Source organism: Pseudophryne corroboree, chromosome 4 (genome assembly GCF_028390025.1).
Source record: "Pseudophryne corroboree isolate aPseCor3 chromosome 4, aPseCor3.hap2, whole genome shotgun sequence".
Lineage (NCBI taxonomy): Eukaryota > Metazoa > Chordata > Amphibia > Anura > Myobatrachidae > Pseudophryne > Pseudophryne corroboree.
The window spans coordinates 866705143-867281858 of record NC_086447.1 but is presented as its reverse complement, the minus strand read 5'-3'; the positions used below and the strand labels follow the sequence as shown (position 1 = coordinate 867281858).

The 576716-nt window shown below is 47.3% G+C and overlaps 4 protein-coding genes across 13 annotated transcripts; 3 read left to right on the top strand and 1 right to left on the bottom strand.

Moving 5' to 3' along the window:
• Positions 1 to 51774: 51774 nt before the first annotated feature.
• RRP36 (ribosomal RNA processing 36) lies at positions 51775 to 72602 on the top strand. Of its 3 annotated transcripts, none has more exons than XM_063918736.1 (8): positions 51775 to 51874; positions 52430 to 52800; positions 62769 to 62901; positions 65569 to 65635; positions 68209 to 68313; positions 69389 to 69463; positions 69541 to 69658; positions 71008 to 72602. In XM_063918736.1, the coding sequence occupies exons 1-8, from the start codon at positions 51852 to 51854 to the stop codon at positions 71136 to 71138; spliced, it is 1023 nt and encodes a 340-aa protein (XP_063774806.1). In that variant the 5' UTR covers positions 51775 to 51851; the 3' UTR covers positions 71139 to 72602. The 3 variants fall into 3 exon arrangements, with proteins under 3 accessions (XP_063774806.1, XP_063774807.1, XP_063774804.1); XM_063918737.1 differs by lacking the exon at positions 51775 to 51874 and adding an exon at positions 52062 to 52167; XM_063918734.1 differs by lacking the exon at positions 51775 to 51874 and adding an exon at positions 52181 to 52238.
• Positions 72603 to 100065: 27463 nt separating this feature from the next.
• On the top strand, positions 100066 to 428045 carry LOC134910558 (phosphofurin acidic cluster sorting protein 2-like). Of its 3 annotated transcripts, none has more exons than XM_063918731.1 (25): positions 100066 to 100120; positions 180118 to 180358; positions 236544 to 236631; positions 245814 to 245903; positions 254837 to 254962; positions 257238 to 257400; positions 258684 to 258766; positions 260500 to 260583; positions 263104 to 263160; positions 265251 to 265402; positions 266792 to 266882; positions 293426 to 293494; positions 295272 to 295396; positions 301465 to 301594; positions 318758 to 318862; positions 320327 to 320430; positions 326934 to 327088; positions 342036 to 342146; positions 343074 to 343176; positions 396070 to 396112; positions 407194 to 407236; positions 410246 to 410381; positions 419815 to 420032; positions 420556 to 420669; positions 427669 to 428045. In XM_063918731.1, the coding sequence occupies exons 2-25, from the start codon at positions 180138 to 180140 to the stop codon at positions 427779 to 427781; spliced, it is 2724 nt and encodes a 907-aa protein (XP_063774801.1). In that variant the 5' UTR covers positions 100066 to 100120; positions 180118 to 180137; the 3' UTR covers positions 427782 to 428045. The 3 variants fall into 3 exon arrangements, with proteins under 3 accessions (XP_063774801.1, XP_063774802.1, XP_063774803.1); XM_063918732.1 differs by lacking the exon at positions 100066 to 100120 and adding an exon at positions 109233 to 109756; XM_063918733.1 differs by lacking the exon at positions 100066 to 100120 and adding an exon at positions 109233 to 109761.
• An 18004-nt stretch (positions 428046 to 446049) lies between these two features.
• MRPL2 (mitochondrial ribosomal protein L2) lies at positions 446050 to 457517 on the bottom strand. Its single transcript, XM_063918730.1, has 8 exons — positions 457495 to 457517; positions 456040 to 456141; positions 452987 to 453125; positions 451639 to 451780; positions 447137 to 447252; positions 446948 to 447058; positions 446778 to 446851; positions 446050 to 446558 (listed from the first exon to the last, which is right to left on the bottom strand). Exons 2-8 carry the CDS (start codon positions 456118 to 456120, stop codon positions 446340 to 446342), a joined length of 882 nt encoding a protein of 293 aa, XP_063774800.1. The 5' UTR covers positions 456121 to 456141; positions 457495 to 457517; the 3' UTR covers positions 446050 to 446339.
• Positions 457518 to 457862: 345 nt separating this feature from the next.
• On the top strand, positions 457863 to 563703 carry KLC4 (kinesin light chain 4). 6 transcript variants are annotated; one of them, XM_063918727.1, is made up of 15 exons: positions 457863 to 457995; positions 478184 to 478436; positions 533695 to 533925; positions 535159 to 535237; positions 535710 to 536026; positions 536115 to 536216; positions 537987 to 538160; positions 538571 to 538670; positions 538751 to 538803; positions 539373 to 539440; positions 540494 to 540602; positions 542382 to 542516; positions 558561 to 558685; positions 559504 to 559561; positions 561032 to 563703. In XM_063918727.1, exons 2-15 carry the CDS (start codon positions 478188 to 478190, stop codon positions 561101 to 561103), a joined length of 1872 nt encoding a protein of 623 aa, XP_063774797.1. In that variant the 5' UTR covers positions 457863 to 457995; positions 478184 to 478187; the 3' UTR covers positions 561104 to 563703. The 6 variants fall into 6 exon arrangements, with proteins under 6 accessions (XP_063774797.1, XP_063774793.1, XP_063774798.1 ...); XM_063918723.1 differs by having other exon boundaries at positions 457864 to 457995; positions 542382 to 542546; XM_063918726.1 differs by lacking the exon at positions 457863 to 457995 and adding an exon at positions 465210 to 465447 and having other exon boundaries at positions 542382 to 542546.
• The last annotated feature ends 13013 nt before the right edge of the window (positions 563704 to 576716 follow it).

Here is a 576716-nt window from a genome sequence, read left to right as displayed (position 1 = left end):
TGTTTATGAGCAAGTGGGAGGAGGACTACATCTGGAAGGGGCATGACTTTGGGGCGAACCTGGTCCTCTGGCGTAGATACATAGATGACATCATATTCATATGGAAAGGGACAGAAAGTGAATTACAGACATTCTTATTATACATCAGTAACAACGACAGAAATCTACAGTTCACGACCAAATACAGCAAGGAACAAGCAATATTTCTTGACTTAGACATCTATATCATGGACAACAAGATCCACACACGTACACATCACAAACAGGTGGACGTCAATAGTTACATTTTATCCACAAGTGGCCACCATCCAAACTGGCTTCACAGTATCCCTACAGGACAATTCACACGACTAAGAAGAAACTGTACACAGATAGAAGACTACCACAAACAAGGACAAGATTTGAAACAGAAATTTTTAGACAAAAAATATGATAAGGAAATTGTACACAAAGCATACAAAAAATTGGAGGACACAGACAGACAAGATCTTTTAAAATATAAAGAAAGGGATGAGAAACAACACAACAAGGACATTTATTTTGTAACACAATACAACACCGGAGCAGGCCAGATAAAACAGAGCATAATGAAACACTGGGCAATCTTGATGCAAGACGAGACGTTAGCTAGAATACTACCTCCACAGCCAAAAGTAGTGTACAGAAAAGCCCCAGATTTGAAAGAAAAACTTGTACACAATCACATTCCACCATCGAGATTGCAACAGACAACACTAGATGGTATCGGGAAAAGGCAGGGATTCCACTATTGTGGATCATGCTTAGGTTGCAGAACATCCAATTCCAGAACAACAAAGAGCAATACAGAGTTCTCCTCGAACATCACAGGACAGAAATATAAAATTAGGGAAGAACTCTCATGTCACACCAAAGGTGTTATATACCTGATTACATGCCCGTGCGGACTCCAATATGTTGGACGCACCATCAGAACATTAAAGATTAGGATCTCTGAACACATACAGAACATAAAGAAAGGGTATGAGAAACACAGTGTATCACAACATTTCAAGGAGAAACACATGCAGGATCCGTCCAAATTACAATTCATGGCAATACAACAGGTCACCAATAACTGGCGAGGGGGAGACTACATGAAAAAAATTAACAGAGAAGAACTTAGATGGATCTTCAAACTGAAGACCCTCACACCAAGAGGCCTTAACATAGACTACAACACGGTTGCAGCTTTGTAATCCCATATTGTATACAAAACAAATCCTTATCATGTTATACATTTCCCTTCATCGCTCACCTATCCCCCCACATTCCCCACATTTCCCACCCCCCCACATATCGTCCCATATTCACCCATGATGAATGAAATAAAAACAGAGGTTCACCACAATCAAGATTTACCAAACACCCATTCATAGTCAGTTTAATACATCCAATCATTAGTCCCTCCATAGACTGCTGAATAATGTTATATGTAGTTTTTTTCATCCAACAGTTTAGGTTTCACAACATAAATTACAATTCTGACAGTGAGGTTAGGATTATTATTCAATGTACATGTGGGGAACCTACTTTTTGAGCATAATTAGAAGACAATTGCACATTTAAATATGTGCACATGATTGACATGATTGACTGCGTTTCCCCTCCAATCACATTGGAGAATGGGAGGTTAAGGACAAAGAGGATGGACCAATCAGCACAGCCATTACAGCATATAATGGCCACAGGACATTAAACATGTAACCCTAGACAAAGGCATTCGTGCTGAAACGCGTTGGGAACTTGCTAAACCCTAATTCATACCATCACCATTTACAGCCTCCCTTCTCCGGCTGGAGAAGGTGACACAGCGGCATTCACTACAGACAGCGCGCTCACGTGACATCGCACGTGACGCGCGAACCAGGAAGTAGCAGAACGGGACCCGGGACGGAGGAGACCGGCAGCCGCAGGTGAAGCGCGCGGTCTACAGGAGACGGAAGACGCGGCGGACTGAAGGAGACGGAGGACGCGGACACAGAAGACCAGGCCTGAGGTGTGGACTGAAGAGACTCGGTCACCGGCGGCAGGCAGCACCTGCCCCCGGCGGTAAGTGTGAGGTACACAGCCCATGACCACACAACTCAGTGCCATACATGAGAGGGGTCTGACAGGCGGGACGCCGCACTAGTCATACCTCAAACGTTCAATTCGGACACAGTTTCAGAGGGCACATAGGCATCCACCACACCTATGGTAAAGGTGACCCACAGGGTACACCTGACATTCACCTGAGCTGGGGTCCAATCGGTATACCATTAGGAGGGTATACCTTGTAAAGGGTAGTCTGCAGGACACACCTGACAGTGGTGAAGGAACTTTGGGACTAGGACCAAAAACAATATTGAAATTAGGGCGCTGACTACATTTCTATCAATTTCACAATAAAGAATCTAGGTATAAACCACATCTGAGTGATCATTAGTACAAAACCCACAATCAGACATACACAGTTAACACAATCACTCACCCAATTATTACTCCCATCCCGCACTATCCCAATATTCCAATCCTTCCTATATATCCCCCCCTAGAGCGCGCTGACCATTCTAAATCATAAAGCTTTAGGCTGTCCCAGGATGCATTGGGGCCTCCTCTATAACCACGCCTCCAGGCACTGAGCGCTCAATTTTGTTAACCAGTCCAATGCAGGAACAGGTAAGAGAGAAGGCAGATGTTAGTCACATAGAACCACATTTTCACGACGGGAGAAGGGACCAGCGGCTAATGCCATACAAACCCATAGAAGCTACAGTAAGCGCTTCAGGGTGGGCGCCCTGTGCAACCCACCGTACCTTGCAGAAAGAGTGTTAACTATGGTAAGTCTAAATAACACTTCCTTTCTGCAGCAGGTTACATTGTTTTCCACAGGGAAACATCAGGGATGTTCTAAAGCAGTTCCTCAAGGAAGGGGATGCGCCTTAGCGGGTATGAGAACCTGGCGTCCAAAGGAAGCATCCTGGGAGGTGGAAGGATCAAAGGCATAGAACCTAATAAATGTGTTCACTGAGGACCATGTAGCCGCCTTGCACAATTGTTCTGCGGACATGCCACGGTGAGCCGCCCTGGAAGGTCCAACAGACCGAGTAGAATGGGCTTTAATAGCAGCAGGAGCTGGGAGTCCAGTCTGCGCATAAGCTTGTGCAATCGCCATTCTAATCCATCTGGTTTGCTAATTCGCAGGACAAACACGTTTGTGGATACCAAACAGGACAAAAAGGGCATCTGACCTCCTGATAGAGGCAGTCCTCTCCAAATATATACAGAGAGCCCTTACCACATCCAAAGATCTCTCTTGGAAGACAAGTCTGAAGAGATAAAGGCCGGAGCCACAATCTATTGATTAAGGTGAAAAGATGACACCACCTTAGGCAAATATCCCGGTCACGGTGAAATAACAGGAAGAGTGGACGATATTACAAAGCACCTAAGTTCGACACCCATCTTGCAGCGGCAACAGCCAGCAAGAACAAGACCTTGGATGCAAGCCATTTAAGGTCCATCGATTCAAGAGGTTTGAATGGAGACTCTTGCAGGGCGTTCAGCACAACAGACAGATCCCGTGGAGCCACAGGAGGGACATAGGAAGGCTGAATCATAAGAACACCCTGAGTGAAGGTATGAACATCAGGTATAGATGCAATTTTTCACTGAAACCAAACTGACAAGGCAGATATGTGAACCTTGAGGGAGGCCAGACGAAGGCCTAAGTCCAGGCCTCTTTGCAGAAAAGCCAGAATTCTGGAAATTCTTAATCTGTATGCATCATAATTCTTATCAGCACACCAGGTGAAATAAGAATTCCAGACCCTGTAATATATCTGGGCAGAGGCCGGTTTACGGGCCTTCAACATAGTTTGAATAACCGCCTCCGAAAATCCTTTGGCCCTCAGGAGTGATGCTTCAAGAACCACGCTGTCAAAGCTGTCATAACTGAGGGCTGGTGAAGGTAACTGGAAGCCTCAGTTGTAGGGCTGACGGTTACCGGAATTTAGGAGGAGTGAGTGGACTCCTAGATATGCGTTAGACAGTAGCAGTAAGTGCCCGAAGGCGTGACCACGACAACTGGAGATATCTTTGAGGGTGTTTATTAAATAAAAAGTCATATAAGGTGCAATGAAACAAATAAAAGTCACATGTGAGTATAATACAGCTGGTTAGAACCAGTAATCCGGAATGAGTGTGAAAGTTCAGTATAATGCTTGGGAACCCAGGTGAGGTATAACGTGAAACTGTAAATAATACTGGGGTGCTCAGGTAAATTATAAATGAAGCTGGGGTTCGTGGATGCACTGTAGGCAAAGCTGGGGTTCGCAGGAGAACTGTAGAAGAAGCTGGGGTTCGCAGGAGAACTAGAAGAAGCTGGTGTTCGCAGGAGAACTGTAGAAGAAGCTGGGGTTCGCAGGAGCACAGAGAGTAACTGGAGAGTGGCTACTGGAAAACCGGAGCATAACCCTTTTGTTAGCACTGGGTGCGGGAACAACGATGACAGGCTGCACCACAGGGTTTAGACACCGGAGAACTGGAACAACACCGCAGGAGGGAACCACCAGGGAGTCAGGCTGAACTGCAGGAAAGGTCCACAGTGAGCTGCACACTGTAATCACAGGATAGACAATGGAAGCACTGACAATCTTCTGGGTGCTGGGACAGGATATTTATACCTGCTACATAGCAGGGATTGGTCTGGCAATTATGACATGGCTCCAGCAGCACTGAGGATAGGTGAATGGGTATCATGTGTCAGTCCAAGATGGCCGCGCCCATCGACAGAGACAGAAGGGGAACTAAGTACTGTGAAGCATGTGTACAAACAACAATGGCGGCGGAGGCCGCAGCAGCCAGACTCCGCGCCCAGACGCGCACAGCGGCCACAGGGATGGAAGTGGCGGCCGGGGCACACTGAGGATGCGCATCCAGCAGAGGACCACAGGTGCAGCAATGACGGCCACGACGGGGCTGAGAGCGCCTCACCACCGTGAGTACATTTACTGAGGAGGCCGCTGATACCAGTGCTACAGGCAGTAACCATAACCGTAGTTAAAGTACCCAGATCGTGACAGCACCCCCCCCCCCCCCCCCCCTTTAGGAGTGGCCCCAAGACACTTCTTAGCTTTTCATGGAAATCTGGGGTGGAATTTCTGGACCAACTTAGGAGCATAAACGTCAGAGGCATTCGTCCAGGAACGTTCTTCAGGACCATAGCCCTCCCAATCTATCAGATCCTGGAGATGACCATATCTGATACAAGAATCCAGTATCTGTGTGACCTCGTACTCAATACCCCGTTGAGTCTGGACCTTGGAAGCAGAGGGTAACACGGAATGAAAACGATTCAAAATCACTGGTTTGAGGAGCGAAACATGGAACGTCTTAGGGACTTTCAGGAACGGAGGTAGTTGAAGTTTGTAAGACACTGGGTTAACAACTTGCTCAATCAAGAAAGGACCGATATAGCGGGGGGGGAATTTAATACTTGGAACCCTCAGTCGTAGATTCTTCCTGGATAGCCAAACGCGGTCACAACTTTAAGGGCAGGGATTGCCCTACGCTTCTTATCTGCAAATCTCTTGTACCTGGAGGATGCTTTTAAAAGGGCTGCACGAACATTCCTCAAGTTATTTGAAAACTGTTGAATCGTGATGTCAGCTGCAGGCACTGAGGTTGCTGGAAGCGGCTGGAACTCAGGAACTTTTTGATGAAACCCATAATTGGTGAAGAATGGCGTGGAGGAAGATGAAGAATGGTACTGATTGTTATGACAAAATTCGGCCCATGGGAGAAGTTGAACCCAATCATCCTGGGAAGAGGACACATAGAGACGGAGGAAGGCCTCCAAGTCCTGATTCACCCTCTGTTTGCCCATTGGTTTGAGGATGATAGGCTGTAGAGAATTTCAGTTGACTTGGAGCGCTTGACAAAGACTTTGCCAGAACTTGGCCACAAACTGAACACCTCTATCGGAAATTATCTCCTAGGGAGACCATGTAATCTAAAGATCTCTTGCATAAAGACTTGTGCCAACTTGGAAGCTGACAGAAGACCGGTGAGAGGGATGAAATGAGCCATCTTGGTGAACCGGTCAACTACCACCCAGATGGTATTGAATTTATCACACATAGGGAGATCCGTGACTAAATCCATCGAGAGATGAGTCCACGGACACTGAGGAACAGACAAAGGAACCAGTTGCCCAGTGGGTGACTGGCGGGGTACCTTATGTTGGGCACATTTTGGACAGGAGGCCACAAATTCAGTGATGTCCTTCTTTAGGGTCGGCCACCAGTATGATCTGGAAACAAATTCTAAGGTTTTGCGTATGCCCGCGTGCCCGGCAAAGCGAGAGGAATGTGCCCAATGTAAGAGCCTCCTTCTGAGAGCCGGCTTCACAAAACTTTTCCCTGGTGGGGGCATCCTCACTGCGGAGAATGCCACTGGATCAATGATATAATGCTTGTCAGTAGACTCAGACTCATTTTCTTGCTCCCAGGAGCGGGAAAGGGCATCGGACTTACGATTTTGTGACCCTGGACAAAACTGCAACTTGAAATCAAATCTGAAAAAGAAAAGTGCCCACCTAGCTTGGCGAGGGTTAAGACATTGAGCGCCTTTTAGATATAGTAGGTTCTTGTGATCCATCATAATGGTAATGGAATGAGAAGCTCCCTCCAACAGGTACCGCCACTCTTCCAAAGCGAGCTTAATCGACAAAAGTTCTTGATCGCCGATGGCGTAGTTATGCTTTGCAGGAGAGAACTTTCGTGAGAAGAAGCCACAGGGATGTAGATGACCATCGTTAGCTCTTTGAGACAGTACTGCGCCCACTCCAACAAAAGAGGCGTCCACCTCAAGGATGAAGGGCGAGCTGATATCTGGCTGTTTCAAAACCGGAGCAGTGATGAATCTTTGTTTTAACAAATGAAAAACTTGGGTAGCTTCTTCTGGCCATTTGGAAGGATTGGCACCCTTTTTGGTAAGAGCCGTAATAGGCGCTACGATGGTGGAAAAGTCTCGAATAAATTTCCTGTAGTAACTGGCAAACCCTAGAAACCTTTGGATGCCCTTGAGTTTTACAGGAATCGGCCAATCTTGGATCGCTTGAAGTTTCTCGGGGGTTCATATCCAGACCGAAACCGGATACAATATGCCCCAGGAACGGGACGGAATTAACTTCAAAGACGCACTTTTCCAGTTTGCAATATAGATGATTGTTATCGAGACGGGACAAGACCTCTTTCACCCAGAACCGATGTTCCTCAAAATCATTCGCGAAGATAAGGATATCATCGAGATAGACCACAATGTGACGATAAAGGATGTCTCTGAAGATTTCATTCACAAAGTGTTGGAATACCGCTGGAGCATTGCTGAGTCCAAAAGGCATGACGAGGTACTCGTAATGTCAGTCACGGGTGTTGAAAGCGGTCTTCCACTCGTCACCCATTCGGATACGGATGAGATTATAAGCACCCCTCAGATCTAACTTTGTGAATATAGTAGCTACACTGACGCAGTCAAACAGCTCGGTGATAAGCGGCAGAGGGTATCGATTTTCACTGTGATGTCATTCAGACCCCGGTAGTCAATACAAGGCCGCAGGCCACCATCTTTCTTCTTCACGAAGAAGAAGCCTGCACCAGCTGGAGAAGACTAAGGCCGGATGAATCCTTTAGCCAGATTTTCCTTGATATTCTCTATGAGGAGGAAGAATATCGGCTGAAGACTTGCTGAATACATCAGTGAAATCCTGATATGGAGAAGGTGGAACATCAGGAGACTTAGAGGAGGACTTACAAACTGGAAGCACTTTCTGTAGACATGTCTTGGAACAGGAAGGACCCCATGCCAGGATATGGGTCGTCTTCCAATCGACTTGGGGGATTATGCAGATGAAGCCATGGGAGGCCTAGAACCACAGGATGAGTGGCCCTTGGGATTACCAGGAAGGAAATCAACTCGGTGTGCAGGACCCCTACCTTCAGACGGGTAGGTACCGTCTTGGAGGTAATCACTGCATCAGGAATCCTACTGCCGTCCACGGCAGTTAAAGAAATTGGAGATAAAAGTCTCTCAGTGGGTAGAGACCACTGCTTAACGAACCTTTCAGTAATAAAGTTTCCAGCTGCTCCAGAATCCAATAAGGCAACAAGATTCTTAGTACGCTGAGCCACTTGAAGAGACACTGAAAGGTTGCAGTCGCTTGAAGGCGGAGAGGCATACATTACTCCTAGCCGACCCTCTCATTGGCAGGCTAGGATTTGGAGTTTCCCGGTGTCAAAGTCAGAAAAATGTCTCAATGCACGTTGCCATATTTGCACCGCACACTGGTCCGCGCTGCGCGTGCGTACGCTCTCCCGTGGAAGCGCATACCCGCAATAGCGTGCACACGCAGGCGCGGTATGCGTATTTACGGTAGAGTTTATGTGGTCGTAGCGTGCGACTCATTCGTTACATATTTTCACAATTAATGTAGTTTATAGATCATGGTCCCTTTGATAGATTCTGAAAGTTTGGTTAAAATACAATGTCCCAGAGCTGAGGAATCCCTCTTTATATCGTACGAAGGGTCTAACAGGAATCATACAGCAGTGTTTGGTACCCATCGGAAGAGTATTTAATTAGCAATATTCCGGTGTTGGTTTGGAGCGTATTAATCGCTCGTGCGAATAGTTATGGACATAAGAAGTTTATGTCCATTTCTATTATTTACACATACTCAGGTATGCGGCGGGAAACCCAGTTTCCCACCCACCTGAGCTGTTGGAAATCGTCACAGCCCACCTGTATGAATCACCCTATGACCTTTTGTTATGATGCAGGGCCGAATTCCTTCGGCCAATGGACAATGGGATTGTAGGACCAGGAGATTGCATTGTGTGTGGGGCATAAATAGGCAGGCCGACCACATCCAGCTCTCACTCTCTCATCAACGGTTATCTGCTGATAGCCGGGAGCTGGATATCGAGGCGCAGGCGATCATACCCTTTGTGCGTAAGTTTCTCTCCGTAATCATTGTCTTTCTGTGAGCCAATTTCCCTCTCTCTCTCTATCTCTCTCTCTCCTCTTTTCTCTTATATCTCTCATAGTATTATAGTATTGTACTGTATTGCATTTAGGTCAGTGTAGTATTGTCTTTTTTGTATTTATTGTTTAGTTCTGTGGTTAGGAAGTCTCTGTTATATTGTAGTGTATCATTTGTACTGTTATCCCCTTTTACAAGTATATTAGATATAATACAGTTAATAGGCTTTGGAACCTAAACCAGTATCTGTGTATTTTCTATAGTGTTAAGTGTTCACTTGAGCGTCGGTGACGCTCAAGCAGCTTTGTAGTTAGTCAGGTTACACAAGGTTGCATTTACACCCTGTACTCACATTAAGGTATTCAGTGTATTTCAATGGTATAAGGTTTTAACATAAAGGTATAGTGTTGTGAGCGTCTGCATCGCTGGTGACCTCCTCGTGGTCTCGAGCGTATGCTACGCCATAGCGAATCATTCCCCTAGACATAGCCAATAACGTGTCCTGTGATCACTGGGCCGTGAGCGAACGTGACGCTTGAGCGTCTCGCCTACGGCTGAGCGATCGCTACGCCAATAGCGTACCATTACGGTACTTCTTAAGTAAACAGCGTACAGTGTTCTTAGCTTCATAAAGGGTTGTTTATACGACAAGGAATTTAGCATTGTCAAATTGGGGACTCGTCCTATACTTCTCACATCTGCACTAGGTAGATCAGCAGACATTATCCCCCAGCAAAGGGTGGGAGATTGTCTCATAGTGCTGGCGGGATAAGCGTCTGCTTCGCTTAGACAAAGAGTGCTGAAGGAACCCGGTAACCGGAAGTAAGAACAAAACGCTTGTGTCTTTTAAAACTGTTTATTTTTCTTTTGTCTTGCGTACGCATACATTTATCTGCATTTCTTTTTCAAATTTCGTATATCACTATTCCTGTTTGCCAATTTTTATAGTTGATAGAAAGTGCTAAAAAGAGATTTGCTGTTATTGCATAGTAGAGGTAATAGTTAAAGTATAGAACAAACACACGGTTTGTCTGAGATACAAGGCAGTCAGTGTGGATTGCGGTAGATGATCAGGGATCATTTACATTGATAAAAGTATATATATTGTGTTACGGTGGATCCTTTGCATTGCGTACACGTGTCGCTAACAAAGACTAGCGTACGCAATCCAAAAGGCAGACGCACGCAGCGTTCATTACGCAACGTAGCGTCTGGTTACGCCCACGTAGCCCAAGTCACGAAAAGTTGAATTAGCGCAAAGCGATAATTAGCGCAAAAGCGATAAGTAACGCACAGCGGTAGATAACGCGACGCGGAAAATAACGCAAGTCTATTTTTTGGAAAAATCTGAAATTTAGTTTAACAGATCCTGCTCCTAATTGGTAACACTTTTGGCCTAAAGACAATTTCTGCGCAGAAATAGATATAGAAACAAAGTGTACATGTGTTGAGTGAGTGTGTTTTGTATACAAAAGTTTATATAACTTTAAGGTGGAACCAAAAGGAAAGCCGGGTACTCGTCAAGGGACATACGTGTAAGTGACATATACGGTGGCTAGGGAGGCATCCCTGGTTAAATAATATTTGAGCATTAGAGTATAGCGGACCATAAGGTAACAAGACCAGGAGGTCATAAGGTAACAAGACCAGGAGGTCATAAGGAACAAGACCAGGAGGTCGTAAGGTAAAAGGTCCGCTATAAAAGTCCAGTGGCACAACGCCTGGGGTGTTGGTGCAGAACCCATATAGGCCATAAGCTCTTGCTGAAGGAATCGCGGCCGGAAACATCGATTCCATTGGTCTTTCAGTACATGACAAGTAGTGCTCGTGTACTGAACGATTGGACCGCACGTAATTGTGTGCAGTAGTTAGTAATCTGACCTAATACCATTAGAGTAAAGTGGTCACAAACGCTATTTGTACATTCTGACGTGATTTGTGTAATTTTTTATTTTTTGGGAAGGGAAGTTCGCTGGTCACTCAGGAACTATCCAACAACCGATACTTGCTGGGGAAAGCGCCCCAGTAAATAAAGGTTCACAGGGGCCCTAGGTTGGGTACAGCAGCTCTGGCTACAGTGATTGCAGCACAGGCCAACGTGGGCGAGAAGTAAGTGGGGTACTTGATAAACCACCACCGCCGGCCTGCCCAAGGACATCTTGGTTTGTTTGTAAGGGTTCGCTGAAAGCCTTGATATTCAAGGAGGAATAGGCAACGCCTGCAGATTATGGGGGCCATTTGTTCAGGTAGGGGGCGATCAACCTCGGTTCGGGTTGATTCAGAGAACCGATCCATCGGGTCGGCACGATATGTGATGTGTAAGAAATATGGAAATCACGCTGAAGTTTTATGTGATGAATGGGAGAGAATGACTGTACAAGACAGGGACAAATTCCCAAGAATAGGTAGCTTCAGTCCAGTAGTGTTACAAAATTTAAGGAGGAGGATAAGTCTCGTTGAACCAACGAAGAGACAAAATAAACATTATGAATATTTACAGTTATGGCAACAGGAAAGTGAATTACAAAAAGAGTCTATTGACTTTTCTGACTCTTATCTTGAGGGGAGAGACATGGCAGCAGGAGAGGAGTTGATTGCGGAGAGAAAAGCACAAAAGTGGAACAATAAAAACGCTCTTAGCAACTGTAATATAGATTATAAGAATAAATGTAATAAATGTAACTATGATTATTGTAGTACTGTTGAATGTACAACTATTAACCTGTGCAAGTTGCCCCCCATGTCAAACCTCCCTCAGGAATACAAACAAGACAGTGAGCCCAGAACGATGTCAGCACCTCTTCCAGCAACCATCACAAAAGCCATCCAGGTGGACACGACCAAATTGGTAAAGGCAATAATCGAACCCCCTAACGGAGGGTCAGGTAAGGTCGTGTCCACAGGTACGTACAATGTTTCATATCACGCACAAACAGAGGTACCCCATATTGTAAGACCAACACAAGATGATGTAACTGAGCTCGATCTGGCCAGGGTGATCTCAGTCCCCAATGGGAAGACTGACGATCAGGGAATCATTCCCGTCAAGGACAGTGCAATGCGCTGTCTCTTGTCCCGGACCGAATTGAGATCAATTATGTCCGAATTTCCTGATCCTGGGAAAAATCTAGCCAAATGCCAAAGGTTTATTAAAGAACTAGGAAACGCCACAGAACCCACCAACAAAGAGTGGCGGACAGTGCTGAGGGCATGTTTGCCCTCCAGGGTTGACCCTGAAAAATTCATTGCTGATTGTAAATTAAACATGGAGGTACCCTGTATGGAGGAACACAATCAGGAATGTATTAGGCAGATTAACCGACAGTTAGGAATATATTTCCCAACTACTGTCAAGTGGAGTGAAATTTTCTCCATAAGGCAAAACGAAAAGGAAAATGTTTCTAATTATTTCAATCGAGCACTGCAAATAATGGCTAGGAACACTGGGATCGCAGACATCAAGACAAACGCACAACATAAAGGAATAGCGGTTAAGGTATTAATGAATGGTTTAAAGGATGAATTAAAAACAAGGGTACAGACCACCAACCCAAACTGGAGAGAGATCTCGGTGGCCGCACTAAGAGAGGCCGTCATTAATCATGATCAGAATAGCACCAGGTACAGAGAGTCACTAAAAGATAAGTTAATGGCAGCAAATATTCAGGCCCAAACCACAAGACCACCCCAACAAAAGCCACACACCCCTGCGAGAAATCCAGATATGAAAGTCTGTTACAGTTGTCATAAAAAGGGACACATTGCAAGAGATTGTAGGTCAAGAGAAAAAAAAAAACAACACCATAATCATAAAAACCAAAGAATCAGGGAAGTACAGGGGAAACGATTGATGATGATGAACATCCGAGCGTTTGAGGAGGCATCAAATCAACCAAAACCCCAGGCCATTGGCACATGGAGGAACTTAAGGATTTGTGATCTGTGCAAAAGAGAAGGGCATTATGCCAGTAACTGCAACAGCCCACATAAAATCAGACCCCCTAGACATGAAAATGAGCAAAAGTTATGACACACCAAATTACAAGCAGGGATCATATAGGAAGAATTTTGGGCCACACCCATAATATATAGTTAGGAAAGGTGATCATTAGGACTGATGGTAAGCCTGAGGTAACGGTTAGTAAATTGGGAGGTCATTCACTGAAGACACAGGAATGACCAGGTTAAACGTTGTAAATGTATTTGTGAAAAATGTTTTTTCTTTCTCTCTCTATCCCCATCTCTGACAATTATTGGTAAGAATTCAAACATTGCATATTCGCTTGGTCCTTGCAGAAGTCTACCAAACCCCAGCATGACCTATCCACCACAATGTATTCTGGCCAGATACAGACAGTGGAATAATGCAAGTGCTGGTGGGGAGGGACTGCTCAAGGAAACCATTAGACACGTAGATACGACAGCCTAATAGTCTGACAATGTTTTCTTAATGTTGACAACGTTTAAAAATGCTTTGTTTCTCTTCTCTTATTGGTGGTTATTGTCGGGTTATGTAATGTATATATGCACATGAATTGTTCTCTATCTCTTTTGTTTTTATTTTCTCTCTCTCCTCACTCATGTTTCCATGATTTAAAGATGGTATGTCACCCCTAAGTGTTAACCAATGGTAATGCCAGATTTTTGCTCCACACAGAAAGATCGCTAGTTAGGAAGAAAGATTACATCACCAGAAGGTTCATTCAGAAGACTGAAGAGACAGCACCTTTTGAGAAGAACAACAAAACGAGAGAACTTATTATCGTAACGAGTTCTCTCCCCCTCAAACTGATTTTCTTATACCCCCTTTACAAATTTCTTCTTTTCTCCTCCTGTAAGATGGACTTGCCCCAAGAGACTGTGATATGGATTTTCCCGTTAACCATGATGTTGACCAGAGCAGTCTGTTTCGGTGAGAGTACCAGTGAGGTCGAGAAAGGATCCAGAAAGGTCCTGATGACTGAGACGGAGGTGTAAATTTCCAATAGCAACCCAATCACCAAGCAAAGGCGAGTACCGGGCACGATCTAACAACCATGTTATTTGTAAACAACTGTGAAGGAATGTTAGTTCAAAAAGAAAGTTGTATCTGTAGGCTCTGTAACAAAGAAATGCCAATCCAGTTTTAATATCCATATGGACCGGCATCCATTGAGTGACTATCACTCCTTAGTGGGTAGCGTGTTAAATAAAACAGATTGTTGGGTATGCTCTCAAGTACCTCAGGGTCACAGTAAATCAGGGCTAGTACCATTTCCTTTAACGTTAGGGGAGGTACTTGAGCTAAGTGGTGGGAGACCGGTGGACCGGAGGTTTAACATCTCCAACCCTCCTAGTTTGAAGCTCCACCAATACCATGTGGATAGGTCCCTCATATGTTTTAACATCTCCAATCCCAGAAAACCGGGAAATTGGGAAGTGTCATGGAGCAACCTTACCATGACCTTTTCACATAGAGCAGATAGAATGCCTACAGATACAGAGCTCGTACGCCACATAGCCAGTAGAGGTACTAGAGTTGGAGAGGTATCACCAGGATACTGTGCACATATCGTACAAACCGATACGTGCATTAGGCAGATGGAAGAATTAGGGTCAGGAGATTTCACCTGGAAGGTTTGTAACATGGTCATGTCCTTCTCCGTCCCATATGTTCTCCCCGATGATGCATATTTCATATGCGGGAGAAAGGCGTACAAGTGGCTTGCCCCAAACTCTGAAGGATTGTGTTATATTGGAAAAGTATTGCCTGAAGTGATGACTGTTACACATGACAAAATGAAGGACATACACCGTGGTGCCCAAGCTCCTTATACTCACACTCATTACGAGCACCGAGTTAAAAGACAACTGTCAGAAAGGTTAGAGCATCCGGCCTCTGATCTTATCCATGAATCCACCGGGATTCAGGTTCTGGTAGCGTTAGATTTCACTCGCACCGCTCGAGGTGTGATGAATTATAGATACATTTCCGCACTCGCCAATTTGTTAGATAATATCACTGAAATGTATGATGACACGTTTAGATACACTGGAAGAGAACTTCAAGCTTACAAAACAGAACTAGTTCAGCATAGGATGGTTCTTAATTATCTTACAGCAGTAACAGGCGGATATTGTGTTACATTGGCAACACAGTACGGCATAAAGTGTTGCACGTATATCACAAATAGCACCGAGGATCCGGTAGAGGTCATAGACCAAAAGATGGACGATATTCTGCAGTTAAAGTGGGAATTTCGTCGAAAACACAATCTCACCCTTGCTGCTGTAGGTAATGAGCTGACTGGTTGGGTGTCATGGTTGAACCCGCGAAATTGGTTCTCCGGTTTAGGAGACTGGGCTCAAGGAGTCATAATGGATGTTGGAAAGTTTCTACTATGTATCTTGGGTGTCGTTATATCGATTGGATTGATATTTAGATGCGGGCAGGCTTTAATGAGGTGCAAACAAAGTACAAAAGTGATGAGCTTGAGGAGTGAGGAAACCGTAATTAACCTGGATTTGATTTATGACCCAATGATAGAAACCAGAATGTGATGAAAATGCGATTATACGGTCCGTTTCTTTCACCTGTTTTTCTGCTTTTCTCCAAGATACAAAGACCCCCTTGGACGAGGAAGCTGACGAGACGAGATGTATACAGACAACGGATTGACCAAAGAAGAAGATTTGACAACTTTAAATATGGACACTTGATGAACTTTGCCATGGATCCCCAGTTTCCCTAGTACTTTTAAACTCACGCTAGCCCAACATTTTTTGTAAATCTGATGGCTCAGACAAAGCTATTTGCTCATGCCCAAGGAGCAATACAGCGCAAAGAAGACGACTCTCAACAGATACCGAAAACAACTTCGACGACAGATGTACATTTCCCTGACATAGAATATCATTGCATTTTTCGTAAGTGTTCTTTATCTTCATCTCTACAACCCCCAGGTAACGACACACATAGACGATAGGGAATACAGGCACAGATAGCAGCAACCACATACCTCCCCCATTCATGTATCATCAACTAAAATGTGCATCCCCATTTTGTTACAACCACAGCCGAAATGAGCTCGGTAGAGTTTGACAGCCCATCCACAGACCTGTACCACAGGACAAGAAGGAATTCAAATGTATACTTCGCAATACCTCGAAGCTTGATTTACCACACGTACGGCACGATGATACATGACCCTCCAAACATGGACTCATACACACATGCTTCTACTTTCTCACTAGGTCATACCCTCTTCACACCTACTCCACTCTTCTCCCCTACCCAACCATGGAAATCAATTAACCCCTGACTTACATTTTTCTCCTTAAATGTTTTGTGGCAGTTATTATTGACTGCCAAAGGGTGGACTGTCAAAGTCAGAAAAATGTCTCAATGCACGTTGCCATATTTGCACCGCACACTGGTCCGCGCTGCGCGTGCGTACGCTCTCCCGTGGAAGCGCATACCCGCAATAGCGTGCACACGCAGGCGCGGTATGCGTATTTACGGTAGAGTTTATGTGGTCGTAGCGTGCGACTCATTCGTTACATATTTTCACAATTAATGTAGTTTATAGATCATGGTCCCTTTGATAGATTCTGAAAGTTTGGTTAAAATACAATGTCCCAGAGCTGAGGAATCCCTCTTTATATCGTACGAAGGGTCTAACAGGAATCATACAGCAGTGTTTGGTACCCATCGGAAGAGTATTTAATTAGCAATATTCCGGTGTTGGTTTGGAGCGTATTAATCGCTCGTGCGAATAGTTATGGACATAAGAAGTTTATGTCCATTTCTATTATTTACACATACTCAGGTATGCGGCGGGAAACCCAGTTTCCCACCCACCTGAGCTGTTGGAAATCGTCACAGCCCACCTGTATGAATCACCCTATGACCTTTTGTTATGATGCAGGGCCGAATTCCTTCGGCCAATGGACAATGGGATTGTAGGACCAGGAGATTGCATTGTGTGTGGGGCATAAATAGGCAGGCCGACCACATCCAGCTCTCACTCTCTCATCAACGGTTATCTGCTGATAGCCGGGAGCTGGATATCGAGGCGCAGGCGATCATACCCTTTGTGCGTAAGTTTCTCTCCGTAATCATTGTCTTTCTGTGAGCCAATTTCCCTCTCTCTCTCTATCTCTCTCTCTCCTCTTTTCTCTTATATCTCTCATAGTATTATAGTATTGTACTGTATTGCATTTAGGTCAGTGTAGTATTGTCTTTTTTGTATTTATTGTTTAGTTCTGTGGTTAGGAAGTCTCTGTTATATTGTAGTGTATCATTTGTACTGTTATCCCCTTTTACAAGTATATTAGATATAATACAGTTAATAGGCTTTGGAACCTAAACCAGTATCTGTGTATTTTCTATAGTGTTAAGTGTTCACTTGAGCGTCGGTGACGCTCAAGCAGCTTTGTAGTTAGTCAGGTTACACAAGGTTGCATTTACACCCTGTACTCACATTAAGGTATTCAGTGTATTTCAATGGTATAAGGTTTTAACATAAAGGTATAGTGTTGTGAGCGTCTGCATCGCTGGTGACCTCCTCGTGGTCTCGAGCGTATGCTACGCCATAGCGAATAATTCCCCTAGACATAGCCAATAACGTGTCCTGTGATCACTGGGCCGTGAGCGAACGTGACGCTTGAGCGTCTCGCCTACGGCTGAGCGATCGCTACGCCAATAGCGTACCATTACGGTACTTCTTAAGTAAACAGCGTACAGTGTTCTTAGCTTCATAAAGGGTTGTTTATACGACAAGGAATTTAGACGAGCCCCCAATTTGACAATGCTAAATTCCTTGTCGTATAAACAACCCTTTATGAAGCTAAGAACACTGTACGCTGTTTACTTAAGAAGTACCGTAATGGTACGCTATTGGCGTAGCGATCGCTCAGCCGTAGGCGAGACGCTCAAGCGTCACGTTCGCTCACGGCCCAGTGATCACAGGACACGTTATTGGCTATGTCTAGGGGAATGATTCGCTATGGCGTAGCATACGCTCGAGACCACGAGGAGGTCACCAGCGATGCAGACGCTCACAACACTATACCTTTATGTTAAAACCTTATACCATTGAAATACACTGAATACCTTAATGTGAGTACAGGGTGTAAATGCAACCTTGTGTAACCTGACTAACTACAAAGCTGCTTGAGCGTCACCGACGCTCAAGTGAACACTTAACACTATAGAAAATACACAGATACTGGTTTAGGTTCCAAAGCCTATTAACTGTATTATATCTAATATACTTGTAAAAGGGGATAACAGTACAAATGATACACTACAATATAACAGAGACTTCCTAACCACAGAACTAAACAATAAATACAAAAAAGACAATACTACACTGACCTAAATGCAATACAGTACAATACTATAATACTATGAGAGATATAAGAGAAAAGAGGAGAGAGAGAGAGAGAGAGAGAGAGGGAAATTGGCTCACAGAAAGACAATGATTACGGAGAGAAACTTACGCACAAAGGGTATGATCGCCTGCGCCTCGATATCCAGCTCCCGGCTATCAGCAGATAACCGTTGATGAGAGAGTGAGAGCTGGATGTGGTCGGCCTGCCTATTTATGCCCCACACACAATGCAATCTCCTGGTCCTACAATCCCATTGTCCATTGGCCGAAGGAATTCGGCCCTGCATCATAACAAAAGGTCATAGGGTGATTCATACAGGTGGGCTGTGACGATTTCCAACAGCTCAGGTGGGTGGGAAACTGGGTTTCCCGCCGCATACCTGAGTATGTGTAAATAATAGAAATGGACATAAACTTCTTATGTCCATAACTATTCGCACGAGCGATTAATACGCTCCAAACCAACACCGGAATATTGCTAATTAAATACTCTTCCGATGGGTACCAAACACTGCTGTATGATTCCTGTTAGACCCTTCGTACGATATAAAGAGGGATTCCTCAGCTCTGGGACATTGTATTTTAACCAAACTTTCAGAATCTATCAAAGGGACCATGATCTATAAACTACATTAATTGTGAAAATATGTAACGAATGAGTCGCACGCTACGACCACATAAACTCTACCGTAAATACGCATACCGCGCCTGCGTGTGCACGCTATTGCGGGTATGCGCTTCCACGGGAGAGCGTACGCACGCGCAGCGCGGACCAGTGTGCGGTGCAAATATGGCAACGTGCATTGAGACATTTTTCTGACTTTGACACCGGACACTTGGGACAGGCGTTAATGAGGTGGGAAGGTGCAGCACAGTACAGGCACAGGTGGTTGGACAAACGTCTTCTGCGCTCTGCTGGAGACAGTCGCGAATGACCTATCTGCATAGGTTCGTCTCTAGACGGAGACGGCTGACAAGGGAGGAGGAGCAGAAGGAGACTTATTAACTGTTTATCTGCCTCGCTCCATAGCCCTTTCGCAGAAGCGTAGGTCAACTTTAGTGCAGAGTGATATGAGCTCATTCAGTTTCGAGGGTAAGTCTCTGGTGGCGAGCTCATCTTTAATACGTTTAGACAAGACTTGTCAGAACGCTGCATAGAGGGCTTCCTCATTCCAGGAGACTTCGGATGCCGTCTGGAATTGTACTAAATACTGGCCGACAATTCTTGTCCCCTGACGCAGCCGAAGGATCTCAGAAGAAGCTGACGACATCCGACCTGGCTCATCAAATATTTGTCTGAATGTTGCCACGATGTCAGAGTAGGATGACAGCAGGGTATCTGATCTTTCCCATAGGGGTGGTGCCCAGTCAAGGGCAGAACCACTGAGCAGGGAGATGATGTATGCCACTTTAGTGCAGTCTGTAGGAAAACTGCTGGGCTGCAACTCAAAGTGGATCTCGCACTGGTTTAGGAAACCCCTGCAGGCTTTTGGGGATCCATCATATTTGGCAGGTGTCGGCAAGCGGAGACGTGGAGGAGAAACGGGTATGGTGGGTGGGGATACCACTGGAGCTACTACTGTCTGCATACTGGATGCCCTTGGCACACGGAGGGTAGCTTGAATTTCATGCAGTCGGGAGGAGAGGTCCTGGAGACATCGGATAACATGGCCCTGTGCAGCCTCCTGATGTTCGAGACGGGCTGCCAGTTCTTGCATGGGCCTCGTCCATTGGACTTGGTCTCCGACCGGATCCATCAGGTCAGTGCTTACTGTCACAACTGAGGGCTGGTGAAGGTAATTGGAAGCCTCAGTTGTAGGGCTAACGGGTACCGGAATTTAGGAGGAGTGGACTCCTAGACATGCGTTACACAGTAGCAGTAAGTGCCCGAAGGCGTGACCACTGGAGATATCTTTGAGGGTGTTTATTAAATAAAAAGTCATATAAGGTGCAATGAAACAAATAAAGGTCACATGTGAGTATAATACAGCTGGTTAGGACCAGTAATCCGGAATGAGTGTGAAAGTTCAGTATAACGCTTGGGAACCCAGGTGAGGTATAACGTGAGGCTGAGAATAGCAGGTGAAACTGTAAATAATACTGGGGTGCTCAGGTAAATTATAAATGAAGCTGGGGTTCGTGGATGCACTGTAGGCGAAGCTGGGGTTCGCAGGAGAACTGTAGAAGAAGCTAGGGTTCGCAGGAGAACTGTAGAAGAAGCTGGGGTTCGCAGGAGAACTGTAGAAGAAGCTGGGGTTCGCAGGTGAACTGTAGAAGAAACTGGGGTTCACAGGAGCACAGGGAGTAACTGGAGGGTGGCTACTGGAAAACCAGAGCATAACCCTGCCAACCTCAGGAGGCATCTGACAGGTAGAAACCGATGTCTCAGTACCCGGATCATGACAAAAGCCAGTCTGGCCAGGTCTGGGTAGAGACAAGGGCCCTGTACCAGGAGGTCTGGTCATTGAGAAAGTAGAAGGGGGTGCCCTGTCGACAGACCCTGTAGGTCTGAGAACCAATGCCATCTGGGCCACACTGGAGCGACTAGAATCGGCATTCCTCCTTCTTGTTTGAACTTCTGTAGGACCCTGGGCAGAAGTGACACTGGAGGGAACACATAGGGCAGCTGAAAGTTCCATGGAATTGCCAGAGCGTCCAGGAACGCTGCTTGAGGATCCCTGGTCCATGATCCGAAGACTGGTACCTTTTAATTGCGTCGAGACACCATCAGGTCTACATCTGGTAGGCCCCACCTGTCCACTAGAAGTTGGAAGACTTCTGGATGAAGACTCCACTCTCCACCATGCACGTCCTGATAACTGAGGAAGTCTGCTTCCCAGTTCAGGGCGCCCGGAATGAACACTGCCGATATTGCTGGCAGATGGCGTTCCGCCAAATGAAAGATTTTTTTACACTTCCATCATTGCCATGCGGCTTTTAGTGCCTCCTTGATGGTTTATTTATGCCACCAAGGTGGCGTTGTCTGACCGTACTTGAACAGGCTTGTTCTGTACCAGAGGCTGGGCGAGTGATAGCGCATTAAACACTGCCCTCGGCTCCAGAATGTTTTGCCTTAGGCTTGTATGCCTGACCTTTTGCTTTCCCTTGAGGCCAAAAGGAACAAAAAGTGGTACCTTTTGCCTTCTGTGGGGGAAAGGCAATCTTAGCAGCTGCTAATTCAGACAATTTTATTTTGGTCTTCCCTAAACAAAATGTCCCTCTTAAAGGGGAGCACCTCCAAGGTCTTTTTGGAGTCTAGGTCCACCTTCCATGACCTCAACCACAGAATACGGTGAGCCAGGACAGACGTAGTCGACGCCTTGGCTGCCAACACACCCGCCTCAGAGGTCGCCTTCTGAATGTAACAGGCGGCGGTGGTAATGTGAGACAAGTATTGTCTGGCATGGGCCCTCATTCCGAGTTGTTCGCTCGTTAGCTGCTTTTAGCAGCTTTGCACACGCTAAGCCGCCGCCTACTGGGAGTGAATCTTAGCATAGTAGAATTGCGAACGAAAGATTAGCAGAATTGCGAATAGACACTTCTTAGCAGTTTCTGAGTAGCTCCAGACTTACTCGGCAACTGCGATCAGTTCAGTCAGTTTCGTTCCTGGTTTGACGTCACAAACACACCCAGCGTTCACCCAGACACTCCTCCGTTTCTCCAGCCACTCCCGCGTTTTTCCCAGAAACGGTAGCGTTTTTTCACACACCCATAAAACGGCCAGTTTCCGCCCAGAAACACCCACTTCCTGTCAATCACATTACGATCACCAGAACGAAGAAAAAACCTTGTAATGCCGTGAGTAAAATACCTAACTGCATAGCAAATTTACTTGGCGCAGTCGCACTGCGGACATTGCGCATGCGCATTAGCGACTAATCGCTCCATTGCGAGAAAAAAATAAGAATTTACTCACCGGTAATTCTATTTCTCGTAGTCCGTAGTGGATGCTGGGGACTCCGTAAGGACCATGGGGAATAGACGGCACCGCAGGAGACTGGGCACATCTAAAGAAAGATTTAGGACTATCTGGTGTGCACTGGCTCCTCCCCCTATGACCCTCCTCCAAGCCTCAGTTAGGACACTGAGCCCGGAAGAGCTGACACAATAAGAAAGGATTTTGAATCCCGGGTAAGACTCATACCAGCCACACCAATCACACCGTACAACTCGTGATATGAACCCCGGTTAACAGTATGATAACATCGGAGCCTCTGAACAGATGGCTCGCCATAACAACCCGATTTGTGTAACAATAACTAATTACAAGTATTGCAGACAATCCGCACTTGGGATGGGCGCCCAGCATCCACTACGGACTACGAGAAATAGAATTACCGGTGAGTAAATTCTTATTTTCTCTGACGTCCTAGTGGATGCTGGGGACTCCGTAAGGACCATGGGGATTATACCAAAGCTCCCAAACGGGCGGGAGAGTGTGGATGACTCTGCAGCACCGAATGAGAGAACTCGAGGTCCTCCTCAGCCAGGGTATCAAATTTGTAGAATTTTGCAAACGTGTTTGCCCCTGACCAAGTAGCAGCTCGGCCAAGTTGTAAAGCCGAGACCCCTCGGGCAGCCGCCCAAGATGAGCCCCCTTCCTTGTGGAATGGGCATTTACAGATTTAGGCTGCGGTAGTCCCACCGCAGAATGTGCAAGCTGAATAGTGCTACAAATCCAGCGCGCAATAGTCTGCTTAGAAGCAGGAGCACCCAGCTTGTTGGGTGCATACAGGATAAACAGCGAGTCAGTTTTCCTGACTCCAGCCGTCCTGGAAACATAAATTTTCAGGTCCCTGACTACGTCCAGTAACTTGGAATCCTCCAAGTCCCTAGTAGCCGCAGGCACCACAATAGGTTGGTTCAAATGAAAAGCTGATACCACCTTCGGGAGAAAGTGAGGACGAGTCCTCAACTCTGCCCTATCCATATGGAAAGTCAGGTAAGGGCTTTTACATGACAAAGCCACCAATTCTGACACACGCCTGGCCGAAGCCAGAGCCAACAACATGACCACTTTCCATGTGAGATATTTCAAATCCACGGTTTTAAGTGGCTCAAACCAATGTGATTTCAGGAACTCCAAAACCACATTGAGATCCCAAGGTGCCACTGGGGGCACAAAAGGGGCTGAATATGCAGCACTCCCTTTACAAACGTCTGAACTTCAGGCTGACATCCTTCCTGGCTTTGATCAGGGTAGGAATGACTTCATCCGGAATGCCTTTTTCACTCAGGATCCGGTGTTCAACCGCCATGCCGTCAACGCAGCCGCGGTAAGTCTTGGAACAGACAGGGCCCCTGCTGCAGCAGGTCCTGTCTGAATGGCAGAGGCCATGGGTCCTCTGAGATCATTTCTTGAAGTTCCGGGTACCAAGCCCTTCTTGGCCAATCCGGAACAATGAGTATAGTTCTTACTCCTCTTTTTCTTATTATCCTCAGTACCTTGGGTATGAGAGGAAGAGGAGGGAACACATAAACGGACTGGTACACCCACGGTGTCACTATAGCATCCACAGCGATCGCCTGAGGGTCCCTTGACCTGGCGCAATATCTTTTTAGCTTTTTGTTGAGGCGGGACGCCATCATGTCCACCTGTGGTCTTTCCCAAAGGTTTACCAGCATTTGGAAGACTTCTGGATGAAGTCCCCATTCTCCCGGGTGGAGGTCGTGCCTGCTGCGGAAGTCTGCTTCCCAGTTGTCCATTCCCGGAATGAACACTGCTGCCAGTGCTACCACGTGATTCTCCGCCCAACGGAGAATCCTTGTGGCTTCTGCCATTGCCCTCCTGCTTCTTGTGCCGCCCTGCCTGTTTACATGGGCGACCGCCGTGATGTTGTCTGATTGGATCAGTACCGGCTGGTTTTGAAGCAGGGGCCTTGCTTGGCTTAGGGCCTTGTAAATGGCTCTTAGCTCCAGAATATTTATGTGAAGTGAAATCTCCTGTTTTGCCACAGTCCTTGGAAATTTACTCCCCTGTGTGACTGCACCCCAGCCCCGAAGGCTGGCATCCGTGGTCACCAGGACCCAGTCCTATATTCCGAATCTGCGGCCCTCTAGTAGATGAGCCCTCTGCAGCCACCACAGCAGCGACACCCTGGTCCTTGCCGACAGGGTTATCCGCTGCTGCATCTGGAGATGGGACCCGGACCATTTGTCCAACAGGTCCCACTGGAAAATCCTTGCGTGGAACCTTCCGAATGGAATTGCTTCGTAGGAAGCTACCATTTTTCCCAGGTCTCGTGTGCATTGATGTACCGACACCTGTCCCGGTTTTAGGAGGTTTCTGACTAGAGATGACAACTCCTCGGCTTTTTCCACTGGAAGAAACACTTTTTTTCTGGTCTGTGTCCAGAATCATTCCCAGGAACAGAAGACATGTCGTCGGGACCAGCTGTGACTTTGGAATATTGAGAATCCAGCCGTGCTGTTGCAGCACTTCCCGAGAAAGTGCTACCCCCACTACCAACTGCTCCTTGGACCTCGCCTTTATCAGGAGATCGTCCAAGTACGGGATAATTAAAACTCCCTTCTTGCGAAGGAGTATCATCATTTCGGCCATTACCTTGGTAAAGACCCTCGGTGCCGTGGATAATCCAAACGGCAGCGTCTGGAACTGATAGTGACAGTCCTGTACCACAAACCTGAGGTACTCCTGGTGAGGAGGGTAAATGGGGACATGCAGGTAAGCATCCTTGATGTCCAGAGAGACCATGTAATCCCCCTCATCCAGGTTCGAAATAACCGCCCTGAGCGATTCCATCTTGAACTTGAATCTTTTGATATGTGTTCAAGGATTTTAAATTTAAGATGGGTCTCACAGAACCGTCCGGTTTCGGTACCAAAAACATTGTGGAATAGTAACCCTTTCCTTGTTGAAGGAGGGGTACCTTGACAATCACTTGCTGTGAATACAGTTTTTGGATAGCCACCAACACTGCCTCCCTGGCAGAGGGAGGTGCCGGTAAGGCAGATTTTAGGAAACGGCGGGGGGGAGACGTCTCAAATTCCAGCCTGTACCCCTGAGATACTGTTTGAAGAACCCAGGGATCCACCTGTGAGAGAGCCCACTGTGCGCTGAAATTTCTGAGACGGGCCCCCACCGTACCCGGGTCCGCCTGAGCAGCCCCAGCGTCATGCTGTGGACTTACCGGACGCATGGGAGGACTTCTGCTCTTGGGAACTAGCTGTGTGCTGCAGCTTTTTCCCTCTACCTTTGCCTCTTGGCAGAAAAGATGAGCCTCTAGCCCTCTTGCTTTTCTGGGCCCGAAAGGACTGTACCTGATAATACGGTGCTTTCTTTTGCTGTGGGGTAGCTTGTGGCAAAAAGTTGATTTCCCAGCAGTAGCTGTGGAAACGAGGTCTGAAAGACCATCCCCAAACAGTTCCACCCCCTTATAGGGCAAAACTTCCATGTGCCGTTTTGAATCGGCATCGCCTGACCATTGCCGAGTCCATAACCCCCGCCTGGCGGCAATGGACATAGCGCTTATTTTTGATGCCACTCGGCAAATATCCCTCTGTGCATCACGCATGTATAAGACAGTGTCTTTTATATGCTCTATTGTCAGCAAAATATTGTCCCTATCCATAGTATCAATATTATCCGACAGGGAATCTGACCACGCAGCTGCCGCACTGCACATCCATGCCGAGGCAATAGCTGGTCTCAATATAATGCCCGTGTGTGTGTATATAGCTTTAAGGGTAGTTTCCTGCTTTCTATCAGCAGGTTCCTTTAGGGTGGCCGTATCCGGAGACGGTAGTGCCACCTTTTTTGATACGCGTGTAAACGCTTTATCTACCCTAGGGGGTATTTCCCAACGTGACCTATCCTCTGGCGGAAAAGGGTACGCTGCTTAGAAATTATCAATTTCTTATCGAGAGAAGTCCACGCTTCCTCACACACCTCATTTAATTCCTCAGATGCAGGAAAAACTACTGGTAGTTTTTTCTCACCAAACATAATACCCTTTTTAGTGGTACCTGGGGTATTATCAGAAATGTGTAATACATTTTTCATTGCCTCAATCATGTAACGGGTGGCCCTATTGGAAGGTACACTAGTCTCATCGTCGTCGACACTGGAGTCGGTATCCGTGTCAACATCTGTGTCTGCCATCTGAGGTAGCGGGCGTTTTAAAGCCCCTGATGACATTTGAGACGCTTGAACAGGCACAAGCTGAGTAGCCGGCTGTCCTATGTCGTCAAACCTTTTATGTAAGGAGTTGACATTGTCACGTAATTCCTTCCATAAGTCCATCCACACAGGTGTCGACCCTGCAGGGGGTGACATCACATTCACAGGCATTTGCTCCGCCTCCACATCATTATCCTCATCATACATGTCGACACAGCAGTACCGACACACAGCACACACACAGGGAATGCTCTGACAGAGGACAGGACCCCACAATGCCCTTTGGGGAGACAGAGGGAGAGTATGCCAGCACACACTAGAGCGCTATATACCACAGGGATATCACCTATAGAGAGTGTTTTCCCTTATAGCTGCATTATTATAATATACTGCGCCTAAATTTTGTGCTCCCCCTCTCTTTTTAACCCTTTCTGTAGTGCAGGACTGCAGGGGAGAGCCAGGGAGCGATCCTTCCAGCTGAGCTGTGAGGGAAAATGGCGCCAGTGTGCTGAGGGAGATGGCTCCGCCCCTTTTTCGGCGGGCTTTCTCCCGCTGTTTTAGTAATTCTGGCAGGGGTATTTTTACACCTATATAGCCCCTGGGGTTATATATGGTGTTAGTTTTGCCAGCCAAGGTGTAAATATTGCTGCTCAGGGCGCCCCCCCCAGCGCCCTGCACCCATCAGTGACCGCAGTGTGTGGTGTGCATGAGGAGCAATGGCGCACAGCTGCAGTGCTGTGCGCTACCTTGGAGAAGACAGAAGTCTTCAGCCGCCGATTTTCCGGACCTTCTGGCTCTGTAAGGGGGATGGCGGCGCGGCTCCGGGACTGGACGACGAGGTCGGGTCCTGTGTGCGATCCCTCTGGAGCTAATGGTGTCCAGTAGCCTAAGAAGCCCAAGCTACCACCAGTTAGGTAGGTTCGCTTCTTCTCCCCTTAGTCCCTCGTTGCAGTGAGCCTGTTGCCAGCAGATCTCACTGTAAAATAAAAGACCTAAACTATACTTTCTTTCTAGGAGCTCAGGAGAGCCCCTAGTGTGCATCTAGCTCGGCCGGGCACAGAAATCTAACTGAGGCTTGGAGGAGGGTCATAGGGGGAGGAGCCAGTGCACACCAGATAGTCCTAAATCTTTCTTTAGATGTGCCCAGTCTCCTGCGGAGCCGTCTATTCCCCATGGTCCTTACGGAGTCCCCAGCATCCACTAGGACGTCAGAGAAAATAACGAGCGAACAACTCTGAATGACCCCCATTGTCTGCTGTATCCTCGGGCAGCTCTTCCTCCAGTGCCTGAACCCACGCCTCAATACCTTTTCAGCCCAGGAGGCCGCAATAGTGGGTCTATGTACAGCACCTGTAAGGGAGTAAATAGATTTCAGGCATCCCTCCACACACTTACCTGTCAGTTCTTTCAGTGAAGTGACAGTGATTTTTCCCACTTGTTACATAAGTCTGCAGGGAGAGGATAGCGAGCCAAGGCCTGTTGAGATGGAGGGAATTTCTTCCCTGGAGTAGATCAGGGTTCCTGCCGGATATCCACCAAATGGTCAGAATGGTGCAATACATTTTTAACCACCTTCTGCCATTGAAAGATATCAGTTTTCTTAGCCCCAGTAGTGGAATCCTCCTCATCAGAGATTTGCAGGATATGCTTAATAGCAACCACTAGGGCAGGGACATCAATTTGCAATGGAGAAACCTCATCAGAAACACTAGATTCCGTTATAACAATCCCTAATAGCGCAGGAAAATACTTTGTGTGAATTAATTATTACATTAATCAATTTGTGCCTTAGATTTAATTGCAGTGATCCCTAAGAGGCTGTCTGCACAGGCTCTAATTAAATACCAACTTACCACCAAAAGAAAAAGGTTGCGCATATAATAAGATTTTACTTACCGATAAATCTATTTCTCGTAGTCCGTAGTGGATGCTGGGGACTCAGTCAGGACCATGGGGATTAGCGGCTCCGCAGGAGACAGGGCACAAAAATAAAGCTTTAGGATCAGGTGGTGTGCACTGGCTCCTCCCCCTATGACCCTCCTCCAAGCCTCAGTTAGGATACTGTGCCCGGACGAGCGTACACAATAAGGAAGGATTTTGAATCCCGGGTAAGACTCATACCAGCCACACCAATCACACCGTACAACTTGTGATCTGAACCCAGTTAACAGTATGACAACGTAGGAGCCTCTGAACAGACGGCTCACAACAAGAACAACCCGATTTTTTTGTAACAATAACTATGTACAAGTATTGCAGACAATCCGCACTTGGGATGGGCGCCCAGCATCCACTACGGACTACGAGAAATAGATTTATCGGTAAGTAAAATCTTATTTTCTCTAACGTCCTAGTGGATGCTGGGGACTCTGTCAGGACCATGGGGATTATACCAAAGCTCCCAAACGGGCGGGAGAGTGCGGATGACTCTGCAGCACCGAATGAGAGAACTCCAGGTCCTCTTTAGCCAGGGTATCAAATTTGTAGAATTTTACAAACGTGTTCTCCCCCGACCACGTAGCTGCTCGGCAGAGTTGTAATGCCGAGACCCCTCGGGCAGCCGCCCAGGATGAGCCCACCTTCCTTGTGGAATGGGTCTTGACAGATTTAGGCTGTGGCAGGCCTGCCACAGAATGTGCAAGTTGAATTGTGCTACAAATCCAACGAGCAATCGTCTGCTTAGAAGCAGGAGCACCCAGCTTGTTGGGTGCATACAGTATAAACAGCGAGTCAGATTTTCTGACTCCAGCCATCCTTGAAATATATATTTTCAATGCCCTGACAACGTCCAGCAACTTGGCATCCTCCAAATCGCTAGTAGCCGCAGGCACCACAATAGGCTGGTTCAGGTGAAACGCTGACACCACCTTAGGCAGAAAATGAGGACGCGTCCGCAGTTCTGCCCTGTCCGAATGGAAAATCAGATATGGGCTTTTATACGATAAAGCCGCCAATTCTGACACTCTCCTGGCTGAAGCCAGGGCCAGTAGCATGGTTACTTTCCATGTAAGATATTTCAAATCCGCCGATTTGAGTGGCTCAAACCAATGGGATTTGAGAAAATCCAAAACTACATTAAGGTCCCACGGAGCCACTGGGGGCACAACCGGGGGCTGTATATGTAGTACTCCTTTTACAAAAGTCTGGACTTCAGGAACTGAAGCCAATTCTTTCTGGAAGAAAATCGACAGGGCCGAAATTTGAACCTTAATGGACCCCAACTTGAGGCCCATAGACAATCCTGTTTGCAGAAAATGTAGGAATCGACCCAATTGAAATTCCTCCGTGGGGGCCTTCCTGGCCTCACACCACGCAACATATTTTCTCCAAATGCGGTGATAATGTTGTGCAGTCACCTCCTTCCTGGCTTTAACCAGTGTAGGAATGACCTCTTCTGGAATGCCTTTTTCCCTTAGAATTCGGCGTTCAACCGCCACGCCGTCAAACACAGCCGCGGTAAGTCTTGGAATAGACACGGTCCCTGCTGAATCAGGTCCCGTCTTAGAGGTAGAGGCCACGGATTTTCCGTGAGCATCTCCTGAAGTTCCGGGTACCAAGTTCTTCTTGGCCAATCCGGAGCCACGAGTATCGTTCTTACTCCCCTTTGCCGTATAATTCTCAGTACTTTGGGTATGAGAGGCAGAGGAGGAAACACATACACTGACTGGAACACCCACGGTGTTACCAGAGCGTCCACAGCTATTGCCTGAGGGTCTCTTGACCTGGCGCAATACCTGTCCAGTTTTTTGTTGAGGCGAGACGCCATCATATCCACCTTTGGTTTTTCCCAACGGTTCACAATCATGTGGAAGACTTCTGGATGAAGTCCCCACTCTCCCGGTTGTAGATCGTGTCTGCTGAGGAAGTCTGCTTCCCAGTTGTCCACTCCCGGAATGAACACTGCTGACAGTGCTATCACATGATCTTCCGCCCAGCGAAGAATCCTTGCAGCTTCTGCCATTGCTCTCCTGCTTCTTGTGCCGCCCTGTCTGTTTACGTGGGCGACTGCCGTGATGTTGTCCGACTGGATCAACACCGGCTGACCCTGAAGCAGGGGTTTTGCCAGGCTTAGAGCATTGTAAATCGCTCTTAGCTCCAGTATATTTATGTGAAGAGACATCTCCAGGCTTGACCATACTCCCTGGAAGTTTCTTCCCTGTGTGACCGCTCCCCAGCCTCTCAGACTGGCATCCGTGGTCACCAGGACCCAGTCCTGTATGCCGAATCTGCGGCCTTCTAACAGATGAGCACTCTGCAACCACCACAGAAGAGACACCCTTGTCCGTGGCGATAAGGTTATCCGCTGATGCATCTGCAGATGCGATCCGGACCATTTGTCCAGCAGATCCCACTGAAAAGTTCGTGCGTGGAATCTGCCGAATGGGATTGCTTCGTAAGAAGCCACCATCTTCCCAGGACTCTTGTGCATTGATGCACAGACACTTTTCCTGGTTTTAGGAGGTTCCTGACAAGTTCGGATAACTCCTTGGCTTTCTCCTCCGGAAGAAACACCTTTTTCTGAACCGTGTCCAGAATCATTCCCAGGAACAGCAGACGTGTTGTCGGGGTCAACTGAGATTTTGGAAAATTCAGAATCCACCCGTGTTGTTGCAGCACTACTTGGGTTAGTGCTACTCCGTCCTCCAGCTGTTCTCTGGACCTTGCCCTTATCAGGAGATCGTCCAAGTAAGGGATAATTAATACGCCTCTTCTTCGCAGAAGAATCATCATTTCAGCCATTACCTTGGTAAAGACCCGAGGTGCCGTGGACAATCCAAACGGCAGCGTCTGAAACTGATAATGACAGTTTTGCACCACGAACCTGAGGTACCCTTGATGTGAAGGGCAAATTGGGACATGCAGGTAAGCATCTTTTATGTCCAGGGACACCATAAAGTCCCCTTCTTCCAGATTCGCTATCACTGCTCTGAGTGATTCCATCTTGAACTTGAATTTTTGTATGTACAGGTTCAAAGATTTCAGATTTAGAATAGGTCTTACCGAGCCGTCCGGCTTCGGTACCACAAATAGCGTGGAGTAATACCCCTTTTCCTGTTGTAGGAGGGGTACCTTGACTATCACCTGCTGAGAAAACAGCTTGTGAATGGCTTCCAATACCGTCGCCCTGTCTGAGGGAGACGTTGGCAAAGCAGACTTTAGGAACCGGCGAGGGGGAGACTTCTCGAATTCCAACCTGTAACCCTGAGATACTACCTGCAGGATCCAGGGGTCCACCTGTGAGCAAGCCCACTGCGCGCTGAAATTCTTGAGTCAACCCCCCACCGTTCCTGAGTCCGCTTGTAAAGCCCCAGCGTCATGCTGAGGGCTTTGCAGAACCCGCGGAGGGCTTCTGTTCCTGGGAAGGAGCTGCTTGCTGCCCTCTTACCCTTTCCTCTGCCTCGGGGCAGATATGACTGTCCTTTTGCCCGCTTCTTATAGGACCGAAAGGACTGCGGCTGAAAAGACGGTGTCTTTTTCTGTTGGGAGGGGGTCTGAGGTAAAAAGGTGGATTTCCCGTCAGTTGCCGTGGCCACCAAATCCGATAGACCGATGCCAAATAATTCCTCCCCTTTATACGGCAATACTTCCATATGCCGTTTGGAATCCGCATCACCTGACCACTGTCGTGTCCATAAACTTCTTCTGGCAGATATGGACATCGCACTTACTCTCGATGCCAGAGTGCAAATATCCCTCTGAGCATCTCGCATATAAAGAAAAGCATCCTTTAATTGCTCTAAAGTCTGTAAAATACTGTCCCTATCCAGGGTATCAATATTTTCAGTCAGGGAATCCGACCAGACCACCCCAGCACTGCACATCCAGGCTGAGGCGATGGCTGGTCGCAGTATAACACCAGTATGTGTGTATATACTTTTTAGGGTAGTTTCCAGCCTCCTATCAGCTGGATCCTTGAGGGCGGCCGTATCAGGAGACGGTAACGCCACTTGTTTTGATAAGCGTGTGAGCGCCTTATCCACCTTAGGGGGTGTTTCCCAGCGCGCCCTAACCTCTGGCGGGAAAGGGTATAATGCCAATAACTTTTTTGAAATTAGCACTTTTCTATCTGGGTTAACCCACGCTTCATCACATACATCATTCAATTCCTCTGATTCAGGAAAAACTACAGGTAGTTTTTTCACCCCCCACATAATACCCCTTTTTGTGGTACTTGTAGTATCAGAGATATGCAAAGCCTCCTTCATTGCCGTGATCATATAACGTGTGGCCCTACTGGAAAATACGTTTGTTTCTTCACCGTCGACACTAGATTCAGTGTCCGTGTCTGGGTCTGTGTCGACCGACTGAGGTAAAGGGCGTTTTACAGCCCCTGACGGTGTCTGAGACGCCTGGGCAGGTACTAACTGGTTTTCCGGCCGTCTCATGTCGTCAACTGATTTTTGTAATGTGCTGACATTATCACGTAATTCCATAAACAAAGCCATCCATTCCGGTGTCGACTCCCTGGGGGGTGACATCACCATTACCGGCAATTGCTCTGCCTCCACACCAACATCGTCCTCATACATGTCGACACACACGTACCGACACACAGCAGACACACAGGGAATGCTCTATTGAAGACAGGACCCCACTAGCCCTTTGGGGAGACAGAGGGAGAGTTTGCCAGCACACACCCAAGCGCTATAATATATATGGGAACAACCCTATAGAAGTGTTGTATCCTTATAGCAGCTTAAATATAGTAATATCGCCAAAAAAAGTGCCCCCCCTCTCTGTTTTACCCTGTTTCTGTAGTGCAGTGCAGGGGAGAGTCCTGGGAGCCTTCCTCACAGCGGAGCTGAGCAGGAAAATGGCGCTGTGTGCTGAGGAGAATAAGCCCCGCCCCCTATTTCGGCGGGCTCTTCTCCGGAGTTTGTGAGATCTGGCAGGGGTTAAATACATCCATATAGCCTCAAGGGCTATATGTGATGTATTTTTTAGCCATAAAAAGGTATTATACATTGCTGCCCAGGGCGCCCCCCCAGCGCCCTGCACCCTCCGTGACCGCTGTGTGAAGTGTGCTGACAACAATGGCACACAGCTGCAGTGCTGTGCGCTACCTCAGGAAGACTGAAAAGTCTTCTGCCGCCTGCTTCTGGACCTCTTCCATCTTCGGCATCTGCAAGGGGGGTCGGCGGCGCGGCTCCGGGACCGGACTCCATGGCTGGGCCTGTGTTCGATCCCTCTGGAGCTAATGGTGTCCAGTAGCCTAAGAAGCCAATCCATCCTGCACGCAGGTGAGTTGACTTCTCTCCCCTAAGTCCCTCGATGCAGTGAGCCTGTTGCCAGCAGGACTCACTGAAAATAAAAAACCTAAAAACTTTTTCTAAGCAGCTCTTTAGGAGAGCCACCTAGATTGCACCCTGCTCGGACGGGCACAAAAACCTAACTGAGGCTTGGAGGAGGGTCATAGGGGGAGGAGCCAGTGCACACCACCTGATCCTAAAGCTTTATTTTTGTGCCCTGTCTCCTGCGGAGCCGCTAATCCCCATGGTCCTGACGGAGTCCCCAGCATCCACTAGGACGTTAGAGAAATAAATTAAAACAATATAAAAAAATGCCAGTGGTTTCTGGAAAGGTATTATATTTAATTTAAAAAAACTCCTTCAGAACAATATAAAACAGACCTGAACATTAATGTGTAAAATCAATAGAGCTGTATACTTAATCGGTTTGTACAGACATGTAACTCATTAGTTACTTTGTAATAAATTCCTCAATAGTTTGTTGCCACAATGAACTCTGCTCCTTAGAGAGATCCAGTAGCTATTGTTGTAACAAATGCAAAAGTTCTGTTTATATGTGTAACGAAGATTTCGGAATTCTATTATTATGTGGGATTTACATCTAGTTACTGTTATCATTCAGGGTGCTGGGAGAAACCAAATGCTTTTTTTTTTTCCTTGCACAGAAATAGCCCTCCCTTTCGAGCACCTGAATAATATCACTAAGCTAATTGAGCATCTACCAATATATATGTCTGTTGTGAAAGGCAGAGAGGTTCCTGCATTAGGAGGAGGTGCAGACCCTGACATGCCACATGGAGCATTATGGGGTTGCTCCAAGGTAGGTAGCTCTTAGCTTAGACATATTGTAGTAAGGAGCCATTATCATGTGGCTCCTTGCTGGTTAATATTAGACCCAGATTGGAGTAATGGAGGTGTGAGGTGTGGTGCCTCTGGACTGGCTGAGCTGGATGGCCTTAGTATGGCATACCTTCACTTATTCATTTTTTAACACTATTTCTCTATTTTAATTACATTTCATATAGCTTCGGCTTCCTAAATACTAATTTATTAACACTATAGTTTTGTCACTGGTATGCTACGCTGGGCTTTCTGGCTTATGCTGGTGTTTTGGGGTGCCACACCCTGCACCTAGATATATCGCTAGGGACCCCACATATAGAGACACCTTGATGCGGCTTTGGGGCTTAACCACACATTTGCCCAATATGTGTAACGAAGATTTCTGAATTCTATTATTGTGTGGGATTTACATCTAGTTACTGTTATCATTCAGGGTGCTGGGGGAAACCAAATGCCTTTTTTTTTCTTGCTCAGTGTATCTTAGCTTAGCAGAAGTGCGAACGAAAGGTGAGCAGAATAGTGCTGACATTTTTTCAGGCAGTTTCTGAGCAGCTCTAAACCTACTCCTACCTTGCGAATACTTCAGTCTGTTTTGTTCCTGCTTTGAAGTCACAAACATGCCCTGCGTTCGGCTAGCCACTTCCTCGTTCCTCAAGGCACGCCTGCGTTTTTTATCACACTCCCGGAAAATGGCCAGTTACCACCCAGAAACACCCACTTCCTGTCAATCACCATACGATCAGCAGAGCGACTGAAAAGCGTCGCTCAGCCTTGTGTGAAACTGCATAGATTTTTGTGAAAGTACGTTGCGCGTGCGCACTGCGGTCCGTACGCATGCGCAGAAATGACGATTTTTAGCCTGATCGTTGTGAACAACGGCAGCTAGCGATCAACTGGGAATGACCCCCAGAGTACACAGACCATCATACACAGCTTCCCCCTCTAGTAAGTCCTTGGAGCATGCTCTGCATGTTGCAGGAGCTTCCACTGACTTACTGCCCTTCTTGTCAGACATTGTATAGAAATGCAACAACAGAGCGTCTGAGAATGATAAAGCCAGAGTACAATACCTGCGAATAAATCCTATAGTATGTGACTGAATACATAGTACATAAGACCTGCGAATAAATCTGGTATAATGTGACTGAGTAAACCGTAGAATATCGGTATTGGATAAATAATGTGATGCACTATATTGGCAGACCCTGACTCACCCAGCCCCCTAGGGTACAGAATATAGTGACAGTTATATCTGGGAAAAACTGAGAGTGGAACCACACCGCAGATACAGACACAGAGTCACAGGCAATGCAGAAATTATATCACAATAAAACTGCACTGGACTAGTATAATTATGTATGTATGTATGTATATATATATATATATATATATATATATATATATTCTCTCTCTCTCTCTCTCCCCCCCTCCTAGACCGGAGGTATATATCAGAATACTTGTACAATATAATCTGCAATAGGTACACTCTTAACTAATGCTATCTGTATAAAGACATGTAGAATACTCAAGTGTTTGTAAAGACACAGCGCTGTATACAGGCGTCTTTACAAGGGAGACCTTGCCCTGCAGTCCCGGAGACCAACCGCAGCTATGCTTATAATATGGCGCCCAGCGTCTCAGTCAGGCAGTGAGGGAGAGCGTGAGGCAGCTCCAGGACGGGAAATCTGCAGTAGATGGCACCCTGGGATGGGGAGGGGCTACAGGTCAAGCGCCAGCTTCCCTATGCTGGACTTCCACCCCGGGTACTGTGAGCCTTATTAAATGGGGTGTTAGTACACCCGACCTGTATTTAATATGCCCCGGTTGTCTAGTGGGGTCCCTGCGAAGGTGACAGTGTTCATGCCAGTGCCGTGCTGTGCATCCTACCTGGGGGGACCCTCTTACCTCCTCCCCGTAGCAGCCACACGAACCAGTAGAGCGTCTGCGACCATGTGCCTACGTCGAAACATCTCCGCCACAAGTACCCGGGAACTGAGCCAGCGGGAAAATGGAACACTGCTTGGGAGGTGATGAAGCTGCAGCGCTGACAGCCCAATTTTGAATAAATTTTCTGTCAGAAAAAGCTTTTTCAGGGATGCCCAGTGCAGTCCACCTGTTAAGTGTCCTGCTGCTGCAGACACCAACTGAAACTGAGCTCTCAGTGCCTGGAGGTGGGGTTATAGAGCATCCTGGAACAGCCTAAAGCTTTAGCCTGTTGGTTCCTCTGGATCAAGATCCACTTTACACCCAAACCCCAATGTTTCCCTGTGGAAACCAATGTAACCTGCTGCAGAAATCACATTAGCTGATTGGTTGCTTTGGACAACTCTTCATGGCTTCATACATCCCCACCCCCACACAATGTATGATATAATAAGAATTTACTTACCGATAATTCTATTTCTCGGAGTCCGTAGTGGATGCTGGGGTTCCTGAAAGGACCATGGGGAATAGCGGCTCCGCAGGAGACAGGGCACAAAAAGTAAAGCTTTAGGATCAGGTGGTGTGCACTGGCTCCTCCCCCTATGACCCTCCTCCAAGCCTCAGTTAGGATACTGTGCCCGGACGAGCGTACACAATAAGGAAGGATTTATGAATCCCGGGTAAGACTCATACCAGCCACACCAATCACACTGTACAACCTGTGATCTGAACCCAGTTAACAGTATGATAACAGCGGAGCCTCTGAAAGATGGCTCACAACAATAATAACCCGATTTTTGTAACTATGTACAAGTATTGCAGATAATCCGCACTTGGGATGGGCGCCCAGCATCCACTACGGACTCCGAGAAATAGAATTATCGGTAAGTAAATTCTTATTTTCTCTATCGTCCTAGTGGATGCTGGGGTTCCTGAAAGGACCATGGGGATTATACCAAAGCTCCCAAACGGGCGGGAGAGTGCGGATGACTCTGCAGCACTGAATGAGAGAACTCCAGGTCCTCCTTAGCCAGGTTATCAAATTTGTAGGATTTTACAAACGTGTTTGCCCCTGACTAAATAGCCGCTCGGCAAAGTTGTAAAGCCGAGACCCCTCGGGCAGCCGCCCAAGATGAGCCCACCTTCCTTGTGGAATGGGCGTTTACATATTTTGGCTGTGGCAGGCCTGCCACAGAATGTGCAAGCTGAATTGTATTACACATCCAACTAGCAAAAGTCTGCTTAGAAGCAAGAGCACCCAGTTTGTTGGGTGCATACAGGATAACAGCAAGTCAGTTTTCCTGACTCCAGCCGTCCTGGAACCTATATTTTCAGGGCCCTGACCACATCTAGCAACTTGGAGTCCTCCAAGTCCCTAGTAGGCGCAAGACACCACAATAAGCTGGTTCAGGTGAAACACTGACACCACCTTAGGGAAAGAACTGGGGACGAGTCCGCAGCTCTGCCCTGTCCGAATGGACAAACAGATATGGGCTTTTTTGAGAAAAAAAACACCAATTTGACACTCGCCTGGTCCAGGCCAGGTCCAAGAGCATGTTCACTTTTCATGTGAGATGCTTCAAATCCACAGATTTGACTGGTTTTAAACCAATGTGTTTTGAGGAATCCCAGAACTACGTTGAGATCCCACAGTGCCACTGGAGGCACAAAAGGGGGTTGTATATGCAATACTCCCTTGACAAACTTCTGGACTTCAGGAACTGAAGCCAATTCTTTCTGGAAGAAAAATCGACAGGGCCGAAATTTGAACCTTAATGGACCCCAATTTGAGGCCCATAGACACTCCTGTTTGCAGGAAATGCAGGAATCGACCGAGTTGAAATTTCTTTGTGGGGCCTTCCTGGCCTCACACCACGCAACATATTTTCGCCACATGTGGTGATAATGTTGTGCGGTCACCTCCTTTCTGGCTTTGACCAGGGTAGGAATGACCTCTTCCTGAATGCCTTTTCCCTTAGGATCCGGCGTTCCACCGCCATGCCGTCAAACGCAGCTGCGGTAAGTCTTGGAACAGACATGGTACTTGCTGAAACAAGTCCCTTCTTAGCGGCAGAGGCCATAAGTCCTCTGTGAGCATCTCTTGAAGTTCCGGGTACCAAGTCCTTCTTGGCCAATCCGGAGCCATGAGTATAGTTCTTACTCCTCTACGTCTTATAATTCTCAGTACCTTAGGTATGAAAAGCAGAGGATGGAACACATACACCGACTGGTACACCCACGGTGTTACCAGAACGTCCACAGCTATTGCCTGAGGGTCTCTTAACCTGGCGCAATACCTGTCCCGTTTTTTGTTCAGACGGGACGCCATCATGTCCACCTTTGGTAATTCCCAACGGTTTACAATCATGTGGAAAACTTCCCCATGAAGTTCCCACTCTGCCGGGTGGAGGTCGTGCCTACTGAGGAAGTCTGCTTCCCAGTTTCCATTCCCGGAATGAAACACTGCTGACAGTGCTATCACATGATTTTCCGCCCAGCGAAAAGTCCTTGCAGTTTTTGCCACTGCCCTCCTGCTTCTTGTGCCGCCCTGTCTATTTACGTGGGCGACTGCCGTGATGTTTTATCCCACTGGATCAATACCGGCTGACCTTGAAGCAGAGGTCTTGCTAAGCTTAGAGCATTATAAATTTACCCTTAGCTATATTTATGTGGAGAAAAGTCTCCAGACTTGATCACACTCCCTGGAAATTTTTTCCTTGTGTGACTGCTCCCCAGCCTCTCGGGCTGGCCTCCGTGGTCACCAACATCCAAAACTGAATGCCGAATCTGCGGCCCTCTAGAAGATGAGCACTCTGTAACCACCACAGGAGAGACACCCTTGTCCTTGGATATAGGGTTATCCGCTGATGCATCTGAAGATGCGATCCGGACCATTTGTCCAGCAGATCCCACTGAAAAGTTCTTGCATGAAATCTGCCGACTGGAATTGCTTCGAAGGAAGTCACCATTTTTTTACCATGGCCCTTGTGCAATGATGCACTGATTTTAGGAGGTTCCTGACTAGCTCGGATAACTCCCTGGCTTTCTCTTCCGGGAGAAACACCTTTTTCTGGACTGTGTCCAGAATCATCCCTAAGCACAGGAGACTTGTTGTCGGGATCAGCTGCGATTTTGGAATATTTAGAATCCACCCCTGCTGTTGTAACAGTATCCGAGATAGTGCTACTCCGACCTCCAACTGTTCCCTGGACTTTGCCCTTATCAGGAGATCGTCCAAGTAAGGGATAATTAAGACGCCTTTTCTTCGAAGAAGAACCATCATTTCGGCCATTACCTTGGTAAAGACCCGGGGTGCCGTGGACAATCCAAACGGCAGCGTCTGAAACTGATAGTGACAGTTCTGTACCACGAACCTGAGGTACCCTTAGTGATAAGGGCAAATTTGGGACATGGAGGTAAGCATCCCTGATGTCTCGGGACACCATATAGTCCCCTTCTTCCCGGTTCGTTATCACTGCTCTGAGTGACTCCATCTTGATTTGAACCTTTGTAAGTGTTCAAATTTTTTTAGATTTAGAATAGGTCTCACCTAGCCTTCTGGCTTCAGTACCACAATATAGTGTGGAATAATACCCCTTTTCTTGTTGTAGGAGGGGTAATTTAATTATCACCTGCTGGGAATACAGCTCGTGAATTGTTTCCCATACTGCCTCCTTGTCGGAGGGAGACCTTGGTAAAGCAGACTTCAGGAGCCTGCGCAGGGGAAACGTCTCGACATTCCAATCTGTACCCCTGGGATACTACTTGTAGGATCCAGGGGTCCTGTACGGTCTCAGCGTCATGCTGAGAGCTTGTCAGAAGCGGTGGAACGCTTCTGTTCCTGGGAATGGGCTGCCTGCTGCAGTCTTCTTCCCTTTCCTCTATCCCTGGGCAGATATGACTCTTATAGGGACGAAAGGACTGAAGCTGAAAAGACGGTGTCTTTTTCTGCAGAGATGTGACTTAGGGTAAAAAACGGTGGATTTTCCAGCAGTTGCCGTGGCCACCAAGTCCGATGGACCGACCCCAAATAACTCCTCTTCCTTTATACGGCAATACACCTTTGTGCCGTTTGGAATCCGCATCACCTGACCATTGTCGTGTCCATAAACATCTTCTGGCAGATATGGACATCGCACTTACTCTTGATGCCAGAGTGCAAATATCCCTCTGTGCATCTCGCATATATAGAAATGCATCCTTTAAATGCTCTATAGTCAATAAAATACTGTCCCTGTCAAGGGTATCAATATTTTTAGTCAAGGAATCCGACCAAGCCACCCCAGCTCTGCACATCCAGGCTGAGGCGATCGCTGGTCGCAGTATAACACCAGTATGTGTGTATATACTTTTTATGATATTTTCCAGCCTCCTGTCAGCTGGCTCCTTGAGGACGGCCCTATCTATAGACGGTACCGCCACTTGTTCTGATAAGCGTGTGAGCGCCTTATCCACCCTAAGGGGTGTTTCCCAACGCGCCCTAACTTCTGGCGGGAAAGGGTATACCGCCCATATTTTCTATCGGGGGGAACCCACGCATCATCACACACTTCATTTAATTTATCTGATTCAGGAAAAACTACGGTAGTTTTTTCACATCCCACATAATACCCTCTTTTGTGGTACTTGTAGTATCAGAATATGTAACACCTCCTTCATTGCCCTTAACGTGTGGCCCTAATAAGGAATACGTTTGTTTATTCACCGTCGACACTGGATTCAGTGTCCCTGTCTGTGTCTGTGTCGACCGACTAAAGTAAACGGGCGTTTTAAAACCCCTGACGGTGTTTTTGAGACGTCTGGACCGGTACTAATTGTTTGTCGGCCGTCTCATGTCGTCAACCGACCTTGCCACGTGTTGACATTATCACGTAATTCCCTAAATAAGCCATCCATTCCGGTGTCGACTCCCTAGAGAGTGACATCACCATTACAGGCAATTGCTCCGCCTCCTCACCAACATCGTCCTCATACATGTCGACACACACGTACCGACACACAGCACACACACACAGGGAATGCTCTGATAGAGGACAGGACCTACTAGCCCTTTGGAGAGACAGAGGGAGAGTTTGACAGCACACACCAAAAACGCTATAATTATATAGGGACAACCTTATATAAGTGTTTTCCCTTATAGCATCTTTTTTATATATTTCTAACGCCAAATTAGTGCCCCCCTCTCTGTTTTAACCCTGTTTCTGTAGTGCAGTGCAGGGGAGAGCCTGGGAGCCTTCCCTCCAGCCTTTCTGTGAGGGAAAATGGCGCTGTGTGCTGAGGAGATAGGCCCCGCCCCTTTTTCGGCGGCCTCGTCTCCCGCTCTTAACGGATTCTGGCAGGGGTTAAATATCTCCATATAGCCCCCGGAGGCTATATGTGAGGTATTTTTAGCCAAAAAATAAGAATTTACTTACCGATAATTCTATTTCTCATAGTCCGTAGTGGATGCTGGGGACTCCGTCAGGACCATGGGGAATAGCGGGCTCCGCAGGAGACAGGGCACATCTAAAAAAGCTTTTAGGTCACATGGTGCGTACTGGCTCCTCCCCCTATGACCCTCCTCCAAGCCTCAGTTAGGTACTGTGCCCGGACGAGCGTACACAATAAGGAAGGATCTTGAATCCCGGGTAAGACTCATACCAGCCACACCAATCACACCGTACAACTTGTGATCTGAACCCAGTTAACAGTATGATAACAAAACGAAGTAGCCTCTGAAAAGATGGCTCACAACAACAGTAATAACCCGATTTTGTAACAATAACTATGTACAAGCATTGCAGACAATCCGCACTTGGGATGGGCGCCCAGCATCCACTACGGACTATGAGAAATAGAATTATCGGTAAGTAAATTCTTATTTTCTCTAACGTCCTAGTGGATGCTGGGGACTCCGTCAGGACCATGGGGATTATACCAAAGCTCCCAAACGGGCGGGAGAGTGCGGATGACTCTGCAGCACCGAATGAGAAAACTCCAGGTCCTCTGTAGCCAGAGTATCAAATTTGTAAAATTTTACAAACGTGTTCTCCCCTGACCACGTAGCTGCTCGGCAAAGTTGTAATGCCGAGACCCCTCGGGCAGCCGCCCAAGATGAGCCCACCTTCCTTGTGGAGTGGGCCTTTACAGATTTAGGCTGTGGCACGCCTGCCACAGAATGTGCAAGTTGGATTGTGCTACAGATCCAACGTGCAATCGTCTGTTTAGACGCAGGAGCACCCATCTTGTTGGGTGCATACAATGTAAACAACGAGTCAGTTTTTCTGACTCCAGCTGTCCTTGAAATATATATTTTTAATGCTCTGACAACGTCCAGTAACTTGGAGTCCTCCAAGTCGCTAGTAGCCGCAGGCACCACAATAGGCTGGTTTAAGTGAAATGCCGAAACCACCTTAGGGAGAAATTGAGGACGTGTCCTCAATTCTGCCCTGTCCGAATGGAATATCAGATATGGGCTCTTGTATGACAAAGCTGCCAACTCTGAAACTCTCCTGGCAGAAGCCAGGGCCAACATCATGGTTACCTTCCATGTAAGGTATTTTAATTCTACCGATTTTAACGGCTCAAACCAATGAGATTTGAGAAAATTTAGAACCACGTTCAAATCCCACGGTGCCACTGGAGGCACTATTGGGGGTTGTATCTGTAGTACACCTTTGACAAAAGTTTGTACTTCAGGCACTGACGCCAATTCCTTCTAGAAGAAAATTGATAAGGCCGAAATTTGAACTTTAATGGACCCCAATTTTAGGCCCATAGACAATCCTGCTTGCAGGAAATGTAAGAATCGACCCAATTGAAATTCTTCCGTTGGAGCCTTCTTGGCCTCACACCACGCAACATATTTTCGCCAAATGCGGTGATAATGTTGTACAGTCACTTCCTTTCTAGCCTTAATCAAGGTAGGAATAACTTCCTCTGGAATGCCCTTTTCTTTTAGAATCCGGCGTTCAACCGCCATGCCGTCAAACGCAGACGCGGTAAGTCTTGGAACATACAAGGTCCCTGCTGAAGCAGATCCCTTCTTAGAGGTAGAGGCCACGGATCCTCCGTGAGCATCTCTTGAAGTTCCGGATACCAAGTTCTCCTTGGCCAGTCCGGAGCCACCAGTATCGTTCTTACTCCTCTTTTCCGTATAATTCTCAGTACCTTTGGTATGAGAGGCAGAGGAGGGAACACATACACTGACTGGTACACCCACGGTGTTACCAGAGCGTCCACAGCTATTGCCTGAGGGTCTCTTGACCTGGCGCAATACCTGTCCAATTTTTTGTTGAGGCGAGACGCCATCATGTCTACCTTTGGTTTTTCCCAACGGTTCACAATCATGTGGAAAACTTCTGGATGAAGTCCCCACTCTCCCGGGTGAAGGTCGTGTCTGCTGAGGAAATCTGCTTCCCAGTTGTCCACTCCCGGGATGAACACTGCTGACAGTGCTATGACATGATTCTCCGCCCAGCGCAGAATCCTTGCAGCTTCTGCCATTGCACTCCTGCTTCTCGTGCCGCCTTGTCGGTTTACGTGGGCGACTGCCGTGATGTTGTCGGACTGGATCAACACCGGCTGACCCTGAAGCAGCGGTTTTGCCAGGCTTAGAGCATTGTAGATCGCTCTTAGCTCCAGTATATTTATGTGAAGAGACGTCTCCAGGTTTGACCACACGCCCTGGAAGTTTCTTCCCTTTGTGACTGCTCCCCAACCTCGTAGGCTGGCATCCGTAGTCACCAGGACCCAGTCCTGTATGCCGAATCTGCGGCCCACTAACAGATGGGCAGTCTGCAGCCACCACAGGAGAGACAACCTTGTTCTCGGTGACAGTGTTATCCGCTGATGCATGTGCAGATGCGATCCGGACCATTTGTCCAGCAGATCCCACTGAAACGTCCGTGCATGGAATCTGCCGAATGGAATCGCTTCGTACGAAGCCACCATCTTTCCCAGGACTCTTGTGCATTGATGTACTGACACCGTTCCTGGTTTTAGGAGGTTCCTGACAAGTTCGGATAACTCCCTTGCTTTCTCTTCCGGGAGAAATACCTTTTTCTGAACCGTGTCCAGAATCATACCCAGGAACAGCAGATGCGTTGTCGGGGTCAATTGAGATTTTGGAAGATTTAGAATCCACCCGTGTTGCTGAAGCACTACTTGTGTTAGCGTCACACCGACTTCCAGCTGTTCTCTGGACTTTGCCCTTATCAGGAGATCGTCCAAGTAAGGGATAATTAATACGCCTTTTCTTCGTAGAAGAACCATCATTTCGGTCATTACCTTGGTAAAGACCCGAGGGGCCGTGGACAAACCAAACGGCAGCGTTTGAAACTGATAATGACAGTCTTGTATCACGAACCTGAGATACCCTTGGTGTGAGGGGTAAATCGGGACATGTAGATAAGCATCTTTTATGTCCAAGGACACCATGAAGTCTCCTTCTTCCAGATTCGCTATCACTGCCCTGAGTGACTCCATCTTGAACTTGAATTTCTGTATGTACAGGTTCAAGGATTTCAGATTTAGAATAGGCCTTACCGAACCGTCCGGTTTCGGTACCACAAATAGAGTGGAATAATACCCCTTTCCCTGTTGTAGGAGGGGTACCTTGACTATCACCTGCTGAGAATACAGCTTGTGAATGGCTTCCAAAACCGACGTCCTTTCTGAGGGAGACGTTGGTAAAGCAGACTTTAGGAACCGGCGAGGGGGAAACCTTTCGAACTCCAGCATGTAACCCTGAGATATTATCTGCAGGACCCACGGGTCCACTTGTGAGTGAGCCCATTGATTGCTGAAAATCTTGAGTCGACCCCCCACCGTTCCTGGGTCCGCTTGTAAAGCCCCAGCGTCATGCTGATGGCTTTGTAGAAGCCGGGGCGGGCTTCTGTTCCTGGGCAGGGGCTGCGTGCTGCCCTTTCTTACCCTTTCCTCTGCCTCTCGGCAGATAAGACTGTCCTTTTGGTCGCTTTTTATAGGAGCGAAAGGACTGCGGCTGAAAAGACGGTGTCTTTTTCTGTTGTGAAGGGGTCTGAGGTAAAAAGGTGGATTTGCCGGCAGTTGCCGTGGTCACCAGGTCCGAAAGACCGACCCCAAACAATTCCTCTCCTTTATATGGCAATACTTCCATATGCCTCTTGGAATCCGCATCACCTGACCACTGTCGCGTCCATAAACTTCTTCTGGCAGATATGGACATCGCGCTTACTCTTGATGCTAGAGTACAAACATCCCTCTGAGCATCTCGCATATAAAGAAAAGCATCCTTTAATTGCTCTAGAGTCAATAAAATACTGTCCCTATCCAGGGTCTCAATATTTTCAGTCAGAGAATCCAACCACACTACCCCAGCACTGCACATCCAGGCTGAGGCTATTGCCGGTCGCAGTATAACACCAGTATGTGTGTATATACTCTTCAGTGTAGTTTCCAGCCTCCTATCTGCTGGATCCTTGAGAGCGGCCGTATCAGGAGACGGCAACGCCACTTGCTTTGATAAACGTGTGAGCGCCTTATCCACCTTAGGGGGTGTTTCCCAGCGCGCCCTAACCTCTGGTGGGAAAGGGTATAATGCCAACAACTTCTTTGAAATTAGCAATTTTCTATCGGGGGTAACCCACGCTTCATCACACACATCATTCAATTCCTCTGATTCTGGGAAAAATACAGGTAGTTTTTTCACCCCCCACATAATACCCCTTTTTGAGGTACCAGCAGTATCAGAGATCTGTAACGCCTCCTTCATTGCCGTGATCATATAACGTGTGGCCCTATTGGAAAATACGTTTGTTTCTTCACCGTCGACACTAGATTCATCTGTGTCGGTACCCGTGTCGACTGACTGAGGTAAAGGACGTTTTACAGCCCCTGACGGTGTCTGAGACGCCTGAACCGGTACTAACTGGTTTGCCGGGCGTCTTATTTCGTCAACTGACTTTTGCAGTGTGCTGACATTATCACGTAATTCCATAACTAAAGCCATCCATTCCGGTGTCGACTCCCTAGGGGGTGACATTACCATCATCGGCAATTGCTCTGCCTCCACACCAACATCGTCCTCATACATGTCGACACACACGTACCGACACACAGCAGCCACACAGGGAATGCTCTAATCGAAGACAGGACCCCTTAGCCCTTTGGGGAGACAGAGGGAGAGTTTGCCAGCACACACCAAAAGCGCTATAAATGTATAAAAACAACCCTAGAAGGTGTTGTTTACTATATATGCGCTCTTAATATATAAATATCGCCAATTTATGCCCCCCTTCTCTTTGTTACCCTGTTTCTGTAGTGCAGTGCAGGGGAGAGTCCTGGGAGCCTTCCTCACCAGCGGAGCTGAGCAGGAAAATGGCGCTGAGTGCTGAGGAGAATAAGCTCCGCCCCTTTTTCGGCGGGATTTTTCTCCCGGTTTTTAAGAAACTGGCCTGGGTCAAAATACATACATATAGCCTTAATGGGTATATGTGATGTATTTCTTTTGCCACTAAAGGTAATTATATTGCTGCCCAGGGCGCCCCCAGCAGCGCCCTGCACCCTCCGTGACTGAGTCAGTGAGCCGTGTGACAACAATGGCGCACAGCTGCAGTGCTGTGCGCTACCTTCATGAAGACTGTGGAGTCTTCTGCCGCCTGTTTTCCGGACCTCCGTTCTGCCGTCTCTTCAGCGTCTGTAAGGGGGATCGGCGGCGCGGCTCCGGGACGAACCCCAGGCTGACCTGTGTTCCGACTCCCTCTGGAGCTAAGTGTCCAGTAGCCTAAGACTCCAATCCATCCTGCACGCAGGTGAGTTGGAAATCTCTCCCCTAAGTCCCTCGATGCAGTGATCCTGTTGCCAGCAGGAATCACTGAGATTGAAACCTAAAAAAAACTTTTCTAAACAGCTCTTTAAGAGAGCCACCTAGATTGCACCCTCTCGGACGGGCACAAAAACCTAACTGAGGCTTGGAGGAGGGTCATAGGGGGAGGAGCCAGTACGCACCATGTGACCTAAAAGCTTTTTTAGATGTGCCCTGTCTCCTGCGGAGCCCGCTATTCCCCATGGTCCTGACGGAGTCCCCAGCATCCACTAGGACGTTAGAGAAATAGGTTTTCATTGCCTCCCAGGGCGCCCCCCTTCCAGCGCCCTGCACCCTCAGTGACTGCCGTGTGAAGTGTGCTGAGAGGAAATGGCGCACAGCTGCAGTGCTGTGCGCTACCTTAAGAAGACTGAGGAGTCTTCATGCCGCCGATTCTGGACCTTCTTCTTGTTTCAGCATCTGCAAGGGGGCCGGCGGCGAGGCTCCGGTGACCATCCAGGCTGTACCTGTGATCGTCCCTCTGGAGCTAATGTCCAGTAGCCAAAGAAGCCAATCCATCCTGCACGCAGGTGAGTTCACTTCTTCTCCCCTAAGTCCCTCGTTGCAGTGATCCTGTTGCCAGCAGGACTCACTGTAAAATAAAAAACCTAAGCTAAACTTTTCTAAGCAGCTCTTTAGGAGAGCCACCTAGATTGCACCCTTCTCGGCCGGGCACAAAAATCTAACTGAGGCTTGGAGGAGGGTCATAGGGGGAGGAGCCAGTGCACACCACCTGATCCTAAAGCTTTACTTTTTGTGCCCTGTCTCCTGCGGAGCCGCTATTCCCCATGGTCCTTTCAGGAACCCCAGCATCCACTAGGACGATAGAGAAATTAATATTATACTATATGGCATGTATATTATTCAGTATCCTGCAGTGGCTCTCAAACTGGGTGCCGCAGGCCACTTGCGGCGGTGCCATGTGTTGGTGGTCTAGGACAAAATCATTTATGGTCGGAGTGGTAGTTAAAACCAGTGCTGGTGGCCATCAGAAAATAGGTAGACAAAGAACAGGATGTGATTGTCTCCCTATGGATCCGACACTGACCCAGAGTCCAGCACCGGGCGGGGAGAGCCAGATGGCGGTTTCGGCGCCCCCTCAAATCCAGCACCCAGGTCATGTGCCCCCTCAGTCTCCCCCCCCCCCCCCCCCCCCTGTTATGGCCCTGCTGCTCTGCATCGCTTCTCTGCTACTATGCACCTCTTTTGCTACCATGCACCCCTTCACTGCTCTGCACCCCTTCACCGCTCTGCATCCCTCTACTGCTACTGTTAACCTCTCTGCTCTCCATTGCTACTGTGCACCCCTTCACTGCTCTGCATCTCTCTGCTCCTAGTGTGCCTCCCTTTCTGCTCTGCTAGTGTGCACCCCTCTCAACTCTGTACCACTCCACTGCTACTGTGCACCCCTTTCTGCTCTGCACCGCTCCACTTCTACTATGCACTCCTTTGTGCTGTACTTTACTGATTCTGTACAATATCTGAGTCCACATCCCTCCTGCTGTACGCTTACCCCCTTCATTGTAGGCTCTTTACTGATTTCTTTTACTGCTTTGGATAGTTCATCATACAGTACATAATAATTTCTGGCATCTTGCTGTTCCACTTTACACAAAACTTAATTATTTGTTACTGCACAGTCAGTGCTGCATTTTGTTCACAAAAATAGTATTGTTATTTAGAAACGTGCAAAAAGAACCCTCCACAGTACTGTTTTGTGAAATCATCAGCCTATATTTGCACAAGTGCCCCTGTTGTAATAGGAAATGTCTTGGGGGGCAATTCAGGCTTGATCGTAGATGTGCTAAATTTAGCACATCTATTGCTCACTTTCACAGGCATGCGGGGGGATACCCAGCACAGGGCTAGACCGCCCCGCATGTCTGGCTCTGCCCCCCCCCCCCCATGACGGCGATGCTTTCGTACCTGAAGAGTACTTCCCTACCAGCGCAGCTCCTGCGCTGGCAGGGCGCTACCCGTCACTCTCTGGGTCACAGCGGCTGTGTGTGACGTCACGCAGCCGCCACAGCCCACCCTCCGCACTGTCCAGGCACGCCTGTGTTGCCCAGACTGCGCCCCCAAAACGGCGGCCCAACACCGCCGGCCCGCCCAGTGAACACCTCTCCCTGTCAATCAGGTAGAGGCGATCGCTGGGCTGAGATGCCGATCGCATCTCTGGCATGTGCCGGCACACTGCGGCGCCTGCGCAGTTCAGACCTGATCGCCTGCTGTGCGAAAATGCACAGCAGCGATCAGGTCTGAATTAGCCCCTTAATCTGCATGTCAGCATTGTGCTCATAGGGCCTAATTCATGAAAATTCAATAAACTACAACTCCTTCCACTAACATGCGGGGGACCCCCCAGCACAGGTCAAGGCCGCTTCCCATGCCAGGTCCCCTCCCCCTCCCGCTAACTTGTGAGAGCTTCGCTAAAGTGCGAAGCGCTCGTATCTTTAGTGTAGCCCCATGCCTTCACAGCCTAGCTGCAAACGCAGGCACGGGGCTGCCATGTTTTGGGTGACATCATGCAGCCGCCGCAGCCCACCCCGCAAACAGTCTTGACTCACCACCTTTGTTCAGCCACACACCCCCAACACCACATGGACGCCCTGTCACCGCTACCCAGACTGTGATCGAATGCGATCGTAGTTTAAGTCCTTGCGCATGTGTGAATCCCTGAAAAGAGATTTCTACATTTCAGCATACCAAGCTGAATCGGGCCCTTATTCCACTCTTGTACAAAACAAGTGTTTGTTTAGGAAGACAAGGTATTCAGGATCAGCTCACTATTATTTTTTTCCGGTCGGGGCCAATGTGTGTTTATTTTCCTGTGGGGGCCAATGTGTTTTATTTATTTTCTCTTGTGCAATTTTTTTTCTCTGCGTATTCGTTTTGAGTTGCACAGCCCATGCGTCCTGATGGTATTTGTAAAGAACCGCAGTACAGGGTCTGACGCATACATGTATTACAAATGTTTTGGGCGTTCCTAGGTGGTTACAGGGGAGTGGCTGATGCGTATAGAGAGGGTGAATTGCTCACATTGGAGGCCATATTCAGATGGATGGTCTGCACTTGGCATGGGGATACTGAATGTTTCAATGGTGCAACGGGTGGTGCTGATGATGCACAAAGCATGACTGCAGTATCTGTAGACACTGAGAGGGGGCGTCTCAGTCCTTGCACATTTACATGTACGGATGTACACCAGGGAAGGGCATTGTAGTGACATTAGGATGAAGTTGCAGACACAGTTGCTGGAAAAGACCCAAGGAAGGCTGCCACTGCGTCTGAATCTAGCAGGGCTGTTTTTCTATCTCAATCTGCCCCTGGTCACTTGCTGTACCTGGCGCAAGTGCCAACCGCCTGTACACACTCCAGATGCACTGATTTATTGACCATGACTTGTGCTGCACAGCCGATGTGATGGCGCCATTCACAGACCTACTAGGGGAGCTCACCCGCTGGTGGGCTCACAATATATTGGCCGTTTGAGGGAATTTACGGGTATATATAGATATCAGTTGTTCGAGTGAACATACATGCCAGTGTGTACCCAGCTGAAGAGACAGAAATGCTGTCTAAATATTGAGAAAATCAGCTGCGGCATCAGCACAAGCAGGCCCTATGATGTAGTGCAGCCAGGGTGTGGTATGGAAGACCTACAATGTCTAGGTCGACCTAGTCAAAATGCTGACAGAGTCAAAGGGTCAATATGGCAATAGGCACTTTTTTTTTTTGCATTTTTAAGGTTAATGTGGATATTTTTTCCATCTGGGACCACCATTTGTAGAAATGCGTCCTTTCGCCACGTCTCGGGCAATGTCTTGCTCTGCTCCGCTTTGCTCGACATAAAATTACTAAAGGTCATGATTTGTGACATGGATAGTGAAGGATAGAAGAACTTCAAAAACATGAACTCCCCCCCCCTCCCCCCCTAAGAAAATAAAAACCCAAACAGACATGTGTCTGCCACGTGTGTCGACCATGTCAACCTTTTGTCAATGTCAACTTATATGGTGTCGACATAGACTTGTACAGTCTATAGTCCGGATCCCAGTGCAGCTGCAGCCACTATAGGTATGGTAGCGTCTAGATTCTCTTCGTGCAGAGGACCTTTCCCATAACCCCCTGGGTCCATGTCACAATCTATTTGGAATAGAAAAGTGTGGCGAGCGAAGCGAGACACCGTGCCCGATGTCTGGCGAGCGTCCAATGCTGCATAGAAAAAAAAAAAATACCCCAAACGGACGGAGAACGAAGAAAACATTTAGGAGCTGTAAGGGCGGAAGTCCTCTCCTGCCCACTCGTTTTGTCACGTCCAGGTCCTTTGCACGAAGGCAACATAGAAGAGAGAGCTGCTGCTGGCTGGGTCTGTCTCTGTCGCAGACAGTGACAGCGCCTCCAAGAGGCCGGAGGAGCACGCGGCACCGGAAGTGAGGGGCTGTGCATTTTTATGAAGCACAATAATAATACGAGGTAAAGCGCCATGCACATCGGGCGGGCAGAGAGCACTCCCCGGCCTCCATGTCTCTTTCTCTCCCGGGTATGTGTTTTCCAATCTTTCTGCAAGTGGCCGTCAGATAACGCTCTGTCGTGCCTGTTTTTTATAGTGCGCAGGCGCAGTCAATGGCGACGGTGATTGGTGGAGGGTTATTGCAGCTCTTCCAATCAGAGTACAGAGAAGTGTTTCCTGGGGATGACGGGGTTCTGGAGTAGACAAACTTGTGCAGCTGACTTCCATAGGTGTAACAACGTGGGAGAGCAGGAGAGTGAGTTATACTGTATATACATCAGTGTGCATAGCATTCACTGTCATGGGCTCTGTGTGTACTGCTGCTGTGTATGTATGTATGTATGTATGTACGTATGTATGTATGTATATATATATATATATATATATATATATATTTTTTTTTTTAGATAGGTACTGTATAAGCAGGGTGGCTGGCATATGTGGACCCTGCTTTAATGATGGACATAATATTGCTGGCATTTCTCTCACGCACCCCATGTATTAATAATGTCTTACAGGAGGGAAGTTGCTCCAGGACTTTTCCTGCCAAACATGTCGGCCCCTGGAACGTTCCGCGGTTCATTCAGTGGAAAAGGAGTGGGCAGCGCTGGTCAGACCACTGGGAGACTATCCCACCACAAGAATAACCCTGCTAGGAACAAGGAGAGAGCACAGCAGCAGAAAGTGCTAGGGAAGTCGCAGCTTCTGAGGACACCCGACCCCACAGCAGAAATGAATGAGGACACCGATGACTCGGGAGACTCCAGCAGTGAACATGACGAAGTTCAGCCATTGTCTGCTCTGGGGAACTCCAGTACCGAGAGTGAGAGTGGGACTGACACAGACCAAGAAGAAGAAGACGACGATGTGGACGGAAATACAGGAAAAGGTACTGTAATCTGTAGTATGCAATGTTAGTAAAGCATTATTCTGTCTAATCTGTCCTGGTCCACACTCTACTACCTGCACTTGTTCTCTAATTGTGCCGGGTTCCTCCCAGTGTCCTGGCTCTACATTTCACACACGCTTGTCCCTCTATCCTAGTGCCACGTTCCACCCCTCACACCTGTCCCTCTATCCTAGTGCCACGTTACACAGATATACTTGTCCTTTGTCCTGGTGCTATGTTCACACCCTTGCCTAGTGTCTTGGTGCTGACCCTCCATCCTGTATTCTGGTGCTATGTCTGTCCCACATCCTACCATATCTCCTGGTGCAGTGTCCAACATCCTACCATATCTCGGTAGATGCTAGATCCAGGTGGCTTAAGGGACCTATGACGTCAGGGGGAGGAGCCACATCAGTAGTTCTTCTAATATCCACGCCACCAACTACTACCTTTAGTAACCCGGTGCCAAGGGTAGTGAACCACCGAAGCGTGGCGAGCGTACTTTTCGGGTACCTTGTTCGGCTGTGGCTCCTCCCCCTGGTGACGTCAAAGGTCCCTTACCCCACTCGGATTTAGAACCAACCTACACATCTCCTGGTGTCCTGTCCCACATCTGCCATCCCCTCAGAATGTTGGCGCTACACCCCTTCCTCTATGCAGGTGTCACATTCCACTTCACTTGCCCTTTGTCCTGGGGGGATCCGGTCTGAAGATCGACAGTGTTTAGATCGGCCACTATAGGTCGACATTCACTAGGTCGACAGGGTTTGAATGTGGACAGGGTTTCTAGGTCGACATGTTCTAGGTCGACTGCAAAAGGTCGACATGAGTTTTTCACTTTCTCTAACGTCCTAGTGGATGCTGGGGACTCCGTCAGGACCATGGGGATTAGCGGCTCCGCAGGAGACAGGGCACAAAAATAAAGCTTTAGGATCAGGTGGTGTGCACTGGCTCCTCCCCCTATGACCCTCCTCCAAGCCTCAGTTAGGTTTTTGTGCCCGTCCGAGCAGGGTGCAATCTAGGTGGCTCTCCTAAAGAGCTGCTTAGAAAAAGTTTTAGGTTTTTTTATTTTCAGTGAGTCCTGCTGGTAACAGGCTCACTGCATCGAGGGACTTAGGGGAGAGAAGTCAACTCACCTGCGTGCAGGATGGATTGGCTTCTTAGGCTACTGGACACCATTAGCTCCAGAGGGATCGAACACAGGCCCAGCCATGGAGTCCGGTCCCGGAGCCGCGCCGCCGACCCCCCTTGCAGATGCCGAAGATGGAAGAGGTCCAGAAGCAGGCGGCAGAAGACTTTTCAGTCTTCCTGAGGTAGCGCACAGCACTGCAGCTGTGCGCCATTGTTGTCAGCACACTTCACACAGCGGTCACGGAGGGTGCAGGGCGCTGGGGGGGCGCCCTGGGCAGCAATGTATAATACCTTTTTATGGCTAAAAAATACATCACATATAGCCCTTGAGGCTATATGGATGTATTTAACCCCTGCCAGATCTCACAAACTCCGGAGAAGAGCCCGCCGAAATAGGGGGCGGGGCTTATTCTCCTCAGCACACAGCGCCATTTTCCTGCTCAGCTCCGCTGTGAGGAAGGCTCCCAGGACTCTCCCCTGCACTGCACTACAGAAACAGGGTAAAACAGAGAGGGGGGCACTTTTTTTGGCGATATTACTATATTTAAGCTGCTATAAGGATACAACACTTATATAGGGTTGTTCCCATATATATTATAGCGCTTGGGTGTGTGCTGGCAAACTCTCCCTCTGTCTCCCCAAAGGGCTAGTGGGGTCCTGTCTTCAATAGAGCATTCCCTGTGTGTCTGCTGTGTGTCGGTACGTGTGTGTCGACATGTATGAGGACGATGTTGGTGTGGAGGCAGAGCAATTGCCGGTAATGGTGATGTCACCCCCCAGGGAGTCGACACCGGAATGGATGGCTTTGTTTATGGAATTACGTGATAATGTCAGCACATTACAAAAATCAGTTGACGACATGAGACGGCCGGAAAACCAGTTAGTACCTGCCCAGGCGTCTCAGACACCGTCAGGGGCTGTAAAACGCCCTTTACCTCAGTCGGTCGACACAGACCCAGACACGGACACTGAATCTAGTGTCGACGGTGAAGAAACAAACGTATTTTCCAGTAGGGCCACACGTTATATGATCACGGCAATGAAGGAGGCTTTGCATATCTCTGATACTACAAGTACCACAAAAAGGGGTATTATGTGGGGGGTGAAAAAACTACCTGTAGTTTTTCCTGAATCAGAGGAATTGAATGATGTATGTGATGAAGCGTGGGTTAACCCAGATAGAAAAATGCTAATTTCAAAAAAGTTATTGGCATTATACCCTTTCCCGCCAGAGGTTAGGGCGCGCTGGGAAACACCCCCTAAGGTGGATAAGGCGCTCACACGCTTATCAAAACAAGTGGCGTTACCGTCTCCTGATACGGCCGCCCTCAAGGATCCAGCTGATAGGAGGCTGGAAACTACCCTAAAAAGTATATACACACATACTGGTGTTATACTGCGACCAGCCATCGCCTCAGCCTGGATGTGCAGTGCTGGGGTGGTCTGGTCGGATTCCCTGACTGAAAATATTGATACCCTGGATAGGGACAGTATTTTACAGACTTTAGAGCAATTAAAGGATGCTTTTCTTTATATGCGAGATGCTCAGAGGGATATTTGCACTCTGGCATCGAGAGTAAGTGCGATGTCCATATCTGCCAGAAGAAGTTTATGGACACGACAGTGGTCAGGTGATGCGGATTCCAAACGGCATATGGAAGTATTGCCATATAAAGGGGAGGAATTATTTGGCGTCGGTCTATCGGATTTGGTGGCCACGGCAACTGCCGGGAAATCCACCTTTTTACCTCAGACCCCCTCCCAACAGAAAAAGACACCGTCTTTTCAGCCGCAGTCCTTTCGGTCCTATAAGAAGCGGGCAAAAGGACAGTCATATCTGCCCCGAGGCAGAGGAAAGGGTAAGAGAGGGCAGCAAGCAGCTCCTTCCCAGGAACAGAAGCCCTCCGCGGGTTCTGCAAAGCCCTCAGCATGCCGCTGGGGCTTTACAAGCGGACTCAGGAACGGTGGGGGGTCGACTCAAGAATTTCAGCGCGCAGTGGGCTTGCTCACAGGTGGACCCCTGGATCCTGCAGGTAGTATCTCAGGGTTACAGGTTGGAATTCGAGAAGTCTCCCCCTCGCCGGTTCCTAAAGTCTGCTTTGCCAACGTCTCCCTCAGACAGGGCGACGGTATTGGAAGCCATTCACAAGCTGTTTTCTCAGCAGGTGATAGTCAAGGTACCCCTCCTACAACAGGAAAAGGGGTATTACTCCACGCTATTTGTGGTACCGAAGCCGGACGGCTCGGTAAGACCTATTCTAAATCTGAAATCTTTGAACCTGTACATACAAAAATTCAAGTTCAAGATGGAATCACTCAGAGCAGTGATAGCGAATCTGGAAGAAGGGGACTTTATGGTGTCCCTGGACATAAAAGATGCTTACCTGCATGTCCCAATTTGCCCTTCACATCAAGGGTACCTCAGGTTCGTGGTGCAAAACTGTCATTATCAGTTTCAGACGCTGCCGTTTGGATTGTCCACGGCACCTCGGGTCTTTACCAAGGTAATGGCCGAAATGATGATTCTTCTGCGAAGAAGAGGCGTATTAATTATCCCTTACTTGGACGATCTCCTGATAAGGGCAAGGTCCAGAGAACAGCTGGAGGACGGAGTAGCACTAACCCAAGTAGTGCTGCAACAACACGGGTGGATTCTGAATTTTCCAAAATCTCAGTTGACCCCGACAACACGTCTGCTGTTCCTGGGAATGATTCTGGACACGGTTCAGAAAAAGGTGTTTCTTCCGGAGGAGAAAGCCAAGGAGTTATCCGAACTTGTCAGGAACCTCCTAAAACCAGGAAAAGTGTCTGTGCATCAATGCACAAGAGTCCTGGGAAAGATGGTGGCTTCTTACGAAGCAATCCCATTCGGCAGATTCCACGCACGAACTTTTCAGTGGGATCTGCTGGACAAATGGTCCGGATCGCATCTGCAGATGCATCAGCGGATAACCTTATCGCCACGGACAAGGGTATCTCTTCTGTGGTGGTTGCAGAGTGCTCATCTGTTAGAAGGCCGCAGATTCGGCATACAGGACTGGGTCCTGGTGACCACGGATGCCAGTCTGAGAGGCTGGGGAGCGGTCACACAGGGAAGAAACTTCCAGGGAGTATGGTCAAGCCTGGAGATGTCTCTTCACATAAATATACTGGAGCTAAGAGCGATTTACAATGCTCTAAGCCTGGCAAAACCCCTGCTTCAGGGTCAGCCGGTGTTGATCCAGTCGGACAACATCACGGCAGTCGCCCACGTAAACAGACAGGGCGGCACAAGAAGCAGGAGAGCAATGGCAGAAGCTGCAAGGATTCTTCGCTGGGCGGAAGATCATGTGATAGCACTGTCAGCAGTGTTCATTCCGGGAGTGGACAACTGGGAAGCAGACTTCCTCAGCAGACACGATCTACACCCGGGAGAGTGGGGACTTCATCCAGAAGTCTTCCACATGATTGTGAACCGTTGGGAAAAACCAAAGGTGGATATGATGGCGTCTCGCCTCAACAAAAAACTGGACAGGTATTGCGACAGGTCAAGAGACCCTCAGGCAATAGCTGTGGACGCTCTGGTAACACCGTGGGTGTTCCAGTCAGTGTATGTGTTTCCTCCTCTGCCTCTCATACCCAAAGTACTGAGAATTATACGGCAAAGGGGAGTAAGAACGATACTCGTGGCTCCGGATTGGCCAAGAAGAACTTGGTACCCGGAACTTCAGGAGATGCTCACGGAAAATCCGTGGCCTCTACCTCTAAGACGGGACCTGATTCAGCAGGGACCGTGTCTATTCCAAGACTTACCGCGGCTGCGTTTGACGGCGTGGCGATTGAACGCCGAATTCTAAGGGAAAAAGGCATTCCAGAAGAGGTCATTCCTACACTGGTTAAAGCCAGGAAGGAGGTGACTGCACAACATTATCACCGCATTTGGAGAAAATATGTTGCGTGGTGTGAGGCCAGGAAGGCCCCCACGGAGGAATTTCAATTGGGTCGATTCCTACATTTCCTGCAAACAGGATTGTCTATGGGCCTCAAGTTGGGGTCCATTAAGGTTCAAATTTCGGCCCTGTCGATTTTCTTCCAGAAAGAATTGGCTTCAGTTCCTGAAGTCCAGACTTTTGTAAAAGGAGTACTACATATACAGCCCCCGGTTGTGCCCCCAGTGGCTCCGTGGGACCTTAATGTAGTTTTGGATTCTCTCAAATCCCATTGGTTTGAGCCACTCAAATCGGCGGATTTGAAATATCTTACATGGAAAGTAACCATGCTACTGGCCCTGGCTTCAGCCAGGAGAGTGTCAGAATTGGCGGCTTTATCGTATAAAAGCCCATATCTGATTTTCCATTCGGACAGGGCAGAACTGCGGACGCGTCCTCATTTTCTGCCTAAGGTGGTGTCAGCGTTTCACCTGAACCAGCCTATTGTGGTGCCTGTAGCTACTAGCGATTTGGAGGATTCCAAGTTGCTGGACGTTGTCAGGACATTGAAAATATATATTTCAAGGACGGCTGGAGTCAGAAAATCTGACTCGCTGTTTATACTGTATGCACCCAACAAGCTGGGTGCTCCTGCTTCTAAGCAGACGATTGCTCGTTGGATTTGTAGCACAATTCAACTTGCACATTCTGTGGCAGGCCTGCCACAGCCTAAATCTGTCAAGGCCCATTCCACAAGGAAGGTGGGCTCATCCTGGGCGGCTGCCCGAGGGGTCTCGGCATTACAACTCTGCCGAGCAGCTACGTGGTCGGGGGAGAACACGTTTGTAAAATTCTACAAATTTGATACCCTGGCTAAAGAGGACCTGGAGTTCTCTCATTCGGTGCTGCAGAGTCATCCGCACTCTCCCGCCCGTTTGGGAGCTTTGGTATAATCCCCATGGTCCTGACGGAGTCCCCAGCATCCACTAGGACGTTAGAGAAAATAAGATTTTACTTACCGATAAATCTATTTCTCGTAGTCCGTAGTGGATGCTGGGCGCCCATCCCAAGTGCGGATTGTCTGCAATACTTGTACATAGTTATTGTTACAAAAAAATCGGGTTGTTCTTGTTGTGAGCCGTCTGTTCAGAGGCTCCTACGTTGTCATACTGTTAACTGGGTTCAGATCACAAGTTGTACGGTGTGATTGGTGTGGCTGGTATGAGTCTTACCCGGGATTCAAAATCCTTCCTTATTGTGTACGCTCGTCCGGGCACAGTATCCTAACTGAGGCTTGGAGGAGGGTCATAGGGGGAGGAGCCAGTGCACACCACCTGATCCTAAAGCTTTATTTTTGTGCCCTGTCTCCTGCGGAGCCGCTAATCCCCATGGTCCTGACGGAGTCCCCAGCATCCACTACGGACTACGAGAAATAGATTTATCGGTAAGTAAAATCTTTTTTTTTTTTTGTTGAACTTTTTCATATTCAACGATCCATGTGGACTACGATTGGGAATAGTAACCTGTGCCGAGCGAAGCGAGCAATGCAAGGGGACACGATGCACTAATTGGGCTTCCCGGTCACTGTACGGAGAAAACGACACCAAAAAAACATGAAAAACTCATGTCGACCTTTTGACCTAGAAAATGTCGACCTAGAAACCCTGTCAACCTAATGACTGTCGACCTAGACACTGTCAATCTAATGATCCACACCCGTCCTGGGGCCCTGCTCCACCTCCCTTCCCCCTGCCTGGCTTGTCCTTTGTAATAAAGCTACTTTCCTGCCCCCTGTGCTTGTTCTCTGCCCTGGCCCACTTTCCGACCAGCGCTTGCCCTGTGTTCATGTACCTGGTACCCCTATTCCACTGCTGCCCTCTCTGCTTCATCTGTCTGTGCCTTGGTCCTCGTATTTCTGCATTGTTATCAGGTCCTCCTTTCTCAGTCCTAACTTGTCATGTGTTGGCGTTCCCCTTCTTGTCTCCTGTACATGGGCCATCATTCCGAGTTGTTCGCTCGCTAGCTGCTTTTAGCAGTATTGCACACGCTAAGCCGCCGCCCTCTGGGAGTGAATCTTAGCTTAGCAGAATTGCGAACGAAAGATTCTCAAAATTGCGAATATAAATTTCTTTGCAGTTTCTGAGTAGCTCGAGACTTACTCTGCCACTGCGATCAGTTCAGTCAGTTTCGTTCCTTGTTTGACGTCACAAACACACCCAGCGTTCACCCAGACACTCCCCCGTTTCTCCAGCCACTCCCGCGTTTTTCCCAGAAACTGCAGCGTTTTTTCACACACTCCCATAAAACGGCCAGTTTCCGCCCAGAAACACCCACTTCCTGTCAATCATACTCCGATCACCAGAACGAAGAAAAAACCTCGTAATGCCGTGAGTAAAATACCAAACTTCTTAGCAAATTTACTTGGCGCAGCCGCAGTGCGAACATTGCGCATGCGCAGTTTGCGGAAAATCGCTGCGATGCGATGAAAAAGAACGAGCGAACAACTCTGAATGAGGGCCATGATCTGAATATAACTTGGTTTTATGCATTGTATTTTGTGAGATATTTTGGTTTAGATCCCCTCTTACCCTGTGTTTGGCATCTATCATTTTGTCAGTATTTTTCTATGGCACTTGTGCATGTAGCACATTTTATGTAGTAGCTTTACTGTTATTACTCTTTACTGTGTTGTCTCGCTAAGAAACCTACCTTAGTTCACCAAAGTCTTTTAAAGAACCACTTACTCGTAACATACAGGTTTCCTTATATAAAGGCTACTAATAAGTCACAGACATGTAACAGGTCTCATTCCTTTACAGAAGATGACATCCTGTTCTACATTAGTTACTTATCAGAGTGCTAAGGTTCTGTTATCGGCTAATGTAGGCTGCAGTGGGGTTACTGACAGGAAGTCTGCTGTGGGTAGGGAAATATCTTCCTGACTATCACTGTTTCGCTTATCTTCAGTTCTGATATTGTCCTGAGACTTTTACTTATGTCTTATTAGTCATTATTGCATAAAGATGTATTCGTTAACATTAATTTATATAGTGTCAGTATATTCCTTTGTGCTTTACAACCGGAAAGAAACACCATAATAAAGCGAGACTGGGGCTAGTGGCTTAGTGGCTTAGAGGTAAGAGGGCCTTGCTCGCCATCTTAAATCTATAGGACAAGAGGAAGCAAAGGACAGTTCTAAGTGAGGGAAGACATCTGGGCAGCGAGCTTGAGGGTTTTATTGTCCTGTCCACAAAAATAGAAATGTTGGTTAAGGAATGTCAGATGGGAATATTATTGTTACTCTTTTTAAAAGTTTAAGTTTGAGGTGGTGAGATGACATTCAACATGAAATCAGAAAGACAGTAACGCGGCCATCGCGGATGGTCAGAGATCTGGGAAGGATAGGTAAATTTTTGAATGTTCTATGTAGAGATGATGCTGAAACTCATACACCTTTCACACAGAGGTGTCAACCCTGGTTGAAATTCTCGGGACTTGGACCCCCCGGAATTTCGACCTGGGTTGACCTTTTCACACAGAAGACATACCTGTGTTGATCCACAAATTACCAGTTAGAACTGCTTTACCCAGTAATTTGCTTTCCCGCGTGAAAGGGGGGTCAGGCTGGGTCCATCTGCTGGGTTCATTCTGGCATTAAAATACCAGGAATTTCAAGCGTTTCTGTCTGATAAGGGTATAAATGAAGCTTCTTAGTTTGTCAAGGTAGTTTTTTATAGATAGAGAAAAGGAGGGGACCTAGGAATGAGCCTTGTGGTGTACAACTGAGAAAGGAGGAAGAACCAGAGAAACGAACACTGAACAGTTTGATAAGTATAAAAGGTCGAGGATAAAGCTGTGCCCTGAAGTCCTAGGGATTGTATTGTTTGAGAAGAGAGTGGTCAACAATGTCCGATACAGTGGTGAGACCCAGGAGGTGGGTGTAGAGTCATTGGCCATCTTCTTCGAGTGATTTGACAGTTTGGGTCTGTATATAGTTTTTCTTTTCAGGTTAGGAGTACATGGCCTACTTGAGTAATGACGTAAAAATAGCGTTTATTCAAGGTTCGGATGAGCCCAGGAGATAGAGACTGACAGAGTAATGAGGGGATATGATTGAGAGGAGAGGTAGTAGAGTAGGAAGATAAGAAGAGAGTAAATATGTAATGATCTTTTGTGGGATCAATTGAAGAGAATGTCCCAGAGGGTTCAGGAAGGAATTGAGCAGGTTACCCGGTGAGGAAGAGGATTCCACTTCAATTCTGGTCTTTTCAATCTTGTCCCAGAAGTAGGAATCAAGACCTTGTCTAGTGATGGTAGTTGGTGGGTATGGTGTTTGAGCGGTGAAATGTATTATAGATGCATTTGGGGTTAGAAGCCTGAGCGGGAAATGAGACATTGGAAGTAAGGTAACGCTCACATTTTAGGCTTATCCCTTTAATCATTGTAAAACGTCCTCTTTGCAGAAAGATTTTGTCTTTTAGCTCATCATAGGAAGCTCCTAAGATGCATGTAAAGACACCTTTATTCTAATGAAAGGGGAGATGTATCAAACCTTTGAGAGAGATAAATTGGATAAGTTACCCATAGCAACCATTAGCTTCTACCTATCTAGCACAGTCTATAAAATGACAGAAACTGGTTGCTATGGGCGCTCCCTGAACATCAATATCTCATTAGCTGGAGTCTATTATTTTATATATGGAACTAGCCATTATTATGATGGTCAGTCTCTTCCCAATTTCCAATGGTGTCTCTAACAGTCCTTGTATGATGGCAAAGCTGAGCTGCTCACAGCACCATACCTAATGCTGTCTGTTCCCAGAGGTGAGGGCCCATCCATACAAAAGTTACAGGACCCTAATCCCCTGTGTGTTTCCGATAGCGTATACCTACCAGGCTCACCTCTTGTCTGACTCCCTCTCCCACCAGAATTGTCCACCATGTCTTTTGAAGAACTGATCCACCTACAGAGCAAGGTGGGGAAAAAACAAATGTACAAAACTATTCGAGCATCTCGAGGGAAGAAGCCGGAGGGTGAGAGGGTGCGGCCCACCAACAAACAGTAAGTGTGGAGCAAGTGACTTAAGGGGTCTATTTATTAACATTATTTTTACTAAAAAATAATGTGAAAAAGGGTGTTTTGATAATTACGCCAGCCTCAGCCTCGCATCTGATGGACACACACACACGCTGATCACAGTTTATAAAACAAAAGTGTAAAAAAAATCAAAAAAAAAATCATACTTACCAGTCCCAGGAGCCGGTGATCAGTGCCCTGGACGGACTGCCGTCATCGGATCCTTCTGTGCGCTGCTGTGACCCACTGTGCAGTAAAGTGATGCTGCAAAATGGCGCGCACGGAGGGGTGGTTAGTCACGACGTGGGGGGAAAGCGACCCAGCGACGATGTCGGTGGTGTCAGTACATGCGCAGCAGGACATCCAAAGTATTTTTTACAAAAAATACCCCAATAAGGCTGCGGAGGGCATTTACAGGGACAGAGCTTGCTCTGCATGTGATAACTGATACACCCATGCGATGTAATTAACTTTTGCAGTGCGGATTGGGTTGTTTTTATCACCTTGCATTTGAGTATGTAGATGGTGATAAATCGGCCCCTTGGACTGTAACTCTGTCATGTTGTGTTGTTAGTAATGATGATGCTATGTATTGTTACTTATACATGCATACGGGACATTATTATAACTATTAAACATACAATAATTTGCATGGGTATAGATTAATGTAGTCTAACTATACAAATATTACCAATAACAGTGCTCGGATCACAAAATTGTGTAGGTAATGCAAAGGCGTGCAGCCGCGGCGGCATAGCAGAGGCGTGCAGCCTCGGCGGCGTAGCAGAGGCGTGCAGCCGCAGAAGGTGTCGGGCCCGTGCTCACCTGCGAGCTTATCATATAAAGCAACAAACATAGAAAATGTGGGAATCCCATAGAACTTAAATGGCTGCTTGCACAGATCACTTAATATGGAAGCAAGGTTAAACATCTGCGTAAAGGGATTTTCAGGGACTATCTGGTGTAAAGGAAGAAGCCCCATACTAGTGGTGGTGATCTGAAGAGATAGGACATGCAAGGTAGATATTACATTTCGCAGACATCGGAGAGTGGTCTGGTGGGGGGGGATGTAGGAGGGAAGCAGTGGGAGCAGTGGCTTAGATGGGATGCAGGTGAGGTACGGAGAAGGGGGCATTGGAGATTAAGTGTGTTATTTCCCTACTAACATTTGAAAAATGAATTGGGATTTTTTTTCTCTCCATCCACCACCTTGCAGACTCTATCTATACCATTTCTGTGTTGCTGTGATTTCCATATGGCATTTTATACAACTAGTGGTGCTGTGGCTTGCTTTTTAAATTTGTAATGTTTTATACACGTCAGACTTTAGGCATGCCATTTTCAATTATTATATAGATTATCATTATTTTTGTTCTTTTACGTGGTCCACCATACAAAGATGGTATGGCACACAGCAAAAACACACGTATGCACAAGACTGATTCAACCTTGTTAATAAATGGACATATTTGTCAGTTAGAGGAGAGATGGCCCTGCTCGCGGTAGCTTATGTTCTAGAGGGAATATGGGTGGACCTAAAGGGTGAGGGGACAAGGCTGTGGCAAACAGGCAAAACAAGTTGGAGAATTAGGAGCAGGTATTCTAGGCTACAATACAAAGGTTGGGAGTTAAGGGCACATTAAGTGCTAGGAGGCTACGTGAGAGTTTGAGTATGGGAGGTTGCATCCAAGATTGGGAGCAGTAAGGGGGAAATCATGGAGGTGGGTAGTAGTGATCAGGGAGCATGAGAGAAGGGGGTAAGTGATGGAGTGGGCGCGAAGGAGTGTGTCGGCAATTGAGGCAGGAGATATAGGGTGAAGAGTCACAGTTGGAATGTGAGTGAGGTGCATTGCGAGAGGTAAAGGAGACAAGTAGAGGTGTTGAGGGCCTAAAGCGAGGCTAGCTGTAAGTTAAGATAAACTGGTGATGAGTAGGTTATATTATTTAAGGCAAATCATAGTTTTAGTGGGTTCAAGGGTGCAAGGGGGGGACCTGATCCTGGATAATGTCACGGAGGTGGAGGTTACAGCTTATAGATATGACTGAGGAGAAGGGGAGGTGTTGCCAACAGAGAGGGCAGTTTGGAGGGGGAAAGACAATGACTTCAGCTTTAAAGCTGTTGATTTTTAAGTATGTTCTGGGTCATCTATGAAGAGATGGTAGAGAGGACAGACAAGGAGTGGTCAGGGCAAGATCTGAAAATTTGAGTGTCCTCCAGCACGGAGAACAAAAAAGCTGATGAGCTCTCCAAAGGAAGAAGATAAGCGTCAAAAGAGAAGGGATCCAGGTACTTGAGAGACACCAACAAGAAGCTGAGGTGGAGGCGTGGAACAGGAATAGAGAAAGAGAAGCGATCGGATAAGTAGAAGGTGAACTACAGTATGAACAGTGCTGTATCATGAGGCTGATGGAGTGTAGGATTGGGTGGTTAACTGTATTAAATGCCGTATTGAGTTGAAGGAAGATGAGATCTAGACGTGGCCCTTAGATTTTATGATGAGGTTGTCATGGGTGGAAATTATGAGATTGAGTGGGTTTATGAGGGTATGGCAAGGGAGAAAGGAGGTTGAAGCATTGGTGCTTGGAGGAGTAGGCGTTTCTTTTTTTTTTTAAATAATGAAATGTTATGTTTAATATTGTTATTGATTTCAGACCCCTGGAAATATCCTCCAAGAAACCCATCCCTTTCCTGAGGAAGGTGGTCCCTGCCAAGAAGATGGTGAGATGGGCTGTTGTAGATCTCAGTACTGCTTTATGGTACACTGATTGCTCTCCCATTGTGATTTCACTACTGACTCTGTAGAGATTGTAATGGTGGGGCGTGTGAGATGGGGGAGTGGGTAGGCAGAGAACAGCTGGGGAGAGCTGGGAAGGAAACCCGTAGTTATTGGGTGTTAGGAGGGTTTGGGGTGCAGCATAACATGGTGTATGCAAACTACAAATAGTGGGGCAGATGTATTAAGCCTGGAGAAGGGATAAGGAAGCGATAAGTGCAAGGAGATAATGCACCAGCCAGTCAGCTCCTGTAATTTGTAAATCCGTTATGATTGGCTGGTGCTTTATCACCTTGTTCTTATCACTGCTTTATCACTTCTCCAGGTTAATACATCTGCCCCATAATTCCTTATCATTTCTTTCGTTATTTATATGGTACCACAGAGTCAAACATACATTCAAAAGTACAAGAACATAGTAAGTAATACATGAATACAGTTAGGTGTAATATTACAAGAATAATGCATGAACGCAAAATATAATGCAATAGTACAACAAAGCATAATAACAAGTACTAGCATGTCTGTCTGTCTGTCTGTCTGTCTGTCTGTCTGTCTGTCTGTCTGTCTGTCTTCTCTGCTGTAAGGGGGTTATAACTCTTCCCAGGGAACATTGTGGAAGATGTCAGGCAGCCAGTGAGAGCTGGGCGGGGTCTCTCTACAGCACTCTACTGAGCATGTGCTAGACTGACACCATAGAAGATTATATAATAGATCCCGTGAGTGTTGCTGTGGCGTAATCAGTGTCACAGCTATGTAGGGTATAACTGACCTGTAGCGTAATTCTGTGCTTGTAGTGTGGAGCTGATCAGTTTCCTTAGAGCTGTCGTATTGAGCGCCACAAAACTAATAGTGCTAGTCTTTTAGTATTCAGAAACTTTTAATGAGGGATCATGTCAGCAGTTGCCACTCTTCCAACATGAGGGTGTCATTACCACAATGTGATTAGCTGACAGCCAAAGGTCAACACAGATCTTCCATCACTGAGTGGTGACCAATGGGACGCGGTGTTGCATGCAGAGAGGGTGGTGATCCGGTGCTGCTGTCTATTGGGTTATTACATTGGTTATAATTAGTTTCTTTATACATCCTACACTATCCGTTTCTCTGCGCTGTCCATACAACAGTGTTTCATGAACTCGAGCCAGATATTAAAAGGGTGATTAGTGATCACGTTAGAATGGCTCGTAGTGGTTACTAAGTAATTATTGTGTCTGAGGCGCGACAATAATTTATTTTAATGCCCTTTTTCTTTTTTGTATTTATTGAAAATAAAAATAACACACACAGCATGATACAGTAGAAGGTACATCACAGAGAATAGCAGAATGCATTGTCGTTCTAGAATAAAATATATAACAATGATTGAGATAATAGCATAGCATTAAATAAAGGTTTCAGTCCATGACATCTCTAAGAGATGTCTATACACACATTGCTTCCTAAAATAGCTGAGATCCAGTGGCAAAGGTTTCCATATTGTACCACGTAGTCAGCAGAACTATCTTGCATACCTGTTCTTTCGTGGATGTTGGTAATTTGATTAAATAAGGCAACCAAATAGGGAAAAATTTTGCTAATGACCTTTTTCTAACTTTGTTTTGGTAATACAATAGACTTTTTAACCAACTATATTTATCAAGCACTCTGATCCTTCATAAATGGCTGTAACTGTTTCCCAGTGGAAGCTCTCTGATCCATGTGCAGTCAGTTACCGCATCTATATTATCTGTCAGGGATACGTTCTAATAGAATAAACCTGTTTTTTTCACATGGCTGCTGGTACGGGGTGTCATTCCGAGTTGATCGCTAGCTGCTTTCGGACGCAGTGCGGCGATTAGGTCAAAAAGCGGCATTTCTGCGCATGCGTATGGTGCGCACGCGCGACATACTTTCACACAAAACTATGCAGTTTAACACAAGGCCTAGCAACGCTTTTCAGTCGCACTGCTGATCGGTGAGTGATTGACAGGAAGTGGGTGTTTCTGGGCGGAAACTGACCGTTTTCGGGGAGTGTGTGTAAAAACGCAGGCGTGCCAGTTAAAAACGCAGGAGTGGCTGGGGTAACGGGGGAGAGGCTGGCCGAACGCAGGGCGTGTTTGTGACGTCAAAACAAGAACAAAACAGTCTGAAGTAATCGCAAGGTAGGAGTAGGTCTGCAGCTACTCTGAAACTGCACAATCTTTTTTTAGTAGCAATGCTGCGATCCTTTCGTTCGCACTTATGCTAAGCTAAGACACACTCCCAGAGGGCGGCGGCTTAGCGTTTGCACAGCTGCTAAAAGCAGCTATCTAGCAATCAACTCGGAATGAGGGCCACGGTACCTTAAGCTACTTGCAGTATGGGAAGTGGTTAGTGGGGTACTCTGAAAAATAGGGGTGTTACAGAAGCTGAAGAAAAGGTTTACAATTTGCATTTACTACACACGAGAAGAAGTGTCTCTGACAGGATACAGGATATAGCTGGAAAATCCTCTGGAAACAACATTATATTAATTGCAATATGAACTTTTTCGTAGATGCGAAGGGACCCTCGATTTGATGACCTGTCTGGGGCATACAAAGAAGATGTGTTTGAGAAGACATACAGCTTCCTGAATGATATCAAGAAGAGAGAAAAACAGGTGAATTGGGTGGGTGGGTGGGGGGGTCATAACCAAGCGGGTAATTCAGATCTGATCATAACCAAGGGGGTAATTCAGATCTGAACGCTGGGTTGTGTTTTTTGCTGCCCTGCGATCAGATAGTCGCCGCCTACAGGGGGAGGGTTTAAACGCTGTGCAAGTGTGCGTTCGCTTGTGTAGTAGAGCTGCACAAAAATCAGTGTGTGCATTCTCTGCGCAGCCCAGGACTTACTCAGCCGCTGCGCTGGAATTCTGCTGATCGGGGCCGGAGCTGACATCAGACACCCTCCCTGAAAACGCCTGAGCCCGGCTGCGTTTTTCCGGACACTCCCGGAAAACAGTCAGTTTACACCCACAAACGGCCTGTTCCTGTCGATCACCTTGAGATCGCTCGTGCGTTTGGATTTTTCGCTCCATCGCTAGGCGCTGATGGCCGTTGTTGAGCAGCACGCTGGTGCATTGCGGCTCAGACGCAGGCGCAGTTTGGATCTGATCGCACGCTGTGCTAAAACGCACAGCAGAGATCAGATCTGAATTACCCCCCAAATCACAGGCTCCACTTCAATGGTCATATTGGTTTGTCTCCCTGTTCTTCTCTACTGCGGTGTTTCCTTGGACCCTGTGCCATGTCAAAATGTAATTGCTTCTGATTGTCACAGAAGGTCCTAGTATGCAGGTCTTGGCGATCTCTTGGTCATCTTATGCTTGACCTCCAGGTACAGGACTCAATGTTTCATCAGGGCCTGAAAGGATTTCTCTTCAGTTCTTGGATTGGCTGTATTTACTGCAGATCTTACTATCAGGGACTCAATCGTTCTACTTTTGTGATGCCCTGTTTGTCTACCTGGAAAGTCACAGGGAGATGTGCGGTGCCTCTTCCCATTTTGCTTCAGGGCCTACACTGTGGTAGAGGTATTGGTTCCTCCAGGCAGTGGTATACCTCCACTGTCTAGATGCAGTGGTTTCTTTTCCATGTTTAGTCCTTCTCTTGAATGCCCTATGATGCGTTGATGAGCGAGCACCATGGTTGAGTTACTTGTCTAAATTGTTGACTAATCTCTGATTCTCGGAATAGGTCGTGGAGAAGAAGCTTCAGAAGACTCGTAACCCAGACCTGAAGGAGAAACTTGAGCAACTACTACGCAGAATGGTGAGGGGAAACTTCTCTGGGATGGGGCCTGAAGACACTGAATTCTGATGATTAAATGTCACTGCGTTTATATTCAGGATCAGCAGGAGGAAGCCGCACAGAAAAAAATTAAGCTAAGAGAGAAACAGCTGGAGTTCAAGAAACAGCAGAGAGAGCTGGCACAGCAAGGGAAGAAACCGTTTTATCTGAAAAAAGGTCAGTTTCTGCAACAATCAGCGACAAATGCGATTATGCGGTCAATTAATAATAGTCCATGTTCGGGTTCGCCATCTCTGTAAAGCATTTCTTAAATTCGAGATTCAACTTGGGCCCCAAAGAGAAGGGAGTGGCTCCACTGGCTGGTTCTACTGCCTGTGCATGTACCTCTACTCCAAAACCTAACGTTCTGGGAATTCAGAAAAGAGTTTCACAATCATGTAAATGGTTTTATACAGGTCGAAGGACATTTACAGTACAGTAGTGTTGTTCCTTCATCATGCAAAAATGTATTACCATTGTCCATTATATAGGTATTATAAGCCACAATTCAAACACTGTAGTCTACAAATTGAGTATGGAAAAGCAAATCTCAATGTGACTGCTTGTATTCTTATCTATTGCTAGATATAATAGATCAGTAAGTTGAATAGTGTTATGTACATGGAGTAATAGCCTCACCCTATGGCTTATTTTGAAATTTCCATGGTCCAAGAAGTGGTGCATTACTTTCAGGACTTACATCTGTCTCACCAGCTGACTGTTGTCGATCTCCTCTTGGATGTTTCCTTGTCCTGTATTCTGTCCCTATGTACAGTGCTACGGAACCCTTGTGGTGCAGTGGAACTAAAAGATTGTAACATCCAAAATGAAGCTATCCAGGCAATCACTCAGCTATATAAGGGGGTTATCCTAACCCTACACCGTCCCCATATTTAGATATAAAGCAAGATACTGTTAACCAGATGGATGCTCCAAGGAGAGATCTTTTCAAAAGGCCCAGACTAGATGTAGCTGGTTAGTTGGTACTGGACCTCTGCTCCAACTGAACAACTGCAATGTTTTAGTGGCATTCTGCCAGACATTCAGCTAATGCGTTTCCTCAGCAGTTGTGACTGCACCAAGACTGTTGATCTATACATATTGGTTATATCGTTAATTAGGCTAGGACTGGACCTGTTTAATTAGCAAGCCGATATTTGCAGCATAATCATGATGGTTCGGCTGTAAAATCATGTAGTGTTATCAGAGAAGAAAAAAGATATAAAGATAAGAGTTATGTTTACGTTCTGCAGTCGAAGTTAAGTAAATGAACTTGCACAAGCATCAAGAACCAGTGCAGGAAATCTCCATCAGTACACTGAGAATGTTCCAAGACCTTTAGAGAATGGGTCCAGGGTACTTGCAGAAGTCTGTTTGGAGACAGTTCAGCTGGCATTTGTGCTGGTTGATATTACTTTATCAGGGGTGTAATTATGCCTCTGTGGGCCCATAGCAAATGCTTAAGTTGTGAATGCTTATATTACTTGTGAAAGCAGTATGAATGGTTGTTCTCTCTCTTCTGTCAGGTGACATCCGTAAAATGGAACTTGCAGACAAATATCAAGAGTTGAAGAAAAAAGGAAAATTGGAGCATTTCTTGAGTAAGAAGAGAAAACGGAACTCCAATAAAGATCGTAGAAGACTCCCGAATAAATAAATCCCATGATGGCAATTATGGTCACCAGTGATGACAATCTTTACCATGGTGTAACATCCCGAACCTTAATTTCACTTTGGGCAGAGTTACCCTTTAAAAATTCCTTGTGATCTGGCGAGTCCCCCAATTTCAGTAGCTGTCCACCTGGGTCGTCTACTTCTTGCTGAGTCGGGCCTGTGCAAGCCGTGGACATGTAACTCTGCTGCCTGCATGAGAGTGAGGCATTAGGTGGCTCCTTAGAGCAGGAGGAAGTCTAGTCCCAGGTAGTAGTAGTATTACAAGCGTTTGCCCACGGCTTCCCTTGCATGAATTTTTTCATTTGGTGTGGATTTACCCTTTAAAATGTACTGTGGGGGTCATTCCGAGTTGTTCGCTCGCAAGCTGCTTTTAACAGCTTTGCACACGCTAAGCCGCCGCCTACTGGGAGTGAATCTTAGCTTAGCAAAATTGCGAACGAAAGATTAGCAGAATTGCGAATAGACACTTCTTAGCAGTTTCTGAGTAGCTCCACACTTACTCTGCCACTGCGATCAGTTCAGTCAGTTTCGTTCCTGGTTTGACGTCACAAACACTCCCAGCGTTCGCCCAGACACTCCTCCGTTTCTCCAGCCACTCCCGCGTTTTTCCCAGAAACGGTAGCGTTTTTTCACACACACCCATAAAACGGCCTGTTTCCGCCCAGAAACACCCACTTCATGTCAATCACATTACGATCACCAGAACGAAGAAAAAACCTCGTAATGCCGTGAGTAAAATTCCTAACTGCATAGCAAATTTACTTGGCGCAGTCGCACTGCGGACATTGCGCATTAACGACTATTCGCTCCGTTGCGACAAAAAAATAACGAGCGAACCACTCGGAATGACCCCCTGTGGACGCTGCAGATGTCATAGTTGCCTGATGGTGTCACAACTATTTTTCGAGATAATTAGGGAAATGTTCTGTATTTAAAATGTTACAGGATCTGGTGACACTATTGTCTGATTAGGAGCACTTTCTGTCTTCGGCCCATTGTCTTACTCTTGTACCGTTTCACACCATGGGGGGGGGGGATATGTACTAAGCCTTGGAAAGAGATAAAGTGGAGAGTGATAAAGTACCAACCAATCAGCTCCTAACTGCCATGTTACAGGCTAGGTTTGGCTGGTACTTTATCTCCGTCCACTCTATCCTTCTCCAAGGCTCGGTGCATTTGACTCCATATGCGTACGTTGATACATACTACTTCCATAATATTTATGGTTATTTTTATAGATTGTTGGAATGATTTAAATTGTGCGTCTTTTTTTTGCTCTTTGAAGTTGTGGATTGTAGAGAATCTTTCTCCTCTGCGGCCATTAGGTGGAAATGGAATAGAGGAATTTCTTCTATTACAACAAACCGCAATCACACGTTTAATGCCGTGACTTTGTTTTATTATGGATGTTCTATACTGTATAAATAAAGATAATCCCTACATAATATATGTCCTTCAGGTGTTTTTTTTATCATGCAGTGGGTGATGCAAAGAAGATTGGCTTATGCTCCCACATACTCCAGCCCTCGAGCGTTGGGCTTTCTTCTACTTACAGTAATGGTACAGGGAATGTTGCTCCAGACTGAAGAAGGGCAGCATTGGATGCTCTTCAACACTTTGAACCTCTTTGGAGGCACACATATCTCAGGATCTGTTCTGACAATTGGGTTGCTTTCATAATACGCTAAGGTGGCACAAAAAGCAGGGCCGCGTTGGTGGAAGTGTCAACAGTCATGCCATGGCCAAAGGAAAATGTGATAGCCCTCTCTATATTTTTTTTTTTTTTTTTAGAAGCCAAGAATGAACAATGGAGTATTGTAGGTAGAACCCCTAAATAAAAAAAAAGAGAACAGCTATACCTTTTGGGTAGAACTACAAGTTGCAGCTAAAATAAGAGGAATCGCTACCTGACTCCAGACAAGGGTGTTGGCATGTAGGGAAAAATTTCAGTGCGTACCTTGTATAAATAATTTCCTGTAGTCTTGTGAAGGGTCTGAACTGGCTCCTCCCTCTATGCCCCTCCTCCAGACCTCAGTTTTAGAAATGTGTCCAGGCAGACTGGATGCACTCCAGGGGAGCTCTCCTGAGTTTCTCTGAAAAGATTTATGTTAGGTTTTTTTATTTTCAGGGAGCACTGCTGGCAACGGTCTCCCTGCTTCGTGGGACTGAGGGGGCAGAAGTAGGAACCAACTTCCTGAATAGTTTCATGGCTCTGTTTCTGGCTGACAGGACTCCATTAGCTCCTGAAGGGTACTGAACTCTAGCTGCGGCTATGTGCTCACTCCCACAGCACGCCGTCACCCCCCTTGCAAAGCCAGAAGTCAGAAGACAGGTGAGTGTTAGTAGAGAGATCTTCAAACAAGGTGACTACTAAAGGTACCGCGCGGCTGGCGGGAGAGCAGCGCGCCTTACTGCCCACAAAACACAGGCACTGCAGGGTGCAGGGCGCTGGGGGGGGGTGCGCCGTGGGCAGCATAAAACCTAGAAACTGGCATAAATAGGGGCATAAGATGCCGAGACACAGCCCTACCCCCGCCAGTATAAATATTGTTATCAGAGTCTCTGAGGAGAAGCACGCCATTGCCTTCACATAAACGTTCTAGAATTGAGAGCCATTTACAACAGCCTTCTACAAACGGTACATCTCCTTCAAGATCATCCCGTGCAGATCCAGTCGGACAATGTAACAGCAGTCGCGTACATAAACCGGCAAGGCGGAACGAAAAGCAGAGCGGCAATGGCAGAGGTGACACAGATTCTCCTCTGGGCAGAAAGACATGCAAGAGCTCTGTCAGCAATTTTCATTTCGGGAGTGGACAACTGGGAAGCAGACTTCCTCAGCAGACAATCTCCATCCAGGAGAGTGGGGCCTCCACCAAGAAGTCTTCGCAGAGGTGACAAGTCTTTGGGGAGTTCCTCAAGTAGACATGATGGCATCTCGTCTAAACAAGAAGCTTCAGAGATATTGTTCCAGGTCGAGAGACCCTCAAGCAATAGCAGTGGATACACTGGTGACCCAGTGGGTGTTTCGGTCGGTATATGTCTTCCCTCCACTTCCACTGATACCAAAAGTTCTCAAAATAATAAGAACAAGAGTTCAAGCAATCTTCATTGCCCCAGACTGGCCAAGGAGGGCTTGGTATCCAGATCTTCAGGAGTTGCTCATAGAAGATCCTCGGCCTCTTCCTCCTCGCGAGGACCTGCTACAGCAGGGGCCGTGCGTGTATCAAGACTTACCGCGGCTACATTTGACGGCATGGCTGTTGAGCGCCGGATCCTAGCCCGAAAGGGTATTCCCAAGGAAGTCATCCCCATTCTTATTCAGGCCAGAAAGGGAGTAACGTCTAAACATTACAACCGTATTTGGAGAAAATGTGTGTCCTGGTGTGATTCCAAGAAGGCTCCTACCGAAGAGTTTGAGTTAGGACGTTTTCTCCATTTTCTGCAGGCTGGTGTGGATGCGGGCCTAAGATTAGGGTCAATCAAGTTCCAGATTTCAACCTTAGCTATTTTCTTTCAAAAACAATTGGCCTCCCTTCCAGAAGTTCAGACGTTCGTGAAAGGGGTTCTGCACATCCAGCCTCCATTTGTGCCTCCAGTGGCACCATGGGACTTTAATGTGGTGTTGCAGTTCCTTCAATCGAGTTGGTTTGAACCTCTACGGGAGATAGAGTTGAAGTTTCTCACTTGGAAAGTGGTGATGCTTTTGGCCTTGGCATCTGCAAGGCAGGTGTCTGAGTTGGGGGCCTAGTCTCACAAGAGCCCTTACCTGATCTTCCATGAAGATAGGGCAGAGTTAAGATCTCGTCAACAATTTCTTCCAAAGGTGGTTTCGTCTTTCCACATAAACCAACCTATTGTAGTGCCAGTGGCTACTGACACTTTCACTGAGTCAAAATCTCTTGATGTGGTTAGAGCTTTGAAGATTTATGTCGCAAGAACTGCTCGGATAAGGAAAACAGAGGCTTTGTTTGCCCTGTATGCTCCCAACAAGATTGGGTGTCCTGCTTCTAAGCAGACCATTGCGCGCTGGATCAGAGGGACGATTCAGCACGCTCATTCCACGGCAGGATTGCCGATACCAAAGTCGGTAAATGCCCATTCTACTAGAAAGGTGGACTCATCCTGGGCGGCTGCCCGGGGTGTCTCGACTTTACAACTTTGCCGAGCAGCTACTTGGTCAGGGTCAAACACGTTTGCTAAATTTTACAAGTTTGACACCTTGGCCGATGAGGACCTCAAGTTTGGTCAATCGGTGCTGCAGGGTCATCCGCACTCTCCCGCCCGTACTGGAGCTTTGGTATAACCCCATGGTACTGAAGTGGACCCCAGCATCCTCTAGGACGTATGAGAAAATAGGATTTTAATACCTACCGGTAAATCCTTTTCTCATGGTCCGTAGAGGATGCTGGGCACCCGACCCAGTGCGTACTTTACCTGCAGTTTGTTTAGTTACACAAGTTGTGTTACAATTGTTTTCAGCATGTTGCTGCAAATAGTTCATGCCTGTTGGCGTGTGTTATGTTGAATGCCATGTTGTGCGGCATGGTTGAGGTGTGAGCTGGTATGAATCTCACCATTAGTATAAAAGTAAATCCTTTCCTCGAAATGTCCCTCTCCCTGGGCACAGTTCCTATAACTGAGGTCTGGAGGAGGGGCATAGAGGTAGGAGCCAGTTCACACCCTTTGAAAAGTCTTAAAGTGCCCATGGCTCCTGCGGAACCGTCTATATCCCATGGTACTGAAGTGGACCCCAGCATCCTCTATGGCATGGGTGGCCAACCCGCGGCTCTCTAGCCGCCGCATGCGGCTCAGCCGGGTCCTGGCCACCGCTGCCCTGGCCCCCCCATCCCCCGTGCTCACTGCGCTGCTGCTGTCACTCTGTGAGGGGAGGAGAGCGCAGCGTGCGCCTCTCCTGCCCCTCAGTCTCCGGCGGCGGTCCGTGAGCCAATCAGCTCGCGGACCGGCAGCTAAGGCGGCCGGACCGCGAGGTTTGATTGGCTCACGGACCGGCGCCTAATTGAAGAGACACAGCCGCCGGAGAGTGAGGGGCAAGAGACGCGCACGCTGCTCTCTCTTCCCCTCACAGACAGCAGCAGCGCGGTGAGCAGCACGGGGGAAGGGGGGGGGGGGCGGTCATGTATATCTGGCACGGGGGGCATTGCTGACACTGTGGGGACATGTATACCTGGCACTGGGGTCATAGTTGGCACTGGGGAGACATGTATATATGGCACTGTGGGGTCACTGGCATTGGGGGCATAGCTGGCACTGTGGGGACATATATATCTGGCTCTTGGGGGACATGTATATCTGGCACTGGTGGCCATATCTGGCACTGTGGGGACATATATACCTGGCACTAGGAGCATAGCTGGCACTGTGGGGACATTATATATGGCACTAGGAGCATAGCTGGCACTGTGGGGGCATATATATCTGGCACTGGGGGCATATCTGGCACGGGGGCATAGCTGGCACTGGGGGGAAATGTATATCTGGCACTGGGGGCAGAGCTGGCACTGTGTGGGGACATATATATCTGGCACTGGGGCAGAGCTGGCACTGTGTGGGGACGTGTATATGTGGCACTGGGGGCAGAGCTGGCACTGTGGGGACGTGTATATGTGGCACTGGGGGCAGAGCAGGCACATTGTGGGGACGTGTATATCTGGCACTGGGGGCAGAGCTGGCACTGTGTGAGGACGTGTATATCTGGCACTGGGGGCAGAGCTGGCACTGTGTGGGGACATATGTTTCTGGCAGTGTGGAGGCACCCATCTATTGGCATTTTTATATGTATGTGGCACTGTACTGGGACATTATATGTATTTGGCACTGTACAACATGACTAAAAACGGAGTTATGACACAAGGTCATACTTCTACAAATGTCATAACGAAAGGTGTGCGCTCAAAATGGGGTGTGGCTTTGTGAAAACTAGTCCACGCCCCCATTTTTGCGCGCGTGCCTTCGGCGCGTGCATGATACTGGCTCTTGCCCTTGACTACAGATCTTTTCTGGCTCTTTGCATCTGACTGGTTGGCCATCCCTGCTCTACGGACTAGGAGAAAAGGATTTACCGGTAGGTATTAAAATCCTAATTTTTTCAGTATGCTGTCTGGGCAAAAGCATACCTGCACGGGGTGGGGGGGGGGGAGGAGTAACCATCCTTACGAGGTGCAGAGCCGCTTCCCCGCTGCAGGACCACCATCCTGAAGGGTTGTTGTTCAGCAGGGCACTGCGCCTTTCCTGTCACAGCCGCAGCACGGCGCACACCTCTAACGCTGCCTGACATCAGTGGTGAGTACAAACCGGGGGCCCCGCTAGGGCGGGTCTCACGGTTCAAAGTGCGGCTGACCATGGGCGCGGCGTACGGTACCCTCCCCCGTGTAGAACAGGACCCTCCCCCACGCGGCGTACGGGACCCTCCCCACGGAATCCACCATGTAGAACTGGCACAGCAGGGCTTGTCTAGCACTTGTGTGATGTTTTAAGCTTACAAGGGGACTTTTGGCAGTATAATAAATGTATGTAACGCCGGCGCTATTGGAGGGGGCGGAGCTACCTCAGAGCGGGACCTGAGGCGTTTTGGTGCCTTCCTCTGCTTACTGGAGCAGCAGACTGCACACACAGCGCTTCCTGATCCTCAGACACGCTGAATATCTGGTACAGAGTGTAGCAAAGGGGAGAGCTGCTTGTGTACACTATCCTTATCCTATCTAGGACAATAAATGTTAGTGTTTACTGTATTATAGGGAGCTGACAGTCTCACTGGTGCTGTGCAGCTCCGGGTGTGCTGGTGTTCTCTCTCTCTCCTCTCACGTGCAGTAGGGAAGGCTGGCATTATAACTGTCAGTATACGTATATTATTGTGCTTACTGTGAAACGTGTAAACACAAGCTGTGCAGTATATGTCACACTAGATTCTCTCCCTTATCTAATGACTCTGTTTCCTGAGAACAATGCAGTCAATATTCACAAATCAGTGAAGGGGCTGGGGGAGAGGGTCGAGAGCCCCACTGGTTAGGATCTCTTAAGACTATGGGGGTCATTCCGAGTTGTTCGCTCGCTAGCAGATTTTAGCAGCATTGCACACGCTAGGCCGCCGCCCTCTGGGAGTGTATCTTAGCATAGCAGAATAGCGAACGAAAGATTAGCAGAATTGCGAATAGAAAATTCTTAGCAGTTTCTGAGTAGCTCCAGACTTACTCACAGATTGCGATCAGCTCAGGCCATTTTGTTCCTGGTTTGATGTCACAAACACGCCCTGCGTTCGACCAGCCACTCCCCCGTTTCTCCAGACACTCCCGCGTTTTTTCCTGGCACGCCTGCGTTTTTCAGCACACTCCCTGAAAACGGACAGTTTCCGCCCAGAAACACCCACTTCCTGTCAATCACACTCCGATCACTTCAACCATGAAAATTCTTTGTTCAGACGTGAGTAAATCTACGTTTTGTGCTAAAATACTTAGCGAATGCGCACTGCGTACCATGCGCATGCGCATTTTTGCGAAAATCTGCAACGAGCGAACAACCTGAATGACCCCCTATGATGTCAGATATGTCATCCCAGCTCAATGCTAATGTGCAGAAAACTCAGCTGCTGCAACAGGCTGTTGCAGATTTAGCTGCTAGGGCAGATTCACAGCCCCCCCCCCTCTCTCATGCAGGTCCCCTGAAGCTTGGTTTCCCTGCTATACTATCTGATACAGATGATGATATACAGGATGATGGGGATGACCTGGGTCCCGTTAGTGGGGATCCAGATGCTGCTCAGGTTATTGAACCCCTCATTTTGGCTATAAGGGATGTGTTGAAGCTCCCTCAGCAGTCGTATTTCTTTGTACAATACAAGCCTAATGTCACTTTCCCTGATTCTACAGAATTAGATTACTTATTCAAACAGGCCTGGAAAAATCCAGACAAAAAACTCCCAAGTGTCCAAAAAGTTTTTGCGCACTTTCCCATTTGCTCCTGAAGATAGAAAATTTTGGGAGGAACACCCTGGGGTGGATGTCTCAGTATCTCGCCTGCCTAAAAAGGCGGTGCTATCCTCCCCGGGCTCCTTTACCATGAAGGATCCTGGGGATAGGAAGATAGACTACCCTAAAATCTATATACACAGCAGCCGGGGTTCACTATGATCTGCCGGCGGCCGGCCTCCCGGCGACCAGCATACTGGCGTCGGGAGGCCGGCCGCTGGCTTACCGACAGTGTGGCGAGCGCAAAAGAGCCCATTGCGGGCTCGCTGCGCTCGCCACGCTACGGGCACGGTGACGCGCTATGCGCGCCACACTATTTTATTCTCCCTCCAGGGGGGGGGTCGTGGACCCCCGCGAGGGAGAATAAGTGTCGGTATGCCGGCTGTCGGGCTCCCGGCGCCGGTATGCTGGTCGCCGGGAGGCCGACCGCCGGCATACTGAAGACCACCCCAGCAGCCGGTATAGCACAAAGACCGGTCATTGCGGGTTGCTGGATGACCCATGCCATTCATTCTTGGGCCATTCAAATTTAGGGAGGCCTCTCGGGGGATATGCCTTTAGTTACTATGGTAACCCTCCTGAAGCATATTCAGGACACTACCCGTGACCTCTGTGATTCGCTCAAGGAGATGGGGAACATTGATGCTAGGACTTCTGCCATAGCAGTGTCAGCACGCAGGGCCTTGTGGTTGTGTCAGTGGATTGCGGATCCAAACGTAGGGTGGAATCCCTCCCCTTTTCTGGCAAATTACTTTTTGGAGTCGATTTGGATACCTGGATTTCCAAAGTTACGGCTGGGAAATCCATGTTTCTCCCCTCTGGGGCCCTGCCGGCGAGACGCTCCTATCCGGGGCTGTCTCTCTAGTCCTTTCGGTCTCACAGGTTTCGATCTAAGGCCAGAGGTGCCTCCAATGCGGCTTGAGGCACCAGAGATAAGTCCAGAAAACCTGCAAGTGCCAGTTCTCAGGAACAGTTCATCAGTTCTGCTTCCACTAAGGCCTCAGCATGACGGTGCGTCACTTCAGCCGTGTCTGGGAGGTTTCCTGCCAGGATGCCTGGGTCAGAGATCATGTTTCCCAGGGCTACAGGCTGGAGTTCGACAGGACCCCCCCCCCCCCCCCCCCCCTCCACCACCGATTTTTTAAATCAGGCTTACCAGCTTTGAAGGACATGCAGGTTACATTGCAACAGGCTATCTTTAAGTTGGTCCAGTCATTGTTCCAGGCCCACGTCATTGTTCCAGTACCTCTACCGCAACACGGCAAGGGGTTTTACTCAAACCTGTTTGTGGTGCCGAACAGTTCGGTCATACCCATTCTGTATCTGAAATCCTTGAATTCCTTATTTGAAGGTGTTCAAGTTCAAAATGGAATCCCTGAGAGCAGTGATTGCGGGCCTGGATGAACAGGAATTTGTAGTCTTCTTGGATATCAAGGACACCTATCTCCGTATTCCGATTTGGCCACCTCATATGGTTTGCCCTGCTGGATGAGCACTCCCAATTCCAAGCACTGCCCTTCAGCCTGTCTATAGCCCTGAGGGTATTCACGAAGGTGATGGCGTAGATGATGCTTCGGGCGATGTACAATTCTCTGCTTCAAGCCTCTCCTCTGCTCAAGGATCATGCGATCCAGGTGCAATCGGACAACGCCACGGTGGTGGCATATATCAATCGACAGGGAGGGACAATAAGCAGAGCCTGTATGCGAGAGGTGTCAAAGATACTCCTCCGGGCAGAAAGAAATGCAAGAGCCATGTCAGCAATCTTCATTCCGTGTGTGGACAACTGGGAGGCGGACTTCCTGAGTCGTCACGATCTCCACCCGGGGGAGTGGGGACTCCACCATCTAGAGTCCCCCTTTAACACAGTACAGCAGGCAGATTCCCCCTTACGCCCCCCCCCTCCCCTCCTATCTTTAGGGTGTAGTGTAGTGCAGTGTAGTGAAGTGTACTGTGGTGTAGTGTAATATAGTGTAGTGTAGTCACTTACGTGCTGCTGCTGGCGGGCGGCGGCGGCTTTACCGGGACACGGGCGGGCGGGTGGCGGCTTCAGCAGTAGGAGTCTTGTGGGTGGCAGCGGCTTCCGAATTGCAGGGGAGGGGGGCCGGGCTGCCGCTGGGCCATTGAGAAGGCTGCCTGTCACACAGACGCCGCAGCGGCTTGAAAACTTCCTCTGAACTTGAAGCCGCCGGCTTCAGCTGGACACAGGCGGACGGCCGGGCGGCTTCAAGTTCAGAGGAAGTTGCGGAACACAGGTGGGCGGGTGGCGGCGGCTTCAGCGGGACACGGTTGTGTCCAGGTGGGCGGGCGGCGGCTTCAGAGGGACACGGGCGGGCGGCGCCACCATCAGCGGGACACAGGCGGCGCCACCTTCAGCAGTCTGGGCTCGGAGCTAGCAGGTGTGATGCCCGATGGGTGCCCTCATTGCATTTGCGCTGTGGGCAAGGCACCATTGGCACACACCTAGTTAGGGCTCTGATATACATACACACACATAAATATAAATATACTCAGATGTGTAAGACTGCACCCCCCCCCCCCACCCCATTCAATGCAATTCAGCAACCAGATGACACTCCATGGGTATTACAAACAAACAAACAGAAAAACAGTGGCTGTATAATTTTCTATAAGAGGATCTATTAACTCTGTGTGTGTGTGTGTGTGTGTGTGTGTGTGTGTGTATATTGATAAAGCTAAATATTTATCTTACTTAAAACCCTTTAAGAGGTCTAAGAACACTGTACGCTATTGACGTATGGAATACCGTAAGGGTACGCACGTTGCGTAACAATCGCTTAGCCGTAGTCGAGACGCTCAAGCGTCACGTTCGCTCACGGCCAAGAGATCACAGGCAGGCACGCTATTGGCTGCCGACTAACGTAATGGTTCGCTATAGCGTAGCGGACGCTCGGGACCACGAGGAGATCACCAGCGGCGCTGACGCTCACAATGTTAAACCTTTATATGTAAACCATGAACAATGTATTATACAGGAAAACCTTAGTGTAGTGATAGAGTGTAGATGCAACACAGTGTAACCTTATTAACTTAAAAGCTGTTCGAGCGTCACCGACGCTCTGAGAATACTTAACACTATAAGAAATACACAAATACTGGGCTTAGGGTCTAACGCCTTATATGAATGTTATACTTGAAAAAGAATAATACAATACAAGTCATACACTACAATATAACATAGACTAACTAACCAGATAACTACACAGGAAATACAATATAATACAATTACGTTTAAGGGAAAATGAGAGAGAAAGAGGAGGAGAGAGAGAGAGAGAGAGAGAGAGAGAGAGAGAGAGATATGGCTCAGAATAACAAGAAAGACAATATGATTGCGGAGAAAACTTACGCATAAAAGGGAACGATCGCATGCGCCTCTGGATATCCAGCTCCCGATTATCAGCAATGAGAACCGTTGAAGAGTGAGCTGGATATGATCGGCTTGTCTATTTATGCCCCACACACAATACAATTCAATGGTCCCTACAATCTCATTGTTCATTGGACACAGGAATTCGTCTTCGCATTATAACAAAAGGTCATAGGTTGATTCATACAGGTGGGCTGAGACCATTTCCAACTGCTCAGGTGGGTGGGAAACTAGTTTTCCCGCCGCATGGATAAGTAAGTGCAAATAATAGTAAATGGACATAAACTTCTTATGTTCATAACTATTCGCACGAGCGATTAATCCGCTTCAAACCAACACCGGAATATTGCTAATTAAATACTCTTCCGATGGATACTAAACACCACTGTATGACCCATGTCTGACCCTTCGTATCAAACAAAGAGGGATCTCTTTGTCCATGAACATGCTATATTAACTAAACTTTCAGAATCTATCAAGGGGACCATGATCTACAAAATACATTATATAGTTAAAATATGTAACGAACGAGTCGCCCGCTAGACGCACAAACTTTACCGTAAATGCGCACACCGCGCGCCTGCGGGTGCCCGCAGCGGCGAGTATGCGCACGCACGGCAGGGCTCATGAACGTGCAACAGGCACTCGCATGAGGTGCAAATATGGCAGTGTGTAGTGTGATATTTTTCTGACTTTGACAGTCCACCCTTTGTCAGTCAACAATAACTGCCACTTCTAAAACATTTCAAAAAGAGAAAAATATATGTCAAGTGTAAATACATTTCTATGGTTGGGTAGGGGAGGAGAGGAGAAGGTAGGAAAAGGGTATGACCTAGTGAGATAGCAGAAGCATGTGTGTATGAATCCATGTTTGGGGGGTCATGTATCATCGTGCCGTACGTGTTTTAGATCAAGCTTCGAGGTATTGCGAAGTATACATTTGAACTCCTTCTTATCCCGCGGTACGGGTCTGTGGATGGGCTGTCAAACTTTACCGAGCTCTTTTCGGATTTTAGTTGTAACAAAATGGGGGAGCACATTTTAGTTGATGATACATGAATGGGGGAATATGTGATTGCTGATACCTGTGCTGGTATTCCCTATCGACTATGTGTGTTATTACCTGAAGGTTGTAGAGATGAAGATAAGACACAATTATGGTAAATGCAGTGGTATTCTATGTCAGGTTAATGAACATTTGTCGGTTGAAGTCTTGTTCGGTGTCTGTTGAATGCAGTCTTCTTTGGGCTTTTGCCAATAGGTGTGAGCAAAAGCTTTGTCAATGTCCATAGACTTACAAAAAGTGTTGGGCTAGCGTAAATTTAAAATTTCTAGGGAAACTGGGGGTCTATGGCATAGTTCATCAAATATCTGTGTATAAGGTTGTCAAAACTTCTTCTTTAATCCATCTGTTGTCTGTATACAGGCTCGTCAAATTCCTCGTCCAAGTGGGTCTTTTTACCTTGGAGAAAACGGAAAAACAGGTGAAAGAAACGGACCGTATAATCGCATTTTCATCACATCATTGTCTCTACCGTTGGGTCATAAATCAAATCCATTGGAATTACAATTTCCTCACTCCTTAGACTCATTACCCTGGTACTACGTTTGCACTTCATTAAAGCCTGACCGCATCTAAATATCAAGCCAATTGATATGACAACACCTAAGATACATAGGAGAAACTTCCCTACATCCATTATGACTCCTTGAGCCCATTTTCCTAAACCAGAGAACCAATTTTGCGGGTTCAACCATGACACCCAACCAGTCAGCTCATTACCCACAGCAGCAAGGGTGAGATTGTGTCTCCTGCAAAATTCCCACTTTAATTGGAGAATGTCGTCCATCTTTTGGTCTATGACCTCGACCGGGTCCTCGGTGCTATTCGTAATATATGTGCAGCATTTCACGCTGTACTGCATTGCCAGTGTGACACAATATCCACCTGTCACTGCCGTGAGATAATTAAGAACCATCCTATGCTGAACCAGTTCTGTTTTATAAGCTTGAAGTTCCCTTCCAGTATACCTAAAAGTGTCGTCATACATTTCAGTGATATTGTCTAATAAATTTGCAAGCGCCGATATATATCTATAATTCAACACTCCTCTAGCGGTGCGAGTGAAATCTAACGCAAGTAAAACCTGAATCCCGGTGGATTCATGGATCATGTCAGAGGCCGGATGCTCTGTTCTTTCTATCAGGTGCCGTTTAACTACGTGCTCGTAATGAGTGTGAGTATAAGGAGCTTGGGCAACACGGTGTATATCTTTCATTTTGGCATGTGATACAGTCATTACTTCAGGCAGTACTTTTCCAATATAACACAATCCTTCAGAGTTTGGGGCAAGCCACTTATACGCCTTCCTCCCGCATATGAAATATGCATCATCGGGGAGAACATATGGGACGGAGTAGGACATAACCATATTACACATCCTCCATGTGAAATCTCCTACCCCTAATTCTCCCATCTGTCTAGTACACGTATCAGTTTGTACGATATGTGCACAGTATCCTGGTGATACTTCTCCAACTCTCGTAATCCTACTTCCTAGGGTATACCTATATCGGAAAGATTTTTCTCTACTGGCTATGTGGCGTATAAGCTCTGTATCTGTCGGCATTCTATCTGCTCTATATGAAAAGGTCATGGTTTGGTTACTCCATGACACTTCCCAATTTCCCGGCTTTCGGGGATTGGTAATGTTAAAACATATTAGGGATCTATCCACATGATATTGGTGGAGCTTCAAACTAGGAGGACTGGAGATATTAAACCTCCTGTCCACCGGTCTCCCACCCTTTAGCTCAAGTACCTCCCCTACCGTTAAAGGGAATGGTACTAATCCTGATTTGCTATGGCCTTGAGAGCATACCCAACAATCTGTCTGATTTAACACATTACCCACTAAGGAGTGATAGTCACTCAATGGATGCCGGTTCATGTTAATGTTAAAACTGGACTGACATTTCTTAATGCACCCATCCTCTACTACACTGTCACAGAGTCTACAGATACAGTTCTCTTTTCAGCTAACAATGTTTACAAATAACATGGCTGCTAGATCGTTTCCGGTACTCGCCTTTGCTTGGTGGTTGTGTTGCTATTGGAAATTTACACCTCCGTCTCAGTCATCGGAACCTTTCTGGATCCTTTCTCGACCTCCATGGTACTCTCGCCGGAACAGACTGCTCTGGTCAACATCATGGTCAACAGGAAAATCCGTATCACAGTCTCTTGGGGCGAGTCCATCTTACAGGAGGAGAAAAGGAGAAATTTGTAATGGGGGTATAGGAAAACAGTTTGAGGGGGAGAGAAACTTGTTACGATAATTAGTTCTCTAGTCTTGTTGTTCTTAAGGTGCTGTCTCTCAGTCTTCCAAACGAACATTCCGGTGATGCAATATTCCTTCCAAACAAGCGAACTTTCTGTAAGGAGCAAAAAATCTTGCATTACCATTTGTCTAACTGATGTGTGACATACCATCTTTAAAACATGAAAACATGAGTGAGAAGAGAGAAAACAAAAAAAAAAAAAACAAAAGAGAGAGAGAACAATTCATATATATATATATATATATATATATATATATATATAACATAACATAACACATCAATAAACAACAGGAAAAAAACATTTTTCAAACATTTTAAAATATTGTCAGATCATCAGGCGGTCATATCTACATGTCCAATGGTTTCCTTGCGCAGTCCCTCCCACCAGCACCTCCATACTCCACCCTCTGTATCTGGCCAGGATACATTGATGCGGATAGGTCGTGCTGGGGTTTGGTAGACTTCTGCAAAGACCAAGCAGATATGCAATGTTTGAGTCCTACCAATAATCGTCGGAGATGGGGAGAGAAAAAAAAACATTTCACAGATACATTTACAACGTTTCACCCGGTCATTCCTGTGTCTTCAGGGAATGACCTCCCAATTTATTAACTGTTACCTCAGGCTTACCATCAGTCCTAATGATCACTTTTTATAATTTGGTGTGTCATATTCATGCTCATATTCATGTCTAGGGGGTCTGACTTTATGTGGGCTGTTGCAGTTGCTGGCATAATGCCCTTCTCTTTTACAAAGATAACAAACCCTGGGTTTCCTCCAAGTGTCAATGAAATGGGGTCTTGGTTGATTTGATGCCTCCTCAAACGCTTGGATGCTCATCACCATCAACCGTTTTCCCTGTACTTCCCTGTTTCCTTGGATATCATGGTTATGTTGTTGTCTACGGGGCTGATGTGACTTTTGTCTACTTCCTGATCTACAATCTCTCGCAAAATGACCTTCCTTCTGACAATTGTAACAGACTTCCACATTTGAATTTCTCGCAGGGGTTTGGGGCTTATGCTGGAGTGGTCTTGTGGTTAGGGCCTGTATACTTGCGGCCATTAACTTATCACTTTGTGACTCCCTGTGTCTGGTGATATTTCGATCATGATCAATAGCGGCCTCTCTTAATGCGGCCACCGAGATATTTCTCCAGTTTGGGTTGGTGGTCTGTACCCTTGTTCTCAATACCTCTTTTAAACCATTCATTAATACCTTAACCGCTATTTCTCTATGCTGTGCGCATGTTTTGATGTCTGTGATCCCAGTGTTCCTCGCCATTACTTGCAGTGCTCGATTGAAATAATTGGAAATACTTTCCCCTTCGTTTTGTCTTATGGAGAAAATTTCATTCCACTTGACAACGGCAGGGAAATATACTTCCAACTGTCGGTTAATCTGCTTAATACATTCCTGATTGTGTTCCTCCGTTTGAGGTACTTCTGTGTCTAATTGACAATCAGTAATAAATTTCGCAGAGTCAACACTGGAGGGCAAACATGCCCTCAGCACTGTCCGTCAATCTTTGTTGGTGGGTTCTGTTGAGTTTCCTAGTTCTTTAATGAACCTTTGACATGCGACTAGATGTTTCCTAGGATCAGGAAATTCAGACATAATTGATCTCAATTCGGTCCGGGACCAGGGACAGCGCATTGCACTGTCCCCGACGGGAATGATTCCCTGATCGTCAGTCTTCCCATTGGGGACTGTGATCACCCTGACAGGATCAAACTCAACTACATCATCTTGTGTTGGTCTTACAATATGGGGTACATTTGTTTGTGCGTGATATAAAACATTGTACGTACCTGTGGACACGACCTCACCTGACCCTCCGTTAGGGGGTTTGATTATTGCCTTTACCGATTTGGTCGCGTCCACCTGGATGTCTTGTGTGATGGCTGCTGGAAGAGGTGCCGACATCGTGCTGGGCTCACTTTCTTGTTTGTATTCCTGAGGGAAGTTTGACATGGGGTGCGACTTGCACAGGTTAATAGTTGTACATTTAACAGTATTACAATTATCATTGTTATGTTTATTACACCTATTCTTATCATCTATAATACAGTTGCTAAGTGCGTTTTTATTGTTCAACATTGTGCCTTTCTCCGCAACCATAATCCCTTCCATTGCCATGTCTCTCCTCCCAAGATAAGAGTCAGATATGTCAGTTAACTCTCTTTGCAATTCACTTTCCTGTTGCCATAACTGTAAACAATCAAAATGTTTAACTAGTCTCTTTGCTGATTTAATGAGACCTATCCTTCTCCTTAGATTTAGTAACACATCTTGGCTAAAGCTGCCTACTCTTGGGAACTTCTCCCCGTCATGTACAGTCATTCTTTCCCATTCATCACATAAAACCTCTGTGTGTGAACCGTATTTTTCACACATTACATACCTTGCCGACCCGATTGGTCGGTTTACTAAATCAACCCGAACCGAGGTTGATCGCCCCCTACCTGAACAACTGGCCCCCATAACTTGCAGGTGTTGCTTTTCTTCAGCGAACCCTTACAAAAACCAAGATGTCCGGGGCAGGCCGGCGGCGAAGTTTACCGAGTACTCCACTCACTCCTCGCCCACGTTGGCCAGTACTGCAATCACTGTATCCAGAGCTGTTGTACCCAACCTAGGGCCCCTGTGAACCTTTATTTACTGGGGCGTGTTTCCCAGCAAGTATCGGTTGTTGGATAGTTCCTGAGTGACCAGCGAACCTCCCTTTAGAAAATAAAAAATTACACAAATCACGTCAGAATGTACAAATAGTATTTATGACCCGTTTCGTACACAAATGGTACTGGTCAGATTTAACTAATGCACACAATTACGTGCGGTACAATCGTTCAGCACATAAGCAACTAATCTTATGTGCAGAGCGACCAGTGGAATCGAAAATTTCGGCTGCGAATTCCTTCAGCATGAGCTTTAATGGCCTATATGGGTTCTGCACCAACCCCCTGGGTTGTGCTCTTTTCTCTATTTATAGCGGACTTCCTTGTCTGCTGTACCTGGACCTCCTGGTCTGTTCTGGACCTCCTAGTCTGTGCTACAGTGTGACCTCCTGGTCTGCTATACTCTAATGCTCAGATTCTATGTTTAACAAGGGATGCCTCCCTAGCCACCATGTACGTCACTTACATGCATGTACCTCACGAGAACTCGACTTCTTGTGGTTCAACCTCAAAAATTGTAGAACTTATATAATTGCAAACACTCACTCACCACATGTACACTTTTGTTTCTATTTCTATTTCTGCGCAGAAATTTCTTTCCTTTAGACCAGGTGTGTTGTAAATTTGGAGAAGGATCTGTTAGTCTAAATTTCGGACACTAAAATCGATTTGCGCTATTTATCGCGTTGCCACCTTTTCGCCTGTTAAAATAACACTAGCGTGTGATTTGAGTTACGTGGGCGTACCCAGACGCTCCGTTGCGTAATATACGCTGCGTGCGTCGGCCTTTGAGTTGCGTACGCGAATCTCAGCCCTTTGTTAGAGACACGTGTACACAAAGCAAATATCCACCGTAACACAATTTACACGTTTATCAATGTAGATGATCCTCGATCATCTACCGAACACCACACCAATCTCTCCTTGTATCTTTAGGTAGAGCTGCGTGCGTGCTTTGCAATTTATCCCTTAATGTATTACTTTTACACTTTAACTATGAAATAGCGGCAAATCTCTCTTAGCACGTTTATCAATTATAAAATGGCAAACAGGAGAGTGATATGAAAATACACGAAAAAGAAATGCAGCTATGCGTGTGTGCGTACGCAAGACAGAAATAATAAGAATTTACTTACCGATAATTCTATTTCTCGTAGTCCGTAGTGGATGCTGGGGACTCCGTCAGGACCATGGGGAATAGCGGCTCCGCAGGAGACAGGGCACAAAAGTAAAAGCTTTAGGATCAGGTGGTGTGCACTGGCTCCTCCCCCTATGACCCTCCTCCAAGCCTCAGTTAGGATACTGTGCCCGGACGAGCGCACACAATAAGGAAGGATTTTGAATCCCGGGTAAGACTCATACCAGCCACACCAATCACACTGTACAACCTGTGATCTGAACCCAGTTAACAGCATGATAACAGCGGAGCCTCTGAAAAGATGGCTCACAACAATAATAACCCGATTTTTGTAACAATAACTATGTACAAGTATTGCAGACAATCCGCACTTGGGATGGGCGCCCAGCATCCACTACGGACTACGAGAAATAGAATTATCGGTAAGTAAATTCTTATTTTCTCTGACGTCCTAAGTGGATGCTGGGGACTCCGTCAGGACCATGGGGATTATACCAAAGCTCCCAAACGGGCGGGAGAGTGCGGATGACTCTGCAGCACCGAATGAGAGAACTCCAGGTCCTCCTCAGCCAGGGTGTGCCCCTGACCAAGTAGCAGCTCGGCAAAGTTGTAAAGCCGAGACCCCTCGGGCAGCCGCCCAAGATGAGCCCACCTTCCTTGTGGAATGGGCATTTACATATTTTGGCTGTGGCAGGCCTGCCACAGAATGTGCAAGCTGAATTGTACTACACATCCAACTAGCAATCGTCTGCTTAGAAGCAAGAGCACCCAGTTTTTTGGGTGCCTACAGGATAACAGCAAGTCAGTTTTCCTGACTCCAGCCGTCCTGGAAACCTATATTTTCAGGGCCCTGACAACATCTAGCAACTTGGAGTCCTCCAAGTCCCTAGTAGCCGCAGGTACCACAATAAGCTGGTGCAGGTGAAACGCTGACACCACCTTAGGGAGAAACTGGGGACGAGTCCGCAGCTCTGCCCTGTCCGAATGGACAATCAGATATGGGCTTTGTGAGACAAAGCCGCCAATTCTGACACTCGCCTGGCCGAGGCCAGGGCCAACAGCATGGTCACTTTTCATGTGAGATATTTCAAATCCACAGATTTGAGCGGTTTAAACCAATATGATTTGAGGAATCCCAGAACTACGTTGAGATCCCACAGTGCCACTGGAGGCACAAAAGGGGGTTGTATATGCAGTACTCCCTTGACAAACTTCTGGACTTCAGGAACTGAAGCCAATTCTTTCTGGAAGAAAATTGACAGGGCCGAAATTTGAACCTTAATGGACCCCAATTTGAGGCCCATAGACACTCCTGTTTGCAGGAAATGCAGGAATCGACCGAGTTGAAATTTCTTCGTGGGGCCTTCCTGGCCTCACACCACGCAACATATTTTCGCCACATGTGGTGATAATGTTGTGCGGTCACCTCCTTCCTGGCTTTGACCAGGGTAGGAATGACCTCTTCCGGAATGCCTTTTTCCCTTAGGATCCGGCGTTCCACCGCCATGCCGTCAAACGCAGCCGCGGTAAGTCTTGGAACAGACATGGTACTTGCTGAAGCAAGTCCCTTCTTAGCGGCAGAGGCCATGAGTCCTCTGTGAGCATTTCTTGAAGTTCCGGGTACCAAGTCCTTCTTGGCCAATCCGGAGCCACGAGTATAGTTCTTACTCCTCTACGTCTTATAATTCTCAGTACCTTGGGTATGAGAAGCAGAGGAGGGAACACATACACCGACTGGTACACCCACGGTGTTACCAGAACGTCCACAGCTATTGCCTGAGGGTCTCTTGACCTGGCGCAATACCTGTCCAGTTTTTTGTTCAGGCGGGACGCCATCATGTCCACCTTTGGTCTTTCCCAACGGTTCACAATCATGTGGAAGACTTCCCGATGAAGTCCCCACTCTCCCGGGTGGAGGTCGTGCCTGCTGAGGAAGTCTGCTTCCCAGTTGTCCACTCCCGGAATGAACACTGCTGACAGTGCTATCACATGATTTTCCGCCCAGCGAAGAATCCTTGCAGTTTCTGCCATTGCCCTCCTGCTTCTTGTGCCGCCCTGTCTGTTTACGTGGGCGACTGCCGTGATGTTGTCCCACTGGATCAATACCGGCTGACCTTGAAGCAGAGGTCTTGCTAAGCTTAGAGCATTGTAAATTGTCCTTAGCTCCAGTATATTTATGTGGAGAGAAGTCTCCAGACTTGATCACACTCCCTGGAAATTTTTTCCCTGTGTGACTGCTCCCCAGCCTCTCAGGCTGGCATCCGTGGTTACCAGGACCCAGTCCTGAATGCCGAATCTGCGGCCCTTTAGTAGATGAGCACTCTGCAGCCACCGCAGAAGAAACACCCTTGTCCTTGGAGACAGGGTTATCCGCTGATGCATCTGAAGATGCGATCCGGACCATTTTTCCAGCAGATCCCACTGAAAAGTTCTTGCGTGAAATCTGCCGAATGGAATCGCTTCGTAAGAAGCCACCATTTTTCCCAGGACCCTTGTGCAATGATGCACTGACACTTTTCCTGGTTTTAGGAGGTTCCTGACTAGCTCGGATAACTCCCTGGCTTTCTTCTCCGGGAGAAACACCCTTTTCTGGACTGTGTCCAGAATCATCCCTAGGAACAGCAGACGTGTCGTCGGAAACAGCTGCGATTTTGGAATATTTAGAATCCACCCGTGCTGTCGTAGAACTACTTGAGATAGTGCTACTCCGACCTCCAACTGTTCTCTGGACCTTGCCCTTATCAGGAGATCGTCCATTTTCTTTGAAGAAGAATCATCATTTCGGCCATTACCTTGGTAAAGACCCGGGGTGCCGTGGACAATCCAAACGGCAGCGTCTGAAACTGATAGTGACAGTTCTGTACCACGAACCTGAGGTACCCTTGGTGAGAAGGGCAAATTGGGACATGGAGGTAAGCATCCCTGATGTCCAGGGACACCATATAGTCCCCTTCTTCCTGGTTCGCTATCACTGCTCTGAGTGACTCCATCTTGATTTGAACCTTTGTATGTAAGTGTTCAAATATTTCAGATTTAGAATAGGTCTCACCGAGCCGTCTGGCTTCAGTACCACAATATAGTGTGGAATAATACCCCTTTCCTTGTTGTAGGAGGGGTACTTTGATTATCACCTGCTGGGAATACAGCTTGTGAATTGTTTCCAATACTGCCTCCCTGTCGGAGGGAGACGTTGGTAAAGCAGACTTCAGGAACCTGCGAGGGGGAGACGTCTCGAATTTCCAATCTGTACCCCTGGGATACTACTTGTAGGATCCAGGGGTCCACTTGCGAGTGAGGCCACTGCGTGCTGAAACTCTTGAGACGACCCCCCACCGCACCTGAGTCCACTTGTACGGCCCCAGCGTCATGCTGAGGACTTGGCAGAAGCGGTGGAGGGCTTCTGTTCCTGGGAATGGGCTGCCTGCTGCAGTCTTCTTCCCTTTCCTCTATCCCTGGGCAGATATGACTGGCCTTTTGCCCGCTTGCCCTTATGGGGACGAAAGGACTGAGGCTGAAAAGACGGTGTCTTTTTCTGCTGAGATGTGACTTGGGGTAAAAAAGGTGGATTTTCCAGCTGTTGCCGTGGCCACCAGGTCCGATGGACCGACCCCAAATAACTCCTCCCCTTTATACGGCAATACTTCCATGTGCCGTTTGGAATCTGCATCACCTGACCACTGTCGTGTCCATAAACATCTTCTGGCAGATATGGACATCGCACTTACTCTTGATGCCAGAGTGCAAATATCCCTCTGTGCATCTCGCATATATAGAAATGCATCCTTTAAATGCTCTATAGTCAATAAAATACTGTCCCTGTCAAGGGTATCAATATTTTCAGTCAGGGAATCCGACCAAGCCACCCCAGCGCTGCACATCCAGGCTGAGGCGATCGCTGGTCGCAGTATAACACCAGTATGTGTGTATATACTTTTTAGGATATTTTCCAGCCTCCTATCAGTTGGCTCCTTGAGGGCGGCCGTATCTGGAGACGGTAACGCCACTTGATAAGCGTGTGAGCGTCTTATCCACCCTAAGGGGTGTTTCCCAACGCGCCCTAACTTCTGGCGGGAAAGGGTATACCGCCAATAATTTTCTATCGGGGGAAACCAACGCATCATCACACACTTCATTTAATTTATCTGATTCAGGAAAAACTACAGGTAGTTTTTTCACACCCCACATAATACCCTTTTTTTGTGGTACTTGTAGTATCAGAAATATGTAACACCTCCTTCATTGCCCTTAACATGTAACGTGTGGCCCTAAAGGAAAATACGTTTGTTTCTTCACCGTCGACACTGGAGTCAGTGTCAGTGTCTGTGTCTGTGTCGACCGACTGAGGTAAATGGGCGTTTTAAAGCCCCTGACGGTGTTTGAGACGCCTGGACAGGTACTAATTTGTTTGCCGGCCGTCTCATGTCGGCAACCGACCTTGCAGCGTGTTGACATTATCACGTAATTCCCTAAATACGCCATCCATTCCGGTGTCGACTCCCTAGAGAGTGACATCACCATTACAGGCAATTGCTCCGCCTCCTCACCAACATCGTCCTCATACATGTCGACACACACGTACCGACACACAGCACACACACAGGGAATGCTCTGATAGAGGACAGGACCCCACTAGCCCTTTGGGGAGACAGAGGGAGAGTTTGCCAGCACACACCAAAACGCTATAATTATACAGGGACAACCTTTATTTAAGTGTTTTCCCTTATAGCATCTTAATATATAAGCATATCGCCAAATAAGTGCCCCCCCTCTCTGTTTTAACCCTGTTTCTGTAGTGCAGTGCAGGGGAGAGCCTGGGAGCCTTCCCACCAGCAGTTCTGTGAGGGAAAATGGCGCTGTGTGCTGAGGAGAATAGGCCCCGCCCCCTTTTCGGCGGGCTTCTTCTCCCGTTTTTCTGACAACCTGGCAGGGGTTAAATACATCCATATAGCCCCAGAGGCTATATGTGATGTATTTTTAGCCAGTATAGGTACTTTCATTGCTGCCCAGGGCGCCCCCCCCAGCGCCCTGCACCCTCAGTGACCGTTGGTGTGAAGTGTGCTGAGAGCAATGGCGCACAGCTGCAGTGCTGTGCGCTACCTCATGAAGACTGAGAAGTCTTCAGCCGCCGATTTCTGGACCTCTTCTCTCTTCAGCATCTGCAAGGGGGTCGGCGGCGCGGCTCCGGTGACCCATCCAGGCTGTACCTGTGATCGTCCCTCTGGAGCTAGTGTCCAGTAGCCTAAGAAGCCAATCCATCCTGCACGCAGGTGAGTTCACTTCTTCTCCCCTAAGTCCCTCGTTGCAGTGAGCCTGTTGCCAGCAGGACTCACTGAAAATAAAAAACCTAAGAAAACTTTTACTCTAAGCAGCTCTTTAGGAGAGCCACCTAGATTGCACCCTTCTCGGCCGGGCACAAAAACCTAACTGAGGCTTGGAGGAGGGTCATAGGGGGAGGAGCCAGTGCACACCACCTGATCCTAAAGCTTTTACTTTTGTGCCCTGTCTCCTGCGGAGCCGCTATTCCCCATGGTCCTGACGGAGTCCCCAGCATCCACTTAGGACGTCAGAGAAAGACCGTTTTAAAAGACACTAGCGTGTTGTTCTTACCTCCGGTTCCGGATTCCCTCAGCACCCTTTACTAAGCAAAGCAGACGCTTATCCAGACAGCACTACGAGGAATATGACCTCCCGCCCTTTGCTGATGGATAATGTCTGCTGAAATTACCTAGTATAGATATGTGAAGGACGGACGAGCCGCCAATTGATAAAGCTAAATATTTATCTTACTTAAAACCCTTTAAGAGGTCTAAGAACACTGTACGCTATTGACGTATGGAATACCGTAAGGGTACGCACGTTGCGTAACAATCGCTTAGCCGTAGTCGAGACGCTCAAGCATCACGTTCGCTCACGGCCAAGAGATCACAGGCAGGCACGCTATTGGCTGCCGACTAACGTAATGGTTCGCTATAGCGTAGCGGATGCTCGGGACCACGAGGAGATCACCAGCGGCGCTGACGCTCACAATGTTAAACCTTTATATGTAAACCATGAACAATGTATTATACAGGAAAACCTTAGTGTAGTGATAGAGTGTAGATGCAACACAGTGTAACCTTATTAACTTAAAAGCTGTTCGAGCGTCACCGACGCTCTGAGAATACTTAACACTATAAGAAATACACAAATACTGGGCTTAGGGTCTAACGCCTTATATGAATGTTATACTTGAAAAAGAATAATACAATACAAGTCATACACTACAATATAACATAGACTAACTAACCAGATAACTACACAGGAAATACAATATAATACAATTACGTTTAAGGGAAAATGAGAGAGAAAGAGGAGGAGAGAGAGAGAGAGAGAGAGAGAGAGAGAGAGATATGGCTCAGAATAACAAGAAAGACAATATGATTGCGGAGAAAACTTACGCACAAAAGGGAACGATCGCATGCGCCTCTGGATATCCAGCTCCCGATTATCAGCAATGAGAACCGTTGAAGAGTGAGCTGGATATGATCGGCTTGTCTATTTATGCCCCACACACAATACAATTCAATGGTCCCTACAATCTCATTATTCATTGGACACAGGAATTCGTCTTCGCATTATAACAAAAGGTCATAGGTTGATTCATACAGGTGGGCTGTGACGATTTCCAATTGCTCAGGTGGGTGGGAAACTAGTTTTCCCGCCGCATGGATAAGTAAGTGCAAATAATAGTAAATGGACATAAACTTCTTATGTCCATAACTATTCGCACGAGCGATTAATCCGCTTCAAACCAACACCGGAATATTGCTAATTAAATACTCTTCCGATGGATACTAAACACCACTGTATGACCCATGTCTGACCCTTCGTATCAAACAAAGAGGGATCTCTTTGTCCATGAACATGCTATATTAACTAAACTTTCAGAATCTATCAAGGGGACCATGATCTACAAAATACATTATATAGTTAAAATATGTAACGAACGAGTCGCCTGCTAGACGCACATAAACTTTACCGTAAATGCGCACACCACGCGCCTGCGGGTGCCCGCAGCGGCGATTATGCGCACGCACGGCAGGGCTCATGAACGTGCAACAGGCACTCGCATGAGGTGCAAATATGGCAGTGTGTAGTGTGATATTTTTCTGACTTTGACTTACACACACACACACACACACACACACACACACACACACACACACACACACACACACACACACACACACACACACACACACACACACACACACACACACACACACACACACACACACACACACACACACACACACACACACGTCACGCTTAAACATTTGGAGGAGCTTGGAGTCCTTCTGACAAACTTATGCTGCATAACAGGGCAGACTGGCTGGCTATCCCTGGAGCTCAGTGCAGCCGTGTACCTGCCTATCCTGTCGCTGCCGAGTTCCTGCTGCTGCCAACATTGCTGGGTGCCGAGTGTCCGCCGTTGCCGACTGCCCGCTGCTCCCGCCTCTGCTGAGTTCCTGCTGCAGTTCCCCTCCGCCCTCTATACATTGCACAGGAGCCACACGCGGCAACTTTATCCTGGCAGCGGCAGTCACTCTCAGTGTTACTGTGTAAAGCTGCCTTCGTCCACCGAAAAAACCCAAACTTGTCCCATCAGGGGTGGTCCCTGCGTGTGCCAGGGGAGTGGGCTGTAATATTCATGATATGCAATTGCGGGGTCAGGGCGGGGGGGGGGGGGTGTTATTGCGGAGGGGGGTGTAAAACGTAGGGTGAGATCGTGGACGTCTGTGGTGCGGGGCGGCAACATGTGGAGCGTTACCCTGGAGAGGAGAAGACAGTTGCTAGAACAACTGTAACCATAGCCGGCAGCATGCTACTTACTCTAAGTGCATAGAGTATTGAAGCCGCTGCCGATGGGTTACATTCACACTGACAGTGCAGCAGGGATGTTGCGGCCGCCCAACTGTTACGGCTTCAATACTCTATGCACTTAGAGTAAGTAGCGTGCTGCCGGCTATGGTTACAGTTGTTCTAGCAACTGTCTTCTCCTCTCCAGGGTAACGCTCCACATGACAAGAAGGGAAGCATTCATCGGCAGCGTGAGCTGCCGCCCTCCAGTGGTGTGCGCCCATAGGCAGCTGCCTAAAGCTGCCTAGTGGTGGCGCCGGCCCTGGGCCCTGGCTTCTGCTAGGCGTATCTCAGAATTGGGGGCCTTATCATGTAAAAGTCCGTAATTGGTCTTTTACGAGGACAGAGCGTAGCTCCGGACTAGGCAGCAGTTCCTGCCGAAGGTGGTCTCCGCGTTTCACCTGAATCAACCTATTGTAATTCCGTCCAGTTCTGGCACTTCTGCTCCTCCTGAGGCATTGATGCTGTGCGAGCCTTGAAGATTTATGTCAAGCGCATGGCTCGGGTCAGAAAGACGGATTCCTTGTTCATGCTCTATGATGCACAGAACAAGGGTTGCCCTGCTTCAAAGCAGTCCATTGCTCGTTGGATTAGACTTACTATCCAACAGGCCTATGTGTCAGCAGCCTTACCTGTGCCTAGGTCTCTGAAGGCCCACTCTACAAGATCAGTGGGGTCTTCCTGGGCGGCTGCCCGTGGAGTCTCGGCCTTGCAACTAGGCCGAGCAGCTACCTGGTCGGGGAAGAACACTTTTGTCAAGTTCTACAAGTTTGATACCCTGGTCAAAGAGGATACCCAGTTTGGGCAGGCAGTGCTGCAGCAGTCTCCGCACATTCCCGCCCGTTGTGGAAGCTTTGGGACGTCCCCATCATACTAGTTTCCCCCAATATCCCTTATGGATGCTAGAGAAAATAGGATTTTAATACCTACCAGTAAATCCTTTTCTTGTAGTCCATAAGTGATATTGGGGCGCCGGCCTCAGTGCATGGACTTTTCTGCAGGTTCTTGTTCTACAATTACCTGTTCAGCTGTTGCTGTTATGTTACCAGCCATTGCTGATTGTTGTATGTCAGTGGTGTGCTGGTGTCTAAATCTCACCATCTTTTCTGTTATCATGTTCCTTCTCTCATATATGTCCTTTCTCCTTCGGGCACGTTTTTACCTATAACTGCCTGTGGGAGGGAGCATAGAGGGGAGGAGCCAGCACACCCAGTTGAAGATATTTAAAGTGCACTGGCTCCTTTGGCCCCCGTCTATACCCCATCGTACTAGTTTTCCCCAATATCCCTTATGGACTACGAGAAAAGAATTTACCGGTAGGTATTAAAATCCTATTTTTATCAGTGCTTAGTACATCTCTCCCTCAGTCACCCAAGCACCGTAATGAATTATGTCTTGAACTTGTCACACCAGGGATTGCCTGAAGGCGAGCAATGCATTACTAATGGACCTGAAAGCTGGTGTAGGTTGGGCCATGTCTTGGAACATGGTTTGTCCAGGTGCATACTTACTTGCTCTTTTTATTTAAATTTGCTTCCTAGCCAGAATCAGGTCCATAATCTCAGTCTGGAGATTATACTTTTGTTTGTTCGCACCCAACTAACGGTAAAAAACAATATCACATACTGGATCTTGTCAGGACAATGAGCATCTTTCCAAAACCAAAGTATTGCAGAAGACTTTTTGGCGTTCCTGTATGACCTCATCAAGGATAGGCGCCACCCTCTTGCAAGATGGACAAGTCTGTTATTACGCAGGTTTACATGGGCAATGGAAGTAATAAAGGGCGCATTCTACAGGTGACCTATGCAATGACAGCTGAGTGGTCATCTCTTGTCGCCTTTACCAGTTACTGGGGTCTATTTACTAAGCCGTGGACGGAGATAAAGTACCAACCAATCAGCTCCTAACTGCCATGTTACAGGCTGGGTTTGAAAAATGACAGTTATGAGCTGATTCTCCGTCCACTTTATCGCCGTCCAAGCCTTTGTAAATAGATCCTACTATCTTTTCCTGTAGGTGTTTGGTAGGAGAATCCTTAGCACAATTATTCTATGATAAGTATGTGGCATTTTCCTGCACTATTAATTTTGTGTATACTCCACTCACCTGCTTCTCTTATATATTACTTAGAACCACCCTATAGTCATGGCTGTTATGGAGCAGGAAAAAAAATATGGAAGATTTATTACTTTCATTTACTGGAAATCGCCCATAGCAACTGCATATTCCCAGCCACACTGTCTGTGGGTGTTTTTCAGGACAACTTGGGAAGACTCTCATAGTGAAGGCTTAGTTACATGTATGAGGGACAGATCAGCAGCTGGATAAGTGCTAAATGACACAGTGCAGTATATACAGATATATGAGGAGGGGATCATTCACATGTATGCGGGGCGCGCATAGCGTGGTACTTGTTGCCCTGGTTACCAAGGTATACAGCCGACGCAGTGAGACTCCGCCCCCTCACACATGGCTCTATCACATGACTGTGACGTCGCCTCACTCAGAGCTTCTGAATTCCAGCATCGATCGGTGAGATAGAGCGTTTCCGACACCCACAGAGCACCCAATCCCCGTCCCCTATATATAATATCTGCGTCCGAGCACCCGATCCCCGTCCCCTGTATACTGTATATGTGTCTGAGCACCCGATCCCCGTCCCCTATATATAATATATGCGCCCGATCCCCTATATACTGTATGTGTCCGAGGACCCGATCCCCCTCTCCTATATATAATATATGCGTCCGAGCACCCGATCCCCATCCCCTATATACTGTATATCTGTCAGAGCACTCGATCCCCATCCCCTATATGCTGTATATCTGTCAGAGCCCCCGATCCCCATCCCCTATATACTGTATATCTGTCAGAGCACCCGATCCCCATCCCCTATATACTGTATATCTGTCAGAGCACCCGATCCCCATCCCCTATATACTGTATATCTGTCAGAGCACTCGATCCCCATCCCCTATATACTGTATATCTGCCAGAGCACTCGATCCCCATCCCCTATATATTGTATATTTGTCAGAGCACCCGATCCCGTCCCCTATATACTGTATATTTGTCAGAGCACCCGATCCCGTCCCCTATATACTGTATATTTGTCAGAGCACCCAATCCCGTCACCTATATACTGTATATGTGTTAGAGCAACCGATCCCCATCCCCTATATACTGTATATCTGTCAGAGCACCCGATCCTGTCCCCTATATTGAATATTTGTCAGAGCACCCGATCCTGTCCCCTATATACTGTATATTTGTCAGAGCACCCGATCCCGTCCCCTATATACTGTATATCTGTCAGAGCACCCGATCCCCGTCCCCTATATACTGTATATTTGTCTGCGCACCCGATCCCAGTCCCCTATATACAGTATATGTGTCCGAGCTCCCGAACCCCGCCCTCTATATATAATATGTGTCTGAGCACCCGAACCCCATCTTCTGTATACTGTATATGTGTCAGAGCACCTGATCCCCGTCCCCTGTATACTGTATATGTGTCTGAGCACCCGATCCCCGTCTTGTATATATAATATATGCGTCAGAGCACCCGATCCCAGTCCCCTATATACTGTATACGTGTCCGAGCACCCGATCCCAGTCCCCTATATACTGTATATGTGCCCGGGCACCCGATCCCCATCCCCTGTATACTGTATATCTGTCAGAGCACTCGATCCCCATCCCCTATATACTGTATATGTGTCTGAGCACCCAATCCCCGTCCCCTATATATAATATATGCGTCCGAGCACCCGATCCCCATCCCCTATATACTGTATACGTGTCCGAGCACCCAATCCCCATCCCCTATATATAACTTACGCGTCTGAGCACCTGATCCCTGTCCCCTATATACTGTATACGTGTCCGGGCACCTGATCCCCGTCCCCTATATACTGTATATCTGTCAGAGCACTCAATCCCCATCCCCTATATACTGTATATGTGTCTGAGCACCCGATCCCCTATATACTGTATATCTGTCAGAGCACCCAATCCTGTCCCCTGTATACTGTATGTTTGTCAGAGCACCCAATCCGTCCCCTATATAGTGTATATGTGTCCAAGCACCCGATCCCATTCCCAATATACTGTATATCTGTCAGAGAACCTGATCCCATCCCCTATATACTGTATATTTGTCAGATCACCCGATCCCATCTCCTATATATTGTATATCTGTCAGAGCACCCGATCCCGTCCCCTATATACTGTATATCCGCCCGATCACCCGATCCCATCCCCTATATACAGTATATGTGTCTGAGCACCCGATCCCCGTCCCCTATACACTGTATATCTGTCAGAGCACCCTATCCCCGTCCCCTGTATATGTGTATGAGCACCCGATCCCCGACCCCTATAGATAATATATGCGTCCGAGCACCCGATCCCCGTCCCCTATATAATGTATACGTGTCCGAGCACCCGATCCCCATCCCCTATATATAATATATGCGTCCGAGCACCCAATCCCCGTCAGATATATACTGTATATGTGTCTGGGCACCCGATCCCCGTCCCCTATATACTCTATATCTGTCAGAGCACCCGATCCTGTCCACTATATACTGTATAATTGTCAGAGCACCCAATCCCGTCCCCTATATACTGTATATTTGTCAGATCACCCGATCCCATCCCCTTTATACTGTATATCTGTCAGAGCACCCGATCCCTGTCTCCTATATACTGTATATATGTCTGAGCACTCGATCCCCATCCCCTATATACTGTATATGTGTCCGAGCACCCGTACCCCGTCCTCTATATATAATATGTGTCCAAGCACCCGATCCACGTCCCCTGTATACTGTATATGTGTCCGAGCACCCGAACTCCGTCCGCCATTTTACTGTATATCTGTCAGAGCACCCGATCCCGTCCCCTATATACTGTATATCCGTCCGATCACCCGATCCCATGCCCTATATACAGTATATATGTCTGAGCACCTGATCCCCGTCACCTATATACTGTATATCTGTCAGAGCACCCGATCCACGTCCCCTGTATACTGTATCTGTGTCAGAGCACTCGATCCTCGTCCCCTATATACTGTATCTGTGTCAGAGCACTCGATCTTCATCATCCCCTATATACTGTATATATGTCTGAGCACCAGGTCGCCATCCCCTATATACTGTATATCTGTCAGAGCACCCGATCCCGTCCCCTATATACTGTATATCTGTCAGAGCACCCAATCCCGTCCCCTATATACTGTATATCTGTCAGAGCACCCGATCCCCGTCCCCTATATAATGAATATCCACCCGATCCCATCCCCTATATACTGTATATGTGTCTGAGCATCCGATCCCAGTCCTCATTATACTGTGTATGTGTCAGAGCACCTGATCCCCATCCCCTATATACTGTATATGTGTCTGAGCACCCAATCCCCGTTCCCTATATACTGTATATCTGTCAGAGCACCCGATCCCGTCCCCTATATACTGTATATTTGTCAGAGCACCCAATCCCGTCACCTATATACTGTATATCTGTCAGAGCACCCGATCCCATCCCTTATATACAGTATATGTGTCAGAGCACCCGATCCCCGTCCCCTGTATACTGTATCTGTGTCAGAGCACTCGATCCCCGTCCCCTATATACTGTATATGTGTCAGAGCACTCGATCATCATCCCCTATATACTGTATATGTGTCTGAGCACCAGGTCGCCATCCCCTATATACTGTATATCTGTCCGAGCACCCGATCCCCGTCCCCTATGTACTGTATATCTGTCCGAGCACCCTATCCCATCCCCTATATACTGTATATCTGTCAGAGCACCCGATCCCCATCCCCTATATAATGAATATCCACCCGATCCCATCCCCTATATACTGTATATGTGTCTGAGCATCCGATCCCCGTCCCCATTATACTGTATATGTGTCAGAGCACCCGATCCCCATACTGTATATGTGTCTGAGCACCCGATCCCTATATACTGTATATCTGTCAGAGCACCTGATCCCGTCCCCTATATACTGTATTTCTCTAACGTCCTAGTGGATGCTGGGGACTCCGTCAGGACCATGGGGAATAGCGGCTCCGCAGGAGACAGGGCACAAAAGCAAGCTTTTAGGATCACATGGTGTGTACTGGCTCCTCCCCCTATGACCCTCCTCCAAGCCTCAGTTAGGTTTTTGTGCCCGGCCGAGAAGGGTGCAATCTAGGTGGCTCTCTTAAAGAGTTACTTAGAAAAAGTTTTTAGGTTCTTTATTTTCAGTGAGTCCTGCTGGCAACAGGCTCACTGCATCGAGGGACTTAGGGGAGAGATTTTCAACTCACCTGCGTGCAGGATGGATTGGATTCTTAGGCTACTGGACATAGCTCCAGAGGGAGTCGGAACACAGGGCTCGCCCTGGGGTTCGTCCCGGAGCCGCGCCGCCGACCCCCCTTGCAGACGCTGAAGATGAAGAGGTCCGGAACCAGGCGGCAGAAGACTCTCAGTCTTCATCAGGTAGCGCACAGCACTGCAGCTGTGCGCCATTGTTGTCAGCACACTTCACACAGCGGTCACGGAGGGTGCAGGGCGCTGGAGGGGGGCGCCCTGGGCAGCAATGTATAATACCTGTATGGCGAAAAATACATCACATATAGCCCTTGAGGCTATATGGATGTATTTAACCCCTGCCAGATATCTAAAACTCCGGAGAAGAAGCCCGCCGAAAAGGGGGCGGGGCCTATTTTCCTCAGCACACAGCGCCATTTTCCCTCACAGAAAGGCTGGTGGGAAGGCTCCCATGCTCTCCCCTGCACTGCACTACAGAAACAGGGTTAAAACAGAGAGGGGGGGCACTGATTTGGCGATATGTATATATATTAAAATGCTATAAGGGAGGAACACTTATATAAAGGTTGTCCCTGGATAATTATAGCGTTTTGGTGTGTGCTGGCAAACTCTCCCTCTGTCTCCCCAAAGGGCTAGTGGGTCCTGTCCTCTATCAGAGCATTCCCTATGTGTGTGCTGTATGTCGGTACGTGTGTGTCGACATGTATGAGGAAAATATTGGTGAGGAGGCGGAGAAAATTGCCTGTAATGGTGATGTCACTCTCTAGGGAGTCGACACCGGAATGGATGGCTTATTTATGGAAATTACGTGACAATGTCAACACGCTGCAAGCCGGTTGACGACATGAGAGGGCCGGCGAACAAATTAGTATCTGTCCAAGCGTCTCAAACACCGTCAGGGGCTGTAAAATGCCCATTTACCTCAGTCGGTCGACACAGACCCAGACACGGACACTGATTTCAGTGTCGACGGTGAAGAAACAAACGTATTTTCTTTTAGGGCCACACGTTAAGGGCAATGAAGGAGGTGTTACATATTTCTGATACTCCAAGTACCACAAAAAAGGGTATTATGTGTGAGGTGAAAAAACTACCTGTAGTTTTTCCTGAATCAGATAAATTAAATGAAGTGTGTGATGATGCGTGGGTTTCCCCCGATAGAAAATTATTGGCGGTATACCCTTTCCCGCCAGAAGTTAAGGCGCGGTGGGAAACACCCCTCAGGGTGGATAAGGCGCTCACACGCTTATCAGAACAAGTAGCGGTACCATCTACGGATAGGGCCGTACTTAAGGAGCCAGCTGATAGGAGGCTGAAAAATATCCTAAAAAGTATACACACACATGCTGGTGTTATACTGCGACCAGCGATCGCCTCAGCCTGGATGTGCAGAGCTGAGGTGGCTTGGTCGGATTCCCTGACTAAAAATATTGATACCTTTGACAGGGACAGTATTTTATTGACTATAGAGCATTTAAAGGATGCATTTCTATATATGCGAGATGCGCAGAGGGATATTTGCACTCTGGCATCAAGAGTAAATGCGATGTCCATATCTGCAAGAAGATGTTTATGGACACGACAGTGGTCAGGTGATGCAGATTCCAAACGGCACAAAGATGTATTGCCGTATAAAGGGGAGGAGTTATTTGGGGTCGGTCCATGGGACCTGGTGGCCAGGGCAACTGCTGGAAAATCCACCGTTTTTTACCCTAAGTCACATCTCTGCAGAAAAAGACACCGTCTTTTCAGCCTCAGTCCTTTCGTCCCTATAAGAGTCATATCTGCCCAGGGATAGAGGAAAGGGAAGAAGACTGCAGCAGGCAGCCCATTCCCAGGAACAGAAGCCCTCCACCGCTTCTACCAAGTTCTCAGCATGACGCTGGGACCGTACAGGACCCCTGGATCCTACAAGTAGTATCCAAGGGGTACAGATTGGAATGTCGAGAGGTTTCCCCCCTCGCAGGTTCCTGTAGTCTGCTGTACCAATGTCTCCCTCCGACAGGGAGGCAGTATTGAAAACAATTCACAAGCTGTATTCCCAGCAGGTGATAATAAAATTACCCCTCCGACAACAAGGAAAGGGGTATTACTCCACACTATATGGTGGTACTGAAGGCTAGGTGAGACCTATTCTAAATCTGAAAAATTTGAACACTTACAAGGGTTCAAATCCAGATGGAGTCACTCAGAGCAGTGATAGCAAAGAACAAGGGGACTATATGGTGTCCCGGGACATCAGGGATGCTTACCTCCATGTCCCAAAATTTGCCTTTTCTCACCAAGGGTACCTCAGGTTCGTGGTACAGAACTGTCACTATCAGTTTCAAGACGATGCCGTTGGATTGTCCAAGGCACCCCGGGTCCTTACCAAGGTAATGACCGAAAGGAGGATTCGTCTTCAAAGAAAATGGACGACCTCCTGATAAGAACAAGGTCCAGAGAACAGTTGGAGGTCGGAGTAGCACTATCTCAAGTAGTTCTACGACAGCACGTGTGGATTCTAAATATTCCAAAACCGCAGTTGTTCCGACGACACGTCTACTGGTCCTAGGGATGATTCTGGACACAGTCCAGGAAAAGGTGTTTCTCCCAGAGGAGAAAGCCAGGGAGTTATCCGAGCTAATCGGGATCCTCCTAAAACCAGGAAAAGTGTCAGTGCATCATTGCACAAGAGTCCTGGTAAAAATGGTGGCTTATTACGAAGCGCTTCCATTCGGCAGATTTCACGCAAGAACTCTTCAGTGGGATCTGCTGGACAAATGGTCCGGATCGCATCTTCAGATGCATCAGCGGATAACCCTATATCCAAGGACAAGGGTGTCTCTCCTGTGGTGATTACAGAGTGCTCATCTTCTAGAGGGCCGCAGATTCGGCATTCAGGATTGGATGCTCGTGACCACGGAGGCCAGCCTGAGAGGCTGGGGAGCAGTCACACAAGGAGTGTGATCAAGTCTGGAGAATTCTCTCCACATAAATATACTGGAGCTAAGAGCAAATTTATAATGCTCTAAGCTTAGCAAGACCTCTGCTTCAAGGTCAGCCGGTATTGATCCAGTGGGATAACATCACGGCAGTCGCCCACGTAAACAGAAAGGGCGGCACAAGAAGCAGGAGGGCAGTGGCAAAACTGCAAGGATTTTTCGCTAGGCGGAAAATCATGTGATAGCACTGTCAGCAGTGTTCATTCCGGGAGTGGACGACTGGGAAGCAGACTTCCTCAGCAGGCACGACCTCCACCCGGGAGAGTGGGAACTTCATCGGGAAGTTTTCCGCAGGATTGTTAACCGTTGGGAAAGACCAAAGGTGGACATGATGGCGTCCCGCCCGAACAAAAAATGGGACAGGTATTGCGCCAGGTCACGAGACCTTCAGGCGATAGCTGTGGACGTCCTGGTAACACCGTGGGTGTAACAGTCGGTGTATGTGTTCCCTCCTCTGCTTCTCATAACCAAGGTATTGAGAATTATAAAACATAGAGGAGTAAGAACTATACTCGTGGCTCCGGATTGGCCAAGAGGGACTTGGTAACCGGAACTTCAAGAGATGCTCACAGAGGACTAATGGCCTCGGGAGCTAAGAAGGGATTTGCTTTCAGCAAGTACCATGTCTGTTCCAAGAGGAACCGTGGCATCGGCCTTTAGGAAAGGACCTGCTCCAGCAGGGACCTTGTCTGTTCCAAGACTTACCGCGACTGCGTTTGACGGCATGGCGGTTTGAACGCCGGATCCTAAGGGAAAAGGCATTCCGGAAGAGGTCATACCTACCCTGGTCAAAGCCAGGAAGGAGGTGACCGCACAACGTTATCACCACATGTGGTAAAAATATGTTGCGTGGGTGAGGCCAGGAAGGCCCCACGAAAAAATTTCAACTAGGTCGATTTCTGCACTTCCTGCAAACAGGAGTGTCTATGAGCCTCAAATTGGGGTCCATTAAGGTTCAAGTTTCGGCCCTATAGATTTTCTTCCAGAAAGAATTGGCTTCAGTTCCTGAAGTCCAGACGTTTGTCAAGGGAGTATTGCATATACAGCCCTTGTGTGCCTCCAGTGGCACCGTGGGATCTCGACGTAGTGTTGGGATTCCTCAAATCATATTGGTTTGAACCACTCAAATCTGTGGATTTGAAATATCTCACATGGAAAGTGACCATGCTGTTGGCCCTGGCCTCGGCCAGGCGATTGTCAAAATTGGCGGCTTTGTCTTACAAAAGCCCATATTTGATTTTCCATTCGGACAGGGCAGAACTGCGGACTCGTCCCCAGTTTCTTCCTAAGGTGGTGTCAGCGTTTCACCTGAAACAACCTATTGTGGTGCCTGCGGCTACTAGGGACTTGGAGGACTCCAAGTTGCTAGACGTTGTCAGGGCCCTGAAAATATATATATATATATATATATATATATATATATATATATATATATATAATTCCAGGACGGCTGGAGTCAGAAAGTCTGACTTGCTGTTTATATTGTAGGCACCCAAAAAGCTGGGTGCTCCTGCTTCTAAGCAGACTATTGCTCGTTGGATTTGTAGTACAATTCAGCTTGCACATTCTGTGGCAGGCCTGCCACAGCCAAAATCTGTAAATGCCCATTCCACAAGGAAGGTGGGCTCATCTTGGGCGGCTGCCCGAGGGGTCTCGGCTTTACAACTTTGCCGAGCAGCTACTTGGTCAGGGGCAAACACGTTTGCTAAAATTCTACAAATTTGATACCCTGGCTGAGGAGGACCTGAAGTTCTCTCATTCGGTGCTGCAGAGTCATCCGCACTCTCCCGCCCGTTTGGGAGCTTTGGTATAATCCCCATGGTCCTGACGGAGTCCCCAGCATCCACTAGGACGTTAGAGAAAATAAGATTTTACTTACCGATAAATCTATTTCTCATAGTCCGTAGTGGATGCTGGGCGCCCATCCCAAGTGCGGATTGTCTGCATTACTTGTACACAGGGACGTGCAGTCAGGGGAGGCAGGGGAGGCAGTGCCTCCCCTGTCATAATGATTGAAATAATACAAAAAAGATACTAATAAAACAGATTCTACTTTGTATTATTTTAATAATTTTTAATGTAAAAATGCAGCCATCTCTCTATGGGAGGCAGTGAGAACGCTGCCTCCCACTGACAATATTAAAGTGTCTGAAGCGGGGCTGGACAGGGGGCGGGGCCAAGCCGCGGGCTGGAAAAAGCCCATTGAAAAATGAATGACAAGCGGCACCAGCACTACTGCCTCATTGACAGGGGGCTGTGCCTTCAGTCCACATGAAGATGTGATTGGACAGCGGCAGGGGGGGTGGGCTGGAACGGATGGGCAGAGTCAGATGCCCCCCCCCCCTTCCCATGGGCCAGATGCGAGTACTCTTACTAGCCAGACAGGGTTGGATTGGCAGGAGTTTACCCAGTCCATGTGGGGGCCGCTGAAATAATCTGTCATGCCCTGGAGCCCGGACATCCCTCCCGCTGAAATCCGCCGTACCCAGGCCGCTGACAGACCAGTAACCTAACCCATTATTACAGGCTCCCGGCAGACTGTCAGCGCACTGATTATTGTAGTGTGACAGCTGCCGTCCCCACCTCCCCAGCGCAAGCTGCTCTGTTCGGCGCACTGTGGTGCGCTGGTGTAACTCTCCTGGCCGGGTCGCAATCGAGGTGCCCACAGCCAGCGCTAATGAGTCCGGCTGACTCATTGTGGTACGCCGCTGCCCGGCCGGCTGTGGGCCTTAACAAACAAGTAAGACGGTGGCCCAGCCTGAAGAGAGGAGTGAGTCCCCTCCTCTCAAAACCACATTGCTGCGACTGCGAGCGGCGCCGGCGAGAGCTGTTGGTGTCACCGCCGGGCAGTACGGTACAGTATGTTACTATTATTATAAGGTACTATCTCCTTCACCACCGCAATCCTTCTTTTCTCTGAACTTGTATAAAAAATTGGGACGCTGTCTGCCGCAATGTGTAATACGGGGGACGCTGTCTGCAGTAATGTGTAATAAGGGGACTGTCTGCCGCAATGTGTAATACGGGGGACGCTGTCTGCAGTAATGTGTAATAAGGGGACTGTCTGCCGCAATGTGTAATACGGGGGACGCTGTCTGCAGTAATGTGTAATAAGGGGACTGTCTGCCGCAATGTGTAATACGGGGGACGCTGTCTGCAGTAATGTGTAATAAGAGGACTGTCTGCCGCAATGTATAATACGGGGGACGCTGTCTGCAGTAATGTGTAATAAGGGGACTGTCTGCCGCAATGTGTAATACGGGGGACGCTGTCTGCAGTAATGTGTAATAAGGGGACTGTCTGCCGCAATGTGTAATACGGGGGACGCTGTCTGCAGTAATGTGTAATAAGGGGACTGTCTGCCGCAGTGTGTAATACGGGGGACGCTGTCTGCAGTAATGTGTAATAAGGGGACTGTCTGCCGCAATGTGTAATACGGGGGACGCTGTCTGCAGTAATGTGTAATAAGGGGACTGTCTGCCGCAATGTGTAATACGGGGGACGCTGTCTGCAGTAATGTGTAACAAGGGGACTGTCTGCCGCAATGTGTAATACGGGGGACGCTGTCTGCAGTAATGTGTAACAAGGGGACTGTCTGCCATAATGTATAATACGGGGGACGCTGTCTGCAGTAATGTGTAATAAGGGGACTGTCTGCCATAATGTGTAATACGGGGGACGCTGTCTGCAGTAATGTGTAATAAGGGGACTGTCTGCCGCAATGTGTAATACGGGGGACGCTGTCTGCAGTAATGTGTAATAAGGGGACTGTCTGCCGCAATGTGTAATACGGGGGATGCTGTCTGCAGTAATGTGTAATAAGGGAACTGTCTGCCGCAATGTGTAACACGGGGGACGCTGTCTGCAGTAATGTGTAATAAGGGGACTGTCTGCCGCAATGTGTAATACGGGGGACGCTGTCTGCAGTAATGTGTAATAAGGGGGACGCTGTCTGCCGTAATGTGTAATAAGGGGGACGCTGTCTGCCGTAATGTGTAATACGGGGGACGCTGTCTGCCGTAATGTGTAATAAGGGGGACTGGCTGCTGTAATGTGTAAAAGGGGGCTCTACCTGGTGTAGTGGCGCTACTGTGCAGCGTAATTTGAATAATGGAGACTACTGTGCACCTTAGTATGAATTGGTATTATTTTGTGCCCACGCCCTTTTCCCATGAAGCCACGCCCCTATATATTTTTCACGCGCCTGCGACGCGCACTGCCCCTATCTTACATACAGGGGGGGGGCGCCAATGCCGTTTCTTCCACACAGCGCTAAATTGCCTAGTTACGGCACTGGAAAGCATAATTGTTGTTCATTCATTGATTTTATATATATATATATATATATATATATATATATATATATATACACACATGCAATATAGAGTAGTACAGGGTGGCATAATGTATATGTGTGATCTGCTCTACGGTGTGGCATAATATATGTGTATAATCTAAACAACATCAACGAGCATCGCCGATGAGCTACGGGATGGTGCAAAAAATCCGATCACACAGGCGTTTGCAAGGTGATTGACAGGAAGAGGCCGTTTGAGCGTGGTAACTGACCGTTTAGCCAGTGCCTCCCCAGGCATTTACCTCACCGCACGTCACTGCTTGTACATAATTATTGTTACAAAAAAATCGGGTTATTATTGTTGTGAGCCATCTTTTTTAGAGGCTACTTCATTGTTATCATACTGTTAACTGGGTTCAAATCACAAGTTGTACGGTGTGATTGGTGTGGCTGGTATGAGTCTTACCCGGGATTCAAGATCCTTCCTTATTGTGTACGCTCGTCCGGGCACAGTACCTAACTGAGGCTTGGAGGAGGGTCATAGGGGGAGGAGCCAGTACACACCATGTGATCCTAAAAGCTTGCTTTTGTGCCCTGTCTCCTGCGGAGCCGCTATTCCCCATGGTCCTGACGGAGTCCCCAGCATCCACTACGGACTATGAGAAATAGATTTATCGGTAAGTAAAATCTTATTATTTGTCAGAGCACCCAATCCCGTCACCTATATACTGTATATCTGTCAGAGCACCCGATCCATGTCCCCTATATACTGTATTTATCTTACGTCCTAGAGGATGCTGGGGTCCACATTAGTACCATGTGGTATGGACGGGTCCACCAGGAGCCATTGGCACTTTAAGAGTTTGAGAGTGTGGGCTGGCTCCTCCCTCTATGCCCCTCCTACCAGACTCAGTTTAGAAAATGTGCCCGGAGGAACCGGTCACAGCTAGGGGAGCTCTACAGAGCTTCTTCAGTAATTTTTTTTTTTAGAGTTTATTATTTTACAGGGAGGCTGCTGGCAACAGCCTCCCTGCTTCGTGGGACTAAGGCGGGGGAGTAGTGTCCGCCCTGCGGGGTCTGAGCCACTATCTCCGCAGACAGGACACTGAGCCCCTGAGGGGATAGATCGTTCCCCGCCACAGGGGAGCGCTCCCCCCAGCAGCATGCCGCCACCCCCTTACAGAGCTGACGATCAGTGGCGAGTGAGTCACCGACCCCCCTAGCATGCGAGAAGGGGGGGGGGGGGGACGATGTGAAGATGGCGGCAACAGGGTAGGAGCGTAGTATTAAACTGCGCTCCGGAGGCTCAGCGGTAGTTAGTGCGGCGCTGTGAGGGGCGCCCTGAGCCAGCGCCTGATCCCTGCACTGGTCAGCAAGCCTGTCGGGGTCTGTGGATCTCAGCCAGCGTTTTACATCAGGCCAGTATAATCATTGTGAAGAGCGGGAAGACGGCGCCATTTTGGGGGCGGAGCTTCTCAGAGCGGACCCAGCAGCGTTCAGCGCCATTTTCCTGCCTGCACAGCGCTGTCCAGGAAGATCAAGTCCCTCCACAGCAACCCCAGCTATCTCTCACAGTACCAGGGGGTTGTAGAAGTGGGGGGGGGGGGGGGGGGCTGCATTAAAACTGTGTAACCTATTAAGGTGCACAGTCAGCGCTGAGAGGGGGTCTCCCTTTATATTAAAAGCGCTGTGTGTGGGTTGGCTCCAATCTCTGTGTCTCTCTTGCCATTCTTGGGGGTAAAACTCTGTCTGTCCTCCCCTGTGTGTGTGTGGAGTGTCTATGATCTCCATTAAGCAATGTCCAAGGACTCTGTGTCATATGCTGCAGAGGATATGTCCTCTCAGGATGATCCCATTCCATGTAATCAGGATTTCACTGGTTTAGCACAGATACCAGCAAGGGAGCTTGAGTGGTTATCCTCTATCAAATCTATGATTTCTCAGATTTCAAATAGGGTTGCACACAATGAATCTGCAACTCAGGCTTTACAGAACTCTATGGCAGTCTGGCCCAGTTCTGGTACTTCAGGGCTCCCCGCTGTATGGGGGTCATTCCGAGTTGTTCGCTCGGTAAAAATCTTCGCATCGCAGCGATTTTCCGCTTAGTGCGCATGCGCAATGTTCGCACTGCGACTGCGCCAAGTAAATTTGCTATGCAGTTAGGAATTTTACTCACGGCTTTTTCATCGTTCTGGCGATTGTAATGTGATTGACAGGAAATGGGTGTTACTGGGCGGAAACAGGCCGTTTTATGAGCGTGTGGGAAAAAACGCTACCGTTTCCGGAAAAAACGCAGGAGTGGCCGGAGAAACGGGGGAGTGTCTGGGCGAACGCTGGGTGTGTTTGTGACGTCAAACCAGGAACGACAAGCACTGAAATGATCGCAGATGCCGAGTAAGTCTGGAGCTACTCAGAAACTGCTACGAGGTGTGTAATCGCAATATTGCGAATACATCGTTCGCAATTTTAAGATGCTAAGATTCACTCCCAGTAGGCGGCGGCTTAGCATGAGCAAATCTGCTAAAATCCGCTTGCGAGCGAACAACTCGGAATGACCCCCTATATTCACATAAACGTTCTCTTGCGCAGATCATGCAGGATGAAACCGATTCTGACACTGCAGACGGTGACCGGGATGTGTTTTGGTGGTGGTGGTGAGGGGGGGCAGCATCTCTTGCTAAAGGGGTGCTGTTGATGATAGAGGCTATTAGAGATGTGTTGAATATTGCTGATACAACACCCGAGCAGGTTGAGGAGGCTTACTTCACTGAAAATAAGAAAGCCTCACTAACCTTCCCTGCGTCAAAGGAATTAAATGCTAATTTCTGCTGCGGGGTACACTGGGCTCCAAAAGGATTAACAGCGGGGTGTAGAGTAGGATCTTGATTGGAGGCACCAACAGGCACAAAGCTTAGACTTTTCCCAAGATGCACAGCGCCGCCTCCTCTATAACCCTGCCTCCGTGCACAGGAGCACAGTTTGTAAGTTGGTGCCATGCAGTAAGCAGGCAATCAACAGGAGGGCTGCCTTTGCAGCCCATATTATAGCTTAAATTGAAGAAAGTAGAAAATCTTTGAAGACTTCAAGGGCTGCAGCTTTTATGTATGTCATGAGACATACTTTGCTGCAGCTCCATCACTCCCCCAGCGGCGCTGTATACTCCCGCGCCCTGGTTGCCGGGTAACTACAGCGGAGGCTTCGGTGTCTTTCCTGTCAGTCACACACACCCGCCGCTGCCCTCCAGGATCGCGTGGCTGCAGGTTCAAGGGGAGGTAAGGGGTCTCTTTGGCCCGCTGTTAACCGCGATCCGGTGCGGCCGTAGGAGGCGGGCCACGCGCGCTCGCGTGGACACTGTAATAGTGCAGCCGCTCCACTAGTCACCGGGACATTGGGTACAGATGTTTTTTTCCCCTATCATTAAAGCCCCGTTTTTACATAGCCTGCAGCGCCCGGTGGGGAAGCCAGCAGGGGGATAAGTCCTAACCTTTAGCCCCTCCCCCAGCCCCAGGGCGCCATTTCAGTGAATGTTCCCGCCCTGGAGCTGCATATCTTTCCCTCACTCCCTGTCAGCCGCCATCACATCGGAGCTGAGCTGTTCCTGGGACTGCTGGGGCAAATCCTCCTCTGTAAAGCCGCCTGATCGCCAGCGCTGTTCATTTTACAGGACACTTAAGTGTTCTACCTGTCACTGGGACAGTGTTAGTTAAGAAAGAGTGCATACATTCAGGGCTGTGTGGTACAAACACCCTGTGATATACATCCAGTATCTACTGTGCTTTGTTATATCTATTGTTAACACATATAGCTATACTGAGTATTACTATGTATTCCTAGTCCAGTGCAGTTTTATGGTGTATAATTTCTGCATGGTATGCTTGTGACTATATGTGTGTGTGTGCATGTAGCTGCTGCGTGGCTGCCATATCTGGTATTTCACTCAGCGTGCTACTCCTATATTCTGTAACCGGAGGGGGCTAAGTGTGTCAGGTTTTCTAAAATAATATAGGTATTTCACAAGATATACTTGCTGCGTATTTTTCTTTGTGATTTATAGTCACCATATATTTCTTGGATTCTCAGTTTGTGCTGACAGAAAAAAGTCACACTGCACTGAGAGTTCTTGCTAGGTATATCGCTGCTAAGATTGTACCGGGTTGCCCAATATTGTGCTTACTAGTATGTCAGCTACATGAGGCAACGGAGCTGGAGATTCTCCCACATTGCGTGGTGGTGATGCCACGGACATTTTGGAGAAAAATATGGCAGCAGAGAGTTCAGGTTCAGGGGGTTCCTTAACCCCCAGTGAATCTGTAGCATCGGGGTCAACAAATTACCTACCTTGGGCTACCTTTTCCACGCTGTTAAATACGCTTGTAACTAAACTGGCGCCCCCTGTGGGACCACCTGTGCCATTATGGTCCCTGCTATTAATCCGCCACGGGCAGATCAAATCTCCACTCAGTCAGTTACAGCAATTGAACCGGTCACTGACTAAATCTAAATCTCACTCTCGTCCACCTAAGACTAAGACGTTTTCTAAACGGGCCATTACCTCCTCAGAATCCACTGCTATCCCGGACACATCCTCTGAGGAGGATGGTGCATATACTGACCCCACAGACACTGACTCAGATGCTTCTCATGGGGAGGGGAAGTCAATGGTGGATGTCCCTGATTTGATTGAGGCTATCAGGCTCATTCTTTAGGTCTCTGATGTTCCTGAGCCTGAGGCTGTCTCTAAAAAGCCGGACAGATTTAAACGTAAGACGGTGGTTAAACAAGTTTTACCTCATTCTCAACACCTGGCTGACATACGTCAGGAGTCCTGGGAAAATAAAATCCGGGGACAAAATTCACACCGAATAAGAGACTGTTGGCTCGCTATTCTCTCTCTGCGGAGCTTTGTAAATATTGGGAAACTCCTCCACCCGTAGATTCTCATGTGGCTCGTATGGTAGTTTCCTCTGCTCTGCCAGTAACTACCGTCACCTCTGAAGGAACCGACGGATAGATGTGTGGAGGGTTGTTTGAAAGCGATTTACACCCTAACGGGGGCTGTGCATAGGCCAACCATTGCAGCAACTTGGGCTGCTGAAGCTGTTGAGGCGTGGGCTCAGGAGCTAGAGGCGGAGCTACCTTCTAATGCATCTGAGCATGCTCGACAATGTCTCTCATATATTACCTCGGCTTCTCTGTACCTTAAGGAGGCGGCCTCCGATGCCGAGGTGCTGGCGGCCAAGGCTGCTACTACGTCCGTCTTGGCCAGACGTATCCTTTGGTTTAGACCCTGGTCGGTGGATATGGATTCCAAGAAAACCCTAGAGGTGCTTCCTTTCAAGGGATACATTTTCTTTGGAGAAGACCTCAATAAGATTGTGGCTGATCTGGCTACTGCTAAAACAGCTTGCCTACCCAGTACGGCTCCTTCCACGCAGAAGGCTAAAAGTACTTTCCCTCAGCCCTTTCGTCCTCCGGGTAAAGCTAAAGTTCAGGCGTACCCAAAGCATGCTCGTGCTTCCAGAACTGCCTAGCCCAGACCGAAGCGAGCCTGGGCTGCCCATCAGCCTGCTTCCAAAACTGACAAGCCTGCCGCATGAAGGGACGGGCCTCCCTCTGGGGGATCCCAGGGTGGGGGGCCGACTTCTAGGTTTTGCCCAGAAATGGTTGTAGACCACGTCCGATGCCTGGGTAAGGGAAGTCTTCACTCGAGGTTACGCCGTATCCTTCAAGATTCGTCCTCCTCATCGATTTTGCCTGACAGGTGTTCCTCTGGACCTGACGAAGGCAAACACTCTGCATTCGGTGGTACATTCCCTCCTGTCCACAGGAGTGGTAGTACAGGTGCCTCTGGCTCAGAGAGGCAAGGGGTACTTTTCACCGCTGTTTCTAGTCCCGAAACCGAACGGGTCCTCACGGCCCATTCTCAATCTGAAGTCCTTGAACAAGTATGAGCGGGTCTCCAAGTTTCGTATGGAAACTCTGCTCTCTATTGTGCTGGCCTTGGAGCCTGGGGACTATATGGTCTCCCTGGACATACAGGATGCCTACCTGCATATTCCTATTGCAGTGTCTCATCAGCAGTACCTGCGGTTTGCGGTGGGCAATCTTCATTATCAATTTCGGGCGTTACCCTTTGGTATGACAACGGCTCCCCGAGTTTTCACCAAAGAAATGGCGGTCATGACGGATACTCTCCGCCGTCAAGGGGTCAGGATCCTACCGTACTTGGACGATTTGTTGATCCTGACAAATTCCCCAGAACTTCTCCTGTGTCATCTAGATCTGACGGTCCAGTTCATGAAAGCCCACGGGTGGCTGATCAACTGGAAGAAATCCTCCCTGGTTCCTGCTCGGAGCATGATACACCTGGGAGCGTTATTGGACACTCACAACCAACGGTTGTTCTTGTCTCAGGAGAAAATCCTGAAGCTTCAGGACAGGATTCGTTGCTTCCTATCTCGTCCACAAGTGTCGATACATTCGGCAATGCAAGTGCTAGGTCTCATGGTGTCTGCTTTCGACATGGTGGAGTATGCTCAATTCCATTCTCGCCCTCTGCAGAAGTTAATTCTGACCAAGTGGGACGGCTTGCCTCACGGATCAGATCTCACATGATCTCCTTGTCTCCGGAGGTCCGCCTGTCACTGAGCTGGTGGCTTCAGGACCAACGATTGAGCAGGAACCGTCCCTTCTGGATACCCAACTGGGTCCTGCTGACGACAGATGCCAGTCTGAGAGGCTGGGGCGCGGTGTTGGAACAACACTCTCTTCATCTGCCGGCCATATTTGCAGTGTTGATTCTGGGGGCCCTAAACTGGGAAGCGAACTTTCACAGTCGTCAGGATGTACACGCCGGAGAATGGAGCCTCCATCCAGAGGTGTTTCAACTTCTCGTGGACAAGTGGGGCCTTCCAGATGTGGACCTTATGGCGTCTCGACACAATCACAAGGTTCCGGTCTTCGGAGCAAGGACAAGGGTTCCTCAAGCAGCGTTCATGGATGCTCTGTCAATCCCATGGAACTTTCGGCTGCCGTACGTGTTCCCTCCGGTGTCACTCCTGCCCAGAGTAATACGGAAGTTCAAGCAAGAAGGAGGAAACCTACTTCTGATCGCTCCAGCGTGGCCCAGACGGCACTGGTTCTCCAATCTACAGGGCCTCTCGCTAGATCGTCCCCTTCTACTTCCACAACGACCAGATCTCCTCATTCAGGGACCTTGTGTTTACCAGGACTTAGCCCGTCTGGCTTTGACGGCATGGCTCTTGAAGCTTCCGTCCCGAGGGCCAAGGGTTTTTCTGAGACGTTCGTTCAAACTATGTTGAAGGCCCGTAAGCCGGCTTCGGCTTGGATTTACCATAGGGTCTGGAATGCTTACTTTACTTGGTGTGCGTCTCACAATCATGATGTTTTCAAGTTTAGCACGGACAAACTGTTGGCCTTCCTACAACAGGGCCTGGACCTAGGCCTGCATCTGACCTCCCTCAAGGTTCACATTTCTGCCTTGTCGGTTTGGTTTCAGAGAAAGATTGCTGCCCTTCCGGATGTTCATACATTCACTCAGGGCATGTTGCGGATTCAGCCTCCTTATGTACCTCCTGTGGCCCCTTGGGATCTGTCGGTGGTACTGGAGGCCTTGCAAGAGTCTCCATTTGAACCTCTTGCCTCTGCTGACCTTAAGTGGCTGTCCCTTAAGGTACTGTTATTGCACATGCTTATGTACAGTCAGGTCGTCCAGCTCCTGCTACCATCAAAGCCCATTCTACTCGGTCGGTTGGACCTTCTTGGGCGGCCCACCGTGGTGCGACCCTTGAACAATTGTGCAAGGCGACTACGTGGTCCTCAGGGAACACGTTCATAAGGTTCTATGCCTTCGATACTTCCGCCTCCCAGGATGCTTCCTTTGGACGCCGGGTTTTGTGCCCGCTACAGTGCGTCCCCTCCCATAAGGAACTGCTTTAGGACATCCCCGATGTTAATCCTTGTGGAGCCCAGTGTACCCCGCAGCAGAAAACGAGATTTATGGTGAGAACTTACCGTTGTTAAATCTCTTTCTGCGAGGTACACTGGGCTCCACAAGGCGCCCACCCTGACGCTCCTTTGGGTTGGTGTGGCATAGCCGCTGACACCCTCTCCTGTGGTGAGTGTGTGGTGTAATTGGCTACGAGCGATTGTCGTCTCTAGTACCTGCTACTGCATTGGGCTGGTTAACGAAACTGAGCTCCTGTGCACGGAGGCGGGGTTATAGAGGAGGCGGCGCTGTGCATCATGGGAACAGTCAAAGCTTTGAGCCTGTTGGTGCCTCGGATCAAGATCCTACTCTACACCCCGATGTTAATCCTTTTGGAGCCCAGTGTACCTCGCAGAAAGAGATATAACAATGGTAAGTTCTTACCATAAGTCTCGTTTTTTAAAAGGCTTGGGAAAACCCGGATATAAAATTCCAGATACCTAAAAGGGTTCTGGTGGCATTTCCTTTCCCGGTAGAGGATAAAAAAAAAATGGGAAAACCTGCTTGTTGTTGACGTGTCAGTATCCAGAATCTCAAAAAAGGTGGTTTTACCTGTTCCAGAATCTACCACCTTGAAAGAGCCGGCTGATCGTAAAATTGATAATACGCGCAAAGCCATGTACACGGCTTCTGGGACAATACTACGTCCCACTATTGCCAGTGCTTGGATTGCCAAAGCTATAGTAAAGTGGTCAGGCACCTTACTTGAGGACTTGGATACTATGGAGAAATGTCATGTTGAATTGTTTTTCTCTGACGTCCTAAGTGGATGCTGGGACTCCGTAAGGACCATGGGGAATAGCGGCTCCGCAGGAGACTGGGCACAACTATAAAGAAAGCTTTAGACTACTGGTGTGCACTGGCTCCTCCCACTATGACCCTCCTCCAGACTTCAGTTAGAATCTTGTGCCCGGCTGAGCTGGATGCACACTAGGGGCTCTCCTGAGCTCCTAGAAAGAAAGTATATTTAGGTTTTTTATTTTACAGTGAGATCTGCTGGCAACAGACTCACTGCAGCGAGGGACTAAGGGGAGAGAAGCGAACCTACCGAACGGTGGTAGTTTGGGTTTCTTAGGCTACTGGACACCATTAGCTCCAGAGGGATCGACCGCAGGACCCGACCTTGATGTTCGTTCCCGGAGCCGCGCCGCCGTCCCCCTTACAGAGCCAGAAGCATGAAGAGGTCCGGAAAATCGGCGGCAGAAGACTTCGGTCTTCACCAAGGTAGCGCACAGCACTGCAGCTGTGCGCCATTGCTCCTCATTACACACTTCACACTCCGGTCACTGAGGGTGCAGGGCGCTGGGGGGGGGCGCCCTGAGCAGCAATAATATCACCTTGGCTGGCAAAATAACCACAATATTACACACCTTGGCTGGCAAATATACACCATATATAGTCCCAGAGGCTTTATAGGTGTAAATTAATACCCCTGCCAGAGTTTCAAAAACGCGGGAGAAGTCAGCCTAAAAAGGGGCGGGGCTAACTCCCTCAGCACACTGGCGCCATTTTTCCCTCACAGCTCCGCTGGAAGGAAGCTCCCTGGCTCTCCCCTGCAGTCTACAACTACAGAAGGGTAAAAAAGAGAGGGGGCACTAAATTTAGGCGCAGTATATATATATATATATATATATATATATATATATATATAGCAGCTATAAGGGGATATAATTCAGTTAGTCCCTGTATTATATAGCGCTCTGGTGTGTGCTGGCATACTCTCTCTCTGTCTCCCCAAAGGGCTTTGTGGGGTCCTGTCCTCTGTCAGAGCATTCCCTGTGTGTATGCGGTGTGTCGGTACGGCTGTGTCGACATGTTTGATGAGGAGGCTTATGTGGAGGCGGAGCAGATGCCTGTAAATGTGATGTCACCCCCTGCGGGGTCGACACCTGAGTGGATGGTTCTGTGGAAGGAATTACGCGACAGTGTCGACTCCTTGCATAAAAGGTTTGACGACATACCTACTATGGGACAGCCGGCTTCTCAGCCTGTGCCTGCCCAGGCGTCTCAAAAGCCATCAGGGGCTCTAAAACGCCCGCTACCTCAGATGGCAGACACAGATGTCGACACGGATACTGACTCCAGTGTCGACGACGATGAGACTAATGTAACTTCCAATAGGGCCACACGTTACATGATTGAGGCAATGAAAAATGTGTTGCACATTTCTGATGTTACCCCCGGTACCACAAAAAAGGGTATTATGTTTGGAGAGAAAAAACTACCAGTAGCTTTTCCTCCATCTGAGGAGTTAAATGACGTGTGTGAAGAAGCGTGGGCTTCTCCTGATAAGAAACTGGTAATTTCTAAGAGGTTACTAATGGCGTACCCTTTCCCGCCAGAGGATAGGTCACGCTATGAAACATCCCCTAGGGTGGATAAAGCGCTCACACGCTTGTCAAAGAAGGTGGCACTACCGTCTCCAGATACGGCCGCCCTGAAGGAATCTGCTGATAGAAAGCAGGAGGCTATCCTGAAGTCTATATATACACACACAGGTGTTATACTAAGACCAGCTATTGCGTCAGCATGGATGTGCAGTGCTGCAGCTGCGTGGTCAGATTCCCTGTCGGAAAATATTGATACCCTAGACAGGGACACTATATTGCTAACCGTAGAGCATATTAAAGACACACTTTTATACATGAGGGATGCACAGAGGGATATTTGCCGTCTGGCATCCAAAATTAGTGCAATGTCCATTTCTGCCAGGAGAGGGTTATGGACTCGGCAGTGGACAGGAGATGCAGATTCCAAAAGGCACATGGAAGTTCTGCCTTATAAGGGTGAGGAGGAGTTCGGGGATGGTCTCTCGGACCTCGTTTCCACAGCAACAGCTGGAAAGTCTACATTTTTACCCCATGTTCCCTCACAGCCAAAGAAAGCACAGTATTATCAGGTACAGTCCTTTCGGCCCAATAGGGGCAAGCGGGTTAAGGGCGCGTCCTTTCTGCCCAGAGGCAGAGGTAGGGGGAAAAAGCTGCAGCATACAGCCAGTTCCCAGGAGCAAAAGTCCTCCCCCGCTTCCTCTAAGTCCACAGCATGACGCTGGGGCTCCACAGGCGGAGCCAGGTACGGTGGGGGCCCGTCTCAAATATTTCAGCAATCAGTGGGCTCGCTCACGGGTGGATCCCTGGATCTTTCAAATAGTATCTCAGGGGTACAAGCTGGAATTCGAGACGTCTCCCCCCCCCGCCGTTTCCTCAAATCTGCCTTACCAACCACTCCCTCAGGCAGGGAGGCAGTGTTACAGGCAATTCACAAGCTGTATTCACAACAGGTGATAGTAAAGGTGCCCCTACTTCAACAAGGACGGGGTTACTATTCCACAATGTTTGTGGTGCCGAAACCGGACGGTTCGGTGAGACCCATTTTAAATTTGAAATCCTTGAACACATATAAAAAAAAATTCAAGTTCAAGATGGAATCGCTCAGGGCGATTATTGCAAGCCTGGACGAGGGGGATTACATGGTATCACTGGACATCAAGGATGCTTACCTGCATGTCCCCATTTACCATCCTCACCAGGAGTACCTCAGATTCGTGGTACAGGATTGTCATTACCAATTCCAGACGTTGCCGTTCGGTCTATCCACGGCTCCGAGGGTCTTTACCAAGGTAATGGCCGAAATGATGATACTCCTTCGAAAGAAGGGAGTTTTAATTATCCCGTACTTGGACGATCTCCTGATAAAGGCGAGGTCCAGGGAGCAGTTGTTGGTCGGGGTAGCACTATCTCGGGAGGTGCTACAACAGCACGGCTGGGTTCTAAATATTCCAAAGTCACAGCTGATCCCTACGACACGTCTACTGTTCCTGGGGATGGTTCTGGACACAGAACAGAAAAAAGTGTTTCTCCCGGAGGAGAAGGCCAAGGAGCTGTCATCTCTAGTCAGAGGCCTCCTAAAACCAAAACAGGTGTCGGTGCATCACTGCACGCGGATCCTGGGAAAGATGGTAGCTTCCTACGAAGCAATTCCATTCGGCCGGTTCCATGCAAGAACCTTTCAGTGGGACCTATTGGACAAGTGGTCCGGATCGCATCTTCAGATGCATCGGCTGATAACCCTGTCTCCAAGGACCAGGGTGTCTCTGCTGTGGTGGCTGCAGAGTGCTCATCTTCAAGAGGGCCGCAAATTCGGCATACAGGACTGGGTTCTGGTGACCACGGATGCCAGCCTTCGAGGCTGGGGGGCAGTCACACAGGGAAGAAACTTCCAAGGACTATGGTCAAGTCAGGAGACTTCCCTGCACATAAATATTCTGGACCTGAGGGCCATTTACATTGCCCTAAGTCAGGCAAAACCCCTGCTTCAAAACCAGCCGGTACTGATTCAGTCAGACAACATCACGGCGGTCGCCCATGTAAACCGACAGGGCGGCACGAGAAGCAGGACGGCGATGGCAGAAGCCACAAGGATTCTCCGATGGGCGGAAAATCACCTGTTAGCACTGTCAGCAGTGTTCATTCCGGGAGTGGACAACTGGGAAGCAGACTTCCTCAACAGGCACGACCTCCACCCGGGAGAGTGGGGACTTCATCCAGAAGTCTTCCAAATGATTGTAAACCGTTGGGAAAGGCCACAGGTGGACATGATGGCGTCCCGCCTAAACAAAAAGCTAGAAAGATATTGCGCCAGGTCGAGAGACCCTCAGGCGATAGCTGTGGACGCTCTAGTGACACCGTGGGTGTACCGGTCGGTTTATGTGTTCCCTCCTCTTCCTCTCATACCAAAGGTACTGAGGATAATAAGGAGAAGAGGAGTAAGAACTATACTCATTGTTCCGGATTGGCCAAGAAGAGCTTGGTACCCGGAACTTCAAGAAATGATCTCAGAGGACCCATGGCCTCTGCCGCTCAGACAGGACCTGCTACAGCAGGGGCCCTGTCTGTTCCAAGACTTACCGCGGCTGCGTTTGACGGCATGGCGGTTGAACACCGGATCCTGAAGGAAAAGGGCATTCCGGAGGAAGTCATTCCTACGCTGATTAAAGCTAGGAAAGAAGTTACCGCAAACCATTATCACCGCATTTGGCGAAAATATGTTGCGTGGTGTGAGGCCAGGAAGGCCCCAACGGAGGAATTTCAGCTAGGTCGATTTCTGCACTTCCTGCAGTCAGGGGTGACTATGGGCCTAAAATTGGGTTCCATTAAGGTCCAGATTTCGGCCCTATCGATTTTCTTCCAGAGAGAACTGGCTTCACTACCTGAAGTTCAGACTTTTGTTAAGGGAGTGATGCATATTTAGCCCCCTTTTGTGCCTCCAGTGGCACCTTGGGATCTCAACGTGGTGTTGGATTTCCTAAAGTCACATTGGTTTGAGCCACTAAAAACCGTGGATTTGAAATATCTCACGTGGAAAGTGGTCATGTTGTTGGCCTTGGCTTCGGCCAGGCGTGTATCAGAATTGGCGGCTTTGTCATGTAAAAGCCCTTATCTGATTTTCCATATGGATAGGGCAGAATTGAGGACTCGTCCCCAGTTTCTCCCTAAAGTGGTATCAGCTTTTCATCTGAACCAACCTATCGTGGTGCCTGCGGCTACTAAAGACTTGGAGGCTTCCAAGTTGTTGGACGTATTCAGGGCCCTGAAAATCTATGTTTCCAGGACAGCTGGAGTCAGAAATACTGACTCGCTATTTATCCTGTATGCGCCCAACAAGTTGGGTGCACCTGCTTCAAAGCAGACTATTGCTCGCTGGATCTATAGTACGATTCAGCTTGCACATTCGGTGGCTGAACTGCCGCATCCTAAATCAGTGAAAGCCCATTCCACGAGGAAGGTGGGCTCTTCTTGGGCGGCTGCCCGAGGGGTCTCGGCTCTACAACTTTGCCGAGCAGCTACTTGGTCGGGGTCAAACACATTTGCAAAATTCTACAAGTTTGACACCCTGGCTGAGGAGGACCTAGAGTTTGCCCATTCGGTGCTGCAGAGTCATCCGCACTCTCCCGCCTGTTTGGGAGCTTTGGTATAATCCCCATGGTCCTTACGGAGTCCCAGCATCCACTTAGGACGTCAGAGAAAATAAGAATTTACTCACCGGTAATTCTATTTCTCTGACGTCCTAGTGGATGCTGGGGACTCCGTAAGGACCATGGGGAATAGACGGGCTCCGCAGGAGACTGGGCACACTAAAAGAAAGATTTGGTACTACCTGGTGTGCACTGGCTCCTCCCTCTATGCCCCTCCTCCAGACCTCAGTTAGATTTCTGTGCCCGGCCGAGCTGGATGCACACTAGGGGCTCTCCTGAGCTCCTAGAAATAAAGTATATATTAGGTTTTTTATTTTACAGTGAGACCTGCTGGCAACAGGCTCACTGCAACGAGGGACTAAGGGGAGAAGAAGCGAACCTACCTGCTTGCAGCTAGCTTGGGCTTCTTAGGCTACTGGACACCATTAGCTCCAGAGGGATCGACCGCAGGACCCGTCCTTGGTGTTCGTTCCCGGAGCCGCGCCGCCGTCCCCCTTACAGAGCCAGAAGCATGAAGATGGTCCGGAAAATCGGCGGCAGAAGACTTCAGTCTTCACCAAGGTAGCGCACAGCACTGCAGCTGTGCGCCATTGCTCCTCATTACACACTTCACACTCCGGTCACTGAGGGTGCAGGGCGCTGGGGGGGGGGCGCCCTGAGCAGCAATAATATCACCTTGGCTGGCAAAATAACCACAATATATAGCCCCAGAGGCTATATATGTGGTAATTACCCCTGCCAGAATACAGAAAAAAGCGGGAGAAAAGTCCGCTGAAAAAGGGGCAGAGCCATCTCCCTCAGCACATTGGCGCCATTTCTCCCTCACAGTTCCGCTGGAAGGAAGCTCCCTGACTCTCCCCTGCAGTCTACACTACAGCAAAGGGTAAAAAAGAGAGGGGGGGCACAGATTTGAGGCGCAGTAAATATTATAGCAGCTATAGGGGACATAACTCAGTTAGTCCCTGCATTATATAGCGCTCTGGTGTGTGCTGGCATACTCTCTCTCTGTCTCCCCAAAGGGCTTTTGTGGGGTCCTGTCTCCTTTAAGAGCATTCTCTGTGTGTGTGTGCGGTGTGTCGGTACGGCTGTGTCGACATGTTTGATGAGGAGACTTATGTGGAGGCGGAGCAGATGCCTATAAATGTGATGTCACCCCCTGCGGGGCAGACACCTGAGTGGATGGACTTATGGAAGGAATTACGTGCAAGTGTCGACTCCTTACATAAAAAATTTGACGACATGCCAAATGCGGGACAGCCGGCTTCTCAGCTCGTGCCTGCCCAGGCAATTCAAAGACCATCAGGGGCTCTAAAACGCCCGCTACCTCAGATGGCAGACACAGATGTCGACACGGATACTGATACCAGTGTCGACGACGATGAGTCAAATTTAATGTCCACTAGGGCCATTCATGGCATGATTGAGGCAATGAAAGAGGTTTTACACCTTTCTCTAACGTCCTAGTGGATGCTGGGGACTCCGTCAGGACCATGGGGAATAGCGGCTCCGCAGGAGACAGGGCACAAAAGCAAGCTTTTAGGATCACATGGTGTGTACTGGCTCCTCCCCCTATGACCCTCCTCCAAGCCCCAGTTAGGTTTTTGTGCCCGTCCGAGAAGGGTGCAATCTAGGTGGCTCTCTTAAAGAGTTGCTTAGAAAAAGTTTTTAGGTTCTTTATTTTCAGTGAGTCCTGCTGGCAACAGGCTCACTGCATCGAGGGACTTAGGGGAGAGAATTTCAACTCACCTGCGTGCAGGATGGATTGGATTCTTAGGCTACTGGACACCATTAGCTTCAGAGGGAGTCGGAACACAGGTCTCGCCCTGGGGTTCGTCCCGGAGCCGCGCCGCCGACCCCCTTGCAGATGCTGAAGATTGAAGAGGTCCGGAACCAGGCGGCAGAAGACTTTTCAGTCTTCCTCAGGTAGCGCACAGCACTGCAGCTGTGCGCCATTGTCTGTCAGCACATTTCCCACAGCGATCACGGAGGGTGCAGGGCGCGGGGGGGGGCGCCCTGGCAGCAATGTAGAATACCTGTATGGCGAAAAATACATCACATATAGCCCTTGAGGCTATATGGATGTATTTAACCCCTGCCAGACTTCACAATCTCCGGAGAAGAAGCCCGCCGAAAAGGGGGCGGGGCCTATTCTCCTCAGCACACAGCGCCATTTTCCCTCACAGAAAGGCTGAGGGGAAGGCTCCCAGGCTCTCCCCTGCACTGCACTACAGAAACAGGGTTAAAACAGAGAGGGGGGGCACTGATTTGGCGATATACATATATATTAAATGCTATATGGGAGGAACACTTATATAAGGGTTGTCCCTGTATAATTATAGCATTTTGGTGTGTGCTGGCAAACTCTCCCTCTGTCTCCCCAAGGGGCTAGTGGGTCCTGTCCTCTATCAGAGCATTCCCTATGTGTGTGCTGTATGTCGGTACGTGTGTGTCGACATGTATGAGGAAAATGTTGGTGAGGAGGCGGAGCAAATTGCCTGTAATGGTGATGTCACTCTCTAGGGAGTCGACACCGGAATGGATGGCTTACTTATGGAATTACGTGATAATGTCAACACGCTGCAAGTGGGTTGACGACATGAGACGGCCGGCGAACAAATTAGTACCGGTCCAGGCGTCTCAGACACCGTCAGGGGCTTGTAAAAACGCCCATTTACCTCAGTCGGTCGACATAGACCCAGACACGGACACTGATTTCAGTGTCGACGGTGAAGAAACAAACGTATTTTCCTTTAGGGCCACACGTTAAGGGCAATGAAGGAGGTGTTACATATTTCTGATACTCCAAGTACCACAAAGAAGGGTATTATGTGTGAGGTGAAAAAACTACCTGTAGTTTTTCCTGAATCAGATAAATTAAATGAAGTATGTGATGATGCGTGGGTTTCCCCCGATAGAAAATTATTGGCGGTATACCCTTTCCCGCCAGAAGTTAAGGCGCATTGGGAAACACCCCTCAGGGTGGATAAGGCGCTCACATGCTTATCAGAAAAATATCCTAAAAAGTATACACACACATGCTGGTGTTATACTGTGACCAGCGATCGCCTCAGCCTGGATGTGCAGAGCTGAGGTGGCTTGGTCGGATTCCCTGACTAAAAATATTGATACCCTTGACTGGGACAGTATTTTATTGACTATAGAGCATTTAAAGGATGCATTTCTATATATACGAGATGCGCAGAGGGATATTTGCACTCTGGCATCAAGAGTAAATGCGATGTCCATATCTGCAAGAAGATGTTTATGGACACGACAGTGGTCAGGGGATGCAGATTCCAAACGGCACAAAGATGTATTGCCGTATAAAAGGGGAGGAGTTATTTGGGGTCGGTCCATGGGACCTGGTGGCCACGGCAACTGCTGGAAGATCCACCGTGTTTTACCCTAAGTCACATCTCTGCAGAAAAAGACACCGTCTTTTCAGCCTCAGTCTTTTCGTCCCTATAAGATATCTGCCCAGGGATAGAGGAAAGGGAAGAAGACTGCAGCAGGCAGCCCATTCCCAGTAACAGAAGCCCTCCACCGCTTCTACTAAGTTCTCAGCATGACGCTGGGACCGTACAGTAGTATCAAAGGGGCACAGATTGGAATGTCGAGGCGTTTCCCCCCTCGCAGGTTCCTGTAGTCTGCTGTACCAATGTCCCCCTCCGACAGGGAGGCAGTATTGAAAACAATTCACAAGCTGTATTCCCAGCAGGTGATAATAAAATTACCCCTCCTACAACAAGGAAAGGGGTATTGTTCCACACTATAGGGTGGTACTGAAGCCAGAAGGCTAGGTGAGACCGATTCTAAATCTGAAAAATTTGAACACTTACAAGGGTTCAAATCCAGATGGAGTCACTCAGAGCAGTGATAGCGAACTGGGAACAAGGGGACTATATGGTGTCCCGGGACATCAGGGATGCTTACCTCCATGTCCCAAAATTTGCTTTTCTCACCAAGGGTACCTCAGGTTCGTGGTACAGAACTGTCACTATCAGTTTCAGACGATGCCGTTGGAGTGTCCAAGGCACCCCGGGTCTTTACCAAGGTAATGACCGAAATGAGGATTCGTCTTCAAAGAAAATGGACGACCTCCTGATAAGAACAAGGTCCAGAGAACAGTTGGAGGTCGGAGTAGCACTATCTCAAGTAGTTCTACGACAGCACGGGTGGATTCTAAATATTCCAAAACCGCAGTTGTTCCGACGACACGTCTGCTGGTCCTAGGGATGATTCTGGACACAGTCCAGGAAAAGGGTGTTTCTCCCAGAGGAGAAAGCCAGGGAGTTATCCGAGCTAATCGGGATTCTCCTAAAACCAGGAAAAGTGTCAGTGCATCATTGCACAAGAGTCCTGGTAAAAAATGGTGGCTTATTACGAAGCGCTTCCATTCGGCAGATTTCACGCAAGAACTCTTCAGTGGGATCTGCTGGACAAATGGTCCGGATAGCATCTTCAGATGCATCAGCGGATAACCCTATATCCAAGGACAAGGGTGTCTCTCCTGTGGTGATTACAGAGTGCTCATCTTCTAGAGGGCCGCAGATTCGGCATTCAGGATTGGATGCTGGTAACCACGGAGGCCAGCCTGAGAGGCTGGGGAGCAGTCACACAGGGAAAAAATTTCCAGGGAGTGTGATCAAGTCTGGAGAATTCTCTCCACATAAATATACTGGAGCTAAGAGCAAATTGTAATGCTATAAGCTTAGCAAGGCCTCTGCTTCAAGGTCAGCCGGTATTGATCCAGTGGGATAACATCACGGCAGTCGCCCACGTAAACAGATAGGGCGGCACAAGAAGCAGGAGGGCAGTGGTCAAAACTGCAAGGATTTTTCGCTAGACGGAAAATCATGTGATAGCACTGTCAGCAGTGTTCATTCCGGGAGTGGACGACTGGGAAGCAGACTTCCTCAGCAGGCACGACCTCCACCCGGGAGAGTGGGAACTTCATCGGGAAGTTTTCCGCATGATTGTGAACCGTTGGGAAAGACCAAAGGTGGAAATGATGGCGTCCCGCCCGAACAAAAAACGGGACAGGTATTGCGCCAGGTCACGAGACCTTCAGGCGATAGCTGTGGACGTCCTGGTAACACCGTGGGTGTAACAGTCGGTGTATGTGTTCCCTCTTCTGCTTCTCATAACCAAGGTATTGAGAATTATAAGACGTAGAGGAGTAAGAACTATACTCGTGGCTCCGGATTGGCCAAGAGGGACTTGGTACCCGGAACTTCAAGAGATGCTCACAGAGGACTAATGGCCTCGGGAGCTAAGATGGGATTTGCTTTCAGCAAGAACCATGTCTGTTCCAAGAGGAACCGTGGCATCTGCCTCTAAGAAAGGACCTGCTCCAGCAGGGACCTTGTCTGTTCCAAGACTTACCGCGACTGCGTTTGACGGCATGGCGGTTGAACGCCGGATCCTAAGGGAAAAGGCATTCCGGAAGAGGTCATACCTACCCTGGTCAAAGCCAGGAAGGAGGTGACCGCACAACGTTATCACCACATGTGGTGAAAATATGTTGCGTGGGTGAGGCCAGGAAGGCCCCACGAAAAAATTTCAACTAGGTCGATTTCTGCACTTCCTGAAAACAGGAGTGTCTATGAGCCTCAAATTGGGGTCCATTAAGGTTCAAGTTTCGGCCCTGTAGATTTTCTTCCAGAAAAAATTGGCTTCAATTCCTGAAGTCCAGACGTTTGTCAAGGGAGTATTGCATATACAGCCCCTTGTGTGCCTCCAGTGGCACCGTGGGATCTCAACGTAGTGTTGGGATTCCTCAAATCATATTGGTTTGAACCGATCAAATCTGTGGATTTGAAATATCTCACATGGAAAGGGACCATGTTGTGGCCCTGGCCTCGGCCAGGCGATTGTCAGAATTGGGGGCTTTGTCTTAAAAAAAAAGCTCATATTTGTTTTTCCATTCGGACAGGGCAGAACTGCGGACTCGTCCCCAGTTTCTTCCTAAGGTGGTGTCAGCGTTTCGCCTGAAACAACATATTGTGGTGCCTGCGGCTACTAGGGACTTGGAGGACTCCAAGTTGCTAGACGTTGTCGGGGCCCTAAAAATAGATATATATATATATATTTCCAGGACGGCTGGAGTCAGAAAGTCTGACTTGCTGTTTATATTGTATGCACCCCAAAAGATGGGTGCTCCTGCTTCTAAGCAGACTATTGCTCGTTGGATTTGTAGTACAATTCAGCTTGCACAGTCTGTGGCAGGCCTGCCACAGCCAAAATCTGTCAATGCCCATTCCACAAGGAAGGTGGGCTCATCTTGGGCGGATGCCCGAGGGGGTCTCGGCTTTAAAATTTTGCCGAGCAGCTACGTGGTCAGGGGGGAACACGTTTGTAAAATTCTACAAATTTGATACCCTGGCTGAGGAGGACCTGGAGTTCTCTCATTCGGTGCTGCAGAGTCACCCGCACTCTCCCGCCCGTTTGGGAGCTTTGGTATAATCCCCATGGTCCTGACGGAGTCCCCAGCATCCACTAGGACGTTAGAGAAAATAAGATTTTACTTACCGATAAATCTATTTCTCGTAGTCCGTAGTGGATGCTGGGCGCCCATCCCAAGTGCGGATTGTCTGCATTACTTGTACATAGTTATTGTTACAAAAATCGGGTTATTATTGTTGTGAGCCATCTTTTTTAGAGGCTACTTCATTGTTATCATACTGTTAACTGGGTTCAGATCACAAGTTGTACGGTGTGATTGGTGTGGCTGGTTTGGGTCTTACCCGGGATTCAAGATCCTTCCTTATTGTGTACGCTCGTCCGGGCACAGTACCTAACTGAGGCTTGGAGGAGGGTCATAGGGGGAGGAGCCAGTACACACCATGTGATCCTAAAAGCTTGCTTTTGTGCCCTGTCTCCTGCGGAGCCGCTATTCCCCATGGTCCTGACGGAGTCCCCAGCATCCACTACGGACTACGAGAAATAGATTTATCGGTAAGTAAAATCTTATTTTCTGATATAAACCCAGGTACCTCAAAAAAGGGTATTATGTTTGGGGAGAAAAAACTTCCAATAGTTTTTCCCCCATCTGAAGAATTGAATGAAGTGTGTGAAGAAGCGTGGGCTTTCCCTGATAAGAAATTGGTGATTTCAAAAAAATTACTAATGGCGTTCCCTTTCTCGCCAGAGGATAGGTCACGTTGGGAAACTCCCCCTAGGGTGGATAAAGCGCTCACACGTTTGTCTAAAAAGGTGGCACTACCGTCTCCGGATACGCCGCCCTAAAGGAACCTGCTGATAGAAAGCAGGAGGCTATCCTAAAGTCTATATATACACACACTGGTGTTATACTGAGACCAGCTATTGCTTCAGCGTGGATGTGCAGTGCTGCTGCTGCTTGGTCAGATTCCCTGTCAGAAAATATTGACACCCTGGACAGGGACACTATATTGCTAACCGTAGAGCATATAAAAGACTCAGTCTTGTACATGAGAGATGCACAGAGGGAGATCTGCCGGCTGGCATCTAGAATAAGTGCATTGTCCATTTCTGCTAGGAGAGGCTTATGGACTCGGCAGTGGGCAGGGGATGCAGATTCTAAAAGGCACATGGAAGTTTTGCCTTATAAGGGTGAGGAGTTATTCGGGGACGGTCTCTCAGACCTTGTTTCCACAGCAACAGCTGGGAAGTCAGCATTTTTACCCCATGTCCCCTCACAGCCTAAGAAAGCGCCGTATTATCAGGTACAGTCCTTTCGACCCCAGAAAAACAGGCGGGGAAAAGGCGGGTCCTTTCTGTCTAGAGGCAGAGGAAGGGGAAAAAAGCTGCAGCAGGTTCCCAGGAACCAAAGTCCTCCCCCGCCTCTTCCAAGTCCGCCGCATGACGGTGGGGCTCCACAGGCGGAGCCAGGTACGGTGGGGGGCCGCCTCAAAAATTTCAGCGATCAGTGGGTTCGCTCACGGGTGGATCCCTGGATCCTTCAAGTAGTATCTCAGGGGTACAAGCTGGAATTCGAGGCGCCTCCCCCCCGCCGTTTCCTCAAATCGGCCTTACCGACAACTCCCTCGGGCAGGGAGGCTGTACTAGAGGCAATTCACAAGCTGTATTCCCAGCAGGTGATAGTCAAAGTACCCCTACTTCAACAAGGACGGGGTTACTATTCCACACTGTTTGTGGTACCGAAACCGGACGGTTCGGTGAGACCCATTTTAAATTTGAAATCCTTGAACACTTACATAAAAAGATTCAAGTTCAAGATGGAATCGCTCAGGGCGGTTATTGCAAGCCTGGACGAGGGGGATTACATGGTATCCCTGGACATCAAGGATGCTTACCTGCATGTCCCAATTTACATTCCTCACCAGGAGTACCTCAGATTTGTGGTACAGGATTGCCATTACCAATTCCAGACTCTACCGTTTGGACTGTCCACGGCACCGAGGGTGTTTACCAAGGTAATGGCAGAAATGATGATACTCCTTCGAAAAAAGGGTGTTTTAATTATCCCGTACTTGGACGATCTCCTAATAAAGGCGAGGTCCAGGGAGCAGTTACTGGTCGGAGTAGCACTATCTCGGGAAGTGCTACAACAGCATGGCTGGATTCTAAACATTCCAAAGTCACAGCTGGTCCCTACGACACGTCTACTGTTCCTGGGGATGGTTCTGGACACAGAACAGAAAAAAGTGTTTCTCCCGCAGGAGAAAGCCAAGGAGCTGTCATCTCTAGTCAGAGACCTCCTAAAACCAAAACGGGTATCGGTGCATCACTGCACACGAGTCCTGGGAAAAATGGTGGCTTCGTACGAAGCAATTCCATTCGGCAGGTTCCATGCAAGGACCTTCCAGTGGGACCTCTTGGACAAGTGGTCGGGATCGCATCTTCAGATGCATCAACTGATAACCCTGTCTCCAAGGACCAGGGTGTCTCTACTGTGGTGGCTGCAGAGTGCTCATCTTCTAGTGGGCCGCAGATTCGGCATACAGGACTGGGTCCTGGTGACCACGGATGCCAGCCTTCGGGGCTGGGGCGCAGTCACACAGGGAAGAAATTTCCAGGGACTTTGGTCAAGTCAGGAGTCGTCCCTCCACATAAACATTCTGGAACTGAGGGCCATTTACAGTGCCCTAAGTCAGGCAAGGCCCCTGCTTCAAATCCAGCCGGTTCTGATCCAATCAGACAACATCACGGCAGTCGCCCATGTAAACCGACAGGGCGGCACAAGAAGCAGGGTGGCCATGGCAGAAGCCACAAGGATTCTCCGATGGGCGGAAAATCACGTACTAGCGCTGTCAGCAGTGTTCATTCCGGGAGTGGACAACTGGGAAGCAGACTTCCTCAGCAGGCACGACCTCCACCCGGGAGAGTGGGGACTTCATCCAGAAGTCTTTCAAATGATTGTAAACCAGTGGGAAAAACCACAGGTGGACATGATGGCGTCCCGCCTAAACAAAAAGCTAGAAAAATATTGCGCCAGGTCGAGAGACCCGCAGGCGATAGCTGTGGACGCTCTGGTAACACCGTGGGTGTACCGATCGGATTATGTGTTCCCTCCTCTTCCTCTCATACCAAAGGTACTGAGGATAATAAGGAGAAGAGGAGTAAGAACTATACTCATTGTTCCGGATTGACCAAGAAGAGCGTGGTATCCGGAACTTCAAGAAATGATGTCAGAGGACCCATGGCCTCTACCACTCAGACAGGACCTGCTGCAGCAGGGGCCCTGTCTGTTCCAAGACTTACCGCGGCTGCGTTTGACGGCATGGCGGTTGAACACCGGATCCTGAAGGAAAAGGGCATTCCGGAGGAAGTCATTCCTACGCTGATAAAAGCTAGGAAAGAAGTAACCGCAAACCATTATCACCGCATATGGCGAAAATATGTTGCGTGGTGTGAGGCCAGGAAGGCCCCTACAGAGGAATTTCAGCTGGGTCGTTTTCTGCATTTCCTACAGTCGGGAGTGACTATGGGCCTAAAATTGGGTTCCATTAAGGTCCAGATTTCGGCTGTCGATTTTCTTCCAGAAAGAACTGGCTTCACTACCTGAAGTTCAGACTTTTGTAAAGGGAGTGCTTCATATTCAGCCCCCTTTTGTGCCTCCTGTGGCACCTTGGGATCTCAATGTGGTGTTGAGTTTCCTAAAATCACATTGGTTTGAACCACTTAAAACTGTGGATCTGAAATATCTCACGTGGAAAGTGGTCATGTTATTGGCCTTGGCTTCGGCCAGGCGTGTGTCAGAATTGGCGGCTTTGTCATGTAAAAGCCCTTATCTGATTTTCCATATGGATAGGGCAGAATTGAGGACTTGTCCCCAGTTTCTCCCTAAGGTGGTATCAGCTTTTCACTTGAACCAACCTATTGTGGTGCCTGCGGCTACTAGGGACTTGGAGGATTCCAAGTTACTGGACGTAGTCAGGGCCTTGAAAATTTATGTTTCCAGGACGGCTGGAGTCAGGAAAACTGACTCGCTTTTTATCCTGTATGCACCCAACAAAATAGGTGCTCCTGCTTCTAAGCAGACTATTGCTCGCTGGATTTGTAACACAATTCAGCTGGCGCATTCTGCGGCTGGATTGCCGCATCCTAAATCAATGAAAGCCCATTCCACGAGGAAGGTGGGCTCTTCTTGGGCGGCTGCCCGAGGGGTCTCGGCTCTACAACTTTGCCGAGCAGCTACTTGGTCGGGGTCAAACACATTTGCAAAATTCTACAAGTTTGACACCCTGGCTGAGGAGGACCTAGAGTTTGCCCATTCGGTGCTGCAGAGTCATCCGCACTCTCCCGCCTGTTTGGGAGCTTTGGTATAATCCCCATGGTCCTTACGGAGTCCCAGCATCCACTTAGGACGTCAGAGAAAATAAGAATTTACTCACCGGTAATTCTATTTCTCTGACGTCCTAGTGGATGCTGGGGACTCCGTAAGGACCATGGGGAATAGACGGGCTCCGCAGGAGACTGGGCACACTAAAAGAAAGATTTGGTACTACCTGGTGTGCACTGGCTCCTCCCTCTATGCCCCTCCTCCAGACCTCAGTTAGATTTCTGTGCCCGGCCGAGCTGGATGCACACTAGGGGCTCTCCTGAGCTCCTAGAAATAAAGTATATATTAGGTTTTTTATTTTACAGTGAGACCTGCTGGCAACAGGCTCACTGCAACGAGGGACTAAGGGGAGAAGAAGCGAACCTACCTGCTTGCAGCTAGCTTGGGCTTCTTAGGCTACTGGACACCATTAGCTCCAGAGGGATCGACCGCAGGACCCGTCCTTGGTGTTCGTTCCCGGAGCCGCGCCGCCGTCCCCCTTACAGAGCCAGAAGCATGAAGATGGTCCGGAAAATCGGCGGCAGAAGACTTCAGTCTTCACCAAGGTAGCGCACAGCACTGCAGCTGTGCGCCATTGCTCCTCATTACACACTTCACACTCCGGTCACTGAGGGTGCAGGGCGCTGGGGGGGGGGCGCCCTGAGCAGCAATAATATCACCTTGGCTGGCAAAATAACCACAATATATAGCCCCAGAGGCTATATATGTGGTAATTACCCCTGCCAGAATACAGAAAAAAGCGGGAGAAAAGTCCGCCGAAAAAGGGGCGGAGCCATCTCCCTCAGCACATTGGCGCCATTTCTCCCTCACAGTTCCGCTGGAAGGAAGCTCCCTGACTCTCCCCTGCAGTCTACACTACAGCAAAGGGTAAAAAAGAGAGGGGGGGCACAGATTTGAGGCGCAGTAAATATTATAGCAGCTATAGGGGACATAACTCAGTTAGTCCCTGCATTATATAGCGCTCTGGTGTGTGCTGGCATACTCTCTCTCTGTCTCCCCAAAGGGCTTTTGTGGGGTCCTGTCTCCTTTAAGAGCATTCTCTGTGTGTGTGTGCGGTGTGTCGGTACGGCTGTGTCGACATGTTTGATGAGGAGACTTATGTGGAGGCGGAGCAGATGCCTATAAATGTGATGTCACCCCCTGCGGGGCAGACACCTGAGTGGATGGACTTATGGAAGGAATTACGTGCAAGTGTCGACTCCTTACATAAAAAATTTGACGACATGCCAAATGCGGGACAGCCGGCTTCTCAGCTCGTGCCTGCCCAGGCAATTCAAAGACCATCAGGGGCTCTAAAACGCCCGCTACCTCAGATGGCAGACACAGATGTCGACACGGATACTGATACCAGTGTCGACGACGATGAGTCAAATTTAATGTCCACTAGGGCCATTCATGGCATGATTGAGGCAATGAAAGAGGTTTTACACCTTTCTCTAACGTCCTAGTGGATGCTGGGGACTCCGTCAGGACCATGGGGAATAGCGGCTCCGCAGGAGACAGGGCACAAAAGCAAGCTTTTAGGATCACATGGTGTGTACTGGCTCCTCCCCCTATGACCCTCCTCCAAGCCCCAGTTAGGTTTTTGTGCCCGTCCGAGAAGGGTGCAATCTAGGTGGCTCTCTTAAAGAGTTGCTTAGAAAAAGTTTTTAGGTTCTTTATTTTCAGTGAGTCCTGCTGGCAACAGGCTCACTGCATCGAGGGACTTAGGGGAGAGAATTTCAACTCACCTGCGTGCAGGATGGATTGGATTCTTAGGCTACTGGACACCATTAGCTTCAGAGGGAGTCGGAACACAGGTCTCGCCCTGGGGTTCGTCCCGGAGCCGCGCCGCCGACCCCCTTGCAGATGCTGAAGATTGAAGAGGTCCGGAACCAGGCGGCAGAAGACTTTTCAGTCTTCCTCAGGTAGCGCACAGCACTGCAGCTGTGCGCCATTGTCTGTCAGCACATTTCCCACAGCGATCACGGAGGGTGCAGGGCGCGGGGGGGGGCGCCCTGGCAGCAATGTAGAATACCTGTATGGCGAAAAATACATCACATATAGCCCTTGAGGCTATATGGATGTATTTAACCCCTGCCAGACTTCACAATCTCCGGAGAAGAAGCCCGCCGAAAAGGGGGCGGGGCCTATTCTCCTCAGCACACAGCGCCATTTTCCCTCACAGAAAGGCTGAGGGGAAGGCTCCCAGGCTCTCCCCTGCACTGCACTACAGAAACAGGGTTAAAACAGAGAGGGGGGGCACTGATTTGGCGATATACATATATATTAAATGCTATATGGGAGGAACACTTATATAAGGGTTGTCCCTGTATAATTATAGCATTTTGGTGTGTGCTGGCAAACTCTCCCTCTGTCTCCCCAAGGGGCTAGTGGGTCCTGTCCTCTATCAGAGCATTCCCTATGTGTGTGCTGTATGTCGGTACGTGTGTGTCGACATGTATGAGGAAAATGTTGGTGAGGAGGCGGAGCAAATTGCCTGTAATGGTGATGTCACTCTCTAGGGAGTCGACACCGGAATGGATGGCTTACTTATGGAATTACGTGATAATGTCAACACGCTGCAAGTGGGTTGACGACATGAGACGGCCGGCAAACAAATTAGTACCGGTCCAGGCGTCTCAGACACCGTCAGGGGCTTGTAAAAACGCCCATTTACCTCAGTCGGTCGACATAGACCCAGACACGGACACTGATTTCAGTGTCGACGGTGAAGAAACAAACGTATTTTCCTTTAGGGCCACACGTTAAGGGCAATGAAGGAGGTGTTACATATTTCTGATACTCCAAGTACCACAAAGAAGGGTATTATGTGTGAGGTGAAAAAACTACCTGTAGTTTTTCCTGAATCAGATAAATTAAATGAAGTGTGTGATGATGCGTGGGTTTCCCCCGATAGAAAATTATTGGCGGTATACCCTTTCCCGCCAGAAGTTAAGGCGCATTGGGAAACACCCCTCAGGGTGGATAAGGCGCTCACATGCTTATCAGAAAAATATCCTAAAAAGTATACACACACATGCTGGTGTTATACTGTGACCAGCGATCGCCTCAGCCTGGATGTGCAGAGCTGAGGTGGCTTGGTCGGATTCCCTGACTAAAAATATTGATACCCTTGACAGGGACAGTATTTTATTGACTATAGAGCATTTAAAGGATGCATTTCTATATATACGAGATGCGCAGAGGGATATTTGCACTCTGGCATCAAGAGTAAATGCGATGACCATATCTGCAAGAAGATGTTTATGGACACGACAGTGGTCAGGGGATGCAGATTCCAAACGGCACAAAGATGTATTGCCGTATAAAAGGGGAGGAGTTATTTGGGGTCGGTCCATGGGACCTGGTGGCCACGGCAACTGCTGGAAGATCCACCGTGTTTTACCCTAAGTCACATCTCTGCAGAAAAAGACACCGTCTTTTCAGCCTCAGTCTTTTCGTCCCTATAAGATATCTGCCCAGGGATAGAGGAAAGGGAAGAAGACTGCAGCAGGCAGCCCATTCCCAGTAACAGAAGCCCTCCACCGCTTCTACTAAGTTCTCAGCATGACGCTGGGACCGTACAGTAGTATCAAAGGGGCACAGATTGGAATGTCGAGGCGTTTCCCCCCTCGCAGGTTCCTGTAGTCTGCTGTACCAATGTCCCCCTCCGACAGGGAGGCAGTATTGAAAACAATTCACAAGCTGTATTCCCAGCAGGTGATAATAAAATTACCCCTCCTACAACAAGGAAAGGGGTATTGTTCCACACTATAGGGTGGTACTGAAGCCAGAAGGCTAGGTGAGACCGATTCTAAATCTGAAAAATTTGAACACTTACAAGGGTTCAAATCCAGATGGAGTCACTCAGAGCAGTGATAGCGAACTGGGAACAAGGGGACTATATGGTGTCCCGGGACATCAGGGATGCTTACCTCCATGTCCCAAAATTTGCTTTTCTCACCAAGGGTACCTCAGGTTCGTGGTACAGAACTGTCACTATCAGTTTCAGACGATGCCGTTGGAGTGTCCAAGGCACCCCGGGTCTTTACCAAGGTAATGACCGAAATGAGGATTCGTCTTCAAAGAAAATGGACGACCTCCTGATAAGAACAAGGTCCAGAGAACAGTTGGAGGTCGGAGTAGCACTATCTCAAGTAGTTCTACGACAGCACGGGTGGATTCTAAATATTCCAAAACCGCAGTTGTTCCGACGACACGTCTGCTGGTCCTAGGGATGATTCTGGACACAGTCCAGGAAAAGGGTGTTTCTCCCAGAGGAGAAAGCCAGGGAGTTATCCGAGCTAATCGGGATTCTCCTAAAACCAGGAAAAGTGTCAGTGCATCATTGCACAAGAGTCCTGGTAAAAAATGGTGGCTTATTACGAAGCGCTTCCATTCGGCAGATTTCACGCAAGAACTCTTCAGTGGGATCTGCTGGACAAATGGTCCGGATAGCATCTTCAGATGCATCAGCGGATAACCCTATATCCAAGGACAAGGGTGTCTCTCCTGTGGTGATTACAGAGTGCTCATCTTCTAGAGGGCCGCAGATTCGGCATTCAGGATTGGATGCTGGTAACCACGGAGGCCAGCCTGAGAGGCTGGGGAGCAGTCACACAGGGAAAAAATTTCCAGGGAGTGTGATCAAGTCTGGAGAATTCTCTCCACATAAATATACTGGAGCTAAGAGCAAATTGTAATGCTATAAGCTTAGCAAGGCCTCTGCTTCAAGGTCAGCCGGTATTGATCCAGTGGGATAACATCACGGCAGTCGCCCACGTAAACAGATAGGGCGGCACAAGAAGCAGGAGGGCAGTGGTCAAAACTGCAAGGATTTTTCGCTAGACGGAAAATCATGTGATAGCACTGTCAGCAGTGTTCATTCCGGGAGTGGACGACTGGGAAGCAGACTTCCTCAGCAGGCACGACCTCCACCCGGGAGAGTGGGAACTTCATCGGGAAGTTTTCCGCATGATTGTGAACCGTTGGGAAAGACCAAAGGTGGAAATGATGGCGTCCCGCCCGAACAAAAAACGGGACAGGTATTGCGCCAGGTCACGAGACCTTCAGGCGATAGCTGTGGACGTCCTGGTAACACCGTGGGTGTAACAGTCGGTGTATGTGTTCCCTCTTCTGCTTCTCATAACCAAGGTATTGAGAATTATAAGACGTAGAGGAGTAAGAACTATACTCGTGGCTCCGGATTGGCCAAGAGGGACTTGGTACCCGGAACTTCAAGAGATGCTCACAGAGGACTAATGGCCTCGGGAGCTAAGATGGGATTTGCTTTCAGCAAGAACCATGTCTGTTCCAAGAGGAACCGTGGCATCTGCCTCTAAGAAAGGACCTGCTCCAGCAGGGACCTTGTCTGTTCCAAGACTTACCGCGACTGCGTTTGACGGCATGGCGGTTGAACGCCGGATCCTAAGGGAAAAGGCATTCCGGAAGAGGTCATACCTACCCTGGTCAAAGCCAGGAAGGAGGTGACCGCACAACGTTATCACCACATGTGGTGAAAATATGTTGCGTGGGTGAGGCCAGGAAGGCCCCACGAAAAAATTTCAACTAGGTCGATTTCTGCACTTCCTGAAAACAGGAGTGTCTATGAGCCTCAAATTGGGGTCCATTAAGGTTCAAGTTTCGGCCCTGTAGATTTTCTTCCAGAAAAAATTGGCTTCAATTCCTGAAGTCCAGACGTTTGTCAAGGGAGTATTGCATATACAGCCCCTTGTGTGCCTCCAGTGGCACCGTGGGATCTCAACGTAGTGTTGGGATTCCTCAAATCATATTGGTTTGAACCGATCAAATCTGTGGATTTGAAATATCTCACATGGAAAGGGACCATGTTGTGGCCCTGGCCTCGGCCAGGCGATTGTCAGAATTGGGGGCTTTGTCTTAAAAAAAAAGCTCATATTTGTTTTTCCATTCGGACAGGGCAGAACTGCGGACTCGTCCCCAGTTTCTTCCTAAGGTGGTGTCAGCGTTTCGCCTGAAACAACATATTGTGGTGCCTGCGGCTACTAGGGACTTGGAGGACTCCAAGTTGCTAGACGTTGTCGGGGCCCTAAAAATATATATATATATATATATATATATATATATTTCCAGGACGGCTGGAGTCAGAAAGTCTGACTTGCTGTTTATATTGTATGCACCCCAAAAGATGGGTGCTCCTGCTTCTAAGCAGACTATTGCTCGTTGGATTTGTAGTACAATTCAGCTTGCACAGTCTGTGGCAGGCCTGCCACAGCCAAAATCTGTCAATGCCCATTCCACAAGGAAGGTGGGCTCATCTTGGGCGGATGCCCGAGGGGGTCTCGGCTTTAAAATTTTGCCGAGCAGCTACGTGGTCAGGGGGGAACACGTTTGTAAAATTCTACAAATTTGATACCCTGGCTGAGGAGGACCTGGAGTTCTCTCATTCGGTGCTGCAGAGTCACCCGCACTCTCCCGCCCGTTTGGGAGCTTTGGTATAATCCCCATGGTCCTGACGGAGTCCCCAGCATCCACTAGGACGTTAGAGAAAATAAGATTTTACTTACCGATAAATCTATTTCTCGTAGTCCGTAGTGGATGCTGGGCGCCCATCCCAAGTGCGGATTGTCTGCATTACTTGTACATAGTTATTGTTACAAAAATCGGGTTATTATTGTTGTGAGCCATCTTTTTTAGAGGCTACTTCATTGTTATCATACTGTTAACTGGGTTCAGATCACAAGTTGTACGGTGTGATTGGTGTGGCTGGTTTGGGTCTTACCCGGGATTCAAGATCCTTCCTTATTGTGTACGCTCGTCCGGGCACAGTACCTAACTGAGGCTTGGAGGAGGGTCATAGGGGGAGGAGCCAGTACACACCATGTGATCCTAAAAGCTTGCTTTTGTGCCCTGTCTCCTGCGGAGCCGCTATTCCCCATGGTCCTGACGGAGTCCCCAGCATCCACTACGGACTACGAGAAATAGATTTATCGGTAAGTAAAATCTTATTTTCTGATATAAACCCAGGTACCTCAAAAAAGGGTATTATGTTTGGGGAGAAAAAACTTCCAATAGTTTTTCCCCCATCTGAAGAATTGAATGAAGTGTGTGAAGAAGCGTGGGCTTTCCCTGATAAGAAATTGGTGATTTCAAAAAAATTACTAATGGCGTTCCCTTTCTCGCCAGAGGATAGGTCACGTTGGGAAACTCCCCCTAGGGTGGATAAAGCGCTCACACGTTTGTCTAAAAAGGTGGCACTACCGTCTCCGGATACGCCGCCCTAAAGGAACCTGCTGATAGAAAGCAGGAGGCTATCCTAAAGTCTATATATACACACACTGGTGTTATACTGAGACCAGCTATTGCTTCAGCGTGGATGTGCAGTGCTGCTGCTGCTTGGTCAGATTCCCTGTCAGAAAATATTGACACCCTGGACAGGGACACTATATTGCTAACCGTAGAGCATATAAAAGACTCAGTCTTGTACATGAGAGATGCACAGAGGGAGATCTGCCGGCTGGCATCTAGAATAAGTGCATTGTCCATTTCTGCTAGGAGAGGCTTATGGACTCGGCAGTGGGCAGGGGATGCAGATTCTAAAAGGCACATGGAAGTTTTGCCTTATAAGGGTGAGGAGTTATTCGGGGACGGTCTCTCAGACCTTGTTTCCACAGCAACAGCTGGGAAGTCAGCATTTTTACCCCATGTCCCCTCACAGCCTAAGAAAGCGCCGTATTATCAGGTACAGTCCTTTCGACCCCAGAAAAACAGGCGGGGAAAAGGCGGGTCCTTTCTGTCTAGAGGCAGAGGAAGGGGAAAAAAGCTGCAGCAGGTTCCCAGGAACCAAAGTCCTCCCCCGCTTCTTCCAAGTCCGCCGCATGACGGTGGGGCTCCACAGGCGGAGCCAGGTACGGTGGGGGGCCGCCTCAAAAATTTCAGCGATCAGTGGGTTCGCTCACGGGTGGATCCCTGGATCCTTCAAGTAGTATCTCAGGGGTACAAGCTGGAATTCGAGGCGCCTCCCCCCCGCCGTTTCCTCAAATCGGCCTTACCGACAACTCCCTCGGGCAGGGAGGCTGTACTAGAGGCAATTCACAAGCTGTATTCCCAGCAGGTGATAGTCAAAGTACCCCTACTTCAACAAGGACGGGGTTACTATTCCACACTGTTTGTGGTACCGAAACCGGACGGTTCGGTGAGACCCATTTTAAATTTGAAATCCTTGAACACTTACATAAAAAGATTCAAGTTCAAGATGGAATCGCTCAGGGCGGTTATTGCAAGCCTGGACGAGGGGGATTACATGGTATCCCTGGACATCAAGGATGCTTACCTGCATGTCCCAATTTACATTCCTCGCCAGGAGTACCTCAGATTTGTGGTACAGGATTGCCATTACCAATTCCAGACTCTACCGTTTGGACTGTCCACGGCACCGAGGGTGTTTACCAAGGTAATGGCAGAAATGATGATACTCCTTCGAAAAAAGGGTGTTTTAATTATCCCGTACTTGGACGATCTCCTAATAAAGGCGAGGTCCAGGGAGCAGTTACTGGTCGGAGTAGCACTATCTCGGGAAGTGCTACAACAGCATGGCTGGATTCTAAACATTCCAAAGTCACAGCTGGTCCCTACGACACGTCTACTGTTCCTGGGGATGGTTCTGGACACAGAACAGAAAAAAGTGTTTCTCCCGCAGGAGAAAGCCAAGGAGCTGTCATCTCTAGTCAGAGACCTCCTAAAACCAAAACGGGTATCGGTGCATCACTGCACACGAGTCCTGGGAAAAATGGTGGCTTCGTACGAAGCAATTCCATTCGGCAGGTTCCATGCAAGGACCTTCCAGTGGGACCTCTTGGACAAGTGGTCGGGATCGCATCTTCAGATGCATCAACTGATAACCCTGTCTCCAAGGACCAGGGTGTCTCTACTGTGGTGGCTGCAGAGTGCTCATCTTCTAGTGGGCCGCAGATTCGGCATACAGGACTGGGTCCTGGTGACCACGGATGCCAGCCTTCGGGGCTGGGGCGCAGTCACACAGGGAAGAAATTTCCAGGGACTTTGGTCAAGTCAGGAGTCGTCCCTCCACATAAACATTCTGGAACTGAGGGCCATTTACAGTGCCCTAAGTCAGGCAAGGCCCCTGCTTCAAATCCAGCCGGTTCTGATCCAATCAGACAACATCACGGCAGTCGCCCATGTAAACCGACAGGGCGGCACAAGAAGCAGGGTGGCCATGGCAGAAGCCACAAGGATTCTCCGATGGGCGGAAAATCACGTACTAGCGCTGTCAGCAGTGTTCATTCCGGGAGTGGACAACTGGGAAGCAGACTTCCTCAGCAGGCACGACCTCCACCCGGGAGAGTGGGGACTTCATCCAGAAGTCTTTCAAATGATTGTAAACCAGTGGGAAAAACCACAGGTGGACATGATGGCGTCCCGCCTAAACAAAAAGCTAGAAAAATATTGCGCCAGGTCGAGAGACCCGCAGGCGATAGCTGTGGACGCTCTGGTAACACCGTGGGTGTACCGATCGGATTATGTGTTCCCTCCTCTTCCTCTCATACCAAAGGTACTGAGGATAATAAGGAGAAGAGGAGTAAGAACTATACTCATTGTTCCGGATTGGCCAAGAAGAGCGTGGTATCCGGAACTTCAAGAAATGATGTCAGAGGACCCATGGCCTCTACCACTCAGACAGGACCTGCTGCAGCAGGGGCCCTGTCTGTTCCAAGACTTACCGCGGCTGCGTTTGACGGCATGGCGGTTGAACACCGGATCCTGAAGGAAAAGGGCATTCCGGAGGAAGTCATTCCTACGCTGATAAAAGCTAGGAAAGAAGTAACCGCAAACCATTATCACCGCATATGGCGAAAATATGTTGCGTGGTGTGAGGCCAGGAAGGCCCCTACAGAGGAATTTCAGCTGGGTCGTTTTCTGCATTTCCTACAGTCGGGAGTGACTATGGGCCTAAAATTGGGTTCCATTAAGGTCCAGATTTCGGCTCTGTCGATTTTCTTCCAGAAAGAACTGGCTTCACTACCTGAAGTTCAGACTTTTGTAAAGGGAGTGCTTCATATTCAGCCCCCTTTTGTGCCTCCTGTGGCACCTTGGGATCTCAATGTGGTGTTGAGTTTCCTAAAATCACATTGGTTTGAACCACTTAAAACTGTGGATCTGAAATATCTCACGTGGAAAGTGGTCATGTTATTGGCCTTGGCTTCGGCCAGGCGTGTGTCAGAATTGGCGGCTTTGTCATGTAAAAGCCCTTATCTGATTTTCCATATGGATAGGGCAGAATTGAGGACTTGTCCCCAGTTTCTCCCTAAGGTGGTATCAGCTTTTCACTTGAACCAACCTATTGTGGTGCCTGCGGCTACTAGGGACTTGGAGGATTCCAAGTTACTGGACGTAGTCAGGGCCTTGAAAATTTATGTTTCCAGGACGGCTGGAGTCAGGAAAACTGACTCGCTTTTTATCCTGTATGCACCCAACAAAATAGGTGCTCCTGCTTCTAAGCAGACTATTGCTCGCTGGATTTGTAACACAATTCAGCTGGCGCATTCTGCGGCTGGATTGCCGCATCCTAAATCAGTGAAAGCCCATTCCACGAGGAAGGTGGGCTCATCTTGGGCGGCAGCCCGAGGGGTCTCGGCTTTACAACTTTGCCGAGCTGCAACTTGGTCAGGGGCAAACACGTTTGCTAAATTCTACAAATTTGATACCCTGGCTGAGGAGGACCTTGAGTTCTCTCATTCGGTGCTGCAGAGTCATCCGCACTCTCCCGCCCGTTTGGGAGCTTTGGTATAATCCCCATGGTCCTTACGGAGTCCCCAGCATCCACTAGGACGTCAGAGAAAATAAGATTTTACTCACCGGTAATTCTATTTCTCGTAGTCCGTAGTGGATGCTGGGCGCCCATCCCAAGTGCGGATTGTCTGCAATACTTGTATATAGTTATTGCCTAACTAAAGGGTTATTGTTGAGCCATCTGTTGAGAGGCTCAGTTGTATTTCATACTGTTAACTGGGTTTAATATCACGAGTTATACGGTGTGATTGGTGTGGCTGGTATGAGTCTTACCCGGGATTCAAAATCCTTCCTTATTGTGTCAGCTCTTCCGGGCACAGTATCCTAACTGAGGTCTGGAGGAGGGGCATAGAGGGAGGAGCCAGTGCACACCAGGTAGTACCAAATCTTTCTTTTAGTGTGCCCAGTCTCCTGCGGAGCCCGTCTATTCCCCATGGTCCTTACGGAGTCCCCAGCATCCACTACGGACTACGAGAAATAGATTTACCGGTGCGTAAAATCTTATTTTCTCGTAGTCCGTAGTGGATGCTGGGCGCCCATCCCAAGTGCGGATTGTCTGCAATACTTGTATATAGTTATTGTTTAACTAAAGGGTTATTGTTGAGCCATCTGTTGAGAGGCTCAGTTGTTATCATACTGTTAACTGGGTATTGTATCACGAGTTATACGGTGTGATTGGTGTGGCTGGTATGAGTCTTACCCGGGATTCAAAATCCTTCCTTATTGTGTCAGCTCTTCCGGACACAGTATCCTAACTGAAGTCTGGAGGAGGGTCATAGTGGGAGGAGCCAGTGCACACCAGTAGTCTAAAGCTTTCTTTATAGTTGTGCCCAGTCTCCTGTGGAGCCGCTATTCCCCATGGTCCTTACGGAGTCCCAGCATCCACTACGGACTACGAGAAATAAAATTACCGGTGAGTAAATTCTTATTTTATGTAACATTCAGGATTCGGCAGGATTTCTGGTAGAATCCATGAAAGACCTGGGTTCCATGGCTGCTGGAATTTCTTCCATGTCTGTATCAGCTCGTCGAGGACTGTGGTTGCGCCAGTGGTCTGCCGACGCGGAATCCAGGAGAAGTGTGGAGACCCTACCCTACATAGGTCAGGCTCTCTTTGGGGAAGCGTTAGATGCGTGGATCTCCACGGCTACGGCTGGTAAGTCACCTTTTCTTCCCTCAGCTACACCTGCTCCGAAGAAACCCTTTTCTTCAGCTACATCACAGCCCTTTCGGTCAACCAAGCCCAGAAAGGCCAAGCCGTCCAACACCTTATTTCGGGGAGATCGTCCGAAGTCCAAGAAACCTGCGGCTGCAGGTTCCCAGGAACAGAAACCTGCTTCAGGTACACCAAAGTCCTCCGCATGACGGTGTACTGTACGTCCCGGAGGTGGGGCCAGTGGGAGCGAGACTCAGGCATTTCAGTCACGTCTGGGTGTCATCCGGCCTGGATCCCTGGGTGCTGGAATTTCAAAATCTCCCTCCTCACCGATTATTCAAATCAGTCTTGCCAGCTCTGCTGGCAGACAGGACTGTCCTGCAAGAAGCCGTCCAGAAGTTGGTGGAGGCACAAGTCATTGTGCCAGTACCACCTCATATGCAAAACAAAGGTTACTGTTCAAACCTTTTCGTGGTACTGAAACCGGATGGTTCGGTCAGGCCCAATCTGAACATAAAATCACTAAACCCCTTTCTGAGAGAGTTCAAGTTCAAAATGGAGTCTCTAAGGGCAGTGATATCAGGTCTGGAGGAGGGGGAATTCCTGGTATCACTGGATATCAAGGATGCGTACCTCCACATTCCGATTTGGCTGCCGCATCAAGCTTATCTTCGATTTGCACGGTTGGACTGTCATTTTCAGTTCCAGGCCCTACCATTTGGCCTCTCCACAGCACCGAGGGTATTCTCCAAGGTGATGGCGGAAATGATGATTCTCCTCCGCAGACAGGGGGTGAACATTATTCTGTATCTGGACGATCTGTTGATGAAGGCATCGTCTAAGGAGAAGCTGTTACGTTCCATAGCTCTCACGACCCAGCTTCTCAGGGAACATGGTTGGATCCTGAATCTTCCAAAATCTCATTTGGAACCAACCAGGAGGTTGTCCTTTCTGGGAATGATCCTCGACACGGAAGTGCAGAGGGTGTTTCTTCCAGAGGAAAAAGCGTTGGTTATACAAACAATGGTCCGGGGTGTCCTGAAGCCAACCCGGGTGTCGGTTCATCAGTGCATTCGCCTTCTTGGGAAGATGGTGGCCTCTTACGAGGCTCTGCAGTACGGGAGGTTTCACGCTCGGTCCTTCCAACTGGATCTCATGGACAAGTGGTCGGGATCCCATCTACACATGCACCAGAGAATACGTCTGTCGCCAAAGGCCAGGATTTCACTCCTCTGGTGGCTGCAATTACTTCACCTTCTTGAGGGCCGCAGGTTCGGTATTCAGGACTGGATCCTTATAACGACGGATGCAAGTTTCCGAGGCTGGGGTGCAGTCACTCAAGGGAAAACCTTCCAAGGAAGGTGGTCAAGTCTGGAAGCCGGCCTGTCGATAAACATTCTGGAACTAAGCGGCCCATCTTCTGAGAAATCGGGCCGTTCAAGTGCAGTCGGACAATGTGACAACAGTGGCTTACATAAACCGACAGGGCGGAACGAAGAGCAGAGCTGCAATGTCAGAGGTAACAAGAATCATCCTCTGGGCAGAAAAACATGCGTTGGCGCTGTCAGCAATCTTCATTCCGGGAGTAGACAACTGGGAAGCGGACTTCCTCAGCAGACACGATCTCCATCCAGGGGAGTGGGGTCTCCATCCGGAGGTGTTCACGGAGGTAACAGATCTTTGGGGCGTACCCCAGATCAACATGATGGCCTCTCGTCTCAACAAGAAGCTTCGGCGTTATTGTTCCAGGTCGAGGTACCCGCAAGCAGTGGCGGTGGACGCCCTAGTGACTCCGTGAGTGTTACAGGTGTACGTGTTTCCTCCACTTCTACTCATCCCAAAAGTTCTAAATCTCATAAGGAGAACAAGGGTTCAAGCGATCCTCATTGCTCCAGACTAGCCAAGAAGGGCTTGGTACGCGGATCTACTGCAAGAAGAGCCAAGGCCTCTTCCTCTTCGCGAGGACCTGCTGCAGCAGGAGCCGTTCGCCTATCAAGGCTTACTGCGGCTACGTTTGATGGCATGGAGGTTGAACGCCTGATACTAGCTCGAAAGGGCATTTCGAACAAGGTCATTTCTACCCTGATACAGGCTAGGAAAGGAGTAACGTATAAACATTACCATCGAATTTGGAAAAAATATGTATTGTGGTGAGTCCAAGAAATTTCCTGCAGTGGAGTTTCAACTGGGACAGTTTCTCCTCTACCTACAAGCCGGTGTGGATATGGGCCTGAGGTTGGGATCCGTGAAGGTCCAGATTTCGTCCCTATCCATTTTCTTCCGGAAACAATTGACTGCCCTCCTGAGGTTCAGACCTTTTTGAAGGGTGTTCTGCACATCCAACCTCCCTTTGTACCGCCTACGGCGCCTTGGGACCTTAACGTGGTGTTGCAGTTCCTCCAATCGGACTGGTTCGAGCCTCTACCGGAGGTTGAGGTGAAATTTCTTACATGGAAGGCTGTCACGTTGTTGGCCTTAGCTTCTGCTAGACGTGTGTCAGAGTTAGAGGCTTTGTCCTGTAAAAGCCCATACTTGATCTTCCACGAAGATAGAGCTGAGCTCCGGACATGACACGTCAGCAGTTGCTTCCGAAGGTTGTGTCGGCATTTCATATCAACCCACCAATTGTGGTGCCAGTGACTACTGGCGCCTCAATTTCATCAAAGTCCATGGATGTTGTAAGGGCTCTGAAAATCCATGTGAAGAGAACTGCTCGTCACAGAAAATCGGACTCTCTGTTTGTCCTGTATGATCCCAAGAAAATTGGGTGTCCTGCTTCTAAGCAGACGATCTCTCTCTGGATCAGGTTCACTATCCAGCATGCGTATTCTACGGCAGGATTGCCGTGTACTACGACTGTCAAGGCCCACTATACTCGTAGGGTGGGGTCTTCCTGGGCGTCTACCCGGGGTGTCTCGGCATTACAACTTTGCAGAGCAGCTACTTGGTTTGGGTCGAACACGTTTGCAAAGTTTTACAAGTTCGATACTTTGGCCTCTGATGATCTGAAGTTCAGTCAATCAGTTCTGCAGGAGCCTCCGCGCTCTCCCTCCCGTTCTGGGAGCTTCGGTACATCCCCATGGTACTAATGTGGACCCCAGCATCCTCTAGGACGTAAGAGAAAATAGGATTTTGGTTACCTACCAGTAATTCCTTTTCTCGTAGTCCGTGGAGGATGCTGGGTGCCCGTCCAGCTATTTGTTTTCCTGCTATCGTTATTTGGTTCAGTACAACTTCGTTTTAGTTAAGTACTGCATTGTTACTTGGTAAGTAATGTTTCAGCGGTTGCTGAGTTTTCAAGCTAAGTTAGCCTGATGTGCCTTGTATGTGTGAGCTGGTATGAATCTCGCCACTATCTGTGTATAATCCTTCTCTCGAAGATGTCCGTCTCCTCGGGCACAGTTTCTAGACTGAGTTTGGTAGGAGGGGTATAGAGGGAGGAGTCAGCCCACACTCTCAAACTCTTAAAGTGCCAATGGCTCCTGGTGGACTCTTCTATACCCCATGGTACTAATGTGGACCCCAGCATCCTCTACGGACTACGAGAAAAGGATTTACCGGTAGGTAACCAAAATCCTATTATTTGTCCGAGCACCCGATCCCCGTCCCCTATATACTGTATATCTGTCAGAGCACCCGATCCCCATCCGCTATATAATGTATATTGAGGGAAGGTGGTAATGGCGGACTCTGTAATTGGATTTAAAAAAGGAATGGATACATTTCTGAATTAAAAAGCTATCCAAGGTTATAATACTTAAAATATCAACGTGGTTAATCCGGGGGTAACATGAGTTATAGTAGCTAACTAGTCATAAAACATTATTTAGCAAGTATGTAGAATCATCACAACTTAAAACAGGTTGAACACGATGGGCAATTTGCCTCTATTCAACCTCAAATACTATGTTACTATATGTGTCCGATCACTCGATCCCATCCACTATATATTGTATTTCTGTCAGAGCATCCGATCCCCATCCCCTGTATACTGTATGTGTCAGAGCACCCGATCCCCATCCCCTATATAATCTATATCTGTCAGGGCACCCAATCCCGTCCCCTATATACTGTATTTCTGTCAGAGCACCCGATCCCTGTCCCCTATATATAATATATGTGTCCGAGCACCCGATCTCTGTCCCGTTTACTGTATATGTGTCTGAGCACCCGATCCCCGTCCCCTATATACTGTATATCTGTCAGAGCACCTGATCCCCATCCCCTATATACAGTATGCGTGTCTGAGCACATGATCCCCATCCCCTATATGATGTATATGTGTCCGATCACTTGATCCCATCCCCTATATACTGTATATCTGTCGGAGCACCTGATCCCATCCCCTATATACTGTATATTTGTCAGAGCACCCTATCCCGTCACCTATATACTGTATACCTGTCAGAGCACCCGATCCTGTCCCCTATGTACTGTATTTGTGTCTGAGCACCCGATCCCATCCCCTATGTACTGTATATCTGTCAGAACACCCGATCCCCATCCCCTATATACTGTATGTGTCAGAGCACCAAATCCCCACCCCCTATATGCTGTATATCTGTCAGAGCACCCGATCCCGTCCTCCAATATACTGTATGTGTCAAAGCGCCCGATTCCGTCCCCTATATACTGTATATGTGTCCAAGCACCTGATCCCCATCCCCTATATACTGTGTATCTGTCAAAGCACCCCATCCCCATCCCCTAAATAATGTATATGTGTTCGAGCACCCGATCCCATACCTTATATACTGTATATCTGTCAGAGCACCCGATCCCCATCCCCTATATACTGTATATCTGTCAGAGCACACAATCCCGTCCCCTATATAGTGTATATGTGTCCAAGCACCTGATCCCATTCCCAATATACTGTATATCTGTCAGAGCACCCAATCCCATCCACTATATACTTTATATCTGTCAGAGCACCCGATCCCCATCCCCTATATACTGTATATGTATCCAACCACCCGATTCCGTCCCTTATATACTGCATATGTGTCTGAGCACCTGATCCCATACCCTATGTACTGTATATCTGTCAGAGCACCCCATCCCCTATATACTGTATGTGTGTTTGCACACCCGATCTCGTCCCCTATATACTGTAGAACTGTCAGAGAACCTGATCCCCATCCACTATATACAGTATGTGTCCGAGCACCTAATCCCATCCCCTATATACTGTATATCTCTCAGAGCACTCTATCCCATACCCTATATACAGTATATGTATCTGAGCATCCGATCCCATCCCCTATGTACAGTATATATGACAGAACCCCCGATCCCCATCCCCTATATACAGTATGTGTCCGAGCACCCGATCCCATCCCCTATATACTGTATATCTTTCAGAGCACCCAATCCTCATCCCCTATATACAGTATATGTGTCCGAGCACCCAATCCCGTCTCCTATATACTATATGTGTCCGAGCACCTGACCCTGTCCCTTATATACTGTAATGTGTCCAAGCACCCTATCCCGTCCCCCATATACTATATACCTCTCAGAACACCCAATCCCCATCCCCTATATATAGTATGTGTCCGAGTACCTGATCCCATCCCCTATATATACAGTATATGTGTCCAAGCACCCGATCCCATCCCCTATATACTGTCATGTGTCCAAGCACCCGATCCTGTCCCCTCTATACACCATATGTGTCCGAGCTACCGATTCTGTCCCCTATATACTGTAATGTGTCCAAGCACCCGATCCCCATCTCCTATATACAGTATATGTGGCCGAGCACCCAATCCCGTCCCCTATATACAGTATATGTGTCCGAGCACCCGATCCCCGTCCTTTCTATACAGTATATCTGTCAGAAAACCCAATCCCGTCTCTGATATACAGTATATCTGCCAGAGCACCCGATTCTCGTCCCCTATATACATAGTTTTTATGTCCGAGCACCCATTCCTGTTCCCTATATACAGTATATGTGACAAAGCACCCGATCCCGTGCCCATATACAGTAAATGTGTCCCAGTACCCAATCCCCATATCCTATATACAGTATATGTGTCCGAGCACCAGAACCCCTTCCCCTATATACAGTATATCTGTCAGAGCACCCCGATCACCACCCCTATATGCAATATATGTGTCAGAGCACCCAACCCCGACCCCATATACAGTATATGTGTCCGAACACCCAATCCCATCCCCTATACATAGTATATGTGTCCAAGCACCCTAATCCCATCCCTTATATACAGTAAATATGTCTGTGCACTCCAATCCCATCCACTATATACAGTATATGTGTCAGAGCACCTGATCCTATCCCCTCTATATAATATGTGTCCAAGCACTCGATCCCGTTCCCTGTATACTGTATTTCTGTCCGAGCACTCTATCCCGTCCCCTATATACAGCATTGTCAGATACCTCCAGCCCATCCCCTATAGACAGTATATCTGTCAGAGCACCCGATCCCGTCCCTTATATACAGTAAATGTCTCAGGACACCCGATCCCCGTCCTCTATATACTGTATCTGTCAGAGCACTCAATCCTGACCCCTATATGCAGGATATATGTCATAGACTCCAGTCCCTCTCACCTGTATACAGTATCTATCAGAGATCCATTCCCCATATAGTACATATTTCAGAGATTTGGATCACCGTCTCCTAGTTACCGTATGTATGTCAGAGATACTGATTCTCACCCCCTATGTACAGCATATAAATCAGAGACACCTAGCCATCACCTACAGTATATATGTCAGAGACACCTAGCCATCACCTACAATATATATGTCCGAGACACCTGTCCATCATCTGTATACAGTATATATGTCAGAGACCCTGATCCCTGTCCACTGTGTATATGTGTATATACACACACACACACACACACACACACACACACACACACACACACACGTGGGTGTGTGACAAAGCACCCGATCCCGTCCCCTAGACATAGGGGAAGTGTTGGATGGGGTGCTGCGAGTGCCTCACCCCACGGGGGATGGGGCCATGGGAAATAAATTCTGAGTGAATTGAATCATCAAGGCCTCAGGCTGCGCTCTTCCATGAGTCTGGCTGACTCTCTTGTCCCCCCTACCCGGTGGTGATAGAAGGGAACATATCCTCTGCTAAGGGCTGAATACTGCTGTAATAAAAGTACAGCCATTATTGGCTTTTGACTGAAGCTAATTGGAACTGTACTACACTACGGGCTCTTGATAACAATACAAACTGCCGGTGGCATATTTTGCATAGTATCACTGTGATACTTATGAATACGCTGCCGGTATTTAACATCACTTGTGCGGTGATGTCCAACGGTGTCTCCCTCCTAAATGACGTCCTCTGCTGGCGATGAGTTGCTGAGTAATGTGCATGCGTAGTGGCTGTCTGCGCAAGTGCGTTGGGCTTCAAAGCAGCGGGGTCTCAGCAAAGCCTGGAAAGAGGCACTGAAGCCGGTTACGCTGGGTCCCCACTTCTGGCAATCTATACACAGCGTAAGAGGTAGAGTTCTAAACAGCACAACATATCAGTGTAACCGTAGCTATAGCCTCACACCTAATTCATGTGTGCCTCAGAGTGGGATATAATGCAGCTTATCTGTCATACGATCCAACTCACGGACAATTGTGGACAATGTGAAAATTAAAGTTACACTATTTAGTGCATTATCCTTAAAATTATTTATTTGACAGTCATAGCAACATAATTGGGCTGTGACCGCATTGGCGTCATTTGCTGTAGCCGCATCGGCGACTCTATGCCGATGCTAGTATCGGCCCGCTGCAGCAACACACCCACGACGCTCCCGTAATACACCCATCAGACGAAACCTTTGTGCGTCTGTTTGTCCTCCTCCCAGTCACCACCCAGGAACGTCCGAACATTCCAGAGTCTGGTCCTAATCCATGTTTGTACGCAATGGTGATGTTTTTGCAGCGTAGCGATTATTGATAGACTGCACATGTGCTGTGGTTGCAATGTGAACACGCACACGCACTGATATTTTGTGCTAAGAGGTATTGACAAGAAATGACCATTTGGGGGAGTTAACGTGGGAATGGCGGCAAAAACGCAGACTTGTCATGGCCGTTTTCGGGGTGTGTATCTGCCTTCTGCTGCGATCATGTACATAGAGAAATATTGTGCCAGCGTTGCTACTTCCATGGCCGGTCTGCATGACCACTGGTCAACCCTAGGAGTCAGTGAGGTGAGGCAGATGTATTAAGCCTGGAGAAGTGATAAAGCAGTGATAAGTGCAGGCTTATAACGCACCAGCCAGTCAGCTCATAACTGTAATTTTTCATACCTGAAATGATTGGCTGGTACGTTATCACATTCCACTTATCACTGCTTTATCACTTCTCCAGGCTTAATACATCTGCCCCAATGTTCTTTGTTATTGTATCGGTGCTGCGTATGTATACACAATTGTAAAGGACTGTGCAATGGCTCCGATGGGCATCTATATCCTTTTCTGGGCAGCAGGTTTACTTGTGATGATTGGCAGTTCCATAACCTAAAAAAACATGAATTAGTCGCTCTGTGTGGCTCACTCGGTCCTGCGAGTACCAACATACTAAAGGCCGGTACTTACCAGCCGATGCTCAGCTCACATCTCTCCCGCCGCTCAGCACAGCGCGATGTGTACTGAGCGTGCGGGGGGAGGGGGGGGGAGGGGCGCTCATTTCACCCACCGGGCTGCGCATCGCTATCGCTGTGGGGGCTACACACGGAGCGATCCTGCTTAAAATCTAAGCAATCTAGTCAGATTGCTTTGATTTTAAGCAGTGATCGCTCCGTGAGTACCCCCCTTAAGGCAGGGGCTCCCTCCTCTCTGTCGGCAGTGCTGAGAGTCTGAGCACTAGAGCGCGGTGGCCATGGTACCTGTAAAAATGAAAATTATACTTACAAACAAAGTAATCCACAGGAGGAGAGAGAGAAATGAATGAATATTATGCACTCGCTGACGCGGGAAGACGTTAGCACAGACAGGGGAGAGTGCTGCTGCTAGCTGGGATGATGGAGCAGGCTCCCCCAATAGTTGTGAGCCCAGTAGCTGTACCCCCAGTAGCTTTGCCCCCTGTAGCAGTGCCCCCAGTAGTTGTGAGCCCTGTGTTGTGCCCCCAGTCGCTGTGCCCCTTGTAGCTGTGCCCCCTGTAGCTTTGCCCCTTGTGGCTGTGCCCCCAGTAGTTGTGACCCCTGTAGCTGTGCCCGTTGTAGCTGTGCCCCTTGTAGCAGTGCCCTGAGTAGTTGTGCCCCCAGTCGCTGTGGCCCCTGTAGCTTTGCCCCCTGTAGTTGTGCCCCCAGTCGCTGTGCCCCCTGTAGCTTTGCCCCCAGTAGTTGTGACCCCAGTCGCTGTGCACCCTGTAGCTTTGCCCCTTTTGGCTGTGCCCCCAGTAGCTGTGACCCCTGTAAGTGTGCCCCCAGTTGCTGTGCCCCTTGTAGTTGTGTCCCCCAGTTGCTGTGCCCCTTGTAGTTGTGTCCCCCAGTTGCTGTGCCCCTTGTAGTTGTGCCCCCAGTTGCTGTGCCTCTTGTAGTTGTGCCCCCCAGTTGCTTTGCCCCTTGTAGTTGTGCCCCCCAGTTGCTGTGCCCCTTGTAGTTGTGCCCCCCCAGTTGCTGTGCCCCCAGTTGCTGTGCCCCTTGTAGTTGTGCCCCCCAGTTGCTGTGCCCCTTGTAGTTGAACCCCCCAGTTGCCGTGCCCCAGTTGCTGTGCCCCTTGTAGTTGTGCTCCCCAGTTGCTGTGCCCCTTGTAGTTGTGCCCCCCAGTTGCTGTGCCCCTTGTAGTTGTGCCCCCAACACAAACACATAAAAAAAAAAACCACACACACATACTTACCGCTCCTGCAGCGCTGTCCTCCGTCTCCGTTCGCCGGCTCGTCTCTACTATGGGAAAGACGTCATGACTCATGACGTCTCTCCCATAGTAGCGCCGCTCAGACACTAGGGGTCAGTTATGACCTCTAGTGTCAGTCAGCGGCGCCGGCTGCAGCGGGCGCCCACACAGCCCACGGCACCTTCTGCAGCCGGGAAGGGGGCTCGCTAGTGATTGGACAGCGGATCCAGCACTGGATCCGCTAGGCCAATCACATCTGGGGCACTGACAGGGGGCGTGCATTCATCGGGGTTGAATGCATGCCCCTGTCATTGCGGCACCAGTATAGGTGCCGCTTCACCATTCATTTTCAATGGGCTTTCACAGCCCATTGCTGCGCCCCGCCCCCCGCTGCCCGGACTTTTAGTGTTAGCAGTGGGAGGCACCTCTCCCGCTGCCTCCCACCTGTCCCTCACACGCAGCCACAGGGGGGAATAATTATTAAAAATAATAAAAAAAGATATTTATAACAGACTGTGTTATAAATATCTTCTTTTTATTATTTTAATCATTATGACAGGGGAGGCACTGCCTCCCCTGCCTCCCCTGACTGCACGTCCCTGCATTCCGACATGCATTTGTCTGAATGGATCTGACAAGGGCTATTCAATGGACAGGCAAATTCGACTGTTGGATTTGGCTGTAACCGGGGTCCTGTCCTGCCGCTGCTGTCAGCGGTGGTGGGGGGAGCAGACGGCGGTGGCCGGCAGGGGAAGGTGACAGCTACGGGCGGCGGGGCGAGCTGGATGGCGGCGGGGGGAGCTGCCAGCAACAGCGGGGGTGATGTCTGCAGTGGCAGGGGGAGGAGCTGCAGGGAGAGAGGTGCCTGGCCGGGGGGCGGCCAGGCAAGGTACCTCTCATCCCTGTAGCTCGCCGCACCGCACCCCATCTCATCACCTCAATCTGACTAGTTTTCAAGTCGGATTGAGGTTGTCGGAAAGGGGGCCAAAACCTGTCAGATTTGGTCCCATTTCCAACAGTTTTCCGTTTGTCGCAAAAAAATGCACATTTTGAAAAGGTCGGAACCCATTCCGACCGAAATCTGTCGGAAGCTGCCGTCTTTCCAACAAGACGGCGGCTTCCGACGGCTGTTGAATACACTCCTATATTGGGGAACACCTCTACAGTAATATTTGCTAATAAATATAAAATATTACTTTTTTAATACATGTTAAAACAGCAAATTATAAAACCCTAATTGATATATATAACTTATTTAGTCAAAAATAGTGACAATCAAATCATGAGTATAGCGACCTCAATAATGATTTCATATCAAATATCCTACCTATTATAATCATCCTGTGTCATAGGCTAATATCCAGATGATGACATAGGCTGAGTATGATGGGTAGGATAATATGGGGTCCAGTCTCTAGGTCGACCACTATTGGTCGACAGTAAGTAGGTTGACATGGTTTCTAGGTCAACATGTACTAGGTCGACATGACAAAAGGTCGACATGAGTTTTTCAACCAAAAAAAATAATTTTTTGAACTTTTTCATACTTTACAATGCACGTGGACTACAATTGGGAGCGGTAATCTGTGCCGAGCGCAACGTTAGCGGAGCGAGGCACCTTGCCCGAAGCCCGCGAGCCTGCGAGGGGACACGGCGCACTAATTGGAGTTCTCAGTCACTCTACGAAGAAAACGATGCCATTTAAAAAAACAACAACTCATGTCGACCTTTTCATGTCGACCTAGAGTCCCTGTCGACCTAGAACCCATGTCAACCTACTTACTGTCGACCAATAGTGGTCAACCTAGACACTGTCAACCTAAGTCTTGTCTATCTAACATACCACACCCGGATAATATTTGCTATTAAGCCATTCTTGAGGTTGGTATATAACTGTCACTATTTCTGATTACATACGTTATAAACACCACTTAATGTTTTAGTATTCGCTATTTTAATATGCATTAATAAATATATTTATTATTATATTTATTAATTAGCATTACTAAGTAATATATTATATTATTATGTTATATTTTATATTCATTATCATAGCAACTGAAGTCTGCATATGACTCTCCAAATAATAAGACTGTTCCTGGCTCTTCTAGACCATAGGTTCTCAAACTCTGTCCTCAGGACCCCACACAGTGCATGTTTTGCAGGCAACCCAGCAGGTGCACAGGTGTATTAATTACTCACTGACACATTTTAAAAGGTCTGCAGGTGGAGCTAATTATTTCACTTGCGATTCTGTGAGACCTGCAAAACATGCACTGTGTGGGGTCCTGAGGACCGAGTTTGAGAACCTGTGTTCTAGACGAATTGTAAGCTGACAAAGGCCACACGATGCGTTTCGTCATAGTGACTCTCAGGGATGTGGCTGCCTATCGCTGATATACTTATATATAAGTCCATAGGAATAAATCTTTGATTTCATTAGGATCACCCAATAAACAAGTTTCAACATATGTGATCCAATCAGTGCATGACTGTTGCTTAACAAATCCATAACTGACATCATAGAGACCATTGTTAGAATAACTGCTCATGGGCATTTTGTAAGTTATCTTGTGTATTTCTAGAAACAGCCTCATACATAGCATATAGTGATTCTACTGGAGATAGAAGACTGTCATAGCAACCCGAGAAACACTGATCAGACACTAGCTGGCTCCTGAAACCTATAATCAAGCATGTTAGTACATACTAATTATAGATCTGAGGAGCCAGTTAGTGTGAGAAAGGTCAGATTGACCCTAAATGTTGGTTTTGCTTTACATAAACCAGTATGTTTATTGCTGCAATATCCAAGGTAACATTGTGTTACCTACTCATTATCCACCCCCCTCCTGTATACACGTTACCTGTGTACCCTGCTTATTATCGACCCCCCTCCTGTATACACGTTACCTGTGTACCCTGCTCATTATCCATCACCCGCCTGTATACACGTTACCTGTGTACCCTGCTCATTATCCATCACCCTCCTGTATACACATTATCTGTGTACCCTGCTTATTATCCACCCCCTCCTGTATACACGTTACCTGTGTACCCTGCTTATTATCGACCCCCCTCCTGTATACACGTTACCTGTGTACCCTGCTCATTATCCATTACCTTCCTGTATACACATTACCTGTGTACCCTGCTCATTATCCATCACCCTCCTGTATACACATTATCTGTGTACCCTGCTTATTATCCACCCCCTTCTGTATACATGTTACCTGTGTACCCTGCTCATTATCCACCCCCCTCCTGTATACACGTTACCTGTGTACCCTGCTTATTATCCACCCCCCTCCTGTATACACGTTACCTGTGTACCCTGCTTTTCTCTAACGTCCTAGTGGATGCTGGGGACTCCGTCAGGACCATGGGGAATAGCGGCTCCGCAGGAGACAGGGCACAAAAGCAAGCTTTTAGGATCACATGGTGTGTACTGGCTCCTCCCCCTATGACCCTCCTCCAAGCCTCAGTTAGGTTTTTGTGCCCGTCCGAGAAGGGTGCAATCTAGGTGGCTCTCTTAAAGAGTTGCTTAGAAAAAGTTTTTAGGTTCTTTATTTTCAGTGAGTCCTGCTGGCAACAGGCTCACTGCATCGAGGGACTTAGGGGAGAGAATTTCAACTCACCTGCGTGCAGGATGGATTGGATTCTTAGGCTACTGGACACCATTAGCTTCAGAGGGAGTCGGAACACAGGTCTCGCCCTGGGGTTCGTCCCGGAGCCGCGCCGCCGACCCCCTTGCAGATGCTGAAGATTGAAGAGGTCCGGAACCAGGCGGCAGAAGACTTTTCAGTCTTCCTCAGGTAGCGCACAGCACTGCAGCTGTGCGCCATTGTCTGTCAGCACACTTCCCACAGCGATCACGGAGGGTGCAGGGCGCGGGGGGGGGCGCCCTGGCAGCAATGTAGAATACCTGTATGGCGAAAAATACATCACATATAGCCCTTGAGGCTATATGGATGTATTTAACCCCTGCCAGACTTCACAATCTCCGGAGAAGAAGCCCGCCGAAAAGGGGGCGGGGCCTATTCTCCTCAGCACACAGCGCCATTTTCCCTCACAGAAAGGCTGAGGGGAAGGCTCCCAGGCTCTCCCCTGCACTGCACTACAGAAACAGGGTTAAAACAGAGAGGGGGGGCACTGATTTGGCGATATACATATATATTAAATGCTATATGGGAGGAACACTTATATAAGGGTTGTCCCTGTATAATTATAGCATTTTGGTGTGTGCTGGCAAACTCTCCCTCTGTCTCCCCAAAGGGCTAGTGGGTCCTGTCCTCTATCAGAGCATTCCCTATGTGTGTGCTGTATGTCGGTACGTGTGTGTCGACATGTATGAGGAAAATGTTGGTGAGGAGGCGGAGCAAATTGCCTGTAATGGTGATGTCACTCTCTAGGGAGTCGACACCGGAATGGATGGCTTACTTATGGAATTACGTGATAATGTCAACACGCTGCAAGTGTGTTGACGACATGAGACGGCCGGCGAACAAATTAGTACCGGTCCAGGCGTCTCAGACACCGTCAGGGGCTTGTAAAAACGCCCATTTACCTCAGTCGGTCGACATAGACCCAGACACGGACACTGATTTCAGTGTCGACGGTGAAGAAACAAACGTATTTTCCTTTAGGGCCACACGTTAAGGGCAATGAAGGAGGTGTTACATATTTCTGATACTCCAAGTACCACAAAGAAGGGTATTATGTGTGAGGTGAAAAAACTACCTGTAGTTTTTCCTGAATCAGATAAATTAAATGAAGTGTGTGATGATGCGTGGGTTTCCCCCGATAGAAAATTATTGGCGGTATACCCTTTCCCGCCAGAAGTTAAGGCGCATTGGGAAACACCCCTCAGGGTGGATAAGGCGCTCACATGCTTATCAGAAAAATATCCTAAAAAGTATACACACACATGGTGGTGTTATACTGTGACCAGCGATCGCCTCAGCCTGGATTTGCAGAGCTGAGGTGGCTTGGTCGGATTCCCTGACTAAAAATATTGATACCCTTGACAGGGACAGTATTTTATTGACTATAGAGCATTTAAAGGATGCATTTCTATATATACGAGATGCGCAGAGGGATATTTGCACTCTGGCATCAAGAGTAAATGCGATGTCCATATCTGCAAGAAGATGTTTATGGACACGACAGTGGTCAGGGGATGCAGATTCCAAACGGCACAAAGATGTATTGCCGTATAAAAGGGGAGGAGTTATTTGGGGTCGGTCCATGGGACCTGGTGGCCACGGCAACTGCTGGAAGATCCACCGTTTTTTACCCTAAGTCACATCTCTGCAGAAAAAGACACCGTCTTTTCAGCCTCAGTCTTTTCGTCCCTATAAGATATCTGCCCAGGGATAGAGGAAAGGGAAGAAGACTGCAGCAGGCAGTCCATTCCCAGTAACAGAAGCCCTCCACCGCTTCTACTAAGTTCTCAGCATGACGCTGGGACCGTACAGGACCCCTGGATCCTACAAGTAGTATCAAAGGGGCACAGATTGGAATGTCGAGGCGTTTCCCCCCTCGCAGGTTCCTGTAGTCTGCTGTACCAATGTCCCCCTCCGACAGGGAGGCAGTATTGAAAACAATTCACAAGCTGTATTCCCAGCAGGTGATAATAAAATTACCCCTCCTACAACAAGGAAAGGGGTATTGTTCCACACTATAGGGTGGTACTGAAGCCAGAAGGCTAGGTGAGACCGATTCTAAATCTGAAAAATTTGAACACTTACAAGGGTTCAAATCCAGATGGAGTCACTCAGAGCAGTGATAGCGAACTGGGAACAAGGGGACTATATGGTGTCCCGGGACATCAGGGATGCTTACCTCCATGTCCCAAAATTTGCTTTTCTCACCAAGGGTACCTCAGGTTCGTGGTACAGAACTGTCACTATCAGTTTCAGACGATGCCGTTGGAGTGTCCAAGGCACCCCGGGTCTTTACCAAGGTAATGACCGAAATGAGGATTCGTCTTCAAAGAAAATGGACGACCTCCTGATAAGAACAAGGTCCAGAGAACAGTTGGAGGTCGGAGTAGCACTATCTCAAGTAGTTCTACGACAGCACGGGTGGATTCTAAATATTCCAAAACCGCAGTTGTTCCGACGACACGTCTGCTGGTCCTAGGGATGATTCTGGACACAGTCCAGGAAAAGGGTGTTTCTCCCAGAGGAGAAAGCCAGGGAGTTATCCGAGCTAATCGGGATCCTCCTAAAACCAGGAAAAGTGTCAGTGCATCATTGCACAAGAGTCCTGATAAAACAAAAAAAATGGTGGCTTATTACGAAGCGCTTCCATTCGGCAGATTTCACGCAAGAACTCTTCAGTGGGATCTGCTGGACAAATGGTCCGGATCGCATCTTCAGATGCATCAGCGGATAACCCTATATCCAAGGACAAGGGTGTCTCTCCTGTGGTGATTACAGAGTGCTCATCTTCTAGAGGGCCGCAGATTCGGCATTCAGGATTGGATGCTGGTAACCACGGAGGCCAGCCTGAGAGGCTGGGGAGCAGTCACACAGGGAAAAAATTTCCAGGGAGTGTGATCAAGTCTGGAGAATTCTCTCCACATAAATATACTGGAGCTAAGAGCAAATTTGTAATGCTATAAGCTTAGCAAGGCCTCTGCTTCAAGGTCAGCCGGTATTGATCCAGTGGGATAACATCACGGCAGTCGCCCACGTAAACAGATAGGGCGGCACAAGAAGCAGGAGGGCAGTGGTCAAAACTGCAAGGATTTTTCGCTAGACGGAAAATCATGTGATAGCACTGTCAGCAGTGTTCATTCCGGGAGTGGACGACTGGGAAGCAGACTTCCTCAGCAGGCACGACCTCCACCCGGGAGAGTGGGAACTTCATCGGGAAGTTTTCCGCATGATTGTGAACCGTTGGGAAAGACCAAAGGTGGAAATGATGGCGTCCCGCCCGAACAAAAAACGGGACAGGTATTGCGCCAGGTCACGAGACCTTCAGGCGATAGCTGTGGACGTCCTGGTAACACCGTGGGTGTAACAGTCGGTGTATGTGTTCCCTCTTCTGCTTCTCATAACCAAGGTATTGAGAATTATAAGACGTAGAGGAGTAAGAACTATACTCGTGGCTCCGGATTGGCCAAGAGGGACTTGGTACCCGGAACTTCAAGAGATGCTCACAGAGGACTAATGGCCTCGGGAGCTAAGATGGGATTTGCTTTCAGCAAGAACCATGTCTGTTCCAAGAGGAACCGTGGCATCTGCCTCTAAGAAAGGACCTGCTCCAGCAGGGACCTTGTCTGTTCCAAGACTTACCGCGACTGCGTTTGACGGCATGGCGGTTGAACACCGGATCCTAAGGGAAAAGGCATTCCGGAAGAGGTCATACCTACCCTGGTCAAAGCCAGGAAGGAGGTGACCGCACAACGTTATCACCACATGTGGTGAAAATATGTTGCGTGGGTGAGGCCAGGAAGGCCCCACGAAAAAATTTCAACTAGGTCGATTTCTGCACTTCCTGAAAACAGGAGTGTCTATGAGCCTCAAATTGGGGTCCATTAAGGTTCAAGTTTCGGCCCTGTAGATTTTCTTCCAGAAAAAATTGGCTTCAATTCCTGAAGTCCAGACGTTTGTCAAGGGAGTATTGCATATACAGCCCCTTGTGTGCCTCCAGTGGCACCGTGGGATCTCAACGTAGTGTTGGGATTCCTCAAATCATATTGGTTTGAACCGATCAAATCTGTGGATTTGAAATATCTCACATGGAAAGGGACCATGTTGTGGCCCTGGCCTCGGCCAGGCGATTGTCAGAATTGGGGGCTTTGTCTTAAAAAAAGCTCATATTTGTTTTTCCATTCGGACAGGGCAGAACTGCGGACTCGTCCCCAGTTTCTTCCTAAGGTGGTGTCAGCGTTTCAACTGAAACAACATATTGTGGTGCCTGCGGCTACTAGGGACTTGGAGGACTCCAAGTTGCTAGACGTTGTCGGGGCCCTAAAAATAGATATATATATATATATATTTCCAGGACGGCTGGAGTCAGAAAGTCTGACTTGCTGTTTATATTGTATGCACCCCAAAAGATGGGTGCTCCTGCTTCTAAGCAGACTATTGCTCGTTGGATTTGTAGTACAATTCAGCTTGCACAGTCTGTGGCAGGCCTGCCACAGCCAAAATCTGTCAATGCCCATTCCACAAGGAAGGTGGGCTCATCTTGGGCGGATGCCCGAGGGGGTCTCGGCTTTAAAATTTTGCCGAGCAGCTACGTGGTCAGGGGGGAACACGTTTGTAAAATTCTACAAATTTGATACCCTGGCTGAGGAGGACCTGGAGTTCTCTCATTCGGTGCTGCAGAGTCACCCGCACTCTCCCGCCCGTTTGGGAGCTTTGGTATAATCCCCATGGTCCTGACGGAGTCCCCAGCATCCACTAGGACGTTAGAGAAAATAAGATTTTACTTACCGATAAATCTATTTCTCGTAGTCCGTAGTGGATGCTGGGCACCCATCCCAAGTGCGGATTGTCTGCATTACTTGTACATAGTTATTGTTACAAAAATCGGGTTATTATTGTTGTGAGCCATCTTTTTTAGAGGCTACTTCATTGTTATCATACTGTTAACTGGGTTCAGATCACAAGTTGTACGGTGTGATTGGTGTGGCTGGTTTGGGTCTTACCCGGGATTCAAGATCCTTCCTTATTGTGTACGCTCGTCCGGGCACAGTACCTAACTGAGGCTTGGAGGAGGGTCATAGGGGGAGGAGCCAGTACACAACATGTGATCCTAAAAGCTTGCTTTTGTGCCCTGTCTCCTGCGGAGCCGCTATTCCCCATGGTCCTGACGGAGTCCCCAGCATCCACTACGGACTACGAGAAATAGATTTATCGGTAAGTAAAATCTTATTATTATCCACCCCCCTCCTGTATACACGTTACCTGTGTACCCTGCTCATTATCCATTACCTTCCTGTATACACATTACCTGTGTACCCTACTCATAATCCATCACTGTACTGTATACACATTATCTGTGTACCCTGCTTATTATCCACCCCCTTCTGTATACATGTTACCTGTGTACCCTGCTCATTATCCATCCCCTCCTGTTTAAACTTTACCTATGTACCCTGCTCATTATCCATCACCTTCCTGTATACACGTCACCTGTGTACCCTGCTCATAATCCATCACCTTCCTGTATACACGTCACCTGTGTACCCTGCTCATTATCCACCCGCCTCCTGTATGCATGTTACCTGTGTACCCTGCTCATTATCCATCACCCTCCTGTATACACATTATTTGTGTACCCTGCTTATTATCCACCCCCTCCTGTATACATGTTACCTGTGTACCCTGCTCATTATCCATCACCTTCCTGAATACACGTCACCTGTGTACCCTGCTTATTATCCACCCCCCTCCTGTATACACGTCACCTGTGTACCCTGCTCATTATCCATCACCTTCCTATATACACGTTACCTGTGTACCCTGCTCATTATCCATCCCCCTTCTGTATACACGTCACCTGTGTACCCTGCTCATTATCCATCACCCTCCTGTATACACATTATCTGTGTACCCTGCTTATTATCCACCCCCTCCTGTATACATGTTACCTGTGTACCCTGCTCATTATCCATCACCCTCCTGTATACACATTATCTGTGTACCCTGCTTATTATCCACCCCCTCCTGTATACGTTACCTGTGTACCCTGCTCATTATCCATCACCCTCCTGTATACACGTCACCTGTGTACCCTGCTCATTATCCATCACCTTCCTGTATACACGATACATGTGTACCCTGCTCACTATCCATCACCCTCCTGTATACACATTACCTGTGTACCCTGCTCATTATCCATCACCCTCCTGTATACACGTTACCTGTATACCCTGCTCATTATCCATCACCCTCCTGTATACACATTACCTGTGTACCCTGCTCATTATCCATCTTCCTCATGTATACACGTTACATGTGTACCCTGCTCATTATCCATCACCCTCCTGTATACACATTACCTGTGTACCCTGCTCATTATCCACCCCACTCCTGTAATATCCACCCCACTCCTGTATACACATTACCTGTGTACCCTGCTCATTATCCATCACCCTCCTGTATACACGTTTCCTGTGCTACCTACTCATTATCCATCCCCCTCCTGTATTCACGTTACCTGTGTACCCTGCTCGTTATCCATCACCCTCCTGTATACACGTTACCTGTGCACCCTGCTCATTATCCATCTTCCTCATGTATACGTTACATGTGTACCCTGCTCATTATCCATCACCCTCCTGTATACACGTTACCTGTGTACCCTGCTCATTATCCATCACCTTCCTGTATACACGTTACCTGTGTACCCTGCTCATTATCCATCACCTTCCTGTATACACGTCACCTGTGTACCCTGCTCATTATCCATCACCTTCCTGTATACACGTCACCTGTGTACCCTGCTCATTATCCACCCCCCTCCTGTATACATGTTACCTGTGTACCCTGCTCATTATCCATCACCCTCCTGTATACACATTATCTGTGTACCCTGCTTATTATCCACCCCCTCCTGTATACATGTTACCTGTGTACCCTGCTCATTATCCATCACCTTCCTGAATACACGTCACCTGTGTACCCTACTCATTATCCATCACCTTTCTATATACACGTTACCTGTGTACCCTGCTCATTATCCATCACCCTCCTGTATACACGTCACCTGTGTACCCTGCTCATTATCCATCACCCTCCTGTATACACATTATCTGTGTACCCTGCTTATTATCCACCCCCTCCTGTAAACATGTTACCTGTGTACCCTGCTCATTATCCATCACCCTCCTGTATACACATTATCTGTGTACCCTGCTTATTATCCACCCCCTCCTGTATACGTTACCTGTGTACCCTGCTCATTATCCATCACCCTCCTGTATACACATTACCTGTGTACCCTGCTCATTATCCATCACCCTCCTGTATACACGTTACATGTATACCCTGCTCATTATCCATCACCCTCCTGTATACACATTACCTGTGTACCCTGCTCATTATCCATCTTCCTCATGTATACACGTTACATGTGTACCCTGCTCATTATCCATCACCCTCCTGTGTACACGTTTCCTGTGCTACCTACTCATTATCCATCCCCCTCCTGTATTCACGTTACCTGTGTACCCTGCTCGTTATCCATCACCCTCCTGTATACACGTTACCTGTGCACCCTGCTCATTATCCATCTTCCTCATGTATACGTTACATGTGTACCCTGCTCATTATCCATCACCCTCCTGTATACACGTTACCTGTGTACCCTGCTCATTATCCATCACCTTCCTGTATACACGTTACCTGTGTACCCTGCTCATTATCCATCACCTTCCTGTATACACGTCACCTGTGTACCCTGCTCATTATCCACCCCCCTCCTGTATACATGTTACCTGTGTACCCTGCTCATTATCCATCACCCTCCTGTATACACATTATCTGTGTACCCTGCTTATTATCCACCCCCTCCTGTATACATGTTACCTGTGTACCCTGCTCATTATCCATCACCTTCCTGAATACACGTCACCTGTGTACCCTGCTTATTATCCACCCCCCTCCTGTATACACGTCACCTGTGTACCCTACTCATTATCCATCACCTTCCTATATATACGTTACCTGTGTACCCTGCTCATTATCCATCACCCTCCTGTATACACGTCACCTGTGTACCCTACTCATTATCCATCACCCTCCTGTATACACATTATCTGTGTACCCTGCTTATTATCCACCCCCTCCTGTATACATGTTACCTGTGTACCCTGCTCATTATCCATCACCCTCCTGTATACACATTATCTGTGTACCCTGATTATTATCCACCCCCTCCTGTATACGTTACCTGTGTACCCTGCTCATTATCCATCACCCTCCTGTATACACGTCACCTGTGTACCCTGCTCATTATCCATCACCTTCCTGTATACACGATACATGTGTACCCTGCTCATTATCCATCACCCTCCTGTATACACATTACCTGTGTACCCTGCTCATTATCCATCACCCTCCTGTATACACGTTACCTGTATACCCTGCTCATTATCCATCACCCTCCTGTATACACATTACCTGTGTACCCTGCTCATTATCCATCTTCCTCATGTATACACGTTACATGTGTACCCTGCTCATTATCCATCACCCTCTTGTATACACATTACCTGTGTACCCTGCTCATTATCCACCCCACTCCTGTAATATCCACCCCACTCCTGTATACACATTACCTGTGTACCCTGCTCATTATCCATCACCCTCCTGTATACACGTTTCCTGTGCTACCTACTCGTTATCCATCCCCCTCCTGTATTCACGTTACCTGTGTACCCTGCTCATTATCCATCACCCTCCTGTATACACGTTACCTGTGCACCCTGCTCATTATCCATCTTCCTCATGTATACGTTACATGTGTACCCTGCTCATTATCCATCACCCTCCTGTATACGTTACATGTGTACCCTGCTCATTATCCATCACCCTCCTGTATACACGTTACCTGTGTACCCTGCTCATTATCCATCACCTTCCTGTATACACGTTACCTGTGTACCCTGCTCATTATCCATCACCCATCTGTATACACGTTACCTGTGTACCCTGCTCATTATCCATCTTCCTCATGTATACACGTTACCTGTGTACCCTGCTCATTATCCATCACCCTCCTGTATACACGTTACCTGTGTACCCTGCTCATTATATATCACCCTCCTGTATACACGTTACCTGTGTACCCTGCTCATTATCCATCTACTTCCTGTATACACGTTACCTGTGTACCCTGCTCATTATCCATCACCCTCCTGTATACATGTTACCTGTGTACCCTGCTCATTATCCATCTTCCTCATGTATACACGTTACCTGTGTACCCTGCTCATTATCCATCACCCACCTGTATACACGTTACCTGTGTACCCTGCTCATAATCCATCACCCTCCTGTATACACGTTACCTGTGTACCCTGCTCATTATATATCACCCTCCTGTATACACGTTACCTGTGTACCCTGCTCATTATCCATCTCCTTCCTGTATACACGTTACCTGTGTACCCTGCTCATTATCCATCACCCTCCTATATACATGTTACCTGTGTACCCTGCTCATTATCCATCACCCTCCTGTATACATGTTACCTGTGTACCCTGCTCATTATCCATCTTCCTCATGTATACACGTTACCTGTGTACCCTGCTCATTATCCATCACCCTCCTATATACATGTTACCTGTGTACCCTGCTCTTTATCCATCACCCTCCTGTATACATGTTACCTGTGTACCCTGCTCATTATCCATCTTCCTCATGTATACACGTTACCTGTGTACCCTGCTCATTATCCATCACCCTCCTGTATACACGTTACCTGTGTACCCTGCTCATAATCCATCACCTTCCTGTATACACGTTACCTGTGTACCCTGCTCATTATATATCACCCTCCTGTATACACGTTACCTGTGTACCCTGCTCATTATCCATCTCCTTCCTGTATACACGTTACCTGTGTACCCTGCTCATTATCCATCACCCTCCTGTATACATGTTACCTGTGTACCCTGCTCAATATCCATCTTCCTCATGTATACACGTTACGCTCATTATCCATCACCCTCCTGTATACACGTTACCTGTGTACCCTGCTCATTATCCATCACCTTCCTGTATACACGTTACCTGTGTACCCTGCTCATTATCCATCACCTTCCTGTATACACGTCACCTGTGTACCCTGCTCATTATCCATCACCTTCCTGTATACACGTCACCTGTGTACCCTGCTCATTATCCACCCCCCTCCTGTATACATGTTACCTGTGTACCCTGCTCATTATCCATCACCCTCCTGTATACACATTATCTGTGTACCCTGCTTATTATCCACCCCCTCCTGTATACATGTTACCTGTGTACCCTGCTCATTATCCATCACCCTCCTGTATACACATTATCTGTGTACCCTGCTTATTATCCACCCCCTCCTGTATACGTTACCTGTGTACCCTGCTCATTATCCATCACCCTCCTGTATACACGTCACCTGTGTACCCTGCTCATTATCCATCACCTTCCTGTATACACGATACATGTGTACCCTGCTCATTATCCATCACCCTCCTGTATACACATTACCTGTGTACCCTGCTCATTATCCATCACCCTCCTGTATACACGTTACATGTATACCCTGCTCATTATCCGTCACCCTCCTGTATACACATTACCTGTGTACCCTGCTCATTATCCATCTTCCTCATGTATACACGTTACATGTGTACCCTGCTCATTATCCATCACCCTCCTGTGTACACGTTTCCTGTGCTACCTACTCATTATCCATCCCCCTCCTGTATTCACGTTACCTGTGTACCCTGCTCGTTATCCATCACCCTCCTGTATACACGTTACCTGTGCACCCTGCTCATTATCCATCTTCCTCATGTATACGTTACATGTGTACCCTGCTCATTATCCATCACCCTCCTGTATACACGTTACCTGTGTACCCTGCTCATTATCCATCACCTTCCTGTATACACGTTACCTGTGTACCCTGCTCATTATCCATCACCCTCCTGTATACACGTCACCTGTGTACCCTGCTCATTATCCACCCCCCTCCTGTATACATGTTACCTGTGTACCCTGCTCATTATCCATCACCCTCCTGTATACACATTATCTGTGTACCCTGCTTATTATCCACCCCCTCCTGTATACATGTTACCTGTGTACCCTGCTCATTATCCATCACCTTCCTGAATACACGTCACCTGTGTACCCTGCTTATTATCCACCCCCCTCCTGTATACACGTCACCTGTGTACCCTACTCATTATCCATCACCTTCCTATATATACGTTACCTGTGTACCCTGCTCATTATCCATCACCCTCCTGTATACACATTATCTGTGTACCCTGCTTATTATCCACCCCCTCCTGTATACATGTTACCTGTGTACCCTGCTCATTATCCATCACCCTCCTGTATACACATTATCTGTGTACCCTGATTATTATCCACCCCCTCCTGTATACGTTACCTGTGTACCCTGCTCATTATCCATCACCCTCCTGTATACACGTCACCTGTGTACCCTGCTCATTATCCATCACCTTCCTGTATACACGATACATGTGTACCCTGCTCATTATCCATCACCCTCCTGTATACACATTACCTGTGTACCCTGCTCATTATCCATCACCCTCCTGTATACACGTTACCTGTATACCCTGCTCATTATCCATCACCCTCCTGTATACACATTACCTGTGTACCCTGCTCATTATCCATCTTCCTCATGTATACACGTTACATGTGTACCCTGCTCATTATCCATCACCCTCTTGTATACACATTACCTGTGTACCCTGCTCATCCACCCCACTCCTGTATACACATTACCTGTGTACCCTGCTCATTATCCATCACCCTCCTGTATACACGTTTCCTGTGCTACCTACTCGTTATCCATCCCCCTCCTGTATTCACGTTACCTGTGTACCCTGCTCGTTATCCATCACCCTCCTGTATACACGTTACCTGTGCACCCTGCTCATTATCCATCTTCCTCATGTATACGTTACATGTGTACCCTGCTCATTATCCATCACCCTCCTGTATACGTTACATGTGTACCCTGCTCATTATCCATCATCCTCCTGTATACACGTTACCTGTGTACCCTGCTCATTATCCATCACCTTCCTGTATACACGTTACCTGTGTACCCTGCTCATTATCCATCACCCATCTGTATACACGTTACCTGTGTACCCTGCTCATTATCCATCTTCCTCATGTATACACGTTACCTGTGTACCCTGCTCATTATCCATCACCCTCCTGTATACACGTTACCTGTGTACCCTGCTCATTATATATCACCCTCCTGTATACACGTTACCTGTGTACCCTGCTCATTATCCATCTACTTCCTGTATACACGTTACCTGTGTACCCTGCTCATTATCCATCACCCTCCTGTATACATGTTACCTGTGTACCCTGCTCATTATCCATCTTCCTCATGTATACACGTTACCTGTGTACCCTGCTCATTATCCATCACCCACCTGTATACACGTTACCTGTGTACCCTGCTCATAATCCATCACCCTCCTGTATACACGTTACCTGTGTACCCTGCTCATTATATATCACCCTCCTGTATACACGTTACCTGTGTACCCTGCTCATTATCCATCTCCTTCCTGTATACACGTTACCTGTGTACCCTGCTCATTATCCATCACCCTCCTATATACATGTTACCTGTGTACCCTGCTCATTATCCATCACCCTCCTGTATACATGTTACATGTGTACCCTGCTCATTATCCATCACCCTCCTGTGTACACGTTTCCTGTGCTACCTACTCATTATCCATCCCCCTCCTGTATTCACGTTACCTGTGTACCCTGCTCGTTATCCATCACCCTCCTGTATACACGTTACCTGTGCACCCTGCTAATTATCCATCTTCCTCATGTATACGTTACATGTGTACCCTGCTCATTATCCATCACCCTCCTGTATACACGTTACCTGTGTACCCTGCTCATTATCCATCACCTTCCTGTATACACGTCACCTGTGTACCCTGCTCATTATCCACCCCCCTCCTGTATACATGTTACCTGTGTACCCTGCTCATTATCCATCACCCTCCTGTATACACATTATCTGTGTACCCTGCTTATTATCCACCCCCCTCCTGTATACACGTCACCTGTGTACCCTACTCATTATCCATCACCTTCCTATATATACGTTACCTGTGTACCCTGCTCATTATCCATCACCCTCCTGTATACACGTCACCTGTGTACCCTGCTCATTATCCATCACCCTCCTGTATACACATTATCTGTGTACCCTGCTTATTATCCACCCCCTCCTGTATACATGTTACCTGTGTACCCTGCTCATTATCCATCACCTTCCTGAATACACGTCACCTGTGTACCCTGCTTATTATCCACCCCCCTCCTGTATACACGTCACCTGTGTACCCTACTCATTATCCATCACCTTCCTATATATACGTTACCTGTGTACCCTGCTCATTATCCATCACCCTCCTGTATACACGTCACCTGTGTACCCTGCTCATTATCCATCACCCTCCTGTATACACATTATCTGTGTACCCTGCTTATTATCCACCCCCTCCTGTATACATGTTACCTGTGTACCCTGCTCATTATCCATCACCCTCCTGTATACACATTATCTGTGTACCCTGATTATTATCCACCCCCTCCTGTATACGTTACCTGTGTACCCTGCTCATTATCCATCACCCTCCTGTATACACGTTACCTGTGTACCCTGCTCATTATCCATCACCCTCCTGTATACACGTTACCTGTGTACCCTGCTCATAATCCATCACCTTCCTGTATACACGTTACCTGTGTACCCTGCTCATTATATATCACCCTCCTGTATACACGTTACCTGTGTACCCTGCTCATTATCCATCTCCTTCCTGTATACACGTTACCTGTGTACCCTGCTCATTATCCATCACCCTCCTGTATACATGTTACCTGTGTACCCTGCTCAATATCCATCTTCCTCATGTATACACGTTACGCTCATTATCCATCACCCTCCTGTATACACGTTACCTGTGTACCCTGCTCATTATCCATCACCTTCCTGTATACACGTTACCTGTGTACCCTGCTCATTATCCATCACCTTCCTGTATACACGTCACCTGTGTACCCTGCTCATTATCCATCACCTTCCTGTATACACGTCACCTGTGTACCCTGCTCATTATCCACCCCCCTCCTGTATACATGTTACCTGTGTACCCTGCTCATTATCCATCACCCTCCTGTGTACACATTATCTGTGTACCCTGCTTATTATCCACCCCCTCCTGTATACATGTTACCTGTGTACCCTGCTCATTATCCATCACCTTCCTGAATACACGTCACCTGTGTACCCTACTCATTATCCATCACCTTTCTATATACACGTTACCTGTGTACCCTGCTCATTATCCATCACCCTCCTGTATACACGTCACCTGTGTACCCTGCTCATTATCCATCACCCTCCTGTATACACATTATCTGTGTACCCTGCTTATTATCCACCCCCTCCTGTAAACATGTTACCTGTGTACCCTGCTCATTATCCATCACCCTCCTGTATACACATTATCTGTGTACCCTGCTTATTATCCACCCCCTCCTGTATACGTTACCTGTGTACCCTGCTCATTATCCATCACCCTCCTGTATACACGTCACCTGTGTACCCTGCTCATTATCCATCACCTTCCTGTATACACGATACATGTGTACCCTGCTCATTATCCATCACCCTCCTGTATACACATTACCTGTGTACCCTGCTCATTATCCATCACCCTCCTGTATACACGTTACATGTATACCCTGCTCATTATCCATCACCCTCCTGTATACACATTACCTGTGTACCCTGCTCATTATCCATCTTCCTCATGTATACACGTTACATGTGTACCCTGCTCATTATCCATCACCCTCCTGTGTACACGTTTCCTGTGCTACCTACTCATTATCCATCCCCCTCCTGTATTCACGTTACCTGTGTACCCTGCTCGTTATCCATCACCCTCCTGTATACACGTTACCTGTGCACCCTGCTCATTATCCATCTTCCTCATGTATACGTTACATGTGTACCCTGCTCATTATCCATCACCCTCCTGTATACACGTTACCTGTGTACCCTGCTCATTATCCATCACCTTCCTGTATACACGTTACCTGTGTACCCTGCTCATTATCCATCACCTTCCTGTATACACGTCACCTGTGTACCCTGCTCATTATCCACCCCCCTCCTGTATACATGTTACCTGTGTACCCTGCTCATTATCCATCACCCTCCTGTATACACATTATCTGTGTACCCTGCTTATTATCCACCCCCTCCTGTATACATGTTACCTGTGTACCCTGCTCATTATCCATCACCTTCCTGAATACACGTCACCTGTGTACCCTGCTTATTATCCACCCCCCTCCTGTATACACGTCACCTGTGTACCCTACTCATTATCCATCACCTTCCTATATATACGTTACCTGTGTACCCTGCTCATTATCCATCACCCTCCTATATACACGTCACCTGTGTACCCTGCTCATTATCCATCACCCTCCTGTATACACATTATCTGTGTACCCTGCTTATTATCCACCCCCTCCTGTATACATGTTACCTGTGTACCCTGCTCATTATCCATCACCCTCCTGTATACACATTATCTGTGTACCCTGATTATTATCCACCCCCTCCTGTATACGTTACCTGTGTACCCTGCTCATTATCCATCACCCTCCTGTATACACGTCACCTGTGTACCCTGCTCATTATCCATCACCTTCCTGTATACACGATACATGTGTACCCTGCTCATTATCCATCACCCTCCTGTATACACATTACCTGTGTACCCTGCTCATTATCCATCACCCTCCTGTATACACGTTACCTGTATACCCTGCTCATTATCCATCACCCTCCTGTATACACATTACCTGTGTACCCTGCTCATTATCCATCTTCCTCATGTATACACGTTACATGTGTACCCTGCTCATTATCCATCACCCTCTTGTATACACATTACCTGTGTACCCTGCTCATTATCCACCCCACTCCTGTAATATCCACCCCACTCCTGTATACACATTACCTGTGTACCCTGCTCATTATCCATCACCCTCCTGTATACACGTTTCCTGTGCTACCTACTCGTTATCCATCCCCCTCCTGTATTCACGTTACCTGTGTACCCTGCTCGTTATCCATCACCCTCCTGTATACACGTTACCTGTGCACCCTGCTCATTATCCATCTTCCTCATGTATACGTTACATGTGTACCCTGCTCATTATCCATCACCCTCCTGTATACGTTACATGTGTACCCTGCTCATTATCCATCACCCTCCTGTATACACGTTACCTGTGTACCCTGCTCATTATCCTTCACCTTCCTGTATACACGTTACCTGTGTACCCTGCTCATTATCCATCACCCATCTGTATACACGTTACCTGTGTACCCTGCTCATTATCCATCTTCCTCATGTATACACGTTACCTGTGTACCCTGCTCATTATCCATCACCCTCCTGTATACACGTTACCTGTGTACCCTGCTCATTATATATCACCCTCCTGTATACACGTTACCTGTGTACCCTGCTCATTATCCATCTACTTCCTGTATACACGTTACCTGTGTACCCTGCTCATTATCCATCACCCTCCTGTATACATGTTACCTGTGTACCCTGCTCATTATCCATCTTCCTCATGTATACACGTTACCTGTGTACCCTGCTCATTATCCATCACCCACCTGTATACACGTTACCTGTGTACCCTGCTCATAATCCATCACCCTCCTGTATACACGTTACCTGTGTACCCTGCTCATTATATATCACCCTCCTGTATACACGTTACCTGTGTACCCTGCTCATTATCCATCTCCTTCCTGTATACACGTTACCTGTGTACCCTGCTCATTATCCATCACCCTCCTATATACATGTTACCTGTGTACCCTGCTCATTATCCATCACCCTCCTGTATACATGTTACCTGTGTACCCTGCTCATTATCCATCTTCCTCATGTATACACGTTACCTGTGTACCCTACTCATTATCCATCACCCTCCTATATACATGTTACCTGTGTACCCTGCTCATTATCCATCACCCTCCTGTATACATGTTACCTGTGTACCCTGCTCATTATCCATCTTCCTCATGTATACACGTTACCTGTGTACCCTGCTCATTATCCATCACCCTCCTGTATACACGTTACCTGTGTACCCTGCTCATAATCCATCACCTTCCTGTATACACGTTACCTGTGTACCCTGCTCATTATATATCACCCTCCTGTATACACGTTACCTGTGTACCCTGCTCATTATCCATCTCCTTCCTGTATACACGTTACCTGTGTACCCTGCTCATTATCCATCACCCTCCTGTATACATGTTACCTGTGTACCCTGCTCAATATCCATCTTCCTCATGTATACACGTTACGCTCATTATCCATCACCCTCCTGTATACACGTTACCTGTGTACCCTGCTCATTATCCATCTCCTTCCTGTATACACGTTACCTGTGTACCCTGCTCATTATATATCACCCTCCTGTATACACGTTACCTGTGTACCCTGCTCATTATTCATCACCCTCCTGTATACACATTACCTGTGTACCCTGCTCATTATCCACCCCACTCCTGTATACACATTACCTGTGTACCCTGCTCATTATCCATCACCCTCCTGTATACACGTTTCCTGTGCTACCTACTCATTATCCATCCCCCTCCTGTATTCACGTTACCTGTGTACCCTGCTCGTTATCCATCACCCTCCTGTATACATGTTACCTGTGTACCCTGCTCATTATCCATCTTCCTCATGTATACACGTTACCTGTGTACCCTGCTCATTATCCATCACCCTCCTGTATACACGTTACCTGTGTACCCTGCTCATAATCCATCACCTTCCTGTATACACGTTACCTGTGTACCCTGCTCATTATATATCACCCTCCTGTATACACGTTACCTGTGTACCCTGCTCATTATCCATCTCCTTCCTGTATACACGTTACCTGTGTACCCTGCTCATTATCCATCACCCTCCTGTATACATGTTACCTGTGTACCCTGCTCATTATCCATCACCCTCCTGTATACATGTTACCTGTGTACCCTGCTCATTATCCATCTTCCTCATGTATACACGTTACCTGTATACCCTGCTCATTATCCATCACCCTCCTGTATACACATTACCTGTGTACCCTGCTGATTATCCATCACCCTCCTGTGTACATGTTACCTGTGTACCCTGCTCATTATCCATCTTCCTCATGTATACAGGTTACCTGTGTACCCTGCTCATTATCCATCACCCTCCTGTATACACGTTACCTGTGTACCCTGCTCATTATCCACCCCACTCCTGTAATATCCACCCCACTCCTGTATACACATTACCTGTGTACCCTGCTCATTATCCATCACCCTCCTGCATACACGTTTCCTGTGCTACCTACTCATTATCCATCACCCTCCTGTTTACACGTTACCTGTGTACCCTTCTCATTATCCAACACCCTCCTGTATACACGTTACCTGTGTACCCTGCTCATTATCCATCACCCTCCTGTATACACGTTACATTACAGTGGCTATCAGTCACACGCCAGCTCAGTATCACATTATCTCCTTCTTACAGGTCTGTCCTGGGAGCAGATCATGGCGGACAGAGGAGGAGGGGTCCTCCTCGGTGGGTCAGTAGGCCTGTCCGGGAATGGAGGAAATACAGCCTTGTGCATCAGTCGGGGTATGGACTCTGCATCCAGTCTGTCCGGGGCCGGAGTACTGGTGACATCGGAAGGGCCTGGCTCTCCTCCTGTGCCTATGAACCTATTTGCTACATGGGAAGTGGACAGATGTTCTCCCAGTTGTGTACCAAGGTATGCACTTACATACTCAATATATTCAATACAAGATGTAGATAGAGCAGTACTATGGAAAACACCACTGAGACTGTATTGCTGTAACATGGGCAAGAATACTTTGTGGTTTTACAGCTGTACTTTTATTCTTTATTTGTTTTCCTTCATTTACAGACAGCAGCAGTTTCAGACTAGGGGGGTCATTCCGACCCGTTCGCTCGCTGCGTTTTAACGCAGCAGAGCAAACGAGTCCCTGCTGCGCATGTGCCAACGCCGTAGTGCGCCTGCGCATGCGGGGCAGCCGACGGCCGTAGCATGACATCGATCAATGGACGGGAGGGGGCGAAACGGGCGGTGTTTGGCCGCCGTTTCGTAGGCGCGGTCCGGCCAACGCAGGCATGGCCGGACCGAACGGGGGGCGGGCCGCAGCGGCTGCGTGACATCATATGCAGCCGCTGCAGGCCAGGGAGCGAGGAGTAGCTCCCAGCCACCACGCTAAAGCTGCGCTGGCCGGGAGTTACTCCTGAAGTGCAAAGGCATCGCCGCTTTTGGATGCCTTTGCACTTCTGCGGGGGGCCGGACTGACATGCGGGGCTGGCTAGCCCTCTGCTGGGCGTCCCCCCGCATGTCAGGAAAGATGATCGTAGCTGTGCTAAAATTAGCACAGCTACGATCAACTCGGAATGACCCCCTAGGTTAAGTGACAACAACGGTCAGGATTGCAATATTACTCTTTAGTTATCAATACAAGTAATGATTGTGAATGGTAGATGAGGAGTACGACAGGTCCTGCTTGTGATATCTTCCAACCAGGGGTGTATCTAGGGGTCCGAGCGCCCCTGGCAAAGTAAGGGGCTGGCGCCCCCCCCCCCCCCCCCTACACACATTTGGAATAAGGTGTGAGTATTGGAAATGGGGCATGGTCTTGTGGGGGAAGGACGTGGACACAATAGTATTTCCAATTCAAATTATGCCACAAAGTAGTGTCCCTCATTCACATTACACCGCACAGTAGTGTCTCGTATTCACGTTACACCATCTCTCCCCCCTAACCCACCTTTCCCACAGCCTGACCTTAACCCGCCCCCTCAAAAAAAGCCTCTTCAGTGGTGCCTAACCCTAACCCACCCTTCCTAATCTCCCTCCCTGCAGCCTAACCCTAACTCTCCAGCCCTCGCAGCCTAACCCTAACCCTCCCACGTGGCTTGCCAGTGGAGACTTTGGCACCAACTTGATCCGGATTTTGGCATTCTGCATCGCTATCTATGTTGGGATGCCAGCATCAGCATTCCGAGCAGTTTCGGGATGCTGGCGTCAGCTTTCCGACCGCCGGGATGCCAAACGCCGGCATCTTGACTGCATCCTGAATGAAATGCTAATGAGCTGCTGTGAGATGAGCCTCAAATGGACCCAGCCATTAACCAAACACCATTAGTTGGATGGTAGAAGTGCTTCCTGTTAGAAGAAACATCAGGGTGCCATCACTTCCAAGATAAAATGATCAATTATACAATTAACTGATATACATTTCCTTGAACATGGCCTTGAAATAGGTAAGATATGTATTTTCTTTATTACACTCAACAAGTTAAAGTTTTCGCTTACTTACTAGTTACAGTACTTGCATCTCACATGCATGAAAATCGTGTAGTTTTCCAGGTACTACAGTCCCTTCTCCCAAACACGAACACTTTTTTATTATTTTCAACAACTAATAGATCTGTAGCACTGTGCTATACAACAATTGCTGTGTACCAGCGGTGCAAGTATGCGGGTACGCTCAGGCACAGAGTACCCTTAAGAATTTTGCAGCGGGTACGCACTTTGCCATTGCCACAATTAAAATGCGCCACAAAGCAACAAGACCATGGTGCTCGGCAGCATGACAGCTCCTCCCACTTTGTCAGGGTTACTGGGAGTGCGACAGTTGCTGTATTTTCCTGTTATAATGGAGGCATTACTATATATTATTATTGAGGCATTACTATATATTGTTATTAAATTGGGGGCATTACTATATATTTCTATTATACTGGAGGTATCACTATATATTTCTATTATACTGGAGGTATCACTATATATTTCTATTATACTGGAGGCATTACTATATATTTTTTGCCTTGCCTCCAGAATACAAAAAAAAAGGGGCTATGTCATGTGGCCACACCGCTAGTGTCATGTAGCCACTCCCACTAGCAGCATGTGACCACGCCCCATCACAACACATGACCACGCCCATTTTTCGGCACTCAGTACCCATAAGAAAATATTTCTCCACTGCCGGCGCAGCGCCGGTGTCCGTCAGCACTAGTGATCAGACTAGTGTCCAGCAGCACCGCACTTGTAATCAGACTCACAATAAACTATAGTTCCCAGCAGCCCTTGCTGCCGGGAGCTCCCAGCAACAAGGGCTGCTGGGAGCTGTAGTTTATTTTGAGTCTGACTACAAGTGCGGTGCTGCTGGACATCAGCGCCGCTCCAGCAGTAACAGACTCTCACCAGGTACAGTCTGACAGTACTGCTTTTCTATCCTTTGGCCGCGGGTGGCACAGCCAGGCGGCGCCCCCTCCTTGCCTAGCGCCCCTGGCGAGTGCCATCCTGGCCAATAGGTAGATACACCCCTGCTTCCAACCTAGTGGAAATGGGAATGAGGCACAATGGGAGGGGGTGAGAGGAATAAGTGAAGACCAGGAGTTGCTGGGTCACTGAGAATATTGTAAGGAGAAGGGGTCAGTTTTGGTCAAAAGTTTTCATAGTAGGTTAGTAAATTTGTAATCATTGAAAGGGTCTGATTAAGCATGGAAAGGAGTTTTGATGAGATGGTAAACAGATGCTAGTGGCTGGTGTTTGTCTCTAAGGAGGAGAGTCGTACATTATATCCAACATGACAGAGACATGAATGATTTCATACAGCAGTAAGGAGGGTGGTGGATACTGCAGCATGTAGGATGGATGGAGGAGAGGACTATCAGGCAGGAGGATGTAGATGAATGTTAGAGAAGGAGCAGTTGGAGAGATAGAAACCTATACAGAAGACCTGGTACACAATGTTGAAAGTGGCAGAGAAGGCAAATAGAATGAGCATTTGTCTTTTCCAAGGGATGTTTTTTGGCGAGGGCATTCTCACTTGAGTGATGGGGCAGATGCCAAACTGCATAGGGTTATGGAGGAAGTGATTGAAGTGGATGTGAGTAAGATTAATTAATAGACTGGACTATTTGCAACGTTTTGGCCTTTGGCCTCTACATGTACTCTTACTTGCCATACACAGAGTGCGGGTGATGGAAGGATAGAGTTTTGCTTTTAATATTCAGTTATTACCAGATTACAAGACATGGGGGGTCATTCCGAGTTAATCACAAGTAGCAACTTTTTGCTGCTCGTGCGATCAACTAGACGCCGCCTGTGGGGGAGTGTATTTTAGCATAGCAAGGCTGCGATCGCTTGTGCAGCCCTCCTATGCTAAAAAATGTTGTGCAGAAGTAGACTAGCCCTGCAGTTACTTACCCTGTGCGATCGATCCAGCGATGAAGGTCCCGGATTTCACGTCAGACATCTGCCCTCCAAACGCCTGGACACGCCTGCTTTCGGATCTCCACGCCTGGAAAACGATGAGTAGACGCCCCGGAATGCCTCCCCGCTGTCAATCTTCTTGCGATCACGCTAGCGATCACTTTCTTCTTTATTCTGGTCGCTGCCCGCAAAGACGCGCGTGCACAATGCGCCCGCCGCGCATGCGCAGTTCTGACCCGTTCGCACCGCAGCGATGAATCGCTGCGTGTAAACATGTCGGAATGACCCCCATAGGGTGGTATTCAGTTCTTTTCTCCCCCTTCCACAGCCGTTCTGTTTCTGCTGACGGGCGTGATATAATCAATTAAGCTCGCGAGGGCACCCAACCCTTTACGCAGCTAAACCTGATTACTATAGGCGCAATATGTGCGAAAACGGGGACCACTTCAGAAAGAAGATTGGGCGTGATATATCATTTGAATACCGCCCATAGGGGGTAATTCCAAGTTGATCGCAGCAGGAAATTTTTTAGCAGTTGGGCAAACCCATGTGCACTGCAGGAGGGGCAGATATAACATTTGCAGAGGTTGGGGTGACCGTGTCGGCACCGTTGACTCCTGATTGGGTAAATTTATTGAATGCTTTGAATGCTAAAGTGGTATGTTATTACAAGTTCAGGTCCCCTCGGGGTCACAGAAACGTACGTTTAACCAGTTAGCAGACACTGATACCGACACGGACTCTGATTCCAGTGTCGACTATAGTGATTCCACAAAGAGCATTCAGTACATGATTGTGGCTATTAAAGAGGTTATACATATTACTGAGGACCCTTCTGTCCCGGATAAAAGGGTCTGTATGTATAAGGAAAAGAAACCTGAAATAACGTTTACTCCCTCTCATAAACTGCTTTATTTGATAAAGTCTGGGAAAGTCCTGACAGAAGATTTCAGATTCCCAAAAGGATTCCGGTAGCTTATCCGTTTTCCACGGGGGATAGGGAAAAATGGGAGTCACCACCCATTGTGGACAAAGGCCCTATCGCAGTTGTCTAAAAAAGTGGCTCTTCCGTCACCGGAACAGCAGCCCTTAAAGACCCAGTAGACCGTAAGCAGGAAGCTACGTTAAAATCCATTTATACGACCACAGGGACACTACTCAGACCGGTCATTGCCTCGGCGTGGGTCAGTAGTGCTATTGAAAAGCGGGCAGATAACTTGTCATCTGAGGGATAACGTCCTATTGACGCTGGGTTATATCAAGGACGCGGTAATTTACCTAATAGAAGCTGCGAGGGATATTGGTCTTTTGGGATCAAAGGCCAATACCATGGCTGTCTCGGCTAGACGAGCGTTGTGGATTCACCAATGGAATGCTGATGCTGATTCCAAGAAAAGTATGGAGTCTCTACCATATAAAGGTAAGTCCTTATTTGGTGACGGACTTGATGATTTGGTATCTAAAGCTACCGCGGGTAAGTCATCCTTTTTGCCTTATGTTCCTCCACAACAAAAGAAAACGCACCACTATCAGATGCAGTCCTTTCTGCCCAATAAATACAGAAAGGGCCGAGGTTCTTCCTTCCTTGCTACTAGAGGAAGGGGAAGAGGTAAACGGTCACCAGCCTTGTCAGGCTCCCAGGAGCAGAAGTCCTCCCAGGTTTCTGCCAATTCCACCGCATGACATTGGGGCTCCTATGTGGGAGTCCGCATCGGTGGGGGCACGTCTCAAACTCTTCAGTCAGTTCTGGGTTCGTTCGGACCTGGACCCATGGGTTTTACAAATAATATCCCAAGGGTACAAACGAGTTTCAAGGCGTCCCCCCTCACCGATTTTTCAAATCGGCCTTGCCAGTTTCTCTTCCGGACAGGGAGGTAATTTGCAACGCCATACAAAAGTTGTGTCAAAATCAGGTTGTCGTCAGGGTTCCCCGGTCACAACAAGGAGAAGGCTTTTATTCAAGTCTTTTTGTGGTCCCGAAACCGGATGGCCAATCCTGAACCTGAAATCCGTAAAAAAATTCAAATTCAAAATGGAGCCTTTACGAGCAGTGATCTCCAGTCTGGAGGAAGGGGATTTTATGGTGTCGGTGGACATAAAAGATGCCTACTTACATATCCCCATTTATCCTCCGCATCAGGCTTACCTGAGGTTTGCAATTCAGGATTGTCATTACCAATTTCAAACGTTACCGTTTGGTCTGTCCACGGCTCCGAGGATTTTCACCAAAGTAATGGCGGAGATGATGGTTCTCCTTCACAAGCAAGGAGTCACGATTGTCCCATACTTGGACGGTCTCCTGATAAAGGCGAGATCAAGGGACCAGTTGGTGCAAAACGTTGCACTCTCCCTGACAGTTCTTCAGCAACATGGTTGGCTCCTAAACTTGCCAAAATCACAGTTGATTCCAACGTTTTAGGGAATGATATTGGACACAGAACTACATAGAGTCTTTCTTACAGTGGGAAAGGCTCTGGAACTTCAGAGTCTGGTCAAACAAATTTTTAAACCAGCAAGAGTGTCAATCCATCAATGAATTTGGTTGCTGGGGAAGATGGTTGTGGCCTACGAGGCCATTCAGTTTGGCAGGTTCCATGCCAGAGTGTTCCAGTGGGACCTGTTGGACAAGTGGTCCGGGTCCCATCTACACATGCACCGGAGGATAATCCTGTCTTCCAAGACCAGGGTATCACTCCTGTGGTGGCTGCACAGCTTTCACCTCCTAGAGGGGCGCAGGTTCGGGATTCAGGACTGGATCCTAGTGACCACCGGATGCAAGCCTCCGAGGCTGAGGGACAGTCACAATGGGAGAAAACTTCCAAGGAAGATGGTCAAGTCAGGAAACTTGTCTACACATAAATGTTCTGGAGTTAAGGGCCATTTACAACGGCCTTCTGCAAGCGGAACATCTTCTTCGAGATCTGCCTGTATTGAGTCAGTCGGACAATGTAACAGCTTTAGCGTACATAAACCATCAGGGCGGAACGAAAAGCAGAGCGGCAATGGCGGAAGCCACAAGGATTTTCCGTTGGGCGGAAAAACATACAAGCGCTCTGTCAGCGATATTCATTCCAGGAGTGGACAACTGGGAAGCAGACTTCCTCAGCAGACACAATCTCCATCCAGGAGAGTGGGGCCTCCACGACGAAGTCTTCACAGAGGTGACAAGTCGTTGGGGAGTTCCTCAAATAGACATGATGGTATCTCGTCTCAACAAGAAGCTTCAGAGATATTGTTCCAGGTCAAGGGACCCTCAAGCAATAGCAGTGGATGCACTGGTGACACCGTGGGTGTTTCAGTCGGTGTATGTATTCCCTCCACTTCCTCTCATTCCAAAAGTTCTAAAGATCAGAAGAAGAACAAAGATCCGGGCGATCCTCATTGTCCCAGACTGGCCAAGGAGGGCCTGGTATCTAGATCTTCAGGAATTACTCACAGGAGATCCCTGGCAGCTTCCTCTGCGTGAGGACCTGTTACAACAGGGGTGTGCGTGTATCATGACTTACCGTGGCTGCGTTGGACGGCATGGCGGTTGAGCGCAAAATCCTAGCCCGTTAGGGTATTTCCAGTGAAGTCATTCCCACACTTATTCAGGCCAGAAAAGGGGTAACGTCTAAACATTACCACCGAGAAAATATGTTTCTTGGTGTGAATACAAGGGGGCTCCTACGGAAGAGTTTCGCCTAGGACATTTTCTCCATTTTCTACAAGCAGGTGTGGATGCAGGCCTAAAATTGGGCTCAATTAAGGTACAGGTTTCAGCCTTATCGGTTTTCTTTCAGAAACAATTGGCCTCCCTTCCAGAAGTTCAGACTTTCGTGAAAGGCGTGTTGCACATGCAACCTCCATTTGTGCCTCCAGTGGCACCATGGATCTTAATGGGGTGTTGCAGTTCCTTCAATCACATTGGTTTGAACCTTTACGGAAGGTGGAGTTGAAATTCCTCACTTGGAAAGTGGTCATCCTGTTGGCCTTGGCATCTGCAAGGCGGGTGTCTGAGTTGGCGGCCTTGTCTCACAAGAGCCCTTATTTGATCTTCCATGAAGATAGAGCTGAATTGAGGACACGTCAGCAATTTTTACCGAAGGTGGTTTCCTCTTTTCACATGAACCAACCTGTTGTGGTACCTGTGGCTACTGACGCCTTCGCTGAGCCAAAATCTCTGGATGTGGTCAGAGCTTTGAAGATTTATGTCGCCAGAACGGCTCAGATTAGGAAAACAGAGGCTCTGTTTGTCCTGTATGCTCCCAACAAGGTTGGGTGTCCTGCTTCCAAGCAGACCATTGCACGCTGGATCTGTAACACGATTCAGCATGCTCATTCCACGGCTGGATTGCCGGAATCGGTGAAGGCCCATTTTACTAGAATGGTGGGCTCATCCTGGGCGGCTGCCCGGGGGGTCTCGGCATTGCAACTTTGCAGAGCAGCTACTTGGTCGGGGTCAAACACATTTGCAAAGTTCTACAAGTTTGACACCTTAGCCGATGAAGACCTCAAGTTCGGTCAATCGGTGCTGCAGTGTCATCCGCACTCTCCCGCCCATTTTTAGAGCTTTGGTATAACCCCATGGTTCTATGGTGACCCCAGCATCCTCTAGGACGTATGAGAAAATAGGATTTTAATACCTACCGGTAAATCCTTTTCTCTTAGTCCGTAGAGGATGCTGGGCGCCCGTCCCAGTGCGTACTGTATCTGCAGTTATTAGTTGTGGTTATACACATGTTGTGTTATGTTTATAGTCAGCCTGTTGCTGAAATTGGTCATGCGGTTGGCTTGTGTTCTGTTGAATGCCACGTTGTGCGGCATGCTAGAGGTGTGAGCTTGTATGAATCTCACCTTAGTTTAACAATTAATCCTTTCCTCGAAATGTCCGTCTCCCTGGGCACAGTTCCTATAACTGGAGTCTGAAGGAGGGGCATAGAGGGAGGAGCCAGTTCACACCCTTTCAATATCTTAAAGTGCCCATGTCTCCTGCGGATCCCGTCTATACCCCATGGTTCTATGGTGACCCCAGCATCCTCTACGAACTAAGAGAAAATAATTTACCGGTAGGTATTAAAATCCTATTTTACCTGTTGTCCTAATGCATGTAAACCATTTGGTGTCGACCTAATGACTGTCGACCATGTGGTAAACAGGACAGAGCTGGACTTTAACGGTTGACTTTTGGCTCAGACAGAATCCGGGTTATCACCAGACTGTTACTGAGGCAAGGTCAGACTTGTAACAGAGGTCGCACAAACAGCTAAATAGAGTGCTTACAGTAATGACGGTAATCAGGCAATGATTACAGTGAGCTCACATAGAAGTTACCCTTGGCCCATTGGATGAGATGATCTGCAGACAGTGACTTGGGTATATGCACCCAGTATACGTTTTTACACAATTATTTGACGTTGTGTCTTTGGTTTCCTTTGTTCCCCGCTGATTGTGTTTTATCTTTCTATATCAACTGACAACACTGTAGACACAGGAGGCTTGTGGCAGATATTTTCTTGCACCAAGATTTCAGCTTTGCCCATACCAGTTACCAAAACGTTTATGATGAGCAGTATTCCAGGGGTTTCTTTTCTACTGCCAACATTAAGGTGCAAAGATTTTCCGTCATTAGAAACACGCTGTTCCAGGTGACTAGGTAGAACAAAACCTAGCAGCCATTACTTAATATTTACATTTCCGTCTATGCAGTTTGTGTAGGCCCAAATCTATCTGCAGGCAATTTTTTCTGCCAATTTCCTAGTATTCGTTATGAAGGTGTGGGGATGTTCTCAGTGCATACGGTAGGTACCAGTAGGGGTGTTGCCAGAACTTTCTGGGCCCCATAGCAACATTTTCAAGGGGCCCCTGTCCTAATGCTTCTGCAGCAGTTGTTAATTTTATGGCCCATAATAATGCCCTAGCTCATTTTCTGACCCATAGTAGTGCCCGAGTTCACATTATATCACGTTGTTGGGCTACCAGTACACATTATGCCACACAGTACCCCCTATTTATATTATGACATACAGTGTCCCCAGTTCATATTGTGCCACATTACAGCACCCCAGTTCATATGGTGTAACATTATAATTCCCTCCAGTTCATTGTATACCACATTACAACGAGCAGGTCAGGGGCATACCTAGATATATTGTAAGCCCCAGGGCAAATTTTGTAAATGCCCCTATGTATCAACCAATGATGAAATATGTATAAGACAGATGTATCTCTGACAGGGAGGGTGAGCCCCATAGCCGCAGCATTCCCTGCACCTATGGCAGCTGTGCCCTGGGTACCAGTCTCCAGTGCAGCATTAGGCAGTGACTGTCATTGTGGTGTTACAGCTCTCCCTGATATCCGGGTTATCTCCAGCAATGCAGTTTCCAATACATGTTAAGAATAATATAAAAAAAATGTTTTACACTTCTGGAGACAGAGTAAAGTTAAGATTAATGAGTTTGTGTTATTGTGACAGTGACTCATGGAGCCCTAATAAAGATACGCTCTCACCAGGGGCGCTTTAAGAGAGGAGGAGGCCCGTGTGCTGCCTCCTCCGTGTGGGCCCCTTCCTCTCTGCAAGAGCGCTGTAGAGTCTGAGCACTAGAGGACTCAGACTCTACTGCGCATGCGCAGATCTCCGGGAAAATGGCACGGCGGCCATTTTCCCAGAGATTTCTCTACTGTGCATGCTCAGAACTCCGTGAAGCTGTCCACTGCGCCATTTTCACAGGGTTTTAACAGCGCCGGTGACGTTGGCGCAGGACTCCGGAGGGGTGAGTATTAAAAAAAATGGGTGCAGTGTGTGTGTTGTGGGCCCCCTCTGGACTCAGTGTCCCGTTTGCACCGCACATACTGCACCCATTTTAGAAACGGCAGTAGCTCTCACTGGAAACGTGAGTCTTGCTAAGATTCCCTTCATTGGTTCTGTGGCCTAATTCATGTTTGTACGCAAATGCAAATACGATTCTCTTGGCTACGCAATTGCTACTGCCGCTCAGAAATGAATATAGACGCCCACCGGTCTCATCACAGGTTTAACCGCAGCTATGTACACATTGGTGGACTATGCGCAATTACGGAGAACATTGAAGCTAAGGGTTGGTCTATGGCTACGCAGATTGGCCACAGCAGTAGCGGAACAGGTGCCGAGTTTTTGTACGTACGAGCTTGCAGCTGACGGCGGATACGGTATCCAGTCTTTAGGTTGACAACACTTAGGTCGGCACTCATTAGATCGACCACTGTTTGAACTTTTTCATACTTTACGATATACGTGGACTGGGAATAGTAACCTGTGCCGAGCCACTAATTGGGGTTCCCGGTCACTTTACACAGAAAACAACACCCCAAAAAATAAAAAAAAACTAATTTTGACATTTTCCCAAATTGACCTTTTCCATGTTGACCTAATAACCGTGTCGACCTATTCCAGGTGTCAACCTAGTCACTGTCGACCAATAGTGGTCGACTTAATGACTGTCGACCTAGTTACTGTCGACCTTATGGAGCATACCTAGATTCTTGCCAGAGATTCCAGATCCTATCACACTTCAGAGGGCATTTTCTTTTGTGATACATAACTTGGGGGGAGACAGTAACATTAACCAGGGTCACCCGGTGGGGAATGGAAGAATCGGGAGTCATCCATGTTCTAGCAATGCAAAACCGCACCAGAGTTAAAAGGATTGTTCACATACAATCGAAAGGGGGAGGGGAGGAAGTCCTCAAGGCCGAGACCAAAGAGGACCAGGCGAGGAGCTAGTAGGGAGAACCTTACACCCCTTTGTTGATGGGGATTGTTGACGATCACATGAAATTCCATCAGTAGTGAACAGAGGGATTCCCGGAAGAAAGGACTTTGTGCTGGAACGGATTGTTATAGCACCCTGATATAGTAATGCAGGGATCTGCTGTTTGTGTACTTAGTATTGGTCAGAGGGTAGTGACCTTTTTATTTGATTTTCAGCTGCATCTTGTAGTGGAGTGCGGGTGCTAAACTATACACATATAAATTAATGGTTTATCACCAGCGGCGGGATGTAATGGAGTCGGAGGTGCGGAATGCCGGACGATCTTGTAAGTTTTTTAAAAAAGTGATTGGCCCTTTAAAAAAAAAGGCAGAGATCGCCCGTCATCCCGAACCTCCAGCGATCTCAGACGCCACTGCATCCCGCCGATGAATTGGGTTATTTTTTATTAGTAATTGACTTAATTCAAATTCCATATTCTCAATCAGTCCGGCACATTAAATCTTCCATAAAAGAAGAAATATACGGCGTGTAATGTCCCTGTTAGTAAATACAAATAATAAAATTTTTTTTTTTTTTTTTTTTTTTTTTTTTTAAAAACTGACCTACTGTAGCATAGGTGTATTATTGGTGACAGTCGGCCTGATTTATGTTTCTACGCAAATGCAATTTGCGATTTTCTAAGCTACGGAACTGCTAATGTTAGCAAGTGCGGCTGACACCCAGAAATGAGAAGAGACGCCCACCGGACCCATCACAAACTGAATCGCAATTGCGTACACATTCGCAGCTATACGCAGAAACAAGGAACATCGGGGTTAAGGGTAGGGCTATGGTTACACAGACTGGACATAGCAGTAGCGACGCAGGCGCCATGTTTCTGCACGTAAGAACTCAAAGCTGACGGTAGATACACGCTCTGAAAATGTGCGTGACACGCCTGCGTTTTTCCAACCACTCCCCGCTAACACCTCCAAATGGTCCCTTCCTGTCAGTCACTTCTCCATGAAATCATCATTGTGAGCTGGATCACATCAGCACCCTGACACATACGCATTGCAATCGCCAGGGCTGCCATCAGAAATTGTGGGGCCCGGGACAGACAAAAGAGACAAAGCCCCTCCCCCCCTCATAATAACAGGATTTTAATACCTACCGGTAAATCCTTTTCTATAAGTCCGTAGAGGATGTTGGGGTCATTCAAAGAACCATGGGATATAGACGGATCCGCAGGAGACATGGGCACTTTAAGACTTTACAAAGGGGCGTGACCTGGCTCCTCCCTCTATATCCCCCCCCCCCCCCCCCCCCCCCCCCCCCGACTCAGTTTGGGACTGTGCCCGGAGAGATGGACATTACGAGGAGAGGAATTATTAACAAGGTGAGCACTACCAGCTCACGCCAAATAACATGCCGAGAACATGGCATTCAACAGAAGCCACTGTCAACGGACATGAACAAAACTTCAGTAACAAGCTGAAGAAACCAACACAACTTGTGTGTAACCAGAACTAACTGCAGATACAGTACGCACTGGGACGGGCGCCCAACATCCTCTACGGACTTATAGAAAAGCATTTACCGGTAGGTATTAAAATCCTAGTTTCTATTACGTCCTTGAGGATGTTGGGGTCATTCAAAGAACCATGGGATGTACCAAAGCTCAGTAACGGGCGGGAGAGGGCGGATGACTCTGCAGCACTGATTGACCAAACTTAAGGTCTTCATCGGCCAAGGTATCAACTTGTAAAACTTAGCAAACGTGTTTGACCCCGACCAGGTAGCAGCTCGGCAAAGTTGTAAAGCCGAGACACCCCGGGCAGCCGCCCAGGACGAGCCCACCTTCCTAGTGGAATGGGCCTTTACCGATTTCGGTAACTGCAATCCTGCCGTAGAATGCGCCTGCTGAATAGTCTGACATATCCAGCGGGCAATGGTCTGCTTGGAAGCAGGACACCCAATCTTGTTGGAAGCATATAGGACAAGCAAAGACTCCGTTTTCCTGATTGGAGCCGTTCTGGTAACATAAATCTTCAAAGCTCTGACCACATCCAGAGCCTTGTCCTCAGCCAAAGCGCCAGTAGCCACTGGCACCACAATAGGCTGATTGATATGAAAGGAGGAAACCACCTTTGGCAGAAACTGTTGTCTAGTTCTCAATTCTGCTCTATCTTCATGAAAGATTAAATAAGGGCTCTTGTGAGACAAAGCCGCCAACTCAGACACCCGCCTTGCGGATGCTAAGGCTAATAAAATAGCAACCTTCCACGTGAGGAATTTCAATTCCACTTTATGCAAAGGTTCAAACCAATGTGATTGAAGGAAAGCTAGAACCACATTTAGGTCCCAAGGTGCCACTGGGGGCACAAATGGAGGTTGTATATGCAGGACCCCTTTCACAAAGGTCTGCACCTCAGGAAGTGAGGCCAATTGTTTCTGAAAGAAAATTGACAATGCAGAAATCTGCACCTTTATGGAGCCTAATTTAAGGCCCGCATCCACTCCATTTTGCAGAAAATGGACGAAACGTCCAAGGTCAAATTTCTCCACAGGAGCTGACTTGGATTCGCACCAGGAAACATATTTCCTTCAAATACGGTGATAGTGTTTTGACGTCACACCCTTCCGAGCAAGAATAAGGGTAGGGATGACTTCATCAGGAATACCTTTTCGGCTTACAATCTGGCGTTCAATCGCCATGCCGTCAAACGTAGCAGCTGATAGACGAATGTCCCCTGCCGTAGCAGGTCCTCGCGAAGAGGAAGAGGCCAAGGATCTTCTAACAGTAAAAACTGAAGATCTGGGTACCAAATTCTCCTTGGCCAGTCTGGGACCACAAGGAGCGCTGGAACTTTTGTTCTTTTTAGGGTTCTCAGCACTCTTGGAATGAAAGGCCGAGGAGGGAATATGTATACTGACGGAAACACCCAAGGTGTCGACAGGGCGTCCACTGCCGCTGCTTGAGGGTCCCTGGACCGGGAACAATACTTCAGAATCTTCTTGTTGAAGTGAGAAGCCATCATGTCTATGTGGGGAACACCCCAGAGACTTGTCACCAGTGTGAATACCTCTGAGTGGAGGCTCCACTCTCCTGGATTCAGATCGTGTCTGCTGAGGAAGTCTGCTTCCCAGTTGTCCACACCCGGAATGTATATTGCGGTCAGAGCGCTTACGTGCCTCTCCGCCCAGCGAAGAATCTTATTGGCTTCTGCCATCGCTGCTCTGCTCTTTGTGCCGCCTTGGCGGTTTATGTAAGCTACTGCCGTGACGTTGTCTGACTGGATCAGGACCGGCAGGTTGTGAAGCAGATGATCTGCTTGTAGAAGGCCGTTGTAAATGGCCCTTAGTTCCAGAATGTTTATGTGAAGATGAGTCTCTTGAGCTGACCATCTTCCCTGGAAGGTCACCCCTTGAGTGACCGCCCCCCACCCCCGGAGACTTGCATCCGTGGTCACTAGGATCCAGTCCTGGATCCCGAACCTGCGTCCCGCTAGGAGGTGGGAGCTGCTGAGCCACCACAGGAGTGATATCCTGGTGTTGGGAGAAAGAACTATCTTTCTGTGTATATGAAGGTGGGACTCCGACCATTGGTCCAATAGGTCCCCCAGAAAAACCCTGGCATGAAACCTCCCGAATTGGAGGGCTTCGTACGCCGCAACCATCTTACCCAGTAATTGAATGCATTGATGAATGAAGACAGATTTTGGTCTCAGTAGGAGTTTTACTAGACTCTGAAGTTCCAACGCCTTTTCCAAGGGGAGGAACACTCGCTGCTGGACAGTGTCCAGAATCATGCCCAAAAACGCCAACCGCGTTGTCGGGGTTAACTGTGACTTTGGCAGGTTTAAAAGCCAGCCGTGACGCTGTAGGATGGGCAGCGACAGTGCACTGTCCACTATCAATTTGTCCTTGGACTTCGCCTTTATCAGGAGATTGTCCAAGTACGGGATAACTGTAACTTCTTGCTTTCTGAGAAGTACCAGCATTTCTACCAGGACCTTGGTGAAAATCGTCGGAGCCGTGGCTAGGCCAAACGGCAACGTCTGAAATTGGTAGTGAGCATCCTGAATTGCAAATCTCAGGTACTTCTGATGAAGGGGAAAATGGGGACATGGAGGTAAGCATCCTTTATGTCCAACGATACCATAAACTCCCCCTCCTCTAGACTGGAGATCACTACTCTGAGAGACTCCATTTTGAATTTGAATTTTCTCAGGAAAAAATTCAGAGACGTCCGGTTTTGGTACTACAAACAGGCTTGAATAAAACCCCTCCCCGTGTTGTTCCGGGGGAACCGGTATAATGACCAGATTTTGGCTTAATTTTTGTATCACCCCACAGACTAGAGCTCTGTCTGGGGCTGAAGCCGGCAAGGCTGATTTGAAAAAACGTCGTGGGGGGGGGCGTCTAGAAATTCCAGCTTGTACCCTTGGGACACAATTTGCAACACCCAGGGGTCCAGGTCCGAGCGAGCCCAAGCCTGGCTGAACAACTTCAGACGCGCCCCCACCGGAGTGGTCTCCTGAAGGGGAGACTCGGCGTCATGCTGAGGATTTAGCAGAGGCCGGGGAGGACTTCTGCTCCTGGGTACCCGTGGAAACGGGCGCCCTCTTTCCTCTACCTCTGCCTCTATGGGCAAGAAAGGAATTACCACGGCCTCTCCTATATTTGTTGGGTCGAAAGGACTGCATGTTATAGTGCTGTGTTTTCTTCTGTTGCGCAGGAACATAAGGTAAATAGGTCGACTTGCCGGCGGTAGCTGCCGACACTAACTCAGTAAAAAGTTCACCACCCTTAAAGGGTAGTGCCTCCATATTTCTCTGACGTCCTAGTGGATGCTGGGACTCCGTAAGGACCATGGGGAATAGCGGCTCCGCAGGAGACAGGGCACAAGAATAAAAGCCTTAGGATCAGGTGGTGTGCACTGGCTCCTCCCCCTATGACCCTCCTCCAAGCCTCAGTTAGATTTTTGTGCCCGAACGAGAAGGGTGCAGGCTAGGTGGCTCTCCTGAGCTGCTTAGAATAAAAGTATATTTTAGGTTTTTTATTTTCAGTGAGTCCTGCTGGCAACAGGCTCACTGCATCGTGGGACTAAGGGGAGAAGAAACGGACTCACCTGCGTGCAGAGTGGATCGGGTTTCTTAGGCTACTGGACATTAGCTCCAGAGGGACGATCACAGGTTCAGCCTGGATGGGTCCCGGAGCCGCGCCGCCGGCCCCCTTACAGAGCCAGAAGAGCGAAGAGGTCCGGTGAAATCGGCGGCAGAAGACGATCCTGTCTTCAGACTAAGGTAGCGCACAGCACCGTAGCTGTGCGCCATTGCTCTCAGCACACTTCACACTCCGGTCACTGAGGGTGCAGGGCGCTGGGGGGGAGCGCCCTGAGACGCAATATAACAGATAATACCTTAGGTTGGCTAAAGAATACATCACATATAGCTCTTGGGCTATATGGATGTATTTTAACCCCTGCCATTTTTTACAGAAAAAGCGGGAGATAAGGACGTCGTGAAGGGGCGGAGCCTATCTCCTCAGCACACAAGCGCCATTTTCCCTCACAGCTCTGCTGGAAGGACGGCTCCCTGACTCTCCCCTGCAGACTTGCTACTGAATCAGGGTAAAAAAGAGAAGGGGGGGCACTATTGGCAGCTAAAAACTATATAAACAGCAGCTATAAGGGAATAACACTTATATAAGGTTATCCCTGTATATATATATATATATAGCGCTTGGTGTGTGCTGGCAGACTCTCCCTCTGTCTTTCCAAAGGGCTTGTGGGGTCCTGTCCTCTATCAGAGCATTCCCGGTGTGTGTGCTGTGTGTCGGTACGTGTGTGTCGACATGTATGAGGAGGAAAATGATGTGGAGGCGGAGCAATTGCCTGGGTTAGTGATGTCACCTCCTAGGGAGTCGACACCTGACTGGATGATCGTATTTAAAGAATTAAGTGATAATGTCAGCACTTTGCAAAGAACGGTTGATGACATGAGACAGCCGGCAAATCAATTAGTGCCTGTCCAGGCGTCTCAGACACCGTCAGGGGCCCTAAAACGCCCGTTACCTCAGTGGGTCGACACAGACCCAGACACAGATACTGAGTCTAGTGTCGACGGTGAGGAGACAAACGTAATGTCCAGTAGGGCCACACGTTACATGATCACGGCAATGAAGGAAGCATTGAACATTTCTGACACTACAAGTACCACAAAGAAGGGTATTATGTGGGGTGTGAAAAAACTACCAATAGTTTTCCCTGAGTCAGATGAGTTAAATGAGGTGTGTGATAAAGCGTGGGTTTCCCCCGACAAAAAACTGCTAATTTCTAAAAAATTATTGGCACTATATCCTTTCCCGTTAGAGGTTAGGACACGTTGGGAAACACCCCCTAGGGTAGATAAGGCGCTCACACGTTTATCTAAACAAGTAGCGTTACCGTCTCCTGATACGGCCACCCTCAAAGAACCAGCAGATAGAAGGCTGGAAAATATTCTTAAAAGTATATACACACATACTGGTGTTATACTGCGACCAGCAATCGCTTCAGCCTGGATGTGCAGTGCTGGCGTCGCGTGGTCGGATTCCCTGACTGAAAATATTGATACCCTGGATAGGGACAATAATAAGATTTTACTTACCGATAAATCTATTTCTCGTAGTCCGTAGTGGATGCTGGGACTCCGTAAGGACCATGGGGAATAGCGGCTCCGCAGGAGACAGGGCACAAAATAAAAGCTTAAGGATCAGGTGGTGTGCACTGGCTCCTCCCCCTATGACCCTCCTCCAAGCCTCAGTTAGGATACTGTGCCCGGACGAGCGTACATAATAAGGAAGGATCTTGAATCCCGGGTAAGACTCATACCAGCCACACCAATCACACCGTACAACTCGTGATCTGAACCCAGTTAACAGTATGATAAATGCAAAGGAGCCTCTGAAAAGATGGCTCAAACAATAATAACCCGAATTTTTGTAACAATAACTATATACAAGTATTGCAGACAATCCGCACTAGGGATGGGCGCCCAGCATCCACTACGGACTACGAGAAATAGATTTATCGGTAAGTAAAATCTTATTTTCTCTGACGTCCTAGTGGATGCTGGGACCCCGTAAGGACCATGGGGATTATACCAAAGCTCCCAAACGGGCGGGAGAGTGCGGATGACTCTGCAGCACCGAATGAGAGAACTCCAGGTCCTCCTCAGCCAGGGTATCAAATTTGTAGAATTTAGCAAACGTGTTTGCCCCTGACCAAGTAGCTGCTCGGCAAAGTTGTAAAGCCGAGACCCCTCGGGCAGCCGCCCAAGATGAGCCCACTTTCCTTGTGGAATGGGCTTTTACTGATTTTGGCTGTGGCAATCCTGCCACGGAATGTGCAAGTTGAATTGTACTACAAATCCAACGAGCAATCGTCTGCTTTGAAGCAGGAGCACCCAGCTTGTTGGGTGCATACAGGATAAACAGCGAGTCAGTTTTCCTGACTCCAGCCGTCCTGGAAACATATATTTTCAGGGCCCTGACAACGTCTAGCAACTTGGAGTCCTCCAAGTCCCTAGTAGCCGCAGGCACCACAATAGGTTGGTTCATGTGAAATGCAGAAACCACCTTAGGTAGAAATTGAGGACGAGTCCTCAATTCCGCCCTGTCAGAATGAAAAATTAAGTAAGGGCTTTTATATGATAAAGCCGCCAATTCTGACACACGCCTGGCTGAAGCCAAGGCTAACAGCATCGACACCTTCCACGTGAGATATTTTAAGTCCACAGTGGAAAGTGGTTCAAACCAATGTGATTTTAGAAAACTCAATACAACATTGAGATCCCAAGGTGCCACTGGAGGCACAAAAGGAGGCTGTATGTGCAGCACCCCTTTCACAAATGTCTGAACTTCAGGTACTGAAGCCAGTTCTTTCTGGAAGAAAATCGACAAGGCCGAAATTTGAACCTTAATGGACCCTAATTTTAGGCCCATAGACAGTCCTGTTTGCAGGAAATGCAGGAAACGACCCAGTTGAAATTCCTCTGTAGGGGCCTTCTTGGCCTCACACCACGCAACATATTTACGCCAAATGCGGTGATAATGTTTTGCTGTTACTTCCTTCCTGGCTTTGACCAGAGTAGGGATGACTTCTTCTGGAATGCCCTTTTCCTTTAGGATCCGGCGTTCAACCGCCATGCCGTCAAACGCAGCCGCGGTAAGTCTTGGAACAGACAAGGCCCCTGCAGTAGCAGGTCCTTTCTTAGAGGTAGAGGCCACGGTTCGTCCGTGAGCATCTCTTGAAGTTCCGGGTACCAAGTCCTTCTTGGCCAATCCGGAACCGCGAGTATAGTTCTTACTCCTCTCCTTCTTATGATTCTCAATACTTTTGGTATGAGAGGCAGAGGAGGGAACACATACACTGACTGGTACACCCACGGCGTTACCAGAGCGTCCACTGCTATTGCCTGAGGGTCCCTTGACCTGGCGCAATATCTGTCCAGTTTTTTGTTTAGACGTGACGCCATCATGTCCACCTTTGGTTTTTCCCAACGGTTTACAATCAGGTGGAAGACTTCCGGGTGAAGTCCCCACTCTCCCGGGTGAAGGTCGTGTCTGCTGAGGAAGTCTGCTTCCCAGTTGTCCACTCCCGGAATGAACACTGCTGACAGTGCTATCACATGATTTTCCGCCCAGCGAAGAATCCTTGCAGCTTCTGTCATTGCCCTCCTGCTTCTCGTGCCGCCCTGTCTGTTTACGTGGGCGACTGACGTGATGTTGTCCGATTGGATCAACACCGCCTGACCCTGAAGCAGAGGTTTTGCTTGACTTAAGGCATTGTAAATGGCCCTTAGTTCCAGAATGTTTATATGAAGAGATGTTTCCATGCTTGACCACAAGCCCTGGAAATTCCTTCCCTGTGTGACTGCTCCCCAGCCTCTCAGGCTGGCATCCGTGGTTACCAGGATCCAATCCTGAATGCCAAATCTGCGGCCCTCTAGAAGATGAGCCCTCTGCAGCCACCACAGGAGAGACACCCTTGTCCTTGTCGACAGGGTTATCCGCTGATGCATCTGAAGATGCGATCCGGACGATTTGTCCAGTAGATCCCACTGAAACGTTCTTGCATGGAATCTTCCGAATGGAATCGCTTCGTAAGAAGCCACCATTTTTCCCAGGACCCTCGTGCACTGATGTACTGAGACCTGTCCTGGTTTTAGGAGGTTCCTGACTAGCTCGGATAACTCCCTGGCCTTCTCCTCCGGGAGAAACACCTTCTTCTGGACTGTGTCCAGAATCATTCCTAGGAACAGGAGACGTGTCGTTGGAATCAGCTGCGATTTTGGAATATTTAGAATCCACCCGTGCTGACGTAACACTACCTGAGATAGTGCCACTCCGACTTCTAACTGTTCCCTGGTTCTTGCCCTTATCAGGAGATCGTCCAAGTAAGGGATAATTAAGATGCCTTTTCTTCGTAGAAGAATCATCATTTCGGCCATTACCTTGGTAAAGACCCGAGGTGCCGTGGACAATCCAAACGGCAGCGTCTGAAACTGATAATGACAGTTTTGTACTACAAACCTGAGGTACCCTTGGTGAGAAGGGTATATTGGGACGTGGAGATAAGCATCTTTGATGTCCAGAGACACCATATAGTCCCCTTCTTCCAGGTTCGCTATCACTGCTCTGAGTGACTCCATCTTGAATTTGAACCTTTTTATGTAAGTGTTCAAAGATTTCAGATTTAAGATTGGTCTCACCGAGCCGTCCGGCTTCGGTACCACAAACAGCGTGGAATAATACCCCTTTCCCTGTTGTAAGAGGGGTACCTTGATTATCACCTGCTGGGAATACAGCTTGTGAATGGCTTCCAAAACTGCCTCCCTGTCGGAGGGAGACTTTGGTAAAGCAGACTTCAGGAACCGATGAGGGGGAAACGCCTCGAATTCCAGTTTGTACCCCTGTGATACTACCTGTAGAATCCAGGGATCCACTTGCGAGTGAGCCCACTGCGCGTTGAAATTCTTGAGACGGGCCCCCACCATATCTGAGTCTGCTTGTAAAGCCCCAGCGTCATGCTGAAGACTTGGCAGAAGCAGAGGAGGGCTTCTGCTCCTGGGAAGCGGCTGCATGGTGCAGTCTTTTTCCCCTTCCTCTGCCCCGGGGCAGAAAAGAGTGGCCTTTTGCTCGCTTGTATTTATGGGAACGAAAGGACTGAGTTTGAAAAGACGGTGTCTTTTTCTGTTGATGTGAAGTGACCTGGGGTAAAAAGGTGGATTTTCCAGCCGTTGCCGTGGCCACCAGGTCCGATAGACCAGCCCCAAATAACTCCTCCCCTTTATACGGCAATACTTCCATGTGCCGTTTGGAATCTGCATCCCCTGACCACTGTCGCGTCCATAACGCTCTTCTGGCAGAGATGGACATAGCACTGACTCTTGATGCCAGGGTGCAAATATCCCTCTGTGCATCACGCATATATAGCAATGCATCCTTTAAATGCTCTATAGTTAACAAAATACTGTCCCTATCCAGGGTATCAATATTCTCAGTCAGGGAATCCGACCATGCGACTCCAGCACTACACATCCAGGCTGAGGCGATTGCTGGTCGCAGTATAACACCAGTATGTGTGTATATACTCTTTAGGATATTTTCCAGTCTTCTATCAGCCGGTTCTTTGAGGGTGGCCGTATCAGGGGACGGTAGCGCTACTTGTTTAGATAAACGTGTGAGCGCCTTATCTACCCTAGGGGGTGTTTCCCAGCGCGTCCTAACCTCTGGCGGGAAAGGATATAGTGCTAATAATTTATTAGAAATTAGCTGTTTTTTATCGGGGAAACCCCACGCTTTATCACACACCTCATTTATTTCATCTGACTCAGGAAAAACTATTGGTAGTTTTTTCACCCCCCACATAATACCCTTCTTTGTGGTACTTGTAGTGTCAGAAAGGTTCAATGCCTCTTTCATTGCTGTGATCATGTAACGTGTGGCCCTGCTGGACATCACGTTTGTCTCGTCACCGTCGACACTAGACTCAGTATCTGTGTCTGGGTCTGTGTCGACCCACTGAGGTAACGGGCGTTTTAGGGCCCCTGACGGTGTCTGAGACGCCTGGACAGGCACTAATTGATTTGCCGGCTGTCTCATGTCGTCAACAGTTTTTTGCAAATTGCTGACATTATCACTTAATTGTTTAAATACAATCATCCAGTCAGGTGTCGACTCCCTAGGGGGTGACATCACTAACACAGGCAACTGCTCCGCTTCCACCTCATTTTCCTCCTCATACATGTCGACACACGCGTACCAACACACAGCACACACACCGGGAATGCTCTGATAGAGGACAGGACCCCACTTAGCCCTTTGGAGAGACAGAGGGAGAGTCTGCCAGCACACACCCAGCGCTATATATATATACAGGGATAACCTTATATAAGTGTTACTCCCTTATAGCTGCTGTTAATATATTTATTTGCTGCCAAACGTGCCCCCCCTTCTCTTTTTTACCCTGATTCTGAAGCAGGACTGCAGGGGAGAGTCAGGGAGCCGTCCTTCCAGCGGAGCTGTGAGGGAAAATGGCGCTTGTGTGCTGAGGAGATAGGCTCCGCCCCTTCACGACGTCCTTATCTCCCGCTTTTTCTGTGTAAAATGGCAGGGGTAAAATACATCCATATAGCCCAGGAGCTATATGTGATGTATTCTTTTTAGCCACCTAAGGTATATACTGTAATATTGCGTCTCAGGGCGCTCCCCCCCCAGCGCCCTGCACCCTCAGTGACCGGAGTGTGAAGTGTGCTGAGAGCAATGGCGCACAGCTGCGGTGCTGTGCGCTACCTTAGTCTGAAGACAGGATCGTCTTCTGCCGCCGATTTCACCGGACCTCTTCGTCTCTTCTGGCTCTGTAAGGGGGACGGCGGCGCGGCTCCGGTGACCCATCCAGGCTGAACCTGTGATCGTCCCTCTGGAGCTAATGTCCAGTAGCCTAAGAAACCCGATCCACTCTGCACTCAGGTGAGTCCGTTTCTTCTCCCCTTAGTCCCACGATGCAGTGAGCCTGTTGCCAGCAGGACTCACTGAAAATAAAAAATCCTAAACTAAACTTTTATTCTAAGCAGCTCAGGAGAGCCACCTAGATTGCACCCTTCTCGGCCGGGCACAAAAATCTAACTGAGGCTTGGAGGAGGGTCATAGGGGGAGGAGCCAGTGCACACCACCTGATCCTTAAGCTTTTATTTTGTGCCCTGTCTCCTGCGGAGCCGCTATTCCCCATGGTCCTTACGGAGTCCCAGCATCCACTAGGACGTCAGAGAAATACTGTTAACTATAGAGCATTTGAAGGATGCATTACTATATATGCGTGATGCACAGAGGGATATTTGCACCCTGGCATCAAGAGTAAGTGCTATGTCCATTTCTGCCAGAAGAGCGTTATGGACGCGACAGTGGTCAGGCGATGCGGATTCCAAACGACATATGGAAGTATTGCCGTATAAAGGGGAGGAGTTATTTGGGGCTGGTCTATCGGACCTGGTGGCCACGGCAACGGCTGGAAAATCCACCTTTTTACCCCAGGTCACTTCACATCAGCAGAAAAAGACACCGTCTTTTCAAACTCAGTCCTTTCGTTCCCATAAGTACAAGCGAGCTAAAGGCCATTCCTTCCTGCCCCGGGGCAGAGGAAGGGGAAAAAGACTGCACCATGCAGCCGCTTCCCAGGAGCAGAAGCCCTCCCCTGCTTCTGCCAAGTCTTCAGCATGACGCTGGGGCTTTACAAGCAGACTCAGACATGGTGGGGGCCCGTCTCAAGAATTTCAACGCGCAGTGGGCTCACTCGCAAGTGGACCCCTGGATTCTACAGGTGGTATCGCAGGGGTACAAACTGGAATTCGAGGCGTTTCCCCCTCGCCGGTTCCTGAAGTCTGCTCTACCAAAGTCTCCCTCCGACAGGGAGGCAGTTTTGGAAGCCATTCACAAGCTGTATTCCCAGCAGGTGATAATCAAGGTACCCCTCCTACAACAGGGAAAGGGGTATTATTCCACGCTGTTAGTGGTACCGAAGCCGGACGGCTCGGTGAGACCAATTTTAAATCTGAAATCCCTGAACACTTACATAAAGAGGTTCAAATTCAAGATGGAATCACTCAGAGCGGTGATAGCAAACCTGGAAGAAGGGGACTATATGGTGTCTCTGGACATCAAGGATGCTTATCTCCACGTCCCAATCTACCCGTCTCACCAAGGGTACCTCAGGTTTGTAGTACAAAACTGTCATTATCAGTTTCAGACGCTGCCGTTTGGGTTGTCCACGGCACCTCGGGTCTTTACCAAGGTAATGGCCGAAATGATGATTCTTCTTCGAAGAAAAGGCGTCTTAATTATCCCTTACTTGGACGATCTCCTGATAAGGGCAAGGTCCAGGGAACAGTTAGAAGTCGGAGTAGCACTATCTCAGGTAGTGTTACGTCAGCACGGGTGGATCCTAAATCGCAGCTGATTCCAACGACACGTCTACTGTTCCTAGGAATGATTCTGGACACAGTCCAGAAAAAGGTGTTTCTCCCGGAGGAGAAGGCCAGGGAGTTATCCGAGCTAGTCAGGAACCTCCTAAAACCAGGCCAGGTGTCAGTGCATCAGTGCACGAGGGTCCTGGGAAAAATGGTGGCTTCTTACGAAGCAATTCCATTCGGAAGATTCCATGCAAGAACGTTTCAGTGGGATCTACTGGACAAATGGTCCGGATCGCATCTTCAGATGCATCAGCGGATAACCCTGTCGACAAGGACAAGGGTGTCTCTTCTGTGGTGGCTGCAGAGTGCTCATCTACTAGAGGGCCGCAGATTTGGCATTCAGGATTGGGTCCTGGTGACCACGGACGCCAGCCTGAGAGGCTGGGGGGCAGTCACACAGGGAAAAAATTTCCAGGGCTTGTGGTCAAGCATGGAAACATCTCTTCTTATAAACATTCTGGAACTAAGGGCCATTTACAATGCCCTAAGTCAAGCGAAACCCCTGCTTCAGGGTCAGGCGGTATTGATCCAATCGGACAACATCACGTCAGTCGCCCACGTAAACAGACAGGGCGGCACGAGAAGCATGAGGGCAATGGCAGAAGCTGCAAGGATTCTTCGCTGGGCGGAAAATCATGTGATAGCTCTGTCAGCAGTGTTCATTCCGGGAGTGGACAACTGGGAAGCAGACTTCCTCAGCAGACACGACCTTCACCCGGGAGAGTGGGGACTTCACCCAGAAGTCTTCCACCTGATTGTAAACCGTTGGGAAAAACCAAAGGTGGACATGATGGCGTCACGTCTAAACAAAAAACTAGACAGATATTGCGCCAGGTCAAGGGACCCTCAGGCAATAGCGGTGGACGCTCTGGTGACACCGTGGGTGTACCAGTCAGTGTATGTGTTCCCTCCTCTGCCTCTCATACCAAAAGTACTGAGAATCATAAGAAGGAGAGGAGTGAGAACGATACTCGTGGTTCCGGATTGGCCAAGAAGGACTTGGTACCCGGAACTTCAAGAGATGCTCACGGAAGACCCGTGGCCTCTACCTCTAAGAAAGGACCTGCTCCAGCAGGGGCCTTGTCTGTTCCAAGACTTACCGCGGCTGCGTTTGACGGCATGGCGGTTGAACGCCGGATCCTGAAGGAAAAAGGCATTCCAGATGAAGTCATCCCTACCCTGGTCAAAGCCAGGAAGGATGTAACCGCAAAACATTATCACCGCATTTGGCGAAAATATGTTGCGTGGTGTGAGGCCAAGAAGGCCCCTACAGAGGAATTTCAACTGGGTCGTTTCCTCCATTTCCTGCAAACAGGACTGTCTATGGGCCTAAAATTAGGGTCCATTAAGGTTTAAATTTCGGCCCTGTCGATTTTCTTCCAGAAAGAACTGGCTTCAGTACCTGAAGTTCAGACATTTGTAAAAGGGGTACTGCATATACAACCTCCTTTTGTGCCTCCAGTGGCACCTTGGGATCTCAATGTTGTTTTGAGGTTCCTTAAGTCACATTGGTTTGAACCACTCACCACTGTGGACTTAAAATATCTCACATGGAAGGTGACGATGCTGTTAGCCCTTGCTTCAGCCAGGCGTATGTCAGAATTGGCGGCTTTATCATATAAAAGCCCTTACTTAATTTTTCATTCTGACAGGGCAGAATTGAGGACTTGTCCTCAATTTCTCCCTAAGGTGGTTTCTGCTTTTCACATGAACCAACCTATTGTGGTGCCTGCGGCTACTAGGGACTTGGAGGACTCCAAGTTACTTGACGTTGTCAGGGCCCTGAAAATATATGTTTCCAGGACGGCTGGAGTCAGAAAGTCTGACTCGCTGTTTATCCTGTATGCACCCAACAAGCTGGGTGCTCCTGCTTCTAAGCAGACTATTGCTCGTTGGATTTGTAGTACAATTCAGCTTGCACATTCTGTGGCAGGCCTGCCACAGCCAAAATCTGTAAAAGCCCATTCCACAAGGAAAGTGGGCTCATCTTGGGCGGCTGCCCGAGGGGTCTCGGCTTTACAACTTTGCCGAGCAGCTACTTGGTCAGGGGCAAACACGTTTGCAAAATTCTACAAATTTGATACCCTGGCTGAGGAGGACCTGGAGTTCTCTCATTCGGTGCTGCAGAGTCATCCGCACTCTCCCGCCCGTTTGGGAGCTTTGGTATAATCCCCATGGTCCTTACGGAGTCCCAGCATCCACTAGGACGTCAGAGAAAATAAGATTTTACTTACCGATAAATCTATTTCTCGTAGTCCGTAGTGGATGCTGGGCGCCCATCCCAAGTGCGGATTGTCTGCAATACTTGTACATAGTTATTGTTAACTAAATCGGGTTATTGTTGTTGTGAGCCATCTTTTCAGAGGCTCCTTCGTTGTTATCATACTGTTAACTGGGTTCAGATCACAAGTTGTACGGTGTGATTGGTGTGGCTGGTATGAGTCTTACCCGGGATTCAATATCCTTCCTGATTATGTACGCTCGTCCGGGCACAGTATCCTAACTGAGGCTTGGAGGAGGGTCATAGGGGGAGGAGCCAGTGCACACCACCTGATCCTAAGGCTTTTATTCTTGTGCCCTGTCTCCTGCGGAGCCGCTATTCCCCATGGTCCTTACGGAGTCCCAGCATCCACTACGGACTACGAGAAATAGATTTATCGGTAAGTAAAATCTTATTTTCTCTTGGAATCCACGTCAGCATTCCACTGGTTGGTCCAAAGGGCTCGCCTAGCTGCAATGGACGTAGCATGCGCTTTAGCACACAGCAAGGTAGCGTCTCCAGCAGCCTCCTTTAAGTACACAGCTGCATCTCTGATATAACCCAGTGTCATCTGGGCAGTATCTTTATCTATGGTATCCCAACCGGCAGATAAATCATCAGCCCACTTCTCAATGGCGCTACCCACCCACGCAGACGCCATTACTGGTCTGAATAGCGTCCCTGTAGTAGTAAAAATAGCTTTTAAAGTAGCCTCCTGCCTACGGTCAGCCGGCTCCTTAAGGGTAGTCGACTGAGCCGCAGGGAGAGCTACCTGTTTGGATAAGCGCGCCAGGGCTTTGTCAACCGTGGGTGGCGTCTCCCACTTTTCCCTGTCAGCAGCGGGAAAGGGGTACGCTACAGAAATTCTTTTAGGGATCAAGAATTTCTTATCAGGGGTATTCCAAATACTCTCACACAGAGAGTTCAACTCAAAACTGGGAGGAAACATAACGGCGCGTTTCTTCTCGCCATACTTGAGGAACCTAGTGTCAGGTGTAAATGGGTCCTCAGTAATGTTCAAAACCTCTTTAATTGCCACAATCATATACTGAATACTCTTAGCCCACTTAGGATCTAATCTAGAATCTGCATAGTCAATATTACGTTTAAGGGATCCCGCAGGGTCCTGTAATAAAGCATCCTTTAGCATCTGCATTTCTGACTGTGATTGAGCAAATTGCTGACTTAATAGAGAGACATTTGCATTTAAAACACTTAATGATTAAGACAACCAGTCGTAGTCGGCTGCGCCGACAACGGGACCCCCAACACCGGAGGTGTCCCCAACAAGTTATCCCCCGGGGAGGAAAACTCTGCCTCAGACATATCCATAACCCCCAGACAGCTCACAACACACAGCCTGTCAGGAAAACAAAGTGAGATAGCCAGCTCACACGCCAGCGCCATATAAGCAGGTCTAAAATATCCTTAGATACTATAGAGCTGCAGCGCTAAGCAAATAAATAACAATTATGCCTCCTCCTGAGTGTTAGCAATCCCCTGGTACTTGCTGCTTGAAGAAGGACCCAGTGGTGCAATGTGGAGGAGGAAATGGCGCCAATTGAGCTGAGGGGACGAAGCTTCGCCCCCAAAATGGTGCGGCTCCGTCCCACATTTTTTTAAATTTTTTTATATATTTATCCTGGCGGGGGTATTGTACAGTGACCGGGCACTGTACCCATTCATGCCAGCCAACATTTTGAGGTCCCCCCCCCCCCCCCCCCCCCCACTGCCCTGCACCCAGCGGTGTACACGGTCCGGGAGCCAGGCGCGTAATTGCGGTACCTCTTATATGCCGTCTTTCTGAAGAGAATTTTTCTTTACCTCTTATACTTACCTGTCTTCTGGCTGAAGAGGGGGGACGGCAGGCTGTGGGAGGGAGCATCCAGGAGTGCCCGGCGATCGTCTCCCCTCAGGAGCTGGAGGCATCCTGTCAGCAGCAGCAGAGCGCTTAAACTCAATAGAAGTGGGTCTAGACTGCTCTCCCCTCTTTCCCACGAAGCAGGGAGTCTGTAGCCAACAGATATCCCCAAAATAAAAAACCTAACATTAAGTCTTTTCCGAGAAACTCTAGGAGCTCCTCTCAGTGCCAGCCATCTCGCAGGGCACGTTTTCTAAACTGAGTCTGGGGGGGGATATAGAGGGAGGAGCCAGGTCACGCCCCTTTGTAAAGTCTTAAAGTGCCCATGTCTCCTGCGGATCCGTCTATATCCCATGGTTCTTTGAATGACCCCAACATCCTCAAGGACGTAACAGAAAAGATTCTGCCACACCTATGTGATATCATATACTGTGATAGTAAATATAGGTGGAGTTTTGCAGACCATTCATGTGTCTATTCAGTGCTGTTGTCGATCATTTAAATATGTTGTTGATCTTGCACATGTCGACCTTATACATGAATCATTGTCGACCTATTGGTTGTCTGTGCAGCGGTGTCGACCTAAACATTGTCAACCATAACCCCACAGAGCTGATGCACAGTTGAAGGCGTGTTTTAAAAAGTCTTCACTCTGTAGCTCTACTGGTAATGGTATTAGGAGCCAGGGGTGGGCCCCCCTCTCTGTAAGGGTCCGGGACACCAGTCCCCCCAGTCCCCCCCTGTTGGCTGCCCTGGCAATCGCAGCATATGCACAGTCTGCCAATAATGGCTCTATTGCGTGAACATCGGCCATTGCGTACAAACATGAATTAGGCCCAATGTACCATCCAATGTGTTCTCACATGCAAACCATGAGAAACAAGGCAATAAAATGAAACACAGTGCACTCCGTGAGATAAACATTTGTGGTAACTAAGGGGCCCATTTATCAACGTGTGATAAAACTCATTGTGAATGATAAAACTCTCTGCATATGATAAACGGTTGTCCAGCCAATCAGCTCCTAACTGCCATGTGTTTGAAAAAATGTCAGGAGCTGATTGGCTGCAGCGACCGTTATCATTCGTAACGAGTGATAACAAGAATATCACTCGTTACATCTGCCCCTATGTCTTTGCGTGTGATCGCTGAGCGTTTAACATTCTACAGAATCCACAGACTGTTTACTCAGATACAATTTCTTGTTGAAACTGAGGAGGCCCCAGAATTGGACATCAAGCTGCAGTAACTTTCATTCCTGTCATTGATGTAACTGTCATTACCTATGTGGATAATTGCTGGGTCTTAGCGCTGGCATACAGGATAGTAACCACTGCTGGCTTAATCCCAGTGTCTTTATTTGTGTCATTAGTTGAGACTACTGATGCGATAACGGCGTCTTGAGATGAAATGTTTCCCCGTGCCGGGATAATCTGTCACCTCAGATCAGTCAGTGGTTGCAACGTGATGGCCTGCTGGCTGTAGCCTAGACGTGAGTGCAGGAATGTAACCCACATTTATTATCTACATTCCCCCCTCAGCCGCTGGGAGCACGGCACAGAAATGACCAGTTACACAATTAGTGTCCTTGCCGTAAGGACCTGATATGTACACGATAAAACCTTTTGGGTTTGCGCTGTTAATAAGGATTAGCCGCCTGTTTGACATTTAGAGGCTTTGTCAGATTAATGATTGGACAGAGATTAGTGGTGGGGGTGGGGGTGTAAATCTACCCCCGCCCTCGTTAAGCACTATGGGACTTTGCGGTGATCTACCGTAGACTGGTGTCATTTGTGCATGTTTAGACGCCTCGCAGTAATAAAATAACTCATGTATTTTGTATTAGTTTGTACAGTGTAGTGAATGAATGGAGATGTAGTATTTCCACCTGCTGGCAATGAGATCAGATCACAGGATTATTCCTATAATAACCGGGCACATAATAAGAGACGTGTTCCTGCCCTGGTGGACGATGTACTGTTATCTGATGTAACTGTGCCTGAACGCTGAGCTTCTCATTTATCTGTCTCATTTGTTATAATCCCTGTCCCAGTAATATTACATTACCCTGTATAATCATTATTAATACTGTCCTGTTAATTATATTAATAACAATTAATTGTTTATTGCTGATAACACGTCATGTTGTCAGGATGTTGCTTCTATATATCTGTGTGTGCGCTATAATAATATGTTCTAGTATTGTTTTGTTAGTACATAATCTCTTTCTCCACAGTATAATGTCTCTACTATAATGTCTTCTTACTCCTCCTTTCTCCACAGAATGTCTCTGCTATAATATCTTCTTACTCCTCCTTTCTCCACAGTATAATGTCTCTGCTATAATATCTTCTTACTCCTCCTTTCTCCACAGTATAATGTCTTTTTTTTTTTTTGAAAATGTATTTATTCAAATTTTTCAATTATAGACAAACAGTTTGACAAGGCATCATCTCCACAGCACTACCAATTGCGGCCGCATGGTATTTCTAGCAATGGAGAAATAGTACAATATACATGTCCAATATTTAATACACTAAACAATCAAACAACAAGACAAAGACATTGGGTTAAGAAGGGGGGGGGGGGGCATATATTGAATCAGGCTACATGTTACCCGCCAGGGCGGCTTCATGACATATCACATTCTAGTCATTTGCTCCATCGATTTGGATTTGTAATGGGATTTCAGGAGTGGCAAGACTCACAGGGATAAGGTGTTGGGGGGTGCATATCTCTCTCAGGGTCGTTCTCTCCAGCGAGTCGAAAAATTTTAGGATATGTGATCTTAACATGGGGTCTAGAACTTCTATAAATGGTCCCCACTTCTTATAGAATAGGTGAGCATGCTTGTCTACATCATACATGGCAGATTGTCTATCATAATATAAGGTCGACTTTACCATACCCAGAAGTTGTTCTAGCCTGGGGGGGGATCTGTGGATCCATTGTGTCAAAATGGCTTTCTTTGCCAGAGTAAGAAACACATAGAGGAAAGGGCGCAAAGGGAGGATCTTAGCCAGTAAATTCCCATCGGGGAGATGTAAACCTAGTAGTGTCCTAGGTAATAGGGGGAGTCGCAATCCAAATTTACTGTTTAGATACGAGAGAATTTTATTCCAAAACTTCTGTATTTTGGGGCAACTCCAAAATACATGCATCAAAGTTGCATGGGGCGCCCTACATTTAAGACATTGTCCCGAATCCAAAGGCACCATATGACTCCTCTGACTGGGGGATATATAAGCTCGGTTTAAAAATTTCACATGGATCTCCTGTAGGTTCGAGGAATGAAGGGCTTTAAAAATACCTGGTAGGGGGCGGAAAAATTCATTTAGAGACCCTTGCATAGATAGGTCTACCCTCCATCTTTCGAACATCTGACTCCATAACCTCTCCACAACACAAGGAAGAAGGTCCCAATATAGCCATTTCGTTTTATAGGGCAACTTGATAGTTCGAGTGAGTAGAGACGTGAGGGAGTCAGAACCTCCAGGTTGAATTAATGGGTCAGGGAGGGATTGCACATAATGTCTAACCTGGAGATACATAAAAAATTCCGACCGATGCACACCATACCTCTCCACTAGTCCAGAAAATGAATACACCAGACCTCCAGGATCGAAAACGTCTCTAATGCTACTGATTCCCTTAGACCGCCACACCTCAAATTTTACATTCTCCATGGGCGGGGTAAAGCAAGGATTCCCACAGAACGGAATAAAATCCGTACGGGTGAAATTCCTGTGAAGTGCTTTATTTATTATTTTCCAGGCGACATAAGTATCCCAAAATAACAAATTATTTTTTGCTTGTGGAGGAAGCAAAGTGAGTGGGGCGTGCAGTAAAGCCCTCAAATCATAAGGTGATACCAAGGCCTGTTCAATTTGATAATTCGTATATGTGGTTTTTGTCTTAAGCCAGTCATTTATATATCGGAAGGCCACTGCCCTAGAGAAGGTAAGTAGATCTGGGATCGCAAGGCCCCCCTCCTCCTTTCGCAACTTGAGTTTAGCTAATGCTATTCTTGGTTTTTTATTTGCCCACAAGAATTTTGTGCATGTTTTGTCATAGGCATGCGCATCTGCTCTGGAAATTTTAAGGGGCAGCAACTGGAGCGCGTAGGATATCTTTGGGAAAATAATGCTCTTGAGGACCGCCGCGCGGCCTAGCAAAGATAAAGGGAGTGCTGACCATGATTTGAGCTGGGTAGAGATAGCCTGTAGTGTGGGTGTATAGTTCAGCTTGTATAGATTTGTTAAATCAGGTGGTAAATAGACCCCTAGGTACTTTAATTTAGTTTTTGTAACAGTGAACTGGGATATGAGAGGGAGAGAAGACATATTAAGTGCTGACTGGGTTAAAGGGAGTAATTCGGATTTTAATGTATTTACTCTATAACCGGCAAAGAGGCCGAATTCATGAATTTTTCCAATTATGGCTGGGATGGAGACTTCAGGGTGGGATACAAAGAGTAACATATCATCTGCAAATAGGCTTAATTTAAGTTCCTGGTCATGAATTGAGATACCTGAGAACGAGGTGAGCCCCCGCAGCGCCAGAGCAAGAGGCTCTATGGCTAGCGCAAATAAAAGGGGTGATAATGGACATCCCTGTCTGGTGCCCCTTCCCAAACGCACTGGGTCCGAGAGAAATCCATTACATAGGATACGAGAGCTGGAATTTGAGTACAAGGCCCGCAGTACACTAGCTAGGCCCGACGGGAACCCAAACCTCTCCAGAGTGGTGTATAAATGATCCCAGCTCACCAGGTCAAAGGCCTTTTCGGCATCTAGCGAGAAGAGAAAATGTGGGTCTTCATTTCCCGATTGGCCCAACCAGTGCACCGCCGCCAGTATTTTGCGAATATTACTAGTGGAATGTCTCCCAGAGATAAATCCTGTTTGGTCGGGGTGGATTACAGAAGGAAGAAGGGGTTTCAGTCTGTCTGCGAGAATTTTTGTAAACAATTTATAGTCTACATTTAGGAGCGAGATCGGTCTATAGGACCCTGGGAGTTGTAAATCCTTGCCTGGTTTAGGTAGGAGCCGTATAAAGGCATCATTAAAATATGTGGGTATTTTATGGGATATTATGATTATATTAAAAAGGGAGGTAAGATGGGGAATCAATTTTGCTGAGAGTAATTTATAGTATTCCCCAGAATAACCATCCGGCCCCGGGGATTTTAAGGGTTTCAGGTGTTTAATGGCCTTTTCTACCTCAACCTCTGTTATAAGTGAGCAGAGATGTTCTGTCAGAGATGAATCCACCTGAGGTGGAGAAATAGAATCCCAGAACGACTGTTTAGAGCCCTTATTAACGGAGGAAGTTTCATAAATAGTAGCGTAAAAATCTGACAGAACTCTCGCTATGTCTTTAGATTTAGAAGCCAATGTGTCATCTGGCCTCTTCAGTGGATGGATAAGAGAATTTGAGGTAGATCCTTTCAATAAATGGGATAATAATTTGCCTGTCTTATTTCCGAAACGGTAAAATCTATGGTTCTTATGAAATGTGTGTTTATCCCCCAGCGCCTGCAGAACTGCGTTAAAAGCTACTTTAGCATCCAGATATTGGGATTTTGTGGCCGGGGAGGGATTCTGTTTGAACTTCTGGTAGGTCTCAGTCAGTCGCTGTTGGGAGCTCTTAAAAGTAGAAGCGAATTATTTTTTCCTTCGGGAGACATACTCAATGAGGCGTCCCCTAATGACCGCTTTAGAGGCCTGCCAGAAAACCAAAGGGTCATCCTGTGCCATCGGGGCATTTGTGGTAGCGTACTCATCCCAATATGACTCCAGTTCCTTACGAAATTCTAGAGAGGAGGAGAAATCTGTAGGAAAGCGCCAGCGCCTAAAGGTACCAACATCTACTTTTGTGGACATGGAGGCCCATACTACTGAATGGTCCGACAACGCCATTGGTTCAATAGAGGAATCAAGGGCATGTATAACCAAGGAATCAGAGACCATCAAATAATCGATCCTGGATAGGGAATGATGGGCAGCGGAGAGGCAGGTGTACTCTCTATCCGTGGGGTGTAAAAATCTCCAAATATCTAATATTTGGAGTTGTTGCTCCATATACGGGATGCCCATTTTAGGGGGGTTGCGGGTGGAGGTGGAGGATTGAACATCCATGTATTTTGAAGCAATGACATTAAAGTCACCCCCTACAATCATAGATGAGGTGGCATATGGATATAGGGCAATAAGTAGGGAGCGAAAGAAGGCTTTTGAGTATTGGTTAGGAGCGTAAACCGTACACAACACATACTTTGCTTCCCAAATGGTTACTTCTATAATAAGGTACCTGCCTGCCGGGTCTACTACAGAAGAGACCACCTCCAGCCCCAATGAGCGCCTGGCCATAACCAGAACCCCTCTGGCTTTTGATGAGTAGGGAGCATCGGCCACCACCCGCCAACCTAGCGTGCCTAACTTCTTGGCCTCTGGGGACAGGAGGTGGGTCTCCTGCAAGAAAACCAGGTCTAAACGCAGCTTATTAAGATATAAGAGTATTTTCTTCCTCTTTATAGGTGAGTGTATACCCCCAACATTCCACGTAGCCACTTTGAAACTAGACATCAAATCCCAAATCTAAAGGAATGAGCATCCTTCTGGTAGAGAGAAGGCCCGTCATTAGGCTTCCAGAAGGAAATCAGGAGGTAGAAATACCGGGTACCCAACAGGAACAGTAACCTATTAATGCAACTTATAGACACATTAGGAGGGGATGGGGTGGGGGAACACAAGACAAACAGAAAAACAATAAACCATATAACAGAGGCACCTAACATGTGTCTCTGTCATAGATATCCAATACGGACTTCACAGTATGAATAATGCGGATTGATAAAGCAGGGAGTACATTAGGCTCCTAGCCTCAACCACCTATCAGATAGGATGTATAAATGCAATACCGCAACCAATTTAGGGATTAAAGAATTTAAACTCCTTTGGGGCCTATGTATGATTTCAGGCCTGCAACATGAGGGGTGGGGGGGGGGGGGGAGGAGGGGGGTGGAAGCTCTTGCACTTAGACCTGCAGTTGTTCCTTCCCCTTTGTATAAAATGCAGGATCAGCGTCCATCGGGTGACGAGAGGGGAAGGAGGGGGGGGAAGGGGGGGAAGGGGGGAGGGGGGGACAGATTCCAGGCCAAAGTCCAGCTTCAGAGTATTTGTTTAGACTCCTAGTTCAAAAAAGACTGAATTGCCAGGTCTTCCAGGCCTGCTAATTTAATATATATATTAGTTGTCTTCTTCTTCCATCCTGTTATGTCCCTCCGATAGGAAACTCTCAGCATCTGCAGGTGTGGAGAAATCTTTAAAGGAGTTTCCATCAAAGATCCTTAAACGTGCAGGATAAAGCAGAGCAAATTTACGACCGGCCGACACCAGTGAGGAGCATATAGGAGTGAAAGCCTTCCGCAGCCGCGTCAATTCCGGGGAATAGTCCTGGAACAGCAATAATTTGTTCCCGTCCCACGAGATATCTCTGAGGCGGCGGGATGCAGACCACAGCGCTTCCTTATGTAGGAAATTTAGGCACTTAAAGAGGACTGCGCGTGGCCTAGAGCCTGAGCCTGAGGGCCTGGAGGGGCCCGTTCTATGAGCACGTTCCACAACCAAGTCTGCACACACTTCCTGCATATCCAGAATTTCGGGTAACGTGTGGCGTAGAAATTTGTATAACTCAGGGCCGCGAATGGACTCAGGCAGGCCTATGAGGCGCAAATTACATCTGCGCGAGCGATTCTCCAAATCATCTAATTTCGCCCAAACCTGCGTATCAGATTTCTGTAGGTTAGCTACCGTGTCTTTTAAATCAGCAAGATCCTGAAAATTGGAGCCTGCAGTTTGTTCCACTTGTGCCAGCCTCTTGGTGAGTTGCTTATATTGGCTTTTTATATCTAGCACTGCTTGTTGTAAGGCAGCTGCCTGCGTCTGAGCTTGCTCCTGTAATAAAGGTTGCACTGTCTCTTTTACAGCCCTCACAATGTCAGCATAGGATAAGGGAGGGTTATGTGCAGTATTTGGTGTTGTATCGCTGGCAGGAGCCTTGCGGAGCTGCTTTTGTACCTGTAGTTCCACGGAGCTGGCAGTGTCTGGATGTCCAGGATTAACAGCAACTGCGGTGGCCATCTTGGATGTGGCAGGTCTGTCCCCGTCCCTTCCCGGTTTCTGCTGCTTCTGGGGCATGTTGCCGGTCAGGTACCTCTCCATACAGTGGATGGGGGACCCCCAGGAGGTTTGAGGAGGTGGGTGGTTGCGGTAGGGTAGCCTAAAAAGGCTATTCGCCGTGTAAATAGGTGGCGGGCACCGGAGCTTGAGAGGAGCGCTGCTACTCCATGCGCTGCCGGAACCGGAAGTCTCAGTATAATGTCTTTACTATAATGTCTTCTTACTCCTCCTTTCTCCACAGTATAATGTCTCTGCTATAATGTCTTCTTACTCCTCTTTCTCCACAGTATAATGTCTCTGCTATAATGTCTTCTTACTCCTCCTTTCTCCACAGTATAATGTCTCTGCTATAATGTCTTCTTACCTCTCCTTTCTCCACAGTATAATGTCTCTGCTATAATGTCTTCTTACTCCTCTTTCTCCACAGTATAATGTCTCTGCTATAATGTCTTCTTACTCCTCTTTCTCCACAGTATAATGTCTCTGCTATAATGTCTTCTTACTCCTCTTTCTCCACAGTATAATGTCTCTGCTATATTGTCTTCTTACTCCTCCTTTCTCCACAGTATAATGTCTCTGCTATAATGTCTTCTTACTCCTCCTTTCTCCACAGTATAATGTCTCTGCTATAATGTCTTCTTACTCCTCCATTCTCCTCAGTATAATGTCTCTGCTATAATGTCTTCTTACTCCTCCTTTCTCCACAGTATAATGTCTCTGCTATAATGTCTTCTTACTCCTCTTTTCTCCACAGTATAATGTCTCTGCTATAATGTCTTCTTACTCCTCCTTTCTCCACAGTATAATGTCTCTGCTATAATGTCTTCTTACTCCTCTTTTCTCCACAGTATAATGTCTCTGCTATAATGTCTTCTTACTCCTCCTTTCTCCATAGTATAATGTCTCTACTATAATGTCTTCTTACTCCTCCTTTCTCCACAGTATAATGTCTCTGCTATAATGTCTTCTTACTCCTCTTTCTCCACAGTATAATGTCTCTGCTATAATGTCTTCTTACTCCTCCTTTCTCCATAGTATAATGTCTCTGCTATAATGTCTTCTTACTCCTCCTTTCTCCACAGTATAATGTCTCTGCTATAATGTCTTCTTACTCCTCTTTCTCCACAGTATAATGTCTCTGCTATAATGTCTTCTTACTCCTCCTTTCTCCACAGTATAATGTCTCTGCTATAATGTCTTCTTACTCCTCCTTTCTCCATAGTATAATGTCTCTGCTATAATGTCTTCTTACTCCTCCATTCTCCACGGTATAATGTCTCTGCTATAATGTCTTCTTACTCCTCCTTTCTCCATAGTATAATGGGGGTAATTCCGTAGCAACTTTTTGCAGCCCGTTCGATCAACTAGACGGCGCCTATGGGGGAGTGTATATCTGCATAGCAGGGCTGCGAACGCTTGTGCAGTCTTCCTATGCAAAAAAAGTTTCCTGTAACACAAGACCAGGGTAAGAGTTACTTACCCTGTGCGATCTTTCCAGCGATGCAGGTCTTGGAATTGACGTCAGACATCCGCCTCCAAACGCCTGGACACGCCTGCGCTCGCCGAACCACTCCCGGAAAACAGTCAGTTGACGCCCCGGTACGCCTTCATCCTGTCAATCTTCTTGCGGTCGCCGTAGCGACTGCTTTTCACCGCGCCATGCGGCGCACCAACCCGTTCGCACAGCTGCGACAAACAGCAGCGTGCGAACGGGTCGTAATGACCCCCAGTGTCTCTGCTATAATGTCTTCTTACTCCTCCATTCTCCACGGAATAATGTCTCTGCTATAATGTCTTCTTACTCCTCCATTCTCCACAGTATAATGTCTCTGCTATAATGTCTTCTTACTCCTCCTTTCTCCACAGTATAATGTCTCTGCTATAATGTCTTCTTACTCCTCCATTCTCCACAGTATAATGTCTCTGCTATAATGTCTTCTTACTCCTCCTTTCTCCACAGTATAATGTCTCTGCTATATTGTCTTCTTACTCCTCCTTTCTCCACAGTATAATGTCTCTGCTATATTGTCTTCTTACTCGTCCTTTCTCCACAGTATAATGTCTCTGCTATAATGTCTTCTTACTCCTCCTTTCTCCACAGTATAATGTCTCTGCTATATTGTCTTCTTACTCCTCCTTTCTCCACAGTATAATGTCTCTGCTATATTGTCTTCTTACTCCTCCTTTCTCCACAGTATAATGTCTCTGCTATATTGTCTTCTTACTCGTCCTTTCTCCACAGTATAATGTCTCTGCTATAATGTCTTCTTACTCCTCCTTTCTCCACAGTATAATGTCTCTGCTATAATGTCTTCTTACTCCTCCTTTCTCCACAGTATAATGTCTCTGCTATAATGTCTTCTTACTCCTCCTTTCTCCACAGTATAATGTCTCTGCTATAATGTCTTCTTACTCCTCCTTTCTCCACAGTATAATGTCTCTGCTATATTGTCTTCTTACTCCTCCTTTCTCCACAGTATAATGTCTCTGCTATAATGTCTTCTTACTCCTCCTTTCTCCACAGTATAATGTCTCTGCTATAATGTCTTCTTACCTCTCCTTTCTCCACAGTATAATGTCTCTGCTATAATGTCTTCTTACTCCTCCTTTCTCCACAGTATAATGTCTCTGCTATAATGTCTTCTTACTCCTCCATTCTCCACAGTATAATGTCTCTGCTATAATGTCTTCTTACTCCTCCTTTCTCCACAGTATAATGTCTCTGCTATATTGTCTTCTTACTCCTCCTTTCTCCACAGTATAATGTCTCTGCTATATTGTCTTCTTACTCGTCCTTTCTCCACAGTATAATGTCTCTGCTATAATGTCTTCTTACTCCTCCTTTCTCCACAGTATAATGTCTCTGCTATATTGTCTTCTTACTCCTCCTTTCTCCACAGTATAATGTCTCTGCTATATTGTCTTCTTACTCCTCCTTTCTCCACAGTATAATGTCTCTGCTATATTGTCTTCTTACTCGTCCTTTCTCCACAGTATAATGTCTCTGCTATAATGTCTTCTTACTCCTCCTTTCTCCACAGTATAATGTCTCTGCTATAATGTCTTCTTACTCCTCCTTTCTCCACAGTATAAGGGCCCTCATTCCGAGTTGTTCGCTCGGTATTTTTCATCGCATCGCAGTGAAAATCCGCTTAGTACGCATGCGCAATGTTCGCACTGCGACTGCGCCAAGTAACTTTACTATGAAGAAAGTATTTTTACTCACGGCTTTTTCTTCGCTCCGGCGAACGTAATGTGATTGACAGGAAATGGGTGTTACTGGGCGGAAACACGGCGTTTCAGGGGCGTGTGGCTGAAAACGCTACCGTTTCCGGAAAAAACGCAGGAGTGGCCGGGGAAACGGTGGGAGTGCCTGGGCGAACGCTGGGTGTGTTTGTGACGTCAACCAGGAACGACAAGCACTGAACTGATCGCACAGGCAGAGTAAGTCTGGAGCTACTCTGAAACTGCTAACTCGTTTGTAATCGCAATATTGCGCGTACGTCGGTCGCAATTTTAAGAAGCTAAGATTCACTCCCAGTAGGCGGCGGCTTAGCGTGTGTAACTCTGCTACATTCGCCTTGCGAGCGAACAACTCGGAATGAGGGCCAATGTCTCTGCTATAATGTCTTCTTACTCCTCCTTTCTCCACAGTATAATGTCTCTGCTATAATGTCTTCTTACTCCTCCTTTCTCCACAGTATAATGTCTCTGCTATATTGTCTTCTTACTCCTCCTTTCTCCACAGTATAATGTCTCTGCTATAATGTCTTCTTACTCCTCCTTTCTCCACAGTATAATGTCTCTGCTATAATGTCTTCTTACCTCTCCTTTCTCCACAGTATAATGTCTCTGCTATAATGTCTTCTTACTCCTCCTTTCTCCACAGTATAATGTCTCTGCTATAATGTCTTCTTACTCCTCCTTTCTCCACAGTATAATGTCTCTGCTATAATGTCTTCTTTCTCCTCCTTTCTCCACAGTATAATGTCTCTGCTATAATGTCTTCTTTCTCCTCCTTTCTCCACAGTATAATGTCTCTGCTATAATGTATTCTTACTCCTCTTTTCTCCACAGTATAATGTTTCTGCTATGTCTTCTTACTCCTCCTTTCTCCACAGTATAATGTCTCTGCTATAATGTCTTCTTACTCCTCCTTTCTCCACAGTATAATGTCTCTGCTATAATGTCTTCTTACCTCTCCTTTCTCCACAGTATAATGTCTCTGCTATAATGTCTTCTTACTCCTCCTTTCTCCACAGTATAATGTCTCTGCTATAATGTCTTCTTACTCCTCCTTTCTCCACAGTATAATGTCTCTGCTATAATGTATTCTTACTCCTCTTTTCTCCACAGTATAATGTCTCTGCTATAATGTCTTCTTACTCCTCCTTTCTCCACAGTGTAATGTCTCTGCTATAATGTATTCTTACTCCTCTTTTCTCCACAGTATAATGTCTCTGCTATATTGTCTTCTTACTCCTCCTTTCTCCACAGTATAATGTCTCTGCTATAATGTCTTCTTACTCCTACTTTCTCCACAGTATAATGTCTCTGCTATAATGTCTTCTTTCTCCTCCTTTCTCCACAGTATAATGTCTCTGCTATAATGTCTTCTTATTCCTCCTTTCTCCACAGTATAATGTCTCTGCTATAATGTCTTCTTACTCCTCCTTTCTCCACAGTATAATGTCTCTGCTATAATGTCTTCTTACTCCTCCATTCTCCACAGTATAATGTCTCTGCTATAATGTCTTCTTACTCCTCCTTTCTCCACAGTATAATGTCTCTGCTATAATGTCTTCTTACTCCTCCTTTCTCCAAAGTATAATGTCTCTGCTATAATGTCTTCTTACTCCTCCTTTCTCTGACGTCCTAGTGGATGCTGGGAACTCCGTAAGGACCATGGGGAATAGCGGCTCCGCAGGAGACTGGGCACAACTAAAGAAAGCTTTAGGACTACCTGGTGTGCACTGGCTCCTCCCACTATGACCCTCCTCCAGACCTCAGTTAGAATCTTGTGCCCGGCCGGGGCTCTCCTGAGCCCCTAGAAAGAAAGTATATTTAGGTTTTTTATTTTACAGTGAGATATGCTGGCAACAGACTCACTGCAGCGAGGGACTAAGGGGAGAAGAAGCGAACCTACCTAACTGGTGGTAGTTTGGGCTTCTTAGGCTACTGGACACCATTAGCTCCAGAGGGATCGACCGCAGGAACCGGCCTTGGTGTTCGTTCCCGGAGCCGCGCCGCCGTCCCCCTTACAGAGCTAGAAGCATGAAGATGGTCCGGAAAAGCGGCGGCAGAAGACTTCAGTTTTCACCAAGGTAGCGCACAGCACTGCAGCTGTGCGCAATTGCTCCTCATGTACACCTCACACTGCGGTCACTGATGGGTACAGGGCGCTGGGGGGGGGGGGCGCCCTGGGGGCAATGTTACACACCTTGGCTGGCAAAATATACACCATATATAGTCCTAGGGGCTATATAGGTGTAAATTAATACCCCTGCCAGAGTTCTAAAAACGCGGGAGAAGTCCGCCGAAAAAGGGGCGGGGCTATCTCCCTCAGCACACTGGCGCCATTTCTCCCTCACAGCTCCGCTGGAAGGAAGCTCCCTGACTCTCCCCTGCAGTCTACAGCTACAGAAGGGTAAAAAAGAGAGGGGGGGCACTAAATTTAGGCGCAGTATATCTATATATATATGTATAGCAGCTATAAGGGGATATAATTCAGTTAGTCCCTGTGTTATATAGCGCTCTGGTGTGTGCTGGCATACTCTCTCTCTGTCTCTCCAAAGGGCTTTGTGGGTCCTGTCCTGACAGCCGGCTTCTCAGCTCGTGCCTGCCCAGGCGTCTCAAAGGCCATCAGGGGCTCTAAAACGCCCGCTACCTCAGATGGCAGACACAGATGTCGACACGGATACTGATACCAGTGTCGACGACGAAGAGACTAATGTGATGTCCAATAGGGCCACTCGTTACATGATTGAGGCAATGAAAAATGTATTGCACATTTCTGATATTACCCCAGATACCACAAAAAAGGGTATTATGTTTGGAGAGAAAAAACTACCAGTGGTTTTTCCCCCTTCTGAAGAATTAAATGAAGTGTGTGAAGTAGCGTGGGCTTCCCCCGATAAAAAATTGTTAATTTCTAAAAAGCTACTAATGGCGTACCCCTTCCCGCCAGAGGATAGGTCACGTTGGGAGACACCCCCTAGGGTGGATAAAGCGCTCACACGCTTGTCAAAGAAGGTGGCACTACCGTCTCCGGATACGGCCGCCCTAAAGAAGCCTGCTGATAGAAAGCAGGAGGCTATCCTGAAGTCTGTATATACACACTCAGGCATTATACTGAGACCAGCTATTGCTTCAGCATGGATGGGCAGTGCTGCAGCTGCGTGGTCAGATTCCCTGTCGGAAAATATTGACACCCTAGACAGGGACACTATATTGCTAACCATAGAGCATATAAAAGACGCTGTCTTATACATGAGAGATGCACAGAGGGATATTTGCCGGCTGGCATCTAAAATAAGTGCAATGTCCATTTCTGCCAGGAGAGGGTTATGGACCCGGCAGTGGACAGGAGATGCAGATTCAAAAAGGCACATGGAAGTTTTGCCTTATAAAGGTGAGGAGTTGTTCGAAGATGGTCTCTCTGACCTAGTTTCCACAGCAACAGCTGGGAAGTCAGCATTTTTGCCCCATGTTCCCTCACAGCCTAAGAAAGCACCGTATTATCAGGTACAGTCCTTTCGGCCCCAGAAAAGCAGGCGGGGAAAAGGCGCGTCCTTTCTGCCCAGAGGCAGAGGTAGGGGGAAAAAGCTGCAACAAACAGCCGGTTCCCAGGAGCAAAAGTCCTCCCCCGCTTCCTCCAAGTCCGCCGCATGACGGTGGGGCTCCACAGGCGGACCCAGGTACGGTGGGGGCCCGCCTCAAAAATTTCAGCGATCAGTGGGCTCGCTCACAGGTGGATCCCTGGATCTTTCAAGTAGTATCTCAGGGGTACAAGCTGGAATTCGAGGCGTCTCCCCCTCGCCGTTTCCTCAAATCTGCCTTGCCAACAACTCCCTCAGGCAGGGAGGCTGTGCTAGAGGCAATTCACAAGCTGTATTCCCAGCAGGTGATAGTCAAGGTGCCCCTACTTCAACAAGGACGGGGTTACTATTCCACAATGTTTGTGGTACCGAAACCGGACGGTACGGTGAGACCCATTTTAAATTTGAAATCCTTGAACGCATATATAAAAAAATTCAAGTTCAAGATGGAATCGCTCAGGGCGGTTATTGCAAGCCTGGACGAGGGGGATTACATGGTATCCCTGGACATCAAGGATGCTTACCTGCATGTCCCCATTTACCTTCCTCACCAGTAGTACCTCAGATTTGTGGTACAGGATTGTCATTACCAATTCCGGACGCTGCCGTTTGGCCTATCCACGGCACCGAGGGTATTTACCAAGGTAATGGCCGAAATGATGATACTCCTTCGAAAAAAGGGAGTTTTAATTATCCCGTACTTGGACGATCTCCTGATAAAGGCGAGGTCCAAGGAGCAGTTGTTGGTCGGGGTAGCACTATCTCGGGAAGTGCTACAACAGCACGGTTGGATTTTAAATATTCCAAAGTCACAGCTGGTCCCTACGACACGTCTACTGTTCCTGGGGATGGTTCTGGACACAGAACAGAGAAAAGTTTTTCTCCCGGAGGAGAAAGTCAGTGAGCTGTCATCTCTTGTCAGAGGCCTCCTGAAACCAAATCTGGTGTTGGTGCTTCACTGCACGCGAGTCCTGGGAAAAATGGTAGCTTCATACGAAGCAATTCCATTCGGCAGGTTCCATGCAAGGACTTTTCAGTGGGACCTGTTGGACAAGTGGTCCGGATCGCATCTTCAGATGCATCGGCTGATAACCCTGTCTCCAAGGACCAGGGTGTCTCTGCTGTGGTGGCTGCAGAGTGCTCATCTTCAAGAGGGCCGCAGATTCGGCATACAGGACTGGGTCCTGGTGACCACGGATGCCAGCCTTCGAGGCTGGGGGGCAGTCACACAGGGAAGAAACTTCCAGGGACTATGGTCAAACCAAGAGATTTCCCTGCACATAAATATTCTGGAACTGAGGGCCATTTACAATGCCCTAAGTCAAGCAAGACCCCTGCTTCAAAACCAGCCGGTACTGATTCAGTCAGACAACATCACGGCGGTCGCCCATGTAAACCGACAGGGCGGCACAAGAAGCAGGATGGCGATGGCAGAAGCCACAAAGATTCTCCGATGGGTGGAAAATCACGTGTTAGCACTGTCAGCAGTGTTCATTCCGGGTGTGGACAACTGGGAAGAAGACTTCCTCAGCAGGCACGACCTCCACCCGGGAGAGTGGGGACTTCATCCAGAAGTCTTCCAAATGCTGGTAAACCGTTGGGAAAGGCCACAGGTGGACATGATGGCGTCTCGCCTCAACAAAAAGTTACAAAGATATTGTGCCAGGTCAAGGGACCCTCAGGCGATAGCTGTGGACGCTCTAGTGACACCGTGGGTGTACCAGTCGGTTTATGTGTTCCCTCCTCTGCCTCTCATACCAAAGGTACTGAGAATAATAAGAAGGAGAGGAGTAAGAACGATACTCGTGGTTCCGGATTGGCCAAGAAGAGCTTGGTACCCAGAACTTCAAGAAATGATCTCAGAGGACCCGTGGCCTCTGCCGCTCAGACAGGACCTGCTGCAGCAGAGACCCTGTCTGTTCCAAGACTTACCGCGGCTGCGTTTGACGGCATGGCGGTTGAACACCGGATCCTAAAGGAAAAGGGCATTCCGGAGGAAGTAATTCCTACGCTGATTAAAGGCAGGAAAGATGTAACTGCAAAACACTATCACCGCATATGGCGAAAATATGTTGCTTGGTGCGATACCAGGAGGGCCCCGACAGAGGAATTTCAGCTGGGTCGATTTCTGCACTTCCTACAGGCAGGAGTGACTATGGGCCTAAAATTGGGTTCCATTAAGGTACAGATCTCGGCTCTGAAAGAACTGGCTTCACTGCCTGAAGTTCAGACATTTGTCAAGGGAGTGCTGCATATTCAGCCCCCTTTTGTGCCTCCAGTGGCACCTTGGGATCTCAACGTGGTGTTGGGTTTCCTAAAGTCACATTGGTTTGAGCCACTAAAAACCGTGGATTTAAAATATCTCACGTGGAAAGTGGTCATGCTGTTGGCCTTGGCTTCGGCCAGGCGTGTGTCAGAATTGGCGGCTTTATCATGTAAAAGCCCTTATCTGATTTTTCATATGGATAGGGCAGAATTGCGGACTCGTCCCCAATTCCTCCCTAAGGTGGTATCAACTTTTCATTTGAACCAACCTATTGTGGTGCCTGCGGCTACTAAGGACTTGGAGGATTCCAAGTTACTGGACGTAGTCAGGGCCTTGAAAACGTATGTTTCCAGACGGCTGGAGTCAGAAAAACTGACTCGCTGTTTATTCTGTATGCACCCAACAAGATGGGTGCTCCTGCTTCAAAGCAGACTATTGCACGCTGGATTTGTAGTACAATTCAGCTTGCGCATTCTGCGGCTGGACTGCCGCATCCTAAATCTGTAAAAGCCCATTCCACGAGGAAGGTGGGCTCTTCTTGGGCGGCTGCCCGAGGGGTTTCGGCTTTGCAACTTTGCCGAGCTGCTACTTGGTCAGGGTCAAACACGTTTGCAAAATTCTACAAATTTGATACCCTGGCTGAGGAGGACCTTGAGTTCTCTCATTCGGTGCTGCAGAGTCATCCGCACTCTCCCGCCCGTTTGGGAGCTTTGGTATAATCCCCATGGTCCTTACGGAGTTCCCAGCATCCACTAGGACGTCAGAGAAAATAAGATTTTACTCACCGGTAAATCTATTTTTCGTAGTCCGTAGTGGATGCCGGGCGCCCATCCCAAGTGCGGATTGTCTGCAATACTTGTATATAGTTATTGTTAAACTAACGGGTTATTGTTGAGAAGCCATCTGTTGAGAGGCTTCGTTGTTTTTCATACTGTTAACTGGGTATAGTATCACGAGTTATACGGTGTGGCTGGTATGAGTCTTACCCGGGATTCAAAATCCTTCCTTATTGTGTCAGCTCTTCCGGGCACAGTATCCTAACTGAGGTCTGGAGGAGGGTCATAGTGGGAGGAGCCAGTGCACACCAGGTAGTCCTAAAGCTTTCTTTAGTTGTGCCCAGTCTCCTGCGGAGCCGCTATTCCCCATGGTCCTTACGGAGTTCCCAGCATCCACTACGGACTACGAGAAATAGATTTACCGGTGAGTAAAATCTTATTTTCTCCACAGTATAATGTCTCTGCTATAATGTCTTCTTACTCCTCCTTTCTCCATAGTATAAAGCCTCTGCTATAATTGCAGCTCCTGATTAGTGACATATATAAAATACACAGTAGAGCACAGGATATAATAATAAGAATTTACTCACCGGTAATTCTATTTCTCGTAGTCCGTAGTGGATGCTGGGAACTCCGAAAGGATCATGGGGAATAGCGGGCTCCGAAGGAGGCTGGGCACTCTAGAAAGATTTATGACTACCTGGTGTGCACTGGCTCCTCCCACTATGACCCTCCTCCAAGCCTCAGTTAGGACACTGTGCCCGGACGAGCGTACACAATAAGGTAGGATTTTGAATCCCGGGTAAGACTCATACCAGCCACACCAATCACACCGTATAACTCGTGATATTATACCCAGTTAACAGTATGAAACAATTGAGCCTCTCAACAGATGGCTCAACAATAACCCGATTTAGTTAACAATAACTATGTACAAGTATTGCAGATAAACCGCACTTGGGATGGGCGCCCAGCATCCACTACGGACTACGAGAAATAGAATTACCGGTGAGTAAATTCTTATTTTCTCTGACGTCCTAGTGGATGCTGGGAACTCCGAAAGGACCATGGGGATTATACCAAAGCTCCCAAACGGGCGGGAGAGTGCGGATGACTCTGCAGCACCGAATGAGAGAACTCCAGGTCCTCCTTAGCCAGGGTATCAAATTTGTAGAATTTTGCAAACGTGTTTGCCCCTGACCAAGTAGCAGCTCGGCAAAGTTGTAAAGCCGAGACCCCTCGGGCAGCCGCCCAAGATGAGCCCACCTTCCTTGTGGAATGGGCATTGACAGATTTTGGCTGTGGCAGGCCTGCCACAGAATGTGCAAGCTGAATTGTACTACAAATCCAACGAGCAATAGTCTGCTTAGAAGCAGGAGCACCCAGCTTGTTGGGTGCATATAAAATAAACAGCGAGTCAGATTTTCTGACTCCAGCTGTCCTGGAAACATATATTTTCAGGGCCCTGACAACGTCTAGCAACTTGGAGTCCTCCAAGTCCTTAGTAGCCGTAGGCACCACAATAGGCTGGTTCAGGTGAAACGCTGACACCACCTTAGGGAGAAACTGGGGACGAGTCCTCAATTCTGCCCTATCCGTATGGAAAATTAGATAAGGGCTTTTACATGATAAAGCCGCCAATTCCGATACTCGCCTGGCCGAAGCCAAGGCCAATAACATGACCACTTTCCACGTGAGATATTTCAGATCCACGGTCTTTAGTGGCTCAAACCAATGTGATTTTAAGAAACTCAACACCACGTTGAGATCCCAAGGTGCCACAGGAGGCACAAATGGGGGCTGAATATGCAGCACTCCTTTTACAAATGTCTGAACTTCAGGTACTGAAGCTAGTTCTTTTTGAAAGAAAATCGACAGAGCCGAGATCTGTACCTTAATGGAACCTAATTTTAGGCCCATATTCACTCCTGCTTGCAGGAAATGCAGAAATCGACCTAGTTGAAATTCCTCTGTTGGGGCCCTTTCGGCCTCACACCATGCAACATATTTCCGCCATATGCGTTGATAATGATTTGCTGTAACCTCTTTCCTGGCTTTAATAAGCGTAGGAATGACTTCTTCCGGAATGTCCTTTTCCTTTAGGATCCGGCGTTCAACCGCTATGCCGTCAAACGCAGCCGCGGTAAGTCTTGGAACAGACAGGGCCCTTGCTGTAGCAGGTCTTGTCTGAGCGGCAGAGGCCACGGGTCCTCTGAGATCATCTCTTGAAGTTCCGGGTACCACGCTCGTCTTGGCCAATCCGGAACCACGAGAATTGTGTTTACTCCTCGCCTTCTTATTATTCTCAATACCTTTGGTATGAGAGGCAGAGGAGGGAACACATAAACTGACTGATACACCCCCGGTGTCACTAGAGCGTCCACAGCTATTGCCTGAGGGTCTCTTGACCTGGCGCAATACCTCTCTAGTTTTTTGTTTAGGCGGGACGCCATCATGTCCACCTGTGGACAATCCAACTGATTTACAATCATTTGGAAGACTTCTGGATGAAGTCCCCACTCTCCCGGGTGGAGGTCGTGCCTGCTGAGAAAGTCTGCTTCCCAGTTGTCCACTCCCGGAATGAACACTGCTGACAGTGCTAGTAGATGATTTTCCGCCCATCTGAGAAATCTTGTGGCTTCTGCCATTGCCATCCTGCTTCTTGTGCCGCCCTGTCGATTCACATGGGCGACTGCCGTGATGTTGTCTGACTGGATCAGCACCGGCTGGTGTAGGAGCAGGGATTTTGCTTGACTTAGGGCATTGTACATGGCCCTTAGTTCCAGAATATTTATTGTGAAGGGAAGTCTCCTGACTTGACCATAGTCCTTGGAAGTTTCTTCCCCTTGTGACTGCCCCCCAGCCTCGAAGGGTGGCATCCGTGGTCACCAGGACCCAGTCCTGTATGCCGAATCTGCGGCCCTCCAGAAGATGAGCACTGTGCAGCCACCACAGAAGAGACACCCTGGTTCTTGGAGACAGGGTTATTAAACGATGCATCTGAATATGCGATCCGGACCACTTGTCCAACAGGTCCCACTGAAAGATTCTGGCATGGAACCTGCCGAATGGAATTGCCTCGTAAGAAGCTACCATCTTTCCCAGGACCCGCGTGCAGTGATGCACCGATACCTGTTTTGGTTTCAGGAGGTCTCTGACTAGAGAAGACAACTCCCTGGCTTTCTCCTCCGGGAGAAACACTTTTTTCTGGACTGTGTCCAGAATCATACCCAGGAACATTAGATGTGTAGTCGGAACCAGCTGTGACTTTGGGATATTCAGAATCCAGCCGTGCTGGCGCAGCACTTCCTGAGATAGTGCTACTCCCACCAACAACTGTTCCTTGGACCGTGCCTTTATTAGGAGATCGTCCAAGTACGGGATAATTAAAACTCCCTTTTTTCGAAGGAGTATCATCATTTCGGCCATTACCTTGGTAAACACCCTCGGTGCCATGTACAGGCCAAACGGCCGTGTCTGGACTTGGTAATGGCAAACCTGTACCACAAATCTGAGGTACTCCTGGCGAGGATGGTAAATGGGGACAAGCAGGTAAGCATCCTTGATGTCCCGGGATGCCATGTAATCCCCCTCGTCCAGGCTTGCAATAACCGCCCTGAGCGATTCCATCTTGAACTTGAATTTTTTTATGTATGTGTTCAAGGATTTTAAATATAAAATGGGTCACACCGAACCATGCGGTTTCGGTATCCCAAACCGTGTGGAATAGTAACCCCGTCCTTGTTGAAGTAGGGGCACCTTGAGTATTACCTGCTGGGAATACCGCTTATTAATTGCCTCTAGCACAGCCTCCCTGCCTGAGGGAGTTGTCGGCAAGGCATATTTGAGGAAACGGCGAGGGGGAGACATCTCGAATTCCAGCTTGTACCCCTGAAATACTACTTGAAAGAAACAGGGATCCACCTGTGAGCGAGCCCACTAATTGCTGAAATTTTTTGAGACGGCCCCCCACCGTACCTGGCTACACCTGTGGAGCACCCGCGTCATGCTGTGGACTCACAGGAAGCGGGGGAAGAATTTTGATTCTGGGAACAGGCTGACTGGTGCAGCTTTTTCCCTCTTCCCCTGTCTCTGTACAGAAAGGAAGCGCCTTTGACCCGCTTGCTTTTCTGAAGCCGAAAGGACTGTACCTGATAATACAGTGCTTTCTTAGTCTGTGAGGAAACCTGAGGTAAAAATATTTCTTCCCAGCAGTTGCTGTGGATACGAGGTCCCAGAGACCATCCCCAAATAATTCCTCACCCTTATAAGGCAGAATCTCTATGCGCCTTTTAAGTCAGCATCACCTGTCCAGTGACAGGTCTCTAATACCCTCCTGACAGAATGGACATTACATTCATTTTGGATGCCAGCCGGCAAAATATCCCTCTGTGCATCCCTCATATATAAGACGACGTCTTTAATATGTTCTCATATTAGCAAACTAGTATGCTTGACAGGGTCACCGACCACGCTGCAGCAGCACGATCTGCAGGTCTCAGTCTAGTACCTGAGTGTGTAAATACAGACTTCAGGATAGCCTCCTGCTTTTTATCAACAGGTACCTTCAAAGTGGCCGTTCCTAAAACGGCAGTGCCACCTTTTTTGACAACCGTGTGAGCGCCTTATCCACCCTAGGGGATATCTCCCAGCGTAACTTATCCTCCTGGCGGGAAAGGGTACGCCATCAGTAACTTTTTAGAAATCACCAGTTTCTTAACGGGGGAACCCACGCTTTTCACACACTTCATTTATTCATCTGATGGGGGAACAAAACACTGCCTGTTTTTTCTCCCCAAACCTAAAACCCATTTTTAGAGGTGCTTGGGTTAATGTCAGAAATGTATAACACATTTTTTTTTTTTATTGCCGGGATCAAGTCACGGATGTTCCTAGTGGATTGTGTATATGTCTCAACCTTGTCGACACTGGAGTCAGACTCCGTGTCGACATCTGTGTCTGCCATCTGAGAGAGCGGGCGTTTTTGAGCCCCTGATGGCCTTTGAGACGCCTGGGCAGGCGCGGGCTGAGAAGCCGGCTGTCCCACAGCTGTTACGTCATCCACCCTTTTATGTAAGGAGTTGACACTGTCGGTTAATACCTTTCACCTATCCATCCACTCTGGTGTCGGCCCCCCAGGGGGCGACATCACATATATCGGCCTCTGCACCGTCACCATATAAGCCTCCTCATTCAACATGTCGACACAGCCGTACCGACACACCGCAGACACACAGGGAATGCTCTAAACGAGGACAGGACCCACAAAAGCCCTTTGGGGGGACAGAGTGAGAGTATGCCAGCACACACCAGAGCGCTATATAATGCAGGGACTAACTGAGTTATGTCCCCTATAGCTGCTGTTTTTATATAATATATATACTGCGCCTAAATTTAGTGCCCCCCCTCTCTTTTTTAACCGTTTTCTGTAGTGTAGACTGCAGGGGAGAGCCAGGGAGCTTCCTTCCAGCGGAGCTGTGAGGGAAAAATGGCGCCAGTGTGCTGAGGGAGATAGCTCCGCCCCTTTTCCGCTGCCTATTCTCCCGCTTTTTTATGGAATCTGGCAGGGGTATTTACCACATATATAGCCTCTGGGGCTATATATTGTGGTATTTTTGCCAGCCAAGGTGTTTTTATTGCTGCCTCAGGGCGCCCCCCCCCAGCGCCCTGCACCCTCAGTGACCGGAGTGTGAAGTGTGTGAGAGGAGCAATGGCGCACAGCTGCAGTGCTGTGCGCTACCTTGGTGAATACAGAGTCTTCATGCCGCCGATTTTCCGGACCTCTTCTTGCTTCTGGCTCTGTAAGGGGGACGGCGGCGCGGCTCCGGGACCGAACATCAAGGCTGGGCCTGCGGTCGATCCCTCTGGAGCTAATGGTGTCCAGTAGCCTAAGAAGCCCAATCCGGCTGCAAGCAGGCGAGTTCGCTTCTTCTCCCCTTAGTCCCTCGCTGCAGTGAGCCTGTTGCCAGCAGGTCTCACTGAAAATAAAAAACCTAAGTCTATCTTTCTTTCTAAGAGCTCAGGAGAGCCCCTAGTGTGCATCCAACCTCGGCCGGGCACAAAATCTAACTGAGGCTTGGAGGAGGGTCATAGTGGGAGGAGCCAGTGCACACCAGGTAGTCATAAATCTTTCTAGAGTGCCCAGCCTCCTTCGGAGCCCGCTATTCCCCATGGTCCTTTCGGAGTTCCCAGCATCCACTAGGACGTCAGAGAAATAAGGAATGCGGTTAATTTACCGGCTGTTGGGATCCCAGCTGTCAGAATTCCAACCGTCACCACAATGCTGACGCCGGAATCCAGAAAAGGTTGGGACACCTACGTCGGAATTCTGACTTTTGGCATCCCGACCTGTATAAGTATAGCAACATTGTTAGGTTTAGGGGTGGGGGGAGGGAGGAGTTTAGACGGCCCCTGGGGAGGTCAGGGTTAGGCTGCGGGCGGGGTAAGGTTAGAGTTAGGCTGTGGGGAGGGGGGGGGTTAGGCACCCACGGGGAGGGTTAGAAATAAGCTGGGAGAGGAGGGGTAAGGTTTAGGCACCACCGCAGGAACACCCTGCGCCGGCATTCCATACTGAATCCTAATATAGGCCTTTTAAAAGGTCAATGTCCGCAAATTTAAATACAATCATAAAGAACATCCTCCTTATCTCAGTATAATCACAATGGACAATTCAAATTATGGGTATTAACCCCTACAAAGGGACATGCAGTCCAGCATTAGGTAACTAAATTACCAGTTCAGTGAGTGTCATTTTGGGGATCTGAATTAGCAATGAGGTCAAGCGGAACATTAAATGTGGGCAGCACAATGTGTCAGCTGGAGTCCCAGTTGGTAGCAGTCCAAAACACCAAGGAGGTGATGTGATGAGTAATTCCTGGCATCTTTCTGATGTGTTTCATTTCTAGAGCTTGCAGCTTTGTCAAACCTTTGATGTTTTGGACTGTTACCAACTGAGACTCCAGCTGATATGTTGTGCTGTCCGGGACCACGTTTAATGTTGCGTTGGACTCCTTAGCTAATTCGGATCCCAAAAAGGACACTCCCCTGTGACTGCGACAGTTGCAATTGGACATCTCCTAAGTCAGTCTGAACACCGGCTAGACTGCTCATGGTAAGGTGACGGACGTTCAACATTCTTTACTCTACAGCGGTGGTTCTCAAACTTGGTCCTCAGGACCCCACACGGTTCACGTTTTCCATGTCACCCAGCAGCTGCACTGTGTATCACCAACTGTCACATTTTAAAAATCTACAGGTGACCTGCAAAACATGGGCCGTGCGGGGTCCTGAGGACCGAGTTTGAGAACCTGTGCTCTACAGTGTCGCGTGTGTACCGGACATACCTCTTGAAAGGCATTACCACCCACTGTGGACAGTGCAGTGGCCGACCATTAATTAATGATTAATGATTGTGACCAGTGTCTGGCCAGAGTTGTCCGTGGTAACAAACATGCGACACTGGATCAGAACACATCCACATTCAATGCAAGAATTACCAGATGCATACCTGCAATGTTCTTTAGCTTTCATGGGATATGGGAGCAGAAGACCCACCAGAGTGCCTCTGTTAACACTCCAACACTGGACACAGCGCCTTTCCTGGGCTTGTGACATCGCTAATTTGACCCTAGAGGACTGGTAACGTGGTGTGGTCCAATAAGTCACACTACTAGTTGTTTTGGGATAATAGTAGGGTTCAAGTGTGGTGTAGACCCCATGAGGAAATGGAACCCGTTTGTCAACAAGGCACCTGCAGGCCGGTGGTGGTTCCCTAATGTCATGGATTCACGTGGCATGGGTTGGGTCCACCTGAACATGTCATTGACTGGCAACTGCTACATTCCAGTGTTTGGTGACCATTTTCAGCCCTTCGTGGACTTCATATAACCCACAACGATGGAATATTCTAACAGGATAATGTACTGTATCATCGGTCCCAAGTTATCCAGAATTAGTTTGAGGAGCATTCTGGAGAGTTTCCGACGAATTGTGTTGCCATCATGTTCACCCCGACATAACCCCTATTTAGCATTTGTGAGATGTGGTGGAGAGATCCAGTCACACTCAAGTTCCTGCACTTAGAAATATCAGGGAACTGTGGTAAGCTATCCAGACGGGTTCACTACGATATGCCGGCGGTCGGACTCCCGGCGACCAGCATACCGGCGCCGGGAGCCCGACCGCCGACTTACCGACAGTGTGGCGAGCGCAAATGAGCCCCTTGCGGGCTCGCTGCACTCGCCACGCTACGGGCACGGTGGCGCGCTACGCGCGCCACACTATTTTATTCTCCCTCCAGGGGGGTCGTGGACCCCCACGAGGGAGAATAAGTGTCGGTATGCCGGCTGTCGGGATCCTGGCGCTGTTATACTGTGCGCCGGGATCCCGTCAGTCGGCATACAGAAGACCACCCATCCAGACGGCATGGGTCAACATCTCTCTAGAAGTCTTCCATTCACTTCTGGAAACGATGCCATGTCGAGTTGCTGCGTCAGGCTGCACGATACCAAGCATCTATCCCATGACTTTTGGCACTTCAGTGTATAATGTCCATGCTGTAGTTTCCTGTTACTATTATTTCTGTATTATGAAATGTCCATTCTGTAATGTCCTATCACAGTTATTTCTCTATTATATAATGTCCATGCTATAGTTACTCTCCTTCTTCCATGGTAAAATGTCCTTCCACATTTATATGTCATCAAGGACCTTATTCAGATATGGATGCAGCCAGCGGCCTCGTCCATAGGGTCTGCGCACGCACACCGGCCATAGTGCGTGTATGTGACCCTTTACCATGTGATCGCATCCCGGAAGGATGGTGATTGACAGGGGATGGGCTTTCGGGGGGAGAGGCGATCAGGAAACACAGGCTTATTGGCCATGTTTGGGGCTGGCCTACGAAGTCATCTGCATTTCCTACGTATAGAAACATGGCGGCGGTGCCCCTGCCTAAGTAGCCAGGCTGCACAGGCAGGGATCTACCTCTATTTGGTGTGTTTGCAATTAAATTGCGAACGTGGCACAGCACCACACATGCTGGGTGACCTTGCCCTGTGCTGGGCGGTCCCCAGCATATGAGTATATGGATGCAGATTTTGCTGCCGGAGCAAAATCTGCGTACATCTCTGAATAACCCCCTATGTCCTTTCCATAGTGTCTCATCACTCTCTATTTGCTCCTTAATATCTAGATTACATATTATAGTTAAATCTCTTTATAGTATAATGTCACCATCGTATTGCTGTCTGTATACTACAGTATAGTGTCCTTACAATGGTGCATTATGCGTTATCTCCTCAGGCTCTGCAGTCTGACCCTCAAGAGACTTCTGGTGCTGAGAGAATTAGACAGAGATCTGAACTCTGTGGTTATTGCGGTGAAGCTGCAGGTAAGTGTAGTAGTATTGTATAGATCTGGAGTATTAATATAGACTGGTTATTATTGTGTAGATATGGTGTATTAGTGTGGATTAGTTGTGTATAGTGTAGATCATTGTGTATAAATGGAGTACTGTAGATTATGAAGCATTGTGTAGATAAGGGATATTAGTGTTGATTATTATTATTATCCTTTATTTATATGGCGCCACAAGGGATCCGCAGCGTCCATTACACAGTACATAATCAAATGAGCAAACAAGAAAACAGCACTTACAGTTCAAGACAATATAGGACAGGTATAGAAAACCAGGGTTTAGGAGCCATCAAAGGGAGTATGGAGCATAAGATAGTGTAAGTAAGAAAAGGAAAGGCACATGAGGAAAGAAGTCCCTGCTCTTGCGAGCTTACAATCTAAAGGTGAGGTGCTAACAGACCGGGGTGATACAGAAGGGTTAGACAGTGAGCATAGACAAGAGGGTTAGGAGAAGAGTTGGCTGGGTTTGGTGAAGAAGTGGGTCTTGAGAGCCCGTCTGAAGTTTTCTAGAGAGGTGGAGAGTCGGATGGGGAGAGGTAGAGAATTCCAGAGATAGGGAGCAGCACGTGCAAAATCTTGTAGGTAGTGGGAGGAGGTAATCCGTTGGCAGGAGAGACGGCGTGCATTAGCAGAGCGAAGAGAATGGGTGGGAATGTAGAGAGAGATAAGGTTAGAGGTGTAAGAGGGAGAAAACTGGGTGAGGGCTTTGTAGGTGAGTGTGAGAAGCTTGAATTGGATCCTGAATGGGAAAGGTAGCCAGTGAAGGTCCTGCAAGAGAGGGGATGTGGATGTAGTACGTTTGGTGAGGAAGATGAGACGGGCAGCAGCATTGAGGATAGATTGGAGTGGAGAGAGGCATTTTTGAGGGAGGCCAGATAGGAGGAGATTACAGTAGTCCAATCTGGAGATAACTAGTGAGTGGATGAGGGTCTTAGTAGCGTCCTGGGTGAGAAAGGGTCTGATCCTGGAGATGTTTTTGAGATGGAAATGGCAGGTTTGTGAGAGCTACTGAATGTGTGGTTTGAAGGAGAGGGAGGAGTCAAGTATTACTCCAAGACATCACACTTGGCGGCTTTATTAGATAGTATTAGATTAGATTAGTATTAATACTATTAGTATTAGTTTTGATTAGTATTAGATTAGATAGTATTGTGTAGATAAGGAATATTAGTGTAGATTAGGTAGTATTGTGTGAATGAGGGATATTAGTGCAGATTAGGAAGTATTGTGTAGATAAGAAATATTAGTGTTAATTAGGAAGTATTGTGTAGATAAGGAATATTAGTGTAGATTAGGAAGTATTGTGTAGATAAGGAATATTAGTGTAGATTAGGAAGTATTGTGTAGATAAGGGATATTAGTGTAGATTAGGTAGTATTGTGTAGATAAGGGATATTAGTGTAGATTAGGAAGTATTGTGTAGATAAGGGATATTAGTGTAGATTAGGTAGTATTGTGTAGATAAGTAATATTAGTGTAGGTTAGGTAGTATTGTGTGAATAAGGGATATTAGTGTAAATTAGGAAGTATTGTGTAGATAAGGGATATTTGTGTAGATTAGGAAGTATTGTGTAGATAAGGGATATTAGTGTAGATTAGGAAGTATTGTGTAGATAAGGGATATTAGTGTAGATTAGGAAGTATTGTGTAGATAAGGGATATTAGTGTAGATTAGGTAGTATTGTGTAGATAAGGGATATTAGTGTAGATTAGGCAGTATTGTGTGAATAAGGGATATTAGTGTAGATTAGATAGTATTGTGTAGATAAGGGATATTAGTGTAAATTAGGAAGTATTGTGTAGATAAGGAATATTAGTGTAGATTAGGTAGTATTGTGTAGATAAGGAATATTAGTGTAGATTAGGTAGTATTGTGTAGATAAGGGATATTAGTGTAGATTAGGAAGTATTGTGTAGATAAGGGATATTAGTGTAGATTAGGAAGTATTGTGTAGATAAGGGATATTAGTGTAAATTAGGAAGTATTGTGTAGATAAGGAATATTAGTGTAGATTAGGTAGTATTGTGTAGATAAGGAATATTAGTGTAGATTAGGTAGTATTGTGTAGATAAGGGATATTAGTGTAAATTAGGAAGTATTGTGTAGATAAGGAATATTAGTGTAGATTAGGTAGTATTGTGTAGATAAGGAATATTAGTGTAGATTAGGAAGTATTGTGTAGATAAGGGATATTAGTGTAGATTAGGAAGTATTGTGTAGATAAGGGATATTAGTGTAGATTAGGAAGTATTGTGTAGATAAGGGATATTAGTGTAGATTAGGAAGTATTGTGTAGATAAGGGATATTAGTGTAAATTAGGAAGTATTGTGTAGATAAGGAATATTAGTGTAGATTAGGAAGTATTGTGTAGATAAGGGATATTAGTGTAGATTAGGAAGTATTGTGTAGATAAGGGATATTAGTGTAGATTAGGTAGTATTGTGTAGATAAGGGATATTAGTGTAGATTAGGTAGTATTGTGTGAATGAGGGATATTAGTGTAGATTAGGAAGTATTGTGTAGATAAGAAATATTAGTGTTAATTAGGAAGTATTGTGTAGATAAGGAATATTAGTGTAGATTAGGAAGTATTGTGTAGATAAGGGATATTAGTGTAAATTAGGAAGTATTGTGTAGATAAGGAATATTAGTGTAGATTAGGTAGTATTGTGTAGATAAGGAATATTAGTGTAGATTAGGTAGTATTGTGTAGATAAGGGATATTAGTGTAGATTAGGAAGTATTGTGTAGATAAGGGATATTAGTGTAGATTAGGAAGTATTGTGTAGATAAGGGATATTAGTGTAAATTAGGAAGTATTGTGTGAATAAGGGATATTAGTGTAGATTAGGAAGTATTGTGTGAATAAGGGATATTAGTGTAGATTAGGTAGTATTGTGTGAATAAGGGATATTAGTGTAGATTAGATAGTATTGTGTAGATAAGGGATATTAGTGTAGATTAGGTAGTATTGTGTAGATAAGGGATATTAGTGTAGATTAGGAAGTATTGTGTGAATAAGGGATATTAGTGTAGATTAGATAGTATTGTGTAGATAAGGGATATTAGTGTAAATTAGGAAGTATTGTGTAGATAAGGAATATTAGTGTAGATTAGGTAGTATTGTGTAGATAAGGAATATTAGTGTAGATTAGGTAGTATTGTGTAGATAAGGGATATTAGTGTAGATTAGGAAGTATTGTGTAGATAAGGGATATTAGTGTAGATTAGGAAGTATTGTGTAGATAAGGGATATTAGTGTCAATTAGGAAGTATTGTGTAGATAAGGAATATTAGTGTAGATTAGGTAGTATTGTGTAGATAAGGGATATTAGTGTAGATTAGGAAGTATTGTGTAGATAAGGGATATTAGTGTAGATTAGGAAGTATTGTGTAGATAAGGGATATTAGTGTAAATTAGGAAGTATTGTGTAGATAAGGAATATTAGTGTAGATTAGGAAGTATTGTGTAGATAAGGGATATTAGTGTAGATTAGGAAGTATTGTGTAGATAAGGGATATTAGTGTAGATTAGGTAGTATTGTGTAGATAAGGGATATTAGTGTAGATTAGGTAGTATTGTGTGAATGAGGGATATTAGTGTAGATTAGGAAGTATTGTGTAGATAAGAAATATTAGTGTTAATTAGGAAGTATTGTGTAGATAAGGAATATTAGTGTAGATTAGGAAGTATTGTGTAGATAAGGGATATTAGTGTAAATTAGGAAGTATTGTGTAGATAAGGAATATTAGTGTAGATTAGGTAGTATTGTGTAGATAAGGAATATTAGTGTAGATTAGGTAGTATTGTGTAGATAAGGGATATTAGTGTAGATTAGGAAGTATTGTGTAGATAAGGGATATTAGTGTAGATTAGGAAGTATTGTGTAGATAAGGGATATTAGTGTAAATTAGGAAGTATTGTGTGAATAAGGGATATTAGTGTAGATTAGGAAGTATTGTGTGAATAAGGGATATTAGTGTAGATTAGGTAGTATTGTGTGAATAAGGGATATTAGTGTAGATTAGATAGTATTGTGTAGATAAGGGATATTAGTGTAGATTAGGTAGTATTGTGTAGATAAGGGATATTAGTGTAGATTAGGAAGTATTGTGTGAATAAGGGATATTAGTGTAGATTAGATAGTATTGTGTAGATAAGGGATATTAGTGTAAATTAGGAAGTATTGTGTAGATAAGGAATATTAGTGTAGATTAGGTAGTATTGTGTAGATAAGGAATATTAGTGTAGATTAGGTAGTATTGTGTAGATAAGGGATATTAGTGTAGATTAGGAAGTATTGTGTAGATAAGGGATATTAGTGTAGATTAGGAAGTATTGTGTAGATAAGGGATATTAGTGTCAATTAGGAAGTATTGTGTAGATAAGGAATATTAGTGTAGATTAGGTAGTATTGTGTAGATAAGGGATATTAGTGTAGATTAGGAAGTATTGTGTAGATAAGGGATATTAGTGTAGATTAGGAAGTATTGTGTAGATAAGGGATATTAGTGTAAATTAGGAAGTATTGTGTAGATAAGGAATATTAGTGTAGGTTAGGTAGTATTGTGTAGATAAGGGATATTAGTGTAGATTAGGAAGTATTGTGTAGATAAGGAATATTAGTGTAGATTAGGAAGTATTGTGTAGATAAGGAATATTATGTAGATTAGGAAGTATTGTGTAGATAAAACATATATGCGTAGATTAGGAAGTATTGTGTAGATAAAACATATGCGTAGATTAGGAAGTATTGTGTAGATAAAACATATGCGTAGATTAGGAAGTATTGTGTAGATAAGGGATATTAGTGTAGATTAGGAAGTATTGTGTAGATAAGGGATATTAGTGTAGATTAGGTAGTATTGTGTAAATAAGGAATATTAGTGTAGATTAGGTAGTATTGTGTAGATAAGGGATATTATTGTAGATTAGGTAGTATTGTGTAGATAAGGGATATTAGTGTAGATTGGGAAGTATTGTGTAGATAAGGGATATTAGTGTAGATTAGGAAGTATTGTGTAGATAAGGGATATTAGTGTAGATTAGGTAGTATTGTGTAGATAAGGAATATTAGTGTAGATTAGGTAGTATTGTGTAGATAAAACATATATGCGTAGATTAGGAAGTATTGTGTAGATAAAACATATGCGTAGATTAGGAAGTATTGTGTAGATAAGGGATATTAGTGTAGATTGGGAAGTATTGTGTAGATAAGGGATATTAGTGTAGATTAGGAAGTATTGTGTAGATAAGGGATATTAGTGTAGATTAGGAAGTATTGTGTAGATAAGGGATATTAGTGTAGATTAGGTAGTATTGTGTAGATAAGGGATATTAGTGTAGATTAGGAAGTATTGTGTAGATAAGAGATATTAGTGTAGATTAGGTAGTATTGTGTAGATAAGAGATATTAGTGTAGATTAGGAAGTATTGTGTAGATAAGGGATATTAGTGTAGATTAGGTAGTATTGTGTAGATAAGGGATATTAGTGTAGATTAGGAAGTATTGTGTAGATAAGAGATATTAGTGTAGATTAGGTAGTATTGTGTAGATAAGAGATATTAGTGTAGATTAGGTAGTATTGTGTAGATAAGGAATATTAGTGTAGATTAGGTAGTATTGTGTAGATAAGGGATATTAGTGTAGATTAGGTAGTATTGTGTAGATAAGGGATATTAGTGTAGATTAGGAAGTATTGTGTAGATAAGGGATATTAGTGTAGATTAGGAAGTATTGTGTAGATAAGAGATATTAGTGTAGATTAGGTAGTATTGTGTAGATAAGGGATATTAGTGTAGATTAGGAAGTATTGTGTAGATAAGGGATATTAGTGTAGATTAGGTAGTATTGTGTAGATAAGAGATATTAGTGTAGATTAGGTAGTATTGTGTAGATAAGGGATATTAGTGTAGATTGGGAAGTATTGTGTAGATAAGGGATATTAGTGTAGATTAGGAAGTATTGTGTAGATAAGGGATATTAGTGTAGATTAGGAAGTATTGTGTAGATAAGGGATATTAGTGTAGATTAGGTAGTATTGTGTAGATAAGGGATATTAGTGTAGATTAGGAAGTATTGTGTAGATAAGAGATATTAGTGTAGATTAGGTAGTATTGTGTAGATAAGAGATATTAGTGTAGATTAGGAAGTATTGTGTAGATAAGGGATATTAGTGTAGATTAGGTAGTATTGTGTAGATAAGGGATATTAGTGTAGATTAGGAAGTATTGTGTAGATAAGAGATATTAGTGTAGATTAGGTAGTATTGTGTAGATAAGAGATATTAGTGTAGATTAGGTAGTATTGTGTAGATAAGGAATATTAGTGTAGATTAGGTAGTATTGTGTAGATAAGGGATATTAGTGTAGATTAGGTAGTATTGTGTAGATAAGAGATATTAGTGTAGATTAGGTAGTATTGTGTAGATAAGGAATATTAGTGTAGATTAGGTAGTATTGTGTAGATAAGGGATATTAGTGTAGATTAGGTAGTATTGTGTAGATAAGGGATATTAGTGTAGATTAGGAAGTATTGTGTAGATAAGGGATATTAGTGTAGATTAGGAAGTATTGTGTAGATAAGGGATATTAGTGTAGATTAGGTAGTATTGTGTAGATAAGGGATATTAGTGTAGATTAGGTAGTATTGTGTAGATAAGGGATATTAGTGTAAATTAGGAAGTATTGTGTAGATAAGGAATATTAGTGTAGGTTAGGTAGTATTGTGTAGATAAGGGATATTAGTGTAGATTAGGAAGTATTGTGTAGATAAGGAATATTAGTGTAGATTAGGAAGTATTGTGTAGATAAGGAATATTATGTAGATTAGGAAGTATTGTGTAGATAAAACATATATGCGTAGATTAGGAAGTATTGTGTAGATAAAACATATGCGTAGATTAGGAAGTATTGTGTAGATAAAACATATGCGTAGATTAGGAAGTATTGTGTAGATAAGGGATATTAGTGTAGATTAGGAAGTATTGTGTAGATAAGGGATATTAGTGTAGATTAGGTAGTATTGTGTAAATAAGGAATATTAGTGTAGATTAGGTAGTATTGTGTAGATAAGGGATATTATTGTAGATTAGGTAGTATTGTGTAGATAAGGGATATTAGTGTAGATTGGGAAGTATTGTGTAGATAAGGGATATTAGTGTAGATTAGGAAGTATTGTGTAGATAAGGGATATTAGTGTAGATTAGGTAGTATTGTGTAGATAAGGAATATTAGTGTAGATTAGGTAGTATTGTGTAGATAAAACATATATGCGTAGATTAGGAAGTATTGTGTAGATAAAACATATGCGTAGATTAGGAAGTATTGTGTAGATAAGGGATATTAGTGTAGATTGGGAAGTATTGTGTAGATAAGGGATATTAGTGTAGATTAGGAAGTATTGTGTAGATAAGGGATATTAGTGTAGATTAGGAAGTATTGTGTAGATAAGGGATATTAGTGTAGATTAGGTAGTATTGTGTAGATAAGGGATATTAGTGTAGATTAGGAAGTATTGTGTAGATAAGAGATATTAGTGTAGATTAGGTAGTATTGTGTAGATAAGAGATATTAGTGTAGATTAGGAAGTATTGTGTAGATAAGGGATATTAGTGTAGATTAGGTAGTATTGTGTAGATAAGGGATATTAGTGTAGATTAGGAAGTATTGTGTAGATAAGAGATATTAGTGTAGATTAGGTAGTATTGTGTAGATAAGAGATATTAGTGTAGATTAGGTAGTATTGTGTAGATAAGGAATATTAGTGTAGATTAGGTAGTATTGTGTAGATAAGGGATATTAGTGTAGATTAGGTAGTATTGTGTAGATAAGGGATATTAGTGTAGATTAGGAAGTATTGTGTAGATAAGGGATATTAGTGTAGATTAGGAAGTATTGTGTAGATAAGAGATATTAGTGTAGATTAGGTAGTATTGTGTAGATAAGGGATATTAGTGTAGATTAGGAAGTATTGTGTAGATAAGGGATATTAGTGTAGATTAGGTAGTATTGTGTAGATAAGAGATATTAGTGTAGATTAGGTAGTATTGTGTAGATAAGGGATATTAGTGTAGATTGGGAAGTATTGTGTAGATAAGGGATATTAGTGTAGATTAGGAAGTATTGTGTAGATAAGGGATATTAGTGTAGATTAGGAAGTATTGTGTAGATAAGGGATATTAGTGTAGATTAGGTAGTATTGTGTAGATAAGGGATATTAGTGTAGATTAGGAAGTATTGTGTAGATAAGAGATATTAGTGTAGATTAGGTAGTATTGTGTAGATAAGAGATATTAGTGTAGATTAGGAAGTATTGTGTAGATAAGGGATATTAGTGTAGATTAGGTAGTATTGTGTAGATAAGGGATATTAGTGTAGATTAGGAAGTATTGTGTAGATAAGAGATATTAGTGTAGATTAGGTAGTATTGTGTAGATAAGAGATATTAGTGTAGATTAGGTAGTATTGTGTAGATAAGGAATATTAGTGTAGATTAGGTAGTATTGTGTAGATAAGGGATATTAGTGTAGATTAGGTAGTATTGTGTAGATAAGGGATATTAGTGTAGATTAGGAAGTATTGTGTAGATAAGGGATATTAGTGTAGATTAGGAAGTATTGTGTAGATAAGGGATATTAGTGTAGATTAGGTAGTATTGTGTAGATAAGGGATATTAGTGTAGATTAGGAAGTATTGTGTAGATAAGGGATATTAGTGTAGATTAGGTAGTATTGTGTAGATAAGGGATATTAGTGTAGATTAGGAAGTATTGTGTAGATAAGGGATATTAGTGTAGATTAGGAAGTATTGTGTAGATAAGGGATATTAGTGTAGATTAGGTAGTATTGTGTAGATCAGATATTGCGCCATTTTCGGGGCGGCCGCGTGACGTCACACGCGTCCACTGCAAGTGAAAACATGGCCGCTCTGTGCCTGCGTTCTCAGCCAGGCTGCGGAGGCAGAGTGGCATCCACAGTTCAGCAATGCGATCGCAATTGAATTGCTTGCCCTGCGCTGGGCGGTCCCCAGCATGCTGTCACAAGCAGTCACCTATTTGTTAAAAAAAACTGCATCTGAAGCTGAATACGGTCCATGAAGTGGGTTGGGTGTAATGTGCTGTTTGGCCTGTGATACCTAATCTTCTCCTTCCAGGGATCCAAGAGAGTTCTCCGGTCCAATGAGTATCACTTGCCTCCGAGTGGAGTGATGGAGACAGAGCTGGAGTTGACATTTTCTCTCCAGGTAAGTGGCCTTTGTCATTATAATAATGGGAGTTGGACTGAAGTACTTCCATACAGAGATGGCCATATACGGCACGATTATCGTTCCAAGTTGCCAAATAAAAGGCAAGTTGTAACGATAAAATCGTGTAGTGTACGGTACTGAACGATAAATCGTATCGTCTGTTAGCATGAAAATACTAAAAAAATGGCCAAAAACATTGGACATTCCAGCTTGTTAGTTAAATCAAACATGATTGAGTTAACGAGCCAAGCCAGCCGATTATCGTTCCAGTGCAGGAGGAAAGCTGGAAATCTCCCCTCTTACAACTGTATTTAATTGTTATTATTAAAGTGGGGGTCTGGAGAGTGGGCTCACATCTTGTGGACCTATTTGCTTAACTTTCTAATACATAAATAGGATATACAAAATAATAATTTCCAGGGGGTACGAGAAAAAAATCTGAAAAGTGAAAAGCTGTGAGCACTATAAGTGAGTAAGAACTGATGTATTGCAGCCGTTACCACATTGCAGACAATCATTTCCCTGACAGCGATGTCACTAATAAAAAATCTGCTGTGATTTTCCTCACGCAGCATCATTTATTACTGGCAGTGCGCTCTCCACATGTCAGGCTTCCCCCCACTTCCCGCATCGCACGGCAGCAGCTGCTTGTGACATCAGGAAGCCGACACGGCCCGCCACCGCAATGATCTGGACACGCCTGTGTTGTCCAGACCGTCCCCCACCAACTGCGTTCTAACACCGCTGGCACGCCCCCTCCCGCCCTGCGACCGCCTCTGCCTGTCAATCAGGCAGAGGCGATCGCAGCCCTGAGATGCTTTTAGCATCTCACTGGGCCTCCCAGGGTGCGTGTGCGCACTCCCTAAAGGGCTTTAGACTGCGACAGCGATCCAGTCTGAATTAGGCGCCATGTTGCAATGCGAGGGGAGCAAATACATCATACTTTCCAACTTTGTAGGACTCCTCTCCAGGAGTCTCCCAGAGAGGAAACGCTGCTTCAGGCAACTTCTGTGGTGGAGCCAAGCTAACACGTCATTGTGCGCCATCTCCGTAGCACAAAATGCTGCAATTCGCTAGTCAATGAGGAAGGGGCAGTTTCACATAATTTTGTCCCACCCCCTCAAAACGAAGCTGTGATTCCCAGTGTCTTCTCTACATCCTGCCTGCTACCCTACGGGAGATCTGGCTACTCTTCTGGGGTTGAAGGGGGACTACCCAAAAAATTTGGATTTTACCGCAACTTTCGGGAGAGTGAGTAAGTATTAAATACATTTTTATTTCTCTAACGTCCTAGTGGATACTGGGGTTCTGTACTTTAGTACCATGGGGTATAGATCGGGCCCACTGGAGCCTGGCACTTTAAAAACCTTTAGTGTGTACTGGCTCCTCCCCCCTATGCCCCTCCTACCAGACTCAGTTTTAGAAAATGTGCCCAAGAAGCCGGGTACATTTCTCTGGAGCACCAGAGAGTTTCCTTTATTTTTATTTTAGTTTGTTATTGTTAGGTAGCCCTGGTTGGCAACCAAGCTACCTGCTTCGCGGGACTTACAGGGGGGACCGAACCATCCTCCTGAGGGTTAATGGTTGGTAATCCCAGCTGACAGGACACTGAGCTGCTGAGGTACTGATCACACATCGTTAGTATGTGTGCCCACACCAGCAGCTAGCCGCCACCCTCTAACAGATGCCGAAGTTTCAAGGTGTGGTGTTACACCGGGGTCCCTGTTAACGGGTCCCCGGTTCAGTTTGGCGGCAGGTTACACGGCAGTCACTGGCCCAGAGCTGCGGTGCCCGCCGCGGACAAACTGGCTCAGGGCTTATGCCCCACGGTGCTCCCTACCACTGAATGCTTTGTGTGCACTGTATACATTTTCTGATGTGTAAATAATGTGGCCAGTATAATCTATTACTCAGGGACCGCGCACAATTACAGGGGGCGGGGATTACCGGAGCAGTCGCCATTTCCTGTTGCTGCGGATCTTTCAGGCTGCATGTACGCTGCTCCTCCGGTGACCCACGCTGCTACAAGACTCTGTACTGGTACCAGGGGGCCATAGAAGGGGGGAGCACGCCAGCGGCAGCACCGCCTCACTATTGTCAGGTCATACACTTACGTTACACATTTTACTGCTGTGTTCCGTGTGCTGGTGTCCGCTCCTCAGTGTCACTCCAGGGGCTCTCTAGGGTCTGTGTGGAGGTGTTGGTTAGTGGGCTGCGCTGTGTTACAGTTGTGTAAGATGTCTGTTGACATGTTTATGTGTGCTGCTTGTAACTCAACCCTATCTTCAGCGGGGTCACTCATGTGTGAACAGTGCTCCTTATCTCCACAGGGACACAGTTCACAGGCACCTGACTTGCTAGATACTTTTAAGAGCTTTTTTCACAATGTAAATTCAGAATTAGCTGCAGCTAAAAAAGAGTGACAGGTGTTAAAACACTCTAGTCATTGTGTGGCCAAAGCAGCAGATACCAGAAAGGCTTCTCAGCCCCCTCTAGTGGTTTCACATAAACACTCACTGCCTCAGGTGCTCTAGTCTGATTCTGATCAGCCTGATGTGGAGGATGATGATGTGGATGAGGACAGAAGTTGTACTTTAAAGTGAGACCAAAGACCTCAGCAACTTTTCCTGTGTCTAAAGAATTAAACTCCCTGGCTAGGGAGGCTTGGTTAAACCCTGATAAAAAAAATAAAAATTCCTCAGAGGTTTTTAACTACTTTTCCCCTCCCAGAAAGGTATGGGAAAACCCCCCATCAGTCGATACGTCTGTATAGACTTAGACTGTCTAAGAAATTGGTGCTGCCTGTACCAGGGGCTGTATCCCTTCAAGAGCCAGCTGACCGTAAAATTGAGACCACACTCAAGGCAATTTACGGCAGCGGGTGCCGCACACTGCCCCATAATTGTTTGTGGGTGGATTTCCAGGGTGGTAGTCAAGTGGTCTGATATTGTTATTGACAGTTTAGACTCTCTGCCATGGGATGAGGTCATTACTCTGCTGCAACATATACAGGATGCTGCAAATTTTCTGAGCAAGGCTATTAAGGAGTTGTGTAAGATAAATGGCTGCACTTCTGCTATGGCTGTTTCTGCGCGCAGAGCTCTGTGGTTACGTCAGTGGTCGGCAGATGCTGATTCCAAAAAGGGTGTGGAAAATCTTCCCTTTACAGGTGATGCCCTGTTTGGAGACAAATTAAATAAATGGATCTCCCAATCAACGGCGGGTAAGTCTACCTATCTGCCGTCGGCTGCGCCACCTGCTAGACGTTCTTACACCGGACCCTCCTTGCAGTCCTTTCAGGTGGCAAGGTTCAGAGGCAGGGGCCGAGGCGTCTCCACCACTTCCAGAGGATCTTGTGGTTAGTCTCGTAAGCCTGCCACTGCAGTCTCCCTGGACCAGACCACCGGATCCCCTGTCGCTAAGCCTTCCACGTAATGGTTGGCCCCAGCAGCAAGGTGACTTTCAGGTAGGTGCTCACCCTCAACACTTCGCCCACGTGTGTGCGGAGTCCTGCTGTGATCCTTGGGTGAGGTACCTCATTTCCCAAGGATACCGTCTGGAATTTCAAACACTCCCTCTTCACAGATTTTTCAAGTCGGGCTTACCAGCTTTACCCGCATCAAGAGTTTCCTTGCAAGGGGCTATTCAAAAACTTTTGCGAACAGGGGTGGCGGTTCCAGTACCTCCTCCGTTACACAACAGGGGTTTTTACTCCAGTCTTTTTGTCGTTCCCAAACCAGACTGTTCAGGCGGTGGTGTCCACTCTGTAGGAGGGGGAGTTCCTGGTGTCTCTGGATGTCAAGGATGCTTACCTTCACATTCCCATGTGGCCGCCCCATCAGGGCTTACCTCAGGTTCGCCATATTGGACGACCATTTCCAGTTTCAGGCCTTACCCTTCGGCTTATCCACAGCTCAGAGGGTCTTCACCAAAGTCATGGCGGAGATGGTGCTGCAACTGCGCAGGATGGGTGTCAACATAGTCCCATTCTTGGACGATCTCCTAATAAAAGCTGTGTCCAGGGAGCGTCTGCTGCACAGCATCGATCAGACGACTTGCCTACTTACGGATCATGGGTGGATCCTAAATTTTCAGAAATCTCACCTGGAACTGACCCAATGTCTTAAGTTCCTGGGAATGATACTGGATACAGTGTCTCAAAAGGTGTTTCTCCCGATGGACAAGGCCTTGCCTATCCAGGCTATGATACGCTCGGTGCTCAGTCCTCGCAAGGTATCCATACATCTTTGCATCAGGTTACTGGGCAAGATGGTGGCTGCTTACGAGGCAGTCCAATACGGCAGATTTCATGTCCGACCATTTCAGCTGGATCTGCTGGACAAATGGTCGGTGTCTCACCTTTAAATGCATCAAGAAGTGACCTTATCTCCGAGAGCCTGGATTTCTCTGTTATGGTGGCTACAGGTTCCTCACCTGGTGGAAGGCAGGAGTTTCAATATCCACTTGTGGATTCTACTGACAACGGATGTCAGCCTCCGGGGTTGGGGGGGCTGTGACTCAAGGGGCCCAGTTCCAGGGGATATGGTCGAGACAGGAATCTGCTCTACCAATAAACATCCTGGAACTCAGGGCAATCTACAGTTCTCTTCTGCAGGCTTCTCATCTCCTGAGGGATCGGGCGACCCATGTTCAATCAGACAACGCCACGGCGGTGGCGTACATAAACCGACAAGGGGGAACAAGAACAGAGCAGCGATGCGAGAAGTGTCAAAAATCCTCCTCTGGGTAGAGGCCAATGCAAGGGCCATCTCAGCCATATTCATTCCAGGAGTATACAACTGGGAAGCGGACTTCCTCAGCAGACACGACCTCCATCCAGGGAAATGGGGTCTACATCTCCAGGTGTTTCAACAATTAATTCACCGGTGGGGCTGTTCTCAGATAGACCTGATGGCTCCTCGTCTCATCAAAAAGCTATGCCACTACTGCTCTAGAAAGAGAAATCCCCAGGCTGTAGCAGTGGACGCGCTGACGACGCCTTGGCCGTACCAGTTTGTGTATCTGTTCCCACTTCTACTGCTCATCCCAAGAGTTCTCAAAAGATTAAGAAGGGAAAGAGTTCTAGCAATTCTAATTGCCCCAGATTGGCTTCGAAGGGCGTGGTACTCAGACCTCCTAACCATGGCTCTGGAGGTTCCCTGGCCTCTACTGCTCCAAGAGGATCTTCTTCAACAAGGTCCGTTCGTCTATCCAGACTTACAGCGACTACGTTTGACAGTTTGGAATTTGAGAGGGAGATTCTAGCGAGAAAAGTTCTTCCCTCCCGGGTTATTTCCACCATGATCCAAGCATGGAAGATGGTGACGTCCAAACATTATCATTGTATCTGGAAGAAGTATGTTTCCTGGTATGAAAGTAGACAGGCGTCTCCCATGGAGTTTAGAATCGGTCGTTTTTTACTTTTCCTGCAAGCAGGAGTGAATCTGGGCCTACGTTTAGGCTCTATCAATGTACAGATTTCTGCACTTTCTATTTTATCCAGAAGCAACTCGCCTTATTGCCGGAAGTACAAACTTTCCTTAAAGGTGTTCTTCTTATGCAACCGCCCTTTGTACCTCCCACGGCTCCATGGGATCTCAATGTGGTTCTATCCTTTCTTCAGTCGGACTGGTTCGAACCCTTACATAGGGTGTAGTTAAAATTTCTCACCTGGAGGACAGTTACGTTAATGGCATTGGTGTCTGCCAGACGTGTCTCTGAATTAGGGGCCTTATCCTGTAAGAGCCCTTATTTGATTTTTCATGAAGACAGGGCGGAACTTAGGACACGTCCTCAATTTTTACCTAAAGTGGTGTCAGCTTTCATGTAAATCAACCTCTTGTGGTTCCAGTGTTGTCTGACGTTTCCGTTGGTCCTGAGTCCTTGGATGTGGTCAGGGCTCTGAAGATTTATGTCAAAAGGACGGCCCAGTATCGGAAATCTGACTCGCTGTTTGTCCTTTATGACGCCTCCAAGATTGGTCGGCCGGCTTCTAAGCAAACTATTGCTCGCTGGCTCCGGTTGACTATTCAACAGGCCTATTCTTCGTTGACTCTGCCTTTGCCGACGTCTATTTAGGCCCACTCGATGAGGTCTGTGAGTTCTTCCTGGGCGGCTGCCCGGGGTGTCTCGGCCTTACAGTTGTACCGAGCCGCAACTTGGTTGGGTTCGAACACGTTTGTAAAATTCTATAGGTTCGACACCTTGGCCAAGGATGACCTTCACTTTGGTCAGGCAGTTTTACAGGGGTCTCAGCACTCTCCCACCCATTTGGGAGCTTTGGGACTTCCCCATGGTACTAAAGTACAGAACCTCAGTATCCACTAGGACATTACAGAAAATAGGAATTTAATACCTACCGGTAATTATTTTTCTCGTAGTCCGTAGTGGATATGGGCGCTCGCCTCAGTGCTTCATCCCTGCTTACCTGTGTAAGACTTTGGTCTGCCGGCCGTTGCGGTCCGAGTTTGTGGTTGCGATAGCCTTGCTATCCTGGTTCGGTTGGTGTTGCCATCCTCTGTTCTGGTTAGCGCCCTCCTTTCGGTTATGGTTGTATTATTCCTTCTATCGTGGTATGTCCGTCTCCTCGGGCACAGTTTCCTAGACTGAGTCTGGTAGGAGGGGCATAGAGGGGAGGAGCCAGCACGCACATACACACACTAAAGGTTTTGAAAATGCTAGGCTCCATTGGACCCGATCTATACCCCATGGTACTAAAGTACAGCATCCACTACGGACTCCGAGGAAAGGAATTACTGGTAGGTATTAAATTCCTATTTTTTTTTTCTGTGCAGAGTGAATACTGGCTGCTGTGCGCACAGCATCTATTCAGAGATCACTCACTGCTTTGCAGAGCAGATCAGCGGGTGATCCAAGGCTACCCCAACTGCCCCCCCCCCGCCCACTGAACACTGTGGCCCACGGGAGGGACAGCGGGACAGTGTCCGAATAGCAGGACTGTCCCGCTAAAATCGGGACAGTTGTGAGGTATGCTTTTACTGCAGTGTCCTATGTCTTGCTGCCAGTTCGCCTGCCCCCTCCGGCATCAACAATCCCCACTCCCTAGCTGCGGCTCACGTGGAACAATAGCTGCTGCATCCACCGGCATAGATATGTATGATAGGGGCGCACCGGAAAGCTTTCATAGCCCTCCCTGCGCCGCATACTCTGTGAGCCCCGAGGCCTCCACTGCGCGCGATGTCACAGGAGTGCTTCCCCGCCACAGCCGCGCCCAGATCCCCAGAGGCCCTGACTCCGCAACACAACACCTGGCCTGCCGGCCTGGAAGCCCCGAGATGGCTAATGTAACGGATAGAGTGGGTGATATCGCGGTGAGTAATGTCTGGATGCTGAATCAATGTAAAAGGTGACAGTGCTGTGTAGTGCAGTGTCACTGACACTGCACAGCACTCTCATGTTTTACTTTGATTCAGCGAGTCAGTCAGTTCTGCTAGCCAGTCACTATTGTTAGCGCTGGTGTCTCAACGCGCCGCATTACAGGGAAATAGACGCACTAAATAAACTACAGCTCCCAGCAGCCCTTAGAGCCGAAGCATTCCGGCACTAAGGGCTGCTGGGAGTTGTAGTTTAGCGAGTGCATCTTCTTCCCTGTAATGCGAAGTGTTGGGACACTGGCGCTAACAATAGTTACTGGCTGCTTGGCTGCTGTGCGAGTCTCCGGGAGAGCCACTGCCAAAGGAAGGACAGCAGCTTAGCTGCTTCCAGAAGGAGAAGCAGGAGAAGCATTACCCGCCCCTCCCCCACTCGCAGTACCTCCTGGTGCCATCCGCGGCACCCCCACACACACTCCTCCACCACCCGCGGTGGCTCCAGACCCCACCCGCAGCTCCCCTGCACTTGCCCCTCCCCCACCTGTGGCACCACTGCACCCACCCCTCCCCCACCCGTGGCACTCCTGCAACCGCCCCTCCTCCATCCGCGCTACCCCCGGACCCCCTCTCCCATCCGCGTCTCCCCCGCACCCGCCACTCCCCCAACCACAGCATCTACTAGGTGATTCATCAGGCCCTGCGTGCGCTGTTCACACCGTTGCAAGGGGCTACGACCCCTTAACCATTGCACGCCCTTTGTCCGTGCAATATTTAACCACTCACACAATTATGATTGGAGGTACTACTCCATATAATACAAATATTGCACGCCACAAGGGGCGTGCAAGGGTTAAGGGGGCGTAGCCCCTTACGACGGTGTGAAGAACGCCTGTAGGGCGCGATGAATCACCTAGTATAAAATAATTGACATTCAATTTTCACAAATAACCTATTCATTGGAAAAGATAAATAAAGGTTTGTTTCTGTTGATTACACAACTTTATGTTTTTTTAATTTTGCTTGTACAGTATTAAATCAACATATTTTGCCAAAATAAATTAAGAATTTTTTTAATGAATATGAAAAAAAAAAAATTCTTTAATATAAGAGTCAGGGCTACTATAAGGGAGGGGCGACGGGGTAGTCATCCTGGCGGCTCCACACATTAGGGGCCCTCACACACAGCTATTTGCTGCTGAGTAGTCCTCCTCCGGCGGCTCAGGGAGAGGCCTCGACTCCAGTCGTGTGTGGCAGGCCACACATCACCGCTTCCTGCAGCAGAGGTCAGACCCGGGGGACCCTCACACAGCGGACTTGCCCTATCCTGTCCAGGCAGAGAATTCAACGGTGGGGGGTTTGCTGAGGGGTGTTTTTCAGCTATTTTAGTAGTGGGGGCCCCCACAGCTCAGTTGCCCCTGCACTCACACCAGCCTTGATCCGGCCCTGTAATGAGTTACTCGCAGTAAGATTGTTTCCTCTTCAGCTGATGTCCGTCTGTGCCGGGGGGCCAGGTGCCTCCTCTACATATAACACTTCTATAACATTTGTGTTACCTGATGTCTTATACTAAGTGTCAGCTCTGTCTTCTGCTTTCTCTAGTATCCTCACTTTTTAAAGCGAGATGCAAACAACCTGCAAATCATGTTACAGAGACGGAAACGATACAAGAACCGAACCATCTTGGGCTACAAGTCCTTGGCCATTGGAGTCATTAACATGGCGGAGGTAATGTGGTCTCTCTGGATATTCCTGTAACATATCCAGATATCCGTGTATATTCATATCTCCATAAGGAAAATACACAGTTTAGAACAATGATGTGCAGTCAGGTGAGACAGGGGAGGCAGAGCTTCTCCTGTCATACTCCAAGACACTCCAGAGTTCTGATTATAAAAGTGATAAGAAAATGGCAAGAAAGATATTATAAATACTCTGGAGCAGGCGTTCCCAACCACGGTCCTCAAGGCACACCAACAGTGCAGGTTTTAGTGATATCCAGGCTACAGCATAGATGGTTAAATCAAAATAACTGAGGTGCTAATTAAGACACCTGTGCTGAAGCCTGGATAGCACTAAAACCTGCACTGTTGGTGTGCCTTGAGGACCGTGGTTGGGAATGCCTGCTCTGGAGTATACTGGAGTATGACAGGTGAGGCAGTGCCTCCCATGCTCCCCTGCCTGCCTTGTCCGCACATCTCTGCTCAAAACTGCCCAAATTTCCAGCAGTATGTACTATTGCACCGTTGTACACTATGCAGTGATTGGACACTGACAGCAAATAGATCAACGAGATTTATAGACGTCAGTACTTTGTAGGTCCACCACGTGCAGTGATTACTGCAGACACCCTTCTTGACAAACTGTCCACAAGTTCCTGGACAATAGCAGGCGGTATGTTTTGCCATTCCGCCTTAAGTACAGTGACCAACTGCGACACTGAAGAAGGTTGAGTCGGACAAGAACGCACCCAACGCTCCATTTCATCCCAGAGGTTCTCAGTGGGGTTAAGATCTGGACTCTGAACTGGCCAGTCCATCCAGGTTGCCAGACTTTCTGTATACCAGTCCAGCGTCACCCTGGAAACATAACAGCGTACAGCCTACGTTGATCCCCTTTTCAAACTCGGTTAGCTCCTTCCGGCAAGCCACCTCATTAGCAAATTATCTAATCAGTGGCCCCCCCACCCATTTTATACCTTCCCACACCTGTGTCTGCTGCAGGAGCACACCATTTCACTTGTATTGAGATGTCCAATCACTCTTGTCTACATAGTGTATAATGCCCACATGAACCCTCAAGCTCATATATGTGTGTGTAAATCTGTCTCTGATACTAGCTAGAATCAATCAATTCATTTAACTTTATTGTCATCAACAATTCACGTACATGAACAGTCAATGAAGAAAATGACATGTGCAATCAACAAAGTCATAAAAAAAAAAATGATCACCTTAAACCTTCCACAATGACAGGTAGTACAATTTAATATGTTTAACGCTGTTGAGAAAAAGCTACGTTTTAGTTGACGAGTGCGGCATAAAATAGATCTGTATGGTGTATTTGATGGCAGCATACTATAGCAAACACTTCATGGTTTGGGTGGGACGAGTCTTCTAGTATTTTTTGTACTTGATTAAAAAAAATATTTTTTTTATATACCTCCTGCATACTAGATAATGCAAACCAATCACTTTACCAGCTGACTTGACAACTTTTTCAAGAGACTTGCGCTCCACTGCTGTGCAGTTGCCAAACCACGCAACAATCCCATAGGTTAAAACACTTTCAACAATAAAAGAATAAAAATGTAATACAATTTCCCTGCACAATTCCGAGGCACACATTTTCCTTCTTGACTACACCCTGAATGGACACTCCAGGACAGATCCTTCGTAATATTAACACATACAATGTAAAAGAATCCACCTCATCCACATTCTGTCCGTTCAGGGCTAATGGCGAATATTCCCGTTTCTCCAGTTTCCTGAAATCTGCTATGACTTCTTTAGTTTCTTTAACATTCAGAATTAAGTAACTATCATAGTTCCACTTTTCAAGCCTTGAAACCTCAGATGTATATTCAGTCTCCTCTCCTCAGATAATGATGGACATGACTGAAGGAATCCCACAGACGAGTCTTGTTTGGCAGCTGCTGTGTAAACTGAAGGGTGGTCATGTATGGCATGAGGTATGGACAAGCAGCTCTGGTCCATGATAGTGTACGAGCCTTAAGTCAGGGTTTCCAGCTTATGTACATAAATGGGTAGCAAACCAACAAGTGTCACAACCACAGGAGGCAAAGCAAACAGCAACAGTGAGACACCAAAAAAATGCTAATAACAAATTATTTCCACAGCTACACAAACATCTCTGATAGAGGTCTCCGCTTGTCTTATCTCCTTCTACATACTGTATATACTCCAGTAGTGGTCACTACTTTCCTGTCAGCGAGCCTGCCCCGCTTTAGTATGAATAGATATCTTGTTTTCCTGTGGTACAGGTGATGCAGCGTCCTACTGAGGGCATGAAGGTGCTGGATCTACATAGTAATAGGAAAGATCCTGCTATACGAGTGGCCGAAATCAGCATTCTCTCCCTTTCCAGCCAGCCCATCGATCATGAGGAGGTCCATGCAGCGACACGGCCGAAGATCAAAGGCCTGGGTGAGCAAGACCCCATAATGTCACCTGCTGTCTGAGTAGTCAGGGGATAGTGTAACTTGTATGAGACAATATTAGAGGGGGAGAAACGCGTCATGTAAGAGAGGGGAATAAAGTAACACTGTAGCACTTCTTTATGAGGAGAACGCTTATATGTCTTAACATTATAAGGCAATTAGGGGGACATGTACTAAGCAGTGATAAAAGTGGAGAAGTGAGACAGTGGAGAAGCTGCCCATGGCAACCAATCAGCTACTCTGTTTACTTCCATACTATGCAAATTATAAATGTTACATCAATGCTGATTGTTTGCCGTGGGCAACTTCTCCACTGGCTCACTTCTCCACTTTTATCACTGCTTAGTACATGTCCCCTTTAATGTGTCATGTTATACTGGGGGGCACAGGAGATACTTCCCTCTGAGGTGGAAAATTATATTGTTACTTATATGACTAAGGGGAAATGTATCAAATCTCAGAGATAAAATACCAACCAATTAACTCCTAGATGTAATTCTTCAAACACAGCCTGTAAAATGTCAGTTAGGAGCTGATTGGTGCAGTACTTTATCTCTGTTCCAGGTTTGATACATCTACCCCTCAAATATTGGGGGCTACTCCATGCATGTCAGAGAGTAACGTAAGATGAGACTGTGACACTTCCCTCTGAGGAAGCATAGAATACTGGGGCAGATGTATTAACCTGGAGAAGTGATAAAGCAGTGATAAGTGGAAGGTGATAACGCAGATTTGATTTGATTTGAAAAATGACAGTTAGGAGCTGACTGGCTGGTGCGTTATCACCTTCCACGTATCACTGCTTTATCCCTTCTCCAGGCTTAATACATCTGCCCCAATGTCACTTATATGACGCAATATTACAGATATAAAAAAGAGAGGAGAACAGAGAAACACCGTGACACCTCCCACTGAAGGGACAGAGGGTAATGTAACTTATGTGACACAATATAGGGTGGGCTGTATACACCAAGCGTCCCATCAAAGAGGGGGCAACAGAATAACACTGTCTTTTTTTGGAAAGCAGCTAGTGTAATATGTTCTTTATAATGAATAGCAGAGCGTTGGACCCAGGTTAATGATGGGTAATTATAACTGTGGTCTCCAGTGATAGTTTCCAGATCTCATTACACAAATTTACACAAGTGTTTCTCCTTCATCAGTACGGGTATACATCCCACAAACCTGTACATGGTGACCCTCTTGAGATGGGTTATTGGTTGATGATCTGCGCTGCCTCTTTCCTGAACCATGGAACATGTTTTACAGACGCTGACCACTACTGGGAGGAAGAAGATGATGATTATAGCTATTCCTCAGAGCCAGAGGGCAGTGATGAAGGTCAGGGCCAGGTAAGTGTAAGACACTCCCGTGTTTACTCCCAGCTTATACGAGTGCAGCATGGTGATACATATCAGGGAGGGATGATGCAAGTAATCCAGCCGATCGGAACGATACCCTGCTTGCAGACTAGAAAAGATGCACCAGCGGGATCGGTATGAAATACCTACAATCAAAATCCCGACGGTCAAGATCCCGACAGCAATTGATCGACGGTCAAAATCCCGACATGGACAAAATACCGACATTTAAAATGACGACAGGTCAAAAAGCCGACACGAGTTTTTTCATTTTTTTTTTTTTTTTTGGGTGTGTATGTTGACATAGGTCGACATGGACACAATATAAGTGTACCACGTCCCCTCGCATGGCTCACTGCGTTCGGCACACTGTTATAGTCCCCCTCCAGGTCCACTGGGATGGTAAAGTATGAACAAGTCGGTTTCAATGAAAAAAAAATCATAAAAAACTCATGTCGACTTTTTGACCCGTCGACATAAAATTTTTTGGGATTTTGACCTTGTCGGGATTTTAACTGCATCCCGCACCAGCACAGTTGCGTTTCCATGTGTGTATTTTGAGTTGCCAGCATCCTCATACCTAGTGTATAAATGCCTCCAGAACAACGATACATCGATTGTCATCATCGTCAAATAGGAAATATGTTCCCGTTTTATTTAGGTTAAAAATTGACATCTTGTAGCCAACACTATCTGTATACATGTAACGCGAAATAAGACATCTGCGCGCTCTCACTGCAGTGCGCTTACGCGGTAACACCCCTCATCTGTCTTTGCAGGCGAAAGGAGCTGCATTTATGTGATATGTCAGGATAACACAATATGCACTGAGGTCTGGTGACATAAGATCCATTGCTCTTCAGCAAGTGTAAATGACTTATCGGCCATCCATTGTTCACCATTATAACAGAAGATCAAGGACAGTGATCAGGGATGATGCTTGGGGTCTGGGAACCCCCGGCCCAGTCCCACAACAAACGCCAAACTTTTGCTGTCACCCCTGCCGTGCAATATAATGCTATAAGTGACACTGAGTACCATATGGACTCTCATCAGTATTTGTATAGTGTTCCCATAATGCTGATCGCATGACGAGAGATATCTCTAGGACACCCCATAAATTAATTTATTAAACAGAATGATGAATATGATCTTCATGACTTGTCTGTTAAAACTTTCCCCTCATCATGTTACGGAAATCACTGTTAGTCTTCGAAATTCTTGATTGATACTGAGGCCCAAATGTATCAAGCCTTAAAGAGTGATAACGTGGAGGGTGATAAAGAGGTCTATTCATGAAGCAGTGAAAAGAGTGGAGAAGTGAGCCTGTGGAGAAGTTGCCCATGGCAACCAATCAGCTGCTCCGTACAATTGTATAATATGCAAATTATAAATGTTACTTCAATGCTGATTGGTTGCCATGGGCAACTTCTCCACTGGCTCACTTCTCCACTCTTTTCACTGCTTCACAAATAGACCCCATGGAGAGATAACACCCCAGCCAATCAGCTTCCTACAAGATGTGTTTGGAAAATGAGAGGAGCTGGTTGGTTGGTACTTTATCTCTCTCCACCTTATCACTTTTTAAGGCTTAATACATTTGGGTCTAAATTACCAGTAACCTGTTTGGTGGAGCTCTTCTTCCAGCTCTGGAGGTTTGTGTGGTGGTGTTGGTGGTGGTGGTGGTGGAGGTGGTATAATGGGGCTGAATTTCTCCTGCCCAGGATGTAGACGATGAAGAGGATGAGATTAGGAGACCGAAGAAGCTCGGCAGGAAGTTGATTCGCAGCACATCACTCAGCCGGCAGGTAATTGTATAGCATCTATAAAGCACCACATGTTATCTGCAGAGCATAGGGATGAGCAGAGAACACATGTAACATATGAACAATGCACAGACATTGACGAATAATACGTGATTACACAAAGCACAGTGACACAGTAACCAGTTACCAGCAGCATGGGCTCAAGAAACAGGGCTGGTGCAGTAGTAGAAGGGAACACACAAGGGGACATGGCCCTGCTCCTAAGGGATTACATACTAGAGGGAAGGGGCAGACACAAGCAGGGTGGCACTAAGTGCGGAGTAGAAATGGTGTCATAGGCACAGGAGCTAGAATGGCTGATAGGCTTGAATGAAGACTTTCGTTTTCAGGGCACGTTTGAGACCTAGAGTGATAGTGAGACGGCAGAAAGGAGGTTAGAGATGTATGGAGAGAGTGGCCTTGTAGGTCAGAGGGAGGAGTTTGAATTTGAACTTGTGTAGTTTGTTCGTTATGACAAATGTTATTATATCAATATACAACACATAAGGCAATAAGATGTCATTATTTATTCTGAGTGCAGTGTCCTCATATGAAAAGAGTCTTATTAACATACCATAGTTAGCTAATAATGACCTCTCTCTTCTGTAGCCTATAGGATTTCTCCATTGCTGCATCCAATTATGGGACTCACCTATACTACTCACACTTGTACACCCTCACATGTACCATACTCCCACCTATGCTACTCACACCTACCCTACTCCCACCTATACTACCCACACTTGTACACCCTCACACCTACCCTACTCCCACCTATACTACCCACACTGGTACACCTCACACCTACCCTACTCCCACCTATACTGCTCACACTGGTACACCATCACACCTACCCTACTCCCACCTGTACTACTCACGCTAATACATCCTCACACCTACCCTACTCCCACCTGTACTACTCACGCTAATACATCCTCACACCTACCCTACTCCCGCCTATACTACTCACACTGGTACACCCTCACACCTACTCTACTCTCACCTATACTACTCACGCTAATACATCCTCACACCTACCCTACTCCTACCTGTACTACTCACACTGGTACACCCTCACACCTACTCTACTCTCACCTATACTACTCACGCTAATACATCCTCACACCTACCCTACTCCTACCTGTACTACTCACACTGGTACACCATCACACCTACCCTACTCCCACCTGTACTACTCACGCTAATACATCCTCACACCTACCCTACTCCCGCCTATACTACTCACACTGGTACACCCTCACACCTACTCTACTCTCACCTATACTACTCACGCTAATACATCCTCACACCTACCCTACTCCTACCTGTACTACTCACACTGGTACACCCTCACACCTACTCTACTCTCACCTATACTACTCACGCTAATACATCCTCACACTTACCCTACTCCTACCTATACTACTCACACTGGTACACCCTCACACCTACCCTACCCACACCTATACTACTCACACTGGTACACCCTCACACCTACTCTACTCCCACCTATACTACTCACACTGGTACACCCTCACACCTACCCTACTCCGACATGTACTTCTCACGCTGGTACACCCTCACACCTACCCTACTCTCTCTCACCTATACTACTCACACTGGTACACCCTCACACCTACCCTACTCCTACCTATACTACTCACACTGGTACACCCTCACACCTACCCTACTCCTACCTATACTACTCACACTGGTACACCTTCACACCTACCCTACTCCTACCTATACTACTCACACTACTACACCCTCACACCTCCCCTACTCCCACATATACTACTCACACTGGTACACCCTCACACCTAGCCTACTCCCACTTGTACTACTCACACTGGTACACCCTCACACCTACCCTACTCCCACCTATACTACTTACACTACTACACCCTCACACCTCCCCTACTCCCACATATACTGCTCACACTAGTACACCCACACACCTACCCTACTCCCACCTATGCTACTCACACTGGTACACCTCACACCTACCCTACTCCTACCTATACTACTCACACTGGTACACCCTCACACCTAGCCCACCTGTACTACTCACACTGGTACATACTCATACCTACTCTACTCCCACCTATACTACTCACACTCTCACACTGCTACACCCTCACACCTACCCTACTCCCACCTATATTACTAAGGGGGACAATTACTAAGCAGTGATAAAAGTGGAGAAGTGAGCCAGTGGAGAAGTTGCTCATGGCAACCAATCAGGTGCTCTGTATATGTTTATAGTATGCAAATTATAAATGTTATGTCAATGCTGATTGGTTGCCATGGGCAACTTTTCTACTAGCTCACTTCTCCACTTTTATCACTGCATGTTCCCCATAGACTGGTACACCCTCACACCATGTCTGCTCCCACCTACTGTATACTGCTCTTACTGGTACACCCTCACACCTACCCTACACACATCTATACTGCTCACACTGAACATTGCTGTATGTGTGTATTTAGCAGACCTGTAATTATCTCCTCTTTCCTTTCCAGCCAAATTTTAAACAGAAGTTTGTATCATTATTGAAGAGGTTTAAAGTAAACGAAGATGTGAGTATTCCTGTAACGAGCACAAATATCCTTCTTATGTATGCCGCATATCACTGCATTGTTCTGGCCCATGCCACTATATAGCACTTACATCGTGTATATATATATATATATATACACTCCTCACATTGGGGGTAATTCCAAGTTGATCGCAGCAGGTATTTTGTTAGCAGTTGGTCAAAACCATGTGCACTGCAGGGGAGGCAGATATAACATGTGCAGAAAGAGTTAGATTTGGGTGGGTTATTTTATTTCTGTGCAGGGTAAATACTGGCTGCTTTATTTTTACACTGCAAATTAGATTGCAGATTGAACACACCCCACCCAAATCTAACTCTCCCTGCACATGTTATATCTGCCTCCCCTGCAGTGCACATGGTTTTGCCCAATTGCTAAAAAAAATTCCTGCTGCGATCAACTTGGAATTACCCCCATTGTGTCACCATCAGTTTACATGTAGATATATCATCTATACGCTTGTAAATATGAAACACTCCGAGTCCTCACACTGGTGCTGTGCAGAGTAGGTTACAAAATGAGTGTCAGTGACGCCTCTATCAAAATGCGCACAGAAAGAGCATATTGTCGCCCATATACAGGTTTTAAGCTGTTATAAAGATGTTGGTGCCAGCAGCATGGGCTCCCTCTGAGTTAGGCGCACGGCACAGAACTTCTGATACACTTGTGTCTCTGTTTTACGCCATTCCCTTTATGTGCAACAAGTACATTTGTTTTTGGCAATATATAAACTGCTATAACCCCCCTAATACAGCAGAAACAAACTTTCAGTCGTCTGCACACTAAAATAAACAAGAAAAATGCTTGAGTTTACTCTGAAAGTATGTCCTATGCCTGAGCGATGCCTAAAGCACCAATCAGTGCCAGCAGAACATTCGCAAACAGCCAATCACAACCAGAAAGCTAGAGCCATTGACCGCCTTTATAATCTGGTAATCCAGGTCATGTGCTACATCACGCCCTTCCGCACTTGGCCAATGTTAGCGCGCTCCCACCCTGCCCTGTCTGCCCGTCTAGGCGCAGGCTGCTGGAGACAGGAAGAATGATGGAAATCTGCATAAGAGCACATATGCGTTCTCATACTGTTCTGGGGATGTGCAGAGCAATTTCACGCAACTTCAGTCACGCCAACTGACGCAGTGCTCACTGTGTATCATTCCCATTGTGACATCATATAGTCCCCAGGTGCTTGTCGGCACCACTGTATACGTTGTGTCTACCAGCCGCACTGTGGGCCTAATTCAGTGTTGATCGCAGCAGCAAATTTGTTAGCAAATGGACAAAACCATGGGGGTCATTCCGAGTTGATCGCTAGCTGCCGTTGTTCGCAGCGCAGCGATCAGGCTAAAAATCGGCATTTCTGCGCATGCGTATGCACCGCAATGCGCAGGCGCGTCATACGGGTACAATGGGCATCGTGGGTTTGCACAGAGTGTAACGAACATTCCAGTCGCACGGCCGAACGCAGGAAGATTGACAGAAAGGGGTCGTTTCTGGGTGTCAACTGACTGTTTTCAGGGAGTGCTTAGAAAAACGCAGGCGTGGCAGAAAAAACGCAGGCGTGGCAGGGCGTTCACTGGGCAGGTGTGTGACGTCAAAAGCCGTCCATCCGTCGTTAGAATCAACGCACACGAAGAGTAACTACAGGGATGGTCTTGTTTTGCACAAAACAATTTTGCAGGCGCTCTGCTGCACAAGTGTTCGCACTTCTGCAAAGCGAAAATACACTCCCAGGTGGGCGGCGACAATACGTTTGCAAGGCTGCTAAAAACTGCTAGCGAGCGATCAACTCGGAATGACCCCCCATGTGCGCTGCAGAGAGAGTTAGATTTGGGTGTGGTGTGTTTAAACTGAAATCTAAATTGCAGTGTAAAAATAAAGCAGCCAGTATTTACCCTGCACAGAAACAATATAACCCACCCAAATCTAACTCTCTCTGCACATGTTATATCTACCCCACCTGCAGTGCACATGGTTTTGCCCAACTGCTAACAAATTTGCTGCGGCGATCAATTCTGAATTACCCCCTGTGTACATCGGTGTGGGACTCATTCTCCTCTCTTGTCCATCAGCCTCTAGATGCAGAGCGCACAAGTCGGGAACAGGAGGAAGATGAGGAACTGGGACTCCTGTATGATAGCCTGGATGAGTGCAATAACAGTGAGAGTGGATTTGACATAGAGGACGATGACAGCGTCATGAGCACCCCAAAGCCCACACTGAGGTGAGGAGAAATTCCTTGCTAATAACACTCAGCAACAGGGCACTGTGGGGGGGGAACCCAGTTGTGGGTGAAGGGGGGTGAATTGACGTTGCAGGTGTTGAAACGCAGACAACAGCACCACATCTCGCGCGCCTGGCGGGCCGCTCTCCCCCTGAATTTGCACAGTTTTATACGCAGCACCATGGGGCTGTGAACAAAATTGTGTGAGTCAGAGGTGCCAAAAAGTTTTCACGCCCGCAACTGGATCCCTCCCTATGAGTTTCCTTTGACACTACAACTATTAATCATGGTACCTTATTTGTCAGGAACTTTATCCATTTTCGCTGCTTTGTAACCAAAGAAGACCTATTATAATGAGACAATACACTCTATGTAATTTGGGGCTTGTCCTAAAAGTGCTGGGAGGCCGATCATTGTAATGTTTGGTAAAATGGATGCAGTGACCTTGTCTGGAGTCGTAATGTCAACACTTAGTATGATGACGTAGCTGAGATGTTTACATGAAACATGTCATCAACTGCCGAATGTTGACATGTGAAATGTCAGCGTTCTGCACAGTACCGACATTAGGGTTAACTTGTGAGAGGGAGAGTTAGCGTTAGGCTGTGGGGGTAGGGATAGGGGTAGCATACTCCCCACTGAATCTCTGCGTCAGCTGACCACTTGACACAAGACACTGCAGGAGCCGTCGCAGCAGGTGAGTGAAACCTCTACACTAATGGGACTGTTTTGTCGACTTTCTAATAATGGGCCTAATTCAAGGTTGATTGCATAAGCTAAATCTTCCTCTAATGGGCAAAACCATGTGCAGTGCAGGGGGGGCAGATATAACATGAGCAGAGAGAGTTAGATTTGGGTGGGATGTGTTCAAACTGAAATCTAAATTGCAGTGTTAAAATAAAGCAGCCAGTATTTACCCTGCACAGAAACAATATAACCCACCCAAATCGAACTCTCTCTGCACATGTTACATCATCCCCACCTGCAGTGCAACACGGTTTTGCCCATTAGTGGAAGATTTTGCTTTTGCAATCATCCTTGAATTAGGCCCAATGTTGACATTTCATCATGGTGAATGTTGACGTGATTAATGTCAACAAAATAATAAAAATTGTCCACCCATAAAAGCTATACTATAGACGGGGCCTACAGTTGGTGGATTCTTCTCTACAACGACTGAAAGTGGAAGAAGACACTAGCTCAAACCTTATTGGTTCATGGTTAAAAATCTAATCATAAGCGCTCAATTTAATGTTGTGTCAGTGGCTTGTGTATATTTTACTTTCCACTCATTTGTAAGATGCCTGTGACCAGCTCAGAATGTTCATCATGTGATGTTCTGTCTTTGTTTCTTGCACTGCACAGCTCAATATTTGTCCTTTCATGTAGGAGATACTTTGAGGGTGTTTCCAATTCTGGGTCTCAGACTGAGATCGGCAGCATCAACAGCCAGAAGGGAACAGACAAAAACGCTCTCACCGTAAGTGTTTACAAAATACTGCAAATACTGTTGGCTAATTATGATTAATTACATAATTACAGAATTTGAAGTCTATTTTTATAAATAAAATGATAATGATTTGTTCAGTAAATTCTGACTACAGAGTTTGCATGTCGGGTATGTATCATTTAGGCTTCCTGCTATGTGCAGATTAACACAGAGTAAAGGTGTATGGTTCCCTACTTGTTGGTGACTTGTAAAGGGGAACATGTTAGTGTTTGGTACACAGGTTAGACGGCTCTATAGAAAACATACTGTAGGTATATTGTACCATGAGCCAACATAGTAACGTGATTCCGCCCTCCTTCTGTTCCGTCCTCTCTTCTTTTCCTGGTCTTCTTTCTGTTCTGACTTTTTTTTATTATGTGACATCTTGCAGAGTTTCATCAATTTACTCAGCTGTTGTTATTACTTATTTTTTAAGCGTTAACGTATTTCGCCATGCATTAAGGGGCTCATTTTACAAACAAGTTTTTTCATTACCTTTAGATGTGCTGTGATGCAGAGTTCTTATAGCAATGTAACAGTTTCCTTACCCCTTCTCCCACCATCATCTTGTCAAAATAGAATGGTCATCTGGTCAAAATCCTGATTTCTTTTTCATCCACTAGGGGTCACTGGAGTACTCTTGGGATATGGACGGCTTAGCAGGAACAAAGGCACTGAATATTTAAATTTAGAACTCTCCACCCCTCCATATCCCCGAGTACCTCAGTGTACTACCTCAGTGTTTTTTCTGTGCTCACAGCACTAACAAGGCTTGTGGGAAGTTCCCACACTTTGTGGAAGATTTTATTAATTTTTCATTTTTACTTTTTACAATAGCACATCCCTTCCCAGTTTCTGGAAAAACATGGGTCCGGGATAGTGCCGCTGCACGGACAGCGCATGGCGTGTCGGTCCTCACAAAGAGCACCCTCACAGCCACAGGCAGCCCACTGTCTCCTGCAACAGCTGGACGGAGCTTACAGATAGAAGCCCCGTCGCAGCCATGACCTGAAGAGCTGGACGGAGCTTACAAATAGAAGCCCCGTCTCAGCCATGACCGGAAGATTACAGAGCCGTCGCAGCCTCCCTACAACAAGGTAGGCTGGGGAAACGGGGCGGTCAGCGCAGGCTGCCGCCCCGCGGTGTGGGTCAGTGTTGTAATGCCGCCGTACGCCCGCACCAGCCGCTCCGTCCGGCCGCCCCAGCCGCTCCGTCCAGCCGCTCCGTCCGGCCGCCCCAGCCGCTCCGTCCGGCCGCCCAGCACCGTCCAGGACGCTCCGTCAATGCTGTACAGCGCTGAGAGGGTGAGAACCGCGCCGCTCCGGGCAGCCGACCTCCGCTGCTCAGCAAGAGTTGTCCCTCGCCTCCCTGCAAAGCCTTTCCGGCGCTCCCCGCTGAGACACAGCGCTACAGGGAGTACAGGGGAAGGGGGGGGGGGGGGTGTAATCTGGCTGATTACAGCGGCAAGGGTATGTAAAGGGCTGCCATACCTATATAAAAGGCAGAGTTAATGTATGATAGGCTATTGAGCCTATATTAATATTGGATGTATTAACACTGGAGGTACTGGAGGCTTGTATTGTAAACTGCCTGTGATTTTCACTGTATAATAGGCTATTGAGCCTATATTAACACTAGAGCATGTATTGTACCCTGCCTGTGATTATCACTGTATAATAGGCTATTGAGCCTATATTAACACTGAAGCAATTGTAACTTGTCCTGTGATTATCAGTGTCAGCATGGCATGGGGGCCATTTTAACCTTGCTTCCTGTTTCTTCCAGTTTGTAATTCCAGAACATTCCTGCCCTACATCTCTACGCCACCGGAGGCGCAGGGGTGTTAGTGGGAATTTTGGTTCAGGTTTCACATAGGCTGCCCATGTGAACTGCATTTCGGCCATAAGTAGATAGATATATATTACACACCTTAAGATAATAATTTTACTGAGTCGTGCAAGTGTCTGTCCTTTGGCTATTGTGTTGTCTGTCTGCATAAGGAGTAAGGCTCCAGCACAGACTAAAAAGGCTTTTAAACAATGTCTGGACATAAATCTACCACATGTTCACTATGTTTTGTAGGTTTTCAGGAAGCCGGTTCATTCCCAGATCCTATGTTAAGCATTGGCAATTCAAATTGACTCTGCTCGACAGGAGCGGTAAGATCAGAGTCTCAAAAGTTACTCCGCCAGCTATTACGGAGGGTGTTAATTTAACTGATCTTATAATTTACACATTTATTCTATGTGGCAGACCTGACAATTCTATGTCAAATCTCACAGCGCTAAATACAAGTGAGGAGGGCACATTGCTAATGACCAGTGAGTCAGTCTCTGAAATTTACAGAGAATAAGGAGCCTCTAACATCTAATCCGTCGTATTTACTAAACGACAGATCTTCAATGGGTTTCTTACTTAGGATATCTCACTAAGATTTAAGGCTATTTACCTGTGTCCACACAGTGACATCTAAATTGGAGAATCCACCATTGGTGAATTCGTCTGTGCCAAACCTTATAAAGACCCAAGATACATTTGGGTCACTGGGGCGCTCTGTGTATGGAAACAATGACGATCACTTTATACTTATTGTTAATGAGAAGCTGCTGAGTATCTCGGTACAGCGTCTGCTGCCGCCTGTTACCTTGCTTCTCGTTTTTCATCGTCGCTAGTTTCAGCACTACAAGGTCAGAAGTTGTTTGGTCCTAAATTTGACAAAATGCCTCCTCCGATATCAGAAATACTCTGGTCCGGCGTTTAAAGCTTTTAGACTTCAGTCTTTTCAAGGCGGTGGTACAAAAACAGTCGCGCCTTGTAACGCCAGGGCGCTAAAGTCACAACAAGCCAGTGGCTTGACGGGCTCTCAGCCCATCTCGAATTTCCGATTGTGGAAGCGCGCCTTTACACGTTACATTTGCCGGGTTTCTAGCCATCCACTCATGGATGTATCCGCTATTTAGGGTTAAAAGACAAGACTGCTTCTGTCGGACGAAATAAGGCGTTTTGGCACGTTGCCATTCAGTCTCTGCTGGTTTCAGCAGTTTTTATTTCCAGGTCTGGTACACCAACAAAGTCAGGGTTATTATTCCCGTCTGTTTGTGGTACCGAAGCCGGAGGGCTCCGTCGCAGTCTCAATCAGCAAGTCACTTATTACAGATTGAAGATGGATTTTCTGCGGTTAGTATTTGCATATTTGGAGCCACAAGATTGCATGATTGCGCTTGATCTCCAGGATGCGTACTTACACATTCCGGTTTGGTCACCTCATCACAGGTTCTTGCGTTTTGCAATACGCCACAACCATTAACCGTTTCAGGTTCTACCGTTTGGCCTCTTGTCAGCGCCTCGGGTATTCACCAAAGTGATGTGTGTGATGTTAGCTCATCTCAGATCCCTGGCAGTGACAATCGTTCCATACTTAGACGATCTGCTCATAAGAGCTCCGTCTCAACAGATGCTCCTCCAACTTGCGCTGCTAACGTACACCACGGTTGCAGTGTCAAGTTCAAAAACAATCGCATCTAATTCCGTCTCAACGACTTCAATTCCTAGGTATGATTCCAGATACGGTAAATCAAAGAATTTACCTACTACACCAGAAAGAACAGATTATACGCCATCTGGTACAATTAGTGCTCAAGCCACGCACACTATCGGTACATTGGTGTATTCGCCTATTAGGAACAATGATGGGCTTTTGAAGCGCTTCAGTTCGGAGGTTTTCACTCGCGTATCCCACAGGGGGGCGAGGGTGTCTCTACTCTGGGCGAGAGTCTCAGAGGTTGGGGAGTTGTAGTTTAAAATGGTCAGCGACAGGGTTTCTAAACGGATCACGACAGATTGCTGTCTATAAAGGTCCTGGAACTCCGTGCAATTTACTATGCACTACATGCTTCGCTCTCAGACTGTCCAAGGCCAGTCACACAACGCGACGGCAGTCGCATACACAACAACCAGGGTGGAACGAGAAGCCGCATGGCAATGCGGGAAGTAGCTCGAATCCTCAATTGCCCAGAATACCACAAGGTGATATTGTAGACTGGGTTCATTCCGGGAGTGGACATCTGTTAGACAGATGATCTCAGCCGTCGGGATTTTCATCCAGGAGACTGGGCATTAAATCCAGAGGTGTTTCACAGGTTGGTCCACAGGTGGGGTTACCCTCAGGTGGACATGATGGCATCTCGCCACAATTACAAACGCCCACTATGTGTCCAGAACGACAGTTCCCAAGGGCAGTGGCGGTGAATGCTCTCACAATCGCGTGGCCGTACAGCCTCGTGTATCTGTTTCCACCGTTTTCCGCTGTTCTCTCCGTTGCTAAAACGGATCATAAGAGAGTCCGTCACAGTCATACTAGTGATATCTCATGGGTCTCGGAGAGTTCGGTTCTCGATTCTCCGAGGACTACTCGCAGACGATCCTTGGCCGCTCATACTACGTCCAACCCGTTACAACAGGGGCCGTTCTTTTACCCCTATTTAGCGCGGCTGCGGTTGACGAGGTGGTTGTTGAGACCGCCCTCTTCAGAAGAAAGAGAGGGCATTATAGTATCGGTTATACCAACCATGTTACGAGCTAGGAAGCCGGTTACGGCAGCTCATTATTACAGAATTTGGCGTGCCTATATAGGTTGGTGTGAAGCTCGGAAGTTTCCGACATCATTTTTCAAGTTACCCGTATTCTGTTATTTTTACAGACGGGGTTGGATTGAGGACTGCGTTTATCTACACTGAAGGTGCAGGTATCTGTGTTGTCAATTTATTTTCAAAGACGATTGGCTCCATTGCCGTCGATACACATTTTTCTGCAGGGTGTCCTCAGAGTACAGCCTCCATTTATCCCACCTACAGCGCCATGGGACTTGAATTTGGGTTCAGATTTCTTACAGTCTTCATATTTTGAACCCTTACAGCAAGTGGATATGAAGTTTCTGACTTGGAAAACGTTTTTTCTTCTAGCCTTAGCTTCGGCAAGGCGTTTTTCAAATTTGGGTGCCTTGTCTTGCAAGCCACCGTATTGGTGTTTCCTGATGACAGAGCGTAATTTCGGACGATTTCCGATTTCTTACCAAAGCTAGTGTCATCTTTTCACATCAATCAACCAATAGTGGTTCCTGTGTTGACAGTACATTCTAGAATTCTGAATGTGGTACGCGCATTACGCGTTTATATGTCCCGAACGTCTACAGTTCGTAATACGGATACGTTGTTTGTTCTCTATGATGCTGCCAAGTGGGGTTGGCCAGCTTCTCAGCAGACCTTATCCAGATGGATAAAACTGACTATACGTCAGGCTTACCTTAAGGCTAAGTTGCAGTCGCCTACATCAGTAATAGCTCATCCCACAGGTTCTGTGGGAACGTCATGGCCAGCTGGTCGTGGAGCTTCTACAACACAGCTTGACCGTGCGGCTACATGGTCTTCAGTGCACACGTTTGTGCGCTTTTACAAGTTTGATACGTTTGCGGCATCAGCATCTAGCTTTGGCCGCCTAGTGTTACAGGTGTCAAACAGCTCTCCCTCCCACGGGGGAAGCTTTGGTACGTCCCAAGAGTACTCCAGTGACCCCTAGTGGATGAAAAAGAAAATAGGATTTTGGTACTTACCAGGTAAATCCTTTTCTTTGAATCCATAGGGGGCACTGGACGCCCACCCAGAGCAGTTTTACCTGGGTTGTATTAAGCTCAGGGGATCTTATGGTAACACATTTTCACCGACTGGTTCAAATTATAAAGTTCTATCGGTTATGGTGTCAACTGTTTCGTTGGCAGTAACGTTATGTGTCAACTTTGTTGTCCGTTATGTTATAAGAATTCTCCATTGTCAACCTCTCTATAGTTCCTGTTCGGCTCAGTAAAAACACTGAGGTAGTACACTGAGGTACTCGGGGATATGGAGGGGTGGAGAGTTCTAAATTTAAATATTCAGTGCCTTTGTTCCTGCTAAGCCGTCCATATCCCAAGAGTACTCCAGTGCCCCCTATGGATTCAAAGAAAAGGATTTACCTGGTAAGTACCAAAATCCTATTTTTTCAGTCATTGCAACCAAGATAAATCAGCTGCAATTGTAGTTGCAATGCATGCGTGAAACTAAATGTGGATATTCCCCGCTTATGTGCCAATAGCAGTCATCAAAAGCTGTGTACACTTATGGTACCCACACACGGTGCGATTATCGCATACTATTTGATCTTTTTAGTTAAAATAGCATTGCGTCTAGTTCACATCGCACCATGTTTAGTTTAACTTGCGATGCGATGCGCGCTTCCGTGTAGTCAATATCGCAAGGCAAAATATTATGTGCAGGCAGGTATTTCTGAACTACATCGCATACATTACATATTGTAGTGTAGTTCAAATCGCATACCACTAAAGTACAAATTGTATAGCTCAAATCGCACAGATAGCACCGTGTGTGGCAGGGACGTGCAGGCAGGGGAGGCAGTGCCTCCCCTGTCATTAATGATTAAGATAATACAAAGAAGATGCATATGACACATATTCTGTGTCATATGTATCCTCTTAATATTATTCTTATCATTGCTCCTCTCTTTATGTGTTTGGGAGGCACCGATCGTGGTGCCTCCCATTGTCACTGGGGAAAGGTATGTGAGCGGGGGGCGGGCACGGGCGGGGCCTAGCCATGGGCAGTAAAAGCCCATTGAAAATATAAGGGAAAGCGGCACCATTAGAGGTGCCGCTTTCATACAGGAACGTGCTTTCAACCTATGAAAGCATGTCCCTGTCCAGTGAGGCCACAGTGATTGGCCAGCGGATCTGTCACTAGATCCGCTGTCAATTACTGTGTGGGCGACAGTGGCGGAGGAGGTGCGGGCAGCTGGATGCGGCGGTGGTGCGGGCGGCGGGATGCAGCGGTGGTGTGGGCGGCGGAAGTTTACCTTTATCCTGCAATCCTGCAGAGTTTGGCAGCGGAGCGGTACCAGTTTAAAAAATGGCAGCTCAGCTTAATTTTTTAAATTCAAGATGGCCGCCGCGAGCCAATCACGGCTCGTCGCGTCATCGCCCGCCCCCTCCAACTGACTTATATAAGTCAGCGCGAGGCAGCAGAGCGTCAATCCGACGGCGGAGGAGGAGCTGTGAAGAGCTCCTGAAGAAAGAAGACGGCGGAAGTCCTGGATGGGCGGCGGCTATGCAAAAGAGCTTGGCAGCCGCCCACCAGGTGAAGATGATGGAAGCCCTTGGGAAGGCGGCGGCCACGCAAAAGAGCTTATAGGCCGCCGCCTCCCAGGTGAAGACGTTGGAAGCCCTTGGGAGGCGGCGCCCCCCCCCCCCCCCCCCCCCGAGGTGAAGATGCTGGAAGCCCTGGGTAGGTGGCATCCCCCCAGGTGAAGACGCAGGAAGCCCTGGGAAGGCGGCGCCAACGCAAAAGAGCTTAAAGGCCGCCGCCCCCAGGTGAAGATCCAGTCTAATAAAACTTTTAGTTTTACGACTGTGTGGTGTTTTATTTTAATATTTTCTTTACAGGTGCCAGCGGGCCCTTTATGTCTGGGCATGCCGGCACTTGTGGTTCTCCAAGTGCCGACATTCTGGGGCAGGCTTGCTGGGACCTGTAGGCCACCTGTAAAGAACAATATTAACATACAATGAACCCCGCACCCACCGCCACCAGGGGTGCGGGGCATAGCACTGGGCTATGAGCCCAGTGCTGGTTGTTGCTCGGGAGGGGGGACCCCATTTTTATATTTTGGGGTTCCCACTTTCTGAGGAATTCCAGCCCTGGGCTGACTGGCTCGGGGGGGATGATTAATGTTATGGCAGGGGACCCCACACTGAGTGTCTCCCCTGCTATGGCATTACTCCCCCTGGCTGGTTCTGCCTAGTGCTGGTTTTACGGGGGGGGGGGGGGGGGGGCTTGTTAGCTGCCAGTGCCTGCCCAGCCAGTGACCTCACCGCACGTCACTGGTGTGTGGGCACCATTACACTAGTGTTATACCTGGTGGATAAGATCAGTCGGAAATCAGATAGATCACTGTACTCCGCCGACACGCACACAAGCTGCCCTTACTCAACTTTACCCTTAGATGCATTTTCACTTAGCTGCCTTGGAAATCTGTAAGATGAATGCAGAAGCCTTTTTGGCCCAGGAAACAGAGTGTGGGCTTCCAGTTCCCTTGGTGAGTTCTTGTACAATCCTTATTTAGGAAGTTGTAGGCTTCTCTACTGTCTCTACTCTTCTCTACATCCAGTGGCGTAACTAGAAATTTTTCTCCCCCAAGCCAAAAAATTCTTCGCCCCCCCCCCCCCCCCTCCCCCCCCCCCCTCCCCCCCCTCCCCCATATACCCCATAATTGGCACTAGTAAAGGGTCAAACATGCCAAAAGGGGGCGTGGCTTTGTTGAAATGGGTGTGGTTTCGCATAAAGGGGCGTGGCATTGCAGGAAAAGACTACCTTATACCCCAGTTTTGCAACCTGCACGCCCAGACGTTAGCCACCACAGGAAAGAAAAATAATCCTGATTCATGCCCCTTACATTAGTTGTCATTTTTCCTCCTTATAGTAATGCCCAGTATACATTATGCCACATACTGCAATGGCCCTTAGACATTATGCCACACACAATAATGCACATGACACAATATGCACACACTGTAATGCCCCCGACACATTATGCCACACACCATAATGCCTGTGACACATTATGACAGGAATCGCAATGCCCATATGCAGTGCTACACACTGCAATGCCCCTGATACATTATAGCACATACAATGTCTGTGACACATTATGACACACACCGCAATGATCCTGAGACATTATACCACATACCACAATGCCCGTGATATAGTATACAACACACCGTAATGCCTGACACATTATGACACACACCGCAATGTCCGTGATACATTATGCCACACACTGCAATGACCCTGAGACATTATACCACATATCACAATGCCCGTGATATAGTATACCATACACACGTAATGCCTGTGACACATACCGCAATGCCCGTTATACCCTATGCCACACACCGCAATGCCCGTTATACATTATGCCACACTGCAATCCCCCTGAGACACAATGCCCGTGATATAGTATGCCACACACCGTAATGCCTGTGACACATTATGACACACACAGCAATGTCCGTGATACATTATGCCACACACCGTAATGCCCATTACACATTAAGTTCTACAGTAAGGCTTCTAATTACTTTTCTCTGACGTCCTTGTGGATGCTGGGACTCCGTCAGGACCATGGGGAATAGCGGCTCCGCAGGAGACTGGGCACAAAAGTAAAAGCTTTAGGACTACCTGGTGTGCACTGGCTCCTCCCCCTATGACCCTCCTCCAAGCCTCAGTTAGATTTTTGTGCCCGAACGAGAAGGGTGCACACTAGGTGGCTCTCCTGAGCTGCTTAGTGAAAAAAGTTTAAGTATAGGTTTTTTATTTTCAGTGAGTCCTGCTGGCAACAGGTTCACTGCACCGAGGGACTAAGGGGAGAAGAAGCGAACTCACCTGCGTGCAGAGTGGATTGGGCTTCTTAGGCTACTGGACATTAGCTCCAGAGGGACCGATCACAGGCCCAGCCATGGATGGGTCCCAGAGCCGCGCCGCCGGCCCCCTTACAGAGCCAGAAGACAGAAGAGGTCCAGAAATCGGCGGCAGAAGACGTCCTGTCTTCAATAAGGTAGCGCACAGCACCGCAGCTGTGCGCCATTGCTCTCAGCACACTTCACACTCCGGTCACTGAGGGTGCAGGGCGCTGGGGGGGGGCGCCCTGAGACGCAATAAAAACACCTTAGATGGCGAAAAATACATCACATATAGCTCCTGGGCTATATGGATGCATTTAACCCCTGCCAGTTTTCCTTAAAAAAGCGGGAGAAAGGCCGCCGAGAAGGGGGCGGAGCCTATCTCCTCAGCACACAAGCGCCATTTTCCCTCACAGCTCCGCTGGAAGGACGTCTCCCTGACTCTCCCCTGCAGTCCTGCACTACAGAAACAGGGTAAAACAAGAGAGGGGGGGCACTAATTTGGCAGATTAATCAATACAGCAGCTATATAAGGGAAAAACACTTATATAAGGTTATCCCTGTATATATATAGCGCTCTGGTGTGTGCTGGCAAACTCTCCCTCTGTCTCCCCAAAGGGCTAGTGGGGTCCTGTCCTCTATCAGAGCATTCCCTGTGTGTGTGCTGTGTGTCGGTACGTTTGTGTCGACATGTATGAGGAGGAAAATGGTATGGAGGCGGAGCAATTGCCTGTAATAGTGATGTCACCCCCTAGGGAGTCGACACCTGACTGGATGGTCTTATGGAAGGAATTACGTGATAACGTTAGCACTTTACAAAAGACTGTTGACGACATGAGACAGCCGGCAAATCAGTTAGTACCTGTCCAGGCGTCTCAAACACCGTCAGGGGCTCTAAAGCGCCCGTTACCTCAGATGGTCGACACAGACCCAGACACGGACACTGACTCCAGTGTCGACGGTGAGGAAACAAACGTGATTTCCAGTAGGGCCACACGTTACATGATCACGGCAATGAAGGAGGTTTTGAACATTTCTGATACTACAAGTACCACAAAAAAGGGTATTATGTGGGGTGTGAAAAAACTACCCGTAGTTTTTCCTGAATCAGATGAATTAAATGAGGTGTGTGATGAAGCGTGGGTTTCCCCCGATAAAAAACTGCTAATTTCTAAAAAATTATTGGCATTATACCCTTTCCCGCCAGAGGTTAGGGCGCGTTGGGAAACACCCCCTAGGGTAGATAAGGCGCTCACACGCTTATCAAAACAAGTGGCGTTACCGTCTCCTGATACGGCCGCCCTCAAGGAGCCAGCTGATAGGAAGCTGGAAAATATCCTAAAAAGTATATACACACTGTAATACTGCGACCAGCAATCGCCTCAGCCTGGATGTGCAGTGCTGGGGTGGCTTGGTCGGATTCCCTGACTGAAAATATTGATACCCTGGACAGGGACAGTATATTATTGACTATAGAGCATTTAAAGGATGCATTTCTATATATGCGAGATGCACAGAGGGATATTTGCACTCTGGCATTAAGAGTAAGTGCGCTGTCCATTTCTGCCAGAAGAGGGTTATGGACGCGACAGTGGTCAGGTGATGCGGATTCCAAACGGCATATGGAAGTATTGCCGTATAAAGGGGAGGAGTTATTTGGGGTCGGTCTATCGGACCTGGTGGCCACGGCAACGGCTGGGAAATCCACCTTTTTACCCCAGGTCACCTCTCAGCAGAAAAAGACACCGTCTTTTCAGGCTCAGTCCTTTCGTCCCCATAAAGGCAAGCGGGCAAAAGGCCACTCATTTCTGCCCCGGGGCAGAGGAAGGGGAAAAAGACTGCAGCAGGCAGCCTCTTCCCAGGAACAGAAGCCCTCCCCCGCTTCTGCCAAGTCCTCAGCATGACGCTGGGGCCTTACAAGCGGACTCAGGTACGGTGGGGGGCCGTCTCAAGAATTTCAGCGCGCAGTGGGCTCACTCGCAAGTGGACCCCTGGATCCTGCAGGTAGTATCTCAGGGGTACAAATTGGAATTCGAGACGTCTCCCCCTCGCCGGTTCCTGAAGTCTGTTTTACCAACGTCTCCCTCCGACAGGGAGGCGGTATTGGAAGCCATTCACAAGCTGTATTCCCAGCAGGTGATAATCAAGGTACCCCTCCTGCAACAGGGAAAGGGGTATTATTCCACGCTGTTTGTGGTACCGAAGCCGGACGGTTCGGTGAGACCTATTTTAAATCTGAAATCCTTGAACACTTACATACAAAGGTTCAAATTCAAGATGGAGTCACTCAGAGCAGTGATAGCGAACCTGGAAGAAGGGGACTATATGGTGTCTCTGGACATCAAGGATGCTTACCTCCATGTCCCAATTTGCCCTTCTCACCAAGGGTACCTCAGGTTTGTGGTACAGAACTGTCACTATCAGTTTCAGACGCTGCCGTTTGGATTGTCCACGGCACCCCGGGTCTTTACCAAGGTAATGGCCGAAATGATGATTCTTCTTCGAAGAAAAGGCGTCTTAATTATCCCTTACTTGGACGATCTCCTGATAAGGGCAAGGTCCAGGGAACAGTTAGAGGTCGGAGTAGCACTATCTCAAGTAGTACTACGACAGCACGGGTGGATTCTAAATATTCCAAAATCGCAGCTGATTCCGACGACACGTCTGCTGTTCCTAGGGATGATTCTGGACACAGTCCAGAAAAAGGTGTTTCTCCCGGAGGAGAAAGCCAGGGAGTTATCCGAGCTAGTCAGGAACCTCCTAAAACCAGGCCAAGTGTCAGTGCATCAATGCACAAGGGTCCTGGGAAAAATGGTGGCTTCTTACGAAGCGATTCCATTCGGCAGATTCCACGCAAGAACTTTTCAGTGGGATCTGCTGGACAAATGGTCCGGATCGCATCTTCAGATGCATCAGCGGATAACCCTGTCTCCAAGGACAAGGGTGTCTCTCCTGTGGTGGTTGCAGAGTGCTCAGCTTCTAGAGGGCCGCAGATTCGGCATTCAGGACTGGGTCCTGGTGACCACGGATGCCAGCCTGAGAGGCTGGGGAGCAGTCACACAGGGAAGAAATTTCCAGGGCTTGTGGTCAAGCATGGAAACGTCATTTCACATAAATATCCTGGAACTAAGGGCCATTTACAATGCCCTAAGTCAAGCAAGGCCTCTGCTTCAGGGTCAGCCGGTGTTGATCCAGTCGGACAACATCACGGCAGTCGCCCACGTAAACAGACAGGGCGGCACAAGAAGCAGGAGAGCGATGGCAGAAGCTGCAAGGATTCTTCGCTGGGCAGAAAATCATGTGATAGCACTGTCAGCAGTGTTCATTCCCGGAGTGGACAACTGGGAAGCAGATTTTCTCAGCAGACACGATCTCCACCCGGGAGAGTGGGGACTTCATCCAGAAGTCTTCCAAGTGATTGTAAACCGTTGGGAAAAACCAAAGGTGGACATGATGGCGTCCCGCCTCAACAAAAAACTAGACAGGTATTGCGCCAGGTCAAGGGACCCTCAGGCAATAGCGGTGGACGCTCTGGTAACACCGTGGGTGTACCAGTCAGTGTATGTGTTCCCTCCTCTGCCTCTCATACCAAAGGTACTGAGGATTATAAGACGGAGAGGAGTAAGAACTATACTCGTGGCTCCGGATTGGCCAAGAAGGACTTGGTATCCGGAACTTCAAGAGATGCTCACGGAGGATCCGTGGCCTCTACCTCTAAGAAGGGACCTGCTTCAGCAAGGACCCTGTCTGTTCCAAGACTTACCGCGGCTGCGTTTGACGGCATGGCGGTTGAACGCCGGATCCTGAAGGAAAAAGGCATTCCAGATGAAGTCATCCCTACCCTGATCAAAGCCAGGAAGGATGTAACTGCACAACATTATCACCGTATTTGGAGGAAATATGTTGCGTGGTGCGAGGCCAGGAAGGCCCCGACAGAGGAATTTCAACTAGGTCGTTTCCTGCATTTCCTGCAAACAGGATTGTCCATGGGCCTAAAATTAGGATCCATTAAGGTTCAAATTTCGGCCTTGTCGATTTTCTTCCAGAAAGAATTGGCTTCAGTTCCTGAAGTCCAGACTTTTGTAAAGGGGGTACTGCATATACAGCCTCCCTTTGTGCCTCCAGTGGCACCCTGGGATCTCAATGTGGTTTTGGGATTCCTAAAATCACATTGGTTCGAACCACTTGCCACAGTGGATTTAAAATATCTCACATGGAAAGTGGTAATGCTGTTGGCCCTGGCTTCAGCCAGGCGCGTATCAGAATTGGCGGCTTTATCCTATAAAAGCCCTTACCTGATTTTTCATTCGGATAGGGCGGAATTGAGGACTCGCCCTCAATTTCTCCCTAAGGTGGTTTCAGCGTTTCACCTAAACCAACCTATTGTGGTGCCTGCGGCTACTGGGGACTTGGAGGATTCCAAGTTACTGGATGTAGTCAGGGCCCTGAAAATATATGTTTCCAGGACGGCTGGAGTCAGGAAATCTGACTCGCTGTTTATATTGTATGCACCCAACAAGCTGGGTGCTCCTGCTTCTAAGCAGACTATTGCTCGTTGGATTTGTAGTACAATTCAGCTTGCACATTCTGTGGCAGGCCTGCCACAGCCAAAATCTGTCAATGCCCATTCCACAAGGAAGGTGGGCTCATCTTGGGCGGCTGCCCGAGGGGTCTCGGCTTTACAACTTTGCCGAGCAGCTACGTGGTCAGGGGAAAACACGTTTGTAAAATTCTACAAATTTGATACCCTGGCTAAGGAGGACCTGGAGTTCTCTCATTCGGTGCTGCAGAGTCATCCGCACTCTCCCGCCCGTTTGGGAGCTTTGGTATAATCCCCATGGTCCTGACGGAGTCCCAGCATCCACAAGGACGTCAGAGAAAATAAGAATTTACTTACCGTTAATTCTATTTCTCGTAGTCATGCTCGTTGCTAGGGGGTAGTGCTTGTTGCTAGGGCCGTGCTCCCAGTGTCACATATGCCCCCAGTGCCAGGTATTCCCCCACAGTGCCAGGTACTCACATGCCCCCAGTGCCAAATATAGCACCCCCACCATGTGCCAGGTACACATATACCCCCCCCCCCCTCCCCAGTGCCAAATATGCTCCCAGTACATCCACCACTACACCCCAATGTGCCATGTGGACCCTATGGGGGTCATTCCGAGTTGATCGCTCGCTAGCAGTTTTTTTTTTTTTTTTGATCAAGTAAATTTTTTATTGAAAATTTTTTCATTTGGTTACATAAGTGTGGTAAAAGAGAGAAAAGCAGAAAAGAAAAGGAAGAAGGCAACAGTTCAAAACATACAATTTACAATACAATGCATTGTGCTGATCAGTAGGTATTACATTGATTTACATTGTAAATTAAAACATAAGGCTTGTGGTGCTTGAAATGAGAGGGTTGTGCTCGGAGCGCTCGGTCCGGTCATTAAGACATTGTCGTCGCTACTTGCTTAGTATACGTGAGTAAAGGGGAGGTCACAATTACAAGTATAGGGTTGTGTGTGTCCACAGTCTCTGCCTATCACCGGGCTACGTCAATTCCGCACTCGGCCGCACCAACGTCCATCTGTCCCACTTACGGTGAAACTTGGACACAGAGTTGCGGGATAAGTACATTAGCCTTTCATGCCCTATGACCAAGGTTACCAGGGCTCTCCACTCCGATACTCTGGGAGGGGTCTCTGCAAACCAGGAGCGTGCAATGATGACCTTGGCATGCGTGATCAGACACAGGACATACTGATATGTGAGCAATGAATGGGTTTCTTCCAGGTCCACCCCGAAGAGGCAGGTTCTGGGATTAATTTGGGGAAGAGATGGGTCAGTAGTTAATATGTCAGACCAAACCCAAGTCCAAAATTCATAGACTTTCGGACAATTCCATAACAGATGCCAAAAACCAGCATCTGCCATCCGACATTTGGGGCATAAAGTGTCAGGTCTTAAACCAGCTCGTTGGAGAAGTAGAGGGGTTCGATAAACCCTGTGTAGGATAAAGAGATGCACCTGTTGATATCTAATGCAAGGAGTGGTAGACCTGGCGGAGCCCAGTATTTGTAGCCATTGTTCGTCTGACAGGGGGCCTATATCATCTTCCCAGCTCAGCCTAAGCGGATCTAAAGAGGCAGGTAGGGTTCTATTGTTTAGTGAGGCATATATTGTTGAAATTTTACCTGTGGAGGGTAAGCGTTGCAGCATAAGTTTAACTGGAGAAGGGGAGATGGAAGGGGCCGTTTTGAACTGGGTCTGTATGGCGTGTCTTAGTTGGAAGTATCTAAATAGGGCTGTGTTTGGGAGCTCGAATTCAGCCTGCAGTTGCGCAAATGATTTAAGATAACCATCCACATATAATTGCCCTAGGGAGGTCACCCCACTTTTTATCCAAATATTGTCTGTTGACAGCTTCTGAAGTTCCATATACGAACTATTAAACCATAAGGGTGAATCTGTTTCTAGGTCGGCCCAGTCATAGAGGTTGTGTACTTGTTTCCAGACCAACAGAGCCTGTCGCAGGATAGGAGGAAGACCCGTCACTGACATTCCCGAAAGCAAGAAAAGGAAGGGGGTGAAGGGGGGTCCAACCCAGTCTGTCAAATATACCTGTAGGGTCGAGCCACCCACTCCTGTGATCCAGCCGGAGAGGTGCACCAGCTGTGCTGCCAGATAATACAGCCTGAGATTAGGCAGGCTCGCCCCCCCAGTGAGTTTGGTCCTACAAAGTTTTTTTATAGCTATCCTCGCCGGTTTATGACCCCAGATAAAGGAAGATATGAGACTGTCAATGTTAGCAAATATTTTTTTAGGGAGGTAGATGGGGGAGTGTTGCAGGACATATAGGTACTTAGGCTGGATGGACATCTTAAAGAGATTGATGCGTCCCAATACTGTCAGTGGTAGTGCCTTCCATGTGTGGATCTTACTTTTAAAAAGGGCTGTGATAGGGTCTATGTTCCACTTGGCATATTCTGATGCTGGCCCCGTGACCCAAACACCCAAGTATTTAAATTTCAGAGTCCATTGCAGTGAGTGTGACGTGCATATCCCCTCCGGGATATGTCCTGAAATGGGAAAAATAAAGGATTTGTCCCAGTTTATACATAAGCCAGAGTATTCCCCAAATTCATTAATTGTGTGAAGCATAGCCCGGAGTGAGGCATCTGGGTCCCTAAGGAACAGCAACATATCGTCGGCATACAGTGAAATCTTATCCACCGTGGAGCCGGCTGCCAGTCCCTGAATATTCGGGTCGTCCCTTATCATACAAGCCAGTGGTTCTATAGCCAATGCAAACAGGGCCGGGGACAACGGGCAACCCTGTCGTGTGCCCCTGGCCAAAGAGAATGAGGACGAGGTATACCCATTAACAGAGACACGGGCTGCTGGAGAGGAGTACAGTAATCGAACCCACCCGATGAACACAGGGCCCAGGCCAAACCCGTGTAATACCTGCCAAAGGTAGGACCACTCAACCGAGTCGAAGGCCTTGGCGGCGTCGAGAGACACCACCACTGCCCCCGAACCCAGCAAGCCATCCCCCTGCAGGTGATAGAACAGCTTCCGTAGGTTTTGCATAGTGGACCTTCCCGGCATGAAGCCCGTCTGGTCCTGATGTATAATAGACCCGATGACCGCGTTCAGACGGATGGCAAGCATCTTTGCAAGAATTTTAACATCTGTGGACAGTAGTGAAATAGGGCGGTAGGAATCGGGAGCCTTGGGATCCTTCCCCGGTTTGGGCAGCACTATAATAGTGGCTTCAGACATGGACGGGGGAAGTTCACCAATTTCAAACAAGGTATTAAATAAATCTAATAAATAAGGACTGAAGTGGGAGTTGAATTTTTTATATATCTCCACTGGGAGGCCATCCCCACCAGGTGCCTTGGAAGAAGGGAGTGACGACACACCGCACTCCACCTCCTCCAGGGTGAAAGGAGCCTCAAGTGCTTCAAGCGCCTCCCGCGATAAATTGGGCAAATTCACCCGCGAGAGGTAGGAGTGCAGTTGCTCGTCGGTGTGGGAGACTCCTGACGAGTATAGTTTGGAATAAAAATGTTTAAATACCCCTGCTATGTCTTTCCCCGAGTAGCAGAGACTGCCATCCCCATCGGCAATACACTGAACAGTGCGAGAATGGGTTTCATCCCTGGCCAGGAAAGCCAGGCAACTGCCCCCCAGCTCTGCCTGAAAGTACTGCCTGTGACTGGAGAACAGCAGCCTACGCTTGGATTTATCAAAGAGGTAATCGGCCCACTCTCCCTGTGCGTGCAGCCACGCCTCCCGATCTGACCGGGAATGTGATTCTATGTATACAGATTCCAAATCACGGCAGGCCTGTTCGAGTCTCGCTTCCTCCCTCCTGTTAAACGACTTGATGCCGGCTATTCTTTTAATAAAGGTACCTCTAATATATGCTTTGTATGCATCATGTCGGACAGTGGGGGAGGAGTCTGGGGGGTTGCAATCAAGGAAGACTTTCCAGTCCGAGAGAAGGTCGGAGCCCTCTCCCATTAAATTCAACCAAAATGGGTGCAGTTTCCACTGATTGCTGCCCCTATCGTGCGTCATAGACAGCTTTAGTAAAACCGGTGAGTGGTCCGATATACCCCTGGACAAATATGTTAGTTCAGAAATTCTAGGCGATAATGTCGGGGAAATAAGGCACAAGTCTATCCGTGACCGTGTGTTATGGGTAGCGGAGTGACAGGAATAGTGCGCTATAGTAGGGTTTCGCACTCTCCAGATATCCATCCAGCCAAGCTCAGCAACAATTCTTGCAAAGGGGGTCGGGGCAGGGGGGAGGGAGGTGGAGTCGCGAGACTCCCGCCAGCGGTCTATAGACAAGTCCATGACGTTGTTGAAGTCACCCACACTAATAACCGGTGTGTCAGGGGATTGGGCTATAAAGTCAGCTACCTTACGTAGAACTTCACTGTTATAGGGGGGGGGGAATGTATATAGCCATGATATGATACAGTGCATGATGTATGACAGCACGTAAAAACACATAACGACCCTGAGGGTCAATGCTGCTATGCTCCAGGTGAAAGTTTACCGATTTTTTAACCAATATCGATACCCCTCTGGCGCTGGAGGAGAACGTGGAGTGGTAGGCCCACCCAACCCACGGTCTTTTAATGGCCATGACTTTACTACCATACAGATGAGTCTCAGAGAGGCATGCTATGTCAACTCTGTATTTTTGAAGTTGTTTCAGGACAAGTGAGCGTTTAATTTTATCATTTAAACCACGGACATTCCATCCCATCAGTCTAATCGTGTCCCTCCCCGTGGCGTCTGTATTAGATCCCATATCGTAGAGCGCTGTGAATGGGCACAAGGAGATAAGTCGTGGGAGACGGAAGGAGTATAGTGTGTGAGGTAGGGTACCCAGTGAATCGTATCATAACAAAACCATACTCCCTAACTTGGAAAACCCGATTAGGACTGAAAGGCCGAGGCCGAGCATACTCCAAATGTGACATCTGAAATACCATACATTTCCATAGCGTTAGAGCACCATGATCAGTTGCAGAAAGAAAAAAAAGGGAGGAAAGAATAAAGAAAAGGAAAGTAACAACAACAATAAAACATCCCATCCCGCACCCACCCTGTATGACCAATAAGCAACCTAGTGTCATACCTATACCCTAACAAAACTAAATTAAACTAGCTGGGTACAGAACAAACCAGCTGGGAGAACAGAACTGTGGGACTAGATCCCTAAGCTATCTACAGCAGGGAACTCCCGCACATAGAGCTTAGCAGGTGTAGTGGCCCGATGCTAAAAAAAGGAAAAAACCCCAGAGAAGTAAGTGACATGCATCAGCCCATAGGGGTAGAGACAATAGAAACCATACGGTTTACGCTATAATAGTTACCCACGCCAACTACATATGACCAATACGAGTTCATTCAGGAGCTGGAGGTCTGTGTTCCAGCCAGGATTCCACATCTTTCGGGTTTGAGAAAAAGTGCGTGGCGTTGTTGTATATAACCCTCAGACGAGCCGGAAACAACATCGAGTATTGGATATTCCGATCCCGGAGTTTGCGTTTGACAAGAGAGAATTGGGCACGGGATTTCTGGACTTCAATGGCAAAGTCTGGGAAAATTGAGATCGTGTGGTTGTCGAACATCAGCGGGCCCTGGAGACGAGCCAGACGAAGTATAGTGTCTCTGTCTTTAAAGTGAAGAAGACGAGCAATGAACGTTCGAGCAGGAGCGCCTGGTGGAGGAGGACGAGACGGAAGACGATGTGCTCGTTCTACCGCAAATTGTGGGCTGAAGGCTTCACGTGTAAACATCTTAATCAGCCAGTCTTCAAAGAATTTCTCCGGGGCTGTTCCCTCTGCCCTCTCAGGTAGCCCAACCAGGCGGACATTGTTCCGGCGGAGTCTGCCTTCTATATCGGATAGCTTAGCGTGAGCCGATGATAGTTGTGTAGAAAGATCGTCCATCTTAGTTTTAAGTGGATATGTGGTGTCCTCCAGGTCCGAAATGCGGTGCTCAGTCTCACTCACTCTTTCACGAATCTTTTGGAGATCCTGACGGAGTAGAGAAACATCTATCTGGACACGTTCAATTTTATCAGAGACTCGTTGCTCTGAGGCAGCAATAGCCTGTATTATTTGCTGCGTGGAGTGCGTCGAGTCGTTTAAGGCTGGGTCCTCGCCTTCAGAGCGCGGAGATTGAGGGTTACGAGCCGCGTTGGAAGTGGATTGGGAAGAGGAGGATTCCCTCGCATATTTTTGTAATTTCGCGGCTGCACCTGTCTTCCCCATTGTAATGTCCAGTATATTGCACAGGAGGCTTGTAGAGTAGGATTACAAGTGTGGAGGAATATGGAGATTGAGCCGTAGCAGCGCACTCCCAAGTGGCCCAGACACAGGATCAATGTGATGATCACAGCTTTCACGTGTAGCGGGTAGGGGGGTCAGGGAGGTCGGTGTTTTATATAGAGATGTCAGCACGTTGTATTTAGGCAGAGATATAGAGGCGTAAGCGTGTGCAAATTGGGGTGTAGTGCCCTGTATTACTCCCAGCATGCGCACCATCCAGGCAAGGAATTAGTGCAGGAATGGGCAGGTAGATATATGCATAGAAATGTGGACGTCGGAATGGTATATCCTATCTAGCTTCCAGAGGGGAGTATTGTCCAGGTAGGAGAATATTGCAGGGAGCACTGCAGGGAAGGTGTACCTGCCGTGAGCCACAGGAGCTGATGATCTGCCGCTTAGCCTGTAGTGTTCTCCTGCGGTGGCTTGTGGAGTGCAGGCCGCGCCGTGTCTCCCCGCAGCGGTGAAGAAGGCCTCTCTCCAAGGTGCAGCACGTGGGACGCAGCCCGGAGTCAGCGTCGGCCCCGGAGAGCGCCGACCCGGAAGCGCCGCGGATTCCCTGTGTCAGGAGAGCGAATAGCGGAGGGACAGCCGTAGGACGTCCAGGCACCGTGGCGGCAAACAGGAGGTACGCGGCCGGGGAGCGGAGGGCAGAGTGTCAGGCAGGTGTCTCGCCCCACGCTGGCAAGATGGCCGCCGCAAGCAGCTCTGAGACAGCACCCGCAGTATCCTCCGTCAAACGGCTGTTTTATTGGTCCGAGGGGACCGGCAGGTAGTTCCAGCGATGCACCAGCAGTTAGGGCTGAAGTAGAGTCACTTTTTATGTAGATAGCCGTCCGTTCCCGGAGCCGCGCCGCTGTCCCCCTTGCAGAGCCAGAAGACGGAAGATTCCAGGAGAAAATCGGCGGCTGAAGACTCCGGTCTTCAATAAGGTAGCTCACAGCACTGCAGCTGTGCGCCATTGCTCCCACAGCACACCACACGCTCCGGTCACTGGTGGGTGCAGGGCGCTGGGGGGGGGGCGCCCTGGGCTGCAATATGTATACCTTTTTGGCAAAATGCACATAATACAGTTATAAACTGTATATGTGCCTAATCCCCCGCCATAAATATTATTAAAAAAGCGGGAGAAGCCCGCCGCTGAAGGGGCGGGGCTATCTTCCTCAGCACAGCCAGCGCCATTTTCTCTTCACAGCTCCGCTGGAAGGACGCTCCCCAGGCTCTCCCCTGCAGTATACACTACGAGAAGGGTAAAAAAGAGAGGGGGGGCACATAAATTCAGCCCGCGCCTGCCCAAGCGTCTCAGAGGCCATCAGGGGCTCAAAAACGCCCGCTACCTCAGATGGCAGACACAGATGTCGACACGGAGTCTGACTTCAGTGTAGACGAGGATGAGACAAATGTACAATCCACAAGGGCCATCCGATGCATGATTACGGCAATGAAAAATGTGTTGCACATTTCTGACATTAACCCGGTTACCACAAAAAAGGGTATTATGTTTGGGGAGAAAAAGCAGCCAGTGACTTTTCCCCCATCTGATGAGTTAAATGAATTGTGTGAAGAAGCGTGGTGTTCCCCAGATAAGAAATTAGTGATTTCTAAGAGGTTACTAATGGCGTACCCTTTCCCGCCAACGGACAGGTTGCGTTGGGAAACATCCCCTAGGGTGGACAAGGCGCTCACACGCTTATCAAAAAAGGTGGCACTGCCGTCTCAGGATACGGCCGCCTTAAAGGAGCCTGCAGATAGAAAGCAGGAGGCTATCCTGAAGTCTGTGTATACACACTCAGGTACTATACTGAGACCTGCTATTGCTTCAGCATGGATGTGTAGTGCTGCAGCAGCATGGTCTGATTCCCTGTCAGATAACATTGATTCCCTTGACAGAGATACTATTTTGCTAACCATAGAGCATATTAAAGACGTAGTCTTATATATGAGGGATGCACAGAGGGACATTTGCCGGCTTTCATCTAGAATTAATGCAATGTCCATTTCTGCCAGGAGAGTATTATGGACTCGGCAGTGGACAGGTGATGCTGATTCTAAAAGGCACATGGAAGTTTTGCCTTATAAGGGTGAGGAATTGTTTGGGGACGGTCTCTCGGACCTCGTATCCACAGCAACAGCTGGGAAGTCGACTTTTTTACCTCAGATTCCCTCACAGCCTAAGAAAGCACCGTGTTATCAAGTACAGTCCTTTCGGCCTCAGAAAGGCAAGCGGGTCAGAGGCGTGTCCTTTCTGCCCAGAGGCAGGGGTAGAGGGAAAAAGCTGCACCAGACAGCCAGTTCCCAGGAACAAAAATCCTCCCCTGCTTCCACTAAGTCCACCGCATGACGCTGGGGCTCCACAGGTGGAGCCAGGTGCGGTGGGGGCCCGTCTCCGGAACTTCAGCGACCAGTGGGTTCGCTCACAGGTGGATTTCTGGGTTCTACAAGTGGTATCTCAGGGATACAAGCTGGAGTTCGAGGCGTCTCCCCCTCGCCGTTACCTCAAATCAGCCTTGCCAACTGCTCCCAAGGAAAGGGAGGTAGTACTGGCGGCAATTCACAAGCTGTACCTTCAGCAGGTGATAATCAAAGTTCCCCTCCTTCAACAGGGACGGGGTTACTATTCCACAATGTTTGTGGTACCGAAACCAGACGGTTCGGTGAGACCCATTCTAAATTTGAAATCCTTGAACACTTATATAAGGAAGTTCAAGTTCAAAATGGAATCGCTCAGGGCGGTTATTGCAAGCCTGGAAGAGGGGGATTTTATGGTGTCACTGGACATCAAGGATGCTTACCTACATGTCCCCATTTACCCCCCTCACCAGGAGTACCTCAGGTTTGTGGTACAGGACTGTCATTACCAATTCCAGACGTTGCCGTTTGGTCTGTCCACGGCACCGAGGGTATTTACCAAGGTAATGGCCAAAATGATGATACTCCTTCGAAAGAAGGGAGTTATAATTATCCCATACTTGGACGATCTCCTTATAAATTTGAGGTCCAAGGAGCCGTTGTTAGTCGGAGTAGCACTATCTCGGGAAGTGCTACAACAGCACGGCTGGATTCTGAATATCCAAAAGTCGCAGCTGGTTTCTACGACGCGTCTGCTGTTCTTGGGCATGATTCTGGACACAGAACAGAAGAAGGTGTTTCTCCCGGAGGAGAAGGCCAAGGAGTTGTCATCTCTGGTCAGAGACCTCCTGAAACCAAAACAGGTGTCGGTGCATCACTGCACGCGAGTCCTGGGAAAGATGGTAGCTTCTTACGAAGCAATTCCCTTCGGCAGGTTCCATGCAAGGATCTTTCAGTGGGATCTGTTAGACAAGTGGTCCGGATCGCATCTTCAGATGCATCGGCTGATCACCCTGTCCCCGAGGGCCAGGGTGTCTCTGCTGTGGTGGCTGCAGAGTGCTCATCTGCTCGAGGGCCGCAGATTCGGCATTCAGGACTGGGTCCTGGTGACCACGGATGCAAGCCTCCGAGGTTGGGGGGCAGTCACTCAGGGAAGAAACTTCCAAGGACAATGGTCGAGTCAGGAGACTTCCCTACACATAAATATTCTGGAACTAAGGGCCATTTACAATGCCCTAAGTCAAGCAGAACCCCTGCTTCAAAACCAGACGGTGCTGATTCAGTCAGACAACATCACGGCTGTCGCCCATGTAAACCGACAGGGCGGCACAAGAAGCAGGATGGCAATGGCAGAAGCCACAAGGATTCTCCGATGGGCGGAGAATCACGTGCTAACACTGTCAGCAGTGTTCATTCCGGGAGTGGACAATTGGGAAGCAGACTTCCTCAGCAGGCACGACCTCCACCCGGGAGAGTGGGGACTTCATCCAGAAGTCTTCCAGCTGATTGTAAATCGTTGGGAAAGGCCACAGGTGGACATGATGGCGTCCCGCCTCAAAAGATAAAAAGATATTGCGCCAGGTCAAGGGACCCTCAGGCGATAGCTGTGGACGCTCTAGTGACACCGTGGGTGTACCAGTCGGTTTATGTGTTCCCTCCTCTTCCTCTCATACCAAAGGTACTGAGGATAATAAGAAAGAGAGGAGTAAGAACTATACTCATCGTTCCGGATTGGCCAAGAAGAACTTGGTACCCGGAACTACAAGAAATGATCTCAGAGGACCCTTGGCCTCTGCCGCTCCGACAGGACCTGCTACAGACTTACCGCGGCTGCGTTTGACGGCATGGCGGTTGAACGCCGGATCCTAATGGAAAAGGGCATTCCGGTTGAAGTCATTCCTATGCTGATAAAAGCTAGGAAGGATGTGACAGCAAAACATTATCACTGCATATGGCGAAAATATGTTGCTTGGTGTGAGGCCATGAAGGCCCCAACAGAGGAATTTCAGCTGGGTCGATTTCTGCACTTCCTACAGTCAGGAGTGACTATGGGCCTAAAATTGGGATGCATTAAAGTCCAGATTTCGGCCCTGTCTATTTTCTTTCAAAAAGAACTGGCTTCACTGCCTGAAGTTCAGACGTTTGTTAAGGGAGTGCTGCATATTCAGCCCCCTTTTGTGCCTCCAGTGGCACCTTGGGATCTCAACGTAGTGTTGGATTTCCTAAAATCACATTGGTTTGAGCCACTTCAGACCGTGGAGTTGAAGTATCTCACGTGGAAGGTAGTCATGCTGTTGGCCTTGGCCTCAGCTAGGCGTGTGTCAGAATTGGCGGCTTTGTCCTGTAAAAGCCCATATCTGATTTTCCATAACGTAGTTCGGGCCCTGAAAATCTATGTTTCCAGGACGGCTAGAGTCAGAAAAACTGACTCGCTGTTTATCCTGCATGCACCCAACAAGCTGGGTGCTTCTGCTTCAAAGCAGACTATTGCTCGCTGGATCTGTAGCACGATTCAACTTGCACATTCTGCGACTGGACTGCCGCATCCTAAATCAGTAAAAGCCCATTCCACGAGGAAGGTGGGCTCTTCTTGGGCGGCTGCCCGAGGGGTCTCGGCTTTACAACTTTGCAGAGCTGCTACTTGGTCGGGATCAAACACTTTTGCAAAATTCTACAAGTTTGATACCCTGGCTGAGGAGGACCTTGAGTTTGCTCATTCGGTGCTGCAGAGTCATCCGCACTCTCCCGCCCGTTTGGGAGCTTTGGTATAATCCCCATGGTCCTTACGGAGTACCCAGCATCCACTAGGACGTCAGAGAAAATAAGAATTTACTCACCGGTAATTCTATTTCTCGTAGTCCGTAGTGGATGATGGGAGCCCGTCCCAAGTGCGGACTTTCTGCAATACTTGTATATAGTTATTGCTTAACTATAGGGTTATTGTTCTGAGCCATCTGTTGAATGAGGCTCAGTTGTTGTTCATACTGTTAACTGGGTATAGTTATCACAAGTTGTACGGTGTGATTGGTGTGGCTGGTATGAGTCTTACCCTGGATTCCAAATCCTTTCCTAGTAATGTCAGCTCTTCCGGGCACAGTTTCCCTAACTGAGGTCTGGAGGAGGGGCATAGAGGGAGGAGCCAGTGCACACCAGATGTAGTACCTAATCTTTCTTTTAAGAGTGCCCTGTCTCCTGCGGAGCCCGTCTATTCCCCATGGTCCTTACGGAGTACCCAGCATCCACTACGGACTACGAGAAATAGAATTACTGGTGAGTAAATTCTTATTTTTGTGTAAAACAAGACCAGCCCTGTATTTACTTATCCTGTGCGATGATTGCTGCGACGAGTGACACGGTAATGACGTCAGATACCCGCCCAGCAAACACCCCGACCACGCCTGCGTTTTTCCAAACACTCCCAGAAAACGGTCAGTTGACACCCAGAAACGCCCTCTTTCTGTCAATCTCCTTGCGTTCGGCTGTGCGATTGGAATCGTCGCTAGAACCAGTGCAAAACCACAATGGACTTCGTACCCGTACGATGCATATGCGCATTGCGGTGCATACGCATGCACAGATTAGCCTTTTTTTCACAGATCGCTACGCAGCGAACAACGGCTGCTAGCGATCAACTCGGAATGACCCCCTATGTACTTTGCAGAGAGAGAGTTAAAGGTACGTCTACAATAACTCTTCTTTTTTTCTGAAGTGTTACATTCTTACGGGCTTTGCTGATGTTGTGCCGGGACACCGTACAGATTGTAGCTCTACAAATGTGTTCTTAAAATGCATTAAACAATACCCGAGCTGTCTGTTCTAAAAAGGTATTTTATTTATTATAGCCGGGCAAAGATGATCAGAAAGTTATCCATGGTGGTCGGGCGGAGGATACTGACAACCGCCTCGCTGATGTAAGTTGAGGGTACTTTCTCTTTGTAGTTAGAGCAGCTTCCTGTTTATGGGCCTGATTCAGATTTGTATGCAGACCCCGTGGTTTACACACACATCCGATGTTTGTGGAACTGCGCATGCAAAGGACCATGTGTAGAATAGGTCCCACCGATCGCTCGCAGTCCCTCCTTTGCCACAGCATCACTGACATGTTGCAGTGTTCTGGGGGCAGCGACCGGGACCGTTCTACAAAACTTCCTCTATGACGATAAACAAAATTCCTATGCAAATAAGTGGGCCTAAACACGGTGCGATATATCTACTGATATGGACTATATTGTCCATATCAGTAGAAAACACAGTGCATATCGCACCATGTGGAAACGGGATCCGGTCTGAAGATCGACAGTATCTAGGTCGACAATGTTTAGGTCGACCACTATAGGTCGACAGTCACTAGGTCGACATGGATGGAAGGTTGACAGGGTTTCTAGGTCGACATGTGCTAGGTCGACAGGTCTAAAGGTCGACATGAGTTTTTCACTTTTTTTCTTTTTTTGAATTTTTTCATACTTAAAGATCCACGTGGACTACGATTGGAACGGTAAAGTGTGCCGAGCGATGCGAAGGCACCATGCCCGAAGCATGGCGAGCGAAGCGAGCCATGCGAGGGGACGCGGTGCACTAATTTGGGATCCCGGTCACTCTACGAAGAAAACGACACCAAAAAAAAAAAAAAATCCTCATGTCGACCTTTAGACCTGTCGACCTAGCACATGTCGACCTAGAAACCCTGTCGACCTTCCATCCATGTCGACCTAGTGACTGTCGACCTATAGTGGTCGACCTAAACATTGTCGACCTAGATACTGTCGATTTGATGAACCACACCCGTGGAAACACCTTGCGATGCTGATGCGCGGCCCTGCTATCAGCATCACAAGGAAAAATAGAGTGTGCAGGCAGGGCCAATATTGACTATATCGGAGGTTCGTGCCTCCGGTCACAACATAGGGGGTAATTCCAAGTTGATCGCAGCAGGATTTTTGATAGCAATTGGGCAAAACCATGTGCACTACAGGGGAGGCAGATATAACATGTGCAGAGAGAGTTAGATTTGGGTGGGTTATTTTATTTCTGTGCAGGGTAAATACTGGCTGCTTTATTTTTACACTGCAAATTAGATTGCAGATTGAACACACCCCACCCAAATCTAACTCTCTCTGCACATGTTATATCTGCCTCCCCTGCAGTGCACATGGTTTTGCCCAATTGCTAACAAAAATCCTGCTGCGATCAACTTGGAATTACCCCCATAGTCCGTATCAGCTTATGGGTAAGAATATCTTAATAACTCAGCAACATATTTTATAATACCTCAATAACTCTTGTCAAATTGGTTGAGCATGTGATCGCTCGTAACTTTTTCTGTCCATGTTTGGTATTCCCGACCTCTTCCACTATTATGTCACTGTCCAACTTGCTAAATGAAGCATCCAGGTCCACCCATACTATGATAGTCACCAAGAAGCTGACTTTTTAGGCTAGCTCAGATCTCAATAGTGGAGGAGTTTCTCAGTAACAACCAATTAGATTCTAGCTATCGTTTTAAACAATGGAGTAGATAAATGACAGAATCTGATTGGTTGCTATGCCTCGTTAGAAGGTTTGATAAATCTGTAGTTCGAACATTTCTGTACAGATAAGTTGTATTTAGCTCTCTCCTACGGGAGTATATGTGATGGATTGAGAGTTTTACTTCTTCTGTTGTACCCATTGATTCTACTTCTATTACAGGAGAGCAGCGACCCTGCCCCTGTGGTAGCCGTGGCTACAGATCTAGGTTCCTGGGAAGCCACAGAGCGAGTACCACGTCTGGGCATGATCGCCAGAGCGGAGTCACAGATCATCATGTCCCCCAGGTATTGTTCTGTGAGGGGTTAATAGGCGGAAGACCCGGGTGTTATAGAGGGAGTGTAGGATTACATTAGACATACAGGGGTTTCCATATACTGAAGCATACATATACACAGAGGTACAGTAACTAGCAGAGGGAGAGGGAAGCTGTGTGACATTAGAGGGGGGGAAGTGGTGATGTCTACTTCCCTTCTATACATGTTCCGCTGCTCATAAAATATGTCCATGGGGAACGGAGCCCTAACACAGTGACTGTCCCGTCCCTGTGTCCTCTGTTATCACTTATTTGTCACATGCTGCTTAATATTTATTTTAGAGTGTTTGACCACTCCAACTCCTGGCGCAAATGTTTGTAATAGATTAATTAACTATACATCAGCTGCAAACACTGAGGGATCGCTGGCTCCCCCAAACAACAAGAACACAAAATATAGACAAAATGTGTATTGCGCTTGATGTATACTTATTGATAATTAAAATGTCAAAAGGTAGATACACTGGTGTCTGCTTAAATCAAATTCAACACACATGGAACTTGCTGGTATAATTAAAATTAAACAAATTTATTAACACACACATTTAAAACCCATATATAAAGGGAAGCTCAGGCACACTAATATATTCAGATTTCTTTGTCACTTTGTATAAGAACTTGAAACAGTGTAGCTTATATGTTGCCACACAGACCTATATGGTCTATTGAATCAATTGAACAGATTGCAACAGTTACTACAGCCTTTAGAAATTGATTAAAGCTCCCGTCCTCTATGCTACTGGCGTCCCAGTGCAGAGGTGATGCTGCTGGTAATAATTACCCGACCTGCGGGAAGATTCAGTCTCGCAGCACAGGAGGTACCGGGGAATCTTCTAAGCGTCCGCCGCCGGCACTATCACGGTGCAGATATTACTGTCCTGGCGGGCGAGTGCGGATGCTCCAAAGGTATGCTGACCTGGCGTCCCGGTAAAAAAGCTCCAAGGCTGAATTCAAATTCACCGCTAAATGCGGATACGGCTGATAGCAATCTGTACGTGTGCAGACTGAGCAGGGAAGATGACGTCAACGCGTTTCGTCCCGTCACGCTCGGGACTTCCTCAAGACGTCTTGAGGAAGTCCCGAGCGTGACGGGACGAAACGCGTTGACGTCATCTTCCCTGCTCAGTCTGCACACGTACAGATTGCTATCAGCCGTATCCGCATTTAGCGGTGAATTTGAATTCAGCCTTGGAGCTTTTTTACCGGGACGCCAGGTCAGCATACCTTTGGAGCATCCGCACTCGCCCGCCAGGACAGTAATATCTGCACCGTGATAGTGCCGGCGGCGGACGCTTAGAAGATTCCCCGGTACCTCCTGTGCTGCGAGACTGAATCTTCCCGCAGGTCGGGTAATTATTACCAGCAGCATCACCTCTGCACTGGGACGCCAGTAGCATAGAGGACGGGAGCTTTAATCAATTTCTAAAGGCTGTAGTAACTGTTGCAATCTGTTCAATTGATTCAATAGACCATATAGGTCTGTGTGGCAACATATAAGCTACACTGTTTCAAGTTCTTATACAAAGTGACAAAGAAATCTGAATATATTAGTGTGCCTGAGCTTCCCTTTATATATGGGTTTTAAATGTGTGTGTTAATAAATTTGTTTAATTTTAATTATACCAGCAAGTTCCATGTGTGTTGAATTTGATTTAAGCAGACACCAGTGTATCTACCTTTTGACATTTTAATTATCAATAAGTATACATCAAGCGCAATACACATTTTGTCTACATGCTGCTTAATAATAGATAAAGGGTACCTTAGTGACCAAATAAAATGTTTGCTTATTTTATTTATTTAATGTATAGATGTACCCAATCCCAACTGGTACTGTGTGATAAAGTCTTCTCCGACGAGATAAAGTCATGGAGATATAGGACCTGATCCAGAGATTGGCGCTTCTGCGTCTGCTCTAGCGCTCGTTGCCGGAGTCGCAGGTGCAGCAATGTGCATATACTTGTTTCAGCCTTCCCCTTATCCACCAGCATGCCCTGATTGTGCAAGGCCTGAGATGCCCGTTTTCTGCACCTTGTACGCTGTAGTACCATCTGTGATTCTAAACAGTCCACCGTCGGTACACCTGCGCATCCACCATTGGCCCTCATTCCGAGTTGATCGCTCACTAGCTACTTTTAGCAGCCGTGCAATCGCATAGTCGCCACCCACGGGGGAGTGTATTTTCGCTTTGCAAGAGTGCGAACGCCTGTGCAGCCGTGCAGTACAAAAACATTTTGTGCAAAACAAGACCAGCCCTTTAGTTACTTATTCTGTGTGATGATTGCTGCAACGAAGGTCCTGGAATTGACGTCAGATACCCGCCTTGCAAATGCCTGGACACGCCTGCGTTTTTCCAAACACACCCAGAAAACGGTCAGTTGACACCCATAAACTCCCACTTCCTGTCAATCTCCTTGCGATCGGCTGTGCGAATGGAATCGTCGGCAGAAGCAATGCAAAACAACGATGCTCTTTGTACTCGTACACCGCCCGTGCGCATTGCGGCCCATACGCATGCGTACTTTTGCCGTTTTTTTAAATGATCGCTACGCAGCGAACAATGGCAGGTAGCGATCAACTCGGAATGAGGGCCATTGACACATGCACAAGCCTGGAGACCATATAGCCAAAGTTGGATTCATTGGGTCCACATGGTATTGGTCAGGGCTGCTATTATAAATTGCGGGGCCCAGTACTCACGGAATAGGCAAGGCCCTTCTGGGCAAATTATTGTGCTTTTTACCCATTATGATTGTAAATAATGTAACATCACTATAACATACAGTATTTAGGGGCCCATTCAGACCTGATCGCTAGGCTGCGTTTTCGCACAGCGGGCGATCAGGCACAAACTGCGCATGCATATGCACCGCAATGCACAGGCGCGTCACACGGGTACAAAGCAGATTGGCGCTCAGAGATGGGTTTGTGCGACGGATCCATTCGCACGGGCGTTCGCAAGGCGATTGACAGGAAGAAGGCATTTGTGGGCGTCAACTGACTGTTTTCAGGTAGTATCTGGAAAAACGCAGGCGTGTCCATGCATTTGCAGGGAGGGTTCCTGTCGTCAATTCCTGTCCCGGACAGGCTGATGTGATCGCAGCGGCTGAGTAAGTCCTGGGCTGCACAGAGACTGCACAAGATCTGTTTGTATGGCTCTGCTACACATGCGAGCACACACTTGCACAGCTAAAATACACTCCTCCTATAGGCGGCGACTATCCGATTGCAGGGCTGCAAAAATTGCTGCCCATCAATCAGGTCTGAATTACCCCCTTAAGGAATAGTGACTAGCATATAGTAAGTATTGTAAATGAAAAAAATATATTAGAAAAAATAAACAAATTATATAGTCTCACTAATCCTGCAGGCCCCCTCTTTGTCTGGTCCTGGGACTGGAGACCCAGCAGTCCCCCCTCTGATGGCAGCCCTGGTATTGTTCGTACCACTGTTATCAGCTTGTTGATTACAGTATAGGTAGGGATTGTATTAGAGGGTAGTAGGGTACAGTAATAATGGTGACAGTATAATGGGACAGTAGGATACAATATTAGTAATGTCTGTGTTATAGGCTGGTCACATACAGTATAGGTAGGAATGGTATTATAGGGTAGTGGGTACAGTAATAGTGGTGACGGTATAATGGGGCAGTAGGATAAATTATTAGTAGTGTCTGTATTATAGGCATGTCAGAAACCGTACTGGTATGGATGGTATTATAGGGTATTTTATTTATTTATTAACAATTTCTTATATAGCGCAGCATATTCCGTTGCGCTTTACAATTAGAACAACAGTAATAGAACAAAACTGGGTAAAAACAGACAGACATAGAGGTAGGAAGGCCCTGCTCGCAAGCTTACAATCTATAGAGTAGTGGGTACAGTAATAATGGTGACAGTAGGATACATTATTAGTAGTGTCTGTATTATAGGCTTGTCAGATACAGTATAGGTAGGGATGGTATTATAGGGTATTGGGTACAGTAATAATTGTGACCATATAATGGGGCAGTAGGATACATTATTAGTAGTGTCTGCGTTATAGGTTTGTCAGATACAGTACTGGTAGGGATGGTATTATAGGGTAGTGGGTACAGTAATAATGGTGACAGTAGGATACATTATTAGTAGTGTCTGTATAATAGGCATGTCAGATACAGTATAGGTAGGGATGGTATTATAGGGTAGTGGGTACAGTAATAATGGTGACAGTAGGATACATTATTAGTAGTGTCTGTATTATAGGCTTGTCAGATACAGTGTAGGTAGGGATGGTATTATAGGGTAGTCGGGTACAGTAATAGTGGTGACAGTATAATGGGGCAGTAGGATACATTATTAGTAGTGTCTGTATTATAGGCTTATCAGATACAGTATAGGTAGGGATGGTATTATAGGGTAGTGGGTACAGTAATAATGGTGACAGTAGGATACATTATTAGTAGTGTCTGTATTATAGGCTTGTCAGATACAGTATAGGTAGGGATGGTATTATAGGGTAGTGGGTACAGTAATAATGGTGACAGTAGGATACATTATTAGTAGTGTCTGTATTATAGGCTTGTCAGATACAGTATAGGTAGGGATAGTATTATAGGGTAGTGGGTACAGTAATAATGGTGACAGTAGGATACATTATTAGTAGTGTCTGTATTATAGGCTTGTCAGATACAGTATAGGTAGGGATGGTATTATAGGGTATTGGGTACAGTAATAATGGTGACAGTATAATGGGGCAGTAGGATACATTATTAGTAGTGTCTGTATTATAGGCTTGTCAGATACAGTATAGGTAGGGATGGTATTATAGGGTAGTCGGGTACAGTAATAATAGTGACAGTATAATGGGGCAGTCCGATACATTATTAGTAGTGTCTGTATTAACGGCTTGTTGGATACAGTATAGGTGGGGATGGTATTATAAGGTAGTGGGTACAGTAATAATGGTGACAGTATAATGGGGCAGTAGGATACATTATTAGTAGTGTCTGTGTTATAGGCATGTCAGATACAGTACTGGTAGGGATGGTATTATAGGGTAGTGGGTACAGTAATAATGGTGACAGTAGGATACATTATTAGTAGTGTCTGTATTATAGGCTTGTCAGATACAGTATAGGTAGGGATGGTATTATAGGCTAGTGGGTACAGTAATAATGGTGACAGTAGGATACATTATTAGTAGTGTCTGTATTATAGGCTTGTCAGATACAGTATAGGTAGGGATGGTATTATAGGGTAGTGGGTACAGTAATAATGGTGACAGTAGGATACATTATTAGTAGTGTCTGTATTATAGGCTTGTCAGATACAGTATAGGTAGGGATGGTATTATAGGGTATTGGGTACAGTAATAATGGTGACAGTATAATGGGGCAGTAGGATACATTATTAGTAGTGTCTGTATTATAGGCTTGTCAGATACAGTATAGGTAGGGATGGTATTATAGGGTAGTCGGGTACAGTAATAATAGTGACAGTATAATGGGGCAGTCCGATACATTATTAGTAGTGTCTGTATTATAGGCTTGTTGGATACAGTATAGGTGGGGATGGTATTATAAGGTAGTGGGTACAGTAATAATGGTGACAGTAGGATACATTATTAGTAGTGTCTGTGTTATAGGCATGTCAGATACAGTACTGGTAGGGATGGTATTATAGGGTAGTGGGTACAGTAATAATGGTGACAGTAAGATACATTATTAGTAGTGTCTGTGTTATAGGCTTGTCAGATACAGTACTGGTAGGGATGGTATTATAGGGTAGTGGGTACAGTAATAATGGTGACAGTAGGATACATTATTAGTAGTGTCTGTATTATAGGCTTGTCAGATACAGTATAGGTAGGGATGGTATTATAGGGTAGTCGGGTACAGTAATAGTGGTGACATTATAATGGGGCAGTAGGATACATTATTAGTAGTGTCTGTATTATAGGCTTGTCAGATACAGTATAGGTAGGGTTTGTTTTACCCCATAGACTGATACAAAGGCTAATTGCCCTCCCACTCTCTCTCTTGTATGTTACTATAAGGCAGGATAACAGACTGACTCGTGGTCCTCGCAGCGTCTCTATGAGAGATCGTCAGACTTCCCGATTGCCAAGTGACCGAGGAAGCAGCCTGGAAAGCGAATTCTCCCCGGACTCCAGGCTCTGCAGTCAGGTCAGGTCTATTCTTAATCCTTCAGATCTCTTCTCAACTATTACATATGATTCTCTCCAACCACCAACACTGCCCAATGGGGAGGTTTTATTTAAAGATTGAGAAGATATGGGGCCATATGCATCAACACTTGGAGAGAGATAGAGTAAAGAGAGATAAAGTACTGACCAATCAGCTCCTGATTATCATTTTTCAAACACAGCCTGTAACATGGCAGTTAGGAGCTGATTGTCTGGTCCACCAGGGGAGTTTTCTGGGTACTCAGAAACCCCCCCTGCATGCGCCACTAGAGTAGCAGTTGTAAATAGGAATTTTTATATTATTTTATGACACACTTAGACATGTACGTGCAGGCTTTGCCTTCCCTAGCTGAGTATGAGACATTCTTTATTTGTTTAAATCAAGTGTGCTCTGCAGTGTAATGTCACTGTTAAAACAGTGTTACACCAGTTTTAGGTGTTTTGCATAAACGGGTGTGTGTTCTCTGTGTGTGACCAATCGCATGCAGTCATCATTATCAATGTTACACTTACACCAGGGTCAGAGTGCCCGTACCTCGAACCCCTCCGGGAGCCTGCGTTTGTGATGCTCATTTTAGAAGCCTATACCACGTTCTTACTAGCTGCATCTTTACACCACTTATCTATCCCAGCCGGATCTCTCGGCATGTGTGTTCCCCGCATTACTGAATGTCTTTATGATATTTTAATTTTGGATATCCCCTCATTACCTGAAACGCAATCGCCCCACCAGGCAACACAAGTTGCTCATCTGATATCTCTATTTGTTTTTACAATATGCTATAAATCTCCCTGCTCGTTGCTCGTTTTAACCTTGACTCCAGATTGTCGATTGACTGCGCATGCGTATGCACCGCAATGTGCACACGCGTCGACAAACAACAACAGGGATTGCCGAACAGCGACAAGCTGGTGTGAAAATTTTGATCGCACAGCCATTCGCATTCTGATTGACAGGAAGAGGACGTTGGTGGGTGGTAACTGACCGTTTCTGGGAGTGTCAGGGAAAACACAGGCGTGCCCAAGCGTTTTCAGGGAGTGTGTGTGATGTCATCTCCGGCCCCGATCAGCCCGTTCTCATCACACTGTAGGAGTAAGTCCTGGGCTGCGCACACACTGCACACAGTAGAAAAATCATTCGATGGTGAGTGAGGTGCGAACGGATTTGCAGCTGGCCGCTGAATGAGTGACATTTTCGCTCGGCGTACACATGCGATCGCACACTTGCACGGGCGAATTTACACTCCCCTTGGCCAGCGACTATCTGATTGCAGAACAGCAGCCCAGCGATCAGGTCTGAATCGGGCCCATAATTTCCTGCATTGACTCCTCCATTTCCGTTCTTACTGCTTTTCCCCTAACCAGGCTTTCACCTTTACGGTCTATGTAGAACGCAGCGGTTAGATGGATTTTCTTTATAGAATGTTCATCTACTGCTGCTCAACTCTGTCCAGTGAAATACTTCTACTGACATATACCCCTTTTCGACTAGCTCTAAAAACACGGGTAAATACACGAGGGCGCACATTTACCCGTGTTTTTTTCCTACTGGAAACGGCCCCCCTTGCAAATTCCCGAATCAAGTGATCCGGGAATCCTACCTGGTTAGCTTGCCCGGTTTAACACATGTTCAACCCGGTAAGCTGTGTAGTGTGAACGGGAGCCGTGTCGATGCGACACGGCTCCCGTTCACAGTGTATGGAAGGGCGGCGCTGGGAGATCATGTGATCTCCCAGTGCCGCCCCTGCCGCGTCAGCAGCAGCGTCACCAACCCGGCAATATGCCGGGTTGGTGAGCTGAGTGGAAAAGGGGTATAGAAGGGGGCTGTGTCAGGCTCCCGGCTGCGACCCGTGCTACAAGTGGAAAAAGGGTAATAGTGACAGGTACAGGTAAATATATAGTAGCTGTATCGGATAATTAGGTTCCCAGCATTTTCTTATCTCGGAACTAATGAGGATACTGACAATGTCTGAGTGAACAATGTATGTATTGGGGGAGATGTATTAACCCTTTATGACCCCTTGTCCATTTAAATGGACATTATTTAAAAAGAAAATCAATAATAAGAATATGATTGAATTTAATAATAGTTTAATTTTCTCTGACGTCCTAGTGGATGCTGGGAACTCCGTAAGGACCATGGGGAATAGCGGCTCCGCAGGAGACTGGGCACAACTAAAAGAAAGCTTTTAGACTACCTGGTGTGCACTGGCTCCTCCCACTATGACCCTCCTCCAAGCCTCAGTTAGATTTCTGTGCCCGGCCGAGCTGGATGCACACTAGGGGCTCTCCTGAGCTTCTAGAAAGAAAGTTTATTTTAGGTTTTTTATTTTACAGTGAGACCTGCTGGCAACAGGCTCACTGCATCGAGGGACTAAGGGGAGAAGAAGCGAACCTACCTGCTTGCAGCTAGCTTGGGCTTCTTAGGCTACTGGACACCATTAGCTCCAGAGGGATCGACCGCATAGAACTGGCCTTGGTGTTCGTTCCCGGAGCCGCGCCGCCGTCCCCCTTACAGAGCCAGAAGCAAGAAGAGGTCCGGAAAATCGGCGGCAGAAGACATCAGTCTTCACCAAGGTAGCGCACAGCACTGCAGCTGTGCGCCATTGCTCCTCATGCACACTTCACACTCCGGTCACTGAGGGTGCAGGGCGCTGGGGGGGGCGCCCTGAGCAGCAATAAAAACACCTTGGCTGGCAAATATATCACAATATATAGCCCCAGAGGCTATATATGTGATAAATACCCCTGCCAGAATCCATAAAAAAGCGGGAGAAAAGTCCGCGAAAAAGGGGCAGAGCTATCTCCCTCAGCACACTGGCGCCATTTTCTCTTCACAGTGCAGCTGGAAGACAGCTCCCCAGGCTCTCCCCTGTAGTTTGCAGGCTCAAAGGGTTAAAAAGAGAGGGGGGGCACTAAATTTAGGCGCAATATTGTATATACAAGCAGCTATTGGGAAAAATTCACTCAATATAGTGTTAATCCCTAAATTATATAGCGCTCTGGTGTGTGCTGGCATACTCTCTCTCTGTCTCCCCAAAGGGCTGTGTGGGGTCCTGTCCTCAGTCAGAGCATTCCCTGTGTGTGTGCGGTGTGTCGACACGTTTGATGAGGAGGCTTATGTGATGGCAGAGCAGATGCCGATAAATGTGATGTCGCCCCCTGTGGGGCCGACACCAGAGTGGATGGATAGGTGGAAGGTATAAACCGACAGTGTCAACTCCTTACATAAAAGGCTGGATGACGTAACAGCTATGGGACAGTCGGCTTCTCAGCCCGCGCCTGCCCAGGCGTCTCAAAGGCCATCAGGGGCTCAAAAACGCCCGCTCCCTCAGATGGCAGACACAGATGTCGACACGGAGTCTGACTCCAGTGTCGACGAGGTTGAGACATATACACAATCCACTAGGAACATCCGTTACATGATCCCGGCAATAAAAAATGTGTTACACATTTCTGACATTAACCCAAGTACCACTAAAAAAGGGTTTTATGTTTGGGAAGAAAAAGCAGGCAGTGTTTTGTTCCCCCATCAAATGAGAAAATGAAGTGTGAAAAAGCGTGGGTTCCCCCGATAAGAAACTGGTAATTTCTAAAAAGTTACTGATGGCGTACCCTTTCCCGCCAGAGGATAAGTTACGCTGGGAGATATCCCCTAGGGTGGATAAGGCGCTCACACGTTTGTCAAAAAAGGTGGCACTGCCGTCTTAGGATACGGCCACTTTGAAGGTACCTGCTGATAAAAAGCAGGAGGCTATCCTGAAGTCTGTATTTACACACTCAGGTACTAGACTGAGACCTGCAGATAGTGCTGCTGCAGCGTGGTCTGTAACCCTGTCAAACAGGGATACTATTTTGCGAACATAAGACGTCGTCTTATATATGAGGGATGCACAGAGGGATATTTTGCCGGCTGGCATCCAGAATTAATGCAATGTCCATTCTGTCAGGAGGGTATTAGAGACCCGACACTGGACAGGTGATGCTGACTTTAAAAGGCACATAGAGCCTTATAAGGGTGAGGAATTGTTTGGGGATGGTCTCTGGGACCTCGTATCCACAGCAACAGCTGGGAAGAAATTTTTTTACCTCAGGTTTCCTCACAGCCTAAAAAAGCACTGTATTATCAGGTACAGTCCTTTCGGCTTCAGAAAAGCAAGCGGGTCAAAGGCGCTTCCTTTCTGCACAGAGACGAGGGAAGAGGGAAAAAGCTGCACCAGTCAGCCAGTTCCCAGAATCAAAATTCTTCCCCCGCTTCCTCTGAGTCCACCGCATGACGCGGGGGCTCCACAGGCGTAGCCAGGTACGGTGGGGGGCCGCCTCAAAAATTTCAGCGATCAGTGGGCTCGCTCACAGGTGGATCCCTGGATCCTTCAAGTAGTATCTCAGGGGTACAAGCTGGAATTCGAGGCGTCTCCCCCCCGCCGTTTCCTCAAATCTGCCTTGCCGACAACTCCCTCAGGCAGGGAGGCTGTGCTAGAGGCAATTCACAAGCTGTATTCCCAGCAGGTGATAGTCAAGGTGCCCCTACTTCAACAAGGACGGGGTTACTATTCCACACTGTTTGTGGTACCGAACCGGACGGTTCGGTGAGACCCATTTTAAATTTGAAATCCTTGAACACATACATAAAAAAATTCAAGTTCAAGATGGAATCGCTCAGGGCGGTTATTGCAAGCCTGGAGGAGGGGGATTACATGGTATCCCTGGACATCAAGGATGCTTACCTACATGTCCCCATTTACCATCCTCACCAGGAGTACCTCAGATTTGTGGTACAGGATTGCCATTACCAATTCCAAACACTGCCGTTTGGAGTGTCCACGGCACCGAGGGTCTTTACCAAGGTAATGGCAGAAATTATGATACTCCTTCGAAAAAAGGGAGTTTTAATTATCCCGTACTTGGACGATCTCCTTATAAAGGCGAGGTCCAAGGAGCAGTTGTTGGTCAGAGTAGCACTATCTCGGGTGCACACGAGTCCTGGGAAAAATGGTAGCTTCTTACGAAGCAAAATTCCATTCGGCAGGTTCCATGCAAGAACCTTTCAGTGGGACCTCTTGAACAAGTGGTCGGGATCGCATCTTCAGATGCATCGGCTGATAACCCTGTCTCCAAGGACCAGGGTATCTCTACTGTGGTGGCTGCAGAGTGCTCATCTTCAAGAGGGCCGCAGATTCGGCATACAGGACTGGGTCCTGGTAACCACGGATGCCAGCCTTCGAGGCTGGGGGGCAGTCACACAGGGAAGAAATTTCCAAGGACTTTGGTCAAGTCAGGAGTCGTCCCTACACATAAATATTCTGGAACTGAGGGCCATTTACAATGCCCTAAGTCTGGCAAGGCCTCTGCTTCAAAACCAGCCGGTACTGATCCAATCAGACAACATCACGGCAGTCGCCCTTGTAAACCGACAGGGTGGCACAAGAAGCAGGATGGCGATGGCAGAAGCCACAAGGATTCTCCGATGGGCGGAGAATCACGTCTTAGCACTGTCAGCAGTGTTCATTCCGGGAGTGGACAACTGGGAAGCAGACTTCCTCAGCAGACACGACCTACACCCGGGAGAGTGGGGACTTCATCCAGAAGTCTTCCAACTGTTGGTAAACCGTTGGGAAAGGCCACAGGTGGACATGATGGCGTCCCGCCTAAACAAAAAACTAGATATTGCGCCAGGTCAAGGGACACTCAGGCAATAGCTGTGGACGCTCTAGTGACACCGTGGGTGTACCAGTCGGTTTATGTATTCCCTCCTCTGCCTCTCATACCAAAGGTACTGAGAATAATAAGAAAACGAGGAGTAAGAACGATACTCGTGGTTCCGGATGGGCCAAGAAGAGCTTGGTACCCAGAACTTCAAGAAATTATATCAGAGGACCCATGGCCTCTACCGCTCAGACAGGATCTGCTACAGCAGGGGCCCTGTCTGTTCCAAGACTTACCGCGGCTGCGTTTGACGGCATGGCGGTTGAATTCCGGATCCTAAAGGAAAAAGGCATTCCGGAGGAAGTCATTCCTACGCTGATAAAAGCCAGGAAAGAAGTAACCGCAAATCATTATCACCGTATTTGGCGAAAATATGTTGCGTAGTGTGAGGCCAGGAAGGCCCCAACAGAGGAATTTCAGCTGGGTCGTTTTCTGCACTTCCTACAGTCAGGAGTGACTATGGGCCTAAACTTGGGTTCTATTAAGGTCCAGATTTCGGCTCTGTCGATTTTCTTCCAGAAAGAACTGGCTTCACTGCCTGGAGTTCAGACATTTGTAAAGGGAGTGCTACATATTCAGCCCCCTTTTGTGCCTCCTGTGGCACCTTGGGATCTCAACGTGGTGTTGAGTTTCCTAAAATCACATTGGTTTGAGCCGCTTAAAACTGTGGATTTGAAATATCTCACGTGGAAAGTGGTCATGTTATTGGCCTTGGCTTCGGCCAGGCGTGTGTCAGAATTGGCGGCTTTGTCATGTAAAAGCCCTTATCTGATTTTCCATATGGATAGGGCAGATTTGAGGACTCGTCCCCAGTTTCTCCCTAAGGTGGTATCAGCTTTTCACTTAAACCAACCTATTGTAGTGCCTGCGGCTACTAGGGACTTGGAAGATTCCAAGTTACTGGACGTAGTCAGGGCCTTAAAAATTTATATTTCCAGGACGGCTGGAGTCAGGAAAACTGACTCGCTTTTTATCCTGTAGGCACCCAACAAAATAGGTGCTCCTGCTTCTAAGCAGACTATTGCTCGCTGAATTTGTAGCACAATTCAGCTGGAGCATTCTGCGGCTGGATTGCCGCATCCTAAATCAGTAAAAGCCCATTCCACGAGGAAAGTGGGCTCATCTTGGGCGGCTGCCCGAGGGGTCTCGGCTTTACAACTTTGCCGAGCTGCAACTTGGTCAGGGGCAAACACGTTTGCAAAATTCTACAAATTTGATACCCTGGCTGAGGAGGACCTTGAGTTCTCTCATTCGGTGCTGCAGAGTCATCCGCACTCTCCCGCCCGTTTGGGAGCTTTGATATAATCCCCATGGTCCTTACGGAGTTCCCAGCATCCACTAGGACGTCAGAGAAAATAAGATTTTACTCACCGGTAAATCTATTTCTCGTAGTCCGTAGTGGATGCTGGGCGCCCATCCCAAGTGCGGATTGTCTGCAATACTTGTATGTAGTTATTGCCTAACTAAGGGTTATTGTTGAGCCATCTGTTGAGAGGCTCAGTTATATTTCATACTGTTAACTGGGTATAGTATCACAAGTTATACGGTGTGATTGGTGTGGCTGGTATGAGTCTTACCCGGGATTCAAAATCCTTCCTTATTGTGTCAGCTCTTCCGGGCACAGTATCCTAACTGAGGCTTGGAGGAGGGTCATAGTGGGAGGAGCCAGTGCACACCAGGTAGTCTAAAAGCTTTCTTTTAGTTGTGCCCAGTCTCCTGCGGAGCCGCTATTCCCCATGGTCCTTACGGAGTGCCCAGCATCCACTACGGACTACGAGAAATAGATTTACCGGTGAGTAAAATCTTATTTTTTAAATTGCGTATTCTTTATTGAAAATTTCAATACAGAAAAAGAAAACAATAACAAAACAAGACAATACAGACATTGAACAGAAACAATTACATTATGTCATCCGCCGCTCAAATATACATCCAATGTAGCCCACATATATTAGTGACCAGAACAAGCTCCCAATTTAAATTTGTATAATAAGAAATACATATGCAGCACTTGTCCATTCGACCCAGAGCTGGCAATGCAAGTTATCGTAGACCAATACACGTATATGTGTATATACGTTCTCATCTCTGCGAAGGCATAGGATAGCAGAATAAATATATTGATATACCGCAACGTGCCCCACGTGTAGAAACGCGTACACACATATATAGCTACGACCCGACCGCATCAGTTCTCTGTAAGTGATAAAATAATCTACGCAAGTTTTGAGCCGTAGACTTCCCTGGCATGAATCCCATCTGATCGGGGTGAATAATTAAATTAATAACCAAATTCAATCTAAGCGCTATAATTTTAGCCAATATTTTAATATCTGTGTACAAAAGTGAAATGGGCCGATATGACCCCGGCAAAGTGGGTTCCTTCCCGGGCTTAGCTAACACAATAATAATTGCTTCACACATAGAAGGAGAAATGGATCCCAGCTCATAAATGGAGTTAAACATATCTAACAAATAAGGAACAAAAAAATCCTTACATTTTTCTGTACACCTCCACAGGAATTCCATCGCATCCAGGAGCCTTAGGGCTGTAACACACACTCCGGTTTTTCCTGGATGGCAAAAAGCCGGACAAACTTGTCCGGCTTTTTGCCATCCGGGAGAAACCGGCAGAGTCTCTCACACAGGACGGCTTTGAGCCGTGTGTGATGCTGTGCGCATGCTCAGCATTAGACACGGCTTGGGAAAAAACCGTTGTGTGTGAAAGCTCCCCTTCACACACACGGTTTACTGGCTGCAAAGACGGCCAGGCGCCCGCCCGGCAGCCGGACCTTCCAGTGGTGAGACCCGGCTGCAACCCGGCAGCCGGGCCGGGACCGTGCCGTGTGTAAGGACACATTACGCTGCATGTGTCTTTACATCACGGCAGCGGTTTATAGCCGGCCGGGTGTTTGCCGGGCGGCGCCAGCCGCCTCGAGTGTTTCGGCCCTTAGAGGCTGGAAACGAGGAAATTGCCGCCTCAACCTTCTCCAATGTAAACGGAGCATCAAGGATTTCAATAGTGTCTTGGGGCAATTATGGCAATACAACTTGGTCCAAATAATTCTGCAGTTGCTCGTTTGTATATGCGACCTTGGAGGTGTACAGACAAGAGTAGTAACTACGAAACACTTCTACAATCTCCTCCCCAGAATAGCATAACTGTCCTTGTGAATTTTGTATGCTCTGAACTATGGGGGTCGTTCCGAGTTGTTCGCTCGCTAGCAGTTTTTAGCAGCCGTGCAAACGCTATGCTGCCTCCCACTGGGAGTGTATTTTAGCTTAGCAGAAGTGCGAATGAAAGGATCGTAGAGCGGCAGCATAATTATTTTGTGCAGTTTTAGAGTAGCTCAATACCTACTCAGCGCTTGCGATGACTTCAGACTGTTCAGTTCCTGTTTTGACGTCCCAAACACGCCCTGCGTTTACCCAGCCACGCCTGCGTGTTTGCGAACACTCCCTGAAAACGGTCAGTTGACACCCAGAAACGCCCACTTCATGTCAATCACTCTGCGGCCAACAGTGCGACTGAAAAGCTTCGCTAGACCCTGTGTGAAACTGCATTGACCGTTGTAATATTACTTTGCGCGTGCGCATTGCGCCGCATATGCATGCGCAGAAGTGCCGTTTTTTTTGCCTCATCGCTGCACAGCGAACGAATGCAGCTAGCGATAAACTCGGAATGACCACCTATTTCTCTGACGTCCTAGTGGATGCTGGGAACTCCGTAAGGACCATGGGGAATAGCGGCTCCGCAGGAGTCTGGGCACATCTAAAGAAAGCTTTAGGATCACCTGGTGTGCACTGGCTCCTCCCCCTATGACCCTCCTCCAAGCCTCAGTTAGATTTCTGTGCCCGACGAGAAGGGTGCACACTAGGGGCTCTCCTGAGCTCTTTGTGAAAGTTTTAGTTTAGGTTTATTATTTTCAGTGAGACCTGCTGGCAACAGGCTCACTGCATCGTGGGACTAAGGGGAGAAGAAACGGACTCACCTGCATGCAGAGTGGATCGGGTTTCTTAGGCTACTGGACATTAGCTCCAGAGGGACGATCACAGGTTCAGCCTGGATGGGTCCCGGAGCCGCGCCGCCGGCCCCCTTACAGAGCCAGAAGAGCGAAGAGGTCCGGTGAAATCGGCGGCAGAAGACGATCCTGTCTTCAGATAAGGTAGCGCACAGCACCGCAGCTGTGCGCCATTGCTCTCAGCACACTTCACACTCCGGTCACTGAGGGTGCAGGGCGCTGGGGGGGCAGCGCCCTGAGACGCAATAAATCGATAAAAACCTTATATGGCTAAAATAAATGCATCACATATAACTCCTGGGCTATATGGATGCATTTAACCCCTGCCAAAACATACAGAAAAACGGATGATAAGGACGCCGAGAAAGGGGTGGAGCCTATCTCCTCAGCACACTGGCGCCATTTTCCCTCACAGCTCAGTTGGAGGGAAGCTCCCTGGCTCTCCCCTGCAGTCACTACACTACAGAAAGGGGTTAAAAAAGAGAGGGGGGCACAAATTAGGCGCAGTATAAACAATACAGCAGCTATAAAGGGAAAAACACTTATATAAGGTTATCCCTGTATATATATAGCGCTCTGGTGTGTGCTGGCAAACTCTCCCTCTGTCTCCCCAAAGGGCTAGTGGGTCCTGTCCTCTATCAGAGCATTCCCTGTGTGTGTGCTGTGTGTCGGTACGTTTGTGTCGACATGTATGAGGAGAAAAATGATGTGGAGACGGAGTAGAGTGTCTGTAATAGTGTTATCACCCCCTAAGGGGTCGACACCTGAGTGGATGTACTGTTGAAATTGCGTGACAGTGTCAGCTTTGTATAAAAGACAGTGGTTGACATGAGACAGCCGGCTACTCAGCTTGTGCATGTCCAGACGTCTCATACAGGGGCTCTAAAGCGCCCGTTACCTCAGATACAGACGCCGACACGGATACTGACTCCTGTGTCGACGGTGAAGAGACAACCGTGATTTCCAATAGGGCCACTCATTGCATGATTGATGCAATGGAAAATGTTTACACTTTTCTGATAATATGAATACCACCAAAAAAAAGGGGTATTATGTTTGGTGAGGAAAAACTTCCTGTAGTTTTCCTGAATCTGAAAAATAAAATGAGGTGTGTGATGATGCGTGGGTTTCCCCCCGATAACAATTGATAATTCTAAAAAGTTATTGGCAGTATACCTTTTCCCGCCAGAGGTTAGGGTGCGTTGGGAAACACCCCCAACAGGGGATAAGGCGCTCACACGCTTGTAAGAACAAGGGCTCTACCCTCTCTTGAGATGGCCGCCCTTAAGGATCCTGCTGATAAAAAGCAGGAGGGTATCCTAAAATGTATTTACACACATACTAGTGTTATACTGCGAACAGCAATCGCCTCAGCCTGGATGTGCAGTGCTGGGTTGGCGTGGTCGGATTCCCTGACTGGAAATATTGATATCCTAGATAAGGACAGTATATTATTGCCTATAGAGCAATTAAAAGATGCATTTCTATATATGCATGATGCACAGCGGAATATTTGCCGACTGGCATCAAGTATAAGTGCGTTGTATTCTACCAGTAAAGTGGTCAGGGATTCCAAACGGCATTTGGAAGTATTGCCTTAAAAAAGGGGATGTACCCTAGGTCGCCTCTCAAAATAAGACGCCGTATTATCAGGCGCAGTCCTGGTTGGCAAGCGGACAAAAGGGTTCCTCTTTTCTGCTCGTGACAGAGGGAGAGGAAAATGGCTGCAGAGATCAGCCAGTTCCCAGGAACAGAAACCCTTTTCCGCCTCTGCCAAGCCCTCAGTATGACGCTAGGGCTTTACAAGTTCTCAGTGAATTTCAGTGCGCAGTGGGCTCACTCGCAAGTAGACCCCTGGATCCTTCAGGTAATATTTCAGGGGTACAAATTGGAATTCAAGACGTATTCCCCTCGCCATTTCCAAAAAGTCTGTTTTACCGACGTCTCCCGCTGACAGGGAGGCAGTTTTGGAAGCCATTCACAAGCTGTATTCCCAGCAGGTGATAATTAAGGTACCCCTCCTGCAACAGGGAACGGGGTATTATTCCACACTATTGTGGTACCGAAGCCAGACGGCTCGGTGAGACCGATTTTAAAATCTAAAATCTTTGAACACTTACATACAGAGGTTCAAATTCAAAATTGAGTCACTCAGAGCAGTGATTGCAAACCTGGAAGAAGGGGACTACATGATGTCTCGGGACATCAAGGATGCTTACCTTCATGTCAAAATTTACCCTTCTCACCAAGGGTATCTCAGGTTATGGTACAGAACTGTCACTATCAGTTCAGACGCTGCCGTAGGGAGGGTCCACGGCACCCCGGGTCTTTACTGAAGTAATGACCGAAATGATGATATTCCTTCAAAGGAAGGGAATTTTAGTTATCCTTTACTTGGACGATTCCCTGATACCAAACCAAGTCTCAGTGCATCAATGCACAAGGGTTCTGGGTAAAAATGGTGGCTTCCTACGAAGCAATCCCATTCGGCAGATTCCACGCAAGACTTTCCAGTGGAACCTACTGGACAAATGGTCCGGGTCGCATCTTCAGATGCATCAGCGGATAACCCTGTCACCAGGGACAAGGGTATCCCTCCTGTGGTGGTTGCAGAGTGCTCATCTTCTAGAGGGCCGCAGATTCGGCATTCAGGACTGGGTCCTGGTGACCACGGATGCCAGCCTGCGAGGCTGGGGAGCAGTCACACAGGGAAGGAATATCCAGGGCTTATGGTCAAGCCTGGAGACATCACTTCACATAAATATCCTGAAGCTAAGGGCCATTTACAATGCTCTAAGCTTAGCAAGACCTCTGCTTCAAGGTCAGCCGGTGTTGATCCAGTCGGACAACATTACGGGGACCTTGTCTGTTCCAAGACTTGCCGCGGCTGCGTTGACGGCATGGCGGTTGAACGCCGGATCCTGAAGAAAAAAGGCATTCCGGATGAAGTCATCCCTATCCTGATCAAGGCCGGGAAGGATGTAACCGCAAAACATTATCACCGCATTTGGCGAAAATATGTTGCGTGGTGCGAGGCCAGTAAGGCTCGACGGAGGAAATTCAACTGGGTCGATTCCTACATTTCCTGCAAACAGGAGTATCTATGGGCCTGAAATTGGGGTCCATTAAGGTTCAAATTTCGGCTCTGTCGATTTTCTTCCAAAAAAGAACTAGCTTCAGCGGAGCCGCTATTCCCCATGGTCCTTACACATCCACTACGGACTACGAGAAATAGAATTATCGGTAAGTAAATTCTTATTATTAGCAGTAGACTCATCCCTCACTAGATATGCCAAATATCTACCTCTTATTTCAGTCTGGAAATAGTGCTCATGTTTAGAAAATAGCAATCGACGCCTGGATTTCTCAAAAAGATATTCCGTCCACTCCCTCTGCACATTCAGCCATAGCCCTCTATCAATACAGGAATGAGAGAGGATAAACTGGGCCTCCAGCTGCTGACATACCCGTTCAAGGCGAGACTCCTCTTGTCTATGAAACAATTTGATCTCAGAAATGCGTTTAATGGAGGAGCCTCTAATATAAGCCTTAAAAGCGTCATGTCTAATTAAGAGGTCTGGATGCGAAGAGTTATCGGACTGAAACCCCCTCCAATCAGCAAGTAAGTCTAGGTCAGTAAACATTAAGGTCAGCCAAAAAGGATTAAGTTTCCAAAACCTGGTCCCCTTGGCCTGAAGCGTATTTAATGTAAGTAGCACAGGAGAGTGATCTGAAATTCCTCTAGACAAATAGGCTATATCCGCTACATCCGAAGACAATTCTGGGGAGATTAAAACCAAATCTACGTGTGACATAGTATGGAAAGAAGTGGAATAACATGAATATTGAACAACAGAGGGATTGCGATATCTCCATATATCCACCCACCCCAACTCTGCGACTAGCCGTGCAAATGGAGTTGGAGAAAGGGGATGAAAAGCAGGCTCTAAGTAGTGGTCCATAACATTATTGAAATTCCCCATACAAATTACTGGTGTAGCTGGAGACTGAACAATAAATGTAGCTGCCTGACGGAGCACTTCATTATTATATGAAGGAGGGATATACATAGCTAGTATATGAATTGTGATTCGATTGACAGATGCACGAAGAAAGATGTACCTGCTGTGGCTATCAATTTGACTGGACTCTGAAACTGAATCGATTTTTTAATAAGGATAGAGACACCCCTAGAATTATGTGAAAACGTGGAATTATACATGTGCCCTACCCAAGGTCTTTTAAGAGCCAAGACCCTACTGCTTGCTAATTGTGTCTCTGAGAGACACACTATATCTGCCCGATATTTTTTGATCTGCGGTAAAACTATCGACCTCTCGAACATTCCAGGCAAGCAGGTGAAGCCCCCATCAACAGCAGCCATAAAGAATCAAGAGACCGAGATAGCAAACAGGATGAAAAGAAGACAGAGACGAGGAGCGCCGCAACAACTGGCATAGGACACCGTGGCCTCCATAACCACACACAGAGGACATTCCACAGAACACCATCAGCATCTTAACATGAAACAATACTATACCATTCACAATACTGACTCTCACCACCATATAGGTGGGCAGACATAAACAAATGTCAGTAGCGGTGATGACATAAGAAAAAAAAAAAACTAACCCTTCCCTAACCCACCCCATATAACTTACAAAACCTGAGGCATACCTGATACCCATACCAAAACAATTACAACAAACTTACATTAAATCAAACAACAAAACAAATTGACAGAGTGTAAGAAAAAGTCCCTACCACTATATCCAGCATAAAACTAGCTAATTCGAATATTTGTTTCCCTGGTGAACCAAGTGTACAAATGCACATATACCTAGACGTACCCCAAAAGCAATATGCACATATGTGTACGCCTGCATATATAGTAAACCATCAAAAACCCTATAACATAATGCACAGTGCAGATATGACGTAAAAAATGCAGTCGAAAGAAATATTGAAACATACTGAACAGTTAGGTCATATTAGCCAAGTTTGCAACAAGTAACCCTCAACGCGGAGCTCGAGGCTGCCCCTAAGACAGTCTTCCGCATCACGCGGATTGGTAAATAAATGAGTATTGTAGTCATGAACGACCCGATCTGGGCGGAAACAACATTGAGTACTGAATATTGCGGTCCTGCAATTTACACTTGACTTGTACAAATTGAGCACGGGATTTTTCTACATCCAGAGCGAAATCCGGAAAGGCAGATATAGAATGATTTTCAAACTGGAGGGGACCATCAGAACGTGGCAAGCGTAGAACAGTGTCTCTGTCTTTAAAATGAAGGAAGCGAGCAATGAAGGTCTGGGCAGGGGCTCCAGGCGGAGGAGGCTGTGGAGGAAGCTTATGAGCCCGTTCCACTGCAAATTGAGGACTAAAAGCTTCTCTAGCAAAAAGACTGCACAGCCAATCCACCAAGAACTTTTCAGGAGAAGTGCCCTCAGCCCTTTCAGGAAGCCCCACAAAGCGAACGTTATTGCGTCTCAGCCGCCCCTCTACATCAGACAATTTAGCTTGAATGGTGGCCATCTGAGACGAGAGATCATCCACCTTACTCTGTAAAGGGTTAGTAACGTCCTCAAGGTCGGAGATACGATGCTCAGTCTTGCCAACCCGTTCCCTAATTTTTTGTAGGTCCTGACGGAGCATGGAGACATCAATCTGGACCTGACCAATCTTGTCAGTAACCCTCTGCTCCGATGCTGATATAGCCTGCAAGATTTGTTGAGTAGACTGCTGTGAGTCACTTCCTCCATCCGCATCATCAATCTGAGGAGGAGAGGGAGGCGAGGGAACACTGCGACTATCAGAGGCGGGTGACTGTGGGGTTCTGGCAAATCTCTCAAGTTGTTTTGCGGCACTGGATGCACACCCGTGCTTCCCCATATTTGTATATACAGATCGAGATATAATATAACAGGAGAGCGTCTGTAGTTTCGAAAGTGCAGCCGCACCAATATAACAGGAGAGCGTCTGTAGTTCCCAAAATGCTGCAGTACTGTTATACGAGAATAGGAGGGAGGGTAAAATTTGGGAGAATCAGCAGTACCGATATAATATAACAGGAGAGCATCTGTAATATCCAAAAGAAAGCAGCACAAATATAATATAACAGGAGAGCGTCTGTATTAACCAGAATGCTGCAACACTGATGACATATAAGAGGAGCACCTGTAACTGGTGACCACTTATGTGACATAGCGCCATTACAATAATCAATGACTCCCGCCAGCCCCAGCAGGCGTCTATAGGAGGGAGGAGTAGATGGCGGCTGTCAGAATAGCAGCCCCAGGCAGGCAGCAGCCCCGTACAGGGAGCCGCTGAGTTAGGAACAGCCGCCGGAGTGCAGGGAGACCAGCCGAGAACGGAAATGAAGGGGGTGCATGGAGCGGGTCGCAGCAGCAGGGATGTCCCGGCCAGAGGCCACACAGCTCCACACTAACCAGCGGCACAGCAGCTCGACGGTGGCTTCCAGACTCCGTCCACGGGTACCGGGGGGCACAGTAAGCAATCCCACAGCAGTTCACATGCCAGGGGGAATATCCACCAGTGGAACCGGATGTTACTCAGAATAATTTAAGGGAGCTACAGCAAGAAGCTGCTACTCCATGCTGTACCAAGCCACGCCCCCAATAATAGTTTAATTTAATAATAATGTAATTATTATATAATAATTGAATAAAAAATTATTAAATAATGAAATTTACAAAAAAATAATAATAATTTTTGGGGGATTAATTAGGTCCTCATTCGTCTACTTTACCAGTGTCATCCCTGGGATACACCAAAAACATGCAATGGGTCATAAAGGGTTAACCCTTGGAGGGAAATAAAGTGGAGAATTTGCCAAAAGTAACCAGTCATCATCTGTCATTTATATAGCACAGTCTTTGCAATGACAGTCAGTGATAAAATATCATGGCAGACTTGTGGATGTAGGTATGATCCCGATTTTTTTTTTTAAATGATCACTTTTAATCCAAAGGCTGCATAGCTGAAATCTCACCGCTGCCCACATCTCACCCTTTTATTGCTTGTGGCTGTATTTGTTTACTTCCTCATTAATATGTTCCATTCTAGATCTGACATCAAGGTCAAAATAAAGTTTTATAATTGCACTGATTTCCTACAAATTTTCATATTGTGGGGTCTATTCATGAAGCAGTGAAAAGTGCGGAGAAGTGAGCCAGTGGAGAAGTTGCCCATGGCAACCAATCAGCATTGAATTATCATTTATAATTTGAATACTATACAATTTTACGGAGCAGCTGATTGGTTGTCATGAGCAATTTCTCCACAGGTTCACTTCTCCACTATTTTCACTGCTTCATGAATAGAACCCTACGTGTGAAAAAAAGTTGTACGCTATGAACACTTATGTGCAACCCATCTTACTCTGCAGGTCCCCCAAAAGTCTGTATTTGATGAGCTCAATGAGATTCTGGGAGCAGAGCAGCAGCTTCCAGAGAGTGTGATCCTAGTTAACACTTCGGACTGGCATGGACAGGTAAGGACTGACGGAATAGTTTGGGCACATAGGAAATTACCTGGTTAGAGAGATGTGGGTGATTAAAGGCTAAATTACTAAGCGGCGGCTTTGGTGTCATTTAGAAACCTCCGTCAATTGACAGCAGTTTCTAGGTCTAATTAATAGCATTTACTAAGCAGCGGTTTTAGTGTCTAAAATGAATCTGCCATTGATCCCCAGCGGTTGCTAAATGGCAATGCGCCATGGCGAGTTCAATTTAATGGAGGTTTCTATTGAAATCTCTGCAGATTAGAAGCTATTTTATTCATGTTCATTTAAAGGTGCTTGGCCATTGGGCTAAAATCGTGAAAAAAAAAGCCCTTTTTTTGGCCGAAAAATTAACGGTGCTAATGGGGTATCCCTCATAAAGTGATTGGTAATTGTGGTGATTTTCATTTGATAAGTTATCTTGTTTCTTGTTTTGCATTTGTCTATTTGAGTTGAATTTTTTATATAGTATTTTTTTTTTAAGTCCTTTGTGTGATTGTGTGTTTGTGTTTTTTTGTTTGTTTTACATTTTATATTCATTTGTGTATTTCTATTAAACCCCAGTCACGCCAGGTGAGAGACATCATAATCCTCCATAGCCCAATTGTATGCCTGTTAAAATGATTTAATTTAACTGTTGTTTCAGGAAACACACCTGTGTGAGACTAGTCATTTCTGTTGGTGGGTGGGTTTGCCGGCGGCTTTATGGTGGCGCAGGCAGCTGTTTGCGCCTGAACGGAGCAGCAGCTGATTTGCTCCATCGGGCGCCCAACAGCTGTCAGAGCCGTGATAAATAGTTGAATATCACCCTAACAGTTTTCAAAACCAAAGTTCCCCATGCCTCAATTAAAGTGTCCCCCTCCTCCAATACTTCTGTCTTACACATGTTTTATTAAAACTGTCTCTTCGTAACCGTGGGGCAGATGTATTAACCTGGAGAAAGGCATAAGGAAGTGATAAACCAGTGATAAGTGCAAGGTGATAAACGCACCAGCCAATCAGCTCCAATATGCAAATTGACAGTTAGGAGCTGACTGGCTTGTAGGTTTATCACCTTGCGCTTGTCACTGGTTTATCACTTCCTTATGCCTTCTCCTGGTTAATACATCTGCCCCAGTGTTCTTTGTTGAGGGTAAGGCACAGTCCTGAAAAAGGATTTAAAGGAATGTGGGTTGTGAGTTTGTGGCTGACAGTCACAGGCGTGAGTTTGTGTGCTGACAGTAATGGGCATGTTGCAGTAGGGTTTTGCATCTAAAGACGCAGTTGCACTGATATCAATGGCCGTAGTCACTTGGGCATTCTGCGCCTGTCCGGTGCAATCACCGATGGTACAGCCGCTACTGCGGCTGCGTCTACCCCAATCACCCCAATCACCCCCATAATCTAATTATTTTCTTCTCCATCAATAATGTAGAAACAATAATGTAATATATATGTGTCATTCTAATTTTATAGTATCTTAGAGAACAGTTATCAGGGAAACTCCTGACCATCGCCACATCCTCCTCTGCTGATGTGCAGGCGGCATTCAGCGGTATTATCACCCGCATACAGCGATAGTGAGTACCGATCTTACTGTGTGTTCTATAGCGGTATAGAGTATGTTCCTGCTGTACTGTGTGTAATGTAGTCACATGTACCCAGTGGCTGTATCTTGTATCCAGTGATAGTGTATGTCACTGTCATACTGTATATGTAATGTAGGCACATTTATTCAGATATTTGGCCTTATTCTGATTTGCAAAAAAGCAAGCAACTGGACAAAGCCATCCTGCACTACAGGGGGGGGGGGGGGGGGGCAGGTGTAACATGTGCAGAGAGATTTTGATGGGGTGTGTTCAAGCTGAAATCTAAATTGCAGTGTAAAAATAAAGCAGTCTACCATTTGTGGGCTACATTCAAAAGCAGCCAGTATTTACCATGCACAGAAAAAATTTAAATGTTTTGCACTTTTTGCATGGTTTGTTCCAGACACAAAAAGTTTCTTGCTTTTTTTTTTTGCTTTTCTTACAAACATGAATAAGGCCCATATTGTATGTACCAGTCATACTGTGTGTTCTGTAGTGACTGTGCGCCTAATTCAGACCTGGTCGCAGAAGCAATTGTTCTCTAATGGGCAAAACCATGTGCACTGCAGGGTTATTTTGTTTCTGTGCAGGGTAAATACTGGCTGCTTTATTTTTACACTGCAATTTAGATTTCAGTTTAAAAACACCCCACCCAAATCTAACTCTCTCTGCACGTTATATTTATCCCACCTGCACTGCACATGGTTTTGCCCATTAGAGAACAATTTTGTAGCTGCGATCAGGTCTGAATTAGGCCCTGTATCCAGAGATAGGGTATGTACCGGTCATACTGTGTATTCTATAGTGACTGTATCCAGAGAATAGGGTATGTACCAGTCATACTGTGTGTTCTATAGTGACTGTATCCAGAGATAGGGTATGTACCGGTCATACTGTGTGTTCTATAGTGACTGTATCCAGATATAGGGTATGTACCGGTCATACTGTGTGTTCTATAGTGACTGTATCCAGATATAGGGTATGTACCAGTCATACTGTGTGTTCTGTGGTGACTGTAGCCAGAGATAGGGTATGTACCGGTCATACTGTGTGTTCTATAGTGACTGTATCCAGAGATAGGGTATGTACCAGTCATACTGTGTGTTCTATAGTGACTGTATCCAGAGATAGGGCATGTACCAGTCATACTGTGTTTTGTGGTGACTGTATCCAGATATAGGGTATGTACCGGTCATACTGTGTGTTTTATAGTGACTGTAGCCAGAGATAGGGTATGTACCAGTCATACTGTGTGCTCTATAGTGACTGTATCCAGAGATAGGGTATGTACCAGTCATACTGTGTGTTCTATAGTGACTGTATCCAGAGATAGGGCATGTACCAGTCATACTGTGTGTTCTGTTGTGACTGTATCCAGAGATAGGGTATGTACCAGTCATACTGTGTGTTCTATAGTGACTGTATCCAGAGATAGGGTATGTACCGGTCATACTGTGTGTTCTATAGTGACTGTATCCAGAGATAGGGTATGTACCAGTCATACTGTGTGTTCTGTAGTGACTGTATCCAGAGATAGGGCATGTACCAGTCATACTATGTGTTCTATAGTGACTGTATCCAGAGATGGGTATGTACCAGTCATACTGTGTGTTCTATAGTGACTGTATCCAGAGATAGGGTATGTACCGGTCATACTGTGTGTTCTATAGTGACTGTATCCAGAGATGGGTATGTACCAGTCATACTGTGTGTTCTATAGTGACTGTATCCAGAGATAGGGCATGTACCAGTCATCCTGTGTGTTCTGTGGTGACTGTATCCAGATATAGGGTATGTACCAGTCATCCTGTGTGTTCTGTGGTGACTGTATCCAGAGATGGGTATGTACCAGTCATCCTGCGTATTCTGTAGTGACTGTATCCAGAGATAGGGTATGTACCAGTCATACTGTGTGTTCTATAGTGACTATATCCAGAGATAGGGTATGTACCGGTCATACTGTGTGTTCTATAGTGACTGTATCCAGATATAGGGTATGTACCAGTCATCCTGTGTGTTCTGTGGTGACTGTATCCAGAGATGGGTATGTACCAGTCATACTGTGTGTTCTATAGTGACTGTATCCAGAGATAGGGTATGTACCGGTCATACTGTGTGTTCTATAGTGACTGTATCCAGAGATAGGGTATGTACCGGTCATACTGTGTGTTCTGTTGTGACTGTATCCAGAGATAGGGTATGTACCAGTCATCTTGTGTGTTCTGTTGTGACTGTAGCCGGAGATAGGGTATGTATCGGTCATACTGTGTGTTCTATAGTGACTGTATCCAGAGATAGGGTATGTACCAGTCATACTGTGTGTTCTATAGTGACTGTATCCAGAGATAGGGTATGTACCGGTCATACTGTGTGTTCTATAGTGACTGTATCCAGAGATAGGGTATGTACCGGTCATACTGTGTGTTCTGTTGTGACTGTATCCAGAGATAGGGTATGTACCAGTCATCTTGTGTGTTCTGTTGTGACTGTAGCCGGAGATAGGGTATGTATCGGTCATACTGTGTGTTCTATAGTGACTGTATCCAGAGATAGGGTATGTACCAGTCATACTGTGTGTTCTATAGTGACTGTATCCAGAGATAGGGTATGTACCAGTCATCCTTTGTGTTCTGTGGTGACTGTAGCCAGAGATAGGGTATGTACCAGTCATACTGTGTGTTCTATAGTGACTGTATCCAGAGATACGGTATGTACCAGTCATACTGTGTGTTCTGTGGTGACTGTAGCCAGAGATAGGGTATGTACCAGTCATACTGTGTGTTCTATAGTGACTGTATCCAGAGATAGGGTATGTACCAGTCATCCTTTGTGTTCTGTGGTGACTGTAGCCAGAGATAAGGTATGTACCAGTCATACTGTGTGTTCTATAGTGACTGTATCCAGAGATACGGTATGTACCAGTCATACTGTGTGTTCTGTGGTGACTGTAGCCAGAGATAGGGTATGTACCAGTCATCCTTTGTGTTCTGTGGTGACTGTAGCCAGAGATAGGGTATGTACCAGTCATACTGTGTGTTCTATAGTGACTATATCCAGAGATAGGGTATGTACCGGTCATACTGTGTGTTCTGTGGTGACTGTAGCCAGAGATAGGGTATGTACCAGTCATCCTGTGTGTCCTATAGTGACTGTATCCAGAGATAGGGTATGTACCAGTCATGCTGTGTGTTCTATAGTGACTGTATCCAGAGATAGGGTATGTACCAGTCATCCTGTGTGTTCTATAGTGACTGTATCCAGAGATAGGGTATGTACCAGTCATACTGTGTGTTCTATAGTGACTGTATCCAGATATAGGGTATGTACCGGTCATCCTGTGTGTTCTGTGGTGACTGTATCCAGAGATAGGGTATGTACCAGTCATACTGTGTGTTCTGTTGTGACTGTATCCAGAGATGGGTATGTACCAGTCATCCTGTGTGTTCTATAGTGACTGTATCCAGAGATAGGGTATGTACCAGTCATACTGTGTGTTCTATAGTGACTGTATCCAGAGATAGGGCATGTACCAGTCATCCTGTGTGTTCTATAGTGACTGTATCCAGAGATAGGGTATGTACCGGTCATACTGTGTGTTCTATAGTGACTGTATCCAGAGATGGGTATGTACCGGTCATACTGTGTGTTCTATAGTGACTGTATCCAGAGATAGGGTATGTACCGGTCACACTGTGTGTTCTATAGTGACTGTATCCAGAGATAGGGTATGTACCAGTCATACTGTGTGTTCTATAGTGACTGTATCCAGAGATAGGGCATGTACCAGTCATCCTGTGTGTTCTGTTGTGACTGTAGCCAGAGATAGGGTATGTACCAGTCATGCTGTGTGTTCTGTGGTGACTGTATCCAGAGATAGGGTATGTACCAGTCATGCTGTGTGTTCTGTGGTGACTGTATCCAGAGAGAGGGGATGTACCAGTCATCTTGTGTGTTCTGTTGTGACTGTAGCCGGAGATAGGGTATGTACCAGTCATACTGTGTGTTCTATAGTGACTGTATCCAGATATAGGGTATGTACCGGTCATACTGTGTGTTCTATAGTGACTGTATCCAGAGATAGGGTATGTACCGGTCATACTGTGTATTCTGTGGTGACTGTATCCAGATATAGGGTATGTACCAGTCATACTGTGTGTTCTGTTGTGACTGTATCCAGAGATAGGGTATGTACCAGTCATCTTGTGTGTTCTGTTGTGACTGTAGCCGGAGATAGGGTATGTACCAGTCATACTGTGTGTTCTATAGTGACTGTATCCAGAGATAGGGTATGTACCAGTCATACTGTGTGTTCTATAGTGACTGTATCCAGAGATGGGTATGTACCGGTCATACTGTGTGTTCTATAGTGACTGTATCCAGAGATGGGTATGTACCAGTCATACTGTGTGTTCTATAGTGACTGTATCCAGAGATGGGTATGTACCGGTCATACTGTGTGTTCTATAGTGACTGTATCCAGAGATAGGGTATGTACCAGTCATACTGTGTGTTCTATAGTGACTGTATCCAGAGATAGGGTATGTACCGGTCATACTGTGTGTTCTATAGTGACTGTATCCAGAGATAGGGTATGTACCAGTCATACTGTGTGTTCTATAGTGACTGTATCCAGAGATAGGGTATGTACCGGTCATACTGTGTGTTCTGTGGTGACTGTAGCCAGAGATAGGGTATGTACCAGTCATACTGTGTGTTCTATAGTGACTGTATCCAGAGATGGGTATGTACCGGTCATACTGTGTGTTCTATAGTGACTGTATCCAGAGATGGGTATGTACCAGTCATACTGTGTGTTCTATAGTGACTGTATCCAGAGATAGGGTATGTACCAGTCATCTTGTGTGTTCTGTGGTGACTGTAGCCAGAGATAGGGTATGTACCAGTCATACTGTGTGTTCTATAGTGACTGTATCCAGAGATAGGGTATGTACCAGTCATACTGTGTGTTCTATAGTGACTGTATCCAGAGATGGGTATGTACCGGTCATACTGTGTGTTCTGTGGTGACTGTAGCCAGAGATAGGGTATGTACCAGTCATACTGTGTGTTCTATAGTGACTGTATCCAGAGATGGGTATGTACCGGTCATACTGTGTGTTCTATAGTGACTGTATCCAGAGATAGGGCATGTACCGGTCATACTGTGTGTTCTGTGGTGACTGTAGCCAGAGATAGGGCATGTACCAGTCATACTGTGTGTTCTATAGTGACTGTATCCAGATATAGGGTATGTACCAGTCATCCTGTGTGTTCTGTGGTGACTGTAGCCAGAGATAGGGTATGTACCAGTCCTACTGTGTGTTCTATAGTGACTGTATCCAGATATAGGGTATGTACCGGTCATACTGTGTGTTCTGTGGTGACTGTATCCAGAGATACGGTATGTACCAGTCAGACTGTGTGTTCTATAGTGACTGTATCCAGAGATAGGGTATGTACCAGTCATCTTGTGTGTTCTGTGGTAACTGTATCCAGATATTGGGTATGTACCAGTCATACTGTGTGTTCTGTAGTGACTGTATCCAGAGATGGGTATGTACCAGTCATACTGTGTTTTGTGGTGACTGTATCCAGATATAGGGTATGTACCGGTCATACTGTGTGTTCTATAGTGACTGTATCCAGATATAGGGTATGTACCAATCATACTGTGTGTTCTGTAGTGACTGTATCCAGATATAGGGTATGTACCGGTCATACTGTGTGTTCTATAGTGACTGTATCCAGATATAGGGTATGTACCGGTCATACTGTGTGTTCTGTAGTGACTGTATCCAGAGATGGGTATGTACCAGTCATACTGTGTGTTCTATAGTGACTGTATCCAGAGATAGGGTATGTACCGGTCATACTGTGTGTTCTATAGTGACTGTATCCAGAGATAGGGTATGTACCAGTCATACTGTGTGTTCTATAGTGACTGTATCCAGAGATAGGGCATGTACCAGTCATACTGTGTGTTCTATAGTGACTGTATCCAGATATAGGGTATGTACCGGTCATACTGTGTGTTCTGTAGTGACTGTATCCAGAGATGGGTATGTACCAGTCATACTGTGTGTTCTATAGTGACTGTATCCAGAGATAGGGTATGTACCGGTCATACTGTGTGTTCTATAGTGACTGTATCCAGATATGGGTATGTACCAGTCATGCTGTGTGTTCTATAGTGACTGTATCCAGAGATAGGGCATGTACCAGTCATACTGTGTGTTCTATAGTGACTGTATCCAGAGATGGGTATGTACCAGTCATACTGTGTGTTCTGTAGTGACTGTATCCAGAGATGGGTATGTACCGGTCATACTGTGTGTTCTGTAGTGACTGTATCCAGAGAGAGGGTATGTACCAGTCACTTATTGGGCCAATAATATTAAGTTATATTTTCATTATTGTTTAGCATTGTTCAATCCTTTATTCTGGATCTATCCCTGCTTAGTGATTGATGGGTGGTTGCTGTGTTTTCTCCCCAGCTGTAACTGTAACTCGCTGATGCCTCCTCCAGTGAAAGTCCTAATTGCTGGAGACCAGAGTTATTTTAGTGTGATCCTCTGGTTCTTTGTGGAACAGCTGGCTGGCAAAACTCCAGATTGGTTGAACTACCTGCGCTTCCTCATACTTCCACTGGGTGAGTGTGTATATCCACTATGGATCCTCCAAAATTATCCTAGAGATTTCACCATACAGTAGGACCTGGTTACCAACAGTTCCTGTAACTTAGATAGAAGACTTATCTAAGTCTTTCTTATTAGTTAGGTCACTTTCAATGGGTCTATTTCCATAGTAGATGACCCATTCATAGAGCATCAGGTCAATCAACCAGTATCAGATGTGCAACAGGAAACCGAACCCGCCAGGACCAATGATCTGGAGAATCCTGGAGAGAAGGATTAGAGTAGATTGTCTGGTATCAGTTGTTAGTCCTACATGCAAAAGCTTTTTGGATTCAGGAGCCTTCACCATTGTTCAACCAAACCTGGTCCTAACCAGCTGCTCTGTAAGGGAACAGTATTGCTCAAGTTACGATGGCAGGCAAATTATAACAAGACATTCCACTGACAAGGATAATCCTTCATAGACGGGCATAATAACAGAAATGTGGATGTGGCAGTAATGAATGGTATCCCCACTCATGTGTTACTCAGCCACAATTTGGGCCATGGATTGGCCAGTTGATTCTGTGTCCACATCAGCCACCAGCAGCCATGTGAGGAGAACTGAATGTGGCTTTAACCTCCGCACAGCGAATCTCAACCCTTAGCTGATTCACAGCTGCAATCAAATCCGATTTCTGCACCACCCAATCAACTTTTTGGTAAGTCACATGCTTCCTACTTTACCTGACCTGGGGGAGGTAGATTGGGAAGCCTTCAGGGCCTTTCAGTGGATCAGCCCTACGCTAGAAGAGTTATATAGTATGGTTAACCACCTAGAAAGTAGGTTATTTTGTTCACCCATGTGTAGGCTTATTCAAGATGAAGTTAGGAACCATGGACCACCACATGTTAACTGCTGCAAACATTTAGGGGTCTATTCATGAAGCAGTGAAAAGAGTTGAGGAGTGAACCTGTGGAGAAGTTGCCCGTGGCAACGAATCAGCTGCTCCGTACAGTCGTATGGTATGCAAATTAGAAATGTTACGTCAATGCTGATTGGTTGCCATGGGCAACTTCTCCACTGGCTCACCTCTCCACACTTTTTACTGTTTCATGAATAGACTCCTTAGTGTCCAACTGCTGTCCTTTCCTCACTAAATCTTGTTGGCCATATAGATCTTAAAAGGGGTACACATGGAGCGATAATCTAAGCAATCTGACTAGATTGCTTAGATTTTCAGCAAGATTGCTCCGTGTGTAGCCCTAACAGCGATAGCGATGCGCAGCCCCGCGCATCGCTATCGCTGGTGCTAGATTGGCCTGCATGCAGGCCAATCTAGCGGGTCGCTCACTTCACCCGCTGGGTGAAATGAGCGGCCCTCCCGTGTCCCCCCGCACGCTCAGCACAGATCGCGCTGTGCTGAGCGCCGGGAGAGATGTGTGCTGATCGGTTCGCTCAGCACACATCTCTCCCGCATCTGGCCGTGAGTACTGGCCTTAAGGGACATGGGGGCCCAGATTCAGTGCAAACTATTTTGGCCTACTCTTATCCACGATATCAGAAGGTCTACGGCCTCCTGCCCTGGGCATGTGCAATCTTGTATAACATTACCAGGCTTGGCAAGATGCATGCCTTGCTATATGTCTGGAAAAGTAGCAGATGTGGATGACTGAGATACAGTTCATTGTACAGCAGATGGAGGACAAGAAAACCAGTTTGGGACCAGTCATTTTGCCCATCACCAAATCCAGCAACAAGTCAGGGCTTTTCTGGGGTCCTCAGTGTATTGCGAAACGGTTGTATCACAGTATAGTTTCCGAACAGGTTAAAAATAAGTCTGGACTAGCTATGAGCCACATTTTGATCATTCCAGATTTCTCTAACGTCCTAAGTGGATGCTGGGGACTCCGTAAGGACCATGGGGAATAGCGGCTCCGCTGGAGACTGGGCACATCTAAAGAAAGCTTTAGGACCATCTGGTGTGCACTGGCTCCTCCCCCTATGACCCTCCTCCAAGCCTCAGTTAGATCTCTGTGCCCGAACGAGAAGGGTGCACACTAGGGGCTCTCCTGAGCTTCTTAGTGAAAGTTTTAGTTTAGGTTTTTTATTTTCAGTGAGACCTGCTGGCAACAGGCTCACTGCATCGAGGGACTAAGGGGAGAAGAAGCGAACTCACCTGCGTGCAGAGTGGATTGGGCTTCTTAGGCTACTGGACATTAGCTCCAGAGGGACGATCACAGGCCCAGCTTGGATGGGTCCCAGAGCCGCGCCGCCGGCCCCCTTACAGAGCCAGAAGGCAGAAGAGGTCCGGAAAATCGGCGGCAGAAGACGTCCTGTCTTCAACAAGGTAGCGCACAGCACTGCAGCTGTGCGCCATTGCTCTCAGCACACTTCACACTCCGGTCACTGAGGGTGCAGGGCGCTGGGGGGGGCGCCCTGAGACGCAATAATAAACACCTTGGATGGCAAAAAATGCATCACATATAGCTCCTGGGCTATATGGATGCATTTAACCCCTGCCAAAATACATAAAAAAACGGGTGATAAGGCCGCCGATAAGGGGGCGGAGCCTATCTCCTCAGCACACTGGCGCCATTTTCCCTCACAGCTCCGTTGGAGGGAAGCTCCCTGGCTCTCCCCTGCTGTCACTACACTACAGAAAGGGTTAAAAAAGAGAGGGGGGCACAAATTAGGCGCAGTATTAACTATACAGCAGCTATAAGGGGAAAAACACTTATATAAGGTTATCCCTGTATATATATAGCGCTCTGGTGTGTGCTGGCAAACTCTCCCTCTGTCTCCCCAAAGGGCTAGTGGGGTCCTGTCCTCTATCAGAGCATTCCCTGTGTGTGTGCTGTATGTCGGTACTTTTGTGTCGACATGTATGAGGAGAAAAATGATGTGGAGACGGAGCAGATTGCCTGTAATAGTGATGTCACCCCCTAGGGGGTCGACACCTGAGTGGATGAACTGTTGGAAGAAATTACGTGACAGTGTCAGCTCTGTATAAAAGACAGTGGTTGACATGAGACAGCCGGCTACTCAGCTTGTGCCTGTCCAGACGTCTCATAGGCCGTCAGGGGCTCTAAAGCGCCCGTTACCTCAGATGGCAGATATAGACGCCGACACGGATACTGACTCCAGTGTCGACGGTGAAGAGACAAATGTGACTTCCAGTAGGGCCACACGTTACATGATTGAGGCAATGAAAAATGTTTTACACATTTCTGATAATACGAGTATCACCAAAAAGGGGTATTATGTTCGGTGAGGAAAAACTACCTGTAGTTTTCCTGAATCTGAGAAATTAAATGAGGTGTGTGATGATGCGTGGGTTTCCCCCGATAACAACTGATAATTTCTAAAATGTTATTGGCATTATATCCTTTCCCGCCAGAGGTTAGGGTGCGTTGGGAAACACCCCCTAGGGTGGATAAAGCGCTCACACGCTTGTAAGGGTTCTATCCTCTCCTGAGATGGCCGCCCTTAAGGATCCTGCTGATAGAAAGCAGGAGGGTATCCTAAAATGTATTTACACACATACTGGTGTTATACTGCGACCAGCAATCGCCTCAGCCTGGATGTGCAGTGCTGGGTTGGCGTGGTCGGATTCCCTGACTGAAAATATTGATACCCTAGATAGGGACAGTATATTTTTGCCTATAGAGCATTTGAAAGATGCATTTCTATATATGCGTGATGCACAGCGGAATATTGGGCGACTGGCATCAAGTCTAAGTGCGTTGTCCATTTCTACCAGTAGAGGGTTATGGACACATCAGTGGTCAGGTGATGCGTATTCCAAACGGCATTTGGAAGTATTGCCTTATTAAGGGGAGGAGTTATTTGGGGTCGGTCTTTCAGACCTGGTGGCCACGGCAACAGCTGGGAAATCCACGTTTGTACCCCAGGTCGCCTCTCAACATGAGAAGACGCCGTATTATCAGGCGCAGTCTTTTCGTGGATAAGCGGGCAAAAGGTTCCTCATTTCTGCCCCGTGACAGAGGGAGAGGAAAAAGGCTGCAGAAATCAGCCAGTTCCCAGGAACAGAAACCCTCTCCCGCCTCTGCCAAGCCCTCAGTATACGCTGGGGCTTTACAAGCAGAATCAGGCACGGTGGGGGGTCCGTCTCAATGAATTTCAGCGCGCAGTGGGCTCACTCGCAAGTAGACCCCTGGATCCTTCAGGTGATATCTCAGGGGTACAAATTAGAATTCGAGACGTCTCCCCCTCGCCGTTTCCTAAAGTCGGCTTTACCGATGTCTCCTTCTGACAGGGAGACAGTTTTGGAAGCCATTCACAAGCTGTATTCCCAGCAGGTGATAATCAAGATACCCCTCCTGCAACAGGGAACGGGGTATTATTCCACATTGTTGTGGTACCGAAGCCGGACGGCTCGGTGAGACCGATTCTAAATCTAAAATCTTTGAACACTTACATACAGAGGTTCAAATTCAAGATTGAGTCACTCAGAGCAGTGATTGCGAACCTGGAAGAAGGGGACTACATGATGTCTCGGGACATCAAGGATGCTTACCTTCATGTAAAAATTTACCCTTCTCACCAAGGGTACCTCAGGTTTATGGTACAGAACTGTCACTATCAGTTCAGACGCTGCCGTATGGATGGTCCACGGCACCCCGGGTCTTTACCAAGGTAATGGCCGAAATGATGATATTCCTTCAAAGGAAGGGAATTTTAGTTATCCCTTACTTGGACGATTCCCTGATAAGGGTAAGATCCAGGGAACAGTTGGAGGTCGGTGTAGCACTATCTCAGGTAGTGTTGCTGCAGCACGGTTGGATTCTCAATATTCCAAAATCGCAGCTGGTTCCGACGACTTGTCTTCTGTTCCTAGGGATGATCCTGGACACAGTCCAGAAAAAGGTGTTTCTCCCGGAGGAGAAAGCCAGGGAGTTATCCGAGCTAGTCAAGAACCTCCTAAAACCGAGCCAAGTCTCAGTGCATCAATGCACAAGGGTTCTGGGTAAAATGGTGGCTTCCTACGAAGCAATCCCATTCGGCAGATTCCACGCAAGAACTTTCCAGTGGGACCTGCTGGACAAATGGTCCGGGTCGCATCTTCAGATGCATCAGCGGATAACCCTGTCACCAAGGACAAGGGTGTCCCTCCTGTGGTGGTTGCAGAGTGCTCATCTTCTAGAGGGCCGCAGATTCGGCATTCAGGACTGGGTCCTGGTAACCACGGATGCCAGCCTGCGAGGCTGGGGAGCAGTCACACAGGGAAGGAATATCCAGGACTTATGGTCAAGCCTGGAGACATCACTTCACATAAATATCCTGAAGCTAAGGGACATTTACAATGCTCTAAGCTTAGCAAGACCTCTGCTTCAAGGTCAGCCGGTGTTGATCCAGTCGGACAACATCACGGCAGTCACCCACGTAAACAGACAGGGTGGCACAAGAAGCAGGAGGGCAATGGCAGAAGCTGCAAGGATTCTTCGCTGGGCGGAAAATCATGTGATAGCACTGTCAGCAGTATTCATTCCGGGAGTGGACAACTGGGAAGCAGACTTCCTCAGCACGACCTCCACCCGGGAGAGTGGGGACTTCACCCAGAAGTCTTCCACATGATTATAAACCGTTGGGAAAAACTCGACAGGTATTGCGCCAGGTCCAGGGACCCTCAGGCAATAGCTGTAGACGCTCTGGTAACACCGTGGGTGTACCAGTCAGGGTATGTGTTCCCTCCTCTGCCTCTCATACCCAAGGTACTGAGATTGATAAGATGGAGAGGAGTAAGCACTATATTCGTGGCTCCGGATTGGCCAAGAAGGATTTGGTAACCGGAACTTCAAGAGATGCTCACGGAGGATCCGTGGCCTCTACCTCTAAGAAGGGACCTGCTCCAGCAAGGACCTTGTCTGTTCTAAGACTTACCGCGGCTGCGTTTGACGGCATGGCGGTTGAACGCCGGATCCTGAAGGAAAAAAGGCATTCCGGATGAAGTCATCCCTATCCTGATCAAAGCCAGGAAGGATGTAACCGCAAAAACATTATCACCGCAATTGGCGAAAATATGTTGCGTGGTGCGAGGCCAGTAAGGCCCGACGGTGGAAATTCAACTGGGTCGATTCCTACATTTCCTGCAAACAGGAGTGTCTATGGGCCTGAAATTGGGGTCCATTAAGGTTCAAATTTCGGCCCTGTCAATTTTCTTCCAAAAAGAACTAGCTTCAGTCCCTGAAGTTCAGACGTTTGTAAAAGGGGTACTGCATATACAGCCTCCTTTTGTGCCTCCAGTGGCACTTTGGGATCTCAATGTAGTTTTGGGTTCCAAAAGTCACATTGGTTTGAACCACTTAAATCTGTGGAGTTAAAATATCTCACATGAAAAGTGGTCATGCTGTTGGCCCTGGCCTGGGCCAGGCGCGTGTCAGAATTGGCGGCTTTATCCTGAAAAAGCCCTTATCTGATTTTCCATTCGGACAGGGCGGAATTGAGGACTCGTCCTCAGTTTCTCCCCAAGGTGGTTTCAGCGTTTCACCTGAACCAACCTATTTGTGGTGCCTGCGGCTACTAGGGACTTGGAGGCCTCCAAGTTGCTAGACGTTGTCAGTGCCCTGAAAATATATGTTTCCAGGACGGCTGGAGTCAGGAAATCTGACTCGCTGTTTATCCTGTATGCACCCAACAAGCTGGGTGCTCCTGCTTCTAAGCAGACTATTGCTCGTTGGATTTGTAGTACAATTCAGCTTGCACATTCTGTGGCAGGCCTGCCACAGCCAAAAATCTGTAAATGCCCACTCCACAAGGAAGGTGGGCTCATCTTGGGCGGCTGCCCGAGGGGTCTCGGCTTTACAACTTTGCCGAGCAGCTACTTGGTCAGGAGCAAATGCGTTTGTAAAATTATACAAAATTGATATCCTGGCTGAGGAGGACCTGGAGTTCTCTCATTTGGTGCTGCAGAGTCATCCGCACTCTCCCGCCCGTTTGGGAGCTTTGGTATAATCCCCATGGTCCTTACGGAGTCCCCAGCATCCACTTAGGACGTTAGAGAAAATAAGAATTTACTTACCGATAATTCTATTTCTCATAGTCCGTAGTGGATGCTGGGCGCCCATCCCAAGTGCGGATTGTCTGCAATACTTGTACATAGTTATTGTTACAAAAATCGGGTTATTATTGTTGTGAGCCATCTTTCAGAGGCTCCTCTGTTATCATGCTGTTAACTGGTTTCAGATCACAGGTTATACGGTGTGATTGGTGTGGCTGGTATGAGTCTTACCCGGGATTCAAAATCCTTCCTTATTGTGTACGCTCGTCCGGGCACAGTATCCTAACTGAGGCTTGGAGGAGGGTCATAGGGGGAGGAGCCAGTGCACACCAGATAGTCCTAAAGCTTTCTTTAGATGTGCCCAGTCTCCTGCGGAGCCGCTATTCCCCATGGTCCTTACGGAGTCCCCAGCATCCACTACGGACTATGAGAAATAGAATTATCGGTAAGTAAATTCTTATTTTCTTTTCTTAAAGTGGTCCCTAGTACAAATTATGTCTATTGGACAGAGAAGTGATTGAGTGCTTTTATTTCTCATACGTCCTAGAGGATGCTGGGGACTCCAAAAGGACCATGGGGTATAGACGGGATCCGCAGGAGACATGAGCACTTTAAGACTTTAAATGGGTGTGAACTGGCTCCTCCCTCTATGCCCCTCCTCCAGACCTCAGTTAGTTAGATTCTGTGCCCAGAGAGACTGGGCACACACACAACAGGGGAGCTCTCCTGAGTTTCTCTGGAAAATACTTTATTTAGGTTTATTATTTTCAGGGAGCACTGCTGGCAACAGGCTCCCTGCTTCGTGGGACTGAGGGGAGAGAAGCAGACCTACTTCTGTGAGTTAAAGGCTCTGCTTCTTAGGCTACTGGACACCATTAGCTCCAGAGGGTCTGATCACTTGGTATAGCCTAGCTGCTCGTTCCCGGAGCTGCGCCGTCGTCCCCCTCACAGAGCCAGAAGAAAGAAGCCGGGTGAGTAACCCAAGTACAGAAGACTTCAGTAAAGACGGCAGAAGACTTCAGTCTCAGAGGTACCACGCCGTGGTCGCGCTGCGCGCCATTGCTTCCACACACAAGCGGCACTACATGGGTGCAGGACGCGGGGGGGAGCGCCATGGGCAGCAAAAAAAACTCAATTTCAGCCTGGCAAAAGTGATATACAGTGCATAGGCACTGTATACAGACCCCCGCCGGTATAAAAAAATAGCGGGACATAAGTGCGCCATTAAGGGGGAGGGGCTTGGTCCTCCCAGCTCTAATCAGCGCCATTTTCTCTTCACAGTGAGCTGCAGAGACGCTGGTCATGGCCTCCTACACTTCTGTCACAAGTAACAGGGCACTAAACGGTGGGGGGCACAGCAGATTTGGTGTTGAATTATTATTTATAAGAAGCGCTGACAGGTCTGGGGCATTATATATACTTTCAGACCGTGATAGGCTGTGTGCGTGAGCTGGCAAACTCCCTCTGTGTTTCTCTAATAGGCCTTATTGTGGGTCTGTCCCCTATAGCCCAATGTGATAGTGGGTGTCGGTACGAGTGTGTCGACATGTCTGAGGCTGAATGCTCTTCCCAGGAGGAGGCTGGAGTGGGGACAGAACAGAGTGGGGGTGTGAATCTGTCGGCACCGCTGACTGCTGATTGGGTAAATATGTGGAGTGTCTTGAATGCAAATGTGGCTTTATTAAATAAGAGATTGGATAAATCTGAGGCTCAGAACCAAACATGGAGACAATCCATAGAAGATGCTTTTTCCCAAACGCAGACTCCCTCAGGGTCACAGAAACGGTCGTTTACCCAAATAGCAGACACAGATACCGACACGGATTCGGATTCCAGTGTCGACTATGGTGATGCCAGGTTGAATCCTAAACTGGCTAAGAGCATTCAGTACATGATTGTGGCAATAAAAGACGTGTTGCATATCACAGAAGACCCTGCTGTTCCTGAGACAAGGGTCTGTATGTTTAAAGGAAAGAAACCTGAGGTAACGTTTCCTCCCTCTCATGAACTGGACACTCTTTTGGAAAAGGTTTGGGAAATTCTTGACAAAAAGTTGCTGATTCCCAAGAGAATTATTATGGCATACCCATTCCCCTCTGAGGATAGGGAAAAGTGGGAGTTAACCCCCAATGTGGACAAGGCTCTAGCACGGCTGTCCAAGAAGGTGGCGCTTCCGTCCCCTGACATGGCAGCCCCAAAGGATCCTGTGGATCGTATGCAGGAAACTACTTTGAAATATATTTATGTCACTACGGGTACGCTGCTCAGACTTGCCGTGGCATCGGCATGGGTGAGTAGTGCAATTGAAAAGTGGGCAGATAACTTATCATCTGAATTGGACACCCTGGATAGGGATAGCGTTCTTTTGACACTGGGTCATATCAGGGACGCTGCAGTCTATCTAAAGGAGGCTGCGAGAGATATTGGCCTCTTGGGATCAAGGGCCAATGCCATGGCAATCTCGGCTAGGAGAGCATTATGGACTCATCAATGAAATGGTGATGCTGACTCTAAGAAGGCTATGGAGTCTCTGCCGTATAAAGGTGGTGTTTTGTTTGGTGAGGGCCTCGCGGACCTGGTATCTACAGCTACCGCGGGTAAGTCATCTTTTCTACCGTATGTCCCTGCACAACAAAAGAAAACGCCTCTTTATCAGATGCAGTCCTTTCGGTCTAATAAATTCAAAAAAGGATGAGGGTCCTCTTTCCTTGCTGCTAGAGGTAGGGGAAGGGAAAAAAAGTCACCGGCTGTGGCAAGCTCCCAAGAGCAGAAGTCCTCCCTGGCCTCTACCAATCCACCACATGACGCTGGAGCTCCGCTGCTGGAGTCCGCACCGGTGGGGGCACGTCTTCAACTCTTCAGTCAGGTCTGGGCTCGTTCTGCCCTAGATCCTTGGGTGCTAGAAATAGTGGTCCAAGGGTACAAACTGGAGTTTCAAGACGTGCCCCCTCACCGATTTTTCAAATCGGCCTTACCAGCATCTCTTCCGGAAAGGGAAGTAGTATGCACTGCGATACAAATGCTGTGTCTGCAGCAAGTTATTGTCACGGTCCCCCCGTCACAGCGGGAAGAAGGCTTTTATTCAAGCCTGTTAGTGGTCCCCGAAGCCGATGGCTTGGTCAGACCGATTCTGAACTTAAAATCCCTCAATTTATATCTGAAAAGATTCAAATTCAAGATGGAATCTCTCCGAGCAGGGTCTCCAGTCTGGAAGGGGGGATTTTATGGCGTCAGTTGACATCAAAGATGCCTACTTACATGTCCCAATATATCCTCCACATCAAACTTACCTGAGGTTTTCTGTTCAGGATTGTCATTACCAATTTCAGACGTTGCCGTTTGGTCTTTCCACGGCTCCGAGGATTTTTACCAAAGTAATGGCGGAAATGATGGTGCTCCTGCGCAAGTAGGGTGTCACAATTATCCCGTACTTGGACGATCTCCTCATAAAGGCGAGATCAAAGTAGCAGTTACTAAGAAACGTTGCGCTCTCCCTGACAGTCCTGCAACAACATGGTTGGCTCCTAAATTTGCCAAAGTCACAGTTGGTTCTGACAACACGGCTGTCATTCTTGGGCATGATCCTGGACACGGAATTGCAGAGAGTGTTTCTCCCAGTGGAAAAAGCTCTGGAAATCCAGAACATGGTCAAGGAGATTTTGAAACCGGCAAGAGTGTCGATTCATCAATGCACTCCGGTGCTGGGGAAGATGGTGGCAGCCCACGAAGCCATTCCGTTTGGCAGGTTCCATGCCAGGGTGTTTCAGTGGGACCTGTTGGACAAGTGGTCCGGGTCTTACCTGCACATACACCGGAAAATAAGCCTATCTTCCAGGACCAGAGTATCTCTCCTGTGGTGGCTCCAAAGTTCTCACCTCCTAGAGGGACGCAGGTTCGGGATCCAGGATTGGGTCCTGGTGACCACAGATGCAAGTCTCCGAGGCTGGGGAGCAGTCACACGGGGAAAATTTCCGGGTAAAATGGTCAAGCCTGGAAGCTTGTCTGCACATAAACATTCTGGAATTAAGAGCCATCTACAACGGCCTTCTACAAGCAGAACATCTTCTTCGCGGTCTGCCCGTCCTGATTCAGTCGGACAACATAACAGCAGTGGCGTACATAAACTGCCAGGGTGGAACAAAGAGCAGAGCGGCGATGGCGGAGGCCACAAAAGTTCTCCGCTGGGCGGAAAAACATGCAAGCGCTCTGTCAGCAGTCTTCATTCTGGGTGTGGACAACTGGGAAGCAGACTTCCTCAGCAGACACGATCTCCATCCAGGAGAGTAGGGTCTTCATCAAGAAGTCTTTGCGGAAGTGACAAGTCATTGGGGAATTCCCCAAATAGACATGATGGCGTCTCGCCTCAACAAGAAGCTTGGTATCCGGATCTTCAGGAATTACTCATAGGCGATCCCTGGCCTCTTCTTCTAAGAGAGGACCTGTTACAGCAAGGGCCGTGCGTGTTCCAAGACTTACCGCGGTTGCGTTTGACGGCGTGGCGGTTGAACGCCAAATCCTAGCTCGAAAGGGTATTCCCGGTGAAGTCATCCCCACTCTACTTAAAGCTAGAAAGGAAGTAACGGCGAAGCATTATCACCGTATTTGGAGAAAATATGTGTCTTGGTGTGAATCCAAGAAGGCTCCTACAAAAGAATTTCAGCTGCGTCGTTTTCTCCATTTTTTGCAAGCAGGTGTGGATGCAGGCCTAAAGTTAGGCTCCATTAAGGTGCAGATTTCGGCATTATCAATTTTCTTTCAAAAAGAATTGTCCGCCCTTCCAGAGGTTCAGACTTTCGTGAAAGGAGTGCTGCACATCCAACCTCCATTTGTGCCCCCCAGTGGCACCATGGGACCTTAACGTGGTGTTGCAGTTTCTTATGTCACACTGGTTTGGACCTTTACGAAAGGTTGAGTTAAAATTTCTCACTTGGAAAGTGGTCATGCTTTTGGCCTTGGCGTCCGCGAGGCGGGTGTCAGAATTAGCGGCTTTGTCTCACAAGAGCCCCTATTTGATCTTCCATGTGGATAGAGCGGAATTGAGAACTCGTCAACAATTTCTGCCAAAGGTGGTTTCTTCGTTTCACATGAACCAACCTATTGTGTTGCCTGTGGCTACTGAAGCCTTGGCTAATTCATAGTCTCTCGATGTAGTCAGAGCTTTGAAAATGTATGTAGCCAGAACGGCTCGTTATTAGGAAAACAGAGGCTCTGTTTATCCTGTATGCTCCCAACAAAATTGGGGCTCCTGCTTCTAAGCAGACTATTGCACGCTGGATCTGTAATACGATTCGGCATGCTCATTCTACGGCAGGATTGCCGTTACCGAAGTCGGTGAAGGCCCATTCTACCAGGAAGGTGGGCTCATCTTGGGCGGCTGCCTGAGGAGTCTCGGCGGTTCAACTTTGCCGAGCAGCTACTTGGTCGGGTTCAAACACTTTTGCTAAATTCTACAAGTTTGATACCCTGGCTGATGAGGACCTCATGTTTGCTCAGTCGGTGCTGCAGAGTCGTCCGCACTCTCCCGCCCGGTCTGGAGCTTTGGTATAAACCCCATGGTCCTTTTGGAGTTCCCAGCATCCTCTAAGACGTATGAGAAAAAAGTATTTTAATACCTACCGGTAAATCCTTTTCACTTAGTCCGTAGAGGATGCTGGGCGCCCGTCCCAGTGCGGACTCTATCTGCAATACTTGTTGATAGTTATTGCTTTTGTTACACAAAGGTTCTGTTTCGGTTATGTTCAGCCTGTTGCTGTTTTTGGTTCATGCTGTTATGTGGTATTTTCTTAAAAGCCATGTTGTACGGTGTGTTGTGGTGTGAGCTGGTGTGTATCTCACCCTTAGTTTAATAAAAATCCTTTTCCTCGAAAATGCCCGTCTCCCTGGGCACAGTTCCTATAACTGAGGTCTGGAGGAGGGGCATTGAGGGAGGAGCCAGTTCACACCCATTTAAAGTCTTAAAGTGCCTATGTCTCCTGCGGATCCCATCTATACCCTATGGTCCTTTTGGAGTCCCCAGCATCCTCTACGGACTAAGAGAAAAGGATTTATATAAATATTTGTCTGCCAACAGCAAAAGAAAACATTGCAACAATGTATTATCGTCCAGTGTGTAGGCCCATTAACTTAATGCCGATGTCTTAAGTAACATTGTTACAGAATTGTTGTGCACAGAACTATCAGGCATATTGGCAGTGCCTGGATACTGGGCAGAGATTGTTATTGTATCAGCTTCCAGCCAGCAGGGGGATATACATTGTTGCAATGTTTTCTTTTGCTGTTGGCTGACAAATATTTATATAAGTCCTGGATGCCATTAGCAATTCAATTATCCTAGTTTCTCCACAGAGCCTCGTGTCACCTAGTGACATATAGGAAGGATATCAATTGTATTGCACACTGTCTTCTTGCACTGTTTTTTATTCTAATTAAATATGTAAGGAGTGACCTAATTGTTTTGCATGAATTCCATTACATACTGTCTTCTTGCACTTTATATTATTTTAAGTAATTATGCAAGGAATGACCAGAATGCTCCATTAGAACATCACTTTATGCATATCTTAGGCAAGTTAAGAGACAAGGATTACAGCTTGTAATTATTCTCTATCGTGCATAAGGGAAAGAGAGCCCGGCAGGGAGCCGTGATATAACAGGATACGGAGATCTGAAATTAATTATATAGATCTCAATTATCAGAAAATTACCTGTTTAATATAATTATCTTTATATTTTCACTATAGCTACATTTAAATATATATTGTTTCATTGACGCAACAATTTCCTTTATTTGATAAATTATATAATTAACAATGTCATAAAGAACAGTAATTGACCTAACATATATTCTTATATACATTATTTTTTATTTATTATTTTAGGCTGACAAAAACTTAACCTGTGTCATGCCTAAATAAATTCTATTTTTTAATAATATTAATAAAAGATTTCAGTTTTAACATAAACACATTATACATCACAACAAAAGAGAGCGCCACCAAGGAAGCCTTCTTGGCAGAGATCCCCTAGTGATCTTGCCGAACCTCCTAACTTTATTATGTATTGTGTCTTGCTTACCTGCTGAGGCTGGTTAAGGATAGTGTTTTACTTGTATTATTTTGTAGTGGTCACTTTCTACCAGAATGAACTCTGATTCTAATTGGCTTCTATTTGAGCTGTGTTTTGTAACACTCTCAAAGCTACCTAGGTCACCTATTTCTCTTGTCCTTTCGGGGGGAGTGAGCCAAGATGGGTTGCTGCTCAGTTATACCCCTTTCACATATACCCTTTCTACCCAGATTTTTTCCGGGCTCACACCGACCTGGGTTTAGGCTATGTGTGAACAGTCCCGGGTCGGGTGTCCCATGCCTGCCACCCTGCTCGATACCAAGGTTATTCCCTGGAAGACCCGGGTCACCTGCAGTCTGAAAGGCATGACCGGGGTCATGATAATCTAGGTCATGCCTAAAAGGAGTTTGTTGGCAGGGACTGTGGCGCTTTGAGATGACATCATCCCCAAGCGTCCACTGTGAGACGGAAGACCTGGGTCCTTCACCCATGTGTGAAAGGGGGTAAGTACTGAAACCCTGGCTTCAACCAGTGTTCAGTGTTTGGGGTCTGAGTCAGTTCATAGCCGGAGTTTATGTGTGAAATGGGCATATATAAACTGCAGGAACCTTTGTTTAAGCATAAATGTAACACATAGGTTCCCTACATGGGTACTTGGCTGTTACATAGTAAAGGATCTTCCTTGCTTCGCTTATTGGTAGAATGATGCTGGCTTCAATATAACTACTGTAACAGTACCTTACACATATTACAAATCCTTCTTTATTCTTGTACAAAATATCCCCAAAAAGTAATTATTACTTATTACTCCAGCACTTATAAGTGTCTGTAGCATCCAGTGTGTCTGTGTGCTTGTTGCGCTACATCTCGGTTTTCTCTGTCTTCTTTCACTCAGGTCCTCATCCTGTGGCAAAGTACCTGGCATCGGTAGATAGTAAATACAACTCCTTATTTATGGACACAGCATGGAAAGACGTGTTCAGTCAGGGAGAGCCTCCTAATTCAGGTGTGTTTCCCTATGCTGCCCCTATTTACTCTGACTCAAGCCCTTAGGCATGAGACACAATCCAGAAAAATACTCAGTTCTATAGAGGTGTTATATTGAGTAATAGAAGGGGAATTGTTCAGGGGTATGTGAGTATGTAGTAGTAGGAGAAATTATAAGGTTCTATAGTGTAATGAAGAATTAGTAATACCAGGTATATGTAATAATAGGAGTTAATGGGAGAGTTTTTGTTAACTAATATGGGGAGTTGTTATATTAAACAGTATGGAGGGACTATAAGGAGTAATTAGATTAATTTCAGTTAAGGGTTATAATGAGTAGCGGCAGGAGTAACCGGAAGCGGATGTGTAATAACAGGAAGTTTTAAGAAAGGTTTATATGGAATAATAAGAGGAGTTATAAGAAGAATATTATTGAGAGAGTTTTATATGGCAGTAGGAGCTTTTTAAATTAGTGGTATATGTAGTAATAGGAGGAGCTATAGCGAGGTATATAGAAGGGATCCGGTTAAGATCCCGGTGGTCAGGATCCTGACAGTCAAAATGCAGACGCCGGAATCCCGACAAGGTACACAACACTATCGCAGGGATCCTGACTGCCTGACCGCCGGCATTTAGAACCCAACCCTTATAGAGTAATAGAAGCAATTAGAAGGAATTTTATAATGTAATAGGATATGTTATATGTAGTTATAGGAGGAGTAATAAGGAGAGGTAATATTAACTGGGATCCAGGGAGGGACTGTATGAGTTAATGGGAGGAGTTGTATGGGGCAATAGAAGTAATGGATGAAGTTATAAGGAGGAGGTATAGGGAATAATAGTATGAGCTATAGAGAGGGGTTATATGGAGAAGTGGGAGGTGTTATCGGGAAGGCTTTATGCAGTAATTAATGATGTGTCTGCTTTATTCTCCTGTCTCCCACAGATCGGCTTGATGTGGCAGGGAGAGTGACTCAGTACATCGCCGGGGCTTCAGTTTTGCATCAGCTCTTTATCTCAGAGGCAATGCTGACATATAGACAGAGAAGGTAAGAAGCAATGAAGAGTATATGTATAATAATTCTTAATGTAGAGGATATATGTGAGTTATTATACCATTTCCAGATTATCGTGTCCTAATGTCATATTCAGCAGCGCTTTACATAAGATATTTAATCCTTCACATCAGTCCCTGCCCCAATGGAGCTTGCAATCTATTCTATCATACAATCTAGGGTTATCCTACCAATATGTTTTTATATACTCTGTCTGCACATCAGACAAGTCTGTCCTGGCCAGGCTGTACTCTATTAGCTGTCTCTGCAGTAAGACTGATGTATGTACAGTATATGTCAGGCTGTAGAGTGGATGGACCCCACCTCAGAAGGTATCTGGTCTCTAGGTCGACCACTATTGGTCGACATGCATTAGGTCGACGTGGTCTATAGGTCGACATGGTCAATAGGTCGACATGGGAAAAAGGTCGACATGAGTTTTTCACAATTTTTTTCTTCTTTTAATCTTTTAAACTTTTTTATACTTTACGATCCACGTGGACTACAATTGGGAATAGTAACCTGTGCTGAGCACAGCGGTAGTGGAGTGAGGCACCTTGCCCGAACGAGCCATGCAAGGGGACACGGTGCACTAATTGGGGTTCCCGGTCACTTTACGTAAAAAAACGACACCAAAAAACGTTAAAAAACTTATGTCTACCTTTTCGAGTCGATGTGGAAAACTGTCGACCTAATTTCTGTGTCGACCTATTTCAGGTGTCGACCTAGTCACTGTCGACCAATAGTGGTCAACCTAATGACTGTCGACCTAAGTGTGGTCGACCCTATGATCCACACCCCCTCTGGGTCTCCACGGATCTGAACCGAAAGGTTGTGCAGCAATTCACAGGCCTTTGTTATGCTTAAGTAAGTGCTGGTGACATCCAGCCAATGGAGCTGTGTGTACAACACTCAACGATGCACTCCGGCCTCAGTTATTAGTTCAGGGTTGACTCTTACCTCTAGGCCAGTGTATAGCAGGTGTTTAGGCCAGTGATGCTCTGGATCCTCCTCTCAGATCTTGGTGGTTAGGTTTTTTTTGCTCTGAGGGCAGTATGACAGCAGGTGGTGTGCAGTGGTCCACGTTATTCCTGAAGCTGAGAATTCGCCTTCATTGAGCTCTGATTAGCTGCTGCAGTGGTCTCAGAGATGGCCAATCTCCCCAGGTCTACTTAGATCCAGGCAAGATACTGAATACATTGCATAAAGTCCAGATTACCAGAGCACGGCTAGAACAAGTCTGCTCTACCGCTGTTGGCCATGCCGCCCTCCCAACAAATGTATAATGTTCTATTTAATGTCTACTTGGCTTTCACAATCCCGGATCTGGCGGAATCCCAGTGCGTGTTTACTGCGGGAATCCTGTCATGGCTGACGTGCTGTGTAACTGCGCCTGTATAGTAACCTGGCAAACGGAAGAGAATCCAGCGATTTGTGCCAGCTTTCTTGAAGCAGAGCGTCCCCACTGCTGTGTTTGTTCCATTTGTTTCCCTTCATCTTCCCGATAAACCTCTATGTAATTACGAATTTGGGATCTATGGATGTAATTTATAATTGCTCACAAGCAGTGGCAGCTGCAGAGGCGGGGCTGCAGTGGAGTCCAAAATTAAAATAGGGGAACCACACCTACTGCCAGTGAGTCCCGGCCAGCCATGTTTGGCAGTGGTTGGGGTGGCAGTTGGTTCGGCTTCCCTATTTTGAACTGCGCTGCAGGCCCACCTCTAGAGCCGCCACTGCTCACTAGGGTTGCTTAAAGGGGTTGGATCACAGGGACACAATACAACAGCAGTGTATGCCCAATGCAACCACCACAGTCTCATTGCCATTATAATACAGGCATTATATAGGTGACTTTATATAGATTAGATCAGGGGTTCTCAAACTCGGTCCTCGGGAGCCCACACAGTGCATGTTTTGCAGGTAACCCAGCAGGTGCGCAGGTGTATTAATTACTCACTGACACATTTTAAAAGGTCCACAGGTGGAGCTAATTATTTCACTTTTGATTCTGCGAGGAGACCTGCAAAACATGCACCGTGTGGGGTCCTGAGGACCGAGTTTGAGAACCTGTGGATTAGATGATTTTTAGAAAGGGGATACTGCAATACTGCTGTTATAGTATAGACATTATCAGGGCTGCCATCAAGGGGGTACTGACAGGCCTGGCATCCCAGTCCCTGAGAGGGGGCCGGGTGGCAGAAGCAGTGTAGATTGTTGCATCCAGCTGATTGCAGCCGCAGCGCAGGCAGTCATACATTGCAGAAATAGCGGTGCAGCGCCAGTGGCATTTCACAATAGGAGTCGGCTGCAAGACAATAGGAGCTCATGAATTACCAGCCAATCAGGAGCCTGCCGCTCCTGATTGGCTGCCCTCCGCGAGCTCCCTGTGGCTTGTTGCCAGCACCTAATGTGAAATGCTGCTTGTGCTGCACCGCTATCTCTGCAATGTATGACTGCCTGCGCTGCGCCTGCAATTAATCTACACTGCTGCGACCCGTTCCGGGGCCCCCTCTCTGAAGATATAAGGTTATGAAAATCAAAAGTCTGGAACAGCAGGATACTCCAAGCAGTAACACACCGGCCTGCAAGATGTACTTCAAGCAGATGAACCGCAACTCAGGGCACAGGCTGCTCAATCACCCTGTCTCAGTGTCCCACTCAGACCCTCCCCCCCCCCACATCAATACAGATGTGCTGCTTTACATCTTTGCCCGCAAGGCGTTTGCATCGCAGTGTAAAGAAATGCCATGCCGTGGCATGTGCGGGTACTCCCGCAAATGATTCATGCTCGTGGGAACTTAACGGTGGCAGTGGCCCGGCTGCGGGAGTAAGAAGCTCCCGCTGCCGTGTATACACAGACCGGGGTCGGGAGACACTATTGGGTCGGGTAGCGGGAGGATATGCTCTCGCTGCCCGTAGTAATAAAGCCGGGTCTGTGTGCGATTGTGCCCGCGATTATCAGCATAACAAAGCAGCCATGGTGGTGTGTATTCCCGTGATGCATTCGCATTGCGGACACGCCACGCCATGGCTGTGAAATTAACAAAAATGTGTTAGGACACATCTGTGTGTGTGTGTGTGTATATATATATATATATATATATATATAGCTCCATGTCCCCCTCAGGCACTACCATGACCCCCTTCCACCCACAGTATTGTCTCCATGTCCCCCCTCAGGGCCGCCCTGCCTCCCCAATTACTAGCAGTGTGTATGTCTGCATGTCATTGTCCCCTTCCCCCCCGAAATTCACCAACAGTGTATGTCTTCATGCCTTGCCCCTCCAGTCACCAGTGTCTATGTCCTCATGCCCCCTTACCCACACAGTCACCTGTGTGATTTTTCTATTTCTTTTCACTCCTTCCTTTGCCTTCATCTCCTGTGCCCAACCAGCCACCTTTCCCCTGTGCCCCTCACAAACACTTTTCCTCATGCCCTGACCCCGGCCAGGGGGGCCCCTGCCTATTTTGTCAGTCCTAGGCCCCACAATTTCTGATGGCAGCCCCGGGACATTATATATGTAACTCCTATACAGGTTAGATGATGAAAGGAAAGAGGATACTGGAATGCTGCTGTTATACTACAGACATTAAGGGGTGTATTCAATACTTGTCGGAAAGGATCTGACAGGTCAGTATTCAGTTCTGCGGCCAACAGGTTTCATCCATTCCCGACACTGTCAATCCGACTACCAATCAGATTGACATTGTCAGAAACGGGGCTGAAACCTGTCGGGTTTGGCCGCGCTTCCAACAATACACGCGGCTCGGCGGCTGAAGCCTCCAATACGCGTGTATTCCGACAGGTTACTGACAAGTCGGATTTCCCGACTTGTCGGAAAAAACGGGGTCCTAATGAATAGGTCGGAACCCCTTCTGACCTAAATCTGTCGGAAGCTGCCATCTTTCCGACAAGACGGCAGCTTCCGACACTTATTGAGTACACCCCTATATAGGTAACTCCTATACAGGGTGGATGATGAAAAGAAAGAGGATACTGGAATACTACTGTTATACTACAGACATTATATAGGTAACTCCTATACAGGGTAGATGATGAAAAGAAAGAGGATACTGGAATACTACTGTTATACTACAGACATTATATAGGTAACTCCTATACAGGGTAGATGATGAAAGGAAAGAGGATACTGGAATACTGCTGTTATACTACAGACATTATATAGGTAACTCCTATACAGGGTAGATGATGAAAGGAAAGAGGATACTGGAATACTGCTGTTATACTACAGACATTATATAGGTAACTCCTATACAGGGTAGATGATGAAAGGAAAGAGGATACTGGAATACTGCTGTTATACTACAGACATTATATAGGTAACTCCTATACAGGGTAGATGATGAAAGGAAAGAGGATACTGGAATACTGCTGTTATACTACAGACATTATATAGGTAACTCCTATACAGGGTAGATGATGAAAGGAAAGAGGATACTGGAATACTGCTGTTATACTACAGACATTATATAGGTAACTCCTATACAGGGTAGATGATGAAAGGAAAGAGGATACTGGAATACTGCTGTTATACTACAGACATTATATAGGTATTTACTATACAGGGTAGATGATGAAAGGAAAGAGGATACTGGAATACTGCTGTTATACTACAGACATTATATAGGTAACTCCTATACAGGGTAGATGATGAAAGGAAAGAGGATACTGGAATACTGCTGTTATACTACAGACATTATATAGGTAACTCCTATACAGGGTAGATGATGAAAGGAAAGAGGATACTTGAATACTACTGTTATACTACAGACATTATATCAGTGGCGTAACTAGAAATTTTTCTCCCCCAAGCCAAAAAATTCTTCGGCGCCCCCCCCCCCCCCCCCATAATTGGCACTAGGAAAGGGACAAACATGTGCGCGCCGAAGGTGCGCGGCGCCAAAAAGGGGCGTGGTTTTGTTTAAATGGGCGCGGCTTCGCATAAAGAGGCGTGGCATTGCAGGAATAGACTACCTTATACCCCAGTTTTGCAACCTGCACGCCCAGACGTTAGCCACCACAGGAAAGAAAAATAATCCTGATTCATGCCCCTTCCATTATTTGTCATTTTTCCTCCTTATAGTAATGCCCAGTATACATTATGCCACATACTGCAAAGGCCCTCAGACATTATGCCACACACAATAATGCACATGACACAATATGCACACACCGTAATGCCCCCGACACATTATGCCACACACCGTAATGTCTGTGACACATTATGACAGGAATCGCAATGCCCGTTATACATTATGCTACACACTGCAATGCCCCTGATACATTATAGCACATACCACAATGCCCATGATATAGTATACCACACACCGCAATGTCCGTGATACATTATGACACACACCGCAATGTCCGTGATACATTATGACACACACTGCAATGAACCTGAGACATTATACCACATACCACAATGCCCATGATATAGTATACCACACACCGCAATGTCCGTGATACATTATGACACACACCGCAATGCCCGTTATACATTATGCCACACTGCAATGACCCTAAGACATTATACCACATACCACAATGCCCGTGATATAGTATACAGACACCGTAATGCCTGACACATTATGCCACACACCGCAATGCCCATTATACATTATGCCACACACTGCAATGACCCTGAGACAGTATACCACATACCACAATGCCCGTGATCTAGTATACCATACACCGTAATGCCTGTGACACATACCGCAATGCCCGTTATACCCTATGCCACACTGCAATGCCCCTGAGACATTATACCACATACCACAATGCCCGTGATATAGTTTGCCACACACCGTAATGCCTGTGACACATTCTGACACACACCGCAATGTCCGTGATACATTATGCCACACACCGTAATGCCCATTACACATTAAGTCCTACATTAAGTCTTCTAATTACTTTTAAATTACCTGCTCGTTGCCAGGGGTTTCATGCTCTTGGTTCCATGCACAGTGCCAGGGGTTTTCATGCTCAGGGTGTCATGCTCGTTGCCAGGTGTTTCATGCACTCGGTGTCATGCTCGTTGCCAGGGGTTTCATGCACTGGGTGTCATGCTCATTGCTAGGGGGTAGTGCTTGTTGCTAGGGCTGTGCTCCCAGTGCCACATATGTCCTCAGTGCCAGATATTCCCCCACGGTGCCAGGTACTCACATGCCCTCAGTGCCAAATATAGCCTCTCCCCCCAGTGCCACATATGCCCCCAGTGCCAGATATTCCCCCACAATGCCAGGTGCTCACGTGCCCCCAGTGCCAAATATAGCCCCCCATGTGCCAGGTACACATACAGTGCCATATATGCCCCCCCAGTGCCATATATGCCCCCTCAGTGCTTCCCCAGTGCCATATATGCCCCCTCAGTGCCCCCCAGTGCCATATATGCCCCCTCAGTACCCCCCCAGTGCCATATATGCCCCCCTCAGTGCCCCCCCAGTGCCATATATGCCCCCTCCGTGCCCCACCAGTGCCATATATGCCCCCTCAGTGCCATATATGCCCCCTCAGTGCCTCCCCAGTGCCATATATGCCCCCTCAGTGCCCCCCAGTGCCATCTATGCCCCCTCAGTGCCCCCCAGTACCATATATGTCCTCAGTGCCCCCCAGTGCCATATATGCCCCCTCAGTGCCATATATGCCCCCTCAGTGCCCCCCGCAGTGCCATATATGCCCCCTCAGTGCCATATATGACCCCTCTGTGCCCCCCCAGTGCCATATATGCCCCCTCAGTACCCCCCAGTGCCATATATGCCCCCTCAGTGCCCCCCAGTGCCATATATGCCCCCTCAGTACCCCCCCAGTGCCATATATGCCCCCTCAGTGCCCCCCCAGTGCCATATATGCCCCCTCAGTGCCCCACCAGTGCCATATATGCCCCCTCAGTGCCTCCCCAGTGCCATATATGCCCCCTCAGTGCCCCCCAGTGCCATCTATGCCCCCTCAGTGCCCCCCAGTGCCATATATGCCCTCAGTGCCCCCCAGTGCCATATATGCCCCCTCAGTGCCATATATGCCCCCTCAGTGCCCCCCGCAGTGCCATATATGCCCCCTCAGTGCCATATATGACCCCTCTGTGCCCCCCCAGTGCCATATATGCCCCCTCAGTACCCCTCAGTGCCATATATGCCCCCTCAGTGCCCCCCAGTGCCATATATGCCCCCTCAGTACCCCCCAGTGCCATATAAGCCCCCTCAGTGCCCCCCCAGTGCCATATATGCCCCCTCAGTGCCCCACCAGTGCCATATATGCCCCCTCAGTGCCATATATGCCCCCTCAGTGCCTCCCCAGTGCCATATATGCCCCCCAGTGCCATCTATGCCCCCTCAGTGCCCCCCAGTGCCATATATGCCCTCAGTGCCCCCCAGTGCCATATATGCCCCCTCAGTGCCATATATGCCCCCTCAGTGCCCCCCGCAGTGCCATATATGCCCCCTCAGTGCCATATATGACCCCTCTGTGCCCCCCCAGTGCCATATATGCCCCCTCAGTGCCCCCAGTGCCATATATGCCCCCTCAGTGCCATATATGCCCCTCAGTGCCACCCCAGTGCCATATATGCCCCCTCAGGCCATATATGCCCCCTCAGTGCCCCCCCCCCCCTGTTCCATATATGCCCCCTCAGTGCCCCCCCCAGTGCCATATATGCATACCTCCCGCAGTGTCCCGCGATGGGGGGGGCAGTTGGGAGGCTCCTACAGTCACTGCTCTGCATAGCAGAGCAGTAGTGAATAGACGCTGTGCGCTTGCGCACAGCGTCTATTCAGCGCAGACAGTGGGAGAGAGGGCATGCCAGCAGCTCACAGAGCGCTGGGCATGCCCCCTCAGTGACGAAACGGGGGCGTGGCCCGCGATCGCGGGTCCTCCGCGAAGCCACGCCCCCTTTCCATAGGACACGCCCCCTTGACACGCCGGAGACTCAGAGGGACACAGGAGAGGCGCACGCTGTGCCCTCCGTGTCCCTACTTCACAGCGGGGGGCTAGTGACAACAGATTGACATGCGGACGTTCGTCCGCATGTCAATCTGCTCTAAATCAGTGGCGGCGCCCCCGGAGCCCCTCGCCCCCAAGCCACCGCGAGGGCTGCGGGGGCAGTAGTTACGCCACTGCATTATATAGGTAACTCCTATACAGGGTAAATGATGAAAGGAAAGAGGATACTGGAATACTGCTGTTATACTACAGACATTATATAGGTAACTCCTATACAGGGTAGATGATGAAAGGAAAGAGGATACTGGAATACTGCTGTTATACTACAGACATTATGGGGTATATGCAATTCACGGCGAATCGCGGCAAATTTTCGCCGTTTTTGAATTCGACACAATTCGACAGGTGAATTCCGGCAGGTGGCTGCCGGAATTCACCATATTCAATAAAAAACGGATTCGACAGTCCCGCGGGCGAAAAACGGCCGATTTGCCGGATTTTGCCGCGATTTTAAAAAACGGGAAAAATCCAAAAAAAAAAATGGCGTGGGGTCCCCCCTTCAAAGCATAACCAGCCTTGGGCTCTTCGAGCTGGTCCTGGTTTTAAAAATCCGGGGGAAAAATTAACAGCGGATCCCCCGTATTTTTAAAACCAGCACCGGGCTCTGCGCCTGGTGCTGGTGCCAAAAATACGGGGGACAAAACGAGCAGGGGTCCCCCGTATTTTTAACACCAGCATCGGGCTCCACTAGCTGGACAGATAATGCCACAGCCGGGGGTCACTTTTATGCCGTGCCCTGCGGCCGTGGCATTAAATATCCAACTAGTCACCCCTGGCCGGGGTACCCTGGGGGAGTGGGGACCCCTTCATTCAAGGGGTCCCCCCCCCCAGCCACCCAAGGGCCAGGGGTGAAGCCCGAGGCTGTCCCCCCCATCCATTGGCTGCGGATGGGAGGCTGATAGCCTTGAGAAAATTGTCAGAATATTGTTTTTTCCAGAAGAACTACAAGTCCCAGCAAGCCTCCCCCGCAAGCTGGTACTTGGAGAACCACAAGTACCAGCATGCGGGAGAAAAATGGGCCCACTGGTACCTGTAGTTCTACTGGAAAAAAAATACCCAAATAAAAACAGGACACAGACACCGTGACAGTAAAACTTTATTACACACTGCCGACACACACATACTTACCTATGTTCACACGCCGACATCGGTCCTCTTCTCCATGTAGAATCCACGGATACCTGAAAAGAAAAGATCAATATGATCACCTCAGCCATGGTCCAGAGATAAATCCACGGACTTGGCAAAAAAAGAAAACGAACACCCGGACCACCGGACTGAAAGGGGTCCCATGCTGACACATGAGACCCCTTTCCACGAATGAGACCTGTCAGTGACAGCTGTCACACAAAGGTCTCTAAAGCCAATCTGGTACCAGCGGGCCCGTTTTTCTCCCGCATGCTGGTACTTGTGGTTCTCCAAGTACCAGCTTGCGGGGGAGGCTTGCTGGGACTTGTAGTTCTTCTGGAAAAAACAATATTCTGTCATTTTACTCAAGGCTATCAGCCTCCCATCCGCAGCCCTTGGATGGGGGGGACAGCCTCGGGCTTCACCCCTGGCCCTTGGGTGGCTGGGGGGGGGGGGGGGGGACCCCTTGATTGAAGGGGTCCCCACTCCCCCAGGGTACCCCGGCCAGGGGTGACTAGTTGGATATTTAATGCCACGGCCGCAGGGCACTGTATAAAAGTGACCCCCGGCTGTGGCATTATCTGTCCAGCTAGTGGAGCCCGATGCTGGTGTGAAAAATACGGGGGACCTCTGCTCTTTTTGTCCCCCCCGTATTTTTTGCACCAGCACCAGGCGCAGAGCCCGGTGCTGGTTTTAAAAATACGGGGGATCCCTGCCCAATTTTTCCCCGCATTTTTAGAACCAGGACCAGCTCGAAGAGCCCGAGGCTGGTTATGCTATGGAGGGGGGACCCCACGCCATTTTTTATTTTTTATTTTACCGTTCCAGCAATAAAAATAAAAATAAAAAAAATAATATTTTTAAAAATATATAAATAATACTTGTGCCTCCAAAAAAAAAAAAAAAAAGTACCTAATCCCTTCTAATATAAATAGATATGCTATTCCCAAAAAAAAAAACACAAAAAAAAACATGTTTATTTTTTTTTTTATTGTTTTCACCCTCCAAAGTGTGGCGGATTGAAAATGACGAATTTACTGTCTAAAAGCACTGCTGTCGAATTTCCAAACTTGAATTGAATATGCTTTTGTCGAATTGCAGCACTTGTATCATTGCAGAAAAGTCGAATTTGCAAAAAGTCGAATTTCAAAAAGTCGAATTTTGAAAGTCCGTTTTTTTGACGGAAAGCACTGAATTGCATTGACGATTTTATTTTTTTGGCGAAAATGACCCGAAATTCGACAATTTCGGGAATTCGACCGCAATTGCATATACCCCTATATAGGTAACTCCTATACAGGGTAGATGATGAAAGGAAAGAGGATACTGGAATACTGCTGTTATACTACAGACATTATATAGGTAACTCCTATACAGGGTAGATGATGAAAGGAAAGAGGATACTGGAATACTGCTGTTATACTACAGACATTATATAGGTAACTCCTATACAGGGTAGATGATGAAAGGAAAGAGGATACCGGAATACTGCTGTTGTACTACAGACATTATATAGGTAACTCCTATACAGGGTAGATGATGAAAGGAAAGAGGATACTGGAATACTGCTGTTATACTACAGACATTATATAGGTAACTCCTATACAGGGTAGATGATGAAAGGAAAGAGGATACTGGAATACTGCTGTTATACTACAGACATTATATAGGTAACTCCTATACAGGGTAGATGATGAAAGGAAAGAGGATACTGGAATACTGCTGTTATACTACAGACATTATATAGGTAACTCCTATACAGGGTAGATGATGAAAGGAAAGAGGATACTGGAATACTGCTGTTATACTACAGACATTATATAGGTAACTCCTATACAGGGTAGATGATGAAAGAAAAGAGGATACTGGAATACTGCTGTTAGACTACAGACATTATATAGGTAACTCCTATACAGGGTAGATGATGAAAGGAAAGAGGATACTGGAATACTGCTGTTATACTACAGACATTATATAGGTAACTCCTATACAGGGTAGATGATGAAAGGAAAGAGGATACTGGAATACTGCTGTTATACTACAGACATTATATAGGTAACTCCTATACAGGGTAGATGATGAAAGGAAAGAGGATACTGGAATACTGCTGTTATACTGCAGACATTATATAGGTAACTCCTATACAGGGTAGATGATGAAAGGAAAGAGGATACTGGAATACTGCTGTTATACTACAGACATTATATAGGTAACTCCTATACAGGGTAGATGATGAAAGGAAAGAGGATACTGGAATACTGCTGTTATACTGCAGACATTATATAGGTAACTCCTATACAGGGTAGATGATGAAAGGAAAGAGGATACTGGAATACTGCTGTTATACTACAGACATTATATAGGTAATTACTATACAGGGTAGATGATGAAAGGAAAGAGGATACTGGAATACTGCTGTTATACTACAGACATTATATAGGTAACTCCTATACAGGGTAGATGATGAAAGGAAAGAGGATACTGGAATACTGCTGTTATACTACAGACATTATATAGGTAATTACTATACAGGGTAGATGATGAAAGGAAAGAGGATACTGGAATACTGCTGTTATACTACAGACATTATATAGGTAACTCCTATACAGGGTAGATGATGAAAGGAAAGAGGATACTGGAATACTGCTGTTATACTACAGACATTATATAGGTAACTCCTATACAGGGTAGATGATGAAAGGAAAGAGGATACTGGAATACTGCTGTTATACTGCAGACATTATATAGGTAACTCCTATACAGGGTAGATGATGAAAGGAAAGAGGATACTGGAATACTGCTGTTATACTACAGACATTATATAGGTAATTACTATACAGGGTAGATGATGAAAGGAAAGAGGATACTGGAATACTGCTGTTATACTACAGACATTATATAGGTAACTCCTATACAGGGTAGATGATGAAAGGAAAGAGGATACTGGAATACTGCTGTTATACTACAGACATTATATAGGTAATTACTATACAGGGTAGATGATGAAAGGAAAGAGGATACTGGAATACTGCTGTTATACTACAGACATTATATAGGTAACTCCTATACAGGGTAGATGATGAAAGGAAAGAGGATACTGGAATACTGCTGTTATACTACAGACATTATATAGGTAAGGAATAGGAAGGGAGCTTGGTACCATGGGAACGTGGCTCACACATCACCTCTTGTCACTGCGCCCGGCCACGAACAGTGGGTGACACAATGCGGGTCAGCGGTGCTGATGAGATGTAAAGTCACTGATCCATTCTCAGTCTTACATACGAACCACGTAATATCCGGGATCTAATGCTTATAATCTTGAGTATTTCTAGCACCACAAGTGGACTGGCATCCTGGTATTGGTAAAGAAAATAAAGTGTGATTATGTGATAAATTGTAAAATACGTTGTAAACTTATTTCTTCCCAGGTGTATGATATTATAGTAACAAGGAGCAATCAGTGGCCTCTGTATGGTAGTGACACAGGTCCTAATTCAGAGATATACACTAGTTATATAAAATAATTAATCATAGTGATCTCGCCATATAGATGAGTCTGAAATATTAACAATATGTTATGATGTAACCTCCACAAATACCAAGTGTCGGTAAAATTCCTTTTATTCTGAAAAGCGAATGTAGTAACTCATGGTGCAGTATTTTCAGTGTGAACGGTACAAAACAAATAGTAGTGCACACACAAATTACAAGGTGACACTTATATACGCAGGATAGAGATTCCAATATAATATTTCTTGGGATACATCATGTTTTGCAGTTTGAGTCCAGGATGGGTGATCTGTGGGTTACATAGAAGGTGCTGCCATCAGGGCAGATTCAGAATTTATTTCTAATAATAATAATAATTTTATTTATATAGCGCTCTTTCTCAAACAGGACTCAAGTCGCTTTACAGACATCAAAAACAATGCACATAATACAGCGGATCTAAGTAATACAGCAATAGATAAGCACCATAGACATAAAAGAAAACCTTAAGCACACAGAAAGCATAATGCATGATTGATGTAGGCATTTTGGGTAATGACTTCCAAGGATTGTGTATTTCACCCTCACAAGGTACCAAGAGCGGCAGCCGTCTTGGGCGCACAGTGTAGGATTACCCAGAGTGGAATATTCCACCCCTAGAAGAGATGACACAAAATGGGGGTGATTTCAGAGTCCTAAAGTTCAGTGTAGGGTTCCAACAAAACCACCAGGTCCATGTATTTTTCATCCCATCCACAAGTGTACCATATGGGGCAGCCGTGTTGGGCATACTTCGAAGGTTACACTGTGGGAGGTGAGCCATACAAGGGCCCAGTGCATATATAGTAGAGATGTGCGGCTGGCACTTTTCGTGTTTTGGTTTTGGTTCCAATTCCATTTTCGTGTTTTGGTTTTTAGCTTGGTTTTGCCAAAACCACCCTTTCATGTTTTGGTTTTGGATCTGGATGATTTTTTTTTTAAAACATAAAAACAGCTAAAATCACAGAATTTGGGGGTAATTTTGCTCCTACAGTATTATTAACCTCAATAACAATCATTTCCACTCATTTCCAGTCTATTCTGAACACCTCACAATATTGTTTTTAGGCCTAAAAGTTGCACCGAGGTGGCTGTATGACTAAGCTAAGTACCACAAGTGGACAACACAAACACCTGGCGACACACACAATTGGCCCATCTAGGAGTAGCACTGCAGTGGCAGACAGGAGGGCAGATATCAAAAAAAGGCCCCTAACAGCACATGATGCAAAGAAGAAAAAAAGGTGCACCAAGGTTGCTGTATGACTAAGCTAAGCGACACAACCACTTGGCCCATCTAGTAGTGTCATGCAGTGGCTGAATGTCGGGAGTTGGCCGCAATTGTTCGGTCCACTGACAACATCCCCAGCACGCTCCAGTCACTTTTAAAAAAATCTGCAATTGGTGGATTTATACGGCAGTACCCCAGGACTAATACAGCAGTACCCCTGGACTCATACGGCAGTGTCACACAGGATGGCACTTTTCAAAAACTAGGCCCCAAACAGCACCTCATGCAAAGATGTCGAAGAGGTGCAATGAGGTAGCTGTATGACTAAGCCAAGCGACACAAACAATTTCAACTGTAATTATACGTCCAAATCACTGTAATTAATTGGCAAGATCACTGTAATTAATAATTATAAATCACTGAAATTAATTGGCAAAATCACTGTAATTATACGTCCAAATCACTGGAATTAAATGGCAAAATCTTGCTATCGCCTGCCTAGTGAAGTGGAATCTAGATGGGATTTGTTACCGGGGACACAATACCTCCATCACTTGTCTAAATCCCACTGCACTAATGGCAGATACTGGACGCACGTCTAACACCAACATAAGTGTCAAGGCCTCAGTTGTGAGGGCTTCCATCGTCATGTGAAGCTGAACCACTAGTCATGAACATAGGCCAGGGCCTTAGCCGTTCCTTGCCACTCCGTGTCTTAAATGGCATATTGGCAAGTTTACGTTTCTCCTCAGACGATTTAAATTTCTTTTCTTGGTTCTTTTTACTGAACTTTGGTTTTTTGGATTTTACACGCCCTGTACTATCACATTGGGCATCGGCCTTGGCAGACGACGTTGATGGCATTTCATCATCTATGTCATGGCTAGTGGCAGCAGCTTCAGCACTAGGAGGAAGTGGTTCTTCTTGATCTTTCCCTATTTTCTCCTCAAAATTTTTTTTCTCCATTATTTTTTGGGAGTTATATGAGACAATGGGGGTCATTCCGACCCGTTCACACGCAGCGGTTTATCGCTGCGGTGCGAACGGGTATGGAATGCGCATGCGCTACGTTGCCTGGCGACAGGGGTCGCCGGGTTACATTGCGGCTAACGAAGGAAGCGGTCGCAAAGCTGACCGCAAAGAAGATTGACAGGAAGAAGGCGTTCCAGGGCGGATCCGTACCGTTGGCTGCCGTTTTCGGGGAGTGGTGAGAAAAACGCAGGCGTGTCCAGGAGAATAGAGGGTGGATGTCTGACGTCAAAGCCGGCTCCAGCATCGCAGGGATCGTCGCACAGGGCAAGTACGTATAGGCCTAGTCGTCTTTTGCTTGAAATTTTTTTAGCTTAGCAGGGCTGCACAAGTGATCGCAGCCCTGCCAATCTAAAATACACTCCCCCATAGGCGTGTACAAGTTGATCGCAGCAGGAAAAAGTTGCTGGCTGCGATCAACTCGGAATGACCACCAATATGCGTCACAGGAATGACTGGAATTACTGACGACACAGGACACTACCACTGGTCTGATACAGCGCAACACGTTGTTATAATTATTATTATACTGCAGCAGTGAACATATAGCAGCAGCGTATATCGTCACTGGAATTACTGATGACACAGGACACTACCACTGGTCTGATGCAGCACAACACCACTTTATACAGCTACACTGGATATATGGCAGCAGAGAACACCAACACTGTGAATGGCTGGACTGATGCAGCACAATACACTGACTACACTGGACTGGTCTGCACAACACAGCACCACTTATACAGCTACACTGGATATATGGCAGCAGAGAACACCAACACTGTGACTGGCTGGACTGATGCAGCACAATACACTGAGTGACTACACTGGACTGGACAGCACAACACTTGCCACCCCACTTTCCCACCCCCACACAGACACTGAACACACTGAGGACACATCTTCTCTATACACTCTCCGAGACTGGAGTGAAAATGGCCGGCGAGGCGCTGCCCCTTATATGGAATCCAAATCCTGCGAGAATCCGACAGCGAGATGATGATGTTTTGCCGAGTTCGGGTTTCCGAGTCAGGCGGGAAAACCCGAGCCGGGCTCGGATCCGGACTCGGAAGGCAAAGTTCGGTAGGGTTCGGTTCTCTGAGAACCGAACTCGCTCATCTCTATTGTGTAGTAGTATGATGTACCCTGTATGTAGGGCGCAATGGCAGGGCGTGCAATCAGTGGATGTAAACATTACAGGAAAAGCACACGGGGTGGAAGAGAGGAAAATTGGGTTAACATTATTTTGATTAGATCATAGTACGGGTGGGTATGAGAATGTGGGGGGCACACTCAGGAGCAATGGGGGATGTCCCTGCTGAGCCTGGTCCTGGTGCTGTGCCCCCACAGTTCCCTGTTCATCTTGAGGGTTAGGCCCAGGGGCAGACTTGATGTTCTCAGCGGGAGAGGTGGTAAGCCTGGTCCTGGAGTTCTCATGGTAGAGGTGAGGAGAGGCCACATAATGATCCTGAGTTTTGTGGTTGTAACGCAGTCCTTCTGTTATCTTGTTAGTTTGTTTGCCTTCTCTTTTCCTTCGGTTTAATACAGGTATAACACCATACCTCCCAACATGACCCTCTCCAGGAGGGACAGAATGCTCTGTTCCTGGGCTTCCCTCTTAATGTAGGATTGCCCTCACCTGTGTTGAACTAGTTACTTGATGAAAAAGGTGTTTCAGCACAGGTGATGGCAATCATACATTACCAGGAAAGTCCAGGAGCAGAGCATTCTGTCCCTCCTGTAGAGGGTCATGTTGGGAGGTATGTAACACTGCCATTGATTTTATCTGCCACTTCATAACTAGCCACTTCATATGCTAGGCACTTCAGCGTCCTATAGGACTGCCGTTCTGACCTATACTGAATAAATAAGTCTACAGACACATGTTCAACCTGATTACAACCCCCTCCCCCACACAGCCATCCTCCACCTTCAGCTAAAGGTGTTAATCAAATCTAAAAAATGCAAGGTCAGTAAACCACACTCTATCACTATAAGTTCTTTGCACAGTTATAAATCCACTTAGAAGTTAGAACAGCTTTCTAAAGTTTTAACCATGCAATGTAAGTTGGAATAGTCTGCAATATATTGTTTACCTGAGATCAGAGAACTGCACATTTACTGAATCTATCCTGAGGACTTTTATATTGACATTTGTGTCCTACAAACATTATTGTTACATGCTACTTCAGTGATTTCTCTATCATCCACTGGGGGACACTGGAGACTTAGTACACTGGGGTATAGAGTCATGGTTAGTGGGAGCAGGGCACTTTCAAAAAATGTAAAGTGTGAGGCTCTTCCTCTCTATCACCATTCATCCCTCAGTTAGAAAAATGTGCCTTTGGGGCTCATGTAGAGTTGGATGTACTTTATGTATTGTTTTTAGTGTAAGACACACATTTCCATACTGTGTATGTGCAGCACAGAAATGAGTACCCATACGTCTGTATACATTTTGTTGCTGGGCTCAGCAGATGCACTTGGGCGTTGTACCAGTCTTAATCCATGTGTTCATTTTGCAGAAATGCATATGCTTTATAGTATACATTTTATATTGGAATTGGCATTTATAAGCATGGTTATAAAGTCAGTAAAGAGCACCAATTTGACTAAATGGAAACTGCCCCATGGCCTCACCCTCTCATTACTTGTTGATGACTTGAATGGGGTCCTACAGTGAGAGTGTACAGTCAATAATAGAAGAGAAAAGTCACAGTGTACAGGTGGAGGAGAAGGCTGATTGTGTACAGGAGGGAGAGGAAGAGAGTGACCGTGTACAGGTGGTGGAGAAGGCTGATTGTGTACAGGAGGAAGAGAGTGACAGTGTACAGGTGGAGGAGAAGGCTGATTGTGTACAGGTGAAAGAGGAAGAGAGTGACCGTGTACAGGTGGTGGAGAAGGCTGATTGTGTACAGGTGGAGGAGAAGGCTGATTGTGTACAGGTGGAAGAAGAGAGTGACAGTGTACAGGTGGAGGAGAAGGCTGATTGTGTACAGGTGAAAGAGGAAGAGAGTGACAGTGTACAGGTGAAGGAGAAGGCTGATTGTGTACAAGAGGAAGAAAGTGACAGTGTACAGGTGAAGGAGAAGGCTGCGTGTGTACAGGTGGAAGAGGAAGAGAGTGACAGTGTACAGATGGAGGAGAAGGCTGATTGTGTACAGGTGGAAGAGAGTGATAGTGTACAGGTGGAGGAGAAGGCTGATTGTGTACAAGAGGAAGAGAGTGACCGTGTACAGGTGGAGGAGAAGGCTGCTTGTGAACATGTGGCAAAGGAAGAGAGTGACAGTTTACAGGTAGAGCAGAAGGCTGATTGTGTACAGGAGGAAGAGGAAGAGAGTGACAGTGTACAGGTGGAGGAGAAGGCTGCTTGTGTACAGGTGGAAGAGGAAGAGAGTGACAGTGTACAGGTGGAGGAGAAGGCTGCTTGTGTACAGGTGAAAGAGGAAGAGAGTGACAGTGTACAGGTGGAGGAGAAGGCTGATTGTGTACAGGTGAAAGAGGAAGAGAGTGACAGTTTACAGGTAGAGCAGAAGGCTGATTTTGTACAGGAGGAAGAGGAAGAGAGTGACAGTGTACAGGTGGAGGAGAAGGCTGATTGTGTACAGGTGGAGGAGAAGGCTGATTGTGTACAGGTGGAAGAGGAAGAGAGTGACAGTGTACAGGTGGAGGAGAAGGCTGATTGTGTACAGGTGAAAGTGGAAGAGAGTGATAGTGTACAGGTGGAGGAGAAGGCTGATTGTGCACAGGAGGAAGAGGAAGAGAGTGACAGTGTACAGGTGGAGGAGAAGGCTGCTTGTGTACAGGTGGAAGAGGAAGAGAGTGACAGTGTACAGGTGGAGGAGAAGGCTGATTGTGTACAGGTGAAAGAGGAAGAGAGTGACAGTGTACAGGTAGAGCAGAAGGCTGATTGTGTACAAGAGGAAGAGAGTGACAGTGTACAGGTGGAGAAGAAGGCTGATTGTGTACAGGAGGAAGAGAGTGACAGTGTACAGGTGGAGAAGAAGGCTGATTGTGTACAGGAGGAAGAGGCAGAGAGTGACAGTGTACAGGTGGAGGAGAAGGCTGATTGTGTACAGGTGAAAGAGGAAGAGAGTGACAGTGTACAGGTGGAGAAGAAGGCTGATTGTGTACAGGAGGAAGAGGAAGATAGTGACAGTTTACAGGTAGAGCAGAAGGCTGATTGTGTACAGGTGGAAGAGGAAGAGAGTGACAGTTTACAGGTAGAGCAGAAGGCTGATTGTGTACAGGTGGAAGAGGAAGAGAGTGACAGTGTACAGGTGGAGGAGAAGGCTGATTGTGTACAGGTGAAAGAGGAAGAGAGTGACCGTGTACAGGTGGAGGAGAAGGCTGATTGTGTACAGGTGAAAGAGGAAGAGAGTGACCGTGTACAGGTGGAGAAGAAGGCTGATTGTGTACAGGTGGAAGAGGAAGAGAGTGACAGTGTACAGGTGGAGGAGAAGGCTGATTGTGTACATGTGGCAAAGGAAGAGAGTGACAGTGTACAGGTGGAGGAGAAGGCTGATTGTGTACAGGTGGAAGAGGAAGAGAGTGACAGTATACAGGTGGAGGAGAAGGCTGATTGTGTACAGGTGGAAGAGGAAGAGAGTGACAGTGTACAGGTAGAAGTGGAGATGACATTGTGCAGGTAGAAGTGGAATATGACAGTGTACAAGTATTAGAATAATGTGACATTGTACAGGTGGAAGAGTAGAATAACAGTGTAAAGGTAGAAGAGGAATGTAATAGTGCACAGACAGTAGAGTCACAATATACAGGTGCAAGAGCAGAGTGACAGTGTACAGGTAGAGCAGAAGGCTGATTTTGTACAGGAGGAAGAGGAAGAGAGTGACAGTGTACAGGTGGAGGAGAAGGCTGATTGTGTACAGGTGGAGGAGAAGGCTGATTGTGTACAGGTGGAAGAGGAAGAGAGTGACAGTGTACAGGTGGAGGAGAAGGCTGATTGTGTACAGGTGAAAGTGGAAGAGAGTGATAGTGTACAGGTGGAGGAGAAGGCTGATTGTGTACAGGAGGAAGAGAGTGACAGTGTACAGGTGGAGGAGAAGGCTGCTTGTGTACAGGTGGAAGAGGAAGAGAGTGACAGTGTACAGGTGGAGGAGAAGGCTGCTTGTGTACAGGTGGAAGAGGAAGAGAGTGACAGTGTACAGGTGGAGGAGAAGGCTGATTGTGTACAGGTGAAAGAGGAAGAGAGTGACAGTGTACAGGTAGAGCAGAAGGCTGATTGTGTACAGGAGGAAGAGGAAGAGAGTGACAGTGTACAGGTGGAGAAGAAGGCTGATTGTGTACAGGAGGAAGAGGAAGAGAGTGACAGTGTACAGGTGGAGAAGAAGGCTGATTGTGTACAGGAGGAAGAGAGTGACAGTGTACAGGTGGAGAAGAAGGCTGATTGTGTACAGGAGGAAGAGGCAGAGAGTGACAGTGTACAGGTGGAGGAGAAGGCTGATTGTGTACAGGTGAAAGAGGAAGAGAGTGACAGTGTACAGGTAGAGCAGAAGGCTGATTGTGTACAGGAGGAAGAGAAAGAGAGTGACAGTGTACAGGTGGAGAAGAAGGCTGATTGTGTACAGGAGGAAGAGGAAGAGAGTGACAGTGTACAGGTGGAGGAGAAGGCTGATTGTGTACAGGAGGAAGAGAGTGACAGTGTACAGGTGGAGAAGAAGGCTGATTGTGTACAGGAGGAAGAGGAAGAGAGTGACAGTGTACAGGTGGACGAGAAGGCTGATTGTGAACAGGGGGCAAAGGAAGAGAATGACAGTTTACAGGTAGAGCAGAAGGCTGATTGTGAACAGGTGGCAAAGGAAGAGAATGACAGTTTACAGGTAGAGCAGAAGGCTGATTGTGTACAGGAGGGAGAGGAAGAGAGTGACAGTGTACAGGTGGAGGAGAAGGCTGATTGTGAACATATGGCAAAGGAAGAGAGTGACAGTGTACAGGTGGAGGAGAAGGCTGATTGTGTACAGGTGGAAGAGGAAGAGAGTGACCGTATACAGGTGGAGGAGAAGGCTGATTGTGAACAGGTGGCAAAAGAAGAGAGTGAAAGATTACAGGCAGAGCAGAAGGCTGATTGTGTACAGGGGGAAGAGGAAGAGAGTGACAGTGTACAGGTGGAGGAGAAGGCTGATTGTGTACAGGAGGAAGAGAGTGACAGTGTACAGGTGGAGGAGAAGGCTGCTTGTGAACATGTGGCAAAGGAAGAGAGTGACAGTTTACAGGTAGAGCAGAAGGCTGATTGTGTACAGGAGGAAGAGGAAGAGAGTGACAGTGTACAGGTGGAGGAGAAGGCTGCTTGTGTACAGGTGGAAGAGGAAGAGAGTGACAGTGTACAGGTGGAGGAGAAGGCTGCTTGTGTACAGGTGGAAGAGGAAGAGAGTGACAGTGTACAGGTGGAGGAGAAGGCTGATTGTGTACAGGTGAAAGAGGACGAGAGTGACAGTGTACAGGTAGAGCAGAAGGCTGATTGTGTACAGGAGGAAGAGAGTGCCAGTGTACAGGTGGAGAAGAAGGCTGATTGTGTACAGGAGGAAGAGGAAGAGAGTGACAGTGTACAGGTGGAGGAGAAGGCTGATTGTGTACAGGAGGAAGAGAGTGACAGTGTACAGGTGGAGAAGAAGGCTGGTTGTGTACAGGAGGAAGAGGCAGAGAGTGACAGTGTACAGGTGGAGGAGAAGGCTGATTGTGTACAGGAGGAAGAGGAAGAGAGTGACAGTGTACAGGTGGACGAGAAGGCTGATTGTGAACGGGGCAAAGGAAGAGAATGACAGTTTACAGGTAGAGCAGAAGGCTGATTGTGAACAGGTGGCAAAGGAAGAGAATGACAGTTTACAGGTAGAGCAGAAGGCTGATTGTGTACAGGAGGGAGAGGAAGAGAGTGACAGTGTACAGGTGGAGGAGAAGGCTGATTGTGAACAGGAGGGAGAGGAAGAGAGTGACAGTGTACAGGTGGAGGAGAAGGCTGATTGTGAACAGGTGGCAAAGGAAGAGAATGACAGTTTACAGGTAGAGCAGAAGGCTGATTGTGTACAGGAGGGAGAGGAAGAGAGTGACAGTGTACAGGTGGAGGAGAAGGCTGATTGTGAACATATGGCAAAGGAAGAGAGTGACAGTGTACAGGTGGAGGAGAAGGCTGATTGTGTACAGGTGGAAGAGGAAGAGAGTGACCGTATACAGGTGGAGGAGAAGGCTGATTGTGAACAGGTGGCAAAAGAAGAGAGTGAAAGATTACAGGCAGAGCAGAAGGCTGATTGTGTACAGGGGGAAGAGGAAGAGAGTGATAGTGTACAGGTGGAGGAGAAGGCTGATTGTGTACAGGTGAAAGAGGAAGAGAGTGACCGTGTACAGGTGGAGGAGAAGGCTGATTGTGTACAGGTGAAAGAGGAAGAGAGTGACCGTGTACAGGTGGAGAAGAAGGCTGATTGTGTACAGGTGAAAGAGGAAGAGAGTGACCGTGTACAGGTGGAGGAGAAGGCTGATTGTGTACAGGTGAAAGAGGAAGAGAGTGACCGTGTACAGGTGGAGAAGAAGGCTGATTGTGTACAGGTGGAAGAGGAAGAGAGTGACAGTGTACAGGTGGAGGAGAAGGCTGATTGTGTACATGTGGCAAAGGAAGAGAGTGACAGTGTACAGGTGGAGGAGAAGGCTGATTGTGTACAGGTGGAAGAGGAAGAGAGTGACAGTATACAGGTGGAGGAGAAGGCTGATTGTGTACAGGTGGAAGAGGAAGAGAGTGACAGTGTACAGGTAGAAGTGGAGATGACATTGTGCAGGTAGAAGTGGAATATGACAGTGTACAAGTATTAGAATAATGTGACATTGTACAGGTGGAAGAGTAGAATAACAGTGTAAAGGTAGAAGAGGAATGTAATAGTGCACAGACAGTAGAGTCACAATATACAGGTGCAAGAGCAGAGTGACAGTGTACAGGTAGAAGAGTAGAGTGACAGTGTACAGGTAAAAGAGAAATATAATAGTGCACAGACAGTAGAGTGACACTATACAGGTGCAAGAGCAGAGTGACTGTGTACAGGTGTTAGAATAATATGATAGTGTACAGGTAGAAGAGAAATGTAATAGTGCACAAACAGTAGAGTGACAGTGTACAGGTTAAAAGAGAAATGTAATAGTGCACAGACAGTAGTGTGACAGTGTACAGGTGGAAGAGTAGTGTGACAGTGTACAGGTGGAAGAGTAGAGTGACAGTGTACAGGTGGAAGAGTAAGTGACAGTGTACAGGTGGAAGAGTAAGTGACAGTGTACAGGTGGAAGAGTAGAGTGACAGTGTACAGGTGGAAGAGTAGTGTGACAGTGCACAGGTGGAAGAGTAGTGTGACAGTGTACAGGTGAAAGAGTAGCGTGACAGTGTACAGGTGGAAGAGTAGTGTGACAGTGTACAGGTGGAAGAGTAAAGTGACAGTGCACAGGTGGAAGAGTAGTGTGACAGTGTACAGGTGAAAGAGTAGCGTGACAGTGTACAGGTGGAAGAGTAGTGTGACAGTGTACAAGTGGAAGAGTAGCGTGACAGTATATAGGTATAAGAGGAATGTGACAGTGCACAGGTGGAAGAGTAGTGTGACAGTGTACAGGTGGAAGAGTAGCATGACAGTGTACAGGTGGAAGAGTAGCATGACAGTGTACAGGTGGAAGAGTAGTGTGACAGTGTACAGGTGGAAGAGTAGTGTGACAGTGTACAGGTGGAAGAGTAGTGTGACCGTGTACAGGTGGAAGAGTAGAGTGACAGTGTACAGGTGGAAGAGTAGTGTGACAGTGTACAGGTGAAAGAGTAGCGTGACAGTGCACAGGTGGAAGAGTAGCATGACAGTGTACAGGTGGAAGAGTAAAGTGACAGTGCACAGGTGGAAGAGTAGTGTGACAGTGTACAGGTGAAAGAGTAGCGTGACAGTGCACAGGTGGAAGAGTAGCATGACAGTGTACAGGTGGAAGAGAAGTGTGACAGTGTACAGGTGGAAGAGTAGCATGACAGTGTACAGGTGGAAGAGTAGTGTGACAGTGTACAGGTGGAAGAGTAGTGTGACAGTGTACAGGTGGAAGAGTAAGTGACAGTGTACAGGTGGAAGAGTAGTGTGACAGTGTACAGGTGGAAGAGTAGTGTGACAGTGTACAGGTGGAAGAGTAGTGTGACAGTGTACAGGTGGAAGAGTAGTGTGACAGTGCACAGGTGGAAGAGTAGTGTGACAGTGTACAGGTGGAAGAGTAGCGTGACAGTGTACAGGTGGAAGAGTAGTGTGACAGTGTACAGGTATAAGAGGAATGTGACAGTGCACAGACAGCAGAGTGACAGTGTACAGGTGGAAGAGTAGCGTGACAGTATATAGGTATAAGAGGAATGTGACAGTGCACAGGTGGAAGAGAAGTGTGACCGTGTACAGGTGGAAGAGTAGTGTGACAGTGTACAGGTGGAAGAGTAAAGTGACAGTATACAGGTATAAGAGGAATGTGACAGTGCACAGACAGCAGAGTGACAGTGTACAAGTGGAAGAGTAGCGTGACAGTATATAGGTATAAGAGGAATTTGACAGTGCACAGGTGGAAGAGTAGCATGACAGTGTACAGGTGGAAGAGAAGTGTGACAGTGTACAGGTGGAAGAGTAAGTGACAGTGTACAGGTGGAAGAGTAGAGTGACAGTGTACAGGTGGAAGAGTAGTGTGACAGTGTACAGGTGGAAGAGTAGTGTGACAGTGTACAGGTGGAAGAGTAAAGTGACAGTGCACAGGTGGAAGAGTAGCGTGACAGTGTACAGGTGGAAGAGTAGCGTGACAGTATATAGGTATAAGAGGAATGTGACAGTGTACAGGTGGAAGAGAAGTGTGACAGTGTACAGGTGGAAGAGAAGTGTGACAGTGTACAGGTGGAAGAGTAGTGTGACAGTATACAGGTGGAAGAGTAAAGTGACAGTATACAGGTATAAGAGGAATGTGACAGTGCACAGACAGCAGAGTGACAGTGTACAAGTGGAAGAGTAGCGTGACAGTATATAGGTATAAGAGGAATTTGACAGTGCACAGGTGGAAGAGTAGCATGACAGTGTACAGGTGGAAGAGAAGTGTGACAGTGTACAGGTGGAAGAGTAAGTGACAGTGTACAGGTGGAAGAGTAGAGTGACAGTGTACAGGTGGAAGAGTAGTGTGACAGTGTACAGGTGGAAGAGTAGTGTGACAGTGTACAGGTGGAAGAGTAAAGTGACAGTGCACAGGTGGAAGAGTAGCGTGACAGTGTACAGGTGGAAGAGTAGCGTGACAGTATATAGGTATAAGAGGAATGTGACAGTGTACAGGTGGAAGAGAAGTGTGACAGTGTACAGGTGGAAGAGTAGCATGACAGTGTACAGGTGGAAGAGTAGTGTGACAGTGTACAGGTGGAAGAGTAGAGTGACAGTGTACAGGTGGAAGAGTAGTGTGACAGTGTACAGGTGGAAGAGTAGTGTGACAGTGTACAGGTGGAAGAGTAGAGTGACAGTGTACAGGTGGAAGAGAAGTGTGACAGTGTACAGATAGAAGGAACTATAGAACTACTTCTCTGCATTATCTATCAGTTCTCTATATTATTGGGCAGTTTATTCAGACACACGGCAGAGAGTTTGTATATGTGCCTCTCTCTCCATTGATTTATGTAATACCAGACACTTCCGTTGTTCTATCAGGTTGCATTATTACTCTGCAGTGTATGTAATGTAATGCAGTATTACTGTGCATTGTACATAATATACTACACTATTACTCTGCATAATATTCATGTTACGTTTATTTGATTTCTGGCTGTCTAGGAAGAGAAGTCTGTACTTTGATTTTTATACCAGGTACCCTTTTCCGCAACTTGTTCTCTTCCCCTTCCATAGTTGTATCTTCTCTGTACCTCTGTATTTCCCCCAGTCAGTGCCTCTCTGGTCCGTGCTGTCCTCTGTCTGACCATTTCCCTGTGCCCCTCTATTTTGCCTCTATCTGTAAATATATATCTCTTGTGTCCTTTTAAATTTTATTCTTCAAATACCTACTGTAAATAAATATTTATAATTGCTCCTTTTCCTCTCTATCGCTTCATTAGTCTTCTGCTGAGCGTCAATAACATTATTCCTCCCTCCCAAAAACTTTATATATTTTTTTTGCCAAAAAGGCTTAATGTACTGGATCTTTCCAAACAGTGGTGCCTCGCTTACCCTACCCAGTCATTGGGGGCTCTCCTTTCCAACCAAACCATCAATGTCGCTCCATTCCTTCCCAATTAATGGTCCATCTCTTATTCTTTACAGGCAGGGAAGACTCGCCACTCCTTATGAACCATTGATGTCTCTCCATTCCTTTCCAACCAGTGGTGCCTCTCTTATCCTTCCCAGGAAATGGGGACTCTCTATTCCTTCCCAATTGTCAATGTGTCTCCATTCATTTTCAACTAGTGGTGCCTCTCTTATCCTTCCCAGGAAATGGGGACTCTTATTCCTTCCCAACCATCAATGTCTCTCCATTCCTTTCCAACCAGCAGTGCCTCTCTTATTCTTCCCAGGAAATGGGGACTCTCTATTCCTTCCCAACCATCAATGTCTCTCCATTCATTTCCAACCAGCAGTGCCTCTCTTATTCTTCCCAGGAAATGGGGACTCTCTATTCCGTCCCATCCATCAATGTCTCTCCATTCATTTCCAACTAGTGGTTCCTCTCTTTTCCTTCCCAGGAAATAAGTACTCTCTATTCCTTCCCAACAATCGATGCAACTCCATTCATTTCCAACCATCGATACTTCTTCATTTCTCCCCAACCATTGATGCATCTCCATTCCTACCCAAACATTGATGCCTCTATATTCATCCTTGCATCTATGTTTGTTTGTTTTTTGGTCTCTCAGTGATACCTGACTGTTCTGCGAGTAAATCTGTCATTCCTGCAGGATATCTTGTGCTACCTGTAGTTATCTGCCGTCATATCCATTCCCTGTCTTTTACACATGCAACATATCTGTTGTAAACCCTCACTTCTCATTAAGCCCCATGCTTTATCACACTTGTGACTGACTTTGTTCTATGTAACGTGTTATATTTTACACGTCTGTCCTGTGTAGCTTACTCTGTCCCAGCTGATCTGTGATAGAGCCTAACGTGTGACAGACTCTGCAGTGAGACTATACATCTGTGATCCGGTCCGATCCCAAACCATACATCCTTACATCCTCATTTTACATGGCACATAAATGAAAGGAGTCTTGAAGATATATAGTAGAGTAAATGAGAGGGACCTTTGTTCACTTAAAAGACCTCTGATTATAAATTGTAAATTGTCTTATGTAAATGATTGACAGTTCTTGTAACATTCAGAAATATGTATGCAAACGTTTCCATGCCTCAATAGAAACTGAGCTTCCACTGCGAGTGCCATGCATGTTAGGTAGGAGATTTATGAAAGCTTGGAGAGATAAAGTACCAGCAAATCAGCTCCTGGCATTTTTCAAACGCAGGGCAAGATGTAATGAAGTCTGAGTTCAGTGGCTATGCGGGATCCCGGACAAATTTGGGACCTTTTTATTAAAGGGGCAATCATTTACAAGGCTAAACCATGCATTGTAAATGATTGCCCCTTAAAAAAAAAAAAAACGTCCGAGTTCGGCCAGTATCTCGCATGGTCGCTGCAGTCGGATTTCATTACATCCTGGCCCCAGTCTGTAAAATTACAGAAGCTGATTGGTTGGTACTTTATCTCTCTCTCCAAGCTTTCATAAATCTCCCCTGGTTCTGACATGCAAGTACTCACAGCAAGACAAGACAGAAGAAGATCAGCAACAGTGTGGCAAGTATATCGGGATGGGAGGGGGCTAGGGTGGGCCCACTCCCCAAGGGCCCACTCCCCAAATCAGCCAGCCATTATTTTTACTTATTTCAGTTAATGTTAGCTAATGTTAGATACATTTCTCTAACGTCCTAGTGGATGCTGGGGACTCCGTAAGGACCATGGGGAATAGACGGGTTCCGCAGGAGACATGGGCACTTTAAGAAAGAATTTAGATTCTGGTGTGCTCTGGCTCCTCCCTCTATGTCCCTCCTCCAGACCTCAGTTTGAATCTGTGCCCGGACGAGCTGGGTGCTACTTAGTGAGCTCTCCTGAGCTTGCTATAAGAAAGTATTTTGTTAGGTTTTTTATTTTCAGGGAGCTCTGCTGGCAACAGACTCCCTGCATCGTGGGACTGAGGGGAGAGAAGCAGCCCTACTCTCTGAAGATAGGTCCTGCTTCTTAGGCTACTGGACACCATTCGCTCCAGTGGGATCGTACACAGGATCTCACCCTTTGTCGTCCGATCCCGGAGCCGCGCCGCCGTCCCCCTCGCAGAGCCGGAAGACAGAAGCCGGGTGAAAGAAGCAAGAAGACTTCGAAATCGGCGGCAGAAGACTCCAGTCTTCATATGAGGTAGCGCACAGCACTGCAGCTGTGCGCCATTCCTCCCACACTACACCCACATACTCCGGTCACTGTAAGGGTGCAGGGCGCAGGGGGGGGGGCGCCCTGGGCAGCAATTAGAGACATCTTTGGCAAAAGTTTGCATAATATACAGTTGGGCACTGTATATATGTATGAACCCCCGCCAAAATTGTACATGAAAGCGGGACAGAAGCCCGCCGTCGAGGGGGCGGGGCTTCTTCCTCAGCACTCACCAGCGCCATGTTTTTTCTCCACAGCACCGCTGAGAGGAAGCTCCCCAGTCTCTCCCCTGCAGTTACACGGTAGAAGAGGGTAAAAAGAGAGGGGGTGGGCACATAATTAGGCGCAAAAATCAATATAAACAGCAGCTACTGGGTTAACATTAAGTTACTGTGTTATTCCTGGGTTAATAGCGCCTGGGGTGTGTGCTGGCATACTCTCTCTCTCTCTCTCCAAAGGGCCGTGTGGGGGAATTGTCTTCAGATGAGCATTCCCTGAGTGTGTGGTGTGTCGGTACGTGTGTGTCGACATGTCTGAGATAAAAGGCTCCCCTAAGGAGGAGATGGAGCAAATATGTGTGTGAGAGGGTGTCTCCGTCGACAACGCCGACACCTGGATATGTGTAATTAAGTGCTAAGGTGAATTTATTGCACAAAAGATTAGAGAACAGACAGGAAATCTACCCATGTCTGTCCCTATGTCGCAGAGACCTTCAGAGTCTCTCAATGCTCACTATCCAAAATAATAGACACTGATATCGACACAGAGTTTGACTCCAGTGTCGACTACGATAATGCAAAGTTACAGCCAAAATGGCAGAAAAGTATTCACTATATGATTATTGTAATAAAAGATGATTTGCATATCACTGATGACTCATCTGTCCCTGACACAAGGGTACACATGTTTAAGGGGAAGAAAGCTGAGGTAAATTTCCCTCCTCTCATGATGAAAAAGAGCGGGAATCTCCAGACAAGAGACTGCAGTTTCCCACAAAGAATTCTCAGGCAGTATCCTTTCCCCACTAGGGCCAGGATATGATGGGAATCTTCACCTAGGGTGTCACGTTTGCCCAAAAGGTAGCCCTGACATAACAGCTATTCTCAGGGATCCTGCAGATAGCGTGCACATTCTGGTACACTACTCAGACCGGCAATTGTGTCGGCATGGGTTTATAGCGCTGTTGCGGCAGCGTGGACAGGTACCTTATCAGCAGAGATTGAGACCCTAGTATGTATGTATGTATATAATATATAGATTATACAGAGACTTGGCTGTCAGCACTGCACTACTGGAGGGTCTACCACGTGTTCTAAATTGGTTAGACATTATACCCATTTGAATTGCCTTCACTCCTGAGTCTCGGAGTGTCCGGTTCAAGCTGCTGACCGACGAGGTTCCTTATGCTTGCGAACCAGTTAGATTCTATACACATATGAATCTTCCCCATATTCGAATATCTGAATGTCAGACTCAAGCTGATGATATATGAGGTATGGTCCTCGCTGTATCAATCAAGTCCCATTGAAATATTGAAACGTTGTTCATACATCTTTGAATGACCTTTTATGTGCTGACAATATGTTCTGAAATGAAGAGATTTTACCCCTGATGAAGTCTTGGAACAAGACGAAACGCGTTGGATTATTTATCTATCTATTATCTGATGTTACCTCCGAATCTACAATAAGGAGAAGGAGGAAATCGTAGTGATATATCTACGCTTTTTCCTCATCACTACAAACTGATTGTTCAAATTGTGCGACAAATGTAAATGTATCAACTCTGTATACTTATGAACATTTGTGTCTGGTTTATATGTTGTTTTAATAAATTTTTATGTTAGTATTTGTTATCTGACGTAATTTATCCGGAGAGTACTGTAAGGGTCTGTTTTTAGGTAGGGCGTTGATATAACTCCCTTGGCGCCATCTCCTCTATTTCGTTTCATATATATATATATATATATATATATATATATATAGATATATAGAGATATATAGATATATAGAGATATATATAGATAGATAGAGATATATATATATTTATTAAAGATGCTGCCTTAAGAGATAGATAGATATATATATATATATATATATATATATATATATATATATATATATATATATATATATATATATAAAACATGCCCAAAGAGACATGAGTATACTGGGTCCTAGAGTCAAAGCTATGTCGATTTCTGCTTGACGTGTCCTGTAGAATATGCAATGGACAGATGATGCCGACTTAAGAGGCATATGGAAGGCTGAGGATTGTGTGGAGAAGGGTTCTCGGACCTGGTCTCCACAGCTATAGCTGGTAATTCTGATATTTTGCCTTATATTCCTGCACAGCCTAGGAAAGCACGACATTATCAAATGCAGCCTTTCGAACAAAGAAACAAGATAGTCCGAGGTGCGTCCTTTCTTGCCAGAGGAAAGAAGCTGCACAACACAGCTAGTTCCCAGGAACAGAAGTCCTCCCCGGCCTCTACAAAATCCACTGCATGTCGCTGGGGCTCCACAGGCGGAGCTAGGCCCGGTGGGGGCACGCCTTCGTAAGTTCAGCCACAAGTGGGTTCACTCCCTGTTAGATCCCTGGGCAATAGATATTGTGTCTCAGGGATACAAGCTGGACTTTGAGAAGATGCCCCCTCACCGACGGCCCTGCCGGCTTCCCCCCACGAGAGGGAAACAGTATTAACTGCAATTCACAAATTGTGTCTTCAACAGGTGGTGGTCAAGGTTCCCCTCCTTCAACAAGGAGGGGGTTATTATTCGACCATGTTGTAGTCCCGAAACCAGACGGTTCGGTCAGACCCATATTGAATTTAAAATCCCTGAACATATACCTGAAAAGGTTCAAGTTCAAGATGGAATCGCTAAGAGCGGTCATTGCAAGCCCGAAAGGGGGAGATTTTATGGTGCATACCTTCATGTCCCCATTTATCCACCTCATCAGGCGTACCTCAGAATTGCGGTACGGGATTGTCATTACCAATTTCAGACGTTGCCGTTTGGTCTCTCCACGACCCCGAGAATATTCACCAAGGTAATGGCGGAAATGATGGTGCTCCTGCGGAAGCAAGGTGTCACTATTATCACGTACTTGGACGATCTCCTCATAAAAGCGAGATCAAGAGAGCAGTTGCTGAACAGCGTATCACTTTCTCTGGAAGTGTAATGGCAACACGGCTGGATTCTATATCCAAAGTCGCAGTTGGTTCCTACAGCTCATCTGCCTCTCCTAGGCATGATCCTAGACACAGACCAGAAAAGGGTTTATCTCCCGATAGAGAGAGCTCAGGAGCTCGTGACACTGCTCAGGAATCTGTTAAAACCAAAACAGGTGTCAGTGCATCACTGCACTCGAGTCCTGGGAAGGATGGTGGCATCATACAAGGCCATTCCCTTCGGCAGGTTCCATGCGAGGACCTTCCAATGGGACTTACTGGACAAGTGGTCCGGATCACATCTTCAGATGCATCGGTTAATCACCCTATCCCCTAGGGCCAGGGTGTCTCTCCTGTGGTGGCTTCTCGAAGGTCGCAGATTCGGCATTCAGGACTGGGTCCTGGTGACCACGGATGCAAGCCTCAGAGGGTGGGGGGCAGTCACACAGTGAAGAAATTTCCAAGGGCTGTGGTCAAGTCAGGAGACTTGCCTTCACATCAGTATCCTGGAACTAAGGGCCATATACAACGCCCTACGTCAAGCGGAGTCCCTGCTTCGTGACCAACCGGTTCTGATTCAGTCAGACAATATCACCGCAGTGGCTCATGTAAACCGCCAAGGCGTCACAAGGAGCAGGGTGGCGATGGTAGAAGCCACCAGAATTCTTCGCTGGGCGGAGAATCACGTAAGCGCACTGTCAGCAGTGTTCATTCCAGGAGTGGACAACTGGGAAGCAGACTTCCTCAGCAGGCACGACCTCCACCCGGGAGAGTGGGGACTTCATCAAGAAGTCTTCATGCAGATTGCAAGTCGGTGGGAACTGCCACAGGTGGACATGATGGCATCCCGCCTCAACAAAAAGCTGCAGAGATATTGCGCCAGGTCAAGAGACCCTCAGGCGATAGCTGTGGACGCACTGGTGACACCGTGGGTGTTCCCGTCGGTCTATGTATTTCCTCCTCTTCCTCTCATACCCAAGGTGCTGAGAATCATAAGGAAAAGAGGAGTGAGAACAATACTCTTTGTTCCGGATTGGCCAAGAAGGTCTTGGTATCCAGATCTGCAAGAAATGCTCACAGAGGACCCGTGGCCTCTGCCTCTAGGACAGGACTTGTGCAACAGGGGCCCTGTCTGTTCCAAGACTTACTGCGGCTGCGTTTGACGGCATGGCGGTTGAACGCCGGATCCTAGCAGAAAAAGGCATTCCGGATGAGGTCATTCCTACGCTGATAGAGGCTAGGAAGGATGTGACGGCTCAACATTATCACCGTATATGGCGAAAATATGTGGCTTGGTGTGAGGCCAGGAATGCCCCTACGGAGGAATTCCAGCTGGGCCTTTTCCTTCACTTCCTACAGTCGGGAGTGACTTTGGGCCTTAAATTGGGTTCCATTAAGGTTCAGATTTCGGCCTTATCCATTTTCTTTCAAAAAGAACTGGCTTCTCTGCCTGAAGTTCAGACGTTTGTAAAGGGAGTGCTGCATATTCAGCCCCCTTTTGTGCCTCCAGTGGCACCTTGGGATCTTAACGTGGTGTCGAGTTTCCTGAAATCACACTGGTTTGAACCACTCAAAACGGTGGAAGTAAAATATCTCACGTGGAAGGTGGTCATGCTATTAGCCTTGGCTTCGGCTAGGCGTGTGTCAGAATTGGCGGCTTTGTCACATAAAAGCCCTTATCTGGTTTTCCATGCGGATAGAGCAGAATTGCGGACCCGCCCACAATTTCTGCCGAAAGTGGTTTCATCCTTTCATATAAACCAACCTATTGTGGTGCCTGTGGCTACTACTGACTTGGAGGATTCCGAGTCACTGGATGTAGTCGGGGCTTTGAAGGTTTATGTAGCCAGAACGGCTAAGGTCAGGAAAACAGAATCTTTGTTTATCCTGTATGCTTCCAACAAGCTTGGGGCGCCTGCTTCAAAGCAAACTATTGCTCGCTGGATCTGTAACACGATTCAGCAGGCTCATTCTGCGGCTGGGTTGCCGCTGCCTAAATCAGTTAAGGCCCATTCCACAAGGAAGGTGGGCTCTTCTTGGGCGACTGCCCGAGGGGTCTCGGCATTACAGCTTTGCCGAGCGGCTACTTGGTCAGGTTCAAACACCTTTGCAAAGTTCTACAAGTTTGATACCCTGGCTGAAGAGAACCTTGTGTTTGCTCATTCGGTGCTGCAGAGTCATCCGCACTCTCCCGCCCGTTTGGGAGCTTTGGTATAATCCCCATGGTCCTTACGGAGTCCCCAGCATCCACTAGGACGTTAGAGAAAATAAGATTTTACTTACCGGTAAATCTATTTCTCGTAGTCCGTAGTGGATGCTGGGCGCCCGTCCCAAGTGCGGACTTCTTCTGCAATGCTTGTATATAGTTATTGCTTAAATAAGGGTTATGTTATAGTTGCATCAGAGTTTATCTGATGCTCTGTGATTGTTCATACTGTTAACTGGGTAAAGTTATCACAAGTTATACGGTGTGATTGGTGTGGCTGGTATGAGTCTTACCCTGGATTCCCCAAATCCTTTCCTTGTACTGTCAGCTCTTCCGGGCACAGTTTCTCTAATAGAGGTCTGGAGGAGGGGCATAGAGGGAGGAGCCAGAGCACACCAGAATCTAAATTCTTTCTTAAAGTGCCCATGTCTCCTGCGGAGCCTGTCTATTCCCCATGGTCCTTACGGAGTCCCCAGCATACACTACGGACTACAAGAAATAGATTTACCGGTAAGTAAAATCTTATTTTTACAGTATAACTTATTACATTCACAAAGTGCTAAATATTGCCGTAAAAATGTTCTATCTATTCACTTATCTGTATTTTCTTACATTGACCTCTCAGGTTGCCAAAAATGTTTGTGATAGCAAAATATTAACTGGTGAATTTCACTAGCAGGAGAAGGCAGCAACAGTCTGACGTAAGTTCAGTAGGCGCTGTACCTTCACGTTCAAAGGTTGGGTCTGTGTTTGGTCAGTGGAAACTCGTATAACACAGTGGTATTAAGGGAAGTCATTTCTGGGACCCCACTTTTTGAACACCCCTATTCTCAAGGGTGTATGGCCTCCAGTTTTATTTTTATATTCTCCCCTAAACTCTCCTCATATTGAGCTTGGTTGGAGGATCAGTGCTCACATCGCTCCTAAGTATGCGGTCTACATGTTGACCAGAACATTGTAGAACACATTCTTGTCAGCAGCATAATCCCGACACATTAAAATGCTAATTTAATCATTCTTACACTGTCGATAATCTTACCAAAAACATGCTGTTAAAGCAGCATGATTACAGTTTGCCAACAGCGCTAATTAGCATTGTAATTAGCATTTCAACAGGGTCAACATGACGTACCCCACCACATCCATGTTAACATGGAAAAGTTTAGCTTGACATGTTCCTCAAATCTGGTCTCTCCTTGAATTTCCAGTAAATGGCCCACTTCTACTGCCTTAGTAAGTTTGAGGCCTATTCTAACATTCCTGAACGAGTTCCTGAAGGGTTTCTCCATAACCTCTCCTACTCATCCCTTCCTTCATCTCCCCCTTTACTTCTCATCCTTTGCTTTACCAGTTTTCTTATAGTAAAAGGATCCTCTTTAATCCATTATGCATCAGTAAAATGTGATCTAGTTATTATTGCTTCTGTTCTCCTCATTAATGCTTCACTGTTCTAGATTATGCTTCAATTAACCTATGTTCATATCCTGGTTTGTTTTTGGGAGCTCTACAGAAATGTGTCTGTGTGGTGTTAAGTATTACTTAAGGGTATTCTCTGTGGGATCTAGTCAAAATACTGGCAGTCGGGATCCCGACAGTCAGAAGATAGACAGCGGAATGCTGATGGTCAGAATCCTGATGGATTCTGGAGGTAAGTACAGGGGTTGGGGTTATGGTTGGGCACAAGGGGAAAGGGTTAAGCTGTGGAGGTGAGGGGAGGTTAGGGTTAGGTTGGGGGGTGCTGTTGGGGTTAGGCTGTGGTAGGGGAAGGTTAGGGTTAGGCTGTTGGAGGTGGAGGTTTGGGTTAGGCTATGGGAAGGGTGGGTTAGGGGTAGGGTGAAATACTTACCCAGAAGCTGTCAGGATCCTGGTGTTGATCTTCTGACTGTCGGTATTTCATTCCCAAACTATTCTGGGTACCTGGTGAAATATTTAGATCTAAAACTTAACCATGTTTTAAAATAGGAAAGTTTGCAATATAGCGTGACCTCATTTAATAATTTAGTAATGGAGATTGTAGGTATTGCAATGGTTAGTACTATATCATCTGCAGGACTGAATCTGATACATGGATTCACAAGATTATTAAGTATTCTTGAGGCCATAATTTGAGTAGCCCTGTCTAGTACTTTAATGAATTTGAAACAAAGAAGATGTAAATCGATTAGCTAATACTAAGAAAGATGGGTTATTATATAGAGGTACAAAAGCCTGAAGAAATGCCCCTTATTGCCCTTGGTGGTAGAGTCTATTACATAAAGGTCATAAATACACTATCAAAGGGTCGAGGAGTCAGTCAAAAGAGCTAAGGATTGCACACTGGTAGCAAAGTCACCAGTACTATGGCTTGCACACAGGTAGCAGAGTCACAGTAGCTGCAGTTTGCATACTGGTAGCAGAACAACAGGCGCTAAGGATTGAACACATGTAACAGAATTGCTCACCACAGCATGTTTTTTAATGAAAAAAGTTGTATGCCTGTACACAGGGCCGGTGCTAGGGTGTTCGGCGCCCTCCAGCAAACAATACATTTGCGCCCTTCCATGCGTAACAAAGGGACGGCGCATGCCAATGGGGTGTGGTCTCACATGGAAGGGGCGTGAACACACAATAGTACCCTCAATTCAAATTACGCCACACACAGTGTATCACAATCTTACTCACATTATACCACACGTAGTGCCCCTGATTCATATTACACCAAATAGTAGTGTACCTAATTCACATTATGATACACAGTAGTGCTCCTTATACACAATACCCACAGTAGTGTCTCTAATATACACATAAAGCCCGCAGTAGTAGTGCCCCTTACACAACGCCTGCAGTAGTATTGCCCCTTACACATAAACCCGCAGTAGTATTGCCCCTTACACATAACGCCCGCAGTAGTAATGCCCCTTACACATAACGCCCGCAGTAGTATTGCCCCTTACACATAACGCCCGCAGTAGTAATGCCCCTTACACATAACGCCCGCAGTAGTATTGCGCCTTACACACAACGCCCACAGTAGTCGTGCCACACACAACGCCCACAATAGTAGTTCAACACTTAATGCCCCTTACACTAATGTCCACAGGAGGATTGGAGAGAATTGGGAGTTCTGTATTTACCGCACAGAGTGCTGTGGGCACCGCTGCCAAAAGTGCAGCGGGGAGGAGCAGGGCCGGCCCAAGCCTAATTTCTCTAACGTCCTAAGTGGATGCTGGGAACTCCGTAAGGACCATGGGGAATAGCGGCTCCGCAGGAGACTGGGCACAACTAAAGAAAGCTTTAGGACTACCTGGTGTGCACTGGCTCCTCCCTCTATGACCCTCCTCCAGACCTCAGTTAGAGTTTTGTGCCCGGCCGAGCTGGATGCACACTAGGGGCTCTCCTGAGCTCTTAGAAAGAAAGTAATATTTAGGTTTTTTATTTTCAGTGAGATCTGCTGGCAACAGACTCACTGCTATGAGGGACCTAGGGGAGAGAAGCGAACCTACCTGCTTGCAGCTAGCTTGGGCTTCTAGGCTACTGGACACCATTAGCTCCAGAGGGATCGAACACAGGCCCAGCCTCGGTCGTCCGGTCCCGGAGCCGCGCCGCCGTCCCCCTAGCAGAGCCAGAAGCAAGAAGACGTTCCTGGAAATCGGCGGCAGAAGACTTCGGTCTTCATTAAGGTAGCGCACAGCACTGCAGCTGTGCGCCATTGCTCCCCAGGCACACCACATACTCCGGTCACTGATGGGTGCAGGGCGCTGGGGGGGGGGGGGGGGCGCCCTGGGCTGCAATATAAGTACCTTACATGGCAAATTAACACATAATATAGCCTTTAAGACTATATATGTGTAAAATCCCCTGCCATAACTGTATAAAAAAAGCGGGAGAAGCCCGCCGGAAAAGGGGCGGGGCTATCTCCCTCAGCACACTGGCGCCATTTTCCCTCACAGCTCCGCTGGAAGGATCGCTCCCCAGGCTCTCCCCTGCAGTTCCAGACTACATAGGGTAAAAAAGAGAGGTGGGGCACTAAATTTAGGCGCAATCTGTGATCTATAAGCAGCTATAAGGGGTAAAATCACTGTGTAGTGTGTATCCCTGTTTTATATCGCGCTCTGGTGTGTGCTGGCATACTCTCTCTCTGCCTCCCCAAAGGGCTTTGTGGGGTCCTGTCCTCAGAGCATTCCCTGTGTGTGTGCGGTGTGTCGGTACGGCTGTGTCGACATGTTTGATGAGGAGGCTTATGTGGAGGCGAAGCAGGTGCCGATAAATGTGATGTCACCCCCTGCTGGGTCGACACCTGAGTGGATGGATATGTGGAAGGAATTACGCGACAGTGTCAACTCCTTACATAAAAGGTTTGACGACATATCAGATGTGGGACAGCCGGCTTCTCAGCCCGTGCCTGCCCAGACGTCTCAAAAGCCATCAGGGGCTCTAAAACGCCCGCTACCTCAGATGGCAGACAGATGTCGACACAGATACTGACTCCAGTGTCGACGATGATGAGACTAGTGTACATTCCAATAGAGCCACACGTTACATGATTACGGCAATGAAAAATGTGTTGCACATTTCTGATATTACCCCAGGTACCACAAAAAAGGGTATTATGTTTGGGGAGAAAAAACTACCAGTGGTTTTTCCCCCTTCTGATGAATTAAATAAAGTGTGTGAAGAAGCGTGGGCTTCCCCCGATAAGAAACTAGTAATTTCTAAAAAGTTACTAATGGCGTACCCTTTCCCGCCAGAGGATAGGTCACGTTGGGAGACATCCCCTAGGGTAGATAAAGCGCTCACACGCCTGTCAAAGAAGGTGGCACTACCGTCTCCGGACACGGCCGCCCTAAAGGAGCCTGCTGATAGGAAGCAGGAGGCTATCCTGAAGTCTGTTTATACACACTCAGGTATTATACTGAGACCAGCTATTGCTTCAGCATGGATGTGCAGAGCTGCAGCTGCGTGGTCAGATTCCCTGTCAGAAAATATTGATACCTTAGACAGGGACACTATATTGCTAACCGTAGAGCATATTAAAGACGCAGTCTTATACATGTGAGATGCACAGAGGGATATTTGCCGGCTGGCATCTAAAATAAGTGCAATGTCCATTTCTGCCAGGAGGGGTTTATGGACTCGGCAGTGGACAGGGGATGCAGATTCTAAAAGGCACATGGAAGTTTTGCCTTACAAGGGTGAGGAGTTGTTTGGGGATGGTCTCTCGGACCTCGTTTCCACAGCGACCGCTGGGAAGTCAGCATTTTTACCCCATGTTCCCTCACAGCCAAAGAAAGCACCGTATTATCAGGTACAGTCCTTTCGGCCCCAGAAAGGTAAGCGGGTTAAAGGCGCGTCCTTTCTGCCCAGAGGCAGAGGTAGAGGAAAAAAGCTGCAGCATACAGCCAGTTCCCAGGAACAATAGCCCTCCCCCGCTTCCTCTAAGTCCACCGCATGACGCTGGGGCTCCACAGGCGGAGCCAGGTACGGTGGGGGCCCGTCTCAAGAACTTCAGCGACCAGTGGGCTCGCTCACGGGTGGATCCCTGGATTCTACAAGTAGTACCTCAGGGGTACAAGCTGGAATTCGAGTCGTCTCCCCCTCGCCGTTTCCTCAAATCTGCCTTGCCAACAGCTCCCCCGGACAGGGAGGCAGTGCTGGAGGCAATTCACAAGCTGTATTCGCAGCAGGTGATAGTCAAGGTACCCCTCCTTCAACAAGGAAGGGGTTACTATTCCACAATGTTTGTGGTACCGAAACCGGACGGTTCGGTGAGACCCATTTTAAATTTGAAATCCTTGAACACCTATATAAAAAGGTTCAAGTTCAAGATGGAATCGCTCAGGGCGGTTATTTCAAGCCTGGAGGAAGGGGATTACATGGTATCACTGGACATCAAGGATGCTTACCTACATGTCCCCATTTACCTTCCTCACCAGGAGTACCTCAGATTTGTGGTACAGGACTGTTATTACCAATTCCAGATGTTGCCGTTTGGTCTGTCCACGGCACCGAGGGTATTTACCAAGGTAATGGCCGAAATGATGATACTCCTTCGAAAAAAGGGAGTTTTAATTATCCCATACTTGGACGATCTCCTTATAAAGGCGAGGTCCAGGGAGCAGTTGTTGGTCGGGGTAGCACTATCTCGGGAGGTGCTACAACAGCACGGTTGGATTCTGAATATTCCAAAGTCACAGCTGGTTCCTACGACACGTCTACTGTTTCTGGGGATGGTTCTGGACACAGACCAGAAAAGGGTGTTTCTCCCGGAGGAGAAAGCCAAGGAGTTGTCGTCTCTAGTCAGAGATCTCCTGAAACCAAAACAGGTCTCGGTGCATCACTGCACGCGAGTCCTGGGAAAAATGGTAGCTTCCTACGAAGCAATTCCATTCGGCAGGTTCCATGCAAGAATCTTTCAGTGGGATCTGTTGGACAAGTGGTCCGGATCCCATCTTCAGATGCATCGGCTGATAACCCTGTCTCCAAGGACCCGGGTGTCTCTGCTGTGGTGGCTGCAGAGTGCTCATCTTCTAGAGGGCCGCAGATTCGGCATACAGGACTGGGTCCTGGTGACCACGGATGCCAGCCTTCGAGGCTGGGGGGCAGTCACACAGGGAAGAAACTTCCAAGGGCTATGGTCAAGCCAGGAGATTTCCCTACACATAAATATTCTGGAACTAAGGGCCATCTACAATGCCCTAAGTCAGGCAAGACCCCTGCTTCAAAACCAGCCGGTACTGATCCAGTCAGACAACATCACGGCGGTCGCCCATGTAAACCGACAGGGCGGCACGAGAAGCAGGACGGCGATGGCAGAAGCCACAAGGATTCTCCGATGGGCGGAAAATCACGTGTTAGCACTGTCAGCAGTGTTCATTCCGGGAGTGGACAACTGGGAAGCAGACTTCCTCAGCAGGCACGACCTCCACCCGGGAGAGTGGGGACTTCATCCAGAAGTCTTTCAGCTGATTGTAAATCGCTGGGAACGGCCACAGGTGGACATGATGGCGTCCCGCCTCAACAAAAAGCTTGAAAGATATTGCGCCAGGTCGAGAGACCCTCAGGCAATAGCTGTGGACGATCTAGTGACACCGTGGGTGTACCAGTCAGTTTATGTGTTCCCTCCTCTTCCTCTCATACCCAAGGTACTGAGGATAATAAGACGAAGAGGAGTAAGAACTATACTCATTGTTCCGGATTGGCCAAGAAGAGCTTGGTACCCAGAACTTCAAGAGGTGATCTCAGAGGACCCATGGCCTCTGCCGCTCAGACAGCACCTGCTGCAGCAGGGGCTCTGTCTGTTCCAAGACTTACCGCGGCTGCGTTTGACGACATGGCGGTTGAACGCCGGATCCTGAAGGAAAAGGGCATTCCGGAGGAAGTCATCCCTACGCTGATTAAAGCTAGGAAAGAAGTGACCGCAAACCATTATCACCGCATATGGCGAAAATATGTTGCGTGGTGTGAGGCCAGGAAGGCCCCAACGGAGGAATTTCAGCTGGGCCGTTTTCTGCACTTCCTACAGTCAGGGGTGACTATGGGCCTAAAATTGGGTTCCATTAAGGTCCAGATTTCGGCTCTATCGATTTTCTTCCAGAAAGAACTGGCTTCACTACCTGAAGTTCAGACATTTGTTAAGGGAGTGCTGCATATTCAGCCCCCTTTTGTGCCCCCAGTGGCACCTTGGGATCTCAACGTGGTGTTGAATTTCCTAAAGTCACATTGGTTTGAACCACTTAAAACCGTGGATTTAAAATATCTCACGTGGAAAGTGGTCATGCTGTTGGCCTTGGCTTCGGCCAGGCGGGTGTCAGAATTGGCGGCTTTATCATGTAAAAGCCCTTATCTGATTTTCCATATGGATAGGGCGGAATTGAGGACTCGTCCCCAATTTCTCCCAAAGGTGGTTTCAGCTTTTCATTTGAACCAGCCTATTGTGGTGCCTGTGGCTACTCGTGACTTGGAGGATTCCAAGTTGCTGGACGTAGTCCGGGCCCTAAAAACTATGTTTCCAGGACAGTTGGAGTCAGAAAGACTGACTCGCTATTTATCCTGCTTGCACCCAACAAGTTGGGTGCGCCTGCTTCAAAGCAGACTATTGCTCGCTGGATCTGTAGCACGATTCAACTTGCACATTCTGCGGCTGGACTGCCGCATCCTAAATCTGTAAAAGCCCATTCCACGAGGGCGGCTGCCCGAGGGGTCTCGGCTTTACAACTTTGCCGAGCAGCTACTTGGTCGGGGTCAAACACATTTGCTAAATTCTACAAGTTTGATACCCTGGCTGAGGAGGACCTAGAGTTCGCTCATTCGGTGCTGCAGAGTCATCCGCACTCTCCCGCCCGTTTGGGAGCTTTGGTATAATCCCCATGGTCCTTACGGAGTTCCCAGCATCCACTTAGGACGTTAGAGAAAATGAGATTTTACTCACCGGTAAATGTATTTCTCGTAGTCCGTAGTGGATGCTGGGCGCCCGTCCCAAGTGCGGATTGTCTGCAATACTTGTATATAGTTATTGGTTAACTAAAGGGTTATTGTTGAGCCATCTGAGAGGCTCAGTTATATTTCACACTGTTAACTGGGTATAGTATCACGAGTTATACGGTGTGATTGGTGTGGCTGGTATGAGTCTTACCCGGGATTCCAAATCCTTTCCTTATTGTGTCAGCTCTTCCGGGCACAGTATCCTAACTGAGGTCTGGAGGAGGGTCATAGAGGGAGGAGCCAGTGCACACCAGGTAGTCCTAAAGCTTTCTTTAGTTGTGCCCAGTCTCCTTGCAGACAATCCGAACTTGGGATGGGCGCCCAGCATCCACTACGGACTACGAGAAATAGATTTACCGGTGAGTAAAATCTTATTTTTTTCAGTAAGCGAATATAGATTTTGGTGCCCCTCACTGTGGATTTTGTGGGTGGAGCTATAACACGGGTGGGCCATCAACTGGTGCCCCACTCACATAAAGCCAGTTCTACATAAAAGAAAAACTGAAAATATTGCTTTAGATATATAATATTCCAGATTTCATACATTATTATTATTTATAATTAGATAACCCTGTTGTAACTCACAAGTATGAATGCATCACTTACAGACCAGGCTTGATGCTCCCACATGTAATGTATATATACTACCGCCAAAAGTTCTGTTTAACGCATGACACATTAATGCATACTGTCTCACATCACAGGCAGTGAGCACTATAACCACCTGCTCTCTTCACATCGTCCCACACAGAGCAGCAGCAAGTTACCACAGACACACAGGGAACTTAGAAAGCATAGCACATTACCAGATGGGATGCGGTTAAGATACATGAGTCGACGCCGGAATCCCGACACTTATTGGAATGCCGACACCGGCATCCCAACATCAATTGAAATGCTGGCGTCGGGATCCCGATCGAGCCGCCACCAGACTTCATCACTGGTAAGCCACGGCTGGAGGGACTTAGGGTTAGTTTGGGGGAAGGGGTTAGGGGTAGGCTGCGGGAGGGAGGGTTAGGCTACAAGAGGGGGCTAGAGTTAGGCTGCGGGGGGAGGGTTAGGGTTAGGCTGCGGGGGGGGGGAGGTTTAGGCTGTGGGAGGGGAGGGTTAGGGTTAGGCTGCAGGGAGGGTTAAGCTATGGGGAGGGGGGTTAGGGATAGGCTGCAGGCGGAGTTAGGATTAGCTGCAGGTAGGGTGTGTTAGGGGGTTACAGATGAAGGTTAGCTTGGGGTTTAGGGCCCTGTCAGGATTTAACCTCCGGGATGTCGTTGTTGGTATTTTGACAGCCGGCATCCCAGGCTCCGGGATATCGTATGTATTCCTACCAGATAGCAGGAGTAGACATGTAATAACTGTGTGTACCCAGATGACACAGAAGACAATGGGAAAACACACAATAGGGGCGAGAGGGGTTGTATTCATGTGACCGGCGGTCTGCTGACCGACAGTCACATGACCTCCTCCACCATCCCGCCGGCTCAGTATCCCGATGGTCGGCATGCCGACCAACAGGGACTATTTCCACTCGTGGGTGTCCACGACACCCATAGAGTGGGAATAGAACCCGTGGTGACCGCAGGTCGCCACCGAGCCCGCAAGGGGCTTGCTGCACTCACCCCTCCCCGCCGGGATCCCGGCGTCGGTATGCTGCCGGGATCCCGGCGTCGGTAAGCTGACCGGCGGTCAGCTATACTACACCCGGGAGAGAGGTGTGAATCCAGGATACAGATGGCAAAAATAGCTGAAAATACAAAGTGAAAATAAAGTCCTGGCACTTACCATGTGATGTTAAGTGACTTCTCTTGTAAGTGTAGAGGAGTCTTTCGATATTGTTAAATGGTCATCCGGCCATAAGCTTATCAATTATAAATGGAAAACCATATGAACCGCACTGCTGCACTCCCTGCTCTTTCCCAGTGCCAGGACCAGCAGCTGAACAAAGGTTTTAACAAAGTTCAGGAGGGAAACATTCTTCAAAGGAAGAGAAGTATTAGAACTCGAGGACATACACTGAGACTGGAGGGAGGCAGGTTCAGGGGAAATTTAAGGAAAAATTATTTCACAGAAAGGGTAGTGGATAAGTGGAATAGCCTCCCATCAGAGGTGGTAGAATCTAAGACTGTAGAGCAATTTAAACATGCTTGGGATAGGCATATGAATATCCTTACAAAGAATTAAGGTTCAAAAAGGGATGCGATTACCTAAAGGATAAAAAAAAAATGAGGCAGACTAGATGGGCCAAGTGGTTTTTATCTGCCGTCAAATTCTATGTTTCTATGAACTGTGTGACATGTGGCTAGGGTTTAGGAGGGCTTCCTGAACTCAGCTGACTATACTGTGTTAAAGCAGAATATTTATCTTACTTAAAACCCTTTAAGAGGTCTAAGAACACTGTACGCTATTGACGTATGGAATACCGTAAGGGTACGCACGTTGCGTAGCAATCGCTTAGCCGTAGTCGAGACGCTCAAGCGTCACGTTCGCTCACGGCCAAGAGATCACAGGCAGGCACGCTATTGGCTGCCGACTAACGTAATGGTTCGCTATTAGCGTAGCGGAAGCTCGGGACCACGAGGAGATCACCAGCGGCGCAGACGCTCACAATGTTAAACCTTTATAACTATACCATAAACAATGTACTTATACTGTAAATCCTTGCGTAGTGATAAGATGAGAATGCAACACTGTGTAAGCGGGTTTACACTAAAGCTGTTTGAGCGATAGAGACGCTCCTATTACTCACTGCAATATAATGAACACACAATACCGGTCTAAGGGTCTAACGCCTTTTAAGGAAATGAATGAACGTTCAAAAAGAATAATACAATACAAGTCATACACTACCAATATAACATAGACTACCTAACCAGATAACTACACAGGAAATACAATATCAGTACAATAACTATATAAGAGAAACGAGAGAGAAAGAGAAGAGAGAGAGAGAGAGAGATATGGCTCACAATAACAAGAAAGACAATATGATTGCGGAGAAAACTTACGCTCAAGGGAAACAATCGCATGCGCCTCTGGATATCCAGCTCCCGATTATCAGCAATGAGAACCGTTGAAGAGAATAGAGAGCTGGCCCAGATCAGCTTGTCCTTTTATACCCTACACATAATACAGTACAATGGTCCTATATTCTTATTGTTCATTGGACACAGGAATTCCTCTTCGCATTATAACAAAAGGTCATAGGTTGATTCATACAGGTGGGCTGTGACTATTTCCAACTGCTCAGGTGGGTGGGAAACTAGGTTTCCCGCCGCATGGATAATAAAGTGCAAATATAGTAAAAGTCCATAAACTTCTTATGTCCATAACTATTCGCACGAGCGATTAATCCGCTTCAAACCAACACCGGAATATTGCTAATTAAATACTCTTCCGATGGATACTAAACACCACTGTATAACCCTTGTCTGACCCTTCGTATCAAACAAAGAGGGATCTCTTTGTCCATGAACATGCTACATTAACTAAACTTTCAGATTCTATCAAAGGGACCATAATCTACAAAATACATTATATGGTGAAAATATGTAACGATTGAGTCGCACGCTAGGCGCACATAAACTCTACCGTAAATGCGCATACCGTGCGCCTGCGGGTGCACATAACGGCGGGTATGCGCACGCACGGGAGAGCGCACGCATGCGCAGCGAGGACACATATGAGGTGCAAATATGGCAGTGTGCATCATGATATTTTTCTGACTTTGACAGTTGCAGCAGCGGCGGATGCTCAAATGCTCACTGCAGTCACCAGCAGGAGCGATCCCCGCTCCACACACAGGTGCTGGCTGGCCAGTTTCCCCGTATGTGGCCAGTTACACCGCAGTAGGAGCGGGGCGTCACGGAGATCTTCTACGGGTACAGTCAGCGGCTATTTCAAATGTGGCGCCACCTGCCTGATTGGCTGCCGGTCCGTGATTGGCTTATCTCCATGGCTGCGCCTCAGCCGCATACCCCGCGTATAGGTCCGGTCGGCTGTGGGGAGGAGTATGAGGAGAGAAGAGGAGGGAGCCGGAGGGACCGAGCCGGAGCTGCACTTCACGCTGCCAGCGTCTGCCACAGTGTGACAGACGCAGCGGCAGCCAGCAGCAGCAAAGCGGCGAGAGCGCCTCTTCATCCCTGTGCCTTCCTGCTTTGCAGGAGCTGCTGAGCGGCTAGCGCCGGCTCTGCCTGTACAAGATTTCCAAATGATCTGGCAGTTTGGGTGTGTAATGACTGGAGGATGAGACTGTCCTGACAATTTGTAATTAGGAGATTCAATATTCCACCTCCAGACAGTCTCTAGTTGCTATATTGTCATGTCAGGTGTAGTGCTGGTCTCCAACTGCTGGCCATGTTACACAGATTGCACAACTACACACCTAGACAGTCTTATTAATGAATAACGCCTGTATCTTAAGTGTAGGTAGTTAAGTAGTTCAACTTTGGATTTCAAAACAATGACTTTATAATTATTCACTGTCTAGTGAACTATTAGGCTTAGTTTTTCTAAATGTTGTGAGAGGTTGAGCTTGCAGGGCTTGCTTACATTTAGAGACCCTTATGAATGTGGGGAGCAGGATTTGGACCATGTAAAGAACAGGGAATGGCTGAATAACAGTGACAGTGGAAGCAACGTCTCTGTGGGGATATTTCAGAGTTTATCGCAGCAGCAAATTTGTTAGCAGGTGGGCAAAACCATGTGCACTGCAGGAGGGCAGATATAACATTTGCAGAAAGAGTTAGATTTGGGTGGGTTATTTTGTTTCTGTGCAGGGTAAATACTGGCTGCTTTATTTTTACACTGCAATTTAGATTTCAGTTTGAACATACTCCACTCAAATCTAACTCTCTCTGCACATGTTATATCTGCTGCCCCGCAGTGCACATGGTTTTGTCCAACTGCTAACAAATATACTGCTGCGATCAACTCTGAATTAGGCCCTATGGGGGTCATTCCGAGTTGATCGCTCGCTAGCTAGTTTTAGCAGCCGTGCAAACGCTATGCCGCTGCCCACTGGTGAGTGTATTTTAGCTTAGCAGAAGTGCGAACGCATGTGCAGCCAAAAACAGTTTGTGCCGTTTCTGAGTAGCTCTGAACCTACTCAGCGCTTGCGATCACTTCAGCCTATTCATGTCCGGAATTGACGTCATACACCCGCCCAGCGAACGCCTAGACACGCCTGCGTTTTTTCAGACACGCCTGCATTTTTGCAAACACTCCCTGAAAATGGTCAGTTGGCACTCAGTAACGCCCACTTCCTGTCAATCCTCTTGCGGCTGCCAGTGCGAAGGAAAACTTTGCTAAAACCTGAGCACAACCACAAAGAGCTTAGTACCCGTACGTCGAACGTGCGCATTGCGGGGCATGCGCATGCGCAGAAATGCCGTTTTTTCACCTGATCGTCGGAATGACCCCCTATGTTTGGTGTTGGTTTCTCATTAACTCTGTGCTAGTCTCCACAGTATGTAGTAGCAGTAAAATGGCCATCACACAGGCTTTTTCATGTATATGGTGAATCTTTTAAATGATTTGTATGGTATACGCACACATGTATTAAATACAGTGCCTGATTCAGATGCATTCCGGAAACGTTTATGTAAGGCCATGGCTTAGTAGTGCATGCTAATGCCAGAATCTGCCTTTGTATGCTAAAAATTTGTGTAGCCGTCACCATAAGTTCTAAGAATGACACCAGCCCTATGCTGGGTGCAAGAGATCCGTCTGAAGCAGGTGTCCCATCTCTGTCTGCACACTACGATCGAGCATGAAAGTCGGTTACCCGCCCATGACACTCCCACTAAACAGAAAAATTCCGTGCAGTTGTATGGCCACCACCCAGAAGCTCCCATTTCACGGAAAGTGTGGTCCATCGACAGATGGATTAATCCGTATGCACAAGCCTGGATACCTCGCCTAGCACATGTGCACAAGCCAGTTTTTTCATTTGTCCCATGTGCAGCTGCTGAAATCCATGAGCTGCGTCCATATCTGCAGATACCTCTGACTCCGAAACAAACACAGAGCACGGAACTGCTTCCTTTTTGAATGTCTGCTTTTGCCCTATGGAGCCGGTGTTCTTTATCAGCAAAGTTGCTATGGTGTGCTTGGTATTTAAAACCAGGAGTTAAAGTGAGCCGGAACTGCGTTCCGTCAGTTCCATTTGGAGACAGAACCAGTGCCACCTCCTCCGGCCCACTTAACCCAAGAAGTTAGTCCGGCTCGTAGGGAGATGCTGGGCACCTGCTGGGATTGTGTTACCAGCGAGTGCCCTGCTCCATCCCCACAGCGGCATCCGGAGGCAGGAGCTCACTACTGAGCTCTAGCTCCCGAGTCCTGCAGAGTGCACCATGGGAGAGACCCCATAGTTCAGAGGAGTTGGCGGCCAGACGGCAGGAACAGGGTTTCAGGTATTGGTTTTTTTTTTTGTGTGTGTAAGGGGCACTACCACAGTGGGCACTACAACTGGGGGCAATAATAAAAGGAGCATTAATAGGAGCATTACTACTAGGGGCATTACTATGGGGAGCTGTACTACAAGGGGCATTACTACAGGGGGCATTACTACTGGGGAGATTACCACTGGGTGCACTACTACAGGGGGTATTACTACCGGGGACACTATTAATGGGGGCATTGCATAGGGGGCACTGCATAAGGAGCACCACTACTAGGTGCACTGCATAAGGGGCACTACCACTGTGGGCATTGCATAAGGGACACTACCACTACAGTGGGGCATTGTATTAGGGGCACTACTACTGTGGGCATTGTGTATAAGGGACACTACTATGTGGTGTAATGTGAATAATATTGTGCTACTGTGCGGCGTAATTTGAATTGGGGATACTATTGCGTGACCACTCCCCTTTCTTTTTAGATCACACCCCCTTTTTGCAGCGCAGCCCCTTTATTTAATAGGCGCTGGGGAGGGTGCGGGTGAGTTCTACACCTCTCTAGGGGCCTAATTCAGGCTTGATTGCTGATGTGCGAAGAAATGCACATCTACGATCAGTAACTCTGACATACAAGGGGACGCCCAGCACAGGGCAAATCTGCCCGCATGCCGGACCCAGCCCCCTCTCCCCGCAGGCATGCAAAAGCATCTCCCTGCAGTGATGCTTTCGCATCTGTCGAGAAGCCATCTGCCTACACAGCCTAGCTGTGAAGGCAGGCGGCTACCCACCATGTTTAGGGTCGCATTGGCTGCGTGTGACGTTACACAGCCGCCCTGGCCTGCCCCATGAACTGCCCGGACACGCCTGCTTTGTCCAAACTGAACCCCTCCAGCGCCGCCGCAGTACCGCCGACACGTCCCCCCCACCCGCCCACGACCGCCTCTGCATGTCAGTTAGGCAGAGGCGATCGCACGAGTGAGATGCTATCACATCTCACTGTGTGCGCTTGCGCAGTGCGGCTTATGCGCGTGCGCACACTACACCGGGCATCAGTCTGCGAGCGCTGCCGCTGCAGCATTCCAGTCTGAATTAGGCCCATTGGCTGCAAGGGAAGACCTATGGTCACGCAGACTGGCCGCGGTAGTAGCGACGCTAGCGTCATGTTTCTCTATGTACGTGATCGCAGAAGCCCCAAAAATGGCCATGAAACGACTGCGTTTTTTCTACCACTACTCGTTACCACCCCCAAACTGTCCCTTATTGCCAGTCACTCTATGATAAAAATCTCCGTGTGAGCGCAATCGCAAATACACTTTGACACATGCGCAATGTAATCGCTGTGCAGTCTGCAGATTATCGCTCACTTGTGTGAACATCTGCGATTACGTACAAACATGAATTTGTTTCTTTCTGAATTGTTGCTAATGCATATTAGATAATGTCTCTCAATTCATATCAGTAGCAATCGCCTATTACAGTGTTTCTCAAACTCGGTCCTCAGGACCCCACACAGTGCATGTTTTGCAGGTAACCCAGCAGGTGCACAGGTGTATTAATTACTCACTGACACATTTTAAAAGGTCCACAGGTGGGGCTAATTAATTCACTTGCGATTCTCTGAGGAGACCTGCAAAACATGCATTGTGTGGGGTCCTGAGGACCGAGTTTGAGAACCTGTGGCCTATTTAACTCTGTGTATATTGCCATTTTGTTATAATAATTAAGACTGGAAATATTGTTATGTGGAAGATACTGCTGCTTCTACAGGTTTTATTTTAGCATTATTTATTTTTACCTTTGCAATTCGTTTAAGAAATGTCTTAATTAATACATATTCACCAATACTGTCATTGTATTTATATTAACATTGCCATACCCACTTCATAAGACAGATGTGACGGTTACATCGTATATGGTTGCAGCAAGCCTTCATACATAACAAATTCATAAAAATCATTGTTAATGGCTTTTTCTTCGCTAGTGTGACATCTGTGAGTTGGGACATACATGTCTCTGGCACAAATGCATGCGTGTATTGCTTTTTATTCATGCACACAGATGTTACTCCAGAATTCTAAAACTACCCTCGGTGACTAATCCTGAATCATTGATTTCATTGAACCGTATCTTGATGCTGTGCATGAGATTTTATATTTTGTGAGCAAGTCAGTTTATCCTGCCCCCTCGTCAACATTGTACTCTTAAACCTTTCCATTTCCATCATCTTGAATATCTCATAATAACTATTACCCCTGTTCTCCTAGACACTAATTCCACCTACATCTCATGTGTTTCTTAGTCTCCTGTCCTCCTAACTCTCCTTTTACCTGCATCTCATGTGTCCCTCACTCTTCTGTCTTCCTAACTCGCCTTCCACCTACATCTCGTGTACCTCAGTCTCCTGTCCCCCTAACTCTACTTATACCTGCATCTCATGTGCCCCACATTCTTCTGTTTTCCTTACTCTTCTTCCACCTACTGTACATCTCATGTGCCCCTCAGTCTCCTCCTAACTCTCCTTCCACTTACATCTCCTGTCCCTCAGTCTCCTGTCCTCCTTCCTCTCCTTCCACCTACATCTCATGTGTCCCTCACTCTTCTGTCCCCCTAACTCTACTTATACCTGCATCTCATGTGCCCCACATTCTTCTGTTTTCCTTACTCTTCTTCCACCTACTGTACCTCTCAAGTGTTCCTCAGTCTCCTGTCCTCCTAACTCTACTTATACCTGCATCTCATGTGTCCCTCAGTCTTCTGTCCCCCTAACTCTACTTATACCTGCATCTCATGTGTCCCTCAGTCTCCTGTCTTCCTAACTCGCCTTCCACCTACATCTCGTGTACCTCAGTCTCCTGTCCTCCTAACTCTCCTTCCACCTACATTTCCTGTGTCCCTCAGTTTCCTGCCCTCCTAACTCTGCTTCCACCTACATCATGTGTGCTTCTCAGTTTCATGTCCTTCTAACCCTCCTTCCACTTACTATTCATGTGCCCCTCAGTCTTCTGTCCCCCTAACTCTACTTATACCTGCATCTCATGTGCCCCTCAGTCTTCTGTCCCCCTAACTCTACTTATACCTGCATCTCATGTGCCCCTGAGTTTTGTCCTCCTAACTCGTCTTCCACCTACTGTACCTCTCAAGTGTTCCTTAGTCTCCTGTCCTCCTAACTCTACTTATACCTGCATCTCATGTGTCCCTCAGTCTCCTGTCTTCCTAACTCGCCTTCCACCTACATCTCGTGTACCTCAGTCTCCTGTCCTCCTAACTCTCCTTCCACTTACTATTCATGTACCCCTCAGTCTTCTATCTCTTAACACTACTTCCACCTATATTTCATGTGCCTCTCTGTCTCCTGTCCTCCTAACTCTTCTTCCATCTACATTTCATGTGACCCTCAGTCTCCTGTCCGCCTAACTTTCCTTCCACCTACTTCCCATGTGCCCCACAGTCTCCTGTATTCCTAACTTTCTTTCCACCTACTTCCCATGTGCCCCACAGTCTCCTGTATTCCTAACTTTCCTTCCACCTACTTCCCATGTGCCCCACATTCTCCTGTATTCCTAACTATCCTTCCACATACATCTCATTTGCCCCTAGTCTCCTGTCCTCCTAGCTTTCCTTCCACTTACTTCCCAAGTGACCTACAGTCTCCTGTCCTCCTAAATCTCCTACCAACTTCTCATGTGCCCCACAGTCTCCTTTTTTCCTGACTTTCCCTCCGCCTACTTCTCATGTGCCCCTTAGTCTCTTTTCACCATAATTTTTCCTCTACCTGCTTATCATGTGCCCCACAGTCTCCTGTCCTCCTAATTCTCCCCCCACCTGCTTCTCATGTGCCCCTCGGTCTCCTATAATACTACTCGCCCTTCAGTCTGTTTCAAATGTACTCCTCCGTGTACTTTTCTGCTTTCTCTCTTTCAGTCAATGTGAATGGTCCCCCAGCTCCAGGTCTGTAACACGGCCCCAGAAGCTGATTCCTTGTCATCTATGTATTACACATTTGCCTTCTCAGACTTTATTCTACGTACAGTTCAGTCATTTCCAAAACTCCCTCAGTTATCTTCTCTTTGTATCCTTTAGAATTTCTGATTGTGTGTGTGTCTCTCTCTCTTACCCAATGAATTCTAATTACACTAAATACTTCCTAATCTGATTTTTGGTTATGCTGGGTTTTCATTATACATGTTTTTGCTGTCGTTCTTCAATAAATTCTGTTTCCTCCTCTGCTCTGCTGCTTCTCACTTTCCTTTTACTCTTCTCTGCCTTCCTTTCTCTCAGCGCTGATGAGGATTCTTGCCAGAAGTTTGTTCCGTTTATTGGGGTGAGTTCTTGTTGCCCAAAATACTTCCTGGAATTTTCATTGTATTGTATTACAAAATTGCTGTTCAAAACCAGACAAGCTGTGTGGGGTGTAATTGATTGGTGTGCATGATGTAATCTCCCACCCCTGTTCCCCAACACAGTCCGCTAACTTCTTCCTGGCAGCCGGCTGATGACGTGGTGGCACTGGGGCATCTGCCCCGCACTTTCCCTGGTACATGGCTGCAATTGGTTTCTGTTGATCCTTGGGCAGTGAATGCAAATTTGGGTTGTGGCTGCCTAAGGGTTGTGCAGGAGTACACCATGTGCGCCAGTGGTGAATATCCCATTAGGTACATGGGAAACATGCCTAGTGCTCCACTTTTTTGGGGTGGCACTTGGATGCTTGTTTTAGTATTGGCAGCCCAGCCTGTTGACAGCTTACAGTGGCAGTCTACGCATGTCCTACGGAAGAACATTTTTTTATTTTTTTGGGGTGAACCTAATAGGATAGCCCCAAAAAAATATCTGGGAAAAATCGCAAAAAGCTTCATTTTTTTGCCCCTGTTTTTTTGCAGCTAATTGGTTACCCCCAATGATGTTTAAAATAAGCAGGGACTGTGTAATGGCACAATATTGTATTGAACATGGTATTGAATAAATCAGTAATAAAGGCTACAATAATCTGTTATCCACATTGTATTATATTGTCATTTCACTTTTTCACACTAGGGGGTAAATTTACTAAGGCTGGAGTTCTGTTTAAGATACGATGGCCCATAGCAACCAGTCAGATTCTACTTCTCCTTTATCTAGCACCTTCTAGAAGATAATACTTGAAATCTTATTGGTTGCTATGAGCAACATTCCATCTTAAATTGAACTCCCATCTTAGTAAATTTACCCCTAGGTATAAGTTGCGCATTATTGACCCATTCACTGTAGAATCAATTAGTCATGGGTTATATGAAAATACAATTAATTTTCCATTACTAACGTCCATGGATAAATATATATCCTCTAGATCTGTGGATTCCTTTGTGTCTTTGAACAAAATGCTGAAGACGAAGTAGTTTTTCCGTATGAATTAGTGGTGGGCAACGATTAAAATTTCTAATCGCGATTAATCGCATGATTTTCTCAGATTAATCGCATTGTTATGCGCAAGATTCGATAATGAATTCAAAAGTAGTGTATTGCGCACATTTAGAGAACGAGAGAGAGAAAAAAGAGAGAGAGAGATACACATACATACATACATACATACATACATACATACATACATACAGCATGTAAGTATTCTATTGTGCAAAACTGGTTCAGGCTGTGTAGTGCATGGCTTTATAACTGTAAATAGGTATCACAAAACAAAGCCTTCCTTTATGTATAAACAGGAGTCTGTCTCAAAAGAAACACTGCCTCTTAGCTCCTATTCTTGAGGCAGGACCATGAACAGATTGTGAGCAATGAGTGCATAATGTACCTTAGCAAATGTCCACCTCCCCGTGCAGCTCCAGACTCGTCTGTCAGTTTGGTGAGTCCCATGTGCTGATTTTGCTAGCCGCTGCTTCCTCTCGTCTCCTCCATCTTGCTGGGCGCCAGCTGCTTGGTGAGTCCAGCATGGGGATGTAGATGCAGCCACTACAGCCGGGATAAATGCTGCGTTTTGCTTCTTCCTGTGTGGGCCAATCTTGGAGCCATCGAGACCGTGATAGCGCCGGCGGCGTTTCAAATTTGCCGCCGCCATGAGCCAATTGGAGCTTGTCGCCCAGCAGCCAATCAGGAGCCATCGATACTGCCGCTTCTGATTGGCTGCCAGTCATCGAGTTCCGATTAGCTCGCTGGCGGCCAGCAATAAACTTGAAATGGCACCGGCGCTGTCACGGTCTCCATGGCTGCTCGCAGCTAACCACTGTATGCACCAACAGCTGGGAGGACGAAGAGAGCTGATTACAACTGCACAGTGCTATATGGGGGGGGGGGGGAGATTGTGGCGATCGCCCCCCGCTGTATCCGCCAATGACTGCAGGGAGATTGAGAGGAGCTGCATGGCCGCCAAGTGTTAAAATAATTGTCGCCGTTTATTAGTTAACGCGATATTAACGCGTTAACTTGCCCAGCCCTAGTTTTAATATATTGAATTCATAATTGTTGTTTGTTTATGTCAAAATCTAGGAGTGTCACCAAAAGCTTTGTATTTATATTCCCATACTTCTCATAATAGTGAGTAATGTTTGTCTCTATCTGCCATTAGAAATAGTAGCTTACGTCTGGATAAATAGCATTAGATTTCCTGTAGTTACCCATCTGTCCTGGAGTTAATGTACGTGAGATGAGGTATTTGCAGAAACAGAATAGGCTCAGTGATCACTGTAGAGTCTGTTGCTCTTATTGCTGGAACTGTGTGTGGTGAAACGCGTGGTCACTCTGTAAAATAACAGGTGTTCATTAGCTCAAGGGTTTAGCTTTCACATGTAATTTATTGTGTATGTACTAATTAGACCTAAATTTATCATATAAAAAATACCAACTTCTTGCATCAGTCAAAAATGACATTTATTAAAATGAAAACAGATGTGTTTTCTTTCTTCTTCATTGAACATAGCTGGACCTTTTTGTACATTGACTCTAAAGTTTTGGGTTTGATGAAAACCTTCATTTTCTTAAGTATAGTAAGTCTCCAAGATTTAAGCTTTCTGGGCAGTCGATCAGAGTACAAGATAAAGATTATTTGTACTGACTGGCATAAAGGGTCAACGCCACTCTCAATGAATATTCTTCTGGCTTCGTGGCTCAGAGAGTCTACAGTGTTAGTATCAGCAGTCATTTATGTGGCCAATAAATACAGTTTTATGATTAATGCCTTCTCTAGGAGGATTTTTGTGACCAAACTTAGAGCTGTGTCTATTACAGACAGTAGCTTTATAAGGATTCTGGTCTCAGATTCTAGACAGTTCTTTTTAAGGGATGTTTATGATGTGCAGGTTATTACAGCATGATCTACCATCTGCACGGAGAAGCGACTATTGCTGTATTTTCATCTTATAGTAACCAAATATTACAGGTTTCTTCTCTTGTCATTGTGTGATCTGGCCAGAAGTTCCTAGCTGGAATCTTGCAATGGTGGAATTAAAGCAGGACCTCTGAATTCCAGGGCTGGATCTTCAGTCTGTACTACTGTATATCTGGGCAGATCCTGTGTTCTACTTTTCTTCTTGTTGATTGCATTTTATGTTTACTGCTGTACATTGAGTGCTTCTGTTCTATGATTAAACATAGAATGTGTTGGCAGATAAGGACCATATGGCTAATCCAGTCTGCCCTTTAGGGTTAGGGTATTAGAGTTACGGGTTAGGGTTAGTTAAGGGGATTGGAGTAGGGGGTAGGATATTAGAGTTGGTGTAGCGGTTTGGATTATTAGGTTTAGGTGTTATGGTAAGGGAGAGGTTTAGGGTTGGGTTAGGGGTTGTTAGGGTATTAGGATTAATGTGTAGGGTGAGGTTAAGGTTAGGGTACTAAGGTAAGGGTAAGGATGCTCTACATCCCAGATTTACCAGGATTGTATAAGATTCGGGGTATGTGGCCTAGCTCCAAAATGAAGCCCAGGCGTAGCACAGCCTGCAAAATGTGATTTACTAAACACTGGAGTCTTCTGGAGAATATTTTGGTTGTCTTTAGATCTGGGAATCATCTTCATATGTGTCCTGCTGTAGTATCAGGTCATTGCACATTTCTTGTCCCTGTGTAGCTTTTGTGTCCCTACGGAGAAGATGGAGAGTCACAGGGAGAGATTTATAAAGCCTAGGAGAGAGATAAATTGGAGAAGTTGCCTAAATCAGCTTTTAACTGACAATTATGTAGTACAGTCTTTAAAATGATTGTTACAGTAGATGATTGTTTCTATGGGCAATTTCTTTATCTCTCTCCAAGACTTGATACATCTCCCGACAGGGTCTAGGTTATGGATATCTAATAACATGGTTTTGGCTGGTGTTCCTTTGTGACTCCCTATTCTGTTGTTCTCCCTGGTCTGTCTACTGATCAATCTTTGATGAATCCTGTGCTTTTCTCAGTCATATTTGTCTTCTCCACCTGTCCTTGCCCATTTACATTGAGCATCAGATTCCTACACACCCTCATAGGTGCTGCCTTTGGATTCTATCACCCCAGTCTTGTGCTGATCATTACTCTTCCCACAGATGCATCCCATGAAGTTACACTGATGCCTTCAGATCAGTTTGTTAGGCAGTTTGTCCGATGCTGAGTCTAGAATCCCCTTGGTAATAAAAGTGCCATCTTCTGCCTCGTCGGAGATGACAGCTGTCATTTATAGGAGCTTTCTCCTGCTTCCTCCAGTGTCTTGGCTGTCGTAGACTTGGTATCAGCAGCCATGACTGCACTCTCCAAGGTGCTAGTAGCTCTGGAGGTTACCTGAGACTCATGTAGCCATGAAATACATTCATCTGTCTCTCACCAGCAGCTACTCATACGCAGGGGTTAAAGTGAGCCGGAACGGGCCGAAACTGCGTTCCGTCAGTTCCACCAGGAGACGGAACGCAGTTCCGCCTCCCCCGGCTCACCTAACCCGATGTCCCGGGCGGCGCTGCAGGGAGATGCCGGGCGCCCGCTGAGATCGCGTTACCAGCGGGCGCCCGTCTCACTCTCCGCAGCGGCAGCCGTAGGCAGGAGCTCAGTACTGAGCTCCGGCTTCCGGCTCTGTCAGTGCGCGCTATGGGAGAGACGTCATGACGTCTCTCTCATAGTGCAGAGGAGCGGGCGGCGAGAGAGGACTGCGGCGGGAGCGGGGCTAGGTAAGTATAGTTCTTTCCCCCCTCCCTCTCTCCCTCCCTCCCTCCTATATGTGTACTACAGGCGTTTCTACTGGGGGCCTTTACTACTGGGGCAAACTACAGAGGGGCAAACTACTGGGGGGCTCTAGTACTGGGGGCAAACTACAGAGGGGCAAACTACTGGGGGGCTCTAGTACTGGGGGCAAACTACTGGGGGGCTTTACTGCTGGGGCAAACTACAAGGGGCAAACTACTGGGGGGCTCTAGTACTGGGGGCAAACTACAGAGGGGCAAACTACTGGGGGGCTCTAGTACTGGGGGCAAACTACTGGGGGCCTTTACTACTGGGGCAAACTACAGAGGGGCAAACTACTGGGGGGCTCTAGTACTGGGGGCAAACTACTGGGGGGCTTTACTGCTGGGGCAAACTACAAGGGGCAAACTACTGGGGGCATTACTACAAGGGGGCAAGCTACAAAGGGGCAAACTACTGGCAGCATTACTACTGGGGGCTAAACTACAAGGGGGCATAATTACAGGAGCTAAACTACTGGGGGTATAACTACAAGGGGGCAAACTACTGGGGACATTACTAACTTTGGCAAACTACATGGGGGCTAAACTACAGGGGCTAAACAACTGGGGCACAACTGCAGGGGGCGTTACCACTGGGGGCTAAACTACATGGGGCAAACTACATGAGGGCAAAACTACTGGGGGCATTACCACTCAGAGGCTAAACTAGAGGGGGGGGGAGTAAATTGCTGGGGTCATAACTGCAGGGGCATTACCAGTATGGGCATGACCACTGGGGCTAAACTACAGGGGCTAAACGACTAGGGGCAATACTACACAGGGGCATTACCATTAAGGGCATTACTGATGGGGTGCACAGCTAATGAGGGCATTGTAAAGGGGGCACTTCATAAGGGGCACTACTGTTGGGGGCATTGCATAAGGGGCACTACTACTGTGGGCATTGTATAAGGGATGCTACTGCTGGGGGCATTACTGTATGGGCCGACAAAGAAGCTGCGTTCCCGGTCCGCCCTCCGTCGCTCCGCCCCTACCATCGCCGCCGCACTGGAAGCCCAGGTTCCAGACTCCCAGCTGCAGCGGATCTGGGACCAGGCCGGCTTTATTATCCCTGCCACTGCATCGAGCTTCTGTGACCGCGGCACTACTAGTTCAAATCTGTCGCTGATTGGCTGCCGGTCTGCAGCAGTTTTGAAATATTAGCGCCGTGGTCACAGGAGCTCGATGCGGCGGCAGGGATAATAAAGCCAGCCTGGTTCCAGATCCACTGCAGCCGCCCTCAGCCTCTTCTGCCGCCCCGCCCTCGGACCTCTGCGCACCCACAGCCTCCTCCTCCGCACTATCTCCGAGGCCCACAGCCTCCACGTCACGCCTACCACAGCCTACTCATCCACAGCACCGCAGACCACCGCCGCTGCTAAACAGGTAATCTAACCTGCTGCCTTTCTCTCTCCCTAGTCCCTACTGTATTCCCCTGCTGTCACTTTCCATATCCCTGCTGTCACTTTCCATGTCCCTGCTGTCACTCTCCCTGTCACTCTGTCACTCTATAATGTGAATTTCGGCTCATTCTCTGTGCTATAATGTGAATTTTGGCTCATTCTGTGTGCTATAATGTGAATTTCGGCTCATACCGTGTGGTGTAATGTGAATTTGGCTCATACCGTGTGCTATAATGTGAATTTCGGCTCATACTGTGTGGTGTAATGTGAATTTCGGCTCATACTGTGTGGTGTAATGTGAATTTGGCTCATACTGTGTGGTGTAATATGAATGTGGTTCATACTGTGTGGTATAAATGTGAATTTCGGCTCATACTGTGAGGTATAATGTGAAAGGGGTCCTACTATTGTGGTGCATAATGTGTATAAGGGGTATATGGTGTGGTAAACTACACTGAAGGGCACGCCCCCTTTTGCGTGGCCACGCCCCCTTGTCAGGAGTGCGCGCGCCTTCGGCGCGCACATAATTGCACCCTTCACTTTTCCATACCCCCACTTCAAAATTTCCACTTGGGTACTACTACTGTGGGCATTATTACTATTGTGTGGCCACGCCCCTTTTTTTGAGACCACACCCCCCTTTCTGCTGCGCGCGCCTACGGCGCGCGCAATACCTTTATTTCATGGGCGCCGTGGGGAGGGGGGTGAGTTCCACCACCTCTCTAGGACCACTTTAAGCACTGCTCATACGTCCTCCTAGTTGAGACCCATGCATGTGCACGCCTAACGGACAGCTTACACAGGTTCGCCTGGCACAGTATTGTTTGAGTTAATGGTAGGTGACTGTATGGTCTGGTTTTTAGGAGGGTTTACAAGCTCCTATTCTGTGAAGTGCTTTGTGTAAGTACGACCACTGCATCCTCTGAATCCATAATTACCACTGATTATCCATGGTAGCTTCTGTGACCCATTGCAACCTTGGCATTCTCTGTGTCATTATAGGATGTCTGCAGTGTATAATGTACAGTTCATGTGATATATACATTTTCAACAACTTTCCACTTCTCTGCAACAACGTCTCTCACCAATCTCTACATTCACCACACCTGACACTGCTGTATCCCACCTGCAGCAGACCCTAGAGAGTGCCCTTGATGAAGTTGCTCCAGCTACCCATCACACTCCACGTAGGCTTAGATGCCAACCATGGCACTCTAAATCAACAAGACACCTACAAAAACTGTCACGTAAGGTAGAACGTCCGTGGCGGAAATCTCAGAATCCAAGTGACTTTCTCACATATAAGACTACCTACCACTCCTATCGTCAGGCCCTGGACACTGCCAAACAAACATATTTCCAATCTCTCATCTCTTATCATGCCACCAACCCCAAACGACTTTTTAATACATTTAAATCACTTCTTTACCCTCCCTCACCTCCCCCACTAGCTACTATCAGTGCACAAGAACTTGCTTCCTACTTCAAGGATAAGATTGATAAAATCCGAGATGAAATGGTATGCTCTAACTCAGCCAGTGACCTGCTCAAATCCCTATCTGAACCCTCTGGCACTTTCTCTTCATTTGATCCCACAAGTGAAGATGAAGTATCAACACTCTTTTCATCCTCCTACTCCACTACCTCTCCTCTTGATCCTATACCCTCACAGGTCAGCAAAAGTTTGTCTCCTGTGCTTATCCCAACCTTAACTAAAATCTGTAATCTCTCTCTCTCTACCGGCATCTTTCCATCTCTGTTTAAACATGCAGTGATTACTCCCATTCTGAAAAAACACAACTTTGACCCAAACACACTCTCTAACTACCGTCCCATTTCTCAGCTACCCAGTCCCTCCAAGCTACTTGAGAGACTTGCCTACACTCGCCTTACACACTTTCTTAACTCCCACAACTTACTGGACCCACTTCAGTCAGGCTTTCGTGCCCAACACTCCACGGAGACGGCACTGACCAAAGTAGTGAATGATCTGGTCACTGCTAGATCAAAAGGCCATTACACACTACTTATTCTTCTAGATCTTTCTGCTGCTTTTGACACTGTTGACCACTCTCTTCTCATACAAACACTAGAGTCCCTAGGTCTTCTGGACACAGCCCTTACTTGGTTCTCATCCTACCTATCTAATCGATCTTTCAGTGTTCGCTTCTCTGATTCTACCTCCTCTTCTCTACCTCTATCAGTTAGAGTACCGCAAGGCTCAGTCTTAGGTCCTCTGCTTTTCTCAATCTATACCTCCTCTCTTGGTAAACTAATCAGCTCCTTCGGATTTCAGTATCATTTGTACGCTGATGATACTCAAATCTACCTATCCTCCCCAGATTTATCACCATCTGTATTGGCTCGTGTCACTGGATGCCTGTCTGCCATTTCATCTTGGATGTCATCTCGCCATCTCAAACTCAACATTTCCAAAACAGAATTAATTATTTTCCCACCAGCTAAGGGTAGTTACCAACCTGATATTGCCATAACTGTTGACAATGCAACTATCCACCCTACCCCACAAGCTCGCTGCCTAGGTGTCATCCTTGACTTTGAACTGTCGTTTGTTCCACACATTCAATCGGTCTCTAAATCATGTTACATGCACCTTAAAAACATATCCAAAATACGCCCTTATCTTACACAAGACACTGCAAAAACTCTGATCCATGCACTCATCATCTCCCGCATTGATTATTGTAATAGTCTCCTTACTGGTCTTCCCAAACATAGGCTCTCACCACTTCAATCCATTTTAAATGCAGCTGCGAGGCTAATCTTCCTCGCCAGATGTTCTTCGTCTGCTGATCCGCTCTGTCAGTCCCTCCATTGGTTACCGGTATTCTACCGTGTCAAATATAAAATACTTTTACTTACATACAAGGCTATTACCCAAACTGCACCATCATACATCTCCTCACTCATCTCAAAATATCTCCCTACCAGACCCCTCCGCTCTGCACAAGATCTGCGTCTCTCATCCAGATGTATTACCTGTTCCCACTCAAAATTACAGGACTTTACCCGGGCTTCACCCACTCTGTGGAATGCCCTCCCACGCACAATAAGACTCTCCACTAGTCTCCAAACCTTTAAACGTTCCCTGAAAACTCATCTCTTCAGACAAGCCTACCAAATTCCTGACCCACACACATATCCTTCAATGCTTCCCTATCCAGTTACATTCCCTCTGCACAGTCCCCATAACCTCACATTTTGTCTTCCAACATTGCTGGGTGATCATATCATACAACCTACTAAGAACCTAGCAATCTGGGGAAACATTATGTAACAGGTTGCATCTATCCTTGTGTATCAGTACCTATTTCCCTATAGATTGTAAGCTTGCGAGCAGGGCCTTCCTACCGCTATGTCTGTCTTTGCCCTGTTTTGTTCTATAACTGTTGTTCTAATTGTAAAGCGCAACGGAATATGCTGCGCTATATAAGAAACTGCTAATAAATAATAAATAAATACCTCTTTCAGTTGGAGTACCGCAAGGCTCAGTCTTGGGTCCTCTGCTTTTCTCTATCTATACCTCATCTCTTGGTAAACTAATCAGCTCTTTTGGATTTCATTATCATCTGTACGCAGATGATACTTAAATCTACCTATCCTCCCCTGACTTGTCCCTATCTGTACTGGGCCGTGTCACTGAATGCCTTTCTGCCATTTCATCTTGGATGACATCTCACCACCTCAAACTTAATATTTCAAAGACAGAGTTAATTATATTTGCACCAGCCAATAGTAGGTACCAACCTGATATCTCTATCACTGTTGAGAACTCTGCAATCACCCCTACCCCACACGCTCGCTGCCTAGGTGTCATCCTTGACTCTGCTCTGTCCTTTGTTCCCCACATTCAATCTGTCTCAAGATCATGTTACATGCATCTAAAAAACATATCCAAAATACGACCATACCTTACACAAGACACTGCTAAAACTCTAATCCATGCTCTCATTATCTCCCGCATTGATTATTGCAATAGTCTCCTAACTGGTCTTCCCAAAACGAGACTCTCACCACTACAATCCATTCTGAATGCAGCGGCGAGGCTAATCTTCCTCGCTAGACGTTCATTGTCTGCAGATCCTCTCTGTCAGTCCCTCCATTGGTTACCTGTATTCTACCATATTCAATATAAAATACTTTTACTCGCACACAAGGCCATTAACCAAACTACACCAACGTACATCTCTTCACATATCTCAAAATATCTCCCAACCCGACCACTTCGCTCTTCACAAGACCTGCGTCTCTCATCCAAACTCATTACTCGCTCCCATTCACATTTGCAGGACTTTCATCGGGCTGCACCCACTCTGTGGAATGCACTACTACGCACAATAAGACTCTCCTCTAGTCTTCAAACCTTCAAGCGTTCCCTGAAAACTCACCTCTTTAGGCAAGGGTATCGCATTCCAGAACCGCCCACATAACTTTCATAAACCTTCCCATCAAATTACATCCACTCTGCACAGTCCACACATATCCACACATGTCTTCTCATTCTTCACTTTCCCTTCCTCTCGACCCCGGTTCATCATTGCTGTAAGACCATATCATACAGCCCACCAAGAACCTTTGCAATCTGGCGGACAACTATGCAATAGATAGCAGTTTCCTTGTGTATACATGCCTATTTCCCTATAGATTGTAAGCTTGCGAGCCAGGCCTTCCTACCTCTATGACTGTTTGTTATTACCCAGTTTTGTTATATCATTGTTATTTACAATTGTAAAGCGCAACGGAATTTGCTGCGCTATATAAGAAACTGTTAATAAATAAATAATAAATGTGATGTGTTATTTCTGTTGTTTCAGGTTGTAAAGGTCGGGATTGTAGAACAGCCACTAGCAGCCTCCGGTGAGTTTGCTGATGGGGAATGGGCTGGGACTAATGGGGACTAATATGACAGTACACTGGAGAAGGGATCATTTCTATATGGGAAATACAGAATATCACAATGAAGGGAAAGGAAAGTGGAAAAATGTGGGCACTGGTATGATACGGAAATTGTCACAGTCCGTTTTGATAGGCTTCTCCAATGGTACCGCAAGGGTTGCGGTCAATTTACCTACAATCAAAATCCCGACGGTCAAAATCTCAACAGGGTCAAAATTCCGACATTTAAAATACCGACATGGTCAGAATACCGGCATTTAAAATACCGACAAGGTCAAAATACCGTTATTTCAAATGTCGACGGGTCAAAAAGTCAACATGATTTTATCATGATTTTTTCATTAAAACTGACTTGTTCATACTTTACCATCCCAGTGGACCTGGAGGGGGAATATAAAAGTGTGCCGAGCGCAGCGTGCGAGGGGACGCGGCACACTTATACGGCGCCTATGTCGACATACACAACAAACAAATAACCACTTGTGTCGCCGTTTTGACCTGTCGACATTTTAAATGCCGGTATTTTGACCTTGTCAGGATTTTGACCGTCGGTATTTTGATTGTAAGTATTTCATACTAAACCCGTACCGTAATCTTATCCCTTCTGGGTATAATTATTCCATGTAGATTCTCCCATGAGAGTAACACAGAGTATACAAAGCACAAAAGGACAGATAAGTACTCACTTGGGTGGGGTACTACCTATCAAATTATTAATTCTAAAATGTAAATTTTATTGTAGACAGTTAAAAGTACAAAATATATACGAAGTGAAACATGGACATACACAGACTTAAAAACACAAATAGTATTAAAAAGCAAATAAATGATCACATTTCAGTAATGGAGATGCAGTATGATTCTGTGTATGTGGTATCAATCACCATCATCAAAAGCTTGTATTTAGTTGTGGGTAAAACAAATCCCACAGGGATTACAATTCTATTCAGGAAAGAAAGGCAACACTATAGTGAATAGTAAATTGCAACATGAGTAGGTTGAAGATGACCCCTGGGTATTTTGTAGATACTACGGGGTAAATGTACTAAAGCTTCTAAAACAAAGAATTGGTGATGTTGTCCATATCAACCAATCAGGTGCTGTCTATCATTTTCTAAAAGGCAATAGAGAAATGATAGACATCATCTGATTGGTTGCTATGGGTAACATCACCAATTCTCTGTTTTAGAAGCTTTAGTAAATTTACCACCTTATGATCAGATAGTATCTACAAAATATAGTTACCCAGGGGTCGTAGTGTTTGCCTTACCTTCCCAAATAGAATTGTAACCGGTGTGGGATTTGTGTAAATAAAAGTTATGTTTCCTAATGAATAATTTGATAGGTAGAGCCCCATCCAAGAGAGTATTTTTGCATCCTTTTGTGTGAAGTATAGAATATGACATTGTATAGGCAGTTGGGTACATTAGTGTGTGGGACCTCTATCTTTTTGGGATAGAGGTTATTATATATTAGAGACAAAGGCAGCTGTAGGCGCGTTTGCGTCCACCTCTCTATCAGGTTTTATGCTGGATATGGGATTATGGGGCAGATGTATTAAGCCTGGAGGAAGTGATAAACCAGTGATAAGTGCAAGGTGATAAACGCACCAGCCAATCAGCTCCTAATGGATAATTTACATATTGGAGCTGATTGGCTGGTGCATTTATCACCTTGCACTTATCTCTGGTTTATCACTTCCTTATTCCTTCACCAGGTTATTACATCTGCCCCAGTATGTACTATATGGGTTTTATATTATGTCATTTATACTGGAGATGAGATTTAGTATATGGGGACATATGGAGTGGAGATATTATAGTACATTTCCACTAGCAAAAAAAACGGGTAAATGCGCGCCCCGTGCATTTACCTGTGTTTTTTTGAGCTAGTGGAAAAGGGGTATAAGTCTAAATAGGCTCATTAATATATGGGGGGTTGTATAACATGACATTATACTGTAAATTGGGTCATTAGTATATGTTGGGTTATATAATATGACATTATACTGGAAATGGGCCATTAGTATATGTTGGGTTATATCATATGACATTATACTGGAAATGGACCATTAGTATATGGTGGGTTATATAATATGACATTGTACAGGAAATGGGTTCATTAGTATACTGGAGGGTTATATAATATGACATTATACTGGAAATGGACAATTAGTACGTGTCGGGTTATATAACAGGACACTATACTGGAAATAGGGTCATTTATATATGTTTGGTTATGTAATATGACATTATGCTGGAAATGGACCATTAGTATATGTTGAGTTATATAATATGACATTGTACAGGAAATGGCTGCATTAGTATGTGTGGGGTAATATAACATGACAGTATACTGGAAATAGGGTCATTAGTATATGTTGGGTTATAGAATATGACATTATACAGGAAATGGACCATTAGTATATGGTGGGTTATATAATATGACGTACTGGAAAATGGACCATTAGTATATGGTGGGTTATATAATATGACGTCCTGGAAAATGGACCATTTGTATATGGTGGGTTATATAATATGACATTGTACAGGAAATGGGTGCATTAGTATGTGTGGGGTAATATAACATGACAGTATACTGGAAATAGGGTCATTAGTATATGTTGGGTTATAGAATATGACCGTAATATTGGAAATTTGGTCCTTAGTTTAGCGGGGTTATATTACAGTCTATAGCATTATACTGATTACTATATATTGGGTATGTAATATGTGTTGTTGAGTGGGAGGTGCTCCTCCTTGTTTCATCTACATAGAACAGTATCTGTCCGAGGTGGTGGCATGATCCTGTACCAGGGTTCCTCATGGTGCTCCTCACAGTGTCTGCTCTGTAGTCTCTGCAGGAAAAGAAGGTTTTATGGTGTGATCACGACTCACGTTTCCTATATCATGTCATGCAGCATAAATAAATGTATAGCCACTTATTGAGTGGTGTTTTCCCTCTCCACAGTGGACTCTGATGAAGCATCTGTCTGTAGTCCATCCCTCCTGAGCTCCTCCTCGTCCCCCGGAGTGAACACATCCAAGGAGCCCACCTGTACTCCTCCACCATCCCCCTCAGTCAGCAGCGGCCTATCCAATGCTGGGTAAGATGCACAGATCATAACGTTACAGTGAGGAATCACTAATGATACTATGTACAAAGCTGGGACAATACTATAATAACATTAGTAGTAGAGGACGCTCTTCCTATCATTATACAGTAGAAGTGACTTTATCCCGGGTACTAGAACAGGGACCTGAGCCCAAACCTCACCTTCCTCTCCTAAACTGAGAACACAGAATTATAACCACTGCAGAATTGTTTCCAGGGTGTAGAGAATAAGTCACATGTATTAATAGGTCTGACACAATGTTTCCTCCATACTGTAGGACCATGTAATCAGGGCTCCACCCTGAAGGTTTCCATTCCCAGTCTGCAGGATTTGTACAAGCAAGTTGCATTATTAACATTTTCTTTTCCAGATTATTCAGTCTGGAGGGAACACAGAGCTCTGACACGTAATCTCCGCTGCCCCCTGAAATTTAACATAGGGATTCTTCAGTAAATAGGATAACTACATAATTACAATTGTAATAAACCTCTCCTAAGGGAATGAACAGGGGTTGACATAATGACATCATTACCGATGTGTGGCTTGCGTTGCGTAAACGATAACGCCCAAACAGACAATCGGATCAAAATTTGGATTGCACCTCCAGTGTATAGAAGTTAATAAACTACAAAATTGGTCCTGTCGCTTTTTACCCTATCTGCTACGGGTTCTCCTCGGTAACGCCAAGAACCATGGATAAATATTTACTTACATTAAGACGTCTCAAATTTATATCTCTATAGATTTACCAAAATGTTAACACTCATTTCTCTAACGTCCTAGTGGATGCTGGGGACTCCGTCAGGACCATGGGGGATTAGCGGCTCCGCAGGAGACAGGGCACAAAAATAAAGCTTTAGGATCAGGTGGTGTGCACTGGCTCCTCCCCCTATGACCCTCCTCCAAGCCTCAGTTAGGTTTTTGTGCCCGTCCGAGCAGGGTGCAATCTAGGTGGCTCTCCTAAAGAGCTGCTTAGAAAAAGTTTTTAGGTTTTTTATTTTCAGTGAGTCCTGCTGGCAACAGGCTCACTGCAACGAGGGACTTAGGGGAGAAGAAGTGAACTCACCTGCGTGCAGGATGGATTGGCTTCTTAGGCTACTGGACACCATTAGCTCCAGAGGGATCGAACACAGGCCCAGCCATGGAGTCCGGTCCCGGAGCCGCGCCGCCGACCCCCTTGCAGATGCCGAAAAGCGAAGAGGTCCAGAAACCGGCGGCAGAAGACTTTTCAGTCTTCATGAGGTAGCGCACAGCACTGCAGCTGTGCGCCATTGTTGTCACACACTTCACACCAGCGGTCACGGAGGGTGCAGGGCGCTGCAGGGGGCGCCCTGGGCAGCAATGAGAATACCTTGTTCTGGCTAAAAAATACATCACATATAGCCCTTGGGGCTATATGGATGTATTTAACCCCTGCCAGGTCTCACAAACTCCGGAGAAGAGCCCGCCGAAATAGGGGGCGGGGCCTATCTCCTCAGCACACAGCGCCATTTTCCTGCTCAGCTCCGCTGCGAGGAAGGCTCCCAGGACTCTCCCCTGCACTGCACTACAGAAACAGGGTAAAAAAGAGAGGGGGGGCACTTTTTTTTGGCGTTTTTGATATATATTAAGCTGCTATAAGGGAGACAACACTTCTATAGGGTTGTTCCTATATATTTATAGCGCTTGGGTGTGTGCTGGCAAACTCTCCCTCTGTCTCCCCAAAGGGCTAGTGGGGTCCTGTCTTCGATAAGAGCATTCCCTGTGTGTCTGCTGTGTGTCGGTACGTGTGTGTCGACATGTATGAGGACGATGTTGGTGTGGAGGCGGAGCAATTGCCGGTAATGGTGATGTCACCCCCTAGGGAGTCGACACCGGAATGGATGGCTTTATTTATGGAATTACGTGATAATGTCAGCACATTACAAAAATCAGTTGACGACATGAGACGGCCGGAAAACCAGTTAGTACCTGTACAGGCGTCTCAGACACCGTCAGGGGCTGTAAAACGCCCTTTACCTCAGTCGGTCGACACAGACCCAGACACGGACACCGAATCTAGTGTCGACGGTGAAGAAACAAACGTATTTTCCAGTAGGGCCACACGTTATATGATCACGGCAATGAAGGAGGCTTTACATATCTCTGATACTGCATGTACCACAAAAAGGGGTATTATGTGGGGTCTGAAAAAACTACCTGTAGTTTTTCCTGAATCAGACGAATTGAATGAAGTGTGTGATGAAGCGTGGGTTAACCCCGATAGAAAACTGCTAATTTCAAAGAAGTTATTGGCATTATATCCTTTCCCGCCAGAGGTTAGGGCGCGCTGGGAAACACCCCCTAGGGTGGATAAGGCGCTCACACGCTTATCAAAACAAGTGGCGTTACCGTCTCCTGAAACGGCCGCCCTCAAGGATCCAGCAGATAGGAGGCTGAAAACTACCCTGAAAAGTATATACACTCATACTGGTGTTATACTGCGACCAGCCATCGCCTCTGCATGGATGTGCAGTGCTGGGGTGGTTTGGTCGGATTCCCTGACTGAAAATATTGATACCCTGGATAGGGACAGTATTTTACTGACTATAGAGCATTTAAAGGATGCATTTCTATATATGCGAGATGCACAGAGGGATATTTGCACTCTGGCATCGAGAGTAAGTGCGATGTCCATATCTGCCAGAAGAAGTTTATGGACGCGACAATGGTCAGGTGATGCGGATTCCAAACGGCATATGGAAGTATTGCCGTATAAGGGGGAGGAATTATTTGGGGTCGGTCTATCGGATTTGGTGGCCACGGCAACAGCCGGGAAATCCACCTTTTTACCTCAGGTCCCCTCCCAACAGAAAAAGACGCCGTCTTTTCAGCCGCAGTCCTTTCGTTCCTATAGGAACAAGCGGGCGAAAGGACAGTCATATTTGCCCCGAGGCAAAGGAAAGGGTAAGAGAGTGCACCAAGCAGCTTCTTCCCAGGAGCAGAAGCCCCCCCCGGCTTCTGCAAAGCCCTCAGCATGACGTTGGGGCTTTACAAGCGGACTCAGGGGCGGTGGGGGGTCGACTCAAGAATTTCAGCGCACAGTGGGCTCACTCACAGGTGGACCCCTGGATCCTGCAGATAATATCTCAGGGTTACAGGTTGGAATTCGAGAAGTCTCCCCCTCGCCGGTTCCTAAAGTCTGCTCTGCCAACGTCTCCCTCAGACAGGGCGACGGTATTGGAAGCCATTCACAAGCTGTATTCTCAGCAGGTGATAGTCAAGGTACCCCTCCTACAACAGGGAAAGGGGTATTATTCCACACTATTTGTGGTACCGAAGCCGGACGGCTCGGTAAGACCTATTCTAAATCTGAAATCTTTGAACCTGTACATACAAAAATTCAAGTTCAAGATGGAGTCACTCAGAGCAGTGATAGCGAATCTGGAAGAAGGGGACTTTATGGTGTCCCTGGACATCAAGGATGCTTACCTGCATGTCCCAATTTGCCCTTCACATCAAGGGTACCTTAGGTTCGTGGTGCAAAACTGTCATTATCAGTTTCAGACGCTGCCGTTTGGATTGTCCACGGCACCTCGGGTCTTTACCAAGGTAATGGCCGAAATGATGTTTCTTCTACGAAGAAAAGGCGTATTAATTATCCCTTACTTGGACGATCTCCTGATAAGGGCAAGGTCCAGGGAACAGCTGGGGGACGTAGTAGCATTAACCCAAATAGTGCTGCAACAGCACGGGTGGATTCTGAATTTTCCAAAATCTCAATTGACCCCGACGACACGTCTGCTGTTCCTGGGAATGATTCTGGACACGGTTCAAAAAAAAGGTGTTTCTTCCGGAGGAGAAAGCCAAGGAGTTATCCGAACTTGTCAGGAACCTCCTAAAACCAGGGAAAGTGTCTGTGCATCAATGCACAAGAGTCCTGGGAAAGATGGTGGCTTCTTACGAAGCGATTCCATTCGGCAGATTCCACGCACGAACTTTTCAGTGGGATCTGCTGGACAAATGGTCCGGATCACATCTGCAGATGCATCAGCGGATAACCTTATCGCCACGGACAAGGGTGTCTCTGCTGTGGTGGTTGCAGAGTGCTCATCTGTTAGAGGGCCGCAGATTCGGCATACAGGACTGGGTCCTGGTGACCACGGATGCCAGTCTGAGAGGCTGGGGAGCGGTCACACAGGGAAGAAACTTCCAGGGAGTATGGTCAAACCTGGAGATGTCTCTTCACATAAATATACTGGAGCTAAGAGCGATTTACAATGCTCTAAGCCTGGCAAAACCCCTGCTTCAGGGTCAGCCGGTGTTGATCCAGTCGGACAACATCACGGCAGTCGCCCACGTAAACAGACAGGGCGGCACAAGAAGCAGGAGAGCAATGGCAGAAGCTGCAAGGATTCTTCGCTGGGCGGAAGATCATGTGATAGCACTGTCAGCAGTGTTCATTCCGGGAGTGGACAACTGGGAAGCAGACTTCCTCAGCAGACACGATCTACACCCGGGAGAGTGGGGACTTCATCCAGAAGTCTTCCACATGATTGTGAACCGTTGGGAAAAACCAAAGGTGGACATGATGGCGTCTCGCCTCAACAAAAAACTGGACAGGTATTGCGCCAGGTCAAGAGACCCTCAGGCAATAGCTGTGGACGCTCTGGTAACGCCGTGGGTGTTCCAGTCAGTGTATGTGTTTCCTCCTCTGCCTCTCATACCAAAAGTACTGAGAATTATACGGCAAAGGGGAGTAAGAACGATACTCGTGGCTCCGGATTGGCCAAGACGAACTTGGTACCCGGAACTTCAGGAGATGCTCACGGAAGATCCGTGGCCTCTACCTCTAAGACGGGACCTGCTTCAACAGGGACTGTGTCTATTCCAAGACTTACCGTGGCTGCGTTTGACGGCATGGCGGTTGAACGCCGAATTCTAAGGGAAAAAGGCATTCCGGAAGAGGTCATTCCTACACTGGTAAAAGCCAGGAAGGAGGTGACTGCACAACATTATCACCGCATTTGGAGAAAATATGTTGCGTGGTGTGAGGCCAGGAAGGCCCCCACGGAGGAATTTCAATTGGGTCGATTCCTACATTTCCTGCAAACAGGATTGTCTATGGGCCTCCATTAAGGTTCAAATTTCGGCCCTGTCGATTTTCTTCCAAAAAGAATTGGCTTCAGTTCCTGAAGTCCAGACTTTTGTAAAAGGAGTACTACATATACAGCCCCCGGTTGTGCCCCCAGTGGCTCCGTGGGACCTTAATGTAGTTTTGGATTTTCTCAAATCCCATTGGTTTGAGCCACTCAAATCGGCGGATTTGAAATATCTTACATGGAAAGTAACCATGCTACTGGCCCTGGCTTCAGCCAGGAGAGTGTCAGAATTGGCGGCTTTATCGTATAAAAGCCCATATCTGATTTTCCATTCGGACAGGGCAGAACTGCGGACGCGTCCTCATTTTCTGCCTAAGGTGGTGTCAGCGTTTCACCTGAACCAGCCTATTGTGGTGCCTGCGGCTACTAGCGATTTGGAGGATTCCAAGTTGCTGGACGTTGTCAGGGCATTGAAAATATATATTTCAAGGACGGCTGGAGTCAGAAAATCTGACTCGCTGTTTATACTGTATGCACCCAACAAGCTGGGTGCTCCTGCTTCTAAGCAGACGATTGCTCGTTGGATTTGTAGCACAATTCAACTTGCACATTCTGTGGCAGGCCTGCCACAGCCTAAATCTGTCAAGGCCCATTCCACAAGGAAGGTGGGCTCATCCTGGGCGGCTGCCCGAGGGGTCTCGGCATTACAACTCTGCCGAGCAGCTACGTGGTCGGGGGAGAACACGTTTGTAAAATTCTACAAATTTGATACCCTGGCTAAAGAGGCCCTGGAGTTCTCTCATTCGGTGCTGCAGAGTCATCCGCACTCTCCCGCCCGTTTGGGAGCTTTGGTATAATCCCCATGGTCCTGACGGAGTCCCCAGCATCCACTAGGACGTTAGAGAAAATAAGATTTTACTTACCGATAAATCTATTTCTCGTAGTGGATGCTGGGCGCCCATCCCAAGTGCGGATTGTCTGCAATACTTGTACATAGTTATTGTTACAAAAAAATCGGGTTGTTATTGTTGTGAGCCGTCTGTTCAGAGGCTCCTACGTTATCATACTGTTAACTGGGTTCAGATCACAAGTTGTACGGTGTGATTGGTGTGGCTGATATGAGTCTTACCCGGGATTCAAAATCCTTTCTTATTGTGTACGCTCGTCCGGGCACAGTATCCTAACTGAGGCTTGGAGGAGGGTCATAGGGGGAGGAGCCAGTGCACACCACCTGATCCTAAAGCTTTATTTTTGTGCCCTGTCTCCTGCGGAGCCGCTAATCCCCCGTGGTCCTGACGGAGTCCCCAGCATCCACTACGGACTACGAGAAATAGATTTATCGGTAAGTAAAATCTTATTTTATATTTACAACCGTGAAAATCAGAATGTCACGTGCGAAGAACTGGTAGATCAGACACTGATTTATAGGTTTTGCCTTTTAAATGATTGCCCCTTTAAAAATATGGGCAGACACGCTGGAAATTCCTCAGAGCGTGCAGCACACAGACTATTACATAAGCCCCAAAGTGTTTACATTTCCTGTTTCAGTGGTTGGTTGTTACACAGTGCCACATAAGTAGGTCTGTGGGCTTTATGAACTCAGTGTGTAGTATGTTGGTCCAGCAGGAATGAAGCTGGAACAATTTGGAATCTCACATTGCAGAGTCTGTTCTTTTCCTTCAGAAGTTTTCATATATATGTACTAAGCCTTGGAGAGAGATAGAGTGGACAGAGCTATAGTACCATCCAATCATCTCCTGTCATTATTCATACATAGGGGGATATGTATTATAGCGGCACGGAGCATACCACTATAGCACTTCCTGCTTCGCCTCATTACCAAGGAGAAGTAGGACGCTACATTGACAAGATGTATTAACATCTTGCCTGTTGAAGCGGTGCAGTGAAAACTCCCTCCTCTGGCGATCCCAGCCTGAGCACGCAGCGCCTAGTGCTGATGCGCTGTGTCTCTCCCCTGGCCGGCTCCTCTGGGCGTGCGCGAGATCTCGCTATTATTGCGATATCTCCTGTGCAGCCCAGAGCCGGCAACCGCCACAGCCAGGGCCAGAACTGTGTCTGTTTTGGAGATAGGGCAGTGACACCTGCAGCTGTCGAAATAGATAGCTGCAGGTGTCGGAACAGTCAGTGCCACATACATTGTCCTGCATATCGGCGCGCTATCGTTTCGATATCAGCACCAAAATAGACAGGGGCGCTTAGCACCCCTGTCACTGAGCACACTACCCTGCATTCATACATGGGGGGAGGGGGAGCGGTATCAGCGCACATAACGTGTGCTGATACATGTCCCCCCCATATCAACCCTTCATATATCTACCCCACAGTCTGTAACATGACAGGAGCTGGTTAGCTGGTACTTTATCTCTCTCACTTGAACACTCTCCAAGGCTTAGTACATCTGCCCCAGTCATTATATTAAAAGTGGTTTTAGTTATAACATTTAGGGTATACAGGTATTTGTGCAGTAAAAAGTGGGCGTCTTTATACACCACCCTATTTCTCTCTCTCTCTGATATCCATCCCACTGTTAATCGCTGATATCCATTCCGCTGTCTCTCTCTCTGATATCCATCCTGCTGTCTCTCTCTCTGATATCCATCCTGCTGTCTCTCTCTCTGATATCCATCCCGCTGTCTCTCTCTCTGATATCCATCCCGCTGTCTCTCTCTCTGATATCCATCCCGCTGTCTCTCTCTCTGATATCCATCCCGCTGTCTCTCTCTCTGATATCCATCCCGCTGTCTCTCTCTCCGATATCCATCCCGCTGTCTCTCTCTTTCTCTCTTATATCCATCCCACTGTCTCTCTCTCTTATATCCATCCCACTGTGTCTATCTCTCTCTCTGATATCCATCCTGCTGTCTCTCTCTCTCTCTGATATCCATCTCGCTGTCTCTTTCTCTCTGATATCCATCCCATTGTCTCTCTCTTTCTGATCTCCATCTTGCTGTTTCACTCTGATATCCAACCCGCTGTTTCTCTCTCTCTCTCTGATAGTCATCCCGCTGTCTCTCTCTCTCTGATAGCCATATAGCTGTCTCTCTCTCTCTCTGATGTCCATCCCGCTGTCTCTCTCTCTCTCTGATGTCCATCTCTCTCCCGCTGTCTCTCTCTCTGATATCCATCCCACTGTCTCTCTCTCTGATATCCATCCTGCTGTCTCTCTCTCTGATATACATCCCGCTGTCTCTCTCTCTCTCCGATATCCATCCCACTGTCTCCTATATTCATCTCGCTGTCTCTTTCTCTCTGATATCCATCCCATTGTCTCTCTCTTTCTGATCTCCATCTTGCTGTCTCACTCTGATATCCAACCCGCTGCGTGTCTGTCTCTCACTCTCTGATATCCATCCCACTGTCTCTCTCTCTCTGATAGCCATACAGCTGTCTCTCTCTCTCTGATGTCCATCCCGCTGTCTCTCTCTCTCTCTCTCTGATATCCATCCCACTGTCTCTCTCTCTCTCTGATATCCATCCTGCTGTCTCTCTCTTTGATATCCATCCCACTGTCTCTCTCTCTCCGATATCCATCCCACTGTCTCTCTCTCTGATATCCATCCCGCTGTCTCTCTCTCTCTGATATCCATCCCGCTGTCTGTCTCTCTCTGATATCCATCCCACTCTCTCTGATGTCCATCCTGCTGTCTCTCTCTTATATCCATCCCGCTCTCTCTCTCTCTCTCTCTCTCTGATATCCATCCTGCTGTCTCTCTCTGATATCCATCCTGCTGTCTCTCTCTGATATCCATCCTGCTGTCTCTCTCTCTCTGATATCCATCCCGCTGTCTGTCTCTCTCTGATATCCATCCCACTCTCTCTGATATCCATCCTGCTGTCTCTCTCTTATATCCATCCCGCTCTCTCTCTCTCTCTGATATCCATCCTGCTGTCTCTCTCTGATATCCATCCCGCTGTCTCTCTCTGATACCCATCCCACTCTCTCTCTCCCTGATATCCATCTCGCTGTCTCTCCCTGATATCCATCCCGCTGTCTCTTTCTCTCTGATACCCATCCCGCTGTCTCTTTCTCTCTGATACCTATCCCGCTGTCTCTCTTTCTCTCTGATCCCCAAACTGTTGTCTCTCTCTCTGATACCCATCCCGTTGTCTCTCTCTCATACCCAACCCGCTGTCTCTTTCCCTTTCTCTGATATCCATCCCGCTGTCGCTGGCTCTCTCTCTGATACCTAGTGATGAGCGGATTCGGTTTTACTCGGTTCTCAAAACCGCCCTGATACCCATCCCACTGTCTCTCTCTCTGATACCCATCAAGCTGCCTCTCTCTCTCTGATACCCATCAAGCTATCTCTCTCACTCTGCCCGCATCCTTTGTCTGGCTGTAGGACTTTGCCGTCAGGGGTTGAAGTGATGGGGCTGCAGGTAGATTACTGGCAGTGGTCGGAGCGCAGGAAGGATGGGGATCGGAGAGACACCGCCACTAAGAACACAATGAGGAGCAACTTCCGTTCCCTGCAGGTCAGCCGCCTGCCACCCCCCGGAGAGAACAACCTGCCCCTGTGTATGACTATGACTATAGTCACTCAGGAGAAAAACAAGAAAGGTGAGACGTGCTGAGTAATGTCTGTCCATGTTATATGCCAGGCTTCCACTGAGCGCTCATTGAGGAAACGGGGCAGACCTTCTAAAAGATGATCGCTTAGTTATATAGCACCACCAACTGCAAACAGAAAACTGATTTTTAACTTAATTCTGTCCCTTAGTGTATACCGAGCCACAGACTGCTATTCCCTAAATACACTTAGTGATAGATTATAACTTACCTGCCCTGTTTCTTCCACATCACCTTCCTTCTGGGCTTGTAAGGCGGGTGATCAGACTTACTGCTATCCATGGAAGTGTCCGTACCTCCCTGGCAGTCCCTAAGCACACCTCTGAATGAAACCAGTAACTTAGGAAGTGTTAAGCTTCCCCACACAAATACAATACAAGATACAATGGGGTATACATCTGAAGCAAATCTGGTCTATGAAACAGTAATAGATGGAGCAAGTTAAGAATGTACCAAGATGCATCAATGCTTGATAGACTCATCCCCATAACTAATGACCATTGTTCTTTCCTAGTCATGTTCCTCACTAAGAAGCCCAAAGAGAAGGAACCCGAGTCTCGCAGTCAGGTGATCGAGGGAATCAGTCGTCTGATATGCACCGCCAAGAACCAGAACACCATGCTGAGAGGTAAGAGGAGTCTGCCAGCATCTGCCGGAGTACCCAGAGGGCCAGGCACCCCATCTTAGCTCTATACATGATCTCTGTGTCTGGGATATTAATAGACTGAACGTCTAGCGTCTCAGCTCTATACATGACTTCACTCTCATTGTAGCTCGCCACACCCAGTCCCACCCAGGATCAGTGTCAGCTTTGACCCATACACAGAAGTGGCCCTACTGAACAAATCTGCCCATTTGGGCCTAGTTTCATGAATACTTCTGAAATGATTAGGGCAACCAGGGGCTCTCTAGCTGCTGTCAAACTACAGATCCCAGCATGCACTGCCCCCGTTTTAGCATTCTCTAATAGCGAAACTGTGGCAGGACATGCTGGGACTTGAAGTTTCACAACAGCTGCAGAGCCACAGGTTGGCCAGGCCTGGATTAGGGCCTTTAGTGCTCTTAAAGACGGCCACACAGACCAACAGTAGTCATTGGAGGTTATCTTCTGACCACATTTACCATCATGCCTGATAATGACTCCATCAGTGCTGTGGTGGTTCTCATGCTGCAGTGTATCCAGGTGCTGATATCTGCCGTGTTATTGCAGTATGTATGGCTGGTACATGTAACACTTACTGGGCTTGTTGGACGTAATTCATCATCTTTTTTCTCTAACGTCCTAGTGGATGCTGGGAACTCCGAAAGGACCATGGGGAATAGCGGGCTCCGAAGGAGGCTGGGCACTCTAGAAAGATTTATGACTACCTGGTGTGCACTGGCTCCTCCCACTATGACCCTCCTCCAAGCCTCAGATCTTGTGCCCGGCCGAGGTTGGATGCACACTAGGGACTCTCCTGAGCCCTTAGAAAGAAAGTATAGATTTAGGTTTTTTATTTTCAGTGAGACCTGCTGGCAACAGGCTCACTGCAGCGAGGGACTAAGGGGAGAAGAAGCGAACTCGCTTGCTTGCAGCCGGATTGGGCTTCTTAGGCTACTGGACACCATTAGCTCCAGAGGGATCGACCGCAGGCCCAGTCCTTGGTGTTCGGTCCCGGAGCCGCGCCGCCGTCCCCCTTACAGAGCCAGAAGCAAGAAGAGGTCCGGAAAAACGGCGGCAGAAGACATCAGTCTTCACCAAGGTAGCGCACAGCACTGCAGCTGTGCGCCATTGTTACTCAGGCACACTTCACACTCCGGTCACTGAGGGTGCAGGGCGCTTGGGGGGGGCGCCCTAAGCAGCAATAAAAACACCTTGGCTGGCAAAAATACCACAATATATAGCCCCAGAGGCTATATATGTGGTAAATACCCCTGCCAGAATCCAGAAAAAAGTGGGAGAATAGGCCGCGGAAAAGGGGCGGAGCTATCTCCCTCAGACACACTGGCGCCATTTTCTCTTCACAGTGCAGCTGGAAGAAAGCTCCCCAGGCTCTCCCCTGTAGTTTTCAGGCTCAAAGGGTTAAAAAGAGAGGGGGGGCACTAAATTTAGGCGCAATATTGTATATACAAGCAGCTATAGGGGAAAATTCACTCAGTTATAGTGTTAATCCCCACATTATATAGCGCTCTGGTGTGTGCTGGCATACTCTCTCTCTGTCTCCCCAAAGGGCTTTGTGGATCCTGTCCTCAGTCAGAGCATTCCCTGTGTGTGTGCGGTGTGTCGGTACAGCTGTGTCGACATGTTTGAGGAGGAGGCTTATATAGTGACGGAGCAGATGCCGATAAATGTGATGTCGCCCCCTGTGGGGCCGACACCAGAGTGGATGGTTAGGTAAAAGGTATTAACCGACAGTGTCAACTCCTTACATAAAAGGGTGGATGACGTAACAGCTGTGGGACAGCCGGCTTCTCAGCCCGTGCCTGCCCAGGCGTCTCAAAGGCCATCAGAGGCTCAAAAACGCCCGCTCATTCAGATGGCAGACACAGATGTCGACACGGAGTCTGACTCCAGTGTCGACAAGGTTGAGACATATACACAATCCACTAGGAACATCCGTGACTTGATCCCGGCAATAAAAAATGTGTTACACATTTCTGACATTAACCTCTAAAAATGGGTTTTTATGTTTGGGGAGAAAAAGCAGGCAATGTTTTGTTCCCCCATCAGATGAATGAATGAAGTGTGTGAAAAGCGTGGGTTCCCCATGATAAGAAACTGGTAATTTCTAAAAAGTTACTGATGGCGTACCTTTTCCCGCCAGAGGATAAGTTACGCTGGGAGATATCCCCTAGGGTGGATAAGGCGCTCACACGGTTGTCAAAATAGGTGGCACTACCGTTTTAGGAACGGCCACTTTGAAGGTACCTGTTGATAAAAAGCAGGAGGCTATCCTGAAGTCTGTATTTACACACTCAGGTACTAGACTGAAACCTGCAGAGCGTGCTGCTGCAGCGTGGTCGGTGACCCTGTCAAACATACTAGTTTGCTAACATGAGAACATATTAAAGACATCGTCTTATATATGAGGGATGCACAGAGGGATATTTTGCCGGCTGGCATCCAAAATGAATGTAATGTCCATTCTGTCAGGAGGGTATTAGAGACCTGTCACTGGACAGGTGATGCTGACCTTAAAAGGCGCATAGAGATTCTGCCTTATAAGGGTGAGGAATTATTTGGGGATGGTCTCTGGGACCTCGTATCCGCAGCAACAGCTGGGAAGAAATATTTTTCCTTCAGTTTTCCTCACAGACTAAGAAAGCACTGTATTATCAGGTACAGTCCTTTCGGCTTCAGAAAAGCAAGCGGGTCAAAGGCGCTTCCTTTCTGTACAGAGACAAGGGAAGAGGGAAAAAGCTGCACCAGTCAGCCTGTTCCCAGAATCATAATTCTTCTCTCGCTTCCTCTGAGTCCACAGCATGACGCGGGGGCTCCACACGTGTAGCCAGGTACGGTGGGGGGCCGTCTCAAAAATTTCAGCGATCAGTGGGCTCGCTCACAGGTGGATCCCTGTTTCATTCAAGTAGTATTTCAGGGGTACAAGCTGGAATTCGAGATGTCTTCCCCCCGCCGTTTCCTCAAATATGCCTTGCCGACAACTCCCTCAGGCAGGGAGGCTGTGCTAGAGGCAATTAATAAGCTGTATTCCCAGCGGGTAATACTTAAGGTGCCCCTACTTCAAGGGACGGGGTTACTATTCCACACGGTTTGGGGTACCGAAACCGCATGGTTCGTTGTGACCCTTTTTTATATTTAAAATCCTTGAACACATACATAAAAAATTCAAGTTCAAGATGGAATCGCTCAGGGCGGTTATTGCAAACCTGGACGAGGGGGATTACATGGTATCCCGGGACATCAAGGATGCTTACCTGCATGTCCCTATTTACTATCCTCGCCAGGAGTACCTCAGATTTGTGGTACAGGATTACCATTACCAAGTCCAGACTCTGCCGTTTGGACTGTACATGGCACCGAGGGTGTTACCAAGGTAATGGCCGGAATGATGATACTCCTTCGAAAAAGGGGAGTTTTAATTATCCCGTACTTGGACAATCTCCTTATAAGGGCGAGGTCCAAGGAGCAGTTGCTAGTCGGGGTAGCACTATTTTGGAAAGTGCTACAACAGCACGGTTGGATTCTAAACAGTCCAGAGTCACAGCTGGTTCCTACGACACGTCTACTGTTCCTGGGGATGGTTCTGGACACAGACCAGAAATAAGTGTTTCTCCCGGAGGAGAAAGCCAAGGAGCTGTCATCTCTAGTCAGAGACCTCCTGAAGCCAAAACAGGTATCGGTGCATCATTGCACGCGAGTCCTGGGAAAAATGGTAGCTTCCTACGAAGCAATCCCATTCAGCAGGTTCCATGCAAGAATTTTTCAGGGGGACCTGTTAGACAAGTGGTCCGGGTCGCATCTTCAGATGCATTAGGCTGATAACCCTGTCTCCAAGGACCAGGGTATCTCTACTGTAGTAGCTGCAGAGTGCCCATCTTCAAGAGGGCCGCAGGTTCGACATACAGGACTAGGTCCTAGTGACCATGGTTGCCAGCCTTTGAGGCTGGGGGGCAGTCACACAGGGAAGAAACTTCCAGGGACTTTGGTCAAGTCAGGTGACTTCCCTACATAAATATTCTGGAACAGAGGGCCATTTACAATGCCCTGAGTCAGGCAAGGCCTCTGCTTCAAAACCAGCCGGTCCTGATCCAATCAGGCAACATCACGGCAGTCGCCCATGTAAACCAACAGGGCGGCACAAGAAGCAGGATGGCGATGGCAGAAGCCACAAGGATTCTCCGATGGGCGGAAAATCATGTGTTAGCACTGTCAGCAGTGTTCATTCCCGGAGTGGACAACTGGGAAGCAGATCTTCTCAGCAGACACGACTTCCACCCGAGAGTGTGGGGACTTCATCCAGAAGTCTTCCAAAGGATTGTACACCATTGGGAAAGGCCACAGGTGGACATGAAGGCGTCCCGCCTCAACAAAAAGCTATAAAAGATATTGCGCCAGGTCAAGGGACCTTCAGGCGATAGCTGTGGACGCTCTGGTAACACCGTGGGTGTACCAGTCGGTTTATGTGTTCCCCCCTCTGCCTCTCATACCAAAGGTACTGAGAATAATAAGAAGGCGAGGAGTAAGAACGATACTCGTGGTTCCGGATTGGCCAAGAAGAGCCTGGTACCCAGAACTTCAAGAAAATATATCAGAGGACCCATGGCCTCTGCCGCTCAGACAGGACCTGCTGCAGCAGGGGCCCTGTCTGGTCCAAGACTTACCGCGGCTACGTTTTGATGGCATGGCGGTTGAACGCCGGATCCTAAAGGAAAAGGGCATTCCGGAGGAAGTCTTTCCTACGCTGATTCAAGCCAGGAAAGATGTAACTGCAAAACATTATCACCGCATATGGCGGAAATATGTTGCTTGGTGTGAGGCCAAAAAAGGCCCCAACAGAGGAATTTCAACTAGGTCGATTTCTGCATTTCCTACAAGCAGGAGTGTCTATGGGCCTAAAATTAGGCTCCATTAAGATACAGATCTCGGCTCTGTCGATTTTCTTCCAGAAAGAATTAGCTTCAGTACCTGAAGTTCAGACATTGTAAAAGGAGTGCTGCATATTCAGCCCCCGGTGGTGCCTCCAGTGGCACCTTGGGATCTCAACGTGGTGTTGAGTTTCTTAAAAATCACATTGGTTTGAACCACTAAAAACCGTGGATCTAAAATATCTCACGTTGAAAGTGGTCATGTTATTGGCCTTGGTTTCGGCCAGGCGTGTATCAGAATTGGCGGCTTTGTCATATAAAAGTCCTTATCTGATTTTCCATATGGATAGGACAGAATTGAGGACTCGTCCCAAGTTTCTCCCTAAGGTGGTATCCGCTTTTCACTTGAACCAACCTATTGTGGTGCCTGCGGCTACTAGGGACTTGGAGGATTCCAAGTTACTGGACGTAGTCAGGGCCTTGAAAAATTATGTTTCCAGGACGGCTAGAGTCAGGAAAATTGACTCGCTATTTGTCCTGTATGCACCCAACAAGTTGGGTGCTCCTGCTTCTAAGCAGACTATCGCTCGCTGGGTCTGTGACACGATTCAGCAGGCGCATTCTGCGGCTGGACTGCCGCATCCTAAATCAGTGAAAGCCCATTTCACAGGGAAGGTGGGCTCATCTTGGGCGGCTGCCCGAGGGGTCTCGGCTTTACAACTTTGCCGAGCTGTTACTTGGTCAGGGGCAAACACGTTTGCAAAATTCTACAAATTTGATACCCTGGCTGAGGAGGACCTTGAGTTCTCTCATTCGGTGCTGCAGAGTCATCCGCACTCTCCCGCCCGTTTGGGAGCTTTGGTGTAATCCCCATGGTCCTTTCGGAGTTCCCAGCATCCACTAGGACGTTAGAGAAAATAAGATTTTACTCACCGGTAAATCTATTTCTCGAAGTCCGTAGTGGATGCTGGGCGCCCATCCCAAGTGCGGATTGTCTGCAATACTTGTAAATAGTTATTGCTAACTAAAGGGTTATTGTTGAGCCATCTGTTGAGAGGCTCAGTTGTTTTCATACTGTCAAACTGGATATAGTATCACGAGTTGTACGGTGTGATTGGTGTGGCTGGTATGAGTCTTACCCGGGATTCAAAATCCTTCCTTATTATGTCAGCTCGTCCGGGCACAGTGTCCTAACTGAGGCTTGGAGGAGGGTCATAGTGGGAGTTGCCAGTGCACACCAGGTAGTCATAAATCTTTCTAGAGTGCCCAGCCTCCTTCGGAGCCCACTATTCCCCATGGTCCTTTCAGAGTTCCCAGCATCCACTACGGACTACGAGAAATAGATTTACCGGTGAGTAAAATCTTATTTTTTCACTGCACCTGCTTCCGATCTGCAGTTGTGATGCAGAAGTGTATGGAAAATGTATTGGGCATTCCTGGGTAGTGACCGGGTGGTGGCTATTTAAATGCAAGAAGATGAACCTGTTTTATGCTAGTGTCGTGGGTGCGTCGCTGAACTGGTTGCATACAGTGGCGCTTAATTGCTCACACTGGAGTCCACACTCAGATGAAGAATCTGCAAGTTCCGATGGTGCTTCCGATGGTTGTGTCTAAAGACGCACCTATCAGTATTACGGCGTCTGAGGATGCTGAAAGTTGGCGTCTCCGTCCTTACACAGTGTGTACACGTATGTACACCAGGGGAAGGTCTGATACTAGCATTAGCATACAGTCTCAGACACGACTGCGCTAAAGCGCTTGCAGCAGCGTCTCAGAATCAGGCCCATTATATCCTAATTGGGTACAAGTTACAATGAGCAGAATCTTGAAAAGTATATTTGTTTCACAATGTAAACATAAAAGGCAAATATATTTATTCTAGTTTGTTGCCAACAAAGTGCTATAAAGCGCAATCTTTAGTAAGTGAAAAATAAATATTTATCTTGTACAGTTGTTGTGACTGACTAGAGTGACACATCCCAGAACGTCACAATGCGAGTAGCCCCCTGTGTTCTAGTGGTTACTACTACCCAGTATTGTAATGTGACATTGCTGTAAGGTTCTATCACTAATATCCACATACGCCTTCTCTTCCCTGCAGTCACCATAGATGGCGTGGAGTGGAACGACGTCAAGTTCTTCCAGCTGGCGGCACAATGGCCGACTCACGTCAAGCAGTTCCCTGTGGGCATCTTTGGTCATGTGAAGATGTGATGTCACTGTGATGTCATCGTTAGATTAACACTTTCTGTAAATGGATCACTCTGTATTTCCCTTTCTGAGTCAGTGAAGTCAGGTAGATCATTCACTTTCCCTACAAGATCCTTTGTGTCAGTGTGGTGTGCCTGCCATTGTCCACCTTCCTTCTAAAGCAATAGGGAAGGCAGTGTGCATAAATTGGGATGAGTGTACCTCATTATTATCAGCAATAGCAGTTCTCATGAAAAGTGTTACATTTAAATAAATGCAATTGGAGTAGTTGTTAATTGACCATGAATTTGTAAACTGGGAAAAATAATGAATATTTTGTGGTGATTGACTGAATATTAGCTGGTCAGTCATAGTGACGCTCATGGCTTATGAATGTAATTGGTCAGATCATTGGTTAAATAGTTCTTCATCCCTGGTAAGTAACACAACTGTATTACAGCCAGAACTCTTTTATGTCATCACTCTCTTCCACAGACACTACAGCATGAATCAGAAAGTGTATGAAATAGGTCCATGTCCTGATCTTCTCTAGATAGTGGGTTTGGGAGGTCCCAGTAATTATGCTACATGTAAAGATAGAAATAAGTAAAGTTAAAGCCCATTTAAGGGAATTAGGCTGAAAATTTAAATAATGAGACAGTAAGGGCTTCTTGTTGGAAGGAGAGAGTGTGGGACAGGAGGCGGGGGGTAGAGAAACTGTCCAGTACCGGCAAAAGGCTCTATATTGGAGGCTGGATGCCCCTTAGTAGGAAGGAGACAGCTGGAGAAGATGGTTAGATGGCTGAAGTAGGGTTTATATGAGGGGAGAGTGTGAAGGTAGAAACCATGTGCAATATAATATATACAGGGCCAGTCAGCAGTCTACACCAGTTAGCATCCGGGGCTCCCGTTATTGTGGGACTGTAAATGTAATAGCCTGTGACCTGCAGGCAGTCGCGAGTTCTCGGGGAGTCTTCCCGATGTTTCAAAGAGGCAATCATTGAAAAGGCAAAACGAAGTGCTTCTACCTCTAAGTTTCAGTGCATGTGACGAGGGAGAGACAGAGCAGGAATGTAACAGTGAGTTCTCAGCAATAAATGGTGACTGGAAGTTGTGGGGACACCATGGGAGTGAGAAAAAGGCGTCGGCCATCATAGCTTACAGTGGGATAGACATACCATTTGTACCTACAGTGTATGAGCTCAATCTACCCAACTTTTTGTTATAACCACAATTAAGAGCCCCTCCCCTGCGGCTGGTGTTGATGCACCTGTTCTGAACTAATGGGTTCCAAATGTTGCCATATCCCACTCCAAGGCTTTTATGCATCATTTTAAAAAATAGCTTTACCGAAACCACATGGTCTGGCACCATTTTGCATCCATGGAGCAATGGATACAAGAGGCGTGTTCTGTCTCCCTGACGGAATTGTTGTGGAAGAGTCCATCTCCTTATAAAAGTCTGCTAGGCCATGCATGTTGCTGATTGAAGAGAACAGCGGTCGCCATCGCTGGGATCACTTGTAAGTTCTTTACTGGAGGCCGGCAGCGCTGTGTGGAGGAGGCAGAATCCTGCTTAGTATTACTACTTCCCTCCCTCCCTCCCTGGATGTTTTAGCGTCTCACACTCCTGCCCTTTACAGCCTAGTGAGGCCGTCAATGTGAGAAAAGGTAGATGGACTTACCTGCCCATGCTTCTTTATTCATGGCTTTGGCATGTAGGTCATTAGATGTCCATCCCCTTATCGGGCCCATTTGTCACATTAAAAATGAAGCTGAACCATTAATCACTTTTACTCCCAAATGCAGTCACAGCATATTTTACATGAGCACATTAAACTATGGCCCTATGGCTTTATCATAGCTTGAGTACAGTACAACATGTGGCAGAAGACCCCTCAGGGGCCGAGACTCCCAGCATGCAGCAGAAAACGTTAAGCCTAGGGTGTCGGAGAATCTCTATATGAACCGCTCTTGCTCTAATCCTTACTGTACATCCACATTGTAACCGTCAGGATTAGCTAAAGTCACAAACCTTACAAAAGTAATATGTCCGCACTTGGTTTTACCAGCTACGTGGCAAGATTAATGCCATATAAAACAAAAAGTCACAAACATTAGACTTGAATTAAATCAGGTCTTACAGTGACTAAATTTGTATAATAAAAAAAAAAATAGGGTAACTTTGATGAGTTTCTCCACATTTAACAAACACTGGCAATACTGGCATTTAGTTATGTAACCAAGAGAAAGTTTTTTCCAAAGTGGCGGATTCCAAAAACCAAACATTGAAATCAGAGGATAAAGTGGTATTATCATGTTTTTCTTATAATTTCCTTGTTTATTTTATAAAAAATCGTAAGCAATAGATAGATATTGCGCTGTAGCCAAACAAATATCAGAGTCTAAAGATGCATACACATGGTGAGATTTTGGCTATCGTTGATATTGACTGTGGGGTCTATTCAATGCCTGTCGGAAAATGGGACTTTTCCGACAAAATTGGTCAAATTCCGACTGGGATTGGATCCGACTATTCAGTGCCCGTTTCCGACAAAAAATTGTCTGAAAGGTTCCGACTTTTGCCTTTCCGACTGTCGGATTTCTATAATGTTAAAAAAAACAGCTTTCCGACAAAGCACTATTCAATTGAAGATTGTCATAACACTTTTAGTGGTTTTCTGTGTGACTTCCGACAAGTTCTTCCCGACATTTTTTTTCGGGTGAAAGCTGTCAAATGAAGTTAAAATAATAATAAATTTCTTATAGTATATCTATTTATATCTTAAGGGATATATAATTTTTATTTTTCTTTATGAGCCACATTAATATATTGTAATTTTTTTTCTAAATTATTTTATTCTGTACTCATGAGGGAAGTAATTTTCCCATGATTCCACATTTTTACCCAGGTTGCAATTCACACATATAAGCCACTCTTATGTTTGTGACTTCAGGGAGCGGAACAGCTTGCGATATTGGCTATGTGCGATTTTGACTAAGTGCCAATTTTGACTATACTTTAGTACTAGATTGTCAAAATTGACTTGCCTGCACAGTCTATCTAAGAAAAAGAAATGTCTGATTGCGTTGTCTCCCCAGGTGCGTATATGAATAAAGACACGTTTAAAATCACCTCTCTGGTTTTTATTTTAGTGCAAAAGTTATATATCTCACACAACAATATATTAAAAAACTCAATATGCATGCATATTCATTAAGAGCTCATTCTAAAAACTGTAACACTATTTCTCTGTTTAAACATCCGGTGCTCAGACCTGTTGTTAAGAACAATTATTTGTTCCACTAATATAATGTGGATGAAACACAGCTTGTATTTCCACAGCAATAAGTGGTGTTCTTCTCAGTGTGTTGGGGCCGCTTATATGTGGACGCTTGCAGAGCAGACTCTCCACCTGGCTGGCCGCGTCTCCTCTGATTGCGGTTCAGCTTAGGCGGCAGGTGTATGAGGTCCCGCTGGTTGTCCTTAGCTAAGGAGGGATAGAGACCATCTAGTACCGCTACCACCACGGAGGACAGACGGGGAAAGGGAGAGTAAACACTGCCGCTGTGCAGAGCGAGGATCTCCCCAGCACGTCTATGTTCACGGATACGGCGGTAAGCGGCTTATAACAGTCAATAAACTGACAGTCTATGGACTATGCCCAGTATATGAACAAGAACTGTGTCTATATGTAAAGGACTGAGTTCCATCATATTTGGAAGAACACCACTTATTGCTGTGGAAATACAAGCTGTGTTTCATCCACATTATATTAGTGGAACAAATAATTGTTCTTAACAACAGGTCTGAGCACCGGATGTTTAAACAGAGAAATAGTGTTACAGTTTTTAGAATGAGATCTTAATGAATATATGCATGCATATTGAGTTTTTTAATATATTGTTGTGTGAGATATATAACTTTTGCACTAAAATAAAAACCAGGGAGGTGATTTTAAACGTGTCTTTATTCATATCCGCACCTAGGGAGACAGCGCAATCAGTCATTTCTTTTTCTTGTGCAGTTTTTTGGTTAATGAGGAGGGAGAACAAGAGAGCTCTCCACCCCATAATCAATTTTTGCTGTACGAACACAGGTACAGCTGGACGGAGGTTGCAGCTTATAGTCTATTACAAATTAAAAATCAAGTATTATGATAAATTAATTAGCACCTGGATCAGTGTTGTTTTTTTCTAATTTTGACTATCTAACCTTGCAATACTGACCCCGCATCGGGATTGCAAGGTGGCAAACAAACTTTCCTTGCGATTTTGACTCTCTAGTCAAAATCGTAAGCATAAATCTCACTGTGTGTATGCACCTTTACAAAAGACGTTTCCTCTTTGAGGTCACTTTTATTGGGTCACTAGAGACTGAAAACAGAATTTTCCTACACCCCTGTGACCTGCCCAACACGAAATGTTTGTTTGGAGCTGGCACGTCTCACTTCTGAGGTGGGGAATTGTGTCTGAAGCCGCTATGAGACTATCGAGTATTATTATTAACTAAAGAGACCCACAGACTCACTTCTTAGTATTAATCTTCATTTATATAGCGCCAACATTTTACTCCGCACTTAATGTATAGTGTTCCATCAGTCCCTGTCACCCTCACCGTATAACCTATGTCTTCCCCCATATGTAAACACTAACCTACCAGTCTGTTTCTGGTCTGTGGGAGGAAACCCACATTACACCACGAGAACATACACAGATGGAGTGGCCCGTCGATTAGAGACAATCATGCTAACCACTGTGCTACTGTTCCACTCATGCTAAATGTCTCAGCGGCCCAATGAGAGGTCAGCAAACAGACACTGATCTTAATATATCAGACTGTACTTACACTACGGGTCACTCTGTTGTCATCATATCTATAAAGAATAGGCACATGTATAACGGGAAGCAGCCATATGATACCTAGAGGCTACTCTGCAACATCATTAAGCCCTGAAATTCTGGTTAACTCGATGTCCAGGGCTCTAAGCCAACAAGCTATGGCATCAGTGAACTCTGTCATATTAAACCTATGAGGTATCCAAACACCTGTTCTCTCAGCACTGTGAGGCTGTAGTAAGAGCAGCGGAGCTGCGGCTTCAGTATGTCTGCAACAGCTGCATACGGAGAACCTGTGAAAGTATTACTACACGTGATTTATTTTCTGTTCTATGTTCTGTTTATTTCAAATAAAAAATGAATTCAGAAACGTATGTGGCAAGTCATTCAGTGTCATTATTATTAGTGGTCTTGACACCATCTATAGTATAAATTAACGTGAATATTTTAAAATTAACTTCCTGGGTCGTTAAACAGAGAAACAATGGGGTCGATCCTATTACCCCACGAAAGGTGCGATGTGCTGTTTTAACGCCGGCAACGGCCACCCGATCTCGCACCCTATGTGGGTTGAATTTGCACCAAAGTGCTCAGAGCACTATGGGGCAGCGAGCACTTCTGTGTGAATTTGGGCTGCCGCAAAGTGCACCTACTGCCGCAATGATTCGCACCTGCGAAATCATCGCGGCTAATAGGTCCCCACTGTATTGATCCGATATTTCAGTTTACTATATAAACTTTCACCAGGGAAATAACCAGGATATTTACTCCCACCAGACATTACAGCAGAGATGGCAAAATGAGGAGAAAAAGGGGGTGCGGTTATGACGTGGATTCCTGACAGCGTCTCCAAAAAAGGACATTGGATCCAAAACACATGTATATATTAAATAAAATAACCCCATGAAAACATCCAGTACAAACCGGAGGTAGCAAAGAGTCGACACTACATTTTGACAGCATGTAGAATAACCGTAGATCCATAAATATACATGTATGGACCTCAGTGTTTACAAAGATGCTGGTTCTTGTGCGCGGGGATGAACTAATAGAAAATAGGATTTTGGTACATACCGGTAAATCTTTTTCTCTAACGTCCTAAGTGGATGCTGGGAACTCCGAAAGGACCATGGGGAATAGCGGCTCCGCAGGAGACTGGGCACATCTAAAGAAAGCTTTAGGACTATCTGGTGTGCACTGGCTCCTCCCCCTATGACCCTCCTCCAAGCCTCAGTTAGATCTCTGTGCCCGAACGAGAAGGGTGCACACTAGGGGCTCTCCTGAGCTTCTTAGTGAAAGTTTTAGTTTAGGTTTGTTATTTTCAGTGAGACCTGCTGGCAACAGGATCACTGCATCGAGGGACTAAGGGGAGAAGAAGCGAACTCACCTGCGTGCAGAGTGGATTGGGCTTCTTAGGCTACTGGACATTAGCTCCAGAGGGACGATCACAGGCCCAGCCTGGATGGGTCCCAGAGCCGCGCCGCCGGCCCCCTTACAGAGCCAGAAGGCAGAAGAGGTCCGGAAAATCGGCGGCAGAAGACGTCCTGTCTTCAACAAGGTAGCGCACAGCACTGCAGCTGTGCGCCATTGCTCTCAGCACACTTCACACTCCGGTCACTGAGGGTGCAGGGTGCTGGGGGGGGGGGCGCCCTGAGACGCAATAAAAAACACCTTGGATGGCAAAAAATGCATCACATATAGCTCCTGGACTATATGGATGCATTTAACCCCTGCCAGAATACATAGAAAAACGGGAGATAAGGCCGCCGATAAGGGGGCGGAGCCTATCTCCTCAGCACACTGGCGCCATTTTCCCTCACAGCTCCGTTTGAGGGAAGCTCCCTGGCTCTCCCCTGCAGTCACTACACTACAGAGAGGGTTAAAAAAGAGAGGGGGGGGGGCACTAATTACGCGCAGTATTAAAGATACAGCAGCTATAAGGGGAAAAACACTTATATAAGGTTATCCCTGTATATATATAGCGCTCTGGTGTGTGCTGGCAAACTCTCCCTCTGTCTCCCCAAAGGGCTAGTGGGGTCCTGTCCTCTATCAGAGCATTCCCTGTGTGTGTGCTGTATGTCGGTACGTTTGTGTCGACATGTATGAGGAGAAAAATGATGTGGAGACGGAGCAGATTGCCTGTAATAGTGATGTCACCCCCTAGGGGGTCGACACCTGAGTGGATGAACTGTTGGAAGGAATTACGTGACAGTTTCAGCTCTGTATAAAAGACAGTGGTTGACATGAGACAGCCGGCTACTCAGCTTGTGCCTGTCCAGACGTCTCATAGGCCGTCAGGGGCTCTAAAGCGCCCGTTACCTCAGATGGCAGATATAGACGCCGACACGGATACTGACTCCAGTGTCGACGGTGAAGAGACAAATGTGACTTCCAGTAGGGCCACACGTTACATGATTGAGGCAATGAAAAATGTTTTACACATTTCTGATAATACGAGTACCACCAAAAAGGGGTATTATGTTCGGTGAGGAAAAACTACCTGTAGTTTTCCTGAATCTGAGAAATTAAATGAGGTGTGTGATGATGCGTGGTTTTCCCCCGATAACAACTGATAATTTCTAAAATGTTATTGGCATTATATCCTTTCCCGCCAGAGGTTAGGGTGCGTTGGGAAACACCCCCTAGGGGGGATAAAGCGCTCACACGCTTGTAAGGGCTCTACCCTCTCCTGAGATGGCCGCCCTTAAGGATCCTGCTGATAGAAAGCAGGAGGGTATCCTAAAATGTATTTACACACATACTGGTGTTATACTGCGACCAGCAATAGCCTCAGCCTGGATGTGCAGTGCTGGGTTGGCGTGGTCGGATTCCCTGACTGAAAATATTGATACCCTAGATAGGGACAGTATATTTTTGCCTATAGAGCATTTAAAAGATGCATTTCTATATATGCGTGATGCACAGCGGAATATTTGCCGACTGGCATCAAGTCTAAGTGCGTTGTCCATTTCTACCAGTAGAGGGTTATGGACACGTCAGTGGTCAGGTGATGCGTATTCCAAACGGCATTTGGAAGTATTGCCTTATTAAGGGGAGGAGTTATTTGGGGTCGGTCTTTCAGACCTGGTGGCCACGGCAACAGCTGGGAAATCCACGTTTGTACCCCAGGTCACCTCTCAACATGAGAAGACGCCGTATTATCAGGCGCAGTCTTTTCGTGGACAAGGGGCAAAAGGTTCCTCATTTCTGCCCCGTGACAGAGGGAGAGGAAAAAGGCTGCAGAAATCAGCCAGTTCCCAGGAACAGAAACCCTCTCCCGCCTCTGCCAAGCCCTCAGTATGACGCTGGGGCTTACAAGCAGAATCAGGCACGGTGGGGGGCCCGTCTCAATGAATTTCAGCGCGCAGTGGGCTCACTCGCAAGTAGACCCCTGGATCCTTCAGGTGATATCTCAGGGGTACAAACTAGAATTCGAGACGTCTCCCCCTCGCCGTTTCCTAAAGTCGGCTTTACCGATGTCTCCTTCTGACACGGAGACAGTTTTGGAAGCCATTCACAAGCTGTATTCCCAGCAGGTGATAATCAAGGTACCCCTCCTGCAACAGGGAACGGGGTATTATTCCACACTGTTGTGGTACCGAAGCCAGACGGCTCGGTGAGACCGATTCTAAATCTAAAATCTTTGAACACTTACATACAGAGGTTCAAATTCAAGATTGAGTCACTCAGAGCAGTGATTGCGAACCTGGAAGAAGGGGACTACATGATGTCTCGGGACATCAAGGATGCTTACCTTCATGTCAAAATTTACCCTTCTCACCAAGGGTACCTCAGGTTTATGGTACAGAACTGTCACTATCAGTTCAGACGCTGCCGTATGGATGGTCCACGGCACCCCGGGTCTTTACCAAGGTAATGGCCGAAATGATGATATTCCTTCGAAGGAAGGGAATTTTAGTTATCCCTTACTTGGACGATTCCCTGATAAGGGTAAGATCCAGGGAACAGTTGGAGGTCGGTGTAGCACTATCTCAGGTAGTGTTGCGGCAGCACGATTGGATTCTCAATATTCCAAAATCGCAGCTGGTTCCGACGACTTGTCTTCTGTTCCTAGGGATGATCCTGGACACAGTCCAGAAAAAGGTGTTTCTCCCGGAGGAGAAAGCCAGGGAGTTATCCGAGCTAGTCAGGAACCTCCTAAAACCGAGCCAAGTCTCAGTGCATCAATGCACAAGGGTTCTGGGTAAAAATGGTGGCTTCCTACTAAGCAATCCCATTCGGCAGATTCCACGCAAGAACTTTCCAGTGGGACCTGCTGGACAAATGGTCCGGGTCGCATCTTCAGATGCATCAGCGGATAACCCTGTCACCAAGGACAAGGGTATCCCTCCTGTGGTGGTTGCAGAGTGCTCATCTTCTAGAGGGCCGCAGATTCTGCATTCAGGACTGGGTCCTGGTGACCACGGATGCCAGCCTGCGAGGCTGGGGAGCAGTCACACAGGGAAGGAATATCCAGGGCTTATGGTCAAGCCTGGAGACATCACTTCACATAAATATCCTGAAGCTAAGGGCCATTTACAATGCTCTAAGCTTAGCAAGACCTCTGCTTCAAGGTCAGCCGGTGTTGATCCAGTCGGACAACATCACGGCAGTCACCCACGTAAACAGACAGGGTGGCACAAGAAGCAGGAGGGCAATGGCAGAAGCTGCAAGGATTTTTCGCTGGGCGGAAAATCATGTGTTAGCACTGTCAGCAGTATTCATTCCGGGAGTGGACAACTGGGAAGCAGATTTCCTCAGCACGACCTCCACCCGGGAGAGTGGGGACTTCACCCAGAAGTCTTCCACATGATTATAAACCGGTGGGAAAAACTCGACAGGTATTGCGCCAGGTCAAGGGACCCTCAGGCAATAGCTGTAGACGCTCTGGTAACACCGTGGGTGTACCAGTCAGTGTATGTGTTCCCTCCTCTGCCTCTCATACCCAAGGTACTGAGATTGATAAGATGGAGAGGAGTAAGCACTATATTCGTGGCTCCGGATTGGCCAAGAAGGACTTGGTAACCGGAACTTCAAGAGATGCTCACGGAGGATCCGTGGCCTCTACCTCTAAGAAGGGACCTGCTCCAGCAAGGACCCTGTCTGTTCCAAGACTTACCGCGGCTGCGTTTGACGGCATGGCGGTTGAACGCCGGATCCTGAAGGAAAAAAGGCATTCCGGATGAAGTCATCCCTATCCTGATCAAAGCCAGGAAGGATGTAACCGCAAAACATTATCACCGCATTTGGCGAAAATATGTTGCGTGGTGCGAGGCCAGTAAGGCCCGACGGAGGAAATTCAACTGGGTCGATTCCTACATTTCCTGCAAACAGGAGTGTCTATGGGCCTAAAATTGGGGTCCATTAAGGTTCAAATTTCGGCTCTGTCAATTTTCTTCCAAAAAGAACTAGCTTCAGTCCCTGAAGTTCAGACGTTTGTAAAAGGGGTACTGCATATACAGCCTCCTTTTGTGCCTCCAGTGGCACTTTGGGATCTCAATGTAGTTTTTGGGTTCCAAAAGTCACATTGGTTTGAACCACTTAAATCTGTGGAGTTAAAATATCTCACATGGAAAGTGGTCATGCTGTTGGCCCTGGCCTGGGCCAGGCGCGTGTCAGAATTGGCGGCTTTATCCTGTAAAAGCCCTTGTCTGATTTTCCATTCGGACAGGGCGGAATTGAGGACTCGTCCTCAGTTTCTCCCTAAGGTGGTTTCAGCGTTCACCTGAACCAACCTATTGTGGTGCCTGCGGCTACTAGGGACTTGGAGGACTCCAAGTTGCTAGACGTTGTCAGGGCCCTGAAAATATATGTTTCCAGGACGGCTGGAGTCAGGAAATCTGACTCGCTGTTTATCCTGTATGCACCCAACAAGCTGGGTGCTCCTGCTTCTAAGCAGACTATTGCTCGTTGGATTTGTAGTACAATTCAGCTTGCACATTCTGTGGCAGGCCTGCCACAGCCAAAAATCTGTAAATGCCCACTCCACAAGGAAGGTGGGCTCATCTTGGGCGGCTGCCCGAGGGGTCTCGGCTTTACAACTTTGCCGAGCAGCTACTTGGTCAGGAGCAAATACGTTTGTAAAATTCTACAAAATTGATACCCTGGCTGAGGAGGACCTGGAGTTCTCTCATTTGGTGCTGCAGAGTCATCCGCACTCTCCCGCCCGGTTGGGAGCTTTGGTATAATCCCCATGGTCCTTACGGAGTCCCCAGCAACCACTTAGGACGTTAGAGAAAATAAGAATTTACTTACCGATAATTCTATTTCTCGTAGTCCGTAGTGGATGCTGGGCGCCCATCCCAAGTGCGGATTGTCTGCAATACTGGTACATAGTTATTGTTACCAAAAAAATTCGGGTTATTGCTGTAGTGAGCCATCTTTTCTAGAGGCTCCTCTGTTATCATGCTGTTAACTGGGTTCAGATCACAAGTTGTACAGTGTGATTGGTGTGGCTGGTATGAGTCTTACCCGGGATTCAAAATCCTTCCTTATTGTGTACGCTCGTCCGGGCACAGTATCCTAACTGAGGCTTGGAGGAGGGTCATAGGGGGAGGAGCCAGTGCACACCAGATAGTCCTAAAGCTTTCTTTAGATGTGCCCAGTCTCCTGCGGAGCCGCTATTCCCCATGGTCCTTACGGAGTCCCCAGCATCCACTACGGACTACGAGAAATAGAATTATCGGTAAGTAAATTCTTATTTTCTCCTAGTCCGTAGAGGATGCTGGGGACTCCAAAAGGACTATGGGGTATAGACGGGATCCGCAGGAGCCTGGGCACACTTAAAAGACTTAAACTGGATGTGAACTGGCTCCTCCCTCTATGCCCCTCCTCCAGACCCCAGTTATAGGAACTGTGCCCAGGAGAGACGGACATTTCGAGGAAAAGATTTTTGTTTAAACTAAGGGCTACAAACATACCAGCCCACACCACAAACATACCGTACAACCGGAGTAACTTTAAACCAGATAACAGTATGAATTAACACCAGCAACAAGATGAAACTAGAAATACACAACCCGTGTATAAACTAATTTAACCAGCAAGAAAACAATGCAAGTAATAGTCCGCACTGGGACGGGCACCCAGCATCCTCTACGGACTAGGAGAAAAGGATTTACCGGTAAGTACTAAAATCCTATTTTCTCTTACGTCCTAGAGGATGCTGGGGACTCCAAAAGGACCATGGGGATTATACCAAAGCTCCAGAACGGGCGGGAGAGTGCGGACGACTCTGCAGCACCGACTGAGCAAACGCAAGGTCCTCATCGGCCAGGGTATCAAACTTATAGAACTTAGCAAAAGTGTTTGAACCCGACCAAGTAGCTGCTCGGCAAAGCTGTAACGCCGAGACGCCTCGGGCAGCCGCCCAAGATGAGCCCACTTTCCTGGTAGAATGGGCTTTTACTGACTTCGGCACCGGTAGACCGGCCGAAGAATGAGCCTGCTGAATCGTACTACAACTCCAGCGTGCAATAGTCCGTTTTGAAGCAGGATGACCAATTTTGTTGGAAGCATACAAGACGAACAACGCCTTAGTTTCCCTAGCAACAGCTGTCCTAGTGATGTAGATCTTCAACGCTCTTACAACATCCAGAGATTTTGGAATCGCCACAGCTTCCGTAGCCACCGGGACCACAATAGGTTGGTTAATGTGAAATGAAGAAACCACCTTCTGCAGAAATTGTTGACGAGTCCTCAATTCCGCCCTATCCGAATGAAAAATCAAGTACGGGCTCTTATGAGATAAGGCCGCCAACTCTGACACCCGCCTGGCAGATGCCAGTGCCAATAGCATAACTACCTTCCAAGTGAGAAATTTCAACTCAACCTTATGCAAAGGTTCAAACCAGGAAGACATGAGAAACCGTAAGACTACATCAAGGTCCCATGGAGCTACAGGAGGCACAAACGGAGGATTGATATGCATTACTCCTTTCACAAAAGTCTGAACCTCTGGGAGGACAGCTAACTCTTTTTGAAAGAAAATAGACAAAGCTGAAATCTGCACTTTGGTGGAACCCAATTTCAGGCCTGCATCTACTCCCGCCTGTAAAAAGTGGAGAAAGCGACCCAAATGAAAATCTTCCGCAGGAGCCATTTTAGACTCACACCAGGAAACATACTTTCTCCAAATACGGTGATAATGCTTCGCCGTAACCTCCTTCCTAGCCTTAATGAGAGTTGGAATGACCTCCCTGGGAATACCCTTACGAGCTAAGATCTGGCGCTCAACCTCCATGCCGTCAAACGCAGCCGCGGTAAGTCTGGAAACACGCATGGACCCTGCAACAACAGGTCCTCTCTTAGAGGAAGCGGCCAAGGATCTTCCACCAGTAATTCCTGAAGATCCGGGTACCAGGCCCTTCTTGGCCAATCTGGAACGACGAGAATCGCCTGAACCCTTGCTCGTCGAATGATCCCCAGTACCTTTGGAATGAGAGGAAGTGGAGGGAACACATACACCGACTGGAAAACCCACAGAGACACCAGGGCGTCCACTGCACTGGCTTGGGGGTCCCTTGACCTGGAACAATACCTCGGGAGCTTCTTGTTGAGACGAGACGCCATCATGTCGATCAACGGAATTCCCCAACGTTTTGTCACCTCTGCAAATACCTCTTGGTGAAGAGCCCACTTTCCCGGATGGAGATCGTGTCTGCTGAGGAAATCTGCTTCCCAGTTGTCCACTCCCGGTAGGAAGACTGCTGACAGGGCGCTCACGTGTTGTTCCGCCCAGCGAAGGATTCTTGTGGCCTCCGCCATTGCCGCTCTGCTCCTTGTTCCGCCTTGACGGTTTATATGCGCCACCGCTGTGATGTTGTCTGATTGTACCAGGACAGGTCGACCCAGAAGAAGGCTTCTTGCTTGCAGCAGGCCGTTGTAAATGGCTTTTAACTCGAGAACATTTATGTGGAGACAGGCTTCCTGGAGCGACCATTTCCCCTGGAAGACTTGCATCTGTTTTTAGAAGCACCCAATCCTGGATACCGAACCGGCGTCCCCCTAGGAGGTGATGATCTTGTAGCCACCACAGGAGAGAAATTCTGGCTCTGGGAGATAGACTTATCTTCCGGTGCATGTGCAGGTGAGACCCGGACCATTTGCTCAGCAAGTCCCACTGAAACACCCGGGCATGAAACCTGCCAAATGGAATGGCTTCGTACGCCACAACCATCTTCCCCAGAACCCGAGTACAGTGATGGATTGACACACTCGTCGGCCTCAGAAGTTCCCGGACCATCGCCTGCAGTTCCAGAGCCTTTTTCTTCTGGAAGAAATACTTTCTGTAAATCCGTATCCAGAATCATGCCCAGAAAAGGCAGCCGAGTGGTCGGAATCAACTGAGATTTTGGCAAATTGAGTACCCAACCGTGCTGTCGCAGAACCGACAGTGACAAATCTACACTTCTCAGCAACCGTTCCTCGGACCTCGCCTTTATCAGGAGATCGTCCAAGTACGGGATAATTGTAACCCCTTGTTTTCGAAGGAGAACCATCATTTCCGCCATGACTGTGAGCTCTCCACGGCTCCGAGGATTTTCACCAAACGGCAACGTCTGAAATTGGTAATGAGAATCCTGTATCGCAAACCTGAGGAAGGCCTGATGCGAAGGATATATCGGGACATGTAAGTAGGCATCCTTTATGTCGACTGACGCCATAAAATCCCCCCCTTCCAGGCTGGCAAAATCGAAGGGATTCCATCTTGAACTTGAAAACTTTCAAGTATGGATTGAGGGATTTTAGATTTAGAATTGGTCTGACCGAACCGTACGGTTTCGGCACAACAAAGAGGCTCGAGTAGAACCCCTCCCCCCGCTGGGACGAGGGAACGGGAACAATGACCCTCTGTAGACACAATTTTTGAATCGCTGCTAGCACCGCCTCCCTGTCCGGAAGAGCTACTGGTAATGCCGAAATGAAGAACCGGTGAAGGGGTATCTCCTGAAACTCCAGTTTGTATCCCTGAGACACAATCTCTAGGACCCAAGGATCCAGGTCTGATTGAATCCAGACCTGACTGAATATTCGTAGATGGCCCCCCACCGGTCCGGACTCCCCCAGGGAAGCCCCAGCGTAAATACCGTTGGTGATGTGTGTGGGATCATGGAGCACAGCGTTACCGCTGTGCTGTACCTTCCGTTACTGAAGTCTTCTGCCGTCCTGAAGTCTTCTGATCTTCTCATACTCACCCGACTTCTTTCTTCTGGCTTCTGTGAGGGGGTGACGGCGCGGCTCCAGGAACAAGCAGCTAGGCGCACCAAGTGATCAAACCCTCTGGAGCTAATGGTGTCCAGTAGCCGAGAAGCAGAGCCCTTAACTAAGAAGAAGTAGGTCTGCTCCTCTCCCCTCACTCCCACGCTGCAGGGAGCCTGTAGCCAGCAGGTCTCCCTGAAAATAAAAAACCTAACAAAGTCTTTTCAGAGAAACTCAGGAGAGCTCCCCTAGTGTGCATCCAGTCACTCCTGGGCACAAAGTCTAACTGGGGTCTGGAGGAGGGGCATAGAGGGAGGAGCCAGTTCACACCCAGATTAAGTCTTTTAAGTGTGCCCAGGCTCCTGCGGATCCCGTCTATACCCCATGGTCCTTTTGGAGTCCCCAGCATCCTCTAGGACGTAAGAGAAAGGTGATCTCTTAGATTGGTGGTACCATGGAAACATTAATGGGGCAGATGTATTAACCTGGAGAAGGGATAAAGAAGTGATAAGCGCAAGGTGATAATGCACCAGCCAATCATTATGGATTTGAAAAATTACGAGCGGATTGGCTGGTGCGTTATCACCTTGAACTTATCACTGCTTTATCCCTTCTCCAGGCTGAATACATCTGCCCCAGTGGTTATTATCTATAGGCTTATGGAACAGGCGCCTTATCTCATTGTACTGTATTTCTTGTGTGCACAGCTCATGATAATTGAGCAAAGGAGACTATTCACTAACTAGGAAAGTTCTTAATGAACTTGGTATGCTATATCCTCATTTAAGTTATGTATGATGAAACCTTGAAAATACTAAAGTCAGCTCCAGCGATCAGCCTAAACAGGTTGAGTATCCTTTATCCAAAATGCTTGGGACCAGAAGTATTTTGGATATCGGATTTTTCCATATTTTGGAATAATTGTATACCATAATGAGATATCATGGAGATGGGTCCTAAGTCTAAGCACAGAATGCATTTATGTTTCATATACACCTTATACACAGCCTGAAGGTCATTTTAGCCAATATTTTTTATAACTTTGTGCATTAAACAAAGTGTGTGTACATACACACAATGCATTTATGTTTCATATACACCTTATACACACAGCCTGAAGGTCATTTACTACAATATTTTTAATAACTTTGTGTATTAAACAAAGTTTGTGTACATTGAGCCATCAGAAAACAAAGGTTTCACTATCTCACTCTCACTCCAAAAATTCCGTATTTCGGAATATTTGGATATGGGATACTCAACCTGTATAATACTATTATTAGGACTCCACATTGTCCATCACATTATTACCCAATAGCTCTCAATCCGACAATCACACCACTGTGGCTAAAGCCGCCATTCAGTAGAGTCTTTTAAAGGTACTTTCTCCCCTTGTGTTTCATGGGATCAGGCCCAGACTTCACAAAATCTTGTCTTTAAGGCCAGGCAGCAAACACCACATACACAGACACTCTCTAGCACCCATAAAACATCCCCTATTAGGCAATACATGGCGCTGGACAATGCAAACCATTAAAGTTTAGACGCTCATTGTATCAAACAGCCAACTGTGAGACAACTCAGACAGGAAAAGGGGGCATGCAGTCACTATGCCGACCGACACGCAGTATGTCAACATCTGGAAAACGTTGACATGGGCAGAATGTTGACATGAAATGTTTCATATGTCGACTTTCTGTCCATTAGGCTTAGGTTCAGATTTACCTGTTAAAAGACATTGTCGACATCAGCGTCGACTTGATGAATATGTCGACATTATGAACGGGGTAGACGGTATCAGAAATGTGTCGGAAAAGTGATGGGCGTTCCTGGACGGTGGCTATTAGTGCGCTCATTGCGAGTTTCCATGTGAGTGCCAGTGATAGAGGCTGTGTTCACAGCTGCAAGCTTAGGAGGCCATCGTCAGACAGAGAAATTACACCAGCCATAGGGATGGAGTAAGTTGCAATGGTGCCATCGATGGTGGCTTATAAGGACGCACCAACATTCCGCCGCACAGATGTACATAAGGGGAGAGTTTGTAGCGGCATTCTGCCCCAGAATGTTACATAGAAACATAGAATTTGACGGCAGATAAGAACCACTTGGCCCATCTAGTCTGCCCCTTTTTTATTTTATCCTTTAGGCAATCTCAACCCTTTTTTAACCTTGATTCTTTGTAAGGATATTCATATGCCTGTCCCAAGCATGTTTAAATTGCCCTACAGTCTTAGCCTCTACCACCTCTGATGGGAGGCTATTACACTTATCCACTACCCTTTCCAAGCTGTCTGGCTGCTCCTCGCCTTTATAAGCCAGGTTTGAACGGGTGTGGTACACTTAGGTCTACAGTGTCTAGGTCGACAGGGATTCTAGGTTGACATGAGTTTTTTAAAAGTTTTTTGGTGTCGTTTTTGCCGTACAGTGACTGGGAACCCCAATTAGTGCCCCGCGTCCCCTCGCATCGTGTGATCGGGCAGGTTACCGTCCCCAATCGTAGTCCACGTGGATCGTAAAGTATGAAAAAGTTCAACAAAAGACAAAATGTGAAAAACTCACGTCGACCTTTTGACCTGTCGACCTAGAACATGTCGACCTTTTGACTTAGAAACCCTGTCGATCTAGTTACTGTCAACCAATAGTGTTCGACCTAGAGACCGGATACCATCTGAGCATGTTCTGAAACCTACATTAGGATTTCCGCACTGCCTAAGTAGCTTGCCTGCAAAGCTCACCGATGATCTAGAAGTACAGAAGGGACATTTGCTTAGTTTTTTATCCAGCAGAGATTAAATCCACTCCGGGTTCTTGTCTTTTCTGTCTAGTCTTACTTAAAAAATAATCTTCTCTATTTCAGGCTGTGGTGAAGGTGGAGGTAGAGCAATGAGGCACAACCACTGCATAAAGCCTCATACCTCAATTTATTGGTACCGTGAAAAAAAAAAAAATCACCATTTCTTTCATGTGGACAGAGAACCCTACAACTACAGCTTCAGATATAGCTCGGCTCTCACCTGTAATGTTCTGCCTCTGGATATTTGGCTGATCCACGGCTGGTTTTATATTGAAAATTCAAAATAAGCAAGTTTAAATACATAAAAAATTTAAAAAATCCCCCGTTAGACTACATGAGCCAGTCTTAGAAATGTGTACCTCTAGAGTGCAGTATAATCACGAACTACAATAAGGGAATATTGCGATTTCTTTTTAGTCGCACAGTGCTGCCCCCTGGGGACAGAAGGACACTTCCAATAAACAGATACAATACTTTTCTTTATTGCATTGCTAACAGAAGTAGTCAGACACAAGGAACGTCCCAGCAGTGAAGCATTTTTCCATTTGCCTGGTTCTGGGATCCATGCAATATACAATAAAATAAAGGTTTATATTTTTTGGGATTCTCGAAGTGATCTAGATCTTGCTGATCAATTTAACGACAGATCATGTGATATAGGTGGAACCATCATCTCTGTGTTGAGCAGTAGAGGACTATGGGTAATTCTGCATTTAGTCCAGACCCAGAAGATGTCAGCAAATGAATCGCTTAGGCTCGTGGCGCTGGGCGGGCGCTCGGTAATGTTACAAAACTCTGTATCGCAGGCAAGGGTTTGATCTTGCGGCCAGCCCAGCCTCCCTTCCTCTTCCATAACCCACTGCTTGGACGGATTCCCAACCAGCGATTGCGCCCTGCTTTTCCAATCACTCGCTTGTTGTGGTCTACATTGGACACACGTCCCACGGTGGCCACACAGGATTCTAACACCTGTAAGGATAAGAAAAGCAAGACCCGTGCTTAGAGTGATAGAGCAATGCCAAAGTATCCAGAAGAAATTATGGGGGATATGAAAGAGTGGAGAAGAGAACAGCTTCTAGCTGTCAATTATCAAATACAGTCTATAAAATTATACATATTGGTTGCTATGGGCAACTTGTCCACTTTTTAGAAGAAATTATAAATTTCCCCAGATTATATTATCGTCACCTGAACTTGTCTCTTGGATGGTAGCTGCACAATTGCCGTCCCATTCACCTTCCTCAGCAACACCCCACAAGTGCCTGCAAAATCAGAGAACATCAAGACCCAACATTACCGGCTTAACAAATGCATCCGCTCCCACCGGTGTGGCCCAAGGCAGACTCCTTACTACTCACCAGCGGATCTTATGTACTTGGCTCCCTCGCCCGGAATCACTTCCAGACAATTGATGAGGGTGCCCACAGGCAGAGCCCCGAGAGGGTGAGCATCTCCTTCCTGAGCAGACACTAAGTAACAATAGTTAGCACAAAATTAAAATGATGCAACATGGTGACCGCGTCACCCGTCCTATACCCTGATCCTACCAGCCATGCGTCCGATGTGTCCAGATGATGTGATCAAATCACCGGACTTCATGTTCTCTGTGGCGATTATCCATCGTTTCCGCTTCCCACCGGCTACTAGCGCGATGTCTGCCGACCTGAAGACACAGAGACAAAAATATAGAGCTCCAATCCTGTGCCAGTGTACTAAGGGCCTAATTCAAGGTTGATTGCAAAACAACATGTTCCTCTAATGGGCAAAACCATGTGCAGTGCAGGTGGGGCAGATGTCACATGTGCAGAGAGAGTTAGATTTGGGTGGCGTGTGTTCAAACTGAAATCTAAATTGCAGTGTAAAAATAAAGCAGCCAGTATTTACCCTGCACAGAAACAATATAACCCACCCAAATCTAACTCTCTCTGCACATGTTATATCTGCCCCGCCTGCAGTACACATGGTTTTGCCCATTAGATGAAAATGTTGTTTTGCAATCAACCTTGAATTAGGCCCTAAATCCCAAATCACAGGTCACCGTGTTTATACAGCACTGCACATTGATGGATACATGGTGGGTAAGCGTTGTCGCGACCCGGCAGAGAGTTGTTGGAGCGACTCTAAGGTACGTATAAGACGCTTTTTAGAAAGATCACTCAAGAAAAAATAGTAAGACTATAAAAATAAAATAAGAAAGCTTATGGCTGCTACAAAAACAGCAGCCCTCTGACCATGGTCCAGCTCCTGTCGCACCAAACAAAAAACTGATTTGCATGAGCCAGGAGGCGGGTATATATGGACGGGCCCGTTGCATGCTGGGAGGCCGAAAAGCTTTGACAGATTGGTGCAAATCCGCTGTCGCTTCATCATATCCCAGTGTTATCCTGTGGATAACTTGTGGACCCTGTGGGAGAAATATTAATGTTGGCTTTTTGCTGGTTCAGTAGTCTGTTCTCTTCCTCCTATATGTATCTGTATGATGTAACTCCTATGCTTCATGCTAGTTTGTCCTCCTTTTTTGCGCACTGGACAGCATTGTGGAATCTAGGTCGCCTCATAAATAAATAAATGTAGATGTTGTTGGTTTATTAATATTTATTTCCAGCCAGGTTATTGAAGGCACTGAGTTTCTGTAGAGTGCAACGGGTGAGACTGTGAGAATAACGGGTAGCTGAAGCCACGTGACCGACAGCTGGACCTAGGGTTTGGGTAAATACGACCAGATAAAGAGATGATTGTGTAGAAGTTGCCGAGAGGAAGAAACTTGTGGAAAATTAATAGAACGGAGGGCCTAATTCAGGTCTAATCGCAGCATCAAATATGTTAGCTAATGGGCAAAACCATGTGCACTGCAGGGGGGGGGGGCAGATATAACATGTGCAGAGAGAGTTAGATTTGGGTGGGTTATATTGTGTATGTGCAGGGTAAACACTGGCTGCTTTATTTTTACACTACAATTTAGATTTCAGTTTGAACACTCCCCACCCAAATCTAACTCTCTCTGCACATGTTACATCTGCCCCACCTGCGGTGCACATGGTTTTGCCCATGAGCTAACAAATTTGCTGCTGCGATAGTTCTGAATTAGGCCCTGAGAGAGGATAACTCACTTATACAAATGTGTTTGTTCAGATTACACGGGGCATATACCTGTGGGTAGAATAGCAGTATACGGTCAGCCCTTATAGAGCAGAAGGGTGTAGTACTGCTGACCGGCGGTCTCCTGACCGCCGGTCAGCTTACAGACGCCGGGATCCCGGCGGGGAGGGGCGAGTGCAGCAAGCCCCTTGCGGGCTCGCCACGCTGCAGGCTCGGTGGCGACCTACGGTCGCCACGGGTTCTATTCCCACTCTATGGGTGTCGTGGACACCCACGAGTGGAAATAGTCCCTGTTGGTCGGCATGCCGACCGTCGGGATAGTGACCCGTCGGGCTGGTGGAGGAGGTCATGTGACTGTCGGTCAGCTGACCGGCGGTCACATGAATACCACCCGAGCAGAATACCTTGCCACACTGGCACACAAACTGCGCTGATTATCAAATATATATCGAGGAATGTTTGGTACAGTAATATATCTGTAACTCAAGGGAAACAAAGCTGAATCTCTACATGGCATAAAGATCAAAACTTATAGATAAAATAATAGAAAGTATGAATAATAGATGTAAATAATACAGTGAGAACAATAAAATGAATGAACAAATCTCCAAAAATGCGAATATAAAGAAAAGTAATGCCTATATAACAATGTTAAATATGAAAAATCTAGACAGTGGCGGGTGGGCTAGGGAGGTGGGGAGGGCTTGTGTTTCCCCTAGCCGGACACCTTTTGGAAATATTGGGACAGTATCTGGAATCTTATCTACCTGTTGCGTCATTCACTGTCTAGGTAATACTGATCCTGGTCTATGTGGCGGTGTCAGGTAACATAGCAATATTGGTCCTATGACACCCGAACATGGGTACAATTTTTTTTTCCCCCCTTGCAGGGTCCCTTAGGCAGGAGCTTGCTACAAAGGAGCCTGGAGCCTGCCTCCAGTCCATTGATGAAGAAAAAAAAAAAAGATAACAAGAGAGAAAAGACAAAAACAAATTTAAAAAAAGGAGAAAAAGAAAAAACATGACATTACCTGGTGACGGAACTACTTCCATTGCATGGGATGCAGCAGTTATGGGAACCTGAATGTGACTGGAGGCCCAAAGCTGCTGCATGCCACCAAGTATAGTCTGGCCAATGGCCGTCATCCATTAAATCACAATGCAAGTGCAGTGAAGTTAAAACATAGATTCGCTATGTATACGCCGGTCCCACACGCATGCCGAAAAGAGAGGGGGGGGGGGGGGGGGGTTGGGGTCACGGAAGGGCGCACATTTTATAGAATATAAACTACATGTGCACTCTTTTGGTGTAAGGGGACAATCGTTACTTCTACATTTACCACCGGGGAGGCTCCTAAAGTTCCCCTGCAGTGAGGGCATCCAATAGTTCATGCGCTGACCAGAAATGTGCCAGTGATTTGGCAGTGCCGATTCCAGGAAGTACGTCATTCATATCACAGGGTGATCCCTTCACCCAGACGTCTAACAGATTGTGGACGAAAGAGGTCAGTCCGATACTGAGATGATGGAGTTCCGGATGTACCAGAAGGTGGTGCACTTCTGCTCAAGGACCAATGATCTGCAGGCAACTTATGGACATCACAGTTCTCCTGTGGAACGTTCATCTGATTTACCTGATTTAGCGCTTCCTCAAAAACTTAAAACAATAATGGGATCTGTTAACTCAATGGTCGCTTTACTATCGCAGAAAATGCAACTTTCTGTTAAGGTATCTATTAAAGCAATGAAAGAGTTTCGCTGACAGCAAAGTGGAAATAATGCTCATAGCCAAACTTCTTTCTGCAAGAACTTAGGGCCTAATTCAGACCTGATCGCTGCTGCAAATTTGTTTGCAGATGTAACATGTGCAGAGAGAGTTGGATTTGGGTGGGGTGTGTTCAAAATGAAATCTAAATTGCAGTGTAAAAATAAAGCAGCCAGTATTTACCCTGCACAGAAACAAAATAACCCACCCAAATCTAACTCTCTCTGCACATGTTATATCTGCCCCCCCCCCCCCCCCCCCCTGCAGTGCACATGGGGGGTAATTCCAAGTTGATCGCAGCAGGAATTTTTTTTATCAGTTGGGCAAAACCATGTGCACTGCAGGGGAGGCAGATATAACATGTGCAGAGAGAGTTAGATTTGGGTGTGGTGTGTTCAATCTGCAATCTAATTTGCAGTGAAAAATAAAGCAGCCAGTATTTACCCTGCACAGAAATAAAATAACCCACCCAAATCTAACTCTCTCTGCACATGTTATATCTGGCCCCCCTGCAGTGCACATGGTTTTGCCCAACTGCTAAAAAAAAATCCTGCTGCGATCAACTTGGAATTACCCCCATGGTTTTGCCCATTTGCTAACAAATTTGCTGCTGCGATCAGGTCTGAATTAGGTCCTTAGAGCGTCTACAAGACGTAAGTTACTGTGAGAGAAGAGGTTTCCATCTGCTACTTTTCGGCTCATTTGGTTCCACCTGTTTTTACTGGATAGTTTAGGATCACAATTTAAAGTTAAGGCTCTAGTGCTTTCTGCCCCGAGTTCGTCCGTAAGAGTGTAGCACTTATTTCCCCTTCGTCCACTCTGGGGGACACTACTACTATGGGTTGCTGGGGGGGGGGGACCACAGGAGCTGGCACTCAAAAAGACCCATAACTTTACACAGAAGCTCTTCCCCTCTGCAACCCCTCAGAAGGTGCATCCAGATGGATTCAGTGAAAAGAATTCAACTGAAGTAAAAAAAGATCTCGTTATTACATTGTAGTGGAATGCAGCCAATATATATCACACTACAGTAGCGAATCAGGAGAGATGTATGCAAACAACGGATCATGCAATCTAGGAGTTAACATATTATCACCATTATATGAAGACGGTAATAGCTACAGTACTGTTACTGGGAGGCCTCATTTAGGATAGAAATTGTACACTGAACGCCTGGAGTATTACCTGCAGGGGTCGTAGCGCACCTGAGTCACCACCTCCTGGAATGGCACGTTTTCCCGGCCAGGTTCATAGCTCAGCCTATGGAAGTCAATCATCCGATACAGCTGTTTGTGCCCACCGCCAATTCCTCGCACACGGATACGACCTGTAAATAACACAGTGGATAGAACAATTCCTGTTTTACCGTTCATTTCACGTCCAGCTGTTTCTCTCCTCACAATGCATTCTCCTCATCCTGATCGCCTTACTTTCTGCTAGTTTCCATCTCTCACGCTGGTGCCACTGACATCAGTCTCGCCTCTCTACGTAGTCTCTTTCTCCTTACAGGATCCTCCCTCACCACTGACTGACCCTTTGTTTGGGATCCAGTTCCTTCCTCGTACCCCAACATCTCCTGCTCCTTCACCGCAATGCCCAAGCTCAAATCCAAACCCCCACCCACCCACCCGCAGTAATGCTTAGGATTCCACGGTGTTCAGCACCTGCAGCATGGGCTGTTGGGAGGTGTAGCTCAATTTGGACTGAGAGCAGCGGTAACGGGGTAGGAGCTACAAGAGGGAATAAGATGTCACATTATGTACCATCTGGGGTTGCTGATTGTTTCCTGTCGCCCAATGGGGATGCTGTTTCCCGTCACCGCTGCAGAAACGCAAGCCAATCAGACTAGTCTGGAAGTGATGGAAGAGCCAGTCCAACTTCTTAATACATAGTAGCATGAATAGCGTTAATGATGTCTTTGGTGTGTGCAGAGGATGTGTTTCTTTTTGTTTATGTAATATGGCCACAGCCATCTTGCATCCGCCTTTTATAATTGCCTATTTTATGATAGGGTCAGAATTTAGCTTACATTACTGCGGACCATAATGCGGATTATGAGGTGAGAGTAAAGCAAAAAAAAAAATCAAGTAACTCTGGAACAAACCAAGCGGCAATGTAAAGGGAGCAAACATGTTAATATTTATTGCATGCAGGGTAAATACTTGCGGCAGTTGCATGTAGCCCACAAACGCTGCATAGTTATGTCTTTACAATACAATGTAGATTTGAGTTCGGACCTCCCCACCACCACCCACATGTAAATCTCTCTGCACGTTACATCCGCCCCACCTGGTATTACCCAGGTGCACAGTTACATCCACCTCAGAATCAATACCATAGCGACCACTGAGTCCCATACTCCAGTGTGTTCAGTTAGATGCTACAGAAGGTCTCATCACCTTATCACTTTGAGGATTCTGAAGCCTGAAGAATGCATGACAAGGGAGCTGACAAATGTATGGGGTGACATGGTGCCATAATATGGGTGATGGTTCTCCTATCATTTAAAGAAAAGACAAGGGACACATCTTACCTGTGTAATCTCGCCCCCCGGTCTTCCGCTTCCCAATGGGATTTATTGTGTATTTGGTGGGTGGTTTCCATATCTGAAGGTCACTTAGACAAAAAGTGGTGAAGATACCTCTAGAGGGCAGCAGTGAGGGAGGCCCTGCCTGCAGGAGAGCAAGAACACACACACAATAACCTCTGCAGAGTAAAATTACATATCTATCTGGTATTACACCTAGCAATCACATATTCAAGTGTGGCATAATTATTTATTTAGATATTTAGAGCAGAAGTACAATGATGATGTGACAGAATGACCTGTACAGGGCAGGAGTATGGGAATGATGTGACAGAATGACCTGTACAGGGCAGGAGTATAGGAATGATGTGACAGAATGACCTGTACAGGGCAGAAGTATAGGAATGATGTGACAGAATTACCTGTACAGGGCAGGAGTATGGGAATGATGTGACAGAATGACCTGTACAGGGCAGGAGTATGGGAATGATGTGACAGAATGACCTGTACAGGGCAGGAGTATAGGAATGATGTGACAGAATGACCTGTACAGGGCAGGAGTATTGGAATGATGTGACAGAATGACCTGTACAGGGCAGGAGTATAGGAATGATGTGACAGAATGACCTGTACAGGGCAGGAGTATAGGAATAATGTGACAGAATGACCTGTACAGGGCAGGAGTATGGGAATGATGTGACAGAATGACCTGTACAGGGCAGGAGTATGGGAATGATGTGACAGAATGACCTGTACAGGGCAGGAGTATGGGAATGATGTGACAGAATGACCTGTACAGGGCAGGAGTATGGGAATGATGTGACAGAATTACTTGTACATGGCAGGAGTATAGGAATAATGTGACAGAATGACCTGTACAGGGCAGGAGTATAGGAATGATGTGACAGAATGACCTGTACAGGGCAGAAGTATGGGAATGATGTGACAGAATGACCTGTACAGGGCAGGAGTATGGGAATGATGTGACAGAATGACCTGTACAGGGCAGGAGTATGGGAATGATGTAACAGAATGACCTGTACAGGGCAGGAGTATAGGAATGATGTGACAGAATTACTTGTACAGGGCAGGAGTATAGGAATAATGTGACAGAATGACCTGTACAGGGCAGGAGTATGGGAATGATGTGACAGAATGACCTGTACAGGGCAGGAGTATGGGAATGATGTGACAGAATAACCTGTACAGGGCAGGAGTATAGGAATGATGTACCAGAATAATGTGTACAGGGCAGGAGTATAGGAATGATGTGACAGAATAACCTGTACAGGGCAGGAGTATAGGAATGATGTGACAGAATGACCTGTACAGGGCAGGAGTATAGGAATGATGTGACAGAATGACCTGTACAGGGCAGGAGTATAGGAATGATGTGACAGAATGACCTGTACAGGGCAGGAGTATAGGAATGATGTGACAGAATGACCTGTACAGGGCAGGAGTATTGGAATGATGTGACAGAATGACCTGTACAGGGCAGGAGTATTGGAATGATGTGACAGAATGACCTGTACAGGGCAGGAGTATTGGAATGATGTGACAGAATGACCTGTACAGGACAGGAGTATAGGAATGATGTGACAGAATGACCTGTACAGGGCAGGAGTATTGGAATGATGTGACAGAATGACCTGTACAGGGCAGGAGTATTGGAATGATGTGACAGAATGACCTGTACAGGACAGGAGTATAGGAATGATGTGACAGAATGACCTGTACAGGGCAGGAGTATTGGAATGATGTGACAGAATGACCTGTACAGGACAGGAGTATAGGAATGATGTGACAGAATGACCTGTACAGGGTAGGAGTATTGGAATGATGTGACAGAATTACCTGTACAGGGCAGGAGTATGGGAATGATGTGACAGAATGACCTGTACAGGGCAGGAGTATAGGAATGATGTGACAGAATGACCTGTACAGGGCAGGAGTATTGGAATGATGTGACAGAATGACCTGTACAGGGCAGGAGTATAGGAATGATGTGACAGAATGACCTGTACAGGGTAGGAGTATTGGAATGATGTGACAGAATGACCTGTACAGGGCAGGAGTATAGGAATGATGTGACAGAATGACCTGTACAGGGTAGGAGTATTGGAATGATGTGACAGAATGACCTGTACAGGGTAGGAGTATTGGAATGATGTGACAGAATGACCTGTACAGGGTAGGAGTATTGGAATGATGTGACAGAATGACCTGTACAGGGTAGGAGTATTGGAATGATGTGACAGAATGACCTGTACAGGACAGGAGTATAGGAATGATGTGACAGAATGACCTGTACAGGACAGGAGTATAGGAATGATGTGACAGAATGACCTGTACAGGGTAGGAGTATTGGAATGATGTGACAGAATGACCTGTACAGGACAGGAGTATTGGAATGATGTGACAGAATGACCTGTACAGGGCAGGAGTATAGGAATGATGTGACAGAGGGGTCTATTCATAAAGCAGTGAAAAGTGTGGAGAAGTGAGCCAGTGGAGAAGTTGCCCATGGCAACCAATCAGCACTGAAGTAACATTTATCATTTGTATACTATACAATTCTACGGAGCAGCTGATTGGTTGCCATGGACAACTTCTCCACACTTTTCACTTCGGGTGTGGTATGGAGGGTCGATCAGCATTGGTCGACAGTAACTAGGTCGACAGGGATTCTAGGTCGACAGGTCAAAAGGTCAACATGAGTTTTTTAATGTCGTTTTCTCCGTACAGTGACCGGGAACCCCAATTAGTGCACCGTGTCCCCTCGCATGCTTTGTGCAAGGTGTCAATGTGGATCGTCAAGTATGAAAAAGTTCACAAAAAGAAAAGAAAAAATTTGAAAAAAACTCATGTTGAACTTTTTACCTGTCGACCTAGTTACTGTTGACCAATAGTGGTCGACCTAGACATTGTCGACCTAAGTGTGGTCTAGCTAGAGACCGGAGTATACAGTAGTAATGAATTAACAGAGGGATATCTGTAGACAGCAATATGATCACATAATTATCTTTATACAGGATGTTAGCGGTGGGGTCTCTGACCTGACGGAGGGCAGACGAAACTGGTCTTGCACAGGCTACAGTCAAACACTGGAATGCGCGGGACAGACTGCATATTGCCATTACTGGTGTGTTAGTACCAGTCTGAAACAGAAACAGAGAGAATGAAGAGTTACAATCACAGTGGCTCCAACCGCACAATGATAACACAAGGCCTAAGAATTGGCTACTGGTAAAAGGCCGAAGTGGCCGGTGCGGACTGACTACAATGTAATTTAGGATCCTTGAACTAATGGTAGGAATAGTTTGTTGAGTGAAAGCTTACAATGGTTTACAAGATCTATGGGGGTAATTCAGAGTTGATCGCAGCAAATTTGTTAGCAGTTGGGCAAAACCATGTGCACTGCAGGGGGGGCAGATATAACATGTGCAGAGAGAGTTACATTTGGGTCGGTATCAGTGTCTACCATTTGGGTAGTGGGCGCTTTTGAGACCCAGAAGGCGGACCTTATAACTTAAGTGCCCTGTAGTATCCAACATCAATAAATGAATGCTTCAGGGAGTATCACCAGTATGGTTCTTTTCTTAAATCGGTACATTGTCACTGTGTGGTGGAAAATGTGTGGTAATAATTGTTCTCACTTATTGTCACAGGCTATCCCTTATTCCTGTCTGACAGATGTATAGTCCACATATCATTTAAGAAAAGAAACATACTGGTGATACTCCCTGAAGCATTAATTTATTGATGTTGGATACTACAGGGCACTTAAGTTATAAGGTCCGCCATAAAATCATTTACAATTAAAGGTGCATTAAGAGTCAGCGATGCGCACACTGCAAGCACAGAATTAAATAAGGATATTGGTGGCACAATAAAATAATTTACAGGAGTTATTAATCCTGAGATACAAATGTATCAGTGAAAGACACTTAGCAGCTGACATTGCAACACATATTGAAACATTGTTTAAGAATATTAGAGACAGTGAATAAAGAGTAAAACACAGTGGCAAAGCTATTTAATAATCTGTATTACCTTTCACACAAATCACTACTTGCACAATATTTCGCTAATGTTTTAATGATGACAATAAAAGTTATATTTTAACATTATTGGTCATCTATCGTAAGGATATTTGACTATTAGAGAATATATCAGTCCGTGTGTGCCCACAACAGGGAATACTTTTTTCTTTTGGTTTTGAACTTTACGCCATTCCCAGGAGCACCTCCCAAGACGTGAAAGGTATACATTTATATTACTGATTAAAAGGGAAAGGACATATATATGATAATATAAAATTGGAATTTGAACAGAGGGTGTCAGTGCGACTTTTTATCTATCTTACACACTCTAACCAGTCAGCAGTGTATATTATATTACATTATGTACAGTATATGGGAACCCACAGACAGACATCCTCACCAGTCCCCAGCTGTATATTATATTAGAGTATATATAGTATATGGGAAGCCACAGACAGACTCTCTCACCAGCCAGCATCTGTATATATTACAGTATATACAGTATAGGGGGGAACCCGTAGACAGGCAACCTCACCAGTCAGCAGTGTATATAATATTACAGATAGTATACACAGTATAGGGGAACCCACAGACAGACAGACACACATGCTCACCAGTCAACAGCAGGTCATGTCGCACAGCAGTGACGTCACTCTCTGACCGCCCGTGGTGCGAACGCTAGAGGTAACAATGGACTCTCCTGAGGAATACTTAGTATCTGTCTGTGATTTGTTTCTCAGTAAAGACGAGACCCCAACAAAATGCAGTCTCAGCTTTATACCGCAGTATTGCTGCACACCGGGCTCCGCCAAAATGGAGGAGCCGGTGGTGAGACCACGCCCCCCGAGCATGCCACGTGACTGTCGGTGCTGGATCACAACAGTGTGAGGGGAGAGAGGAGGATTGTGGGAAGAGTGAGGAGTAGTCACTGTATAGAGGACGCTTCCGCCGCCTATAGCAGCAGGAGAGGTATATATATATATACTAGTATTATATACAGAGTAGAACGTTATAGTGTATGTTTGCTGTTTATATACGCCTACGGGAGCTGTATGTAGTCTGTATACTGTGACTCTACAGCCAGGGGAGCTGTATACTGTATATATACGGACAGGGGAGCTGTGTGCTGTCTGTATACTGTATATATGCACCCAGGTTAGCCGGATACTTATATATATGGCCAGGGGAGCCATATACAGGTATATGAGCCTTATAGCGGTATACATATGTAAGTTTGCCATACTGTCCCTTTAAACCAGGACTCACATGGATTACACAGGTTCTAGGGCTGGCTGACTTCAAACCTGCATTTAACATGGTTTTAATCAGCCACAGAACCTGTGTAATTCATGAGTGTCCCGGTTTAAAGGGATCTTATGGTAAGCCAATATATGTGGCCAAGGGAGTCGTATACAGATCTATGGGGGAATTCAATTACATGTGAAGGGGGCGAATCAGCTATTGCTATAATGTTTCAACACAGACAACGGCAGCCCGATCAGCTCCCTGCGCGTGGCAGGCCGAATGTGTAGCTTGCTGACTATGGAGCAGCGAGCGCTTTTAAGCGAGATCCCCGCTGCCGTATAGTGTGGCAGTATTTGAATTCGCCCCTGTATGGGGCCAGAGGAGCTATATACTGTATATATGCACCCTGAGGGAGTTGTATACTATATATTTGCACCCTGAGGGAGTTGTATACTGTATATATGCACCCAGGGGAGTTGTATACTGTATATGACAGCCAAGAGAGCCATATACTGTATCTGTATAACGGCACCCATGTGAGTACGCTGTGTGTGTATGTACACTCTATGGAGCGCCATGCCCCCATGGATTGACTATCGCTTTATTATGTGAAGGCACCGGACAAGGCATAAGTACTGCTGGATTATATCTCGTGTTGTGTGTGCCTATATATGTTTGTACCATCTCCTACCTGCGTTTGTAGCCGGTGTGCGCATCCCGACAGCTCTCAATGCTAGGAGGGCAAGCACCAGTCAGAACGGGTGTAGTATGGCTGACCGGCGGGTCAGCATACCGACGCAGGGATTCCGGCGGGGAGGGCGAGTGCAGCAAGCCCCTTCGGGCTCGGTGGCGACCTTCGGTCGCCATGGGTTCTATTCCCACTCTATGGGTGTCGTGGACACCCACGAGTGGAAATAGTCCCTGTTGGTCAGCATGCCGACCATCGGGATAGTGAGGGGTCGGGATGCTGGAGGAGGTCATGTGACTGTCGGTCTCCCGCCTGCCGGTCACATGAATACCACCCGTCAGAACAGGGACAGAGCAGATTGAGGTGATCCTTATCTATCTATGTATATAATATATGGGAGATGTGCACTGTCTCTATAGTAAATGTCCACAGTGAGAGCCGTATGGAGGCACGAGAGCACACTTTGTGCCAAGGTGTGTGAGATATGCAGAGAGCTACGGATACCTCTTTCCGACATACGGCCTGGAAATTTCACCTCTGAAAAATCCTGGGTTATTGCTCGAGACCCCCTTTCACACTACACCTGAGACCTGGGTCGTATCCTTTCAGACATAAGCCTGGTCTACCCTGGCATTCTACAAGCCAGGGCTGCCAGGCTGCTGTCACACTCGTACATATACAGACATTTCACACTCAAGCAATCACACACACACCCCTTCTAAAACCAGCTGCTTCTTCTGGCAGCAAGGAGCACAGACCCCTCCTGCCAGCACAGAGTGCAGCCCAGCCCCCCAAGCAGCCTATCGGAGGCTTCTAAGTGCAAAGCAAGAGTAAAATCCTGGGTCGCATCATTCACACTTATACCCCTTTCAGACATAGGACCCGGGAATTTCCCTACTTCAGACCCGTGATTTTCACCTCTGAAAAATCCCAGGTTTTCGCTGGGACCCCCTTTCACACTAAACCTGAGACCTGGGAAATCCCCGGGTCGACCCCATTGAGACATAAGTTTGGTCTGCCCTGGCAGCCAGATCAGGCCAGGCTACTCTAATGTCACATGTCTTATATGCACACACACATAGACGTCACACTCGTACATTTACACACACGTCTTACACATACACTTCACACTCAGACACACACATACATGTAATATACACACACACTCACACTCTCTCCAACAGGCCTGTTTTTTGGCTGCGCTGGCTACTTCAACTACTCACAGCAGCATGGACGACAGCAGCCGGCGCACCCCCCCTCTTCACTCCGGCCTCCTCCAGGCAGCCCCGCCAATCAGGTGCGACCTGGGAGCAAATTCCCGGGTTGCACCTTTCAGACCTAAGCCGGGTTGTCTTCCTGGGACTTGAGTCCCGGGAAAAACCCTGGTCAGTTGCAGGAATCCCGGGAATTTGGAGCATGTCTGAAAGGGGTATTAACCTAGGTTGTTTACCCAGTAAAAACCCTGGTAAATTGCAGGGGGCGACCCGGGAACCTGTTCCTGGGTTGGTGCCTTTCAGACGTGCAAAAGTCCCGGGTTGATGTATGTAATTCATGTGCAAAAACCCGGGATTTTCAAGTATGTCTGAAAGGGGTATGAGAGAGAGAGAGAAACACATACTGGTCACCTGAAGATGCCTTACACGCTGCCTGGTATCCGGTCGACAGGTCAAAAGGTCGACATGGGTTTTTAACTTTTTCATACTTTATGATCCACGTGGACTACGATTGGGAACAGTAACCTGTGCCGCGCGCAGCGGTAGTGGAGTGAGGCACCTTGCCCGAAGCATGGCGGGCAAAGCGGTGCACTAATTTGGGTTCCCGGTCACTGTACGGTGAAAACGACACCATTTAAAAAAATAAAATAAATCATGTCGACCTTTCGATCGGTCGACCTTCAATACCACACCCATGCTGCCTATGGGTTCCTTGTGTTGCCCTATGTGTGGAACAACGGGAAAGCGGAGATAGTGGGCGAGATGCATCATTGCTTGGAAAGTGATAAAATGGAGAGTAAAAAAGTACCAGCCAATCACCTCCTAACTGTCATTTTTCAAACAGGGCATGTGACATGGCAGTTAGGAGGTGATTGGCTGGTGCTTTTTCTCTCTCCATTTTATCACTCTCCAAGCGATGATGCATCTTGCATCTAGCCCAGTATCTTTGTGCTTATAGTATCTTTAGGTTATATAAAACATGTACTTACGTATTCACAATACTTACAATATAAGAGGGTTAGCCACGCACGGATCCTACCACTGTACCATGCCCTAAAGGTATCATAGTCACATTCCCATCGATGGCTGAGATCAGACGGTGATACGGAAAAAGGTTTTTCCCCCATCGCGAGCCGCATGCCTTTCACCCGTCATCCTTTACTTTTTCTTATTGGCCTGCCTTTGTCACATGCCCACATCTGTGGTTTTCCTGCCTGATGGTGCAATCAGTGCAGACCATCATTAGATGGCTATCTCTACTGGGGATGAACCAAATTAACAATTTCTTGATGACTTAAAAACCTGATAGCGGAGATCGCCTGGGCAATGAGGGAGTCTGTGCCTCGCGCTGGCTCTCTCTGGAGTCTGTGCCTCGCGCTGGCTCTCTCTGGAGTCTGTGCCTCGCGCTGGCTCTCTCTGGAGTCTGTGCCTCGCGCTGGCTCTCTCTGGAGTCTGTGCCTCGCGCTGGCTCTCTCTGGAGTCTGTGCCTCGCACTCATACTCACACACTCTGGAGTCTGTGCCACTCGCTCATGCTCACACTCTCTGGAGTCTGTGCCACTCGCTCGTGATCCCACTGTCTGGAGTCTGTGCCACTCGCTCGTGATCCCACTGTCTGGAGTCTGTGCCTCTCACTCGTGCTCACACTCTCTGGAGTCTGTGCCTCTCGCTCGTGCTCGGTCTCTATGAAGTCTGTGCCCCTTGCTCATTCTCGCTGTCTTTCTGGAGCAAGCCACGGACTCCAAAGAGAGAGAGAGAGGTGGAGAGCCACCGGCCTCCAGAGAGAGAGAGAGAGAGAGTGGGTAGGTAGGGATGACCATCGATGATTTGAAATCGATGGTCTATGACCAATAGTGAATACTTTTACCATCGATGTATGATGGTTTCCCGCCATCGATGTTTCTGTGCTACTGAATTATTTTTTTCTCAGTGTCAGGATGCAGAGCTTAGCCCCGCCCTCTGACACCCGCAAAGCCCCACCCCCAGGCTCCGATTAGCCCACAATTCATTTTACAGTAATGCAGGGGTGACCATTGATGGGTAAAATCATTGATGGTTCACTTAGATGGTTTTATACCATTGAGGATATCCATCAATGGTACCATCGATGGATAACCCACCGATGGCCATCCCTGACCACTTGCCGAGAGAGAGAGAGAGAGAGAGAGAGAGGTAGGGAAGGAGGGGCCTCCAGAGAGAGGGGGAGGGTAGGGGAGGGGAGAGAGAGGGGGAGGGGGAGCTTGGCCTCCAGAGAGAGGGGTAGGGTAGGGGAGGGGAGAGAGAGGGGGAGGGAGAGAGAGGGGGAGGGGGAGCTTGGCCTCCAGAGAGAGGGGTAGGGGAGGGGAGGGGAGGGGGAGCTTGGCCTCCAGAGAGAGGGGTAGGGGAGGGGAGGGGAGGGGAGGGGGAGCTTGGCCTCCAGAGAGAGGGGTAGGGTAGGGGAGGGGAGGGGAGGGGGAGCTTGGCCTCCAGAGAGTAGGGGAGGGGAGGGGAGGGGGAGCTTGGCCTCCAGAGAGAGGGGGAGGGGAGGGGAGGAGAGGGGGAGAGGGGGAGGGGGGGGGAGGGGAGGGGAGGGGGAGCTTGGCCTCCAGAGAGAGGGGGAGGGTAGGGGAGGGGGAGGGGGAGCTTGGCCTCCAGAGAGAGGGGGAGGGTAGGGGAGGGGGAGCTTGGCCTCCAGAGAGAGGGGGAGGGGAGGGGAGGGGGAGCTTGGCCTCCAGAGAGAGGGGGAGGGTAGGGGAGGGGAGGGGGAGCTTGGCCTCCAGAGAGAGGGGGAGGGTAGGGGAGGGTAGGGGAGGGGAGGGGGAGCTTGGCCTCCAGAGAGAGGGGGAGGGTAGGGGAGGGGAGGGGGAGGGTAGGGGAGGGGAGGGGGAGGGGAGGGGAGGGGAGGGGGAGCTTGGCCTCCAGGGAGAGGGGGAGGGGAGGGGGAGCTTGGCCTCCAGAGAGAGGGGGAGGGGAGGGGAGGGGGAGGGGAGGGGAGGGGAGGGGGAGGGGAGGGGAGGGGGAGGGGAGGGGGAGGGGAGGGGGAGGGGAGGGGAGGGGAGGGGGAGGGGGAGCTTGGCCTCCAGAGAGAGGGGGAGGGTAGGGGAGGGGAGGGGGAGCTTGGCCTCCAGAGAGAGGGGGAGGGTAGGGGAGGGGAGGGGGAGCTTGGCCTCCAGAGAGAGGGGGAGGGGAGGGGAGGGGGAGCTTGGCCTCCAGAGAGAGGGGGAGGGTAGGGGAGGGGAGGGGGAGCTTGGCCTCCAGAGAGAGGGGGAGGGTAGGGGAGGGGGAGCTTGGCCTCCAGAGAGAGGGGGAGGGTAGGGGAGGGGAGGGGGAGCTTGGCCTCCAGAGAGAGGGGGAGGGGAGGGGGAGCTTGGCCTCCAGAGAGAGGGGGAGGGTAGGGGAGGGGAGGGGGAGCTTGGCCTCCAGAGAGAGGGGGAGGGGAGGGGGAGCTTGGCCTCCAGAGAGAGGGGGAGGGGAGGGGGAGCTTGGCCTCCAGAGAGAGGGGGAGGGTAGGGGAGGGGAGGGGGAGCTTGGCCTCCAGAGAGAGGGGTGGGGTAGGGGAGGGGAGGGGAGGGGAGGGGAGGGGGAGCTTGGCCTCCAGAGAGAGGGGAGGGGAGGGGGAGCTTGGCCTCCAGAGAGAGGGGTGGGGTAGGGTAGGGGAGGGGTGGGGGAGGGGAGGGGGAGCTTGGCCTCCAGAGAGAGGGGTGGGGTAGGGGAGGGGTGGGGTAGGGTAGGGGAGGGGAGGGGAGCTTGGCCTCCAGAGAGAGGGGTAGGGTAGGGTAGGGTAGGGGAGGGGGAGGGAGCTTGGCCTCCAGAGAGAGGGGTAGGGTAGGGGAGGGGAGGGGAGGGGAGGGGGAGCTTGGCCTCCAGAGAGAGGGGGAGGGGAGGGGAGGGGAGGGGGAGCTTGGCCTCCAGAGAGAGGGGTAGGGTAGGGGAGGGGGAGCTTGGCCTCCAGAGAGAGGGGTAGGGTAGGGGAGGGGAGGGGAGGGGGAGCTTGGCCTCCAGAGAGAGGGGTAGGGTAGGGGAGGAGAGGGGGAGCTTGGCCTCCAGAGAGAGGGGTAGGGTAGGGGAGGGTAGGGTAGGGTAGGGGAGGGGAGGGGGAGCTTGGCCTCCAGAGAGAGGGGTGGGGTAGGGTAGGGTAGGGGAGGGGAGGGGGAGCTTGGCCTCCAGAGAGAGGGGTAGGGTAGGGGAGGGGAGGGGGAGCTTGGCCTCCAGAGAGAGGGGTAGGGTAGGGGAGGGGGAGCTTGGCCTCCAGAGAGAGGGGTAGGGTAGGGTAGGGGAGGGGAGGGGGAGCTTGGCCTCCAGAGAGAGGGGTAGGGGAGGGGAGGGGGAGGGTAGGGGAGGGGAGGGGGAGCTTGGCCTCCAGAGAGAGGGGTAGGGGAGGGGAGGGGAGGGGGAGCTTGGCCTCCAGAGAGAGGGGTAGGGGAGGGGAGGGGGAGCTTGGCCTCCAGAGAGAGGGGTAGGGGAGGGGAGGGGGAGCTTGGCCTCCAGAGAGAGGGGTAGGGGAGGGGAGGGGAGGGGGAGCTTGGCCTCCAGAGAGAGGGGTAGGGAGGGGGAGCTTGGCCTCCAGAGAGAGGGGGAGGGGAGGGGGAGCTTGGCCTCCAGAGAGAGGGGTAGGGTAGGGTAGGGGAGGGGAGGGGGAGCTTGGCCTCCAGAGAGAGGGGTAGGGTAGGGGAGGGGGGGGGGAGCTTGGCCTCCAGAGAGAGGGGTAGGGGAGGGGGAGCTTGGCCTCCAGAGAGAGGGGTAGGGGAGGGGGAGCTTGGCCTCCAGAGAGAGGGGTAGGGGAGGGGAGGGGGAGCTTGGCCTCCAGAGAGAGGGGTAGGGTAGGGGAGGGGGAGCTTGGCATCCAGAGAGAGGGGGAGGGGAGGGGGAGGGGAGGGGGAGCTTGGCATCCAGAGAGAGGGGGGGGGGGAGGGGGAGCTTGGCATCCAGAGAGAGGGGTAGGGTAGGGGGAGCTTGGCATCCAGAGAGAGGGGGAGGGGAGGGGAGGGGGAGCTTGGCATCCAGAGAGAGGGGGAGGGGAGGGGGAGCTTGGCCTCCAGAGACAGAGGGGGGGCACTGGCATCCAGAGAGAGAGAGAGAGAGAGAGACTTATAGATACCTGAAAGAAAGATAGAGAAATACACACATGTGCAGACACTATAGAGACAGACACCAGAGACACACACACACAAACCGGGACATATGAATTACACAGGTTCTGTGGCTGGCTGACGTCAAACCTAAATTTCATCTGGTTTTATTCAGCCACAGAACCTGTGTATTCCACGTGAGTGTCCCGGTTTAAAGGGATCGTATGGTAAGCCTTCGTATACAGACACCACAGAGAGACTGAGACACATGACATACACTGACACCATGGAGAGAGACAGAGACGCACACACCTGTATTACACACACCAGACAGAGGAGGTAGAGGTGACTGTCTGAGCCGCGGCAGAGCGGCGCTGAGACCGCAGTGGGTGCAGGGAGGGGCCGGGAGCTGCATTGGGAGTGAGCTCGGTGCAGGGAGGCTGGCGGAGGAGGAGGTGGGGCAGTGTCGGACTGTACAGGAAGAGGGGGATAGAGCCCTGACACCGGGACCGGCTGCTGCGCCTTCCTCTAGGCCTGCTGCTGCTGATCATCATCAGTGTGCCGCAGAGCTTACACCTCACCCGGCTGTCGGTACAAGTCAAGGTGAGTCAGTGACATGTCATACCCACTGGGAGGTGTCTCCTCGGCCAACAAAGCACAGCGAGGCACAGGCACTGCAGGGGATAGGGTACTGAAATATGCCAGCACTTATTCATTGTTGGGTTTTAACTCCGCATGTGTGATCTTCCCTGGCTCCATGTTACATCTGTATCACTCTGCTATTCATGCTGTGTATCTGGTGATATTTAGACACCTCAGTGCATTGGCATAGTAATGTTAGGGTAGGATGTAGGACCAGGGCTGCTTCATTGGGTAATACTGTGGCAGCGGCATTGATTGGGTTAATTGTGTTTGGAGTGGCAGGGAGTTACAGACCACTCTACTGTATGCGGTACACTGTGGGTTAATGACATTGGTGTGAGCTGACAGGGTAAATGGTATAATATGCATGGCTTGTGGTGCTGTGTGGGTTAATGACAGGAGAATTGGTAGCACTGCATCAGAAAGGAATAGGTTAGAATGACTTTGGCGGCGCAAGATCTGCAGCGCTGCATAGGTTATTATTATGGCAGACGAGTAGCAACACTGCAGGTTTTAATTGCTATATTTAGTGCATGTGGCAGTACAGTTAATGGTAGTAATTAGGACCAGGGATACATCATTAGTTACTGGCTGTGCTTGGGCCGGGGCTCTTCAGGGTTAATGGCTGGCGTTGGTGGCAGGGGCTCTGAAGGGGTTAATGGCTGGAGTTGGTGGCAGGGGCTCTGAAGGGGTTAATGGCTGGAGTTGGTGGCAGGGGCTCTGAAGGGGTTAATGGCTGGAGTTGGTGGCAAGGGCTCTGAAGGGGTTAATGGCTGGAGTTGATGCAGGGGCTCTGAAGGTTTTAATAGCTGGTGTTGGTGGCAGGGGATCTGCAGGGGTTAATGGCTGGAGTTGGTTGGGGCTCTGCAGGGGTTAATGGCTGGAGTTGGCTGGGGCTCTGCAGGGGTTAATGGCTGGAGTTGGTGGCTGGGGCTCTGCAGGGGTTAATGGCTGGAGTTGGTGGCTGGGGCTCTGCAGGGGTTAATAGCTGGAGTTGGTGGCTGGGGCTCTGCAGGGGTTAATGGCTGGAGTTTGGGCCTGGGGCACAGTCAGTGAGAAGTGAGCTACAGAAATGCTTTTGCAGGTTTTGACAAATCTGTACATCCAATACATATCCATTTAAACACATTCTAATAGTATTTGAGATCTGGTGTAAGGGCTGGGGGTGGGTTTCCAGTGGTGCTGAGCTGCGGGCAAGGTGATGGGACTGGGTGCTGAGAAGAGGCGTTGATGGCATTGTTGGAAACACCCGGCATTTAGAAGTAGGATCTCGATGCCATGGTTAGGGAATTCTTTTGTTGAGTTGCTGGTTGGTTGGGCATGGTTAGAGACCCCTGCCACTGAGGAGGCATGGTGATGGATGGCACAGGTAGGGGCATGGTGTCATTGGTATGATTAGGAGCTGTGTGTCTTTTTTTGCCTGGCAGTGTTAGGGAAAGCTGGCATAGAGAAGGCATGGGAATGAAGAAAGTGGGTTGTCAATTGTACAGTTCATCCCACCTGTCACTGGTTGATGGCACCGGTTGAGGCATCTGGAATGGAGGGTGGTGGATGGCATGGGGTGTAGTAGGGTATGCCGGCAGCCGGGCTCTTTGGGGGGGAAAAGTGCCGGTATACCGGCTGTCGGGATTCCGGCGCCGGTATACTGTGTGCCGGCCACCTGAAGACCACCCGTTGGCATGGTTAGGGGTGCTGGGTGATTTTGAATACATGGTTGTGGTTACCTGGCACAGTGGATCTGGTTGATAGCTGGGTTAAGGACACTTGGCATTAAGTTGGGGATGGGTAGTAGCACAAGTAGAGTGGTGAAAGGCACGCTGACTTTCTGTCATTTGTGACACCTGGCATTATAGAAGGAGATTAGTGATATGTAGTATCGAGACGTAGGAAAACCTGGCACTGAAGGGGGGACGAGTGGGACCTGGCACATTTAGGGTCACCTGGTTCTGAGGGTGGGAGCACAGTTGGGGACACAGAGTGCTAAGACAAGGATGACTAGTGGAAAAGTAGGGGACATGTGGTGCAGCAGTGTATAACCTTTGGCTGGTGACACACTTCCTGCCCGGGCATTATTTCAGGGATCGCCATGTTGGTTTGGTATAGGTTATGCGTCTCTGTTTTCCTGCGTGACAATAAAACATACTGCAGCGCTGCCACACCCTCCAACACACCTTTTATTTATAGCATTGCCAAGATTATGTCACGACAAGATGTGTCTAGAACAGCTGTTCTCAGCTCTTGCCAGTAGAGGGCGCTAGTGTTTCTGGAATGACAGCACTTTACCTGTAATTTCCTTCTGTAAGCTCCATGTGCTCAGCAAGTATGCTAAAGTTGTACACGCATGATCACTTAGTGCTGGCTCCATGTCTTACTGTACTGATACCCATGTGTGCAGTGCAATGTGACATACCGTGCTGATTGTGTGGGGACCCCATAGCAGATCTTTGTGATATCTGTGTATGCGTTGTCCTGTGATGTACTGTTCTGGTAGCTCTGCGTGTACGGCCCCATGACGTACAATGCTGATATGTGTGCACGGACCCATGGTGGTACCAATCTGATGGCTCTATGTATAAGGACAGACATAATGTATGGAACGGAAAGCTCTGTGTACAGTGGCCCATGCTGAAAGCGGATCTCCATAATGTATTTTCTCTATCGTCCTAGTGGATGCTGGGGTTCCTGAAAGGACCATGGGGAATAGCGGCTCCGCAGGAGACAGGGCACAAAAAGTAAAGCTTTAGGATCAGGTGGTGTGCACTGGCTCCTCCCCCTATGACCCTCCTCCAAGCCTCAGTTAGATTTTTGTGCCCGGCCGAGAAGGGTGCAATCTAGGTGGCTCTCCTAAAGAGCTGCTTAGAAAAGTTTAGCTTAGGTTTTTTATTTTACAGTGAGTCCTGCTGGCAACAGGATCACTGCAACGAGGGACTTAGGGGAGAAGAAGTGAACTCACCTGCGTGCAGGATGGATTGGCTTCTTGGCTACTGGACATTAGCTCCAGAGGGACGATCACAGGTACAGCCTGGATGGTCACCGGAGCCTCGCCGCCGGCCCCCTTGCAGATGCTGAAACGAGAAGAGGTCCAGAATCGGCGGCAGAAGACTCCTCAGTCTTCTTAAGGTAGCGCACAGCACTGCAGCTGTGCGCCATTTTCCTCTCAGCACACTTCACACGGCAGTCACTGAGGGTGCAGGGCGCTGGGAGGGGGGCGCCCTGGGAGGCAAATGAAAACCTTTTTTGGCTAAAAATACCTCACATATAGCCTCCGGGGGCTATATGGAGATATTTAACCCCTGCCAGAATCCGTTAAGAGCGGGAGACGAGGCCGCCGAAAAAGGGGCGGGGCCTATCTCCTCAGCACACAGCGCCATTTTCCCTCACAGAAAGGCTGGAGGGAAGGCTCCCAGGCTCTCCCCTGCACTGCACTACAGAAACAGGGTTAAAACAGAGAGGTGGGGCACTAATTTGGCGTTAGAAATATATAAAAAAGATGCTATAAGGGAAAACACTTATATAAGGTTGTCCCTATATAATTATAGCGTTTTTGGTGTGTGCTGGCAAACTCTCCCTCTGTCTCTCCAAAGGGCTAGTGGGTCCTGTCCTCTATCAGAGCATTCCCTGTGTGTGTGCTGTGTGTCGGTACGTGTGTGTCGACATGTATGAGGACGATGTTGGTGAGGAGGCGGAGCAATTGCCTGTAATGGTGATGTCACTCTCTAGGGAGTCGACACCGGAATGGATGGCTTATTTAGGGAATTACGTGATAATGTCAACACGCGCCAAGGTCGGTTGACGACATGAGACGGCCGACAAACAATTAGTACCGGTCCAGACGTCTCAAAAACACCGTCAGGGGTTTTAAAACGCCCGTTTACTTTAGTCGGTCGACACAGACACAGACAGGGACACTGAATCCAGTGTCGACGGTGAATAAACAAACATATTCCTTATTAGGGCCACACGTTAAGGGCAATGAAGGAGGTGTTACATATTTCTGATACTACAAGTACCACAAAAGAGGGTATTATGTGGGATGTGAAAAAACTACCGTAGTTTTTCCTGAATCAGATAAATTAAATGAAGTGTGTGATGATGCGTGGGTTCCCCCCGATAGAAAATATGGGCGGTATACCCTTTCCCGCCAGAAGTTAGGGCGCGTTGGGAAACACCCCTTAGGGTGGATAAGGCGCTCACACGCTTATCAGAACAAGTGGCGGTACCGTCTATAGATAGGGCCGTCCTCAAGGAGCCAGCTGACAGGAGGCTGGAAAAATATCATAAAAAGTATATACACACATACTGGTGTTATACTGCGACCAGCGATCGCCTCAGCCTGGATGTGCAGAGCTGGGGTGGCTTGGTCGGATTCCCTGACTAAAAATATTGATACCCTTGACAGGGACAGTATTTTATTGACTATAGAGCATTTAAAGGATGTATTTCTATATATGCGAGATGCACAGAGGGATATTTGCACTCTGGCATCAAGAGTAAGTGCGATGTCCATATCTGCCAGAAGATGTTTATGGACACGACAGTGGTCAGGTGATGCAGATTCCAAACGGCACAAAGGTGTATTGCCGTATAAAGGAAGAGGAGTTATTTGGGGTCGGTCCATCGGACCTGGTGGCCACGGCAACTGCTGGAAAATCCACCGTTTTTACCCTAAGTCACATCTCTGCAGAAAAAGACACCGTCTTTTCAGCTTCAGTCCTTTCGTCCCTATAAGAGTCATATCTGCCCAGGGATAGAGGAAAGGGAAGAAGACTGCAGCAGGCAGCCCATTCCCAGGAACAGAAGCGTTCCACCGCTTCTGACAAGCTCTCAGCATGACGCCGAGACCGTACAGGACCCCTGGATCCTACAAGTAGTATCCCGGGGGTACAGATGGGAATGTCGAGACGTTTCCCCTTTGCAGGCTCCTGAAGTCTGCTTTACCAAGTCTCCCTCCGACAAGGAGGTAGTATGGGAAAAAATTCACAAGCTGTATTCCCAGCAGGTGATAATTAAATTACCCCTCCTACTACAGAAAAGGGGTATTATTCCACACTATATTGTGGTACTGAAGCCAGAAGGCTAGGTGAGACTTATTCTAAAAATTTTTTTTTGAACACTTACAAAGGTTCAAATTAAGATGAAGTCACTCAGAGCAGTGATAACGAACCAGGAAGAAGGGGACTATATAGTGTCCCGGGACATCAGGGATGCTTACCTCTATGTCCCAAATTTGCCCTTCTCACTAAGGGTACCTCAGGTTCGTGGTGCAGAACTGTCACTATCAGTTTCAGACGCTGCCGTTTGGATTGTCCACGGCACCCCGGGGTCTTTACCAAGGTAATGGCCGAAATGATGATTCTTCTTCGAAGAAAAGGCGTCTTAAATTATCCCTTACTTGGACGATCTCCTGATAGGGGCATAGTCCAGGGAACAGTTGGAGGTCGGAGTAGCACTATCTCGGATACTGCTACAATCAGCACGGGTGGATTCTAAATATTCCAAAATCGCAGCTGATCCCGACGACACGTCTGCTGTGCCTAGGGATGATTCTGGACACAGTCCAGAAAAAGGTGTTTCTCCCGGAAGAGAAAGCCAGGGAGTTTTCCGAACAAGTCAGGAACCTCCTAAAAACAGTGCATCATTGCACAAGGGTCCTGGTAAAAATGGTGGCTTCCTACGAAGCAATTCCATTCGGCAGATTTCACGTAAGAACTTTTCAGTGGGATCTGCTGGAAAAATGGTCCGGATCGCATCTTCAGATGCATCAGCGGATAACCCAATATCCAAGGACAAGGGTGTCTCTCCTGTGGTGGTTATAGAGTGCTCATCTTCTAGAGGGCCGCAGATTCGGCATTCAGGATTGGATGCTGGTAACCACGGAGCCCAGCCTGAGAGGCTGGGGAGCAGTCACACAAGGAAAAAATTTCCAGGGAGTGTGATCAAGTATGGAGACTTTTCTCCACATAAATATACTGGAGCTAAGGGTAAATTTATAATGCTCTAAGCTTAGCAAGACCTCTGCTTCAAGGTCAGCCGGTATTGATCCAGTGGGAAAAACATCACGGCAGTCGCCCACGTAAACAGACAGGGCGACACAAGAAGCAGGAGGGCAATGGCAGAAACTGCAAGGACTTTTCGCTGGGCGGAAAATCATGTGATAACACTGTCAGCAGTTTTTCATCCCGGGAATGGAAACTGGGAAGCAGACTTCCTCAGCACGACCTCCACCCGGGAGAGTGGAAACTTCATTGAGAAGTTTTTTCCACATGATTGTAAACCGTTGGGAAATACCAAAGGTGGACATGATGGCGTCCCGTCTGAACAAAAAATGGGACAGGTATTGCGCCAGGTCAAGAGACTCTCAGGCAATAGATGTGGACGTTTCTGGTAACACCGTGGGTGTACCAGTCGGTGTATGTGTTCCCTCCTCTGCTTCTCATACCTAAGGTGCTGAGAATTATAAGACGTAGAGGAGTAAGAACTATACTCATGGCTCCGGATTGGCCAAGAAGGACTTGGTACCCGGAACTTCAAGAGATGCTTACAGAGGTCTTATGGCCTCTGCCGCTAAGAAGGGACTTGCTTCAGCAAGTACCATGTCTGTTCCAAGACTTACCGCAGCTGCGTTTGTCGGCATGGCGATGGAAAGCCGGATCCTAAAGGAAAAAAGGCATTCCGGAAGAGGTCATTCCTACCCTGGTCAAAGCCAGAAAGGAGGTGACCGCACAACATTATCACCACGTGTGGCGAAAATATGTTGCGTGGTGTGAGGCCAGGAAGGCCCCACAAAGAAATTTCAACTCGGTCGTTTCCTGCATTTCCTGCAAACAGGAGTGTCTATGGGCCTCAAATTGGGGTCCATTAAGGTTCAAATTCGGCCCTGTAAATTTTCTTCCAGAAAGAATTGGCTTCAGTTCCTGAAGTCCAGAAGTTTGTCAAGGGAGTATTGCATATACAAACCCCTTTTTTGTGCCTCCAGTGGCACTGTGGGATCTCAACGTAGTTCTGGGATTCCTCAAATCACATGGGTTTAAAACCAGTCAAATATGTGGATTTGAAGCATCTCACATAAAAAGTGACCATGCTCTTGGCCCTGGCCTGGACCAGGCGAGTGTCAAATTGGTGGTTTTTTCTCAAAAAAGCCCATATCTGTTTGTCCATTCGGACAGGGCAGAGCTGCGGACTCGTCCCCAGTTCTCTCCCTAAGGTGGTGTCAGTGTTTCACCTGAACCAGCTTATTGTGGTGCCTTGCACCTACTAGGGACTTGGAGGACTCCAAGTTGCTAGAAGTTGTCAGGGCCCTGAAAATGTTCCAGGACAGCTGGAGTCAGAAAATCTGACTCGCTGTTTATACTGTATGCACCCAACAAGTTGGGTGCGCCTGCTTCTAAGCAGTCGATTGCTCGTTGGATTTGTAACACAATTCAACTTGCACATTCTGAGGCAGGCCTGCCACAGTCTAAATCGGTTAAGGCCCATTCCACAAGGAAGGTGGGCTCATCTTGGGCGGCTGCCCGAGAGGTCTCGGCATTACAACTCTGCCGAGCAGATACGTGGTCAGGGGAGAACACGTTTGTAAAATTCTACAAATTTGATATCCTGGCAAAAGAGGACCTGGAGTTCTCTCATTCGGTGCTGCAGAGTCATCCGCACTCTCCCGCCCGTTTGGGAGCTTTGGTATAATCCCCATGGTCCTTTCAGGAACCCCAGCATCCACTAGGACGATAGAGAAAATAAGAATTTACTTACCGATAATTCTATTTCTCGGAGTCCGTAGTGGATGCTGGGCGCCCATCCCAAGTGCGGATTATCTGCAATACTTGTACATAGTTACAAAAATCGGGTTATTATTGTTGTGAGCCATCTTTTCAGAGGCTCCGCTGTTATCATACTGTAACTGGGTTTAGATCACAAGTTGTACGGTGTGATTGGTGTGGCTGGTATGAGTCTTACCCGGGATTCAAAATTCCTCCCTTATTGTGTACGCTCGTCCGGGCACAGTACCTAACTGGCTTGGAGGAGGGTCATAGGGGGAGGAGCCAGTGCACACCACCTGATCCTAAAGCTTTACTTTTTGTGCCCTGTCTCCTGCGGAGCCGCTATTCCCCATGGTCCTTTCAGGAACCCCAGCATCCACTACGGACTCCGAGAAATAGAATTATCGGTAAGTAAATTCTTATTTACCCCTCCTACAACAAGAAAAGGGGGTATTATTCCACACTATATTGTGGTACTGAAGCCAGAAGGCTAGGTGAGACCTATTCTAAATCTAAAAAAATTTGAACACTTACAAAGGTTCAAATCAAGATGGAGTCACTCAGAGCAGTGATAACGAACCGGGAAGAAGGGGACTATCTGGTGTCCCGAGACATCAGGGATGCTTACCTCCATGTCCCAAATTTGCCCTTATCACTAAGGGTACCTCAGGTTCGTGGTACAGAACTGTCACTATCAGTTTCAGACGCTGCCGTTTGGATTGTCTACGGCACCCCGGGTCTTTACCAAGGTAATGGCCGAAATGATGGTTCTTCTTCGAAGAAAAGGCGTCTTAATTATCCCTTACTTGGACGATCTCCTGATAAGGGCAAAGTCCAGGGAACAGTTGGAGGTCGGAGTAGCACTATCTCGGATACTGTTACAACAGCAGGGCTGGATTCTAAATATTCCAAAATCGCAGCTGATCCCGACAACAAGTCTCCTGTGCTTAGGGATGATTCTGGACACAGTCCAGAAAAAGGTGTTTCTCCCGGAAGAGAAAGCCAGGGAGTTATCCGAGCTAGTCAGGAACCTCCTAAAATCAGTGCATCATTGCACAAGGGCCATGGTAAAAAAATGGTGACTTCCTTCGAAGCAATTCCAGTCGGCAGATTTCATGCAAGAACTTTTCAGTGGGATCTGCTGGACAAATGGTCCGGATCGCATCTTCAGATGCATCAGCGGATAACCCTATATCCAAGGACAAGGGTGTCTCTCCTGTGGTGGTTACAGAGTGCTCATCTTCTAGAGGGCCGCAGATTCGGCATTCAGTTTTGGATGTTGGTGACCACGGAGGCCAGCCCGAGAGGCTGGGGAGCAGTCACACAAGGAAAAAATTTCCAGGGAGTGTGATCAAGTCTGGAGATTTTTCTCCACATAAATATAGCTAAGGGTAAATTTATAATGCTCTAAGCTTAGCAAGACCTCTGCTTCAAGGTCAGCCGGTATTGATCCAGTGGGATAAAACATCACGGCAGTCGCCCACGTAAATAGACAGGGCGGCACAAGAAGCAGGAGGGCAGTGGCAAAAACTGCAAGGACTTTTCGCTGGGCGGAAAATCATGTGATAGCACTGTCAGCAGTGTTTCATTCCGGGAATGGAAACTGGGAAGCAGACTTCCTCAGTAGGCACGACCTCCACCCGGCAGAGTGGGAACTTCATGGGGAAGTTTTCCACATAATTGTAAACCGTTGGGAATTACCAAAGGTGGACATGATGGCGTCCCGTCTGAACAAAAAACGGGACAGGTATTGCGCCTGGTTAAGAGACCCTCAGGCAATAGCTGTGGACGTTCTGGTAACACCGTGGGTGTACCAGTCGGTGTATGTGTTCCATCCTCTGCTTTTCATACCTAAGGTACGGAGAATTATAAGACGTAGAGGAGTAAGAACTATACTCATGGCTCCGGATTGGCCAAGTAGGACTTGGTACCCGGAACTTCAAGAGATGCTCACAGAGGACTTATGGCCTCTGCCGCTAAGAAGGGACTTGTTTCAGCAAGTACCGTGTCTGTTCCAAGACTTACCGCAGCTGCGTTTGACGGCATGGCGGTGGAACGCCGGATCCTAAGGGAAAAGGCATTCAGGAAGAGGTCATTCCTACCCTGGTCAAAGCCAGAAAGGAGGTGACCGCACAACATTATCACCACATGTGGCGAAAATATGTTGCGTGGTGTGAGGCCAGGAAGGCCCCACGAAGAAATTTCAACTCGGTCGATTCCTGCATTTCTTGCAAACAGGAGTGTCTATGGGCCTCAAATTGGGGTCCATTAAGGTTCAAATTTCGGCCCTGTCGATTTTTCTTCCAGAAAGAATTGGCTTCAGTTCCTGAAGTCCAGAAGTTTGTCAAGGGAGTATTGCATATACAACCCCCTTTTGTGCCTCCAGTGGCACTGTGGGATCTCAACGTAGTTCTGGGATTCCTCAAAACACATTGGTTTAAAACCAGTCAAATCTGTGGATTTGAAGCATCTCACATGAAAAGTGACCATGCTCTTGGACCTGGCCTGGACCAGGCGAGTGTCAAATTGGTGGTTTTTTTCTCAAAAAAGCCCATATCTGTTTGTCCATTCGGACAGGGCAGAGCTGCGGACTCGTCCCCAGTTCTCTCCCTAAGGTGGTGTCAGTGTTTCACCTGAACCAGCTTATTGTGGTGTCTTGCGCCTACTAGGGACTTGGAGGACTCCAAGTTGCTAGATGTGGTCAGGGCCCTGAAAATATAGGTTCCAGGACGGCTGGAGTCAGGAAAACTGACTTGCTGTTATCCTGTATGCACCCAACAAACTGGGTGCTCTTGCTTTTAAGCAGACTTTTGCTAGTTGGATGTGTAATACAATTCAGCTTGCACATTCTGTGGCAGGCCTGCCACAGCCAAAATATGTAAATGCCCATTCCACAAGGAAGGTGGGCTCATCTTGGGCGGCTGCCCGAGGGGTCTCGGCTTTACAACTTTGCCGAGCGGCTATTTAGTCAGGGGCAAACACGTTTGTAAAATCCTACAAATTTGATACCCTGGTTAAGGAGGACCTGGAGTTCTCTCATTCGGTGCTGCAGAGTCATCCGCACTCTCCCGCCCGTTTGGGAGCTTTGGTATAATCCCCATGGTCCTTTCAGGAACCCCAGCATCCACTAGGACGATAGAGAAAATAAGAATTTACTTACCGATAATTCTATTTCTCGGAGTCCGTAGTGGATGCTGGGCGCCCATCCCAAGTGCGGATTATCTGCATTACTTGTACATAGTTACAAAAATCGGGTTATTATTGTTGTGAGCCATCCTTTCAGAGGCTCCGCTGTTATCATACTGTTAACTGGGTTCAGATCACAGGTTGTACGGTGTGATTGGTGTGGCTGGTATGAGTCTTACCCGGGATTCATAAATCCTTCCTTATTGTGTACGCTCGTCCGGGCACAGTACCTAACTGAGGCTTGGAGGAGGGTCATAGGGGGAGGAGCCAGTGCACACCACCTGATCCTAAAGCTTTACTTTTTGTGCCCTGTCTCCTGCGGAGCCGCTATTCCCCATGGTCCTTTCAGGAACCCCAGCATCCACTACGGACTCCGAGAAATAGAATTATCGGTAAGTAAATTCTTATTATTTTGATTTCTCTCTGTATGCGGTAACATACCATGCTCATATCTTTATGTATGCAGAGCCTGAAGTCCTGATTTGCTGATGCTTCTGTGTGGGGGATGCCTTGATCTTTGTGCAGTACCCTATGAATTATGGTCCCCATAGGATTATGTATGCTGATCCCCATAATGCACCGTGTTGGTATCTTTGTGTGGTGCGGAACCCCATGATGTACCGTGCCAGTATATGCGTGAGGGGCTGCATAATGTGCCACACTGAGAGCTCTGCGTGCAGGTCTCCAAGACCTGTTGAGCTGAATGCGCAGTGTTTGCGGAGCCCCTTGCAGTACCATATTGATAGCTCTGTGTGCGGAACCTTATGATATACCATGCTGATATCTGTGTGAGGGGCCCCACGACACACTGTACCGAGAGCTCTGTATATAGAACCCCGTGACATTATGTGTATTGTCCCTTGATGTGGCTTGTTGCTATCCCTGTGTGTGTGAGGCAGTGACATACTGTGCTGATACCCAGGCAGCCATCAGGGGGAGGGGACTGTGGGGACTAGTGTCCCGGGCCCTTACAGAGAAGGGGTCCCACCCATTGCTCCTACTGCCAATACCTGGAGAGCTGCACCAGGCTATAAAACAACAGTGGGCTGATGCGTAGGGATGACTTCTTAAAACAACCCTTCCCTGTGTATAAGCTTTCACGTAGGGGTAGAGCGATGCGGCAGAATCTTGTCTTCGGGGGGATGTGCCCTGTCCAATTTGTCAGTCCCGGGCCCCGCAATTTCTGATGGCAGCCCTGCTGATACCTCCCATGTGTGAATAACGCCCACGGTGTCTCAAGCTGACAGCTCTATATGTAGGGCACAATGACGTTTTATTCTGATGTCTCTGTATGCAGAGCACCATGACGTACCCTGTTTATGCCTGTGTATATGTGGAGGCCCATGAAGGTAATGTTCCTGTAATGTTTGTGTCTCTGCAGGAGCATGTCAGTGATGATGTATCCCCGGGAGGAGAAACTAGACAAGTTGTCCCAGGAGGAAATCATCACCAATACCAAGCTTGTAATGCAGGGTCTGGAGGCACTGCGCAACGAACACAACTCCATATTACACAGCCTCCTGGAGACCATAAAATGCCTCAAGAAAGATGAGGAAGCCAATCTGGTCCACGAGAAGTCTGGCCTGCTACGCAAATCAGTGGAAATGATCGAGCTGGGACTGGGTGAGGCTCAGGTGAGGTCTACTATGCAAGGGCAGAAATCTAGATTAATGTCTGGGCACTCGCTGCCTGCCTGTCCTCCAGAGTTCTATCTTCTTGTAGAAAGGGAACACTCATTGGTGACATAAGCTTTGAGTGCAAACTGTGATGAAGTGCAAAACACAATAAAATCTCCTATAAATATAAGATTTGCGAGTGGTCTCATAGCAAAAAATATTTAGGGAGAGAGCTTATCTATTTATTCATGTTATCTCCTCTTGTATGAAGGTCCAGCTTTGGACCATCTTAGGTCTACAGAAGAAGAGGGCTATCTTTGTTCTGTGGAATTGGTTAGTGCTTTCCCAGTATATTTCCAGTGAAAAAGGATGATCTTTTGGTTTTCTGTGATAGATAGAATAGTAGTTGAGAAGCCATCGTGGGTGAGGAGGGGGGGGGAGGGGGGGGGGAGGGGAGGGGGCAGGTACTGCTGATTGACCCTGGCCTGGGTTTGTTGGAGGGCCCCATATTAGTTGCTGAGGAGGCCTCCCTGGCCTCCCCATATTTGGCCATGCCCCTCCAGGGCCTTAGCCATTTTTGGCTATAAACAGCCCTAGCTTACATTACAAAGTTGATTTACTTCCACCCTTAGTGAGGCTTACGTTTTGGCCGGGCAGCTGGTTCTTGAAACTCTCAAAGTACATTGTACTAGCCGATGGTGCCTCCTGGCCGGAATGGTGCAGAGCTGCAGTTGCGGGGCTGCCACCTTGTCATCTATTCATACAGTCATCAGATTCTGTCATGTGTGCACCTGACGATGGTCATTTCTAGGAAGGAGGGTGCTTCGGACAGCTTTCATTGTGTTTACCCAGCCTTACTGGTCGCTTTGGGAAGTCCCCAGAAATAACTCAGGACTAAGATAAGAGGAGATCTATACTTATGTTAAATACTTTTGTTTACATCCATTGGGCATGAAGAGATATAGGGGGGAATTCAAATGTTTGAAAAGTCGGTTGGGTGTCTGTTTTTTCCTGTCTATTAGATAGGAAAAAACAGACGGCCAACTGACTTTTCAAACACTTGAATACCGCCTATAACATCAGTACAGAAATCCTCTTTTCTTAGTCCTTCAGTGAAGACTCCACAATACAGAACGGTAAATGCAGTTAGCTGGGAAACCAAGTAGCATGTCTGCAGTGGAGCGTAAAATTCCTGTGCGCTTCGTCCACGATGTGTTGTTTTAAGTAATGAATCTACGTATATATTTACGTTTAAACAGACTATATGGATTTTCCGGTGTTTTGCCATGAGTCTGAAAGATAACAATTCTCACTTGTGAAACCGTGGAGGAATATAGATGAGCAATAATTGCAGTGTATTCCGGTACATAGGAGGTTATTCAGAGTTCTCAGTGATGAACCCTGCAGCTCTGTGCATTAAGCTACACACACCCTCAGCTGTGTATTCAGTGGGGGAGATTCAATTGTTTGAAAAGTCAGTTGGATGTCTGTCTTTTCCTATCTAAGAGACCGGAAAAGACAGACGCCCAACCGACTTTTCAAACAATTGAATCTCCCCCATTGTATGTGATTTCTCATTGATGAATCCTGCAAATTACAACTCTTAATCTGAATTCACACTAATGTATCATTTAGCAGTGTATGTAAATGTATTTGTATAATATTAGTACTTTCTTGTAGCTGATTTTGATCTCTTCTGAAGCCGTTCAGTGGAGTGGAGTTTATTAGCATACATGGACTGATGTTATTTAACGCAGGGTAATTTAAGCTCTTTGATTAGATGTCCAATTGGCTTTAGCTGTAGGCTTTGTTAATTAGACCTAGTATATGGGGGGTCATTCTGACCCTATCGCACTCTGCAGTTTTTTGCAGCGTAGCGATCGGTTCAGAACCGCGCATGCGCTACGATCGCCTCTGCCTGATTGACAGGCAGAGGTGGTCGATGGGTGGCAGGGGGCGAAACGGCGGCGTTTGGCCGCCGTTTCGTGGGCGCGGTCCGGTCAACGCAGGCGTGGCCAGACCGTGCGGGGAGTGGCCCGCAGCGACTGCGTGACGTCACACGCAGCTGCTGCAGGCCGGGGAGCGATGAGTAGCTCCCGGCCAGCACGCTAAAGCTGCGCTGGCCGGGAGCTACTCTTGAAGTGCAAAGGCAAACCAACAGTTGAACAAACATTGAAAAACACTGGAAACCAGGTAATTTCACCATTTAACTTGCATTTTCCTTAAGCACTTACCTATCTATACTTTTATTTTTAAAAACACCATGTTCCACAAACTGTTTTTCCTAATAGCACTTCATGGTATCCTCTATAAAATGGCATCATCCTTCACTATTTCATCGCTCTGTACACATTGCAGCCTCATTAATCCACTCCCCTCTTATTAACACTCATGAGCTTTTAACCTATCTATGTACACGAACTGTCACATCCTCTACCTGTCACCATAAGAAACTATCACACACCTCCCCCAACTATACCTATCTCTCTCTTCTTCTGCTTCTACTAGCTGGTGACATATCCCCAAATCCAGGTCCCATCCACATACCTCTCTCACATTCAGCTGATTCACAATGTCTCCCATCTCACTCCAAGTCACAAAAATGTGCTTTATGGAATGCACGCTCTGTTTGCAACAAATTAACATCTATTCATGCCCTTTTTATTTAAAAAAACCTCAATATGATCGCTATAACAGAAACATGGCTCACACAATCAGACATTGCCTCCCCTGCAGCACTGTCACATGGTGGCCTCCACTTCACACACACACCCCGAGGCCTGGTAATAGTAAAGGAGGTGTGGTTGGAATATTACTGTCCAAATCTTACACACACATTGTTTTACCACCTGTTCCCTCACTCGCATGTACATCATTTGAAGTACACTCTATTGGGATTTTTACCCCTTTCTCTCTGCGTGTTGCAGCTATCTTACCGCCCACCTGGGCAATCCAAAAAGTTTCTGGAAGATTTTTTTTGCTTGGCTCCCTCACTTTTTATCCTCTGACATCTCCACCATCATTATGGGCGATTTCAATATCACTATTGACAGTCCACAATCTCCGCATGCCTCTAAACTACTCTCTCTAACCTCCTCTCTTGGCCTCTCCCAATGGACTGACTCCCCTACTCATCAGGAGGGCCACTGCCTTGATCTTGTATTCACAAGACTATGCTCTGTTTCTGAACTCACCAACACTTCTTTCTCTAACGTCCTAGTGGATGCTGGGAACTCCGAAAGGACCATGGGGAATAGCGACTCCGCAGGAGACTGGGCACAACTAAAGAAAGCTTTTAGGTCACCTGGTGTGCACTGGCTCCTCCCACTATGACCCTCCTCCAAGCCTCAGTTAGATTTTGTGCCCGGCCGAGGTTGGATGCACACTAGGGGCTCTCCTGAGCTTCTAAAAAGAAAGTATATAATTAGGTTTTTTATTTTACAGTGAGACCTGCTGGCAACAGGCTCACTGCAGCGAGGGACTAAGGGGAGAAGAAGCGAACCTACCTGCTTGCAGCTAGCTTGGGCTTCTTAGGCTACTGGACACCATTAGCTCCAGAGGGATCGACCGCATGGAACTGGCCTTTGTGTTCGGTCCCGGAGCCACGCCGCCGTCCCCCTTACAGAGCCAGAAGCAAGAAGAGGTCCGGAAAATCGGCGGCAGAAGACATCAGTCTTCACCAAGGTAGCGCACAGCACTGCAGCTGTGCGCCATTGCTCCTCATACACACTTCACACTCCGGTCACTGAGGGTGCAGGGCGCTAGGGGGGGGGGCGCCCTGAGCAGCAATAAAAACACCTTGGCTGGCAAAAATACCACAATATATAGCCCCTGAGGCTATATATGTGATAATTACCCCTGCCAGAATCCATAAAAAAGCGGGAGAATAGTCCGCGAAAAAGGGGCGGAGCTATCTCCTTCAGCACACTGGCGCCATTTCTCCCTCACAGCTCCGCTGGAAGGAAGCTCCCTGGCTCTCCCCTGCAGTCTACACTACAGAAAAGGGTAAAAAAGAGAGGGGGGGCACTAAATTTAGGCGCAGTATATATAACAGCAGCTATAGGGGACATAATTCAGTTAGTCCCTGCATTATATAGCGCTCTGGTGTGTGCTGGCATACTCTCACTCTGTCTCCCCAAAGGGCTTTTGTGGGTCCTGTCCTCTGTTAGAGCATTCCCTGTGTGTGTGCGGTGTGTCGGTACGGCTGTGTCGACATGTTTGATGAGGATAATGATGTGGAGGCGGAGCAGATGCCTATAGAAGGGATGTCACCCCCTGCGGGGCAGACACCTGAGTGGATGGACTTATGGAAGGAATTGCGTGCACGTGTCGACTCCTTACACAAAAAATTTGACGACATGCCAAATGCGGGACAGCCGGCTTCTCAGCTCGTGCCTGTCCAGGCGTCTCAAAGGCCATCGGGGGCTCTAAAACGCCCGCTACCTCAGATGGCAGACGCGGATGTCGACACGGATACTGACACCAGTGTCGACGACGATGAGTCTAGTTTAATGTCCACTAAGGCCATTCGTTGCATGATTGAAGCAATGAAAGAGGTGTTACAAATTTCTGATATAAACCCAGGTACCACTAAAAGGGTATTATGTTTGGGGAGAAAAAACTACCCGTAGTTTCTCTATCGTCCTAGTGGATGCTGGGGTTCCTGAAAGGACCATGGGGAATAGCGGCTCCGCAGGAGACAGGGCACAAAAAGTAAAGCTTTAGGATCAGGTGGTGTGCACTGGCTCCTCCCCCTATGACCCTCCTCCAAGCCTCAGTTAGGTTTTTGTGCCCGGCCGAGAAGGGTGCAATCTAGGTGGCTCTCCTAAAGAGCTGCTTAGAAAAGTTTAGCTTAGGTTTTTTATTTTACAGTGAGTCCTGCTGGCAACAGGATCACTGCATCGAGGGACTTAGGGGAGAAGAAGTGAACTCACCTGCGTGCAGGATGGATTGGCTTCTTTGGCTACTGGACATTAGCTCCAGAGGGACGATCACAGGTACAGCCTGGATGGTCACCGGAGCCTCGCCGCCGGCCCCCTTGCAGATGCTGAAAAGAGAAGAAGGTCCAGAATCGGCGGCAGAAGACTCCTCAGTCTTCTTAAGGTAGCGCACAGCACTGCAGCTGTGCGCCATTGCTCTCAGCACACTTCACACGGCAGTCACTGAGGGTGCAGGGCGCTGGGGGGGGGGGCGCCCTGGGCAGCAATGAAAATCCTTTTTTTGGCAAAAAATACCTCACATATATCCTCCGGGGCTATATGGAGATATTTAACCCCTGCCAGAATCCATTTTTAAGCGGGAGACGAGCCCGCCGAAAAGGGGGCGGGGCCTATCTCCTCAGCACACAGCGCCATTTCCTCACACAGTTCCGCTGGTCAGGAAGGCTCCCAGGCTCTCCCCTGCACTGCACTACAGAAACAGGGTTAAATCAAGAGAGGGGGGGCAAAATTTGGCGAAATTGTGATTTTATAAAAGCAGCTATAAGGGAGCACTTATTATAAGGCTATCCCTGTAAAATATAGCGCTTTGGTGTGTGCTGGCAAACTCTCCCTCTGTCTCCCCAAGGGGCTAGTGGGGTCCTGTCCTCTATCAGAGCATTCCCTGTGTGTGTGTGCTATATGTCGGTACGTGTGTGTCGACATGTATGAGGACGATGTTGGTGAGGAGGCGGAGCAAATTGCCTGTAATGGTGATGTCACTCTCTAGGGAGTCGACACCGGAATGGATGGCTTATTTATGGAAATTACGTGACAATGTCAACACGCTGCAAGCCGGTTGACGACATGAGAGGGCCGGCGAACAAATTAGTATCTGTCCAGGCGTCTCAAACACCGTCAGGGGCTGTAAAATGCCCATTTACCTCAGTCGGTCGACACAGACCCAGACACGGACACTGATTTCAGTGTCGACGGTGAAGAAACAAACGTATTTTCTTTTAGGGCCACACGTTAAGGGCAATGAAGGAGGTGTTACATATTTCTGATACTCCAAGTACCACAAAAAAGGGTATTATGTGTGAGGTGAAAAAACTACCTGTAGTTTTTCCTGAATCAGATAAATTAAATGAAGTGTGTGATGATGCGTGGGTTTCCCCCGATAGAAAATTATTGGCGGTATACCCTTTCCCGCCAGAAGTTAAGGCGCGGTGGGAAACACCCCTCAGGGTGGATAAGGCGCTCACACGCTTATCAGAACAAGTGGCGGTACCATCTACGGATAGGGCCGTACTTAAGGAGCCAGCTGATAGGAGGCTGAAAAATATCCTAAAAAGTATACACACACATGCTGGTGTTATACTGCGACCAGCGATCGCCTCAGCCTGGATGTGCAGAGCTGAGGTGGCTTGGTCGGATTCCCTGACTAAAAATATTGATACCTTTGACAGGGACAGTATTTTATTGACTATAGAGCATTTAAAGGATGCATTTCTATATATGCGAGATGCGCAGAGGGATATTTGCACTCTGGCATCAAGAGTAAATGCGATGTCCATATCTGCAAGAAGATGTTTATGGACACGACAGTGGTCAGGTGATGCAGATTCCAAACGGCACAAAGATGTATTGCCGTATAAAGGGGAGGAGTTATTTGGGGTCGGTCCATGGGACCTGGTGGCCAGGGCAACTGCTGGAAAATCCACCGTTTTTTACCCTAAGTCACATCTCTGCAGAAAAAGACACCGTCTTTTCAGCCTCAGTCCTTTCGTCCCTATAAGAGTCATATCTGCCCAGGGATAGAGGAAAGGGAAGAAGACTGCAGCAGGCAGCCCATTCCCAGGAACAGAAGCCCTCCACCGCTTCTACCAAGTTCTCAGCATGACGCTGGGACCGTACAGGACCCCTGGATCCTACAAGTAGTATCCAAGGGGTACAGATTGGAATGTCGAGAGGTTTCCCCCCTCGCAGGTTCCTGTAGTCTGCTGTACCAATGTCTCCCTCCGACAGGGAGGCAGTATTGAAAACAATTCACAAGCTGTATTCCCAGCAGGTGATAATAAATTTACCCCTCCGACAACAAGGAAAGGGGTATTACTCCACACTATATGGTGGTACTGAAGGCTAGGTGAGACCTATTCTAAATCTGAAAAAATTGAACACTTACAAGGGTTCAAATCCAGATGGAGTCACTCAGAGCAGTGATAGCAAAGAACAAGGGGACTATATGGTGTCCCGGGACATCAGGGATGCTTACCTCCATGTCCCAAAATTTGCCTTTTCTCACCAAGGGTACCTCAGGTTCGTGGTACAGAACTGTCACTATCAGTTTCAAGACGATGCCGTTGGATTGTCCAAGGCACCCCGGGTCCTTACCAAGGTAATGACCGAAAGGAGGATTCGTCTTCAAAGAAAATTGACGACCTCCTGATAAGAACAAGGTCCAGAGAACAGTTGGAGGTCGGAGTAGCACTATCTCAAGTAGTTCTACGACAGCACGGGTGGATTCTAAATATTCCAAAACCGCAGTTGTTCCGACGACACGTCTGCTGGTCCTAGGGATGATTCTGGACACAGTCCAGGAAAAGGTGTTTCTCCCAGAGGAGAAAGCCAGGGAGTTATCCGAGCTAATCGGGATCCTCCTAAAACCAGGAAAAGTGTCAGTGCATCATTGCACAAGAGTCCTGGTAAAAATGGTGGCTTATTACGAAGCGCTTCCATTCGGCAGATTTCACGCAAGAACTCTTCAGTGGGATCTGCTGGACAAATGGTCCGGATCGCATCTTCAGATGCATCAGCGGATAACCCTATATCCAAGGACAAGGGTGTCTCTCCTGTGGTGATTACAGAGTGCTCATCTTCTAGAGGGCCGCAGATTCGGCATTCAGGATTGGATGCTCGTGACCACGGAGGCCAGCCTGAGAGGCTGGGGAGCAGTCACACAAGGAGTGTGATCAAGTCTGGAGAATTCTCTCCACATAAATATACTGGAGCTAAGAACAAATTTATAATGCTCTAAGCTTAGCAAGACCTCTGCTTCAAGGTCAGCCGGTATTGATCCAGTGGGATAACATCACGGCAGTCGCCCACGTAAACAGAAAGGGCGGCACAAGAAGCAGGAGGGCAGTGACAAAACTGCAAGGATTTTTCGCTAGGCGGAAAATCATGTGATAGCACTGTCAGCAGTGTTCATTCCGGGAGTGGACGACTGGGAAGCAGACTTCCTCAGCAGGCACGACCTCCACCCGGGAGAGTGGGAACTTCATCGGGAAGTTTTCCGCATGATTGTGAACCGTTGGGAAAGACCAAAGGTGGACATGATGGCGTCCCGCCCGAACAAAAAAATGGGACAGGTATTGCGCCAGGTCACGAGACCTTCAAGCGATAGCTGTGGACGTCCTGGTAACACCGTGGGTGTAACAGTCGGTGTATGTGTTCCCTTCTCTGCTTCTCATAACCAAGGTATTGAGAATTATAAGACATAGAGGAGTAAGAACTATACTCGTGGCTCCGGATTGGTCAAGAGGGACTTGGTAACCGGAACTTCAAGAGATGCTCACAGAGGACTAATGGCCTCGGGAGCTAAGAAGGGATTTGCTTTCAGCAAGTACCATGTCTGTTCCTAGAGGAACCGTGGCATCGGCCTTTAAGAAAGGACCTGCTCCAGCAGGGACCTTGTCTGTTCCAAGACTTACCGCGACTGCGTTTGACGGCATGGCGGTTTGAACGCCGGATCCTAAGGGAAAAGGCATTCCGGAAGAGGTCATACCTACCCTGGTCAAAGCCAGGAAGGAGGTGACCGCACAACGTTATCACCACATGTGGTAAAAATATGTTGCGTGGGTGAGGCCAGGAGGGCCCCACGAAAAAATTTCAACTAGGTCGATTTCTGCACTTCCTGCAAACAGGAGTGTCTATGAGCCTCAAATTGGGGTCCATTAAGGTTCAAGTTTCGGCCCTATAGATTTTCTTCCAGAAAGAATTGGCTTCAGTTCCTGAAGTCCAGACGTTTGTCAAGGGAGTATTGCATATACAGCCCTTGTGTGCCTCCAGTGGCACCGTGGGATCTCAACGTAGTGTTGGGATTCCTCAAATCATATTGGTTTGAACCACTCAAATCTGTGGATTTGAAATATCTCACATGGAAAGTGACCATGCTGTTGGCCCTGGCCTCGGCCAGGCGATTGTCAAAATTGGCGGTTTTGTCTTACAAAAGCCCATATTTGATTTTCCATTCGGACAGGGCAGAACTGCGGACTCGTCCCCAGTTCTTCCTAAGGTGGTGTCAGCGTTTCACCTGAAACAACCTATTGTGGTGCCTGCGGCTACTAGGGACTTGGAGGACTCCAAGTTGCTAGACGTTGTCAGGGCCCTGAAAATATATATATATATATATATAATTCCAGGACGGCTGGAGTCAGAAAGTCTGACTTGCTGTTTATATTGTAGGCACCCAAAAAGCTGGGTGCTCCTGCTTCTAAGCAGACTATTGCTCGTTGGATTTGTAGTACAATTCAGCTTGCACATTCTGTGGCAGGCCTGCCACAGCCAAAATCTGTAAATGCCCATTCCACAAGGAAGGTGGGCTCATCTTGGGCGGCTGCCCGAGGGGTCTCGGCTTTACAACTTTGCCGAGCAGCTACTTGGTCAGGGGCAAACACGTTTGCTAAATTCTACAAATTTGATACCCTGGCTAAGGAGGACCTGGAGTTCTCTCATTCGGTGCTGCAGAGTCATCCGCACTCTCCCGCCCGTTTGGGAGCTTTGGTATAATCCCCGTGGTCCTTTCAGGAACCCCAGCATCCACTAGGACGATAGAGAAAATAAGAATTTACTTACCGATAATTCTATTTCTCGGAGTCCGTAGTGGATGCTGGGCGCCCATCCCAAGTGCGGATTATCTGCAATACTTGTACATAGTTACAAAAATCGGGTTATTATTGTTGTGAGCCATCTTTTCAGAGGCTCCGCTGTTATCATACTGTTAACTGGGTTCAGATCACAGGTTGTACAGTGTGATTGGTGTGGCTGGTATGAGTCTTACCCGGGATTCAAAATCCTTCCTTATTGTGTACGCTCGTCCGGGCACAGTATCCTAACTGAGGCTTGGAGGAGGGTCATAGGGGGAGGAGCCAGTGCACACCACCTGATCCTAAAGCTTTACTTTTTGTGCCCTGTCTCCTGCGGAGCCGCTATTCCCCATGGTCCTTTCAGGAACCCCAGCATCCACTACGGACTCCGAGAAATAGAATTATCGGTAAGTAAATTCTTATTTTTTCCCCCATCAGAAGAATTAAATGAAGTGTGTGAAGAAGCGTGGGCTTTCCCTGATAAAAGATTGGTAATCTCTAAGAAGTTACTAATGGCGTTCCCTTTCCCGCCAGAGGATAGGTCACGTTGGGAGACACCCCCTAGGGTGGATAAAGCGCTCACACGTTTGTCTAAAAAGGTGGCACTACCGACGGATACGGCCGCCCTCAAGGAACCTGCTGATAGAAAGCAGGAGGCGATCCTGTAGTCTGTATATACACACTCAGGCATTATACTTAGACCAGCTATTGCGTCAGCATGGATGTGCAGTGCTGCCGCTGCGTGGTCAGTTTCCCTGTCAGAAAATATTGACACCCTAGACAGGGACACTATTCTGCTAACCATAGAGCATATAAAAAACTCAGTCTTATACATGAGAGATGCACAGAGGGAGATCTGCCGGCTGGCATCTAAAATAAGTGCATTGTCCATTTCTGCTAGGAGAGGCTTATGGACTCGCCAGTGGACAGGGGATGCAGATTCAAAAAGGCACATGGAAGTTTTGCCTTATAAGGGTGAGGAGTTATTTGGGGATGGTCTCTCGGACCTAGTTTCCACAGCAACTGCTGGGAAGTCAGCATTTTTACCCCATGTTCCCTCACAGCCTAAAAAGGCGCCGTTTTATCAGGTACAGTCCTTTCGGACTCAGAAAAACAGGCGTGGAAAAGGCGGGTCCTTTCTGTCCAGAGGCAGAGGTAGGGGAAAAAGGCTTCAACAAACAGCAGGTTCCCAGGAGCAAAAGTCCTCCCCCGCTTCTTCCAAGTCCGCAGCATGACGGTGGGGCTCCACAGGCGGAGCCAGGTACGGTGGGGGGCCGCCTCAAAAATTTCAGCGATCAGTGGGCTCGCTCACAGGTGGATCCCTGGATCCTGCAAATAGTATCTCAAGGGTACAAACTGGAATTCGAGGCGTCTCCACCCCACCGGTTCCTAAAATCTGCCTTGCCGATTACTCCTTCAGACAGGGAGGCTGTGCTAGCGGCAATTCACAAGCTGTATTCCCAGCAGGTGATAATCAAGGTGCCCCTAATTCAACAAGAACGGGGTTACTATTCCACACTGTTTGTGGTACCGAAACCGGACGGTTCGGTGAGACCCATTTTAAATTTGAAATCCTTGAACACATACATAAAAAAATTCAAGTTCAAGATGGAATCGCTCAGGGCGGTTATTGCAAGCCTGGACGAGGGGGATTACATGGTATCCCTGGACATCAAGGATGCTTACCTGCATGTCCCCATTTACTATCCTCACCAGGAGTACCTCAGATTTGTGGTACAGGATTGCCATTACCAATTCCAGACGCTGCTGTTTGGACTCTCCACGGCACCGAGGGTGTTTACCAAGGTAATGGCGGAAATGATGATACTCCTTCGAAGAAAGGGAGTTTTAATTATCCCTTACTTGGACGATCTCCTAATAAAGGCGAGGTCCAAGGAGCAGTTGTTGGTGGGAGTAGCACTATCTCAGGAGGTGCTACACCAGCACGGTTGGATTCTGAAACCAGGGTGTCTCTGCTGTGGTGGCTGCAGAGTGCTCATCTTCTAGAGGGCCGCAGATTCGGCATACAGGACTGGGTCCTGGTGACCACGGATGCCAGCCTTCGAGGCAGGGGGGCAGTCACACAGGGAAGAAACTTCCAAGGACTATGGTTGAGTCAGTAGACTTCCCTACACATAAATATTCTGGAACTAAGGGCCATTTACAATGCCCTAAGTCCGGCAAAATCCCTGCTGCTACACAGACAACATCACGGCAGTCGCCCATGTAAATCGACAGGGCGGCACAAGAAGCAGGATGGCAATGGCAGAAGCCACAAGGATTCTCCGATGGGCGGAAAATCACGTACTAGCACTGTCAGCAGTGTTCATTCCAGGAGTGGACAACTGGGAAGCAGACTTTCTCAGCAGGCACGACCTCCACCCGGGAGAGTGGGGACTTCATCCAGAAGTCTTCACGCTGATTGTAAATCGATGGGAACGGCCACAGGTGGACATGATGGCGTCCCGCCTAAACAAAAAACTAGAGGGATATTGCGCCAGGTCAAGGGACCCTCAGGCGATAGCTGTGGACGCTCTAGTGACACCGTGGGTGTACCAGTCAGTTTATGTGTTCCCTCCTCTGCCTCTCATACCAAGGGTACTGAGAATAATAAGAAAACGAGGAGTAAGAACAATACTCGTGGTTCCGGATTGGCCAAGACGAGCGTGGTACCTGGAACTTCAAGAGATGATCTCAGAGGACCCATGGCCTCTGCCGCTCAGACAGGACCTGCTGCAGCAGGGGCCCTGTCTGTTCCAAGACTTACCGCGGCTGCGTTTGACGGCATGGCGGTTGAACGCCGGATCCTGAAGGAAAAGGGCATTCCGGAGGAAGTAATTCCTACGCTGATTAAAGCCAGGAAAGATGTAACTGCAAAGCATTATCACCGCATATGGCGGAAATATGTTGCTTGGTGAGAGGCCAAAAGGGCCCCAACAGAGGAATTTCAACTAGGTCGATTTCTGCATTTCCTACAAGCAGGAGTGACTATGGGCCTGAAATTAGGCTCCATTAAGGTACAGATCTCGGCTCTGTCAATTTTCTTCCAGAAAGAACTAGCTTCACTACCTGAAGTTCAGACGTTTGTGAAAGGAGTGCTGCATATTCAGCCCCCGTTTGTGCCTCCAGTGGCACCATGAGATCTCAACGTGGTGTTGAGTTTCTTAAAATCACATTGGTTTGAGCCACTTGAAACCGTGGATCTAAAATATCTCACGTGGAAAGTGGTCATGTTATTGGCCTTGGCTTCAGCCAGGCGTGTGTCAGAATTGGCAGCTTTGTCATGTAAAAGCCCTTATCTGATTTTCCATATGGATAGGGCGGAATTGAGGACTCGTCCCCAGTTTCTCCCTAAGGTGGTATCAGCTTTTCACTTGAACCAACCTATTGTGGTGCCTGCGGCTACTAGGGACTTGGAGGATTCCAAGTTACTGGACGTAGTCAGGGCCTTGGCAATTTATGTTTCCAGGACGGCTAGAGTCAGGAAAACTGACTCGCTATTTATCCTGTATGCACCCAACAAACTGGGTGCTCCTGCTTCTAAGCAGACTATTGCTCGCTGGATTTGTAGCACAATTCAGCTGGCGCATTCTGCGGCTGGACTGCCGCATCCTAAATCAGTAAAAGCCCATTCCACAAGGAAGGTGGGCTCATCTTGGGTGGCTGCCCGAGGGGTCTCGGCTTTACAACTTTGCCGAGCTGCTACTTGGTCAGGGGCAAACACGTTTGCAAAATTCTACAAATTTGATACCCTGGCTGAGGAGGACCTTGAGTTCTCTCATTCGGTGCTGCAGAGTCATCCGCACTCTCCCGCCCGTTTGGGAGCTTTGGTATAATCCCCATGGTCCTTTCGGAGTTACCAGCATCCACTAGGACGTCAGAGAAAATAAGATTTTACTCACCGGTAAATCTATTTCTCGTAGTCCGTAGTGGATGCTGGGCGCCCATCCCAAGTGCGGATTGTCTGCAATACTTGTACATAGTTATTGTTAACTAAAGGGTTATTGTTGAGCCATCTGTTGAGAGGCTCAGTTGTTTTCATACTGTTAAACTGGGTATAGTATCACGAGTTATACGGTGTGATTGGTGTGGCTGGTAGGAGTCTTACCCGGGATTCAAAATCCTTCCTTATTATGTCAGCTCGTCCGGGCACAGTGTCCTAACTGAGGCTTGGAGGAGGGTCATAGTGGGAGGAGCCAGTGCACACCAGGTGACCTAAAAGCTTTCTTTAGTTGTGCCCAGTCTCCTGCGGAGCCGCTATTCCCCATGGTCCTTTCGGAGTTCCCAGCATCCACTACGGACTACGAGAAATAGATTTACCGGTGAGTAAAATCTTATTTTCCCTCTCTCAGATCACAACCTTATCACCTGCATGCTTTCCTCCATTACTTCAAACTCAATGTCCCTGAAGTCTACCAAGCCGCCTCTAACCCGCAGAAATATTAACGCTATTAATTTTCAACAACTATCTACCTCTCTGCAACCACTGCTCTCACCAATTTCTACATTCACCTCTCCTGAGACTGCTGTATCACACCTTAACCAAACTCTAGAAACAGCACTTGAGGAAGTGGCTCCGGTTACCCATCTCACTCCACGTAGACTTGGATGTCAACTGTGGCACTCTAAATACACTAGACACCTACAAAAACTCTCACGTAAAGTAGAACTCCAGTGGCGTAAATCTCGTAGGTCAAGTGACTTTCTCACATATAAGACCACCTACCACTCTTATCGTAATGCTCTGGACACTGCCAAACATATTTTCAATCTCTCATCTCTGCTCAAGCCTCTAACCCCAAGTGACTTTTTAATACATTTAAATCACTTCTTGTCCCTCCCTCACCCAACCCACCAGCCACTGTCAATGCGCAAGATCTTGCTTCCTATTTCAAGGACAAGATTGACAAGATCCGAAATGAAATAGTATGCTCTTCCTCAGCCAGTGACCTGCTCAATTCCCTGCCTGAACCCCTCTAACACCTTCTCTTCATTTGATCCTTCAAATGAAGATGAAGTATCTGCACTCTTTTCATCTGCCTACTCTACTACCTCTACCCTTTACTCTATACCATCACAAATTCGTAAAGCTCTGTCTGCTGTGCTCATCCCAACCTTAACTAAAATCTGTAATCTCTCTCTGTCTACTGGTATCTCCTTCTCTGTACAAGCATGCAGTGATTACTCCCATTCTGAAAAAACAAAACTCTGACCCGAACTCTCTCTCAAACTATCGTCCCATCTCTCAGCTCCCATGCCCCTCCAAGCTACTGGAGAGACTTGTCTACAGTCGCCTCACACACTTTCTTAACTCTCACAGCCTACTGGACCCGCACTGACTAAGGTAGTGAATGATTTGGTCACTGCTAAATCTAAAGGCCATTACTCTCTACTTATTCTCAGTGATCTCTCTGCTGCTTTTGACACTGTTGACCACTCTCTTCTCATACAAACACTACAATCCCTAGGTCTTCAGGACACAGCCCTTTCTTGATTCTCATCCTACCTATCTAATCACTCCTTCAGTGTTCGTTTCTCTGATTCCACCTCCTCTTCACTACCTCTCTCAGTTGGAGTACCGCAAGGCTCAGTCTTAGGTCCTCTGCTTTTCTCTATCTATACCAAATCTCTTGGCAAACTAATCAACTCTTTCGGATTTCAGTACCATCTGTATGCAGAGGATACTCAAATCTGCCTATCCTCCCCAGATTTGTCACCATCTGTATTGGACCGTGTCACTGAAAGCCTTTCTGCCATTTCATCTTGGATGACATCTCACCACCTCAAACGTAATATTGCCAATATGTTACACAAGACTCTAATCCATGCTCTCATTATCTCCCGCATTGATTTTTAGACTCCTGACTGGTCTTCCCAAACATAGGCTCTCACCACTACAATCCATTTTGAATGTAGCTGCGAGGCTAATCTTCCTCGCTAGACGTTCGTCGCCTGCAGATCCGCTCTGTCAGTCCCTCCATTGGTTACCAGTATTCTACCGTATTAAATATAAAATACTTTTACTTACATACAAGGCTATTAACCAAACTGCACCAACATACATCTCTTCACTCATCTCAAAATTTCTCTATCGTCCTAGTGGATGCTGGGGTTCCTGAAAGGACCATGGGGAATAGCGGCTCCGCAGGAGACAGGGCACAAAAAGTAAAGCTTTAGGATCAGGTGGTGTGCACTGGCTCCTCCCCCTATGACCCTCCTCCAAGCCAGTTAGATTTTGTGCCCGGCCGAGAAGGGTGCAATCTAGGTGGCTCTCCTAAAGAGCTGCTTAGGAAAGTTTAGCTTAGGTTTTTTATTTTACAGTGAGTCCTGCTGGCAACAGGATCACTGCAACGAGGGACTTAGGGGAGAAGAAGTGAACTCACCTGCGTGCAGGATGGATTGGCTTCTTGGCTACTGGACATCAGCTCCAGAGGGACGATCACAGGTACAGCCTGGATGGTCACCGGAGCCTTGCCGCCGGCCCCCTTGCAGATGCTGAAGTAAGAAGAGGTCCAGAATCGGCGGCAGAAGACTCCTCAGTCTTCTAAAGGTAGCGCACAGCACTGCAGCTGTGCGCCATTTTCTCTATCGTCCTAAGTGGATGCTGGGGTTCCTGAAAGGACCATGGGGAATAGCGGCTCCGCAGGAGACAGGGCACAAAAAAGTAAAGCTTTACTAGGTCAGGTGGTGTGCACTGGCTCCTCCCCCTATGACCCTCCTCCAGACTCCAGTTAGATTTTGTGCCCGAACGAGAAGGGTGCAATCTAGGTGGCTCTCCTAAAGAGCTGCTTAGAGAAAGTTTAGTTTAGGTTTTTTTCTTTACAGTGAGTCCTGCTGGCAACAGGATCACTGCAACGTGGGACTTAGGGGGAAAGTAGTAAACTCACCTGCATGCAGAGTGGATTTGCTGCTTGGCTACTGGACACCATTAGCTCCAGAGGGATCGAACACAGGCCCAGCCGTGGAGTCCGGTCCCGGAGCCGCGCCGCCGACCCCCTTGCAGATGCTGAAGCGTGAAGAGGTCCGGAAACCGGCGGCTGAAGACTCCTCAGTCTTCATAAGGTAGCGCACAGCACTGCAGCTGTGCGCCATTTTCCTCTCAGCACACTTCACTGGGCAGTCACTGAGGGTGCAGAGCGCTGGGGGGGGGCGCTCTGAGAGGCAAATATAAACCTTATACAAGGCTAAAAATACCTCACATATAGCCCATAGGGGCTATATGGAGATATTTAACCCCTGCCTGACTGGAAAAATAGCGGGAGAAGAACCCGCCGAAAAAGGGGCGGGGCCTATCTCCTCAGCACACGGCGCCATTTTCTGTCACAGCTCCGCTGGTCAGAACGGCTCCCAGGTCTCTCCCCTGCACTGCACTACAGAAACAGGGTAAAACAGAGAGGGGGGGCACATTAATGGCTATATATATATATATTAAAGCAGCTATAAGGGAGCACTTAATATAAGGATATCCCTTGTATATATAGCGCTTTGTGGTGTGTGCTGGCAGACTCTCCCTCTGTCTCCCCAAAAGGGCTAGTGGGTCCTGTCTTCATTAGAGCATTCCCTGTGAGTTTGCGGTGTGTGTCGGTACGTGGTGTCGACATGTATGAGGACGATATTGGTGTGGAGGCGGAGCAATTGCCAAATATGCAGATGTCACCCCCCAGGGGGTCGACACCAGAATGGATGCCTTTATTTGTGGAATTACGTGATGGTTTATCTTCCCTTAAACAGTCAGTGGAGGACATGAGGCGGCCGGACAATCAATTAATGCCTGTCCAGGCGCCTCAAACACCGTCAGGGGCTGTAAAACGCCCTTTGCCTCAGTCGGTCGACACAGACCCAGACACGGGCACTGATTCCAGTGACGACGGTAGAAATTCAAACGTATTTTCCAGTAGGGCCACACGTTATATGATTTTGGCAATGAAGGAGACGTTACATTTAACTGATACTACAGATACCGTAAAACAGGGTATTATGTATGGTGTGAAAAAACTACAAACAGTTTTTCCTGAATCAGAAGAATTAAATGACGTGTGTGATGAAGCGTGGGTTGCTCCTGATAAAAAGTTGATAATTTCAAAAAAGTTATTGGCATTATACCCTTTCCCGCCAGAGGTTAGGGCGCGCTGGGAAACACCCCCTAAGGTGGACAAGGCGCTCACACGCTTATCCAAACAAGTGGCGTTACCCTCTCCTGAGACGGCCGCACTTAAGGATCCATCAGATAGAAAGATGGAAGTTATTCAAAAGAATATATACACACATGCAGGTGTTATACTACGACCAGCTATAGCAACTGCCTGGATGTGCAGTGCTGGAGTAGTTTGGTCAGAATCCCTGATTGAAAATATTGATACCCTAGATAGGGACAATGTTTTACTGTCGTTAGAACAAATAAAGGATGCATTTATCTATATGCGTGATGCACAGAGGGATATTTGCACACTGGCATCTCGGGTGAGTGCTATGTCCATTTCAGCCAGAAGAGCCTTATGGACACGACAGTGGACAGGCGATGCGGATTCAAAACGTCACATGGAGGTTTTGCCGTATAAAGGGGAGGAGTTATTTGGAGTTGGTCTATCAGACTTGGTGGCCACGGCTACTGCCGGGAAATCCACTTTTTTACCTCAAGTCACTCCCCAACAGAGTAAGGCACCGACTTTTCAACCGCAGCCTTTTCGCTCCTACAAAAATAAGAGAGCAAAGGGCTTGTCGTACCTGCCACGAGGCAGAGGAAGAGGGAAGAGACACCAACAGGCAGCTCCTTCCCAGGAACAGAAGCCCTCCCCGGCTCCTGCAAAAACCTCAGCATGACGCTGGGGCCTCTCAAGCGGACTCGGGGACAGTGGGGGGCCGTCTCAAAAATTACAGCGCGCAGTGGGCTCACTCGCAGGTAGACCCCTGGATCCTGCAGATAATATCTCAGGGGTACAGGTTGGAATTAGAGACGGATCCTCCTCATCGTTTCCTGAAGTCTGCCTTACCAACCGTCTCTTCCGAAAGGGAGAGGGTGTTGGAAGCCATTCACAAGCTGTACGCTCAGCAGGTGATAGTCAAAGTACCCCTATTACAACAAGGAAAGGGGTATTATTCCACTCTATTTGTGGTACCGAAGCCGGATGGCTCGGTAAGGCCTATTCTAAATCTGAAGTCCTTGAACCTCTACATAAAAAAGTTCAAGTTCAAGATGGAGTCACTCAGAGCAGTGATAGCGAACCTGGAAGAAGGGGACTTTATGGTATCCTTGGACATCAAGGATGCGTATCTACACGTTCCGATTTACCCCGCACACCAGGGGTACCTCAGGTTCATTGTTCAAAACTGTCACTATCAGTTTCAGACGCTGCCGTTCGGATTGTCCACGGCGCCTCGGGTCTTTACCAAGGTAATGGCCGAGATGATGATTCTTCTTCGAAGAAAAGGCGTATTAGTTATCCCATACTTGGACGATCTCCTAATAAGGGCAAGGTCCAGAGAACAGCTGGAGACAGCTTTAGCACTATCTCAAGAGGTGCTAAGACAACACGGGTGGATTCTGAATATTCCAAAATCCCATTTAATCCCGACAACTCGTCTGCTGTTCCTAGGAATGATTCTGGACACGGTTCAGAAAAAGGTTTTCCTTCCAGAGGAAAAAGCCAAGGAGTTATCCGATCTGGTCAGGAACCTCCTAAAACCAGGAAAAGTGTCAGTACATCAATGCACAAGAGTCCTGGGAAAAATGGTGGCTTCTTACGAAGCAATTCCATTCGGCAGATTCCATGCAAGAATATTCCAAAGGGATCTGTTGGACAAATGGTCAGGGTCGCATCTGCAGATGCACCTGCGAATAACCCTGTCACCAAAGACAAGGGTGTCACTTCTGTGGTGGTTGCAGAAGGCTCACCTATTAGAAGGCCGCAGATTCGGCATTCAGGATTGGATCCTGGTGACCACGGACGCCAGCCTGAGAGGCTGGGGAGCAGTCACACAAGGAAGAAACTTCCAGGGAGTATGGACGAGTCTGGAAAAGTCTCTTCACATAAACATTCTGGAACTAAGAGCAATCTACAATGCTCTAAGCCAGGCGGAACTTCTCCTGCAAGGAAAGCCGGTGTTGATTCAGTCGGACAACATCACGGCGGTCGCCCATGTAAACAGGCAGGGCGGCACAAGAAGCAGGAGTGCAATGGCAGAAGCTGCCAAGATTCTTCGCTGGGCGGAGAATCACGTGATAGCACTGTCAGCAGTGTTCATCCCGGGCGTGGACAACTGGGAAGCAGACTTCCTCAGCAGACACGATCTTCATCCGGGAGAGTGGGGTCTACATCCAGAAGTCTTCAACATGTTAATAGACCGTTGGGAAAGACCAATTGTAGACATGATGGCGTCTCGCCTCAACAAGAAACTGGACAAATATTGCGCCAGGTCAAGAGATCCACAGGCAATAGCTGTGGACGCACTGGTAACTCCTTGGGTGTACCAGTCAGTGTATGTGTTTCCTCCTCTGCCGCTCATACCAAAGGTATTGAAGATCATACGGCAAAGAAGAGTAAGAACAATACTAGTGGTTCCGGATTGGCCGAGAAGGACTTGGTATCCGGAACTTCAAGAGATGCTCACGGACGAACCGTGGCCTCTACCTCTGAGAAGGGACCTGCTACAGCAGGGTCCCTGTCTTTTTCAAGACTTACCGCGGCTGCGTTTGACGGCATGGCGGTTGAACGCCAGATCCTAAAAGGGAAAGGCATTCCAGAAGAAGTCATTCCTACCTTGATTAAGGCACGGAAGGAAGTCACCGTGAAACATTATCACCGCATTTGGCGAAAATATGTAGCGTGGTGCGAGGATCGGAAGGTTCCGACGGAGGAATTCCAACTGGGTCGTTTCCTACATTTCCTGCAATCAGGATTATCTATGGGTCTCAAATTGGGATCCATTAAGGTTCAAATTTCGGCCCTGTCAATATTCTTCCAAAAAGAATTGGCCTCTGTCCCTGAGGTCCAGACTTTTGTCAAGGGAGTACTGCATATACAGCCTCCTGTGGTGCCTCCGGTGGCACCGTGGGATCTAAATGTAGTTTTAGATTTCCTCAAATCCCATTGGTTTGAACCATTGAAAAAGGTGGATTTGAAATATCTCACATTGAAAGTGACTATGTTACTAGCCCTGGCCTCTGCCAGGAGAGTATCTGAATTGGCGGCTTTATCTTATAAAAGTCCTTATCTAATCTTCCATTCGGATAGGGCAGAACTGCGGACTCGTCCGCATTTTCTCCCTAAAGTGGTATCAGCATTTCATCTGAACCAACCTATTGTGGTGCCTGCGGCCACTAGCGACTTGGAGGACTCCAAGTTGTTGGACGTTGTCAGAGCCTTAAAAATATACATTGCAAGGACGGCTGGAGTCAGAAAATCTGACTCGCTGTTTATATTGTATGCACCCAACAAGTTGGGCGCACCTGCTTCTAAGCAGTCGATTGCTCGTTGGATTTGTAACACAATTCAACTTGCACATTCTGTGGCAGGCCTGCCACAGCCTAAAACTGTAAAAGCCCACTCCACAAGGAAGGTGGGCTCATCTTGGGCGGCTGCCCGAGGGGTCTCGGCATTACAACTCTGCCGAGCAGCTACGTGGTCGGGGGAGAACACGTTTGTAAAATTTTACAAATTTGATACCCTGGCAAAGGAGGACCTGGAGTTCTCTCATTCGGTGCTGCAGAGTCATCCGCACTCTCCCGCCCGTTTGGGAGCTTTGGTATAATCCCCATGGTCCTTTCAGGAACCCCAGCATCCACTTAGGACGATAGAGAAAATAAGAATTTACTTACCGATAATTCTATTTCTCGGAGTCCGTAGTGGATGCTGGGCGCCCATCCCAAGTGCGGATTATCTGCAATACTTGTACATAGTTATTGTTAACTAATTCGGGTTATTGTTAAGGAGCCATCTTTAAGAGGCCCTTTCTGTTGTCATACTGTTAACTGGGTTTAGATCACAAGTTGTACGGTGTGATTGGTGTGGCTGGTATGAGTCTTACCCGGGATTCAAAATGCCTCCCTTATTGTGTATGCTCGTCCGGGCACAGTACCTAACTGGAGTCTGGAGGAGGGTCATAGGGGGAGGAGCCAGTGCACACCACCTGACCTAGTAAAGCTTTACTTTTTTGTGCCCTGTCTCCTGCGGAGCCGCTATTCCCCATGGTCCTTTCAGGAACCCCAGCATCCACTACGGACTCCGAGAAATAGAATTATCGGTAAGTAAATTCTTATTTTCCTCTCAGCACACTTCACACGGCAGTCACTGAGGGTGCAGGGCGCTGGGAGGGGGGCGCCCTGGGAGGCTAATGAATACCTATTTTGGCTAAAAATACCTCACATATAGCCTCCGGAGGCTATATGGAGATATTTAACCCCTGCCAGAATCCGTTAAGAGCGGGAGACGAGGCCGCCGAAAAAGGGGCGGGGCCTATCTCCTCAGCACACAGCGCCATTTTCCCTCACAGAAAGGCTGGAGGGAAGGCTCCCAGGCTCTCCCCTGCACTGCACTACAGAAACAGGGTTAAAACAGAGAGGGGGGGCACTAATTTGGCGATATGCTTATATATATATTAAGATGCTATAAGGGAAAACACTTATATAAGGTTGTCCCTATATAATTATAGCGTTTTTGGTGTGTGCTGGCAAACTCTCCCTCTGTCTCTCCAAAGGGCTAGTGGGTCCTGTCCTCTATCAGAGCATTCCCTGTGTGTGTGCTGTGTGTCGGTACGTGTGTGTCGACAGGTAGGAGGACGATGTTGGTGAGGAGGCGGAGCAATTGCCTGTAATGGTGATGTCACTCTCTAGGGAGTCGACACCGGAATGGATGGCTTATTTAGGAAATTACGTGATAATGTCAACACGCTGCAAGGTCGGTTGACGACATGAGACGGCCGACAAACAATTAGTACGGTCCAGACGTCTCAAAAACACCGTCAAGGGTTTTAAAACGCCCGTTTACTTTAGTCGGTCGACACAGACACAGACAGGGACACTGAATCCAGTGTCGACGGTGAATAAACAAACGTATTCCTTATTAGGGCCACACGTTAAAGGCAATGAAGGAGGTGTTACGTATTTCTGATACTACAAGTACCACAAAAGAGGGTATTATGTGGGATGTGAAAAAACTACCATAGTTTTTCCTGAATCAGATAAATTAAATAAAGTGTGTGATGATGCGTGGGTTCCCCCCGATAGAAAATTATGGGCGGTATACCCTTTCCCGCCAGAAGTTAGGGCGCGTTGGGAAACACCCCTTAAGGTGGATAAGGCGCTCACACGCTTATCAAAACAAGTGGCGGTACCGTCTATAGATAGGGCCGTCCTCAAGGACCAGCTGACAAGGCTGGAAAATATAATAAAAAGTATATACACACATACTGGTGTTATACTGCGGCCAGCGATCGCCTCAGCCTGGATGTGCAGAGCTAGGGTGGCTTGGTCGGATTCCCTGACTAAAAATATTGATACCCTTGACAGGGACAGTATTTTATTGACTATAGAGCATTTCTATATATGCGAGATGCACAGAGGGATATTTGCACTCTGGCATCATGAATAAACGCGATGTCCATAACTGCCAGAAGATGTTATGGACACGACAGTGGTCAGGTGATGCAGATTCCAAACGGCACAGTATGGCCGTATAAAGGAAGAGGACTTGTTTGGGGTCGGTCCATCGGACCTGGTGGTCACGGCAACTGCTGGAAAATCCACCGTTTTTTACCCTAAGTCACATCTCTGCAGAAAAAGACACCGTCTTTTCAGCCTCAGTCCTCTCGTCCCTATAAGATCATATCTGCCCAGGGATAGAGGAAAGGGAAGAAGACTGCGACAGGCAGCCTATTCCCAGGAACAGAAGCGTTCCACCGCGTCTGACAAGTTCTCAGCATGGCGCTGAGACCGTACAGGACCCCTGGATCCTACAAGTAGTATCCCGGGGGTACAGATGGGAATGTCGAGACGTTTCCCCTTCGCAGGCTCCTGAAGTCTGCTTTACCAAGTCTCCCTCCGACAAGGAGGTAGTATGGGAAAAAATTCACAAGCTGTGTTCCCAGCAGGTGACAATTAAATTACCCCTCCTACTACAGAAAAGGGGTATTATTCCACACTATATTGTGGTACTAAAGCCAGAAGGCTAGGTGAGACTTATTCTAAAAAATTTTTTTTTGAACACTTACAAAGGTTCAAATTAAGATGAAGTCACTCAGAGCAGTGATAACGAACCAGGAAGAAGGGGACTATATAGTGTCCCGGGACATCAGGGATGCTTACCTCTATGTCCCAAATTTGCCCTTCTCACTAAGGGTACCTCAGGTTCGTGGTGCAGAACTGTCACTATCAGTTTCAGACGCTGCCGTTTGGATTGTCCACGGCACCCCGGGGTCTTTACCAAGGTAATGGCCGAATTGATGATTCTTCTTCGAAGAAAAGGCGTCTTAATTATCCCTTACTTGGACGATCTCCTGATAGGGGCATAGTCCAGGGAACAGTTGGAGGTCGGAGTAGCACTATCTCGGATACTGCTACAATCAGCACGGGTGGATTCTAAATATTCCAAAATCGCAGCTGATCCCGACGACACGTCTGCTGTGCCTAGGGATGATTCTGGACACAGTCCAGAAAAAGGTGTTTCTCCCGGAAGAGAAAGCCAGGGAGTTATCCGAGCAAGTCAGGAACCTCCTAAAAACAGTGCATCATTGCACAAGGGTCCTGGTAAAAATGGTGGCTTCCTACGAAGCAATTCCATTCGGCAGATTTCACGTAAGAACTTTTCAGTGGGATCTGCTGGACAAATGGTCCGGATCGCATCTTCAGATGCATCAGCGGATAACCCAATATCCAAGGACAAGGGTGTCTCTCCTGTGGTGGTTATAGAGTGCTCATCTTCTAGAGGGCCGCAGATTCGGCATTCAGGATTGGATGCTGGTAACCACGGAGCCCAGCCTGAGAGGCTGGGGAGCAGTCACACAAGGGAAAAATTTCCAGGGAGTGTGATCAAGTATGGAGACTTTTCTCCACATAAATATACTGGAGCTAAGGGTAAATTTATAATGCTCTAAGCTTAGCAAGACCTCTGCTTCAAGGTCAGCCGGTATTGATCCAGTGGGAAAAACATCACGGCAGTCGCCCACGTAAACAGACAGGGCGACACAAGAAGCAGGAGGGCAATGGCAGAAACTGCAAGGACTTTTCGCTGGGCGGAAAATCATGTGATAACACTGTCAGCAGTTTTTCATCCCGGGAATGGAAACTGGGAAGCAGACTTCCTCAGCACGACCTCCACCCGGGAGAGTGGAAACTTCATTGAGAAGTTTTTTCCACATGATTGTAAACCGTTGGGAAATACCAAAGGTGGACATGATGGCGTCCCGTCTGAACAAAAAACGGGACAGGTATTGCGCCAGGTCAAGGGACCCTCAGGCAATAGATGTGGACGTTCTGGTAACACCGTGGGTGTACCAGTCGGTGTATGTGTTCCCTCCTCTGCTTCTCATACCTAAGGTGCTGAGAATTATAAGACGTAGAGGAGTAAGAACTATACTCATGGCTCCGGATTGGCCAAGAAGGACTTGGTACCCGGAACTTCAAGAGATGCTTACAGAGGTCTTATGGCCTCTGCCGCTAAGAAGGGACTTGCTTCAGCAAGTACCATGTCTGTTCCAAGACTTACCGCAGCTGCGTTTGTCGGCATGGCGATGGAAAGCCGGATCCTAAGGGAAAAAAGGCATTCCGGAAGAGGTCATTCCTACCCTGGTCAAAGCCAGAAAGGAGGTGACCGCACAACATTATCACCACGTGTGGCGAAAATTTGTTGCGTGGTGTGAGGCCAGGAAGGCCCCACAAAGAAATTTCAACTCGGTCGTTTCCTGCATTTCCTGCAAACAGGAGTGTCTATGGGCCTCAAATTGGGGTCCATTAAGGTTCAAATTCGGCCCTGTAAATTTTCTTCCAGAAAGAATTGGCTTCAGTTCCTGAAGTCCAGAAGTTTGTCAAGGGAGTATTGCATATACAAACCCCTTTTTTGTGCCTCCAGTGGCACTGTGGGATCTCAACGTAGTTCTGGGATTTCTCAAATCACATTGGTTTAAAACCAGTCAAATATGTGGATTTGCAGCATCTCACATAAAAAGTGACCATGCTCTTGGCCCTGGCCTGGACCAGGCGAGTGTCAAATTGGTGGTTTTTTCTCAAAAAAGCCCATATCTGTTTGTCCATTCGGACAGGGCAGAGCTGCGGACTCGTCCCCAGTTCTCTCCCTAAGGTGGTGTCAGTGTTTCACCTGAACCAGCTTATTGTGGTGCCTTGCACCTACTAGGGACTTGGAGGACTCCAAGTTGCTAGAAGTTGTCAGGGCCCTGAAAATATATTCCAGGACAGCTGGAGTCAGAAAATCTGACTCGCTGTTTATACTGTATGCACCCAACAAGTTGGGTGCGCCTGCTTCTAAGCAGTCGATTGCTCGTTGGATTTGTAACACAATTCAACTTGCACATTCTGAGGCAGGCCTGCCACAGTCTAAATCGGTTAAGGCCCATTCCACAAGGAAGGTGGGCTCATCTTGGGCGGCTGCCCGAGAGGTCTCGGCATTACAACTCTGCCGAGCAGCTACGTGGTCAGGGGAGAACACGTTTGTAAAATTCTACAAATTTGATATCCTGGCAAAAGAGGACCTGGAGTTCTCTCATTCGGTGCTGCAGAGTCATCCGCACTCTCCCGCCCGTTTGGGAGCTTTGGTATAATCCCCATGGTCCTTTCAGGAACCCCAGCATCCACTAGGACGATAGAGAAAATAAGAATTTACTTACCGATAATTCTATTTCTCGGAGTCCGTAGTGGATGCTGGGCGCCCATCCCAAGTGCGGATTATCTGCAATACTTGTACATAGTTACAAAAATCGGGTTATTATTGTTGTGAGCCATCTTTTCAGAGGCTCCGCTGATATCATACTGTTAACTGGGTTTAGATCACAAGTTGTACGGTGTGATTGGTGTGGCTGGTATGAGTCTTACCCGGGATTCAAAATTCCTCCCTTATTGTGTACGCTCGTCCGGGCACAGTACCTAACTGGCTTGGAGGAGGGTCATAGGGGGAGGAGCCAGTGCACACCACCTGATCCTAAAGCTTTACTTTTTGTGCCCTGTCTCCTGCGGAGCCGCTATTCCCCATGGTCCTTTCAGGAACCCCAGCATCCACTACGGACTCCGAGAAATAGAATTATCGGTAAGTAAATTCTTATTATCTACCTACCCGACCTCTCCGCTCTGCACAAGATCTGCGTCTCTCATCCACAGGCATCACTTATTCACACTCAACATTACAGGACTTTATCCGGGCTTCACCCACTCTGTGGAATGCCATCCCCCCCCCCCACAATAAGACTCACCTCTAGTCTCCAAACCTTTAAATGTTCCCTGAAAACTCACCTCTTCAGACAAGCCTATCAAATTCCAGACCCACCCACATAACCTTCAGTGCTTCCCTATCTAATTACATATCTTGTCTTTCTTTACTCTCACACCCTCCTGACACTTGGACAACATTGCTGGGTGATCATATCATACAACCCATTAAGAACCTAGCAATCTGGTGGACCATTATGCAATAGGTAGCATCTATCCTTGTGTATCAATGCCTATTTCCCTATAGATTGTAAGCTTGCGAGCAGGGCCTTCCTACCTCTATGTCCGTCTGTTGTTTTTACCCAGTTTTGTTCTATGACTGTTGTTCCCCAGTTTTGTTCTATTACTACTGTTCTAATTGTAAAGCGCAACGGAATATGCTGCGCTATATAAGAAACTGCTAATAAATAAGTCATTAGCAAACCAAAAAAGTTGGCAATTGAGCAAAACAATGTTACACTGCAGGTGGGGCAGATGTAATATGTGCAGAGAGAGTTAAATTTGGGTGGGGGGTGTTTAAACTGAAATCTAAATTGCAGTGTAAAAATAAAGCAGCCAGTATTTACCCTGCACGGAAACAATATAACCATCCACATCTAAATCTCTCTGCACATGTTACATCTGCCCCACCTGCAGTGTAACATTGAGGTTGAAAAAAGACAATTGTCCATCGAGTTCAACCTATTTGTGGTCTCCTATGCATGATGATTTGACTAAAATTTCTGACTGATGCTGCTGTCAGCCGTTGCATTTTATCACTATTTATAGTAACTATAATGCATGACTATGCACCATACCCCTGGATATCCTTATCCATTAGGAATTTATCTAACATGGTTTTGCCCAATTGCTAACTTTTTTGGTTTGCTAACAAATCTGAATAACCGTCAAATAAATGCAAATAGATGCATAGATGGGAACCCATTCCTTGTGTCATTGCTCGCATAGTATCACGCTGTTTGCACTTTTCTCTCTTTATTGTTGCAATCCTTCCCCAAAGTAACAATTTGTGAACCCATAACTTTGCAGGCTCCACATTCCGGTCCCAGAGGGGACCTGTAGGATCCATGAACAAAAATAATACTCTCCACTGTGTATGTATTTTAACAGATAAGCTAAACATGGTTCTGTCACTTTGCATACATACATAGTAACATAGTATCTGAGGTTGAAAAAAGACAATTGTCCATCGAGTTCAACCTATTTGTGGTCTCCTATGCATGATGATTTGACTAAAATTTCTGACTGATGCTGCTGTCAGCCGTTGCATTTTATCACTATTTATAGTAACTATAATGCATGACTATGCACCATACCCCTGGATATCCTTATCCATTAGGAATTTATCTAACCCATTCTTAAAGGTGTTGACAGATTCCGCCATTACAACTCCCTCGGGCAGGGAATTCCAAACACGTATTGTCCTTACCGTGAAAAAGCCTTTACGCCGTATTGTGCGGAATCTCCTCTCCTCTAACCTGAGCGAGTGTCCATGAGTCCTCTGTGTTGATCTAACCAAAAACAGGTCCCGCGCAAGCTCTGTGTATTGTCCCCTTATGTATTTGTAGATGTTGATCATATCCCCTCTTAGTCTCCGCTTTTCCAATGTAAACATGCCTAGTCTTTCAAGCCTTTCCTTGTATTCCATCGTCTCCATGCCCTTAATTAGTTTGGTCGCCCTCCTCTGTACCTTTTCAAGCTCCAGGATATCCTTTTTGTAGTACGGTGCCCAGAATTGTACACAGTATTCAAGGTGTGGCCTCACTAGTGATTTATATAACGGGAGTATAATACTCTCATCCCTAGCATCAATACCCCGTTTTATGCATGCTAATATCTTATTAGCCTTCTTTGCTGCAGTCCTACTTTGGGTACTACTGCATAGCTTGCTATCTATGAGGACACCTAAGTCCTTTTCCAGTATAGAATCCCCTAATTTTACCCCATTTAGTAGGTAGGTGTAATTTTTGTTCTTGTTACCACAGTGCATTACCTTACACTTGTCTGTGTTGAAGCGCATTCTCCATTTGGCTGCCCATGCTTCTAATTTAACTAAGTCGTTCTGAAGAGACTCGGCATCCTCCTCTGTATTTATAGCCTTCCAATACTTTCCCCACTATAGATGTAAGACTAACTGGTCTATAATTACCTGGTTCAGCTTTACTTCCCTTTTTGAATATAGGCACTACTTCCGCTATACGCCAGTCTTTGGGAACCATACCTGATATAACTGAATCCTTAAAGATCAAAGATAGCGGTTTTGCCAGTTCAGAGTGAAGCTCCATTAGAACCCTTGGGTGAATACCATCGGGCCCTGGTGATTTATTAATCTTTAAATGTTTTAATCGGTCACAGACTACTTCCTCGCTTAAATAAGTACCTATCAGTGGGATATTCTCATTATTGAGATTGTGTGTCAGTCCCTGAAATGGGTCCTCTCTAGTGAATACTGTTGAAAAAAACTCATTTAGTGTGTCCGCTATGTCATTATCATTTTTGCTTAAGACTCCCAACTTGTCTTTTAAAGGGCCTATACTCTCCTTCTTTAATCTCTTGCTATTAATGTATTTAAAGAATTTTTTGGGATTCGCTTTGCTTTCCTTTGCTACTAGTTTTTCAGTTTCTACTTTAGCCGCTCATATTTCATTTTTGCAAATTTTGTTACATTCCTTATAATGCTGAAATGACTCTGCTTCCCCGTCAGATTTGTATTTTTTAAATGCTCGCCTTTTCTTGCCCATAAGTTCCTTAATCTTTTTGTTAAGCCACATCGGTTTATGATTTTTATTCCTTTTTTTGCTACTCATAGGAATAAATTTGAGTGTATTTTTAGCTAGCAGGAATTTTAGTACCTCCCATTTCTCCGTAGTATTTTTTCCTAAAAACAAACCTTCCCATTCAATATCCCTGAAAAATACCCTCATCTTTTCAAAATTTGCTTTGCTAAAGTTTAGAGTCCTAGTTGAGCCAGTATAAGGGCTGTTTATGGAAACTGATATTGAATGTGACCATATTGGGTTGCTGTTTCCTATGGGTTCCCCTACTATAATACCTGATACCAAATCCCCATTGTTTGTTAATACCAGGTCTAAGATTGCATTGTACCTAGTTGGTTCCTCAATTAGTTGGACTAAGTAGTTATCATTAAGTGTGTTTAAAAACTTATTTCCCCTAGCAGTATCACATGAATCGTTTTTCCAGTTTATCTCTGGATAGTTAAAATCTCCCATCACTACTATGTCTCCTACTCCTGCTGCTCTTTCAATTTGCTTTAGTAACAATTCCTCATCAGATGCGTTGATACGAGGCGGCCTATAGCATACACCCAATACTAACTTTTTTATTCCTTTTCCCCCGCATGCAAATTCTACCCATAATGTCTGGACAGTGTCTACAGTCCCCTCCTGAATATCTTCCCGTATATCAGGTTTTAAAAACTGCTTTACGTAAAGACATACTCCTCCACCCTTTTTATTTAGTCTGTCTCTCCTAAACAGTGTATAGCCCTCCAGATTGACTGTCCAATCATGAGATTCATCCCACCAAGTTTCAGTAATGCCTATAATATCATACTGTTTGCTTGCTGCAAGTATTTCTAGTTCACCCTTTTTACCAGTAATGCTTCTGGCGTTTTACATACATACAACTAAGATAAGTATTTTCCCTTGCGTTAGGGACATCTTTCACCTTAAGTAGCAATGATGACCTGTAATCGTCATTGGTTAGTGCTTTGGTAAAATCCCTTTTAGTACCCATGTTATACCCCTTTTCCACTAGCTCAAAAAACACGGGTAAATGCACGGGGGCGCGCATTTACCCGTGTTTTTGGCAAGTGGAAAAGGGTAAACCCGGATCAAGTGACCCGTGAATCCTACCCGGCTATTTACCTGGGTAGGACACGGGAATGATCCGGGTAGGGTGTAGTGTAAACGGGAGCCGTGTCGATGCGACACGGCTCCCGTTTACACTGTATGGATGGGCGGCGCTGGGAGATCATGTGATCTCCCTGCGCCGCCCCTGCCGTGTAGCTAGAAGCGTCACCAACCCGGCATATGCCGGGTTGTGACTGCTAATGGGAAAGGGACCGAGCACGGGTCGCAGCAGGGGGCAGCTCCCGTGTCAGGCTCCCGGCTGCGACCCGTGCTCGTAGGTGTAAAAGGGGTATTAGTAACCTTACCGCCTGCTCTTACCCTCCCCCCAACTTCTCCCCCATTTCGTTTACTACCGCCATCCCCACTATTCTCACTGCATGACCCGTAGTTTCTAGCTAAACCCTCCCCCCAGGCTCCTAGTTTAAAATCTCCTCCAACCTTCTAACCATCCTTCCCCCCAGCACCGCTGCCCCCTCCTCATTCAGGTGCAATCCGTCACGACAAAAGAGATGGCGCCTGACTGAGAAGTCCGCCCAGTGTTCCAGGAACACAAACCCCTCTTTCCTGCACCAATCCCTAAGCCACACATTTACCTCCCTAATCTCCCTCTGCCTCCCTGGACTAGCGCGTGGCACGGGTAATAATTCCGAGAATATTACCTTAGATGTCCTTGCCTTCAGTTTCTTTCCTAAGTCCCTATAGTCTTTCTTAAGGACATCCCACCTTCCGCTAACTTTGTCATTGGTGCCAACGTGCACCAAGACCGCCGGGTCTTTCCCAGCCCCTCCCAACAATCTATCTACCCGGTCCGCGATGTGCCGTACCCGAGCACCCGGGAGACAACAGACTGTACGGCGATCACGGTCCCGGTAGCAGATTGCCCTATCTGCCTTCCTGATGATAGAATCCCCTACCACCACCATCTGACTAGGTACCTCTCTATCTTTTATCCCAACCGCGCCAGAGGGACCGCTCCTCTGGATGCTAGAGGGAGCAGTCTCCTCCGGCACCGTCATTTCTTCACTATCATCCTCCGATTCCTCGTCCAATCGGGCAAATTTGTTCGGGTTTGATAGTTCGGAGATGTCGAGCCTCCCCCTCTTTTTCTTCCTTCTAACTGTGACCCAACTGGCTACCTGATCATCATCCTCTTCTACCAGTGACCCCTCCCGCAACTCCTCCACCGTTCTGTCTAAACTACGCTCGAGATTGTGAATCTCCCTCAGTTGCGTAACGGTCTGCTCTAGATCAGTTACCTGGGCTTCCAGGGCAACCGTTCGCACACACCTCGTGCAGATGTAATCACACTGGGCCGGTAGCTCCAGGTGTGCATACATCTTGCACGACATGCACTGAGTGAGGTCCCCAATCACAGCCCCTCCCATATTGTTTGTAAGGTCTAACTCCCTGTTACTCTCAAAGAAAAAGCAGCAAAAAGAAAAAGTAGACAAACAATCTCACTTATACAATAATTAAGCTGGCTTATACTTATCTATCTTTGTGCGGTTCTTGGTCCTTCACTTTTATGCAACCGTAGTACTCTCTCCTGCGGCACCTATACTCCACTTAGCAGTTGCAGTTGTTCCAGCTCACTGCACCTCCTTTTCACTCGGCTTCCAGCTCCTGCAAAAAATAAAATAAAAATGCCCCTCACACACGCACAATCACAGCCCCTCTGCTACTCCGAATAAGAGACCCTCTCACTCACTCACAAGGTCAGCCCCACCAGAAGTTTAATGGTACTGCAAATGTGTGTTCCTGATTGTGTATTATAAAACTCACCTTTTTCTGTATTCTAACTCACCTTTTTGCTGTTTAAAACTCATACTTAGAAATCCAAGCAGCACTTAAAAAAGACAAGCCTTTCCACAGAGCAAGACAAGCCTTTCCACAGAGCACATACGTTCTGAGAACCATTACTAATTAGACTACACTATATGGGTCCTGTCTTTTTTCATGTTTCACACACAGGACACACACATAGGGGTGTATTCAATAGCTGTCGGAAGCTGCTGTCTTGCCGGTAAGATTGCTGCTTCCGACAGATTTCGGTCAGAAGGGGTTCCAACCTTTTCAAAAAGTGTTGATTTTTTCCGACAAGCCGGGAATTCCCAACTTGTCAGAAAACACGCGGATTGGCGGAATAGCCGCCGATCCACGTGCTTATGTCGGAAACGGGGCTTTGGCCCCCTTTCCGACAATCTCAATCCGACTTTTAAAAAAAAGTCAGATTGAGGTGAGGAGACGGGGAGCGGTGCGGCAGGCTTATGGGGAGCAGGAATGAGAGGTACCTTGATGGCTGTCCCCCGGCGACGCACCTCTTTCCCTGCAGCACGGCACTGGGCGGCCGTGATGTGCGGCTTCAGCAGCTCCGTGTTCTCACACACCGGCCAAATCCGACAGTTGATTTAGGCTCAAATCCGACAGTCAGATTTGGCCACTCAATTGAATAGGGGTTGTCGGATCCATTCCGGCAAATGCATGTCGGGTCCGACTCTTATTGAATATACCCTATAATCTCTACAGTAGTATATATATTCCGTCTGCACTTCCGGACTCAAAGCTTACATCACCAGAGAGTGCTACTGCATAATCGTTATTTTCCCTAGAATCTCTGTGCTGAAAGCTGACACCTTTTATACACATTTAAGGAACTGAAAGTAATTGTTGGTTTCCTGGAAATTATTATTTTATTGTGTTGTTAAGTACATTTTCTCTAACGTCCTAGTGGATGCTGGGGACTCCGAAAGGACCATGGGGAATAGCGGCTCCGCAGGAGACTGGGCACAAAGTAAAAGCTTTAGGACTAGCTGGTGTGCACTGGCTCCTCCCCCTATGACCCTCCTCCAAGCCTCAGTTAGATTTTGTGCCCGAACGAGAAGGGTGCAATCTAGGTGGCTCTCCTGAGCTGCTTAGAGTAAAAGTTTAAATAGGTTTTTTTATTTTCAGTGAGACCTGCTGGCAACAGGCTCACTGCATCGAGGGACTTAGGGGAGAGAAACGAACTCACCTGCGTGCAGAGTGGATTGGGTTTCTTAGGCTACTGGACATTAGCTCCAGAGGGACGATCACAGGCCCAGCCATGGATGGGTCCCGGAGCCGCGCCGCCGGCCCCCTTACAGATGCTGAAGCAAGAAGAGGTCCATAAATCGGCGGCAGAAGACTTTCCTGTCTTCATAAGGTAGCGCACAGCACTGCAGCTGTGCGCCATTGCTCTCAGCACACTTCACACTCCGGTCACTGAGGGTGCAGGACGCTGGGGGGGGGGCGTCCTGGGAAGCAATGAATTTACCTTAGTTGGCGAAAAATACATCACATATAGCTCCTGGGCTATATGGATGTATTTAACCCCTGCCAGTTTTCCAGAAAAAAGCGGGAGAAGAGCCCGCCGTGAAGGGGCGGGGCCTATCTCCTCAGCACACAGCGCCATTTTTCCCACACAGCTCCGCTGGTAGGAAGGCTCCCAGAATCTCCCCTGCATCCTGCAACTACAGAAACAGGGTAAAAAAGAGAGGGGGGCACTTATTTGGCAAAATAACAGATATAAGCAGCTATAAGGGATAGACACTTATTGTAAGGTTGTCCCTATACATATATAGCGCTCTGGTGTGTGCTGGCAAACTCTCCCTCTGTCTCCCCAAAGGGCTAAGTGGGTCCTGTCCTCTATCGGAGCATTCCCTGTGTGTGTGCTGGGTGTCGGTACGTGTGTGTCGACATGTATGAGGAGGAAAATGATGTGGAGGCGGAGCAATTGCCTATAATGGTGATGTCACCCCCTAGGGAGTCGACACCTGAATGGATGGCCGTAATTAAGGAATTACGTGACAGTGTCGGCACGTTACAGAAAACTGTTGACGACATGAGACAGCTGGCAGCTCAGTTAGTGCCTGTCCAGGCGTCTCAAACACCGTCAGGGGCTATTAAACGCCCGTTACCTCAGTGGGTCGACACGGACCCAGACACAGACACTGACTCCAGTGTCGACGGTGAAGAAACAAACGTATTTTCTCTATCGTCCTTGTGGATGCTGGGGTTCCTGAAAGGACCATGGGGAATAGCGGCTCCGCAGGAGACAGGGCACAAAAAGTAAAGCTTTCCGATCAGGTGGTGTGCACTGGCTCCTCCCCCTATGACCCTCCTCCAGACTCCAGTTAGATTTTTGTGCCCGGCCGAGAAGGGTGCAATCTAGGTGGCTCTCCTAAAGAGCTGCTTAGAGAAAGTTTAGCTTAGGTTTTTTATTTTACAGTGAGTCCTGCTGGCAACAGGATCACTGCAACGAGGGACTTAGGGGAGAAGGAGTGAACTCACCTGCGTGCAGGATGGATTGGCTTCTTGGCTACTGGACATCAGCTCCAGAGGGACGATCACAGGTACAGCCTGGATGGTCACCGGAGCCGCGCCGCCGGCCCCCTTGCAGATGCTGAAGTAAGAAGAGGTCCAGAATCGGCGGCTGAAGACTCCTGCAGTCTTCTAAAGGTAGCGCACAGCACTGCAGCTGTGCGCCATTTTCCTCTCAGCACACTTCACACGGCAGTCACTGAGGGTGCAGGGCGCTGGGAGGGGGGCGCCCTGGGAGGCAAATGAAAACCTTTTTTGGCGAAAAATACCTCACATATAGCCCCCAGAGGCTATATGGAGATATTTAACCCCTGCCAAGATTCACTAAATAGCGGGAGACGAGCCCGCCGAAAAAGGGGCGGGGCCTATCTCCTCAGCACACAGCGCCATTTTCTCTCACAGAAAGCCTGGAGAGAAGGCTCCCAGGCTCTCCCCTGCACTGCACTACAGAAACAGGGTTAAAACAGAGAGGGGGGGCACTGATTTTGGCGATATTGAGATATATATAAAGATGCTATAAGGGAAAACACTTATATAAGGTTGTCCCTATATAATTATAGCGTTTTGGTGTGTGCTGGCAAACTCTCCCTCTGTCTCCCCAAAGGGCTAGTGTGGGTCCTGTCCTCTGTCAGAGCATTCCCGGTGTGTGTGCTGTGTGTCGGTACGTGTGTGTCGACATGTATGAGGACGATGTTGGTGAGGAGGCGGAGAAATTGCCTGTAATGGTGATGTCACTCTCTAGGGAGTCGACACCGGAATGGATGGCTTATTTAGGGAATTACGTGAGAATGTCAACACGCTGCAAGGTCGGTTGACGACGTGAGACGGCCGACAAACTATTAGTACCGGTCCAGGCGTCTCAGAAACACCGTCAGGGGCGTTAAAAACGCCCATTTACCTCAGTCGGTCGACACAGACACAGACACGGACACTGAATCCAGTGTCGACGGTGAATAAACAAACGTATTTCTCATTAGGGCCACACGTTAAGGGCAATGAAGGAGGTGTTGCATATTTCTGATACTACAAGTACCACAAAAAAGGGTATTATGTGGGAGTGAAAAAACTACCTGTAGTTTTTCCTGAATCAGATAAAATAAAATGAAGTGTGTGATGATGCGTGGGGTTACCCCGATAGCAAATATTGGCGTTATACCCTTTCCCGCCAGAAATTAGGGCGCGTTGGGAAACACCCCTTAGGGTGATAAGGCGCTCACACGCTTATCAAGTGGCGTTACCGTCTCCAGATACGGCCGCCCTCAAGGAGCCAGCTGATAGGAAGCTGGAAAGATATCCTAAAAAGTATATACACACATACGGTGGTTATACTGCGACCAGCGATCGCCATCAGCCTGGAGATGCAGTGCTGGGTTGGCTTGGTCGGATTCCCTGACTGAAAATATTTTATTCATATAGAGCATTTAATAGGATGCATTCTATATATATGTACGTGAGATGCACAGAGGGATATTTGCTCTCTGGCATCAAGATAAGTACGTTGTCCATATCACCCAGAAGATGTCATGGACACGACAGTGGTCAGGTGATACAGATCCCATACGGCACATGGAAGTATTGCCGTATAAAGGGAAGGAGTTAGTTGGGGTCGGTCCATCGGACCTGGGGACCACGGCAACAGCTGGGAAATCCAACCTTTTTACCCCAAGTTACATCTCAGCTGAAAAAGACACCGTCTTTTCAGCCTCAATCCTTCCTTTCCCATGAGGGCATGCAGGCAAAAGGCCAGTCATATCTGCCCAGACATAGAGGTAAGGGAAGTAGACTGCAGCAGGCAGCCCCTTCCCAGGAAAAGAAGCCCTCCACCGCGTCTGCCAAGTCCTCAGCATGACGCTGGGGCCATGCAAGCGGACTCAAGGTGGGGGGGTAGTCTCAAGAGTCTCAGCGCGCAGTGGGATCACTCGCAGGTTGACCCCTAGATAGTACAAGTATTATCCCAGGGGTACAGATTGGAGAGTCGAGACATCTTCTCCTCGCAGGTTTCTGAAGTCTGCTTTACCAACGGCTCCCTCCGACAGGGAGGCAGCATTGGAAACAATTCACAAGCTGTATATCCAGCAGGTGATAATCAAAGTACCCCTCCTACAACAAGGAAAAGGGTATTATTTTTCCACACTATATTGTGGTACTGACGCCAGACGGCTTGGTGAGACATAGTCTAAACTGAAATCTTTGAACACTTACATAAAAGGTTCAAATCGAGATGGAGTCACTCAGAGCAGTGATAGCGAACCGGAAAAAAGGGGACTATATGGTGTCCCTGGACATCAAGGATTACCTCCATGTCCAAATTTGCCCTTCTCAACAAGGGTACCTCTGGTTCGTGGTACAGAACTGTCAATATCAGTTTCAGACGATGCCGTTTGAATTATCCACGGCACCCCGGGCCTTTTACCAAGGTAATGGCCGAAAAGATGTTTCTTCAAAGAAAAAAGGCATCTAAATTATCCCTTACTTGGACGATATCCTGAAAAGGGCAAGTTCCAGAGAACAGTTGGAGGTCGGAAGAGCACTATCTAAAGTAGTTCTACGACAGCACGACTGGATTCTAAATATTCCAAGAATCGCAGCTGTTTTCCGACGATACGTCTGCTGTTCCTAGGAATGATTCTGGGCATAGTCCAGAAAAAGGTGTTCCTCCGGGAGGAAAAAGCCAAGGAGTTATTCGACCTAGTCAGAAACCTCCTAAAACCAGGCCAAGTATCAGTGCATCAATGCACAGGAGTCCTGGGAAAAATGGTGGCTTCTTACGAAGCGATTCCATTCGGCAGATCTCAGGGGATTTGCTGGACGAATGGTCCGGATCGCATTTTCAGATGCATCAGCGGATAATCCTGTCTCCAAGGACAAGGGTGTCTCTTCTGTGGGGGCTGCAGAGTGCTCATCTTTTAGAGGGCAGCACACTCAGCATTCAGGACTGTGTTCTGGGGACCACGGATACCAGCCTGAGAGGCTGGGGAGTAGTCACACAGGGAAAAAATTTCCAAGGAAGTGTGGTCAAGTCTGGAGACTTCTCTCCACATGAATATACTGGAGCTAAGGGCAATTTACAATGCTCTGAGCCTAGGAAGACTCCTGCTTCAAAGTCAACCGGTGCTGATCCAGTAGGACATCATCATGGCGGTCGCCCACGTTATCAGACGGGGCGACACAAGAAGCAGGAGGGCAATGACAGCAAGGATTCTTCGCTGGGCGGAAAATCATGTGATAACACTGTCAGCAGTGTTCATTCAGGGAGTGGGCAACTGGGAAGATTTTCTCAGCATAAATGAATTCCACCCGGAAAAGTGGAAACTTAATCTGGAAGTTTCCACATGATTGTAAACCGTTGGGAAAGACCAAAGGTGGTTATGATGGCGTCCCACCTGAAGCGCCAGGTCAAGAGACACTCAGGCAATAGCTGGGACGCTCTGGTAACACCGTCGGTGTACCAGTCGGTGTATGTGTTCCATCCTCTGCTTTTCATACCCAATGTATTGAAAATGATAGGAAGGAGAGGAGTAAGAACTATACTCGTGGCTCCGGTTTGGCCAAGAAGGACTTGGTTCCCGGAACTTCAAGAGATACTAAGAAGGGTCTTGATTCGGCAAGAACCGTGTCTGTTCCGGGACTTACCGCAGCTGCGTTGACGCCAAGGCGGGTGAACGCCGGATCCTAAGGGAAAGAGGCATTCCGGAAGAGGTCATCCCTACCCTGGTCAGAGCCAGGAAGGAGGTGACCGCACAACATTATCACCACTTAGGTGAAAATATGTGCCAGGGTGTGAGTCCAGGAAGGCTCCACGGAAGAATTTCAACTAGGTTAATTTCTACATTTCCTGCAAACAGGAGTGTCTATGGGTCTCAAATTGGGTCCATTAAGGTTCAAATTTCGGCCTGTTGATTTTCTTCCAGAAAGAAATTGGCTTCAGTTCCTGAAGTCCAGAAGTTGTTAAGGGAGTACTGCATATACAGCCCCTTTGATGTCTCCAGTGGCACTGGGCGATCTCAACGTAGTTTTGGGATTCCTAAAAAATCACATTGGTTTAAACAACTCAAATCTGTGGATTTGATATATCTCACATGGAAAATGACCATGCTGTTGGTCCTGGCCTCGGCCAGGCGAGTGTCAGAATTGGCGGCTTTATCTCACAAAGCCATATCTGATTGTCCATTCGGACAGAGCAAAGCTGCGGACTCGTCCCCAGTTTCTCCTTAAGGTGGTGTCAGCGTTTCACCTGAACCAGCTTATTGTGGTACCTGCGGCTACTAGGGACTTGGAGGACTCCAAGTTGCTGGATGTTATCAGGGCCCTGAAAATATAGTTTCCAGGTTGGCTGGAGTCAGGAAATCTGACTTGCTGTTTATCCTGTATGCACCCAACAATGCTGGGTGCTTCTGCTTCTAAGCAGTCGATTGCTCGTGGGATTGGTAGCACAATTCAACTTGCACATTCTGTGGCAGGCCTGCCACAGTCTAAATCTGTTAAGGCCCATTCCACAAGGAAGGTGGGCTCATCTTGGGCGGCTGCCCGAGGGGTCTCGGCATTACAACTTTGCCGAGCAGCTACGTGGTCGGGGGAGAACACGTTTGTAAAATTCTACAAATTTGATACCCTGGCAAAAGAGGACCTGGAGTTCTCTCATTCGGTGCTGCAGAGTCATCCGCACTCTCCCGCCCGTTTGGGAGCTTTGGTATAATCCCCATGGTCCTTTCAGGAACCCCAGCATCCACAAGGACGATAGAGAAAATAAGAATTTACTTACCGATAATTCTATTTCTCGGAGTCCGTAGTGGATGCTGGGCGCCCATCCCAAGTGCGGATTATCTGCAATACTTGTACATAGTTATTGCTAACTAAATCGGGTTATTGTTGTTGTGAGCCATCTTTTCAGAGGCTCCGCTGTTATCATACTGTTAACTGGGTTCAGATCACAGGTTGTACAGTGTGATTGGTGTGGCTGGTATGAGTCTTACCCGGGATTCAAAATTCCTCCCTTATTGTGTACGCTCGTCCGGGCACAGTACCTAACTGGAGTCTGGAGGAGGGTCATAGGGGGAGGAGCCAGTGCACACCACCTGATCGGAAAGCTTTACTTTTTGTGCCCTGTCTCCTGCGGAGCCGCTATTCCCCATGGTCCTTTCAGGAACCCCAGCATCCACTACGGACTCCGAGAAATAGAATTATCGGTAAGTAAATTCTTATTTTCCAGTAGGGCCACACGTTACATGATCACGGCAATGAAGGAGGTTTTGCACATCTCTGATACTGCAAGTACCACAAAAAGGGGTATTATGTGGGGTGTGAAAAAACTACCCGTAGTTTTTCCTGAATCAGATGAATTGAATGAAGTGTGTGATGAAGCGTGGGTTACCCCCGACAGAAAACTGCTAATTTTCTAAAAAATTATTGGCACTATATCCCTTCCCACCAGAGGTTAGGGCTCGTTGGGAAACACCTCCTAGGGTGGATAAGGCGCTCACACGCTTATCAAAACAAGTGGCGTTACCGTCTCCAGAAACGGCCGCCCTTAAGGAGCCAGCAGATAGGAGGCTGGAAAATATCCTTAAAAGTATATACACACATACTGGTGTTATACTGCGACCAGCAATCGCCTCAGCCTGGATGTGCAGTGCTGGGGTGGCTTGGTCGGATTCCCTGACTGAAAATATTGATACCCTGGACAGGGACAATATATTATTGACTTTAGAGCATTTAAAGGATGCATTCCTATATATGCGAGATGCACAGAGAGACATTTGTACTCTGGCATCAAGAGTAAGTGCGATGTCCATTTCTGCCAGAAGAGGATTATGGACGCGACAGTGGTCAGGGGATGCGGATTCCAAACGGCATATGGAAGTATTGCCGTATAAAGGGGAGGAGTTATTTGGGGGCGGTCTATCGGACCTGGTGGCCACGGCAACGGCTGGGAAATCCACCTTTTTACCCCAAGTCACCTCGCAGCAGAAAAAGATACCGCCATTTCAGGCTCAGTCCTTTCGTCCCCATAAGGGCAAGCGGGCAAAAGGCCACTCATATCTGCCCCGGGGCAGAGGAAGGGGAAAAAGACTACAACAGACAGCTTCTTCCCACGACCAGAAGCCCTCCCCCGCTTCTGCCAAGTCCTCAGCATGACGCTGGGGCCTTACAAGCGGACTCAGGCACGGTGGGGGCCCGTCTCAAGAATTTCAGCGCGCAGTGGGCTCACTCGCAAGTGGACCCCTGGATCCTGCAGGTAGTATCTCAGGGGTACAAATTGGAATTCGAGACGTCTCCCCCTCGCCGGTTCTTGAAGTCTGCTTTACCAACGTCTACCCCCGACAGGGAGGCGGTATTGGAAGCCATTCACAAGCTGTATTCCCAGCAAGTGATAATCAAGGTACCCCTCCTACAACAGGGAAAGGGGTATTACTCCACGCTGTTTGTGGTACCGAAGCCGGACGGCTCGGTGAGACCCATTTTAAATCTGAAAACCTTGAACACTTACATAAAAAGGTTCAAGTTCAAGATGGAGTCACTCAGAGCAGTGATAGCGAACCTGGAAGAAGGGGACTACATGGTGTCTCTGGACATCAAGGATGCTTACCTCCATGTCCCAATTTGCCCTTCTCACCAAGGGTACCTCAGGTTTGTGGTACAGAACTGTCACTATCCGTTTCAGACGCTGCCGTTTGGATTGTCCACGGCACCCCGGGTCTTTACCAAGGTAATGGCCGAAATGATGATTCTTCTTCGAAGAAAAGGCGTCTTAATTATCCCTTACTTGGACGATCTCCTGATAAGGGCACGGTCCAGAGAACAGTTAGAGGTCGGAGTAGCACTATCGCAAATAGTACTACGACAGCACGGATGGATTCTAAATATTCCAAAATCGCAGCTGATTCCGACGACACGTCTGCTGTTCCTAGGGATGATTCTGGACACAGTACAGAAAAAGGTGTTTCTCCCGGAAGAGAAAGCCAGGGAGTTATCCGACCTAGTCAGGAAACTCCTAAGACCAGGCCAGGTGTCAGTGCATCAGTGCACAAGGGTCCTGGGAAAGATGGTGGCTTCTTACGAAGCGATTCCATTCGGCAGATTCCACGCAAGAACTTTTCAGTTGGATCTGCTAGACAAATGGTCCGGATCGCATCTTCAAATGCATCAGCGGATAACCCTGTCTCCAAGGACAAGGGTGTCTCTCCTGTGGTGGTTACAGAGTGCTCATCTCCTAGAGGGCCGCAGATTCGGCATTCAGGATTGGGTCCTGGTGACCACGGATGCCAGCCTGAGAGGCTGGGGAGCAGTCACACAGGGAAAAAATTTCCAGGGCTTGTGGTCAAGCATGGAAACATCACTTCACATAAATATCCTGGAACTAAGGGCCATTTACAATGCCCTAAGTCAGGCAAGGCCTCTGCTTCAGGGTCAGCCAGTATTGATCCAGTCGGACAACATCACGGCAGTCGCCACGTAAACAGACAGGGCGGCACAAGAAGCAGGAGGGCAATGACGGAAGTGGCAAGGATTCTTCGCTGGGCGGAAAATCATGTGATAGCACTGTCAGCAGTGTTCATTCCGGGAGTGGACAACTGGGAAGCAGACTTCCTCAGCAGACACGATCTTCACCCGGGGGAGTGGGGACTTCACCCGGAAGTCTTCCACATGATTGTAAACCGTTGGGAAAAACCAAAGGTGGACATGATGGCGTCTCGCCTCAACAAAAAACTGGACAGATATTGTTCCAGGTCAAGGGACCCTCAGGCAATAGCTGTGGACGCTCTGGTAACACCGTGGGTGTACCGGTCAGTGTATGTGTTCCCTCCTCTTCCTCTCATACCAAAAGTACTGAGAATCATAAGAAGGAGAGGAGTAAAGACTATACTCGTGGCTCCGGATTGGCCAAGAAGGACTTGGTACCCGGAAATTCAAGAGATGCTCACGGAAGACCCGTGGCCTCTACCTCTAAGACAGGACCTGCTCCAGCAGGGACCATGTCTGTTCCAAGACTTACCGCGGCTGCGTTTGACGGCATGGCGGTTGAACGCCGGATCCTGAAGGAAAAAGGCATTCCGGATGAAGTCATCCCTACCCTGATCAAAGCCAGGAAGGATGTAACCGTACAACATTTTCACCGTATTTGGCGTAAATATGTTGCGTGGTGCGAGGCCAGGAAGGCCCCTACGGAGGAATTTCAACTGGGTCGATTCCTGCATTTCCTGCAAACAGGACTGTCTATGGGCCTCAAATTAGGGTCCATTAAGGTTCAAATTTCGGCCCTGTCGATATTCTTCCAAAAAGAACTAGCTTCTGTACCTGAAGTTCAGACGTTTGTCAAGGGAGTACTGCATATACAGCCTCCTTTTGTGCCTCCAGTGGCACCTTGGGATCTCAATGTAGTGTTGGGATTCCTAAAATCACATTGGTTTGAACCACTCACCACTGTGGACTTGAAGTATCTCACTTGGAAAGTGGTAATGCTGTTAGCCCTGGCTTCAGCCAGGCGTGTATCAGAATTGGCGGCTTTATCCTATAAAAGCCATTACCTAATTTTTCATACGGACAGGGCAGAATTGAGGACTCGTCCTCAATTTCTCCCTAAGGTGGTTTCAGCATTTCACTTAAACCAACCTATCGTGGTGCCTGCGGCTACTAGGGACTTGGAGGATTCCAAGTTGCTGGACGTAGTCAGGGCCCTGAAAATATATGTTTCCAGGACGGCTGGAGTCAGAAAATCTGACTCGCTGTTTATCCTGTATGCACCCAACAAGCTGGGTGCTCCTGCTTCTAAGCAGACGATTGCTCGTTGGATTTGTAGTACAATTCAGCTTGCACATTCTGTGGCAGGCCTGCCACAGCCAAAATCTATAAAAGCCCATTCCACACGGAAAGTGGGCTCATCTTGGGCGGCTGCCCGAGGGGTCTCGGCTTTACAACTTTGCCGAGCAGCTACTTGGTCAGGGGCAAACACGTTTGCTAAATTCTACAAATTTGATACCCTGGCTGAGGAGGACCTGGAGTTCTCTCATTCGGTGCTGCAGAGTCATCCGCACTCTCCCGCCCGTTTGGGAGCTTTGGTATAATCCCCATGGTCCTTTCGGAGTCCCCAGCATCCACTAGGACGTTAGAGAAAATAAGAATTTACTTACCGATAATTCTATTTCTCATAGTCCGTAGTGGATGCTGGGCGCCCATCCCAAGTGCGGATTGTCTGCATTACTTGTACATAGTTATTGTTACAAAAATCGGGTTATTGTTATTGTGAGCCATCTTTTCGGAGGCTCCTTCTGTTATCATGCTGTTAACTGGGTTCAGATCACATGTTGTACGGTGTGATTGGTGTGGCTGGTAATGAGTCTTACCCGGGATTCAAAATCCTTCCTTATTGTGTACGCTCGTCCGGGCACAGTATCCTAACTGAGGCTTGGAGGAGGGTCATAGGGGGAGGAGCCAGTGCACACCAGCTAGTCCTAAAGCTTTTACTTTGTGCCCAGTCTCCTGCGGAGCCGCTATTCCCCATGGTCCTTTCGGAGTCCCCAGCATCCACTACGGACTATGAGAAATAGAATTATCGGTAAGTAAATTCTTATTTTATTTGATATTTTGTCGCTTGGATACATTATATCAGCGCTTCTATTCCTTCTACCTTTGTCCGTACTGATGTAATCTGACCACTTGTGTAAAACTAATGTTCTGTATCACTACTGTACTGGAAAACACAAGCGTTATATTAACCGTTAAATACTTGTGATAACTCTTTCAGATGGGTTTGTACATGCGAGAAGCCTAGTGCAGACGATACCAAACTATGGGGGTAATTCAGAGTTGATCGTAGCAGCAAATTTGTTAGCAGATGGGCAAAACCATGTGCACTGCAGTGGGGGCAGATGTAAGATGTGCAGAGAGAGTTAAGGTGTGTACACACGGTGAGATCCTTGCTATGTCCGATTTTGAATATGCAATTTCCCTTGAACTCCTCCAGTGCACAGATTGTACAGATTTTGACTATCTGTACTTGAGATTTTGTCTATGGACGATTTTGACTAAGTGCCAATTTTGACTATACTTTGTACTAGATCGGTGATGGCTAACCTTGACACTCCAGCTGTTGTTGAACTACACATCCCAGCATGCCCTGCTACAGTTTTGCTATTTGGCCATGCTAAAACTGATGCAGGGCATGCTGGGATGTGTAGTTCAACAACAGCTGGAGTGTCAAGGTTAGCCATCACTGTACTAGATAGTACACTAGATAGTCAAGATTGACTTGTCTGCGGGGGGCGTGGCTTGGATCGGAATGGAGTAGCAGTGTGCAACTCTAGCTCTCCATAATAATCCTGCTAAAACATCCTTTTTCCCCTAACCCGTGACTCCTGGGACCTACCTGCGGGCATAGGAAGGTGTGCTGCCCCTGCTGTCATCTGCGCTGGCCGGGAGCGTGAAGCGGCTCCTTGTGTCAGACCCCTCCTGTGTGCTGGCCCGGCTCCCTGCCTCTCTGCGCGCCGGAGCTGGAGAGAAGACGCGTGGGACACGCGACAGCGCTCCTGACGGCGGCCCTGCAGTGATCCCCCAGCTGGGGATCGGAGACTGAGGAGTTCCTGACCGACGGCCGGGAGTAGCGGTGAATACCAGAGGACCCGGCGGGCGGGTGAGTGCGGGGAGGAAAGCCCGCGAAGCCGCCATCCTTTTTTCTTCTCTGCAGTCTGCACATGTGAAGCTGGTCTCTCGGCGCCATCTGGTGGTGCAGTGCAGTAAAGTGAGCTGTGGCTGGAGCTTCCTATATATCTCCCTCCTGGGCTTAATAAATAACCAAAAGTGTGGTGCCCCAATGAGGTGGAGGGGGGAAGAAGGGAAGGAGAAAATATATATAAAATACAAAATTATTGCTCCCCCTACATCCACTGAGTAGTTCCTGATTATACAGAAGAAGAAGGGGAATAGAGAGCATTAATAGGAAAGGAAACAGCACAGTCCTTATATGCTCCCTGCAATAACCACATAGTTTTGCTCCTGGGCTGAATCAGCTAATCTCCTATTCTCTGCATACAACCCATTTTGTGGTGTGCCCATAGGCCTGCTCTACTTTGCTACATTATTATTTATCATATCTACCCGATCCGAGCGGCTCCAGCACCTGTGCTGACCTGATACTGCTCAGAGACTTTTTTGCTGTAATATCCTTGGAGTCCTGACTTCGCGTTCAGTGCTGCAATGGTGAAAGGAGGTCAGAGCGCGGCGAGCGCCGCCGCCGCCGCTGCAAAACTGGAGAAATTCGCTAGGTCGCAACAGGCAACTCATTCGGCAAAGCAGGGTGACACTGACCCATCCCCACCTGCGGCTGAGGTCGCTGCCCCTGACCCCACTGAGCGGGTTCAGTCTACCCAGCAAATACTACAGGCCATTTTTGCGTCTGAGCAAAGGGTCACAGACAGGATTGGGCAAGTCCAGGCGGACGTCTCTCTCTTAAGACAGGATCTACAAAAAATCCGGGAAAGAGTGAGTGAAACTGAGCATCGGATATCAGATCTGGAAGACACTACATCACCCTTACAATTGAAAGTGGCCGACCTATCTACCCAGGTGATATCTATGCAGAGTAAAATGTCCGATATCGAGGGGAGACTACGGCGCAACAACGTTCGGTTTGTTGGGCTCCCTGAGAGGGCAGAGGGCACCTCCCCGGAATCCTTTTTGGAAAATTGGCTTATTAAATTATTTGGCAAAGAAGCATTTACCTCTCAATTCGCGGTGGAACGAGCGCACAGGCTCCCGCCCAGACCGCCACCACCCGGGGCTCCGGCTAAAACATTTATTGCTCGTTTCCTACATTTTAAGGACCGTGACGCTATACTCCGCATGGCCAGGACACAGGGCCCTATCCAACTAGATGGACATAATATATCCGTTTTCCCTGACTTTGCCCTGGAGGTGCAAAAGAGTAGATCACAGTTTCTGCAGGTTAAGCGTCAACTCCGTGACCGCAATATACAATACTCTATGCTGTTCCCGGCCAAACTGAGGGTGGTGTCTGATAACACCACTCATTTCTTCTCCACTCCTCAAGATGCTGCTGCATGGTTGGAACGACAGCCTCGTCCTCCTCGTTGATGTAATATCATACATTTGTTGATCTGTTACTTTCTTATTGCTGGCTAAGTTTAACTGTTCCAAATCACGACACGCTAGTCATGCTGTGGATATATATGCAAAGTACTAGGGGGGCAATGTTGAGCAGCCTAATGTTGATATTAATCTCATTCTCGTTTTTATATGTTGGGATACGCTGCTAGATATGTTTTTCTCTTCTTTTTCTTCCTTCCTTTTTATTTTTTTTTATTTTTCCAGGGTTAGGGTAATACTTCTACTGGTACTCTGAGGAGAGTTTATGCCGAAGATAGTGTAGGGGCATTTCTTTGGGATCTTAGTTAGGCCCCTATCCCTTAGATTAGTTACTTTGGTGGGAGTTATGGGATCCAGGTATACCTTATGTTCGCAAGGTGATACAGGGTGGGTGTGGGGGGGGTTAGTTTGTTTTTTTTCATGCCATCAATTTTTAACTATGTGTGTGTTCTGCTACACTGCGTTATTAGGTGATACAGGGTGGGTACGGGGGGGGTTAGTTTATTTTTTTCCAAGCCATCACTTTTTAGCTCTGTGCGTATTTTGCAAAGACGTGTATTCTCTGCATTATGTTGCTTTGTGCTCATGTGCCTCCAGGAACGTAGGGGGACTGGTTATTCCTGTCCCTATGTACTGTTGGCTCAACGTTGATATGCTGCGATGCCGGGCTCTGCTATATGTCTCTTTAACCTATCCTGTTATCCCTTTCCGGTATGATTTCTATGTCTACTGTTTCTGAAGGGCTCCGTCTGCTCAGCTGGAACGTTCGGGGATTGAATGAAAAAATCAAAAGATCGTTAGTCCTGACTCAGGTTAAAAAATATCAGGCAGACATAATTTGTCTTTCTGAAACACATTTGCATGGAGGTAGAGTGTTGGCGCTTAGAAAACCATGGGTCAGTCACGTGTATCATTCCACCTTCTCTAGCAATGCAAGAGGCGTTTCTGTAATGATTAAAAAGTCCGTACAATTTCATATGGATGAATGTGAAACTGACCAATATGGCAGGTACGTCTTCCTACGAGCCCATATTAACAGCCGACTGTTTAATATATTAGCAGTATATGTCCCCCCGCCATATAACAATGAGGTCCTCCGGCACGCTGCCCGTTTTCTGGCCCGGTCCCCTGCCACCCCTGTGATATGTCTGGGAGATTTTAACAATGTCATGGATGGTGGTATGGACAGGTGGAGGGAGTCGGTTGCATCTTCCCCTCCCATGGCGTCCCCTACCTCATTCGCAAGACTGGTGGGGGAGATGGGGCTGGTGGATATATGGAGATGTCGAAATCCCGCGGCCACTCAGTTCTCCTGTCAATCCGCTACCCATCACGCTTTTTCTCGTATTGATTTGGTGTTGGTCTCCCATGATTTGTCCCCGGACGTACTGGCGGTGGATTATCTCCCTAGGGGCATATCGGACCATTCCCCTGTTTTGGTCACAGTTAATATAGGTTGGGAGCAGGGAGCAAAAATGTGGAAGCTTAATCCCTTTTGGTTGACTCTGCTGGGGAAGGGTGAGGATCTGGTGGCCGCCTGGGAGGGGTTCCAGGAAGATAATTCACTATACAATGTTCTGACAATGAAGCATGATGCTTTTAAGGCGTTTCTGCGGGGCTCCTTTATAAAGCGGATCTCTGAAGTTAAAGCGTTCAGTAAAAGGGAGGAGATGCGGTTGGAATATTTGTGTCAGCAGTTGGAATCTCAATATCTTAATACCCATTTGCGGTCTGATGAATTGTTGTGGAAGAACGCGCAGAATGAGTGGTCGGATTGTTTATTTGAGAAATCCAGACGTAGACTCCTTTTTGCGGGACATGAGCAGTATTTTCGGGCTGAGATGAATGGTAGCTATTTGGCCTTTTTGGCCCGATCTGACTCCCCTAGAACAGTAATTCAGTGTGTGAAAGATTCTGCTGGCCAAATGTGTTACTCTGGATCAAAGGTGGCGGACACTTTCCGTAGTTACTATACCTCGCTTTATGCATCCCGAGCCGATTACTCTGATGATCAGCTGGGGGATTTTTTGGCTCAGCTGACCTTGCCATGCTTGTCCCGGGAGGACTCTGGGGCTCTGGATGCGCCTATCACGGTGGAGGAGGTGGAGGCCGCGATCCTGTCTCTCCCGGCGTCTAAGGCACCGGGATCGGATGGACTCCCGGGCGAGGTCTATAAAAAATACATTACTTTCTTTGCCCCCTATCTCCTACAACTGTTTGAACTACTCTTAAAGGGTGGGGCCCTCCCGCGTTCTATGGCCGAGGCCAATATAATTGTCCTGCTGAAACCAGGGAAAGACCCCCTGCTCCCCGAGTCCTATCGACCCATTTCCCTCCTCAACACTGATGTAAAAATATTAGCAAAAATCTTGGCATCTCGATTGAACTCGGTAATTACAACGATAATTCATCCAGACCAGACGGGCTTTATGCCGGGTAAGTCCACGGCCCAAAACTTACGTAGATTGTTCTGCCATCTCCAGAGAAATGATGTGGGGGGATCGGACGCGGTGGTGGTGTCCCTTGATGCGGCCAAAGCGTTCGACTCCGTAGAGTGGAGGTACCTATGGGGGGTGCTGGAGAAATTTGCCTTTGGTCCTCGTTTTATTGGCTTTATCCAATTATTGTATTCCTTGCCCGTGGCTCGTGTGACGGCCAATGGTTTCACGTCTGAGCTTTTTGCACTGGAGAGGGGCACTCGACAGGGCTGCCCCCTGTCTCCTGCACTGTTTGCGATGGCCGTGGAGCCGTTGGCCGCCCTGCTGCGAGGTAATGGCGGGGTCAGGGGAGTTGAGATTGGGGGTCATGTGGATGTGGTGGCGCTGTACGCGGATGACATGCTGCTTTTCCTGCAGGACTCTGATGACTCCCTACGTACAGCATTACACGTAGTGGAGAATTTTGGTATCTTTTCCGGTCTGCTAATTAACTGGGACAAATCCCACATTTTTCCTATCTCTGGCCTTCTTCCCGAAAACACACAGGGGGCGTATCCTTTGCAATGGACACTGCGATTTAAATATCTGGGCATCTGGATTACTCCTATGGCGAGTAGCTATATGGCCCAAAATATTGACCCCATACTAGCGACATTTAAAGAAAAGGCACATAGCTGGAAAAAATTACCGTTGTCTGTCCTGGGTAGGGTCAATTTATTTAAAATGGTGATGCAGCCAAAGTTTCTCTATGCTCTACAGAATTCCCCGGTCTACCTTCCCAAGAAAATCTTTACTGTTATTGAGGGAGTTTTATCCTCATTTATATGGAGTGGCAGGCAGGCGCGGGTATCTATAAGAACGATGTGCAGATCTCAGATGTCTGGCGGAGCAAGCCTCCCAGATCTCAGACTATACTATGTGGCCACTCAGTTGGCCCATCTGAATGAATGGACTGGGGGCTATCTGGGGGATACGATGAGGGGGTTTCTGGCTGAGTGGACGGAGTGCTCTCCTGCTTTCTCTCTCTCTCCTCTTCAACTTCTCCTTTCTGGTCTTTCAACGTCTGGCATGCCTCCCTTGCTGCGTCAAGCCTTGCTTATTTGGCGTTATGCGCACACTTTGTATGACTGGGAGGGACATGATACCTGTACTCCATTGTGGTTCAATAGTGCATACCCTGAGCTATATGAGATGTCGCTAGATAACATATGGATTGCTAGGGGAGTCGTGGCACTGGGTCAACTATACCACGGTGGAGTGCTGAAGTCATTTCAGCAACTTAAGATCGAATTTGATGTGCCTAACACAGTTATGTTCCGATACTTTCGGCTTAGACATGCTATACAGACCCAATTCCCTCACGGCCCACCATCGATTGCTGACTCACCTGTTAAAACGCTGCTTGCTTCAATGAGCCGGAGGGGGAAGGTGTCTACCATATATGCTGCTCTAAATAACAATAGCTACCCCGATCTATTAAACAATCTCCGTATTAAATGGGAGACTGACTTGGGGCAATTGTCCCAAGAGCAGTGGCTTCAGATTATGAGTTCACTTAAATACACTACTCCATGTATAAGGTATAAGCAGGTTTTTTTTTACATTCTACACAGGTCCTATCGCACTCCGATTGGTATGCAGAGGGCTGGTCTTAGGGAAGACTCTAATTGCCCCAGGTGTCAGGCAGCTGATGCCGGATTTTGGCACTTATTGTGGGACTGCCCTGAGATTTCCCTTTTCTGGCATAGAGTTTGGGGTGATGTAGTCATGACAGCACCGTCCCTTCCTACATTAGATCCTGGCATATGTTTATTTGGGCTAGATTTGGAGGAGACGCACTCTGTTTTGCTGTACAAATATGTCCTGTGTCTCACAACGCTAGCTAAGGTGGTTATTGCTAGGGTCTGGTTCTCTGCTGATACACCTAGGGTGGAGCACTGGAGGGCGTTGGTGAACGAGGTAATTCGCCATGAGAGACATATGTATAAAATACGGGGTTCCACCTCTCGGTTTACGGAGATGTGGGGCCGCTGGGGTGGCGCAGGGCTGGGCGAACAAGTATTAAACACATGAGCGACATTGTAAAACTATGGATACTCCTCGTCATGGATATATATATGTAACTATATATGATAAGAAATAACACGCACACCAAAATGTGATTGGAAAAACCGGTTTATTGATGGCAACTGTTAAAGTTATAGTTAAATTTCAATGTTGATGTTTTGTTTTGTTTGTTTGTGACATAAAACTCAATAAAAACTACTTGATTTAAAAAAGATTGACTTGTCTGCAGTCTATACCGACCCCACGGGGGCGAGCATCAGGATCGAATCTGGATCGCGAAAGCTGCCTAACACCTTGAGCTATGCACTAACTTTTCATAAGAGTTTGACTATATAGTCAAAATCTTACAGATTTATCTCACTGTGTGTACACACCTGATTTGGGTGTGTTTATATTGTTTCTGTGCAGGGTAAATACTGGCTGCTTTATTTTTACACTACAATTTAGTTTTCAGTTTGAACACACCACACCCAAATCTAACTCTCTCTGCACATGTTATATCTGCCTCCCCTGCAGTGCACATGGTTTTGCCAAACTGCTAACAAATTTGCTGCTATGATCAGGTCTGAATTAGGCCCTGTGTAAGGTTACAAATTCGGAGGGAGATGCTGAGTCTCTCCAGAACGACTTAGCTAAACTGGAATCATGGGCATCAAAATGGGGAATGAGTTTCAATACAGACAAGTGTAAGGTAATGCACTTTGGTAGCAAGAATGAAAATAACACCCACATACTAAATGGGGTGATTTTAGGGGACTCTGTACAATTATCTGACAGATAATCTGCCAGATCTGGCTGGTTGGAATGTAAATCTGGTAATGGATGAAAGGAAATGACAATCGACGATTTGCTCCCAAACACTGGAAAACCAACAAAACCTGTCGTTCATACAAATTGATTAAATACAAAATTAACCAACTTAGATGAACGACTGTTTTTGTCCATTTTCCAGTGTTTGGGAGCAAATGGTCGATTGTCATTTGTTCTCATCCATTACCAGATTTTCATTCCAACCAGCTAAATCTGGCAGATTATCTGCCAGATAATTGTATAGTGTGTACCTAGGCTTAGATAACAATTTAGCAGCAGTACTCAATGTAGGATTGCAGCAAAAATGGCTAACAAGGTACTAGTATGCATAAAGCGGGGAATTGTCGCAAGGGATGAGTGTGTTATACTCCCACTATATAAATCACTAGTGAGACCACATCTGGAATACTGTGCACAATTTTGGGCACCATACTACAAAAAGGATATCCTGGAGCTAGAAAAGTTTCAGAGGCGGGCGACCAAACTACTTAAGGGTATGGAGATGCTGGAATGCCAGGTAAAACTTGCAAGGATAGGCATATTTACACTGGAAAAGAGGAGACTAAGACGGGACATGGTTAACATTTACAGATATATAAGGGGACAATACACAGAGTTTGCGGGGGATCTGTTTTTGGTAAGATCAACACAGAGGACACGTGGACACCCGCTTGGGTTACAAGAGAGGAGATTTCGCACACAGAGGCGAAAAGGTTTTTTCACAGTAAGGACAATACGTATATGGAATTCCCTGCCTGAGAGAATAGTAATGGCGGACTCAGCAGTTTTAAGAATGGGCTAGATAAATTCCTAATGGATAAGGCTGTATAGGGTTATGGTGCATAGACCACGCACTATAGTTATATAAAAAAAAAAAAAGAGGAATAAACACAACGGCCGACATTCACAACAGATAAAATTAGTCCTAAAAATAATACAGCGCAGGAGACCACAAATAGGTGGAACTCGATGGGCAAATTGTCTTTTTTCAACCTCAGAAACTATGTAACTATCGGGGACATTTACTAAGCAGTGATAAGAGCAGAGAAGTGAGCCAGTGGAGAAGTTGCCCATGGCAACCAATCAGCACTGAAGTAACATCTATAATTTGCATACTATAAAATGATACAGAGCTGCTGATTGGTTGATGGGGCCACTTCTCCGTTCTTACCACTGCTTAGTAAATATCCCTCTATGTAACTATGTAGTAGTGGTAGGGAGATGTATTTAGTCTTTAATGGTCCTTTATGAATTTGTATTCCCATAATCACCTGGTATTGATCCCTCTGTTCGGTAACATCTCAGCGGTCCGTGTGGGCACACATAACAGAGAATAATGGGTCGTTCATGTGGAGCGCAGCCTGTATGGCTGAGCCAGGACTATGGTCTCTCTAATTAACCGTAGAATATGTGCAGATGATGAAAGTTTATACAGAGGAAACTGAACACACCTGCAATAAATATTATATTTTGTAGCTCCCAGTCTTTGGTCCAGGCCCTATTATAGATGATCTTCAATGTAAAGGGAATAGATTGATTGGTATATAAATTAATGTTTCTCAATAGCTTCTGTGTATGGGGAATTAGCTGATGGAGGGGTAATTTCTGTTCTCATTCTATTACTCTCCATTATACAATATACACGCAGAAATGAGTGACTATTTAGCTGTGGACATGGATCCTGACCTGGCACAGATTTGGGAAATGGAGATCCAATATCCCATGTTCCACTTCCTGCTACATCATACGGCAGATAAAATATAGACGGCCATGACTGAGCACTTCCATTACACTAAAGGGCCCTACAGACTGGGCGTCCAGCCGCCGAGCTGCCCGACCGCCGGCGTCGCCCGTCTATCCCCCCTGTCACCCGGCTCCGCAGCGATGCATGATAAGATGGCCAATCTCGTCCATATTGGCTTGCATGCATAAGCGACGGGGCACCAACGATTAACGAGCGCAGGGCCGCGCATCCTTAATCGTTGGTGCCTACACACTGCACGATATGAACGAGTTCTCGTTCATTAATGAACGAGAATGTTCATATCGTGCAGTGTGTAGGGCGCTTAACACTCAGGGCCACATTGTGGGGGCTTCACATAAACTCCATGATTAAGCAGGATATGTATCAAAGTTTGGAGAGCAATAAAGTACCAAACAATCATCTCCTAACTGTCAAGTTAGGAGCTGATTGGTTGGAACTTCATCTCTTCAAGCTTTGCTATATATGCCCCTACCTCTCTATAGAGGAATAGTATAAACCTTTTGTTTTCTTGTGTCTAGTTCCATGATGAGGAGCCTTCCTTTTTGCATACAAATGAGTGGCGTGATATAAGATAACAATGAGTCGCTTGGCACAGACAGTAGGAATGAGTCTGTAGGAAAAGCCATGGTGTGCCAGTGTCAGGTGACCTGCTCTCCTAACCTATTATATCTACAGCTGATGATGTCGCTGTCCAATCACCTGACGGCGGTGGAGTCAGAGAAGCAGAAGTTACGGGCACAGGTGAGGCGCCTGTGCCAGGAGAACCAGTGGCTACGAGATGAGCTGGCAAATACCCAGCAGAAACTGCAGCATAGCGAGCAGAATGTGGCCCAGCTGGAGGAGGAGAAGAAACATCTGGAGTTCATGAACCAGCTGAAGAAATATGACGAGGATGTGTCACCCACTGTAAGGGCAATCCTGATTTTACAGCTTTGTCGTAAAGTGTCCTGGTTACTAAGTAGTCGTACGTGCCCAAATACTCAGTCCACAAACGTGCTGAGATCAGGAATTTAATCCTGAATATTATATAGATACACGGCCACAGTGATGACCACTGAGTAGACGTGGAACGCCATCTCATTGACGAGACCTTCCCCCACCCAGTGTCAGATGGGAAGCACTGATAACCTGGTCATTGGATGCCTGCATGAAAGCTCTTATCAGGGCATAGCAAAACTCCAGTGATTTCTGCCACAGTGCCCCTAGTGGTAATTTATATATGTACACGTTTTACTGTGTCTAAGGTAATTTAGCTGGCGAGTAATTTTTTTAACAAAGCTTTATTAGAAATTGTCCATTTTATTTTAGTTAATATTTTTTTTAAAACTTATTTAACAGTATTTTAATAAAATATACCTAGAAAGTGTCTAGCAGACAGTGGTTAAGGAAAGTAGTAATCCAGTAAAGGCCCCCATACGTAAGTCGCAGATTGCTACAATATTACAATTCCCAGATGGATTATCGATGACCGCCAATCGCCATGTCCAGCCGACGGATTAGTGAGATGGGGTTACTGATGTATGGGGGCTTTAAATCTAAAATCTGATGCACACGTATTCTTATTTTATCTCGTATCATGCCCCTGAAAACGTTCAGAGTCCCAGAATAAAGGCCTCCATACATCAGTGGTTGATTGCCGCAATTTCCTGATCCCCCGGCGGCCGGGTTGGGGAATCGGGAATATTAAATATGTTTAAGTATCCTGATTACTCTATTCCAACCAAAAACGGTCAGGATCAGCAAATCTGGGATATTTAACAAGTTTAATTTCCCAGTTTCCATGAGGAATCGCCGATTGGCGGTGCCGCCGGATCGTGGAAACAGGGCCGCTGATGCATGGAGGCCTTAAGAGTTATATGTTGTGGCTTATTTTATGGTCGTAGCTAAGGGAATAATCATAATTAAGTCTATTTATTTTATTTTCTTTCTCTGTACCGTACTTATAATTCACAAAGATATTTGCTGAGCTCTTGTCGGGTTAGCCCTATCCCAGTAAAATAAAATGAAACCATATACAGTTTGCTTGGGTGAGGTAAAAGCTGTTTTTGTGTTGCTGCTGTGCATGTGCTTTATCGAAAGAACTAGTCGGTGACCGTTCTATGTAATGTTCCATTTCTGTGTCTCCTGGATCATTCGCAGGAGGAAAAGGAGGTGGATCCTTCTAAAGAGAATCTGGATGAGCTATTCCCCAACGAGGAGGAAGACTCAACATCAGGCAGTGAGTATGAGTGAAGCCGTCTACCTCCAGCTATTGTCAGACACAACAAGAAGGATTCTCCCGCCTCTCCTCGGGGCAGGAGACTAGTGCCAGGATGTGGCCTTTAGGGCAGTGCCGATATTAACGTCAAATGGTCTTAGAGAAGAGAAATTCCAGACGTTGAGTTAGTCTGAGTTGTGTTTCTTGTACATTTATGGGGAGGCTTATGAAACCTTGTATAGAGGACATGTGGAGGTGTCACCCAGCAGCCAATCAGATTCTAGCTACAATTTCTTTGGGTTCCATAGGGATCCACAGGGATACCATTGGGGTTATAGGTGATAGGATCGGCCTGGGCACCATACAGTTAAGCCTTTTCAGATATCCAAGCTGATAGGAATCACCTCTTCTACTTTAGTAGGTTTGCTAAATCTCCCATTAAGTATGGTTATGTAGCAGAACGATGACATCAATCTTCTCTGCCCCCACTCAGTGTCTCACCAGCATGGTAGTTCAGCGGCTGCAGCTGCCCAGCAGGGGGGGTATGAGATCCCAGCACGGCTCCGCACGTTGCACAATCTCGTCATCCAGTACGCATCTCAGGGTCGCTATGAGGTGGCTGTGCCGCTTTGCAAGCAAGCATTGGAAGACCTTGAGAAAACATCGGGCCATGACCATCCTGATGTGGCAACTATGCTAAACATCTTGGCCTTGGTGTATAGAGACCAGAACAAATACAAAGAAGCGGCACATCTGCTCAATGACGCACTGTCGATCAGAGAGAAGACTTTGGGCAAGGACCACCCAGCGGTGAGTATGTGATGTGTGCTGGGGTATTACATGGAGTGATCTGCAGGAAATGAGAATAAAGCTGATCTGGATTTTCTAATGTTGGCAGGTGGCGGCCACACTCAATAACTTAGCAGTTCTGTATGGGAAAAGAGGAAAGTACAAAGAGGCGGAACCTCTCTGCAAGAGGGCCCTGGAAATACGTGAGAAGGTAACAGCAGTTCTCTCCTTTAAGACTCTCTTCTGCCTGATCTCATCCTTCGTATCCATATAGGCACACATTTCTTACATATGACACCCTGCTAAATCATCTATCCCTCTACTTGGTTCCCCCTGTGTATTTGATCAATCCACTGTTCTGCTCTTCTACCTGTCTCTGATCCATCCATCCATCCATCAATCCATTCAGCCTTGCGGGGGGGGGTTATTTTTTTTACACCTGTGCCTCTTCTACCTGTGTTTTTGATCAATCCACCCAGCCTGTATTTTTATTTTATGTTTACTGTGCCTCTCTTTTCCTACATGTCCCTCTGATTCGTTTGCTGTGCTTCTCTTCTCTGACCTGTCTCTCATATTTGTCTGCTGTGCCTCTCCTCCGTTACCTGTCTCTCTGATTCCTCTGCTGTGCTCTCTACTCCTTCCTGTCTCTCTCTTCTACTACCTGTCTCTCTGATTTGTCTGCTGTGCCTCTCTCTACTCCTACCTGTCTTTCTGATTTGTCTGCTGTGCCAATCTCTACTCCTACCTGTCTCTCTGATTTGTCTGCTGTGCCTCTCTACTCCTACCTGTCTCTCTGATTTGTCTGCTGTGCCTCTCTCTACTCCTACCTGTCTCTCTGATTTGTCTGCTGTGCCAATCTCTACTCCTACCTGTCTCTCTGATTTGTCTGCTGTGCCTCTCTCTACTCCTACCTGTCTCTCTGATTTGTCTGCTGTGCCAATCTCTACTCCTACCTGTCTCTCTGATTTGTCTGCTGTGCCTCTCTACTCCTACCTGTCTCTCTGATTTGTCTGCTGTGCCTCTTTCTTCTCCTACCCGTCTCTGATTCATCTGCTGTGCCTCTTTCTTCTCCTACCTGTCTCTCTGTTCATCTGCTGTACCTCTCTCTTTTGCCCTACCTGTCCCTGATTTGTCTGCTGTGCCTCTTTCTTCTCCTACCTGTCTCTGATTTGTCTGCTGTGCCTCTCTTCTCCTACATGTCTCTATGATTAGTCTGCTGTGCTCTCTACTCCTACCCGTCTCTCTGATTTGTCTGCTGAACCTCACTCTACTCCTACCTGTCTCTCTGATTTGTCTGCTGTGCCTCTTTCTTCTCCTACCTGTCTCTCTGATTTGTCTTGTCTGCTGTGCCTCTTTCTTCTCCTACCTGTCTCTGATTTGTCTGCTATGCCTCTTTCTTCTCCTACCTGTCTCTCTGATTTGTCTCCTGTGCCTCTTTCTTCTCCTACCTGTCTCTCTGATTTGTCTGCTATGCCTCTTTCTTCTCCTACCTGTCTCTCTGATTTGTCTCCTGTGCCTCTTTCTTCTCCTTCCTGTCTCTCTGATTTGTCTGCTGTGCCTCTCTACTCCTACCTGTCTCTCTGAATTGTCTGCTGTGCCTCTTTGTTCTCCTACCTGTCTCTCTGATTTGTTTGCTGTGCCTCTCTCTCTTGCCCTACCTGTCTCTGATTCATCTGCTGTGCCTCTCTTCTCCTACCTGTGTCTTCGATTCATCTGCTGTGCCTCTTTCTTCTCCTACCTGTCTCTAATTCATCTGCTGTGCCTTTCTTCTCCTACCTGTCTCTTATTTGTCTGCTGTGCCTCTTTCTTCTCCTACCTGTCTCTGATTTGTCCGCTGGGCCTCTCTTCTCCTACATGTCTCTCTGATTCGTCTGCTGTGCCTCTCTCTTCTCCTACCTGCGTCCCTGACCTGTCCATTGTGACATCCTCCTCCTCTTCCTCCACTCTGTCTCTCACTGTGACCATTTGTCGCCCCGCTCAGGTTTTAGGAAAAGATCATCCTGATGTAGCGAAGCAACTGAACAACCTAGCGCTGTTGTGTCAGAACCAGGGAAAGTACGATGAAGTTGAATACTATTACTGCCGTGCGCTGGAGATCTACCAGGCCAGACTAGGACCTGATGATGCAAACGTTGCCAAAACCAAGAACAACCTGGTAAGGGGAAGGAAGCTGCAAGGCTACGGAGTGGATAGTGATGGCTTATACGTTAGGGTGTGACTTCTCAGGAGTTGTTTGTTTATATAGATCCTTTTTGTACAACCATATATCTATCTATAACAGCATGTTATATGCAGTCTCTATTTGATTGTATAGTAGATATCTGTAACATGGTGGAGGGGTCTGCTATATACAGAGGACTTGAGTTGGCTAGTACACGGAAGGTGGCAGGAGCGGCAGTAGAGGTAAGGTCTGTGTCCCCTCTGTACTAGAGACTGTGCGTAGATAATGCCCACAGATAAGTAGGGATTATTCTGTAGGATAGGGGCAGGAGAGAGAAGGTTATCAGATGCATGAACAGTGTACAGGAATAAGTTGCCTCTAACCAGGATGCGTGTCTTCCTCAGGCCTCCTGTTACCTGAAACAAGGGAAATATAGGGCAGCTGAGCAACTGTATAAGGATATCCTCACGCAAGCTCATGTGAAAGAATTCGGCTCTGTGGATGGTAAGTCCTTGGCTGAGTCACAAGAGCTAGCACTTCTTGCAATTGTCCACGTCACTCCCTTGTTCTTTTGTGTCCCACAGACGACCACAAGCCTATCTGGATGCACGCCGAGGAGAGAGAGGAGATGAGCAAGGTCAGAACTGTGGCCAAGAAATGCCAGGGATGTTCGTACTAGGGATACATCTGTTCTAGGACCAGATTGGCAGTGTTTGGTTCTGAATCTATAGAAATGAATGTTCTATAGAGCAGAAAGGCTTTGCCCACTGCCCATGAAAACCCAGCATGCTGGTGTTAGCTGTGACTTGCCAGGTGTTTCCTTTTCCACCCAGTGCAAGGTGTTTGTGCTGGGCTATTGCCAATAGCCCCCCCTTATCTTCTAGCACTCGGAGCATCGGGGTCTGCTCTATGCGGTCATTTTTTCTTGTTGGTCTAGTATAAAACCCGCAAATCGGCCAACTTAAAATGCCAAGGGTCAAAGGTTGTAATCCCAAGCTTACACACCCAGCCTCACCCTGGCAAGTGTTGTAATAGTAGAACTCCGATGCACAGGTTGAAAGGGGGGGGGGGGGGCTGACATTCCACACGTACTATGTGGTAGGGGAAGGAGGGTAATAATGGAAGGTCCATTGGGATGTAAGCTTGGGTTTTCTAGCTGATTCTGAAACCTTGTTTGACTTCTCTTTGTCTTTACCTTATTTTCAGACGCCAAATAATGACAGCACGCCGTATTCGGAGTACGGAGGTTGGTACAAAGCCTGCAGAGTTAACAGGTTAGTTGAAACTGGCCATGTTCCCTCTTATTCTAGTCTTGTTCCCCACTTGTTGTGATAACATATCCTCCTGAGGGACACCCATTATTCCGAATAGAGGATTATCTGTGACCCACCCTCCGCCACATCTCCTGCTTCTCCATACGACTATATCCTCATGTTCCTTTTCATGTACAGCCCCACGCATTACAGGTCAATGGGATCAGCAGCCAGACCTCCAAGCTTGGGAGATTGTATGGGGCAAAGGTAGAGAAGGTGCCCGTGCTTTGTGAATATGTATAAGAACACCAAGCTGATCCTCCCTGTACCCCTGGTTAGAGATATTTTAAGTTATTGGAGTCATTGGTAGAAATGATTGGGTAAACTTGCTAAAATGGGAATTCTATTTAAGATGGGATGTTGCCCATAGCAACTGAACAGATTCTACTTCTCCTCTAGCACCTTCTAGAAGATAATACCTGGAATATGATTGGTTGCTATGGGCAACATCCCATCTTAAATATAACTCCCATCTTAGTAAATTTACCTTGATGTGTCTGGGAGTCTTACATCGGCTCTGCTAGAACAGTTATATGGTTTAGATTAAGACATTTTTGTCATTCGCTTTAAAAGGGAAGACTATCCTCTAAAACAAGGAGTCTCCCAATTGATGATGCTACTACTGTCTCCTGTCCTACGCTACTGCAAGGGTGTCATTTTATGAAATAAGGGGAAGAAGACCTCTGGGCATGTGTGATGTTGTCTCCTCCATATTGCCATCTTGTGGATATTTTGGGGGATTACAAGTCTGAATAGCTTCTATTGTTTGTCCTGTTCAGTATTGTGAATATTATATGTTCACTCATTTTAGTTTTAAACGATTTGTTTGGTTTTTTTGCCATTATCACTTGCTTTCAGTTTTGTACCCTTCACACTTTGTATATACTCATGAAAGCCATTAACCTCCTGCATAATCTTATTGTCTGATCAAACTTAACTTACAACGTGCTTACAAACACCTCCATGGTATACAAATATTACCTGAGTATTTATTTTTTATGTATCTTTGAATAGTCCCACAGTGAACACCACGCTTCGAAACCTTGGTGCTTTGTATCGGCGTCAGGGGAAGTTAGAGGCAGCTGAGACGCTGGAGGAGTGTGCTGTAAGGTCACGCAGACAGGTGAGGGGGTTTTATATGCTCTGTAATTGCAGTCCTGTATGTAAGGAGAAGAGGGAGTAATGGGGAGGTGTCCTATATGTAAGGGGACGAGAGCGTAATAGGGAGGTGTCCTGTATGTAAGGGGAAGTAATGGGGAGGTGTCCTGTATGTAAGGGGAAGAGGGAGTAATAGGGAGGCGTGTATGTAAGGGAAATAGGGAGTAATGGGGAGGTGTCCTGTATGTAAGGGGAAGAGGGAGTAATGGGGAGGTGTCCTGTATGTAAGGGGAAGAGGGAGTAATGGGGAGGTGTCCTGTATGTAAGGGGAAGAGGGAGTAATGGGGAGGTGTCCTGTATGTAAGGGAAAGAGAGTAATAGGGAGGTGTGTATGTAAGGGGAAGAGAGTAATAGGGAGGCGTGTATGTAAGGGGAAGAGGGAGTAATGGGGAGGTGTCCTGTATGTAAGGGGAAGAGAGAGTAATGGAGAGGTGTCCTGTATGTAAGGGGAAGCAGGAGTAATGGGGAGGTGTCCTGTATGTATGGGGAAGCAGGAGTAATGGGGAGGTGTCCTGTATGTATGGGGAAGCAGGAGTAATGGGGAGGTGTCCTGTATGTATGGGGAAGCAGGAGTAATGGGGAGGTGTCCTGTATGTATGGGGAAGCAGGAGTAATGGGGAGGTGTCCTGTATGTATGGGGAAGCAGGAGTAATGGGGAGGTGTCCTGTATGTATGGGGAAGCAGGAGTAATGGGGAGGTGTCCTGTATGTATGGGGAAGCAGGGGTAATGGGGAGGTGTCCTGTATGTATGGGGAAGCATGAGTAATGGGGAGGTGTCCTGTATGTATGGGGAAGCAGGAGTAATGGGGAGGTGTCCTGTATGTATGGGGAAGCAGGAGTAATGGGGAGGTGTCCTGTATGTATGGGGAAGCAGGAGTAATGGGGAGGTGTCCTGTATGTATGGGGAAGCAGGAGTAATGGGGAGGTGTCCTGTATGTATGGGGAAGCAGGAGTAATGGGGAGGTGTCCTGTATGTAAGGGGAAGAGGGAGTAATGGGGAGGTGTCATGTATGTAAGGGGAAGAAGATTTAATGGGATAGTGTCCTCGGTGTAAGAGAAGGGGGTAATAACCAGGAATTGGGGTGTTCTTTAAAAAAAAAAAAAAGTCAGACCACAGGCTGGTGGCATGTTTCAGCCACTGTAAGGGAAACTAGATACAAGGGTCTTTGTGTCTTGATGCAGAGGTTCAAGGGGGGCTCAGTGGTTACAGTGTTTCTCAGAGAGTAAGGAGGTTCTTGTTGGTGGCTGTTTTGGTGTAGTGAGACTTTGGTTCTAGGATGGATATAGCGCTCTGGCTGTGTCTCTCTTCTCTCTGCTCATTGGAAGAACAGAGCTCCTCTGTAAGTCCATTCATTTCTGCTCTGTCACGTGTGATTGTTTGCTGGGTTGTGTTTGGGGCTGCAGCTCCATGTAAGACATAGGGAATTTGTAGTCGGGGTACAGTTGCCACCACCTATGGGTCTTTGTCATGTGGGAGCGAGCTGCTTCCGTTTTCCAATCCAAAAAGTCATTTGTGTGACATTATCTTCATTCTAATGACAGTTTTTTTCCTTAATCAGTCTGGCAGTCAGAAATTGGCGCCATTATACTGACCCACATGTGGGAGCTCGCTCGTTCCCCATTACAAAGTATTGATATTTACATTCACTAGTTCCTGCAAGGTGGGAGCTGGGAATTGATAAATAGGAGATAACGTCTCTCATCGCAGCGAGACCGTACTATTATTATTCGTCTGTTACCGCAGGGACTGGATCCGGTCAACCAGACAAAAGTCGCTCAGCTTCTAAAGGAGGGAGAGACCTCCGAGCAGCGGAAGAAGGGGCGAGAGAGCACCCGAAGCAGCGTGAAGTACGAAGGTGGCACGGACGGTGCAGAAGAAGTGAGTATGGGCGGCGTGGAGTGGAGCGGGGTAAGTACAGATCCTACATCATGACCTCCAGGAGCGCAGCGACACCTTTAGTATTATCTCAATAAGCAGCCCACAGTGGGAATCCCACTTCTACATAGAACTTTGCTGGCCGAGCACGGTGACTACTATGATTTGGGGATTTTGATTTATTTAAAATAAATAAACAAGGATATATGTATTTTAATTTTATGTATATGTCTTATTAATCTTCATACGTGGGGAGGGCTAAGCTGATTAATCTTCTAATCGGGCAGCTATGAGAGGGGTGTATATCCTTCCCTGAGCACACAATTGCCGGCTTATTTAAATAGTAGAAATGTCATTTGAGATAAATTGGCATTCTGCCTTCTGTGCTGGGGATAACAGAGCTTATTAATGCCCCCACTTCTTAGCGCTGGGTTGGGTTTTCCTATATATTGTTTGGTGAGATCCTTATACTCAGAAGTAGTATTTGTCCCTACTTTTCGTCCAGAGTACCTTCCTCTCCGTGCGTCATGGCAGCTGGTGGTCATCTTAATGACTGCATGTGTCTAACTCCCTGTGAGCCCGACTCCATAACTGTCCTGCATGTAACCCTACCTGTCATAACGTAGCTGCCTCCAGTCTGCGCTCTGCGTGCCCTCCTGTGTGGTGTGCCTGCGGAGAGAGGATGTTTGTGAAGTGCGGACACTGGGACACAACATTGTGTGTGTGTGTGTGTACGTTTGATCAGGAGTTCAGCGACGAGTGTCTGTTCAAATGAATCAAGAGCTGTTTGACTCATGAAGTGGATTTTTTTTTTGACAATGATGGTTGGTGATGGGTATTTATCTGGTATTCTGGGCGATATCTGGTATTCTGGGGTCAAGACGGCGATATCTGGTATTCTGGGGTCAGTTGAATTCTTTGCGATTGCCGTGGTCTTTAATATACGGGGTCCTGCCCACAGAGTTGCACAGGAAAACTTGCAATGTAGTGCCTACTGTAATAGGACAGCAGTGACGGGCACATGGCACAGGACTGAGTCGGCCTCCCTGTGTCAGAGTTTACACATGAGAAATCGTCTTGGGCTGGGGTCTTTCCTATGTGAATGCCTCTGATCATAGAACAATAGATAAACTTGCATTACACAGACAGCTTTGATGTATATTCCTGAGTGAAGGCTAATTATTTTGGCCGTCACTAAGGCTGTAAGGGGTCCATGGCAGATTTTAGCAAGCCTGATCTTACTGCTCCGCACTCACAACATAAGGATGAGTTGCTCAGTTACTGGGGGTGTCCAGTGAGTAGGAAGGACCATCTCTCTGTACTGTCCGCAGGCAGGTCGCTAGGCCGGGATGCGGTCAACATCCCGCTGGACGGGATCCAGACGGTCGAAATACCGACACCACAATCCCGACCGCCACAATCCCGACATATTCTCCCTCCGTGGGTGTCCACGACACCCATAGAGGGAGTATATAATAGTGTGCCGAGCGTAGCGAGGCACCGTGCCCGCAAGGGGCTGCGTTCTGCTCGCCACCCCTGTCAGGATTGTGTGGTCGGGATTTCGACCGCCGGGATCCCGTCCAGCGGGATTACGTACTGATTCCGCTAGGCCAGACGGTTTCCTACTGTAGCTTGTAAGTGTCCAAGCAGTTGCAGCTTTGATATTCCAATGAGGCAGACTTTACAGAATTAATATTATAGAGTAAGGCCCTAGATACAGAAGAAGCTCCCCTATGATAGTATGAACGACGTGACACATGTTCTAGACCTACAGTAAAGTATCTTGTTCTAGTATAAGGAGCTACTATTGTCTAAGTGGCCTTTCTCCCATTTCTCTGTGTTACTGTTATCTAGATGTCCATTATTAAAACAGTCACCCATATTTGTCCTGTTTAGCGTCAATCATTTCAGTCAAATCCATAGCCATCTCCATTACCGCCCTCATCCAGTCTTCTGTGTATCGGATTAGTACACCATTACCACCCCTGGACTGCTGCATGGAGGAGGGCAGGGAGACCCTGCTGCAATCATGTAGGAGAGCAACTCAAAGTCCATCCAAAGTAGGAGGCATCGGTTCACCCCAAATTGTTTTGCTTTAGTAGTACTTTAACCGCAGTTTTGCCATCCTGTGCGCTGTGGAATTGGGTCCCACCTGGCAGCGCAGAGCGTGTTCCTTTCACTTCTGTTCCGTGCAGTTCATTGTAACATTACAGGTAGTGCTATGGCAGTCTAGTTCAGTGCAGATAAGGGATTTGTTTGGAATATTGACTGATGATAGATTTATGTGTGGTGAGGTGGACTGCAGGGTTAGAACACAGACTTGTATCAATATTACTAGTGTTCATATAATGGACTGAGATGCAGTCCATTATATGATGGACACACCCATGCAGTGTTTACATGCATGGGTGTTGGTGGCGGGAGGGCCGATTGCTGGAATGTAGGCCAATATCAATAATGCTGTGAGGGCTGGAATCACACTAAGCAACATAACTGCAAAATGAATCTCTGCATTTCCCTGTATCATTCTACACACGGTCTATGCAGTGCAGCACTGTCACACATTTTATGCAACAGGTTACTCTGTGATTGGTTGATTATCACTGAAAGACTGTGTGGCTGCTCTGCATTCAATGTAGCAGGTTTGTCCTATGATTGGAGAGCAGTATCGATTAGGCTGATACAGTCTATGTAGCAGGTTAGTCTGTGATTGGATGATTGTCATGGCTCAGAGCAGTCACACAGTCTGTTGCAAGTTTAATATAATAACATACAATACAGTACATATATCTACCTCTTTAGCAAGTATGTTGCAAGTTAGTCTGATTGGATGATTATTACAGTGCAGAGCAGTCGCACAGTCTATGTAGCAAATTTATCTGTGATTGGATGATTATTACAACGCAGAGCAGTCACACAGTCTATGTAGCAGGCTAGTCTGTGATTGGGTGATTATCACAGTGCAGAGCAGTTAAAGTCTATGTAGCAGGTTAGTCTGTGATTGGACGATTATCACAGTGCAGAGCACCACACAGCTTACGTAGTGGGTTAGTCTGTAATTGGATGATTATCACAGTGCAGAGCAGTCACACAGGGGCAGATGTATTAATCCTGGAGAAGGCATAAGGAAGTGATAAACCAGAGTGCAAGGTGATAAACGCACCAGCCAGTAAGCTTCTAACTGTCAGTTTGCATATTGGAGCTGATTGGCTGGAGGGTTTATCATCTTGCACTTATCACTGGTTTATCACTTCCTTATGCCTTCTCCAGGTTAATGCATCTGCCTCACAGTCTGTGTAGCAAGTTCGTCTGTGATTAAATGATTATCACGGAGCAGAGCAGTCACATAGTCTATGTAGCAGGTTAGTCTGTGATTGGATGATTATCATGGCTCAGAGCAGTCACATAGTCTATGTAGCAGGTTAGTCTGTGATTGGATGATTATCACGGCGCAGAGCAGTCACATAGTCTATGTAGCAGGTTAGTCTGTGATTGGATGATTATCATGGCTCAGAGCAGTCACATAGTCTATGTAGCAGGTTAGTCTGTGATTGGATGATTATCACGGCGCAGAGCAGTCACATAGTCTATGTAGCAGGTTAGTCTGTGATTGGATGACAACAACTTGAATAAGCAGCCATAAATTAATTTGCTGTTTAGTAAGTGTAATATCTTTTTTTGTCTCCGCTCTTATCCTAATGTTCTATGAAGCTAATATGTGTAGCCCCTAACTGGGACTATGGACCAGTGATGGGTTAGTGTCTATGGTAAATCTTGTCTCTGGAGTTGATGATCATTCGTATAACAGGAGGAAGCCTGATCATAAAGGGATCACAATACATGTTTCTGGGCTGCCAGACATCAGTATATTACATTTTGTTTTATGGATGTGTTGGAGAGTTACCACATCCCTAATGACATGAGAGCCAGGTCTATATTATCTAGCTATGTGGGGAGCTTTATGCATGCAAATGCTTCCTATAGCATATAGGAGAGGGACAATGACAGTCAGATGTGTAGAGCAGAGGTGCAGTAAATGTAGATGATATATAAGAAGTTATATTGGGAAATAGGGTGTACAGTAGAGTGTATATAGATGGCAATACAGGAGGCGCAGAGGTGTTACTTCAATAGGACTGAAGGCACCTAACAGGATGAACAGAGTACAGAAACTGTGGACATGATAAAGAGGTTTAGCTTTGCATGTATTACAGAGACTATGGAGATGATACAAACGGTGTGGCAGCCATTTTAGGTCATCAGTTTCAGGCATTCTTCCTACCCATGCAGTATCCAGGTGAGACAGACCTATTAGGTGCACTGCATAGGATTACACAGGGCAGGATAGGCAATGCCTGGAACTGATGACTCAGTGGGGTAGAGAGTGTAGTTCTAGGCGAGATCCTTGCAAGTCCATCCAAACCATGGGTCGTGTGTGTATAGAGCACAGGGTGAGCAGATGAATCAGAGGTGCAGTAAATGATCCTTATAATAAAGGTTAACGCTCCTCCTCACCTCTATAGGAGGAATTCAAGCCATGTGCATGCTGGCGACCACTAGATGGCGCACACTGACATTACTGTTATGTTCCGTCAATTTGGTGGGCTGGTAACTAGTGTTATATTAAGTTTGTATTTGGATAAGGTGGGCATAGGTGTCGGAGACACTGAGGTGGAGTATTATGTTGCCTAGGAAAGGGTACAGAAGTGGGCATAGTGAGCATTCGCAGATTGTTTTCAGGTTTGTAATGGGTGGAGGTCTTTAGTTGTGTGGGTGAGGGGATCAGCTATTAGTGGAGATCATTGGTTGTTGGAGGTGAGAGGAGCACCCATGGGTGGAGATCATTTGTTTCTGAAGGGGTGAGGTAAGCAGCCATTAGTGGAGATAATTGGTTGTGGGGGGATGAGCAGCCATTAGTGGAGATCATTGGTTGTAAGGGGTGAGGTGAGCACCCATTAGTAGAGCTATTGGTTGTGGGAGGTGAGATGAGCAGCTATTAGTGGAGATCATTGGATGTGGGGGGTAAGGTGATCACCAATTAGTGGAGATCATTGGTTGTGGGGATGAGGTAAGCACCCATTAGTGGAGATCATTGGTTGTGGGGGATGAGGTAAGCACCCATTAGTGGATATCATTAGTTGTGAGGGATGAAGTAAACGCCCAGTAGTGGAGATCATTAGTTGTGAGGTGTGATGTGAGCACCCTTAGTGGAGATCATTGGTTGTGGGGGGTGAGGGGAGCACCCTTAGTGGAGATCATTGGTTGTGGGGGTTGAAGTAAGCACCCATTAGTGGAGATCATTATTTGTGAGGGGAGAAGTGAGCACCTTTAGTGGAGATCATTGGTTGTGGGGGGTGAGGGGAGCACCCATTAGTGGAGATCATTGGTTGTGGGGAGTGAAGTGAACACCTACGGGTGGAGGTCATTCATTTTGGAGGTGGGGTGAGCATCCATGAGTGTAGGTCATTAGTTTTGGGGGTTGGATGAGCACCCACTGGTAGAGGTTTTTGTGGATGGCTGCTTTAGGTTGCAGAGCTAGAGTAACTGAAATTTGTAAAGACTAAGAGTCACCTGTGGTAGGTCGTGGTTGAATGTCCAGCGAGTGGATGTGTTGAGGATGTCAGTGATGTTTCTGTGTAGCTGTTAAATGGATGTTTTATCTACATATCTTAAGTTTGGAAATAATTAACATTGCTTACTCCCCTTTATGTATTATGTATAGCCCCCTTTTCCATCCTGCATAACCTTGTCCCAATTAGTTTTTCCCATTATAACCTCTAGCTTTGTGTTATGTTCCCCACTCACATACCTGCATCCCTAACATAGTAACTGTACTTCCTATGCCTGAATGTTAGTTCTATGTTTCCAGCCTTTTGTTATGTATTCTTGTTGGCCTCCTGTGACCTTGCCTTTCTCCTGTACTCTCTTAACACCACCTTTCTGGATCCTGAATGACAAATTTTGTGTTTCCCCCTTTCACGTCCTTTTTATATGTGTCCCGTTGACCATTATCTGCCATTGTCATGGATCATGTCATCCTTGTCCTGTGGGATTGTCCATCGGTTCTCTCCCTCCCTCCCTCTGTCTCTCTGGCTTTGGTCATACATAGACGGAACGCTCCAGCTCGCTCCTGGCATCTTGATGGTGGACTGTGCTCTACACCTCTACATGTGTTTACGGGTCTGTCATTTCCTGCCTCTGTCCTATTGCCTGTCCTTTGGGTAAACCTCCTGCCTTCCCTACACTCCTCGGAATATATAGCATTGAGCAGATGAGTCGTATAGTTTACATTGCCTAATATCAGGACATGCATCTACGATGAAAAGTCTCAGCACCCCTAATGTAGCTGTAAGAGCCTCTCACCATAAGACCATTCCTTTATTTATGAAGTTATTGTCCGTTCTACTTCCATTAATAATCTACATCATTTACCTAATCTCCCGTATGGAAACAAACTGGGAATTCCTTATTTTATGCTTAGAAGTGTTCGTAGAGAAGGGGCATACAGTATATCTGATTATTTACAGGAGGCTATACACTTTCTGATCCACCTAGTGGTCTGAGCTGAGGGTCACTTCCTTTTAGTATGTAGCCCATGTGGCTTGATGTTGGCTGTTTAATGCAGGCTACCCCAATGACAGGAGTTTATTATAAATCCAATCTGTCTTTGGGAGAATATTATACCTAGCTCTTTCTCCTCCCAAACACTAGAATACAGCCATCGCTTTCTGTGTTCTCCTGTACCTACTAGATGTAGCCGGCCTCCACTATTGTAAGATGTTCTTTGTTTTCTTATTTTGCACTTTTTAGGCTTAATTATTTCAGCTTTGGAACTTTGTCCTATCCCCACCAGAGGGGCTGGAGTCACTGGCTGAGAGGACAGAGAGAGGCCCTGTCCCCCACACCTCCCAAGTCACTGCAAGATACAGTGCCACCTATGAATTTTCTCTTGCATAGTGTCCATGACTACAGCTACAAGCCATTGTTAATGTCCTGTAATCACTATGATCCTGCTATACGATGACTTGTACAAACATGTCCTTGGGTCCCAGAGGATGTTCCCTTCCAGCCTCCCTCTCCTGGAATGGTCATCTGCCCCAGTCTGGAACGCTTCCTCTTCTGTTTACCTGTCCTCTCTGACAATCAGCGTCTCTCTTTGCCTTCCCTTACTGCTGGACCTTCTATACTGCTCCATGTCCTCTCTGACATTCACTTCATCTGCACCGTGTGCTTTCTCCATGTTCTTTTTCACCTCCTCATCTTCCTCCCTCTGCCTGCTGCAAAACCATCTATGATGTGTAGAAAGACTAGGACAGAATTCTCTTGCGGGGCACTTGATTAAGCAGTGACATATATAAATAAAATATAACTTATTATTCGTTTAAATCAGAGAATTAGAAAACTTAACATGTGAATGAAATGAAGTTGAAAGTGAATCGGGCAATAGTTGTCTGTTAAAAGACAGGTACTTCAAATATTCGTATCATACCTTCTGTCCCAACATCACTCTTTAATGATATATAAATTGTCAGAATTATGGTAACCTGCAATTAGGGAATAATTACCACTATTAGTGGAGTATGAGTACTTTCCCTATACCGTGTCCTATATCTGAATCACAGCTGGATCAACCAGATCCAAATTAGTTTACTCTACTGTTTCTTGGCAAGAAAAAAAGGCATTTGTTTCCCCCAGCACCCTGAATGATAACCGTAACCAGATATAAATTCCACATGATAATAGAATTCAGAGATCTTCGTTACACATATTTGTACACATGGAGCATGAGCGCGCTCTCAATACAAACACAGTATGCTTAATGCACTGTGCTTATTCATTTTTCTGCTGAACTGAGGACTGATCCCCCTCAATGAATAAGCACAGTGCATTAAGCATACTGTGTTTGTATTGAGAGCGCACTCATGCTCCATGTTATATTGTAATATATGTTGTATTCATTATTTAACCCAGCAACAATTATTAAAACAACCGGACACTCACCAATATATTTGTGTCACATGAATATTCATACATCATTCATAACAGAACACTTTTGATTAAAAAACTGTATTTTACGTCAATAAATATTTTAAACATCAGTATCCAGTAGCGCCCGAGGTTTATCTCTCCTTCCCATAAGGAAGTGATAAACCAGTGATAAATGCAAGGTGATAAATACACCAGCCAATCAGCTCCCATATGTAAATTAACAGTTAGGAGCTGATTGGATGATGCATTATCACCTTGCACTTAACACTGCTTTATCACTTCCTTATGCCTTCTCCATGTTAATACATCTACCCCTGAGTGCTGTATCAGCTATATTAAAGTGGTGATTATGACATGGTCAGTTGCAACAATGTTGCCGATTTATTTTATCGTAACCACAAGTGATTAACATGTACCCTTATGGGAGCACAGTAGGTCAGACAGAAAAGTCATTTCTTTCCCTGCTATACTGTGTGGGAATGTATGCTACTTTTTAATATAAAAAAACACTAATTCCCTTGCCTGTGAGAATGTTTTCCGTTATCATCGGATGTAATATGATGCACATGCACTGCACTACACAGTTGTGTCGAACAATAGTTTTTAAGGTATAGTTGTCCCATAGAAAAGAAAATGAGGTTTCAAACAGAAGGATACAATTAGAGAACAATTTGCCCACTCATACAGGATCACTGTATATTATTGTCAAGAATTATGTGAACAGTAGGACATGTTAAAATAAATGGAACACAATATATATGGGTGTGGATCATGAAATAGACGGTGTCTAGGTTGACAATGTTTAGGTCGACCACTATAGGTCGACATGTGCTAGGTCGACAGGTCAAAAGGTCGACATGAGTTTTGTGGGGGGGAGGGTTTGGTGTCGTTTTCTGCGTACAGTGACCAGGAAGCTGAGTTAGTACACCGTGTCCCCTCGCATGGCTCACTTCGCTCGCCATGCTTCGGGCAGATTACCGTTCCAATCGTAGTACACGTGGATCGTTGAGTATGAAAAAGTTAAGAAAAAGAAAAAAATGTGAAAAACTCATGTCGACCTTTTGACCTGTCAATCTAGAAACCTTGTCGACCTAGTGACTGTCGACCTAGACAGTGTCGATCTTCAGACCGGATCCCATATATATCCAGCTCAGATAGCAATAATCATTGGTATTGATATATTCTTAAACCACATTAATGGTCTCTTTATTGTGTGAAAACGCAGTCCCAACTATAACCTGGTATGAACTCCGTGCTTATGTCTGCTTTATATATCCTGCCCATTTACAGCGGCAGTTTTATTCACATTAAAGTCAGTGTAATATTTCCCAATATCCGCATTAACCCACAATATACTAGGGGGTATATAATGTACACTGATCCCGCAATATAGTGGCAGGTACACAATGTAATGGTCACCCAATCCTGTTGTGCAGACACCAGATACTGCAGTATTGTTCCCAATGCGCTGGCACATGGCGTCGCAGTTACTGTGTTCTGTATATCAGCGCCCGGTGTATCTACAACAGTGCCGGATCAATTCCCAATGTGAAGAACTCAATGTAACTTCGGTGCCTGCTTTATTCCTGGTATTTTGAAGTCATTCCCATTAGTACACACAAAATGTTCTGTCGATTATTAAAATGCTAAACGGTGTGTTGCTGACCTCCTGTCCAAATTAAATTAAGACATGAGTGTTTGTCAAACTACTCAGTTTGATGTTTGTATATCATTGACAAGCCTTTTAATGTGAAACGTACGTTAAACTATTGTAGGTAGTTTGACGAGTACTCATTCCCATTTAAAATGCTATAATTTGCTGTTTTAAGCGATTATTGAAAGTTATATTTTACTATATATGTCACTGCAATATAATTCTGTCCTAGTCTTTCTACATGTTCTAATAGATATTAGGGTGCACCTCTCACAGAGTTAACGATCAACTAAGACGGTCAGTAATTTGAATGGGTGCGGTGACTGAGACTTAGTTGGAATTGTGTAAAACTCTTGTGCGGGTTGTTTTTGACAACTTTTTTTAAACTATCTATAATGTCTATATTCCTCTGCTATATTCACCATCTCTTCTTCCACCGCATTCTGCTGGACATCCTATACTGTTTCCAAGTTCTCACGTCTTCTGCAAAACTTTCATTAATGTCTGTATCCTCTCTCTAACATTCGCTGTCTCTTCTTCCTCCACGTTCTGTAGAACTTCTATTCTGTATCTGTCTCCATGTCCTTTGCTTCATACACCACCTCTTCTGTCTCCGTCTGTAGAACCTTCTCTACTGTGTATTTATATCCCCTGTTACATTCAGCGCCTCTTCCTCTTCTTTCCTTTTCTACTTTCCCCATGTCTTCTTTTAGATACACCTTTTCTCCTTCTTCTGATATCTTTTAGGAACTTATTTACTGTCTCCATGTCCTCTGTTGCATTCACCACCTCTTTTTCCTCCGCTTCCTGCAGAACCTCCTATACTGTCTCCTTGTCCTCTGCTACATTCACCATCTCTTCTTCCTCTGCTTTCTGTAGAACGTTTTATACTGTCTCCGTGTCCTCTATTACATTCACCACCTCTTCTCTTTCACCTTTCTGCAGACCTTTCTATGCTAGCTGCTCCTTTCCCTTTGTACTATATATCAGATGGACTGGATGTGCCACATCTCAGTTGGTTGTCACCATCTGCCTGCCTTCAGGCCTGCTCCATTTTCTAGTTCGCTCTTAAAACGTTATGCTTTGTACAGGGTCCAATTAATAGACATTATTATATAACAAATACTCCTTTCTCATATGTTTCTCCAGGGATGTAAAGCTAATGATGGACACTGCAAGGGGTCACATAGGTTAAAAATTATTACTTGTGCATGACTAGTCCACAAAACTACATACAAACTCTGTATTGTGAATGCTTTACATGGCAGTTTGTCAGAGCTGGGCATCATTTAAAGCTATCCCACAGTGGGATCATTCTCTTCTAGGGTGAACAATACATGGCTCCATCATTTATATCTCTCTGCCTCTTTCATTTGGTGCCTTCTTTTTCCTACCGGTCTTTACTTATTGCTAAAACTAACAGACTTACTGAAGCTTCTATCCCAGAACTTCTTGTAGCCTTCATACTGTTACTGTCTTATCAGCCACCCTCTACTCATTCTCATGTTTGTACTACCTCCGTGTTCCATCAACTCAGTGCCTCACTAACATTTCAGATGTTTGTTGCCTCACTACCAATGCCTTTCTCCTCTCACCCATAGTCCGTCAGTGGTCTGTCAATTCCATCGTAGGCAGGATGTTCCCCTGAGTGTGTCCTCCTTCCTTCTTTATTTTGTACGTTGAATTCCTCTCTGCCTTGATGTTTTCTAAAGCCTTTTATGGTTATAATCTCCTGCTGCGTTCTTCCACTATCACAAGTATTTAGAATATTTATATTAGAATGTTAAGTATTTAAGTTATACGCAGTTTGTTTCCAACTTTCTGATAATGTTATGAATATATTTGCATAATTAAAGTAAGATGGCTTATTTGTGTCTGGGCAAATTTTATTAAAGTCTACCTGTGATGTATGATGAATGTGTCATATGTCTATATCACCTTCAGCAATGCCCATCCGTGATCACCCTTATTATGAGAGACAGAACTGAAAGGTTCTCCTTTCCCCAGCAGTCTGGTGCCTTTGCCAGTAGTAGTGTCCTTTGAGTCCCAAATGAGAGAATGGTATATGGTTTACACCACAAAATACAGAAGAGTCAGTAACAGGTGCCCCACGGCAGGGGACCTGCGTGGTGGAGGTAAGCCCATCCATTTGCTCTGGAATGCTACCCATGTTACAGAGTTGGCCAATCCAGTCACAAGATACAGTAACTAAGGTGGTGGAGAAAGCCCAGCCACAAGGATCAGTAACTCAGATGGTGGAGTAAGCCCGTCCAGCCACAAGGATCAGTAACTCAGATGGTGGAGTAAGCCCGTCCAGCCACAAGGATCAGTAACTCAGATGGTGGAGTAAGCCCGTCCAGCCACAAGGATCAGTAACTCAGATGGTGGAGTAAGCCCGTCCAGCCACAAGGATCAGTGATCCAGTTGGTGGAGTAAGCCCGTCCAGCTGCCAGCAGCAGTGACTCAGGTGGTGGAATAAGCCTGCTTGGCCATCAGGAACTGTGACCCAGGTGATGGTTTAAGGCCGTCCAGCCGCAAAGAACAGTGATCCAGTTGGTGGAGTAAGCCCATCCAGCCGCCAGAAACAGTGACTTAGGTGATGGTGTAAACCCGTCTAGCCACAAGAAACAGTGATCCAGTTGGTGGAGTAAGCATGTTCAGCCGCTAGGAACAGTGAACCAGGTATTGTGACCTGTCCAGCCGTCAGAAACAGTGACCCATGTGGTGGAGTAAGCCCGCTTAGCAATCAGGAACAGTGACCCAGGTGGTGGTGTAAGCCCGTCCAGCCACAAGGTACAGTGATCCAGTTGGTGGAACAAGGTCATACCTGTCACAGTTATTAATACAGTTTTTGTGTGCCGGAAGGTGAATTAAGCCACAGCGGTCTGGATACAAAGACGGGAATAATTATAACATGCTGCCTCCTGATTTCTGCCATATTTCCCACAGACTTAAATGTGATACTGAAAATGTCAGATACCACCACCAATCACCACATTGATGGTGGTAAATACTTTACAATGTACTGACTGTTTTCAATATGCCCTAGGTGACCTGAAGAGAACCAAGACCCAATGATGTCACACTATAAAGCAACGGAATAATCTGTGTTTTGTTTTGTTTTTTTGTTTTTTTTTGGGGGGGGGGGGTTAATACTTGTAGACGATTTCAGATGGAAGGTGATGAGTATGGAGATGCACTGGTTACTGTGGTGGGAAGGTGCGAGAACTGTGTGAGAACCATAGTGATTCCGGGTACTTGTGGCTTTTGGCTAATTTAGCACGATTTCTATACGTATTAACTGCTAATGACACACAGAAATTTGTCACTTCAAATCCTTGTTCTATTGGACAAGTCTCTTTGGGAGGCGATTTGGTTCAGCGGGTTGTGCCGATCGGAACAGCACAAGCATTGGAAGGAGGTGTTGATAGTGACCGGTATAAGTAGTGGATGAAGCTCATTTTCACAAATCAGAGCACTGGATCTTTCTGTGTAGATAAAGGTTTTCGCTCTTTGGCGGGATAGTAAAACATGTACAACCACATGACGTGAACGATGGGCAAGAAGCGACCATCCCATAATGACCTCAGAGCCTACTCTTTTAGTAGGAACACAAAATGGTTGGTGGAAGTGAAAAGAGAATGTTACAAACTATATATAACAAACACAGATAATGCGCTTATGGTGCAGTAAAGCTTCTAACTTTCTTATTGAGTTCTGGCATATATTAGGTTATGATGCTTATATGGGGGAATCGTTACATTGTGTTTATGCCATCCAAGTCCTTATGATGGAGTTTGATAAACATCCAAATGAGCACCCCAATATGGGACTCCAACGCTTCCAATACTTGTTCTCTCACGATCTGGAGATCAGTCCTGTAGGAATACCCTTACACCAAGGAACCCCAAAAAACAAGACCCAAGGCCTCATTGAGTAGTGTATAATTCCAATTTAATATACTTATTAAAACCTCCAGATGGTGTCTGCAAGTTTACAGTCCGCGTTGTCGTGGTATAAGCTCTTGATGGATATATACGTGTCATTATGTTATCTGAGCTCAGCACATTAATTGCATAACGCGTTTCGCCATAATCAACTTTGTCAGGGTGTGGTTTCACAAACAACAGGCGCAGTGTGAATATTGGCAACAAAGAAATTAGCGGATGCAGAAGGTATAGTGTAGTATGAGGAAAGAGCACTTTATCCAGAATGTTCTCCAATGTTCCAGTGTGGAGTATTTTCCCGGCAGCAGGCACGGGGCCCTAGGTGGATCATGGGTGCAACATGTCCTGCTGTCCAGCATTGCTTCAGATCAAAGCCTAAGGTGGCTCGGGGGCTGCAGGACTGTGAACACTACACTGTGTGCTACTTCTTCCTGTCATAGTGTTTAGATATTGTTGCCAGTAAGAGTTTTAATCAAGCTATGAGAAACCAATATGTGTGTTGGTTTTTTTTTTACTTCTGACATTTGTTTTTCCTTCATTAATCGAAGTTTTAATTCTTTTTCCTAAATGTAACCGCACTTTGATGGATGTTGGTCAGATAAATGGCATGATGGGGCTATTGGACCTCTCACGAATCTGGTAGACCCTTGGGGATAAGACAGCAGTTTGTATTGTCCAGCTTACATTAAGAGACTTGTCTGAGTTGATCCCCGAGTAGCATGTGTCCGTAAAGAGAATATTGGCTTCCAAAAAGGTCAAAGAAGAAGTGTAAAACACGTTGTTTGTACATCTGTGTGCGAATAAATCTGTGTATGTAGTGCTATGCCGCAGCTTTTTCTCACGACAAGTTCCATTTGTCCTTCATCTTTGTATGTGTGTAAAACTAATTACTGTGGTTACCGTCGCAGCCCAGCAGCGCTGGTACACTGAGTGGTGTATCGCTGCGTCTGCCATGCTGATAAGATGCCACATTTAAAGAAAAAGAATCTGCTGTGCTATACCATTCGTAGCGGCTCAGTCGTGGCGGGGCATCTCGCTCCACAAGGCGCATTGGAGCTAGATGTATGAGACACCATTGTACTGTATGTGTGTGCCGATGTGTTTTGTTACGTTACTGCATTAGTAAACGCTCAGTGGGGCAGATGTATTAAGCCTGGAGAAGTGATAAAGCCGTGATAAGTGCAAGGTGATAACGCACCAGCCAATCAGCTCCTAACTGTCAATTTACATATTGGAGCTGACTGGCTGGTGCGTTATCACCTTCCACTTATCACTGCTTTATCACTTCTCCAGGCTTAGTACATCTGCCTCGCTGTGTGAGTTGTGCTGTTACAGGGTGGCAGCACTTGGTGCTTTGAGTCTGTTTACAGGACAGAAGTGGCGCACTTAGTGTGTGAGTTGTATGTTACGTTGCAGCACGGCTGGGGTGTACTTGGTGTGTGCGAGTTGTATATTGCGTTGCAGGATAGCAGTGGCGCACTTGGTGTATGTGTTTTATTGTTGTGTTGCTGTGCGGCAGTGGTGCACTTGGTCTGTATGTTTTATTGTTGTGTTGCAGTGCGGCAGTGATGCACTTGGCATGTTAGTTATATGTTGTGTTGTAGGGTGGCAGTGGCGCAGTTGGTGTGTATGTTTTATTGGTGTGGTGCAATTGGTGCGTGAGTTTTATTGTGTTACAGGACAGCAGTGATGCACTTGGTGTGTGAGTTATATGTTGTGTTGCAGTGCGGCAGTGGCGCATTTGGTGTGCATGTTTTATTGCTTTGGTGCATTTGGTGCGTGAGTTTTATTGTTGTGTTACAGGACAACAGTGGCGCACTTGGTGTGTGAGTTATATGTTGTGTGGCAGTGGCGCACTTGGTGTGTGAGTTATATGTTGTGTTGCAGGGCGGCAGTGGCGCACTTGGTGTGTGAGTTTATATGTTGTGTGGCAGTGGCGCACTTGGTGTGAGTTATATGTTGTGTTGCAGGGTGGCAGTGGCGCACTTGGTGTGTGAGTTATATGTTGTGTTACAGGGTGGCAGTGGCGCGCTTGGTGTGTATGTTTTATTGGTGTGGGGCAATTGGTGCGAGTTTTATTGTTGTTTTACAAGACAGCAGTGATGCACTTAGTGTGTGAGTTATATGTTGTGTTGCAGGGCGGCAGTGGTACAGTTGGTGTGCATGTTTTATTGCTTTGGTGCAATTGGTGCGTGAGTTTTATTGTTGTGTTACATGACAGTAGTGGCGCACTTGGTGTGTGAGTTATATGTTGTGTGGCAGTGGCGCACTTGGTGTGTGAGTTAAATGTTGTGTTGCAGGGCGGCAGTGGCGCACTTGGTGTGTGAGTTATATGTTGTGTGGCAGTGGCGCACTTGGTGTGTGAGTTATATGTTGTGTTACAGGGTGGCAGTGGCGCGCTTGGTGTGTATGTTTTAATGTTGTGCACTTGGTGTGTGAGTTTTATTGTTGTTACAGGACGGCAGTGGTACACTCAGACGCTCAGGGTCTCTGGGCAAGATCCGGGATGTTCTGCGAAGAAGCAGCGAGATGTTAGTGAAGAAGCTGCAGGGGACAGCACCGCCAGAGCCACGAAACACAAAGTAACAATCTAAAATACACCTGTGAAACATGAAGTAACCGATTGATACAGCTACACATTAATTAACAGCATGAAACCAAGGCAGTGGCAGCAGACGTCTCCGTGTGAGACTGTGCCCGATGCTGTCCCTTGTACGATATGTGCCGCCTGCCACATATAATATGATGTGCAGGTCATTTATGTAGTGCAAAATTTCTATTGCGCAATCCAGCTTTGGAACTGCTGTGCACCTAGCTTTCCACCGAGGTGGGGCATGGAGAAGTTATGCAGAGCGAGGTTGCTACTTGCTAAATGCAGAGCAGGCGGAGCAGTGCCAAAATTACCTTTCAAGATTCTTGTTAAAAGAAGGTATTTTTATGGGTATTCCTTGCATTTTTTTCTTTCAACAAGCCGCATTTTGCACCTGCCGAGCGCGTTATGGCATTGAAGCGCGTCTATATATGAGGACAAACTGAGCAGTATTTTTTGTAGAAAAAAAATTAAAAGTTCAAGTAAAAAGTGCAATGAATGTGAGGCGGCAAAAGGTCACATTTACAGTTGTGCAGTTGCTTCTTCAGTCTTTGCCACCTCTCCGGACCCTGACTGCAGGGAATAGGCAGTTAGTGTGCACTGAGCAGACCTTATATGCTCTGCAGGGCAAAACCAAAGTGTCCTCGGGTGCACATTGAGTTTAGGCCTTGCAGCACTAACGTTATATATTGGTGTGCACACAGTATATACACGCGTCCTTCCACACGTAGCAGTAACTCCGTAACCGTATACAGAGCATAAACTTTCTAACACACATTTTATAACCAGACACACTCTGTTCTCTTGCAGTATGAAACGAGCGGCATCTCTAAACTATCTCAACAAGTCCAGTGATGAGACGTTCAAAGTAAGAACTGCTTTTGGGTCAAAGGGGGGAAAGCTTTCCAGAACTCTTTAACCTTACCCTTCCTCCCCCTTCCCTTAACCCCACACAAAGCCCTTCTTCCACCGGGACCCCTCCACTTTGCCCCAGGGACTCCCCCCCCCACCCCCCCCCCCCCCCCCCACCCCCCTCTATCCCAGAGACCTCCTTGCTTTCTCAGCAATATCAGATCCTTTTACCCCTCCTGGAACCTTCTTCCTCCTCTGTCCCAGAGCCCATTCTCCTACATAACTACAAAAATTGTGTATGTCTCACGGTAACAGTGTAATAAAGCCTTTCTTTTCATCTGTCACGGAGCCTTGTCTCTTCTGCTTTCTACCCCTGTCATAGAGCCTTTCTCTTCTGAGGCCGCATCCTCTGTTAGAGGAAGAGAGGTTCTATGTCAAAGAGCCTTTCTCCCCCTCTGACATAAATGTTTTCTTATTCCTCTGTGATATACTTTTTTCTTTTGCTGTCTCTTCCTCTGACAAATATACTTTGTCTCCTGCTTTTTCCCCTTTTGTTAAAGAGCCTTTCTATCCTACTTTCTTCCCCTCTGTCATAGAGCCTTTCTATCCTACTTTCTCCCCCTCTGTCATAGAATCTTTCTATCCTACTTTCTCCTTGTGTCATAGAGCTTTTCTATCCTAATATCTCCCCCTCTGTCATAGAGCCTTTCTATCCTACTATCTCCCCCTCTGTCATAGAGCCTTTCTATCCTACTATCTCCCCCTCTGTCATAGAGCCTTTCTATCCTACTATCTCCCCCTCTGTCATAGAGCCTTTCTATCCTACTATCTCCCCCTCTGTCATAGAGCCTTTCTATCCTACTATCTCCCCCTCTGTCATAGAGCCCTTTCTATCCTACTATCTCCCCCTCTGTCATAGAGCCTTTCTATCCTACTATCTCCCCCTCTGTCATATAGCCCTTTCTAAACTACTATCTCCCCCTCTGTCATAGAGCCTTTCTATCTACTATCTCCCCCTCTGTCATAGAGCCTTTCTATCCTACTATCTCCCACTCTGTCTTAGAGCCCTTTCTATCCTATGATCTCCCCCTCTGTCATAGAGCCCTTTCACTTCCCCCCCTCTGTCATAGGGCCCTTTCTATCCTACTTTCTCCCCCTCTGTCATAGGGCCCTTTCTATCCTACTATCTCCCCCTCTGTCATAGAGCCTTTCTATACTACTATCTTCCCCCTCTGTCATAGAGCCTTTCTATCCTACTATCTCCCACTCTGTCTTAGAGCCTTTCTATCCTACTTTCTCCCCCTCTGTCATAGGGCCCTTTCTATCCTACTTTCTCCCCATTTTGTCCCAGAGCCCTTTCTCCTCGGCCTTACTCTCTTTCTGTCATAGAGCCTTTTGTGCTTTTTTCCCTTTCTGTCCATGTGCCCTTTATCTTATGATATTGCAGGATTTAGTAATGTAATATAAACTGTTCTGCACTTTTCAGGTTTCTCAAAATCCTCTGTCTGAAACTCGAGGCTTGAGTGCCAGTAATATCGATCTGTCATCTCATAGCTAATGAGTCCTGTCTGTCTTATGGGAGATGCTACAAATACTACGCCTAGAGAATCACCTTATCTCCTAACTGATCACATCCTAATCCCAGCAGTTCCAGAGTGACGCTGACCTGAACTCCTACTGAACAGTTACATATTTTATCTATAAACTACTCTTAGAGTAAAAATACAAAATCTTATCTATTACTAGGATGAAAAGATATTGGATTATAATCTCGCAACATTCTGGATGGAGGTACTGCCCTCTGTAGTGTTTTTACTAGATGCATTAATGCCCTGTGTGTCCATTGTGATCAGAACAGGCTTGGATTCTTACACATCCCTGTGTGCTAGAGTAACACTACTGGCGCATGTCCGTGTGCTAGAGTAACACTACTGGCGCATGTCCGTGTGCTCCTGTGTGCTAGAGTAACACTACTGGCGCATGTCCGTGTGCTAGAGTAACACTACTGGCGCATGTCCGTGTGCTAGAGTAACACTACTGGCGCATGTCCGTGTGCTAGAGTGACACTATTGGCGCATGTCCGTGTGCTAGAGTGACACTACTGGCGCATGTCCGTGTGCTAGAATAACACTACTGGCGCATGTCCGTGTGCTAGAGTGACACTATTGGCGCATGTCCGTGTGCTAGAGTGACACTACTGGTGCATGTCCGTGTGCTAGAATAACACTACTGGCGCATGTCCGTGTGCTAGAGTAACACTACTGGCGCATGTCCGTGTGCTAGAGTGACACTATTGGCGCATGTCCGTGTGCTAGAGTGACACTACTGGCGCATGTCCGTGTGCTAGAATAACACTACTGGTACATGTCCGTGTGCTAGAGTAACACTACTGGCGCACGTCCGTGTGCTAGAGTAACACTACAGGGGCATGTCCGTGTGCTAGAGTAACACTACTGGCGCATGCTCGTGTGCTAGAGTAACACTACAGGCGCATGCTCATGTGCTAGAGTAACACTACTGGCGCATGCTCATGTGCTAGAGTAACACTACTGGCGCATGCTCATGTGCTAGAGTAACACTACTGGCGCATGTCCGTGTGCTAGAGTAACACTACTGGCGCATGTCCGTGTGCTAGAGTGACACTATTGGCGCATGTCCGTGTGCTAGAGTGACACTACTGGCGCATGTCCGTGTGCTAGAATAACACTACTGGTACATGTCCGTGTGCTAGAGTAACACTACTGGCGCACGTCCGTGTGCTAGAGTAACACTACAGGGGCATGTCCGTGTGCTAGAGTAACACTACTGGCGCATGCTCGTGTGCTAGAGTAATACTACAGGCGCATGCTCATGTGCTAGAGTAACACTACTGGCGCATGCTCGTGTGCTAGAGTAACACTACTGGCGCATGTCCGTGTGCTAGAGTAACACTACTGGCGCATGTCCGTGTGCTAGAGTGACACTATTGGCGCATGTCCGTGTGCTAGAGTAACACTACTGGCGCACGTCCGTGTGCTAGAGTAACACTACTGGCGCACGTCCGTGTGCTAGAGTAACACTACAGGGGCATGTCCGTGTGCTAGAGTAACACTACTGGCGCATGCTCGTGTGCTAGAGTAACACTACAGGCGCATGCTCATGTGCTAGAGTAACACTACTGGCGCATGCTCGTGTGCCATAATAATGTTACAGGCACATGCTGTAGTAACGTAGCAGGCACATTCCCGTGTGGCCTAGTAACACTATAGGTACACGCCCAGATAATGCTACAGGCACATGCCCATGTGCCAGAGTAATACTACAGTTGGTGTACCAGTCTCTTATATGCCATTTTAATCTGATGCAGCAGACTTTGGGTTTTAATAAAAAATAAAAATCAGGAATCATTTGATAAATGTTGTACATACCAGCCTCTGGGATGTGTAACACTCCAGTACCCCAATATTTTTTGTTCTCTGTATAGTTGTAACTGAGTTGGTCAGGCTGCAAGTGACTTGCCATGAAGAATGCTGCAGGTGACTTGCCATGGAGAATGCTGCAGGTGACTTGCCATGGAGAATGCTGCAGGTGACTTGCCATGGAGAATGCTGCAGGTGACTTGGTCTTTTAGGGTCAATAGCACTTTATTTAGAGTTACCAAAATGACTACTCCACACAGAGCACTAGTTCCTTACTTCCCCTTGACTGCCAAATTCCCACGGCTCCTGCTCACTCCTACAGGAAGGCACCATTCTCTCCTCTGTTGGGCTGGTGCCCAGTTGAATTAATGAGCATGGTCCTTTCTTCAGTCATCTCCACTTTACGCATAACAGAAGTACTGGTAGATGCTGCGGAAGTAAAGAGGGACGTGCATCCTCTAGAATGTTGTTCATTGACCCCGCCGTGCTGCAATAATTATCTTTGCAAATTAATGACTGTTCCATCTCTTGTGCTTCATGCTGTTCTCTCATTCTTATCATGTCACCCGGTGTGTCATTCTCCCAGATCCCACCAGAGGGTGCTCTTGACAAATAAAGTGCTGCTGTTTCCGGCATGTAGATGCTTGTGTTCTGCATTTTGTTTTCTTGGTTTTTGTATTTCCTGCCCTTGACCCCATTCTCCATCATGTATCATAATTTGGATTTTATCTCAGGAAAATAAAATTATTTGGAAACCTGACTGATCCTGTTTATTGCCATAACAGCAAGCCATTAATGCTCAGAGTATGAATATGCAGCATGAATGTATAACGTGTGAGCCCACTGAATGTTACCCAATGGTAATCCTTCACTATTACTGCCCTCCAATGCTGAAATACATCTAGCAATGGTGGGCAGCACAGATCTACAGTTCTTATGCGTTACTGATCCATACAAAGTGATTACCAGCATTCTCACTGATGCCACTTTGGGCTGGTGTGTCTGGGTCACATAGGAAGAACAGCACTCTGACTCTTAAGGGCCCCATACACTTATCCGATTGCACGTCGGAGGCGATCGCAGGGGGGCAGAATCGCCCAAGATACATCGGATGCTGTCCTTTTGCATCCGATGTATCCTGGGCGATCCCAGCCATGCCCACAGGTCGGACCAGATTGAATGTGCAGCACAATCAATCTGGAGGCTCCGATCCGATGCTCACGGGAACGCTGATTGGACCGGAGACACCTCAAAAATGCCCGATTTTACCCAATTTATCGGGCCGAATGCCCGAATTGGGCTGAAATCGGGCATAATCGCTCTAGTGTATGGGGCCCTTTACAGTCAACTAACTTATGTTCTGACCGCCACAGACATTAGATGTCAGAGACGATACGCATTTCGCCAGTTACAAGTGTTTTAAGGTCCCGTCCTAGGTCCACAGTGGCAGAGGCTCACTTAACAGCACCAACGCGTTTCAACCATAGGGCTTTACCTTGATAAAGCCCTATGGTTGAAACGCGTTGGTATGCTTTTTGTGCAACCAAGAAGCCCGACGCTAGAAGAGTCTCACTCGCCCTGGCATGCCAAAAGGGGCTGTTTGGCATGACTGCAGCAAAGATGTATGAGGACACATCTGTATATAAAGCATCACTCTGTAGCTTAGAACTAATCTGGCCCTGTCCCCTCCAGAAGCTGGCCATGACATCTTCTAAGCCACATCCTATATGCTATTATGTGATGCTGAGTCCTACACAACTCTGTTGTATCTCCACTTTCAGCTGGCAGAGCGTAGTGGAGTGGTAATGGTGTGCAAAGGAAGCAGCTGTGCATTTGCTGGATATGCAGAGTTTTGCTTATGTGAAACTATTCCCATATTCAGGTGGATCTTACACTGGGGATAGGTCTGGAGCAAGTGCGCATTGCAAATGATGGCTCCAAGTTTATGGACAGGTGTGCTACGGCCACGTAGATGCATAAAACTCTATACGAGTGAATACCCATATTGGCCCTGGTGACCGTGACTATCCTCTATAGGAGGGTCGCTGGGTGGCTCCCTATGCCATATACCAGAATTCATCCCCGTTTTGTTACTCCCGGGGATTGTTCAAGCTGGCCCAAATACTGAACATTTAAGTGCAGTCCCAAGGGCGAGAAGAAAACACCATGGGATTGTGCTTGAAAGGTTGCACATGGGGCCCTCCAGCCCGCAATATTGCTGCGAATTAGCCAAAAACCACATAACTGGGGGGGAATTCAAAAATTGTTCTTCACAATATTCAATCATAAAAATATTTATTTAAATCATATCTAACACTATTTTATTAAAGTCTTCATCGTTTTAAACACAGTATACCATACTAAATAGTAGTTTTGTACTGTAGTAATGTTTTATACTATCTATATATATATATAATTGTGTGATGATCCGGCACTCACTGGTATCAGCAATGACTTGGTCCGGTGCCCTCACTAGTCCTCCATATGCTGGAAGATGTTTGTAGTCACTGATAGTACGGCACTCAGACGCTGATAATCTAATCAAGTAAAAGCCCCTTGTGGCTGTCGACGTTTCAATTTTAATAATTTTCCTCAGGACATACATAATATATAATGTCAGACAACACTTTGGCACAAAATCATAGTTTGCAGGGGGGGCGCCGAATACCCTAGCACCGGCCCTATATATATATCTCTCCTATATAATTGCCCTGTGCCTGGATCTCTAACGCTGGGCGTGGCTAGGAGCTCTCATTGGGTTAGTGGCAGGTCTATTACACCCAGTCCACAGCTGATTGGGCGAGAAACACCCTCCCACACAGCTTAAATCCAATGGGAGGCCCTTCCCTTTGCCTGCTGTGTTTTCACAGAGCAGGATTAGCAATGGGACTGGTGGAGCTGCAGCTCCAGCCCCAGCCCCACACCCCAAAATAGGCCCACTGCATCTGCAGCATCACACCCTCCAACAATTTACACACAAACATTGATACAAATTTGAAAAGGGTGTGTGGCCACGCCCCTTTTCCTAAACTTTCAAAGGAAGCTTGGAGAGTCAAAAAACGGTATAGACAATAAAAAAAAAAAAGGTACTGTACCTGCCAATAAGGTACAGCTGGAAGGTATGCCACTGCATCTGCAGCAAGTCTCTGCGCTGTAAATAGGATGGATGGGGGAACCTTTTATTGGTGCGTCCTATGTCCTGCTGCCAGTCCACCTGCCCCCTCCGGCATCAACAATCCCCGCTCCCTAGCCGTGGCGCAGGTGGAACAAACAACACAGCACCTGGGCTGCCAGCCTGGAAGCCCCGAGATGGCTAATGTAATGGATAGAGTGGGTGATATCGCGGAGGGTAATGTATGGACGCTGAATCAATGTAAAAGGTGGCAGTGCTGTGCAGTCAGGGCCGGTGCTAGGGTGTTCGGCGCCCCTCTGCAAACTATACATTTGCACCCTTGCATACTTTACAAAAGCACAGCGCTCATAATACCCCCTGTAGTAGAGACACTTACACATGTAACGCCCCCTGTACCAGAGACGCTTACACAAGTAACACCCCCTGTAGCAGTGACGCTTACACACGTAACGCCTCCTGTACCAGTGATGCTTACACACGTAATGCCCCCTGTAGCAGTGACGCTTACACACGTAACGTCCCCCTGTACCATTGAAGCTTACACACGTAACGCCCCCTGTACCAGTGAAGCTTACACACGTAACGCCCCCTGTACCATTGAAGCTTACACACGTAACGCCCCCTGTACCAGTGATGCTTACACACGTAACGCCCCCCTGTACCAGTGATGCTTACACACGTAACGCCCCCCTGTACCAGTGATGCTTACACACGTAACGCCCCCCTGTACCAGTGATGCTTACACACGTAATGCCCCCCTGTACCAGTGACGCTTACACATGTAACGTCCCCCTGTACCATTGAAGCTTACACACGTAACGCCCCCCTGTACCAGTGATGCTTACACATGTAACGCCCCCCTGTACCAGTGATGCTTACACACGTAACGCCCCCCTGTACCAGTGATGCTTACACACGTAACACCCCCTGTACCAGTGCCGTTTACATGTAACGCCCCCTGTACCAGTGCTGCTTACACACGTAACGCACCCCCTGTACCAGTGACGCTTACACACATAGCGTGTCACGATCCTGACTGTAGTTCTCGTATTTGGTGACTTACCCCTGCCATCTGTCCTGGATCCTGTGCCGTTTTTGCTCACTGAGATAAACAGCTTGTCAGCACCATGAGTTTCCTGAGTTCTCTGCCTGGAAGGTAATAGTTAACGAGCTCCACCTGTGGTGATCTTCTGTTTGAGTCTGAATTCAGCAATCTGAAGTTTAGGCCTAAAAGCCATTATCCTCTGTTTGCAGAAGTTCAGGCTTCAGTGTTTTCTCGGCCTACTAGGCCTCGCTCCACTTCACAGCCTAGTCTAGAGTACTCACATGACAGTGACTGTTCACGTAACCTAGAGCTGTCCAATCGTGTGCCAGCTCTGAATCACCTGACACTGCTCACCAATCACCAAGGACCAGGAAGTATAAGGCTGGAGTTGGAAACTCTGCCAGTTCCTCGTGTCACACACAGCTCTGTGTGAGCTTTGAAGCTGAACTCCCTAAAGGTAACCCTTGTACTTCAGTTCCTGTAAAAACTCTGTTTCTTTGTTACCCAGTTTGGATTACATTTGTGTTGCCATTGATATCCCAGTATTTCCACAAGTTTCAACTTAAAGGCACAGTACAGTATTCCACCATCTCCACTTAAAGGTACAGTTGCAGTGTTTCATCTTAAAGGCACAGTACAGTGTTCCGCAGTCTCCACTTAAAGGCACAGTTGCAGTGTTTCATCTTAAAGGCACGGTGCAGTGTTCCATAGTCTCAACTGGAAACCACAGCTGCATTGTTCTACCGTCACAGCCGCAGGGTTCTTCAGCCTCGTATTAGAGTTATAGCCACAGTCATCGTCCTACTTTCAGTTGCGTTTCCAGTTATATCTGGTACCAGCACGCATTACAGTTGCATCCCAGTCTCACCAGTAACCAGTCCGTCTTACTATCTTGCCAGTAACCTCGAGTACATAAGCACCTACTCCTGTGACACTATATCCAGTACAGTCTCACCTATACATTCATCCTGCTATCAAAGTCCCTGGTGATCCAGTGGTCAGGATACGGCTTCCTCTGCCGAGGCCCGGGTTCGATCCCCGGTCAGGGATTGCTCCTTCTTCTCACTGATTACTACAGACCAGCCTAATATTTACATAGTTCTCCAGTTGCCCGCACAGACTGCACTAACACCGGGTTCACAAAATCACAGTCATGACAGTAGGAACTGGCCCATGGACCCGGCCGAAAGTGTTTGTCTGACGCAGGACCACCTAAGCAATATTGCAGGACGCTTGGAGGGTTTGGAGTCAACTCAGCATCAATTGGCAGTGTCTGCAGCGGAATTCGTTCTCCACAGATTCTCTGACCTTCAGCACTAAGACTCCTGACCAACTGCAGATTTTCTACCAGATGTTATTACAGTTACAAGAACTTTTGTCTAGTATTCTTTCTGTGATGCCTGATCTCTTCAGGAATACTACCAACATTGTTGATCCTGTTTTGTCCCATCCAGTTAATAGAGTCTCTTCCTCTGTGCAAGAAAAAGTTGTTCATCAGAGCTATCCACGGCCCAAGCTCTCTGAAGCTGAACGTCAGCGGCGTAGGGAGCTACACCTCTGTCTTTACTGTGGAAATTCCGGTCATTTTGTTAAAGACTGCATTCTTCGCAAGCCAGGGAATGGTGACAAATCTCAGTATCATAGTGCTCATGTCTACAAGTCATCCACAATAGCCGATCCTGCTACTGCTGACGGGGGTATCAAGAAGGCTACTCTGAAAGAGACTCAAATTTATGACTGGGGTCCGGTGATTAAAAGACCTTATCCCAAGTTGGGTGTCCAGAGAAGAATGTTCAAGCCATTTAGAGTCACAGAGGAGTCCGTGTCTACAGCCCAAGGAGGGGCGTCCATATCTTCAGCCCCAGGGAAGGGTTCAGAGCGTCCAGCCCCAGTGAGAGGTTCAGAGCATCCAGCCCCAGTGAGGGATTCAGAGCGTCCAGCCCCAGTGAGGGGTTCAAAGCATCCAGCCCCAGTGAGGGGTTCAGAGGGTCCAGCCCCAGGGAGTCTTCAGAGTGCTGCCCAGCCAGAGAGTCTTCAGAGTGCTGCCCAGCCAGAGAGTCTTCAGAGTGCTGCCCAGCCAGAGAGTCTTCAGAGTGCTGCCCAGCCAGAGAGTCTACAGAGTGCTGCCCAGCCAGAGAGTCTACAGAGTGCTGCCCAGCCAGAGAGTCTACAGCATGGGTCTTCAACCTGCGGCCCTCCAGCTGCTGTGGAACTACACATCCCAGCATGCCCTGCCACAGTTTCGTTATTAAGGCATGCTAAAACGGAGGCAGGGCATGCTGGGATGTGTAGTTCCACAGCAGCTGGAGGGCCATAGGTTGAAGACCCATGGTCTACAGAGTGCTGCCCAGCCAGAGAGTCTACAGAGTGCTGCCCAGCCCCGTGAAGAGGGGGCTCCTGCCTTAGTTCCAGCAATATTCCAGGCTCCACCTGGTCAGTCCGTCCCGGTTCCAGCCGGTCCAGCAATACTCCAGGCTCCGCCTGGTCAGCCCGTCCCGGCTCCTGCCGGTCCAGCAATACTCCAGGCTCCGCCTGGTCAGTCCGTCCCGGTTCCATCCGGTCTAGCAATACTCCAGGCCCTGCCTGGTTAGTCCGTCCCGGGTCCCGGTTCCAGCCGGTCCAGCAATACTCCAGGCCCAGCCTGGTCAGTCCGTCCCGGTTCCAGCCGGTCCAGCAATACTCCAGGCTCCGCCTGGTCAGTCCGTCCCGGTTCCAGCCGGTCCAGCAATACTCCAGGCCCTGCCTGGTCAGTCCGTCCCGGTTCCAGCCAGTCCAGCAATACTCCAGGCTCCGCCTGGTCAGTCCGTCCCGGTTCCAGCCATGCCAGCGATACTCCAGGACCAGCCTGGTCAGTCTCCTTTGGCTCCAGCCAATTCAAGTATCCTCGGATCCAATCCAGTCCTACTCGTCCAGCCAAAGATTTCTCCAGTTTCAGTCTGTTCAAGCTCATCTGGACTCAAACCGATTCCAAGCATTGGTCCGAGTAAAGAACTTTTGTCAGTTGGTCCCAGTAAAGGACTTCCATCATCTAGTTCTAAAATTAGACTTCAGTCTGTCTCTGACTCTGTTTCCTTGTCTTCCAGTACTGAGTCCACAGCTTCCGCGGGGAATTCTAATACCTCATCTCCTCGATGTCAGGATAATTCTGCTGTAGCATCTAAAGTCAAGAAAAATACCAAGGCTATTGACCTAATGTCTGAATGTGTACCTCAGTCTAATGTTGTTTCAGTGGCATCTGTTTCCTTGAGTCCAATTTCATCCTCCACTCAGTCTTCAGAACATTCAGCCGATGCTCCGTTTTCTGACCCATCGCATTCTGAGCAAGATAATGCCTTGATGAACCAATACATTAGGAATTTCAGGAATGCCAAGAATTGGAAAACAGTACAAAGACAACAGCCTGTTGATTTAAGAGTTGGTTATGTTTCCATTGATTCCACTCCAAGTTCCTTGTGTTGTTCTGAACTTGTTAATGCAGCTTACAAAACGCATGTAGTTACTCCCAAAGAAGACTGGTATCTTCCAATAGACTTGGACTCAGACTCTGAATTTGATCCAGTTTATGATGCTACTTCTTTCAGGGGAGGTCCCATGTTTTCTAAGGAAGTTTTTTCTTTACAGGAGATTCCGCTCTCCCTGGTCAAAACCAAATGTTCCCGTAAGAAGAAGAGGCATCAACGAAGGTCCTAAGTTCTTCTATATGAATTTCTCAAGTTCCTCTAAGACCAAAGATGGGTGTCCGGAGTCCACCCTTGAAGAGGGGGGTACTGTCACGATCCTGACTGTAGTTCTCGTATTTGGTGACTTACCCCTGCCATCTGTCCTGGATCCTGTGCCGTTTTTGCTCACTGAGATAAACAGCTTGTCAGCACCATGAGTTTCCTGAGTTCTCTGCCTGGAAGGTAATAGTTAACGAGCTCCACCTGTGGTGATCTTCTGTGTGAGTCTGAATTCAGCAATCTGAAGTTTAGGCCTAAAAGCCAGCATCCTCTGTTTGCAGAAGTTCAGGCTCCAGTGTTTTCTCGGCCTTCTAGGCCTCGCTCCACTTCACAGCCTAGTCTAGAGTACTCACATGACAGTGACTGTTCACCTGACCCAGAGCTGTCCAATCCTGTGCCAGCTCTGAATCACCTGACACTGCTCACCAATCACCAAGGACCAGGAAGTATAAGTCTGAAGGCTGGAGTTGGAAACTCTGCCAGTTCCTCGTGTCACACACAGCTCTGTGTGAGCTTTGAAGCTGAACTCCCTAAAGGTAACCCTTGTACTTCAGTTCCTGTAAAAACTCTGTTTCTTTGTTACCCAGTTTGGATTACATTTGTGTTGCCATTGATATCCAGTATTTCCACAAGTTTCAACTTAAAGGCACAGTACAGTATTCCGCCATCTCCACTTAAAGGCACAGTTGCAGTGTTTCATCTTAAAGACACAGTACAGTATTCCACCATCTCCACTTCAACTTAAAGGCACAGTACAGTGTTCCGCAGTCTCCACTTAAAGGCACAGTTGCAGTGTTTCATCTTAAAGGCACGGTGCAGTGTTCTACAGTCTCAACTGGAAACCACAGCTGCAGTGTTCTACCGTCACAGCCGCAGGGTTCTTCAGCCTCGTATTAGAGTTATAGCCACAGTCATCGTCCTACTTTCAGTTGCGTTTCCAGTTATATCCGGTACCAGCACGCATTACAGTTGCATCCCAGTCTCACCAGTAACCAGTCCGTCTTACTATCTTGCCAGTAACCTCGAGTACATAAGCACCTACTCCTGTGACACTATATCCAGTACAGTCTCACCTATACATTCATCCTGCTATCAAAGTCCCTGGTGATCCAGTGGTCAGGATACGGCTTCCTCTGCCGATCCCCGGTCAGGGATTGCTCCTTCTTCTCACTGATTCCTACAGACCAGCCTAATATTCACATAGTTCTCCAGTTGCCCGCACAGACTGCACTAACACCGGGTTCACAAAATCGCAGTCATGACATAACGACCCCCTGTACCATTGACGCTTATACATGTAATGACCCCTGTACCAGTGACGCTTACACACACTTTGCAGCAGTCACACATACACACACAACAGACACACACACATATATATATATATATATATATATATATATATATATATAGATTTTACAGGCGGATCGGCACTCGCCTATTCAGTAATATAGTGCTCCGGTGCCCTCTGAAAATCCATAATAGAAAAACAGCTTTGTCCCATACAGCGGCACTCGGAGACTGGTTCAGAAAATGCAATAAAGTGCTTTTAATGCGTCATAATACCAATTTGCAGTCCAACGTTTCGGGGTGACAACCACCCCTTTGTCAAGGTGAGCAAACGAAAAGTGAATATAAAACAAAATAACATACCTTTATATGTGTAAGAAGCCCGTCGGCGGGAAGCTGCGTGCAGGCAAAGGCCCTTAATTCCGTCCAGCTAGTGTGACGTGTATGTGAAGCCTGGGATCATGTGATCATACTGCCCGGCGCAACTCCCTGGCGTTGTCATGGTTACCTCCAGTAAACGGAAGTCTAGATGTCTTCTCATCGTGGCCATGGCAACCAGAGACGTCCGTGTGTTTGCGTCCTGAGCGGAATCACTGTCCACTGCTGTGTAGTGTGCATGGCTGGAAAGGAAAACCATAGTGAAATAAACAATGTAATGGGGTGATGTTAAAATCGAACACCACTGAACCTACATGGTCCAATGTACTGGATGATATGCTTATGTGTATATATACTGAAAGTGTCAGTAGTAAAGGATAGTGTATCTCACTACAATAAGGGCGATGTCAAGAGAGGGACACAGGGGAAATGTGTCACTCTCCATGTGTCGATTCTAAAGATCATGTATGGATGTGTATGTATGTCAGTGAGATGTATAATATTCATCTTTCAACGTATAAACAGATATGTAATAGGTTATATACAATATCATCTGACTAAAAATAAAACTACAAATTATTACGTTAATGGTCACAAGGTTATAGTCCTGTATCACAGTTATCAATAAGACCTATATTCTGAATGGTACAATGTCCATTATATATCATGGGACTATGTGTGTCTGCCCGTTGGGCAACAAGTTCATCAGAAGACACTCCATTGTATCCTGTCGTTGAGGCCGGCCGGTCTGGTGGTATTGAGATTAAATTGCCATCGAGCTTCCAGTTTCAATAGGGCACCAGCTCTGTCTCCGCCTCGGATATTTTTTGGAATGTGATCAATAATTTGAAAATTCAATTCATTTAGGGAATGACCCTTCTCTGTATAGTGTCTTGCTACAGGTTGTTCGGATTTTTTCTGACTAAGTGCCACCTTCACTGCAGACCTGTGCATTGCAAAGCGTTCTCTCGCTGTGCGTACTGTCTTGCCAACATACTGTAATTTGCATGGGCAGGTTATTAAGTACACTATATGGGTGGTAGTGCATGTCAGAACATGCCGAATGGAATACGTACGACCCGTGGCATTGGATGTGAATGATCGTCCAATGGTCATATATTTACATGTTTCGCATCCGAGGCATTTGTAGCATCCGGGGGTCTTAGTCAAAAATGTGCTGGGTGGTAGGGATTTAAAGTTAGTGATATCGGCATGTACTACAAAGTCTCTAATGGTTTTCCCCTTAGTATAACATGCCATGGGCCGTTTGTTCTGTAACGACGAAAGTTTCTGATCTGTGGTGATAATGGGCCATAAGGCTGTTAGCGCCCTAGGTATCACTGGGCTGGTGGTGTTATACTTAGAGACGAATGGTATAATTTGATTGGACTTCTTTTCTTTCGACTGTAAGAGATCATCCCTGTTGATGGTAGCCACCTGTTGTTCCAACGCTTGTAATGTCCTACGTTGGTAGCCTCTACGTGTAAAACGTTCGGTTACATCTGAAAGTGCTTCTTTTAGTGCAGAGGGATTGCTGGTAATCCTAGCTGCCCGGATATATTGTGATTTAGGTAGTCCTTTTTTCAACGCCACAGGGTGATGACTATTATACCTAAGTAGCGTATTTTTGTCAGTGGGTTTATGGTAAATGTCCGTCTGTAATCCATCACTAGTAATTGACACGTTGACATCCAAATAGTTCAATTGCTTGGCATCACTCTGCGCTGTCACTTTGATGGGTGATGTCCTATTATTGATAAACTGGATCATTGCTTCAAATTTGTCTTGTCCCCCCGTCCATAAAATGAATACGTCATCTATATATCTTGCGTAATGGAGTATGTGTTGAGAAAACTCCTCATTCATGAAGAACATATGTTGCTCCTCTGTCATCATGAAGACGTTTGCAAAGGACGGGGAAACATTACTTCCCATGGCACACCCGCTAAGTTGGCGGTAGAATCTGCCATCGAACAGGAAGTAATTGCGTGTCAGTGTAAGTTGAAGTAATTTTAGAAAAAGAGTATGATCCAGTGTTTTCATGTCAGTCTGAACTAGAAACTGCTTCATGGCTGTTAGACCATCTTCGTGCGGAATACTTGTATACAAGCTGCAGATGTCTACAGTGCATATTAGAGTATCTGGAGGTATGGTAGAAATAGATTTAAGTTGCTTGAGAAAACTGGTGGTGTCCTTCAGATGATAGGGATGCTGGACAATAAGCGGCTGCACTAGACTGTCCAGAAATGTAGAGACAGGCTGATAGATGGATTTGTGCGCTGAGATTATAGGTCTGCCAGGTGGGTTTATGATACTTTTATGTACCTTCGGTACCGTGTACAGAATCGGTATTAGTGGAAAGGACTGTTGTAAAGCTATGCGTAGCTTGTTGGAAATTAACTGCGTTTTTACGGCCGTATCAAGGATACCATCTAACTCCTTCTTGTACTGTATGGTGGGATCAGTTGCCAGTGCTTCGTACACACCATGGTCAGCTAACTGCCTGTAGATTTCAGTCTTGTAATCGGTCACATTCTGGATCACGATCCCACCCCCCTTGTCGGCTGGGCGGATCACGATATCCTTGGATTCCCCCAGTTGTTTGAGGGCTTTGTACTCAGATTTAGACAAGTTGTAATGGATATTCTTAGTGGCTGCCGTGTACTTAGACACTGACTCGTCAACTAGTCGCGTGAAGGTTTTGATGGAAGGATTTGAAGAGGTTGGATCAAATTTAGATCCTCGCATGGTATTTATGAAATCCTGATGCAAGTCAGGAGGAGCCATGGGGACATGTTCTTGAAAATGCTCCTGCAATCGTAGTTTGCGGGCAAATTTGTGTAGCTCTGTTTGCCATCCGAGCTCGTCAAATTTAGTGGTGGGGACAAATGATAGACCGTAGTTAAGGACCTTGCTTTCCAGTTTGCTTAACATGGCGGTCTGACAGATTGAATATTACGTCTTCTTTCTGGTGGAGGTGTTTCTGGATCCGCGTATTCTGTTGTCCCCGGCGGGTGGGCGTCCTTTTAACTTTGTGCCTGCCTGTTCGGCAGGCTTTGTCGGTAAAGGGGTATTGGCATGTTCAGAGGGGCCTTCAGAGTCGACTATTGCAAAGTCGCTGTCGCTGTTAGAGGTTGCTGTTTCCCTTGGGCACTCCTCCCTTCTCCTCCGCCAGCTGTTTCTGGACCTAGAATTATACGGTTTATGGTTACCTGGTTCTCCTCCTGATAACCATCGGTAGACTTGGTTGCTTTCATAGTCCTCCTTCACCACTAATTGTTTACCTCTTTTAAATTTGATGAGCTCTTTTTTATGAAAATCAATTTGTGTCTGGATTTTATGGACGATCTGTTGGTTGGCTTCTGCTGTTAGTAAATGTCGATGTTCCTCTTCGAATTGTTGGATCTTATCTCTGGTAGTTCTAAGTTCCCTTCCGGCCTCCTCAATGACAAGTAGCATGAGGTCCATGCTGCACTTGTTTAATATTCCAATCCAGCGTCCGCAAAATTCCGTATTGAAACGGCCAATAGTTGGAACATTACGTACGCGAAATCCTCTCGGGATCATTTTATCGCGATGGTAGTTAGAGAGGGAAATACCGTGCATTAGGAAATCAAGTTCCCTCTTTTTTAGTTTGATCAAACGGTGTTGTACATCCTCCATACTAAGTTCCTCATCGGCCTCCGTTAATTCCTCCGTGAATAATAAGCGCTCTGCATCGGCTTTGGTAAAACTGTACTGATTGACCAAATTGGTCACTTGTCCCGTCTGGCTAGGTGTTAAGGACATCTTAAAGGTGTTGCATCTGTGACTGTGATTTTTAAAACTTTAAAGAGTTCTGTGCTTTAAGTATCCACACATGTAAACATCAAATGCAGTGATTACTTCCAGTAAGCGAACAACGGGTTAACGTGTCTTGTTCGATAGATAAAGTGGTGCTTGTGCAGGTGATACAAGGTGCCAGTGCTAAAGTGCTGTGCTTGACTCCTTCGGCTCCTCACTCACGTTCAGGTTGTATATAAAGTGAACAGTCTATAAACGAATTGTAATGGTCCTGGGGTGCCTTATCCCAAACGAACAACGGGGACAGGAGTCTCCGAAATTACATAAATAGATTTTACAGGCGGATCGGCACTCGCCTATTCAGTAATATAGTGCTCCGGTGCCCTCTGAAAATCCATAATAGAAAAACAGCTTTGTCCCATACA

Bases quoted from the DNA above. Each gene is read 5' to 3' on its own strand.
- RRP36 (XM_063918734.1), top strand. From the start codon at position 52,213: ATGGGCTCTGTGTGTACTGCTGCTGT. The intron at 52,239-52,429 runs GTATGTATGTAT...AATGTCTTACAG, and splicing joins TCTGTGTGTACTGCTGCTGT to GAGGGAAGTTGCTCCAGGAC. The intron at 68,314-69,388 runs GTGAATTGGGTG...TTCTCGGAATAG, and splicing joins TCAAGAAGAGAGAAAAACAG to GTCGTGGAGAAGAAGCTTCA.
- LOC134910558 (XM_063918731.1), top strand. From the start codon at position 180,138: ATGGCGGACAGAGGAGGAGGGGTCCTCCTCGGTGGGTCAGTAGGCCTG. The intron at 266,883-293,425 runs GTAAGTGTTTAC...TATTTATTATAG, and splicing joins CAGACAAAAACGCTCTCACC to CCGGGCAAAGATGATCAGAA. The intron at 301,595-318,757 runs GTCAGGTCTATT...CTTACTCTGCAG, and splicing joins ACTCCAGGCTCTGCAGTCAG to GTCCCCCAAAAGTCTGTATT.
- KLC4 (XM_063918723.1), top strand. From the start codon at position 478,188: ATGTCAGTGATGATGTATCCCCGGGAGGAGAAACTAGACAAGTTGTCC. The intron at 540,603-542,381 runs GTGAGGGGGTTT...CTGTTACCGCAG, and splicing joins CTGTAAGGTCACGCAGACAG to GGACTGGATCCGGTCAACCA. The intron at 559,562-561,031 runs GTAAGAACTGCT...TGCACTTTTCAG, and splicing joins CCAGTGATGAGACGTTCAAA to GTTTCTCAAAATCCTCTGTC.
- MRPL2 (XM_063918730.1), bottom strand. From the start codon at position 456,120: ATGGCAATATGCAGTCTGTCCCGCGCATTCCAGTGTTTGACTGTAGCC. The intron at 451,781-452,986 runs GTAAGATGTGTC...TGTTATTTACAG, and splicing joins CGGGGGGCGAGATTACACAG to GTCGTATCCGTGTGCGAGGA. The intron at 446,852-446,947 runs GTGAGTAGTAAG...CTGATTTTGCAG, and splicing joins CAAGTACATAAGATCCGCTG to GCACTTGTGGGGTGTTGCTG.